Source organism: Ambystoma mexicanum, chromosome 8 (assembly GCF_040938575.1).
Source record: "Ambystoma mexicanum isolate Mex_15411 chromosome 8, UKY_AmexF1_1, whole genome shotgun sequence".
Lineage (NCBI taxonomy): Eukaryota > Metazoa > Chordata > Amphibia > Caudata > Ambystomatidae > Ambystoma > Ambystoma mexicanum.
In genome coordinates, this window is record NC_090929.1 from 919,140,937 (window position 1) to 919,717,652 (window position 576,716).

A 576,716-nucleotide genomic window follows, 5' to 3' on the forward strand; every position below is an offset into this window, starting at 1 on the left:
GTGAATCACCCAATACATGCAGATTGACAGATCCTTAGCTAGGCACCAGAGGCCACAGTGGAACATTTCAGTTTTCTGCATTCTTCTTAATTTTCACATATTTGTTTACCCTTGGAGCTACAATAGCAGGGTGTTCACATAGTGGAGACTCCCCAATCTGTCCTGGTGAATGGATAGCAAGTTTTTCAAGGCCAACCTTTAATGTTTTCTGTCATATTCAGGGTACGCTCTGTGGACTTAGACAAGAGTGAGGCAAAGGAAGGGTTTTTGCACAAGGCAATCTTGAAGTCGATAACGTCTGCAATCAGAAACCATTTTTAAGTCTTCGTGGCAGAGGAGCTATTGCCCAACATATAATGGCATAGATTATTCCACAAGTAGTACACAACTGCCAAGAAATTCCAGTATACAAATAAATATATTCTTTACTGTTTGAAATTGCAATGTTAAAGGAGAAAGTCAGATACGTAACTAAAACTACCCAACACACATATTTATCATCAAGTTGTTGTAACTGCCTTTGCTGGAACATTCATTCTTTTCACTCACATTTTGCATTCTGCGTTTTACCGTTGTTCAAGTTACAATACGCATTTGTTCCAACACTCAGACATATTTGCACACATTTAATTAAAAAAAGATACCACACAACTGCTTTTTTAGTACGTCAGACAGAAAAGAATAAAGGAAACAGAAACATCACATAAATGACATTAACATTGAATGAAGGCTGCTTAAGGAACAGCCAATAAAGAAAACATGCACAAACTCACACAAACTAAATGAAATGCGTATACCCCTCTCATGCCATTCTCAAACAAACATTCTCGCGCGATGATCACTCACCCAGATTCAAACAGTTTACGATGCAGTCTTGCATGTTCCGATCCTTTGAATAAGCCCCTTCAGATAGAACAAAGGTAGAGCCTCTTACAGTGAGGCTTTCTGAGTTAAAGATGCACTCCTTTAAATAAGTGAGAACCAAATGAGCAACTGGATGTTCATCAAAGTTATACCAAGGCAATTCACTATTCTTCTCATAATGTCCACCAGCAGCCCCTTCACTACCTATCACTGCAGTTATTGCTCACCACAACTCTTCAGAAAGCTTCTATCATTCCATTCAGATATGGGGCACACACTTCTGTAGAGCATTTACAGCAAATGCAGGCCTGAAGATGGGGACCATGCCATGCATACCTGACAGGAAAGGGTCAACACTGCAATGAATGATACCAGTGGTAGAAAGGTATAGGTGATAGGCTGACAAGAAGTGGGAGAACTTTGGAAGCAGGGGAGAGTTGGAGGGATTGAGGAAGATGAAAAGGGGGACTGAGGTGGAAGGTTTGAAGGAGGACAGACAAAAAAGTAGAACAATGAGTGAACAAGAGCAGGACAGAGATGAAGAAGAGATTAGATAAACAAAAGAGGGGATGGCTGAAAGGTTTAGAATTAATCTTAACCTCTGACATTCCTCTGGGCAACCCTGCAGGCCAGCATTCTTCACCTGCCAAGCCATTACAAACGGGGAACGACCATATGCTTGTGGTCTCATGCAGAAGGGTTGTGAATAAGCAGTTTGGGCTGGACTGCCCCCTTTGGGGTTGAACCAAGCCTGATTTCCATATGGTGTTTCCCCTTTTGTAATGGCTTGGCAGGCTTAAAACGTTGGTCTGGAGGTTTGCCCAGATTAATGCCAGAGGTTAACATTAATTCTAAACCTACCAGCCATCACCTCTTTGGTTTGCTGTATTCACCCTGAGTCGAACAGGCATGCCCGTACCTGTTGGGCCTAGAGAGCCAAGCTACTCCACACTGATGAGGCCTAATGAGGCGGAAACATGTTTGGATGTGCTTTTGGTCTCGTGCAGAAGGTATGTGAGCAAGCAGTTTGGGCTGCACTGAACCGTCTGCGGTGGGGCCAAGCCTGCTTGGCATATGGGTTTTCCCCTTTTGTAATGGCTTGGCAAGTGAAGAACGATGGTCTGTAGGGCTACCCAGAGCAATGCCAGAGGTTAAGATGAATTCTAAACCTTCCAATCAACATCTCTTTTGTTTTGCTGGAGAATTTAGAGGGACAGAAAAGAGGGAGAAGAAAGAACTGTGCAAGAAGGAAAGACTATGTGCTTTGCTAACTTGTACATAATTTGCAAATGTGCTTTCAACAAGATAAATGTGAAACATTAGTAGAGGGACATACATCTGGTATGTGCAAAATTACTCAGGATGCTGCCATGTTTTTTTGTGTTATAATGAGAAAACTCTTTTGTTTAATAAAAGAAGTACTGTGCAGGTGCACCTGCAAAGATAAAGCTGCTATCGCCCATGGTTGGCTTTGACTCAGTAAGGTGAGAGTTGGTATGCATGCCTCTGTGAGTGCAGTGTTTTCCACAGCGCCCTGCGCTGATCTCGGAAGTTGAAAGCAGGCCCTGCAGTCTCTAAGCACAGGTTGCAGACAATGCAAATGATGATGCAGGAGGAGAAGGTGTATATGCAGAATGTCAGTATCATACTCAGAAAGGCTTGCAGCACTATTGGGAATCTGCTCTATTTTGGCATTTCCAATCAGAAAACATCAAAACTGATATTTCGTTATAGGGGTATTTTGTGAGCTCCAGAGACACAGGACTACCTGGTGTTATTCATATATTGGGACCATAAGCGGCAAGCCAAAAACCAGACCTGGTGCGCACTATTGCACAATTTCTTCACCTTAGTTGTATTGAATTCGTGGTATTTTATTGGTAGTGTTTCATTGCTGGTAGAGGTGTAGAATAGACTTACCATGTCACCTGCAAGCTGCAATATGGGGAATCAGCTCCTTAATATTTGACCCAGTTCACAGTATTTAGAGTGCCTTACTTTTTACCTTCAGTGGTAATAGAAATACCTCCTTAGCTTTGTACTTGCTTTGTGATTCTTTTCAGATCACTTTATAAGCAATTAGGATTTAAGTGCAATAAAAAACGACATGTGCAATGCAATCAGTTTAAAATGACCTTCTCTGTAAATCAAGAATGAAATCACACATCTCAATCTATTGTTTCCCTTTGCAGTGATAACAGATTATATTCCTCATGCTAAAACATAACTACAAGGACATTCATAGTAATGCTTCCCCTGCGATAAAGAGTTTTATTTCCCACAATGAACTTCAATCACCCTTTTAGCAATAGTTGCCCTAAGCTCTGCTACGTTTGGCCTTGAAACTTAGCATTTGTCTTGGCAGCTCAAAGCCTTCAAGCAGTGAGTTATGTATGAGATCTGCTACTTGGGCGGTGAAGAAAACACATGAAAATAGCTATCTACATTTGTAATTGTAAAAAGTTACATACACCGCACATTTTCCCCTGCCTTTGCTGGAAGCTGAAAGTTTCACACAATGGATTTGTTTTCAGCACATTTCATGTCCATTAACTTGTCACGTCTTCACTGTGAAGAGAGCTGTAATTCTACCATTTGCTCTCTAAACAGCCTTTCAGCCTGCACCCACAATTTCATTAAGTGGTCCAAGTTTGTACCACAATATGCACCAATGATTTGCACCAATGAGCTATGGACTGAGCTGCCTTCATTTTTAGTAATGGATTAAACATTAGTTTTACAAAGGTAGCGGGCGCCCCTGCTTAGAGAGGCATCAGCTTCACCTCACTGATGATCCCCAACAAGGGTGAAACACGTGTATGGGGTTGCTGGTGGTACTCTCGTTCAGATTGGAATTGCCATTGTATTTCGGTGCTGGACTGCCCCTGGGCGGGACAAAGACTGATATGCAAATGGATATTTCCCATCTGTGAAAGGCACAGTGAGTAAAAGCAGTGGCTGCGAACTCTCAAGTGGTTAATAACCACTGAACAGGTTATCATGTCTGTTCTTGCGAGAGAGGGGCGCCCGCTACCTTTGTAAAACTATTTGTTAAGGAACCTGGGATTGGTAACCCTAGGTCTCCTGGGGGCAACCAGACGTGGTCTCCCTCTCACTGTGCTTAGAGAGGCATCAGCTTCTCCTCACTGATGATCCCCAACAAGGGTGAAACACGTGTATGGGGTTGCTGGTGGTACTCTCGTTCAGATTGGAATTGCCATTGTATTTCGGTGCTGGACTGCCCCTGGGCAGGACAAAGACTGATATGCAAATGGATATTTCCCATCTGTGAAAGGCACAGTGAGTAAAAGCAGTGGCTGCGAACTCTCAAGTGGTTAATAACCACTGAACAGGTTATCATGTCTGTTCTTGCGAGAGAGGGGCGCCCGCTACCTTTGTAAAACTATTTGTTAAGGAACCTGGGATTGGTAACCCTAGGTCTCCTGGGGGCAACCAGACGTGGTCTCCCTCTCACTGTGCTTAGAGAGGCATCAGCTTCACCTCACTGATGATCCCCAACAAGGGTGAAACACGTGTATGGGGTTGCTGGTGGTACTCTCGTTCAGATTGGAATTGCCATTGTATTTCGGTGCTGGACTGCCCCTGGGCAGGACAAAGACTGATATGCAAATGGATATTTCCCATCTGTGAAAGGCACAGTGAGTAAAAGCAGTGGCTGCGAACTCTCAAGTGGTTAATAACCACTGAACAGGTTATCATGTCTGTTCTTGCGAGAGAGGGGCGCCCGCTACCTTTGTAAAACTATTTGTTAAGAAACCTGGGATTGGTAACCCTAGGTCTCCTGGGGGCAATCAGACGTGGTCTCCCTCTCACTGTGCTTAGAGAGGCATCAGCTTCACCTCACTGATGATCCCCAACAAGGGTGAAACACGTGTATGGGGTTGCTGGTGGTACTCTCGTTCAGATTGGAATTGCCATTGTATTTCGGTGCTGGACTGCCCCTGGGCAGGACAAAGACTGATATGCAAATGGATATTTCCCATCTGTGAAAGGCACAGTGAGTAAAAGCAGTGGCTGCGAACTCTCAAGTGGTTAATAACCACTGAACAGGTTATCATGTCTGTTCTTGCGAGAGAGGGGCGCCCGCTACCTTTGTAAAACTATTTGTTAAGGAACCTGGGATTGGTAACCCTAGGTCTCCTGGGGGCAACCAGACGTGGTCTCCCTCTCACTGTGCTTAGAGAGGCATCAGCTTCACCTCACTGATGATCCCCAACAAGGGTGAAACACGTGTATGGGGTTGCTGGTGGTACTCTCGTTCAGATTGGAATTGCCATTGTATTTCGGTGCTGGACTGCCCCTGGGCAGGACAAAGACTGATATGCAAATGGATATTTCCCATCTGTGAAAGGCACAGTGAGTAAAAGCAGTGGCTGCGAACTCTCAAGTGGTTAATAACCACTGAACAGGTTATCATGTCTGTTTTTGCGAGAGAGGGGCGCCCGCTACCTTTGTAAAACTATTTGTTAAGGAACCTGGGATTGGTAACCCTAGGTCTCCTGGGGGCAACCAGACGTGGTCTCCCTCTCACTGTGCTTAGAGAGGCATCAGCTTCACCTCACTGATGATCCCCAACAAGGGTGAAACACGTGTATGGGGTTGCTGGTGGTACTCTTGTTCAGATTGGAATTGCCATTGTATTTCGGTGCTGGACTGCCCCTGGGCAGGACAAAGACTGATATGCAAATGGATATTTCCCATCTGTGAAAGGCACAGTGAGTAAAAGCAGTGGCTGCGAACTCTCAAGTGGTAATAACCACTGAACAGGTTATCATGTCTGTTCTTGCGAGAGAGGGGCGCCCGCTACCTTTGTAAAACTATTTGTTAAGGAACCTGGGATTGGTAACCCTAGGTCTCCTGGGGGCAACCAGACGTGGTCTCCCTCTCACTGTGCTTAGAGAGGCATCCGCTTCACCTCACTGATGATCCCCAACAAGGGTGAAACACGTGTATGGGGTTGCTGGTGGTACTCTCGTTCAGATTGGAATTGCCATTGTATTTCGGTGCTGGACTGCCCCTGGGCAGGACAAAGACTGATATTCAAATGGATATTTCCCATCTGTGAAAGGCACAGTGAGTAAAAGCAGTGGCTGCGAACTCTCAAGTGGTTAATAACCACTGAACAGGTTATCATGTCTGTTCTTGCGAGAGAGGGGCGCCTGCTACCTTTGTAAAACTATTTGTTAAGGAACCTGGGATTGGTAACCCTAGGTCTCCTGGGGGCAACCAGACGTGGTCTCCCTCTCACTGTGCTTAGAGAGGCATCAGCTTCACCTCACTGATGATCCCCAACAAGGGTGAAACACGTGTATGGGGTTGCTGGTGGTACTCTCGTTCAGATTGGAATTGCCATTGTATTTCGGTGCTGGACTGCCCCTGGGCAGGACAAAGACTGATATGCAAATGGATATTTCCCATCTGTGAAAGGCACAGTGAGTAAAAGCAGTGGCTGCGAACTCTCAAGTGGTTAATAACCACTGAACAGGTTATCATGTCTGTTCTTGCGAGAGAGGGGCGCCCGCTACCTTTGTAAAACTATTTGTTAAGGAACCTGGGATTGGTAACCCTAGGTCTCCTGGGGGCAACCAGACGTGGTCTCCCTCTCACTGTGCTTAGAGAGGCATCAGCTTCACCTCACTGATGATCCCCAACAAGGGTGAAACACGTGTATGGGGTTGCTGGTGGTACTCTCGTTCAGATTGGAATTGCCATTGTATTTCGGTGCTGGACTGCCCCTGGGCAGGACAAAGACTGATATGCAAATGGATATTTCTGTCAAGACCGGTAGGGGGGTCTGTACTTCCGCTCTCTATATGGTAGAGGGGAGGCACAGAGGACCCCAGCCAAGATTCTCTAATATGGTAACGATGGACGAGCAATCAAGGCCTAGCTTCTCAGGAGGTGATGCAGGCTGGTTCTTAAGTACAGTGTATCCCCAAGCCCCCACAAAGGAATGTCCACACACTGTATTACTGAAAACACAGTCTTTATATAATTAATATTCAAGGGTTATGTACACTTATCACAATAACGCACTTTGTGCTCAGGAAAATCAGCAATGGTAAATATCTACAATTCTAAAGTGGTACCACTAATATTAGACCTCATTAAAGTGCATTCACAATACTGTTAAAATGGCACACAGATCAATAAGAAGGAAACCAGCAATAGAGAGAGGAGAGATAACAGAGGGTTGAAACAATAGGCAGAATACTGGCCCCTACCACTGGACACAGTTCTGTGTGGAGATCCCCCCCCCCTGGGCAACCTGTAAAATAAAGAGATATAACACCAGCCCAGTCCATATATTGTTCAATAGTCTATTTCTCTCCTATAATGTTTTTACCCCCCCAATGTACCTGGTGGAGTCGAGTTCTTCGAAGAGGCGTCGACAGATCCTTCTTGAATGACCCCCTTTAAAGCAGGAGTCACGGATCGTCGAGAGGCGTCGAGAAGCGTCGAGGAACTCGGTGTTCGGTGTCGGGGAATCGACGGCCCTTCTTGAATGCCTTCCCTTTCAAGCGGGAGACACGGGGCGTCGAACGTCCGACAACAAACAAGGTAGAACGGCGTCGATGAGGCGGCAGGCTTCGATCCGAGCGGTGCTCGTCGGCGTCGAGACGTCGGCGTCCTGCGAGGAAGAGGCGTGCGGGGCACCTCGGCGACACTAGTTCTGGACCGCAAAGATTGTGGGTGACGGTGGCCCAGCAAGGGCGTCGAGTCGCTCGAGTCTTTGGGGTCGTGAGGTGGCGGGAAACCCACCGGCGGATTCTCCTCGGCGCGTTGGTCGTCCTCGACTTTCTCCGGCGGGACAAAGCGGCCGACGATGCGGACGAGGGAGTCCTTCAAGGCAAATGTTCTTAGGCAAGGAGCGGACGGCTCCGGTCGTCGGCGGCACGGCGTCAAGTGGTTCCCACGGCGGGGCAACACAACTTCGACGGGCCTCCAGCGGTTACACAGACCTGCGAACCCTGGTCGACGGCAATGGACTTCGACAGCGTCGATGTCCGGGTGCTTCACTTCGATCTCCTCGGCGGTCCCGTCTCGGGTCGGCAGCCTTTCGAGGGTCTGACTTCCAGGGCGCTTCGGCGAAGATTCAGCGGTGCTCGATGGTCCCTCGGAGCACGGGAAGAGGGCGCCTAGCCAGGTCCTCTCTCGGGTCAGTCCTCGACGATTTCGACAACCTTCAGTTCCGTCGAAGCAAATGCCACAGCAAGTCTTCTTCTTCCAGCTGGACGTCGAGGATCAGCAAATCCAGTTACTCTTGAGTGGAGACTCAGCTTCTGAATGCTTCTGAACAATTTCCAGTGGTGAGAGGTCCCCAGATATACTATTCTGTCTCTCATCCACACTGCTGGCACACACACAGCAGCCAATCACACAGAAGGGCATTCATGCAGTCAGTCAGCCAATCAGGCACACAGTGCATTCAGGCCACACTCCTCCCTTTCAGACACTCACAACAAGGAATGTGGATTGGGACAAGTACCCAGCCATTCAACACTACACACTGCATTTAGGCCAGTTTCGGGCAGGGCTGTCTCAGTCTTTGTCTCTCATGCCAGAAACCAGACAACCACAACAAGGAGTGTATATTGGTCACACACTCCATTCACCCAGGTCCCACCCACAGGAGGTACCCATAACATACAGTCACTGGGAAGGCTCCAGTCAGTCTAGCTGGGCCTTCACAACAACACCATATATGGAACTTCCACCCAACAGCCAGCCAGGGGGAAGGGACAGAGCCAGGGCTTCCCAGGACTTTGGGAAAAACAAGACAACAGGCAATAGAAAGCAAGAGGCCACAGGGGCCATCTTGTTTCTATCAGGAATCAACTGATCCCAATGGCAGGGCCTGGGTATCCCGAAATGGAGGACACCCAGAGCACCTGTCAAGTTTAGCATGGAGCTGCCACCAGCCCATACCCTGCTCTGTGGGCCACCCACAGGTGCCCAAAAACATACACTAGGGGCACAGGGTTGTACCCCTACCCATGGGTGCCATAAGGGTATCCCATGGGTCTGTTCACCAAACCAAAAGAGAGCTGCACTGCCAGGAGTCCCTCATGGACTCCTGGGCAGAAAACATGACAGAACACACGGTAAAAACAGAAAAAGGACAAGGATTCAGAGGCCCTGTCCCTCAGATGCATTTCCGGCATCACAATTTCCCATCTGTGAAAGGCACAGTGAGTAAAAGCAGTGGCTGCGAACTCTCAAGTGGTTAATAACCACTGAACAGGTTATCATGTCTGTTCTTGCGAGAGAGGGGCGCCCGCTACCTTTGTAAAACTATTTGTTAAGGAACCTGGGATTGGTAACCCTAGGTCTCCTGGGGGCAACCAGACGTGGTCTCCCTCTCACTGTGCTTAGAGAGGCATCAGCTTCACCTCACTGATGATCCCCAACAAGGGTGAAACACGTGTATGGGGTTGCTGGTGGTACTCTTGTTCAGATTGGAATTGCCATTGTATTTCGGTGCTGGACTGCCCCTGGGCAGGACAAAGACTGATATGCAAATGGATATTTCCCATCTGTGAAAGGCACAGTGAGTAAAAGCAGTGGCTGCGAACTCTCAAGTGGTTAATAACCACTGAACAGGTTATCATGTCTGTTCTTGCGAGAGAGGGGCGCCCGCTACCTTTGTAAAACTAATGGATTAAACATTAGTATGTTAGAGTATTATTGGTTAGAAATTGTTATTCTTACATTTCATTGCAACTCAGTCCATGCCATGGTATTGTGCACTGTGCTAAGGTATAGCAACTGTGCAAAGTTGAATCCAAACCCACCCTTTTGCATGTTTGATGTACATTCACAATACTGATTCACACTAGATTCACACCTCTTGCTGTGTGAGTTTGTGTTTTTGAAAACATTCTGCCCCAGCTGAAATTCAGAGCCTCATTTTTTTCCTACATAGTGCAAAAGATAAAATGCTTGTTAGTGTGGGCGGTATTTCAGGGTCAAGAATGGAGTTAACTAGTTCAACCTGTTAAGCATGGGTCTCTATAATGTTCATGTATGGCTTGGAATTTCGGCAGGAGCCAGGCTGATTCTGTGAGCCTGTCATTAGAGGGCAGAAGAGCAATACACGTCGTAGAAGTGTAAACATATCAGATGTATACTTGTGAGAAGAAACAGAACACGTTGCTTCCAAACCAGGCAAAGGGGAGAAAACTAAACAGCATTTTCTGCCTATACCCGCACAAATGTGGGGATGTGCGTGCGAATGGACAGGCAAGCCTTTCTAAAACATGTATTGCTATCAGCTAAAGTGCCTCGCAACGCACTGGAGGCTCATCTTGCCGCATGAGACAAAATGTAATATTTAATATTAAATATGATTTTAAAAAAACACTGAAGACCATCATGGGCCTGGAGAAGCAGCACTACCATTCTAGGAGGGAAATGCTATCCATCGCACGGGCCCAGTCTGCCTCTGCAAGATATGAAATGATGTGACATTTATAATGCGCCTATACACAAGTGCATGCATCTCTTGCTGCACCAATTCTGAAAAGATGCACTTGGAAAATATTTGAAACGAACGTTGCAGTAGCATGATGTCTTTTTGTTTCTGATAATGCACCTGACCTGGGCACCGCGCAGGTATTACGCTAAACGGCTCTTGGGAACAAGTTGTATTGCAAATACTTTTAGAGTCCACTAAAGGGTCACTGGTTCGTGGGAGAAATTGTAGCAGTTCACTGTTTGCCAACCCCCACCCTCACTGGCCGCACTTAGGAAAAAAACATCAGGTTGGATGAGTAGCTTCATTCGATACCATAGAAAGGGAGGCTGCTGTGCAGCTGGTTTCAACCCCCGCTTTGTATTTAGTACAAACACATATGTCAGGCACCAGGGCCTCTGTCTCCTGACCCATTAGGCCTGTGTATGTTTAACCCCTTAAGTGCCAAGGACGAGTATGCTCATCCTTTTTGCATAGACTTGCATAATAGCCTGGCACTTGCTGCTCACAGGGGAACAATAATTCATGCAGGCACGCTCTGATGCCTTCAGTGAAATAATAGGTTTTGCAGTCATATCATTTAAGATATTTACATTGGTTTATATTTTATCTGATTGCATTTTGTAGGAGCTGCAATGCACGCTTTGGTTTGGGTTTTATTAGTTCTCAGCTTTGTAAGGTCACCCATTCACTGTGCCCAACAACAGACACCCAAATGCTGATAGCTTTGCAGCATTGCATTAAACAGATAGAAATGTGTTTGCTCAAACATGAAACTAAAATATCCCCTGCAAGTCAGCACTCTGACCCCATGCAGACGGAAAGGGACGAAAGCAGGCATACAACAAATCACCACACTCTCAGATTTATGCACTGTTTTAAATGCTATAAACAGCCCTATTGATAAGCGGGTGTATAGGTCCCCTCTACTCCCTATAATTAGGCAAAAAATGAAAAATAAGGAGTAATTATACTCCCAACTAAATATAGGAAACAACACAAAGGAGGCTGTCCAACTAGTTTCAAAAACAAAGCTTCATGAATATTTGGACAAGCAGTTTGCAAAGAAACACAGGAAGAAACACTAATATAACTGTCTGATCAGATGCAGTAAAGACATATCTTTTAATGTGCATTAGTTGAAAATAAATATTTATTATGAAATCATTTGTTTTAGTTACAACATATTTTTACTTGCTTATGCAGTTCTCCCATTGGAAATGGTACTTACTTTTTCACACCCATGAAATCATTATACTCCCAACTTTAAAAAAAAAATGGGAGTACATTCCAATTTACTGGGTATAACCTCCAGGGAACTGAGGGATATACTAAAGCAACATTTCGACGGCCAGCACTGTATCCTTTGAAGCTCACAGAACACCCATGAAGGTGGAAACAGCTCACTGTGCCAGTCATTCAAAAGTGACCTTGGGCCTCATTATAAGTCTGGCGGCAGTCATGCCGTTAAAACCGGCAGGCTGCCGCTGAACTTGTGAAGTTTTCTGGCTCCTGGCTTCACAGAAACGCTGTGGGATTACGACCCGGGTGTTCCTGGAAGTCAGGCGCCGGAAAATCGTTAATCCCCATTCCCATTTGAGTCCCGTAGGACTCAATGGGAATGGTGATGACGGAAGCACCGGCACCGTTAACAGTGCCGATGCTTCCGTGAAAGAATGCGGTGGCTGCCGTTCCGCCCGCCCAGTCACACTGGGCAGACGGGACTGTAGCTGCCTGCAGACTCGGAGCGTAACGGTCTGGTAAGAACGATGCCGGTTAGCTTACCGGCACGGTTGTTACCGGACCTGCACATTCGTAATGAGGCCCCTTGGCAGTATCATTTTGCAGAAGACCACCATGAACTGTGCACTTCAGAGAACAGCAGCAATCAGGCTGTTATTCAGCAGCAGGTGGAATGCCCATGGCAGAGGTGCAGTGAGTCTCCATTACATTTCAGTACGCCTCACAAGAAATGTTTTGAAGACCACTTCAACGACAATATGATGAAGTAACTTTTTCAATAAGTACACACAAGCCAAGCATTTTCACAAAAACAAAACACCCCTATGTTCTTCAAAATTCCAGGTTCAGAATTAAAAGTCAGGTAAATCAGTGAAGACCTCCACTACGTACACCCACACTTAAAGGCACAATATCTTGTGGATCACTTGTCTCCATTGGAGCATTAGACATTCAGCATTACACATTCCATCTTTCATGCCACAAAACAATTTGAAGCCATATACGAGATGGACTGCACACATTTGGACTCTGTCAGGATAATTTTGCTGAGATCCTGACAAAGAGACCACTGAATGGGCCAATGCACTCCAGGGAGGCACTAGAAGAGGTAGAGGGATGGCATGAAGAGCTTAGCTGGAAGAAAGACTGAAATACGATTGTGTGGCTGTGAGGTATAAAAGCAACATTACAATCAAATGTGATCACTAGACTATAAGCAGCACTCCCCCGGGTCCTATCCATGCCATTAGTGAACACATTGGCCCACAAAAGTGGCATACACAATGAGTGATGGGTCTTGCAACTGTCATATCAGCACACAACCCATGGACAGGACCTGTACATGGGGCATTGTGATGCAATAGGCCAGCACTGAGTGGAGATGCAGATGCCAGCACTGTCAGTAGAAACTTTCATTTTCAAATTCAAATAGGGTATTCATAATGGGCCTATACACAATGTGTTTCGAGGCATAACAAGACGTGAGGGTGGGGGAACAGGGAGGAAAACAAAAAAACGGGTCATACTAGGCATTGTGACATTTGGATCGTGTAAGTGCATTGAAGGAGTGCAGGGCATAAATCATACCTTCACAATTTTCAAAAAAGTTGTAATCTTAAAGCGTGGAATTACTGTGCCTATTCATATTTGTGACATAAGTTAATGTTGCAGTTAGAAGAAATGCATTTTAGTGTATATTCAGCCCCCCAATGGAGCATGTCCTCTGCCCGATGGTGTATCTAGAGATTGAGTAAAGGATAGTCCTCACGGACCTTCGTGACACTGTAGAAAAAGGAGAAACAGAGTGGTCTGGTGTTTCCTTGGTCAACAGTTTGTTTGTAAAAGACACGCATGTCTCATCTTGCCTAATATTGTATCCAGACCTTAGAGCATCGGAACAGTCTCGCGTAAAATATGTGTCTATGCAAAAACATTCCCTTAAGGTAAGATGGTTATAGTTTCCCAGTAAATGAATGCATCCTCTTCATGCAGCCAATCCCTAGCCGCAATTCATAGTGTTGCCAATTTAAAGAGTCTACTGGTTCACCTTGCAGGTTGCACCATTATGTATACATTAAGTGAATCCAAGTGCGTGAATGTCAAAAACATTGAATGCTTACCCAAAAAATCAGCTTGTGTCAGGACGAAAAGTAACATCTACACGGGTTGCTGCCTACGTGGCAAATTTTGTTGGTTGCCATAGGGATCACACGAATGCGCGGATCCAAGTGGTTTCAAAAATCTCCATCTTGGTGTGGGAGAGACGCTGTCATTTGGCGGGGGAGTTGTCATGGTAACTGGAGTGTTCGGTATACATTTAAAGGCGGGTTATGGTGGGGCACCATCAACCCAATAACAGACTTTATTAGAGTGTATAAAAATATCCTGCCGTAATCACTAAGCTTCACTATCCTGTCTACTTGGATAGGATAGGATTCTATTGATCCTGAGGGGGTATGGAATGCTATGACCCTGAGTGCAACGTGAGGTTAATGCACCAGAATAATCCGTCTACTCAATCGGAAGCGTTATTAAGATCTATATTGAAAAGCCACCGTGGTGGTTATGATCCGCTAACCCGTTTTATAGGGAAGGATACATAATAGTTTGCCCGATGGGGTAAAAGTACTGCTACGACCATGAGTGCAGTACAAGGGTGAAAGCCCTGAGCCCCTCCTGTGCACCCTGGTAGTGTAGTGTTGTAGGATATTCACAGAGCTCATTTGTCCAATATGTTCCTGTATGTCAGTACCCATTTGGATAGTGATCCCTAGCTGTTACATGTTCTTAAGAAAATAGTTGTGTGTAATTGCGAAGAAGTTCGGGATGTTCAATATATGTAGTGGGATGAGCAAGGTTATACTCGTCATAAAGCAATGTAGCGCAGTGAATCTCCCAATCTCCCATGCAAGTAAATGTGTAATTTCAGTTATGTGGCATGTGGCCCTATTCCCTCTGCAAGTATAGTTACAGATATCCATAAAATGTAAATATCATTTTGTCTCGTGGGTAGTGTACCCACTCACAATCTATTCCTTATTTTTTGGAATTTCCGATCAAACAAAACACATTAGATCAAACTCACAGTTCATACCTTTGGGGCTTAATGAGTCCAATCTGTCTATCCAAGCTATCTCTTGTTGTAACAACTTTTGTTGTATGTTGTTGATTGGATAACATTAATGAACATATATGCCTGTTATACTTACTGGATGAACAGACAGACTGGGAACAATTATCTCAAATGCCCTGAAGATGATCTGCTTGTTCGAAACATGTTGGCTTTAGTTGTTTTACAATAATTTGAGTTTATTTGGACACCACTTTATTAGTTCAACCTAACAACACCAGATGTACAATGTCTAAAAATCATCCGTAGATATCCATCAAAGTATTACACCACACCAATGTGTACACCTGTTAGGTGATGGGCATTCACACTTTTGCAGAATGTGGATACTTGCTTTCTGTCATTTCTGAAAATAGTTGCTTTTTGTTAGAGAAACTGGTTGGTTTTTGTATTGATTTGTAATATATTTGTTGAAAAAGTTTACGGGACATCATCTTTTGCCCTGGCTCAATGGAATTAAATACATGTTTACATGTTCCTATGAACTTACTTTGAATGTTTGTATTGCATCATTTTTCTTTGCTTTTACATAAACTACCAAATCACCACTAGGTATCAGAAGCTTGAATTGCTTTCTTTTATACATTGTGTTAAAATGTTTAAATTGTCTAAATACAACCCTTAACAGGGCATAGCCCACATAGGAGTGCAAGAAGGTTTCCCAGTTGCCAACATCAGACCTAGGTTTTTTGACTCACAAGAGGGTGAGGGGAGTGAGCCAGTGGAGTTTGCCCAAAGCGTGGGAGGGAAAGAGGGAGAAGGGATCCCAATGAGAAGGTTCTCTGTCTTACTGGCATTGAGGCAGAGATTGTTAGCAGTACACCATGCCTGCATAGCAGACAGGAAGTCATGAATGAGAGAGGAAGAGGGGGAGGCAGAGGAGTGAGGCTTGGGTAAGAGCTGTGTGCCATCCGCCAAACAGTAGCATGTCCTTGCCCTTTTGCTCATGACCCACCCATGCTGGTGGTGAGGCTGTGTATATGCAAATGTGAAGCCCATGGACATAGTGATGAATGTCATACAAGGTACTGGAGTAGCATGTGGGTGCAACAATCAATCCCTACTGTAATGCCTTCCGGCATAGGTGTTCTTGTTTGTGATGCAGTCACTGTGTAAGAACATCATCCCACGATGATGGGTCATTGTTCATGACCGTGCATACTCAGACTGAGGACCAGCACCCCCTCAAATATTAATCACATGACACAAGGAGCAACAGAGCCATCATGACAAATCTGAGTGGGTGATGTAGCTGACATGTTTTAGCTCATCAAGCAGTTGACACATGTATGGGCAAGTGTGCATGTATCAAGTACACAGACAGGCCCTAGTCTGTGCGAGTGTACAGCACAATGATGCTAGTAACAAGCAATTTGCCTGTCATGTGTCAACTGACGGACACATACAGGTCTTCTATATCAGAAAGGTGCTTCTAATTTGAAGTTGATTCATACCTTTTAACAACTACCATGCACATACATGAAATGGTATGCAGACAAGCACTCTCATTGGCATTCATAAAGCCTGTAACATTTCACATGAGCCATCTAAGGACATGTCATTTTAAGACTGCAAGAATGGAAACCTCTCCATGACGGCGCACCATCAGCTATTCTACAACATATAGGGAATCGCCTAACCCCTTAGACCATACTAGTGTTATTGCACCAATATCATGCCTGCTATTTATTGCAGTGGTATTTGGGCACTGATGCACCATCACTCTGGCCAGCCCAGAGGATATGATGAACGATTGGTCTGATATGCATCATGACAAGGCATCCCATAGGAGCAGAAGACAATTTGAAAATGCAACTCAGCATGACATGATGTGATTGGTCAACATCTATTGCATGTACATGTTGAGCAGTGCAAAGTGGCACACCGCAAGAATGTAGCAGCAACAGTACATGTAGGTGTGTCATTTCATGTTCATGAAACAGAATAGTACCCTGTGTGTGATGTGTACTGTCACATGGACATGTGCCATACATGTCCACCACACAGGATGCTCCCAGAATGATGGCCATGTGACATGAGTCTTAAAGTTACCAAACATGCATTACCCAAGGATGTCAGACAACTGCAGCCGGATGAACCAATACACATTTATGTTGTGTCTTACATGTCTGGCAGAACATGTGATGCACAAGACATGCCACTCACCAGATGTGTCCTCATAGTCCTCCAGGACTCCCATGCCTTGCACCTGCTCAAGGGGTATGAATTGACTCATGGCCTCTTCATGCGGTGTCAGCTGCTCCTCCTCTAGTGGCCCTGCTCCTGTGGCTAGTGCAGAGGCCAGATTGACAATGAACTTGTGCTTGGTCCTATGTGTGAGATCATTCCACCGCTTCTGAATCTGTTCAGCAGTGCACGTCTCCACACCAACAGTGTTGATCAGGTATGCAACCTGCTGTCAACGTACCATCCATGAGGCGGGTGTATGGGTTTTCCCTGCATACTGGCAGATCTCACGATAGTAATTGGTGAGGTAGTCAATGAGGATCTGGAGCTCCTTGTCAGTGAAGCGCCTCTTCGTCTGTGGAACCGTCTCCTGTGCCGTGTATTGGGTTGAAGCATCTTTCAGCACTGCAGGGCATCCATTCTTGGCCCAAGGGGCTTTAGGTTTGTGGTGCCTCACCTGTCAATCTACGACCACCCATGTTTCAGATGTAAAGGATAAATGGAAGGCACACAAAGATATTTTTCTGTGCAAAATGAGGAAAGGAACAGTCAACATGATGTGCAGCATAGATATGTGGTCCAGCAAGATTCCAATGTACCCCAAAGTCAAGAAACCTGGTACGCAATATGCAGAGACACTCCTAAACTCAAAAATGTGTACTCAACAGTGGAAAGCTTCGGGAATGCAAAAACTGATGTGCACGATATGCAGAGACACCCCAAGTCTCCTCAATAAATGCATACACGACACACCATTGGCCTCATAGTAAAAAAATCCATGCCTGTATGCACAGAGGCAACCTCCCCCCCAAAGCAAATGCGGTACCTGAAGGAAACAGCTTGCGTAGCACCACAAAATACGAATAAGATACTCGTCTGGCTCATACATTCACGCACACAACCAGTGATGCATGTTGCGTGCCTTACATTACACCGTCATTGCCGAGAGCCGGGTGGGTTTGCTGCGTCTGAACATGTTTGCATTAACTTAAACGCTGAGGACCTTTACTCTGTTAATGGCTGCAGCAAACACAAGATGAACACCACAGTTCCTCCTGCCTGCAAAATGCTGTTCTTGCCTCGTACGGCCCTGCTTTGCCTCACTCACTCCTAATCTGCTGCTGCCTGGTCGAGTGTGAGTGCCTGCTTTTGTCCAGCACTGTCTTGGAGAGCCAGCTGTCCTACTTTTGACTGTACTCCTGTATTGGGCATGTGGCCACCCCTTCTGTACTTGGGACTTCCACCTGCCAACACCAAAACAGATCCACAGCACCTACCCAGGATCCATGAAAGCCATACCTGCCTCAGGGGTGCCATGTGTGCCCCATCTACATCCTCTGAGGAGTGCAGCACACCCACGTTGAGGCAAAGGGCTGCCAACTTCACCACCACCAAAGTTGGCATCCTGGTGGATCGGGTCCTGGGTGCCTAAGATGCCCGCTGCAAGCCAACAGCACAGCTAGGCAAAAACGCAAGATTGATAATCTGGGACAACATCACGACTGCCATCAATGCAGAGGGGGTGACAGACCACACAAAGACCATGGTCTGGAAGTGTTGGAATGACCTCAAGGCCTAAAGACATTGCAAGGAGGTGGCAGCCCTCACTAGGGAACACACCGTGGAGCCGTACCGTGCAGGCTGTGACCGATTCACCCAGGTAGAGCTACGGGTTCTTCAGAGGTTCTATCCAAACCGTTACTCCCAGACCTTGGCCTGGAGAAGTTGTCTTTAGGTAGATGGTGAGTAGCCATTTGGAGCTATGCTCTGCAGCGTATGTGTGGCGTTCATGTTTGCAGATGCCACATCCTGCTTGCAGGTTGTGGTTGGTGTGAGATTCCACATATGCCGAGCATGCCAATGCTGGGCATATGTGGCATCAGGCATTGTATACTGCCATTTGCATGGGTACTGGCACATACTGGCACATATTTCTGTATGTCATCAGGTGCTATTTACATGTTTAAATGTCCATGTGGAAAAGCCTATGCTGGACAAACCATGAGAGCTGCAAAAACAAGATGGACGGAGCACAAATCCATAACAACCAATGTTCACCAGTCGCAAGGCATTTTACCACTTATAAACACAAAGTTGCCCAGCTCAAATTTCAGATCCTGGAGGTTGTTAAATGTCCTCCCAGAGGGGGTGACTACCAATCCCTCGTTCTACAAAGAGAACTGTATTGGATCCACACACTGGACACTGTTCAACCTACAGGACTTAATGAAGAGTTTTCATTCAATTGTTATCTATGAAGTCACATTTCTCTGCCTTAATGTGTTTTGTCCTTGATTGCTTTGTGCTTTTGCTAAGTTGTGCCATTTTTGTGCTGCACAACTATGTATCTTTGAGTATAGTAGTTCATTCATTTGTTATCTATGAAGTCACATTGCTCTGTCTTAATGTGTTTTTTTCCTTGACTGCTATGTGCTTTTGTTAATTTGTACATTTTCGTGCTGCACAACTATGTATCTATGAGTGTAGTAGTTCATAACTTTTGAACTTTAGAGATATACTACCGATGTGTACATAAACAGGGTAATTCATAGAATTTCTCAGAAAAGTGTCGCAAGCGGCTGGCGCAGAGTGTCCGCGTGCGATTGTCTGCGCCAGGCACGTGCGCTAAAACCGATTTCCGCGCACAGCGTATTCATAGATTTTAGGCTCCCAAACCAGCCGTGGCGCAGAGTATCGCAGCGACCCTGCAGCAGCGCCAGTAACGCCCCCAAGAACGCCCTCGCGCAAGGAAAAGCCATCAAAATCGCTAAATCATCGCAAAGGGCTGCGCTAACCCTGGACCAGTCTACAGGGCTGCCAAACAAGGAACGCAAAGCGGGTAACGTGCATATCAGGGGTACGCGTGAAGTTATACACGCGATTAGCCAGGGTACGTGTATTACAGGGGTACGCGGGAAGTTCTACACGCGATTGGCCAGGGTACGTGTATTGCAGGGGTACGCGTGAAGTTTTACACGCGATTAGCCAGGGCACGTGTATCACAGGGGTACGCAGGAATTATCACACACGATTTGGCTGGGTACGTGTATTACAGGGGTACACGGGAAGTTCTACACGCGATTCGGCTGGGTACGTGTATTACAGGGGTGTGCGGGAATTCTCACATGCGATTTGGCCAGGTACGTGTATTACAGGGGTGCGCGGGAATTATCACACGCGATTTGGCTTGGTGCGTGTATTACAGGGGTGCGTGGGAAGTTCTACACGCGATTGGCCAGGGTACGTGTATTACAGGGGTACGTGGGAATTATCACACGCGATTTGGCTGGGTACGTGTATTACAGGGGTACACGGGAAGTTCTACACGCGATTCGGCTGGGTACGTGTATTACAGGGGTGCGCGGGAATTCTCACATGCGATTTGGCCAGGTACGTGTATTACAGGGGTGTGCGGGAATTATCACACGCAATTAGGCTGGGTGGGTCCTCACAGGTGTTCCCTGTACACCCTCCACGGCCCCTGCAGGCAGCCCACAAAACAGGGGACTACCCTGCACACCTGCTCATGTCCCCCTGCACCCCCACCCCCCAGCAGTGCAGGGGCAGCCTCCACCAGGCCCCCACTCATGTCCCCTATCACCCCCACCCCCCCGCCACCAGGGCCACCCTCCACCAGGCCCCCATCCATGTCTCCCACCACCCCCACCCCCCAGCAGTGCAGGGGCACCCTCCACCAGGCCCCCACCCATGTCTCCCACCACCCCCACCCCCCAGCAGTGCAGGGGCAGCCTCCACCAGGCCCCCACTCATGTCCCCTATCACCCCCACCCCCCCGCCACCAGGGGCACCCTCCACCAGGCCCCCATCCATGTCTCCCACCACCCCCACCCCCCAGCAGTGCAGGGGCACCCTCCACCAGGCCCCCACTCATGTCCCCTATCACCCCCACCCCCCAGCAGTGCAGGGGCACCCTCCACCAGGCCCCCACTCATGTCTCCCACCACCCCCACCCCCCAGCAGTGCAGGGGCAGCCTCCACCAGGCCCCCACTCATGTCCCCTATCACCCCCACCCCCCCGCCACCAGGGGCATCCTCCACCAGGCCCCCATCCATGTCTCCCACCACCCCCACCCCCCAGCAGTGCAGGGGCACCCTCCACCAGGCCCCCACCCATGTCCCCTATCACCTCCACCCCCCAGCAGTGCAGGGGCACCCTCCACCAGGCCCCCACTCATGTCCCCTATCACCCCCACCCCCCAGCCACCAGGGGCACCCTCCACCAGGTCCCCACTCATGTCTCCCACCACCCCCACCCCCCAGCATCCAGGGGCACCCTCCACCAGGCCCCCACCCATGTCTCCCACCACCCCACCCCCAGCCACCAGGGGCACCCTCCACCAGGCCCCCACTCATGTCTCCCACCACCCCCACCCCCCAGCAGTGCAGGGGCAGCCTCCACCAGGCCCCACTCATGTCCCCTATCACCCCCACCCCCCCCGCCACCAGGGGCACCCTTCACAAGGCCCCCATCCATGTCTCCCACCACCCCCACCCCCCAGCCACCAGGGGCAGCCTCCACCAGGCCGCCACCCATGTCTCCCACCACCCCCACCCCCCAGCCACCAGGGGCACCCTCCACCAGGCCCCCACTCATGTCCCCTATCACCCCCACCCCCCGCCACCAGGGGCACCCTCCACCAGGCCCCCACTCATGTCTCCCACCACCCCCACCCCCCAGCATCCAGGGGCACCCTCCACCAGGCCCCCACTCATGTCTCCCACCACCCCCACCCCCCAGCAGTGCAGGGGCACCCTCCACCAGGCCCCCACTCATGTCCCCTAACACCCCCACCCCCCAGCAGTGCAGGGGCAGCAGGCAGTCAGGCAGCAGCAGGTGGGAGCGTGCTCGGGGCTCTGGGGGGCAGTAGTTTGGCCTTCCGGGCAGGAGCGTGGTATTCCGTGTGCGTACGCGTGGCCAGCTTGGTACGGAGTGATTTGGCACGTGAAAATCCTGCACGTCAGCGTGAAAACTGAGGAAAGGCCCTCATCGCGTAAGCGCGTCTGTGACGTGATCCGCACGGGTGTTTCCCACACAGCACGTGATGACAGAGCACACGTGGAAAGACTGCACGTCAGAGTGTAATCGCGTGTGATTGGTGGAAATGGCCCTACACGCAGAAGTGACAAAGCGTGTGATTGGTGGAAATGGCCCTACACGCAGAAGTGACAAAGCGTGTGATTGGTGGAAATGGCCCTACACGCAGAAGTGACAAAGCGTGTAATTGGTGGAAATGGCCCTACACGCAGAAGTGACAAAGCATGTTATTGGTGGAAATGGCCCTAGCGCGTACACGCCGCGTAAGTGACGCTGGACGTGTGGGCCTGTATAAAAGGTACGTGTAGAACACGTTTTCCTTGTACGTGCTTTTCATGGAGAGCGAGTGGGTGAATTCTGTACTTCTTGTCGTTTCACACGCGATTTACTTCACGGCGTTTCAAGTTCGTATTCCCTGTTACCTCTGACAGCTTTTTCTCTTTTTTCGCTTTTACTGGTTTACCTGGGCCTGTTCCCTCAAACAGTGTTCCCTTCTACTGTTGTCCTGTCTCCTCAGACAGCGTACAAATCTTCTTTTGGCGGGCGTGTTGCCAACCAAACGTGCTCCTTTTACACGCTCGTTTACCAGGCAGACGGTGAGTCACGCACGTATCTAACATCTGTGCTTGCCCCGTGTGTAGCCTACCCCTTCAGAGGTCATTCTAGGCTGCGTGTGACACGCATACGTTCATTCTTGTGTTACTGGGTGCCACAGCGTAGTGCAGGTTTTTCTTTCTGCACACGTGGTCTAGGAGGGGTTGCGTGCACGTCATCTCCCTTTTTTGGGGCTCCTGTGAGTAGCGTGACCCGTCATCTTTCCCCAGGGGTTACAATCAGCCTTGCAAGAGCACTAGGGTACAATTACCATCTGGTACCCAACCCCTTTGACCCCCAATTGCCCAGGACAATAGTTTACAGCCACTCCCATACGCACATTTACATCAGTGCCATGGCTGGGAGGCGAGGATTCCGTAAGGGTGGCAAAGGTGGAAGAGCCACAAGTGGTGGCCGTGGTGGATCCGGTAGGGGACGTGGTCGTTACTTGCAGGGTGAGCCTGTCCCCCCATGTGTGGAGGACCAGTCAAGGGCACCCATAATCCCCCCCCCTCCCGTTGAGGCTGATGTGGCTGACACCATCCATGCTCAGCCCTTGTTGGACCAGCCCATTGTGGCACCAGATCTGGCTGACTCCATGGCTGACTTCCAGGTCAGCAGGCCTATGACACGTGCGCTGGTGCACGTTGATGTCACCATGACACGTGCATCTGGGCCAGCAAGGTCATCTGCTGCACCAAGGAGGCAGGGCGGAGAGGCTGCAGGGGCAGCTGCGGCTCCATCCACCCCAGCCCTCACACACCCAGCCAGGACAGTGTCGGTCCTAGTCCATGCTGCTGACATTCCCCCTGACACCATCACACTAGAGCCAATGCCTGCACCAACTCCCATGCTGAGTGTGCAATCCCACACTCCTGATACAGAGTCCACCAGGGCTCCTGCCCCTAGTGTCCAGAGCGGCGCAGGACACTCAGGATCACCACCACCTTCCAAGCGGAAGAGGAAGAGTGCTCGTCCGGCACAGGCTGATGCCCCAGACACGGCTACACAGTCCGGCCCGTCCAGGAAGCCCAGCTTCACGGATGACGAACTGAATGCACTTGTCGAGTATGTGTCCGGACATGACAACGAGATGGTCATTGTTGCAGGATCCAAGACCACACCTGCACAACGCCAGGCACACTGGCAGACCGTTGCGGACATCGTAAGTGCCCTTGGAATCGTGAGGCGCACAGCCAATGATTGCTATAAGCGCTGGAATGACCTAAAGCACAGGGCAAAGAGTAAGCTGGCCTCAAGTCATGCCGCAACTCTAGTGACTGGAGGTGGGTCTCCAGTAGTAGACATGGAACTCACTCCACATGAGTCAGTCGCTGGGACCTATGTCACGGAGGAACAGATCCAAGGCGTGGGAGATCTGGCTGATTACGAGGCATTGTCCGGTGAGTGCACATGCATGTGTGTGTCATCCATGTGCATGGTGTGTGTGTGAGGGCTTCTGTTTGTGTGCCAGGTGAGAGTGTGTGCGCCTGAGTCGTATGGGTCAGCCATGTGCTTCATGCAATACTTCCTGCGCAGCTGCATTTGGCCATAGCAGTATCCCTTCTGCCAACAGTAGACATCTAGCCCAACTGCACGCCAGTTGCCCTTGAAGTGTCACCTTGCCACAACATAGTTGCTTATTTTTCACTGTTCATTCAGTCAGATTGTTTGCATTCCCCCACTTTTACTAGGCATGTCGCTGTCCACTAGTCACATGTCTGACATGGCTATGGTAAAGTGGAGTGACTTTGTTACCTGGATATCATTTGTACACACATGTCCCTGTGCAATTGGACCATTTCAGACTGGCAGCTCCAGGTGAAAAATCTGACCTGTTAGAATTAGAAAAGCGATTACATGCGGAAACTGGACTGAATGAATAGGTGCTGCCCTCCTCTCCATCTTCACTCAATAGCAATGGTACATGCCATCTGTGTGATGGCATGTGTGTTTCACCTGACAATCACAGGCCAATGTGTGATGCCACTGCCAGGCAGCATACAGAAAATGTGTACATCTTCCATCTTGGTGTCATCAGTGTGTGCCATTTGCCTGCACTTCATACGCAGTGAGGGTGCATGCATGGGAGGGTTTTAGTCATGTGGGACATGTGTCAATCAAGTACTGGTTCTCTTGCTTCTCAGCCCTCATTGTGTGCCATGGTGCTAATGCCTGTTTCCATTTCTTTGTTTTCATGTCTTTGCAGGGGAAGACGCACCTGATACTGCTGGGGTTGTGGAGATGGTGCAGACCCAGGAGGGGTCCGAGGGCCGACCAACCACCAGTGAGGGACGTGGTGTGGTGGTGGGGGAGAACCCACAAGTGCTGCAGGTCGTGCTCTCAAGGGGTGTCTCTGGCTGCACCTCCCCCGAGCTGTACTCAGGTGTTGATTCGGATGAGACCTACGTGCCGTCACAGGTGAGTGTTCCAGGGAGGGATTCTGTTCTGTCTCACCCACCTGCACCAGGGTCAGAACCCTCCATGGGGATGTCAGTGTTGGCAGCTACGCCTTTGGTGGTTACGGATGCAGGGTCACACTCCGCGACATCTGATCCTGTTCCTGGGCCAGCAGATCAGAGGGGGAATGCAGTCCTGCAGCCTCAGGCAGTGCCGGCACAGCAAGGCGCAGTTCGCCTTGCCCCAGACAGGTGTGGTGCCCGCCGACGTGGTGGCCGTACGCCACCTGGCAATACCGCATGGGAGCAATCCATTTACGGTATGGCAACCCAACAGGCTGCATCATCCGAGATGATGGCTCAGGCCATGGATAGGGTGGCCACTTCCATTGCCCCCCCAGAAAGGCTGATGGAGCGACTAGAGCAGGCAACCGACTCCATCTGCCAGTCACACAGGGAGGACATGTTGGGGTCCAACAGGGACAGGCGGGCGGCACTGGCGACTCTGCAGGAGGCCATCTCCATTGAGTCCCAGGGCCACAGGGAAGCCCTGAGGCAGGAGCTCCTTCACCTCAGGACGACTCTTGTTGAGCTTGAGGCTTCAACACACCAAAGGACAGAACAGCAGCTGGAGCGTCTCACCCGTACGCTCTCAGCTGAGATGCAGGCAACGAGGGCGGAGGTCCGGGCATCCCGTGAGTTGTTGCATGGGGACCTCCGCACACTCATCCTCCAGAACCAGACCTACCACACCCGCATGCTTGCAGCCATGGAGGAGCAGACTAGGGCCTTGCGTGGGCTGCCTCCCATAGTGCAACCACCTCCGGATGCAGCTGCACAGGGTGATAATAGCGACAGCAGTGATACTCCCAAAACAGGGTAGCCGTGTGGGCCATGAGCCCATGGAGGTGTTTTATTTTCCCAGGATCCACGCAGGCGGGTTCTGGTGTGCATCCTGTCCTCGGACCTCCTGGGTGGCCTCCCCAACCCACCCGGGCCCATCAATGGCCATTTTTGATTGTTTCTTATTTTTATTTTTATTTATTTTATTCCCTATTTTTTTGGGACGATTTGTTGGCTTCCGTGGTTCCTGTGGGCATACGCTGCATTGTGGCTGGGCACATGCAGGCTTGTAATGTATTTGGTTCAGATGCTTGGGTTTGAGTCACACACACCCCTCCTGCTTCCCGTTTCCATGGGCTTGCAAAGGGTGTGCCCAAGTGACAGTGAATTACACAGTGACGTTGGACTCCCATGAGCTGTGTGGGCAGTCTGTAGTCAATACTGTGTATACATTCCTAGTGCATATTGCTGTTGTGTCGTACACTGCATGTTGCATTGATGTGTAACTCATCTTCTGTGTCTACCTCCCAATTTGCAGGTCCCTTCCTCATGTCTACACAAGGACCTCTAGTCTGGAGATGGGGTCCATGTTGGCAGCAGTGCACCTACAACTCAACATGGCGCCAACACTGCACAGTTGGTAGTGGTGGGAGTGCAGGCATTTCCAGGTGGTGAGACTACTAATATGTAACATTTGTGATGTCATGTTAATGGTAGTACGTGCTCAAGTATGTTGTTGGTCCGGCATTGCTGTGAGCATTTCAGGTGTTGCAGGTTTCTAATAGGGACACTGTACATAGTGACACTAGTGTCATGTTGTGGGGATTACTTTGTTTACCTGCAAATAGCATGACATGGCACGGTGTGTCGTGTGGCGGTGCTGGGGTTGGGTTGGCTGACATGGCACTGTCCTCTTGTTGCATTTTGCAAGTGGGTATTCATTTTAGCTGCTTGAATGTGTAACTTCACAAAACTGCATTGGTGGTGTCTGTGTGGGTAGGGATGCACACATTGTGACACTTCCAGGTGAACAATCTCAGGCTGATATGGTATTCACGGTTCATTCTCCAGACATTCAGGATCAGTGTCAGGTTGAGTCATCATTGATTGTCAGATGGAATGTGCCAGGGCAGTGTGCACTCCACAGGGGTGTGATTTCTATGTGAAGTAATTAGCCACTAGCTGTGTACGGGCTGCCTCCCCCCGTGCCCTTTCCCCTCCCATGCGCAGCGGCTGTGCATGTGGTTGGGGATGTGGGGCCACCACCATGTCCACGGCCAGGCCCCGGCGTGTTGCAACGTTGTGCAGGACACATGCTGCCACTATGATCCTGCACACTACTGGGGGAGCGTATAACAGCTGCCCGCCAGAACGGTCAAGGGAGCGAAAGCGTGACTTTAGCACTCCGAATGTGCGCTCCACTATGCCCCTGGTTGTAATGTGGGCTGTGTTATATCTTACCTGGGGTGGCGTGGTGGGGTTCCGAATTGGCGTCATCATGTGGGGGCTGAGAGGGTAGGCACTGTCCCCTGTGGAGGTGGTGATTGGTATCATTGGTGGGGTTGTGACCTTGCTCAGTATCCAACATGCATGCATGTGCAGTGGCATACATACTCACCAAGCAGCCATGTATCGCCATGCCGCCCAGCTTCTAGGTCCCGGCTTAGGGTGGACATTCGGTAAATGAAGCTGTCGTGGGTGGACACGGGATAGTTGGCATATACTGAGGTGATGATTCCCTTGGCATTACATGCTACCTGCACGTTGATGGAATGCCAGTGCTTGCGGTAACTATAGATGTGCTCAGATGCCCTGGGGGGACGTAGAGCCACATGGGTGCAGTCGATGGCACCTAGCACTTTGGGGAATCGTGCCACACCGTAAAAATCCAGGGCGGCAGCATGCCTTTCTGCAGGTGTTCTGGGCAGGTATATGTGCCTGCGGACTGATGGGCGTGCAGTGATGATGTTCAAGACCTGGTGTAGGCAGCGTGACTGGGTGGCCTGTGACACCCCACCCACTATGGCACTTGTCCGCTGAAATGATCCAGTGGCTAAGAAGTGCAGTACATTGAGGACCTTCTCCAGGGGGCTGAGTGCTTGGGAGCACAGGGTGGGTGATGTGAGGTCATCCTCCCACTCACTCACCAGGTCCAGTATTATGTGTGGTGGAAACCTGTACCTCCCATACACCTGGTCATCAGGCATCCCGAAAAGGCTGGTTCTGGGTGTGAATATTCTGGCCCTGACTATCCTCCTCCTCCTCCTTTGGTAGCCCACTGCCACTGCTGCTAGGAACGGTATGTTCATCCTGGCGTATGAGCTTGTTATTGTTAAAGTGCGCAAATTTATGCTTTGCGCGTGTTCTAGGCGAGCGTGTGACCCGCGCACCCCTGGAATCCAGTTCCCAGTCCAATAGCGTGTGGAAATTCCCACGCACCACGGGATACAGGTGCGCTGACGTACTTGCGTGTGTAAGTGCCCGCGCACCCATGAAATACACGTACATAGGCCAATCGCGTGTACGCGCACTTTTGTCCAATTACACGCGATGACACTCTGACGTGCAGTATTTCCACGTGTGCTCCGTCATCACGTGCTGAGTGGGGAACACCCGTGCGGGTCACGTCACAGACGCGCTTACACGCTGAGGGACTCTGGTCCAATAGAATCGCGTATGCGTGCTGACGCGCTTACGCGCTAAGGGCCTTTCCTCGGATTTCACGCTGACGTGCAGGATTTTCACGTGCCAAATCACTCCGTATCAAGCTGGCCACGCGAAAACACACGGAAGACCACGCTCCTGCCCAGAAGGCCGAGTTACTGCCCCCCAGTGCCCCGAGCAGCCTCCCACGTGCCATCTGCTGCTGCCTGCCTGCCTGCCTGCCTGCTGCCACCGTGCCCTGCCATTTGGTGCCTGCACATCAGCCATCTGCAGGGGTCCAGTTGCTGTGTCCACCCCTGCTGGAACTGAAGACTCCCGACTGGGATTACATCGCTCCACAGCCCAGCCCCAGGACCCAGTTGCCCACCCACACCTGCCTCTGGGGTTGCCATGTCGGGCACTTCCATATCTGGCACCAGTGGCAACGCCAGGCCAGAGGGGCAGAGGGGCACCAGCTTCACTGCCACCAAAGTTGGTGTCCTGGTGGAGCATGTCCTGGGGCAGTATGATGCCCTCTTTGGATCGTCCCGCGCCAGCAAGGAAGGACGGGAGAGGATCTGGGCCGACTGTGTGGTTGCCATCAACGCGGAGGGGGTGGCAACCCGCAACGTCCTGAAGATCAAGAAGCGCTGGGAGGACTTGAGGTCCAGGACCCTTGTGAAGGCCCGGCGCCTCGTGGAGGGGGGCCGGGGCCGCATGAGTTCCATCCAGATGAGGGTCCTGGAACGCGTACGCCCAGCGCTCCACGCCCAGATCCTTGAGAGGGAGGCCCGTCTGGAGTTGAGCGGTAAGTGTCCAAGCATTACTGTGTGAGACAGGGCATGTTGCGGTGTGCTGGTTCTATGATACTTGCCTGTATGTGTGCCATAGGCCATGTATGCATGTATGTGTGCAGGGACATCATGGTAATGCATGTGCGACCAGTGATGTGTGACCCACATGGTTGTTGCATGTGTTCAAATGCCGCATGGGGAGCCCTATGCAGATTTTGAACATGAGAGCATGCCAGTCTCTGTACCTGGACATGGGTGGGGGTGAGGGATGGGTGCTGATGCCAGGTACATATATGGTAGCCATGTCTGTGTGCCTGACCTGCGTGTCTGTGACTTGTGCATGCCATGGATGCATGACACATGTGTGTGACAATGCACAGATTCAGTGAAGCAGCCAAATTACCCTTGTATCTGCTGTGTTTGGGGCCAGAGGAATGTGACTGAGGTGAAGTGTGTGCATGTGATAGGCATGAGCCATGATGCATGTGAGTTACATATCATTGAATGTTTCAAGAGTCCATTGGACCTGCATGGAAATGTCCATGGCATGCACCATGCCTGTTACTGTGTGTGTTTTGCCTGGACTGACCCATGTGTTGTGGAGGGACATGATGGAAGTGTACTTTGACAGTGGTGCTCATCTGCTATTGCTTCCTGTCTAGGGGACCATTGTACAGTGCCCTGATGCTTGTGTTCTTTGTCTCCCTCTACGCAGCGGCTAGTGAAGAAGAGGGCGGAGACGGCGCTGTGGAGCAAGGCGGCGGGGATGCCCCCACGGCTGCAGCGGAAGGGGTGGGTGAGCCCCCACAGGGGCCTGCTACGGTGGGAGACGGTGAGGAGCCATCCAGGTTGGTGGTTTGCACAGAGGAGGAGGAGGCCGCCACTGGGGCACACATGGGGCCTGGTGGGGGCATCCCTGCTGGTGCAAGTGGTGCAGTCCAGGGCCAGGGGCAGGAGGCAGCACAGGTCACCGTGGAGGGGCCTGTGCATGTCGCTGTCCCTGACCCTGTGAGTGCACCACCATGCACCAGCAGGGATGCCCCGTCCCAGGCCCGTCCGCAGGTAGAGGGGATGTCCATGTCACCTGACTCCCCTCCACCTGCGGACGTGGGAACCCCTGGCCGTGTGGAGAAGGTCCTGATTGGGGTCGCGATGCGCACGGCTGTGATTCGTGATGCCGTGCGTGCTTCCCAGGAGGAGCACGCACGTCATCACGAAGTGCACTGTGCCGACGTGGCCCAATTGGGATCGGCCATGTTCGGGGGTTTCCTGCATGTGTTGGCCAATCTGGCGGCCCTCTCCTCCTCTGTGCAGGCTATACACCAGTCGTTCTCCTTGCCGTCTTCCGGCCCAGATGCCACCAGGGCCCCCTGTGGACCTGCCCCGACCAATGCAGCCAGCTCGGTGAGGATCCCATCCCTGCCACAGTTGGGAGTCGGAGGTCCAGCACGGGTGGACAACACAGCAACTGCACCCCAGCAGATGGAAGATGTGACAGCATCATCGGGCAGGGCACGTGCACGACGGCGTCGGTGGTTTCCATCAGCCTGGATGCCGTCGTGCTGGCAGAGGCAGTGGCGTCGGAGGCAGCAGCAGGCTCGACGTGGGAGGCATCATGGCTCGGGGCCATCAAGATCAGAGGGGCAGGCATCGGCCGGAGGGCAGGGCAACCCTGGGATGGTGGTGTCTTCCGTGTGGGAGCAGTTGGTCCAGCGGATAGGTGTGGAGCGGCAGCGGGCAGAAGAGGAGCGGCTCACCATGGTCAGGGCGGAGTTCTCCATGCGTCGGGCGTTGAGGCGGGCTGAGTGCCTCGAGGAAGCTCGCAGGGAGTTTGAGCTGGACATGGGGTTATCCCTGTGAGACCTCCGGGCCAGGACAGAGTCCCGCCTCCAGGACATCGACATGGAGTTCGATGATGCCCTGGCCAGCAACATCACCGAGTGAGCCGCAGGACTTGCCCGCTGCCTTTGTATATAGTTATTTAGTTAGTTAGTGTTAGGTTTCCTTTATTAATTTTTATTTTTTTGGACCGCTCGGACAATGGCCACTTTTTTGTATATATTATTTTCATTAGGTAGTAGTAGGTTTCATTTATGGTGTTGGGCTCATGGACCCTGGAATATTCGTGTATATAGTTTGCTTTTTGAAGAAACATTTTTTTTATTAATTATTGTGTTCACCATGAGGAAATGGTTTTTCATTATTTTCCTTCCACATGATATTGCTTTGGACAACATTTGTTTTTGGATTACTTTGTTTTTTTTATTTTTACATTTGTTCTCGGACATGGACCATTTATTTTGTTATCCCCATTGTTGTATGTGTGATTTGTTTACTTATTTTTCATCTTTAATACATGTTTTTTTAACTTTCACTTGTGGTATTTTCTCATTGGTTTCATACATGTCATGATATGGGTTTTGACATTCACTTGCACCCATTGTGTATGTGTGTGTGACGGACATGTGTTCATTTACAGACTTGCCATTGGGGTTGTATCATGTAATTGCATTCACTATGTGGGTGGATGCAATCCTTGCCTGGGTGTTTGTGCTGGGTATGCTGCCCATTACTGCCATGATTGAGTATCGTCAGGACCTGGGGGCAGGGGGACATGTGTGGGTGCCTGGTGGAGGCTGCCCCTGCACTGCTGGGGGGTGGGGGTGGTGGGAGACATGGGTGGGGGCCTGGTGGAGGATGCCCCTGCACTGCTGGTGGGTGGGGGTGGTGGGAGACATGGGTGGGGGCCTGGTGGAGGGTGCCCCTGGATGCTGGGGGGTGGGGGTGGTGGGAGACATGAGTGGGGGCCTGGTGGAGGGTGCCCCTGGTGGCGGGGGGTGATAGGGGACATGAGTGGGGGCCTGGTGGAGGCTGCCCCTGCACTGCTGGGGGGTGGGGGTGGTGGGAGACATGGGTGGGGGCCTGGTGGAGGATGCCCCTGCACTGCTGGGGATTGGGGGTGGTGGGAGACATGGGTGGGGGCCTGGTGGAGGGTGCCCCTGGATGCTGGGGGGTGGGGGTGGTGGAAGACATGAGTGGGGGCCTGGTGGAGGGTGCCCCTGGTGGCGGAGGGTGACAGGGGACATGAGTGGGGGCCTGGTGCAGGCTGCCCCTGCACTGCTGGGGGGTGGGGGTGGTGGGAGACATGGGTGGGGGCCTGGTGGAGGCTGCCCCTGGTGGCTGGGGGGTGGGGGTGGTGGGAGACATGGGTGGGGGCCTGGTGGAGGGTGCCCCTGGTGGCTGGGGGGTGGGGGTGGTGGGAGACATGGGTGGGGGCCTGGTGGAGGCTGCCCCTGGTGGCGGGGGGGTGGGGGTGATAGGGGACATAAGTGGGGGCCTGGTGGAGGCTGCCCCTGCACTGCTGGGGGGTGGGGGTGGTGGGAGACATGGGTGGGGGCCTGGTGGAGGGTGCCCATGGTGGCTGGGGGGTGGGGGTGGTGGGAGACATGGGTGGGGGCCTGGTGGAGGGTGCCCCTGGTGGCTGGGGGGTGGGGGTGGTGGGAGACATGGGTGGGGGCCTGGTGGAGGCTGCCCCTGCACTGCTGGGGGGTGGGGGTGCAGGGGGACATGAGCAGGTGTGCAGGGTAGTCCCCTGTTTTGTGGGCTGCCTGTAGGGGCTGTCGAGGGTGTTCAGGGAACACCTGTGAGGACCCACCCAGCCTAATCGCGTGTGGAACTTCCCGCGCACCCCTGAAATACACGCGCCCAGGCTATTCGCGTGTGGAACTTCCCGCGCACCCCTGAAATACACGCGCCCAGGCTATTCGCGTGTGGAACTTCCCGCGCACCCCTGAAATACACGCGCCCAGGCTATTCGCGTGTGGAACTTCCCGCGCACCCCTGAAATACACGAGCCCAGGCTATTCGCGTGTGGAACTTCCCGCGCACCCCTGAAATACAAGCGCCCAGGCTATTCGCGTGTGGAACTTCCCGCGCACCCCTGAAATACACGCGCCCAGGCTATTCGCGTGTGGAACTTCCCGCGCACCCCTGAAATACACGTAGCACGTTGGGAGACATGAGTGGGGGCCTGGTGGGGGCTGCCCCTGCACTGCTGGGGGGTGGGGGTGGTGGGAGACATGAGTGGGGGCCTGGTGGAGGGTGCCCCTGGATGGTGGGGGGTGGGGGTGGTGGGAGACATGAGTGGGGGCCTGGTGGAGGGTGCCCCTGGTGACTGGGGGGGGTGGGGGTGGTGGGAGACATGAGTGGGGGCCTGGTGGAGGGTGCCCCTGGTGGCGGGGGGGTGGGGGTGATAGGGGACATGAGTGGGTGCCTGGTGGAGGCTGCCCCTGCACTGCTGGGGGGTGGGGGTGGTGGGAGACATGGGTGGGGGCCTGGTGGAGGCTGCCCCTGGTGGCTGGGGGGTGGGGGTGGTGGGAGACATGGGTGGGGGCCTGGTGGAGGGTGCCCCTGGTGGCGGGGGGGTGGGGGTGATAGGGGACATGAGTGGGTGCCTGGTGGAGGCTGCCCCTGCACTGCTGGGGGGTGGGGGTTGTGGGAGACATGGGTGGGGGCCTGGTGGAGGCTGCCCCTGGTGGCGGGGGGGTGGGGGTGATAGGGGACATGAGTGGGGGCCTGGTGGAGGCTGCCCCTGCACTGCTGGGGGGTGGGGGTGGTGGGAGACATGGGTGGGGGCCTGGTGGAGGGTGCCCATGATGCCTGGTGGGTGGGGGTGGTGGGAGACATGGGTGGGGGCCTGGTGGAGGGTGCCCATGGTGGCTGGGGGGTGGGGGTGGTGGGAGACATGGGTGGGGGCCTGGTGGAGGGTGCCCCTGGTGGCTGGGGGGTGGGGGTGGTGGTAGACATGAGTGGGGGCCTGGTGGAGGCTGCCCCTGCACTGCTGGGGGGTGGGGGTGGTGGGAGACATGAGTGGGGGCCTGGTGGAGAGTGCCCCTGGATGCTGGGGGGTGGGGGTGGTGGGAGACATGAGTGGGGGCCTGGTGGAGGGTGCCCCTGCACTGCTGGGGGGTGGGGGTGGTGGGAGACATGGGTGGGGGCCTGGTGGAGGCTGCCCCTGCACTGCTGGGGGGTGGGGGTGCAGGGGGACATGAGCAGGTGTGCAGGGTAGTCCCCTGTTTTGTGGGCTGCCTGCAGGGGCCGTCGAGGGTGTTCAGGGAACACCTGTGAGGACCCACCCAGCCTAATCGCGTGTGGAACTTCCCGCGCACCCCTGAAATACACGCGCCCAGGCTATTCGCGTGTGGAACTTCCCGCGCACCCCTGAAATACACGCGCCCAGGCTATTCGCGTGTGGAACTTCCCGCGCACCCCTGAAATACACGTAGCACGCTGGGAGACATGAGTGGGGGCCTGGTGGAGGGTGCCCCTGGATGGTGGGGGGTGGGGGTGGTGGGAGACATGAGTGGGGGCCTGGTGGAGGGTGCCCCTGGTGACTGGGGGGATGGGGGTGGTGGGAGACATGAGTGGGGGCCTGGTGGAGGGTGCCCCTGGTGGCTGGGGGGGTGGGGGTGGTGGGAGACATGAGTGGGGGCCTGGTGGGGGCTGCCCCTGCACTGCTGGGGGGTGGGGGTGGTGGGAGACATGAGTGGGGGCCTGGTGGAGGGTGCCCCTGGATGGTGGGGGGTGGGGGTGGTGGGAGACATGGGTGGGGGCCTGGTGGAGGCTGCCCCTGCACTGCTGGGGGGTGGGGGTGATAGGGGACATGAGTGGGGGCCTGGTGGAGGCTGCCCCTGCACTGCTGGGGGGTGGGGGTGGTGGGAGACATGGATGGGGGCCTGGTGGAGGGTGCCCCTGGTGGCGGGGGGGTGGGGGTGATAGGGGACATGAGTGGGGGCCTGGTGGAGGCTGCCCCTGCACTGCTGGGGGGTGGGATGGTGGGAGACATGGGTGGGGGCCTGGTGGAGGGTGCCCCTGCACTGCTGGGGGGTGGGGGTGGTGGGAGACATGGATGGGGGCCTGGTGGAGGCTGCCCCTGGTGGCTGGGGGGTGGGGGTGGTGGGAGACATGGATGGGGGCCTTGTGAAGGGTGCCCCTGGTGGCAGGGGGATGGGGGTGATAGGGGACATGAGTGGGTGCCTGGTGGAGGCTGCCCCTGCACTGCTGGGGGGTGGGGGTGGTGGGAGACATGGGTGGGGGCCTGGTGGAGGGTGCCCCTGGATGCTGGGGGGTGGGGGTGGTGGGAGACATGAGTGGGGGCCTGGTGGAGGGTGCCCCTGGTGGCTGGGGGGTGGGGGTGGTGGGAGACATGGGTGGGAGCTTGGTGGAGGGTGCCCCTGGATGCTGGGGGGTGGGGGTGGTGGGAGACATGGGTGGCGGCCTGGTGGAGGGTGCCCCTGGTGGCTGGGGGGTGGGGGTGATAGGGGACATGAGTGGGGGCCTGGTGGAGGGTGCCCCTGCACTGCTGGGGGGTGGGGGTGATAGGGGACATGGGTGGGGGCCTGGTGGAGGGTGCCCCTGCACTGCTGGGGGGTGGGGGTGGTGGGAGACATGGGTGGGGGCCTGGTGGAGGATGCCCCTGCACTGCTGGGGGGTGGGGGTGGTGGGTGACATGGGTGGGGGCCTGCTGGCAGGTGCCCCACAGTGCTGGGGGGTGGGGGTGGTGGGAGACATGGGTGGGGGCCTGGTGGAGGGTGCCCCTGGTGGCTGGGGGGTGGGGGTGGTGGGAGACATGGGTGGGGGCCTGGTGGAGGCTGCCTCTGGTGGCTGGTGGGTGGGGGTGGTGGGAGACATGGGTGGGGGCCTGGTGGAGGATGCCCCTGCACTTCTGGGGGGTGGGGGTGGTGGGTGACATGAGCAGGTGTGCAGGGTAGTCCCCTGTGGTGTGTGCTGCCTGCAGGGGCCGTGGAGGGTGTACAGGTAATACCTGGGAGCACACAGCCAAATCGCGTGTGGAACTTCCCGCGCACCCCTGCAATCCACGTACCCTGCCTAATCGCGTGTGTAACTTCCCGCGCACCCCTGAAATCCACGTACCCGGCCAAATCGCGTGTGTAACTTCCCGCGCACCCCTGAAATCCACGTACCCGGCCAAATCGTGTGTGTAACTTCCCGCGCACCCCTGAAATCCACGTACCCTGACAAATCGCGTGTGGTACTTCCCGCGCACCCCTGAAATCCACGTACCCTGACTAATCGCGTGTGGAACTTCCCGCGCAACCCTGCAATCCACGTACCCTGCCTAATCGCGTGTGGAACTTCCCGCGCACCCCTGCAATCCACATACCCTGCCTAATCGCGTGTGGTACTTCCCGCGCACCCCTGAAATCCACGTACCCGGCCAAATCGCGTGTGGTACTTCCCGCGCACCCCTGAAATCCACGTACACGGCCAAATCGCGTGTGGAACTTCCCGCGCACCCCTGTAATCCACGTACCCTGACTAATCGCGTGTGGTACTTCCCGCGCACCCCTGAAATCCACGTACCCAGCCAAATCGCGTGTGGTACTTCCCGCGCACCCCTGAAATCCACGAACCCGGCCAAATCGCGTGTGGTACTTTCCGCGCACCCCTGAAATCCACGTACACGGCCAAATCGCGTGTGGAACTTCCCGCGCACCCCTGCAATCCACGTACCCTGCCTAATCGCGTGTGGTACTTCCCGTGCACCCCTGAAATCCACGTACCCGGCCAAATCGCGTGTGGTACTTCCCGCGCACCCCTGAAATCCACGTACACGGCCAAATCGCGTGTGGAACTTCCCGCGCACCCCTGTAATCCACGTACCCGGCCAATTCGCGTGTGAGACTTCCCGCGCACCCCGGTATACACGAACACGTTTTTTTTCTGTCAGCGCGTCTCTGTGTTTGTGGGTACCCCTTTGCACGTCATTTGTCCTGGAGGGCCACAGTATTGGGCATTCATCATGGCTGTATACAGGTGCTATTTGTTGGCGCACCTTTTGGCGCACATTTCTTCCAGGCGCAGAGACGCTACCGCCTGCTTTCTTGTGGCGGTCGTGTTTGTGCCTGTGCGCTGGTTTGAGCGTGCGCTTTTTTGCCCTATTCTATTCCATGAATACGTGTTGTAGGCGAGCGTGTGGGCGTTCCGCGCACTTGTACCCTGTGCTTCCCCCGTGATGCCCACATTTTGGCAAGTTGTTCCCCATTCCGAGTGGTACGCCCCGTGTTCCGCCTACTTTTGTTGCGTGCGCCGCGCTATGTGCGATTTTCGCTGTGGCCTGTGCGATTTTCGCTGTGACCTGGCGCACGCTGTTTGATGGCCTGTGCGCCAACGTGCGCCACACACTTTTTTATCGCACATCCGCTGGTTTTCTCGCGCACGGACTTCCATGAATCGGTGTGCGCTGCTTTTCGTGCGATTTTTGCACTTGCACTGCGATTTTCGCTATTCCACTGCGAATCGCACGTTTTTGCCCACTTGCGCCGCGCTAATTATTCCATGAATCGGCCTGTAAGATCTGTACTTCACATGTCATGTCTTTATTAATCTGCATTTTTGCAACATTTCTGTTTTATCCTTGATATAATTGCAGTCTGATCTGTTAGAATCTCCCTAAATAATGGATTGACCAATACATTGGCCCTCATTACGACCCTGGCGGAAAGTAACTGACCTGACCGCCATAGCGTGAATAGCGTTTCCGCCATTGCACGATGGAGGAAAGTGCGGCTAATTCCGACCCATCGGGCATGAGCATTACGCCATGGCGGAAGTGCAAAGTCCGCAATGGCGGAAATGTCCCCAAAACGCCCCTCACCGCCGTCGTACGGCGCCCTAGGTGCAATTCCGCCACCCATCATAGCGGTCACCGTAATGAGCGGTAATCGCAAAATACGGTGACCGTAAATATACGGAAACGAAAGTAAAAACATGGGGCCGGAACGGGAAACAGCACGCCGTACACCTATAAAATCAGAATCCCAACACAACCATTAAAAATCCGACCCTGAGACACATCCCAACCCGTTAGCCACCCTAGTTAAAACAATCGAAATGGGAAAAGTTGCCAAAAAAGCGTGCGACCGCAAGCGGCAGGTCCACTTCTCCCATGAGGAACTCACCGTGCTCACAGAGTCCCTCCAGGAGAATGCTGCCGTCGTCTTCTCGACGCAAATGACCAGGACGGCACTTGCGAACAAGAAGGCCATATGGGCCCTGGTGGCACAGCGGGTAAGTGCGGTGGGGACCGCACCCCGCAACCCACAGCAATGCAGAAAGCGATGGGACGACTTGCGTATACGCGTACGGAGCATACTATCAGCCAACCGTAACATTGCCACAGCTACCGGGGGAGGATCGGAATCACCCATCAAGTTGACCCCCTGGGAAGAAATCTGTGCCTCCACCATTGGAATGGAGAGTATAGAGGGAGTCGGAGGGATGGAGAAAGGAGTGCAGACATCCGAAGAATCAGGTAGGTGGGCCAAATAAAACAATGCTAAATCCACAATGTCCAATCATGTGAAGTACCATGTGTCCACATAGTGCAACAGAAACACATGTCCAGGAGAACGTCCACATACATTGGCCTGATAGCGCACTTTAAAACTCACATTAAATACATAAATAATTAAAAATCCTAAAAACACCCTCGACACGTGCAGCATGCACACCCTAACTGCAGGCTGCAAAACAACTGCATCCTCAATCCACACAAAAATGAAACCACCTCCAAGGCCCTGACCCAAATCACCCTCAGGTACCACCCCAATGCATGTGATACATTGCCATTCCAATTTCCACAGACCCATAAATAACGCTCGCCCTCCTTTACTCCACCACAGGGTCCGATTCAAACGACGAGCTCCAGGACACCCCTACCAGCACACCTGCAAAGAGGGCCAAGACCAACGGCCAAAGACCCTCCACCTCAGCTGCACGGATCAAGACACGGCAGCAGCACAAATCAAGTGGCAGCACACAGGAGGGGACTTCAACAGGCACCCCAGCAGCCAGCATGCCCACAACAGCAGCACCACAGGTCCCCCCAATGGATGCCACAGAAGGCACTGCTTCTGGTGGCAGCAGCACCATAGGTGACACTGCATTAATGGCAGCATGCTACGACACAGAAAACGGTGCTGTCGATGTAGGACCCATCCATGACCTGTCTCAATCCCCCTGTTTGTTTCATCCCGTACACCATGAGGATACCACGCAGGGGCACCCACAAGACGACGACTGGCCATCCCCCACAAGCCCTGTGGCAAGGCAACATGAGGTCATCAGCCCCTCTGTGACACCACCGCAAATGGCCATGGCCCAGCAGAGGCAACAGTCCCTCGACCAGGTGATCGTGCAACAGCAGCAACTGGCCACGCTCCTCAAGGAGCATGCTGATGAATGTGGGGGTTCTAAGGCAGTCATAGAAACATCTACTGAGACACTTAGGGCACAAATGGAGAGAAGTACAGAGACACTAAGGGTACAAATGGAGAGAAGCACCGCGAGCCTGAGGGTACAAATGGAGAGAAGCACCGAGAGCCTGAGGGGGGAACTGCATGCGACGTCCAAAGACGTATGTGGTGAACTTGCCGCTGTGCGCCGTGTGCTCACTGAGCTCTCACAAACCCTTAGGGACATGCATGGACGTGAGCAGGCAGAGACATCATCCGTTGCAAGTTCCGTCCAGGGCAGCCCCCAACGTAGATCTGGGAGGAACCTGCGCTCCACAGGCAGGGGTGCCCCTGATACCCGGAGAGGGGGCTTGCAATAGCGTCTGCCCACTGACAATGAGCATCTTTGGACACTGGTGTTCGGGGGGGAGGTAGGAGGGTGGAGGGGGGGTGTTGGGCTTTCTTGGGTGGCGGGTCGATGGGGTGTGTAATATAATTTCACATATGCTATAAACATTACATAATCACCCAATGAGATGTGTGGACATTGATCTTTGTGTACGAGGCCTTTATAGGCGTACATTCCACATTGTGCATGTTCCAGACACACACAGTGCCACAAGTCCCGTGCCCATGTATCAGCCACCAGGCGTGAGTGCTAGAAGCATGAATCTATGATATTCTGTCGAATTTCACGGGCCTCCTGTGCCTCGCGGACTCCTTGAGGTGCTGCCACATCCCCACCCTCATCATGACCATCTTCAGGTGCTTGCAGTTCTGCGTCAGGGGGCATGGGCACATTTCTACGTACGCACATGTTGTGTAGCATGACACATGCCATGACCATCTTTGCAACCTTCTCATGGCGGTACAGGAGTGCCCCGCCCGACCTGCTGAGGCAGCGGAAACGAGCCTTCAGTAGGCCGAATGCCTGTTCAATGACTACACGGGTACGTGAGTGGGCATGGTTGTAGTCCTCCTCATGCTGGTTCTGTGGGTTCCGGAGTGGTGTAAGGAGCCATCTCTTCAGTGGATACCCGGCATCACCTGTATGTGGACAATAAAGGATGTTTGTGGAATGACATTGCTACGTACGCATCCCCCCCCCCCTACCTGCCAGGTCATTGCCGCATCACATACCCCTCATTATCATGCATGAAATGAGACTCACCGAGTAGCCAGGATCTGTTCCCTGCGTGTCGCTCCATGTAGCGTGGTATTGTAGAGTTCCTCAAGACCATAGAATCATGGGTTGATCCAGGAAATCGGGCACAACAATGTGTAAAGATCCTGTTGGAGTCACACACCATCTGTACATTAAGAGAATGATATTGTTTCCGGTTGCGGTACTGGGCCTCCATGGCATGTGGGACAACCAATTCCACATGGGTGCAGTCGATGGCACCAATGCAACCCGGTATGCCGGCCAGTGCATGGAATCCAACTTTTGTGTTAGTAATGTCATGCTCCGAGCGTGGTACAGAGATGTAGTCGTCTGCATGCTTCAGGAGGGCATCGAGCACTTGCGATAGTGTCCCTGAGAACAGTGGCTGTGAAATGCCATGCAACTGTCCGACTGTGTGCTGGTAGGTGCCTGTGGCCAGGAAGTGGAGTACAGACACCACCTTCAGTAGGGGTGGGATGGCGGTTGGGCTATCTATCATGCTGACAAGGTCAGCGTGTGTCATGTTCACAATGGCGGTTATGGTGTCCCCGTCCAAACGGTAGAGGGTGTGGATCTGCTCAGCAGTGAGGTTGAACGGATGAGCTCGGAGGCGTGGGATTGCGGGCTGCCTGCGTGGTGGTAGTGGCTGTGCTGGTGGCCCTTGCTGGCCCTGCCTTGCCCTCCTCCTCCTCCTGCGTCTCCTCTGTGCTGCCGGTTGTTGTAGTAGTTGGTGTTCGTCTTCTTCTTGAAGTTGTAGTACTTGCAGTGCTATCAGGTCCCCCAGGGCCAACATCGCTAGTCCTGCCGGTAGCATTTTGGAGTGGGTGTGGTTGTGGGAGGGGGTTGGGTGTGCAATTTATGTGTTTTCAGGCTGTATAGCCTCCACCTGTGGTGATTCATTCCACCTGTGCCAGCTGCAATCCCCTTTGGGCGAGCACTGTACCGAGGTTCACCGACGGGCGGGGCGTCCCATTTGTGAGTGAAGCCAGTTGCCATTTTCACACACTGCCGCACTACATGGATGAATTTGTGATTTCAAGCGGTCACAGATGCCTTATCGACGTGATGTTGCAAATGAGGAATTCGAAGGACAGCGCTTTTGGTTTTCAGCTAGCGGCGAGGAGACGCCCACAGGTCTGACTGCAAATATAACGTTCTATTGTTTAATGTCCTTGGGACAGGGGCCATGGCGAGAATGCAATGATTGATATGAATAGTATGGGATGCGCAATAGCGTAGCGGACGATAAGGCAGGACGTTCCCAAATACATGTTACTTCACAACACTAGAATTCCGGGCTGGAGCACAGTGGATTTTGCAGACTGCATTACGCACAGACTCAATGGAAGTTTCAAATGTGATGTGAGTAAATAATCAGGCGTTTTCATACCGGGATGAGGGAATGATGTATGGATGCATGGACAGATGATTTAATTGAGAGTTTGCCATGTACATGGCTTTTCGGGATCTATCCCCTTCCCTTGCGCTATGTGATGCAGAGCTGCCATAGTGGGACCATCGTTTATCTGCCCTTGTTGAACCCTCCCTGTCTCGACGCGCCTTCAAACACTTGTGTCTATGCACGTTACGAATCCCATCTAATGGATTCTGTCTTAACAGACGCATGCACACAAACACTCGTTTGTAATAGCGTTTTCACCTCGATTTATATAGTTATGATTCGCAAGTGATTTTTGGGTGGAAATAATCCTTTTGAGTGGGCTAGCATGCATATGGCTGTGGATTTAGTGTGATCATTGAAGTGAGTAATACAAATGAAGTTCTGATGCCCATGCTATTCTTTTTCATTTCATTTGGGTGACAGGTATCTCCTCCCCTTTTGCCGCTGCCATCTGTATGCCACTCCTGCAGATGGCTTTTACTCCCGACACCTGCTGCTTCGAGTTAATCAGTGGAGCACCATTACGATCTTATGGGACGATCGCCAATGGGCCACATGCCCTTACGCAGTACTAGTGGCTAGGAGCTACATATCAGCCTTTCAGCTGGACTAGTGCCTACCTAATGGGACGGCCCTGCGGTTCTCGGCGCTTCCATGTTGCCTTTTTGAACGTGAATGTAGCCCCTGTGTACCATGAAGGAACAGGGCGTCACACAAGGAGAAGCTGGTCATTTATTGCGGATGCAGCCCACAGTAATGAAAAATATATTGGAGTTTATGACCTAATAGCTGTATGGGCTTGGTGAATTTGATGTGCATTAAAATTTGATTCTGATTTCAACCGTGTAGCGTTATTCTTTGCAAGTAATGTAGCATATTCCTATTTGTGGAGCGGTGTATTGTGAGGAGATCTGCATTGGGTTCCGGCTTCTGAGTATAGTTGCGTGGTACTGTACTGGCCGCGTTTGCCTACGAAGCCCAGTAAGGTCAGGGATGGGGCCTGCCATTATGACTGTTTTACTGATGTCATGCTCAGGGGCGGGGGATTAGCTTTTGTGTAACAGATGCCGGTCAGCCAGGTGGATTGGTGGAATGATGTGATTATCAGAAAATGGCTGGTCACAGGTGCCTGTGTTTGCGTGCGTTTCTTGGAGGGAGACTGAGGTCATGTCCATTGGAATAGCTTCTGTATTCGTGCCATCTGTGCCCTGCAGCTCCCATTGGCCCCTCTTGAGATGAGCCTGGCTGCTCAGTCACTCTGCCAACTTGTGTGGTACATGCTTATGCTGATGGTTGGTTTGTTTACTGGCAAGAGTACAGGGCTGGTGCAGTCTCCCTCAGGATACTGCTTTGAATGTTGCCTTACACTGGTGTCAAGCGATGGGGGCCTGTTGTTGTTTTGTCTCATGTTTCAGTTCATATTGCTGTACTTGAACCTTCACGTGCCTGTGCTGCATCAGTACGGCAATGGTGCCATGCCAAATATGGATGGCCACTCACAAGGCACTTGGAGCCCCTACATTCATTTGTTCGTTGGCATGCATGGGTGACTTGTGCATTTCACTGGTTGCATTGTGTAACTTCATTGCACCTACGAGGTGTTGTGCAATGTGGGCAGGGAGTGGTGTACAGGCACTCAGTAGGGCCATTTACGGTTGGTTCGCGATGCCGTAATTCTCACCATGGCGGAATGGTACTTTCCGCCATGCTTGATGGCGTTAAGTGAATGTCCGCTAGGGTCAGCATTCGCGTACCGTTGCGCCATGGTGGTAATTACGGTTTTGCATGGCGCGCGTGCGCGTACTTGGTGCAGTTTGCGTTGGCGTTCACTACGGTGTCGCTGATGGCATCGTACTTTACGGTGACGGGTCATAATCGCACCGAGCGGTATTCGATGGCGGTGTTGCATTTCCGCCATCGTTTTTCGATTTCCGCCAGGGTCGTAATGAGGGCCATTGTAATTTAACAAGATAATTGACGTTTTTCTGAATTCAATGAAATGATTGTTCCTTGTCATGTTGGGATGTAATAGACCTTGTTAGATACACATTTTTGATACTTCAATAGTTATTTATCTTTTCCATTTCTTACAGACTTTTCGTTTGTTTGATTACATATCAATCAATTTTTTCTTGAAGTGATTCTTCAAAATTCCACTTGTTCACCTCTTATACTAGTTGATCGGCGCCTTTGGTATGGCTATTTCAAGACTTTTTCGAACTAATAAATTAATTTCAATATTTGGGGCTAATACAATTTATTATTTTTACCCTTGTTTTTCATACTTCAGTTCATTGAAGTTGCATGGTTTCTTTACCGTGTTGTATGTGCATTTCTGATTACTCTGGTGCCTGAAACAGTGCACCGGCATCCATACTTACCTCTTAAAAGATGGCGGACCTTATTCCAACCCTCTTAGTGAGTCCTACCTTTATAGCTCTGACTATATATATCCATCTAAAATGGCATGCAGCGTTAGCGTGGTTACGGATGATAACGCCATTCCCCACGAGCTGGCATTTTTTGCAGCATTCAAGTAAGAGAGAAGGTACGTGCATAAGCTCTTCCGCACCCAGTGTAGGGATCTTCTTGAAATTACCATCTAACTTTACATCTTTTTCTTTGTCAGTATTCTCTTCAGCGCATTTACTGTACATTGTAATAATCACAGCGATTGCTACCGCGGATTGATTATCCGTCACTTAACCTGACACTACACGCTGCATGGGCTTTCATCAATTATCAACACGGGTATGATAATTCACATATATTTTTCTCTATTAGACTATAGAACCAATAGTTAATTATCTCATTTAATCAGCACCATGTTTATTTTCTCCTTAGCCCACGACAGGCAAGCTGGTTTTGTGCATGCACTACTATGTGGATTCTACCATTTTTAGTCCCAGTGAATCTATTAGCTATTCTACACATGATCTTACCCACATAATTTGTTGATCGGTGAGTTATCTCATGTTTGAGCTCTATCGGTGAACAGGACTTCGGTTTCTACCATATATCCCACTAGTGTACATCATCATACCCTATTGTTGTTTCACTTCTACTCCTTTTAGTGAACACCCCATCCTAGTCACACTTTGTACCTATAGGAATACATCCCGAAGAGGGTTGAATTATGAGTATACCGATTTTCTTACTTTATTCTCAGTAACCCGCTGCTACAGGGCAAATCCAGTGCTGAAACCATCATTTGAAACTGTAATCTTTTCGACTTCAGACCGTTTGTAACAAACCTTCAATTCAGATTACGGGTTTTTCTTGCCCAGCGCGTCATACTGTTCAACACTTCAGGTAACTTTTTCATTTCCTCATTTAAGTCCTCTATCCTGGGCAAACAATTTGAACACCATAACGCTCACTTATGTTACACACCGATTAGACTCTGTTCCCAATGGGGGTGTTACCTTATCTCACCCAAAAATGTCTTTGTTTCATTTCAGAATCCTGCTGTTACAGGGTAACCTTTTTGTTGGACTTGTACCTTGAATCTACCTTCTTTGTCTTCTATCCGGAAGGAGGAGACTACTTAAGGCTTTGTTAATATTGGAATACGGGCTTGTCGTCCAGTGTTTCAAATTGTTCAGCACGTCAACTGATACTAGGTAACCTTTGTTTCTATATTTAATCTCCCCATCATGTATAAAGAGTCGTACCATCACATTCTTTACATGGGAAACAAGTAATTTAATTCTATACATTTTCTCTCATGAGCATAGACCCAATCTAAAGTCTTGGTCAACAAAATGCCTGACAATGTCCTGCATCATTAACTTGACATTTATTTTTAACTGTCATGGCTATGAATAAATCAACAAACTCTATATTAGGTGACAATATTTGATATTGTTTAATAGTGGAGACACGTCTCCTATCTACCTACCTGAGTGTTTAGAAAATGCTATATGTAACTGTTGCAAATATTATATCAATATCTTTTCCGACTACTCACTAAATGGATGCAGTGTAGAGGACATTACGGAAGTAATGATGTTTCTGAATGATTTTTTATATTCAATGATGTGTACATATCAACTGATTTAGTACTTTTTGTTTATTTATTTTTCCAACTAGTCCGTATCAGGCTTGGAAGAAGAGGATATAGCTCCTTGAAACGTGTCGCCACAGAAAACGGACTACTTTGTTTTGTCTACTTTGTTTTGCATTCTTCTGTTTTTACACAATCTGCCAATATGTTTATATTGTAAAATACATTTAGAAAATTATATTTTTCCCAAAAAAAGCCTCTGAGTTATAGTATTACTCATTTGTATGGAACATGCAAAAACTGTGTTTTCAAATTGTTAAGTATTAGCTTTTGCTAACGTTTGGAAAGTGTGCAGCGGACAGAAAGATTTCCAGGTTGAATCCTCTCTTTCTTCTTGTCATATGTAGGGATCTTTTGCCAGGATCTTAGTTCCTCTCAAGCACCTAAAAATTAAATTTGAATCTCCAAATTGGTAAACGTACCCCTTTTATTTAGAGTTGAAATTTAAATAGGTGTGCACCTCTATCTCTATTGTTTACACATTTCAACAGTAACTTGTACTCAGACACTTGCTGTGTGAAATCATGGTACAACTGGTGGTACAGTGCAGATGCAGACATGCTATGTTGTGGGCATGTGAGTGATGTGCATGATGGCTAACTCCATGTGGGGCACACCTGAGAGTGCATCCATGCAGACACATCTGCTGAGTGTGACACATGTGCATGGATGTCTGTGTATGTCAAATTGATGCATTGACATCTCTGTGATAGGGATGTGATGTCTCTTCCCATTGTATTTGGAACACAAGTGTATGTGTAAACATGCAATATATGAATGCTGGGCCACATTACATGTGCAATGTGTTCCCTGATATGTGTTTGTGGTACATGTTGCTTGCAGGTCATGAAGTCACATGTGCCTGTTGGTGACTGTGTTTGTGTGGGCAGGTGCCCTGGTGCTGTTCCCATTCCCATGGCTGCATGCCATAATTGTTTTGATTGGTCATTCATATGGTTGTGTTGCAAGTTTTTGGTGACGTGTTGGTGGCCACTCAACTCTGTGTGTGACTGACATGTGCATGTGTCATAACTATGAGTCAGACTTCACACTACATGCATGCAGCAGTTGACATGCAGTTTGCATTGACACATACATGTGTGTGTGTGTGCATTGCGTGTTTGGCAGCTCCTGTATGAAACATGCTGCATGTTTGATAATGTTAATGGTGTGTATGACACTCATGCATTGATGTTGATTACTAATGTCAATTTCTTTGTACCATTTTCCACAGTCACTGCAGCTCATGAAGAGGGAGGAGGAATCACTGTGGAGCAGAAGAGCAGGGACCAAGGCACATACCTCATGCTGTGAAACCATATTTTATGGAGAAACCTGGTTTGTTATCATTAGAGAATCATTACCCATTGTTAGAGAATCATTACCCATTTAGGGATTAGTTATCTATCATTAATATTGATTAGTAGTGACATGAAATAGTGACATTAGACTATCCACATATATGTAGTCATTTGCATTTGCTATAGAATGAGGCCTATTATATTGAAGTGCCATGTAGAGACACATGTTATATTTGTAGAGACATGTAGACACATGTAGAGATATGTTGTTATGTATTATGTATGCATTGTAGAGAGACACGCATGAGTATGCATTGAGTTTGCATTATGTGTAGTGCTTGTCGTTGCGAGAGAGAGAGTAAGCACTAGAGAAAGCATGAGGCCTATGCCATTTTGAAGCCATTCCATTGAGACAGAAGAGAAGTGCCATGGGCTGCAAAAGATGTTATGAGTTACAGTGTACGAAGATGCGTAAACAGTTTCTTAGCAGACAGAGATAAGAGGTCGCCTTTGCCTTAGTAGACACCTGAGAAGGGTATGGTATTATCAGCCCTGGGCTGGTGTTCGCAGAATGAGATAGTGGGGGTCATGCAGGGAGTGCTTTGACTCACAGAGACATGCAGAAGAGAGGGATTTCAGTGGAGTGAATGGAGAAATATGGGGAGATGGTAGGATGGTGAACGCAGACAGAAGAAGGCCATGGTATAGATATGATGTAGAAATGTCACAATGACAGAACATGCAGTGATTGAGCAGAACATGCAGTGCATCACAGACTTTTAGGCACTGCTCAGATTTAGAAATGCTGACAGATAGACAGAGAGACATTTTAGCTTAGAGAGACATGTAACCGGGGATATGTATGTACGTCATTGAATAGTATAACCAGAGGTATGCTGCTCTCTGCTGGGCTGCTCTCTGAGATGTAGTAGGAGATGGAGTTCTAGATGGAGTTCGAGATGGACTCTGACTCTGCTCTCTGAGATGTAGATGTGGATGTGGATGTGGATGGAGTTGACTCTGAGTTCAAGGGGGTTTTGGCTGGAGCTGCTCTCTGAGAGAGGAAGCTTGGGGAAGCATTCTGATGAGAGCTGATGCAGATCGATCTGGCAGAGAGAGTCCAAGGAGAGGCCCTGACTGACTGGCTGGTTGCAGAGTTAGCTGGAGAGGAGAGACATGGCAAGAAGGGGAGTATTGAGCTGAATAAGACACATGCATGGGGAATGAGGACAGACACTCACACAGAGCTTTGGCTGACATGATAGCCACAGGTGAGACTACCCCATCTGAGGGAGAATTGGCTGGGGGAGCGCAAGGAACATCGGGCGGAGCTGCTGAGGGTACTTCACAGGATGTTGTTGTGGTGGGGGATCCTCAGTGGCTGTGGCCAAAGGTTTGAAAACGGATGGGCCATCCAGGCAGGAAGACTCTCTTTAGTCATCCATGGAGATGGAGGTGATGGTGGAGGAAGAGGCAGATGAAGGCTAGCACACAGAGTCTGGTGGGGGCATTCACGTGGGTGTTCAGGCTGCACCCCTGAGTCAGGCACAGAAGGATGTGCAATGCATTGTGGAGGGACCTGTCCAACCTCCTGTCCCTGCTCCATTTGCTGCAGCACTGACCATTGTTGTGGATGCCTCCACCAGGCCCGAACCCCGCAATGTGCCCAGGGAGATCACACCTGAGATGCTGCACACCCTGCTGGCAGGTATTACAATGTGGACAGCCATGATTCATGATGATGTGAGCGCTATTCATGCCAAGCTCTTACAGCATCACAAATCGATGTGCTTCGACCAGGGCCACCTCTTTGCCCCAGTTGTCCTCCAGGGGGCCATCCTTCCCAGTTCTCATCACAGATCCCTCGACTCCTATCGCACCCACACCACCCAGTCTGGTGGCAAGCATGGCCCTGCCTCTGGTAGAGACCCAGCAAGTACAGAAGGGGTGGTCACTGTGCCTGCCCAGGCTCCAACACAGTAACAGGCATCAGTGGGACAGCTGCCACCTCAGCACAGTGCTTGTACTTTACCCCCCAGTTTGCAACATCCAGACAGTGGGGGTACCTGTGCAGAGTGCTCTCAGCCAGGCAACAGCAGATTAGGAGTGCCCAGAGGCAATTCTTGCAGGGCCCATCAACATCTAGGAGGCAAGCAAAGCAGCACTTTTCAGTCACCTGGCAGGAGGAATGTAGGAGAACCAGACAGATGGTGTGCGCCCGATTGGACTTTAGAATGCAGCTGATGACGGAGAGGCAGCAGGGCCAGGATGGCATGGGTTTCTAGGGCCAGGGCAGAGGTTGTGGAGAGGAGGACACTGAGGCGGGTTGCCATCCTGGAAGAGGCTTGTAGGGAGATGGATGAGGTGGATAGGAGGATGTTGGAGAGCCTTCAAGCCATTCAGGAGAGGACGGTGGCCCGTCTCCATGTGGCGGATGATGAATTTGACTCTCCCCTACAAGTGGCGATGAGAGACTATTGATCCTGCTGCTTATGTATATAGTTGATTTTGTGGATTTTCTTTTTTGACTTTTGTTAATTTTTGCCCTTGGACATTTCCCCCTTCCACGTACCAGTTTTTAATAATGTAAATATTTAAACTATGACCACCCCTCAAGGACTCTAAGATCTGGCACAGCAGTAGTCACACAATACAACTCCAGCAGACTTGGCAGATCCTCTTTCTGCGTCCAAGCGCTGATCATCTGGAACTCCCTAACACTCCACATTCGCTATATTGACAATCACCTGACATTCTGGAACTCCCTACCCCTGCACATTCACAATATTGACAATAATCTGGCATTCAGAAAGGCCCTCAAAACCTGGCTTGTCCTTCCCTCCTCTTGAAACCCTCCACCACTCTACATTCTTGACTGACGCACAGAAACACTCACCCAAACACACCATCACTCCTATCCACCAATATCCCATAGATGCCGTCAGCATTTGCAGTGGCACACTGTGACACATTTTTCCTTCCCAAGCACAACACTCCCATTCGCCAATGGCCCACGGATGCCGCCAGCATTTGCAGTGGCACACCATGACAGATCTGCTCCTTACCCAAACACAACACCACACCTACCCACCAATAACCCATGGATGCCAGCAGCATTGGCAGAGGCACACCGGAACAACTATCGTCCTCCCCTCACACCACCCCTTCATCCCTTCAGGCGCCCACCCTCTGCTCAGACTTTTGTTCCAGGGAGACCACAAATAACAAGACCATCCAATCGCACTTGACCAATAAAAGAACACTGCAGTCGAACTCCAGACAAGCCTAAAGTATGTATACCTTACACCACATCTGTGGACACAGGCCACAGGCACGGCCACCCATCCATGCACCCTAGAATGCAGCTATGGCTATGCTATTCCCGTGTAGCAACACACATAGCCATCCACACTGAAACCCCTGACGTACCTCAACACCTCTGCCATCAATATACAGTGACAACCAACTGAATATAATTCGGTTTAGCTGGGTACACATTGAATCACCAACCAACAGCACCCTCCCACATGCTTGACCTATGGGCTGCTTACTGGAACCTAGCCAGCCCACCTAAGTCCTAACCTGGTAAAAATGCACACAAGAATCTTTAATTTAAACTCTTAGAACCTCCTACACATGGACTGCGGTCACTGAGTGCATTTCAACCAAAAAGCGCATTGAGGCCATAGAAATGGTGAGAGAGTGCTATATAAATTACCAAAACAATACAATACAATGCAAATACACATTCGAGTTTTTTGATCACACAGTTGTTAGTGTCACTTTGTGCATGTGCTGCATTTGGTTTACTTGGTTTGAGTATGCATTTGTTCTGTGACTGTCACATGGGTTGGGGGCCTCACTGTGGAAGTGTGAACTACACTCATCACTTGTGCAGTCATTATTGGGTAGGTGTTTCCTTCCAGTTGCATGAACATCCACCTATGCACACCAGGCTACCACCCAGTGGATGATCTCATGTCCTGCTGCATATCATCTTCACACATGAGTTTCTCAAGTCTGGCTTTGCACATCATCTATCTCCTGGGCTCAAGGACTCTCATACACACTTCACAGAACCTGAACACATGTCTGTTCAACTTATGTTAGTTGCAGGGCCTTTGACTGCTATGCTTTCCTACCTATGATTCATTGATTTGTGCATGCTACTATGAACACGCATTACCTGAGACTCTGTGCTTTCAGTGATGTCATGGACTTGTGTCCTCCTAGGTCATTCACCTGCAGCACTTTGAGACCATAGCAATGGCACATGGGCACAATGATACTTGACATTGCATTACATTGATTTACTATGTTGCATGTGCATGGTGTGTTCATGGTGTTGCTGGTGATAGATTCTGCTCTCCTGTTGCTGTGCAACTGGTTGTGATGTACCAGGGAGTCTTGTGATGAGCTACGGATATGAATTCTGCATCAGTTCCCCCAGTTGTTCAGTTGAGGGGTTGATATGTGGCTGGTATGCTTCATGTTGGTGGCAGGCCACTGGAGTTGAGGTAAGTTGTTTTTTCTACAAATGGCTGGTAATGGTGTTATATGGCAGGGCCAGGCTGGAATGATGTCCGAGTGAGGGGCTGGTGGGTGGTGTCAGTACCTCTGAGGGCTGCCTGGGGGTATTGGCAGAGGTTAGGGGGGGATGGTGTCTGGACTTGAGGGGGATCCTGGTTGTATTGGTGGAGGTTAGAGGGGCTGGTGGGTGTTGTCTGTGCTTAAGGAGGCTGCCTCGAGTAGTGTTGGAGGTGAGGGGGCTGGTGGGTGTTGTCAGGATCTGAGGGGCTGCCTCAGGGTATTTTTGGATATGAGCGGGCTGGTGGGTGGTGTCTGGACTTGTGGGGGCTGCCTGGAGTAGTGTCAGAGGTGAGGGGGGCTGGTGGGTGAAGACTGGGCTTGAGGGGGCTGCATGGGGGTATTGTTCGAGGTGAGGATGCTGGTGGTTGATGTCAGAACTTGAGGGGCTGCCTGGGTGTATAGGCGGAGGTGAGGAGGGCTGATGGTGGTGTCTGGACCTTCGGCGGCTTCCTGGGTGTATTGGAGGATCTGAGGGGGGCTTGTGGGTGGCGTCAGGACCTGAGGGGCTGGCCTGGGGTATTGGCAGAGGTGAAGGGGCTGGTAGGCGGTGTTACGACCTGAGGGGCTTTCTGGGGGTGGTGAGGGTGGCTGGTGGGTGGTGTCTGGGCTTGAGGGGGCTGCCTGGAGTAGTGTCAGAGGTGAGGGGGGCTGCTGGGTGGTTTCTGGACTTGAGGGGGCTGCCTGCGGGTATTGGCAGAGGAGAGGGGGCTTGTGATTGGTGTTAGGACCTGAGGGGCTGCCTGGGGGTGGTGTTAGGGTTGAGGGGGGTTGATAAGTGGTGTCAGGACCTGAGGGACTGCCTGGGGTTATTGGCAGAGGTGAGGGGTTGCTGGTGGGTGGTGTCTGTGCTGGAGGGGGGCTGGTGGATTGTGTCTAGTCTTGAGTGTGCTGCTTTTCAGTTGGGCTATATGGCAACAATTTGGGTGCGTTGGGACTAGGGTGGAGGGTACACAGGATTCCAGGGGTGCAGGGTTACTTACAGGGGTGCTCGTGCAGGATCCCAGATGTTCAGCTTTTAGTTAAGTGGGACCTCATGCAGATTGGCAGGGGTACAGCAGTTACATGCTTGGTGCTCGTTCAGGATTGCGGGGGTTAAGCCGCTAGTTGTGTGGGGCCTTGAGCAGATTGCCAGGGGTGCAGCCCCCAGTTATATGGGACAGCGCAGTTCGGCTGCGGTGCCGCCGTTACTGATGGGGGTGCTCACGCAGGATCGCAGGGGTTAAGTCTTGAGTTATGTGTGGCCTTGAGGAGTCTGGCAGGAGGGCAGCCGTCAGATAGGTGGGGCCTCATGCAGATTGGCAGGGTGCCGCCATTACTTATGGGGGTGCTTGCCAGGGATGTAATTTCACCAAATGCCAGGTGTTGGGGAAGTGACATCACATAAACCTTGATCTCTGATGTCAGCACATGAAGTGATTTCATTTGACCCCAGCCAAAGTGGCATCACGGGAAGCAATGGAACACAACATTTCACCCCATGACAAAACAGGAAGTTTCTGTATTTGTTTGTTTATTTATTTCTAATGCGCACCAGACCCATGGGTAACACGCCGCAGCAATAAGGTAATGCAAAGCTTACAAAGTTACACAATATACAGGTTACAGTTATACAAAAATATACAGGTTACAATAAAAGTATATGGAGCACTAAGTATCAGGTCAAAATGCACAGAATGATATCGGTAGTATGATATATTCAACTAGAGGTATGACGGTGGTGTAGACCAGAGGGTAGGAATGGCAAAAGAGATAAAGAGACTAGCGGTCCTTGGCGATAATGTGTTGGATGACGTTCCTTCTAAAATGAAGGTAAGGTTGGGCTACTCGCAGATTATATGGTAGTGAATTCCAAAGTTTAGCTGCCTTCACTGAAAAACTATTACCACCAATCGTAGTTAACTTACACCTAGGTATTACTAGATAATTTGCGTTACCAGCTCTGGTTGGCCTGATAGCCGTTCTTTTTAGTAGTTTATTCATAATGTAACTAAGGGCGGCGTTATTTAAAGCTTTGTAGGTCAGTGAGATCGTTTTTAGTTGTATGTTTGTTATCTGTGGAAAGCCATTTATATTGGCGTCTGAAGTCCGATATATGTGTTCTTTTGTTTATGCCAAGTGCTGCTCTCAAGGCATTATTTTGTAGTGTTTGTAATCTTTGGATGGTGGTTTTGCTAGAACCACTGTAGAGGGCATTGCAATAGTCAATTCTAGAGAGTATTAAGGCTCTAGCCAGAATTATACAACTGTCATTGGAGAGGAATGGCTTGCCAGCTCTTATCAGCTTACAGGTGTAGGCAGTGGTGGAGGCCAGGGATTTGATTTGTTTGTCAAATGTCAGAGTGGAGTCAAGGTAGAAGCCAAGAGTTTTCACTTCCTTAGAAACCTTGATAGTGTTTCCATCGATGTTGAATGAGAAGTATTCATGGCCTATTTTACTGATGTTTATCATATTAAGTGCCATCACATAGCATTGTTCCTAAGTACACTACGAAAAATTAATATGGTTACAATATCACTGTAATGTGATATACATTTCATACAAGAACGGATCACAATATGTTTTGTTATTATCAGTGTGAATAGGCCTATATTACCAAATTAGTGTGAATGCAACAGACATCAAAGGCCAAATGATAATGATGAGTTATTGTATAGCAGTTACGCTTAAGCGCTTTATGTAAAACAGATATACATTCAATAACACACAACCTAGGTTGGTACTCAATTATCAACCTCAGAAGGATGAAAAGCTGAGTTGGCTTTGTCAGGATGGAACCTGCTACCTGCAAATCACACACACATTGCAGCAGCGAGCACTCAACCCACTGAGCTATCTTACCAGCTATAGCTATTTTACCGGCTATAGTAAAATGAGCAATTACATGTCTGAATGTTCCCAAAGTCAGAAAGCAAATTACACTATAGTGGATACCATTAAACTGGTAACTGAGATTTAACAGCAGGCCAGTTAATCTGCAGGTCTGAAGCATAGTTGGCTACATGTCAAACCTGCAAGTATATACTTTTCAGCCTTCAGAGATTGGCAAAACATATACTATTGGGAGGGTTCATAGCTGTCACGATGCCTGCCCCCGGAAAGCCAGACCAGGCCCAGCAACCCCGGAAGCAGGCATCATGCCACTTGAAGCATGCCCAAAAACCCCAGTTAGGGGCTCTTTGGCTACAGTCCTGGCGCCTATGGCGCCAGGCTCATAAGAATAAAGTCAGTCCTGGTGCCATGGGCGCCAGGCTCATTACAGAAATCCTACCTGTTGCAGACCATGCTGCATACCTACCTGATGCAGACCATGCTGCACGAAGCCACAAGCCAAATGAGGCTTAAAGGGACTACTTTACCTCAGGGACTCCTTTCCTCTCGGGTGGGGCTGTGGAAGAATACTTACCTGGGACTTCTTCCAAGGCTATTTAAGCCACACCCGGACAGCCACACGTGCTTCGCGTTATTCTGCTTGCTGCAGCGTAACGCTCACCGTGTCTTCAGCAGCTCCAGTCTTCAGCCACGCCCGCTTCAGCCCTGGAACACCTGGAACAAGAAAAGGAGAAGGAGAAGAGGTCAGAACAAAACCCTTACCTGAATCCTTGATCCAGCACATCGTCGATCTGGAAGAGAGAAGCCTTCTCAGGTGCATTGCCACGCACCTCGCAGAGCCGCGTTGAACTCACCAACCGAGGCTGCATTCCTTTACTCCATCGCAAATCCAGCATCTCCAGGCCATTCTTCAACACCTGGGGGAGACAAGAACAGATAGGTGAGCAAGGGCAATACAAACCACCCCCAAAGACTTACCTGATTTACCATAGGGGGGTACTCACCTCATCTCGGGTCGGCGTAGTCAATTCTGCATCACTGCCGCACCCCGGCCCCTAAGGGGAAAAACAAGGACAATACAAATCACCCCCAAAGACTTACCTGATTACCACAGGGGGGTACTCACCTCATCTCGGGTCGGCGCAGTCAATACCGCATCACCGCCGCACCCCGGCCTCTAAGGGGAAAAAACAAGGCAATACAACCTAACCCCAAAGACTTACCTGATTTACCACAGGGGGGTACTCACCTCATTTCGGGTCGGCGCAGTCTGCATCATCGCTGTACCCCGGCCCCAAAGGGGAGAACCACAATAGACTTACCAGGATCTTACCAATTGCCACTTGGAACTCTTCTGGTGGTTTAAATCCGCAACCTGCAAGGAATCTGGCAGAGTGAAGATCAGACTTTTTAACTCTTACGAACAATTGGACTTAGAGTCAATACTGGAACTCACCAATTCCTCCACGCCAGTGAAGTAACTGGTCGTATACGCGCCCCTGCACTCGACGCAGGATGGAGAGCTCATCTTTCCAAATCTTCAGGTGAGATTAAGAGGGAACTTCAGGAGTGTTCAGTGGGCAGACAAGGGGAGTGGGAAGGCGCTCAGATTACGGGAGGTTAATTCCCTTTCTCCATTGCAGAAAGATATTCGTACGAGTCCAACAAACGAAGCTAAGTGGGTCTGTCCAGTCTGTCATCTCGGCTCTACGTGTTACTCTGGTGGAAGCAACAGCGGGCCAGTCCAGATCGACGCCCCCGTGGGAATCAGGTGAGCGTAACAATAACTGTCAGTTTAAAAATTTAGAGTAGTGCAGGGAAAGCAACACACTCACAAAGCATACCGTACTCTGGGCACTCGTTACCTGATAACTGCAAACAAACATCCTGAACAGCATGCCATGCAGACAGGAAAGATAGTCCCATTACAACTGTGAAGAATTCGACCATCCGCACAGCGGGTGTTCACTTGCCCGGTCTTTGATGATATTTTGTTAAGAAATGTAATGATGGGTGATCAACCTTGGAAAATGTGTGGGGCTTATCCGCACACATTTTCGTTTGCTCACTGCACGGCAAACACATAGACCAGTGTACTCTGGGGGGACAGAGCCTACAGGCGCAGTCCTCCCTGTCACATTTATTTGGAATGTGACAGCCAAGAGTAGATGAAAGCATCAAGAGGAGGAGGGCAACACATTCTTCCTGGCATGGCCAGCCTAATTAAATATCAAAGGCTCCATGGATCCACCCTGACTATTGTGAGTTTTGCTGGTGGCAGCGCATACTGATGAGAGTTAATTGAAGCAGGCCTGCGAGAGACCTGGTTGTATAACTGACAAAGGGGACAAGAAACCCAAAACCTTTTTGATATGCATCTGTGTCAACCTGAAGTCTGCTCCCACCCCTTAGTATGAAGGGCAGTGAATGACATGTCAGGGACAACTGTTTACAGTAGGCAACCCCTGTCGGGGGACCCCCGACAGGGGTTGCCTACTGTATGTGATTTGATGGAGACAGAAAGTCTATTCTCACTATAAATTCAAGGGAGAACTACGCTTTGACCAGAAGCCACCGAGAGCTCAATTATACTGTTAAGTATACTGTTCAAGGCCCTCACCATTACGCATAGATGCATATCTCAGTCTGCACCCTCCTACCTAACAGAACAAATTCAGCAAGCACAATCTCACAGACCTAAACGTGACCAATATTCACACCAACTTACAATACCTACCTATAATAGAGCCAAAGCGGCGGGGGACAGCTTTGAAGTGCTAGCACCAAAAGCCTGGAACTCACTACCACTCAAACTCAGAAAAGAAACCTCGCTTATCGCTTTCAGGAAAGCCCTGAAAACTAAGATAGTCAACTGAAACTGCTCCTCACTGCCATTCCCCTGTAACCATGGAACACAAATACTGTTTTTGTCGCACAACATCTGTATCACTCCATTGAGAGTTGTATTTATGTAACATGTACCTAAGTGAATACTCAGTAACAGTGCCACAATGCCCTAGGGCTGTTGTGTGCTTTATAAATGGAAACAAATAAATAAATAAATTAACCAGAAAGACCCTTTGATCCACAACGGACAGGAAGTTGCGTTGGACTTAGTAGTACATGTTTTCCCCCCTTTACCTTTACTGTTGCAGAGCTCTCTCGTTATGACTTCACGCATAACAGAAGACTGTTGGTGGGGACCCAGGATTGGTTCATTGAGGTAGACTTAGCCTGCACCATTCACTGGAGCCCATTTGGCTTTAAAACAGGGCTGAGCCCCTCTCTTAGCAGATCATCTGAATAATTTGTAAGGAGTAACAAGAACTCCTTTGAACCTTGCCTGAAGGTACAGAATGTCTTACAGCTTCCACTAGTGAAGGAAGGCCAGGATTTCCAAGAAGGAACAAGATCCCTCCCCTAAACTTCTCCCAGGGAGCAGAGCGAGATACTGAATCCTGGGAACCCTCTAGCAGCTACAGAACCGGTACCCATCCAGCACACAGCATGCCCAGCTATGCTCGGCAAGCAAGCTTCCTAGGTGGGAAGTGCCAGAGAGTCTCTGAACCAAAAGAAGGACAGCACTCTCCCCAGCTTTCGGCCGTTCGCCTTAAAGGATGACGTGAGTCCACTGAAGAAACTAGGAGGAGTGCAGCAACAAGCATCAACCAGGGTCCACATTTAAGGAAATGTTTTGAGGCAGTCGAGCCCCTCAAGCTGCAACCAACTGCACTCCTGACTGTTGTCACACTGCAGTAACCCATGCCATCTGAGATACCTCGACCAGTACTTCAGACACGCCAACCAGCACTGAGACAACGATTCCTGATGTGAGCCGCCATGTAGACCAGCCTGCAGCCATCCATCCAGCCTCACTTGCCGAACTGCCTGCCGCGTGATACCCGCAGCTGTCTCTCATCTTGAACTCTGTCACAGAAGCTGCATAGCACCCTGAAACCGATGTGATGCTGTTGAGCACCAAGAACTTCTACAAGCACAAGATACATTGTGTTTCTGTCCCCCTAGTCCTTCTCTGAAGGCCCCATTGAGATTTTTTGACCCATATCTCCCTTTGTGCTAAAACCAAGTATCCTTCAACAAATGAGATTAATTACTTAACCAACTACCCTTCTGTCAGTATCCAGAGTGCAGCCCCTTTCCGTCTTGAAACTCACTGTCCTACGCATCCCTTTACAAGGTGGGATGTATTTTGTAGTGTGCTAGAACTGTCTGTTGGGATAATAATAAAGTAAATATTTGTATACAACCTTGAGTGGACAGTCCCAGTTTTCATTGGGTAATAATAGTTTTTTTTGCTGTGTTTCAACTAAGCAACGATCGACGACCTTGCAGAGATAAGCCTGTCGTTCCATCCACGTTACCAAAATTGGACATGGAGGTTTATAATTTACTTGCGTTTCCAATCTGTCTGAATTCCTTCTGGTGTACTAGAGGTGTGGGGCTGATTGATGATTTAGAAACCGATATTCATCCCTTGACCAACGGTTCCCCAGAAGTTGATTCGACACCTTGGTGGCAAGCGTTTGGATTAGTGGGTGACATGCACCAGCTTAGTCAGCCAATGATAAAATTACGATTGCAGGCAACGTTTAGACACTGCTAGGTATTTGTAATAATCATGGATCTTGACATGGCTACTGTGAAAGGCATGACCAAGGATGTGCTGCGCGTCTTATGTCAAGAGAGGGGACTTTCCCAAAGCGCTAATGTTAATGAACCTGACCAGCCTCCAAGCTTGGGTTGAAGCGAGGGGGGTTGGAGAGAAGACCCCAGGGGACTGGCTAGTCCCTGTGTACCCAAACGGAAAAGACCTTCCGGAGTGGGAAGTGGAAGATGACGAGGAAGGTACATGAGCAGTGTTTCTCGCCAACCATCCCGGCGGAGGGCAAGCTTTTTAAGGTTTCTCAACACTATATACTGTCAATGTGGTCAGGGGCTAGTGCAGCATCCCGCAGGGACAGCATTAATTGTGGCACAATGAAATTGAGGGCCACTTTATGTGCTATGGTCAAACATTTCACACTTTACACATGCTTTTAGGCACAATGATTTTGTCAAATTACAGAGGACACAGAGATGGAATGTCTTGTGATGATCGTAACAGAGACAACAGCAGAAAAAAACATGCTATAACTGCAACTTGCAAAAAGCTAAATACTTAGCCCAAAATGGATGCTTATTCTACTCTAGATGCTTTTTGGAAGTGTTTGTCTGCATTGTGAATTTGTGATATTTAAGGACAGACTAAATCGGCGGCTCGACCGCTGAAGTGTGCCTGAAATAAACCTTTAATGAATCTAGCAATTATTGAATAGAATTCCAGAAGGACAAAATATTTGTTATTCCAATTCGTTCTTATTTAGTTTCACAGCTGAAAGTATTACATTTGTGGAACCCCCTGTTTTTTAAGAGGCCTAAACAACAAAGCCAGCCACCCAGAAACAAAGAGCCATATGGCCCTGGCCACAGCCCAGGAGCTTCAACTATAAAAAAATATATATATGTATATATATATATTTTAATTTCTTTTGTTAGGGGTTGCAAGGGAGACTTCAGGGGTGTGACCACTGGCTACCCCCAAATGGCATCCCTGGTGCTTGCGCAGGATCGCAGGGGTACAGCTCTTCGTTACATGGGGCCTTGCACAGTGTCACTGGAGTGCTGCATGTTGGGTCAGTGTTGGATGCAGAGGTTTGCGGATTGGTTGGAGTATGGCTATGTTTGCGGTTTGCGGGGGGGGGTGTTATGAGCATTCCTTGCACAGCGGGTCAGGTTGGAATGTGCATTTGAATTCATGAATACACAGAGCGTGAATTGTAAACTTTGCAAGAGTTGTTTTTGGCATACAAATTTGAGGGATCAATGCGCACTTTTAAATGAATCAGTGTCATGTCATCCACCTCTGGGTGGCGCCGGGATAGCTGTTCCCTGGTCATCCCTCCTGGCTGCTCTATACTGCCTGGCATTTTGCCCGGTCGACGTGGCTTGCCACACCAGGTCTTCAGGGAATTGGTGTACTGGGTAGGTGCGTGAATGCACAATCTCAGTGTCTCTCTGTTCTGCGCATGCGCAGAGTTTATGGCAACAAGCACTTGTGTTTCAAGACTCGTTTTCAAGCCAGAACTATTTCCTGCAACTGCAGACGCTGCCGGATGCGTCTCAAAATGGATTTCTTTGACTCGTGCTTCGCTCCCACTAATGCTCTGTCTGGTTAGTGTGTGTTGGGAAGGGTTCTCTCTGGTTGTTCTTGGATCTTGGGTTGGCCTTCTCCCCTTGGGTCCTTCCCTTGGCCTCCTGGGATTCCAACTTGTTTTCCTGGGTTCCCTTCCAGTCCTTCTCTGGTTCACCCCTTTCCCTTCCTGGTCTTCTCTTCTGTCGCCTCTGCCAGTGCATCAGCCAACATCTCTCTGGACCAGCTTTACCGGGACCCGTACTTGGACAGCCGGGGACCTCGACATCTACAGTGGCCTTCCCCATCAGTGCTTGCACTGTCCTGATGCCACATAAATTGGGGAAGTGCCGTACCATGGTGTTGGGAGCTGATCCAGCATCTGTCTGTTTATCAGGGGGGTGTTGGGTTGCTACCCCACGCTGCTCAGTCTTCGGCAGCTTGGAAATCCTGACAGCCTGGCTTCGAGATCAATGCCAACCATGAAGAAAACAGGTACGTCCCATCCACATGATGCCCCTTTTGACAGATTGAGATGCCATTCACCCAGTCAAGAAATGGAGGAATTGCAGGACCTACGTAGTGAAGTAAAGGCTATCCGCTTGGAACTGGCTACCATCATGCAGGTAAATTACAGTCGTCAATTGATGGTTCAGGGAGCCGGTACCACTTCCGTAGAAAATGCTATGGCACATACCACACCTCTGAAATTCAACGGGAATCCCATATGTCTATTGTAATTCTGCAACCACTGCAGGATTCATTTGTTGTTTCGCACCACTCATTTCATCCAGGATAAAGCGACGATTGGTTAGATTTTGGGGAACTTGACCACAAGTGCTTTGGCTTGGGCAGCCCCACTGGTGTCCTCAACTAATCCTATATTGGAGGACTTTCCCACTTTTGAAAACTCCTTTTTGGATATTTTCAAGTTTCCCAACTCGGCAGCCATAGCCCAGACCCAGCTACGGGCCCTTAAGCAGGGAAACAGCAACATAATTGCTTCTATAAGTCGTTTCCACCCACTGGCCATGGAACCCTTATGGCCTGAAGTCACCCAGAAGATCCTCTTCCAATGTCATTTGAGGGATGAATTTAAGGACGAGCTGTTGCACATCCCTGAACCAGACTCTCTTCAGGCCTTGCTGGATCAAGTGTCACACCACTGGTTTGCCGCTGATCTTTATGGAGGAGATGAAAGAGGATTCATTGTATTAGCCACGCTACCCCCAATACTGCGTCGAGAGGGCTGTTTGCCTTTCCAGTTTTTACTGGTTGTGCCTGTTGCTTCCTGTCTCCGGCCATCCCAGATCCTCAACGGGGATATCTGCAGGAGCATTCTATGGAGCAGTGCGTCACTACTCCTTCAATCACTGATGCTTCGTGAGTGTCGTTGATTCTTCTTTGCTATCAAGTGTTTTTCAAAATTCTCTGTCTAACCTCTTTCCATTCACCATTAGGTCTGCCCGTGCCATTATCCCTCTGGTCTCTCTCCCCGACACAGACCCTTCACACTCGTCTCTGCAATGAAACGGGTACGTTACATAAACAAACTTTTCCTCCGCCGGCTTCGATCCCTACATTTCCATGTATGTCTTGCCTCTGTTCTGCAGAGCGGAATACTTCCTCTGCAAACTCCAGCCTTCTACCTCCTTCTCCTTTGCTCCAACGCCATTGTCTGACACAGACGACTGTGTGCCCAGGTGCATAACTATCCAGTGGCACACCCGCTCTCCTGAAGCATTTTCTCCAGCACCTCTCATATATCTGCTCCTCCACAGCACAAGATTCATCCTCCCTAAACCTCTACAGGCAGCCAGCAGGAAAACTGTTGCAGACTCCAAGCCGGTACCATCTTTTCCTTGCATTAGTATTTAACATATTCAGACAATATACTTAACTTTTTTTTCTCTTCTCTTGACTGGTAGTGTTAGTACATGACTAGTGGGGCAGAGAGAGAAACAGTCCAGACTCAGCAACATGCCTGGACCAGAAGGAAAACTCTGCCACCAGGGTTTTATTCCCCACAGGGGTTCCCAGGGAATCCTGTTCTCCTGATTCCCGAACCAGGGGCAGGGGCATAGGGTTATCCAGGGGGACTTCTCCTTAGCTACATTGCTGCATCTGGAACAGCTCAGTGTTTGCTAATTCTTGCTAATGACTGATACTCATATATGTCCATAATGTCAAATCCTTCGGATTGATCACAGACTACAGGAACGATGAGGCGAGAGATGAAGAACGGGATGTCAACCATCCAGGCCTCTATTCAATCCTGCAACCCTTTCTGGACATTCAGATGTTAACCCTGAAACAATGCAACTAGGAGCCATCAGGGGGCCATTATCTGATGTGGAAAGAAGAAGGAGGCATATTCTTTGCCTATGTTTATACTGTGGTGTATCAGGACATTACATCGGAACATACCGAACTCTTCCCTCGCGAGTGGCGGAAAACTAGCAGGCCTGTCATTTGAGAGGAAAGCGACGGCAGGCCCAGTCTCTTCTTTAGTCCTTCTGAATTCACTTTTGCTACCCATGCAGTCCTTGCCTTTGTTGGTTCTTCAGGTACAAATAACATGTTTCTGGAAAGATGTTGGAAACCTTGACCTTGCTTGATTGTGGAGCTTCAGGGAAATATATTGTCGCTGGATTTTCAGAAAGAATGGACATTCCATTGATAGGCAAACAGTATACAGCTGTGGTTGAAGTCATTGATGGGACCCCGCTGTCTTCTGGTCCGGTAAGGGAACACACAGAAAGTCTGCAGTTCTCAGTTGATGAACACTGTAAGACTATCTCATTCAATGTCATAAAATCACCCACCTATCCTGTGGTTTTGGGTTTACCAGGGGTCACGTTTCATAACCTGCACATAAACTGGGAATCACAAATGCTGGTGTTTGCCTCTACACGCTGCAAGAATGCAGCACCTCAATGGTCTCTTTGAAGTCCCACATGTCAGTTTCCTTTGTAGATGGACATTTGGCATCCAGAGTCTATTCGGTACTGTCCAAGAGGAGTACTCAGCTTTTGCCCATGTATTCTCTGACCCCGTTGACATACCATTACCACCACACACGCCATTTGATTGCTCCAACAAGTTGTTACCAGAAGCTATCTTTCCTCATGGCAAGCTCTACTCTCTTACTTGGTCAGAAAAAGTCCTGCAAGCACACATAGAGGAATGTTTGAAGAAAAGATATATTGTACCCTCTAAATCTCCTGCTGATTTCCCCTTGTTTTTTGTTAGGAAGAAGGAAGGAACCCTACATCCCTGTATCGATTACCGGCAGTTGAATGAAATAACTCAGAAAGATTGTTACCCTTCGCACTTGATTGAGACATCATTGAGATGTTACACAAAGCCCAGATATTCTCCAAGCTTGACCTCAGAGGAGCCTACCATCTGGTATGAACTAAAAAAGGAGATGAATGGAAGACAGACTTTCAAACACCATCGGGACATTATGAATATCAAGTGATGCTGTTTGGCCTTTGAAACGCCCCAGCCATTTTCCAACGCTTCAAGGACTCAACACTTTCTGATCCCATTGGAATCTCAGTCTGGGTATATTTAGGCAACATCCGTGTGTTCTCTTTGTCTAAGGAAGACCTTGTCTTACATCGGACCGAGGTCTTACAGAGACTTGCGGACTACCACCTATTTGCTAAACGAGGAAAATGTCTATTTCATCAAGACGCTATGGAATTTTTGTGGTACATCGTCAGCAAGACAGGCATACAGATGGATCCAGTGAAGATGAAGGGGATACAAGAATTGAGACAGCTGCAGACCATAAAATCCCTCCAGCATTTCATTGGTTTCACCAACTTTTATCGTCGCTTTATTCCCCATTTATGTCAAATCACTGTGGTCCTGTCTCATCTCACCAGCAGCAAGACTCCTTTCCTTTGGGATATCAACACTAAGAACATGTTCCATCAGTTAAGAACAGCCTTCATGTCAGCACCAATTCATCAGCACCCGAATGAGGAGATGCCTACAATTTTGGTATTGGAGCCGTGCTGTTGCAATTCCATCCTGATACCGGGCTGGACCACCCCATTGCCTATTTGTCTCGCAAACTGTCCATAAGTGAATGAAACTACGCTGTCATTGAGAAGGAGCGGTTGGCCATAAAGGTGGCGCTCAAGGATTGGAGGCACCATCATTTGGGAGGCGAGATTCCCAGTAAAGATGTGTACGGATCATAAAAACGTTCAATACCGTAAATCCATTCAATGTCGAACTGCTCGACAGGCCAGCTGGGCCTTCTTCTTTTCTCATTATGACTTCAGCATTACTTACTTCTCATGCACACGCAATTTGAAAGCCAATGCCTTGTCCCGTTCCTTGAACCCTGATGATGTCCTGGAAGGAGCTAATGCTTCTATAATCTCTTCCAAACATGTCCTGTTGGCTACACAACTCATCTTGCGCACCTTTGTACTGGACTCTGCCGATTACCATGCTATATCAGAACTATTGCATACTCCTCGTGTCCAGTAATGTGAAGGATTATTGTTCTTCCAGGATAGGTTATACGTTACTTCCGCTTCCTTACGCAAAGCCGTTCTGCATGGACTCCAGGATTTGAATGTGGCTGATCATCGGGTGATAAAAGTCACCCTTGCGTTGGTTTCTCGTCAGTTTTTGTGGACTGACATTTCTACCAAAGTCAAGAAGTATGTTGTGTTGTGTCCCGTCTGTGCCCAAAATAAGACATTGAAAAGAAGACCCATAGGTTTATTACAACACATTGAAACACCTCCTTACCTATGGCTCACCATAGCCACTGATTTCATTATCAACTTACCGCCGTCCAAAGGAAACACCTGCATAATGGTTGTGATGGACTGCTTTTCTAAAATGGCACATTTCTTATTATTCCTTACAATACCTACCTCTCTGCTGATGGCACGCAGTTTCTTGCATGAGATCTATCGACTTCATGCACTACCGGTGAAGATATTGTCGGACCGTGGATCACAATTGACATCTGAACCCTGGAGTTAACTGTGCGATCATTTGGGGGTTCAACTTGCCTTGAGGTCTGCGTACCATCCCCAAACTAATGGACAGACAGAACGGACCAATCAGACTTTAGAGAAATACCTACCATGCTAAGCCAATGCCTCATAAAATAACTGGTCAGAACAACTGGATGCACCAAAGTGGCTTATAATAATGCCATCCATTCCTCCATCGGACTGAGCCCCTTCTACTGCTCTACAGGTCAGCATCCCAAGACACTGCCATTGCATCCTGTACCACCTAGTGCGGTTCCATCCGCTGACCATTTGGGTGCTGAAATCCAACAAAAAAACCACAAATGTTTTGCTGAAGCATTAGCAGAGGCACAAGTACAAATGAAGAACCAAGCAGACAAGAAATGCTCTCCCAAACCCTAGTTTCAAGTAAGTGATTTGTTTGGGTTATTCTCCAAGAACCTGCCAGTGCATAATTTGCCTACCAAGTTGGCACCTCAGTTCTTTCGGCCCTTCAAGCTCACCCGACAGGTTCCCCAGGTAACCTTCCACTTGCAGTTGCCCCGCACTTGGCGTATATACCCCATGTTTCACGCTTCACTTTTGAAGCATTTTGTCACCGATTCCTATGGCCGTTTGCATACCCGGCCCGCTCCCGTTCTGAGGCAGCGAGCTCCAGAGTTTGAGGTGCAGGAGATCTGTGATTTGTGGGTTCGACGTGGGGTGGGTCAATATCTTGTGGACTGGAAAGATTATCCAGCTTGTGATCACACTTGGGAGCCGCGTAGTTCCATGCACGCCCCTCATTTGATATGTGAGTTCCATTCACAGTTCCCTGGGAAACGGGTGCACCAGGCCTCCCTGGGAGGTGTCATGGTGTCATGCCACTTACCTGTGGGCAGCGCCGGGATTGCCGGTCTATTGTCATCCCCTCCTGGCAGCTCTATACTGCCTGGCATCTTTGCTGGTTGCAGCAGCTTGCCACACCTGGCCTTCGGGAAATTGGTGTACTGCGTAGGTCCGCGCATGCACAGTCTCTGTTTCACTCTGTTTTGCACATGCATGGACCCTACGGTAACAAGCACATGTGTTTCAAGTTTCATTTTCATGCCGGGACTATTCCCTGCAACTGCAGAGGCTGCAGTCGAGTCTCAATACAATTTTCTTAAAATCGGGCTTCACTCCCACTAATGCTCTGTCTGGTTAGAGTGTTTTGCTTTGTGCTCAGCCTTCCTTGTTCTTGCTCCCTGTCCCTTCCAGATTCTTATCCCTGCTGGTCTTGGGAAGGGTTCTATCTGGTTGTTCTTGAGTTGTTTTTCTCCCCCTGGGTCCTTCCCTTGGCCTCCTGGGTTTCCCACTTGTTTTCCTGGGTTCCCTTCCAGTCCTTCTCTGGTGAACCCCTTTCCCTTCCTGGTCTTCCCTGCTGTCGCCACTTTCAGTGCTTCAGCCAGCATCTCTCTAGACCAGCTTTATCGGGACCCGTACTTCCGGGGACATCAACATCTACAGTGGTCTTCCCCATCAGGGCTCGCACCGTCCTGACACCATTTACATTGGGAAAGAGACATTCCGTGGCATTAGGAGCTGATCCAGCACCTGTCTGATTATCAGGGGGGTGTTGGGTTGGTACCCTGCGTTGCTCAATCTTTTGCAGTTTGGAAATCCTGACAGCCTGGCTTCAAGATCAACGCCAACCGTGAAGAAAGCAGCTACATCCCATCCACATGACACCCTTCTTGACAATCAGGCACGTAGTCATTTGACATAATGCATGCTCCCATTTGTGTTCAAAAACATGGAAGCTGTAGTTTGAAGTGCACTCTTATGAACTAATGGGGAATAGTGGAACTCATGATCGGAAAATAGTGTGCATGTATGTGTGCATTGAGTAAATTAATGGCAAACAAGTTTGTGTAGAGCGAGACATGTGGTCTGATGACATGCACAGGAAATAAATGGATGTGCGAGTGCTTCCGGGCTCTCTGCCAAACGCAGAGCAGTGTAATAGAAACAAAAACATGGTGAGAGCATTGTATGGATCCTCCTCCAGCTCTCCCACCTCTCAGACTCAGGCATAAAATATGTATCTCTCAATTGGATTGCCTCCTATCTATTGAACTGCATTCACAGTATGGGGGCAGGAAGGGGAACGTTAGCAACGACACAGAATGCCGTTCCTTACTTCCAGGTTCAAACCTGTTTTTAAACAGCCCGGGAGACTTGGGGAGTGCATCTTAATTCTCTATTTTCCCTGCATGTAGTCTTTCTCCTGGCTCAATATTTTCTGTTCCTGCCTTGCAGAATTTTTTGGACTTGACCTTGGGGTTGTTCTGCTTCTGCTTTTTGCTTGCCCTTCTTGACCTAGGGAAGTTATCCTTCAACCTGTTCTCCTCCCCTACTGCCTTTTGGCAATTGTCCTTGCACCAGATTTTCTCTTCCCTTCCTGTTCTGGTGTCCTATTCCTGCCCTGTGTCCTGCTTCAGCCTTGGGTATTTCCTCGACACCAGCCTCCTATCTCCTGCCTCACACATTCTGCCTGTCTATTCTGCCTGCCAGCTCGACTTTTACCCTGTGTCCTGCTCATCCCTGCCTGCTTTGTCCGTCCTGGTCTGTGGCCTTTCTGTCGAGATTCTGTTGTATACTCTCCAAATAAGTCTTCCCTACAAGTGTTTGCACTGTGTTTGCAGCACGCAAATAAGGGGAAGCTCAATCTTTGTTTAAGTAGTCAGTTAGCATGTGCAGGTTCTCATCTCCTGGATTTGCTGGGAGGTAGCATGCCCAGGTTCTCATCTCCTGGATTCGTTGGGTTGGTTTCTAACTTCACACACCATCTAGAAATAAACATCTCCAGCGGGATAAAGTGTGACAGAGTCCAGAGAAGTTCGTAGTAGTTTACAAATAATCAGGGTGAGAGATCACATATAAAGTTCTTTGTTGCATTATTACACACTCATATAATGAATGACTGATAAATGAAACTGTTTGGGTTACCAGAATTTTTGTTCAACCCTTGCTCGTTTATTTTGCAAAACATGTTTGTAGATTTTTTACAAGACAAACCCAAAAACGTACAACTCTTTCACTTTGACAGTGTGGTAGTCCACTGTGTACCATCCTCTTCGATGCAGAGCTTTTAACTCAAAACAGTGCACATTTTCTATCATACATGATACAGTTTTTACAAACGAGTATATATGCTTTCCAGGGCATGATGCAAATCTGGAGTACCAAACAAAACGCAATATGACATACAAAACAAGACGTTGTGACAGGAAGGTCGACACTTTAATGTTTCGGACAAATATAGCTATTTCTTGAAGCTTTTAGTGAGAGTGGCCTTCTTCAGGACGTGGGAGAAGTGTTCTCAGAGTCTGTAGGGTATCTGTCAAGGAATAATGATAGTTGGAAGTTGGTGTTAGAACGATGTGTCATCTCGATATGGGACTATTCTATAATTTAAGATTCTTATTAGATGCTCAATTGAGCTAAAAACACCACAGTCCTAATATGGAACGCTGGTGTAGTGCTTACCGAAATAAACAAATGCTGCGGTAAGTATTCATAAACAGGTCCCTCTGTAATTGGTGGGGGCTGCTTGTTAAACAATGCTCCATGTCCACTACATGGCTGTTGAAGAATCCATTTACTCTCTATAGGGTCAAATAATAGACAGACAAAGGAGTGCCTCTGTCAGTATAGGCTTGTTGTCCAGCGACTCTTCTAATCATTATCAGGGAAGAATATCTCTTACCTCATGTGTGCGTTACTGAACACATCTATTTTGAGGTCCAGCTGGGAGTTCAAAACGTGTATTAGTAAGAGTCTTGAAGCGTGGATCTGCGGATAAACATATTGAAGACTAGCGTCATCCAAGGTTCTCTGTGCAAATCCTACCCATCACCCCAATTGTGACTAATACAAAATCGTGTTTGTGCAAGTTGCAGAAACGGTCCGTCTGTGGTTGGGTCATGCATGTGGTATGAGTTGCATGTGATATGGTCATGCATTACATAAAGGCAAAGGCATGTCTGGGTGTAAATATGTGAGTAATCCGGATCCGCGGATCCCGCAAGAGTGTCATGTTCGGGTGGTGGGGGCTCGTGACACAGCAGATTACTTAGTGCCGTGCAATCTAGTGTGATTAGAATCGGAACGCTGCAATGTGCAGCCCAAGTGATTGCCATATTGCTTACTTGTAAGGGAGTCAAGTCGGACCTGCGTGCCTGCCTCGTACGTGTGGATTCTTGCAGCAGTGCTGAGTATGTGTTGCCGGGGCGACGTTAGTAAAGGCGAAACTAACTGTTTGCCTAGTAGTCCCTCGCCTACTGGTGGTGTCCAATCCAGAGTGGACAAATGGACCAATGGGGAGAGGGGTGTGCGCGCCAAATAATGTTGTCATTAACTGTGATGAGCTACCAATACTTTTGGAATGTTTTGAGTGTAATATCCGGGGACCATGCATGGAGCCAAAGCTCAGTGTTTAAGTGGTAGTCGTCATGTAGAACTTGTGTTATATTACCCTGTGCCATCTACTGGCCTGCCATAGTGGCCTACCATCGTGGATGTGAGGCATCCTGGGACGTGTAGTTCTCATCCGCCAGAACCTATAAAAAGATTCTTAGATCAATAGTGTGTGCGGTCCCATTTAATGTTGTATCCCGCTTCTAATAGTCAGATTATGTTTGAATAAAAAAGAGATGAACAAATAGTCGCCTATGCAGTGTGTTTGTTATCTCACATGACTTGGAATTATACAGTACAAATATTGCATTTGGATAGAGACGCTCAGTTTTTATTTTTTTTCAGTTTCACATTTTTTTTATTAAATGCAGTCAACATGTAGGACAATCAAAATTCATTAATAATAAACAAAAGCAACTGTCCAGATTATACGTAAAGTATCCATAACAATGTTAAGAAAATGAACATGGCTTATATTTGTGCCAAACATGTATCAATGGATAAATCTAGTTAAACTTCCAAAACGTTTTTGAGGGCGCGGGTGACATAACACTAACAAATAGAACGTATAACTAACATGACAAACAGGACATAACGCGGACATAGGGTAAGGAGGGGAGGGGTAGAGGGATACATATTAAAAGAATCAATTTTACTCTTCATATGAAAATGTTGCCATTTCAACGTATGTTTGCAAAGTAAAGCTGTAGAAGAACTATACACATTTCCAACCTATGTATATTACAAATATTATTCCACCAACATTTATAATGAATGCAATGTAAATTTTTCCAATTGGTGGTTATGGTTTGGGGTGCTACCATGAAACATACGTCAAAGAGTAATTTAGTATGAACATTAGCAATTGCTGAATGTAAAAGGGAGCTTCCGAAAATAAGAATATCAGAGCAAAAACTGAAATCCTGAAGGGCTTAACATGTTTTACATTCTATAAATATGTGCTTAAAAGAGCCTGGGGCTTGTGAACAGCTCCAGCAGAGATCATTAGGTAGAAGGCTGCATTTGAAGAGGGATGTATGGGTAGCAAAGGCTTTATGGTGGAAGAAAAATAGGGTTTGGATTAGGCTGGCTGATGAAGTAATTTTCGAGATGCATGTCCAGTGTGGAGGCCAGTCATATTGAAGGTTTAGTAGTGAACAATCATCTTCCCAGTCGTTGTGTAGAACACTGGTTGCTGTGTTTGACATCAGGGATTTGTAGAAAAAGGAAGCAGTATTATTAGACTTCAGAATGTGAAATAGTCTTAGCGCATCTGGGTTGCTGGCGTTGTGGGAAAGTAGTTCGTAGTTTTCAAACATAGTATCAATAATGATTAGAAATTGTTTCATGGCAGAGGCAGGTGACTTGTATTTTGTAGCAAAATCTCTAAAAGCAAAGGGAGCATTTTGTGAGAAAAATTGGTTACAATATTTAATGTTTCTAGATAGCCATGACTTCCACAAAATTGATTTACCTTTTACCGTAATGAGGGGGTTATGCCAGATAAGAGGAGAGGTAAAAATAGACATTTTGGTCAGGGATGGAAACATATATAGTTTGTGATAAGAAGCAGATTGACGGATACAAGAACATTTTGCCAGTTTATTCTTATTCTGAGATAAATATCTGACAGGGGTATTGGGGAAGCCATAGCTCTCATGAGAAGTACCCAATTAGGTCAATATTCTGGTTCATCCTGAACAAACCACAACTGTACTTGTTTGATAACAAAGGCCATGTGATATTTTCTAAAGTCTGGAAAATTCACACCGCCCATAGAGGAAGTTTTTTTTTTAATTTGCTAAGTGAAATTCTACGCCCTCCCTTCCCCATATTAATTGAATTAAGCAGGAATCTAGAGATTTAAAAAAATAAAGGGGAAGTGGGATTGGTAACATATATAGAGGATACAGAATGACTGGGGAGATCATCATCTTAATGGATTCCAACTGGCCCCACCATGAGAGATATAGGGTGACCATGAAGTTACAAGTTCCCTGACTCTGGTGAGTATGATTGTGATGCTGGAAATGCATCGGAGGGACAGGGCCTCCGTATCCTTGTCCTTTACTGTTTTTTATTGTGTGTTCTGTCATGTTTTCCGCACAGGAGTTCATGTGGGACTCCTGGCGGTGCAGCTCTCGCTCATTTGGTTTTGTGAACAGACCCATGGGATACCCTTATGGCACCCATGGGTAGGGGTACAACCCTGTGCCCCTAGTGTATGTTTTTGGGCACCTGTGTGTGACCCATAGAGCAGGGTACGGGCTGGTGCCCTGAGCGTCCTCCATTTTGGGTTGCCCAGGCCCGGTCATTGGAATCGGTAGATTCCTGATGGAGACAAAATGGCCCCCATGGCCTCTTGCCTTCATCACCTGTTACCTTGATCTTCCCGAAGTCCCGGGAAGCCCTGCCTCTGTCCCTTCCCGCTGACTGGCTGTTGGGTCGAAGTTCCGTATATGCTAGTGTGGGGAAGTGCTGACCAGACTGGCTGGAGCCTTCTCAATGACCGTATGTTGTGGGTACGCCTATGGGTGGCACCTGGGTGAATGGAGTGTGTGACGAATATACATTCTATGTTGTGGCTGTCTAGTATCTGGTGGTTGACACAATGGTTGAGACAGCCCTGCCCGAAACTGGTATGAATGCAGCTTGGAGTGTTGAATGGCTCTGTACTTGTCCCAATACACATAACTTGTTGTGAGTGTCTGGAGAGAAGTGAATGGCCTAAATACCTCGTGTGCCTGATTGGCTGCCTGCCTGCATGAATGCCCGTAGTCATGATTGGATGCTTGAGTGTGACCCAGCGGAATGAATGGGAGATCAACAGCATATCCGGGGACCTCTCACTGCTAGGAATGGTGTTCAGAAGGTGAAGTCCACTACGATGAGTAACTGTAGTAACTGAAGCTTGATCCTGAAGCCCTGCTGGACGAGAAGAATTGCTGTTGCTCTCCTTCACAATCTGAAAGCTGCTCTGCTTCAAGAACTGACCCAGAGAGGAGCTGGTGAGGCGCCCTCTTCCCGAGCTATGAGGGACCATCGTGCACATCTGATCTTTGCCTAAGCTCCCTGGAAGACAGACCTTCAACAGGCTGCCGACCCGATACGGGGACTGCTGCGGAACTCCAAGGAGAAGCGCCCGGGCTGTTGTCCGCCACTGTCATGACTGCCTTCGCTGACTGGAGCCGCCGTGCTCCTGTTGCCTAAGAACTTCATTGATCCAAGGACGCTCTCGTCCGCATCGTCGCCGCAGTATCCTGCTGGAGAAGGCGTGACCGTTGACACGCAGAGGAGCATCCACCGGTGGGTTTCCCGCCACCCAAAGACCACAGAGACGCCAATGACTCGACGCCCTTGCTGGGCCACAGTTCTTCAACTCTTTGCAGTCAAGAACTATCGACACTGAGGTTCCCCGCATGCCTCTTCCTGGCAGGACTTTTACGCTTCCCCATCAACGAACACCGCTAGGAACGACGCGGCCACTTCAACGTTGTAGCTCGACCTGTTCTCCGTCGGACGTTCGAAGACCCGTGACTCCTGCCTGAAAGGTAGGACACTCAAGAAGGGTTGTCGATTTCCCCGACGAGGAACGCTACAACGCCAGGTACTTTGGGGTTGCAGAACTATTGGAAAGTCTAGTGTGAACAATATATGGACTGGGCTTGTATCTTTCTTCTACAGGTTGCCCATGTGGGGGGATCTCCACACAGAGCTGTGTTTAACGGTAGTTACCAGTATTCTGCCTATTGGTCAACCATCTTGCTTTCCTTCTTCTCTCTACCACTGGTTTCCTCTTTATTTTGATCTGTGTGTCGTTCTGACCGTATGCACTTGAATAAGATCTAATAACGTTAGTGGTAGCACTTTAGAATTGTGCATATTTACCATTGTTGATTTTTGGAGTACAAAGTGAGTTGTCGTGATCGTGTATATGACCTTGAATATTAATTATATAAAGACTGTGTTTTAACCGATACAGTGTGTGGACATTCCTTCGTTGGTGCTTGGGGACTACCAGCTTGCATCACCTCTCGAGAAGCTAGGCCTTGATTGCTCGTCCATTGCTACCGTAGTAGAGAATATTGGCAGGGGTCTCTGTGCCTCCCCTCTACCATATAGAGAGCGGAAGTGCCGACCCCCCCCCCCCTCCGGTCTTTACAATTATATCAATATTTTTCCTCTGCATATCACGAACAGAGCTGGAAATATTGATGGCAAGATATTTGATGCATTGAGGGCTCCATTTCATTCCTAAGGATAGCGTATGAAGAGGTGTGCAATGTATGTTAAGTGAAAGGAGCTCTGATTTATCAATATTAAGTTTATAACTAGAGGCTTTAGCAAAGTTGGAGATTACCTGTAAAAGATGTGGGTAGGTAATCTCTAACTTTGCTAAAGCCTCTAGTTATAAACTTAATATTGATAAATCAGAGCTCCTTTCCCTTAACATACATTGAACACCTCTTTTAAAGGAGAATCTGGGCACAATGAGGCAGAGAGTGTTGGAGGAGCTAGTGATTCTAGTATTTTTTTATTTTTTATTATATGATGATTTAGTTTATTTATAAACTTTTTCATCATTTTCTTTGTGATCTGTAAATGATAAGAGCTAATGATTTAGAATGAATCTCATGGTAATCTTTTCTTCAGTTCCAAAATGGTGCTTAGGAAAAGAGTGATTGTATAGGTGTATTTGATGTTCTGTCCGCTAAGTAGGGCGGCCCATCTTTCTTGAGTGTTCATTTGTTGTTCTGAGAGTTGGAAGAACGCTCCAATGTGTTTGCGTTGGGAAGAAAGTGCTTGGCATTCCATAACAAGATGGAATATGGTTTCTGGGATCGCTTGATCCTTGCAGAATCGACAGTAGTTGTTTGTGACGTTGATCTGTCTTGTTGTTGATAGGTATATGTTTGTAGGTAGAATGTTCAGACGCACTCTTAAGAATGTTGTTCTAATGCTCTGATCTGGGAAAATTTGAAGGTATTGTGGTAGTTCATGAATTTTTCCTGTTGTCTTTTGTGCATTGGAGATTCTGTATGTAGACGTTCTTCTTTTCAATAGTTTTTATCCAGTCGTTCTGCAGAACTAGTATTTGGTTTCATAGTGAGTTTATTAGTGAGTTAGGGGGGGGCAAGGTCGTTTAGGGCTTTGAAAGTGAGGCAGAGAGTTTTTAAGTCAATTTTTTGTTGAATGGAGAGCCATTTACAAGACATTCTGATGGGGAGATGTGCTCTCTACTAGGAATTTTTAGTGCTGCTCGCAGCGCGTTGTTTTGGAGAACCTGATGTTTATTGATTATACCTTGGTTGGCGCCTAGGTACAGGCTATTGCAATAGTCAAGCTTGGATTGTATGAGAGCCATAGCCAGAGTGAGGCAACTGTTAGTGGATAGAAATGGTCTGCAGGCTCTAATTAGTTTCCCAGTGTAGGCTCTTGTTGAGGCAGTCATGTTGACTTGTTTGGCAAGGTTAGTGTTTGCATCAAGGTAGAACCCTAGGGTTTTCACATGTTTGACGATGAGGATGGTGTTACCATCAATGATGGTGTTGGTGTAGTCAGGGCTGAGTTTCTGTATGTTGTTGGGTGATCCGACTAGGAGGACCTCTGTCTTCTCATCATTCAGGCAGAGGCCATGTGTGGCCATCCATGCCTGAATGATGGAGAAGATTTCGTTGACCCTGGTGACGTCAGCAGTGTAGTTGCCAGTGATGGTGAGGAGTATCTGGGTGTCATCTGTGTAGTTGGTGTAGGTGACACCCAGATGGTCCAGCCTGTCAAAGAGAGGTTTTGTAAAGATATTGTAGAGGGTCGGGGAGACACAGGATCCTTGTGGGACACCACAAGTGATGGGAATGGGGTCTGCTGCAGCCGCAGGTGAAAAGACCCTCATGGTTTGGTTGGCTAAGAAGGATTGTATCCATGTGACGGCTGAAGAGGAGAAGTGGGCAGCAGAAGAGAGGTGATTGCAGAGTATTTTGTGGTCGACTAGGTCGAAGGCTGCTGAGAGGTCTAGAATGAGCAGGATGGCCGCTTTACCTTTGTCTTTAATGTCATCGATCTGACTTTTGAGGTCAACAAGGGCAGTTTCTGTTCCACGTTGGGGTCGAAAGCCAGACTGACACAGCCCTAACAATTGATTGGACTCTAAGTAATACTGAATTTGCAAGTAGGCGACTCTATCAAGGATTTTTAGCAGGAAGGGGACCGTAGTCATAGGCGTGTAATTAGTTGGAATGGCTGGGTCTAAGGATTGTTTTTTTAGGAGAGGGAAAACCCAAGACTGTTTCAGATTGTTGGGTATAGAGTTAGTAGAGAAGGATAGGTTTATAAGTTTGGAGATGAAGGGGGATAGGTCCCTCGCTGCATCTTTGATGATCTGGGCAAGGCAGCTGTCCCCTTTGCAATTAGAATGTTTGAGGGAAGCTATAATTGTTTGGACTTCTGGTATAGTAACCTTTTTGAAAGTGAAACCTGAGGTGATATTGGTGGGGGTGGTTATGCTAGGGCTGGAGGAGTTACTATTGGAGAGTTGTAGTCGTTTGGCCTCAATTTTATTTTGTAGGCCGGTGATTTTGTTGGCGAGAGCATATTGGATGCTAGTGCAACAGGGTTTGTCTTTCACACAGGTTTCTGTAGGTGGGTTGGGGTTTTCTAGTTCCCTCAGAATGGTGAAGAGTTCTTTAGCACAGGAGGCTGCCTTGTCTATTCTCATGTTGTAAGCTTCCTTCTTGGTACGGATTATCTTTTTTTGTAGTGGGAGGATATGGTCATGAGATTGGTTTTATTTTCAGCCGATAGGGATGTTTTCCATATGGTTTCCATTTTAGCTTTCTCTTTCCTGAGAGTTTTGAGTTCAGGAGTGTACCAAGAATTCAGGTGCGCTCTAGGTTTGCCTTTACGTAGCTTTAGTGGGGCCACGGCATCAATGGTGTTGGCCATAGCGTCATTGTAGGTGCTGACTAGTAGGTTATGGTCAGCAGTTGCTGGAAGCGAATTTAGGATGGGGAGAACCAAAGGTGTGAGGGTGTCTGCCGTAATGTTGCACTTGTTTCTGGTAAGGCATGCTGGCGTGTGGGTGCACTGTTTGGGATTGGGATTATTAGTGCTGATATCAAATGGTATGAGGAGATGGTCTGTCCATACAAGAGGTTGGGGGGCTTTGCAGGTGATGTTGCAGTTGTGGACTATGACCCAGTCAATGGTTCTGCCTTTCTAGTGGGTGGTTAATGTGTTAACTTGAGTATAGTCATGCTCCGATAGGGCACTAGAGAGAGAAGAGGCAGGAGTATCATTGGGGTTGTTGTAACCTAATTGAAGTCTCCTAAAATGATGTTTTGTGAAAGAGGTTTGGAGTTTTCGGCTATTAGAGAGGTGATGTCTTCCTCGAAGGTGCCTGTGGGACCTGGGGCTCTATATATTAGGTGCAGGGTGATTGTGCTCTTAGGGGTAGTTTGTATTTTGATGGTAAGATGTTCGCATGATTCTAGTGGAAGGGAGGTGATAGATCTAATGTCGAGTGAGGATTTGAAGAGGAATGCAACACCTCCTCCTCGAGCATTGGGTCTATCCGCTCTAAGGATAGAGTAGTTGTTGGGAACAGCAAGGGTAAGGTAGGGACCTGCTGCTTCATTTAACCATGTTTCAGTAGTGGCAAGGAGGTCAAGGTCTGCTGAGAGGATAATATCAGCGATTTCAGAGAGATGGGCCACAAGGGGAAATGACATTGAGTAGGTCTCCTTTTAGAAATGTAGTGTTAGTGCTATTATTATTAATAGCCTTAGACAAGGGAATTACAGGCTTCTTTGTAGGTATGGTGATGCTGTGCAGTCTAGAGGCAAGTCTGTTATTGTGGGTGAAGAGATTGTGGGCCTGTGAGGGCCTGTGTTCTAGTGGTTTGGGCTGGTTGGTGTTGGAATCAGTGTAGTTTTTATCAAGGGTGCTGGGAATGTTGGGTAGGTTGTTAGCTGGAATGATAACTGAAGTGGCGCTGAGTTTTGTAGTGTAATGTCTGTGGACAGAATGGGGGAAAGGTGGTAAGGTAGGCAGGAAAGGTGTGGGACAGGGAATAGGGTGGTGTCTTGGGCAGCCGAGTTTGGCAAGTCCGTTGCTGAATTTTATGTAGCTATTTCCGCTGCATGGTGTGTTGTTGTTTAGGACACAAAAAGGGAACATGATGAAGATGAGCCAGGGAAGCATAATTGTGAATACAGGGTAGTCTGGGCTGTTGAGCTAAGGAAGATGACTTCTTTAGGGTGCTGTGGACTAGGTACTGGCAGGTTGGTATAGTGGGGCTCATAGGTTGAGTTTTAATATGGAGGTGCTTATATCAAACTCCTAATATATTATTGTTCTGTCTTATAGTTTCTAAGAAGGGTTCATGGGCTAGAATAAAGAGAATTGGGGAAAGAGGGCAGCCTTGACGTGTTCCTCTAAAAAGAGGGAAAAAAGCAGATAGTTGACCATTGACGAAAATTGCAGATTTGGGCATTGAGTAAAGTATGTTAATCAGGGATAAGAAAAAGGGGACCAAAACCATGCCATTTAAGAGTTCTAATTAAAGAATCCCACTCAACTCTATCAAAAGGCTTTTCGGCATCTAGGGCAACTGCAGGATGGGGATCTTTGGATTGGTGTATTAAGTCTATGATGTCTGGAAAGAGTCTAATGATGGAGGAGGAGAATCTACTATTGACATATCCAGCCTGATCCTGTTTAAGGAAATTGGGGAGAAAGGGGAGAAGTCTGTTGGCTAGGATTTTCACAGAAATCTTACAGTCAGTGTTAATCAGGGAAATTGGGCGATAACTTTGAGGAAGTTCAGGGCCTTTATTGGGCTTTGGAAATACAATAATCATAGCTTCAGGAAAAGATCCTTGTGCTTTCCCTTCTGATAAGAAGTGAGAATAAAGGTCACTAAGTTTGGGAACTAATAGCTTGGAAAAATGGGAGTAGAAATAAGTAGGAAAGCCATCAGGGCCGGGAGCTTTTCCTTTTTTAAGAAGTTTGATGGCTTGAAAAATCTCAGCAGGGGTAATTGGAGCATTAAGAGCTTCACGATCTATCGGGGGGCAAGAGTTCCGAGGTAGATTGTGCAGAAAATCCTCAATGGAGTGATTATTAGTAGGAGCTTCAGAAGTATATAACTTAGTGTAGAAATTTGAAAAGATTCAAAGAATATCTGTATCGGAATACTTTCTATTTCCTAGATGATCTTGTAGGGTTACAACTCTAGATTTTTCTTTTTTGAATTTGAGGTAGGAGGCTAAAGATTTGCCTGCCTTATTGGAAAGTTGATACATTTTTTATTGATATCTGAGCATATTTGCACAGGAGTACTGAGTTACAATTTTATTATATTGGAATCTTAACTTTAAAACTTCTTTCAGAATTGAGGGGGAGCCAGAACTGGCAAAACAAATCTCCAGAGGTTTCAGTTGCTTGAGAATAGATTCAGACTCCTGCTTAAGTTTTCTCTTTTTATTTGCAGCAAAATATATAATATGCCCTCTAAGAATGGCCTTATAGCAGTCCCAGTTGTTTGAAGTGGAAATGTCTTGGTTTGTATTCATGGCAAAGTAATTATTATGTCGCCGGGTGATAAAGGGTGCAAATAAGACATCGTTCAGCAGGCTAGTATTAAGTCGCCATCTATATGAGGGTTTAGGGTTACAAGGGGATTGTAATTGAATATGAACGGGAACATGATCAGATATCATAATATACTCTATTTGGGCTTTAAGGAGAAGGCTAGCCATGTAGTTGGGAATTAAAATGTAATTTAATCTTGAAAAGGATTTATGAGGTGCGGAATAAAATGTAAAATCAGAATCAGTGGGGTTTAGTAGACGCCATGTATTGCTAAGGCCTAGTTCTGATATAAAATCAATGAATTGTTTATGAGAAGTATTGTCAATGTAACAAACGGTAGACTTCCTATCTAGAAGGGGGTCTATGATTTGATCAGAGTCACCACAAACGATCAAATTATAGGGATTTATCTGGAGCATGTGATTTCTAAGGGACCTCCAAAAATTAGGATCAGGAGATGTTGGACCATAAATGTTGAGTACGGAATATTCTATAGAGTTGATGAGTAGTTTGAGCAGGACCCATCTTCCTTTATCATCAGATTCATGTGATAGTATGTTACAACCTTAGGCCTAGAAACCAAGAGCCTTTTGAGTGTGATAGTCCATCAGCTAATATCATCAACTTTTTTCCCATTGAAATGGCGCAATTGTGTAATAGAAGCCATGGCTGAAGCTGACATCACAAAAACCCTTTTGATTGAAAATCCAACACGTGCCAAGGTGAAATTGTACCAATGGGACTGGATAAAGAACAGAGCAAAATGTATGAATTATAAGGACTTTGATACCCTTAGATTTGGCTACAAAAGATTGCTTCAAATGTCAGACTACCTATTAAAATGTCCATCACCGACATAAGGAATACATACCTAAGTTTTAGATGAAATCTGTGGCCAACAAGGGACATTTTAGCCCGGCGAAAGATTATATCATCTGCTATGAACTTTTGTCGTCATTGTAATATTGAGACTGAAAAGGAGACACTACAACATGTTTTGGTGTCATGGCCAAAATTGAGTGCTCAACGAATGTGGTACTTTGAAAATCTGCTCTGCTTGTTCAATGAAGCTGGTGAAGATAAAATGTGGTATCTGTTCTTCTTGAGCAAGAGATTTGCAGTAATGAAAGCTATAGTGCAATTTTTATAAATAGTAATACCAGCTGAAATCATGTAATGTTAAATCTGTTATCTATTCTATCACTGATCTGTTAAATTTATAGTTCATGAGAAAATGGTGGCATGTAATCAGTATCATCCTAATTAGGTTTTCTTTTTCCTTTTCTTCTTAATAGAAATGTCTAATTGAATTTTAAAACTTTGTAATCTTTTTAACATTTTGTAATGTTTACTTTTTTCATTTTATTATATTTTAATTTGTGAAATAAAAATAATTTGTATTTGAAAAGTTGATTTTGTCAGCTAATCCAAATAAAAAAAGAATAAAAAATAAAAGTATGTTACATTTGAGAGATGTATTGATTAAAGTAATACACCATGTCTTTATCCATCTGCAGAACTGGAGAATAGCTAACCGACCCAATGCCATTTGAGTTTAGCTGCTTCCTCATTGGAAAGATGTGACTCTTGGATGCAGGCAATTGAAGGTTTCAATCTATTTAGATGTGATAGTATTTTTTGTCTTTTGATCGGATTATGTAATCCTATAATGTTCCAAGAAACTATATTTAGAGGCATGAGCGTGGAGTACTGTATATGTGAATCATTGGGTATGTATACAGAGATATTCTATAGAAATTGCAGCTATTATAATACCAATAAAATGAACAAGCATAGCAAATTGATAAGAAATACAACAATGTATCCAGCATAACAAATGATGACACAAAGGGAGAGAGACATGAGGAGAAGGGTACCAACGAAAGGTGCAGCATGGACCTTAGCAACAATGAGTTATAGTTAAAGGTTGAGTAAGAAAGGGCGGCAACAAAAAGGCAGCCACACCAGACCATGCTGCAAAAATAGAAAAAAAAGGTGTGGTGAGGGGGAGCTGAAAAAATAAAGAAAGGACTAGGCTTGTCCAAACCCCACTCCGGTGGAGAGAACAGAACAGTGGATTACAAAGTCATCATGTGATAGGAGGTAGTGTATCCATGTTGTTTCTTTTCTGATATTGCATATATCTACGTAGATCCGTTGAATTCTGAAAAGTTGAAGTTTTCCCATTTAGTGTAAGTTTAAGAGAGGCAGGGCGTATGATGCCATATCTAGCATTCAATTATCTTACAGCTGGTCTAAAGGAAAGGAGCTCCTTTCTTCTTGCAGCTGTTGCTTTGGCTACATCCTGTGTTATAAAGATTATTTTTCCTTCCCATGTTATGTTTTTGACTTGCTTAACTTTTTCCATAATAAGTGTTACATGAGTAAAATCAAGGAGAGCTAATATCATGATCCTGGGTGGGTTATTGGTGCTTTGTGCGGGTTTCAGAGGTCCAGTTCTGTGTGCTCTTTGAATATTTAGTTGCAATGAGGCTGAAAGGTTAAGGATTCTGGGCAGAAACACACAAAGGAAGGCATTGGGGTTGTCTTTTTCGATCCCTTCAGGAAGGCTGATAATGCAAAGATGATTTCTTCTGTTCCAATTTTCAAGATTTTCAGTCTACTGCTGTAGTGCTAATACTGTGGCCTCCAGTGTGCTAACTTTGTTAGAGATATCCACTGTGTCTCCTACCCGCCTCTCAACCTCATTCATTCCGGCCTCAAAGATAGATAACCTATTGTCCAGTTGCTGTAACTTAGTATTCGTATCTTCCAAAGGGCTTAAGAGCTCTAATTTCTAAAAATATAGTTTGCATAACCGGGTTGGTTAAGTTCTCTACTGGTGGAGGAGAATCACTCTTTTGCCTTTTAAGCGTAGTAGATTGTTGGGTTAACCCTTCTTTAGATTGAGCTTTCTTCACAGCCATGGTGTAGTATTATACAAATCTGCGATCTTTTTCTTCTCTTCACTTCTCTCTTTATTCTCTTATGTTTCTGTTGTTTTCAAATGTTAACCTTTTCTTCTTACTTCTCTGAACCTTCTATTTGCTTTACTTGCCCACTCCTTCCTGCTATGTGCCTTTCTCTTCTTTTCTATTTTCGTCTCTCTTCCTTTTCTTTTTACTTCCTCGTTTTCTCCTTTTCCTTTCTTTCTCTTCTTTCCTCTTTCTCTTCCCTTTTCTCTCTCCTTTCTTTCCTTTTTTCTTCGGCACATATTCTATTTTTCTATTTCCACTCTTTCGCTCCTTTTTCCCTTTCCTTTTTTTCCCCTTCTTCTCCTCTTCCTTCCCTCCCCCCAATCTTTTTCCTCTCACTTTATATTTACCACATACACCACCACACTGCCTCAGTAATGATGCATTTGAATAAAAATGTTTTAAAAAAACACACATGAAAAAAAAAGGCAATGTTATGTAGGCAGCGGTAGATGGGGCAGTCTAAAAAAATCTATTTCATTTTTGAAAGCGAGAGAGACTATTAAAAAGTGTCTTTTTGTTTTTCTTCCCCTCCTTTTAAATAGAGAAGTTCAGCAGGAAAAGGACAACAAGTGAACAAATACGAAGCAGAATCTATTATATTTTTTATCATTTTCTTTGTTCTTCCTATTTACCAGTATTGTGGAGAAAAGCCGTGCTCCCGTCATTTTCAGCGGACCGCGTCCGTGCCTGCAGCCGCGCAGCTGACTAGAAGCGCCGGCTGCACGACATATGGGATGACGCAGGTTGAGGGCCCCGCCTCCCGGAAGATATCTTCAAAATGGGACAGCTGCCGGAACGTTTCCAAGCTTCCTCAATCTTCGGGACCCGAAGGCGGAAAACAGAGGCCAGATAGGAGGTAACTGGACCATAAACAGGTGAGTAAATGAAAGTTTATATGTAATACGCGGTCCACTGGAGCGGAGCTCAAAGGCTAGGCTGCCATCCTTCTTGGCGCCAAGCCACGCCCCCCCCTGTATATGTGTGTCTACTTTTAGCATTCTTCATTCAATATTTGTAATTAAACGACAAACTGTTCTGTTTTTGATATTCTTTTCGTATTCTACATTTGTATTTACCTTAAAAAAAAGTTCAATTTTTCAATTTGAATGAATTCTTTTTTCAGAATCATATTTTTTTTTTTGTTGGCTGGATAGTAACACCAGTTACTCAAAATTCATTTAGAATGAGCATCTAATAGGAACCGTTACTGCATTTCTCTGAAACTCAATCTTGCCACGACACTGGGCGATCAAAGAGTAAGTTTGCTCTGAAGAATAAGCTGTCCCTGAGTGAATGAAATTGGCTTCATTATAAAACGTAAGAATATGTTTTATTGTTATTGAGCCTCTAGTGTGCCATGCGCTGTCCTAATTGTTTTGGCAATATCCTCGAATGCTGCTCCGTCAGGCATGCCAGACAGTGCATACATGACCAAAAGCATGATGGTAATAGCCCTAATAGCATATTCATGTGGATTTATTTTATTCTTTGGATCATGTAATGAACATGCATCTCTAAAAATATTAAGACTGCATAGCAGAAAAAGCACAAGATTCAGGAATAACTTAGTAACAACAAATAAGGACAATAAGGGCCTGGTCCATGACCTTTTTAGCATGGTGCAAAGTGTCTTTGCACTGCCAACAAACAACCTGATTCACACAGCGGTGTAAAGTGAATTTTTGCAGTGCAAAGTGACTCCATGTAGCAGGCCCTTAATGTGCAAACATATGCAGCTGCAAAAGTGCACCCATATATTTTTAAATATGTCTTTGCTCGTACATCTTCCCTTCAAATAGGAAACATTCATATAGCCCCTATTATACGATCCACTATCTACAGCCAACGGGTCAATCTCTTTAACATGTATGCAGAAAGTGCAATTGTGCGTCAGGGTTGAGGAACACCTTTGCCTGACTCGGCTTTGGTTAGCAGTGTAAACATCCCGAAGAAAGCCTGTGCTGGCAACGCAGCGCTGCACTCCCTGTCGGTGTCATGATCGCAGGCCACATACCAACACTTAGATGGCGGATCAGTCACCACGTGTACGACAAAGAAGCTGCACTGAATTTCAACTGCATCGCAGATAGAAAGTGTTCCCCAGAGTCCCAAAGAAAACCTGCCGATGGCAGTAGTGTTCATTTATCATCAGGCGTGGTTTCAGCACACAAAGCTAGTCAGGCAGGCATTGTTTCTACCGCGATGCCACTGGAACAATATATTTAGCTCTGGTAAGTGTATGCAGTCAGCGCGCTGCCTGTCAGGTGTTCGTTCTCTTTGTGTCCTGCAACCTGCAGGCTGTGAATGGAGTTCTGTTCTTTAAGTTCATTTGAACATCTGCCAAGGACTTGTTTTGTTATGCAACTCCATGTGAATTAAACGAAATGTAGATCTAGAGCAAAGCACAAGAGAGTTCTAAAAAGGTTCAGTGGGGCATATCACTCGCTTGATGCACATTTTGCCCGCACTGCGTTAAGTGGGTCTTTTTTCTATATGATGCATAAAACATGTGTTTTTCCTGTGTGGGATATAGCATAAAAGCAATACAAGTAGTCAGAGGACTGTCTTTTCCTATCCATGTTAATGCAGCAGCCGATGTTACAGAGTTGGGCAACATCAGCTCTATAGTTATGGTTAAGTTAAGCACAAAAGAGCAAGGGCCCTCTTATACCTTTTTCTGCATTGCAAAAAACTGCACAACACTTTCCAAATAAATACAGAAATTATCACTTCCCATGTAAACTCTCATATGGAATTTGAGCTCTAACCTTCATCAAAATATGCTGGATGGATGGTTGGCTTTACATCAGACCTGTATCAGCGACGTCATTTCACCAAAATGCCAGGGGTAGCAGAAGTGACATCACATGACCCTTGACTGCTGATGACATCACAGGAAGGGATGGCATTTGACACTACCCAAAAGTGATATCGCAGAAAACGTTGGAACACGACCTTTCACCCATTGACAAAACAAGAAGTGACATTACATAGCCTTGTTCCTAAGTACACTATGAAAAATATGGCTATGATATCACTATAATGGATACAAGAATGGATCACCATATGTATCATTAATATCAGTGTGTATTGATATTGCTATTTTATTTTTATCGCGCTCGTTCACAAGTGTTTCAGAGCGCAACAAGACAAGGGAGGGGAACAGGGGAGAACAAAACAACGATCTTACTAGGCCCAGTTACATTGAGAATGCGCAAGTGCATGGGAGAGGGGGAGGGGTAAAGTGCTTGGAAGGGGAGAAGTGGAAAGTGCGGAGCAAAGGAGAAACAGCTAAATAGTAATAAATAATAAAGGCGACAAACAGCGGTAGTGCAGCCACCAAGTGGCAAGTGCTGGGTTTAAGGCAGCAGCCAGGGTAGGTCTTGATAAGTTTAGGAAGAAAAAGGGGGGACTGTAAGGGTACAGATACAGACCCCAGTGCAAGGGGTGGCCCGGAGGCAGTGCAGGGCGGAGGCAGGGTGAGCAGATACCTGGGCGCGCAGGACAGAGGGTGGCCATGTGCACAGTGTCGAGAGAGAACAAATCAGCAGCGGAGAGGTGGAACGAAGGCAGAAGCAAAGAGATAGGTCTTGAGGTGCTTCCGGAACCGGAGATGGTTCTCCTCAAGTTTTAGGGGGCAGGGAGCTGTTACAGAGGGAGGCCCGAGCCAAAGACAGAGATCTCCCCCCAGCTTGTTTCTTTGAAAAACGACTGACCCTGAGGAAGTTAGAGAACGAGGGGCGAATAGCTCGAGAGGGGAGGTATTTGCGGAGGGATAGCTGAAAGTATTTTGGACCTAGGCCCCAGAAAGCCATGTGGACAATGCAGAGGGTTTTGAATTTAATCCTTGCGTCCACTGGGAGCCAATGGAGAGATTTCAGAGCTGGAGAGATACAATCCCAGGGCTTTAGGCCAGGGACAAGTCTTGCAGTCCTGTTCTGGATTAGTTGCAGAGGGCGGAGAGTAGAGGCAGGTAGATTTAGAAAGAGGCTGTTACAATAGTCCAACCTAGAGAGAACCATAACTCGGGTGACAGTGAGCTACCTCTGATGAGCTGCAGTAGGAAGTTTGACTTTTTAGAGACATCAAGATGTGGCGAATGTGGGCGGAGAAGGAAAGTTTGGAGGTTCTTAGACTCGCAGGAGGGGGTAGGAGAAGGGCCAAAGGAGGCCGGCCAGAGAGTGAGGGGAAAGGATGGTGAAGGTCTGCGGATGAGGATTTGCGTCTTGCTGGCATGCAAAGATCATTGGCGGCACACCAGTTTTGAATGGCAGTTAGGCAATCAGAGATGAGAGAGGGGGAGGAGGTGGCAGAGGGCAGCCTGAAAATGAGTTGAGTGTTATCAGCGTACTACTGGAAATTAGAGCAGAAAATGACAATGCAGTAGGCGAGAGTTGCCAGGTATTGGTTGAAAAGCCAGGGCGAGAGGTTAGACCCGTGGGGAACACCACAGGTAGAGAGGGAGATAGATGAAAGGGAGGACCCAAGTTGGACCTTGGAGGGTTGATCAGAGAGGAAAGAGGTCAGCCAGGCCAGAGCCTGATCAGTGATACCCAGGCTATCACAGAGACGGTTGAGCAGGATGGTATGGTTGACCATGTCGAAGGCAGAAGAGAGATCGAGTAGGATAGAACAGAGTGTATAGGCCCATATTACCAAATCACTGTGACTACAAGCAGACTTCGAAGGCCAAATTATAATGATGTGTTCCGAGTGCCCATAGGAATCCATTGCCCATAGATTCCTATGGGTAATCCTCATGACTCCCATCTGTCTATTCTTCATCCCAGTAGTTGAACTTCTAGAATGGAAGTAGGGATTGTGGGAGTTGTAGGTTTTCCTGGAGTTCATGGAAAAAACATCTCAGTTTTTGTCAGGATGAAGGGGGTAAACGTATTGTGATGGGTACATGGATTTTCTATTGGGATTTAATTTCCCTGGTTGTTTTCTCCTTTTTCTTACAGAAAGGTACTTAAGTATGATGGGACTCTGCTGACAATATCACATGACAACTGAGGGGATGTCGGGTTGGGGTGTATCAGAACAGAAGGAATACCTTGTCACGTCCGAAGGCATGTCCCCCATATTCCCTGAGGACCCCCTGCCCAGGTGATCCTCCCTCTCATCGTCCGGCCCTCCCTTGGCCACCTGAACAAAGGATCCCCGGGAATAGCCTGGAAGAAACACCTTAAGTTTCTCACACTAGGGAGAAATGTACAGCTTGTGGTGGCTGTACTTCCCAATCTACCCACCAAATTAGTTATAGGGAACACAGTGACCCAATGCAATCACTGGATTTCACAAGGATCAATAGGAACTTCTCTTAAACTAGACTTCCACGCCTAAAAGAACCAAAACATCCTGGGTATGAGTCAAAGACCCAATTGAAAGGCAAATCCATGTTCCTAGGGGAGGCTCTAGTCCACCAACAAAGTAGACCTTCTGTGTGAAGCCAGGGGTATAGGGGAATGGCATGTGAGAAACCTGTGGGCGTCCTCACATTTACTCCCCTAGGATCTTTGCTCAGGTGGCAGGGAAGGGCCATCACTTTTCGATCCCAACCACGTGGGCAGAAAAGTGAGGGAGGATCTCCTTAGTTGGGGTCATTGGAGATTAGAGAGGGGACACCAAAGGGTAAGACATGGTATCCACCATTCCTTATACCAACCTACCCTACTCTCCCTTAGCCTCCGTGGGCTAGTGGCAATCCTATCCTGTGTTACTTTCTTCTACAGGACACTGAGGTCAGTAAAAAGTCAACCAGAGATACCATCTACTTCTCTTACCAAACCCCATTCCTACAGGAGAGGATGCAAGAATGACCAGAGTCAAAAGAGACTTCATCTAATAAAGTTATTTCCCCTAAGATTATACCAAGAACTGGGATGAGGAAGAAGCCTGACTCCCACAGGAAACACCATTATAGTACTGTGATGAATAAGAGTGAGTCAGGAGGAATACAGACTTCCTATGTGAAACATCACTATGGTACTGGGATGAAGAATATGCAAACAGAGGCACATCAGCATACTCAATGGAGATGTCCCAATAACAAAGCCAGGCAAGGTGACACAATTGAAACTATGTATACCCACCTGCAACCCGTTATCCAGTGACAGGTGTATAAAAGGAGAGAGAAAGCAGCAACAGCAGCAGCCGTCTTGGGAGTGACAGAAGCAGACGTGGTCATGAAGCCAGAAGAGGATCTGAAAGGAGGTGAACTCTGAGGGGAGCAGCTGTGTGCAGTGCTGTATCCTGGAAATTGTGACTCCACAAATATCATTTATGGTATTAGATGTCCATGCAGTATGTTTTATGTGGGTCTCACCACTGGAAAGGCCCACTTGAGGTGGACAGAACACAAATCAAACATCCGTACTGGACAACTACATTAACCAGTAGCGCAACATGTACAGGTGTACATCATACAATAGCACAGATGAGATTTGTTATCTTAGAACAAGTGCAATGTCCAAGACGAGGTGGTGTCTTGAACACTTTGCTTCACCAAAAACACATTTACTGGATAGAGCGTTTGCAGGCCTTGAGCCCCAAAGGGATGAACATTGAATTTGATCTAATATGTTTTTTGTGAAAGATAACTGTCAATGTAAAATACTGCAGTATGTGCACTTGTTTATGTAAGCACTAGAATTGACATTATGAGATTGTCCATTACATGATTGTAAAGCAATGAACACATCATCAAAACATGAGGAATACCACATTCTTAACCGGGGTTGTCTCCTACACTTAGTCAAAATGTAGTGATGCCTTTCGCACTTTCGTACAAATGATTGAAATCGGGAATGGAATTGAGGTTGGGGTTTAATAGTGTACTATTGGAATTTTTTGTTGCAGTGTCAGGTGGTAATTCAAGATCTGCTGGATTCTTCCAAAAATTGCATTTTTTTCGTGAGGGTGGGACAGAATTAGGAGCTACGTGCATCAGAGTGGTATCAACACATTAAAAGGGTTTATCCCGTCAACATGGCGATCAAGTACAAGCATATTAAAAAATTGTAGACATGAGCTGTGTTCCCAGTAAGGCATAGAGATGGACAAGGGAGTCACATGTAACATTGCGTCTTTACTGTTCCAATATGGACACAGTTTAGATATTGAGCTTGGGGAATTCCATGTACATGATGTTGCAGGTTACACTCCTGTCACTTGATGGCTCCTATTTACTTTAAATGCCGGTACAGGACAGGAGGCTGTGTTTGCAGCCGTCTCCCTGTTCCTGTATCTGGCATTCGATTTACATCTTGAAGGTAAGGGATGATGTACTAGTTATGATGGAGGTTTCCCGATACAGATCTATGGTGGTTCAGTATGCACATATTTAAACATTGTAGACAGGAGCTGTGTTTGCAGTAAGATATAGAGATGGACAAGGGAGTCATACGGGACATTATGTCTTTATTGTTCCAATATGGCCACGGTCTGGATATTGAGTTTTGGGAATTCTATGTAGCTAAACGTGACATTCCATGTCACGCTCCTGTCACATGATGGGCACTATTTACTTTAATACCAGTAAAGAACGGGAGGCTGTGTTTGCAGTGGTCTCCCTTGTTCCTACATCAGGCACTGATATTGATATTGATATTTTATTTCTATCGCGCTCGTACACAAGTGTATAATTCTAATTGCATCTTGAAAGTAAGGAGTGATGTACTAGTTAAGATCTGTGTTTAATTAAAAGCCGTGAAATAGACCGTAGGCCTTCATTTGGAATAATGAAGGGTCCTTTGTGATTGTGTTTTGGTAGAGCAGATTGGAATGAGATGAACTGAATACATATGGCCAGTTTGGTTCAGAGAAAAGAAAGATTTTCAGCACGTAGGAGGCCGATTAGAAAGGAAACGGGTCAGTCTATGGATGGGTAATGTTAAGTCTTTGATTTACAAATTACATGTGCGATGAATGTTTATTTGATTGTGAGATACTGTATTTGTATCTCTTATAGTTTTCCAAATGTGTGCTTACCCTGTCAATCTAAGAACAGACACATCAGTATTTTAATCAATTTAGAAATATCTGATTAGAAGGAAGTATTTACATATAAACTGATTGGTACTTTTCTCTATATATTTTCTTTACTAGATTGTTGGAAAGGATAACAGTTACAGCGGATGAAGCGGATGAGTGTCCCTAAATGCTTAGTGTGGTGTCAAAAGGGGACTATTTAATTGGGAAAACCATTTTTTGCTGATGTGGTATTGCTCTCTAATTTGAGCACAAACTTGGTATCTGCATATATGTACAAAAGATATGGTGGGGTAAACTGGATTGGATGCGCTTAGGTTTGCAATTTATGTTGTGGTCTAAAATAGATATATATGCGCGAGACAGCTGCACACCTCTAAGAAAGCAGAGGTTTACCCCTAAATCTCTCTGAATTGAAACAGTGAACACTCTTTCTACTGTACGCGCTTATCTTTGAACAGATAAAACAACTAACAAATATTGCTTATTCAATAGTTATTTCAATTTTAATGATTATTTGACTGTTCTGACTCGCCAACACATGTTTCCACCCTAGGTCGTTTTCAAGGTGTCGCACAACTATATGTTTCTGATTAGTCTTTTCTTCATTTTGATTGAATGGCAGAGTTGTTCACATTAATCCCTATGTTTAAGCTTTGTCAATGTTTATGCAAATAGGTCCACTATTGTGTGTCATCCCACCTTTTGCTCTCCCTGCAGTTCCCAAGGATCCCCGGCCCAGGTGATCCTCCCTCGCTTGTCCGCCTCCCGTGTTGGGATCCAAGAGTGATGACCCTTCCCTGGCAACCCGGGCAGCAGATCCCTGGGTACTACTTGTGAGAATGCCCTCAGGTTTCTCACACTTGACATAAAGTATTTGCTTGACAGATATCAAAACTGCAGACTCACTTATTTGTTAAAATATTGCTTACAATAATTGCTTTGGGAAACGCAGACAAGGTTGGAGTTTAGATCTACAATATGAATTCATTCTCTCCCTACGAGGACATTTCTAAATTGCCTTCCGAATAGAACATTTACGTAAAATGACAATATATGCAGCATAATCAGTGCTTTAAACTGTACCAGACATCTAAGAAACAACATACATTGAAGTTGCTCCAATCAGATGTCTGCAGGAAATGTGACTAGGATAAAGGTTTATATATTTTAATAATGTTCTTCTGTAACAGAGCCACATACTTTCTTAATGAGGTTCTGTCAAAAAGTAAATTGGCCAAAGACAAGATGGCGACCAACAGGGAGTAGACACACTCACGGGAGCTCCGGATGTTCTCCTTCAAAACTGAAGATTGCCACCATCCCCAAAGATCATTGTGGGTCCCCGTCTATACTCCAGCTGCCCTAACAACCAGGGGCATTGATACTGAGCAGCAGAGGCCACAAGTTGTCGATATGGGGAGAAGCGGGATCAGAGTATGGTGGTTGCCCGGACTTGGTGGGACTGGCCCGGGAAGAAGCCTGGGCTGCGTGCGCCAGGGAGAAGACGCATGGCAACTGTTGGGATTGACACCCTATGGGAGGTCACTCAGTAAGGTACTGAGGACGGAATAAGGGGGCACAGCCCTCCAGATTGTTACAGGAACATGAGTGGAGAGCACAAACTGGAGAATTGGATGAAAGGCATCTCGCCAGTGCAGTGGTGGTGTGTGACCTGGGGACTCCTGAGCTCTGGGGGATGGCTCCAGAGACCCTTTGGGGGGAAGGCGGTGGTTGGTCAGCTGCTGTTTGGACCACCTGAGAGTAGGTTCTGGGAGAGGTCATCCAGCAGAGAAAATCGGATCCTAGCCTGTGGAGGGCCGAAGAGTGTGACAGTGCTGTGCAGAATGCCAAAGGCGGCACACAGGGATTACGGAACCTTGGAGTTCGTGAGGCCCTGGCATGGCTCAAGGATGAGTGGGTATCATCTAAGAAGGCAAGGAGTGGCCTCTAGCAGAGCTGAGCTGTACTAAAGGGACACAGAATAGGAAATTAAAAACTGGCCTTCAGGAACAGGAGGCCATGCACCATGCCAGCAGGTAGGAGCCCTGGAGGTGGCCCCTAAGTGGTGGAGGCTTCTGTGGGGGGTAAACATTGTCCCCAGATGGGAAATCTGGAGCACTGGAAGGCTGCATTAATGAAGAGACAGAGGCCAACATTATAAAGCAGAAAGGTGGCTTTGCCAACCAATCTGCTTAATATCAGCACAAAACAGCAAGGCCCGGACAGACTGGGTGGGTCAGAGCTTGGCCCTCGATGAAACAATGCACTGGCCAGAGCAGGAGCTACAAAGCATATCCAGTGTCAAGGTGCCTCACAAGACAGAGTCTCTAACACATCTGCTGAAGCAGCCCTTAGCCTGACAACCTGTAGGCCCACGTGGAGAAAACCAAAGGTTTGCTTGTCTCTCTAGCAGCAAGCATGTTACGCTCACCCGGGGTTGAGAAATGGATGCCAAAGGGATGTGCAAAATACACCAGGGGTATGCCCGGTGGTGGACAAGTTGTCTGGACCGGGATCTCTCTAAAACCTCTGGGGCCCAAAAGAGCCCACCCAAAGTGGGAAAGTTCTGAGGGATGGCAGAATCAAAGGGGCCAAGTGAGGCATTGCCAGCCATGGGTCTAACAAAGCAGGAACTCCAACAAAGCCTTAAATACTTCCAGTAGTCTATTATGAATTAATTTCAAGAAAAGATTCATTTGCTGAGGTCCGACTTAACCGCTGTGGTAACTGACCTGAAGAAGGTGGTCTGGCAGCTGGGAGAATGTACCAAATTGCTGGAGCAGGCCTTCAAAATTCAAGTGAAGAAATCAAAGAAAACAGTGAGATTCTGCAACACCTGAGCAGAATATCCCAGAAACTGAAGCTGCAAGCAGTGGACCTTGTAAATCACTCCAGGAGGTCCAACATTAGGATCAAGAATCGCCCTGGACAAATAGGGGATGGGGACACTGAAAGCTCAGGTACAGGTCCTGTTTGCAGATATCTTAACTAACACCCCGCAAGCGGACATCGGAATAGAAGGATGCACAGGATGAGCCAATTGGCAGTGGGGACGGGGCACCAAAAGATGATGTGCTGGTGGCGTTCTCCATTTACTTCCAGAAGGAAAAGATATTAGAAGCCCCAAGAGCGAAAACTGCTCACTTTAAGAGGCACACAAGTACAACTATATCAAAATCTGGCCTGGAGTATGCTGCTGAAGAGCAGGAAAATGGACCCAGTTTTGAAGAAATTGTGAAGAATGAACGTCTACTACCAGTGGCTTTCCCCTTTGATCTCCTGTTAAGTTGGGCAGGGACATAGCACAGGATGACATCAGTTCAAGAAGGTTGTGCCCTTCTGCATAAACAGGAAGAGAGCCAAAGGCAGCAGCCCCCTCGTAGACAAAATCAGAGGAGATGCAGGCCCTGTGAATGGGCCACGGTGGAGGGGCGAGGACAAAAAAGAGACCCCAAGCACGCCCTATGATAGAAAGGCTGATGACCACTGGAAAAGCCTGCAGCAGAAGGTCTAGCAATAGATGGTGTTGACAAGGGGTGTGTGGAATGGAGAGAAGGGCAGAGGATGCGGATGGTGGCAAAGGAGTGGGAAGTGTAAGGGAGGTACAACTGGAGGGAGTGAGCTTGCTCCATCTTGTGAAACCATGAGGGCAGGACTGCCCAAGGTAGGAGATGGCGGGGGGGCACAGGGATTTGATGGGTATGGGAGGGGGGTCTAGGTGCTGAGAAGGAAGTGCATGAGGGGAGGACTGGGGGGATGCTGATGGGGAGGAGCCAGGGAAGTCTGAGATGGCAGGGAACCACAGGAAACTGTACTAGTGATGGGCACATAGCAGCCCTAGAGATGGTCATGAAGTGGAAAGGGGTCACAGCAAGGAAAGTGGGGCTGAGTTCACATGACACTAAACATTCAAATGGCTGATGCAAAATGTTAGGGGGTTGAATTCTCCCCTCGAAAGCAAGAAACTTGAGATCATCATTAAGACACACAACCCTGATGCCATTGCCCTATAGGAAACACACGTGTTAAGACACAACCAAGGCAGTATAAGACTTGGGGGTTGATTCATGGAGCAAACGTGCGCCGAAAATCCCAGCGCAAGCAGGCGCAAGGTGGCGCAAGCGTGAGAAACCCAGCGCACGCGTGCGATTCAAGGAAGACGCTGCGCGTGTTTCCCGCTGTCCGTGCGCCAAATCCTGCCATGGCGCACGCGGGCACACACAGCGTGCGCTACGCACACAGCAAAAGCGCACATATCGCGGCGCACACAACCAAAGTGGGCGGCACAGTGGGCGTAACACGCGGAATGGGAAATAACGCGTGAAAAAGAAGGCGTAACTGGGGAAGTACTGCAGGGAACTACACGGAATGCCCACACGCACGCGAACAACCCGTATTCATGGATTCTAATACGGTAAACCCGCGCACGGCAAAAGACGTACACAGGCGTCAACTCGTCCGCCACACGAAGGCAGGCGGAAGCGTCCCCGCGCACAGTATAAAAGTGCACGCAAACAACAAACACGTATATACAGCTACGATGAATGCCCCATTTGTCGCAGCACTGATCGTGGGACACCGCAGGAGGAGGAGAATAGCCAGGGCACGCATTTTCGCACCACGGACAAGCCTTTTTGGGATGCCTGACGACCAGGTCTACGGCAGGTATAGGTTTCCACCCCATATCATCCTAGACCTGGTCAGGGAGTGGGAAGATGACCTTACATCCCCCACCCTTTGCTCCCAAGCATTGAGCCTCTTGGAGAAGGTGCTCAATGTCCTGCATTTCTTGGCCACTGGGTCATTTCAGCGGACTACTGCCATAGTGGGGGGGGTCTCACAGGCCACGCAGTCACGCTGCCTACACCAGGTACTGGCAATCATGACAGCGCGCCCCTCAGTCCGCAGGCACATATACATGCCCAGAACACCCGCAGAAAGGCAGGCCATTGTCCTGGATTTTTACAGGGTGGCACACTTCCCCAAAGTGCTCGGTGCCATAGATTGCACCCATGTGGCCCTACGTCCACCTCGGGCCACTGAGCACATCTACCAAAACCGCAAGCACTGGCAGTCCATCAATGTACAGGTGGTATGCGATGCAAAGGGAATCATCACCTCTGTCTATGCAAACTACCCTGGCTCTACCCATGACAGTTTCATATACAAAATGTCCGCCCTGAGCCGGGCCCTGGAAGCTGGGCAGCATGGCGACACCTGGCTCCTAGGTGAGTACAAATGCCCTTGCACATGCATGCATGTCACACACACACACACACAAATACACAAACCCCAATAATCACAACCATTTACACCTCCCCAGGGGACAGTGCCTACCCTCTGAGCAACCACATGATGACGCCAATCCGGAACCCCACCACACCACCCCAGGTAAGATACAACGCCGCCCATATTGCAACCAGGGCCACAGTGGAGCGCACATTCGGAGTGCTCAAGTCACATTTCCGCTCCCTTGACCGCTCTGGCGGGCAGCTACTCTATGCACCCCCAGTAGTGTGAAGGATCATTGTGGCAGCATGTGTCCTGCACAATGTTGCAACACGGCAGGGCATACCGGTGGACATGGTGGTGCCCCCACATCCCCAACCACAGGAACAGGCACTGCCCATGGGAGGGGACAGGGCACGTGGCGAGGAAGCCCGGACCCAGCTTGTGGCCACATTTTTCACCTAAACTCCCACCCCTGTGGAGTGCACACAGGCCTGGCACATACCAGGTGACAATCGATGATGACAAAGAGACAGTCAACTGTCACAACCCTACCACCCTGAGATAGTTGCCATGGAAGTGCCACATTGTCTGCATCCCTAGCTACTTAAACACAAGATATCCTATGTGACCAAAAGGCACACATATGACATATGACATGACATGATATGGCATTTGTAACGTGCCTATACACAAGTGTTTCAAGGTGCAACGAGGCAGGGAGGGGGGAACAAGGGAAGACAGACAACGATACTACTAGGCCAGGTGTCATTTAGATTGCGCAAGTGCAGGGGTAGGGGAAAGGGAGAGGAGGAGTGCAGTAAAGGGTAAGTAGAAGGGTGAGCAAATAAATAGGGCAGCTGGTGGCAACTGCAAAGGTAAGTGCAGACAAGTGCTGGGAAGGGGGGGCTGTAGGGATAGAGAGACAGTCCCGCAGTGCAGGGGTTGCCAGGGAGGCAGTGCAAGTGGAGAGTGGCTGGGCCAGGGACCGAGGTCAGTGAGAGTGGCCCAGTTGCAGATCCAGTGCAGTTCCAGTGAAGAATTTAGCAAGGGAGAGGGAGAGAGAAAGCAGAAGCAAAGAGGAAGGTCTTGAGGTGCTTCCGGAACCGGAGATGGCTCTCCTCAAGTTCCAGTGAGGCAGGAAGGTTGTTCCAGAGGGAGGTCCCTGCCGCGGAGAGAGATCTACCCCCAGCTAGTTGCTTTGAGAAGCGGATGACCCTGACATGCAAGGTGTGAATCACACACACCTGCAAAACAGGCCATGACCATCACTGTTATGTCACTCAAACCCTCCCAAACCACAACATGACATGGCAAGCAATAGCCATACACCAACACAGTGACAATAAGGTACACATTGCCATGTCAAAAATGTACAGTGGCATCAGACAATGATGCCTGACATGTAATCAGATGAAATGACTGACCAACAACCTCCCACCCAAAATAAGTCATTCCCAAATGCATTACAAAAGTTGTAGACGTAACATAACAATGAATGCCTGTCTACATGCACATTGTGCATTGCAAAATCAACACTGCAGCTTCTGTGTGCTGTGTCCAACTCCTGCAATACACTGCTCAGCGAACAGCACGGTGAACAGCTATTGTGTGTGATGCACACCCTGAGCATCACATCTAAGCGACACACCACATCAAAAAGCAAATTAGGCATGTACAGGATCCATAATTGGTCACAGAACATGTGCTGCAGGGACACAGTGGGCACCAGAAGGCAAACAGAGTGTACATGTGGATATCCAAGGGTGGTTGTACATGTAGTGCATCATAGTGCAAGTGTGTGGGTCAGTAAGGACATGCACTCAACATATGCATGTGCAATCAAGTGACCATCAGTGTCCTCTACACATTGCATGTGAACATTCACCATGTGTACACCCCAGCATGTCAAACCACAACTGTCCCCTCACACCTGAAAGGTAAACACAACACATGAACAGGCATTGATCAGCAGAACACAACATGTACATAGGATACCACAATTACAATGTCAGGGTTCCCATCACACTGCAGGGCAAGGCAACTATCAACAACAAAACACCCCCCCCCTCCCTCACAAATGACCATGACCTACTGAACAACTGCACCTGGGTCATGGAGCCTTCAACCCTCAATTTCACCTGGCCACAGGATCACCCTTCCCCTTCGTCACCATCTCCCACCTTGTGTGTAAAAAGGTGCCTGCACCCTCAGAGTCCACCCTCATTTGCAAAATCACAAAATCCAAGCCAGAAAAACGAACCAGAACACCCTCCAGTAGATGACTTGACGTAGCAGTACCTCACAAAGGCCAAGTACTACCACAATGGTGTAACAACCAAGGTAGCACAGTAAAACAATGTCACAACAGGATGTGAACCATGTGTGGAACATAACATAGAATGATGCACCATGAACGGATGTGTACTGTCACAGGTCCTGTGTACAGGCGCAGGAGTGGCACGAAACAACCACCCCCACCGTGGCCCGGGTGCCTGCAAGGTCAAACTCACACAGGCCTCTGAGACCCTGGTGGGGAAGGAGGGTCAGGGATATGCAGTCGGGACAGGTGTTGGCACACTGGATAACTGGAATGAGTGGCAGGAGAGGGGAGGAGGAATGACACATGAAAGTAGGGAATGCACGAAAATGTACTACCTGCATGAACACATACACAATCCGAACAAACGTGGACATCATTATCATGGCCTTCTGTAGTCCAGGCTTAGGAGTGGCACAAACCAACCACCCCCTCTAGGGTTTTGGCGCCTGCAAGTTTGGGGCTTACACAGGCATCCGCAACCCCAGCGGGGAAAGAGGGTTAGGGAACGTTGCTTGGATAGGTACGGGAAGCAGGAACACCGGGTAGAGGGTACAGGGTTTAAAATTGGATAAGACTCCGGGTAATTAGGGGAAAACAAACATACCAAATTGAATTCCACATTCATCCATGCATTAGTGCACCCCCCAGCAAGCCTATGCAGAGCAGTTTGAAAGAAAAACAAGACACTTATCTCTGGTTTTGAGTGCTGGCCTCCTGCCTGCGCACTCTCGGGTCCGGTTACAGGAGCACTGCAATGCTGCAAAGAGAGCCACAGTTAATAATCTGTCCTTGCCCATAACACAAAAACACACCACCAAATATGCCCCATAGCAACAAACTACTCTACAAACAGACAATCTGGTGTAGATGCTTCGTACCCATATGTAACATTACCCCTGTGATGGGTCATACACAGTCAATGCAGTAAGTCAGCCGCTGGTGGGCGCGTGGCAAATGGAACACCAATGTGTCACAATTCACACAACATGCAATGTTCCCTGGGTAAGCAGACAGACCCATATAGCAAGGCATGACTTCAGAACAAGTCGTGTTCCACCATGACCAAAACAAAGTAGGCAGTGCATGTTTCAAAATGTACATGGAAATGAAATGCACTGCACCCGAGTATGTCCCTTACTGTATGTCCCTGTGAGCTGCCCCTTTCCATGTCTCAGAAGGCTACATGGTTGATACAAGTGCTCAATGGACCTTGGTGTACCGGAGGGTATGTGCCACTGCCTCTGCAGGTGCCCCAGACAACCTTACAATCAACAGTCATCAGTCCACCAACACATCTGAGCTGTTTTGTGTGCTTGAACACCAATATTCGTCCAAGCTCACCCTCAGTGCTGTTACTAAGCCTGCATGTGCAACTCGCCTGGTGCAAGCTTTACTGTGTTGTGGCCCCCCTGTGCTGCTCACCTTGCCTGGAGTTCCTTGGAACACGTCAACAGTTCTAGGATGTAGGTCTGCAATCCCTGTGCCTCTGCTTGTGCACACATGTGCATGTGGGCACCAACAAACGTGTCCAGAATTCAGACGTCCAATGGGCCATGTCTGCTGGCAAAGGTGGTCTGGAGGCTCATCCCCCTGCAGAAAGGGCATGAAACACATGATTAATGCTTTAAAGTCATCTGTGTGTGTCTCTTCAGACATCTCATTACTGGACCATGTCAGAGACTTACATCAGAAATCACACCATCAGTCCGTCTTTCACATCCAAAGTGTGGAACACACTATCTACGGCATGAATTGCAACAAGCACGTGTACAGTAAAGAGAAGAAACATACTACACAATGCATAGCAATGAATGTACACATTAATCATGAAACACCCCATCTAGCAAAAGCTGAACAGTGGACAATAACACCACAATCATTCTCACTAGGGGTGTCAACACAAGTTACACAGCACCAGACATGCCACATATATGACAGTCCAAAGCCCTTGTGTAATAGGCTGTCACACCGAACCATCCTTGCGAGCCCATGGATAAGGGAGGCAGGAGTGGCATATGTGAGTCAAGGACCCCAAGCAGCAAACACATACACAAGACAAGCCTGAAGCGCCCAGCTGGAACAGACAGCGGATGCCTTCAAAAGCCACAAAGCACCGCACCGTCACATGAAAGCACAATAGACACGCAATTTTAAACTTTATTAACTAATTACTCTAACTATGAAAAACCTACATTACCTAATTAAACTAACTATCAAACAGAAACTTAACTAACTAAACTAAAAGAAAAATCAAAAATGGCCACATACGACCCGGGGGGGAGCGGAGGCACCCAGGAGGGGTGAGGTACAGGGTGCTGCTCAACACCCACATGCAATGATGCTGAGCCAAAAAAAAAACCTCCATGGGCTCAACGCCTGCACAGCCCGACCTATGTGGGAGATAGATGGTCGTCCGAGTCTGCCTCATCCTGGAAAGGAGGACGTGGCACTGTAGCCTGGCCACGCCTAGCCGCAGCTTGCCCCTCGTCAGCATCAAGTCTGCCGGACGGGTGAGCCTGGTTCTGTGTGGCGATGTGACGTAGGTCTCCATGCAAAACCTCACGTGATACACATGCTTCTTCTTGCAAGGTAGCACGTGTAACACGGAGTTCCTCCTGCAAGGCCTGGCTGGACAACTGCTGCACCTCCCGGCAAGCCTGTAGCTCAGCCGAGATGGTACGCTCAAGCTGTGCAAACCTCTCCTCTGCCCGCTGCCTCTGGGACATCATAAGGACACCCAGAGTGGATTTGATGGAAGCATACTCCTCCCTCAGGGCATCCATGTGCGCCTCTGCGTGAGCAGCAATTGCTTTACGCAGAGATGACATTTCAGCCTGGCGTGCCCTGTCTGAGGCCGCCATGCCCAGCCTGAGCGAGCGGGCCGTGGACCGTGCCGCCTGCTGCTGGAGAAGCACCTGCCTAGCAGGAGGGAGCACAGACCGGGCCACACGATCCATGCTCTCAGCGATGTTCTCCATTGCTGCCCCCTGCCGTTCTGAATTGGCAGTCATGTCTTGCTCCCAATCAGTATACTGCGGTTGCGCGCGGCGACCGCGTTGCTGGGCTTGACCCCTGCGAGACCCAAGGACCGGGTGTCCTCGCTGTGTTGGCACCGCCCGCGGCTGCACGACTACATGCCCCCGTCGACGTGATGTCCCAGGCACATCAGTGACTGGTGTGGAGGGTGATCCTGCGTCCCGATCCACCACGGGCGGAGGAACCAAGACTGTCTGATCCCTCAGTGCAGCTGTCGCAGACAGAGGAGTGTCCACATCAGAATCACTCACCCCTGACACATGGACTTGATGCTCATCTAACTCGACATGGACGTCAGAGTCGTCATCAAGGCTGGACTCATAGGCAGCCAGAGACAAGATGGACTGTAGCACTTGGGGGTTTTCGTGGCCTACCACCCCACGACCCCCACTTGTGCCGGGTTGATGTAATGGTAACAACCCTGTGTCTGGCATGACAACACCATCCTCCGGCTCCATTGCGTCATCATCTGAAAAATAGAGAGAAAAAAAGGTCACTACACATGTCAGAAGCACACAACATACACACACACCGACAACAAACACATCAGGCAGACATGTGACACACAACATATAACCTGGCATGCATTCTGGGTCAACTTTGAATTGCTTCTGTGATCAGACCTGTTCAAAGGTGGCAGTTTCCATGGAAGTGGGTCTATGCAGTGCAGAACATGTGTACGCCACTCACTACCTACATGTAGAAGGACTCCATGGTGTGTGTCAGGAAATGTGAAGGAATTGCAAGGTCAAATTCAGGCATCACGTGCATTGTGCATTCAATGTGTAGCATATCTAGAAGCCAAGCACCCTTTCACACAAGTACAAAAGCAGGGATGCCTAGCACAGTATCAAAAGGCTGACCATAGACCTGTGTATTGACAGGCAGTGTTGACTGGCATCAACAGCTTAATGTGATTCAAGTGACAACACTGCAAATGATGATGGGACAGTAAGCAGGACACATGATGAAAACTCTGGAGGCCGCCCACGTGTGAAGAAGACACTACAACAGTTGGACATAGTCATTGGCCATTAAACAGGCTGAGGCCTGTGAGCCACACAGATTGTCAGACCCTAAACATGTGTGCAACGCAGTACTGATCCACAGTTGACATGGGAAGGCTGATGAGATGCCATGCAATGTATGTCACCCAGGACTTGTATTACAGTGATCATCCAGTCAAGGACACATAGGGGCATGCGTGCAATGCACATGGAGCATGAATGGGCACTCATGTCCCTGTGGGACATCTGACCTATGCACAGTACAAGTGAGATACCCTGCTTCAAATACTAAGGCTGTACCACACGGCATATGTCTGTCAGATTGTACGCTGGAAGTTAGCATCTACACAGGACGCATGAACAGGAAAGTAGACATTGGCAAGATTGAAGAAGACCAGTGCAGAGGTGGAACTGGGGTGCAGAGTGGGGGAGGAGGGGCAAGGGAGCATGCCTACATGGAGTCCCCGCATGCAGGCAGAGGAGACATGCACGTCAGTCATGCAATGACATTGTGCCTGGGCTGAGAGGAAGGTCACCCCACGCCACATGCAGAAGGGCCAGTGAGCTGGATCATGGACCAGAGGGGCATACTTGTAACCAGCATGTCAGTAGGGTGCAATAGTGGTGATGCGGACAGTCCCCGTCTGCTCCACATGTCCACCATCCAGCAGAGCAGACATGCATCACGGAAGCATTGCATTACTTACACATCAGAACCATGTACACGTCACATGTAGTGGCAATCATGCACAACACATCCCACAAGTGAAACACACACGTCCTCAACAAACACGCATCAACACTCACTGGACTGGGCATCAAAGTCCAGCATCTCTCCCACTCCTTCGACCAATTCAGGTGGTATGAACTCCGCAACGAGTGCCTCATGCGGAGGGAGCTCTTCCTCCTTTGGTGCAGGTACACCGGCATTCACCAGAGTCAAGTTGTAATTAGAGGCACGCTTAGCCTTAGTGCTGCGTTTGATGTCATTCCAACGCTTTTTGCACTCTTGCGCCATGCGCACCTCATGGCCGAATGAACTGACATGTTCCGCAACAATGTTCCAGTGGGTGTCACGGTGGGCAGGCGTAGTCTGACTATTGGCACCCACTAGCATGTCACGGCTGTGGCCCCGCACGTAGTCCACGAGGAAGTCCAGTTCCTGCTTGCAGAAAGGCTTCTTTCTCGACGTGCAGGAGGTCGTGGCTGTGTGTGGGGTCCCAGCCTGTGCTGCAGGTGCAACCTTCCTCCTCTTGGACTGTGGCGCAGACCCTGGCTGGCTAATGCCACCCTGACCAGTATGGCCAGTGGGTTCGGTGGATTGAGCCAAGGGAGTGGCAGGTGGAGGGATGACCAAAGGCCTGACTTGTGTCAGTGGCATATGGGTGCCCTCTAATGGACCCTGTGCAGCAACATCTGCTGTGGCAGGGTCATTGACCGCAACGGTCCTGGTTGGCAGACTCACAACCGGGTTTTGTTGGGTGCATCTGCCCCTGCACTTGCCAACAGCCGGCTGTTCGGGGCAGCAGATGACATAACTGCCCCAGGGACACGTGTCTTGGTCTGAGCAGCCCTGCCTGCCCCTATGGTTTCCCTGCTGGCCTGTTGGAAATCTACCAAGGGCTCCTCAAGTGCCAACGCAGCCTGCGCTGGCAGACCCTGAGCCTGGGTGGCGGTGTCCACAGCTGCACCTGCAGCTACCACTACCCTTGGGCCCATGGCAGTCGATGGAACGGACTGCCAGGTCACACGGGCGCCAGTGCCAGATGCAGAAGCTGCATCCCACGGAACCACAGGGGGTGGTGGCATGACTGCACCAACACATGGCACAACATTGTGCTCAAGTGGCGCACCCCTGCCTCTTCCCCCTCTGTGGCCGCCCTGGACACCCTGGAGTCCCCCTACTCCCTGGTCACCACGGCCACGTCCCGACCACGCCCGCCACGAGGAGTACGCCCAGCTGAGGCGCCCCTCATCTTTGGTGTCCTCCCAACCATGGTACAGATGTAGTAGTGCCGGCACAGATGGAGTAGTGCCAATGAGAGGTGTACACCACAATTGACCTGGGCAATTGGGGTGAAGGGGGTGGGAAGCAAGATGTTAACAGCCCCCCTGCACCTGCAAGGCTGTATGTGACCCCGGTGATGTAGTGACGCATCACGCAACGCTCAGGCACCCCAAAACTTGCAGTAAAACCGTGCACGCAACCCTGCATCCTACGTGTGTGGAATCAACCTCCCGCAGTACGCGGTGGCACCCAGTAGCACGAATAACGCGTACGCGTGGGACACGCAGGCTACTATGACCTCGAAAATAGGTGCGATGCACAGGGGCACCCGCAGTGGGAAAAATAGCGTGTGCGACTCACCGTCTGACTAGCGCGATGCAGAAAAACACGCGTAGCCAATACCCCTTCCAAAAGAAGAGATAAGTCCTTGATAGCTGTGAAGTTGTGATGGCACGCGAAACAACAGGAAGCAGCAACACGCGTCGGTCTCCATGAAAGGCACGTACAGCGAACTGCTGCCCCCACTCACCTTTAACCCGTGCTGAGGGAAATGCCCGCGCGCGTCACGTCACTTACGCGCCTGGGCCCTTTCCTCGGATTACACGCATTCCCACGCGGACGTGCACGCACGCTGAAACGCCCATGCACGCCTGCGTGCGTCACGTCACAGAGGCGCTTGCGCTTGAAGGGCCTTCTGTCCAATGAAATCGCGTATGCGTGCAGACGCGCCTACGCGCTAAGGGCCTTTCCTCGAATTACACGCTGATGTGCAGAATTTTCACGTGCCAAATCACTCCGTATCAAGCTGGCCACGTGTAAGCACACAGAAGACCACACTCCTGCCCAAAAGGCCGAATTACTGCCCCCCAGGCCCCCGAGCAGCCTCCCACGAGCCATCTGCTGCTGCCTGCCTGCTGCCACCGTGCCCTGCCATTTGGTGCCTGCACATCAGCCATCTGCAGGGGTCCAGTTGCTGTGTCCACCCCTGCTGGAACAGAAGACTCCCGACTAGGATACCATCGCTACACAGCCCAGCCCCAGGACCCAGTTGCCCACCCACGCCTGCCTCGGGGGTCGCCCTGTCGGGGCAAACACCATCCGAGACCACTGGCGACCCCCAGCCAGAGGGGCAGAGGGCCACCAGCTTCAGTCAGAAGGAAGTTGGTGTCCTGGTGGAGCATGTCCTGGGGCATTATGATGCCCTCTTCGGATCATCACGCGCCGACAAGGATGGACGGGACAGGATCTGGACGGACATCGTGACTGCCATCAACGTGGAGGGGGTGGCAGTCCGACTATTACATCATGTCAAGAAGCGCTCGGAGGACTTCAGGTCCAGGACCCTCAACAAGGCCCGGCGCCTCTTGAAGGCAGCGGATGCTAAGGGGCGCCTGGGCCACTTGTCGGAAGATCAGATGAGGGTCCTGGAACGCATATGCCCAGCGCTCCACGTCCAGGTCCTTGAGAGGCAGACCTGTCTGGAGTCGAGCGGTAAGTGGCCAGGCATTGCTGTATGAGACATGGCATGTTGCAGTGTGCTGGTTGTCTGATACTTGCCTGTATGTGTGACATAGGCCATGTGTGTGCAGGGACATCATGTGAGACCAGTAATGTGTGAAGCACACGGTTAGTGTATGTGTTTAAATGCTACATGGGGAGCCCTATGCGGAATGGACACATGAGAGCATGCCAGTCTCTGTTCCTGGACATGGGTGGGGGTGAGGGATGGGTGATGATGCCATGTACATGTATGGTTTCCATGTCTGTGTGTCTGACCTGCGTGTCTGTGACTTGTGAATGCCATGGATGCATGACACATGTTTGTGTCAATGTTCAGATCCACTGATGTAGCCTAGCTATCCTTGCATCCACTGTGTCTGGGGTGTACGATTCCAGATGGATGAAAGTACGGTGAAGTGTGTGAATGTGATAGGCATGACCCATGATGCATGTGAGTTCAAAAACAACATTGTATGTTTCAAGAGTCCCTTGGACATGTTTGCTTATGTCCATAGCATGCGCCATGCCTGTAACTGCATGTGTTTTGCCTGCACTGACCCATGTGTTGTGGAGGGACATGATGGAAGTGATCTTTGACAGTGCCACTCATCTGCTATTGCTTCCTGTCTAGGGGACCATTGTACAGTACCCTGATGCTTGTGTTCTATGTCTCCCTCTACACAGCGCAAAGTGAAGAAGAGGGCGGAGACGGCGCTGTGGAGCAAATCGGCGGGGATGCCCCCACGGCTGCAGCGGAAGGGGTGGGTGAGCCCCCACAGGGGCTTGCAATGGCGGAAGACGGTGTGGAGCCATCCAGGTTGGTGGTTTCCACAGAGGAGGAGGAGGCCGCTACTGAGCCGCACATGGTTCCTGGTGGGGGCATCCCTGCTGGTGCAAGTGGTGCAGTCCAGGGGCAGGGGCAGGAGGCAGCACAGGTCGCCGTGGAGGTGCCTGTGCATGTCACTGTCCCTGACACTGTGACTGCACTACCATGCACCAGCAGGGATGCCCCATCCCAGGCCCGTCCGCAGGTAGGGGGGATGTCCATGTCATCTGACTCCCCTCCACCTGCGGACGAGGGGACCCCTGGCCGTATGGAGAAGGTCCTGATTGGTGTCGCGTTGCGCACGGGTGTCATTCGTGATGAGGTGCGTGCTTCCCGGGGGGAGCACGCACGTCATCACGAAGAGCACCGTGCCAACGTGGCCCAGTTGGGAGCGGTCATGGTCGGGGGTCTCGTACATGTGTCGGGCACTTTGGCGACCCTCTACTCCTCTGTGGAGGCTATGCGCCAGTCGTTCTCCATGCCGTCTTCCGGCCCAGATGCCACCAGGGCCCCCTGTGGACCTGCCCCGACCAATGCAGTCAACTAGGTGGGGATCGCATCCCTGCCATAGTCGGGAGTCGGAGGTCCAGCAGGGGTGGACACACCAGCAACTGGACCCCAGCAGATGGAGGATGTGACGGCATCATCGGGCAGGGCACGTGCACGACGGCGTCGGTGGATTCCATCAGCCTGGATGCCGTCGTGCTGGCACAGGCATTTGCGTCAGAGGCAGCGGCAGGCTCGACGTGGGAGGCATCATGGCTCGGGGCCGTCAACATCAGGGGTACAGGCATCGGCAGGAGGACAGGAGTTCCCTGAAATGGGAGTGGCTTCCGTGTGGGAGCGGTTGGGCCAGCATATAGGTGCGGAGCGGCAGCGGGCAGAGGAGGAACGGCTCACAATGGTCAGGGCGGAGAACTCCATGCGGAGGGCGCTGAGGCGGGCTGAGTGCCTCAAGGGCCTTCGCAGGGAGTTGGAGCTGGACACTACTTTATCCCTGCGAGACCTCGGGGCCAGGGAACATGCCCGCCTCCAAGCCATTGAACAGGAGTTCGATGATGCCCTGGGCCATGACAACATCCAGTGAGCCGTTGGACTAGCCCGCTGCCCTTGTATATAGTTATGTAGTTAGTGTTAGGTTTCCTTTGCTTTTTTCTTGATTTTGGACTTTTTGGACAATGGCCAACATTTTTGTATATAGTTTTATTATTACGTAGTATTTTTAGATAGGTTTCATTTCTTCAGTTGGATCATGGACCCTGGATTGTTTATCTGTATATAGTTGACTGTTGGATTATGTTTTTTTTTTTTTTTGATTTACCCATGGAGCAATGGTTTTTGTTTTTTTTTTTCCCTTGGATGTACTTTTTTGAACTGTGACTTTGGACACCTTTCCTTTGGATTATGATTTGTGGTTTTTCATTATTTTACTGGCATGCTGCTTTTTTGTTTTTAATTCCCATTGTCGTTTGTTTATTTTTAATCACATTTATGTTGCTTTTAATACATTTTTTTCATCAAACTTCAATGTGTAGTATCATATCATTGGTTTCATGCATGTCATGATATGGGTTTTGACATTCACTTACACCCATTGTGTGTATGTGAGGGACATGTGTTCATTTATATACTTTCCATTGGGGTTGTATCATGTAATTGGCAATTCTGAGTGGGTGGATGCAATACTTGGGTGGGTGTTTGGCATGTGGAGGCTGCCCATAAGGGCCAGGGATCTAGATTGTGATGACATGTTGGCTGGGGGACATGTGTCAGGGCCTACTGGCAGGTGCCCCACAATGCTGTGGGGTGGGGGTGCAGGGGGACATGAGTAGGGGCCTGCTGGCAGGTGCCTCGCAATGCTGGGGGGTGGGAGTGCAGGGGGACATGAGTGGGACATGAGTGGGGGCCTGCTGGCAGGTGCCTCGCAATGCTGGGGGGTGGGGGTGCAGGGGGACATGAGTGGGACATGAGTGGGGGCCTGCTGGCAGGTGCCTCGCAATGCTGGGGCGTTGGGGTGCAGGGGGACATGAGTGGGACATGAGTGGGGGCCTGCTGGCAGGTGCCTCGCAATGCTGGGGGGTGGGGGTGCAGGGGGACATGAGTGGGGGCCTGCTGGCAGGTGCCTCGCAATGCTGGGGGGTGGGGGTGCAGGGGGACATGAGTGGGGGCCTGCTGGCAGGTGCCTCGCAATGCTGGGGGGTGGGGGTGCAGGCGGACATGAGTGGGGGCCTGCTGGCAGGTGCCTCGCAATGCTGGGGGGTGGGGGTGCAGGGGGACATGAGTGGGACATGATTTGGGGCCTGCTGGCAGGTGCCTCGCAATGCTGGGGGGTGGGGGTGCAGGGGGACATGAGTGGGACATGAGTGGGGGCCTGCTGGCAGGTGCCTCGCAATGCTGGGGGGTGGGGGTACAGGGGGACATGAGTGGGACATGAGTGGGGGCCTGCTGGCAGGTGCCTCGCAATGCTGGGGGTGGGGGTGTAAGGGGACATGAGTTGGTGTTCAGTAGTGCAAGCAGACATGTGCCTTTGCTGGGGGGCATGGCCATGTTGGGTGGGCTGCCTGCGGGACATGACCAGGGATGCAGGGTAGTCCCCTGTGGTGTGGGATTCCTGCAGGGGGAGTGGAGGGTGTACATGGAACACCTTGGAGGACCCTCACTGCCAAATCGCGTGTGGGACTCACCGGCACCCCAGTAATACACGTACCCAGCTGAAATCGCGTGTGAAACTTCCCGCGCACCCCAGTAATACACGTACCCAGCTGAAATCGCGTGTGAAACTTCCCGCGCACCCCAGTAATACACGTACCCAGCTGAAATCGCATGTGAAACTTCCCGCGCACCCCAGTAATACACGTACCCAGCTGAAATTGCGTGTGAAACACCCCGCGCACCCCAGTAATACACGTACCCCGCTCGCACAGGGCCAATCACGTGTGAAACTTCCCGCGCACCCCAGTAATACACGTACCCCGCTCGCACAGGGCCAATCGTGTGTGGGACTCCCCGGCACCTCAGTAATACACGTATCCAGCTGAAATCGCGTGTGAAACTTCCCGCACACCCCAGTAATACACGTACCCAGCTGAAATCGCGTGTGAAACTTCCCACGCACCCCAGTAATACACGTGCCCAGCTGAAATCGCGTGTGAAACTTCCCGCGCACCCCAGTAATACACGTACCCCGCTCGCACAGGGCCAATCGCGTGTGAAACTTCCAGCGCACCCCAGTAATACACGTACCCCGCTCGCACAGGGCCAATCGCGTATGAAACTTCCCGCGCACCTCAGTAATACACGTACCCAGCTGAAATCACGTGAGAAACTTCCCGTGCACCCCAGTGATACACGTACCCCGCTTGCCGTGCTGGTACAGGGTTAGCGCAGCCCTTTGCGCTGGATTGGGGATTTTGATGGCTTTTCCCTGCGCAAGGGGCGTTCTTGGGGGCGTAACTGGCGCTGCTGCAGGGTCGCCACGACTGGTTTTGGTGGCTGGAATCCATGAATACGCTGTGCGCGGAAATGTATTTTAGCGCACGCGGCTGGTGCAGGGATTCGCACACGCACACTGTGCGCCAGCCGCGTGCGCCACTTGTGTGCTGAATTCTATGAATTACCCCCAAAGTCACTTCCCACAGATCTTTCACTCATCGGCAGCCACAAAGACGGGGGTCATGTTTTCCATTAGGGACGGAAATGATATCCAAATTGAAGACACAAGAGCCGACAAGGCAGAAAGACATGTCTTAGCATGAGGATATATTCGAGGACATAAGTGCACAGTAGCATCAGTCTATGCTCCTAAAATGGGGCAAGAGACCTTTATAAAAAGACTTCCTCTGGTTTTTAGAAGGCTTTGCAGAGGGGGAATAATAATCATGGGAGACTTTAACTTAACATGGTCCTGGGAGCTGGACAGGAGCGCAGGGATTTCACAGGGAGGGGGAGAGGGAAGAGGCGTCAAAAGCCTTGAAGGTAAATGTGAAGATATGGGCCTTAAAGATGTCTGGTGGGAACAGCGATTTACATTCTTCTCATGTGTCTGCCATTCACATTCTCTGTTAGAGAGAGTGGAGAGGGTTGAGGTTGGGCCTGGGACACTAGCCAACCATGAATCAGTGGCCATGGACCTTCGGGTTGTGAGATCACAACAACCGATGTAAAGATGGAGAGCCCGGTGGAACTATTCAGGGACTCCCTTCTCAGTGGAGATATCGAAGATAAGAAAACCATATTATTCACGGAGAACGATATTACATCCATGATGGAAGGGGTGAGGTGGGATGCATTTAAGGCATCAATAATTGGAGAACTGTTCTTGCTTAAGGCATCAAGAGGGAAGCAGTGGAGAGCCCTAGATGAGCAGTTGGAAAAGGAGGTGGATGAACAGAGAAAAAATGTGCTAGATGTCCTGACAAGAAAGGCTTTTAAGGCATATAGGGAAGATAAGGGCAGATGCATCTGCTCCATACAAAGCGAGCTGAGAAGGCATTTCTCCATGCGTAACAACGCTACTCTATGAGCACCAACAAATCAGATACACTGTTAGAAAGGATCCTGAGGGAGCAGGGGGGCACCAAACCAATCCGTGTCATAAACATTGCGCAGGGGGCAAGTTATGCAGATAGAGGACATAAGAGGGAGTTTGTACTATTTTACAGCTCCCTATGTGCATTACAAAATCCCCAGGAGACTTTGCAGGGGAAATATCCGGGCAAGATGTCCCTCACAAGGGTGGAAGCTGCTACCTCCAAGGATCTGGGTCAAAACATTACAGAGGAAGAAATAAGGAAGGTAATTAGGGTGTTCCCTGTCAATAAATCCTGGGTCTAGACAGATTTGCATCAGGCTTCTACAAAGCCTTTAGCAATGTGCTGACTCAATTTCTTAAGAGCCTATTCAATCATTTTTGCTCAACAAGGCAGATCTCGCAAACAATGGAAGAGGCTAAGGTGGTACTTCTCCCGAATCCCAACAAAGACCCGGCAAAGTACGGGTCCTATCGTCCTATAGCCTCCATAAACATAGATGCCAAGATTGACAAGAAAATATTAGCTAATATATTGAAGCTGTTGATACCTACCTTTAATCTTTCCCAACCAGTCAGGTTTCATCTCAGGCCGACACATTGCTGATAACATCAGAAGGGTCACCCATATCCTGGAGAAAGTTTAAAAAGGGGCTTTAACTGCCGTTCTCTGCTCACTTGACACAGAGAAGGCATTCGACCGGGTGGAATGGTACTTCCTCTTTAATAGTATGGAAAAGATGGGCCTGGGAGAACACTACAGAAACACATCTGCTAGTCTGCTGATCAACTGCATGGTCTTGGGCAAAATAGAGCTCCGCAGAGGGACGAAGCAGGAATGCACCCACTCACCACTGCTCTATGCCATTAACCTGGAACCCCTCTTGCAGGCTAGATAAGCATCAGGGAACATCCAGGGTGTGCTGTTTGGGGGTATGCAACACAAGGTGGCAGCATTTGCAGACACCATTCTGTTATTGACACAGCCAATGAGGTTGCTGTGAGGGATTCTTGAGGAACTGGAGGAGTTCGGGAGGGTTGCAGGGCTAAAAGCCAATGTAGGGAGATCAGAGATGTTAAACCTGTCTTTTTGAGGGTCCGATAAGGCTGAGCTCCAAGAAAAGCTGCCCTTCCTCTGGAACCCCAGTGGTATCGGATACCTGCAGGTGACAATCTCTCATACAATCAGAGGATTATATCAGGCAAACTTTGCTAACCACCTGACTTTTCTTAAAAAAAGACATCCAGATATGGAATATGTTAATAATCTATTGGATGGATCGTATCACAGCCCTTAAGTTGGTAAACCTTCCAATACTTTTGTACACATTCCAGGCACTACCAGTGAAGTTCCCAATGCTTTCTCCATAGAGTTTCAAATAGTGCCTGAAACGTTTGTGTGGAAGGGCAAAAAACCACAAATTTAATGAAAACTGCTACTTGAAACCAAGGGGAAAGAAGCTAATGGCTTCTCCGTCTTCCAGACAAATTATGAAGCTTCCCAGATCCGTAGCATTAGAGAGTGATTTAGCAAAGATAAATCAAAATTATTGATGGTATGGATAGAGTGGTGGTAAAACATTCTTTGTGAGAGGTGATATGGCTCCCGAGGGGGGACAGACCTACCCATATGTATTTTAGCAGAATAACAAAGTTTGAAGGGGACACATGGGACAAAATGACCAGAAAATATGGCATCACCTCTTTTCCTTCTCATTTTATGCTATTGTTCAACAACCCTCATTTCTGTCCAGGGATGGACCGGGAAGCATTTTACAGATGGCAGTCAGGTGGGTGTATTAAACTCAGAGATATGTTTGACAAAAACCGACATTAAATCCTTCATAGAGTACGAGGAAGGGTTCAACCTTTGTGAAGGAAAGACGATCCAGTACTTAAAGATAAGGCACTGGGTCTCTAATGTGGAGGTTGAAGTGGCATTAACCCAACCAATGACCCCATTTGAGAGGTACTTAAGCACGCACAATGGTGCAAAAGGCCTTATCTCAGGGATCTATGGGATCATGTAGGTCTGGGTCTCCAACCAGATTGGGCATAAGTGGGAAAAACTGTAGAGAGATATACCTATGTTAGCTAAATGTATCCAACTTCAGGAAATGTGGTATAAACTGATGTTTAGATGACACTACATGCCGGCTAGACTCAGGAACATTTTCCATAACAATACAGATGAATGTTGGAGAAGTGTGTGAAGGAGTAAGCACTTGGTCCCATATAAAACCTCCACAATTAAATATTGATCTTCCTAAAGGAGGATTACAGAGTTCAATTGTGCCCCCAAAGATTGGAACAATTGGGCATAGGCTAAGGACCTCTACAATGATGACTGTGGTGTTTGCAGGGCTGCTTACTTTATTTAGTTTGGTTCACATCAGACAGTGACACCATTGCCACCACCACTAAAAATCATGAAGAGTATATACATACATTAAAATTGGGATGATACAAGGTAACGTCTGAAAAGCAACAAAAACATTTCTCAATCTCTACATTCCCAACCTCTCACAGAATCGTATCCTAAACTGTATCAATTTCATAAATAACTTGACATGCCATACAGCTAAAGACTGCATATCTTCTACCTCCACTTCAATCTATCCCCACTGCATCACGCTCCATTGGTCGTCTATGTCTCAGGAAGTATTTGAACGGCTCCCATATGTCCATATATCCACAGGCTTATAACAATCTGGGGCGAGCCAACACAATTCACTTTCTACATCAGTACACCAGATCATATCTGAAAGGCACTTCTGTACCGCAGGTGGTTCACAACGTTTCAAGAACATTAGAATGCACCTTTTGACCAACATCAGGCTAATAGGTAGGAGCTTCCTAGCACTCTTACCCAATCACGCCAACCATCCAAACATACAGCACTCTATCTCCCTACGGATTTCCACTCGCAACATCTATCCTGTCATATTCAGATCTTGATTCCAAAACTCTACCCGTACAGGACACACCCAGGTCATGTGCAAAAAACCTGCCGCCAGTTACTTGTATCTTGGACATCTGCCATCCACCGACTCATCCTACCTTCTCTGGTGAGATGGAGTTAAATATACCTGATGCAACCCCTTATACTGGATACATTTAAAATGCGCATTCAAGGCAACTTTGCAAGTGTACCTGCACATATACGTCCACTTCTTATCATCTATCACCATACCTACTTCATCTGCCCATTTCTGTCTGCATGGAAGATCCTCCCTTGGTATGGATTCCTGCACCTTACGGTATAATCTGGAGGAAATGCCCCTCGCCCAAGCCAAGTTTACTATTTTATTCAGGAATGGATTAGCAACCGGTTCCAGTGGGAAATCAGGTGTCCTCCTCTGAAATGCACCCCAATACAAAAATACTGAAAAACGAGTCTAAAGCTATTGCCCATCTTATCCTGGGCCAGGTCCTAGGACACAATCGGAAACTCCAGGTAAAAATCATACATATAATTCACACCCTTCCCAGACCAGGAGGACTTAATAATCGTGAACCCTGGGGGCGTGTAAGATGAGGTAGCAATACTTAGAGATGAAAGGGGATGCAGAACTTACTCATAAATCAATAATCAGACCAACTCAGGAAGTTGGCAAAACACTGTACTGTTTTATTAACAATAATCTTAAACAGGGAGTTACAACGGACATCCATGAACATTTGCTCAATTTCTCTCAAAGCATTACATGAAAAAGCAGCATTCTTATACTAAAAATGTGTCACTACTGATGGCATCCTATGTGACAAACTAAGAAAACCTACTAGTGGATGTGACAGGCTTAAAGGGAAAATCTAAGTATATGTTTCATACTGACCAGAGTTTTGATAGGATCTCTAGGATCAGGTGGACGACTAAGCCACCAAGCCACCACTAAGCCCACCCCAAGTGCAAGTCATCCTCTGTGTCATACTAATACACAACATCCTATTGGCTTTATAAACTACAGGACTCCTTAATACGCGGCCCTCTATAATTGTTTGACACGCGTGTATCCTCCTGGAATATTCCACTTGCTAGCAGCATGCAAGCTGGTTACCCCAGGTGCTGGGAAGGGCGGCCTGGTCATGCCTCCCCACCCAATTAGCCCTTTAGTTTGTTGCTTTCTCATGTACATGCAGCTTCTTGACAGATAACCAGGCTCATGGTGGCCCTAAAACTTGATGCTGAGCCAGCCAGCCTTTCTTGAATTCTCCTTCGCCATCAACTGTTTTCAACTGCGCCGCACTTCAAGCCGTTTCCATTCACAGGGTTTAAGTTTGCTAAAGTGCATTGTGGAACATCCAGATTCTATACATTCCTATGAATATACATTGGTGCATCGCCTCAATCTATTTACTAGCTAGCCAGCCTCAGGGTTACTTTGTCTACTTGTGTTACAGCATCTGTACAATTATAAAATGACTATGCATTTTCTTCAGTGTTTCTTCGCACAAGCAATCTTCATTTCGATCCTGCAGTGTTGCTCTTCTTCGATACCTCATCCTCAGATCCTATAGAATGCCTATATTCCTTCTTCATTCGTGTCTTTTTTGGGTGTGTCAATTCTGCTTCATATAACGTCAGCAGTCTTTTTTCCCGTTCATTTTCACACTTCTTCTGGGACTTTTTCCAGAAGACCTTTATTTCTTCAAGAATGCATATAGGGTTTTCTCAATGGATATCTTGTCTCAAAGATTCATTGCGGTATAAGCATCCTCACTGGTTCTGTGCATGTCGCAATTTCTGGTTCCCAACATATAGGCAACATGGGGGTGGAGCTTCTGGTAGGGGTATTTGGCTCTTCCTCTACACTAGCATTGCAAGAAGGGTCTACATCTTGTCTATCCCAAACCAGCAACTCGGGCGTATATGGGAACTGAACCTGCAACTGTTTCATCAGCTGCCCCCAATTCCAGACTGTGCATGCCACCGGATACAATTGGCAACTCTCATCTACCATCATCCTCACCAACACTCCCTGCAAATAAAAGTGGTGGGCTTCTCGCTTTTCTACTCTTACACGAGGGTACAATGGAGCACCCAGCATCCAATACAACACAAAATATACCTGAGCCGACAAAAAATACATTTCAATAATATCAGGCATATTCAGGCACCGGTGCTCAAACTTCCTAATGATGGTTTTACACTTAATTCTGGGCTGTTTTGGGTGCCAGTTGATTTTTATCAGAAAGTCCAAGTATGCCATATGATTATTCTTCAGCAACGACAAATGGTGTCTAATAACCATCACCCCTAGATAGCTAACCGTTGATTGCTCCCACCCATATTCTGCTCGACCATGGGGCTGATAGGTATTCTCCATCGATGGGAATAATACAGATTTTATCCAATTTATTCTCAGCCCGGAACACCTTGCCAAAATGTTCAATCGCTTTCATAAGGGGAGGTTAATTAACTGACAGGTCCTTGATTTAAAGAATAATATCATCATCACACAATGAGAATAGCTCACACACCCCTATCAATGCAATACACCGCTGTTGATGCAATAACCTCAACCAAACCTAAAGTGATTCCATCGCAATCGCAAAAAGCAATTGCGACCAAGGGCAATCATGTCTCCTTCACCACCTTAGGTGAAACTCTGCTGATCGACGGCCTAACACTTTAAAAATACTGCAGTCCCATCCTTTCCAATACCACAAGCAAGTAGTCCCATGATACCAAATCAAGGGCCTTCTCCATATCCAGCATGGCCCCTACCGCCTTTGGATCTGTGCCAGGATAGCAAAGGCACATCAAAGGTTAGGTGCAGTAGACCTCCCCGGAATAAAGCCAGATTGATCCAGATAAACCAGTGATGACAGAAAGGGAAGAAGCCTATCCTCAAGAATTTTAGAAAAATTTTTGTTATCTACATGTATTAATGGATTTGGCCTATATGATCCACATTCTGAAGGGCTGGTATCTGCCTTTAAGATTACATGTATAATACTGAATCTCATGGTATTGGGGAGCCTACTCATCTGCATTGATTCCGAGCACATCATAGCAAATAGTTTGCCACATTTGGGACAAAATCCTTATTTCATTCGGCTGTAATCCCATCTGAACAAGGAGCTTTGGAAGAAGGCAAGTCCTTCACAGCAGCCATAATATACGAATTGTAATTGGTGCCTCAAGACTCGTACAAGCCTCCTCATCCAATACCCTTAATGGGGTCTTTCTAAAAATGGCACAATGCATCGCAAGATCCTTCTCGCCCCACTCACCACACAGAGATTCATAAAACTTGCAAAACACCCCCCAAAATTAACTCAGGGTCAGACACTGATCACCCTTTATCATCCCTAATAACCACAATGTCCATTGAGTTCTGTTCACCACTCAAAAGAGTCACTAAATGACAGCCAGGTCTTCCTACGTCACTATATCTTCTAGCTCTATGGGGAAATGCCAAGTACTGCACTTCTCTGTCTTCACTTTGAATTAATATAATGTGATTCTAATAGAGGCCCCAATCTCCTCCTGGTTTACCCCATTGATATTCATTTGTAAGTCTTAAACCTCCCATTCAAGTGCATCTAGCCCGCCCCTGATCGCCTTGAGCACCCCCATTTTGAGGGCCATACACCTACACCCGCAAATAGACTTTAAAAGTCTCCCAGACATACTTATGGATGAGACCGATCTCAAATTTGTCTCAATTCTTGAATCATTTCCAGGACTGTACCCTTAAACACAATGGCCCTCATTATAACACCGGTGCTAAAGCATGGCGCTTTTAGCATCATGGTTGGTGCCGGTGTTTTAACGGGTCCGCCATGGTTCAATGGGGAATTACCACCCCATTCCAAGGTTGGCGGGGCGGTAATTCCCCATTGAACCATGGCCCTTCCCCATTCCCATTTTCGCCCCATATGGCTCTATGGGAATGGGGAAGGCGCTAAGTACGGTAACCCAAATTGCGGTACCGCACTTAGCTCCAAGGTCCCTTTGCGGGTCCCTACTTTAACGGCTGGTGTAGACCAGCCGTTAAGGTCGGGTCCCGCAAAGGGACCTCGTAATCAGGCGCTAATGGGTTAACAGCGCGGCAGCCTTTTACGGCGCCGTTAACCCATCAGCGCCAGGGTCATAATGAGGCCCAATATCCTTCAAAGACCGTGCCTTAAAATGTCAGAATGACGACTGCAGAGTCCCACTCTGTAAAGACGATTGACACACCACCGGAGGGTGATCGACAGAATGCTCTGCAACAAGTGACTATCCACTGTTGCATGCACCAATGAGAAGCCGGCCAAAATATAGTCAATTCGCAATCAAACATCATGCAAAGAGGAAGAGAAAGTGTATCTTAGCGTGTCTGGATGAATTATGCAGCCCCAACTCAGACATACCAGCCAATATTTCACGTGCAGCGAGTGAGTGTGGTCTTACACTATTCCCAGTATTATCCAATACTGGGTGCAGGACCATATTCAGGTCTCCAGCCAGTATTAGATGAGTATGGGAGTACTGACGACATTTACCGATAATGACTCAGTAAAACTACAGATCGTCCACATTCAGACCATAAGCATTGACAAAGGTCAGAAGCTTGTGCCCCAACACCCCAGACACAATAACATAGTGCCCTTCCTGGTTACTGTCCTGCTTCAACACCTTGAATCCAAGGGACCAATGAACAAGAATGGACATCCCCCTAGAGAATCTGGAAGAGAATGTATAGTCTGCATATTCCCCCATGAAAATGTGCCCTTTGACACTCACAATATGCAACCACTCCCCGCACCTTTGCAGGGTTGTTCAACGCTGTGCATTCCAGCTAATTATTGTGCAAGTCGTCATCCCTCTCGCTTCCTTCTGGTACTCCACCATGTTGAAATCAAAAAGATTGTCAACCAAATGTGCCCCATTCTATTCGACAATCTCTTCATGTATCTCAACCAATGAAAACAGATTTTAACAATTAGACCACCATTTCCACACTCCCACACGCTCCATCCCACTCCGCCATGCCATCTCCAACTTTGCAGTGAAAATCCCAACCCAGAACTCAAACCAACAAAAGTGAGAAGCATCCCAGGGATGCCAGGAAGTATGCTCCATCCACCCAAACCGTGCAAGTGAGAAGGTTGGCCGGCCCACTTCTATTTAACTGAAACACAAGGATTTTACCAATTCATTACTTTCGTAGACTCTGCATAACCTCCTACCCACGTACGGTGCAGAATGAAAATAAGATTCCGAATACAAACCAATGCTCTGCAATGGGTTAACGGCAGCCTTTTACGGCGCCGTTAACCCATTAGTGCCAGGGTCGTAATGAGGCCCAATATCCTTCAAAGACCGTGCCTTAAAATGTCAGAATGACGACTGCAGAGTCCCACTCTGTAAAGACGATTGACACACCACCGGAGGGTGATCGACAGAATGCTCTGCAACAAGTGACTATCCACTGTTGCATGCACCAATGAGAAGCCGGCCAAAATATAGTCAATTTGCAATCAAACATCATGCACAGAGGAAGAGAAAGTGTATTTTAGCGTGTCTGGATGAATTATGCAGCCCCAACTCAGACATACCAGCCAATATTTCACGTGCAGTGAGTGAGTGTGGTCTTACACTATTCCTAGTATTATCCAATACTGGGTGCAGGACCATATTCATGTCTCCAGCCAGTATTAGATGAGTATGGGAGTACTGACGACATTTACCGATAATGACTCAGTAAAACTACAGATCATCCACATTCAGACCATAAGCATTGTCAAAGGTCAGAAGCTTGTGCCCCAACACCCCAGACACAATAACATAGTGCCCCTCCTGGTTACTGTCCTGCTTCAACACCTTGAATCCAAGGGACCAATGAACAAGAATGGACATCCCCCTAGAGAATCTGGAAGAGAATGTATAGTCTGCATATTCCCGCATGAAAATGTGCCCTTTGACACTCACAATATGCAACCACTCCCCGCACCTTTGCAGGGTTGTTCAACGCTGTGCATTCCAGCTAATTATTGTGCAAGTCGTCATCCCTCTCGCTTCCTTCTGGTACTCCACCATGTTGAAATCAAAAAGATTGTCAACCAAATGTGCCCCATTCTATTCGAAAATCTCTTCATGTATCTCAACCAATGCAAACAGATTTTAACAATTAGACCACCATCTCCACACTCCCACATGCTCCATCCCACTCTCCCATGCCATCTCCAACTTTGCAGTGAAAATCCCAACCCAGAACCCAAACCAACAAAAGTGAGAAGCATCCCAGGGATGCCAGGAAGTATGCTCCATCCACCCAAACCGTGCAAGTGAGAAGGTTGGCCGGCCCACTTCTATTTAACTGAAACACAAGGATTTTACCAATTCATTACTTTTGTACACTCTGCATAACCTCCTACCCACGTACGGTGCAGAATGAAAATAAGATTCCGAATACAAAGCAAAAGAACTGGATCAAACCCCACCAACCAGGATCCCACAAATCTCCTCCCTAAAGCCCAAAAATATTAAGCACTCTTCTGCAGCTGTTCTTTGTTTGATAAGAGCCTACAGGAAGGAACGCACCTTTGATGGATCCATAAAAATGAATCATTTTGTTGTCATTCACAACCCACAGCTTGGAGGGATACAACATGGCATGTTGCAGCCCTCTTCACGTAACTGGCTTTTTACTGCCACAAAATTAACACAGGCTCTCTGCACAGCTGTTGTAAAATCCAGGTGAATGGAAATTCTAGATGCCTGGTAGTGCAGGTCTCCAAACTCTCTTGCTTTTTATAAAATAATATCTCTATCCCTATAATTAAGGAGCCAGACAATCACAGGTCTGGGATTCTGACCCAGCTTCGGGACCTGTGAAGACACTCTATGCACACTTTCCACCAGAAATTGCTGAGAGGGGAGCAGAGGGGATCCACAAAACTCCTCGATATTTTGCAGCTTGATGGATTCCGGTATTGGCAATATTCACACATTGTCACGATGGGACCAGGCTTCTAAATCCTCATTCTTGGTCTTCACTCCAGCCACCTCTTGCTGCAATGTGTGAATGGCACAACTCTGAGCTTGTGTCCTCTAGTGCCGCAAGCCTATGTTCCGCCTCGAAGATCCTTCCACTCTCCTTCTTAGTCTTCTGCTGCATCCGATCCACCTTGAAAACGAGGTTGTCCAGCTTCCCAGTCACAAACTCGAACCCGACTTCATCTGTTCTAAGAGGACAGCCATGTCAACATGAGATTGTGGACCAACACTGTTTAAGGTTAACACCTCAATCCCACTCGCCACACCCCTATCATCATCCTGTGGAGGTGGTCGCTCGTTGGATCACAGGGTTTATTTTTGCTTGGTGCTTCCATATTTGTGAAGGAGAGTTTCACTTGTTTTTGTCCCCTTCACCATTGACGCTGCCAGACAATCCCACCAGCCAAGGTCTTGGGTTGATCACCTAATCCAGTCCACCAAAAAAACTATAAACTGCGCAGGGGAGAAGTGTGCATTCCTGGATAAAAAGCAAAGCAGAGAAGCTCAGTTGAAGGCAATGGGATGATTTTGTGCAGTCCCTGAAGATACAGCACAGTGAGTCTCAGGGGAATATCAAAGGTAGTAAAACTACCAGCTGTGGGACTTCAGTCAACTGCCTCTTAGTTTGCAAAGCTCTCCAGGCCTCCAAAATGGCCAGGTTGCCAATCACTTCCCCGGTGGTTCAACCGCCACCAAACTTCACACTGCAACACCGGACCACTCCAGTTAACAGCCAAATGTACAGTGTGCGTAAACTTCCTCCAGAGTCTCCTCAAAACACAGAGTTCATGATGGAACAGCCATCTTGATGAAGCGCCACCTAGTGTACTCGCTGGCCGGCTTACTTGTACATCTCACCAGAGAGGGTGGAGGGAGAATGGAGTGGGGGATGTAATTTTTTTGGTCTTGCGAATTATTTATTTTACTGCTCTATCAACAATTCAATAAAGAGAAATTAAAGAAAAACAGTAAATTGGTGATAATTATTTCTTCATACTTTACTCAACTCAAAAGGCCTACTAACTACTGCTTGAAATTGCAGTAGAAAAGGTTTCTCCCCATAATAGGAAGGTCATGCATTAGAAGTCAAAGTTAAACGGGTGTCTGGAACATTGGAAATTCAAGGTACCTGAGCTTACTACCCTTGAAAGGATGACTACAAAGTGAAGGAACAGAGACATATTAGATGACCACAGAGGGGAACAATGCTTGCACATCTTGTACTAGTCCCCAATCTAAGAGTTCACTTATGTTGAATAGGCAGCTTATGTATGAGTATAAAGAAGTGAGTTTACTTGTGAGACACAATTTGTATTTGTATTTGTTTATTTATAACGCGCAGACCATCAGGCACAGGGGCATCAGGGCGCAATTTGTACAGGGTTGCAAGAAAAGAACATACAGGCAGATAGATTACAATAAAAGTATACCAATACAACATAATAACCATCTTAATAATTACATATATTACACATGGTACAGTGTCCCTAGGCTCCGCAGAGGAAGTATCCCTGAGGTAGTTGGGAAGGTAGCAGACCAGTAATCATGCTGGGGAACAGGCGGGCTGAGTAAGTAGGACAGATGTCTAACACAACTATTGCTGGTCAAAGAGCCAAGATTTGGTTTTATTCTTGAAGGTGTTGAAGGAGTCTTCAGCTCTGATGGCAGCGGGGAGGGTGTTCCAAAGTTTCGAGGCTAGGACAGGGAAGCTAGTGCCTCCCGCTTTTTGGAGCTTAAACCTAGGGATAGTAAGGCAGTGAGTCTGAGCAGTTCTTAGTGGATGGGCAGTGGAGTGGTGCGAAAGCCGACTGCAGAGATAGATCGGAGCCTTGTTGGCTAGGCATTTGTGCGTGAGGGCAAGCATTTTTAGGGAAATTCTCTGCTTCACGGGTAACCACTTTAGGCTAGTTCTGGTTTCTGAGAAGTGGTGGTTACGAGGGATGTTCAGGGCCGCTCGAATTGCATTGTTCTGGGTGGTTTGGAGTTTGGACAGGTTTTCTTGGCGGGTGCCTAAGTATAGAGCACTGCAGTGATCTATTTTTGCCATGATAAGTGTTCTCGCTAGTGTGACGCTATTGTGGGTGGTGAGGAATGGTCTGCAGGCTGAAATGAGTTTGCACGTGTAGGCGGAGGTGGACCTGACTGCATTAGTTTGTCTTGACAAGGATAAGGTGGAATCCAGGTAAAAGCCTAGTGTTTTAGTGTCTTTCGAGACTTGTATGGAGTTGCCGTCTATGATGAATGACTGATAGGATGGCTCAAGTTTGCTCAGGCGTTGTGATGTACCCAGGATAAGTAGCTCCGTCTTATCGTCGTTCAGACATAGCTGGTGCTGGGCCATCCAGGCTTGGATGACCAAGTAGACGTCATTGAGGTCCTTGGTGTCCGCAAGATAATCACCAGAGATGGCAATGAGTATCTGGGTGTCGTCCGCATAGTTGGTGTAGGAGACACCCAGATAATCAAGCACATCAAAGAGTGGTTTCGTAAAGATATTGTAAAGAGTAGGTGACACGCAAGAACCCTGAGGAACACCGCAATGAATAGGGGAGGGATCTGCGGCAGCGGAAGGTGCAAAGACCCTCATAGATCTGTTGCTCAGGAAGGATTTGATCCAGGCCGCTGCGGAGGGAGAGAAGTTGGCAGCAGAGTGGAGGTGCCTGCAAAGGATCTGGTGGTTAACCAAATCAAATGCGGTGGAAAGGTCGAGGAGTAATAGCATTGCTAATTTGCCCTTGTCCTTCAGGACTTCGATCTGGGTTTTTAGGTCTAATAGAGCCGTTTCGGTCCCATGTCTGGGCCGAAATCCGGATTGTCATAGACCTAACAGATTGTTTGATTCAAGGTAGTTTTGGATCTGCAGGTAAGCTGCACGGTCCAGTATCTTCAGCAGAAATGGTACTGTAGTAATAGGTCGGAAGTTCGTGGGTATGCTAGGGTCAAGGGAAGGTTTTTTTAGTAGCGGGATCACCCAGGCGTCTTTAAGGTTGTCCGGGACAATACCTGTTTCAAAGGATGAGTTAATGAAGGCTGTAATGAATGGGGCTAAGTCATGGGCGAAGTCCTTAATGATGGGAGATGGGCACGGGTCACCTTGGCAGTTGGATGGTTTCATCCTGAGGATGATGTTTTCTACTTCGGTGACAGTGAGCGGTGCGAAGGTGAAAGGTTTGATGTTGCCAGAGTTGGAGAGGGTGGGCCTAGTAGGGGAGAGTGAGCGGTTGTCACGCCTCAGGCAGTCCTGCTTTTCTTTTATTTTAGATTGGAGCATAGAGATTTTGTTTAGGAGTGCTGCTTGAATGTTAGCACACCATTTGCTGTCTTTCGTGCAAGTGTCTGGCGGGGAGACTGGGGTTTCGAGCTCTTTTAGGACTCTAAAGAGTTCCTTGGAATTAGAGTCGGCTTGCATGATACGATTATTAAGCGATTCTTTTTTAGCAATGATGATGGCGTCTTTATAAGTGAGGGAGGAGAGGAGGAAGCCGTCTTTATGCTCATCAGATGGGTGGCTTTTCCAACGGTTTTCCGCGCAGCGTTTGGCTTTGCGGAGGATTCTTAGCTGTGGAGTGAACCATGAGTTGAGATGTGCTCGTGTTTTAGCCTTCCTAGGTTTGATTGGTGCTATAGTGTCAATAGCCGTGAGCATCGTTTGGTTGTAGATGTCTGCTAGGGAGGTGGGATCAGAGCAGGCGTTGGTCGCCGCATTAAGAGAGGGGAGTAACAGTGGGAGGAGTTGTTCTCTTGTTATATTTTTTTTATTGCGGGTGGGAAGGGCTGGGGCTATGGGTGTTAGGGCTCGCGGGGTAGCTTCAATGTTAAATGTTATGATGTGATGGTCAGACCATAAGCATGGGGAGTTATTGAGGACCTGGATGTTGCAATTAGAACCGGCTAACCAATCGATGGTCCTGCCTTTGATATGGGTCGGTTCTTGTATGTACAAGGTGAGGCCAAGGTCAGTAATAGCATACTCCAGATCAGTTGCTACAGGATCCTGAGGGTCGCCGCGACCTAGATTGAAATCACCTAAGATTATTGTTTGGGAGTTGTTTTTTGTTTTGTCAAGAAGAAAAGTGGAAATTTCACTGACAAAGGTGGGTGCCGGCCCTGGGGGCATGTAGATAAGGTGAAAGGTGGCCGTTTGGTTAGGTGTTAGTAGTAATTTGATTGTCAGCAGTCCAGCTGATTCAAGTTTGGAGTCGGATACCACTCTTAGGTCAAGGGAGTTTTTATGGATGAATGCCACAATATTTATTAATGCACTGCTTGAGTCAAATGTGTATGTATTACACCTATTCTGCAAAATCAAATTTAAAATCAAATGAATATATTTATTGAAAGAGATTGTGTGATCATTATTTGACCTAATTCATGCATTTGGAATGTTTAGGGACTTTGTCCTCTAGAAACTAGTTCACCATTCTATTTACATATTGTTTGTTTCAGCACCACCCTGTAGCCAAAATAATATGCAGGAGAGAAAAGAGGAGAAGGGGTGTTGACAAGCTAAATGCTTGCCTGTTATGGCAACTTGCAATACATGTGGCATGTATTGAGCACATATTCTTTTTTATGATTTCAACCCTATTGACTAATTAGTGTTTCTTATAAAATGTGTGACCATCAGTTCAAATGTAGGGAGCTTCTGTTGACCTGTATGATGAAGGTACTCTGCTCAGACTCCTATGAGGAGGCCCTAGAAGATCACATGCAACACACTGGTCGTACACTTTCCTCAGCTGCTTTTCCTTCACCCTGAATGCTCTGTGTCTGTGTGTCTGTCGTGGCCAGGTGGTCCTCTTCCATTCCCAGTTGCCCGCTCCTTTGCTGCCTACCCCCGTTGCTGCTCCATGATATTCAGGGGAGAGTGTGGGAGAGAGAGCAGAACAAGCTCATCCCTGCTTCACAGTGTCCACACTATATAGCTATGAGTCTCTTCCCAAAAATTACAAGTGTGGCGATTTGGAGGCATTTGCTGGATGCTGAGAGAAATGGTGAAGGCCAACATGTGTCCTTATAGTCGACGACTGGTGGCCTTATTGGATGGGGGCCTGGGCACAATGGCATTTCCTTGATGATGTACAATCTTCTTTTAAGATAATTTTGACAGGAGAAGTAGCCCAGCCAAAATAAGACCCATGATCACCTCCCATTAGGCAAAGGTGCCCAGGCAGACAGCCCACAGATTACACGCTTTCCTCTAACACAACACAAGCAAGCAGTTTTCGACAGACTTTCATCTCCTTCTGAGACCTATACATTTACTACCTTTAAAATGGATAATACTTGCAAATATTAAAGAACTAAGAGGCGGAACAGTCAGGCATGATGTACTATATAACAATCTGATATTATCATTATTATTGAGGCTGAAACAAACACATATCGAATGTCAGTGAAAATATCGACAACAATACCCACATGCTTAAAATAAAAGACAATACGGACAATGTCAACCACCAAAAGAGGTGATGGACGGTCATTCTTAAGACTCAAAATGTTAAAAGGCAGTCTAAACGAAATCACTGTATCTTTAGAGTAATTTAGTCAGAGGCATTACGTGATAAGCTGACTATAAGTCTTCCATCGATGTATAGCGTGATGCCTTCACAGTTCAATGGGAGTCCATACCATTATGCATCTGGGTGTGCCTGCATTCCTGATATAAGTGTTTCGAAGGGAGTCTGTGCAATTCCACATCTGGGTTGTCCTGCATTCCAGTTTTCAGTTGTATTGCTACGCTTTCTTGATCTTTGGTTACACAGGCCCCTATCATGCTGAAGGAATACAGTAATTCTGCTTCAAGGAACACCACACATAATGCTTTTGATATCTCTAAGGTGGTTAAAATAGTATCCTTACAATGCTGAAGTGTGCTCCAATGCACCAGGGACCCCTGGACCATTGGGAGGAGAAATGTATTTCACTATATCTCTCATATATAGTAGAGGAGAACTAAGGTAGACTGCTAAACAGTGCCAACAGGGAGTAAGCATCAGTCCCTCGTCTCACTGAACTACCCCAGAACTGTGGTCCAACAGCATCCCATCCCACTGATGCTAATATACCTTTCTACCCACATTCCTTTCTGACATCCCTCGCCCACCAAACAGCATACCGATTCTACCCCCTCTTTGCAAGATTGCCACTTTTCCTGTATTCCTTAGCCCTTGTTCCCCTCCACCTCTATCCTCCCTCCTCTGCTTGCTTTTCCTTGCACTCACTGTGCTCTCTCTCTTTGACTTCACTCATTAACCACCTTTGCCTTCTTTCTCTTCACACTCCTGGTTCACTACTCATCCTTTAACCCTCCTCACTTCTTCCATCCTGGCACAAACCTTATTACCTTTCCCATCTACCCCTATATTTGCTCCATACCTAAAGCATTTTGATCCATGCAACACCCCATATGACTTTTCCCTTGCCTCCAAACTCATCTTTCTCTTCCTTCTGCTGTCATTCCCTCTCAACACCCACAGTTCCAAGGACAAATAATTGCTTTGCTGGTGGATATTCAGGGTCAAGTGGTGTCTCTCAGTAATATCTATGCGCCATCTGTGGATGATGGGTCTTTCTTCAGAAAGGTGGTGCAGACGCTTCAAGATTTGGGATCTAGGGATATTATCTTAGGTAGTAATTTCAATATTCTGCTGGACATCAATATGGATAGGAGTAGGAAAACAACTAATAGACATATTGATAGACAATATCTGGCCTTGACTGATTTACTTTTTGAGCACAACCTAAAGGACTGTTGGTGGCCTGAGCATCCTTCCAATAGGGAATATAGTTTCTTTTCCGGAGCACATTCGGTTTACTCTAGACTAGACATGTTTTTAACGGCAGGTAAAATGAGGGAGTGCTATAAAATGAGTGAAATCGGTAATATACTTTTAACTGACCATGCACATATACTTATGCACTTGCGTTTGAGATATACAATGAACAAACAATATTTATGGAGGATGACTAACTCGATACTACAGAATGATGATGAAAAGGATGAGCTGGTAAAAGTAAAATAATTCTTTGTGGCAGAAAATCATCTTGGGGATTTGAGTCCTGGCATGGTTTGGGAAGCTTTTAAATGCACCATGCATGGTTATCTGATTGGTGTTTCTAGTGGGAAAAGAAAACAGAATTACATTAAAGAGGCAGAACTTGGCAAAAAGATAAGTGAATTATCACAAAGAATCATGGCCGACCCAACGAGTATGGGTGCAGTATCTGAGCTTAAAAGACTGAAGAGAGAATTGAAAATGCTGATAGATGAACATGCAGAACAGAAGACCTTCTATCTAAAATATGCATATTATGAGAAGGAGGAAAAGTGCGACAGATGGTTGGCTTATAGGTTACTGAATAGGGAGGCTGAGCGGTACATAACATCGATTTGAGATAAGAATGATAAAATCACCTACCACCCAGTTGAGATAAAGAACATTTTTTCGAGACTTCTATATGAATCTTAACAAAAATAAGTTAGATGTGACAGGTAAGGGGGATGACTTTCTGAAAAAGGTGAATCTTTCAACGATTACAGAATGTGATTCAAAATTGTTAGAAGAGAACATTACGGTTGATGAAATTAAAAGAGCAATTGGTAAACTGAACACAGGGAAGTCCCCCAGACTGACGGGTTTCGTGTATAATTTTATAAGTTATTACCGAATTCCGTCCTACACCTATTGAAGGATATGTACATGAAGTTGTTGGTGAGTGGTTTATTTACGGAGTCTACAAGACATGCGATGATCTCTTTCTTTCCAAAAAAGGGGAAAGATGATACCCTACTCACGAGCTATAGACCTATAAGTCTTATAAATACTGACAATAAAATCCTAGCTAAGATTTTGGCTTTACGAATGGAAAATGGACTTCTACCATTAATTCACAGGAACCAGTCGGGTTTTGTGAAGGGGAGGAAGACATCGAGCAACATCAGGAGACTATTACATACAATATCCAAGGCGAGAGATCAACAAGAAGAAAGTGCTATTCTGTCCCTCGATGCAGAGAAGGCTTCTGACAGAGTGAATTGGGATTTCCTCTTCTCTGTGCTGAACTGGATGGGTTTTAGAGAAAGAATGGTGTCATGGATTTGACTACTCTATAATGAAGCGACAGCTGAAGTTAACACTAATGGTATGAGATCCATGAAAGAATTTGTGTGATTTAATGGGAGTGGATGCACTTAAGGAAGCTGGTGCCTCGGTCTGGATGAATCCATCCATTAAAATAGAAGGCAATGTAGGTTTTTGGGCAGATTGGTTTCTGGGAGGAGTTCACTGGATAGCTGATCTGTTTCAAAATGGCATTTGGAGGACAGCGTGAGAATTGCAGCAGCGCTTTAATATTGAGATTTCAGACTACAGAAAGCTTAAAAATGTGATTGGAGACGTTGACTTTGAGAAGAAAATTAATTTTGACCTGTTTACAAGGAATGCAATAGGAGGAGAAGGGGGATTAGCCAGCCAGATTTACCATAGGATTGTGTCGGATTACAAAGGTAATGCCTCATTAAGAGAATAATGGAGTAGAAGAATTGATTCAGATATCTCAGAGGAATTGTGGCAACAAATGTGTATGAATGTTAAGTTGTGCTCTTTAGGACTTACGGAGAGATCAAGGCAGATTAAGATACTGTTGGAGATGTGTACATGAGTTGGGTACAATGGAACACATGCTGTGGGATTGCAGGTTGGTGAGAATATTTTGGGGTGAGATTGGTCGGGTGTGTGATATGATGATTGAGGGGTTGCCTGCTCTGGACTTCAAAACGATGATATTGGGGAGTGATGAATTATTGGACGATTTTACACAATGTCAGAAAAAGTGGTTGTTCAGAGGAGCTATGATTGGTAAGAAGATGATTTTGCGCAATTGTTAAACTGCTTTGACTTTGGATATTGAGACATGGACAGCTGAAATGCATGCATTAGCAGAAAAGGAGAAGGTGCTGTACAGGAGAGAGGGAAAGAAAGGTTTGTTTGGGAAAATCTGGGGAAAGTTTCTATTATTGTATTAAACTTGTGAATTTTGTGAATACGTCTGTACGGGTGGGTGGGAGATAGAGGTGATTAGGGGATGAGTAGATTTCCGTTGGGAGATTATGATTTATTATATCTCACAATGTATAAAGTTGTATTGTTAAAAAGCTTTGTATATTATAATCTTATCTGTTTCATAGGATAAAATGTATTCTTTTGTAACTTGTTAACTTGTAAATAAAAGTTTAAAAAAAAGAAAAAAAACACCCACAGTTCATGCCTGTTCTCATCTTGTGCATCCTCCTTCTAGTGTTACTTATCCCCTCTACCTGGCTAATGAATTCTCTTCTCCCAAATTACCCTGCAACGAGGATATAACCCTCTTCTCTCACTCAGGAAACCTTCATTATACTTGTTCTGCTTCTCAACTAACTCTCAGTCCAATGGCTGCGTCTTTGCCGTACTCAGATAAATGCTTGAACTTTGAAATTTCCTTGAAAGTCACTGGCATAGTATGGGTCAATCTGCCCTGGGGATGCCACTCTATGCCCTGAGGGCGTGGGTCCCCATCGACCATACAGCTTCAGAAATACATAATTTCTTTCTTATATCAGAGCATTCCTTTCTGAAGTCAGAGTGCAAGCACTCCGACCTTTGGAAGAAATGTTCTGGTTCTGTGGCATGGAGGCCCCCGGGTCCCTCTGCTCCACTGTTCAAGTCAGGAACTAGGAAGCTTTCCATGCTTTCTGGAATTTCTGTCTGGCGTGGCGCAGCGTGGTAGCCATAGCCATGGCGTCCCTCGGGGGAAGATGAATTCAGAATCAGGACAGCAGGTTAAAAAAAATGTGCGCCTGTCTGGGTGTTGGATGTTTATGATGTGTTTATATGTGTGTGTGTGTGTGTGTGTGTGTGTGTGTGTGTGTGTGTGTGTGTGTGTGTGTGTGTGTGTGTATGTATGCAAGGGTGTGTTATGTATCATTCAATGTGTGTGTGAATTGGTGAGTGTATGATGTATGGATGACTGGATGCATGTGTGAATGAGTGAGTGTATGGGTTTGTGTGTGAATTAAGGAGTATGTGAATGCTTTGTGAATGTGTGTGCATGTGTGTTTGCGCTGGGCTGTATGCCTAGAATCTGATTTTCCTGCATGGGGGTCAGGAGACGGTGGGAGGGGATTGAGAGGAGGGCACTACTGCACCATTTTACTTTCCATCCATAATAAACACTCATAGTAAGTGTTATTACAAGGCTTTACTGGCATTTTTTGGTAGCCAATCCAGCCATTTTTATTTTGTAGCATGACATTTTTTATTTGGCATTTGGAGTTAAGCAGCGAGATACATGGTATTATGTGGCTAGTCTGGCATCTTGGAGGAGCAAGTTTAGCCATATCTTACTGTGGCATGACATATGCTTATTACATGGGTAGAATGGCAGTTTGGTGGAGCCAGTTAAGCCATTCCTTACTGTGCCATGACCTATTTTACTGGGCATCTATGGTAAATTAATCATGATAAGTGTAATTACGTGGATAGGCTGGCGTTTTGGTGCAGCCAGTTTGGACTTGCTTTTATTGAGGCACAGCAGTTTTAATGACAAAGTAAATGGGAGTATATACTTTTGTGGGGATTCCGTAATATATTTTATTTTATTTTATTTTATTTTATTTTAGTATTTGTATAGCGCACTGCAACCCATGGGCATAGATGCGCTGAAAAGAATATGTATGCAGGCTTGCTTAAGGGTTACAAGATAGCGGCCCAGTACAATGAATAAAACAGTTACATCGATTACAGTAGGTTACAAGTTGGGTGCAGTAAGCAGAGACAATCATAAACTGAGGCGATCAGGGGAGGCAAGTCAGGCAAAAAGCTCAGTCTTCAAGGCTTTACAGAAGGTTGTATGTGATTCGATCACCCTGAGCTGGGCAGGGAGGGTGTTCCAGTGAGTTGCGTCCAAGGTAGGGAAACTAGAGCCACCGGCTCTAACCCTTTGTGTATGAGGAACAATGAGGCGATTGGCATACGCAGACCTGGACGGTCTGTAGGGTGTTTTTTTGGTGATCTTCTGAGCTAAGTAGGTAGGTGCCAATCCATAGATGCATTTGTGTGCAATGGCCAGTGTTTTGAAAAGGATCATTTCTTTGACAGGCAGCCAATGAACCTGCCTTCTCATCCCAGAGATGTGCTCCCTGCGATCTGTACCAGTTGCAGCCCTCAAGGCATTGTTCTGAGCAACTTGAAGTTTTGACAGGTTCTTTTGGGAGGTGCTGGCATAGAGTACATTACAGTAGTCTAGCCTAGATCCTATAATGGCCCTTGCAATGGTGATGCAGTTGTCTTGTGACACGAATGGCCTCACTGCATTGATTAGTTTGAAGTGGTAAGCAGCTGAGGAAGTGTTGGCATTAACCTGTGTGTCCATGGTCATGCTAGGTTCCAGGTATACGCCTAGAGTCTTGATGGCTTGGGACACGGTAATGGGGATGTTGTCTATTGTAAATGTGCTATACTGCACACCGAGTTTACTGAGTGTGGCTGTGGATCCAATTAGCAAGAGTTCTGTTTTCTCGCTATTTAGGCAAAGCCAGTTTTCAGCCATCCAGGACTGGATTGTGGAGTAGATGCCATTGAGAATATTTGTGTCTGTATGGTAGTCACCAGTCAGAGGGATGAGCACCTGTGTGTCATCAGCATAGTTGGTATATGCGATGCCCATGGAGTCAAGAAGTTGGAACAGTGGCCTAGTGAAGAGGTTGTAGAGAGTTGGTGATATGCAGGACCCTTGAGGGACACCGCATTTGATAGGGCTGGGGGCAACACTCGAGGAGTCAGAGAACACCTTCATCACTCTCTCTTTGAGGAAGGATGATATCCATTTGCAGGCTTTCGGGGAGAAGTTGGCAGTGGAGGACAGATGATGACATAGGGTCTTGTGATCTACCAAATCGAATGCGGCAGACAGGTCTAGCAGGAGAAGGAAAGCAGGCCTGCCGGTATCTCTTAGGTCATCGATTTGATTTTTGAGATCCAGTAGGGTGGTTTCTGTGCCATGCCGTGGCCTGAAGCCAGATTGGTGCAGCCCTAGGAGTTAGTTTTCTTCCAAGAATTTTTGAACTTGCAGGTAGGCTGCTTTGTCAAGAATCTTTAGCAGGAAGGGGACAGTAGTGATCGGTCTGTAGTTCCCTAGAACCATTGGATCAAGGGATGTTTTCTTTAGGAGTGGGCGGACCCAGGCCTCCTTCAGGGAGGTAGGTACCTGAGCTGAACGGAAGGATGAATTAATGAAGGCGGTAATGAAGGGAGCCAAGGAGTGGGCGCATTCTTTAATGATGTGTGCCGGGCAAGCATCCCCTTTGCAGTTGGAAGGCTTAATGGATTTGATAAGGTCTATAACCTCTGCTTCAGTCAGGTCAGAGAAGTCAAAAGTGGGTAGCTACTCGGCTGCGGCAGGTGGAGGGGAAGGGGGCTGTGTTTCTAAGATGGATAGTAAAGCTTTTTGGTGTGCTATAATTTTAGCGTGCAGCGTGTCAAGCTTGTCTAGCATGGCGGTTTGAATAGTGTTGCACCAAGACTCATCCTTGTTGATGGTTGATGGAGGGGTGGTAGGAGTCTCAAGTTCCCTGAAAATTGCAAAGATCTCTTTGGTCCCAGATTTGGCATTGTCGATCCTAGTGTTGAAGGATGCAGCTTTAGCCTGAGTGATGGCTGTTTTGTACTGTTTAGAACAGTTTTTGAAAGCTATTTTGGTTGTTTCATTAGGGTTTTTTCTCCACGTCGCAAGCAGGCGCCTTTTAGAGGACCGTAATTCTATAAATTCTTGAGTGAACCAGGCTTTGGAGTGCTTTGATTTCTTCGCTTTCTTAAGTGTGAGCGGTGCTATGGTGTCTACAGCGCAAGTGATGACTTGCTAAAAGGTGTTAGCGAGGAGGTTTGGATCATTCGGGAAGGGAGGCTGGAGGGCAGGAACTAGGAGGTGAGGAAGGAGGTTTTCAGTAGTGAGTTTGCGCGAGCAATTGGCAGAACCAGCCTAGACATGTTTTTGTAAAGTATCATTACTGGCATTATGTGCATATATTGATGCCGCCATCATGGACACACATTGGCACAGCAATCTTAAAATGTTTTTACTTTGGTAAGTATTGTGTTCAAAAGTGTCATGAAAATGCTTTGCGAAAATGGGCATGTGCACTGTTATTAGTATAAAGCAACAATTTAACACATTATTCAAAAGCCTTTCTTGGGGATAACCCCAAATCCATGTTGGCTGGCTTGGTCTCCCTGGCATATATGTGGGAGATGTTTACGCCCTCCAATTAAAATATTCACCAGCTGCAACTTGATGAGTTGCTGGTGGTTGAATAGGTATGATTGTGTGCGTGCAAGGCTGGGACCCAGGTAAGGGGCATTGGAGCATGAATGCTTTCTTACATGTTTTAGGTGTATTATTGGGCAAATCCATCATGATGAATGTTGTTACATGGAGGACAATTTGGGTTGGGGGTTTATAGCACAGTGGGACAGACAGACTATACATTTTCTGTCTGTAGCATGGAGTCTTTACTCACGTAAGGAGCAAGGCCAATATGATATGTGTTCTTACCTGGGGAGGGAGAGGTATTTGAGCAGTCAGCAAGTACATGTTTCCTTACTGTGGCATAGCATATTTTACTGGTGTTAAGAGTAAAGTCAACATGATAAGTATTCTTACATAGTTGGTTGTAGGTGGAGGCATTTGTGCAGCCAAACAAAGAAATGGTTCCTTACTGTAGCATTGCATGTTTTACACTCATTGAGGGCAAAGTCAACATGAAGAGTATACTTGAATGGTGGTGCAGGTGTTGGGAAAGCATTTGTGCAGCAGCAAAGACACACTTTCTTCCTGCGGTGGTAGATTTTTACTGCCATTAAGGGCAAATCCAATAAAAGAATGTTCATATATTGGGATACTAGTGTATACTGGCACTGCAAGCATGAACATGTTGTCTTGTGGTATCATTACTGTTCATAATATTATTGCCCACGCAGAGGGTTGGCTCCTACATGTGCTATGTTACCAAGTTCTGGGGAGGTCAGCATGACTGGAATGGGGGCCGCCACATTTTATGTTACACCATTGTGGATAGCTCATCGATTTTCTCTGTTACTTGTAGTCCACTCTTGTAGCACCTTCACTACTGTCAATGCCTTCTTTCAAAACAAGCCAAACCTTCATGATGTCAACCTAATTGTGTATGCTTACTGCACTATACAGCAAACATAGAACACTCACCTATTCATTTTGAAAGCAAACCTTCACTAAGTGCTTATGTAACCACCACATCTCCTGCACTTTGAATGTCCTTCTTTGACCACTTTCATTATATATTTTTGACTTTCAGAACCTACATCCCAGGTAAACTAAGATCTCTTACACAATATTTGAAATCAGTGTCATCACTTCTCATCCCTTGCTCACCATTTATTCTATGCAACAGACCATTCATCCTGGGAGAGGTCATAGCCTTAAAATAGGAAGCCTCTTTGTTTTCTGAAACATCGCAACAGTGTCTCAAAATATGCACCATTATCTTCTTCAATGTATCATGCATTGTATCCTTCTTTTCAATTTGTGATACATTGTACCTACCCCCTGATCTCAGTGATCCATGTCTTCATCAGGACTTGGTACATGTTCTCCTATGACAGCAAAAGTGCCTTAAACATCAGCTGTTTAACCCATTCCAATTCTGAAACTCTGAAAAAATCAACGTGTACGCATACATGACACTCAATATCATAACAATAATCCATGCCAAAATAGATTGACTGGTCTGCGTAATATGTTAATCCTACCCTGATATCTTTATTTGGCACCTTAGTATGCACCCTGCCCTGCAACGGAATGACATCTGGCTGACCTTCTTATTGCATTTCTAACTCTGAATTCCCTTAATGAGCTCATAAAATGTCAATCCATCAATCAATCAAAACTCTATATATTTCAGCCAAAGCCCATCAAATCACATGAACCTATGACACATACAAATCCATAAATCATACACTCACAGGGAGAAACAACAATACAATTCACCCGAGTGTTCACATTTTTTTTAGAAAAGGCAACTTTAGGATAGAAAAGAGTATTTCAGACAATCTAAAAACAATTCTCACTTTTATCTGAAAAACAGGCATGTCAGTTTTGATAAAAATTATTAACAATATCACATTTTTTGATGGCAGAGGCATTAGCAGGAAGAATGACTGTACAAAGGCACACATATGAGATAAAATATTGAACCGGTGTATTAGGGTGTGAAGAAAATGGGCCATAGACCAAGTAAAAAAACAAATAACAGTTATCTTACAAAGATAACCATACCTTTGGGGTGAAGTGGGGGTGAGTGCTGCCAGTTAAAGAACAGGGCTGTAAAAATAAACACAAATTACATTATTACGGCACACTGGAGTGAGTTGTGGGGTCTGGTAGGCAGGTGAGAGAGGAGGTAGTATTGCTGCCTCTTAGGCAAGTAAGTGAAATCCAATCTGATATTTCATGAAATTCATGGCTTTGATTGTAACTGGCAGTGAGTTCCATTGGAGTGGGATGAGTAGGAAGAAGGAGTGGACGTGAAAGTTGGCACAAGGAGTGTGGGGCAGTAAGACTGAGTGCATAAGAGGAACCGAGGGACTGAGATGGTTAGTAGACAATTATACAACTAGCTAGGTACTGAGGAGCAAGACCATTGACAGCATTGCAGACAAGGTGAGACTTGAAAAAGAAAGGATTGTGCATGGAAAGCCATCCAACATGGCGTCAGTAGGTAGACATGGGGAAGATATGAGGTTATAGAGAGTGTAGTTAGATAACATAATGACTATGTTTTGAGGGATAAAGCAGTAGAGGGGAAGGCTAATGAGTAAGCACAACAAACGTTAGTCAGATTTGCTGAGCAAAAGGGTGAAAATAGGAATTTTTGCATAACAGTGAGCAAGAAATGTATGCTTTTTTCCAAATGCTGAAAGGGTTAATATGAGCAGCAGAAGTGTTGATAGTGATTCTGTTTTGCTGTCACAGGTTGGTACCAAAGAGGATGCCAGGGTTGCAAGCCTTGGGCGAGTGAGCAAGATGGTTAGGTGGGAAGGAGATGGGAGGGTATAGATGGCGTTGGAGGCGGAGAGACACACCAATATGATTTTTGAAGAGTGCAACACGAGGCCTTTAAGAGCCATCCATTGACAAATTGCAGTGAGACAGCTGGTAATGGCTTTTGAGATAGATGAGGTGAAGGAGGGTAATGCAATGAATAGTTGAGTGCTATACGAAAGAAGTGGCAGTTAAAGAGGGGTGTTGTTAGAGGTTGGTAAATTCCGGAGATATTTGTTTTAGTAAGTAAAAGGTTTATTCAGAAACGTATTTCCATCAAACTTTACAATGAAATAACATAAACTGGAAAAGTTGATGAATACAAATCTCCCATAAAACATTATTGCACAGATAAAGTTTAAAACCTAACCAAGACAATACAAATATTAATAGATATAATTATTTGCCACCCCCCACTCGACAATCATTCCCTTACTCTCAATGCAGCTTTTGAAATACACAGTACACTCCAGACTAAGGTGCCTCAGCCCTCAATAGATAAAAGAAGGCTGGTTTCTATTACCTAACGTTCCACCTTTTTCGATATAAGGGTTAAGAAGTGCTCTTTTTTTAAAAAAAAACATCTCTAGGTCACTTCCACCACATGCAAAAGTTGTATCTAAAACATGGTCATTCATTTGCTATTGTGTCCTTTTATTTGGATCATCTTTCCTACAATGGCAGACTTAGTCCCATGCTGAACACACAAACCTTTTTTTATTGTGAAAGAATAACTCACACAATGACAGGCCACGCATGTTTCTTTACAATAGCACTCTTTGGCTTTTATCTGAACTTGTTCAAAAAAGGAAAGAGTCCAAATGCAGTTTTATCAAAATGCAGTTGGAAAGTCTTAGACCAGCATAAAACACTAATATACAAGAAAAATGGACATTAGTAAAGTGCAAACGTGGATTTCTCTTTTGTACAGAGGCGAAAATGGAGCATTTCACATTCACATTCTATACATTCCTAGACAGCTCAATAATGCGAAGACACACTGAAGCCCTTTTCCTTTTAACACCAAACCTCCCACAAGAAAAACTTGGCAGGCAATTTGGAGTTATCTGTGCTACTTTGAAATCTACTGGATATTTTCACAATCTTGCAAATGACTATCTGCACGCAGAAAACAAACCTATTTATTCTATTGCATGAAAGGACCATGATGTCTTTCTTTTTTTGTTCTTTTCTAATGCTGTATAAGGGTGTTCTGTCTGTATTGTTGACAGTGATACCCATTTCTAGAAGCACACAGGCTATCTGCCACCAACATTTACTGCAGTTCAGCAAAGGCCACCCGACACCATCCTTTTTCTCACTCTCTCTCGGCAGCCTGGCTAAGTCTCCCAGTAGCTCAGCTCAGCGCGCACACACAGCCTGTCACCAGTAATCCCCAAATTGCTCACACTGTTTCTTCTGCTTTTTCAAATCTGTTGTTTCTCCCTTTTTCTGTCAGCAGCCACCTGTTTTTCATCCTCTTCCTTTTAAAGCCAGTTTCCTACCATCCCATTTTGCTTATACCTTCACAAAGAAAGTGTATGATTTCACCACACCTTACCGTGAGGTCACCCATCAATCAAACACCTCCCCTGGTATGACCAGCTCCTCAGTACGTTTACAGGAGCCTTTTAGCTTCTTGACAATTACTGCTGTACAGCGTTGATTCTCCAGGCCTGGATGAACATGCAACATTCTCATCCTGTAGCTTCCTCTGCAGTTATTTCTACAAACAAAAGGCTGTTCTTGCCACCACATTTCTCTGCCTTCCTGCACTAAACCTCACATTCAGCATATAGAAAAAAAGCATGTATTTTGTGTTCATTTCCCTAGTCCAACAGATGGGTTATGATCTAGGCAAACCCATTCTAATTGCTAATACTCTCTAACATTTGTTGTGTTAAATGTAGTCAGGTAAGGATGTTAGGTAGGTTAGTAAAATGAATTGTTAGTCCCTGTACCACCCTGCACTGGCATGCTGTATTATGCTATGCTATGCTCACTCCTTTGTTTGGTATGTATGATTATCTTAAGTGTCTCACATCAGTGCTAAGCCACACACACCGTCTGCAACACCATCATAATTTGAACACGTCCATATGGTTTCTATCAGAGTCAGAGGTGCTGCTAAAATTCTTGCATGGTTGAAATTCACACTACTTAGTCCTACCGTGCTGACAGGTTTCTTATACATGGGGCAGACAAATAAAAAGAGGAGGACATCTTCTTCCAGGTAGGAGTCAATCCAGGCTAGTGCAGAATTGCTCAAAGAAAGTTCCTGGAGAGAGGAGAGTGGAGAAGTCAACAGTGGCCAAAGGAGCACAATAGTCCAAAATGATGACTAGAGCTGGGATTTTGAAGTGGCAAGCATTAGAGAGAATTTTGGAGACATGCATGTATGCAATTTCAGTGGACTGGCCTCTATGAAATCCAGATTGATGTATATCGCTGAGGCCATTATCCTCAACGATCTCAGTGATCTGATTGAAGACCCTATGCAGCTCACAGCACATGTTTGTTTTAATGGTTTAGATCTCAGTGGGGATCCCAGGCTGAGGATGGTGGTGGGAAAGTTAGAATGTGCATGCTAGATAGTTTTGTTCAAAGAAAATCATGAGTGTCTAAAGAAAGTCAAAAAGGCATGGGCAAAGGAAGAGGCATTCCTTTGGCCGAGGGATAGAAGAGGTAAGGTATAGCATTGTTCTGTCTGCATTTCCTCTTAGTCCTTGAAGAAGAGTGAGGAGGAGTAGATGGATGAGGGACAGACATGTTATACTGACCGATAGAGTAGTCAGAGGGAGAGGGGTCAGTGAGAGATGAGAGGAAGAGATCAAAGTGGAAAGAAAGACAAGGCCAAGAGAGCGCCCACCTGAGGGGGTATGCTGGTCAGGGAGGAATCTGAGGGAGTTGTCAGATAGGAAGGAGTTAAGTTCAAGACAGGTGGTTGTGGTGGACTTGTTAATGTTAATGCCCCTCCCCAACATGGCAATGGGGATGTTAGAAGGTTCAAGATAGGGGAGATGACGCTAGGACACTAAGGGATTGATAGAGAACCAGAATAGTGAGAGGAGTAGGATAAAGGACTTGAATAGTGGATTATCGAAAGAGGAGGAGGTGATGTCAGCAGGAAGCAGGGGCTGTGGTAAGGGCACACATAATACCAGCTACCCACTCAGTCCCCTCTCTAGATCACACCCTTTGCATTTTTCCATATTCATTGCTCCATTCATCTGTGATTTAGTCTGCACCTTTCATACTTTTGTCAGACACATTCTTTCATCCACATGTATTTTCTGTTTCTTAATTGTGTACAACCCTCTCCCTAGATGCCACCTATTTCATGTTTGTTTTATACACCTTATCACTCGTTCTGTTTACACCAAAATGGCCCCTTGCCACTGTATCAATTTGCACTGCTTACCCTTCTCTCCTCACAGCTTTATGTGACAATCCCAATTTTAACACACAGCCTAGCATTTTCTCTATCCCTTTGCAAAAGATGTGGATCAGACAGCATTTTTGTAAAAACATCCTTTCCTACTTCACTCTTACACACTCACCATATACCACCCCACACTCATAGCAGGAGACGTTTGCATCATTCCACATGCAGTTTAGATTAGTATAGAGTATGCTCTCTCATTTCACTGCAGCCCCACACTGAGGTAAAACAGTTTCTGCACACTATCATCCATAATCTCTATGTTTCTTTTTAATGTGTGCATGTAGTGTGCAAAAATATGCAAAATGCTGGACTGGGCCTCTACTTTGGCCTACAAAGAACCTCACCCATACCAATTCTGCTCTAGATGTATGTATGTCTCAATGAGCTTGACATTACACAAATGTTTTTATTCAGAAACAGTGTTAGAAAAGCATAACAGAACCAAGACATTCTTCTGCGGTAATAGGAAAGCATGGTACCAAATCAATGATTACAAGCATTCTCTGTAAATGCATGAGAGAATGCACATGTTTAGCATACATGTCCACCAGACAAGTAATAACGGTGTGAAAAGTAAAGGATATACTTGCATAGATAAAAGACTCATTCTGCTGCAAATAGTGTTGAGTATTGGAACGTGAGCAGTTACTTGCAGATACACCTCTGACTGATGCATTAGCGAGAAGGGTACATAACAGAAATAGAAAGATGATACCACAACCGTTAATAGATCAGTAACTTTGCTAAATACAATAGCCTTATTATTACTGAAGAATAATAATAACTAATCACGCAATGGCAAAGACAGTAGTTTGCGGTTTGCAATATTTTGTTGCTTTTTACACTTATAGGCATCAAAGCAGCTAATACTTTGTCCTTCACATGATTTCTTCTGTTCCCCAGATTGAACAAAAAGTATGTTTACTATGCCCATTACTGATCTCCCTTAAGCTCTAGCCTATGCCAAGTAATATAATGAAGGTCGGCAGCAGTACAAAGGCATTGACTGTGTCTGGCCATACTCAGCATTCTGTTAAATGGGCTAAACTCTTAGAACAGGAGGCAAAGCCTAGAGTTTATAGGGCGGTCCTGCGATATATTGAGAACATTTGTGATGTTGGGATTTCTGTCCTTGAAGTGATGCAGGAGTTTAGTAGCATGGTTAGTGGCATCTCCCTTGTGTTACTTGCACTAGGAGGGCTGCAAACAACCATGCGCTACTTAAGGTAAAGTGGTGCGATCAGGATTGTAGAACAGCTGAACAATCATTAGCAGCCAGCCTTTCCTCTGGCCCTCTGGTGGACAAAGCTCTTGTGCAAACCTATAGAGTCAATTATAAAATATATCCCAAGGAGAAAAAAGACGGTTTCATAAGGCCAGAATGCATTCACCTCTTGGAAGGTGTGGGATGTCTTACCCAACTTATGCTCTACCCTGCGGCATCACTGTGTCCTGGTGGTGCCAGAATCATCAAAATGGCAGCAAAACCCCTATGCACGCCAAAACCTATGGAATTGCGATCTACAAAGCACAAAAAGATGGCTGCCAAATCTACCATGCATGTTGTCAGGGGTGGAACGGGGACCTCACTTCTGAAACATGTCATTGGGCTGCCCAACCAGTAAAAATGTAGACTTCATGACAAGCAATGCTTGCTGAAAGAACTCCCAAATCTTGCATTTTAATCTTTTCTTGGTTGCTGAAAATACAGAATGCTGGTCTAAAACACCCACAAACATCCAATCCTCTTGTTGGGTGTCACATTTTACTGAATTCAAGAAATCATTGTGAAATTGCAATATCTGAATTTATCATCAAAACACCCACAGCACCAGAGTGCTTGTCTGTGGGATCTGTCGAAATGTGGGCGCAGTATCAGCGGCTGCCTGAATGACTGTTTCAAAAGCCTGCATTAAGACTGTAAACTTATACCATTACGATCTAATGTCTAAAATCTAAGTGACCTGTTATCAAGATTAACCTAGGTTGTAACTATTTAAACTTCATGGTTTAGGGCCTGGAATCAGTGTTCTAGATGTTTGTTTTAAAATTGCAATTTTATTTTAAACAAAGAAAAATGCAACGAAATGACATTTAAAGTAAGCCTGACTCACAAAACTACAAACAACTTCCCCCACAGGGCCAGCCACCTCCCTTCTGCTCTCTAGACCAGGAACTCACATTCATGTGTTGATTAGGAGGGGAGGACCACTAGAGGCTGCTCTGGGAAGGACACAATGGACTTCCTCTCAGGCAAGGAGATGCTAATCAGGATGGATTGTAAAGGGACTCTACAAGAAGGAAGGGGGCAGAGATTATTTTTGAGCTGCAAGCAGGAAAAGGTGGAAGGGACAGACAACTTTTGTTGATTCACAATGGACAGAAAGTATATTTCTAAAAAGACTGATAATGTACTGTGGACAATTGTAAAAAAAAAGTAAACCTCAGACTTCTGAATCTAAATTTTGGCTGCACATTATAAGAGAAGCCAGAACCGTGTGCTATATTCTGAGAAGCAACTGTAGAAATTGTGGTTTTATAGGAAATGTATTCATGACAAAAGTATTGTTGCTGTGCTGCATTGTTTTTTGTTCATTATTACACCTTGTGATTAAAGAGATTGCTTAGTGTGACATCACCCCATTGGTGATTATTGTATCCCCATTAAGAATAGTGTGATTATATTGTGAATATATAAATAAATATTTTAACTTTGCAAACCAGCCTGATTCCTGGTTCAGTGTGACGGGGGGTTCCAAGAGAGGGGCGTGATATAAGTGGTACATCGTTCAAAATAAAAGAACTTATAAACACACATAATTAAATAAGTATTCAGTTGTGCATTACACGCTAGGCATTGACTTGGATAGAAATCACTTACAGATTGGGGGCTCGTCCGGGATTTCTGAATTAGACATACCACTTGTGACAGTCTAATACAGCGTGCTAACTGAAGGGGTATATAAACTCTGTTGGGCTACCACACTGTGCTACACTGTGAAAATCACCCTTCAATAGGAACACTCTAAGGAATTTGGTCTGTTTCGCAAAAATAAAATAACTCCTGTAAGTCAGAAAGGAAATTAATATTCCCTGAATGGTGACCCCAGTAGAAATTAATATGGCAAAAGAACACCTACTGCACAAATTATTTGTCAGGGGTGAATGGACAGAGCAGGATCAGAATGTTTAGTTGCAGGAAATGAAAAAACAGGCCACTCCCACAGGATTAGACAAATGGCAGGACCAGGGTCCATTACACATGGCACTGGGTGAACTGTACATGGCCCCTAAGGTAAAAGAAGAGCAAAGTAAAATTGCAAAAATAGCGGCACATCTGTACCTCCATATTGGAGCAATAGAGGAGAAATATGCCGGAAACCTAGATCTGGCAAATAGGCGAGTACAATCACTAGAAAAAGCCCACACTGATCTGGACTCTGCAGATCAAAGTCTACAAAAGAGCCTAGAATCAGAAAATGAAACCAGACAGTACCTGGTAAAAGTAAAAAGAGATCTGGATAACAGTACCTGGTAAAAGTAAAAGGAGATCTGGATATCCTGCAGCAAGAGAAGGTAGAGCAGGATACCAAAGTACTGACGCTGCAAAAAGAGTGGCAAGAAAGTCTGGACTCCTTACTACGGAGCCAACAAAAGCTGGGGCAGCAATTGAACTGCAATAGAGTATGAGCAGAGGAGATAGTCACCCTGCAAACCCGCCTAAACCAAGTAAAAGAAGAAAATAATAATTTAATTCTCAAAGACCTTGACACCCAGTCAAAATTTGATGAAGAACGCCAGAAAGCTCTTGCAATTCAAAAACAAAGGGACAACCTGGCTTCACAGAGGGGTACTCTCATTCAGGAAAGGGACACCATAGGCCAGGAGGTCAGTTATTTAAAAGCCAAAATGGAAGAAAATCTCCTGGCCCTTCAGGGACTTGGTGAGCTCCAAAAAGACTACGAAAAGCTGTTAGAGCACGGCAGGAGGGTAGAAGATGCTCTAGCAAAGAAGGACCAGGCCAGTAAGGGCAGGATTCAGGGGGTAACCCTCCTGCAGCAAAAATTGTCTCAATATTCCAAAATTACCCAGGAAGCACAGGGAGACAATGAGGCTCTCTGTGAGAAAAATTACAGGCTCCACAGACAGGTAGGTATGTAGGAACAACTAATAGAGACTAGTAATGCCTTGATAGAAGAGCAAAAGGGCCAGATTCTTGCATGGCAACAGGAGCAGGGGCTGAGAGAGATGAGGTCCGCTGGGAGAGGGAAACACCTGAGCATAACCTCAGGAACCCTGGTACCAGAGACTTTCATCTCTTCAACTCCATGAACTCTGCCACCCCCACGTCCACTGGTGCACATGAGCCAAGGGCCACAGGGATGACAGACTTCAATCCAATGAGGAATATGGGGCTCATAGATCAGCACCTCCCAGGAATGGATAGGCGGGCATTTGTGTATGGGTTCCAAAGTGCTGGGTTCATCTTCTCTGGTCAGGGAAACTCCAATGAGAGGAGGGTCAGAGAAATAGATCCTCAAAAATATAATGTGCCCAGAGACCAGATGGTAAAAGTTGGTGGGGAACTCTATGAGAGTAGGCCCACTAAGGGCATCCTGAAAACCTCCTCCCAGCTGGACGGTCGGGGGTGTACTCAGCCAATCCTGGGAGCAAGGAAGAATCAGAAGACTCTTCTGACCACCACAGGACTCAAGAAACTAGGCCCCACATTCTGCCAGCCATGCCCAAGCTCGCAGAATCCGGGAGAGCCTAGAAGACCAGACATGCACCTCTGGTAGCAGTGCCTCTGAGTCAGAGGAGTAGTGGACCAGGGTGACCCAAACTAAGAAAGCCAACAAGGTCAGAAGAGCCGTGCTCTAGGATCCCCAAAACAAAAAAAAAGCCATTAGGAGCATCATCACACCATATCATAAGAATGCAAAATATTCGGTTTGGGAGTACCTTGAGCTATTTGAACAAATGATGGAAACTTTCCACTTGAAAGACAGCCAAAGCTGTATTCTATATGCAAAGTGGACCTTTGCTCCAGAGTACTCCGGCTTCTTTGCAGGGCTGGAGGATCAGAATCATTCTTGAAACATTTTTCTATTCACAGGAATCCTCAGGAGGCTCGCAAGGCAGCCTACAACTTGCAATGTGGGGAAGATCAGGCCCCACAAGAATTTGTTCAAGAGTTAAAACGTGCCTTTGCGCAGACCACTACAAGGGTGTGCACTGACAGCAAAAAGTTTGTAAATACTTTCTTCCATGCTCTTACTAGGTATATCTTGACCCAGCTAGTGAGGGACTTTCACGAGAAAAGACCACTGGATTGGGTCATTGAATAAGCCACGCTCATTTATGAGGTGCAAAAGCTAGTGGAAAATAAAAATAATCCCAAAAGCCCCAAAACAACCAACACCCCTGCTGCTGCTAAGGTGGCGGAGGAGAAGGTTGCCCCCATCTTAGATTTGGAGATGGGGGGCCTAAAGACCTGCCTGCACAGAATCAAAACAACCTCAAACCCAGAAGGCCCTCGGGCCAATCACAAACAGGGTATCAGGGAGGCAACCCTACAAATGGGACCCCTAACTCCCCTGACTACATCAGCCCGCACTACAAGGGCATTAGACTCATCCTGGGTTATGTATGGACTCCTCCAGCCCAAGGGGTGGGGGATCAAACCAGACAGCAGCTAACCTTGGGAACTTCCCTCCTCACTTTCCCCAGGAGGGCAGTAATCTCCCAAATACCAGACAGAATTTCTTCCCAAGGTACCTGCAAAGCTTTAACCCCCAAAACAATCCATCCTTCTTTTCCCACTTTCCTGAGCATAGACAGCCCAATCCAGGAGAGGGGAGGCCAAGGGTGGAGGGGTACCTGAACTTTCTAAACCCAGAGGCCCTCATTACGACCCTGGCGGAATTCGGAAAACGATGGCGGAAATGCAATACCGCCATCGAATAGCGCTCGGTGCGACTATGACCCGTCACCGCAAAGTACGATGCCATTAGCGACACCGTAGTGAACGCCAACGCTAACTGCACCAAGCACGCGCGCGCGCGCCATGCCAAACCGTAAACACCACCATGGCGCAACGGTACGCCAATTCCGACCCCAGCGGACATGTACCTAACGCCATCAAGCATGGCGGAATGCACCATTCCGCCATGGTGAGAAGTACGGCATCGCGAATCAACCGTAAACGGCCCCACTGACTGCCCGTACACCGCTCCCTGCCCACAAAGTACAACTCCCCGTAGGTGCAACGAAGCCACAGTGCAACCAGTGAAATGCACAAGTCACCCATGCATGCCAACGAACAAATGGACCTCAAGAGGGGCCAATGGGAGCTGCAGGGCACAGATGGCACGAATACAGAAGCCATCCCAATGGACATGACCACAGTCCCCCACCAAGAAACGCACGCAAACACAGGCACCTGTGACCAGCAATATTCAGAAAATCACAACATTCCACCAGTCCACCTGGCTGACCGGCATCTGTCACACAAAACCCAATCCCCCGCCCCTGAGCATGACAACATTCAAACTGTCATATTGGCAGCCCCCATCCCTGACCTCACGGGCTTCGTAGGCAAACGCGCCCAGTACAGGACCACGCAACAAAACTCCGAAGCTGGAACCCAATGCAGATCCCCTCACAATACATCGCTCCCCAAATAGGAATATGCCACATCACTTGCAAAGAAGAACGCTACACGGCCCATATCAGAATAGAATTTTAATGCACATCGATATCACCAAGCCCATACAGCCATCAGGCCATGAACTCCAAAACACATTTCACCATTGTGGGCTGCATCCGCAAGAAATGACCAGCCACTACTCGTGTGACGCCCTGTTCCCTCATGGTACACAGAGCCACATACACGTACGAAAAGGCAACATGGAAGCGCACAGAACCGCAGGGCCGTCCCAATGGGGAGGCACTAGTCCAGCTGAAAGGCCGAAATGTTGCTCCGAGCCACCAGTACTGCGTAAGGGCATGTGGCCCATTGGCGATCGTCCCATAAGATCGTAATGCTGCTCCACTGATTAACACGAAGCAGCAGGTGTCGGGAGTAAAATCCAGGGGAGGAGATACCTGTCAACCAAAAGAAAAGAAACAGAATAGAATGGCCATCAGAACTACATTCGAACAACTCACTTCAATGATCACACTAGATCCACAGCCATATGCATGCAAGCCCACTCCAAAGGATCATCACCACCCCAAAACCACTTGCAAATCATAACTACCTATATCGAGGTGAAAACACCATCACAAACGAGTGTACCTGTGCATGCGCCTGTGAAAACAGAATCCTTCAGATGGGATTGGTAACGTGCATGGACACAAGTGTCTGAAGGCGCGTCGAGACAGGGAGGGCTCAACAAGGCCAGATAGACGATGGTCCCACTATGGCAGCCCTGCATCACATAGCGCAGGGGGGGCGGACAGATCCCAAGAAGCCCTGTACATGGCAAACACTGCATCAAATCACCTGCCCATGCATCCATTCATCATTCCCTCATCCCGTAATGAAAACGCCTGAATATTTACTCACATAACATTAGAAATATCCATTGAGTCTGTGCGTTATGCAGCCTGCAAAATCCACAGTGCCCCAGCACGTAATTCCAGTCTAGTGAAGTAACATGTATTTGGGAACGTCCTGCCTTATCGTCCACTACGCAATTGCGCATCCCATACTATTCATATCAATCATAGCATTCTCGCCATGGCCCCTGTCCCAAGGACATTGAACAATAGAACGTTATATTTGCAGTCAGACCTGTGGGCATCTCCTCGCCGCTAGCTGAAAACCGAAAGCGCCGCCCTTCGAATTCCTCATTTGCAACATCACGTCGAAGAGGCATCTGTGGCCGTTTGAAAACACTAATTAATCCATCGAGTGCGGCTGTGTGTGAAAATGGCAACTGCCTTCACCCACGAATGGGACGCCCCGCCCGTCGTTGCAACTCGGTACAGTGATGAATGAGGGCCCACCGTTACTCGAGTACTACGTTCCACTGACCCTTCACAACTCTGTTCGCGACTGCACAGATGGTATGTGAAACAATGGGACCACAACAGAATGAACATATCAACCAATGTTACACGGCCATCGGGTACAAATACAAGATTGCAATAGCAAGATGCCATTCCACGAATTGCAGCGTTGTGCGCGGGACGTGCTCGGCCAAAGGGGAGAGCAGTTTGCACAGGTGGAATGAATCACCACAGGTGGAGGCCATTCAGCCTGGAAACACATAAATTTCACGCCCAGTCTCCTCCCACAACCACTCCGAAATGCTACCGGCAGGACTCGCGATGTTGGCCCTGGGGGACCTGATAGCACTGCAAGTACTCCAACTCCAAGAAGAAGACGAACACCAACTACAACCGGCCGCACGGAGGAGACGCAGGAGGAGGAGGAGGCCAAGGCAGGGCCAGCAAGGGCCGCCAGCACAGCCACTACCACCACGCAGGCAGCCCGCAATCCCACGCCTCCGAGCACATCCGTTCAACCTCACTGATGAGCAGATCCACACCCTCTACCGTTTGGACCGGGACACCATAACCGCCATTGTGGACATGACACAGGCTGACCTTGTCAGCATGATAGATAGCCCAACCGCCATCCCACCCCTACTGAAGGTGGTGTCTGTACTCCACTTCCTGGCCACAGGCACCTACCAGCACACAGTCGGACAGTTGCATGGCATATCACAGCCACTGTTCTCACGGACACTATTGCAAGTGCTCGATGCCCTCCTGAAGCACGCAGACGACTACATCTCTCTACCACGCTCGGAGCAGGAAATTACCAACACAAAAGTTGGATTCCATGCACTTGGCGGCATACCGGGTTGCATTGGTGCCATCGACTGCACCCATGTGGAATTGGTCGTCCCACATGCCATGGAGGCCCAGTACCGCAACCGAAAACAATTTCATTCCCTGAATGTACAAATGGTGTGTGACTCCAACAGGATCATTACACATTGTTGTGCCCGATTCCCTGGATCAACCCATGGTTCTATGGTCTTGAGGAACTCTACAATACCACGCTACATGGAGCGACACGCAGGGAACAGATCCTGGCTACTCGGTGAGTCTCATTACATGCATGATAATGTGGGGTATGTGATTCGGCAATGACCTGGCAGGAAGGTGGGGGGGTGTGCGTACGTAGCAATGGCATTCCACATCATACGTTTCTCGTCCACATACAGGTGATGCCGGGTATCCACTGAAGAGATGGCTCCTCACACCAGTCCGCAACCCACGGGACCAGCATGAGGAGGACTACAACCATGCCCACTCACGTACCCGTGTAGTCATTGAACAGGCATTCGGCCTACTGAAGACCCGTTTCCGGTGCCTCAGCAGGTCTGGCGGGGCACTCCTGTACCGCCATGAGAAGGTTGCAAAGATGGTGATGGCATGTGTCATGCTCCACAACATGTGCGTACGTAGAAATGTGCCCATGCCCCCTGACGCAGAACTGCAAGCACCTGATGATGGTCATGATGAGGGTGGGGATGTGGCAGCACCTCAAGGAGTCTGCGAGGCACCGGAGGGCCGTGACATTCGTCAGCATCTCATTGATGCATGCTTCTAGCACTCACGCCTGGTGGCTGATACATGGACACGGGATGCGTGGCACTGTGTGTGTCTGGTACATGCACAATATGGACTGTACGCCTATAATGGCCTAGTACACAAAGATCAATGTCCACACATCTCATTGGTTGATCGTGCACTTTTTATGGCATATGTGATATCATGTTGTACACCCTATCGACCCGCCACCCAAGTGAGCCCAACACACCCCCTCCACCCTCCCACCTCCCCCCCGAACACCAGTGTCCAAAGATGCTCATCGTCCGTGGGCAGTCGCTATTGCAAGCCCCCTCTGCGGGTATCAGGGGCACCCCTGCCTGTGGAGCGCAGGTTCCTCCCAGATCTACGTTGGGGGCTGCCCTGGACGGAACTTGCAACGGATGATGTCTCTGCCTGCTCACGTCCATGCATGTCCCTAAGGGTTTGCGAGAGCTCAGTGAGCACACGGCGCACTGCGGCAAGTTCGGCACATACGTCTTTGGACGTCGCATGCAGTTCCCCCCTCAGGCTCTCGGTGCTTCTCTCCATTTGGACTCTCAGGCTCTCGGTGCTACTCTCCATTTGGACTCTCAGGCACTCGGTGCTACTCTCCATTTGTGCCCTTAGTGTCTCTGTACTTCTCTCCATTTCTGCCCTAAGTGTCTCAGTTGATGTTTCTATGTCTGCCTTAGTGCCCCCACATTCATCGGCATGGTCCTTGAGGAGCGTGGCCAGTTGCTGCTGTTGCACGATTAACTGGTCGAGGGACTGTTGCCTCTGCTGGGCCATGGCCATTTGCGGTGGTGTCACAGAGGGGCTGTTCGCCTCATGTTGCCCTGCCACAGGGCTTGTGGGGGATGGCCAGTCGTCGTCTTGTGGGTGCCCCTGCGTGGTATCCTCATGGTGTACGGGATGGAACAGACAGGGGGATTGGGACAGGTCATGGATGGATCTGACTTCGGCATCCCCGTCTTCTGTGTCGGAGCATGCTGCCATTAATGGGGTGTCACCTATGGTGCTGCTGCCACCAGAGGCAGTACCTTCTGTGGCATCCATTGGGGGGACCTGTGGTGGTGCTGTTGTGGGCATGCTGGCTGCTGGGGTGCCTGTTGATGTTCCCTCCTGTGTGCTGCCACTTGATTTGTGCTGCTGCCGTGTCTTGATGCGTGCAGCTGAGGTGGAGGGTCTTTGGCCGTCGGTCTTGGCCCTCTTTGCAGGTGTGCTGGTAGGGGTGTCCTGGAGCTCGTCGTTTGGATCGGACCCTGTGGTGGAGTAAAGGAGGGCGAGGGTTATTGGTGGGTCTGTGGGAATTGGAATGGCAATGTATCACATGCATTGGGGTGGTACCTGAGGGTGATTTGGGTCGGGGCCTTGGAGGTGCTTCCATTTGTGTGTGGAGTGAGGGTGCAGTTGTTTGGCAGCCTGCAGTTAGGGTGTGCCTGCTGCACGTGTAGTGCGTGTTTTAGGGGTTTTTAATTATTTATGTATTTATTGTGGGTTTTAACGTGCGCTATCAGGCCAATGTGTGTGGACGTTCTCCTGGACATGTGTTTCTGTTGCACTATGGGGACACATGGTGCTTCGAATGGATGGACTTTGTGGATTTAGCATTGTTTCATTAGGCCCACCTACCTGAATCTTCGGATGTCTGCACTCCTTTCTCCATCCCTCCGACTCCCTCTATGCTCTCCATTCCGATGGTGGAGGCACAGATTTCTTCCCAGGGGGTCAGCTTGATTGGTGATTCCGACCCTCCCCCGATGGCTGTGGCAATGTTGCGGTTGGCAGAGAGTATGCTGCGGACGCGTATCCGCAGGTCGTCCCACCGCTTACTGCATTGCTGTGGGGTGCGGGGTGCGGTCCCCACCGCACTTACCCGCTGTGCCACCAGAGCCCATATGGCCTTCTTGTTTGCGAGTGCCGTCCTGGTCATTTGCGTGGAGAAGACGACGGCAGCATTCTCCTGGAGGGTCTCTGTTAGCACGGTGAGTTCCTCACGGGAGAAGTGGACCTGCCGCTTGCGGTCGCACGCTTTCTTCGCTACTTTTCCCATTTTTCTTGGTTTCGCTAGGGTGGATGACGGGTTGGGTTGTGTCTCAGGGTGGTGATTTTAGTGGTTGTGTGGTTTTAGTGGTTTTATAGGTGTACGGCGGGTTGTTTCCCGTTCCGGGCCCGTGTTTTAACTTCCGTTTCCGTATATTTCCGGTCACCGTACTTTCCGGTAGGCGCACACTGCGGTGTCCGCTGTGATGGGTGGCGGTATTGCACCTAGGGCGCCGTACGGCGGCGGTGTGGGCCGTTTTGGGGTCATTTCCGCCATCGCGGACTTTGCACTTCCGCCATGCCGTGGTGCTCGTGCCCGATGGGTCGGAATGGGCCGCACTTTGCTCCTTCTTGCAATGGCGGAAACGCTATTTACGCTGTGGCGGTCCGGTCAGTCACTTTCCGCCAGGGTCGTAATGAGGGCCAGAGTATTTTGGGAGAATGGATAGCTACTCTTCACGGGATCAACCCAGGGGAGACATGAGGACCCCGTACCAGCCAGGGCGGGTGTCCCAACTAGAGCGCCAGGTCCAGAACATGGCACAGGATCTGGGTCACATGCTGAGGGCTCAACAGAACCCTCAGATGAGCAGAGCGGTGCAGAATGCCTAAAATCCAGGACCTCGTGCTCCAGAGCAATGACGGGGGAACAACCCCGACAACCCACTGGTTCCCAGGGGGAAGGCACAAGGGGAAGGGGGTGTAAACCCTTGGAGGAAGCTTCCTTCACCACTTGTAAAAAGCCCCTGGAAACCCAGGAACCGGAACCAAAATCTCTTGCCCCCGAAAGTCTGCAACCCAAGGAGCAGAGAGGGGGTAGGAGAAATAAAGAGGCCAAAAAGACCCATTTTGTGGAGGAGGTACAAGTCTTCCAGTTTGAAGGAGAGGGATCCTCAGAGGATCCTGGGAAAAGGATCTTCTCCTTCAGAGATGGGGGAACTCCTCCCAAAGAAAAATGTGTCCCAAAGGATCCAAATCCAGATTGGGTAGATGTGGGGACAGAGTTAGCACTACCCATCATCCAACCCCAGAATCACCGGAATGAAAATCCTTTGGTTCAAACCCATCCTGGTGACTGCCTCCAAAAAGGCGGGGAGCCCAGAATCAGAACGAGGGGAACCCAAAACTTCTCCCATATCTAGCTGTCACCTTTTTCTTTCAGATTCCCAAGACTCCAAACACAATCCTGCCCAAATCACCTTCCTGTCAGTGCCCAAATCCAAGAAACTAACCCACCAGTTGTCCAAAAATGTACATTATCTTTGCCCCCTTGAGGTGAAGGAGGGAGGATTCTATGCCCCGTTCCAAATAAAGGGGCAATGTACAATTTTGGCACTGGTGGACATTGGATCCCAAGCTACCCTTCTGTCAAAAAAGGGCCTTTGATCAACTGAATTCGGGAAGGGGGAAAAATACCAAATTCCTCTCACCCCTCTTCCTGGACAACTTCAGAACTTCGACGGGAAGGAAATTCCCATCGAGGGGACTGCAGATTTAGATATTAAAATTGGGCGACACAAGGTGAAGCACCCGGTCATAGTTGTGACTCCAGAGGGCACACCTTGTTTACTAGGGAATGACATCCTGCGTAGGTTGTCTCCCCTCATAGATTGTGTAAACAAGGTCCTCTGGACCCAGACTAACCGACCAATAAAATTGAAACATAGTGTCAACCATGTTAGTTTAAATGGCACATGCCACATGGTTGAACAAAAACCTGACCAAATAGAATTTCACTTCCAGAATAATCAAATCCCAGATGTGACAGTAATTGCAGTACGACAACAAACTGGTGTTGGGGAGTCCTCTCTATTTATGAAAATCAACCTTCCTTCCAGTCTAAGGTGGCATTCCACACTGGAAGGAAACACTCTGAAATTCTTTACGAATTCACAATCAGAAAATCCCACTCCTGTAGTTCAGAAAGATAAAAAATCAGCTCAAAGCCTGGCTGATATTCAGAAAATTGGAGAGCAGTTGTTCGTCCCTATACAGTAAATGAGGGGAAGGATTCTGTTCTCGCCTGAGTGTGCGTGGACAACAGTAAGAGCTTGATCAGCGAAGCATTGTTCCGCAAATTCCCAAAGGATCCAGCCATTCCCACATTTTAACTAATAAGACAAGTGGGAAATGGATCTGGAAACACCCAATTCCAAACATCTCCTGCCTAGCAGGTGTATGTTCAAAATTTCCGTAGGCAACAAGAGCATAGTCCATAATTGTTGGGGCGTGCGAGGTGTGCCAGCTGCATTTTATTTAGGCAGTGCCATTTTCAACCGCTTTGCCATTAGTTTGGACCTAATAAACTTCAAAGCTTGGTCCCGATTAGCGGGTAATCCCATGGACTTTGATGACCCAGAGAAAGCATTTCGGTCAGCTCAATTGCTGCCTTATGCAGTCGAAATTCAGATTGGAGAGGAAGTCACCATCCCAAAACAGATCAGACAATTCTCACTGGAAGTGAAAGTTAAAAGAGGACAGAAACTGAAAAACCCTGATGCCTATGTCTATCTGAATGCTCATTTCCAACAGCAGGGGTCAGAGGTAAACCCAACACCACTAGTCAATATAGAACACAACACCATTCCAATAGAGGTGGATAACAGTGACTTAAAAAGTATCACTCTAGCCGCAGGCACCATTATTGTAATGGTGGTTGATGACCGACATTTTTCCATAGATTTAGGTAATGAACTGTTAGGACCAATCCCCAAGGACTGTTTTGACAGTGATAGTGATGATGACACAAAACCAGACATGAGCTTCACCCGGCATGGGGGAATTTCCTGGTGTACACTTCCTGCCCTTATGGCAAGGTAGATGTGCTCTGTGACTTCAGGAGGGATTAGGTGATCTTCCAAGTCCACGATGACTGCCTTCCCCACCTGAAGCCATCAGTCCAAATCAACACTTTGACCAGGGACTTCTCCACCCAGCTGGAGGAGGCCGCTGAGATAGCAAAACCGGAAGTCTTTCCAGGCTTCAGGCAGATGGTTGAAGAGAGAGTCAACCTAGCTAATGCCTGTGAGACTCTGGAGCAAAAGTGAAAATTGAAACAAGTTTTCTTAGATTTTCAAGATCTCTTTGCGGTGGACTCATATGACTGTGGTCGCACTGAAATCCACACAACAACAATTGCCACGGACCCTGGCATGACTCCAGTGTTTGTGAAGCAATATTGCTTTCCTCTCGCATCAATGGAGTCCCTTACTGAAATAGTTAAGAACCTTGAGTGCCGTGGGATAATTTGTCCAGTCCACAGCACCATCAATAATCCAGTGCTGGGGATTTTGAAACCAAACGGCCAGTGGAGACTCTGTGCTGACCTTAGCGAGCTCAACAAACGGGTCCATACTTCCCGATGGGCTCTTCCCTACATTGACCAAGGGCTGGCCCAGATCCAGGGGTCACAGGTATTCACTGCAATAGACCTGACCAATGGGTACTGGACTGTACCTCTCAGTAGGGAGGACCAATGCAAACGGGCCTTCACCTTCGTGGGGCAGCAGTACACATGGACCCAGACTCCCTTCGGATAAATCAACTCCGGAAATTAATTTAACATTTTTCTACACAAGGCCATGCCCGACCTGGGTGAAAGGGGTAACCTGGCCTATGTAGATGATGTTTTAGTGAAAAGCTCAACTACGGAGTAACACATAGCAGAGATCTGTTATGTTCTGACACAGTTGAGGGCTGCCGGAGCAAAACTCTCCTTTCAAAAGGCACCGTGGTGTAGAACCCATGGCAATTTCTTGGGGCATGAGTTTACTCCTCAGGGTATCTGTCCCCAGGAAAAGAAAGTGGAAGATATCCAGAAATTAAAAGACCCGACAACTCTGCGGGAACTAAGAAGCCTCCTTGGACTAACTAATTACAGCAGAAAGTTCATTGAGGACTACGCAGCAATCACAAGACCCCTGATCCACCTTTTGAAAGGGGGGTCAAGTGGGAGTGGGGTCCAGAACAAGCCGAGGCAGTAAGACAACTCAAAAGAAGTTCTCACAAGTGCCTTGCCTAGCTTACCCTGTCAGAAACAAGGAGTTTGTCTTGGAGACAGTGTTCTCACATACATGCTTGACTGCAGTATTATATCAAAAGCCTGACAGGGTCAATAAGGTAATCTCCTATGCAAGTAAGACTTTATCCTCTGTGGAGGAAAAATTCAATGACTGTGAGAAGGCACTTCTGGCAAGGGTGTGGGCATAGAAGAATTACCACCCGTTTATCCAGGGGGAACACATCATAGTGGAGAGTTCACACCAGCCTCTGCAATATTTCCAAAGTGACAGAATCTGTGCCAGAAATGTGAGTAATTCCCGAATTACTTCCTGGATTCTTTCAATGCAAGGCTTTCCTATGGAGGTCAGATATTGCCAAAACAAGAAGAGTCCCCTCGCGCAAGGTCTGGCTGACTTGCATGATTGTGCCAGAGAAAATTGTCTCGAGGACGAAAGTCTTAAAATCAAGGACAACATGGAGGCATACCTTAATTCCCCACAAAAAGTCTATGAAGAAGACCAGTGTGAGGGAATGCTCACTGTCTATGTGGATGGGTGCTCCTACCATGTTGACAACAACAGGGAAAAGAACTTGTGGCCGGCGTAGGGAATGCATGGGTGAATGTTGCCCCAGAACCTTCCGCTGGGTACAAAATCTGTCCCCGAAGTAGCCAAGTGGCAGAGTTGATGGCTGTGAATCAAGCCACCCTCACTGCTGTCCAATACCAACTCCACGAACTGGTCATAATCACTGATTCGGATTATGTACAGAACGGGTTTGTGGAGCACCTGGTTAATTGGAAAAAAATCAGAGGCATGCTGTTTGCTAATAACAAACCATTGAAACATGGAAAATGTATCCAAAATATTGATGATCTGGTCACCTCGAATGGGATGACCATCTACTGGAAAAAGATCGAGGATCATTCTAAAGTAGAGGGACCAGACAAAACTGGAAATTACCTAGCTGACCAGCTGGCCAAAACCGGAGCCATCCAAGGGGATATACTTGAGATCAAGTCCCTGTTGGGGGAAATCCAGGTCACTGCTATCACTAGGGCCCAGACAAATGCTCACAATGAGCTCTCAACTGCACAATGGAGAAAGGAGAACCCAGATGCTGATTTGATTACGGCTCAAAAAGGGGATCCAATAATTGGTAAGTTTTATCAGCACATTGAGGACCCTGAGAACTTTCCCCTGACGGATACCGATTACATTGGGAAAGAGGACCTCAGAGTGTTGATCAAATGTCCAAAGATGTTCTGAATCCAAGACGGTTTGTTGTTGAGGAGATCCATAGCTGGCCATGACCAGTGGGTGGTCCCCACCTCATTCCGAAGCCTGATGCTAAGTCACTCCCATGATGTGGCCACAGCCAGTCATTGGGGGGGTTTTATACGACACTAGAAATCTTGTGAGAGGTTGCATACTGGCCACACATGGAGCAGGACCTCGACCAGTACTTGAAGGGGTGTCTTGTGAGTGCACAATTTCAGCCAACATCACTCACACACCGTGCACCCCTCCAAAAGAGGGGATGCCACTGCCTTGGTCAGATTTACAAGTCGATTTTATCGGGCCCGTGATTCGCTGCTCTAGGGGGAACATGTACATGTTGACCGTAACATGCTTGTTCACTAAATGGGTGGAATGTCTGCCGGCCCCAAACTGCAAGGCAGAAACAGCAGCTGCCCTGATGATCAACCTCATCTTCTCACGTTTTTGACTACCCCAAAGGATTGAGTCAGACCGAGGTAGCCACTTCACTAGCAAAGTGATGACAAAGATGTGGGAGATACTTGGGGTCAAAAGGAAACTTTTGCCTACCGACCAGGCTCTAGTGGTGAAGTTGAGAGATACAGCAAGACAAAAAAAATACAGCAAGAAAAAAAAAATTTGTGGCAGATTCTGGGCCAAGTTGGGACATTCGATTACCTCTTGTCCTGATGGCCATCAGATCTACCACTTCTTCTGCAACAAAAACGTCACCATTTGAGCTGATGACTGGATGAATGATTGTGCTTCCCCAGCATCTGCTCTACAGAACCCAAGAGCAGGCATTGATAAATGCCTCCACAATTCATGAGTATGTTGAGAATTTGAGAAAACACCTTCAACTGCTTTTGCCTATGCTCAGCGGAATCTAGAAAGATCTGCAGACAGTATGAAGACCCACTACGACCTTAAGACAACTAGAAAAGAATACCAAGTAGGAGACCGGGTATAGCAGGCCAAACAGCGCAAATTTCTTCCTAGCTTGCGGGGTCCTTTTGAAATTGTAGACAGAATCTCACCAGTCGCCTACACAATCCATATCCCCAAAGGCAGTTTGGCAGAAGGGGAAGATAAGTGGGCCCACATCAACCAGCTGAAGTGTTGCAATCCTAGGCATACTCTGCAGCAACTAGAGGATTCATCTGGAAACCCAGAGGGGGACATTCCAGCTCCCTAGAAAATTCTGATTGTAAAAACCATTCCATCTGTTATAATCAGTAATAAGTATAAGCGGGAAATATTGTCATTGATATATCAAATGTATACGTCTGCCCCACTACATGAATAGAGCTGGGGAAATGTCCACAAATATGCTCTGTTTTGTCATCATTGGATTAAAACCATGGATCCTAAGCACCAAGGACGACCACTCGGGGACCAGGAAGAAAGACCCAAGGGGTGTGGGGTATCGCTCCACACTTCCATCTGGAACCGGAGAGGAGAACCTGTCGATCCAGTACTGATGGGAGAAGCAGACACATTTTTCCCACTTGGACCAAAAAGAAAAACTGAACATCCCAAATCTCCCGACTTTCCATTGACGAGCGGTCAAAAGTCAAGTCATGAGGTGGGGCTTTGTCGGATGACTTAACCCACTTATGCTCTACCCTGCGGCATCACTGTGTCCTGGTGGTTCCAGAATCATAAAAATGGCTGCGAAACCCCTATGCACGCCAAAACCTGTGGAACTGCGCTCTACAAAGCACAAAAGGATGGCTGCCAAATCTACCATGCATTTTGTCTGGGGTGGAACGGGGACCTCACTTCTGAAACAATTTATTGGGCTGCCAAACCAGTAAAAACGGAGACTGCATGACAAGCAGTGCTTGCTGAAAGAAATCCGGAATCTTGCATTTTAATCTTTTCTTGGTTGCTGAAAATACAGAATGCTGGTCTAAAACACCCACAAACATACAATCTTCTTGTTGGGTGTCACATTTTACTGAATTCAAGAAATCCTTGTGAAATTGCAATATCCTGGAAAGCTGAATTTATCATCAAAACACCCACAGCACCAGAGTGCTTGCCTGTGGGATCTGTCCAAATTTGGGCGCAGTACCATCGGTTGCCTGAATGACTGTTTCAAAAGCCTGCATTAAGACTGTAAACTTATACCATTAAGGTCTAATGTCTAAAATCTAAGTGACATGTTATCAAGAGTAACTTAGGTTGTAACTATTTAAACTTCATGGTTTAGATCCTGGAATCAGTGTTCTAGATGTTTGTTTTAAAATTGCAAGTTTATTTTAACCAAAGAAAAATGTAACAAAATGACATTTAAAGTAAGCCTGACTCACAAAACTACAAACAACTTCCCACACAGGGCCAGCCACCTCCCTTCTGCTCTCTATATCAGGAACTCACATTCATGTGTTGATTAAGAGGGGAGGAGCACTTGGGCTACTCTGGGAAGGACACAATGGACTTCCTCTCAGGCAAGGAGATGCTAATCAGGATGGATTGTAAAGGGCCTCTGCCAGAAGGAAGGGGGCAGAGATTATTTTTGAGCTGCAAGCAGGAAAAGGAGGCAGGGACAGACAACTTTTATTGATTCACAATGGACAGAAAGTATATTTCTAAAAAGACTGATCATTTTATGTGGACAATTGTAAAAAAATATGTAAACCCCAGACTTCTGAATCTAAATTTTGGCTGCACATTTTAGGGGAAGCCAGAACTCTGTGCTATGTTCTGAGAAGTAACTGTAGAAATTGTGGTTTTGTTGCAAATGTATTCATGACAAAAGTATTATTGCAGTGCTGGATTGTTTTTTGTTCACTATTACTCCTTGTGATTGAAGAGATTGCTTAGTGTGACATCACCGCATTGGTGATTATTGTATCCCCATTGAGAATAGTGTGATTATATTGTGAATATATAAATAAACATTTTAACTTTGGAAACCAGCCTGATTCCTGGTTCAGTGTGACCGGGGGGTGGGGTTCCCGGAGAGGGCCGTGATATAAGTGGTACATCGTTCAGAATAAAAGAACTTATAGACACAAATAATTAAATAAGGATTCAGCTGTGCATTACACGCTAGGCATTGACTTAGGTGAAGTGCCAGATTGAAATCACTTGCAAAGCCCATGGAAGCAATGATAGTGTGGCTTTCTGAAAATTGGTTAGCAGGGTCAAGGTTAAGGGGGTTGTTTCAATCCAGTGTAATATCTCATCTGATGCCCGGTGCTGCCGCTTTGCTAGATTGTATGTTGCAGGAATGGATGAATGCATTAGAGCAGCATCAGAGACTATGGAGGCTGGGATCCAGATAGGGGTGAAGGAGGTACACAAAGCCATTACATGACAAAACTGTGGAAAAGCCCCTGCTCCAGACAGGTTGCCCATTGACATCCTTAAGGACGAACCATTGATTTTGACTCTGGTCCACTGTAAACTCTTTAATGCATGCATTAGCACCAAAAGGAACCCGGTGTCATGGCGGTCAGCAGTGATCGTCCCTATATGCAAAAAGTGGGGGAGAGATCAGCTGGCATAAAATATCGTCCTATATCATTGTTGTATAGTTCGGGGAAAACCTTTGCAAAGTGATCCTAAGACATATCCAACAATGGGGTGATGACGATGGTATAATTTGAACCCTGCAGGCTGGGTTCCAGCTGGGCAAGAGCACATTTGATCAAAGCTCCTGTTTGCATTTACTTTTACAGAAATACACAGTCTTGTTCAAGTTTAGGCTTTATGATGTCTTTGTAGATCTCAGGACGGCTTTTGATGGTGTCCCCCGTGAGTTGCTTTGGCAAACTCTAATCAAAGGAAATATGCCCCATCATCTGATAACCGTAGTGCAATCTCTGCATTCTGAGAACCCAGCAGTTGCCCATTCTGGTTTCGCTGGTGAAGTAACAGATCAATTCCAATTTACCAAAGGGGTGAGGCAGGGTTGCGTACCCACCCCCTCTTGTTTTTCATATACATTGAGGAAGTTATTTCTGCATTGTTGACTGGTTGTTTGGATCCCCCAAAGATGGAGCAGGAAAGAAATCTGGCATTACTCTTTGCGGACGATGCTGTGCTTAGCCACAATGCTGCAGGGATTAAGAGTTACATTAGCATCTTTACTGAAGATATGTGGGGGCTTAAACCTGGTCTTGAGCATAAGGTTTCAAAACAAGGTCTGCAAAATGATCTAATTACATGGCCACGGTAGTGGCCATGTAGTTATGGTTAAGTTGCAGTTTCCATAGGAAGAGCACTTTTTGGGTGGCTTATAACTTCACTCTCCCTGGACGAATCCTCACCAAACTTTGCAGAAAAAGTATACGGCCCTCTCTGAATGTATTTGCAAAGTCTGGTGAGGCTTCGTCCATGGGGGGCAAAGTTATAAGGGGGGTCCCAAAACTTATTATTTCCCTTTACTCACGCCTACAGCCCAAACCGCTGGACGGATTTTTCACCAAATTTGGTCCAGGAGCAGCGGCTTGGTCCCGAAAGCGTGCGTTTGCAAATTTGGTGAAAATCCATCCAGTAGTTTTTTTTAAAATGACCAAAATGTAGGTCACAAACAATTAGTGATTTCCCCGTTTGTGGACAGAACGGGGATTGGGTGAGCGGCTTGCGTGATGACTGCGGACATCTGACGTGCCCTCCCATTGGCTGCAGTGAAGCGTGCAGTGCGTCTATTTTGAGAGACGCCCGCCATCTTTGTTTGTAGTATGAGGAGCGGGATCTGCAGCCTGCATAGTAAGCTCAGGCCCAGTGTCTTCCTCCCGTTCCCCCACCCCGCTCTTGCCTGTGTCTTCCTCTCATTCCCCCCACCCCCCGCTCATGCCCCGTGTCTCCCTCCTGTCCCCCCACACCTGCTCATGCCCCGTGTCTCTGTCCTGTCCCCCCCACCCCATATCATGCCCCGTGTCTCCCTCCTGTTCCTCCACCCCCGCCATTGCCACACAAGGGCCTGCGGAGGGCCGAGGAGCAGGATCTGCGGCCTGCACACTGTAAGCTCAGGCCCCGTATATTCCTCCAGTTCCCCCACCCCCGCTAATGCCCTGTGTCTCCCCTGTTCCCCCCACCCCCTGCTCATCCCCCACCCCACGCTCATGCCCCGTGTCTCCCCTGTTCCCCCCGCTCCCCGCTCATGTCCCGTGTCTCCCTCGTGTACCATCCATGGGGGGCAAAGTTATAAAGGGGGTCCCAAAACTTCTTTTTTTCCCATAGACTGAATGGGGAAAAAACTTTGCTCACTCCTACAGCCCAAACCACTGGACATATTTTTCACCAAATTTGGTCCAGGAGCAGCGGCTTGGTCCCGAAAGCGTGCTTTTGTAAATTTGGAAAAAATCTGTCCAGTAGTTTTTTTAAAAATGACCAAAATGTAGGTCACAAAAAATTAGTGATATCCCCGTTCGTGGACAGAACGGGGATTGGGTAAGCGGCTTGCATGATGTCCGCGGACATCTGACGTGCCCTCCCATTGGCTGCAGTGAAGCGTGCAGTGCGTCTATTTTGAGAGACGCCCGGCATCTTTGTTTGTCGTATTAGGAGCGGGATCTGCAGCCTGCATAGTAAGCTCAGGCCCAGTGTCTTCCTCCCGTTCTCCCACCCCGCTCATGCCTGTGTCTTCCTCTCATTCACCCCACCCCCCGCTCATGCCCCGTGTCTCCCTCCTGTCCCCCCCACACCCGCTCATGCCCCGTGTCTCCCTCCTGTCCCCCCCACCCCATATCATGACCCGTGTCTCCCTCCTGTTCCTCCACCACCGCCATTGCCACACAGGGGCCTGCGGAGGGCCGAGGAGCGGGATCTGTGGCCTGCACACTGTAAGCTCAGGCCCCGTATCTTCCTCCAGTTCCCCCACCCCTGCTAATGCCCCGTGTCTCCCCTGTTCCCCCCACCCCTGCTCATCCCCCACCCCACGCTCATGCCCCGTGTCTCCCCTGTTCCCCCCACTCCCCGCTCATGTCCCGTGTCTCCCTCATGTACCATCCATGGGGGGCAAAGTTATAACGGGGATCCCAAAACTTCTTTTTTTCCCAAAAACTGAATGGGGAAAAAACTTTGCTCATGCCTACAGCCCAAACCGCTGGATGGATTTTTCACCAAATTTGGTCCAGGAGCAGCGGCTTGGTCCCGAAAGCGTACTTTTGCAAATTTGGTGAAAATCCGTCCAGTAGTTTTTTTAAAATGACCAAAATGTAGGTCACAAAATATTAGTGATATCCCCGTTCGCGGACAGAACAGGGATTGGGTGAGCGGCTTGCGTGATGTCCGCGGACATCTGACGTGCCCTCCCATTGGCTGCGGTGAAGCGTGCAGTGCGTTTATTATGAGAGACGCCCGCCATCTTTGTTTGTCTTATGAGGAGCGGGATCTGCAGCATGCATAGTAAGCTCAGGCCCCGTGTCTTCCTCCTGTTCCCCCACCCTGCTCATGCCTGTGTCTTCCTCTCGTTCCCCCCACCCCCCGCTCATGCCTCGTGTCTCCCTCCTGTCCCCCCCACACCCGCTCATGCCCCGTGTCTCCCTCCTGTGCCCCCCACCCCATATCATGCCCTGTGTCTCCCTCCTGTTCCTCCACCCCCGCCATTGCCACACAGGGGCCTGCGGAGGGCCAAGGAGTGGGATCTGCGGCCTGCACACTGTAAGCTCAGGCCCCGTGTCTTCCTCCTGTTCCCCCATCCCTGCTAATGCCCCGTGTCTCCCCTGTTCCCCCCACCCCCTGCTCATGCCCCATGTCTCCCCTGTTCCCCCCACCCCCGCTCATGTCCTATGTCTCTCTTCTTTCCCCCCCACCCCCGCTCATGCCCCGTGTCTCCCCACCCCCTGCTCATGTCCCGTGTCTCCCTCCTGTCCCCCCACCCACCCTAATGTCCCGTGTCTCCCCTGTTCCCCCCACCCCCCGCTCATGCCCCATGTCTCCCCTGTTCCCCCACCCCCCGCTCATGCCCCATGTCACCCCTGTTCCCCTCACCCCCGCTCATGCCCCGTGTCTCTCTTCTTCCCCCCCACCCCCCGCTCATGCCCTGTGTCTCCCTACGGGCCCCCTACCCCCTGCTAATGCCCCCTGTCTCCCCTGTTCCCCCCACCCCGCGCTCATGCCCCGTGTCTTCCCTGTTCCCCCCACACCCCACTCATGCCTTGTGTCTCCCTCCCATTCCCCACACCCCTCACTCATGCCCCGTGTCTCTCTTCTTTCCCCCCACCCCCGCTCATGCCCCATGTCTCTCTTCTTCCCCCTACCCCCCGCTCATGCCCGTGTCTCTCTTCTTCCCACCCACCCCCCGCTCATGCCCCTTGTCTCTCTTCTTTCCCCCACCCCCCGCTCATGCCCCGTGTCTCCCCTGTTCCCCACCCACACTCATGCCCGTGTCTCCCCTGTTCCCCCACTCCCTGCTCATGCCCCATGTCTCCCCTGTTCCCCACCCCCCCGCGCATGCCCCGTGTCTCCCCTGTTCCCCCCACTCCCGCTCATGCCTTGTGTCTTCCTCCCATTCCCCGCACCCCCCGCTCATGCCACGTGTCTCTCTTCTTTACCCCCTGACCCCCTGCTCATGCCCTGTGTCTCTCTTCTTTCCCCCCACCCCCGCTCATGCCCCGTGCCTCCCTCTCATTCCCCCCACCCCCGCTAAATGCCCCGTGTCTCTCTTCTTCCCCCCACCCCGCTCATGCCCCATGTCTCTCTTCTTTCCCCCCACCCCCGCTCATGCCCCGTGCCTCCCTCTCATTCCCCCCACCCCCCGCTAAATGCCCCGTGTCTCTCTTCTTCCCCCCACCCCCGCTCATGCCCCGTGTCTCTCTTCTTCCCCCCACCCCCCGCTCATGCCCATTGTCTCTCTTCTTTCCCCCCACCCCCCGCTCATGCCCCATGTCTCCCCTCTTCCCCACACCCCCGCGCATGCCCTGGGTCTCCCCTGTTCCCCCCACTCCCGCTCATGCCTTGTGTCTTCCTCCCATTCCCCCATCCCCCGCTCATGCCACGTGTCTCTCTTCTTTCCCCCCTTCCCCCCCGCTCATGCCCCGTGTCTCTCTTCTTTCCCCCCACCCCCGCTCATGCCCCGTGTCTCCCTCTTATTACCCCCACCCCCCGCTCATGCCCCGTGTCTCCCTTGTTCCCCCACCCCCCGCTCATGCCCCGTGTCTCCCTCCTTTTCCCCCATCCCCCCATCCCCCGCTCATGCCCCGTGTCTCCCCTGTTCCCCCCACCCCCGCTCATGCCTCGTGTCTCCCCTGTTCCCCCACCACCTGCTCATGCCCTGTGTCTCCCTCGTGTTGCCCCCCACCCTGCTCATGCCCCGTGTCTCTCTCCTGTTGCCCCCCACCCCCGCACATGTCCCGTGTCTCCCTCATGTTCCCCACACCCCCTGCTCATGCCCGTGTCTTCCTCATGTTACCCCCCACTCCCCGCTCATGCCCTGTGTCTGCCCTGTTCCCCCACCCCCTGCTCATGGCTCATGTTTCCCTCCTGTACACCCCAGCCCCCGCTCATGCCCTTTGTCTGCCCTATTCCCCGACCCCCCACTCATGCCCCGTGTCTCCCCTGTTCTCCCCACCCCCCACTCATGCCTTGTGTCCCCCTCCCGTTCCCCCCACCCCCCGCTCATGCCCTGTGTCTCCCTCCTTTTCCCCCACCCCCTGCTCATGCCCCGTGTCTCCCCTGTTCCCCCCACCCCCGCTCATGCCTCGTGTCTCCCCTGTTGCCCCACCACCCACTCTGGCCCCGTGTCTCCCTCGTGTTACCCCCCACCCCCCGCTCATGCCCCGTGTCTGCCCTGTTCCCCCACCCCCCGCTCATGCCCCGTGTCTCCCCTGTTCCCCCCACCCCCCACTCATGCCTTGTGTCCCCCTCCCGTTCCCCCCACCCCCCGCTCATGCCCTGGGTCTCCCCTGTTCCCCCCACCCCTACTCATGCCCTGTGTCTCTCTCCTTTCCCCCACCCCCGCTCATGCCCCGTGCCTCCCTCCTGTCCCCCCAACCCCAGCTAATGCCCCGTGTCTCACCTATTCCACCCACCCCCCGCTCATGCCCTGTGTCTCCCCTGTTCCCCCCACCCCCGTTCATGCCTTGTGTCTCCCTCCTGTTCCCCCCCATCCCCCACTCATGCCCCGTGTCTCCCTCGTGTTCTCCCCATCCCCCGCTACTGCCCTGTGTCTCCCTTGTGTTCCCCCCACCCCCCGCTAATGCCCCCTGTCTCCCCTGTTCCCCCACCCCACGCTCATGCCCTGTGTCTTCCCTGTTCCCCCCACCCCCCGCTCATGCCTTGTGTCTCCCTCCCATTCCCCCCACCCCCGCTCATGCCCCGTTGTCTCTCTTCTTCCCCACACCCCCCGCTCATGCCCGTGTCTCTCTTCTTCCCACCCACCCCCCGCTCATGCCCCTTGTCTCTCTTCTTTCCCCCCACCCCCCGCTCATGCCCCGTGTCTCCCCTGTTCCCCACCCACACTCATGCCCGTGTCTCCCCTGTTCCCCCCACTCCCTGCTCATGCCCCATGTCTCCCCTGTTCCCCACCCCCCCGCGCATGCCCCGTGTCTCTGTCCTGTCCCCCCCACCCCATATCATGCCCCGTGTCTCCCTCCTGTTCCTCCACCCCCGCCATTGCCACACAAGGGCCTGCGGAGGGCCAAGGAGCGGGATCTGCGGCCTGCACACTGTAAGCTCAGGCCCCGTATATTCCTCCAGTTCCCCCACCCCCGCTATTGCCCTGTGTCTCCCCCGTTCCCCCCACCCCCTGCTCATCCCCCACCCCACGCTCATGCCCCGTGTCTCCCCTGTTCCCCCCGCTCCCCGCTCATGTCCCGTGTCTCCCTCGTGTACCATCCATGGGGGGCAAAGTTATAAAGGGGGTCCCAAAACTTCTTTTTTTCCCATAGACTGAATGGGGAAAAAACTTTGCTCACTCCTACAGCCCAAACCACTGGACATATTTTTCACCAAATTTGGTCCAGGAGCAGCGGCTTGGTCCCGAAAGCGTGCTTTTGTAAATTTGGAAAAAATCTGTCCAGTAGTTTTTTTAAAAATGACCAAAATGTAGGTCACAAAAAATTAGTGATATCCCCGTTCGTGGACAGAACGGGGATTGGGTAAGCGGCTTGCATGATGTCCGCGGACATCTGACGTGCCCTCCCATTGGCTGCAGTGAAGCGTGCAGTGCGTCTATTTTGAGAGACGCCCGGCATCTTTGTTTGTCGTATTAGGAGCGGGATCTGCAGCCTGCATAGTAAGCTCAGGCCCAGTGTCTTCCTCCCGTTCTCCCACCCCGCTCATGCCTGTGTCTTCCTCTCATTCACCCCACCCCCCGCTCATGCCCCGTGTCTCCCTCCTGTCCCCCCACACCCGCTCATGCCCCGTGTCTCCCTCCTGTCCCCCCCACCCCATATCATGACCCGTGTCTCCCTCCTGTTCCTCCAACACCGCCATTGCCACACAGGGGCCTGCGGAGGGCCGAGGAGCGGGATCTGTGGCCTGCACACTGTAAGCTCAGGCCCCGTATCTTCCTCCAGTTCCCCCACCCCCGCTAATGCCCCGTGTCTCCCCTGTTCCCCCCACCCCTGCTCATCCCCCACCCCACGCTCATGCCCCGTGTCTCCCCTGTTCCCCCCACTCCCCGCTCATGTCCCGTGTCTCCCTCGTGTACCATCCATGGGGGGCAAAGTTATAACGGGGATCCCAAAACTTCTTTTTTTCCCAAAGACTGAATGGGGAAAAAACTTTGCTCATGCCTACAGCCCAAACCGCTGGATGGATTTTTCACCAAATTTGGTCCAGGAGCAGCGGCTTGGTCCCGAAAGCGTGCTTTTGCAAATTTGGTGAAAATCCGTCCAGTAGTTTTTTTAAAATGACCAAAATGTAGGTCACAAAATATTAGTGATATCCCCGTTCGCGGACAGAACAGGGATTGGGTGAGCGGCTTGCGTGATGTCCGCGGACATCTGACGTGCCCTCCCATTGGCTGCGGTGAAGCGTGCAGTGCGTTTATTTTGAGAGACGCCCGCCATCTTTGTTTGTCTTATGAGGAGCGGGATCTGCAGCCTGCATAGTAAGCTCAGGCCCCGTGTCTTCCTCCTGTTCCCCCACCCTGCTCATGCCTGTGTCTTCTTCTCATTCCCCCCACCCCCCGCTCATGCCCCGTGTCTCCCTCCTGTCTCCCCCACACCCGCTCATGCCCCGTGTCTCCCTCCTGTGCCCCCACCCCATATCATGCCCTGTGTCTCCCTCCTGTTCCTCCACCCCCGCCATTGCCACACAGGGGCCTGCGGAGGGCCAAGGAGCGGGATCTGCGGCCTGCACACTGTAAGCTCAGGCCCCGTGTCTTCCTCCTGTTCCCCCATCCCTGCTAATGCCCCGTGTCTCCCCTGTTCCCCCCACCCCCTGCTCATGCCCCATGTCTCCCCTGTTCCCCCCACCCCCACTCATGTCCTATGTCTCTCTTCTTTCCCCCCCACCCCCGCTCATGCCCCGTGTCTCCCCACCCCCTGCTCATGTCCCGTTTCTCCCTCCTGTCCCCCACCCACCCTAATGTCCCATGTCTCCCCTGTTCCCCCCACCCCCGCTCATGCCCCATGTCTCCCCTGTTCCCCCACCCCCCGCTCATGCCCCATGTCACCCCTGTTCCCCTCACCCCCGCTCATGCCCCGTGTCTCTCTTCTTCCCCCCCACCCCCCGCTCATGCCCTGTGTCTCCCTACTGTCCCTCTACCCCCTGCTAATGCCCCCTGTCTCCCCTGTTCCCCCCACCCCGCGCTCATGCCCCGTGTCTTCCCTGTTCCCCCCACACCCCACTCATGCCTTGTGTCTCCCTCCCATTCCCCACACCCCTCACTCATGCCCCATGTCTCTCTTCTTCCCCCCACCCCCCGCTCATGCCCGTGTCTCTCTTCTTCCCACCCACCCCCCGCTCATGCCCCTTGTCTCTCTTCTTTCCCCCACCCCCCGCTCATGCCCCGTGTCTCCCCTGTTCCCCACCCACACTCATGCCCGTGTCTCCCCTGTTCCCCCCACTCCCTGCTCATGCCCCATGTCTCCCCTGTTCCCCACCCCCCCCGCGCATGCCCCGTGTCTCCCCTGTTCCCCCCACTCCCGCTCATGCCTTGTGTCTTCCTCCCATTCCCCGCACCCCCCGCTCATGCCACGTGTCTCTCTTCTTTCCCCCCTGACCCCCCGCTCATGCCCTGTGTCTCTCTTCTTTCCCCCCACCCCCGCTCATGCCCCGTGCCTCCCTCTCATTCCCCCCACCCCGCTAAATGCCCCGTGTCTCTCTTCTTCCCCCACCCCCGCTCATGCCCCGTGTCTCTCTTCTTCCCCCCACCCCCCGCTCATGCCCATTGTCTCTCTTCTTTCCCCCCACCCCCCGCTCATGCCCCGTGTCTCCCCCGTTCCCCACCCACGCTCATGCCCATGTCTCCCCTGTTCCCCCATTCCCCGTTCATGCCCCATGTCTCCCCTCTTCCCCACACCCCCGCGCATGCCCTGTGTCTCCCCTGTTCCCCCCACTCCCGCTCATGCCTTGTGTCTTCCTCCCATTCCCCCATCCCCCGCTCATGCCACGTGTCTCTCTTCTTTCCCCCCTTACCCCCCGCTCATGCCCCGTGTCTCTCTTCTTTCCCCCCACCCCCGCTCATGCCCCGTGTCTCCCTCTCATTACCCCCACCCCCCGCTCATGCCCCGTGTCTCCCTTGTTCCCCCACCCCCCACCCCCCGCTCATGCCCCGTGTCTCCCTCCTTTTCCCCCATCCCCCGCTCATGCCCCGTGTCTCCCCTGTTCCCCCCACCCCCGCTCATGCCTCATGTCTCCCCTGTTCCCCCACCACCTGCTCATGCCCTGTGTCTCCCTCGTGTTGCCCCCCACCCCGCTCATGCCCCGTGTCTCTCTCCTGTTGCCCCCCACCCCCGCACATGCCCCGTGTCTCCCTCATGTTCCCCACACCCCCTGCTCATGCCCGTGTCTTCCTCATGTTACCCCCCACTCCCCGCTCATGCCCTGTGTCTGCCCTGTTCCCCCACCCCCTGCTCATGCCCCATGTCTCCATCCTGTACACCGCAGCCCCCGCTCATGCCCTTTGTCTGCCCTATTCCCCCACCCCCCACTCATGCCCCGTGTCTCCCCTGTTCCCCCCACCCCCCACTCATGCCTTGTGTCCCCCTCCGGTTCCCCCCACCCCCTGCTCATGCCCTGTGTCTCCCTCCTTTTCCCCCACCCCCTGCTCATGCCCCGTGTCTCCCCTGTTCCCCCCACCCCCGCTCATGCCTCGTGTCTCCCCTGTTCCCCCACCACCCACTCTGGCCCTGTGTCTCCCTCGTGTTAACCCCCACCTCCCGCTCATGCCCCGTGTCTGCCCTGTTCCCCCACCCCCCGCTCATGCCCCGTGTCTCCCCTGTTCCCCCCACCCCCCACTCATGCCTTGTGTCCCCCTCCCGTTCCCCCCACCCCCCGCTCATGCCCTGTGTCTCCCCTGTTCCCCCCACCCCTACTCATGCCCTGTGTCTCTCTCCTTTCCCCCACCCCCCCGCTCATGCCCCGTGCCTCCCTCCTGTCCCCCCCAACCCCCGCTAATGCCCCGTGTCTCACCTATTCCACCCACCCCCCGCTCATGCCCTGTGTCTCCCCTGTTCCCCCCACCCCCCGTTCATGCCTTGTGTCTCCCTCCTGTTCCCCCCCACCCCCCACTCATGCCCCGTGTCTCCCTCGTGTTCTCCCCATCCCCCGCTACTGCCCTGTGTCTCCCTTGTGTTCCCCCCACCCCCCGCTAATGCCCCCTGTCTCCCCTGTTCCCCCACCCCACGCTCATGCCCTGTGTCTTCCCTGTTCCCCCCACCCCCCGCTCATGCCTTGTGTCTCCCTCCCATTCCCCACACTCCTCACTCATGCCCCGTGTCTCTCTTCTTTCCCCCACCCCCGCTCATGCCCCGTTGTCTCTCTTCTTCCCCACACCCCCCGCTCATGCCCGTGTCTCTCTTCTTCCCACCCACCCCCCGCTCATGCCCCTTGTCTCTCTTCTTTCCCCCCACCCCCCGCTCATGCCCCCTGTCCCCCCTGTTCCCCACCCACACTCATGCCCGTGTCTGCCCTGTTCCCCCCACTCCCTGCTCATGCCCCATGTCTCCCCTGTTCCCCACCCCCCCGCGCATGCCCCGTGTCTCCCCTGTTCCCCCCACTCCCGCTCATGCCTTGTGTCTTCCTCCCATTCCTCCCACCCCCCGCTCATGCCACGTGTCTCTCTTCTTTCCCTCCTGATCCCCCGCTCATGCCCCGTGTCTCTCTTCTTTCCCCCCACCCCCACTCATGCCCCGTGTCTCCCTCTCATTCCCCCCACCCCCCGCTAAATGCCCCGTGTCTCTCTTCTTCCCCACACCCCCGCGCATGCCCTTTGTCTCCCCTGTTCCCCCCACTCCCGCTCATGCCTTGTGTCTTCCTCCCATTCCCCCATCCTCCGCTCATGCCACATGTCTCTCTTCTTTCCCCCCTCACACCCCGCTCATGCCCCGTGTCTCTCTTCTTCCCCCCACCCCCGCTCATGCCCCGTGTCTCCCTCTCATTCCCCCCACCCCCTGCTCATGCCCCGTGTCTCCCTTGTTCCCCCACCCCCCGCTTATGCCCTGTGTCTCCCTCCTTTCCCCCCACCCCCGCTCATGCTCCGTGTCTCCCCTGTTCCCCACCCACGCTCATGGCCGTGTCTCCCCTGTTCCCCCCACTCCCTGCTCATGCGCCATGTCTCCCCTGTTCCCCACCCCCCCGCACATGCCCCGTGTCTCCCCTGTTCCCCCCACTCCCGCTCATGCCTTGTGTCTTCCTCCCATTCCCCCCACCCCCCGCTCATGCCACGTGTCTCTCTTCTTTCCCCACTGACCCCCCGCTCATGCCCCGTGTCTCTCTTCTTTCCCCCGCTCATGCCCCGTGTCTCCCTCTCATTCCCCCAACCCCCCGCTAAATGCCCCGTGTCTCTCTTCTTCCCCCCACCCCCGCTCATGCCCCGTGTCTCTCTCCTTCCGCCCACCCCCCGCTCATGCCCCTTGTCTCTCTTCTTTCCCCCCACCCCCCGCTCATGCCCTGTGTCTCCCCCGTTCCCCACCCACGCTCATGCCCGTGTCTCCCCTGTTCCCCCCATTCCCCGTTCATGCCCCATGTCACCCCTCTTCCCCACACCCCCGCGCATGCCCTGTGTCTCCCCTGTTCCCCCCACTCCCGCTCATGCCTTGTGTCTTCCTCCCATTCCCCCATCCCCCGCTCATGCCACGTGTCTCTCTTCTTTCCCCCCCACCCCCCGCTCATGCCCCGTGTCTCTCTTCTTCCCCCCACCCCCGCTCATGCCCTGTGTCTCCCTCTCATTCCCCCCATCCCCCGCTCATGCCCCGTGTCTCCCTTGTTCCCCCACCCCCCGCTCATGCCCCGTGTCTCCCTCCTTTTCCCCCACCCCCCGCTCATGCCCTGTGTCTCCCCTGTTCCCCCCACCCCCGCTCATGCCTCGTGTCTCCCCTGTTCACCCACCACCTGCTCATGCCCCGTGTCTCCCTCGTGTTGCCCCCCACCCCGCTCATGCCCCGTGTCTGCCCTGTTCCCCCATCCCCTGTTCATGTCCTGTGTCTCCCTCGTGTACCCCCACCCACGCTCATGCCCCGTGTCTCTCTCCTGTTGCCCCCCACCACCGCACATGCCCCATGTCTCCCTCATGTTCCCCACACCCCCTGCTCATGCCCGTGTCTTCCTCGTGTTACCCCCCACTCCCCGCTCATGCCCTGTGTCTGCCCTGTTCCCCCACCCCCTGCTCATGCCCCATGTCTCCCTCCTGTACCCCCAGCCCCCGCTCATGCCCTTTGTCTGCCCTATTCCCCCACCCTTCGCTCATGCCCCGTGTCTCCCTCGTGTTATACCCCACCCCCCGCTCATGCCCCATGTCTCCCTCGTGTTCTTCTCACACCCCCGCTAATGCCCAGTGTCTCCCTCGTGTTCCCCCCACCCCCTGCTCATGCCCCGTGTCTCCCTCTTGTTCCCCGCACCCCCCACTCTTGCCCCGTGTCTCCCTCGTTTTACCCCCCACCTCCCGCTCATGCCCCGTGTCTGCCCTGTTCCTCCACTCCCCGCTCATGCCCCGTGTCTCCCCTGTTCCCCCCACCCCCCACTCATGCCTTGTGTCCCCCTCCCGTTCCCCCCACCCCCCGCTCATGCCCTGTGTCTCCCCTGTTCCCCCCACCACCTGCTCATGCCCCGTGTCTCCCTCGTGTTGCCCCCCACCCCGCTCATGCCCCGTGTCTGCCCTGTTCCCCCCACCCCCCGCTCATGCCCCGTGTCTACCTCGTGTTCCCCCCACCCCCCACCCATGCCCCGTGTCTCCCTCCTGTACCCCCACCCCCGCACATGCCCTGTGTCTCCCTCATGTTCCCCACACCCCCTGCTCATGCCCGTGTCTTCCTCGTGTTACCCCCCACTCCCGGCTCATGCCCTGTGTCTGCCCAGTTCCCCCACACCCTGCTCATGCCCCATGTCTCCCTCCTGTACCCCCCAGCCCCCGCTCATGCCCTTTGTCTGCCCTATTCCCCCACTCTTCGCTCATGCCCCGTGTCTCCCTCGTGTTATCCCCCACCACCCGCTCATGCCCCATGTCTCCCTCGTGTTCTCCTCACACCCCCGCTAATGCCCAGTGTCTCCCTCGTGTTCCCCCCACCCCCTGCTCATGCCCCGTGTCTCCCTCTTGTTCCCCGCACCCCCCACTCTGGCCCCGTGTCTCCCTCGTGTTACCCCCCACCCCCCGCTCATGCCCCGTGTCTGCCCTGTACCCCCACCCCCCGCTCATGCCCCGTGTCTCCCCTGTTCCCCCCACCCCCCACTCATGCCTTGTCCCCCTCCCGTTCCCCCCACCCCCGCTCATGCCCTGTGTCTCCCCTGTTCCCCCCACCCCTACTCATGCCCTGTGTTTCTCTTCTTTCGCCCCACCCCTCGCTCATGCCCCGTGTCTCCCTCCTGTCCCCACAAACCCCCGCTAATGCCCCGTGTCTCACCTGTTCCACCCACCCCCGCTCATGCCCTGTGTCTCCCCTGTTTCCCCCATCCCCCGCTCATGCCTTGTGTCTCCCTCCTGTTCCCCCCACCCCCACTCATGCCCCGTGTCTCCCTCGTGTTCTCCCCATCCCCCGCTACTGCCCTGTGTCTCCCTCCCGTTCCCCCCACCCCCGCTCATGCCCTGTGTCTCCCCTGTTCCCCCCACCCCTACTCATGCCCTGTGTTTCTCTTCTTTCGCCCCACCCCTCGCTCATGCCCCGTGTCTCCCTCCTGTCCCCACAAACCCCCGCTAATGCCCCGTGTCTCACCTGTTCCACCCACCCCCGCTCATGCCCTGTGTCTCCCCCGTTTCCCCCATCCCCCGCTCATGCCTTGTGTCTCCCTCCTGTTCCCCCCACCCCCACTCATGCCCCGTGTCTCCCTCGTGTTCTCCCCATCCCCCGCTACTGCCCTGTGTCTCCCTCGTGTCCCCCCCACCCCCCACCCATGCCCCGTGTCTCCCTCCTGTACCCCCACCCCCGCACATGCCCCGTGTCTCCCTCATGTTCCCCACACCCCCTGCTCATGCCCGTGTCTTCCTCGTGTTACCCCCCACTCCCCGCTCATGCCCTGTGTCTGCCCTGTTCCCCCACCCCCTGCTCATGCCCCATGTCTCCCTCCTGTACCCCCCAGCCCCCGCTCATGCCCTTTGTCTGCCCTATTCCCCCACCCTTCGCTCATGCCCCGTGTCTCCCTCGTGTTATCCCCCACCCCCTGCTCATGCCCCATGTCTCCCTCGTGTTCTCCTCACACCCCCGCTAATGCCCAGTGTCTCCCTCGTGTTCCCCCACCCCCTGCTCATGCCCCGTGTCTCCCTCTTGTTCCCTGCACCCCCCACTCTGGCCCCGTGTCTCCCTCGTGTTACCCCCCACCCCCAGCTGATGCCCCGTGCCTGCCCTGTACCCAAACCCCCCACTCATGCCCCGTGTCTCCCCTGTTCCCCCCACCCCCCACTCATGCCTTGTCCCCCTCCCGTTCCCCCCACCCCCCGCTCATGCCCTGTGTCTCCCCTGTTCCCCCCACCCCTACTCATGCCCTGTGTCTCTCTTCTTTCCCCCCACCCCCCGCACATGCCCCGTGTCTCCCTCGTGTTCTCCCCATCCCCCGCTACTGCCCTGTGTCTCCCTTGTGTTCCCCCCACCCCCCGCTCATGCCCCGTGTCTCCCTCGTGTTCCCCCCACCCCCACCCATGCCCCGTGTCTCCCTCCTGTACCCCGACCCCCCACTCATGCCCCGTGCCTCCCTCCTGTTCCCCCACCCCCCGCTCATGCCCCGTGTCTCCCTCCTGTACTCCCCACCTCCCGCTCATGCCCCGTGTCTGTCCTGTTCCCCCTACCCCCCGCTAATGCCCTGTGTCTCCCTTGTGTTACCCCCTGCATCTCCCTTGCGCTTCCCCCCACCCCCTGCTTATGCCCTGTGTCTCCCTCCTGTTGCCCCACCCCCCGCTTATGCCTCGTGTCCCTCCCCCGTTCCCCCAGCTCATGCCCCGTGTCTTTCCCCTGTTCCCCCCGCTCATGCCCCGTGTCTCTCCCCTGTTCCCCCTGCTCATGCCCTGTGTCTCTCCCCTGTTCCCCCCACCCCCTGCTCATGCCCCGTGTCTCCCTCCTGTTCCCCCACCCCCCGCTCATGCCCTGTGTCTCCCCTGTTCCCCCCACCCCCTGCTCATGCCCCGTGTCTCTCCCCTGTTCACCCCACTCCCCGCTCATGGCCTGTGTCTCCTTCCTTTTCCCCCCCACCCCCGCTCATGCCCCGTTTCTCCCCTGTTCCCCCCACGCCCCGCTCATGCCCCGTGTCTCCCTCCTTTTGCCCCCCACACTCAGCTCATGCCCCGTGTCTCCCCTGTTCCCTCCCAGCCCCCGTGTCTCCCTCCTTTTCCCTCGCACCCCACACTCATGCCCCCTGTCTCCCCTGTTCCCCCCCACCCCCTGCTCATGCCCCCTATCTCCCTCCTTTTCCCCCATCCCCCGCTCATGCCCTGTGTCTCCCTCCCATTCACCCACACCTCCCGCTCATGCCCCGTGTCTCCCATGTTCCCCCCACCCCCCACTCATGCCCCGTGTCTCCCATGTTCCCCCCACCCCCTGCTCATGCCCCGTGTCTTCCATGTTCCCCCCACCCCCTGCTCATGCCCTGTGTCTCCCATGTTCCCCCCACCACCCACTCATGCCCCGTGTTTTTCCTGTTCCCCCCACCCCCCGCTCATGCCCCGTGTCTCCCATGTTCCCCCCACCCCCGCTCATGCCCCGTGTCTCCCTCCTGTTCCCCCACCTCCGCTCATGCCGCATGTCTCCCTCATGTCCCTTCCACCCCTGATCATGCCCCGTGTTCCCCCCACCCCCGCTCATGCCCCGTGTCTCCCTCCTGTTCCCCCACCCCCTGCTCATGCCCCGTGTTTCCCCTGTTACCCCCTCCATCCGCTCATGCCCTGTGTCTCCCTGTTCCCCCACCCCCGCTCATGCCCCGTGTCTCCCCGGTTGCACCCCACCCCTTGCTCATGCCCCGTGTCTCCCTCCCGTTCCCCCACCCCCGCTCATGCCCCGTGTGTCCCCTGTTCCCCCAACCCCCCGCTCATGCCCCGTGTCTACTTCCTTTTTCCCCCCACCCCCGCTAAATGCCCCGTGTCTCCCCTGTTCCCCCCACCCCCGCTCATGCCTCGTGTCTCCCCTGTTCCCCCACCACCTGCTCATGCCCTGTGTCTCCCTCGTGTTGCCCCCCACCCCGCTCCTGCCCCGTGTCTCTCTCCTGTTGCCCCCCACCCCCGCACATGCCCCCTTTCTCCCTCATGTTCCCCAAACCCCCTGCTCATGCCCGTGTCTTCCTCGTTTTACCCCCCACTCCCCGCTCATGCCCTGTGTCTGCCCTGTTCCCCCACCCCCTGCTCATGCCCCATGTCTCCCTCCTGTACCCCCCAGCCCCCGCTCATGCCCTTTGTCTGCCCTATTCCCCCACCCCCCGCTCATGCCCCGTGTCTCCCCTGTTCCCCCCACCCCCCACTCATGCCTTGTGTCCCCCTCCCGTTCCCCCCACCCCCCGCTCATGCCCTGTGTCTCCCTCCTTTTCCCTCACCCCCCGCTCATGCCCCGTGTCTCCCCTGTTCCCCCACCCCCGCTCATGCCTCGTGTCTCCCCTGTTCCCCCACCACCCACTCTGGCCCCGTGTCTCCCTCGTGTTACCCCCCACCCCCCGCTCATGCCCCGTGTCTCCCCTGTTCCCCCCACCCCCCACTCATGCCTTGTGTCCCCCTCCCGTTCCCCCCACCCCCCGCTCATGCCCTGTGTCTCCCCTGTTCCCCCCACACCTACTCATGCCCTGTGTCTCTCTTCTTTCCCCCACCCCCCGCTCATGCCCCGTGCCTCCCTCCTGTCCCCCCCAACCCCGCTAATGCCCCGTGTCCCACCTATTCCACCCACCCCCCGCTCATGCCCTGTGTCTCCCCTGTTCCCCCCACCCCCGCTCATGCCTTGTGTCTCCCTCCTGTTCCCCCCCGCCCCCCACTCATGCCCCGTGTCTCCCTCGTGTTCTCTCCATCCCCCGCTACTGCCCTGTGTCTCCCTTGTGTTCCCCCCACCCCCCGCTCATGCCCTGTGTCTTCCCTGTTCCCCCCACCCCCCGCTCATGCCTTGTGTCTCCCTCCCATTCCCCACACCCCTCACTCATGCCCCGTGTCGCTCTTCTTTCCCCCCACCCCCACTCATGCCCCGTGTCTCTCTTCTTCCCCCCACCCCCCGCTCATGCCCGTGTCTCTCTTCTTCCCACCCACCCCCCGCTCATGCCCCTTGTCTCTCTTCTTTCCCCCACCCCCCGCTCATGCCCCGTGTCTCCCCTGTTCCCCACCCACGCTCATGCCGTGTCTCCCCTGTTCCCCCATTCCCCGTTCATGCCCCATGCCTCCCCTCTTCCCCACACCCCCGCGCATGCCCTGTGTCTCCCCTGTTCCCCCCACTCCCGCTCATGCCTTGTGTCTTCCTCCCATTCCCCCATCCCCTGCTCATGCCACGTGTCTCTCTTCTTTCCCCCCTCACCCCCCGCTCATGCTCCGTGTCTCTCTTCTTCCCCCCACCCCCGCTCATGCCCCGTGAATCCCTCTCATTCCCCCCACCCCCTGCTCATGCCCCATGTCTCCCTTGTTCCCCCACCCCCCGCTCATGCCCCGTGTCTCCCTCCTTTCCCCCCCACTCCCTGCTCATGCCCCATGTCTCCCCTGTTCCCCACCCCCCCGCGCATGCCCCGTGTCTCCCCTGTTCCCCCCACTCCCGCTCATGCCTTGTGTCTTCCTCCCATTCCCCCCACCCCCCGCTCATGCCACGTGTCTCTCTTCTTTCCCCCCTGACCTCCCGCTCATGCCCCGTGTCTCTCTTCTTTCCCCCAACCCCCGCTCATGCCCCGTGTCTCCCTCTCATTCCCCCCACCCCCGCTAAATGCCCCGTGTCTCTCTTCTTCCCCCCACCCCCACTCATGCCCCGTGCCTCTCTCCTTCCCCCCACCCTCCGCTCATGCCCCTTGTCTCTCTTCTTTCCCCCCACCCCCGCTCATGCCCCGTGTCTCCCCCGTTCCCCACCCACGCTCATGCCGTGTCTCCCCTGTTCCCCCATTCCCCGTTCATGCCCCATGCCTCCCCTCTTCCCCACACCCCCGCGCATGCCCTGTGTCTCCCCTGTTCCCCCCACTCCCGCTCATGCCTTGTGTCTCCCTCCCATTCCCCACACCCCTCACTCATGCCCCGTGTCGCTCTTCTTTCCCCCCACCCCCACTCATGCCCCGTGTCTCTCTTCTTCCCCCCACCCCCCGCTCATGCCCGTGTCTCTCTTCTTCCCACCCACCCCCCGCTCATGCCCCTTGTCTCTCTTCTTTCCCCCACCCCCCGCTCATGCCCCGTGTCTCCCCTGTTCCCCACCCACGCTCATGCCGTGTCTCCCCTGTTCCCCCATTCCCCGTTCATGCCCCATGCCTCCCCTCTTCCCCACACCCCCGCGCATGCCCTGTGTCTCCCCTGTTCCCCCCACTCCCGCTCATGCCTTGTGTCTTCCTCCCATTCCCCCATCCCCTGCTCATGCCACGTGTCTCTCTTCTTTCCCCCCTCACCCCCCGCTCATGCTCCGTGTCTCTCTTCTTCCCCCCACCCCCGCTCATGCCCCGTGAATCCCTCTCATTCCCCCCACCCCCTGCTCATGCCCCATGTCTCCCTTGTTCCCCCACCCCCCGCTCATGCCCCGTGTCTCCCTCCTTTCCCCCCCACTCCCTGCTCATGCCCCATGTCTCCCCTGTTCCCCACCCCCCCGCGCATGCCCCGTGTCTCCCCTGTTCCCCCCACTCCCGCTCATGCCTTGTGTCTTCCTCCCATTCCCCCCACCCCCCGCTCATGCCACGTGTCTCTCTTCTTTCCCCCCTGACCTCCCGCTCATGCCCCGTGTCTCTCTTCTTTCCCCCAACCCCCGCTCATGCCCCGTGTCTCCCTCTCATTCCCCCCACCCCCGCTAAATGCCCCGTGTCTCTCTTCTTCCCCCCACCCCCACTCATGCCCCGTGCCTCTCTCCTTCCCCCCACCCTCCGCTCATGCCCCTTGTCTCTCTTCTTTCCCCCCACCCCCCGCTCATGCCCCGTGTCTCCCCCGTTCCCCACCCACGCTCATGCCCGTGTCTCCCCTGTTCCCCCCATTCCCTGTTCATGCCCCATGTCTCCCCTCTTCCCAACACCCCCGCGCATGCCCTGTGTCTCCCCTGTTCCCCCCACTCCTGCTCATGCCTTGTGTCTTCCTCCCATTCCCCCCATCCCCCGCTCATGCCCCGTGTCTCTCTTCTTCCCCCCACCCCCACCCCCACTCATGCCCCGTGTCTCCCTCTCATTCCCCCCACCCCCCGCTCATGCCCCGTGTCTCCCTTGTTCCCCCACCCCCCGCTCATGCCCCGTGTCTCCCTCCTTTTCCCCCACCCCCCGCTCATGCCCCATGTCTCCCCTGTTCCCCCCACCCCCGCTCATGCCTCGTGTCTCCCCTGTTCCCCCACCACCTGCTCATGCCCCGTGTCTCCCTCGTGTTGCCCCCCACCCCGCTCATGCCCCGTGTCTGCCCTGTTCCCCCATCCCCTGTTCATGTCCTGTGTCTCCCTCGTGTACCCTCACCCCCCGCTCATGCCCCGTGTCTCTCTCCTGTTGCCCCCCACCCCCGCACATGCCCCGTGTCTCCCTCATGTTCCCCACACCCCCTGCTCATGCCCGTGACTTCCTCGTGTTACCCCCCACTCCCCGCTCATGCCCTGTGTCTGCCCTGTTCCCCCACCCCCTGCTCATGCTCCATGTCTCCCTCCTGTACCCCCCAGCCCCCGCTCATGCCCTTTGTCTGCCCTATTCCCCCACCCTTCGCTCATGCCCCGTGTCTCCCTCGTGTTATACCCCACCCCCCGCTCATGCCCCATGTCTCCCTCGTGTTCTCCTCACACCCCTGCTAATGCCCAGTGTCTCCCTCGTGTTCCCCCCACCCCCTGCTCATGCCCCGTGTCTCCCTCTTGTTCCCCGCACCCCCCACTCTTGCCCCGTGTCTCCCTCGTGTTACCCCCCACCTACCGCTCATGCCCCGTGTCTGCCCTGTTCCCCCACTCCCCGCTCATGCCCCGTGTCTCCCCTGTTCCCCCCACCCCCCACTCATGCCTTGTGTCCCCCTCCCGTTCCCCCCACCCCCCGCTCATGCCCTGTGTCTCCCCTGTTCCCCCCACCCCTACTCATGCCCTGTGTCTCTCTTCTTTCCCCCCACCCCCCGCTCATGCCCCGTGTCTCCCTCCTGTCCCCCCAACCCCCGCTAATGCCCCGTGTCTCACCTGTTCCACCCACCCCCCGCTCATGCCCTGTGTCTCCCCTGTTCCCCCCACCCCCCGCTCATGCCTTGTGTCTCCCTCCTGTTCCCCCCCACCCACCACTCATGCCCCATGTATCCCTCGTGTTCTCCCCATTCCCCGCTACTGCCCTGTGTCTCCCTTGTGTTCCCCCCACCCCCCGCTCATGCCCCGTGTCTCCCTCGTGTTCCCCCCACCCCCCACCCATGCCCCGTGTCTCCCTCCTGTACCCCCACCCCCGCACATGCCCCGTGTCTCCCTCATGTTCCCCACACCCCCTGCTCATGCCTGTGTCTTCCTTGTGTTACCCCCCACTCCCCGCTCATGCCCTGTGTCTGCCCAGTTCCCCCACACCCTGCTCATGCCCCATGTCTCCCTCCTGTACCCCCCAGCCCCCGCTCATGCCCTTTGTCTGCCCTATTCCCCCACTCTTCGCTCATGCCCCGTGTCTCCCTCGTGTTATCCCCCACCCCCGCTCATGCCCCATGTCTCCCTCGTGTTCTCCTCACACCCCCGCTAATGCCCAGTGTCTCCCTCGTGTTCCCCCCACCCCCTGCTCATGCCCCGTGTCTCCCTCTTGTTCCCCGCACCCCCCACTCTGGCCCCGTGTCTCCCTCGTGTTACCCCCCACCCCCCGCTCATGCCCCGTGTCTACCCTGTACACCCACCCCCCGCTCATGCCCCGTGTCTCCCCTGTTCCCCCCACCCCCCACTCATGCCTTGTCCCCCTCCCGTTCCCCCCACCCCCCGCTCATTCCCTGTGTCTCCCCTGTTCCCCCCACCCCTACTCATGCCCTGTGTTTCTCTTCTTTCCCCCCACCCCTCGCTCATGCCCCGTGTCTCCCTCCTGTCCCCACCAACCCCCGCTAATGCCCCGTGTCTCACCTGTTCCACCCACCCCCGCTCATGCCCTGTGTCTCCCCTGTTCCCCCCATCCCCCGCTCATGCCTTGTGTCTCCCTCCTGTTCCCCCCCACCCCCCACTCATGCCCCTTGTCTCCCTCGTTTTCTCCCCATCCCCCGCTACTGCCCTGTGTCTCCCTCGTGTTCCCCCCACCCCCCACCCATGCCCCGTGTCACCCTCCTGTACCCCCATCCCCGCACATGCCCCGTGTCTCCCTCATGTTCCCCACACCCCCTGCTCATGCCCGTGTCTTCCTCGTGTTACCCCCCACTCCCCGCTCATGCCCTGTGTCTGCCCTGTTCCCCCACCCCCTGCTCATGCCCCATGTCTCCCTCCTGTACCCCCCAGCCCCCGCTCATGCCCTTTGTCTGCCCTATTCCCCCACCCTTCGCTCATGCCCAGTGTCTCCCTCGTGTTATCCCCCACACCCCGCTCATGCCCCATGTCTCCCTCGTGTTCTCCTCACACCCCCGCTAATGCCCAGTGTCTCCCTTGTGTTCCCCCCACCCCCTGCTCATGCCCCGTGTCTCCCTCTTGTTCCCTGCACCCCCCACTCTGGCCCCGTGTCTCCCTCGTGTTACCCCCCACCCCCAGCTGATGCCCCGTGTCTGCCCTGTACCCCCACCCCCCACTCATGCCCCGTGTCTCCCCTGTTCCCCCCAACCCCCACTCATGCCTTGTCCCCCTCCCGTTCCCCCCACCCCCCGCTCATGCCCTGTGTCTCCCCTGTTCCCCCCACCCCTACTCATGCTCTGTGTCTCTCTTCTTTCCCCCCACCCCCCGCTCATGCCCCGTGTCTCCCTCCTGTCCCCACCAACCCCCGCTAATGCCCCGTGTCTCACCTGTTCCACCCACCCCCGCTCATGCCCTGTTCCCCCCATCCCCTGCTCATGCCTTGTGTCTCCCTCCTGTTTCCCCCCACCCCCCACTCATGCCCCGTGTCTCCCTCGTGTTCTCCCCATCCCCCGCTACTGCCCTGTGTCTCCCTTGTGTTCCCCCCACCCCCCGCTCATGCCCCGTGTCTCCCTCGTGTTCCCCCCACCCCCACCCATGCCCCGTGTCTCCCTCCTGTACCCGACCCCCCTCTCATGCCCAGTGCCTCCCTCCTGTTCCCCCACCCCCCGCTCATGCCCCGTGTCTCCCTCCTGTACTCCCCACCTCCCGCTCATGCCCCGTGTCTGTCCTGTTCCCCCTACCCCCCGCTAATGCCCTGTGTCTCCCTTGTGTTACCCCCTGCATCTCCCTTGCGTTACCCCCCACCCCCTGCTTATGCCCTGTGTCTCCCTCCTGTTGCCCCACCCCCCGCTTATGCCTCGTGTCCCTCCCCCGTTCCCCCAGCTCATGCCCCGTGTCTTTCCCCTGTTCCCCCCGTTCATGCCCCGTGTCTCTCCCCTGTTCCCCCTGCTCATGCCCTGTGTCTCTCCCCTGTTCCCCCCACCCCCTGCTCATGCCCTGTGTCTCCCTCCTGTTCCCCCACCCCCCGCTCATGCCCTGTGTCTCCCCTGTTCCCCCCACCCCCTGCTCATGCCCCGTGTCTCTCCCCTGTTCACCCCACTCCCCGCTCATGGCCTGTGTCTCCTTCCTTTTCCCCCCCACCCCCGCTCATGCCCCGTTTCTCCCCTGTTCCCCCCACGCCCCGCTCATGCCCCGTGTCTCCCTCCTTTTGCCCCCCACACTCAGCTCATGCCCCGTGTCTCCCCTGTTCCCCCCCAGCCCCCGTGTCTCCCTCCTTTTCCCTCGCACCCCACACTCATGCCCCCTGTCTCCCCTGTTCCCCCCCACCCCCTGCTCATGCCCCCTATCTCCCTCCTTTTCCCCCATCCCCCGCTCATGCCCTGTGTCTCCCTCCCATTCACCCACACCTCCCGCTCATGCCCCGTGTCTCCCATGTTCCCCCCACCCCCCACTCATGCCCCGTGTCTCCCATGTTCCCCCCACCCCCCGCTCATGCCCCGTGTCTCCCATGTTCCCCCCACCCCCGCTCATGCCCCGTGTCTCCCTCCTGTTCCCCCACCTCCGCTCATGCCGCATGTCTCCCTCATGTCCCTTCCACCCCTGATCATGCCCCGTGTTCCCCCCACCCCCGCTCATGCCCCGTGTCTCCCTCCTGTTCCCCCACCCCCTGCTCATGCCCCGTGTTTCCCCTGTTACCCCCTCCATCCGCTCATGCCCCGTGTCTCCCTGTTCCCCCACCCCCGCTCATGCCCCGTGTTTCCCCGGTTGCACCCCACCCCTTGCTCATGCCCCGTGTCTCCCTCCCGTTCCCCCACCCCCGCTCATGCCCCGTGTGTCCCCTGTTCCCCCAACCCCCCGCTCATGGCCCGTGTCTACTTCCTTTTTCCCCCCACCCCCGCTAAATGCCCCGTGTCTCCCCTGTTCCCCCCACCCCCGCTCATGCCTCGTGTCTCCCCTGTTCCCCCACCACCTGCTCATGCCCCGTGTCTCCCTCGTGTTGCCCCCCACCCCGCTCATGCCCCGTGTCTCTCTCCTGTTGCCCCCCACCCCCGCACATGCCCCGTTTCTCCCTCATGTTCCCCAAACCCCCTGCTCATGCCCGTGTCTTCCTCGTTTTACCCCCCACTCCCCGCTCATGCCCTGTGTCTGCCCTGTTCCCCCACCCCCTGCTCATGCCCCATGTCTCCCTCCTGTACCCCCAGCCCCCGCTCATGCCCTTTGTCTGCCCTATTCCCCCACCCCCCGCTCATGCCCCGTGTCCCCCCTGTTCCCCCCAACCCCCACTCATGCCTTGTGTCCCCCTCCCGTTCCCCCCACCCCCCGCTCATGCCCTGTGTCTCCCTCCTTTTCCCTCACCCCCCGCTCATGCCCCGTGTCTCCCCTGTTCCCCCACCCCCGCTCATGCCTCGTGTCTCCCCTGTTCCCCCACCACCCACTCTGGCCCCGTGTCTCCCTCGTGTTACCCCCCACCCCCCGCTCATGCCCCGTGTCTGCCCTGTTCCCCCACCCCCCGCTCATGCCCCGTGTCTCCCCTGTTCCCCCCACCCCCCACTCATGCCTTGTGTCCCCCTCCCGTTCCCCCCACCCCCCGCTCATGCCCTGTGTCTCCCCTGTTCCCCCCACACCTACTCATGCCCTGTGTCTCTCTTCTTTCCCCCACCCCCCGCTCATGCCCCGTGCCTCCCTCCTGTCCCCCCCAACCCCGCTAATGCCCCGTGTCTCACCTATTCCACCCACCCCCCGCTCATGCCCTGTGTCTCCCCTGTTCCCCCCATCCCCGCTCATGCCTTGTGTCTCCCTCCTGTTCCCCCCCACCCCCCACTCATGCCCCATGTCTCCCTCGTGTTCTCTCCATCCCCCGCTACTGCCCTGTGTCTCCCTTGTGTTCCCCCCACCCCCCGCTAATGCCCCCTGTCTCCCCTGTTCCCCCACCCCACGCTCATGCCCTGTGTCTTCCCTGTTCCCCCCACCCCCCGCTCATGCCTTGTGTCTCCCTCCCATTCCCCACACCCCTCACTCATGCCCCGTGTCGCTCTTCTTTCCCCCCACCCCCGCTCATGCCCCGTGTCTCTCTTCTTCCCCCCACCCCCCGCTCATGCCCGTGTCTCTTCTTCCCACCCACCCCCCGCTCATGTCCCTTGTCTCTCTTCTTTCCCCCACCCCCCGCTCATGCCCCGTGTCTCCCCTGTTCCCCACCCACGCTCATGCCCCTGTGTCTCCCCTTTTCCCCCCATTCCCTGTTCATGCCCCATGTCTCCCCTCTTCCCCACACCCATGCGCATGCCCTGTGTCTCCCCTGTTCCCCCCACTCCCGCTCATGCCTTGTGTCTTCCTCCCATTCCCCCATCCCCTGCTCATGCCACGTGTCTCTCTTCTTTCCCCCCTCACCCCCCGCTCATGCCCCGTGTCTCTCTTCTTCCCCCCACCCCCGCTCATGCCCCGTGTCTCCCTCTCATTCCCCCCACCCCCTGCTCATGCCCCATGTCTCCCTTGTTCCCCCACCCCCCGCTCATGCCCCGTGTCTCCCTCCTTTCCCCCACCCCCCGCTCATGCCCCGTGTCTCCCCTGTTCCCCACCCACGCCGCTCATGCCCGTGTCTCCCCTGTTCCCCCCACTCCCTGCTCATGCCCCATGTCTCCCCTGTTCCCCACCCCCCCGCGCATGCCCCGTGTCTCTTCTGTTCCCCCCACTCCCGCTCATGCCTTGTGTCTTCCTCCCATTCCCCCCACCCCCCGCTCATGCCACGTGTCTCTCTTCTTTCCCCCCTGACCCCCCGCTCATGCCCCGTGTCTCTCTTCTTTCCCCCAACCCCCGCTCATGCCCCGTGTCTCCCTCTCATTCCCCCCACCCCCCGCTAAATGCCCCGTGTCTCTCTTCTTCCCCCCACCCCCACTCATGCCCCGTGCCTCTCTCCTTCCCCCCACCCTCCGCTCATGCCCCTTGTCTCTCTTCTTTCCCCCCACCCCCCGCTCATGCCCCGTGTCTCCCCCGTTCCCCACCCACGCTCATGCCCGTGTCTCCCCTGTTCCCCCATTCCCTGTTCATGCCCCATGTCTCCCCTCTTCCCAACACCCCCGCGCATGCCCTGTGTCTCCCCTATTCCCCCCACTCCCGCTCATGCCTTGTGTCTTCCTCCTATTCCCCCATCCCCCGCTCATGCCCCGTGTCTCTCTTCTTCCCCCCACCCCCGCTCATGCCCCGTGTCTCCCTCTCATTCCCCCCACCCCCCGCTCAGGCCCCGTGTCTCCCTTGTTCCCCCACCCCCCGCTCATGCCCCGTGTCTCCCTCCTTTTCCCCCACCCCCCGCTCATGCCCCATGTCTCCCCTGTTCCCCCCACCCCCGCTCATGCCTCGTGTCTCCCCTGTTCCCCCACCACCTGCTCATGCCCCGTGTCTCCCTCGTGTTGCCCCCCACCCCGCTCATGCCCCGTGTCTGCCCTGTTCCCCCATCCCCTGTTCATGTCCTGTGTCTCCCTCGTGTACCCCCACCCCCCGCTCATGCCCCGTGTCTCTCTCCTGTTGCCCCCCACCCCCGCACATGCCCCGTGTCTCCCTCATGTTCCCCACACCCCCTGCTCATGCCCGTGACTTCCTCGTGTTACCCCCCACTCCCCGCTCATGCCCTGTGTCTGCCCTGTTCCCCCACCCCCTGCTCATGCTCCATGTCTCCCTCCTGTACCCCCAGCCCCCGCTCATGCCCTTTGTCTGCCCTATTCCCCCACCCTTCGCTCATGCCCCGTGTCTCCCTCGTGTTATACCCCACCCCCCGCTCATGCCCCATGTCTCCCTCGTGTTCTCCTCACACCCCCGCTAATGCCCAGCGTCTCCCTCGTGTTCCCCCCACCCCCTGCTCATGCCCCGCGTCTCCCTCTTGTTCCCCGCACCCCCCACTCTGGCCCCGTGTCTCCCTCGTGTTACCCCCCACCCCCTGCTCATGCCCCGTGTCTGCCCTTTTCCCCCACCCCCCACTCATGCCCCGTGTCTCCCCTGTTCCCCCCACCCCCCACTCATGCCTTGTGTCCCCCTCCCGTTCCCCCCACCCCCCGCTCATGCCCTGTGTCTCCCCTGTTCCCCCCACCCCTACTCATGCCCTGTGTCTCTCTTCTTTCCCCCCACCCCCCGCTCATGCCCCGTGTCTCCCTCCTGTCCCCCCAACCCCCGCTAATGCCCCGTGTCTCACCTGTTCCACCCACCCCCCGCTCATGCCCTGTGTCTCCCCTGTTCCCCCCGCCCCCCGCTCATGCCTTGTGTCTCCCTCCTGTTCCCCCCCACCCCCCACTCATGCCCCATGTCTCCCTCGTGTTCTCCCCATCCCCCGCTACTGCCCTGTGTCTCCCTTGTGTTCCCCCCACCCCCGCTCATGCCCCGTGTCTCCCTCGTGTTCACCCCACCCATGCCCCGTGTCTCCCTCCTGTACCCCCACCCCCGCACATGCCCCGTGTCTCCCTCATGTTCCCCACACCCCCTGCTCATGCCCGTGTCTTCCTCGTGTTACCCCCCACTCCCCGCTCATGCCCTGTGTCTGCCCTGTTCCCCCACCCCCTGCTCATGCCCCATGTCTCCCTCCTGTACCCCCCAGCCCCCGCTCATGCCCTTTGTCTGCCCTATTCCCCCACCCTTCGCTCATGCCCCGTGTCTCCCTCGTGTTATCCCCCACCCCCTGCTCATGCCCCATTTCTCCCTCATGTTCTCCTCACACCCCCGCTAATGCCCAGTGTCTCCCTCGTGTTCCCCCCACCCCCTGCTCATGCCCCATGTCTCCTCTTGTTCCCCGCACCCCCCACTCTGGCCCCGTGTCTCCCTCGTGTTAACCCCCACCCCCCACTCATGCCCCGTGTCTGCCCTGTTCCCCCACCCCCTGCTCATGCCCCGTGTCTCCCCTGTTCCCCCCACCCCCCACTCATGCCTTGTGTCCCCCTCCCGTTCCCCCCACCCCCCGCTCATGCCCTGTGTCTCCCCTGTTCCCCCCACCCCTACTCATGCCCTGTGTCTCTCTTCTTTCCCCCCACCCCCCGCTCATGCCCTGTGTCTCCCTCCTGTCCCCACCAACCCCCGCTAATGCCCCGTGTCTCATCTGTTCCACCCACCCCCGCTCATGCCCTGTGTCTCCCCTGTTCCCCCATCCCCCGCTCATGCCTTGTGTCTCCCTCCTGTTCCCCCCCACCCCCCACTCATGCCCCGTGTCTCCCTCGTGTTCTCCCCATCCCCCGCTACTGCCCTGTGTCTCCCTTGTGTTCCCCCCACCCCCCGCTCATGCCCCGTGTCTCCCTCGTGTTCCCCCCACCCCCCACCCATGCCCCATGTCTCCCTCCTGTACCCCGACCCCCCACTCATGCCCCGTGCCTCCCTCCTGTTCCCCCACCCCCCCGCTCATGCGTCGTGTCTCCCTCCTGTACTCCCCACCTCCCGCTCATGCCCCGTGCCTGTCCTGTTCCCCCTACCCCCCGCTAATGCCCTGTGTCTCCCTTGTGTTACCCCCTGCATCTCCCTTGTGTTACCCCCCCACCCCCTGCTTATGCCCTGTGTCTCCCTCCTGTTGCCCCACCCCCCGCTTATGCCTCGTGTCCCTCCCCCGTTCCCCCAGCTCATGCCCCGTGTCTTTCCCCTGTTCCCCCCGCTCATGCCCCGTGTCTCTCCCCTGTTCCCCCTGCTCATGCCCCGTGTCTCTCCCCTGTACCCCCATCCCTTACTCATGCCCCGTGTCTCCCTCCTGTTCCCACACCCCCCGCTCATGCCCTGTGTCTCCCCTGTTCCCCCCACCCCCTGCTCATGCCCCGTGTCTCTCCCCTGTTCACCCCATTCCCCGCTCATGGCCTGTGTCTCCTTCCTTTTCCCCCCCACCCCCCGCTCATGCCCCGTTTCCCCCGCTGTTCCCCCCACGCCGCGCTCATGCCCCGTGTCTCCCTCCTTTTGCCCCCCACACTCAGCTCATGCCCCGTGTCTCCCCTGTTCCCCCCCAGCCCCCGTGTCTCCCTCCTTTTCCCTCGCACCCCACACTCATGCCCCTTGTCTCCCCTGTTCCCCCCACCCCCTGCTCATGCCCCCTACCTCCCTCCTTTTCCCCCATCCCCCGCTCATGCCCTGTGCCTCCCTCCCATTCACCCACACCTCCCGCTCATGCCCCGTGTCTCCCATGTTCCCCCCACCCCCCACTCATGCCCCGTGTCTCCCATGTTCCCCCCACCCCCCGCTCATGCCCCGTGTCTTCCATGTTCCCCCCACCCCCTGCTCATGCCCTGTGTCTCCCATGTTCCCCCCACCCCCCACTCATGCCCCGTGTTATTCCTGTTCCCCCCACCCCCTGCTCATGCCCTGTGTCTCCCATGTTCCCCCCACCCCCCACTCATGCCCCGTGTTTTTCCTGTTCCCCCCACCCCCCGCTCATGCCCCGTGTCTCCCTCCTGTTCCCCCACCTCCGCTCATGCCGCATGTCTCCCTCATGTCCCTTCCACCCCTGATCATGCCCCGTGTTCCCCCCACCCCCGCTCATGCCCCGTGTCTCCCTCCTGTTCCCCCACCCCCTGCTCATGCCCGTGTTTCCCCTGTTACCCCCTCCATCCGCTCATGCCCCGTGTCTCCCTGTTCCCCCACCCCCGCTCATGCCCCGTGTCTCCCCGGTTGCACCCCACCCCTTGCTCATGCCCCGTGTCTCCCTCCCGTTCCCCCACCCCCGCTCATGCCCCGTGTGTCCCCTGTTCCCCCCACACCCCCGCTCATGCCCGTGTCTACTTCCTTTTTTCCCCCACCCCCGCTAAATGCCCCGTGTCTCCCCTGTTCCCCCCGCTAATTCCCCATGTCTCACCTCACCTCCCGCTCATGCCCCGTGTCTCCCCTGTCCCCCCCACCCATGCCCCGTGTATACCTCCTATTCCACCCCCCCGCTCATGCCCCGTGTCTCCTCTGTTTCCCCCCACCCCCCGCTCATGCCACGTGTCTCCTCTGTTCCCCCCACCCCCTGCTCATGCCCTGTCTCGCTCCCGTTCACCCCACCCCCCGCTCATGCCCCGTGTCTCCCCTGTTCCCCCATCCCCCGCTCATGCCCCGTGTCTCCCCTGTTCACCCCAACCCCCACTCATGCCCCATATCTCCCCTGTTCCCCCACCCCCTGCTCATGCCCTGTGTCTCCCCTGTTCCCCCCACCCCCCGCTCATGCCCCGTGTCTTCCTCTTGTCCCCCCTCCTATAATGCCCCTTGTTGACCTCTTGTTCCCCACACCCCCCACTGATGCCCTGTTGTGTTCTTTTTATACACTCCAGCTTCCCTTTCCATGGTGGCCATCTCGGTAAAAGATTTTCCTTCCTACAACGGGATGTCGCAGGCGTCCCGGTTTGGATATAAAAATCTTTTTTTTACCGCCTGGGGTTCCCACTTTGAGGACCTAGGATGCTAGTGGTCTTCATCTATTGAAAAGGACGTTATGGTTAAGTTGCACTAATAAAAACCTATGAAATTCAATGAAAAAACTTTATTAAAGGGACGTTATGGTTAAGTTGTGCTTCTAAAAACCTATGAAATTCAGTGAAAAAACTTTGTTAAAGGGTCGTTATGGTTCCAAGTAAAACCGAAAAACCCTTGAAATTCGCCAGTTATGGTAAGCTAAGCAACCATAACTCGTGCCACCACCGTGCACTGCTAAGACTAACACCCAGGACATCAAAGATGACATCACAAATATCATTGATGACATCTCTGATGACATCACATGTTCATGTACTTTTCATACAAGGGGTTGGGAATGTAATGTTGGCAAAAAAGTATCAGGGATTATCGGAAGATGTGTAATAAATTACATACTTCATCACGCAATGTAGCGTTCTAAAGAACATTCCATTGCAGTGTACTTTCTAGTACAGTAACCTACTCATACAGAAATGTAGGTATTGGCTGCAGCATACACCACAGAGGTGCTATATTTGTAATTTTCCAAAGTTATATAATAAAACGGTGAATGCCTCTGTATCAGACTTTTCCGTATTGTGAAAAATGTACTAAGTAGCTAATAATGCATCACTTACTACATATTTCTACTAATACACACAAAACATAAATAGACTACAATGCATACAAATATGGGGCTTATATATGGAGAGTATAGTAAGGAAACAAGTGGCAGTACCATTAGCAAATGTGTATAATCTACATGATTGTATTCACGCACAAAAATGATTTCTGTGTTTCAGGCCAGTTTCTACCCCGATATATGTACATCATAATATGCGATTAAATTCTAAGTAGTGTAAGAACATGTGAGAATAGCAATATCTATAAATGTAATACCTTTAGAAATGTGAGTTTCTGACTGTCAGTAAATAAACCCACCTGGCCTAGGTATGGCAGTGAACAAAAAAGAAGGGGCTAGACATGTGATGTCGTCAGCGATATCATCAATGATATTTGTGATGTCATCTTTGATGTCCTGGGTGTTAGTCTTAGCAGTGCACGGTGGTGATGCGAGTTATGGTTGCTAGTTTACCATAACAGGCGAATTTCAAGGGTTTTTCGGTTTTACTTGGAACCATAACGTCCCTTTAACAACGTTTTTCACTGAATTTCATAGGTTTTTAGTAGCATAACTTAACCATTCACCGAAAATATATATATATATTTATATATATATCAGAGTAAAGCACCATATACTTGAAAAATGTGCTTTCTTTGACTCTCTAGGGGTAAGATTTCACAAGAATGGCGTTTGTTTCACCCAACTGTATACAATAGGATCTTCCTTAGAGAAATATAGTAAAGAAGTGAGTTTTTTTTATTTTTATTTTTTTAGTAAACATGGAAGACAAGCAGATTCATCTGCTCTAGAGATTTACTAAAGACAGGCTATTACAGCATCTTCATTTGGGGTGGAAATCCGAGGTTATGTTATTTTATGTCAAAATAAATTCTTTAAAAGTCTGTTAATGCTACTGCAATGACTAGATTGTATTGTATTTTCATTTATATAGTGCCACTGCCTCATTTGTAGGGCCTCATTGTGCTTTGTGGTTGAAACCGAAGTCTATTTATGTGATATTCTAAGAGTTATCTTTAATATGCGTGTGTGCATTCTGCCAGGTTAGGGCTTGGGAGGGCTGGCAAAGCTCCAGTAAGAAGCCAGAGTTCAGGCAAGTGGGCAGGTGCTGCTGGTGGTTTAGGATAGAGCACTAGTGCGGGAGTCTCGAAATGTGCCCAGCTAGACCAACCGTTTTTTTGTAGGATGTCGCTGGATACTAATGACAGAGGTGTTGACACACACTTGGTGTTTCAGTGTGGATGGCTATGAGGGCTGCTAGACCGGATTTGCATAGCCATACTGCATTCTATAGTGCATGGATGGTTGGCCGCACCTGTGCTATGTGTACACAGACGTGGTGCAGTTTATATATACATTAAATTCGGATGGAGTTCATTTTGACATCACTTTTCCTTGGTCCAATGCGATTGGCTGGTCTTGCCAGCTGGGGGCTCCTTAGATTAAGAGTCTGAGTATTAAGTGGGGACTCAGAGGGACATGGGACATGGGAGTGATTTACGATCGTTTAGGGGGGCTCAGTTTGTTACAGTGTGCCACTGTGAATGCTGCTGACATCCGCAGTGGATAGTGGGTGATATGTGTGTTTTTGGGTTTAGCCCCGTGTTTATGTGCATGGGTCAGTCGCATCAAAGAGTTTGAGAATATTTAGCAGGAGGAAGGTAACAGCCTGGTTTTGAGGGTCTTTCTGAATGCCAGGTGGTTGTCAGTGTTGTGAATGTGGAGGGGCAGAGAGTTCCAGATGGTTGTGCTGTGCCGGATCTGAGTGTCCTGGAGTGTTAGTAGCAAGTAAGTTTGTCTTGGAGGAATTCCTGGCCAATGTTTTGGATGGCACGGTGAGTGATGCACATGGATTTAAAGGTAGTTTATTTATCGGCCAATAGGGAGCCAATGTAGGACTCTTAGTGTAGGGCTAATATTCATTCTGGGGGAGGGCAATGAGCAGGCGTGCCACAACATTTTGGATTCTTTGTAGTTTCCTTAGTTGGAACACTAGCATGCCTAGACAAAGGCAATTTGCATAGTCTAAGTGGGAGAGGATGATGGAGATGATGGCAGAGAATCAGTGAGGATAGGAAGATACACCTGAGGATGCGTAGTTGGAAGAAGCAGGTTTTGGATATGGAATTGATGTGTTCAGAGAGCAATACATCCACGTCAGCATGCATCCAAGAGTTTTCACAGAGGTGGAGTTTGCCGGTGGGGGGCCTAGATAGTCAGGCCAGGGGATAAATTGGGGAAGGTGCAAGGTTTTCCCACAGACTAGGAATTCTGTTTTCCCAGGTTGGAGGATGAGGTGGTTGGACGTCATCCAGTGGTCAATGGTCAAGAGGCATTATGACAGATCCAGGTAGATGGAGCACAGTGTTTTTGTGATTTTAAGAATGATCTGTGTATCGTATGCGTAGTTGTAGCAGGTTAGATTGTGAGACCGGATGAGTGCGGGGAGATGGTTTAAATAGATATTGAAGAGGAGGGGAGAAAGGTACTGGGTGGGATGCAGTGGTGAAATGGTGGAGGAGCATGAATTGTGAGCAGTTAGAGATGAAGGAGGAGATCCAATTGAGGGCAGTGGGTCTCATTCAAAGTTTTCCAGTATCCTGTGGTAGAACCACCAGGAAACGTATAAATATAGATACTGGGCCTCATTACGAGTCCGGCAGTAACCACGGTGGTAAAACCGCCTGCTTACTGCTGGACTCATATTACCATTCCACCTCCGTGACTCCAGGAATTACCAGGGCATTACAGCCCTGGTGTCCCGGGAATTCCGGAGGCGGAATTCAGTAAATTCCCATTCTCACGAATCCTAGTATGCTTGCTTGGGGCAATACATGAACGCTCGAGGTGAAAGCAAATCACGGGCAGTGTGATCGCCAAAATATGATAGAGTGATCACACATAGACAGACAAATTTCGTATGTCCACAGAAATCAGCCCAGTGCTTTTGCTGCATATACTTACAATTGTTTTGGTATATTCCAGCAGAGTTAGAACTTTCAGGACACTCCAATCTGCATAAACTCGCCCTGAGAGACAGTGTGAAAAGAAACCTGCAGCTAAGTGCATTTACTTGTTTAAATTCTATGTGAGACACAAAATACTTTGTGAATCCAGTGCTTGTAGGCATGGTACTGTGTTGTGCAGATAGCCCATGCCAGTGGTGTTAACGCCGGGTGTACAGTGCTTGCATAGAAGCTGGGTGAGCCCCAGGCAAAAGCTCAGCACAGACAGAGCATTCAGAGGAAGTTGCCTCCTGTGTAAACTGGTTAGGAAGCGCCAGTCGCCAGTAAAAAGGCTTCCATACAGTTGTGGGCATATAGAGTGAATGTGGTGTGTATGAATAAAAGGGCGTAGTAAAAGCACAAGAAGCACAACTCATCAAACAGCAGCAGGAGCCGAGGAGCATGTTACCCTAAATTCCCCCTACCTATCCACTACAATTTCCTAACCCTCTTTCCGGTTATCCTGAAACCCTCTACCCATCCAACCAACATACCCTAACCTACTTTCCCCAGCGGGTTGCGGTGGCCTGTGGTTAGTACTTTTCCCAGGTGCCAAGACCCAACGGGGAGGTAAGTGTTCGTGCTGCCTCTGCGCCAGTCAAGATTGGGCTACAGACCTGACAGAAAGGTCCTCCTGGTGTGAGATCAAATTGAAAGAGGTGAAGGTTTGCATGAGAAGGAGGTTTGGAGGGAATGGGAGTTGGGTACGGAATTGATGGACCATTATTTCTATTTTAGAGATGATGGCAGAATGTCTGTCCATTGCGACGTGGGGAACATTTTCTGATAAGGCATCATGCAGGGGTTGGAGTTCGGTGGTGGGGGGGATTAAGCAGCCTGGGAATTTGAATTCAGAAATTATTCTATACAGTTCCTTGCTTGGGTTGGCAGGGTTCAAGATTCTGGTCGCATAGAATGCTTTTTTGGTTTTTATGATTTCCGATCTGTAGGCATTTATTAGTCTTGCTAGGGTGATTTCATTTTGAGCGGTAGGGTTGGTTCTCCAGGTCCGTTCCAGACGGTGTTTCAGGGCTTTTAGATATTTGAGGTTGGTAGTGCACCACCTGGGTTTGGGGCCTGATCTCTAGGAGGTCCGTTTTGTTGGGGTGAGGGGAGTTAGGGTGCTGGTGAGCCAGTGGTTGAAGGGTTTGATGGTGGGGGGTCTTCCTGGAGGGAGAGTTCTGGGAGTGGTTTGAGGAGTGAGTTTGCTAAATCACCTTGGGAGTGGGTCACTTTTGAAAGTGGCACAGAGAAAAAGATTGCTGAGCGGTCAGTCCTTGTTAGGGGGCATGGAGACATTTTAGATATGATGCTTGTGGCAACGAAGACCGCATCAAGTGTGTGGCCTGCAGTGTGGGTGTGTAGAGAAATGCGATGTGTCAGGTTCAAGGCTTCTAGGTTGTCTTTGAGAGAGTGGGTCATGGGTTTTGAAGGGGAGTGAAACAAGATGTTGAAGTCAAAGAAGATGGTGAGTGCAAGATTTAGGTTGATGTTTGTTGTCAGGGTATCACTGAGTGTGTTTGCAACATTTTTCTTTTAGCCATGGGGTCTGTAAATGAGTAGGAAGCTGTTTGAAGTGAAAGGTGAGAGTGGGAGTTGTACAAGCAGGGATGCATAAACTGTGGTGATGGCGTTGGGGTCCTTGTTAAGCAGAGGACATTGGTGTTTGTGTAGGATTGTTAGACCCTCCCCTTCTTAATCTTTTCCGAACAGTCAGGTTGTAGCCAGGGGGAGGTCTCATGTGCAATGTGGGCGTAGTCATCAGCAAACAAGGTTACTTTGATGAAGAGGATGTCTAGGTTTTCATGTGAGGTCAGGTCAAAGATGTCAAATTTGTTTTTAGAAACTTACATGGCATTGATGAGAATGCAAGATATTTGGTGGTGGATCCTGGATGGTATGTGCTTGCCCAGGTTGAGGTGGGGATTGTTGAAGGAAAGAGAATGGTGGGGTGGCGGAGGTGGTGGGTTGAGGGAAGGGGTGGCCAGTGGAGAGCATGGGCTGTGCAGTTGGACAGGGAGTTGGGGGAAGGTGAATAGTGCTAGGACTGCGTTGGGAGCTGGGGGGGTTGGGTGCTATAGCAATGGGGTAAATATTGGGATCTGGGGTGGAACGAGGGTGATGCTGTGTGTGGACCTTTTATTTTCTTTTGGGAAGCCCATGGGTTGTGGATGAGAGTGGGGGGTTGTTGAGGTCAGGGTTTTGGCCAGGGATGCCCATGCTGCACTTAGAGAAGAGAAGTGGGAGTTTAGGGCGTGGGGCCATTTTGTTCGGGAGAAGTGAGACATGTGGGCACAGGTGAGAGGGTAGTGATGGCATTGGAGTGGGGGGATTGGCTAGACTGGGTAGCAGGATGGTGCAGGATAATCAGGGGAACAAGGTTTGCAACTCTCGCTCCCCAACGTGCCACTCTGCTTGTGTAGAGCGAGATCTGCGTGGAGGTTGGAGCAAGGAAGAAAAGGGTGGGTTGGGCAATTGTGGAGATGGGGCATATACCTCAGAGTTTTGGAAGGTGAGGGAGGTGCTGTGTGGCAAGGGAAATGGTAGGATCATTGGGCTGTGTGTTAGGGAAGGTTTGGGTAGGGTGTGGTGGTATCGTCAGGCTTATTGGCACGCCAGCATGCAGTTCTGATTTGGTAAGTGCGGGGTATGGTGTATATCTTGTGGGTAGGACACACCATTTATTTAGAGAATACACATGTATGGATGCTGCAACTTGGGGAATGAGAGAACACTGGTTGTTCTGAGTCCAAGACGGGAACACAACAGCAAATAAAGCAACACCCAGGTTTTAGATACCTGGATGGAGGGCAAAAAGCCAAAAATAGGGACACAAAAGCGAATGCAGATACACCTAGAATCGAGACACCTGGATAGAGGGAGAAAACACCTAAAATGTGGAGAAAACAGCTAATGCAAACACACCTAGATTTGAGATAACTTAATAGAGGGTGAAACACCAAAAATGGGAACACAACAGACAATGCAGAAACACCTACATTGGAGATACTTGGATAGAGGAAGTAACACCTAATTTGAGACACCCGGATAGAGGGAGAAAACACCCAAAACATGGACACAACAGCAAATGCAGAAACACCTAGATTTGAGATACCTGTATAGATTGAGAAAAGCCTAAAATGGGGACACAACAGAAAATTCAGACAAATCTTAGATTTGAGTAACTGAATAGAGCGTGAAAAGCCCAAAATAGGAACACAGCAGTCAATGCTGAAACAGCTAAATTCAAGATGCCTGGATAGAGGGAGAAACGCCTGATTCGAGACACCTGGTTAGAGGGAGAATACACCCAAAATGTGGACACAACAGCAAATACAGACACACCTAGATTTGAGATACCTGGGTAGAGGGAGAAACACCTAAAATGGGGACACAACAGCAAATTAAGCAACATCCAGTTCTGAGATACCTAGATAGAAGGTGAAACGCCTAAAATGCTGACAAAACAGCAAAACTAGACACACATAGATTCGAGATATCTGGATAAATGGAGAAACACCTAAAATGGGGCCACAGCAGACAATGCAGAGAAACATAGATTTGAGATACCTGGATGGGGGAAAATGCCTAAAATGGGGCCACAACAGCAAACACAGAAACACCTAGATTCAAGAGAAATGCCTAGAATGGGGACACAACAGCACATGCAGATACACCTAGATTCGAGGTACATGGATAGGAGGGGGAGAAAGTGTCTAAAACGGGAACACAACAGCAAATAAAGAAGCACCTAGATTTGAAATAACTCGATAGAGGGAAAAATTCCTAAAATGGGGACACGAAAGCAAACATAGATACACCTAGTTTTGGAATACATGGATGGAGGGAGAAACGCCTAAAATAGGGACAAAATGAAATACCTCAATAGAGGGAAAAATTCCTAAAATGGGGACACGAAAGCAAACACAGATACACCTGGTTTTGAGATACATGGATGGAGGGAGAAACGCCTAAAATAGGGACAAAATAGCAATGAAGAAACACCTAGATTCGAGATACCTGGATAGAGGGAGAAATGCCTAAAATGGGGATAAAAAAGCAAATGAAGAAGCACCTAGATTCGAGATACCTGGATATAGGGAGAAAAGCCTAAAATGGGGATACAACAGCAATGAAGTAACACCTAGATTCATTATATCTGGATAGATGGATAAATGCCTAAAATGGGGATACAACAGCAAATTCAGATACACCTAGATTCAATATACCTGGATAGAGGGAGACACGCCTAAAATTGGGACACAGCAGCAAATGAAGATACACCTAGATTAGAGATACCTGGATAGAGGGAGAAACACATAAAATGCGGACACAACAGCAAATGAAGCAATACCCATTTCTGAGATACCTGGCTAGAAGGTGAAATGCCTACAATCTGGACACAAGAGCAAATGCAGACACACCTAGATTCGAGATACCTGGATAGAGGGAGAAACACCTAAAATGTGGACAAAACAGCAAATGAAGCAACACCCAGTTCTGAGATACCTGGATAGAAGGTGAAATGCCTAAAATCTGGACTCAAGAGCAAATGCAGACAAACCTAGATTCAAGCTAGCTTGATAGAGGGAGAAATAACTAAAATGGGGCTACAACAGCAAATGCAAACAAACCTAGATTCGAGGTACCGGGATAGGGTAAAACATTCCTAAAATTGGGACACAAGAGCAAATGCTGATACACCTAGATTTGAGATACCTCGATAGAGGGAGACATGCCTAAAATGGGGACACACAGCAAATGAAGAAACACCTAGATTGAGATAAATGGATAGAGGGAGAACCACCTAAAATGTGGACACAGCAGAAAATGCAGATGCACCTAGATTTGAGATACCTGGATAGAGGTAGAAATGCCTAAAATGCAGACACAACAGCAAATGAAGCAATCCCCAGTTCTGAGATACCTGGATAGAAAGTTGTTAGGGAGAATTCTTTGTTTAGGCTGAATTTTCTAACCTAGTGAGTCCCCCAGCAGCTTTGCTGGATTTCTGGAGTTTGTTTTTTTCCATCCTGCCAAGAGTGAGACTCTTTTTCTCCCACTCTTGGACATGAATGTGTGTAATTCCTTTGAATGTCAATGTGTTCTATGGGCTATTGGGTATTTTACTCCATAGGGTCTCATGTGTTTTCCTATGTGTGTTACACCGCACCCTACGTGCCGTAACACTGGGGCGTCCTAGCGGACCTCCGTCATAGACTCCATACCCGGGGACTGACTACCGTCTCCACGGGCATGTAAAGTCACCATTGGCTTTACTAGACCTAAATTTACTAACAGAACTAGTACAAACCATCTTATTTTGGACGTACTAGTAGGGGTAATTCGATTACCCCTGGATCTGTTATTCGAGGGGGCACTGTCCCGTCCCCCCTCGTCGAGTTTTGGCTGGTGGCAGTGGAAACTACTTGTTATGTTCGACCCCGGACATAACCCTATGGGATTCGTCCCATTGTTGGAGATTGATACTTTTTCTCGTTAATCTCTAACGTATCACCGATCCACTTATCTTAAATAAGTTTATTGGATGGTACTTTCTGCCAGAACTCGGTTTGTAAAATGGCGTCTGTGTTCGTCTCTGTGACTCCTAAACCAAAGGTCGAGCCCTTTGTTCCACTTTTGGCGGGCTCTGTACAGAGACCCTCCAAAGTGGTGCCATTCTGTCTGGGTTACCACAGGGGTGTGGGAGGGGGTTTAGGCACCCTGGACCGAGTTGCCTTGCCAACTCCGGTCGCACTCTGGAGTGATTGGCCCAAGTGGTGAGCCTCCCCGATCACCACTTAGCATGTGTTGATTGAAAGCTAGGCTGAATGAATGGGGGTTTTCTGCATAAAAGCAGGGCTTTTGGGACTGGATCTTCAGAAGTCGCCACAGGACCTAAGAATCCGACGAGGGTAACGTTGAGCCGACCTGCACGACGACACCTCCGGTGGAGCCCTGCGGAACCGCCTCACCACTTCCCGACGACAGAGGAGATCTCCCTGGCGGAGAGTCTCTTCCCCTGGCTGGTGGGAACAACCAGTCCCCTTTGCTTTTTATTCGCCTCAGGACGCAGTGGTCGAATTGCCCATGCAGAGCACCTCGGCAACCGGATAGCCACTACCCCTGTACCGCGACCAAAAGGTGGTGCCTTGTGACGGAGCACTCCGCGGCTGGTCTCTTCCCTGGTGGTGCACCGGACTTCACTTTTCTTCGACGATGAGATCATCTCTACTCTTGGCAAAGACCCGACGTGCATCCACCACCAGGAACAACTACCCCCGCCGGAGCTTCCCTCCACAACAAGGTACCGTGTCCGCCTGGCTTCCCTTTCGATCGGTTCGAGAGAGGTGTCTTAATCCTCCCCGTTCCGTTGGGTCGCCTCCAAGCTTTCTCACGTATTTTTCTGAACTAGTTCAATCTGCGGATAAACATTTGCTACAAAGACTCAAATGCATTTCCACTAAGAGACTTTTGGGACATCTCGCCTTGCCTCTCTCCGAGTGGGCCTGGCCTCTGAAATTTATGATCTATTGTGGTTCTTGTCTTCTTGCCTTGCATTTTCTCCGTACCGTATTGAACTGTGTTAACTTCGTAACCTGCCTATTTTTCTCTCCCGTCCTAAACTAATTTTAGAGTGCCATCTAGGTTGAGGCATACACCTCTGTCTGTAAATAAGTGGTGCCGGAATAACCTAGACTTGTCGACATATTGTTATGGGGATTGACCGTTTCTTCTTTGTAGAGTCATTGTGATTGATTTATTTGCTGTGATAGTGCCATAGTGTTTTTGATAGATGTTTCGTTATAAATAAATACCTTAATATCTTTACACTGAGTCTCGTTGCGTGTTTGCTTGTCTCACTGTGAAGAATTGCCCTATCTTGTATACTCCACATACTGCTTAACTCTTCTTGAGGGAAGTCTGACTGCTCAGCCACAGCTACCAACAGTGAATCTGTGTGGTACAGATTGCTACCAAGTGGGTTTACTGCCAAACACCTGTAGTCCTAAATCTTTTGCAGTGTTCCCAGAGGGAACTGCACAGGTTTCCGCCTAACAAAGATGAATTGCCTAAAATGTGGACACAACAGCAAATGCAGACACGCCTAGATTCGGTATAACTTGATAGATGGAAAAATGCCTAAAATGTGGACACACACAGCAAAAGCAGACACACCTAAATTTGAGATACGTGGATAGAAGGAGAAACACATAAAATGCTGACACAACAGCAAATGAAGCAACACCTATTTCAAAGAACCTGGATAAAGGTCAAATGCCTAAAATGTGGATACAACTGCAAATGCAGACACAAATAGATTTGAGATACCTTGATAGAGGGAGAGCACCTAAAAGAGGCCACAATAGCAAATGCAGATACACCTAGATTTGAGATGCCTAGATAGAGGGAAACACACCTAAAATGGGGACACAACAGCAAATGCAGATACACCTAGTTTTTAGATACCTGCATAAATGGAAACAAGCCTAAAATGGGGACACAACAGCAATGAAGAAACAAAGAGATGTGAGATACCTGGATAGAGGGAGAAACACCAACAATTTAGCCACAACAGCAAATGCAGACACACCTAGATTCGAGATACCTGGAAAGCGGGAAACATGCATAATATTGGGACACACGAGCAAATGTCGATACACCTGAATTCGAGATACCTGGATAGGGGGAGAAATGCCTAAAAGGGGGACAAAACAGCAAATGCAGATACACCTAGATTTGAGATACCTGGATAGAGGGAGAAATGTCTGAAATGGGGACAAAACAGCAAATGAAGAAACACCTAGATTCGGGATACCTGGATAGAGGGAAACACCTAAAATGGGGACACAACAACAATGAAGAAACAAAGAGATGTGAGATACCTGGATAGAGGGAGAAACACCTAAAATATGGACACAACAGCAAATGCAGACAAACCCAGATTCAAGATACCTGAAGAGAAGGAGAAACGCATAAAATGGGGAAACAACAGCAAATGAAAAAGCACCTCGATTTGAGATACCTGGATAGAGGGAAACACGCCTAAAATGGGGACACAACAGCAAATGCAGATACATCTAGTTTTTAGCTACCTGCAAAAATGGAAACAAGCCTAAAATGGGGACACAACAGCAATGAAGAAACAAAGAGATGTGAGATACACGGATAGAGGAGAAACGCCAACATTTTAGCCACAACAGCAAATGCAGACACACCTAGATTCGAGATACCTGGAAAGCGGGAAACTTGCATAATATTGGGAGACAAGAGCAAATGTCGATACACCTGAATTCGAGATACCTGGATAGGGGGAGAAATGCCTAAAATGGGGAAAAAACAGCAAATGAAGATAAACCTAGATTTGAGATACCTGGATAGAGGGAGAGATGTCTAAAATGGGGACAAAACTGCAAATGAAGAAACACCTAGATTCGAGATACCTGGATAGCGGGAAAACACCTAAAATTGGGACACAACAACAATGAAGAAACAAAGAGATGTGAGATACCTGGATAGAGGGAGAAACACCTAAAATATGAACACAACAGCAAATGCAGACACACCCAGATTGAAGATACCTGAAGAGAAGGAGAAACACATAAAATGGGGAAACAACAGCAAATGAAAAAGCACCTTGATTTGAGATACCTGGATAGACAGAGAAACCCCAAAATTGGGGACTCAACAGCATATGAAGCAACACCCAGTTCTGAGATATCTGGATAGAAGGTGAAACACCTACAATTTGGACACAACGTCAAATGTAGTCACACTTAGATTCGAGATACCTGGATAGAGGGAGAAACGCCCAAAATGGGGCCCCAACAGCAAATGCAGAGAAACCTAGATTTGAGATAACTGGATAGGGGGAAAAAACTCAAATGGGGACACAACACAAAATATAAATACACCTAGATTTGAGAGAAATGCCTAAAATGGTGACACAACAGCAAATGAAGAAGCACCTAGATTTGAGATACCTGGATAGAGGTAGAAATGCCTAAAATTAGGACACAACAGGAAATGTAGATACACCTAGTTTCTAGATACCTGGATAGAGGGAGAAAAACATTAAATGTGTACACAACAGCAAATGCATACATATATAGATTCGATATACCTGGATAGAGAGAGAAACACCTACGATGAGGACAAAAGAGCAAATGAAGAAATACCTGTATTCGAGATACCGTGATAGAGGTAGAAATGCCTAAAATGGGTGCAAAACAGCAAATGAAGAAGCACCTAGATTCACAACACCTGGATAGAGGGAGAAAGCCTAAAATGGGGCCACAACAGCAAATGCAGATACACCTAGATTCGAGAGAAATGCCTGAAATGGGCACACAACAGCAAATGCAGATACACCTAGATTCGAGATACCTGGATAGGGGGAGAAAGTGTCTCAAATGGGGACACAACAGCAAATGAAGAAGCACCTAGATTTGAGATACCTGGATAGAGTGAAAAATGCCTAAAAAGGGGACACAGCAGCAAACGCAGATACACCTAGATTCGAGATACCTGGATAGAGGGGGAAATGCCTAAAATGGGGACAAAACAGCAAATGAAGAAGCACCTAGATTTGAGATACCTGGATGGAGGGGGAAAAGCCTAAAATGGGGCCACAACAGCAAATGCAGATACACCTAGATTCGAGAGAAATGCCTGAAATGGGCACACAACAGCAAATGCAGATACACCTAGATTCGAGATACCTGGATAGGGGGAGAAAGTGTCTCAAATGGGGACACAACAGCAAATGAAGAAGCACCTAGATTTGAGATACCTGGATAGAGTGAAAAATGCCTAAAAAGGGGACACAGCAGCAAACGCAGATACACCTAGATTCGAGATACCTGGATAGAGGGGGAAATGCCTAAAATGGGGACAAAACAGCAAATGAAGAAGCACCTAGATTTGAGATACCTGGATGGAGGGGGAAAAGCCTAAAATGGGGCTACAACAGCAATGAAGAAACACCTACATTCGATACATCTGGACAGATGGAGAAATGCCTACAATGGGGATACAACAGCAAATGCAGATACACCTAGAATCAAGATACCTGTATAGAGGGAGACATGCCTAAAATGGGGACCCAACAGCAAATGAAGATGCACCTAAATTTGAGATACCTGGATAGAGGGAGAAACACCTAAAATGTGGACACAACATCAAATGAAGCAATACCCAGTTCTGAGATACCTGGATAGAAGGTGAAATGCCTACAATCTGGAAACAAGAGCAAATGCAGACACACCTAGATTCGATATACCTTGATAGAGGGAGACACGCCTAAAATGTGGACACAAAAGCAAATGCAGACAAACCTAGATTTGAGATACCTGGATAGAGGAAGAAACACCTAAAATGTGGACACAACAGCAAATAAAGCAACACCCAGTTCTGAGATACCTGGATAGAAGGTGAAATGCCTACAAACTGGACACAAGAGAAAATGCAGACAAACCTAGATTCAATTATACAATATATACAGTGACACAAACATCAATGAGTTCTCGAAAAACGTCATTCATAAAATATTGAAAGGCAGCAGGTGCGTTGCACAACCCGAAAGGCATTACCTGGTACTCAAAGAGTCCATATTTGGTGCGGAAGGCAGTTTTCCATTCGTCGCCTTCTCTGACGCGCACCAGGTGGTAAGCTCCCCTTAAATCTAACTTAGTATAAATACAAGCATCTTTTACATGGTCAAAGAGCTCAAGGATCAAGGGCAGAGGATAACGATTCTTGACCGTTACCTGATTTAAGGCGAGGTAGTCAATGCAAGTTCTAAGGTCGCCTTCTTTTTTCGGTACGAAGAATAGAGCTGAGGAAGCAGGTGACTTTGACGGGCGAATAAAACCATTGGCAAGGTACTGATCCAAATACTGTCGCAAATGAAGGTTCTCCGGTTCAGTAAGGGCATAGATTCTACTACAAGGCGGTTGAGCAGTGGTTACCAGGTCGATCTGACAATCATATGGCCGGTGAGGAGGTAAGGTGTTGGCCTGTTCCTTTTGGAAGACGTCTTGAAAGTCTTGATACTCAAAAGGTAATGGTACTGTTGTGGAGGTTACTGAGGCTAGACCCATCTGTGGATTTCCTGGATAACACTTTTGTGCACAATCAGGGAAGATTATGCTCTTTGCTCGCCAGTCAATTCGAGGATTATGTGTTTCTAACCAAGGGATCCCTAAGATTACCTGAAATTGTGGAGCCTTGATTACGTCAAACACTATGGTTTCCCGATGGCCATCTTGGCCAACCAGTGTCATTTCCGTGGTAGAGTGTGTTACCGGCCCGGAGGCAATTTCGGTTCCATCAACCGTGGTAATGACATCCTTGGTGGTTTTTGGACGGAGAGGGAGACCAATCCTGGAAGCCAATTCAAGGTCAACATATTTTCCAATAGCCCCACTGTCGAGGTAGGCTTTTATTCCATGCAACCGTTGAGGCTGTTTTGGATCTATGAGGACCATAGGCATGATGAAATGCGAGGTCAAAGAGTCTGTCTTCACGCTCGGCAAGCGGACCTCTACGCTTGTCGGGCTTGGTCGTTTCCCGAATCAGGTTCTGGAAGATTACTGTCTGTGGCTCAAACCACCTTCTTAGGTGGTTTTACCGGGCAATCCCGCAGGAAGTGTCCAGAAGCTCCACAGCAAAGACATAATTGTTTTTGTCTTCTTCTTTCTCGTTCTTTCTGAGTTAGTGGCCCTTTAACTCCCCCAATTTGCATTGGCTCTGAATCGTCGGTACCCTTGGGGCTTGTGTGGGTTTTGATCAGAACTCGGGTTTCAAATCTGGACCGATCCGCTTTTCTATTCTGGAGTCTATGATCAAGTTGGACCACTAAGTCAATGTATTCTGCGCAGAGTTGAGGCGGGTTCACTATTTGAGCAAGAACGTCTTTTAGTTCTCCACGCAGACCTCGGTGGAATAATGTAATTCTTTTATTCTCAGGCCACCCAGTCTCTACGACCAATCTGTTAAATGTAGCTATATAAGATAGGAGATCTTGGTTTCCTTGCCGCAAGGACAGAAGTTCGTTATCCAAGGCCTCACCCTGAGCGTGTCGAGCGAATAATCTTTCCATGCTTGCTTGGAAGCCATGAAAGTCCTGAAGGATTGGGTCGTCTTGATTTACCAACGGAATCGACCAATCGGCAGCACTGCCGCTGAGATAAGATAGCACAAAAGCCACCTTGGTTTGGTCATTAGGGAAGGCCCCAGGTCTGCATATGAAATGTAAACGACATTGATTCATGAAAACGGGGTATTTCTTGGGATCCCCAGTAAAACGCTCAGGGGGGGCCAGAGCCATATTTCCTGGCAGGTTAATTTGCACCGGGTTGGTTGAAACCATCAGAGTGGAATTCATCCCGGAGCCGGGTAAAGGCGTTTGTCCTGCCTGACTCTGCAAAAGCTGTTTAGCCAAATCATCAGTTCGTTCTTTGGATAAGATTAGTTCCCTTCTAAGGGCGCTAGTTTCCTGGCGTTCGGCATGCACTTCTGCCCGTAATTCCCCCAATAATTGGGCCAGTTGGTCTGTCTCGGAAGTCTCCATGGCGCCTGGGTGGGAAATTATGGGTAGGCTTCGCGTTCTGTAACGCTCACCTGGCTCCCACAGAGCGCGGGCGTGGCTGGGACTGCTGTGACCTCTTCTGCAGAGATGCGTAAGACCCGGAAGATGGACTGGACTGGATTCCCCAACCTGGCTTTTCTGGCTCGGAGGAATATCCCACTGTGTGTGAAAAGGAAGGGTTAATAGTCTGCGGGTGATGTTCCGACCTCCCACTTCCCTTCTCTCCCTCTGTGAAACCCTTTTGGGATTCCCGGCGAAGACTCACCTTAGGGACCAAAATGACAAGCTCTCCATCCTGCTTCTGATGCAGGGGCGCGTTGTGATTCCAGTTACTTCACTGGATTGATGAGTTTAAACTAGTTTGTCCATTCCCGTCGTACCGCAAATGTTTATGGCAAGTTTGGGTTTATATTCACTCATCTGTTCTTTTCTTTCGCAGGTGCTGGAGAAGATTCCGGGCTGCAGGCGATTTGGATGAAGCCAAATTCTGGTAAGAATTCCGATGAGAGATTCCTCTGCAGTTTTAAGTATCTCCTTTAATGTCCAATGTCTTTTTCCCCATAGGGGCCGGGGTACGGCAATGCCGGAGGTAAGGCGCCGACCCGAAAAGAGCTGCTGTGTCTCTCTTGCAAATGTGTAAGTCATGAGTGAGCGTATTGCTAATGTTCTCACATGCTCTCACTAATACAATGTATGTTTCTTTTCCCCTTAGGGGCCGAGGTGCTGAGATGCCGAAGGTATGGCACAAACCCGAAGGCAGAGAGGGAATTGAACCACAGGTAAGTTCTACTTAGATTCGTGTCTCCCTTCTCACCTCTCTTTCTCCTTCCTTCCAATAGGTGCTGGATGGCGGTGGAAGCTCCGGATGGACGTCGCAGAACTCGAAAACGCCACATGCAGGTGAGTGAAAAGCAGCGTGCTGCGCGCGGCGCGATGCGCGTTTAAAATGTTTGCCTTCTTTGCAGGATCGTCGGCGTGCAGAATCCGGAGTGCAGATGTATCAGGTAAGGTTCTTGTTTTCACCTGTTCTCTTCCCTTTTCTTCTTTAGGTGTTTCCAGGATGCTGGCAGGCGTGATGGAGGACCAAGGCGGGAGCAGGCACGGTGAGCGTGCAGCTGCTAAGTGCAGAACAACGCGAAGCGTGGTCTGCTGCTTGGGTGTGGCTTAAATACCCTTTCAAGTAGTTCCAGGTATGTATTCTTCCCCCAGAAATATGTATTCCTCCACCGGTCACACCCTAGAGATCAAGTAGTCCCTAGAAAAATAGTTCCTTCCAGTCTTGGAAGTTGCAGCATGGTCTGCACAGGTAAGTTTACACCAAGCACTACTCCCAACCTACTTCTGTATGAGCCTGGCGCCGATGGCACCAGGACTGATGTCCCCTATGAGCCTGACGCCAACGGCGCCAGGACTGAGTCCAAAGGGCCCCCATCTGGGGCTGCTGGGACTTCCCTTGAATGCATGGTGTCTGTCTCTGAGGGTGCCGGGCCTGGTTTGGCTCCTTGGAGGCAGGCATCATGACACAAATGCCTAAAACTGGGACACAAGAGCAAATTCTGATACACCTAGATTTCAAATAACTAGAAAGAGGGAGACATGCCTAAAATGAGGACACAACAGCAAATGAAGAAACACCTGGATTCGAGATACCTGGATAGAGGGAGAACCACCTAAAATGGGGACACAGCAGCAAATGCAGACACACCTAGATTAGAGATACCTGGATAGAGGTAGAAACGCCTAAAATGCAGACACAACAGCAAATGAAGCAACCCCCTAGTTCTGAGATACCTGGATAGAAGGTGAAATGCCTAAAATTTGGACACAACAGCAAATGCAGACACACCTAGATTCGAGATACGTGGATAGAAGGAGAAACACCTAAAATAACAGCACAACAGCAAATGAAACAACATCCAGTTCAGAGATACCACGATAGAAGGTCAAATGCCTAAAATGTGGTCACAACAGCAAATGCATACAAAACTAGATTCAAGTTACCTTGATAGAGGGAGAACGCCTAAAATGGGGCCACAATAGCAACTGCAGATACTCCTAGATTTGAGATACCTGGATAGAGGGAAAAACGCCTAAAATGGTGACACAACTGCAAATGCATATACACCTAGTTTTGAGATACCTGCATACATGGAATCATGCCTAAAATGGTGACACAACAGCAAATGCAGATACACCTAGTTTTGAGATACCTGCATGAATGGAAACATGCCTAAAATTGGGACACAACAGCAAATGTAGACATGCCTAGATTCAGTATACCTTGATAGACAGAAAAATGCCTAAAATGTGGACACACACAGCAAATGCAGACACACCTAGATTTGAGATACGTGGATAGAAGGAGAAACGCCTAACATGCCGACACAACAGAAAATGAAGCAACACCCATTTCCGAGATACCTGGATAGAAGGTCAAATGCCTAAAATGAGGATACAACAGCAAATGCAGACACAACTAGATGTGAGATACCTTGATAGAGGGAGAACATCTAAAATGGGGCCACAATTGCAAATGCAGATACACCTATATTTGAGATACCTGGATAGAGGGAAAAACGCCTAAAATGGGGACACACCAGCAAATGCAGATACACCTAGTTTTGAGATACCTGCATAAATGGAAACATGCCTAAAATGGGGACACAACAGCAATGAAGAAATGCAGAGATGTGAGATACCTGGATAGAGGTAGAAACACCTACAATTTAGCCACAACAGTAAATGCAGACACACCTATATTCGAGATACCTGGACAGGGGGAATCATGCATAAAATTGGGACAAAAGAGCAAATGCTGATACGCCTCAATTTGAGATACCTAGATAGCGGGAGAAATGCCTAAAAGGGGTACAAAACAGCAAATGCAGATACATCTAGATTCGAGATACCTGGATAGAGAGAAAACGCCTAAAATGGGGACAAAACAGCAATGAAGAAACAAAGAGATGTGAGATACCTGGATAGAGGGAGAAACACCTGAAATGTGGACACAACGGCAAATGCAGACACACCCAGATATAAGATACCTGAAGAGAAGGAGAAACACATAAAATTGAGACATTTGAGATACCTGGATAGAGAGAGAAAGGCCAAAATTGGGGACTCAACAGCAAATGAACCAACACCCAGTTCTGAGATACCTGGATAGAAGGTGAAACACCTAAAATTTGTACACCACAGCAAATGTAGTCACACTTAGATTCGAGATACCAGGATAGAGGGAGAAACGCCTAAAATGGGGCCCCAACAGCAAATGCAGACAGACCTAGATTTGAGATTACTTGAAAGGGGGAAAAACGCTAATGGGGACATAACACAAAATATAAATACACCTAGATTCAAGAGAAATGCCTAAAATGGGGACACAATAGCAAATGAAGAAGCACCCAGATTTGAGATACCTGGATAGAGTCAAAAATGCCTAAAATGAGGACACAACAGCAAATGCAGATACAGCTAGTTTCAAGATACCTGGATAGAGGGAGAAACACATTAAATATGTACACAACAGCAAATGCATACACACCTAGATTCGATATATCTGGATATTGAGAGAAACACCTATGATGGGGAAACACCTGTATTAGAGATACCTGGATAGAGGTAGAAATGCCTAAAATGGGTACAAAACAGCAAATGAAGAAGCACCTAGATTCACAACACCTGGATAGAGGGAGAAAGCCTAAAATGGGGACACAGCAACAAATTAAGCAACATCAATTTCTGAGATACCTAGATAGAAGGTGAAACACCTAAAATGTTGACACAACAGTAAAACTAGAAACACATAGATTTGATGTACCTGGATAGATGTAGAAACACCAACAATGGGGCCACCGCAGACAATGCAGAGAAACCTAGATTTGAGATACCTGGATAGGAGGAAAATGTCTAAAATGGGGCCACAACTGCAAATGCAGATACACCTAGATTCGAGAGAAATGCCTAAAATGGGGCCACAACAGCAAATGCAGATACACCTAGATTCGAGAGAAATGCCTAAAATGGGCACACAACAGCAAATGCAGATACACCTAGATTCGAGATACCTGGATAGGGGGAGAAAGTGTCTAAAATGGGGACACAACAGCAAATGAAGAAGCACCTAGATTTGAGATACCTGGATAGATGGAAAAATGCCTAAAAAGGGGACACAGCAGCAAACACAGATACATCTAGATTCGAGATACCTGGATAGAGGGGGAAATGCCTAACATGGGGACAAAACAGCAAATGAAGAAGCACCTAGATTTGAGACACCTGGATGGAGGGAGAAAAGCCTAAAATGGGGCTACAACAGCAATGAAGAAACACCTAGATTTGATACATCTGGATAGATGGAGAAATGCCTACAATGGGGATACAACAGCAAATGCAGATACACCTAGAATCAAGATACCTGTATAGAGGGAGACATGCCTAAAATGGGGACCCAACAGCAAATGAAGATGCACCTAAATTTGAGATACCTGGATAGAGGGAGAAACACCTAAAATGTGGACACAACATCAAATGAAGCAATACCCAGTTCTGAGATACCTGGATAGAAGGTGAAATGCCTACAATCTGGAAACAGGAGCAAATGCAGACACACCTAGACTCGATATACCTTGATAGAGGGAGAAACACCTAAAATGTGGACACAAATGCAAATGCAGACAAACCTAGATTTTAGTTATCTGGATAGAGGAAGAAACACCTAATATGTGGACACAACAGCAAATGAAGCAACACCCAGTTCTGAGATACCGGGATAGAAGGTGAAATGCCAAGAATCTGGACACAAGAGAAAATGCAGACAAACCTAGATTCAAGCTAGCTTCATAGAGGGAGAAACAGCTTAATTGGGGCCACAACAGCAAATGCAGACAAACCTAGATTTGAGATACCTGGATAGGGAAACAAATGCCTAAAATTGGGACACAAGAGCAAATTCTGATACACCTAGATTTCAAATAACTAGAAAGAGGGAGACATGCCTAAAATGGGGACACAACAGCAAATGAAGAAACACCTGGATTCGAGATACCTGGATAGAGGGAAAAACGCCTAAAATGGGGACACAACTGCAAATGCAGATACACCTAGTTTTGAGATACCTGCATACATGGAATCATGCCTAAAATGGTGACACAACAGCAAATGCAGATACACCTAGTTTTGAGATAGCTGCATACATGGAAACATGCATAAAATTGGGACAAAAGAGCAAATGCTGATACGCCTCAATTTGAGATACCTAGATAGGGGGAGAAATGCCTAAAAGGGGTACAAAACAGAAAATGCAGATACATCTAGATTTGAGATACCTGGATAGAGGGAGAAATGTCTAAAATGGGGACAAAACAGCAAATTGTTACACTTCAGACTTCCCCGTCGGCATCCTTGCAGAATACAACTTCTTTACAGGCTCCTCTATGGTCCAAGTACAAGCTACCATGGCGTTTGTACAAACGTCAACGCACTCCAGGTCACCTGACACGTCTTGTACGTGGAAGACGTACAGCAAGCCACGCCCCTCTTACGACTATAAAACCACTGTCTTCCAAAGAGCTCGTTGCTGCTAATTAGTGTTACCAGCTACACGCGGTTTCATCCGTTTCTTCTTCGTGTATCCCTACACGAATCCTTATCTGAACTCCTGGTTTTGACCTTTTGCCTGAAATTTGGATTGCTTCGTCTACTCCCTTGTTCTTGTCGTGATCGTCTGGTTGTTGGACTCGGAACGCTTCTGGATACGGCTCTCTTCTGTGTCTGCGGTTCTTCCCTGGTTGCCGCTCTGCACATCAATTTTGGCTGTTTTCATCCGGATCATCTCAACAACTACTCAACCATTATTGTGTATTCAGGTACATATCTATTGTCTTCCTTGGACATTTTCTGTTGGATTCTGGGACATTGAGTGACTTTCCTGTGAGATTACTCTTCAGTGCATATGAACGCTTTCCTGATCTGCACCAACCCGACCCTAGTGCGTCCCTCGTGCCGTCGTGGTTACTTACTTATACTAACTTTCCTGTTTGTTATTTTCTCCTGTCGTTGTCTTCAGAATTCTGAACTCCTTATCCTGGACTCCTCCTACTCCAATTATCTTTACTCAGGTCAGTTGTTATCAATTCTATAGTTAAAGTGGGAAACGATACTGATTTAGATTTATTCCACTCATTCGTGTTATTCTTTGTAGATTATCCCGGGGAAACGCAATTCCACTCCAATATCCATATAGGTAGTTGTCCAATCATTTACTGTTCTAATCACTTGTTTAACATCAACACTGTCTAATATCTTGGTATTCTTTTGCAGCATTGGTATTGGCGGTGTGTGTTCTCCCTGCTCTTTTATTCAATTGACATCTCTGTCTGTTCTACTGAAACAGCAGAGAGGTACATTGTGGAAAAGAGCCCCTCTTTGAGGAAGCCTGAGTCTTGTACTCAGGGGAGCTGAGATGGAAGGCTGAATCCGGAATTCTATGCTACCAACATCTCCAAGGTCGTGTTCTCCACATCTTTGACCTATTCAGAGTGGTGAGTAACAGAATTAGCAGCCTTAAAAATGTCCACAGAGGCCAGTGATGCTTTGAATCAAATCATGCAAATGGTCACGGATCTACGTACCGACTTGACCAATGCACAAGAAGCACTGCGCCAACGCATGGACGCCATTCAGTCTTTGGTTACCACACCAGCGTCACAGATGGCTGGTGCCGGAGCTACAGCATCCGGTTCAGGGTTTCCACCTCCACAGCAGGAATCAAATCCGATCATGCTTACAACCCAGTTCCCGCTAGCTCCTCCTGAACGCTTCCTAGGCGACCCTAAACAATACAGAACTTTCATCAATCAATGCAAATTACATTTTCTGTGTCGCCCCACCTCATTTCCCACATCTACAACCAAAGCAGCTTTTATTTTGTCTCATTTGGGAGGCACTGCAGCCGCATGGGCTAACCTGTTGTTGGAATCTAATAGTCATGTTCTGTACAATTGTGATGCCCTTCTTGCTATGATGAGTAAAGCATTTGACACACGTTATACCACTCAAGCTACTGATCTGGAACTCTTAAAACATAGACAAGGAAACAATTCTTTATTGGTTTATTTGGCTCGATTCAATCAGTTGGCAGCAGAGACCGACTGGCCTGAAGAAAAGAAGACAGTTGTCTTCTATCAAGGCCTCTCAGATGATCTGAAGGACATTCTTTCCACTGTTCCTGTAGTTCCCGCAGCATTCGGGGAACTACTAGATTTAGTCCTTCAGATTGATGCTCGTAAGTCTGAAAGACGCGGCGAAAAGAAAACAGCATTGTTCCGCTCGGTTGCAGCAGAGGCCTCATCTTCATCATCCCCTGCGCCTGAGCCTATGCAGATTGGGGTGATTAGGGGACCTCTTACCCCTGCTCAACGAGAATATCATCGATCACACAATCTCTGCATGTATTGTGGGGCCTCTGATCACTTGTTACCTGAGTGTACCAAAAAACCTAAAAGAAAGGCGGGAAACGCCAAATCCCGACAGTAGACAGAGTCCCTATGTCGGGAAACTCACCCTTGGACTCTACAGTACAGAATCCGAGTCATTTAGTTCGCCTACCTGTTACATTTTCTTTAGATCATGGTGTTTCATTCCAGACTACAGCTGTGATCGATTCAGGTGCAACAGGTAATTATGTTGATCAATGTTTTGCCACCATGTCAAAAATACCATTAGTTCACAAAACTATCCCTGAAACAGTTAACGCAGTGGATGGTTCACTTCTTGTCTCTGGAATGGTAACTCACCAAACAGTTCCACTCCATATGAGTACTGACGAAGGCCATACTGAAGACATATCATTTCATATCATTAAATCACCAGCTTACAAAGTCATTCTGGGCATTCCATGGTTAAAACTTCATAATCCTGCCATCGACTGGTCGACATCTCAGATTCAGTTCCCTTCCAATATGTGCAATACTCGATGTACTACATTACTCGGTATTACCCATGATAGTCCAGTCAGGGCGCTAGTTTCACCTACTATGCATATCGGAGCTGTCTCTAAAAACGTATCCTCTGTGATACCTTCGCAACATACAGATTATTCAGATGTTTTTGACAAAGGGATGGCGGAGACTCTACCTCCACATAGAGTTTATGATTGTCCAATAGACCTAATTCCCGGAGTAAAAATACCATCCGGCAGAGTGTACTCTCTCACTCTCAAAGAAGATGAAGTTCTTAAAGATTACATAGACAAGGCTTTGTCCATGGGATTTCTTCGTTCTTCCAAATCACCTATTTCATCACCACTTTTCTTTGTCCCTAAGAAGGAAGGGGATCTACGTCCTTGTATAGATTATCGTGCTTTGAATGCAGCAACCATTAAAAACCAGTATCCTCTTCCTCTGATTTCTGTCCTTCTTGACCAGTTGGGTTCTTCCAAAATATTCACTAAGCTCGATCTTAGAGGAGCTTACAATCTCGTCCGCATGAGAGAGGGGGACGAATGGAAGACCGCATTTAAAACACGTTATGGCCTATTTGAATATCTTGTCATGCCTTTTGGCTTATGTAATGCCCCGGCCACCTTTCAAGCTTTCATGAACGATCTGTTCTATGATATTCTTGATCAATTTGTTGTTGTCTACCTGGATGACATTTTGATTTATTCTCAAAACCAGGAAGACCACGAAAAACACGTCAAGATAGTACTCCAACGTCTGAAAGAACATAGATTGTTCGTTAAAGCCGAAAAGTGCATATTTCATGCCTCAGAGGTGGAATTTCTGGGATATGATCTTACTAACAATGGTGTGCGCATGAGTCAATCCAAAATTAGTGCGATCTTGGAATGGCCTGTGCCTAATTCAGTCAAATCATTACAATCATTCCTGGGATTTGCAAACTTCTATAGACGCTTCATCAATGGGTTTTCTGAAATATCTGCACCACTTACCTCTCTGACAAGTGTCAAAGTACCATTTGTATGGTCTTCAGAAGCTCAGGGAGCCTTTGATCAATTAAAATCAGCCTTCACTTCCGCTCCTGTCCTCAAACATCCTGATCCCGAGCTTCCTTTTTTTGTAGAAGCTGATGCTTCAGGTTATGCCATTGGGGCGGTATTGTCTCAAACCTGTCCGCATTCGGGAGTGATTCATCCTGTTGCCTATTTTTCTCGTAAATTGACCGCTTACGAAAAGAATTATTCCATCACAGAACGCAAACTTTTAGCCATCAGAGATTCATTCTTGGAATGGAGGCATCATCTTTTGGGGGCTAAACACCTTGTAACTGTATACTCTGATCATCGCAGTCTCTTAGCCTTCAAGTCTATGAAATGTCTTACAGCTAGACAGGCGCGGTGGCATTTATTCTTTTCACAATACCAATTTGTTATTACATACCGTCCTGCTAAAGCTCAAGTTCCGGCTGATACTCTCTCGCGTTTACATGCGGATGGCCAGTCTCAACAGATCGAAGCTCTTGCTCTTCTACCAAACAAGGTTGTTTGTGGTTGTTCGGTTCAGCCCTTTTTGCGTTCAATTATCCTTGATTGGGTTTCAAAACATCCAAAAGAGATCAGTGACCTCAATCTGGAAATCATTCAGGGTATGCCATTCAGTCAAGGGCGCATCTATATACCATCAGGTCAAGATATAAATTTAGCTCTTCAGTGGTCTCACGATTCCTTGATTGCTGCACATCCAGGAAGTCAGAAAACTCTTGAAGCCTTACGGCGTTGGGCCTGGTGGCCTTCTATGGTTCGTGATGTAAAGGATTACATTTTGACTTGTTCCATTTGCACTCAGTGTAAAACTCCCAGAGCCAAACCATTTGGATTGTTACAACCTCTTACTGTGCCGTACAAACCTTGGCAGATGCTGTCTATGGATTTCATTGTGGAACTTCCTGACGTTCAGGGCTATGACACTATTTGGGTAATCGTTGATTACTTCACTAAATACGCATTGTTCATACCTTGTTCTGGTTTACCTGCAGCTCCTGAATTGGCAAAACTGTTCTTGACGAATGTGTTTCGTTTCTTTGGGTTACCCTCGGTCATTGTTTCCGATCGTGGCACCCAATTTACGTCACGATTCTGGAAGGCTCTTACAACTTCTTTGGGTATTGAAGACAGGTATTCCTCAGCTTACCATCCTCAAACGGATGGGCAAACTGAGAGAACTAATGCTACCATCGAAAAGTATCTACGCTGTTTATGCCTTCAGTACCAACAGTCTTGGTTTACTTCTTTGCCTTATGCAGAATTTGCATATAACAACTCTATGCATACATCAACTGGAGTTTCTCCTTTTTTCGCTCTGTATGGTGGTCATCCTAGAGCACTTCCACTTGATCCGGTATTACCGGCCATTAATCCTGCAGCAAAGGATTGCATCAGAGATATCGATAAGATTCATCGGGATGTACGCTGTCATTTACTCCGAGCTCAAAATCGTGCCAAGAAGTATGCCGATGTGCATCGATCACCTGCTCCAGTCTATCGCAGTGGCATTAAAGTGTGGTTATCGTCCCGCAATTTGCGAATTGCAGGTAAACGCTCACTTCTGCCTAAATTTGTGGGACCCTATGTCATTACTGATGTCATCAATCCTGTGGCAGTTAAGCTTTCTTTGCCGCGATCATGGTGCATACACCCAGTCTTTCACGTCTCCTTGATCAAGCCTTTCATCCCTGGGACCCGTTTGCCTACTCGTCCTTCGCCGATCTTGGTGGATGGTGAGGAGGAATATGAGGTCTCGCGTATCCTGGACTGCAGGGTGTCTAGGGGTACGTTGTTCTACCTCGTCGATTGGAAGGGGTACGGGCCTGAGGACCGTACTTGGGAGCCACTCTCCAATTTGCATTGTCCGGTTCTTCTCAGGAGCTTCCATTCCGCCAGGGGGTTGCCGGTGTCTTTGGGGGAGGATGCTGTTACACTTCAGACTTCCCCGTCGGCATCCTTGCAGAATACAACTTCTTTACAGGCTCCTCTATGGTCCAGGTACAAGCTATCATGGCGTCTGTACAAACGTCGAAGCACTCCAGGTCACCTGACACGTCTTGTACGTGGAAGACGTAAAGCACTCCAGGTCACCTGACACGTCTTGTACGTGGAAGACGTACAGCAAGCCACGCCCCTCTTACGACTATAAAACCACCGTCTTCCAAGGGGCTTGTTGCTGCTAATTAGCGTTACCAGCTACACACGGTTTCATCCATTTCTTCTTCGTGTATCCCTACACGAATCCTTATCTGAACTCCTGGTTTTGACCTTTTGCCTGAAATTTGGATTGCTTCGTCTACTCCCTTGTTCTTGTCGTGATCGTCTGGTTGTTGGACTCGGAACGCTTCTGGATACGGCTCTCTTCTGTGTCTGCGGTTCTTCCCTGGTTGCCGCTCTGCACATCAATTTTGGCTGTTTTCATCCGGATCATCTCAACAACTACTCAACCATTATTGTGTATTCAGGTACATATCTATTGTCTTCCATGGACATTTTCTGTTGGATTCTGGGACATTGAGTGACTTTCCTGTGAGATTACTCTTCAGTGCATATGAACGCTTTCCTGATCTGCACCAACCCGACCCTAGTGCGTCCCTCGTGCCGTCGGGGTTACTTACCTATACTAACTTTCCTGTTTGTTATTTTCTCCTGTCGTTGTCTTCAGAATTCTGAACTCCTTATCCTGGACTCCTCCTACTCCAATTATCTTTACTCAGGTCAGTTGTTATCAATTCTATAGTTAAAGTGGGAAATGATACTGATTTAGATTTATTCGACTCATTCGTGTTATTCTTTGTAGATTATCCCGGGGAAATGCAATTCCACTCCAATATCCATATAGGTACTTGTCCAATCATTTACTGTTCTAATCACTTGTTTAACATCAACACATCAACACTGTCTAATATCTTTGTATTCTTTTGCAGCATTGGTATTGGCGGTGTGTGTTCTCCCCGCTCTTTTATTCAGTTGACATCTCTGTCTGTTCTACTGAAACAGCAGAGAGGTATATTGTGGAAAAGAGCCCCTCTTTGAGGAAGCCTGAGTCTTGTACTCAGGGGAGCTGGGATGGAAGGCTGAATCCGGAATTCTATGCTACCAACATCTCCAAGGTCGTGTTCTCCACATCTTTGACCTATTCGGAGTGGTGAGTAACACAAATGAAGAAACACCTAGATTCGAGATACCTGGATAGAGAGAAAACGCCTAAAATGGGGACAAAACAGCAATGAAGAAACAAAGAGATGTGATATACCTGGATAGAGGGAGAAACACCTAAAATGTGGACACAACGGCAAATGCAGACACACCCAGATTCAAGATACCTGAAGAGAAGGAGAAACACATAAAATTGAGACATTTGAGATACCTGGATAGAGAGAGAAAGGCCAAAATTGGGGACACAACAGCAAATGAACCAACACCCAGTTCTGAGATACCTGGATAGAAGGTGAAACACCTAAAATTTGTACACCACAGCAAATGTAGTCACACTTAGATTCGAGATACCAGGATAGAGGGAGAAACGCCTAAAATGGGGCCCCAACAGCAAATGCAGACAGACCTAGATTTGAGATTACTTGATAGGGGGAAAAACTCTAATGGGGACATAACACAAAATATAAATACACCTAGATTCAAGAGAAATGCCTAAAATGGGGACACAACAGCAAATGAAGAAGCACCCAGATTTGAGATACCTGGATAGAGTAAAAAATGCCTAAAATGAGGACACAACAGCAAATGCAGATACAGCTAGTTTCGAGATAACTGGATAGAGGGAGAACACATTAAATATGTACACAACAGCAAATGCATACACACCTAGATTCGATATATCTGGATATTGAGAGAAACACCTATGATGGGGAAACACCTGTATTCGAGATACCTGGATAGAGGTAGAAATGCCTAAAATGGGTACAAAACAGCAAATGAAGAAGCACCTAAATTCACAACACCTGGATAGAGGGAGAAAGCCTAAAATGGGGACACAGCAACACATTAAGCAACATCAATTTCTGAGATACCTAGATAGAAGGTGAAACACCTAAAATGTTGACACAACAGCAAAACTAGAAACACATAGATTTGATGCACCTGGATAGATGTAGAAACACCAACAATGGGGCCACCGCAGACAATGCAGAGAAACCTAGATTTGAGATACCTGGATAGGAGGAAAATGTCTAAAATGGGGCCACAACTGCAAATGCAGATATACCTAGATTCGAGAGAAATGCCTAAAATGGGGCCACAACAGCAAATGCAAATACACCTAGATTCGAGAGAAATGCCTAAAATGGGCACACAACAGCAAATGCAAATACACCTAGATTCGAGATACCTGGATAGGGGGAGAAAGTGTCTAAAATGGGGACACAACAGCAAATGAAGAAGCACCTAGATTTGAGATACCTGGATAGAGGGAAAAATGCCTAAAAAGGGGACACAGCAGCAAACGCAGATACACCTAGATTCGAGATACCTGGATAGAGGGGGAAATGCCTACAATGGAGACAAAACAGCAAATGAAGAAGCACCTAGATTTGAGATACCTGGATGGAGGGAGAACAGCCTAAAATGGGGCTACAACAGCAATGAAGAAACACCTAGATTTGATACATCTGGATAGATGGAGAAATGCCTACAATGGGGATACAACAGCAAATGCAGATACACCTAGAATAAAGATACCCGTATAGAGGGAGACATGCCTAAAATGTGGACACAACATCAAATGAAGCAATACCCAGTTCTGAGATACCTGGATAGAAGGTAAAATGCCTACAATCTGGAAACAAGAGCAAATGCAGACACACCTATATTCGATATACCTTGATAGAGGGAGAAACACCTAAAATGTGGACACAAAAGCAAATGCAGACAAACCTAGATTTGAGATACCTGGATAGAGGAAGAAACACCTAAAATGTGGACACAACAGCAAATGAAGCAACACCCAGTTCTGAGATACCTGGATAGAAGGTGAAATGCCTACAATCTGGACACAAGAGAAAATGCAGACAAACCTTGATTCAAGCTAGCTTGATAGAGGGAGAAACAGCTTAATTGGGGCCACAACAGCAAATGCAGACAAACCTAGATTTGAGATACCCGGATAGGGAAACAAATGCCTAAAATTGGGACACAAGAGCAAATTCTGATACACCTAGATTTCAAATAACTAGAAAGAGGGAGACATGCCTAAAATGGGGACACAACAGCAAATGAAGAAACACCTGGATTCGAGATACCTGGATAGAGGGAGAACCACCTAAAATGGGGACACAGCAGCAAGTGCAGACACACCTAGATTAGAGATACCTGGATAGAGGTAGAAACGCCTAAAATGCAGACACAACAGCAAATGAAGCAACCCCCAGTTCTGAGATACCTGGATAAAACGTGAAATGCCTAAAATTTGGACACAACAGCAAATGCAGACACACCTAGATTCGAGATACGTGGATAGAAGGAGAAACACCTAAAATAACAACACAACAGCAAATGAAGCAACATCCAGTTCAGAGATACCAGGATAGAAGGTCAAATGCCTAAAATGTGGTCACAACAGCAAATGCATACAAAACTAGATCCAAGATACCTTGATAGAGGGAGAACGCCTAAAATGGGGCCACAATAGCAAATGCAGATACTCCTAGATTTGAGATACCTGCATACATGGAATCATGCCTAAAATGGTGACACAACAGCAAATGCAGATACACCTAGTTTTGAGATACCTGCATAAATGGAAACATGCCTAAAATTGGGACACAACAGCAAATGTAGACATGCCTAGATTCAGTATGCCTTGATAGATGGAAAAATGCCTAAAATGTGGACACACACAGCAAATGCAGACACACCTAGATTTGAGATACGTGGATAGAAGGAGAAACGCCTAAAATGCTGACACAACAGAAAATGAAGCAACACCCATTTCCGAGATACCTGGATAGAAGGTCAAATGCCTAAAATGAGGATACAACAGCAAATGCAGACACAACTAGATGTGAGATACCTGGATAGAGGGAAAAACGCCTAAAATGGGGACACACCAGCAAATGCAGATACACCTAGTTTTGAGATACCTGCATAAATGGAAACATGCCTAAAATGGGGACACAACAGCAATGAAGAAACGCAGAGATGTGAGATACCTGGATAGAGGTAGAAACACCTACAATTTAGCCACAACAGCAAATGCAGACACACCTATATTTGAGATACCTGGACAGGGGGAAACATGCATAAAATTGGGACACAAGAGCAGATGCTGATACGCCTCAATTTGAGATACCTAGATAGCGGGAGAAATGCCTAAAAGGGGTACAAAACAGCAAATGCAGATACATCTAGATTTGAGATACCTGGATAGAGGGAGAAATGTCTAAAATGGGGACAAAACAGCGAATGAAGAAACACCTAGATTCGAGATACCTGGATAGAGAGAAAACGCCTAAAATGGGGACAAAACAGCAATGAAGAAACAAAGAGATGTGAGATACCTGGATAGAGGGAGAAACACCTAAAATGTGGACACAACGGCAAATGCAGACACACCCAGATTCAAGATACCTGAAGAGAAGGAGGAACACATAAAATTGAGACATTTGAGATACCTGGATAGAGAGAGAAAGGCCAAAATTTGGGACTCAACAGCAAATGCAGTTACTTCTAGATTTGAGATACCTGGATGGAGGGAGAAATGTCTAAAATGGGGACAAAACAGCGAATGAAGAAACACCTAGATTCGAGATACCTGGATAGACAGAAAACGCCTAAAATGGGGACAAAACAGCAATGAAGAAACAAAGAGATGTGAGATACCTGGATAGAGGGAGAAACACCTAAAATGTGGACACAACGGCAAATTCAGACACACCCAGATTCAAGATACCTGAAGAGAAGGAGAAACACATAAAATTGAGACATTTGAGATACCTGGATAGAGAGAGAAAGGCCAAAATTGGGGACTCAACAGCAAATGAACCAACACCCAGTTCTGAAATACCTGGATAGAAGGTGAAACACCTAAGATTTGTACACCACAGCAAATGTAGTCACACTTAGATTCGAGATACCAGGATAGAGGGAGAAACGCCTAAAATGGGGCCCCAACAGCAAATGCAGACAGACCTAGATTTGAGATTTCTTGATAGGGGGAAAAACTCTAATGGGGACATAACACAAAATATAAATACACCTAGATTCGAGAGAAATGCCTAAAATGGGGACACAACAGCAAATGAAGAAGCACCCAGATTTGAGATACCTGGATAGAGTCAAAAATGCCTAAAATGAGGACACCACAGCAAATGCAGATACAGCTAGTTTTGAGATACCTGGATAGAGGGAGAATCACATTAAATATGTACACAACAGCAAATGCATACACACCTAGATTCGATATATCTGGATATTGAGAGAAACACCTATGATGGGGAAACACCTGTATTAGAGATACCTGGATAGAGGTAGAAATGCCTAAAATGGGTACAAAACAGCAAATGAAGAAGCACCTAGATTCACAACACCTGGATAGAGGGAGAAAGCCTAATATGGGGACACAGCAACAAATTAAGCAACATCAATTTCTGAGATACATAGATAGAAGGTGAAACACCTAAAATGTTGACACAAGAGCAAAACTAGAAACACATAGATTTGATGTACCTGGATAGATGTAGAAACACCAACAATGGGGCCACCGCAGACAATGCAGAGAAACCTAGATTTGAGATACCTGGATAGGAGGAGAATGTCTAAAATGGGGCCACAACTGCAAATGCAGATACACCTAGATTCGAGAGAAATGCCTAAAATGGGGACACAGCAGCAAATGCAGATACGCCTAGATTCGAGATACCTGGATAGGAGGAGAAGTGTCTAAAATGGGGACACAACAGCAAATGAAGAAGCACCTAGATTTGAGTTACCTGGATAGAGGGAAAAATGCCTAAAATGGGGACACAGCTTCAAACGCATATACACCTAGATTCGAGATACCTGGATAGAGGGAGAAATGCCTAAAATGGGGACAAAACAGCAAATGAAGAAGCACCTATATTTGAGATTCCTGGATAGATGGAGAAAAGCCTAAAATGGGGATACAACCAACAGCAATGAAGAAACACCTAGATTCGATCCATCTGGATAGATGGAGAAATGCCTACAATGGGGACAAAACATCAATGAAGAAACACCTACATTCAAGATACCTGGATAGAGAGAGAAACACCTATAATGGGGATACAACAGCAAATGTAGATACACCTAGATTTGAAATACCTGGATAGAGGGAGATTTCCTAAAATGTGGACACAACAACAAATGCAGACACACCTAGATTTGAGATACCTGTATAGGGGGAGAAATGCCTAAAATGGAAACACATTAAATGCAGATACACCTATATTTGAGATACCTGGATGGAGGGAAACATGACTAAAATGGGACACAACAGCAAATGCAGATAGACCTAGTTTTGAGATACCTGGATAGAGAGAAAAATGGCTAAAATGAGGACACAACAGCATCAAAGAAACACCTAGATTCAATGTATCTGGATAGAGAGAGAGACATGATTAAAATGGGGACAAAACAACAAATGAAGAAACACCTATTATATTCAAGATACCTAGATAGAGGGAGAAACACCTAAAATGCAGACACAACAGCAAATGAAGCAACACACTGTTCTTAGATACCTGGATAGAAGGTGAAATGCCTAAAATTTGGACACATCAGCAAATGCAGACACACCTAGATTCGAGATACCTTGATAGAGGGAGAAATACCTAACATGGGGACAAAACAGCAAATGAAGAAGCACCTCGAATCAAGATAACTGGATAGAGGGAGAAAGTACCAAAACAGATGTTGTTGGTCGCCCCCACCCTCCCCCGGATCACCTATGACATTGTGTGTGTGCCCCCCCCCTGGTCGTCTATGATGTTGTGTATGCCCATAACTCCCCCACCCCCTGGTGGCCTATGATGTTTATGAACCCCACCCTCCCTCTTGTTGTCCCCCCTCCATCCCTTAATTTCTCCCCTTCCTCCCCTTCCTCTTTTCCCTCTCCTCCATGCCATGCCCGCCTATTTGACCTTTGCAAGTGTATGCTGCTGCATCCCTGCAACATAGGGTTAGGCAACATGTATGTTTTTATGTATGTATGTATCTATGTCTTTGTAACTGAGTAAGCCACCCTGCAACATGAGGTTAGACAACATGAATGTTTTTATGCTTTGTTTTTGCAAGTAACTAAGTAAGCTTAATGTAATAGCGCTGCAATGCCCAAGGGTTGTTGTGCGCTTTATAAATGCAAATAAAAATAAATAAATACATTTAAAAGAGCCTAAAATGGGGACACAGCAGCGAATGCAGATACACCGAGTTTCGAGATACCCAGATAGAGGGAAAAATGCATAAAATGGGGACACAATAGCAAAGAAGAAATACCTCAATTTGAGATATCTGGATAGAAGGAGAAACATCTCAAATGTGGATACAACAGCAAATGCAGAAACACCTAGATTCGATGTACCTGGATAGCGAGACAAATGCTTAAAATGGGGACACAACAGCAAATGTAGAAACACCTATAACATTCAAGTTACCAAGATAGCGGGAGAAACACCTAAAATGCCGACACAACTGCAAATGAAGCAACACAAAGTTCTGAGATATCTGGACAGAAGGTGAATGCTTAAAATTTGGACACAACAGCCAATGGAGACACACCTAGATTTGAGATACCTGGATAGAGGGAGAAAAACCTAAATGGGACCACAAAAGAAAATGCAGACAAACCCAGATTCGAGATACCTGGATCGGGGGAAACTCGCCTAAAATGGGCGCACAAAAGCAAATGCAGATACACCTAGATTTGAGGTACCTGGATAGAAGGTGAATGCTTAAAATTTGGACACAACAGCCAATGGAGACACACCTAGATTTGAGATACCTGGATAGAGGGAGAAAAACCTAAATGGGACCACAAAAGAAAATGCAGACAAACCCAGATTCGAGATACCTGGATCGGGGGAAACTCGCCTAAAATGGGCGCACAAAAGCAAATGCAGATACACCTAGATTTGAGGTACCTGGATAGAAGGAGACATTTCTAAAATGGGGACATAACAGCAAATGAAGAAGCACCTATATTCGAGATACCTGAATAGAGTGAAAAACACCTAAAATGGGGACACAACAGCAAATGCAGATACAACTAGATTCGAGATACCTGGATAGAGAGAGAAACGCCTACAATGGTGACAAAACAGCAAATGAAGAAACACCTGTATTCGACATACCTGGATAGAGGGAGACCAGCCTAAAATGGGACCACAGCAGAAAATGCAGACAAACCTAGCTTTGAGATACCTGGATAGGGAGAAACACACCTAAAATGGGGACACAAAACCAAATGCAGAAACACCCTGATTTGAGATACCTGGATAGAGGGAGACTTTTCTAAAAGGGAGACCCAACAGCAAATGAAGAAGCACCTATATTTGAGATACCTGAATAGAGGTAAAAACAACCAAATAAAATGTGGACACAACAGCAAATGCAGACACACCTTGATTTGATACACCTGGATAGAGAGAGAAACGCCTAAAATGGGGACAGAACAGCAAATGAAGAAACACCTACACTCGAGATACCTGGATAGAGGGAGAAATGCCTAACATGAGGACAAAACAGCAAATGAAGAAGCACTTTGATTCGAGATACCTGGATAGAGGGAGAACTTTCCAAAATAGATGTGTGTGTCACCCCCACACTCCCCCAGGTCCCCTATGATGTTGTGTATGCCCCCCCCAGTCGCCTATGATGTTGTGTATGCCCATCACTCCCCCCGGTCATCTATGATGTGTATGAACCCCACCCTCCCTCTCGTTGTCCCACTCCATCCCTGAATTCCTCCCCTTCCTCTTTTCCCTCTCTTCCAAGCCATGCCCGCCTATTTGTCCTTTGCAGGTGTATGCTGCTGCATCCCTGCAACATAGGGTTGGACAATATGTATGTTTTTATCTAGGTATGTATGTATGTCTTTGCAAGTACTTATGTAACTAAGTAAGCCACCCTGCAACATGGGGTTAGACAACATGTATGTTTTTTATGTATATGTTTTTTCAAGTAACTAAGTAAGCTTTCTGTAATAGTGATGAGATGCCTAAGGGCTGTTGTGCGCTTTATAAATGCAAATAAAAATAAATAAATACATTTTAAAAAGCCTAAAATGGGGACACAGTAGCGAATGCAGATAGACCGAGTGTTGAGATACCCAGAATGAGGGAAAAATGCATAAAATGGGGACACAACAGCAAAAAAGAAACACCTAGATTTGAGATGCCTGAATAGAAGGAGAAACATCTCAAATGTGGATACTCCTAGATTCGAGAAAGCTGCATAGAGGGAGAAACGCCTAAAATGGGGACACAACATCAAATGAAGAAACAACTCGATTCAAGATACCTTGATAGTGGGAGCAATGCCTAAAATGGGGACACAACAGCAAATGACGAAGCATCTAGATTCGAGATAACAGGATAGATGGAGACACGCCTTAAATTGGGACACAAGAGCAAATGAAGTAGCACCTAGATTCAAGATACCTGGATAGAGGGAGAAGCATCTAAAATGGGGACACACCAGCAAATGCAGATACACCTAGATTTGAAATACCTGGATAGAGGGAGAAATGCATAAACTGGGTATACAATAGGAAATGAAGAAACATCTAGATTCGAGATGCATGGATAGAGGGACAAATGCCTAAAATGGGAACACAACAGCAAATGAAGCAACACCTAGATTCGAGGTTCCAGGATAGATGGACAAATGCCTGAAATGGTGATACAACAGCAGATGAAACTGAAGTTAAAGGTTTGTGTGCAACACTGATATTTTTACTTCTTCTGAGCTGTTAAACCTTGGTGTGCTTTTTATATAGGTGAAAGGAGTGGCAGGGTTTTGGGAATACAATCATTTCTGTACTCCCCACTGTGAAGAACACATGATGGCAACAGTAAAGAAAGACACAAGTGATTACAGTTCAAGGGTGTTTATTGAACAATGAATGCAGGGTGGAAAACACCAAACCTAAATCTAAGATGGGAGCGAGCGTCGGCCATCAAATGAAAATAAGGCAGTCCTAGTGGTGTTGTGTAAAAATAAAAGGGCCTATACTAAGAAAAATCTATTGCCAATCCTTACACTAAATACAGTAGAAGTGTGAAATAGGGTTTCAATAAATATAGAAATGTTCTCAAATCATAAGTCGGTGTCATGATGCCTTCCCCCGGAGCACCAGGCCAGGCCCAGCACCCCCGGAAGCAGGCATCATGCCCTCGGGTAAAAGCCCAGCGGCCCCTTATAGGGGCTCTTTGGACTCAGTCCTGGCGCCTTTGGTGCCAGGCTCATGTTGGACATCAGTCCTGGCGCCATAGGCGCCAGGCTCATAAAGGGAGGTGTTTTGTGCACTTACCTGATGCAGACCATGCTGCACGCTTCAGGCCTCCCTGAGACCTGAAAGGGACTATTTTTTCATAGGGACTATTTTTTCACTCGGGCGTGGCCAGGGAAGGATACATACCTAGTTGGGGAAGGATACATACCTGGGACTTCTTTGGAGGCTATTTAAGCCACGCCCAGACAGCTGCTCATGTTTCGCGTTGTTCTGCTTCCTGCAGCTTAACGCTCACCGTGTCTGCTCCTGCTCCTGGACTCCAGCCACGCCCGCCTCAAACCTGAAAGACCTGCAAGGAAGGAAGAGAAGAGAAAGGTGAAAACCAAGGACTATTTCAAACTTCTTACCTGTATCCGGAATCTTCTCGCCAGCATCCCTGAAGAAAGACTTCCATTTAAAAGCATTGCGTTGCTCGCTGCAGCGCCACGCTTCACGCACCTGTCCTCGAGACATCTCCCGGCTCCATCGCGGCTGTCAGCATCAGACGCCATATCTCTGCACCTAGGGGAGAGAGGAAGAAACAAAAGGTGAGCAGAAGGAACACAGAAGGAAAGCCTGATTAACAGCCATAATACTTACCGGCTTTTCTTCCACATTTCGGGTCGGCGCCGCCCCGTTGGCAGGTACCGTACCCTGGCCCCTATGGGGAAAGGACAAGAGACATTTCTGGGGAATGATAAGGACATTTAGAGGGATCGCCCTCATCACTACTCACCTCGGCAGTTTAACCCCTCGACGCATCGCCTTCATTCTGCACCTGAAATAAAGGACAGATCACAGGTTAGAAAGACAACATAAAGGGGGCCTCACTTGAACTTTGAACTTTCATACTTACGGCGCATCGCTCAGGAAAGTCAAGTGGATTTTGCCAGCGCCATTCTGAAAACCAGTGAAGTAACTGGACGAACATGCCCCCCTGCACCAGAAGCAGGATGGAGAGTTCATCCTTCCAAACCATAAGAAGGATATTCCTACGGGCCAGGCAAGCACGATTTGGAGGTCCTGTCCAATCGGTGTTCCGGGTCCTGCGCATCACGCTAGAAGAGGCCACAGCAATCCAGACTAGACCAGTGCCCCCGTGGGAACCAGGTGAGCGTTACAGTCGGAATGTGATTGCCAGGGGTCTCCCTTCCTCACGTTTTCAGCATGGGATAAGGTGGGTCTCCTGAGCACAACACACACTCACACTTTCTCTACAATGAGTTGATTGTTCCGTTCCAGCTTTCAGTTTCTCTGATGGCTTAAAAGTGTCTTTCCAATAATAGGTCTCTTGCCCTCGAGGGCCTGATAGTTCCAACAAATAAACACACAGTTCTGTTTTACAAATTCTTTGGGTGACGTCTTCACCCTGGGCCCCCCTCTTCTGGGCACTGACACTTCAGAGACTACTTTGAGTGATGGCTTCTCCCCCTTGTCTCCCCCTCTTCTGGACACTGACCCCAAATGGCAATCAGGGTTCTCTCCCCTTGCTTTCTCACGATGCAGGATTCACTTCCCTTGCTTTCTCTCAGTGCAGGATTGAATCCCCTCTCTTTCTCTTGATGCAGGATTCACTTCCCTTACTTTCTCTACAGTTTTTAGTCAAAGGCTTTCGACAGTAAAGTGATTTTTCTTAACCTCCTGTATGACCACATTGACCTATCTGGGTGGCTCTCTGTTACGCTCACCTGGTATCCACTGGGATTCCACCCAGCCAGTTGGTCGCTGGTGCCCCTCTCAGTGATTCCCTGGTGTGGTTCTCGGTGGAAATTCCACCTGGAAATGAAGACTGTGTTAGAACTGGATGACCAAGGTAAGTTTCCCCCCACCAACCGGGAAATTTCAGCCCCTCCGGGTTCTCTTCTCAACATGTTGTCGAAGTTGGTGGGCTCTCCATCCTGCTTTCTGGGCAGGGGCGCAATGTCTTTCGTGGGCGTGTGCGGTCCTGTTACTTCACTAACAGCGGCCCAAGTAATGTCTTTCAGGTAGGTCTTATTGCGGTTTATGGTGTTGTCATTCTTGCATGCCTTTTCTCTGTTCGATAATGTTTCTTTTGATCTCCCTTAGGTGCGCGGAGCATCCGCTTGGCGGACTGGGTAAGCTGGATGGCGCACAATAAGCGCTATGATGCGGTAAGTAGGTGCTTTGCGCAGCGCTGCGATGTCTTGTCTTCGCTGACCTGTGTTTTCTCTTATTCGTAGGTCGCAGTGTGCTCCCAGCGCGGGTGGAGTTCTGGAGGTATGCCGGTAGAGAAGCAACCAGCCAGGTAAGTCTTTAAGCAATTTGTGGTTGCAATGTCTCTACTACCTCCTTTAATTATGTCTTTCTTCCTTTCTCAGGTCCTTCGATCCGGGCGGCGAAGCGTTCCAATGGAGTTGCCCAGGAGTTGCGAGTAGTGAAGGATGGAGAGTGCAGGTAGGATTCTGCTGCTAACGATGTTCTTTGCTCGTGAGAAAGCTGGACACGGTGAGCGTCACGTTGCTAGTAGCAAAGTAACGCAAAGCATGTTGTCTTGTTCGGGCGTGGTTTAAATAGCCTCTGCAAAGTGGTCCAGGTAAAGAAGTCCCTAGATCACCACACCCAAAACACTATACCGCATACCTTGGTTCTTAGGAATCAAGTTATGTGGATGCCTCCATGTTGGCTGAAAACCTAAATAAAGTCATTCCTTGAGCAGATGTTTTTCAGTGGGTATGAGCCTGGCACCAAAGGCACCAGGACTGGCCCCAATGGGCCTGCCAGTGGGGGTCAGGGCTGAGGGTTGTGACACTCTCCAATGGCCTTCTAGTATCTGTATGTTTTCCTCAACATGTGATTGACCAGAGTCTCTCGAGTTAGCACCCATTTGGTACCACTTCCCTCTGCAGCTGGTTTTCCCTTCTTCCAATTCATAGTTCTTTGAACTTTCTTTAAATAGACACTTTGCAATTTTCACTTAACACAGTTTGGTTCTTATCTGCTTTGCCTTTGACTCAGCTGTGGTGAATCGCTTGGCTTCTCTTGAATCCTGAGTTAAGGCCAGTACCATGGTAGCAGATGCTTCCATCTCTCCTGCTTATCAGCGTAGGCTTGCCCCGTATACCGTTGACATCTGCTGCAGGACACTTGTGCTATTATTTGGGTCTTATGCCCTCTTCTATAAAGGTTACTCAATCCTGGAATGAAAAGGGCAAGGTTGCTTCTCCCCTCACCACCCTCTTGATTCCCGACACCTTTCTTCTTCTCTTGAACTGCTGTGCTTGCTTAGCTGTCCCGTCGTGCTATCTGCTGTGCTCGCACTGTGCTCTCTTGCTCCACCTTTTCTCCCTGTGGAGAAGGGAAAGGGCCAACAGGTGTGTCTGATTCTGATCAATTGCCTGACTTTGCCTAACCCTTGTATTGGGACATGTCAGGTAAACGGCTCTGTTGTTAGTCCATTCTCTTGTGTGTTTTACCAAAGTGTTAGTGTGAGAATGGGGGGAGCAGTGTTTCGGAAAATATCCTACCGAGTAGGATGGGGAAGAGGTGTAAAAGGCAGGGGAATACTCCATGTCATCTATCAGTGTCCTACTCCCCAAGGACTCCCCATCCAGGTTATCCTCCCGCACTGGTCCGCCCTCAGGAACTGGATCCAAAAGCAATGGCCATGTCCTGGCTAGCTGGATGACAGTTCCCTGGGGAATAAACAGGCAGACACCTTCAGGTTTCTCACACCACCCAGGCCACACTTATCTCGTCAGTCGCTGCTGGTTGACAGCAGGATGGCTTCACTGGTGAACACGGGCAAACACGGAGTGGAAATGCCTCTTGCCGAGCTGCCATTTTCGTTGGGGCCCTTAGTTGAAGGCTCTGCCTGGGCAGGAGGCTGCCATTTGTGGATGTGCTTACATGGGTCTCCTTGACCAATCAGGGCAGGGGGGGTGCAAAGGAGGCGAATATATCAGCCAATTCAGGAAGTGTGGCACAAAATGGGCAAATCGAGCACCCAGAGTGCTAAAACGTTAATTTAAATGCAGTTTCTGCTAACTAAAGTGGTGCAGGGGTTGGGGCAGAAGATCAAATGTTCTTACGTTGTCCACTTGCAAGTTAAAAATGGAAAAGGCAGCAAGGACACGTGCCTACCCTCTCCCTGTAGTGTAAAGAAATTAGACCCCCAATCAGGCCAGGGGGTGCAGGGGAGGCAGATCTATGGGACAATTCAGGAAGCTAGGCACAATATGGGCAAACCAAGCACCTGAAGCGCTAAAGGTTAATTTAAATGCAGTTTCTGCTAATTAAAGGGGCACATGGGTGGGGCAGCAGATCAAAGGTCCTTACCTTGTCCACGTGCAAGTTTAAAATTGAAAAGTCAAGGATGCAGGCTTTCGCTCTTGCTGTAGCGAGGGGGAAAAAGACTGCTAGTCAGGGCAGGAGGTTGGAGCCAGTCTATGGGCCAATTCAGGAAGCAAGGCACAATATGAGCAAATTGAGCCTGCAAAGAACTAAAATTAATTTAAATGCAGTTTCTTCAAACTAAAGGGGCCCAGGGGTTGCAGCAGAAGATCAAAGATGCTTACCTTGTCCACGTGCAATTTCAAAATCACCAAACGTCCTTGCTTGTTTTGGAAACTGATGGCCCCCTTCCTATTGACAAGCAGGTGGCCTTTAACCAGTATTAAGCTAGTTAAGGCTCTGCCATAGTGAGGTTTTGGAAAAAATGTTGTGATGCATAGGCTCACATGCTGACCCTTGATGGAGCCATGCGCCTCCCTTGGGTCAAGCACGTAAGAGACTCCTTGAGTACTCTGGAGGAATATTCACTCTGGCAGAACCTTTCAAATGTTGGTAGGTTGTTGTTACAAAGGTCAAGAGAGCTATCCCTACCCTGTTAACGGCGAAAATGATGGAAGACAGCTGTAAGCTTAACCTAGGTGTCGGATGTTTATTAGTCAAATCCGAATTGGTTTCGAAAGGTTTCTTGGTACAGTTTACCCACCTTATGCATGTACATTATTTAGGAGCTTTAGGATGGGCACCCTTAGAGTTGCCATGTTTACCAAACTATGTGGTAACCCAGGCTTGGGCCTCTGCCCTCTGTGCGGATTAAGTGAAGAAACAGTGATTTGCTTTGTTTTTCTTTCCTCGGCTGAGCTTGCTGTGAAATTGTTAGCTAAAACCCATGCTGCGAGCTGCAGGCAGCCAAACTATTGATCATGCTGTAGCATTTTGTAAAATACATACTAGCAACATGGATTTTGTGCACACAACTGTGAAATATATTCATCAGGGCTGGCTGTTAAGATTGCTGAGTGCTGTATTTGAAAGAACATCTGAGTATGCATTTAATAGGATTGGCGAGTATGTTAAACAGAATGATTTAAAAGGTCCACACTGAGGTGTAGGACCAAATGACAAATATGCCCTATAGTGACTCCGAGTATCATCTTCCCTGGGTTGTCCTACATATTTTTTTATGAACTATGGTCTTATTCATGTTATTAAGCCTATTACATGAAATTCAATTTCACTGTTTTTATATTGGCCTCATAACAAGTTTGCAACTAGGACAGAAGCAAGCTGGATGCTCTTCTTCTAACCTAAGGTACTATTCTGACTAAGGTCTACTTACCTCTTTGTCTGTAGCTTGCTTTTCTCAGAGGAGACTTACAGTAGCTGCCTTTCTAGAGTTGATTCCAGCTCTAACATTTCACAAGGGTAACAGCTTGTGGCCCAACAGTGATTTGTTTCAACAAACTCTCTGTCTTTGTGCAAGACGTTTTGCTATCTAAGAAGGGCCTCAAATCCATAGACTTAGTTCAAAATTTACTTTGTCTGTCCTAGCTCACTGCAGACTCTTCTAACCCATTGACTTTGATTCTAACTGTCCTTCCTAGATGATGCATTGGTTTGTAACAAATATTGCTGCGAAAAGATTTGTCTAGACTTCATTGGGAGATTTAAAAGTGCTCACATGCTCTGAGCCTGTTAACCTTTTTCCTTCCCTTAACCTTTCCTTTTTACCAAGTGCAAAAGTGATATATAAATGCCATTACTGTCCTAGCAATTGAATCACCCCAGGGTGTAGAAAATGTGTATGAAACATCTCTCAAGAGTATCTACTTGTTTATCTTGCTTCTGGGAACGTGCTATGAAGTGTGTTTTTACTGTTGCACATTGCCCATTTTAAACAATGCTTATTTAAAACTGACCGTTGAATAAATAAATAATTATTTTACTAGAAAACCTTGAGTGTAAGTGTTATTTGGATACTTGTATGTGGGGATTTCGATTCTACAGCTCTACAGCTCACATTTACCCCTCTTGAGATAGGTCTGGGTGCTTAGTCACACTACCAACTTGTGTAGTATAGACCTATACCAAAAGGTGGGTTACCTAATACCAAGAGGGCAAGACTAGTTTAGCCTCCCACAGGGTTACTGCATACAATCTTGCCTAACAGCTATCGCCTACAATCCTTTATGGGAATAAAAATGCACAACTCTGGACCTAGATAGCTGAGCACTTCACTCTCATGGTTCTTACAGATGTAACACTTGAAAGTATCAACAGGATGGGGTCCTCAGTCTTAATCCATGTCCCAGGAATGATAGTCAGCGTTGAAGCAATACATTCATCACCACCCTTAAAACATGTTCTTTGTGGTGATGGTGTTTTGCATGTTGAAAGGATTTATGCAAAGGTACTGCCAATACAATGAATAATATTGAACACATTTTATTATTTTTTTATTTGCTTATTTCACGCCCCTAACCCGCTTGCATCTGGGTACACAAAAAAACACAATGAAACATACATATATAACGTGACAAGACCACAGAGGCCTTTGGGATTTCAAGGCCAGAGGGTATGGGAAAAAGAAAGGATCTTAGAGAGACTAGTCAAATTTATATGGCCAAGTGAACAGTCTAGTTTTTAAGGCTGTACGGAAACTCCTAGCATTTTGGTCCAGCCGTAGGGTACTTGTTAGTGCATTCCAGACCTGTGCTGCAGCGAAGAGCACGGTTGGGTTCATACAATGAGATACATGCTTTCAAGTATGCCGGTGCCTTGTCATACAGGCATTTGTGCAACAGGATGGCTATCTTGAATTTAATCCGGTTGGAGATGGGAAGCAAATGCAGTATTTGTCTGCTGAATGAAATGTGCTTGCGTCTAGGTATGTTTTTAATGACACGCGCTGCATCATTGTGAAGGATCTATAAATGATTCATGCATTTTGTACTGGCCCCCACCAGTAGGGCGTTACAGTAATCAAGTCATGAGAGGATGACGGCTCAAACAACAGAAGAACTGTTAGATTCAGAGATAAAAGGTCTAATGTTTCTCAGTCGTTTCAGATAATAAAGGCAGTCCTTTGAGGCATAGTTGGTCTGACTCGCGGCGCTGAGGGATGAGCCAAGGAAGCCCCCCAGGGTCTTAACTTTATCCACTACAGAAGTAGGGCAATCCTTGATCCTAAAGCAAGAGTACTCCTTCCCTAGTTTGAATCGTGCTGAGGGAATGCCGAAAGGAAGATTGTCTAACAGACAGGAAAGATTTTATCCAATTAGAGGATTGCGGGGTGTAGATCCCCAGATCAGTGAGGGTATATGTCAGGCGGTCATTCGTCCAGCAGATCAAAAGCTATGGATAGGTTGAGGAGGACCAGGAGACCTGTTTTGCCCTGGTCAACCATCTCAAGCATTTTGGTTTGTAAGTTGATCAGGGCTATTTCTGTACTATGATCAGTTCTAAAACCGGATTGTTTACAATGAAACAAAGAGGACAATTCCAGTTGGGCCTGTAGTTGGCTAGTGGCCACCTTCTCCAAGAATTTGAGCAAGAAATTCGAGTTAGTGATTGGCCTGAGTTTCTTTTATCTTTGGGATCCAGGCCAGCCTTCTTCAACAGATGGGGGGAAAGTGACTACTTTGATAGCTTTAGGAACTGAGCTATAATCAAAGGATTGGTACACAAATACTTTTTTATCCAGAATTCGTTTTTCTGGAATGTTGTTCTCTCGACAGGAGCTGGGGTGCATCATGGCAGACAAACATTTTCCTGTCTCAGTATTTGTAATGTGTTGAATAAGAATTTAGATTGTCCTTCTCTGTCTTCATCAAAAGGTAATAACCTGCATTGGGAGTCTGATCTAAGGCCTAGTTCATGTTCATTCTTATCATGGGAGTTCCTACGTTTATTAGCAAAAGCTTGCTGAACATCCGTGCAGTCCTGATCTGATGGGCAGATGGGCGGAGTTAGTGCCTTGGGGCTCTCGAGGGTTTCCAAAATTTAAAAAAGTTTTCTAGAACCGTTATTTGCCCCAGATATTTTTTCATCAAAGATTTTTTTCTTGCCCATGATAATTTTAGTTTTATAGTCTTGTTCGAGTATCTTTCATTTGGCCTTATTGGAAGCTGGGATAAGTTTTAACCAAGCGTATTCCATGCTCCTTTTTTTTTTTATTTATTACTGAGAACTCCGGAATATACCACTTTTTGTGATTGGGATTTTCCCTCACCAATTTCCTTTTGATGGGGGGCTGTTTTATCCCCAATTTTCTGGTCAGGGCGGTGTTAAACGTCTCAGTAAGGGATTTGGGAGGGTCCTTGTCCACTGTGGTAGACATCACGTTCTGTAGACAATTCTGCAAGTGCGAGGGTTTGATGTTTTTAAGGTTGCGATTGTACACCACCTTGATGGGGTTTGGCATTTTCGTTGGGATACCTTCAAGGGAGATGGTAAAATGTATAACACAGTGGTCGGACCAAATGCACAGTGAAGTGTCCTTCATTTTAACCTTCAGGTTTCTTGTAATTACCCAATCCAGGATGTTGCTGGATTTAGCTGTGGGTTCGTTATTTTCTACTTTAAAGTTAATGTCAAGTAGTGCCTCTTCAAGAATAGCTGCTTCTTTCTCCCTAGGTTCGTGAAGCCATCTATTGAAGTCTCCCGCCACAAGTGAAGCGCAATTAGGACCATCTGTGGTATTGAGCAGCTGGATCAGCTCCTCATTAAAGTTCGCCATTTCTCCTGGTGGGAGACTATAGTGAGATTGAAGCAGCTGCAGGCAGTTGGGTTAAGATGTAAGTGAAATACTTTGCTATTTTCACAAATGCTTGGTTTTTCAAAGAACTGATAGCGGTTCTTGATGATGGCCAACACTCCTCCCCCATGGCCCTGAGCTCGATTCCTGCTGATGATAAAGTATCCCTCTGGTATGGCCAGACTAATGATGGGGCCACTGGTTGCTGTGAGCCATGTCTCTGTGAGATGTTGAGCTTGTGGGTAGTCAAATAGTCGTTAATGCAAAGCGCATGTTTATTCAGTGACCTCATTTTGAGAAGTGCTATTTTTAAATCTATACCATCTGTCAAATAAATGAAGTGAGCTGCGGTCTGTGTGTCAGGGGGAAGTTGGGATGCATTATTATTGCTGGTTAGTTGGAGATGAGTCCGATTCACTAGCATCAGGGGTTTAGAAAATGCTTCCCTTTTTGTTAGCAAACCCGCATGGCATAATTAAATCATCCGTGACTGGCAGCCGAAGCATATCATGAGGAGAAGAGGTATTATGGATGACCATATTGGCACCCAGGATTGCAGAGATGAAAGGGGGTTCATCTGCTTTTAGTAATAGAAATGTGTTAAATAGAGACATCCGAGGCGCCTTTTATGCAGCCAGGAGGAGTTGTATTTTTGTCAGGTAACGCATGATTGTTCCGGGCGCCCACTACAGGAAACGCTGGAGGTAGTACAAACTCCAAGGGAGTCACTGGACCTTAATTCGATCACGATGACCTGGGAACACCTCGAGAGGAATTCGAAGCATGTTCTTAAACCCAGGAATCACGAAACATGCAGAGCTGTTTGATGGCATAACCATATTTTTGATGAAGGTCCTTCCTACAAACCTTTGCTATAATCTATTGACCATTGCACAAAAGTTCTTTCAGTTGTTGCTGATAAAAATGTGGAAGTTACCATAAATCTCATATTTCCCCTGATACACTCCCTCCCCTTACCAGCAATGCCTCACTTAGTTTGAAATTCTTCAATAGGGAGCCTGTGACCTTCCTTAATTATAGAAACTTAGAATAGGTAAGAGACATACAAGTAAGCAACAACCCTAATATCGACTTCATTAAATGTTTATTTAATCCTTAAATAGGAGCAACAACTAGTAAATGACAAAATAGAAACATATAAAGGGGCCGATTCTTGGAACAAAGGTGCGCCGAAAATCTTGAAGCAAGCCGGCGCAAGCGCAAAAAAGCAAGCGCACGATTCATGGAAGGGCCTGCGCGTGTTTACTGCGGGATGTGCGCCACACGTCACAGAAACATCCCGAACGGCGTGCGCGATGCGCACAGTGAAAGTGTGCAATGTCGGTGCACACACCAAAAAGGGGGCGGGACACAGGGCGTAACATGCGAAATGGGGAACAACGCGTGAAAAAGAAGGCGTAACTGGGGAAGTACTGCAGAGAAATACACGGAACGCCCACACGCACGCGAACAACACGTATTCATGGAATCGAATACGGGAAACCTGTGCACGCTAAAAGACGCGCACAGGCGTCAACACGTCCGCCACACGAAGGCAGGCGGAAGCGTCCCTGCGTGCAGTATAAAAGTGCGGGCAAACAACAAACACGTATATACAGCTGCGATGAATGCCCCATTTGTCGCAGCACTGATCGTGTGACACCGCAGGAGGAGGAGAATAGCCAGGCCCTGCATTTTTTTGCCCCGGACCAGCCTTTTTGGGATGCCTGACAACCAGGTCTATGGCAGGTATAGGTTTCCACCTCGTATCATCCTAGACCTGGTCAGAGAGTGGGAAGATGACCTTACATATCCCACCCTGTGCTCCCAAGCATTGAACCCCTTGGAGAAGGTGCTCAATGTCCTGCATTTTTTGGCCACTGGGTCATTTCAGCGGACAACTGCCATAGTGGGGGGGTCTCACAGGCCACGCAGTCACGCTGCCTACACAAGGTGTTGGCAATCATGACTGCACGCCCCTCAGTCCGCAGGCACATATACATGTCCAGAACACCCGCATAAAGGCAGGCCGTGGTCCAGGACTTTTACAGGGTGGCACACTTCCCCAAAGTGCTCGGTGCCATAGATTGCACCCATATGGCCCTGTGTCCACCTAGGGCCACTGAGCACATCTATCGAAACCGCAAGCACTGGCATTCCATCAATGTGCAGGTTGTATGTGATGGCAAGGGAATCATCACTTCTGTCTATGCAAACTACCCTGGCTCTACCCATGACAGTTTCATATACAGAAGGTCCGCCCTGAGCCGGGCCCTGGAAGCTGGGAAGCATGGCGACACATGGCTCCTAGGTGAGTACAAATGCCTGTGTACATGCATGCATGTCACACACAGACAAATACACAAACCCAACTAATCACAACCATTATCACCTCCTCAGGGGACAGTGCTACCCTCTGAGCAACCACATGATGATGCCAATCCGGGACCCCACCACACCACCCCAGGTAAGATACAACGCTGCCCATATTGCAACCAGGGGCATAGTGGAGCGCACATTCGGAGTGCTCAAGTCACGCTTCCGCTCTCTTGACCGCTCTGGCGGCCAGCTACTATATGCACCCCCAGTAGTGTGCAGGATCATTGTGGCAGCATGTGTCCTGCACAATGTTGCAACACGACAGGACGCACCGGTGGACATGGTGGTGCCCCCACATCCCCGAGCACATGCACAGGTGCTGCCCATGGGAGGGGAAAGGGCATGTGGCGAGGCAGCCTCGACCCAGCTTGTGGCCACATTTTTCACCTAAACTCCCACCCCTTTGGAGTGCACACAGGCCTGGCACATACCAGGTGACAATCGATGATGACAAAGAGACAGTCAACTGTCACAACCTCACCACCCTGAGAATGTTGCCACGGAAGTGCTACATTGTGTGCATCCCTAGCTACTTAAACATAACCAATGCTGCATGACCAAAAGGAACACATGCAAGGTGTGTATCACACCACCCCCTGCAAAACAGGCCATGACAATCACTGGTATGTCAAGCAAACCCTCCCAACCCACATCACCCTTGTCTGCCACACCATGACATGGCATGCAACAGCAAAAGCCCAACACATGACCAATAAGATACACAGTGACATGTGATAAATGGAAAGTGGCCCGAGACAATGACGCCTGACATGGAATCAGATGAAATGACTGACCAACAACCTCCCACACATACCAAGTCATACATAAATGCTTTCCACCAGTGGTAGCATGAACAAAAGACTGAATGCCTGTTCACATGCACATTGGGCAAGCCAAAATCGCTACTCCCTAACCCGTGTGCTGTGTGTGTCTCCTGCAACACACTGCTCAGCACACAGCACAGTGAGCAGCCATTGTGTTGGGGATACACCTTGAGCATCACATCAAAAGGACAAACAAAATAAACAACCTATTGACGCATGTGCATGATCCCCAAATGGCAATTGATCCTGTGCTGCAGGGAGACAGTGTGCCCGAGAAGGCAATCTGTGTGCACCTGTGGGCATGGAAGCGTGGTTATACGTGGTGGTGGAGCATTGTGTAACTGTGTGTGTGTCAGTAGGGACATGCACTCAATATATGCATGTGAAATCAAGTGACCCTCGGTGTCCTGTACACATCACATGCGAACAGTGCCGATGTGTACACCACAGCATGTCAAACCACAACAAATCCCTGACACCTGAAAAGTAAATTCAACACAGGAACAGCCAATGACCAGCAGAACACATCATGTACATAGTACTCCACAATGACAATGTCAGAGAGTGCCCAAACACTGTAGCCCAAGCTTACTGTCCAACAACAAAAGGCCCTCCCTCATTTACACATCACCATGACTTTCTGAACAACTGTGTCTGGGGTATGTAGCCTTCTTCCTTCAAGTCTACCTGGCCTTCATGTTCCACCATGCGTGTAAATAGGGTCCAGCCCCCTCAGAGGCCACCTTGACTGGTAAAAATACCAAATCGCAGAGAACTCCAAGGAACCAAACCCCCAAACCAGGGAAAAAGCCTCTATGCACAAAAAAACCCTGGAAGAGTCTCAAGTAGATGACTTGAAGTTGCAAAAAACGTCCAAGCCCATTTACAAGCAGAATGCTAGAACAACCAAGGTAGCACAGTTCAACAATGGTTCAACAGGATGGGTACCATTTTCAGGACACAATATACAATGAGGATGCAACAACTGATGGGTAGTGTCACAGGAGTGGCACGAACCAACCACCCCCTCCGTGGTCTGGGCACCTGCAAGGTAAAACGTACACAGGTCTCCGAGACCCCGGCGGAGAAAGAGGGTCAGGGATCCGTTGTTTGGACAGGCATTGGTATTTAGGATAACCGGAAAGAGGGGCAGGAGAGGGGAGTTGGATTGGCAAGGGAAAGTAGGCAAAATACAACTTTTGACAATAACACATACTCAATCAGAGAAACAATGTTTTTCATGCACATTGTACTAAATGAGTCAAATGCAAGCCAAAGAGAGACTTATGTCTGGGGTGAGTTCTGGCCTCCTGCCTGCGCACTCTCAGGTCTGGTAACAGGAGTCGTTCAATGCTGCAAAGAGAGCGTGAGTTACTAATCTGTGTGTTTACAACACACACACAACACCATTCATGCCCCAAACTAAGTGACTTCTCCACAAACAAACACTCTTGTCTGCTGCTTTGTACGTATACGTTAGCTTGCCCACGTGATGTTTCATACACTGTCAATGCAGTAAGGCAGGTGCACGTGGACGCGCGGTAAATGGAAGACCAATGTGTCAAGAATCACACATGATAGAATGGTTCCTGGGTGAGCTGCTAGACGTGTATAGCGAGGTGCGACTTCAGTACAAGTCGTGTTCTGGAAACCGCAGACTTCAAAAGGTAGTGCACGTGGCAATTTGCACATGCAAATGATATGCACTGCACTCAAGTCTGTGCCTCGCTGGGTGTCCCTGTGCGCTGCATTAGTTTCTGGCTAGGAACGCTACTGCGCTAATAACTCAGCTTCTATGGAGCAGGGGGGACTTGAGGATATGTGCGATGGCCCCTGCGTGTGCCACTGACAACTTGTAAAGCTACTTGGCATTTGTTCCTCAACACATCTTAGCTGTACTGTGCACTTCTACAACATTGCCTGGCCAAGCTCCCCAGCACTGGCGTTACTTAGCATGCATGTGCAACTGGCCTGGTGGAAGGTTGGCTGCTGTGTGGCCCCTTGTGCTGCTCACCTTGCTTGGAGCTCCTGGAAACACGTCTGCTTCTGTCAGACGTCTGCGCACAAGCCCTGTGCTTCTGCTTGCGCACACATTCAGGAGCTTGAAAGGAAGCTTGAAACTGTATGGCAACACTCTGAAAATAAACTTAAACTCAAACTGTGCCCTACGAATTATAAGAAAGCAATCATCCAAGCTAAAAAAGAAGTCTATAACGACTGAATTTCCAAAGCATGCTCCAATACAAAGGAACTATTCACAATCTTGCGAGAACTCGAATCCCCCATATCACCACCTGATAACGTACCCAAAGACAAGCAATGGTGTACCAATATCCAAAATGCCCTTGCAAATAAAGTAAAAAAACTACAATAAAAAATTGCTATGAAAAGAGCCTCGCTCCCGCTTAGTGAAATTCCCAGCATGCCCACGCCCACGCTCAAACCTAGCCTAAAACCCTTCAAATTCTCTAAAGTTTCCACTCATGAAACTGAAAAAATTATTGCCTCATTAAAACCATCCAATTGCAAAGGAGATTACTGCCCGGCCAGATAATCAAGCATGCCGCCAGAGACCTTGCCCCCTTCGTCACTAAACTCATCAATGCCTCCTTCTCATCTAGCACCGTCCCAAGTAACTTAAAAGAGTCCTGGGTTCTCCCCCTGCTTAAAAAACAAACCTTAGACGCCTCCATCCCCACCAACTATAGGCCCATCACTACTGTCCCTTTCCTCCTGAAGATAATTGACAGAGTGGCCTATCTCCAAATCCAAAAATACCTGGAGAACAACCAATACCTCGGCACTCGTCAATCGGGCTTCAGACCGCAACACAGCGCTGAGACCGCCCTTATAGATCTCAAAGCCCAAATTGACGAGCTCAACGATAAAGGTTGCTACCTTTATCGTTGAGCTATGCTACTCTTAGCTATGCTACTCTTCCTTGATCTGTCAGCGGCTTTTGACCAAGTGGACCATGCAGTACTCTGCAAACACCTAGCGTCAGCTGCCCACTACTCAAGTGAAGCCATAGCCTGGATCCAATCCTTTCTCGACAACAGAAGCATGCGAGTCTTCTCCACCTTAGACTATGCAGACCCTATCCAGACAACATGTGGAGTCCCACAGGGCTCTTGTGTCTCGCCAACGATGTATAATATCTTTACTAAACCTCTTTTAGACAAATTGAACAGACTGGGTGTCACCTACACAAATTATGCAGACGACACCCAGATCCTCATCCCCTTTCGGGCAATTTCACTACGGATACAGCTTTAGTAAACAAAATGTACACCCTCATTCAGGCATGGATGGCAACCCACGGCCTCTGCCTGAATGATGAAAAAACACAGATCCTCATTCTAGGCTCACCCAACAACCTAAAAAAACTTGATCCCAACTGCAGCTCCTTCAATATCGATGGCAATATAATCCCTGTCGCCAAAGAGGTGAAAACCGTTGGTTTCTATTTGCACTCCACTTTGTCCCTAAGGAAACAAGTGAACTCCACGGCCTCCTCCACAGCCTATACCGGTAAACTTATTAAAGCATGCAGACCCTTCCTCCCACCAGCTAGCTGCATTATCCTAGCCAATGCACTAATCCTCTCAAAACTGGATTACTGCAATACACTTCATGCAGGTACAAATACATACATCATGAATAAACTTCAAACCCTACAAAACAACACGCTCAGAACGGCCCTGAACCTCTCAGCTAGAGAGCGTATCTCGAATGTGCGGAGAAAATACAACTGGCTAAAAATTTGCGATAGGATCACCTTCAAAATTGTCACACTAATATTCAAATGTCTGAACAATGCACCCCCCCCCCATACCTTAGGGATAGAATAAGAAAAAACCCACTGCACGACCAACCAGAACAGCCAACTCTTTCTGCCTCCAAAACCCTAGATTCTGACTAAAAAAAACCAGAGGGTAATAGCTTCCCTGTGCAAGCAGCTCAGTACTGGAACGCCCTACCAGTTGAACTAAGAAGGGAACAGCCCTAAAACAGCTTCAGGCACCATACCCACACCTGGCTTCGATGCAACGACCTCTGAAACTGGTGACCCTGAGCATTGTGATCTGATGACACACGTACCCCTCCACTCTTACATGTAAAATGTACATAATGTATTTTTTTATATAATTTGTTAACGTTCCACCCTTACATGTATAGAATGTACATAATGTAATCACTGTATACAATTTATGTTACCAACAACCTGTAATATGCAACCTGTAACCAAGTTCTAAGCATTCTTGTTATTCTGTGCGCCCAGCTACCCAAGGGTTTTCTGGTGCCCTATAAATAAACAAACAAACAAACAAACAGACATGTGCACGTGTGCACCACCGAACGTGGCCAGGTTTCAGTATTACTTGGCCCCGTGTTTGCTGGGAAAGGTAGTCTGGAGGCTCATTTTCCTGCAGAAAGGGCATAAAAGATATTAATAAGGCTGGCAAGTTCCCTGTGTGTGTGTCTTCATGCTGGTTGTCACTGGGCCATGTTTGAGACCTACATCTGAACTCCTCCCACCATCAGTGTGACTTTGACAGCCAAACGGTGCAGGCTATTGTCTACAGCATGACGTGCATCAAGCACATATACAGGCAAGAAAATAACACACATCACAATCCACCTCAATTAATGGAGATATCAATTATGCACTCACCCAAATTGATTGCAGACATGCTGTGGAGAAAACCCACTTAATCCCCACTAGGGGTGTTAACACAAGTAGTACAGCAGCAGACAGGCAACAGATATGACAAAGGTCCAATGCCCTTGTGTAAATGGGTGTTACACCGAACCATCCTTGCGAGCCCATGGATAAGGGAAGCAGGAGTGGCCTATGTGAGTCAGGACCCCAAGCTGCAAACACATACAAGAGACAGGTCGAAGGGTCCAGCTGGAAAAGACAGTGGATGCTTTCCAAAGCCACAAAGCACCACACCGTCACATGAATGCACAATAGACAAGCAATTATAAACTATATTAACTAATTAAACTAACTATAAAAAAACATATTAACTAATTAAACTAACTATAAAACTCAAAAATGGCCACATATGACCCAGGGGGGGCACCCAGGAGGGGGGAGATACAGGGTGCACCTCAACACCCACATGCGATGATGTTGAGACAAAAAAAAAACCTCCATGGGCTCAACGCCTGCACAGCCCGACCTGTGTGGGAGAAAACTCATCGTGCTCATCACCCTCTGGCTGAAAAGGTTGACGTGGCACAGTACCCTGACCATGCCTATGCGCAGCTTGCCCCTCATTGGCAGCAAGTTTGTGGGACGGGTGAGCCTGGTTCTGCGCAGCGATGACACGTAGGTCAGCATGTAAAACCTCGCGTGATACGCATGCTTCCTCTTGCAAGTTAACACGTGTAATACAGAGTTCTTCCTGCATGGCCTGGCTGGACAACTGGTACACCTCCTGGAAAGCACGCAGCGCAGCCGAGATGGTATTCTCTAGCTGCTCCAACCTCTCCTCTGACCGCATCCTCTGGGACATCAAGAGCACACCCAAAGAAGATCTGAGGGATTCATAGTCAACCCTCATGGCGTCCATGTGTGCCTCCACATGAGCAGCAATTGCTTGACGCAAAGACACCATTTCAGCCCGGCTTGCCCTGTCTGAGGCCGCCATGCTCAGCCTGAGTGAGCAGGCCATGGACTGTGCCACCCCCTGCTGGAGTTCTACCTGCCTAGCAGGGGGGAGCACGGATTGGGCCACACGTTCCATACTCTCAGCGATGTTATCAATTGCTGCACCCCGGTGTTCTGAATTGGCAACCATGGTTTGCTCCCACTCAGTATACCCCAGTGGCACACGGCCACCGCCTTGCTGGGATTCACACCTGCGGGGCCCAAAGAGCCGACGTCCTTGTTGGGTTGGCACCGCCTGCGGCTGCAGGACTACATTCCTCCGTTGACGTGATTCCCCAGGCACATCAGCAACTGGTGTGGAGGGTGACTCTGCGTCCCAATCCACCACAGGCTGAGGTCCCACCACCATCTGGCCCCTCAATGCAGGTGTCACGGACAGAGAAGCATCCACATCAGAATCACTCACCCCTGACGAATGGACCTGATGCACATCCAACTCGACATTGTCGTCAGAGTGATCATCCGGGTGTTAGGAAAGATTTCGTATTGTAGGTAATTTTCCTTCCATGTTGCAACCCCCAAACTTTTTGCTGTTGTTCTACACCCTGATCTAGACTTTGCCAGAGAAGCGCAACCTTCCGCCGCACTCCTCTGGGCTTTTGCTCCATTCTTACGGGGAAACTGACATGCCCTTAAGACAAGTCAGTACTACTTTGGCGCAACATGGCACAAGAGTGCACCGTAACTTACATTACCGCGCTCTTGGTTCTCTAGTCATTCTACAGGCCCTAGTAACTCTCAATGGATTTAGAACGAACTGTGCAAGTATGTCACAGACGGGACTGGTGGCAGCGATCGTTTCTTTGTGTTTTGAACTCCCTTTTGCCCTGTTAACGGCGCTTCTCGCGTTTTGCCAAAATTGGTGGCCTGGCTTCCAAAATGGCCATACCACGAGGTTCTTTGTCCTGTCCATTGACCGTCTTGCCCCTTCACCTTCCCCAGGTCGAGCCGACCAGGGGCCATCCTTATTTGGGCATGTACTTTCCCGCGAAACACAGATGCTTTTGCGGGCTTCTACAGGCCTTGTGTGTGCCTCCAGGATGTGGGCTGGGATGTCTGGTCCCAATACACATCCTGGGTGCCAGAGAGTCTAGTGTGTCTTGAATGCCTGGGACCACCGTGGTCCGTGATAGGTCCATGTATGGTGTGAGTGTTTTGTGAGCAGATCTCTCATTCGGTCCTCTCCGTTTTGGCGCAAAGGGAACTCTGGATACGAGGGGCTCGAAACACCACTATCATGTCGATCTCCTGAGTTCTCACAAACGATGGATACAGGAGCCAAGTATCCTGCAACTAAGAGGCTGAACCGAGGAATCACTGATGACCCACTGAAGGACTGCTCCTCTGCACTGCTGTCGCCCTGTGAGATCATTCTGCCTCTGATTGAACGAGAATGCCTGTACTGGTACTTCGACACTTTGGAATAGTGGGAATAACTATTCACGGCATCTTCATCTCCTGCACGTAAGCCTTCGGAAGCGTCTCTGGGTCATCCAGTCGACTGACCAGCCTACCCAGGAGTCTTGCTCTGTCACCGCCATCAGGTTGCTGCTGTATTCCAAGTCCATGACACTCTCACACGATTCGTACACTTGGCATTCCCAGGTCTGAAGTGAGAAGTGTACATTGGGCTGAAATACACACAGACCCTTTGGTGCCCTGCTGTGGTAACAATCTGTGCGGGTTCACTGCGTTTGGGACATCCCCAACTCTAACTTCTGCTGCCGCGGAATCTACAGGACGCCAAGACGTTCCCTGCTCGTATCTGAACCTGTCAGCACTGAAACTGACGCGGAGAAGCCTGGGTCTGCCTGCATCGGGGACCGGTGAGTAGCAATGCTAGGAACCGGTCGCCCTCCTGCAGTAGCCTGTAGCTTTTCCTCGCTGTGTTAACCAGCACGCCTTTTTTGCACTCGCGGTCTGCTTCTGCCCGCAAGTGGAGGCCACGCTTGAGTAGCGGAGATCTGTTCGCCCTCCTTTGTTCACCGCTATGAACTGCCTGATTTCCTTGAAGAGTCTCCCCTTGGCCCGTTGGCACCAGCGTGTGCAGGTACTTCTGAGCACAAGGCTCCACTCTTCATAGGGCTCGGACTTCCTTCTAGTTAGGAGGCCTCTGAAGGCGAACTGGGCCTAACGATTCCTTGCACTGCCTGTTTTCCTCCCCATCTAGGTGGTCTGCATATTTCATGCTTCGAACTCTTTGGACCCTTCGGTAATTGTATATATATATTGTATTTGATTGTGATGTGTTGGTTTGCTTGAGTTTTACTGTGATTCTTTACTATGGTCAATGTTACAAAGGCCTTGTAATAAATGTGTCTATATTTTTAATATAACACCTGCTTTGGAGTAATTTGTAAGCATCCTTGCTTTGTGTGCTCATTGCGGGCTTTCAGTCACCCTCACCCCTCTTGAGACCTAGTCTTGACCGCTGCCATCGCTACCCTGATTGGTCTGGCTTGTCCAGAGGTTACCCTATTCCAAGAAACTAGGCTGGCTTTCTGAACCTCTGCCCCTCCAGGACAGAGTTCAGAAATCCATCTTAACACCGGGCTAGACTCATTGCCAGCCCTAGACACGATGGTCTGGAACATAAGTGGGTTCTCGTGGTCTAACACCCCACCAGCCCCACTTGTGCTGGGTTGCTGGTGTGATAGCAACCCTATGCCTGGCAGGACAACACCATCCTCTGGCTCCATTGCGTCATCATCTGAAAAGTGGAGAAAAATAAACACAAGTACACATGTCAGAAGCACATAACACACAAGCACATAGACATCACATTGACAGCCAACACATGAAGCAGACATGTCACACACAAATGAGAACCTGGCATGCATCCAGTGGCCTTGATATGCAAACACATCCCAAAAGCAGATATTGATGTTTCTAAATAGCAAAGCCTACACAATTACAAAATGTAGTATATGAACCCCATCAGACACCACCTCTGTCAGGCACATGTCACAGGCAGAAAAGACAGATGGCAACTAAGAGATGCAACACTCCATAAGCATTTCTGAACTGCAAATTGACCACTGCTGCAAGTGAATCCAAACACGCAATGACACAGGTAACATGCCTGTAGACATGCATCATAGCTCCATCCATCTGCAGCTCGGCCCGTACCTGGTGGCATGGGTCATGTTAATACAGTGAATGTCCCAAACAAAGCAAGGGCCTGCAACCAGGCATGAGGGACCATAACGCCCAGTACCGTCCGAGCTGCAGGACATGAGGCCTCCACAACACCCCTCAGGGCCTGATTGAGCACATTGGGCTATGAATGTGCCCTATTCCATCATTCCTTGTGTAAAATCTCCACGCCCAGGACCCACAATATTAGCTAAGTGGGACTGGGCATACACATACTGCACAGCAGTGAACCTTCAGGATCATGCCAGATCCACATAACGTGCGCAATGCAGAAATCTCACCAGCATAAATGTCAATCAACTACATATTAGTGACTCAACAAAAAAGCTGTGGAAGACACATGTGTAAATGAACACTTTCACAAACACATAAGTGAGTACTCCCAATGTTGCACTACACAATGTTGAAGCTGCTTGTATTGTACATGTGAAAACATTCAAAAACACCCATTTCCCCATACACCTGTATTGTGAACATGACCAGCATCCAATACACCAAAGCAAGCAGCTACAACACTGCTGCTTTGATGTATGTGGAAGTGCACACATACAAACGTGAAGGAAGCTCCACAGTCAATACAACCCGATTGGCAGGCTACATTCAATCAGCGCCCTATGCCAGTTGGTACAGACCACAGATTGACCAATCAACTCATCTAAACAACCACTAGGGAGTTCCAATACTGAGTACATGTGTCACAGGATGCACCTGTGCCCGTTGCATTCATGACAGAGAAGGGATGAAAAACTGACCATACATGCCAGGTCACTTTGACATTGCATCAGTGAGTAGGCATGTAGAACGGTGTAGCATGGCTCAGAAGTGTGTTTACGCAGTGCAGAACATGTGTACATTACCCACTATCTACATGAACAAGTGCATTATGATTTCTATCAATAAACGTGAAGGCAGTGCAAGGGCAAGTTCAGGCATCACGAGCAATGTGCATGCAATGGGTTGCATGGCTACAAGCAAACCCCCCACGTCCCCAAAGTGAAAATGCAGGGAGGCATTGCATGGCAGCGAAAGGGTGACCAGAGACCTGTGTATTGGCAGACAGTGCTGACTAGCGTCAATTGCATCATCTGAGTCAACTGACAACACAGCACATTATAATGGGACAGTGAGCAGGACACATGATGAACCCTCAGTAGTACACCCATGTGTGCAGAAGCCACTACACCAGTTGAACAGAGTCAGTGGGCCTGAAACAGGGGGGACCTGTGCCCCACATAGACTGGGACACCCTAAACATGTGTATGATGCAAGGCGGAGCCAGAGTGGGCATGGAATGGATGATCAAATGCCATGAAATGTAGGTCAACCTGGACACGTACTAAAATGATCATCCAGTCAAGGACACATAGGGGCATGAATGGGCACTCATGTCCCTGCGGAGCATCTGCCATCTGTACAGTCCAAGTGAGAGACCCTGCATGAAGGACAGTGGATCTACACCACTGTATGTGTCTGGCAGGTTGGCTGGTGGAAGTTTGCATGTACACAGGAGCTTTGAACAGGCCATTGCAGTAGGCCAACATGATGCACACCAGTGCCATGGTGAAATTGGGGTGCAGGGGGGGTGGAGGAGCAAGGGAGCATGCCTACGTGGAATACCCGCATGCAGGCAGAAGACACATGCACGTCAGTCATGCAATGACATAGTCCCAGTGCTGAGAGGAAAGACACCCCAGGCTACATGCAGAAGGGCTAGTGAGCTGGAACATGGACTGGAGGGGCAGCCGGGTGACTAGCATGTGACTAGGGTACAAGTGTGGTGATGAGGACAGTCCCCGTCTGCTCTACATGTCCAGCATCCTACACAGCAGGCACACATCAGTGAAGCATTGCATGACTTGCACATGAGAACCATGTACAAATGACATGTAGTGGCAGTCAAGTACAACACATCACACAAGCAAACCACACATGGCCTCGACAAACATGCGACAACACTCACTGGATGGGGCTTCAAAGTCCAACATCTCTCCCACTCCTTCGACCATTCCTGCTGGTATGAACCCTGCAACGACTGACTTGTGCGAAGTGAGGTCTTCCTCCTCAGGTGGCCCACTGCCAGTCACCAGAGTCATGTTGTAATTAGAGGCACGTTTCACCTTAGCACTGCGTCAGAGGTCATCCCAACGCTTTTTGCACTCTTGCGCACCTCATGGCCGAAAGCACTCACACAATCCACAACTTGTATCCAGTGGGACATATGATGGGCAGCCGTAGTGTGACAATTTGGCCCCACTAGAATACCACGGTTGTAGTCCCGCATGTAGGCCACAAAGAAGTCCAGTTCCTGAACACAGAAAGGCTTCTACCTTGACATGCCGGAGGCCGGAGCTGTATCTGGGGTCCCAGCCTCTACTGCAGGTGCAACTTTCCTCCTCTTGGACATTGGTCCGGACCCTGACTGGCAAATGCCGCCCTGATCAGTATGGGCAGTGGCGCTGGTGGATTGAACCAAGGGAGTGGCAGGTGGAACAAGGACGGAAGCCCTGACTTGCGCCAGTGGCTGCTGGGTGTCCTGGAATGAACCCTGCGCAGCAACATCCGCTGTGCCAGGGTCATTGACCGGGACTGTCCTGGATGGTAGACTCACAACCGGGCTGGTGTCAGCTGCATCTGCCCATACACTTACCAACACCCACTGCTCGGGGCAGAAGATGACAATACTGCCCCAGGGACATGTGCCTCGGTCAGGGCAGTCCTGCGTGCACTTACGGTGTGCTTCCTGACCTCCTGGAAATCTTCCTGGGACTCTTCAGGTGCCAACGCAGCCTGCGCAGGCAGACCCTGAGGCTGGGTGGTGGTGTCCACAGGTGCACCTGCAGCTACCACTACCCTTGGGCCTGCGGCAGTCGATGAAACGGACTGCCGGGTCACATGGGCGCCAGTGCCAGATGCAAGAACTGCATCTCCCGGTGCCGCAGGGGGTGGTGGCATGACTGCACCAACATGTGGCACAACATTGTGCCGAAAAGGCGCACCCCTGCCTCTTCCCCCTCTGCAGCCAACCTGGACACCCTGGAGTCCCCCTAATCCCTGGTCACCCCGACCACATCCCTGACCACGCCCGCCACATGGAGTACACCCAGCTGAGGCACCCCTCACCTTTCGTGGCCTCCCAGCCATGGCACAGATGTAGTAGTGCCGGCACAGATGGAGTAGTGCCAATGGGAGGTGTACACGACAATTGTCCTGGGCAATTGGGGTGAAGGGGGTGGGATACAAGATGTTAACAGCACCCCTGTGCACTTGCAAGGCTGTATATGACCCCGATGATAAAGTGATGGGTCACGCAACGCTCAGGCACCCCAAAACTGCAGTAAAAACATGCACACAACCCCCGGTAGCCCACGTGTGTGGAATTAACCTCCCGCAGTATGCGGTGGCACCCAGAGACATGATAAACAGATATGCATTGGACATGTTGGCTACTATGACCTCGAAACTCGAAACGGGTACGCGATACACATGGGGAACCCGCAGTGGGAAAAATAGCGTGTGCGACTCACCATCAGACTATCGTGATAATGAAAAATACGCGTAGCCAATACCCCCGCCAAAAGAAGAGATAAGTCCTTGATCCGCTGTGAAGTTGTGATGGTGCGCGAAACAACACAAAGTAGCAACACACACGTCGGTCTCCACGAAAGGCACGTACAATGAACTGCTGGCCCCGCTCACCTTTAACCCGTGCTGAGGGAAACGCCTGCACGCATCACTTCACTTAAGCGCTTAAGGCCTTTCCTCGAATTACACGCATTGACACGCGGACATGTTGTTTTTTCACGTGCTGATTCACTATGCACCTGTCACGAGGGAAACACCCGCGCACGTTACATCACAGATGCGCTTACGCGCTAAGGGCCTTCCTCGAATTACACGCTGATGTGCTATTTTTTCATGTGCCAATTCACTCCGTATCAAGCTGGCCACGCGACAACACATGGAAGACAACGCTCCTGCCCAGAAGGCCATTTACCATCTGCTGATGCCTGCCTGCCTGCTGGCCACGTGCCCTGCTATTTGGAGCCTGCACGTCAGCCATCTGCAGGGGTCCAGTTGCTGTGACCACCCCTGCTGGAACCTGTTGCCCACCCACACCTGCCTCGGGCGTTGCCATGTCCGACACAACACCATCTGGCACCAGTGGGAGACCCCCAGCAGAGAGGCAGAGGGCAGCCAGCTTCACTGCCAATTAAGTTAGCATTCTGGTGGAGCAAGTCCTGGGGCATTATGATGCCCTCTTTGGAGTTCACGTGCTGACAATGAAGGCTGGAAGAGGATCTGGACAGACATCATGGCTGCCATCAACGTTGAGGGGGTGGAAGCCCGCGACATGCAACACTTCCGGAAGCGCTGGGAGGACTTCAGGTCCAGAACCCTCAGCAAGGCCCGGCGCCTCTTGAAGGCAGAGCATACAGAGGGGTGCTGGGTCCGCCTTACCAACATCCAGATGAGGCTCCTGGAACGCATACACCCAGCGCTCCACCTCCAGGTCCTTCAGAGGCAGACCCGTCCGGAGTCGAGCGGTAAGTGTCCATGTGTACTGATTGGACGCAGTGCATGTTGAGGTGTGCCAGGAGTGTGCAGGTTGGACATATGTCTTGAAAGGCCCATGTATGGATGTGTATGTACAGCGACATGAGCCTGCCACATTTGAGTCCAGTCATGTGTCACGCACATCAATGGTGTATGTGTTCAAATGCATGATGGCCAAATGCATGTGTAGGTGCACACACGTATACATTTCTGTGTATGTACTGTGGCATGTTTGTGGTCTGACACATGGATGCTGGTTCCACCTTCATGTATGTGCACAATGTACATGTGCGTGTGTGTGTATTTGGCATGTGTGCCACTGTGAAACACCATGGATGCATCTGACACTGACATGTAGGAGGCTGATTGGCAGATGTGACATGGATGCCGATGATTTCACTGCGACAGGTGGTGGAGATGTACAGATGCATGTATGTCTGGTGGCATGTGTGCATGTGTTCAGCACTCCACGTGTTGCATGTGACGTCGGACTAAGCTTCAGATGCTCATGCCAGTGCCAGGGATTCACCTGATTAATGAATAAGGAAGATGTAAATGGCCATGATTAGTGGTCCCAATGTCCTCCAATTCTCGATGCTACGTACTTGCAAACCAATAGAAATAGGAAAGTTACACTAAACAGTGGTCAAGCCATAGTTTGATTAGAAGTGATCAGTATTGTAAATATAGATAACTGATGATGGGAAATGTCTGGTATTTATAATACAGATCACTTCTAATCAAACTATGGCTGATAACACTGGCCAGAATTATTAGGTCTCTTTCAGATGACTTATACCCACACATTTGTGTGAACATTGCCGGGTATTATTTAAATATAGTCCCATTCCCGATTTACACTTCGGCGGCATCCCCATGTACATGGAATTTGTCCTTTAATTTAACTTTAATGTGGCTCTTGAACTTTAACTCAGCCGCACACCCGTGCTTATAGAATAGGTCTTGGGCCCACACCCAACATGGCCGCCACAAGCTCACGTTGGGGCTCTAGTTGTTCACATGGCGCTGGCCGCATTGTAAATACAAGCTCAGACATCACGCGCGAGGGTCTATCACATCAGTCGGGTGGAAACACCGGTAAGTGCAGGTCTTTCGAGTCGACCCCTACGGACTATTCGCCCTGGGGCTATGCGCATGTGACCGTCTCGCCATCGCGAGTGTTAATCATTTGACTAATTAGATACTTCCTCTCCTGTCTCCCCCTGTCTCCCCCTCTACCCCATGCCGCGTGCCTGCTCCAATCTCACTCCATTACATCGTAATTGGTCTGCCTGCCAGCTACGTTTGAATACGCACATGTGTTTATATAGGTATGGTTTTACAATCTATATACTATCCTTTCTTATGTGCTATTTACTTTCTTCATATGCTAAGCGGCTAACTTAGTTTCCTCCCGCTTGCAGCGGAGCCGCAATTGAAAATGTATTGGATATCTATCTACCATATATAAAGGTAAGAATAGATGCAAGTTAATTTGGGTAAACTTGCTTTAGGCAAGCAATTTAATTTTGACAAATTTATGAAAGCCATCCAATTAGGGCTTTTTCGAACATGTAAATTGTCCATTGAAATACAAACACCTTGTGTTTCTTGTTTTTCCCCATGCAATAAAACTAATGCCAAGCCTCCTCAGGTAAAACTAATTTCCTATTAACTGTAAGCACTTAGACACAAGTGTGACGAGTTATGGATTTACGGGGCAGTTCCCATCACTCATGCACATGTATCCTTTTCTTTCCTTTTTTACACATGGCATTGATTCGACGGTTCGATTAACTCCAATGATCAATGGGCCATATATCGTTTCATGTTTAATTGTATTGTGCCATGTTATATTATTATACTCTGCAATGCTAATCAATTTGGCATATCTTGTTGGGAAATTTTGTGATGTTCATTTTATATGCCAATCTAATGCTTACTGTATGGTTTTTGGTTCTGTCTCATGTCCAATTGTTGCTCATCCTAATACTTTGTTTGTCACAAATGTACAAAATGTGTTCATAATTTTGCAGCCTTAGAAGAAGAGCTTTTGCTCGAAACACGTGTCGGCTGCTGTTTGAATTGCATTAAACTACGCCCAATTGAGCACCTTAATTTTTGGTTGTGTGCGCAATCCTTGGGAGAAAAACAACCCTCATCATATTCTATTTATGTGCACACTGTAGGCAAGGTGTTCACACACTGCTCCCAATTGCTGCCCATCAACCATTTTACTCTCTGTCAAGTGCGCCAAAACCTCAATTGTCCTTTTCTGCCACAATCTCTTCTTTAATTGCATGAAAAGTTTTCTTTCGATAACAAGGAGTGCGATCGGACGATAGTTTTACGGTTTAAGCTGATCACCCCCCTTGAAGAATGGTATAACTAAAGCATTCTTCCATGATGGTGGAAACAAACGGGTCTTTAATATTTCTCGAAATAGAAAATGTAAGATCTCTGTCCAAAGTTTTGGTTTATTTCTAAGAACCTGGTAGATTAATCCATTTGGTCCCGCCGCTTTAGAAGTAGAGGACTTAGATATCAGAAAATATCATCTTCCTCAAATGAAAGGGACCAAGGGGAGTCTATTATGGGAAAAAATTCAAGAGAGTCGCGAGATCTGAAGTTCTCTGAGAGATAGTCCACCCACTTTTTCTTTGGGACTAGGTTGCACAGGGAGCAATTGACACCTGATTCCAGTTTTCCCACCACCGGCCAGAAATTCCTAGAGTTATTTGAGCTTAAAAGATGCAACGTATGTTCTCCATCCTGTTGGATCTTTTGAAATCTCTGGTTCCTTGACCAGTTTCTGTATGTCTGCTTTACTTTTTTTACCTCCTGAAAAAGGGTAGAGTTGTCGCTAAACTCCTTTTTTAATTTACGCAAAATACTTCTATATTCCCTTTTTTTCTGAGTCTCTTCAATAAAGATGTGGATATGATCTTGTTTTGAGGTTGCACAAATTTTGCTTGGTGCAAGAATTGCCCATAAAAATTCCCCAAATTTCTCCTGGTGGAGTTGTTCTTTCCAATCTATTTTTGAGGTTGCCCCAAGTTTTTCATGAAAGGTTTTCCCTTCTTGTTTATGTTTTACAACTCTCAGCTTTCCCTTGCGGCCCTCTACTTCTTGCGCCAATCTCATTTCTTTAGGGTTTAGCAAATCCAGAAAGGAAAGATCCAATCTGGAGTGATCACTCCAACCTTCATGATTTATGATCAAGCTTGGTTGGAGGCAGGACAATTGGGAGGAGGCAAAGACAAAGTCCAAGGTAGATGCAAGGTTCCCCCTGCACCAGGTTGTTTCAGCCCTTCCACCCACACTAGGCTGCACCTGGATCTGCTCTAAGTTCCAAGATGCCAAAAAGTCTGACCACATTTTACCTCTTCTTGAGGTTTTACTCCCTTAGTACTCACCACAGCCTTTAGTGGAACAGTCAGAGTTGAGATCCCCGGCTAAAAGGATAGAAATACTTTCCTGTTCAGAGTCACCTTGGTTAATACCTCATCAAGATCCACTAGAAAATGTTGTAGTTTGGAGATAGCCGGATTCCAGTAGATATTGATAATCACCATTTCAAATAGGTTTTCAGTATTTTTCAACACAACTTTGCATGCTTGTATTCCCAAAGGGTTATTACACATTGGAGTGATCAGTTTGAAGGTGGAGTTTTTAAAGGCAAGTAGAAGACCCCCCGACGATCTGCCTTTGGCTTTTTGAGATGCATACAAATTTTGGGTTGTAAAGCCCTCAATCTCAAGCTGGTGTATGAGCCAGGTTTCCTGTAAAATTAAGATATCATTTTGCCCTCGTGTGTTCCAACAAACGAGCTTCAGATTGCTTTGCCTAAAGGCAGTTTTCCTCTGCTTCCAATCTTAGAATGATATGCGAGATAATCTCGGTGAGCTTTGCCAACAGTTCTCCATTTTGATTTGGACCGTGAGGATGATTTACATCTTTTTTTCTGTGAGGCCTCACCCAGGACCCCCATCTTCACTCCTGATTCCCCCCCCTGAGCTTTCTGTACTGGGTGGACTCTTGGTTCGCTTTCCTCAAACTTTTATGTGATCATCAGGCCCACCCGGCCCAAATCGGCCTTGTGATTTACAATAGCTTGTTTTGCACTTCTAGTTTTCAGGCCGATTTCAACAAAATGATGGTCATTTTTGAGTGGAAATGTAACATATTCAATGTCATCAATTGCGAGGAGGTACAGATTTGGAACCAGGTTCAAGTAAGAAAGAATAGCCGATCTACATATAGATTTGTTATTATTTTTGGGGTACTCTCCAATTATAAGACTGAGGAAAAGCAAATATGGCCACAGTGAAATTACCACGACCAAACAGTGAATTTTAAAATGTATGTAGCTGAAAACAAAGAAAATTGTTCCAAGCCGCAGCTCACTGGAACTTGCACCTATCTTCCAAGGGTGATCTCTTTTCACAAAGTACAATATTAATCTTGAATCATTCCATTGCTCTACCTTCTGTTTACCCTAAACATTCACCTGCATACACAGACAATTCTTGGATTGGGCCTTTCTAGACTGAGGATTGACTGCCTGCAATCAGCATTCTAGAAAGAGAACTGTGGCACAACAGATGGATATTCCTGCACAATTAACTAATCTACCATGAGGGCCCCCATGCACCCAACCCAACACAGTGTACTAACTGACAATTCATATATATCCGTCTTGGGGACACATTCCAGTGACTACAGCACTTCACGTCATACCCTCCTATTTCTCTTCGTATCTATGGTCCACCAATATCGCACCATCAAGCATACATGCTGTCACAGAACATGTGTACGCTGCTGCATCACCAGCCCCATCTATCATTTGTGTGGCATCTTTTTTTCCTGCTTTCCATCCCACATTTTCTGAGAATTGTTCTTTTCTTCCATCAGAATGGGGTTCTGGTTTTCCCTGGGTTTGCAGTATGCCACTGCTCCAATGGGTCTGGGTTCCCTAGTGCTGATTTGGCACAGTATAGAGGCATGATAACATAACATACAATAACATAGCACACCCATAGTTTTGCTGTATTCCCTGGCTGATTATGCATTAAAATTAGTTATTTCATTTACTGTAGCACAGTTCCATATTTGTAAGGTATATTATGATTCCAAGGTTAGGTTTTGTGAATCAGTACTCTGATAAACATATTTGCTGTGCCTAAACCGGTTAGCCTAACATTTAGGTCTATGAATATTAGTATAGTTATTGCACAGTTTATATTGATTTCATTCCACTGATGTGCTTTATTAATTGATCCGTTATTTAAGGTTTATGGGCCTTTGTGACAAATCTCCTAACTGAAGGCAGCCGTCTTCACAACCTTACTTCCCTTCTAAATTTACAAACGTGCAACTGCCCCTCTACTGAAAATGAACAGGGTTCAAATAACCTGCTCCATGGAATTTATTCCACTCAGGACGATTTACACTGTGTTTTAGCTCGGTGCACCTACCACAGAGGAGAATGAACTATTTGCACATCATTTTGGTCTCACCAACAAGGTCAATCCAGCTCTGAAATGCCAGGCAATTCTCCTCTGGACAAGAGTACCATCAGCAACCCCATCCCATCCCAACCTTTACAAAATGTACAAAAGTGTGGGAGCCCCTCTACTGGGAACGAACATCCTTCAAATAACCTGTTTTATGGAATGCATTCCACTTAGAAGTGTCTACAACACTGTTTTAGCTCACTGCACCCTTCACAGAGGAAAAATAAACATTTGCATAACAGTATGGCTCCACTGAGCACAAAAATGATAGGCACTCTCAATTGAACAAGAGTGCCATCAGCTACCACTGTTCCCAATGGCATAATACTGAAATTTCGCCCGTACATTTCGACCCTTTCAGTACCGCGCCTTTGCGCGGGTATAAAATGCTGCCCTCCACTACACCGACTAATGGGAGCAGGGGTGCAGAGGTCCCCCGCTCCCTTTTGTCAGTGTTGTGGGGGTCGGGGTTGTAGGGGTGTGCCCCGCTTCCATTATATGGGAGGGGAGAGGGGGACAATAAAGAAAAAGAAAAGAAAAGGACCCTGCGACGCCAGTTCATACCCAGTGTAGTGGGCGAGAACTGATGCCGAAGGTCTTCCGGTGTGCTGCCAAAATTGTAAGTGGGTAGGGGGGCGGTGGTTGCTGGGGATGCAGGGCACAGTGATCTATGAGCTCAATGCGCCGCGCCATAATGGGAGTCGGCAATTTAATTGTCGACTTTATGGGCGGTGTGGTGATCTAGAGTGTTCCCTACTAGCTTATGCTATGGTTGCAGTGTGATAATCGTCAGGGTAAGCAAGTAGGCACATTACACGAACTTTAGTTGTGCTAGATAAAACTATCTATTTCTGCCACTTTTTTCAACTGGGTATAGGGAATACATAACTTTACACTGGTTGTCAATTTTGGATCCTTGAGGGTTTACCACCAGCAGATGATTATCACTCTCGTCACCTCCAGGCTCAATGAGTATGGGCTATTATACAACACTACAAAGGCATTAGTGTTAGAATACATTATTTGTGACGTACAAAACCAAATATCATCTGAAACATGTATCACTCAGTCCCATCCTCTTGTATTGCAGATGCAGACATGATATTGTTTTCTCAACTCTCAGCCAGTGTCCAGCTGGTTTGATTAGTGGTTGGTGAGATTCTTCAGACCTGCTACTTTAAACCCAATTTGGTTGTTCCAATTGTCATTCCGCAAATATCTCTTGGCTCTAACATTTCTGACACGCAGGCAAAGCGGTATCAGATTACCTCTCAATTTCTATCATGAGAGAATTCATGACGGTCATCTGGTTTAACATTCTCCACCACTTATAGACACTCTTGAGCACACCTCAAGGCCTTCACGCATCTATTGCATGATGTAAACCAGTACCAGTACAGGACTGTACTGTTTGCTTGCCAGTAATGGGCATCCATCTTTCCTCACAAGGTAACATTTTCTTTGATCAAAACAACTTTAAAGGCAACCTGGTGATTGGTATCACACACCTCATCGTTTTCCTCAACCTCCGTCCTTCTGTTTGATCTCTTGTTTCAGCTCTTGCCTTTGCCTTCATATCCTTCACCTTCTTATTCTTCCCACTCTCGCGGGTGCCTCTTTTCTTTTTCACCCCACAGACCATGCCTGGAAGGAGTCACAACTCACCTCTCTGAGCTCGTAAAAGGTTCCGTGCTTTATGAACACTATGGACGTGATGGGTGCAGCATAGAATACTCTTAACAATAACATGCATTAACATAACGACAAAGTGAGCCATAGTCAATAATAATTCAAGAGTCTAAAATGTCAACTAACCCTTGTTTTGTCTGATTTTGATTCTCAAATGGAGTTTCTTTTCAACCCTGCAGCCGCCTCTTGTGGGGCAGAACATGCAAGTGATGGGAGCTTGACCTCCCGTCACCCCTAACGAGGCATAGCCTTCCTAGGCGCTCTTTAAATCCAGTCAAAGAACATATGCATGATGACAAAGAATAGGCAAAGAGACAGAGCTTCTGAAAAAATAAGATCTGCCGTTACAACCCATGATTAGTTCAGTACAAAACATGATGGGCAGCACAAGGCACTGGCAATATTATCACGATTCTGACTACACCCAGCAAATAAAACAAGGGGCCTCATTACGACCCAGGCGGTAAGTTACCGCCTGGGCCGTGACTTTACCACCATGGCGTAAACTACGTTTACGCCATGGTGGTTGGCGGACTTACCGCCCCATTCCGAGTTTGGCGGGGCGGTAAGTCCCCAATCCCCATTTACCCTTCCCCATTCCCATTTTTGCCCCATAGGGCATAATGGGAGTGGGGAAGGCGTTAATTACGCCACCGTAAATTACGGTGGCGTAATTAACTCCATGGTCCCTTAGCGCCATGGATTTTAACACCTGCTAAAAGCAGGTGTTAAATCCGCCATGGCGCTAAGGGACCTCGTACTCAGGCGGTAAGGGTCGGCGCTGTTTACGGCGCCGTAAACCCCTTACCGCCTGAGTTGTAATGAGGCCCAATGAAAGAAGACCTCTGACCTTTCCATGAGTGGAAACCAAATAAGTCTTCTTGGAAGGTTCGTAGAATTGAATGTCTGAAGAGCATAGATTATCAGTAGAAAAGTTAAACCTTACTTTAGAAATGAAAGATGATAACACAGAGACTGAGCTCTAGGATCCACATAGTGATATGCCTATCGATAGCCCAACTACAAGGTACTTTACCAGGTTGAGCTACCAGAATCTCTGCCTAGCTGTCTCATAGGGTCAGTGGATGTGCAAGGTGACAAGCTTAGTGCAGTAACTTTTACTCTGTCAGGTGTGCTGGAGCATGCCCAGCCACTTAGGTGTTCTTCGAACAAGGTTTGCACAAAGGAAGCTGAGCAGCACTATCTTTCCTATCATCCCTTGCGCCTTCCCACCTTGTGGGTGACTTCCACTGATAAGGGGGCGACTGCTACCAGGATCAAAGTTACTGGGCTAAAAGTATACGTTTGTACCTGAATTTCGTTGTATGAGAAGTTTAATAGGTTTATCATGTCTATACAGTTTGAAGGATAGAGGACGATTATTTTCTTTTTAAAATAATGATAATACCACCATACCCGGGGATTTGAAAAAATAAATCACAATATATCTTCCCCAAATTAGAAACATTCAAAATCAAAGATAACGACAAATGAAATACAAAACAAGGGAACATTCCAGTTGGTTATACCAAACCTGAATTCTTGTCATCATTAATCATTACTATTATTATTATTATTATTATTATTATTATTATTATTATTATTGGATGTCACAAAAGCATTTTACAGTGGCGAGATGCCATTGAAAAATGCCTTGTAAATGAGGCCCTGGGTTTGTTTAAAGGAGTGACTGCAGTGATCACAATGCTAAAGGAAAACACTGGCAGTGAAAGAGTACCCCTAACACTGAAGGTCTTCATAATCTGAGACAGGAATGAAGGAGGATTGGAATTGGAATGAATCTAGTAGATATTTCCATATGGACAGGATGGTGATGTCATGAAAAAACGTCCAGAATGGATGAAATGGATACAAAAGGGATTGATGCAGATACTGCGGAAGCCCATCCATGAGAAAGATGAGTCATAGTTGCAGTCCTTGTGGGTTATACAGTGGTGGCTGGGGATTGAAAGTGCAACCACAGGGTTGCCTCTTGGGAAATCTGTTGACTGTCCTTTAACTCTTGTGGCTATGATGTAAGCAGTCGGAGTACACAACTAACAAAACCATCATTGGATTATTTTGTTTTTTTAAGTGGCATCATTTAGTCATTGTAGTGTTTACAAAAGTACTCAGTCATGTTCTGAGGTGGGGAGGTCAAAGTGCATGTGATATTATTACCGTTATTCGTTTCCATGTGGGGAAACCATGTCAGTTGTGTCAACAATAAATATGATAGGATGGATGTGGTGGTCTTTAATTGCTTTCTGATACTCTTTGTTTTATATTTCTGTGTTGTATCACTAGATCAGAATCACTTTCATTACCATGGCTTTGCAATGGATTTCCTCTGTCAATGTATAGTTTGTCGGTATTAAAACATTGAGCCATCCATCCCTGCATACTTTATCCTAATGCAGAGGTTACCTCTTTATACACCATCAGGAAGAAACTAACAATAGACCGTATTTAGTTTCGTATTAATCTTCTTCCTGCCAAAAATAGGAAAGTGTGCAGTAATGCCACTGGAACACAGCTTCCATCTTTTGTCTGAAGATTCTGAAGTCTGAAGATTCTGTTAAACATTAACTAAACATTAACCAGATACATTCATCAATGCTCACAAAAATATAATTTGATTTCACAATTCCATTTAAAATGAATACTATGTGTTGTTATTATTTTTCGATGAAATTCGAAAATGTCATCGAACACTCTATGTGCTTGTTTTCCTTGATCCACTGCTGGCCTTCCCAGAATTCAACACTCTCGAAATGTATAAATAATTCAACAAAAAAATAATGACCTCGCCTTCCAGGTTCTAGTAATGGTGTAATCAATCCTGGCTTACAATACAATTACTCAAGGCTCCTTTCAGCAGGAGTGGTTAGTGAAAGGGCAGCGAGTGAGTTTGCTGGCCCTGCCGTTCTGTTCGAGTAATGTGTTGCTCCATTCATTGAACCCTTCCTTAAGCAGTTTCGCAGCTGACTGCAATACATTTGAGGATATTTTACATTGGTATTTTGTAGCTGTATAACACATACCTTAATTCACAAGGGCCACGCATATATGTCTAGTAACAGAGTGGTCGTGTGTTTCTTGTTCAAAGTCACTTGGTAGAAAACATGTTTAGAAGTAAAAAAGGACACTTTTTTCTCGCTTCCTTAACCTTTAAAGAATTAGCCAATTTTGAAAAACGTTACTTATAGTCCTGCCCATGTTGACCTGTTCATTCACATACAAATTAATCGTCTGATATTTATTATCGAATTTGATCCATACAAATCAAGTTGTTTCACACAAAAAATGTTTAGTTGCATCTAGCCAATAACAACGGGCCTCATTATGAGTCCGGCAGTAGCCGTGCCGGTAAAAACGGCACGGCTGCCGCCAGAGTCATTTTTTTTTTCTGGCGCCCGCCAATGGGGACTTACCGGGGCATTACAGCCCCAGAGGTCCTCTGGGGCTCATTGCCGGGTGCCAGCAAATATTACTACCCATTTCCATTCGAGTCCCATTGGACTCAATGGGAATGGGGAGTACGAATGCATCGGCACCATTCATGAACGGTGCCGGTGCATCCGTCAAGGTCTGTGAGCCGGTGCAGTTCCGCCCGCCATGTCAGACCTGGTAGGCTGAAAGGCACCCGTTCGCAGACCTCATAGTTTGATGGTCCGGTAACAACGTGCCAGTAGCTTTCCGGCACCGTTGTTACCGGACCAGCAAACGTATTACTCTAGCTCCATACATTCATCTCCATAAGTCACTAATATGTGACAACATTAAAAATGTTGCACAAACATATCACATTATGGGGAATTTGTAAAGCACTCTTCTGCCATTTATCAAACCTTGTAGTGCTGATCATGTGTAATCGTTGAATTTAAGAGCTGTAGTGGCAAGTCATGATGGATATCTAAATATGGATGCGGGGGCAGTTCTGCCAGGGGCTGGAAATGTGATGGCCCTCTGCATCACCATCCAGTCTGAGTTTTGAGAGGGAGTGGTCCCTGCTAGCAATGGTTAACCTAACAGCTCTTGCGATCGTCCTACAGGCTGAGGCTGGCTTTCTGAAGTGATGATTGTGTCTCTCAGTAATTAAAGTGTGTCGGTATTAGGCACGTGGCTATGATGCATGCAGGGTCCCTCACCTCCTTGTGACATTGTGATGGTGTGTGTCAGTGGGGTATGAGTTTACTCTTTGCTCAGTAATTGAGTAACCTGTGGCACGCACAGTCCCATTTGTGTCTGTATGTCACAGTGACTGTCTAGTGGTGGGGTTGACACGTTCTGGTGGAGTCCCCAATCCTGGTTTATATCTAAAGCTAGTAGAGAAGGCACTCCCAGCAGGGGTCAACAACCTAACACCCCTCTCCAGCATATTCCGTTCCCAGGTTAGGTAGAGTTAATCCTGAAAATGAGCAGGATGCCAATACATACTACATGTCTCCTGGCTGTATTCTTTTCTGCGGGATGTGTTTGCATCTGTAGTTCTACTGTCAGAAGAGGATCTAAGATGCCTGTAAGTAACCCAGAACTCCTCTTACTGTTCTGCTTGTGTGTGAGGAACTATAAGGAAGCGATAAAGGGAGACGTGAGAAAGGAGAAAAGAAAGAGGGATAAAGAGGAAAGGGAAGTGGGGAACGTGAAGGGAACAGTGAGAGATGATATACTGGGGTGACACGCCAGAGCTGGAAACTGAGAGACAGGAGAAGAGGATAGAGGAGAGGGGTTATTAACAGGGAGAGAGGGTACTTAGGCTACAATACGGGGTTGTGGAGAGTGAAAGAGAGAGAAAGGTGTTGAGGAGAAGAAGAGGGTGAGAGAGGATGGTAAGGGAGTGCAGAACTCTAGATTAAGGACTGATTGGTAATGCAATATTCCCCTCCATTCTTTTACATAATCCTGAAAGGTTTAAAACTTTTTTTTAAAGGAATTAGGTTGACAATAGTTATTTTTAAAAAGTCTAACAATGACTGGGGCAAAATGTATTTTTGCAGTGCAAAGTGTCTATGCAACAGTGCAAAGTCAGTGAAAATTCACGTTTCACTGGATAAATACACTTTTCATTGCTCTGTGAACCAGGGTGTTTGTTGGCAGTACAAAGTCACTTTGCACAGCTCTACAAATTCCATAAATCAGGCCCATTCTCTCATTCAGTTAGAAAGGTGTGTTCAGGACGTCTCTGAGGAGGGATTATTTTCCATCTTCGTAACACAAGTAATTACATTGCTTCATCGGTCCGCCTCATTAATAAAACATACAGCTCACTTCTAGATTCATCTTTAAATAGGCAACCTAAAACCAGACCACTTCTGGCACAATGTGGAACAGTAATCTGCCCAGTCGATACAGCCCTTTATTGAAATTTCACAGTTTGCAAAGGAAGGAGATGAAGCTATGCCACAAAAACCAAATGGGATCATTTTTATTTTATTGCATTTGTTACACGCCCAGACCCTTGGGTATCACGTCGAGGTTACAGACAGCTTAAGAGTTTCTTATACAGCGATACAGTCAAATGGTAAAACGTAACATTTCGCCTGACGGCTCAAATTACACCAAGATATAAAAGTTAACATACATGAAAGAAATGTAGGAGGACATTCACTTATTGTTACAGATATTCAGGTCTAAGCAATCCAATGACAGTGTTGGTTGGGACCTGGCAGGATGGCACAGCTTGTCAATATTGGTTAAACAACCAGGTTTTCATGGCTTTTTTGAACCCTGATATGGATTCCTCATTTATTATACTAAGTGGTAGTGAGTTCCAGAGAGTAGGGGCTCTGAAGCTCTGAAGCTACTTCCTCCTGTTCTAGTGCATTTATATTGCGGGATTTCCAGAAGTGCCTGATTGTTTGCTCCAAGGTTCCTACTCAGTGTTTTTTTCATAATAATGTTGTTGAGGTAGCTATGGGCTTTGTTTGTAAGACATTTGTATACAACACATAGGATTTTGAAAAAGATTCTAGCTTTGATAGGTAGCCAGTGGTTTCCTCGTCTAATGTTGGAGATGTGTTCTGATTTCTTTATTCCTAGTGCAGCTCTAAGGGCTTTATTCTGCAGTAGTTGTAATTTACTGATATTGGTTTTGGACGTTCCTAGCAGAAGGGCATTACAGCAGTCGAGCTTAGTTAGAATTAGGGCTCTGGACAGTGTGATACAGTTGGAAGGTGTGAGGAATTGGCGGCTTATGGCAATGAGGTTGGCCGTGTATGCTGTGGAGGATGAGAAGGCTGAGATGTGTTTGTTCATGGTGAGATTAGCATCTAGATATACCCCGAGAGTTTTGACTTGCTTGAGTAGTGGGATCAAAGTACCGTCAATATTGATTGATAACACAAACATGTCACAAACTGTAATCCACACAATGTTATATACTTGATCCCTTGTCCTTGCCAGCTTTATAAAATTGTGATGACACAGTGACCTATGTAAAACATACCTTTGAACACATGTCCTGTTTAAGGACCTGCTAATCTAATGTACCAATAGGGAACACTGCACACAAGAGGATTACATAACAGATGATAATCACTAGAAAATAATTGAACAATTAAAAACAGTGGCGAGAGGAGGTAACATGATCTGGGGCTGTTCATTTTAAAAGAACAACGCAGTATGTTCTGAAGGAACACTGGCATTGTGAAAGTGAATGAGTCCACTGCGTTCCTTTGTTCAGCAGTTTCCAAATACATGTGTTTACATGTTTATCCTCCAAGAAATGTGCACTCAACATTATTAACAACCACAGGAGCGCACAACATTTCACCACTATGAATGGACATAACATGCCCCATGAGCTTCAATGTATTTTATGTACACGAAAGAACAATGCTATTCATCACAACAGAATGTTCAATAGATAACAAGTAAGATTTGATGGGAAGGAGTGAGCTTCTTACAATGGGGTGAGTTTGAGTGACATCCTGACCAGGTGTTGGAGGGAAGTACATGGAACAGTCCCCAGGGAAAATACATGGGTGGACTTGCATAGATTAGGACAATCAACATTAGACATTTTTAAGTGCAGGTATGCGATATGGCTAGCTGCATTAGGGTTGTGACCACGATGGATGAAGTTTGAGGGTGGAGGCAGATAAAGTGAGGGACAGAGTCAGGTTAGAGGCAAGGAGACATTTTTAGCCACAAGGCAGAACAGATATATTTAAAGAGAGTAACTCAGAGGTGAGGAGGTAGGTCTTTAGTTTGGTTTTGAACAAATCGATATGGGCTGTTTCTCAGATGTCCTGGGGAAAATAATTCTATGCTAGTGGAGCAAGAAGAGAGAAAGAGCGAAAGCGAGAGGAAGCACAGGGAAGGTGAGGTGATACAAGGGTAGTTGAGTAGGCAGAGCAGAGATTACTAGAAGGCTTGTAGAGTTGGATAGAGGAGGATAGACATAGTGGTGTCTTACCGTGGATAGATTTGTGAACCAGGAGTAGAAATTTAATTTTAATCTGGGCCTGTTTTGCTTCATCGCCATCCAGCCTAGTGACCGTATGAGGGTGTAGATGTGAAGAAAGGGAGTTCAAAGAGGGTCCTTGTAGCAAAGTTAATGATCTTGTTAATAGGACAGAAATCATATTTGGGGAGACCAAAGAGGATGTTGGCACAATAGTCTAGTTTGGAGAAGACAAGAGTAGTTAAGAGGTGCTTTGCTGTGTTGAAAGGAAGGAGGTGACTGATTTTCATAATATTAAGGAGGTTGAGGCAAGCCACTGTTGCAGTGTTGAAGATGAAAGTAGAGAAGGTGTGAGGAAGGTCATAAATGATGCTGGGGTCCCTATCTGAAGAAGTGTAGGTGAGAGTGTCAGGTGGGACCCGGATAGGCAGGGGAAGAGATGATTGAGAGTATTTGAAAGGGAAGAAGAGCACCTCTGTTTTGGTACAGTTTGAAAAGCAAACGGGTAGATGACCCCCTAATGACTCATTACTACGGCTAATATCGCTAAGTACAAAAAAATGTGGCGGAATGACGATACAATTCCAATAGAAAAATGTAACTTATTTAGACATATTCCATATTTTAAAGCTGCCTTAGCTGGCTCATGATTTAATAGTAAAACACTGTGGACACAATCATACAAATAAAAACTATCAAAATATACATGCAAACAAGTCTCATAAAGTGTACTTTGAAAAAAGTGCCATGACTGTCAATATGCCAAACAATGGTCCTAAAAAAGAATGTGCAAGCAACGCATTTGCCATCAATTGGTGGCAGAAAACAATGTTCTACACACTAAATGGACAAACATATACATGATACGACAAAAAATGATAAAGCTACAGTCTATGGGGCAAGACAATTGTATACACAAGATCAAATTGTCTTCTAATATCTTATTGAGCTCTTCTGAAGGGTCTTTTACTTTCCACTTCTTCCTAGATTCAACATTTCGCCTGAATCAGGTAATGTTTTCATCAGGATAGGCTGCATATTCTGAAAAGTTCATAGAAAATGACACTGCTAAGTAACAATATCTCCTCTCAACCACAATGGGCCTCATTACGACCCTGGCGCTAAGTGAAAAACGATGGCGGTAAATGGTTACCGCCATCGTTTTCCGCCAGGTCCGATCATGACCCGTGACCGTTAACTACGATGCCATTAGCGGCATCGTAGTTAACGCTGCCGCTAACTGCGCCAAGGGTGCACGCACGCGACCGCCCACACCGTACTTAGCGCCATGGCGGAAAGGTACGCAAATGCGGACCCAAGCGGACATGCACCTAACGCCATCACCCAGCCCGTTAAGTACCTTACCGCCATGGTGCTAATAACGCCATCGCGAACCAACCGTAAAGGGCCATGTTAAGTGAATGCAGCTGCCACAGGTGCACAGAATCAGCACAGGTGGAGGCAATACAGACTCAGGAAGTACAAAAAGAGCACACCCCACCCCTTCCCACACCAGTCACACTCCACAATGATACCAATACGACTAGCAATGTTGGGGCTGGAGGACCTGATAGCAATGCATGTGCTACAACAGCAACAACAACAACAGGCAGCACAGAGGAGACGCAGGAGGAGAAGGAGGGCAAGGCAGGCCCAGCAAGCCCCACCAGCACAGCCAGTGCCACCACGCAGGCAGCCCCCAATCCCACGCATCAGAGCCAATCCATTCAACCTCACTGCTGAGCAGATCCACACCCTGTACCGTTTGGACCGGGACACCATCTCCGCCATCGTAGACATGACACACAACGACATCGTCAGCATGATAGAAACTCCAACCGCCATCCCCCCTACTGAAGGTAGTGTCTGTACTCCACTTCCTGGCCACAGGCACCTACCAGCACACAGTGGGGCACCTGCATGGCATTTCACAACCATTATTCTCACGAACACTCATCCAAGTGCTCGATGCCCTCCTCAAGCACACAGACGACCACATCTCATTACCACGGACTGGCCAGGAGATTGCAAACACCAAAGTGGGTTTCCATGCACTAGCCGGCATACCCGGTTGCATTGGTGCCATCGACTGCACCCATGTGGAATTGGTGGTTCCACGTGCCATGGAGGTACCGTACCGCAACCGGAAACAGTTCCACTCAATCAACGTGCAAATGGTCTGTGACTCCAACAAGATCATCACACATTGTTGTGCCCGATTCCCCGGATCAACCCATGATTCTATGGTCCTGAGGAACTCCACAATACCACGCTACATGGAGCGACATGCAGGGCCAAGATCCTGGCTACTCGGTGAGTCCAATGTCATGGAAGTGGGCAGGTGAATGACGTACCGATGCATACTCCACCTGGCTGAAAGGGGGGGGATGATGCATACTCCACCTGGCTGAAAGGGGGGGGGGATGATGCATACTCCACCTGGCTGAAAGGGGGGGGGGATGATGCATACTCCACCTGGCTGAAAGCGGGGGGGGGTGATGCATACTCCACCTGGCTGAAAGGGGGGGGGTGATGCATACTCCACCTGGCTGAAAGGGGGGGGTGATGCATACTCCACCTGGCTGAAAGGGGGGGGGTGATGCATACTCCACCTGGCTGAAAGGGGGGGGGATGATGCATACTCCACCTGGCTGAAAGGGGGGGGGATGATGCATACTCCACCTGGATGAAAGGGGGGGGGTGATGCATACTCCACCTGGCTGAAAGGGGGGGGGATGATGCATACTCCACCTGGCTGAAAGGGGGGGGGTGATGCATACTCCACCTGGCTGAAAGGGGGAGGGGATGCATACGCCACCTGGCTGTGAGTAACACAGAGAACGGAGACAGAGAATGGGCACGCACAATGCACACAACCCCTCTGCATACATTGGGTGATGGCATGCAAAACAGGCCATGGGAGCCATGAGCATATACTGGTTGCATTGTGTGAATCAATTAGTGCATGTAGAAGTGAGCCAAAGTAACAGTTGGATGCAAGCCATGGTGGAACATCATGTTCTTGATCAGACAACATGACTGACACATACATTCTCGCCTACATACAGGTGATGCAGGCTATCCCCTGAAGAGGTGGCTCCTTACACCAGTCCAGAACCCGCAGAACCAGCACGAGGAGGACTTCAACCGTGCACATACACATACTCGTGTGGTCACATTCGGCCTATTGAAGGCACGGTTCCGAAGCCTCAGCAGGTCTGGTGGGGCACTCCTGTATGGCCATGAGAAGGTGGCAAAGATCGTCATGGCATGTGTCATGCTACACAATATGTGCGTCAGACGGAATGTGCCCCTGCCCCCTGACGCAGAACTGCAACCACCTGACGATGAGGATGAGGAGGGTGCAGATGGGGCGGCACCCCATGGAGGAGGAGATGCACAGGAGGGGCGTGCAATGCGCCAAAGTATCATCGACCACTGCTTCTAGCACACACGGCTGGTGTGTATCACATGGTGACTGCACTTGGGGCACTGTGTGGCTCTGGGACATGCACACTGTGGACTGTACACCAATAAAGCACACATACGCAATGAAAATGTCCACACATTTCTTTTTCGGAAAGAAAAAAGTGTATTCAAACTATGAAACATCGTGACACACCCCCTCCCACCTCCCCCCTGCACACCCCAACACAACCCCCCCACATCCCCCCTGCACACCCCAACACACCCCCTCCCACCTCCCCCCTGCACACCTAAACACACCCCCCCCACCTCCCCCCTGCACACCCCAACACACCCCCCCACCTCCCCCCTGCACACCTCAACACACACCCCCCACCTCCCCCCTGCACACCCCAACACACCCCATGTAGGTGTCAACAGATGCCTGTGACAGTGGCCACAGGCTGTTACAAGCCCCCTCTCCCGGCCCCCGGGGCACCCCTGGCTGTGGAGCGCAGGTTACATCCGGAACGTCGCACGGGGCTGCTCTGTGCAGAACTGGCAGTGGAGGATGTCCCTGCCTGCCCCCGTGCATGCACGTCCTGTAGGGTGTGGGTGAGCTCAGTGAGCGCACGACGCAAGCCGGCAAGTTCAGCACAGATGTCCCTGGACATGGCCTGCATGGCATCCCTCAGGGTGGCAGTGCTCTGGGCTACTTCGGCCCTTAGGGTCTCCGTGGCCTGTTCAATGGTTGCCCTAGCCCCCACACATTCCGCGGCATGCTCAGTCAGCATCGTGGACAGTTGCTGCTGCCGTTCTGTGATGTCCTCGAGGGACTGCTGCCCCTGCTGGCCCATGGCCAGTGCTGGTGGTGTGATGGAGGGGCTGCTCCCCTCCTGTGGAGTGAGGACTGGGCATGGGGTGGAAGGCCACTCCTCTACCTCTGTGTGCCCCTGTGTGTGATCCTCATGGGGGCTGGCGTCTGAGAAACAGGGGGAATGTAGTAGGTCAGTGGGGCTTCTGACCTCGTGCTCCATGTCTGAGTCTGAACATGCAGCTATTGCAGCTGTCTCACCGATGTTGCTGCTGGCCGCTGACCCAGTGCTTTCTGTGGCAGGCAATGTCGGTAGAGGTGGAGCAGCTGCTGCTGGCCTGCTGCCTACAGGGGTGCTTGCCGGTGGGACGTCCGGTATGCTCGCAGTGGGTCCTGCTTGTTGTGGGGTCTGCCTCACTGCAGCTGAGGTTGAGGGTGCGGGGACGGTATTGATGCCTTCTTGGCTCTCTTCGTCGCAGTGGTGTCCTGGTCCTCGGGGTGTGAATCTGTGCCTGTGGTGGAGCAAAGGAGGGAGGGCGTTATTGATGGGTCTGCGGACTTTGGAATGACAATGATTGACATTATTCTGGTCAGTAGATGAGGCAGATTTCAGGCAGGGCCATGCAGGTTGTCTCCTTTTAGTGTGGAATGTGGATGCAGATATGCGGGTGCCAGCAGTGTATACAGGGTGGTGCTCGCATGTGGCTATGGGCAGTGTTGAAATGTGTTGCATTTACACTGTAGGGCAACCTTGTGCTACACATGAATGGACTGCAGTGACTATGGCATGTCTTGTTTGAGGCACCTACCTTCATCGCCTGATGTCGGAGCTCCCCTTTCCATCCCTCCGACGCCTTCAATGGATTGCATGCCAATCGTGGTTGCACAGATCTCCTCCCACGTTTGGAGTTTTAGTGGGGATTCCGACCCTCCACCGGTACCCAGGGCAAGGTTGCGGTTTGCAGAGATGACGGCTCTGACCCGTATGCGTAGGTCATCCCAGCGCTTCCTGCACTGCTGTGGGGTGCGGGGTACGGTCCCCACCGCGCTGACGGGCTCGGCCACCAGGGCCCAGATGGCCTTCTTCTTCGCTATCGCTGTCCTGGTCATTTCCGGGGAGAACACGACACCTGCGTTGTCTTGCAGGTTCTCCGCAAGCATGCAGAGTTCCTCCCTGCTGAATCTCTCCTGGCGCTGGCGGTCACATGCCTTCTTTACAACTTTAGGCATTTTCGGGTACTTGGATGGGTGGGTGATTGGTTGGGACAGGTGTCAAGGTTGGATCTGGTGTTGTTCGGTAGGATGGCAATGGATTATGTTTTTAAAGATGGCCGTTTCCCGTTCCGGCGCGATGACGCTATTTCCGGTCCTGCTTTTTACGGCCACCGCAAATTACGGTGGCCGCTAATTACGGTGGGCGCTAATTACGGTGGCCGCTACTTACGGTGGCGGAAGTGCACCTTGCTCGCTTTAGGATGCCGGTAGGGGCCTTTTCCACCATGGCGTTAATTGCATTACCGCCATGGCGTAATGCTCGTGCGCGATGGGTCGTAATGTGGCGCTCTTTACGCCATCGGCCCACGGCGTAAACGCTCATTACGCCATGGCGGTAATGACGGAAGATTACCGCCTGGGTCGTAATGAGGCCCAATGTGTGCTAACACAATGCATCAATTTAAAGTAAATATTCAAATACTCAAAAGAGCATGCAATGTGTTGGCTCTAACTAGTCAATCAACTGAACCTTAATCAACCAAAACATAAAAGGAAAGAACACATTACTTGTCTTTCTAACCGTAGTGTGTATACACCTGCCTACACATAAAGACAAAGGAGACACTTACAGCACCTCCGAACGGTCATGGATATGTGTTCCTTTCTTCCCCTGCTGCTCACACCATTCAAGTTGTGACATAACTAAACAAGAAACCAGAAACAAACCAGAAATGTATCACCATTGCACCCGAAAAGCCCTTTTGGATTACTATCAAGGCACAGGCATGGCAAAAATATATGAGAGAAGACCATAGGAGGTAAGTATCATGTACTGCATACTCCGAGCTTTTGAAGACCCAGAGCATACAAAGCCATCCAATATTAAATGCCAGAGAGACAGTTAGAAATTTTGATAGCAAGATCAGAGGAGAGTCCAGAAAAAAAGAAACATATTTGGGTGTCATCTGTGAATAGATGGTACAAGAACCCAAAGGAGGAGATTAGTGCCCCATGAGCAGTGGTGTAGAGTGTAAAATGCTGGGGATCCAAAACAGAGCCTTGTGGAACACTTAACAGGTAGTGAAGTGAATTGAGAGGTGTTGCTGTTCCTGGAAACAATTGTCAAGGTGTCAGGTAGGATGAAATCCAGCTAAGGGCTTGATCGCAAATCCCAAAAAAAGAGAGGGCATTAAGGAAAGCAGAGTGATAGTGTCAAAGGAAGCAGACAGGTCAAGGATAATTAGGATAGAGGATGGGTTGGAGTGAATAGCAAAGGTGATGTAGTTGGCGAGATTCATGCAGCACTTTACGTGGAGTGACAGGACCGGAAACCTGCTTGTAGGAGGTATTGAAGGTTATGGGAGTCTAAGAAATGTGCAAGACGGTTAAACACAACCCTTTCAAGTACTTTAGCATAGTGCGGAAGGAGAGACACAGAGCAAAGGTTATCAAGTAGGTTCGGGTCAGCCCCTTCTTTTTTTCGAAGTGGGATGACCATAGCCATTTTGAAAATAGAGGGAAAGCAAGCAGAGTCAAAGGACATGCTGCAGAGTTCAGCGAGGTGAGAGGTCACTAAAGGGGCACTAGCCGAGGAGAAGGAGAGTTTGATGGGGCAGGAGGGGGTTAGCCATGATCAGTAGAGATAGGACTTCTTCAGTATTAATGTGACTAAAGCCGGAGATAGCAGCAGAGGAGGATGGTAGAGTAGGCAGAGTGTAGAATGTAGGAGGGGGAAGTGTGAGGACAGTCAGCAGAGAGCGTCTTATTTTGGAAATGTATGTGGCAAAGTATTTATTTAGATCATTAGCTGTGAGATTGGAGTTGAAAATCATCGGTTTATAGGTCATAGATTTAGGAGGAGTGAGTTTAGGGTGCCCTGTAGCTGGTGAAGATGATTGGAGTGAGAGTTAATTAGGGTGAGGTAGAATTCCTGTTTTTGCTCCATCAAGAGATAAATTCAGGGCAGAGAGGTAGAGGCCCTCAGGAAGTAGCAGCGTATGAATGTGCTGACCTATGTCTGAGAATGCTGAGACTTAGGGAGGAAAGTTATCTTTCTGTGGGAGCAGATTGACTAGTATATTAGGGATTGGAAGCTGGAGAAGACAACGCTAGTAGAAGAGACATCATGTGTAAAGGAGCATTTTGATAACTGTAGGTCTGAGAGAAAGGGAGGAATGGCAGAAAGTTTACATTTCCTTTTAGTAATAGGTGGGGCAAGTGGTAAGGAGAAGGCAGAGAGTTGAAACAAGATGGTGGGGGAAGCAATGGAGTGATCAGATAAACATGATGTGACAGTAATGCTAGTGGCTTGATATGAACAAGCATGTCAAAGAGTTACCCCGGGAGTGGGTAGGTAGTTTATAGATGGAGTAGAAAGTGTGGTCACTAAGACTAAGGGCCTCATTACTATTAGCGCCATGGCTGCCTCCAAAATTGTGTCCGGTTCCGGGATCTGGGAATGAGGAATTACTGGGTCATTCCAACCTTGGAGGACCCGGTAATTCCTCATTCAAAAAACCATTCCCCATTCCCATTCGAGCCCCCATAGGGCTCAATGGGAACAGGGATGGAGCTAATAATGGGCCTGTTAACCTGTTAATCCCATATATATATATATATATATATATATATATATATATATATATATATATTCCTTTTCAGCTAATAGTGGGGCATTGAGTCAAACAACAGCTAGGTCCGCCCCATGTTGCTTTCACAAAAAGCATAATAGTTATGAATATGTAATTTATTACGCATATTCCACATTTTTCCCTTCACCCGTTCATCAACTCTCATATTTGGAACCTTTTCAGATCAGCCAGACACCCCTCTTAGTTGTCCATTACAGTCCCAGAGTCACAAGTGGATGAATGTTATATCTCTACAATCGCCCACAAATTACATATAAAATAGCACATACATGTAATCAGTATGACTTATGGTTGCTGAGAAAAATGCCTAATTGATAATAGTCCTTTCAAATTAATTGTGAATATTCATGTGGGACAAATGGCCGTTCTCCTGCTTTAAGGCCATATGGTCTCACTGGGTCAGCCTGTAACCAGAGTTTTTATTATTCTCTTTGTGTTCATAGCTTGCTCTTTGAAGTTGGTTGCCTCCATTTTCACACCATTTGGTCATGCTCCATCCAAGGGAATCTTGTCCTGCAGTCACTGAATTCAGAGCCAGCAAGTCTGGGGAACACTGAGCTTAACACACCTTTAGCAGGACACTTTATTGCCTTAATAATTAGCTGGGGTGTGTAAAATCCAGACCTGCAGTTGGGCACTTCCTTGTGAAGTGTCCACAGCAAGCACAAGGGTTTATCTCTAGCCTACAGAAGCTTTTCCGTGGAAAACAAAAGGTCTTTTCTTCTCAAATGTTAACAGGGGTACATTGTTCACATTTAAACTGCAAACACACATACAAAGCTGTTTTTGTTTAAAACTCCTGTTTTCCATGAGAATGGGACATTTGATTTTTCTTCTTGCTTTGTGAATTAAAATGCTGCTTTTCCATGGGTAGTGACAGGTAGGCCTTTTTCACATGGCTCTTCAGTTTTAATTTGCAATCACACATGAAAAAACATTTTTGGTGTTAGTGTTGAACAATCCTGATTTTCATGTGAAAGGAACCTTCAGTTTTACATTGCAGCCAAACATGCAAAGCCTTTGTTGGTGTTAGTGTTGAACAATCCTGCTTTTCATATGAAAGGTACTTTCAGTTTTCCCTTGCAGCCACACATGCAAAGCCGTTTTTTGGTGTTAGTGTTAAAAAATCCTGGGACCTTCAGTTTGGGGTCTTTGAATGCACCGCACATACCCCTCCCCCCATGTTCTTCCATTAATCTTTGTTGGGGAAGAGCAGGGAAGAGTGGGGTTTCATTAGGTGTAACTTCCTTCATTAAGGAGGGGGCACTCCAGTCTCCACTTCCATTTCTGGTTTAGGGGTATGACATTGCACCCCCTTTTGCCTGTCATTAGGGAGTGGGCACTCCAGCCTCCCCTTCATTCTTTGGGTCTAATGAAGGACAGAAAAATAGTTTCAGTACTTTTTACACACATATTTCTCAGGGAGATTTACATACAATTCTAAAATGACATTTTCACAAATTCACAAAACACATATTATTTATTTTGTATAATAACACCAAGTAAAATATTCCCTGCTACATATATATTCGTCTTAGTTTCCACCCGGTTTTCATCCTTGCTTTTATTCTTCAGATGGTTCCTCTGCTAGACTTTCATTTGGCACTTCAATTAGTCCTAAAGCATGTCTGGGATGACAGATTTTCAATTGATTGATGTGGACCCATTTTTCTTCTGTCTGTTCTCCTTTTAGGATGCAGATCTTATAAGCAGCAGGTGATATTTTATCTGCAATTTCAAAGGCACCCCACCAAGATGGCCTGATTCCTTCGAAAATTTTGCAGGTAACCTTGTCACCTACTTCATACTCTTTCTTGGTGGTCTGTAGATCATAATCGGTCTTCCTGTCTTCAGCTGACTTTTCTAAATTGATCTGATCATAAACAAAAACATGCTGGAGGTGTTTCCTTAAATGTTCAATGTACTCATGAGTAATGGACACATTTATCAGTGTCTTCTCTTGAGTTCTATAGAGCAGATGATGCTGTAACACCATTTTATGTCCGGTCGTGTGCTCAAATGGAGACATCTTTGTTGCAGAAGATTGTGTAAACCTAATAGCCATCAGGACAAGTGGCAATCAGATGTCCCAACTGGGTCCAGAATCTGCCACAAACTTCTTTAAGATACTGACAATTGTTTTGTTGTATCTCTCTACCCCACCCCGCCCACTTGAGGCCTGGCGGTAGGCAATGTGGAGTTTTGTTTTTACCCCTAGAATCTCCCACATCTTTGCCATCACGTCACTGGTAAAATAGCTTCCTTGCTCCAACTGAATCCATTGCGGGAGGCCAAAACAAGAGAATATGTGATTGATCCTTAGTGCAGCAGCTATCTCTGCCTTATAAATTACGACTGGAAGACATTCTACCCACTTTGTGAACAAGCATGTCACACTCAACACGTACTTGTTTCATCCAGAGGAGCAAATCACTGGCCCAAACTAATCGACATGCAAATCCGACCAAGGCAGTGTCATTCCCCTTTTTTTGTTGGGAGCTCAGTGTGTGAGTCAACTGGGTTGAAAATGAGCACACACAAGGCATCCCTTAAGGTGAATGTTGAGATCCTGGCCCATGTGTGGTAAGCAGGCAACCTCGCACAAAATGTCCATTATAGACATGAAACTACTATGACCAGCAGTGGCTCGTCATGGGAGTAGTTCAATATCAGGCTTCGGAATGTGGTAGGTACAACCCACTGGTCGCAGCCATATAGGGTTCTCCTTTCCAACAAACCGTTTTGGATCCAGAACATCTTGGAAAACTTCATCAACACCTGGAAAGCCTCTTTACCTGTATAATCTAACTCTGCTAAAGGAAAGCTCACAGGGTACAATTTTCCAATGATTGGGTCCTCTTTCTGTGCAGTGATCAAATCTGCATCTGGGGTATCTTTACTCTACTGGGCTGTCGAAAGTTTGCTGTTAGAATGAGTTTCTGACCTGGTGACAGCTGCAATTTGGATTTCATCCAGCAGGGATTAAGTTTATGTAAATCCCCCTGCAGAGCTATGGTTTTAGCGAGCTGGACAGCCAGGTCATTCCCAATCTTATCTGGCGCCTCTATTTTGGAATGACCTCTTATCTTCTTCCAATAGATGGTCCTCTCATTGGAGGTCACCAGATCATCAATTGACTGAATCAGATTGGCATTCTTTAGGGGTTTGTTGTTAGCACAAAGCATGCCTCTATTCTTCCATTTAATCAGGTGATCCACAAACCCATTCTTGACACAATCAGAGTCAGTAATTATGATCAGTTTATTGAGCTGTTGGTTCACTGCAGTGAGGATGGCTTGATGACTTCCATCAAATCTGAAACCTGACTACTTCAGGGCCATATTTTTTAACCAGCAGAGGCTTCCGGCGTATCATTAACCCAAGCATTCCCAATGCCAGCCACCAGTTTTTTTCCCCTATTGTTATCAACATGGTAGAAGCACCCATCCAAATAAACTGTGGGTAACCGCTGACACATGTCTTCTTAATAGAACTGGTGTGGGGAAGTTAAGTACTCCTCCATGTTGTTGTTGTTCATTAGACTTGTGTCCTCAAGACATTTTTCTTGAGCAGAATCATATAAGTCGGCCAACCCTTATGCTAGGGGACTCTTCTTGTTTTGGCCATAGCTGGCCTCCACAGGAAAGTCTTGCAGAGACAGAATCCAGGAAGTAATTCTGGAATAACAAACATTCCCCACCCTGATTCAGTCACTTTATATTTCAAAGGTTGATAAGGAGACTAAACAATGATTTGCTCCCTCTGGATGAATGGGCAGTAATTTTTCAATTTGCATACCGTTGCTAGGAGTGCCTTCTCGCAGTCATTGAATTTTTCCTCTACAAAAGACAAAGTCTTGCTCGTGTATGAGCGGACTTTGTTGACCTTGTTATTCTTTTAGTACAATACCGCTGTTAGGCAAGTATCTGAGAACCCTGTCTCCAAGAAGAACTCCTTGTTCTTTATACAGTAAGCCAAAAAAGGAGCCTGGGAAAGGCTTCTTTTCAGTTGTTTCACTTCTTCTGATTGTTCCGGACCCCAGTCCCAATTGACTCCTGCCTTTAATAAATCATCTACGGCTCGAGTGACCATGCCTATACTTCAATGAACTTCTGACTATAATTAGTGAGTTTAAGAAGGCTTCTTAATTCTCATGAAGTGCACATGATGAAAATTACATGGAAGGAGTGCAAATGTAACAGGTCACCTCCAAGTAATTAACAGGGACTGGAAAATGAACCCACTTTTGTTTTACAATTCCCAACAACATACTTCACAAAAAGTGAGTTAACAAATAGGAGATGCAGGCATAGACTATCAATATCATGTTTTCTTCTAATTTTTAAATTTGGATTCCACAGCTCATTTGTTATGTTATGTTACATACACTTCTAAAGCGCACGGCCACTCTAAGGTATCTTGGAGCTAGAGGGCTCGGCAGGCGGTCATAAGCCAAAACAAACACCCCTCCGCCTAAAACATAGCATAGCTGCTGCTAAGGAAAAGGCTCGTCCTCCAATCCGCACAGGCCAGCAGATGGGCACAACAAGCAGATCAGCAGATGTGGCGTGCAGCCACCGATTCGGAAGGAAGCAAATTAACTTGGCTTGGAGAAATTCTGCATCCTGAGCGTTCATCACCCGATGTACAATACAGAAAGCTTTGAACCTGATGCGCTGGGTCACCGGAAGCCAGTGAAGGGTCTGAAGCAACAGAGAGATATGGGTTCCAGAGGGCGTGCCTGTTGCAAGACAAGCTGCTAAGTTTTGTAAACGTTGCAGTCGCTGAATCAGGCCCTTTGGCTGAGCCAGCCATAGAGAATTACAATAATCCAGCTGGGAGAGTACCATCGCTGCCACCACAGGCGGATGGAGAGGGGCAGGGATCATGGGAAGCACTTTCCTTAATACTTTAAGCTGAAAGTAACCAGCTTGGCAGACGGCTGCTACTTCACTGTCCAAGGAAAGCGATGCGACAGGAGTACACCCAGATTTTTCACATTCTCCACCGGGACTGCAAGAGGACCATGAGAGGAAGACCAGAAAGCGGACACCCAGCGTGAGGGATCAGGAGGACAGCCCACCACCAGCAACTCAGTCTTGTCTCTGTTCAACTTAAGCCAGTTGTGGTTCATCCAATCCCCGACAGCCAACAGGCACCTCCTCAGGCACGACGACATCTCAGTCTGATCCAGATCTAAACAGATCAGGATCTGAGTGTCGTCGGCATAAGAGTAGCACCTGATGCCGAAAGAGCAGATGAGACACACAAGTGCCCAGATGTAAATATTAAATGGAACCGGTGACAAGGAGGAACCCTACGGCACTCTACACCCAAGATGAGAAGGGGCAGAAAGAAAAGGGGGCATAAAGAGAGTCTGAGTACGATCCGCCAGGAACGAAGTGAACCAGGCCCATACCTGCCTAGATATACCCATCTCGGCAAGACAGGATAGCAGAATGGGGTGGTTGACAGAGTCGAATGCCGCTAACAGGTCTAACAAAATCAGGGCACCCACCCCACCTGCGTCCACCTGCTTGGCGATATTGTCTTGGACAGAACAAGAACACTCTCTGTGCCCCTGCCAGGTCTGAAGCCAGACCGAGCTGGGTCCAACAGGTGAGAAGATTCAAGAAACATGGAGAGTAAAGGTGACACGAGAGACTCAAGAAGCTTCGAGAGGAAGGGGAGAAGGGAAATAGGGCAGAAATTGGACAACAAAGAGGGGTCAAGTGATGGCTTCTTCAAAAGAGGAATAACCCTGGCGGCTTTAAGCCCTTGCGGGACCATTCCTAACTGGCAGGAATTGTTGATGGCAGCTGTGATCTCCATTAGAATGTCCGGGGAGATCGTTTTTCATGACAGTCAATGGGACAATATCAGAGGGGGAGCACAACTTAATCTTTTGAATGGCAGCTAATACCATATCTTCAGAAAACCAGGAAAAGAAAGACCATCTCGTCAGACCACCAGGGTCCGCAATTTGAGGTGGATTGTTCTCACTATTAGTGGAAGTGGTCATCACAGTGGAATTATTAACACGAATGGTTGTGATCTTCATGATAAAAATTTTGAGAAAGGACATCACACAGTTCCTGGGTAGGTATAACATTAGGGGTCCGGTTAGCTGAAGACGAAAGGGATTTGACTGCTGAAAAAAGAGCCTTATGTTGGCAAAGTGAAGACTCAATTTTCATGGTGAGATACAGTGTTTAGCTGCTTTAATGGCTGCAGAGTAGGCAGCAGAGCAGGCCTTATATTGGACTTTAGATGTAGGATCGTAGGCCTTACGCCATTTGCTTTTTGCCTGTCTCAATTTTAAGCCGTGCAGCTTTCAAAAGATCTGAAAACCAAGGCTCGAATTTCAGTCTGAGAGGTTGAATGAGACGTAGTGAGGCCACCACATCTGCTGCCTCAAGCAGTGCTTGGGAGAGCAGAGAGAGGGAGGCAACCGGAGCCAGTTTAAACTTAGCAGTGACCGAAGAAGCCATTTAAAAACATTTCATTTCATGTTCTATTCAACTTCACAAAAACAACTGTCCTTCCTAAATGAATGGTGGGGTTGTGATGGGGGGATCAAGGACAATGACGGAGAGATGATGGGAAAGAGCAGATCGGCCACAGCAATGGGAAACTAGTGCATCAGTCCCAAGCAGGGTATTGTGTGGGGACAAGTTGGGCAACTCCCCATAAGCAAAGGATGATCCAGCATGATGAGACCGACTGCTATCGCACCCAGCCTTCCCACACATTAGGACTGCTAAAGATGATGTCGCCAAGGCCCAGATGCAGAGACGGGTAATGGAAGTACTATTAAAAGGAACATCTCTGTCAGGCCAGATTCAACAACCACCAATACAGATTGCTCCTATTGTACAACCAGTATATAAACGTATATAGTAGAGAGAGAGGGATAAGCAGTGAATTAACATAACTAACGTGTCAAACGGCAGAGGCGTACAGAGGGTTGGGCCTGAGCGGGCAATGCCCACCCACACTTTGGAAATGCCCACTCAGCAGTGCCAAGTGGACATTTACAGATGTTAATGTCACTGCAGTGGGCCCAACTAAATTAGCTTAAGGCCACACTAGTTAGACAGTCATGGCTTTGCCTCTGTCAAAAGGTCATGAAGTATGTGAACCGGTGCCCTGTGAAGCAGATGTGGTGGTCATAACCACCGATCAGCCACACAAACAGTCACATGCACTGAATTGCACAGGCCTGTGAACATGGGTCCATGTATGGGACAGTGTGATACTCCCGTGCCCAGAACTGCCAGTGAAGTCCTGCATGCACATACCGTGGAACTCAGTGTAAGTAGAAAATCATTGGCGGTCATTACAAGTATGGCGGTAGGGGCTTAACGGCACCGTTAAGGATGGCGGTGCCTTTAAGCCCCTACCGCCATATTCCGAGGTCCCTTAGCGGGTCCCAGCAGGAACGGCTGGTCTGACCACCTGTTCTTTGCGGGACCCGTTAAGGAACCTTGGAGCTAATAACGAGCCCGCAATTTGCGGGCCCGTTCTTAGTGCCTTCCCCATTCCCATTGAGCCCTATGGGGGCTCAATGGGAATGGGGAATGGTTTACTGAATGGGGACTTACCGGGTCCGCATAGGTCGGAATGTCCCGGTAAGTACCCATTCAGTGACACCGGACCTGGGTTTGGAGGCAGCCATGGCGCTAATAGCGCCATGGCTACCTCCACACTCGTAATGACCCCCATTGTATCAATCCACCCAAGGCGGTAGTGAGAGGGGTGCTCAGAAGACTATATCAAATTAATGTGGGCACAGTACTGTCTATGTATACATTATACTCCTGACCCCCTTTGATGCACCATGCCATGACACTGAGCGCTGCTTCCCAGGCAGACATCCGCCCTGATGATGTTTCTCCTATGGGCAAGTGTGTCAAAAAGTGTCAGTGGTGGGGATTATTCTCTACCCTTGGGTGTGGATATGGGGGTCTACAGATGCACACGTAATGTACTGTTAAGCCGTATATGTTGGAGATATATATTATGAAAAAGTATCATGTGTAGCGCTCAGCAACATTTGGAGGTCCTTTTGTGCCTGGCTAGCCGTGGCCAATTCTGGCCAAAAACCTAATCCCACGCTTTTTCCCTTTCGCAAGAAAGCCGTCACTCACCGATAGCTGTTGCAACCTTCTCATCACAAGCAAATAACAGCGAATAATTTAGTGGTTCTTCAAATGTACAATCCTCCTGCGACGAACAGACTACAACTTTTATCTGAACGGTGCTATATGCAATCCATTTCTAGCATGTCTATCTCGCACGTGCACACCACCATCCTTTGGCTGCATCTAATTGGACTCTTTTGAAGTGGCAAAAATAATATTTATTATTTTATGTGGCCTGCTCTATTCGTGCAGCATAAAGGATACCGGTGTGTGAATGTATTTCATCCCATGAGAGAAGCATTATGGGGAAGTGATAAAAGGTTGGTTTGATTGCAAAGGAGATGGCGTAAACTGGCCTCGGCTACACTGCGGAAATGCATGACATGCACAACGTGCTTCTGAGATAAGGATCAGGTGATCCTTAACGTTTAAATACATATATTTGGAGAGAGGGCCCCATTCAGGAAGGCAAAGTGTGAGGTTGCTTCTGCTACCAATACATTACTTTAGCATGCAGGTATCTTTCAGTACTGACTGGCATTTGACAGGAGTAACCAAGTAGTCAGGTGGGTGATTTCAAATAGTCAAGTTGTGCAATTGTGGAAGAACAAAGAATCAAACTCATAAATGTGGTATAGAAGGAACAGTGTAACCGTGGGGAACTCAGTGATGAAGGAATTATTCTTTCAAATGACAGCTGTTTGCTACATCTGGCTCTGCATATCACAGCATTTAGGCAAAATCATGATTGTGTCACTCACTGCATGATGATGGAACCACAAACATTATCTGTTGTTTGTATTTCCGCAATATTACCACCTTAATAAGGGAGGTGGTCCGACCCTGCCAAACTCTAGAGCAATTGAATTCAAACTGTGGCACAGGCTCTCCTGCCCTCCCCACCGTCCCCTAACCCCCACCCCCAGGGTCCTGGCCACATGCCCTGGTGGAGTGAGATACCACTCTGAATAAAGATCAAAGCAAGAACTACGTGCTTGTGATGGATGATAAGATAATGAGGCGTTTTTATGAAAGTGAAGTGGCCTGCATCATGCAATCCAATCAAAATGAGTAACATTAAAAATAATTACTAGCGGAATCCTTGTTTCTAAGAATGAGTACAAGCAGGTGACTTAATGACATATTGGGCCCGATTCATTTAATTATTTCCGTGGTAAATCAGGACGTTGTGCGCCAAACTGCGAGCGAAATCCCGTTTGTCGATTCATGGAAGTGACTGCGTGGCCCTTATGTGTACTATGTGGGGGGAGCTCAACCAGGCTCAGCACGTCTCTGTAAGCGGCTGAGTGCTTTGCGCAAGACACCATGCAGAGCATGGGCAAGGAAGGGGGAGGAACTTGTAAAATGATGAAGAACAAGGGAAAATGTGCCCATTAGGAGGGACGGTCCACGGGCAGTCCATTGCACGCCCACTATTGCGCATAACGATATGTATTCATGAATAAGACAGCGCAACCTCACACAAAGCCCTCATACTATCCACCACCGAAAGGCAGGCATACAGACTTGCGCATAGGATTCACTGTGCAGAGGTAAGATTGGGTCTCGGATTTAGGGATGTGTGTACACTGCCAGGGTTTTGATCTAACTTAGAGCTGAGCATACACAGTGTGGCAGGGTGCATGAATAGTTTACGGAGGTTCGCACGCAGATTTTCTGAGTTTTACCCGAGTTACGATAATTTGTAAGCATGTTGTTGCGGTGCCAGTAACAGTTATGGAGGACTGCACACAGGGTCCCCGAGATGCAGGCCTGCTTGTGGGAGACCCCACACACTGTTTTAAGGGTGGATGTATTCTCGCCAGGGAGCACACAAAGGTAGCTGTTCCTGGCTGTTTTTGTATTGCAAGAGGGCGTTGTCGGGGGCATTTCCGGCCACGACTTGCGTATACGGTTACTTTGCGCTAACAATTCCATGAAAATGCAGAACGTGCAGAAAAACTTCTGCACGCAGGCTCGCGCAGAGTCATTCTTTGCACGTAGGGTTTGTGGGATCTCTGCACACTTTTCCATGCATTGGGCCCATTATCTTTTTGACATATAATCTGAAACTATTGCATTGGAGTACAGCTAGGCGGGAGAAGCAATGTGAGGAGGGATAAACAGCATGTGTGCAGTGTTTGACTTTTAACCACCCATTTACGGCGCATGGTCATGCTAATCTGAATTCCCAAGATCAACATTGCCTGTCTATCCATGTCAAAGTCTGTAATGCAGTAACATCAATTGTGTTGTTAAATAGTGCTTGCCAGTGTTATTTCCAAGCAGTCTCATCAATTAATAGATTAATAGTAGCTGTCAGCAGCTCCTGGTGTAATAAAAACTTCTTAACCAAGTTTGCCTTCATCCACCTAATTTAGTATTACGTGTGTCCTTGCATCTGTTCCTTGCTCTGAAATCATGTTAAAACAGGTATTAGCATTCTCACAGTGCCTAGCATTTGAATAGTGCTATGTTGTTGCCATCATTAGAACTCAGGTCAGATTACCACTATTTATTGTGGCTTTAAACTGCTATGTTATACATTTGCACTGAGTGACTTTTATAAAAATGACTTTTCATTTATTTTAACTTTTAATATATGCTAGCTTTTATTTCCGCCCCCTCCTAGGTTGTAATCTGATTTGATTTACTCTTTCGGGGCTGAAAAGGCTTCTGTAAACTTTACCTCAAGACTGCGTTTGGCTGTCACGACTCGCGGGTCTGTTTCCTCACTTCCCTGTGCCGCAGGCATAAAGGACGTGTGTCAGCGCGGGCTGATCGACAATCTGCAAGGGCTTCTACACCACCGAATGTCACGCTTTGCTGGACTCTGAAGCGGTCTGCTCATTTATTATATTCACTTAACGTATTTTTTCGGAACTTCATTGCTATTGTATGATGTATGCTTCTCGCTGTCGTGCATTGCTACACACTACTCAGGAACTATGCTCTACTATACTAAAGATAATCAGCTGAATGTTAATAATAGCCAGGGCTCAATTAACCTGTGGAACCTCAATAAATGTAGACGTGAAGAGGTTTCATGTGCAGAAGTCAACACATACTGCAATGTATAACAATCCACATTTTGTTTAGGGGTTGCTTTGATCAATGCCAGATCACATGTAAAAAATGCATCTGCTGTCAAAGATCTTATCTTATCTTTACATCTAGATATGCGATTTTAACCAACACCTGGTTCACCACCAGTTCCACAGTTCATGTTCACTTAGTGGTCCCCTGTGACTTTCAAATTAAATGGTCTAATTGTGACCATCAGAAGGGCGGGGGGTTGCTGTCATTGCCAAGTCCAGAAGAGTCAAGTCCAGACCTACCAGAGCAGCTTGCACAAACTGCTTATCAGTTCCCCCTTTCAAAATGACGACAATCGGTGGGCATATCTTCCCTGTCAAAGCTGCCAACTGTGGAATTCCTTCCACCCACCTTAAGGACTGACCAATCCTACTTACACTTTAGATTAAATATCATTTACTGACTTAAAGAAAATGATCTGTAGTTCTAGCATAACCTTCTATTCCTTTTATCAGACCTCTGTAACCCAGACTGGATCCTTCCTTTGCACTTGTGGAACCATACTTGTAATTTAATATGTATCACACGCTGTATTGTTGTATTCCCCCTTTAACTATGTGACTATATAACAATGTAACTATCTAACTATGTAACATTGTAACTATGCAAGCTTAAAGTATACTTGTTCTCGTGCACTGTTACCTTCGGGTCTGGTGTGCACTATAAATAAATGAACAAATAAACAAGTCATCATTGGCTCTAATTTTCATTCCTTAAAATGGTAAATGACCTCCCAAATATTAAAATATTAAAAAAATGCAAACTGTAGCTACACACATAATTGGCTATCCTCTTTCACACCCCATCCAGCTTATTTTCCAGCGTATCTCTCTCCATCCATACACATGCAAATTAGACATGGGTGGTTAGCAGGGACTCAACCAAGCACTCATAACCTTTAATGGCTATTATACATTCCAGAACCTCCTAACTTTCCCTTTTCTTCGTACTTTGGCCCCTCCAAATGCTTCCAACTTAAAGCACATTGGGACCATACCCATGCGAAAGGTGCTTTGCAAATAATTAAATGAAATTTAATGAAATAAATACCTGTACCTGTTCCTTATCTTCCAATGATTCTCTCCAGTTAATTGTCTGTTATCATCTTTCTGTGCACCAAAGCAATTCACTTCCCTAATCTGCATATCAGCGGGGACTTTAATATCCGGTGTGATATTTCTGACAATCCAGATTGCATTAAACTGAACAAAATCCTTTATGCTCACAATGGGCCTCATTACGAGTTTGGAGGTAGTCATGCTGTTTTTAGCGGTATGGCTACCCCCAAACCAGGTACCGGGTCTGGGTTCCAGAAATAGGGAATTACCGGACCATGTCGACTTTGGCGGGCCCGGTAATTCCCATTCACAGGACCCAGTACATCCCCATTCCCATTTGAGTCCCCATAGGGCTCAATGGGAATGAGGAGAATGCTAACAAGGGGCCCGTTAATGACGGGCCCGTTGTTAGCATCCTGGTCTGCTAGGGGGTGCCGCTAAGGACATCTGGTCTGACCAGGCGTCCTTAGCGGCACCACGAGCAGACCTCGTAATGAGGCGATAGAGTGATAAAAGCGCTGGCAGCTCTACCAGCGCTGTTATCACTCTTCCGCACTCGTGGTAATGAGGCCCAATGTGTCACTACTCACAGTCTTGCCATCTTATAACTGTGGTCACTGCCTGGACCTAGTAATGTTTAGAGGCAATATTCTATCCCATCAGGAAATACGCCAGCAGTGTGGTCTGACCACTATTTGTAACATGTTTAATTCTGATAGCTCATGTAGGTCGTTCCAAAGTTGCTCAAGAGACAACATCGTCCTCATGTTGTAAAAACGATATTAGCACCATTATACATCCTCAATTAATCTCTGGACTGCCTCTTCTCTCCTATAATCATAATTGTGAAGATTATTATCAATCTAATATGTCAATTCTAAGGGAAAACTGTGATTTGATTGCACAGAGTCCAAATATAAAAATCAATACATGATATTCTGACTCATTAAGAAGTAAAATATTACTGGGCCTGCGCTAGCGGGCCAGTAGTTATGGGTAAGTTGCTCATCTCTTAGGAAGAGCACTTTTTGGGTGGCTTATAACTTTGCTCCCTCTGGACCAATCCTCACCAAACTTTGCAAAGAAAGTATATGGCCGGCTCTGGATTCATTTGCAAAGTTTGGTGAGGTTTGGTAAAGGGAGGGCAAAGTTATAGGGCGATCCCAAAATATCTTTTTTTTTGCCATAGACTGAATGGAGAAAAACTTTGCTCACACCTACAGCCTAAACCGCTGGACAGATTTTACCAAATTTGCGGCAGGAGCAGCGGCTTGGTCTCAAAAGCGTGCTTTTGTAAATTTGGTGGAAATCCATCCAGCTGTGTTTTTTAAACGACAAAAAAGTAGGTGCAAAGAATTGGTTATATCTAGGTACGCTCTGCGGACACACTTACCTGTTCACTCTGCAAACAGGCCACTGATTGGTCAATGGACGTGCATCATGTCCTGTCATCATGACAGTCAACGTGTTCGCTCATTGATTGGAGTGAAGCATGAGGAGCGGACAGCGCAATGTGGAACAGAGCTGGAATTCAATTTTGGGGAGTGTGTTGGTGTGGAAGAATGGCTGGAGAGTGTGGGGGAGTGAGAGATGGGTCAAATGATGTATTGGTTTAGGTGGGAAAAGGCTGCGATGTGATTGCGGTGTCTGCGGTCACCACGGCTGTTCGCGGACATCTAGGCCTTGTTCATGCACCCACTGGCTCTTTCTTTTGCTACCCTTTCATAGGCATTGTTTCTCTGGGCCGACATCACCCCTTCCCCTAGATTCTGTTTTGAATCTTTATTGTTCTGAGTACTCACTTATTGGCCAAACAGGGCAGTGCTGTACATCTAGTCAGTCTCTTTCTCAGTCTCTCGCATACACACATATACACACCCATACACACACACTGGGCCTCATTACACTGAAGGCGGTAGCCATGGTGCTATTAGCGCCATGGCTATCCCCTTACCGCCGTCGGAGGCCGGGTTCCCGGAATAGGGACTTACCGGCCTACTCTGACCTTTGCGGGACCGTCCCCATTCCGGGTGTGGAATCAGAAAAATACAATATTAAGGCTGGTACACCAAGCAAAGGAAAATACACCAACACGGGCTTGTAAAGATTCCTAGAATCTTTATTACAAAACTGAACAGTATTGAACAAAGTACACAAGTAGCTATTTGGTTGTCAATACATCACAGAGACCACTAGCAGGGTTCAATGTGAGCAGTGAGCAGAATTTGCTAGCTGGACATCAGCGTATTTATACAGTTTGTTATAATGATGTCCAGCCTCTTACAAGTTAATTATACACTGGGCTAGGGTTGTGCCAGGTTCGTTTCCTAATTTACATATCTCGTGCATGCGGTTTACTTTTAAATACATTTACTAACAGACATTATTATTCTCTAATTTAACGTTATACTCTTTACATATTGCTTTAATACAGATCAAACAAATGTTTCGCATGACGTATTTGGATAGCATTATTGTTCTTGTATACTTGTAGGTTAACATTGCTAATTCAAGTAATCCCCTGATCCCAAGGTCAACAAAGGACAAGGTCTACATGACCCTAACATGTAGCCTGAAGGCAGGTTGGACATTAACCCTCCTACAGAGGTTGAAGAGGTTAAGGCGAGAACAAGAGAACACAAGACGGCCATTTTAGACTACAGGGTGACTACATGGTGACTTTGTACAATAAACTAAAATGGCGGTTCTAACCTAAAAAGGAGGCACAATTCACTTGAGGTCACGACCTTGTAATACGGATTTCCTCGCAAAGCGACTGGGCATAGGCCAACATATACAATGAGGACGAAACAATATTATATCAGTTATAACAAACCCTCCTTTTGGCCTATGCCAAGCGCTAAACTACCTTCAATCACTTTGCGACTAACTCCACATTTCAACATCTATACATCCCGAATCATTGTCTGACATATCTATGTCCATTAGATCTGACACCAGAGTTTCTTTTAACACATACTCTTTGGAAACCTTCTCTGGGGTGTATATTTTATGCCCTAATACACTTGTTGCTTGCGCGCAACATCCCCCTAATACTGAGCATATACCAGGGAGACACTGTATACAACAGCAAAGAAACAGAAAACTTCCCAAGATAATCAGCAGGGCCGAAAACAACTTCCATCCCCATGACCGTATGAGGTCCCAAAACCATGCACTAAGTTCCCAGTTTCCCTCAGGAACATGTACTTCTGAACTAAGAACATGTAGATTTTGGATAGCCCTAAAGATCGTCGGAGAGGAGTCTGGTACGTAAACGCAGCAAGCGGACCCCACTAATTTACATACTCCTCCACGCTCGGCCAGAATGACATCTAATGCCATCCGGTTCTGAAGAGCCACTAATCTTATCGCTTTCTGTTCTAACGTCATATTATAGAGTATGTCAGTTGTCCGATTGATGGTTCTCTCCAATACTCTCGCTAGTCCCTTGATATCTTCTGAATTAGTAATTTGGCCAAAAAATGGCACAAAGGATTTCATGATATCTCCTAGAGTTTGCGCTGGAGTATCCCCTTTCACACCTCGTCGTGGACGAGTTTTCGAAACATCTGCAGTACTGGCAATAAATACCCCAGGTAGTAGAATCCCTAAATAGCAGGTTCCTTGCCAATCCCTGGGCAACCATGGAAATGCCACATTACCGCAAACAAAATAGACAGGTTCGCCTACGTACAGAGGTCTGTTCTCACTAGTCAAATTTGCAACTTTGGCGCACTTTCTAAAATTACCCATTGACCGTGTTCCATTCCTCAGTATGCAGAAGGATACTGAATCGGGGCTATGGTTAACAGAATAAGATGGAAGCGTGGCATCCTTATTGACTATAGGTGCCATTTTGAAAGAGATTAAAGACTGAAAAGGACGAGACAATCTATCAGAGGGCCTAACAGAAGCAACGTTTGGCTTACTTCTATTTGCAAAAAGCGAGCATCCCAGGGGCATCAAAACATGCTTTTCAAAGCTATTTAAATTTGTACCATCAAAGTTCCCTGAGATGCTGTCATTCCATCGGCCAAAAAATACTGCTCTAAGAGAAGCGTAACAGGCAGTTGTCAAAGGTAAAGGATGAATATACCAACCTAGCCCCTCATCCCCATGTTGCGGTAGATGTGAACAGATCCAACAATTGGTCTTATTTAAAATTGCATGAGTGGCATTCATAATTAACAAAAGGGTATTATTCTGATAGTTCCATCTATGCAAAGAATCTCTAGGCGATAAAGTATGCAATTGCACAGAAGTAGTGGGGATAACAGATAGATTTTCAATAGGTAAAAAGTCCTCTAGTGGATATGCTTCCTCCAGATACCATAACCCAAAACCAACAGTTACTAAAAATCCAGTAATTATCACAAAAAGGCAATAATACACTTTGGGGGTCCCCTTACATGCTTGATCATTGTCTCTGCTAGTCACATGTTTATCTAAAAGTTTGGTACGAGCGGTAGCGGGAGCAGGCATTGTAGTCTTCAACGGAAAAAATACCAATTGTTCGTTTGCTGGCGACTCCAGTCGCGCGTCTTCTTAATGTCTTTCCCACAACCCTTAGCCAACAGAATCTTCCCGTACAGTCGGGCCAAAAGACAAGCCCTCAAATGATTTTTTCCAATCACACAGTCAGACCATGCTGTACGTTTACTTCCTTGAACGCAAATTATATTTCACAGTTTCTGGTGAGGACAAAGTGTCGTCACTTTCTCCTGGAAGTGGCGAATGAACAGAAATGGGATCAGAAAATGATTGATCCGGAAGTTCCACTGTTGGGGAGTGCGGAGACAAGATGGCCATTTTATCTGGCCTTGCGGATTCCGGAGCGGTCTCCGATTCTCCCTTGTTGATTGTTGCTGTTTCAGGCACGCTAGTTACAGCAGTGGGAAGGGATTCTGTATCTTCTGTATCGTATGGCACGGGCTTTGGGATCCGTTTGGTGTGCATCGCATGGACCCAGTTCTTACGACCCGCTACCCGCATAGCAGTCTGAGTGACTAGCAGGACTTGTTAGGGACCCCTCCACCGAGGTGCAAGGCAAGATGACCTCTCAAAAACCTTCGTGAGGATCTAGTCCCCCGGTCATAGACTGTGACCGGGACCCTCGTAGCATACAGGTAATGCCTCTCGCACCTGGTGATAAATTGAAAACAGATTTTTAGTCAACTGGTTACAGTAATCTGAAAGAAGCACATTTTCTATCTCCCATAGTGGACTGCTTTTTGGCAAACCCCAAATATTAGCAGGTCTCTCCATTTCCACCTCAAAGGGAGAGAGCCCAGTCTTAGTTTGAGGGGTTGTTCTCATCGACAGTAACACGATCGGTAAGGCGTCCAGCCATTTTAACTTGGTGCCAGCACACGTCTTAGCGAGCTTGTTCTTTATAATGCCGTTATGCCTTTCCACTAATCCAGCACTTTGGGCATGTCTGGCCGAAAGGAACCGTTTGTCAATCTGTAATCCTTTGCAAATTTGTAGGATTACAGTAGCGATAAAGTGTGGCCCATTATCCGACCAGATGACTCTCGGCAGCCCGAACCTAGGAAAAAACTCTTTCAACAGAGTTTTTGCCGTGGTTATGGCAGTTGCATCTCTAACCGGGAAGGCCTCAACCCACTTACTAAAGGCACAAATGACAACCAACACATATTTAAGATTGTTACAACGTTCCATTTGAATAAAATCAAAGTGAATAACCTCAAACTGGACAGAAGGTGGAGCGAAACTTCCTCTAGGAGTCGAGCTACCTTTTCCTACATTGTTCTGCAAGCAGACCATGCAGCCTTGGACAAAACGCTCCACAGTTTTGAAAATCTTATCATTGGCCCATACACTGTGTAGCATTTTAGTCAATTTACGCGCACAAACATGTGTCGGACCATGAGCCATAATAACCATCATTGTAATGTAGGTGTCAGGGAGTAACCATTTTCCTTCAATATTGTCCACCCAACACCCATCATCATCCGGTCTCCCTGCACCGTCGATCCATCTCTTAGTTTCCTCTATGGTAGCATCTGCTTGAATGTCTTTTACAGCATCGATACTTTCACCCAAAGTGCAAATATTTACAGTTTCTCTTACAGCATATATTTCTGAACTGAAATCAGTGGCAGTTTGTTTAGCTATCTGATCGGCGAAAGCATTCCCTTTTCCTACATCATCTGTAACCTTTTGATGTGCTGAACATTTTATAATAGCTAACTGAACAGGGAGTGCGAGTGCTGAAAGTAATCGCACTATTAAAGTGCCATGCTGAATTTTCGTTCCGTGCGAGGTCAAGAAACCTCGTTCTTTCCAAAGTCTACCGAAATTGTGGACCACCCCAAAAGCATACTGACTATCGGTATATATATTTACTGTAAGCCCTTCAGAAAGTTCACAAGCTCGAGTTAACGCTATAATTTCTGCGACCTGCGCGGAATTATGCATAATTCTTTTGGTTTCCACACTCGTGTTTAAAGTAGTGACGGCATAAGCAGCCGTGGATGTACCGTCTGGAAGTTTAAAACAAGAGCCATCACAAAATAGCTCTCCTTGTGGGCCATACAAAGGCGTGTCTTTCAGATCGATTCTGCCTTTAGTCTCTTGTTCTGTCACATAAAGGCAATAGTGTGACGTTTCTTCACCATCATCAGTATCTTGCGAGACAGGTAAAAGTTCAGCCGGATTTAATACACAACACCTTTGAATTTAAATGTGGGGGGCAAACAAAATTAGTTCATATCTTGTCAATCGTACAGAAGTGAGGTGTTGCGTTTGAGTTCTATTCAATAAAATATCTACAGAGTGAGGTACCATTGGGGTTAACGCATGACCCAGGACCATTCCCTCACTCTGTTTTACAGACGCAGCAGCAGCAGCGACAGCGTGCAAACATCTTGGCAAAGCGCATGCTACAGGATCAAGGGCGGAGGAATAGTAACCGCACGGCCTATTCTTCCCTCCATGCTCCTGCGTTAATACAGCCAAAGCACATCCATCCCGTTCATGCACAAACAATACAAAGGCCTTGTCATAATTCAGAGTTCCTAAAACCGGCGCTGAACACAGCGCGGATTTGAGCAAATCAAATGCTGTCTGGTGTTCCAAAGTCCATGGCAATGGCAAAGAAATGCCCTTCTTTGTCAAAACCAGCATTGGTTTAATCGTTAACGAAAAGTTTGGGATCCACAATCTACAGTAAGAAGCCATACCTATCAGGGCTCTAACTTCCTTCTGCGTATTTGGGACAGACATGCCAGAAATAGTCTTTATTCGTTCAGGTGTCAACCGTCTTCCCTCCTTTGACAGGAGGTAGCCTAAATAGGCGACTTCCTGACAACAATATTGGAATTTTTTAAGTGAAGCTTTGTGGCCATGTTTCGCTAGATGACAAAGCAACAACACTGTGCCTTCTTTACAGGCGCTCTCAGAATCAGCAGCCAAGAGGAGGTCATCTACATACTGTAGTAATGTGCAAGTAGTAGGCAACTCGAGAGTATCAAGCTGCTCTTTCAATGCCCTACTATAAATACTTGGACTCTCAGTGTACCCTTGTGGTGCACGAGTGAATGTAAACGAGCATCCACCAAGGGTAAACGCGAACAAATACCTGCTATCCTTGTGTATGGGAATACTAAAAAACGCATTTTTAAGATCAACAACGCTAAAATGAGTGGCAGAAGACGGAATCATGGTTAGTATCGTTGTAACATCAGGTACAATAGGAAATTGAGGAGCCACAATTTTGTTAATAGTACGTAAATCAATTATAAAACGAAAGGGAATCGCATTATCACCTTTTTTGTATACTGGCAAAATGGGGCTGTTACATAGGCTACCCGTAATCTCCTCAATTACTCCACGATGTACAAAATCAGAAACTATACATTTCAAAGCCTGTTCACCTTCAACTGAGATCTTATATTGCGGGATGTGAGGCAATTTTACTCCATGCTTCAAAATAATTTTAACAGGTTCAATTTGAAGAATGCCCACATCATTATCATCAATTGCCCATAAGCATTCTGGAACATTACTGAATTCTGGCGGTAAAGGTTGAGTCAAAAACTGAGAGGCGAGTGATTGCTGAGGTGAAATTGTTAACCAAACTCCGTCCGGAGAACAATGTATTACTGCATGCAATGCCTTCAACAAATTTAGCCCCAGCAAGTTCTCCCCACAGTTTGTGGTAAGTAGAAATGGACACTGTTCCGTGAAGGGACCCAGTGTTATCGGTACCGGCAAAGAGACCGGACAAACTACAGGTGTGCCTGAAAACCCTACGGAAACGTTGGACTGCCCTGACAGGGGAATATTTGGAACCCGTGAATGATCAATGGAACATTCCTGTGCTCCCGTATCTACTAAAAATAGATGCTTCCTATTTACCACCGCCATCTCAACGTAGGGGCCGTTCTGATGAACGGGAATAGGCGTAGGTTCCAAATCCTGCTTCGGGCAATCCTAGCGAAACAGAATATTATCAAAAGGAAGCTCTTCAGAGAGGTACGTGGCATAAGGGTGATCAAAAATGTTTCTATTATCCACATTCGAAACTTGCTTATCTTGTGAAGGAGGTTTCTGTGATTGTGGTGCAAACTGACCTCTGCCAGGGCCCCCTGCACCTCAGCGACCTCTGGATCGTCTACCCATGTTCCCAAATGACCTTTGCTGCAATGTCGGACATTGTGCGCACCAGTGGCCTTCCTGCCGGCAATAGGCACACTGGTTAATGGTTACCGGAGCCAAGGGCGCACTTCCCTGTGGAATGTACTGACCTCTAAATTGATTACCCCCTCTAGGGCTTCTAACAATCTGTTGTAATAAAACTTTTGTTTTCAGGTCAACCTTTTTTTTCTCAAGTTTTTCCTTTTCTGTATTTACACGATTTTCATAGTACTGAGCCATATGCAGTACTTCTGATTGAGACTTCGCCTGCCAAGCGCTTTCAGAAGACATAATCTGTAACTGGATGTCAGGCAGCAATCCACGTACAAATTTGTCTGTCGACAAACAGCCTTTTCCCTGAATCTGTGCCTAAGTCTTGTCCACTGAAATCTGAAAATACCTGCTCGAACCGATTGAAGAAATCGGTAGCACCCTAAAACTTTCCTTGAACACAAGCCGTAAGCTTGTCCCAAATGATTATTTTTTCAGGAACTATAGTTTTCAATTTTACACTAATTCTATTAGGCAAGGTTAATATCACTTGAGGCGGTCGTTCGCCAGCTGGTCTTTCTCTATCTAGCCTAACCATGTTATCCCATGTATCTCCCAACCCAGGTATGTCATCTATAGTCCTAATCTGTTTCCACAAATCAACTGGCAGGAGTACGGGAAATAATAGGTCAATATCACTTAAGGTGAATAACGACGACTGTAAAACCGACTCTATTTCTTTATAGAACCCGGTCGGATTATTTCTTATATCGGGAATAGATTGCTTTATGGTGTTCACTTCCTGTTTTGAAAACGGGACGTGAACAAACTGTGATACGTAATGTGCAGGAATTTCTCCCGCAAGTATTCCTCGTCCAGCATCGGCCGCAATCTTAACTTTCGGGACAAATGTCGGAGGGACCTCTCCCATAGGCAACTGAGAAGTAGGCAGCTCCGAACGCCTACAAAGCAACAGAGCCAAATCAAGCGCTAGGGCAGTCGAAGAAGTATCAATCGAAAAAGCTCTCTTATAAACACTCAACAATTCTGCAGGTCAACAAATCTTTCTTTTTACATACTCATTCTGCAGGTACTCTACCATCACCTGTATCACTTTCTTTTGCATTTCTAACGTATACTGACTATATGTGTCATATACTTCATCTGGAGTTATCGACATATCCAAAATCCATCTTATCGCATCCTTTATACAAATTTGCGCTTCCTCACCTTTTAATTCACGGCGAGGAGAAAACCGTTTCTGTAAGTACATAATACCCAAACTACCACCATCTGCTTCCTCATTCTCTAACCCTTCCAACTCCTGCCTATACTCAAAAATCCTCTCAACATGCTCATATGCCTTCTCCGCAGTATCTCTGGACAACGCTAAGGCGTTCAATCCCGTAACCCCTGTGGGAAATCTTCATCGTTTAATCTATTCCACATTATACTCAAATGAGTCTCTAATCCTTCAATAAAAACATTTTTCTCAGGAATACCTTTTAAATTTTCCAGTGTGGAAAAAACATCAGCTTGTTCACCCTTCTCCATACAATGTTTAGCCCAAGCAATCAATTCACTCTTTTTGTCTGGGGACACAATATTACGAGTCACAACCCTTGGTCTCGCTCCCTGGTCTACTACAAGCGATGCAGAATCACTTGGAAGAAGAAGAGTAGGCACATTCTGAATATCAACAGGTGGAGGCAAGGGGGCAGGCAAAGGAGCAACGGCTGGAAGAACAACAGGAAGAACAGCAGGGAGGACCGGAGGAACTATAGGAGGGGGAACAACAACGGAGAGGGGCAAAGCGCCGGGAGGAGGGACATACGGAGGTGGCGCGGAGGCATCGGCCTTCGTTCATGCAAAAGTTTATTAATCAATTCATCTGACGTATGAAAATCTTTTAAAGGGTAGATTTTCTGAATGCCTAATTGAAACGCCCTGTCCGTGTTCATAACTGACTCCAATTGTTTATTTTGATCATATAACCGTGCCTTTTCGACACTTGTCATATGTCTACGCATATGTTTCTCTCTACTCATTTGTTGCAGCAAAGCTTCTGTTTTCCAACTGTGCAATGCGTCAAATGCTGCAGGTCTAGCCTATTTCTTTACTAATACAGACTCTAAATATTCTATACGAGGGATTTCAAAACTACCATTGGTTGGCCACCGAAGATTAGAATTATGTCTGGTCTGTCTGTGCCAAATGTCATTAAATGCTATACTACCAAAGCCTTTCTTACAGTTCATAGTACATGCCGGCGACCCCTCCTGTGGTGCAGGACGGCTATCTTCCAAAGATTGTCTGTCGCTGCAGAATGATGCCCTAAAGCAGGCAGACAATTTCCCAGGCATATCAAAGTTCTGGTGTTACCTGGTTAAATAATTGTGCTCGTGAGTACAATGCTCCAAATTCAAATTGTCAGGGTTAGATTAAGAATCGGGACACGATTCACCTGACCAAAGGACTGGGAGGCCCGATCGGGTTACTAAGGACAATGCTAAGGACCCATGTGTCTGGTGATTTTCGGCAAATTTACCCACCTCGATACATGGACCCTCGTCAAGACGCCGTCTTGGGCTACAGCTCACCGTTCAGGGATCGGATCATGCAGTTTCATCGAGGAATTCGCTTCTCGCCTAGAGTGGCCGTTTCTGTTGGCACCGTCCGATTCCCGGTCCGATAGCCGAGCCAACCTTCAACGAGACAAAGTCAATCTTGAGGGTCCCTATTCGGGCGCCATCTGTGGAATCAGAAAAATACAATATTAAGGCTGTTACACCAAGTAAAAGAAAATACACCGACACGGGCTTGTAAAGATTCCCAGAATCTTTATTACAAAACTGAACAGTATTGAACAAAGTACACAAATATCTATTTGGCTGTCAATACATCACAGAGACCACCAGCAGGGTTCAATGTGAGCAGTGAGCAGAATTTGCTAGCTGGACATCAGCGTATTTATACAGTTTGTTATAATGATGTCCAGCCTCTTACAAGTTAATTATACACTGGGCTAGGGTCGCGCCAAGTTCGTTTCCTAATTTACATATCTCGTGCATGCGGTATACTTTTAAATACATTTACTAACAGACATTATTATTCTCTAATTTAACGTTACACTCTTTACATATTGCTTTAATACAGATCAAACAAATGTTTCGCATGTCGTATTTGGATAGCATTATTGTTCTTGTATACTTGTAGGTTAACATTGCTAATTCAAGTAATCCCCTGATCCCGAGGTCAACAAAGGACAAGGTCTACATGACCCTAACATGTAGCTTGAAGGCAGGTTGGACATTAACCCTCCTACAGAGGTTGAAGAGGTTAAGGTGAGAACAAGAGCACACGAGACGGCCATTTTAGACTACAGGGTGACTTTGTACAATAAACTAAAATGGTGGTTCTAACCTAAAATGGAAGCTCGATTCACTTGAGGTCACGACCTTGTAATACGGATTTCCTCGCAAAGTGACTGGGCATAGGCCAACATATACAATGAGGACGAAACAATATTATATCAGTTCTAACACGGGAATCATTCCCCATTCCCATTTGAGCCCCCATAGGGCTCAATAGGAAATGGGAAGGTGAAGTCCCTCAGTGGGTCCTGTCCTTAACGTGTGGTCTGACCACACGTTAAGGACAAGACCCACTGAGGGACCTAGTATTAGGGCGAAGGGGATTACCGGCACCGGTGGCCTTACCGGTGCCGGTAATCCCCTACCGCCTTCCGTGTAATGAGGCCCACTCTCTCATTCTCTCCCACACAGACATTGGGCCACATTACGAGGCTTGCGCTCACGGAATGAAGGGGGCCAGTACGGGACCAGCCCCCTTCATACACACACACACACTTGTCACATCTCCTTTCTATTGTTATTTGTTTGTGTGTAGTAGCCGAGTCTCCTTTCTGTTGCTCGTGTTTCAGTGGGCTGCGACCTACATGTTAATAGTGGGCGGGGTTACCGCCCAACATATCAGTTCGAGTTGGAATGATTAAAGTGTTGGACGCACGTCACATAGACTCAGTGAATTATTTAAGGCCTTATTACATTGCGAGCTTTGATGAATGTATGCAGTGTAACCTTAACAACACTGTCTGTCTCTTTCTCTCTCACTTTCCAGCTTTTACTTCAATGAATTGGTGGGGGAGGTACATAGGCTCCAAACCTTGAGCTCTCAGTTCTGATAAGTTTAAAAAGTTTCATACTGCAAACCATTGACTGCACTAATGGGTATTTTATTATGTTCTGATTAATTGGTTTTGGGTAGTTAGTTGGGTATTGGGTGGAGAGGGCATGCATTGAAGAGTTTGTGCATTGGCTGCAAGTACTTTATTAGTATTTTAAGTGAAGTGGATAGGGTTTGAGGTGGTTGTGTTATGTTTTCGGGTTGTGGTCAGTTGGCAGGTGTTTGCTTGCATGGGTGTGTTATGCTGCGGTGGTTGTGGCCAGGGCCTAGAGTTGTGGGTGCATGGCCGAAGGCCATCTTTTGCCTGGGTTTTCGTTTGCCCTCGTCTGTTTGGCCGTCTCCTGAAAAAGGAAGAGCCGGGGGTATTGTTTTGTCAATAACCCTTGGTTGGTCACCTGGAGTGTGCACCGAGGTTGGAATTACTCCAATATTAGAAGAGCTGGTGCTGGGCTGTTCTTCTAGTTCACCACTGGTTATCTCGCTGCTGTCTGTGTTATTGTTTGATGTAGGTTTCTTTGGTGGTACAGCTGCACCTGATCTTGGTTTTTAGTTCCCATAATACTCTTGCCAAGAGTAGACTATTTCTCTAGCGTAGTCTAAGGTATCTCGTTGACATTTTTGGATCTTCCACTGCTCAATATCCCTTTTATAACTCTAAGTTTATTGTTAGTATCTTCCAGAATGTTTTTGTAGTTCTGTGACAGATTTGAGTTTTGCGAGCTGCGTAGAAACCTCCCCAATTTCTTGATTAATGGTATTAAGTGATTTAGCTAGTTCTTCTATAGTCAGAAGTGTTAGATCCAGGGAACATTTGTTTAGAATCTCCTCCCACCTTTTGACAAATTTTTAAATATCTTTGCAATGCGTTGGGTGAAGGCACTATTTGTGGTTTACACAAAACTAGATTGCCCCTGGGTTGCAAGGTGCAGTAAGTTCCTTATTTCCTTCTTTCATGACTAAACCAAACCTCGATTTTTTTTTTTTAAGAATAACACTTCTTAACTTGCCCACTTAGGTCTCATCTCTTGTATTGGTTGAGTAAGGGCAAACAGAGCTGACAACAACTCACTACCTGGCAGTTAATTGGCTGTTGAGTATTGGACCTCTCTACATGATACGCCTGTGACCTATCTACTATTCCTATTGTTAAATGACAAAACGGCATAAAGATTCCTTAACATAAAATATCACAAGGTTAGATATTTTGATATTTTTATAATTTACGTTCGTGAATGAAATGATGCAAACGACTTTTAGGCATAAACCAGTGAGTTACACTTATCATTATCATTATCTTTCTGTCCTTGACCTATTAAAACCATACTCACTTCCTGGGATTAATTGCTCTTTCATTACTGCTACTTATTGTGCAGAGATTGACTACAAAATGGAGATTTCTTTGATATATTAGATAAAAACGAAGATATTTAATGTGGACACTCTGATATAAGTTGAGTTCATAATAATATATATATGTTCTATACTATATTAATTCTAACTTTATGTTAAATGTACTGCCTCTATAGAATTGCACATGTCCCTGATGAAGACAGAGTGTCACTCGAAACACCATGGGCCCTCTTGGCATCATTACCATGAATTAAAAGAAGATTTTTGTGATAAACTACTGACTGAACTGTCATGTTGAACTTTGTTCTTTCCTAAAGACCACATATTACAGTGTGGGTGTTACACAATATTGAATTTTTACTACTTGAACTTTTAACTACAAAAAGATTATAAGTTACTGGTCTGGTCATGCAGACATAGGATAGTGTGCAGGGGACGTAAGTTCCCTATTTGGGAACTTTTTTCTTGGTTCTCTCATGTTGTACAACCTAGATGTCAGGGTTGTCTTTTTCTCCTCTGCACCTCAAACTCTATCTTAATACACCTCACTAGAAATACTAAGCCTTACCCAACTATCATCTAAACTGTCACAATATGGTGTGCTAAGAGTGTTTATCATTTGTTTGTTTGTATTAGAAGGTTGCCATCTGTAAAGTTGTTGCTACTCTGTTCTAAAATTATTGGATTTTGTAAGAGGCTTTCACTGCCAAAATATGGATGTGCTCTATTTCTTCAAGTAGTTCTATGGCTGTACCATGTAGAAGATTGTTATTTAAATTTTCCAGTGCTAAAGCAGGACTTTTGGCATAGTACAGTTTATGAACGAAATTTCTTACAGTTGAATGCTGTGTTGCTATCATTTTGATATGGTGGAAGGTGCTTTTGCAAATAGGTCCAGACATGCAAGATAATGAATGTCCTTGTAGTCCTGTGTATTTGCACACTGTACAGGAGTCTATAGTTTGATATAGTTTTATTTTCAATTCATCTTTGCCTTTCACATACTGACTGAGGAACTGGCGTTAAGACGTGAAAGATGTTTTGGCTATGTTATACATTGATGTACATGGCCATTTGTAGACTGGGCATATTGGTTCAGTGGAAAGGAGAGTTGATGCTAAGTTTGCTGGACATATTTGTGTGAGCAGCATTTCTTGTTCCATGATGGTGTTATTAATCTTTCCATACCCTTGTCCACTGCTATGTATGGCAATTGGGTTTGTTCGCTTTTGTTTGCATGCTTTTTCATTGACATATGGTTCTGTGCTGTTGGTGTGACTCCACCTACCTGCACAGATGTTTGTGAAGCTATCTTTATTGACATTCCATTTGAAGTCCTTGTTGTAGTTTAGTAGTTAGTTTTGTTAGTGGTTTCATTCTGTTTAAAATTGATATAAATCATTTCCTTTTGATAAGATTGCACTGTCTATAAGAGCTTCAAGGATTAGTTTTCTGCAGTAGGTTTTAAGGTTTGAGCATGATTTCTCTCGTGTTTTATAAGGTTCAGAAGGACTCTGCGGCAGAACATTTTTTGTAAAATAATTTTTTTGTTACGCTTACTTGTGGCTACATCAAGATTTGTAGGTGCATTGTTAGCACACGTGGTAGCTGCAGTCTTTTTAACAACTGTCTGTTTAGTTTTACATTTTGAAAGAGGAGTCAAAGATTCTTTACTGCAAGCTGCTTTAGTTTTGCTTAGTTACTGTATTAGCTATTTTGTTTGACTTTTTTTTAATACATTCTGTTAGAGGTGGATGCCTATTTTGTACACTTTTATTTTGATTTGCTTTTTGGTAGGCATTCTTTGGTGTCTGTTGGAGAAAAACAGAAAGTCTGGGTTGGGACGTTGTGCAATGTATGTATGCATTGTGCATGAGTGTCTGAGTATGATGGTAGGCATGTATGTAGAGGTGTGTGATTGTTGAAATTGCTGTTACTTCAGGTTGGGAAGGCTATTCTCGTAGTTGTGTGTTACTGTACTGGTGTTCAGATAACAATACAAAGTGTGCACCTGTTGAGGTGCAATAATTAATACTAAATTTAATGCTGTAGGGTTGATACAATTGTTTGTTCTACAATACTAGAGTTTTACAGTGTTTGAGTAACAGAACATTATGACAGCATTGTATGTACTTTGTTGGATGCAAAGAGAAGGTTTCTTCTGGGTTCTGTCTTGTACTTCAGACGCTGCTGGTTTTCAGGAGTGTGGTCTTCACTGCAATTGTGAAAGAAGGAAGTTAGTACATATGTGTGTTAATGTCACAGTCATTTCCCTTGAAGAATAGATTAGTTACATTTGCAAAAGGCATTCTTTCTAGTAAGAGGTACTCTATGTGTTAAATAGCATAGCTTTGTATATGAATGGGGATTTTGGAGCATCCTTCCTAAGGGGGTTAGATGGCGCCGCATGGAGTTAGTCCCGTAACTGTACAAACCCGGTTTGCCACGACTGAGCTCCATCTGGCACTCAGTGCAGTGCACCTTGTGTGCACAAACTTTGGGTACCCCTCCAACGGTGGTAAACAGCCTCCACACCCAAGATCCGCTGGGGCTGCTAGTAGTAGGGACTTCCACTACCTCAACCTCGTCATCTTCTTCATCACTCTCTGCATCTTCATGCCTGTTCCCCTCTACAGGCCCTGGGGGAGGTGGTGGTTGTGGAGGGGGTGGTGTTGGTGCTGAGGCAGAACTAGCCCCAGCAGCAGCAGCCATAGTTGCCATCTTCAATGGTGTCAGGAGGCACAGCAAACTCATCAATTTGCAGAATATCAAATACAGCAATGTGGAGCAGTGTCTGTCCTCGAACTCCAAAAACAGAATGAGAAGCAGCTCTGGGGTGTGGCCTTTTATAGGGGTGCTGGGGAGCGCTTCGTGGACAGTTGCACTGTCCGCAAACACTTCAAACACCAAAAAGGCCTAAAAAAAATCCACAAAATAACAAGATTGCTAGGGACATGGTTGGACATGGTGGGACATGTGCAAGGGTGAGGTTTCACAGTAAAATACCTTGGATTGCTCAGATAAGCACTATTCAGTGTCCGGGAGCCCAGACTGTGGCTGCAGACAAGGACCCGCATTTAGCGTGGGTGCAGTCACATGATGACATCATGGACACGTTCGCGAATGGTACGGCTGACGTAGGACACCAAATGCATGAGATTGGTTAGGTGCATGTCCAACGGTGTTCTACAGACAGTGTTTGGGTCCCCGAACTAATTAAAAGTGCGACACACCTGCAGCAGACAGTTACGGACAGGCGTGATGTCCATAGGACCCAAGGGTTAGAGGCGCATGCGCATAAGTGTCCACCAGACAGGGTTTGGGTCCCCAAACTAATTAACGGTGCGTCACAACTTTGCGGACATGCAGACAGGTTACGTGTTCTACAGACACTTCCACTTTGATTTCGGACAATACGAACAGGGGGGGTGTTCTTAGGACACCCCATTTTCATTCATTACAGACACGCAGACAGATTATGTGTTCTATGGACACCTCCATTTTGATTGCGGACAATACAACCAGGCATAGTGTCCTTAGTAAACCCCCATTTTGGTTAATTGCAGACATCCCGGACAGCCGCACCATCCACGGACACCCTAACAGCCTTTATTTAAAAAAAAAATACAGAGAAATATAGTAACAGTATATATAACATTTTATTATTGTACAAAAATATAGAAATTATGAAAGAGAAAGGGAAGCTGACATTGAGACAAATACAGGGGAATTAGGGTTTTCTACATGTTGGATGGTAGAGGAGGAAGGGATTGAAGTCTCATCATAACGTTTTTGGTGATGGGGATTTTTTGGGGATGGTTGACTGGGACATGAAGAAGGGGTACAGGTGCATGTGGGACAGTGATATTTCATTTTTTCCATGATTTGGTTTTCTACAAAGTTCTTCAAAATAATGAAATTGGTCATTCATTGATCGATTTTTTTGTTCTAAACACTGTAGATGATTTTCCACAGTATCTGTTTCAGTATTATTCTTATTTTCTGTATGTTCTGTTAAAAAAAGAAAATGTGTTAGGTACATATAAAATAATGTGTATTAATTGGCTTACTTTGAAAACTGCAGTGTCTACCATTTGTATCACTGTTTTCACTAATTTCATCTTGGGGAACATTTTCTTCAAGCCACTCCAGAGTGGTAGCCATTTTTGTGTAAAAAAAAATATATATATATTTTTGAGTGTATCCTACTATACAAAGTTTATAACTATAGGAATTATTAGGGTACTTACCAGTTTGTTTTTCAGTTTTTCTGTTAGTGATTTGTAGATGTGCTGTTGATATTTGTTGTGCAGTTTCTGTATAAAGTATCAGTGAGGTAATTCTGCTGGAAGCATATGTTATATATTTGTTTTTGTTGGTATGTTCCATTATGTTTCATATCCTATGTAATTGGACTGTAGGTATCTTACATATATAGTTTGTACTTCTTATTTATTTTTAAGGTAATTTATTTATATGCTGCTCTTCGAACATGTTCAGTGTGTTTGTTGTATGATACAACAATGTAAGATACCCCCTGAGCTTTTGGACATTGTTGATGTTGACCGAGCCTGTCCGCTGACATTTGCATGTTCCACTGACATTTCAGCCACTAGCATGGGGCAGGGGGTTTCAGTATAATGTATGGTATATTCATATAAAGTAAGGGTATTCTAGTAAACATCTATGAAATTCATGATATCTATATCTATATTCAGTGAAAACAAATAGTTTAAGGGATGTTATGGTTAAGTTGCGCTACTAAACACCTATGAATTTCAGTGAAAAAACATTGTTAAAGGGACGTTATGGTTAAGTTGCGCTACTAAAAACCTAAGAAATTCAGTGAAAAAAAGTTGTTGAAGGGACGTTATAGTTAAGTTGCTGTCACAATTATCACTACTTTTCTTGTTTAGGCTGTCTCGATGTATTGATGGGCTCACCTGTGAGTGCTTGGGTAGTTTCTTTTTCGTAAGCTCCTTCTGCCCGCGTTTCCTAGAAGTGTGGGAATCGTGAAGGTAAGGACGATCTTCTTCCGATGCCACTTGGCCGGTGTATTCTTTTGAGTTCACAGTGTCGACAGTCTTTTCCCAGGGAGGAGAGGAGAAGGGAGTAGTCAGCAAAGGAGCACGTAACAGTGAGCCCAGGTAGCAATGGAAGCGGTCCGGAGGAACCACAGAAGCAGAATACCCAGGAAGGAAAGGTGGTGCGACCCGCGAGGACCGCGAAGCCAAAAGTCCAGGAAAGAGGATCCGCTGTAGCACCCAGAGCGGTCGCGTAGGAAAAAAATCCAGGAAGGAACACAGAGGGAATCGCCAGACAGGGATTCCGGGAGAGCAAACGATAGGAACAGCTACTGGATGTTCAGAACTGAAAGCGTTGACACGCTCTGTACTGCAGGGGCGTGGAGCTTATCTAGCATTGTTGTGTTTCCAAGGAACGGATCCCTTTTCTGCCATATTTGGAGGTAGGAGAGGTTATCTTAGTTTGTTGTCGAACCGACCAGGATGTCCAGAGGGGGCAGTAGCATCGATTCATGACAGTATACCCCCTTCAAAACCTTGAACCACCTGGTTTGCCAGGATGTAACCAATGAAATTGCTGAAACAGTCTCGGAGCATTTAGATTAGAGACTGGTTCCCAGGTACGATCACTTGGTGGGTATCCTTTCCATTCCACCAAGTATTGCAAACATCCTCTTTTGTATCTGGAATCACAGATCCAGGAGACTTCATATTCAACTTGTCCTTGGATCAGCAGAGAAGGAGAGCGAGGTGCATCCTTGGTGGATGGGTGATAGGGTTTTAGCAATGAAGTATGGAAAACGGGGTGTATCCTTTTCCATGTTGTAGAAACCCATAGTTGGTAGGCCAGTGGGTTGATAATCTTGGATACCTGGACGGGTCCGTAATATCGGGGCGCCAATTTCTTAGGTTTTAAATGTCTTGGCAAGTAGCGGGAGGACAACTAGACTTTATCACCCACGATATAAGATGGGGCTGAATGTCTTTTGGCATCTGCATGCCTCTTCACGTTGTCCCTGGCCTTGAATAATTAGTTCTTTGTTTCCTGATGGATAGACACTAACTGTGCAGTCCAGGAATCAACAGAGGGACCGGACTAGGTGAAGGCAACACCGAAAGAAGCACTGAAGGGGGGAAACCTTGGTTACAGAAAAAAGGAGCTAGTCCCTATATCCCTAGTTCAGAATTGTGGTAGGCAAATTCAGCAACCAGAATCAAAATAGACCAGTCGTCCTGTACCTTGGTGGTGAAACACCGTAGATACTGTTCAAGGGTTTGATTGACTCTTTCAGTAATGCCATTGGTCTGAGGATAATATCCTGGTGACAAGGCATGTTGGATGCCTAGAGCCTTACAAAGATGTTTCCAAAATCTCGAGACGTATTGAGGTCCATAGTCAGAGATGATCTTGGACGGGAGTCCATGCAGACGAAAAAAGTGTTTCACAAAAACCCCTGCCATCTCAGGGGCGGAGGGTAACTTCTGTAACGGTGTGAAATGGGTCATGTGTGAGAACAGATCTATGGCTACCATTTTGACCGTGTGTCCCCTGGAGAGGGGTAAATCAACTATGAAATCCGTAGCTATGGCTTCCCAGGGTCAAGAAGGTGGATCTGGTTGGAGGAGTAGTCCTGCTGGTTTCCTGCTATCCAGCTTTTTCTGATTGCATATTGAATTATTCATTCTTTCAAGGTCTGGGTGGGAATCACTAGCTGGGAGCCTCAAAAAGGAAACCCATCTTTATAAATCAGGGCCCAGGAATTACGTTCCCGATAATCCGTCCACAGGTCTGAGTCTAACGTCTCTCATTTAATAGTCTCCAGGATGTCAGTGGTCTGTGCAATGAACACAGTGTTTGGGAACATCTTGGGCAGTTCATGAAATTATTGAGTTGAATAGTCAGGGCGTCTGGATAAGGCATCTGCTATAATGTTTGAATTCCCTGGGATGTGTAAGATACGAAATTGGTATTGGGCAAAAAAGAAGGCCCATCGTGCTTGTCGACTATTTCTGCATTCCATAGACTGGAGAACTTGGAGGTTTCTATGGTCTGTCCGCACTTGAACAGGGTGAGTGGAACCCAGGAGGAGATGATGCCATTCCTTGAAGGATTGACAAATTGCTAGTAGTTCTTTTTCCAGGACAAAATAGTGACTCTCACAAGGGAGCAGGGTTCGGGACAGATAAGCTATCGGATGTTCTTGTCCATCTTCAGCTTCTTGTTTTAAGACCACACCAATGACATATTCAGATGCGTCTGTTTCCACAAAGAAGGGCCTTGAAACATCAGGTTGGATCAAGATGGATCCTTGAGTGAACAATTCTTTCAGTAACTGAAAGGTGGCCTCTTGAGATAAAGTCCAAACAAATGGTCATCCTTTTTGAGCAATGACACAATCGGTCAAACTATTGCAGAGAAGGATGGAATAATTTTTTTCTGTAGAAGTTAGCGAGACCCAGGAAGGATTGTATTTGTTTACCAAAACCAGGAGTAGGCCAAGAGGTGATGGCTTCAACCTTGTTTTGATCCATAGACAATCCTTGAGGGCTTAAGACAAAGCCCAGGTAACTCATCGTAGAGACATGGAATATGCACTTTTCGGGTTTAGCTAGTAAGTGGTTTTCCCTTAGTCTTTGCACCACTGCAGAGATGTGTTCCTGGTGCAATTTCGGGTCGCTGGAATATATCAAGATGTCATCTAGATATACGATTACAAAGATGAACAGCATGTCTGAGAAATCCCGATCCATAAAACGTTGAAAAACAGCTGGGGCATTGGCTAGACCGAAGGGCATGACTAAATACTCGAAGTGCCCAAAGGGTGTTCGGAAGGCTGTCTTCCATTCGTCGCCTTCTTTATTCCGGACTAAATGGTATTCTCCTCTTAGATCCAATTTGGTGAATATAACAGCACCTCGAAGAGCTTCCAGGATGTCCGATATCAAAGGTAAAGGATATCTGTCTTTCTGGGTACATTGATTCAGGCCCCTATAATCCAAGCATGGTCGTAATTCCTTGGTGTCCTTCTTGGGCATGAAAAACAGGGAAGCCCCTGCAGGGGATTTGGATGGGCGGATAGTTCCATTAGCTACGTTGGTGTCCAAGTATTCTCAAAGGGCCCTTTTTTCAGGTTCAGATAGGATAAACATCCTACCAAAGGGTATTATAGCATTCTCCTCGGTGTCAATGGCGCAGTCTTCTGGTCTATGTGGAGGTAGAGACTGAACAATAGCTCATGAAAAGACATCCAATAACTGTTGATAGACGTCTGGCAGTTGATTGACATGGGATACAGTAAGGGAACGAGAACTTTCTTGGTTTTCCGAGGATATAGTGATTCTGGTTTCCTTTGTAAGGCAATGCTCTAAACAGAATTCTGAGCCCAGAAACAAGGAACGGAGGTCCAGTTAATGTATGGATTGTGTTTTTTTAACCACAGAATGCCCAGGACCAGTGGATAGTGAGCAGCCTTTATGATGTTGAATCGAATGGCTTCTTGATGGCTGTGAATGGAAAGCACAATGTCCAGGGTATGTTGTGTGATGGGTCCACAAGACAAGGGAGAACCATCTATCCCTTCAACTGTCTGAATAACCTTCTTGGATTCTCTGTGAATTTCATGTTTTGCTGCCCATTCATCATCCATGAACATGCCCATGGCTCCACAATTCACCAAGGCTAAAACTGAGTGTTTTGCTCCGATTGAAGGGGTCAGGGTTACTTGTAGGACTACCAAATTACGCCTTGATGTTGGATCAAAAATTTGAGGGGTGGAGCGGCCTTTGGTCTCCCGAAACTGGGCTCCATTCAGGTTCGGGAGCTGGCGTTTCCCGAATGTCTAGGAGGAGCTATGGGACAATTCCGGACTAAATGTTTGTCCGAGGCACAGTACATTCAAAGACCATTGGCAAATCTTTGGTTTCTCTCATGGGCGGGCAAGGGTCCTCTCATAGTTCCCAATTGCATTGGTTCTGGCTCAGCCGGTGGGTGGTTTTCCCTGGAAATAGGAGCAAAAGATGAAGTTTTAGGAGGAGAGCTTTGTGTTCTTTTCTTTTCAGCCTTTCTCTCCTGTATTCAGAAGTCGATTTGCAAGGATAGGTCCATGAGAGCCTGGAAGGATCTGGGACGTGCTATCTAGGCCAGCTCATCCTTTACTTCCTCATTCATATCACAACGGAACAAAGTAAAGCATGCTTCCGGTGTCCAATCTGCTTTCTTTGTGAGTTGTTTGAATCTGGTTACGTAAGACAACATATCCTGTGAACCTTTTTGGAAGTCTAGCAGTCTTTCTTGAGCAGTGTAAACCTGGTCTGGATGGTCAAACATTTCCTTAAATGCCTTAATGAACCCATCATAATTGTCCAGTAAGGTGTCCCCTGAGGAAACCAGTGATGTGGCCCAAGCAAAAGCATTGCCAGTAAGATGGGTTATAACAAATCCCACCATGGCTGTGGGGGTGGAAAAATAATAGTGTTTGAAGGTGAAATGAACCAAACATGAATCCAGAAAGGAACGTAGCAACTTAGGAGAGCCATCATATTTGTCCACTACACCACCAGTTCAGGCGCTGTCCTGATATGCAGAATCCCTGGATAAGACTAATTGTTTCAGGGCAGCATTTTCAGCCTTCAGGTTTTGTACCTCAGTAGAGAGTTCTTGGATTCCACGCAAAAGATCCTGCATGGTTGGATCCATCTCTGGCCTTGGCCCTTTATTAATTGGGTGGCCTGTCAAACCGTCACAATTATCACTACTTTTCTTGTTTAGGCTGTCTCGATCTATTGATGAGCTCACCTGTGAGTGCTTGGGTAGTTTCTTTTTCGTAAGCTCCTTCTGCCCGCATTTCCTGGAAGTGCGGGAATCGTGAAGGTAAGGACGATCTTCCGACGCCACTTCGCTGGTGCATTCTTTTGAGTTCACAGTGTCGACAGTCTTTTCCCAGGGAGGAGAGGAGAAGGTAGTAGTCAGCACAGGAACGCGTAACAGTGAGCCCAGGAAGGAATGGAAGCGGTCCGTAGGAACCGCAGAAGCAGAATACCCAGGAAGGAGATATGGTGCGATCTGCAAGGACCACAAAGCCAGAAGTCCAGGAAAGAGGATCCGCTGTAGCATGCAGAGCGGTCGATTAGGAAAACAATCCAGGAAGGAACACAGAGGGAATCACCAGACAGGGATTCCGGGGGAGCGAACGCTAGGAACATCTACCGGAATTTCAGAACTGAAAGCGTTGACACGCGCCGTACCGCAGGGGCGGGGCGCTTATCTAGCATTGTTGTGTTTCCCATGCACTAGACTGCGGATCCGCTTTCTGCCATATTTGGAGGTAGGAGAGGTTATCCTAGTTCGTTGTTGAACCGACCAAGACATCCAGCGGGGGCAGTAGCATTGATTCATGACAGTTGCGCTACTAAAAACCTACGAAATTCAGTGAAAAAAACTTTGTTAAAGGGGCGTTATGGTTAAGTTGCACTACTAAAAACCTATGAAATTCAGTGAAACATCTTTGTTAAAAAGTCGTTATGGTTACAAGTAAAACCGAAAAACTCCTGAAATTCACCAGTTATGGTAAGTTAAGCAACCATAACTCACCCACAACCGTACACTGCTAAGAATAGCACCCATGACATCAAAGATGACTTCACAAATATAATTGATGACATTACTGATGACATCACATGTCTAGCGCCTTCTTTTTTGTTCACTAACATATCTAGGCCAGGTGTGTTTATTCACTGAAAGTCAGAAACTTAAAATTCAAAAGATATTCATTTGTATAGGTTGCCATTCTCCCATATTCTTACACTACTTTCGTTAGAGTTCAATCGCATCTTATGATGCACATACATAGGGGAAGAAGCAGGCCTGAAACACAGCAATCATTTTTGTGCATGAAAATAATCATTTAACTTATACACAGTTGCTAATGATACTGCCTCTTGTTTGCATACTTTACTCTCCCTATATAAACTACATATTTGAATGCATTGTTGTCTCTTTATGTTTTGTATGTAGTAGTACAAGTATGTAGTAAATGATGCATTAGTAGCTACTTAGTGCACGTTTCACAGTACAGAAAAGTCTGATACAGAAGCATTCACCGTTTTACTATCTCACATTGGAAAATTACAACTATTGCACCTCTGTGGTGTATGCTTCAGCCAATACCTATGTTTCTGTAAGAGTAGGTTCCTGTACTGGAAAGAACACTGCAATGGAATGTTCTTTGGAGCAGTACATTGCGTAATGAAATATGTAGTTCACTATACATCTCCCGCTCATCCCTGACTTTTTTGCCAACATTACATTCACAACCCCTTGCAGGGACTTCCTATGAAAAGTAAATGCGCATGTGATGTCATCAGTGATGTCATCAATGATATTTGTGATGTCATATTTGATGTCATGGGTGTTATTCTTAGCAGTGCAAAGTGGTGGCGCGAATTATGGTTGCTTAGCTTACCATAACTGACGAATTTCAGGGGTTTTTCGGTTTTACTTGTAACCATGACGTCCATTTAACAAAGTTTTATCACTGAATATATATATATATATTCATTGAAAAAACATTAGTAAAGGGACGTTATGGTTAAGTTGCAATAAAAGAAAATTGAAATTCAATGAAAAAACTTTGTTAAAGGGACGTCATGGTTACAAGTAAAATCGAAAATACCCAGAAGTTTGCCAGTTATGGTAAGCTAAGCAACCATGGCTTATCGAGATCTGCTTTGATTTCACCATATCGAAGAAACCTTAATTGTTTGCTTGCTCGGCATCAGATTATTTTCTACATCCTCTGATCAACGTATATGTGTATTCATGGCATGGCTCCTAAATACCTTGCCTTCAAAATCTCTTTTCATCGCCCAACTTGCCTCCTTCAATCAGCAGAGCAAAACCTTCTTACCATTCCTTCTTCTCACTTGGTGTTACGAGGTGAAAGAAGTTTTTTCGTTGGCGGCCCCAAGCCTGGAACTTGCTGCCAGCTGAACTTCATAAAATTCATTCTCTGCTCTTATTCAGAAAGAAGCTGAAAGCATACATGTTTTCATAATAGTCCCCTTTTGAATAATTTGCATTCATTTTCTCCTTTTCAAGCCTTGCTAACACCTGCACCAAAACATGCGCCTATATGCTGTCTCTGCTTGGTTCCTTTTGGATATGAGCATTACAAATCAAAAAAACAAATCAACTCAAGGGCCTATTCTATGATTACAGTAAAACCACAACAATTAGCATGGTTAATGCTTGTTTTGCACGTCTTTAAATCTTGAAAGTGAAAGTAATAGTTTCCAATACGGATTTATATATTTGTCAGAGTGTTTATTATGCGTTTTGCACACTTTTCTGGTCCACTCACTGAAACAGAGTATTCTTAAAAGCCCAAAAGTGCATATTTAAATCCACTAGAGCCAAATAAATAAGTATTAGAGTACCTATATGGAAGATTGAACTAAAATCCCACTTTCATAGTTTACAAAACTGTGTGATCCTGGGCAAATCATTTTATGTCATGGTGGCGTATCAGCCAAAATCAGAAATCCTTAGGCACTATAAGCAAACGCATTAAAACAAAAACAAAAAAACTTCGCTCATGGTGTTTTTCCACATATGATTAATAATAATAATAATAATAATAATAATAATAATAATAATATAATAATTATAGTAATATTAATAATACAAATGATAATAATATGCATAATACTAATAATAACATATATATATATAGCATGTGAAGGTGGTCATTCCCCAACATACAACCCAAACTCTGAATAAAAGGACAGACGCCAGTAGGGAATGAGACCAGGAGAAAGGTTGCAAGGTAAGTAAAGGTTTATAAGGTAAAATGGTGCATGCAGAGTACTCTGCTGCTCTGAGAGTGTTCTGCCCAAGAATACCTGAACAGTCCAATATAAAGCCAAAATGCGCCATAAAATACAGTAAAACACAACATTGTTCATTGGTGGTTATCCATGGCCCACTATGTAGCAATATACAGCATCAGTCTCTGATTGGTTGTTGTGGCTGGGGTGGCCTGCAGGGACACGTGGGTCAGCTGGACTCATCTCCACGGGGTAAAGGTCAGGTTGGGTCCACAAGACACAATTGTTCTGTCTAAGTTAAACTACACAATAACCATTGACATGCAGTAGATTCATGTTGCACCTAAAACATATATCAGACTGAAGGGTCGCCTTTAAATTGTGGACAAGTATTTACACATTCCTGACCCAGGCCTTTGTGGATAAAAAAGGGTACAGTGATCCTACTCCCCAGGTGCTTTATCTAGGGGCTTAAACAAGAATGTATTCGTCCTCCTGCATCGTGGTTCAAACAAATGGATTGATAGGTGTTAGTTTAGAAAGAATATATGATCACACAGGATTAGATATATGGGGGCAATCTAGGGTGGTCAGTGGTGAATGGTCTTTACCACTGCTATATGAAAGGAGAGTAGGGGGGCAAAAGGTTGTGCAGGCAAGGAATCCTAAAGGTGAGGGCCAAGGAGCAAGATCAGGTTTGTGGAGATGAATGAATACACAAGTTAAGATCTGCCCAGTCACACACAGGGCAATTAGATCAGAGGAATAAAAAGAATACATTATCTTATTCGCAACATTTCGCTCCTGCGATTTCCGTGAGAATTGGACTGGCGAGGCAGAGGTGGTGGTGGCTGTTGGAGCTGGCAGTGCGTGGCGCTGGATGAGGGGAGAGGAGGCCTTTTAAAGATCATTGTGCAGCCTAATACAATATGGAGTCTTTGGTGGCACAAAATGGAGTCTAAGTGTATTGTCACATGGTTCTCTAAGGGGGATGTCTCCCCACGATGTGATGAGCAAATAGACTTATTTCATGCGGAGTGTATTGGGGGCATAAGGACTCTTCCTCCCTTACATTCCCCCCTTTTGTTACTCCTGAAGTAACAAATAACGTTGATTGTTAGTGTGCCTGCGTTCCTCTGCCTCCATTACTGCTTCATCCCAAGCAGGTGTTCCCTTTATTGGCATCCATGCCCTGGACACTGACCTCAGGCTTTCACCCTTCCTTGCATATTCATCAGGGGTGCAGGTCATGTAGATGCACCCTCCATCCCCAGAGAGATCCACCCACACCTCCTTATATCATTCTAATTCTCGGGGCTCTTTGATAGTAGTATGCCACAGATTATCCACCCTAACCTCAGTATTGTATACTGCTGCCATGCAGTATTTAGGCTCGTGGTTATCCCCTGTTTGCACTTGCATGTCTTTTACATCATGAGACACCTTTGTTGGGCTGCCCATTGTCACCATCATCATTGCACTACTAGGCATGGATTTTGCACAGCATCAAACCCCTACCTGGCACACACCAAAAAATCCATAGCAAAAATACTATGATGGGCACCAGTAACTTCAAAGCAGTGCCGAACCAGAATGGTACCCAATCAAAAATCGTGTCGAACCAATCACTTGACTGCACACCTCCTTCTTTCTTCATTTTTTCTCAGAGGTTGTGTACTGCAGTTATTACATGTGATAGTGTCCCATTGTCAGCATCTGCAGAAGGCGCAAATGTGCAACATGTTCTCCCAACTTTTCAGCAAACACTGCATTCCATTGGTGTAAGGTGGTCCAGCTCATATCTGTTATGCATGGTCATCAGCCGCAATGCTCTAAGTTCCACCTTGATGACATTGAACCATTCTTCAGTGTTGTTGACCAGCTGGGTCAGCTCCCACCTGACTATCTGCAACCACTTGGCTTTTGCTCATGCCTGGATGCTTGGTATGAGTGATGCAATAAAATGTTCTGCCGAACTAAAGAGTTTAAATTGATCGGGTATGTGTGCCAAAAGTTCAGACGAGTCTTTAGAGATATAGTTTGATGCTCTTCTTTCGTGTGACACTCATACATTGGGGGTTCTTCAGTTGTTGACTGGGGTGCTGGAAGTATTCTGGCAGGCAACCTCTCCCCTTGGACATGACTCTGCGAATCACCATCATGGCTGAATGCAGCAAGGCCAGGGCACAAGTACCTTGCCATGACAGTGAGAGGTGAAAGTACGCCTGTTTGCCGCATACCCAGTAATTGTCCATTATCGGAGCTGTTCCCTTCTTCATTTCGGGAGGATAAGTGTTTTATTGCAGTGTTTTGTCACCATGGGCACCTTCCCTTCTCTGTGGAAGCAAAGTTCATATTGTACTTCACGTTGGATCTTGATTGGTTTCTCTAGAACAGTTACCCATGTTAGATTGACAATGTGCTGAGACCAGTCCTGAGTGCATGTTTTCTTGACCCATTGGAACTTTTCTTCTGAACATCACAGTTTCTTCTTCCCATTTGTTTTCCGTGAACATTGTCCCTTTTATAACAAAAAACATCTCCTGAATGACAGGACTCCTTGAGGATTGCTGTGACTCGTCTTCTCAGCCGCTTCTCCAAGCAACGAGTTGGGGGGAGATCTCTCTCCGCAGGAGGGGCCTCCCTCTGGAACAGCCTTCCTGCCTCCCTGAAACTTGAGAAGAACCATGTCCGGTTCCGGAAGCACCTCAAAACCTTCCTCTTTGCTTCTGCTTTCTCCCCCCCTCTCCCCTGCTAAATCACTGAAACTGTACTGAATCAGCAACTGGGCCACTCACCAATCTCGGTCCTTGGCCCAGCCCCTCTCCCCTGCACTGCCTCCCTGGCATCCCCTGCACTGCGGGACTGTCTCTGTATCCCTACAGCCCCCCTTCCCAGCACTTGTCTGCACTTATACTGCACTTGCCACCAGCTGGCCCTTATTATTTATCTTGTATTTTACTAATCACTTTGTACTGCACTTTCCCCTCTCCCTTTCCCCCTTGCACTTTTCCCGTCCCCTCTACCCATGCACTTGCGCGATCTGAATGACACCTGGCCTAGTAGGATCGTTTATCTGTCTCCCCTTGTTCCCCCCTCCCTGCCTCCTCGCGCCTTGAAACACTTGTGTATAGGCGCGTTACAAATGCCATATCATATCATATCATATCATATTCTGGATCAGTTGCAGTGCTATGGTGTGTGCCTGGAAGGTACTCTAAACTCTACACAGTGCTAGATGAATGATACACTGGGCATCCGCTATAGGAGTTCACTGGGGGATCAGAACCTTAGATGCTCCTGATGCATGGAGTATCAAGGAACACACATAGCAACTCTCATAAGTTGCTCATGTATCCGTGGTGCTCATGTAAGAGTAGCACTTATTGGACTGGTCTGGGTGACGGGGGTCCTCCACTGCATCCAACCCCAGGCCATGGTATGCACTATAAAGTTTTTGTTCTGCCCTCCTCTTCCTTCTGTTTCTCCCCCTTAGACCTGTATACAACTTCAGTAGTGTCTGGCAACGGATAGGAAAGATCCCTAAACTAATTTTCACATTCTGACCATGATCATATAGCCCATACTCTGAGGTAGGAAGGGGGTTTGAGGTGGGTGCTTGAGAACTAAAGTGCATGTAATTGGTGCTTGAGGTAGGGTTAGAGGTCATCTGTGTGTGTGCATGTGGCAGCATTAGTACATCGGCAATTATATTCTCATCATTGTAATCGTTAAACACATGTGTATCAGTATCCATCATTGATAGTTCATTCAGTGGGGTTTTCATTGTCCTGTTTTTGTGCAGGGATGTGAGGTTTGAGGAGACATTGTTGTCCCAGATCAGTTTCAACCCATCCCACACTACGTGTGTTCCCTCTAGCACCAGTTTTGCCCCCTCCCCCCTTATTTAATCCCTTCTAAAATAAAAGAAATCAACCAATACAGTCCTAAAAACAACAATAAACAATAAAATTGTCGAGAACACTATGGCCACGAAATAAAGTCTGCAGTCATAAGAGTATGCTCTAGTAGCACTAACTTTTACCCTATTACTATCTACAGTTTTGGCGTTGTCATTGAGGGCCCTCCTCTCAGCCATGTTTGAACCTATGCAGTAAATACAGTGGGTTAAGTGGATTTGCAAACATTTAGAAAACATATACTTTGTGTTCATTTGAGAATGGAAAGAGGAGGAAGGACACTGAAAAAAGTCAGGGATAGAGTGAGAGAGAGAGAGAGAGAGAGAGAGAGAGAGAAAGAGAGAGAGAGAGAGAGAGAGAGAGAGAGAGGGAGCGAGAGAGAGGGAGTTGTTAAACATTACTCTATTTCATGTAGTTACTAATTACTTTGCTGTATCTATATATATACATATATTACACAGCCACGGTAGTGGCTCTGCAGTTATGGTTAAGTTGCTAATCCCAGGGGAAGAGCACTTTTTGGGTAGCTTGTAACTTCCCTATCCCTGGATGAATCCTCACTAAACTTTGGAAAAAAAGTATATGGCCCACTCTGAATTTTCTTGCAAAGTTTGGTGAGGTTTGGTCCAGGGGGGGAAATTATAGGGGGGGTCCCATAACGTCTTTTTTTCCCATAGACTGAATGGGGGAAAAACTTTGCGCACGCCTTCATCCCAAACCGCTGGACGGAGTTTCACCAAATGTGCAGCAGGAGCTTGGTTCCAAAACGGTGCTTTTGTAAATTTGGTTACAATCTGTCCAGTAGTTTTCTTTAAAACGACCAAAAAGTATGTCTTAAAAAATGTGTGACATCTATGTCCGATCCACGGTCACACTTCCCTGTTCGCTCCGCGGACAAGATAACAATTGGCTAATGGGATTGCGTCATGACCACGGACATGTGACGTGTCTGCCGTTTGGCTGGAGTGGGGCATGATGTGCGTCAGATTGTTCGCATGCGCCCGCAGGTGCGAACAGAGGTGAAATACAGTTTTGGGGAGTGTTTTGGTGCGTCAGAGTACTTGGGGAGATTTAGGGAGTAAGAGATGGGTGAAATACTGTATTTGTTTAGGCGGCAGGTGCTACTGATGTATTCGCCATGCCCGCGCTGTCCGGGATGTTTGCAATTACTGAAAATGAGGGGTGTCCTAAGGATAGTATTTCCATCCGTGCTGTGCGCAGGCAAGTTGAAACTGTTCTAAGGACACGCGTGGTGTCAGCGGACATTAAAATTGAGTATATACCGCAGTTAAAATTTTTGATTCTATTGGTGTGATACTGAGTTAGAAGACGTTGAATGGATCCTATTAAGATCTGACAACTGTCAGGGAGACCCTCTATTCATTCTAACACTTCTCAAACTGGTCCTAAATAACAATTTCTTCAAAGAGATTCTTCCTTCAAACTTCAGGCACTAGCATGGGGGCAGCTATGGCCCCAAGCTATGCCAACATATTTATGTACTATCTGGAGCATCCACATGTGTTATCCATACCGAGATGGCAACAACATTTATCCCTGTATGTGAGATGCATCAATGACATATTCGGGATATGGACGGGACCAGCGGAGGACCTTAATGCATTCTTCGAGATGATGAATCAAATGCATCCGAGGATTCGCTTTACAACTGAAACTAGTCAATCAATGATCAATTTTTTGGACATTGAGATCTACACCCTGTCACAGAGACTGGCAACGAGAGTTTTTACTACGGTCACACTTCCCTGTTCGCCCCGCGGACAAGATAACAATTGGCTAATGGGATTGCGTCATGACCGCAGACACGTGACGTGTCTGCCGTTTGGCTGGAGTGGGGCATGATGTGCGTCAGATTGTTCGCATGCGCCCGCCATCTTGGATCCGCCGACAGGGCGGGTGCGAACAGAGGCAAAATACAGTTTTGGGGAGTGTTTTGGTGCGTCAGAGTACTTGGGGAGGTTTAGGGAGTAAGAGATGGGTGAAATACTGTATTTGTTTAGGCGGCAGGTGCTACTGATGTATTCGCCATGCCCGCGCTGTCCGGGATGTTTGCAATTACTGAAAATGAGGGGTGTCCTAAGGATAGTATTTCAATCCGTGCTGTGCGCAGGCAAGTTGAAACTGTTCTAAGGACACACGTGGTGTCAGCGGACATTAAAATTGAGTATATACCGCAGTTAAAATTTTTGATTCTATTGGTGTGATACTGAGTTAGAAGACGTTGAATGGATCCTATTAAGATCTGACAACTGTCAGGGAGACCCTCTATTCATTCTAACACTTCTCAAACTGGTCCTAAATAACAATTTCTTCAAATTTGGTGAGAGATTCTTCCTTCAAACCTCAGGCACTAGCATGGGGGCAGCTATGGCCCCATGCTATGCCAACATATTTATGTACTATCTGGAGCATGCACATGTGTTATCCATACAGAGATGGCAACAACATTTATCCCTGTATGTGAGATGCATCAACGACATATTCGGGATATGGACGGGACCAGCGGAGGAACTTAATGCATTCTTCGAGATGATGAATCAAATGCATCCGAGGATTCGCTTTACAACTGAAACTAGTCAATCAATGATCCATTTTTTGGACATTGAGATCTACACCCTGTCACAGAGACTGGCAACGAGAGTTTTTACTAAGACAACAGACAGAAACAGTTTGTTGTTAGCTACCAGTTTCCACCCACAGAGAAGGATTGAGAGTGTCCCAATGAGCCAGTTGTTAAGATATAGGCGGAACATCTCGGAAACATCTGAATATCAGAGACAATCCACTACATTGGAACAGAAATTTATATCAAGGGGGTATGATGCGACATCTATCCAAGAGATTTCCGGAAGGACACTATCTATAGAAAGGTCAACCCTCCTAACTCCTAAACCTACACAAACAGATGACCACCTGGTGTATGTGACTACATACTCGATACAGAGCGCAAGAATCAGGAGGATAATCCAAAATCATTGGCAGATGCTACAAATGGACCCCCACTTACAACAACTATTTCCCCAACTACCCAGATTTGCCTACAGGAACAATAAAGCCCTAAGATCTAGCTTGAAAAAGGCTGAAATCCAGACAAAGATCAAGCACAAGGGTACGATTCTGTGCCAGAACTGTCCGCATTGTGCTAACATAATTAGTGGGAACAGCATTACACACCCACATTCTGGAAAACCAATTTGGTTGAAACATTTGTGTACCTGTGATGCTACAAACGTGGTGTATGGACTGAAATGCCCCTTTGGCCTGTACTATGTGGGGTTAACGCCTAGGAAGGTGAAAACAAGCTGGTCTGTGCATAAATCAAATATTAGTAATAATAACCAAAAATCTCCTGTTGGTAATCATTTCCACATAGCTAGACACTCTGTAGCTCAGCTTAAATGCGTAATCCTTGAGCAAGTCAAGACAAGCCCCAGGGGGGGGTGATCTTCACAGAAAGCTCGTTCAAAGGGAGATCACGTGGATTGATCTATTGGACTGCCTTAGCCCTAGAGGCATGAATGTTGAATTTGATTTGATGTGCTTTATTTGAAACGGTATTGTATATCTGTAAACATTTTGTATGTGGAGATGTAAAAGTTACAATGATGAGAAAATGTAGTAGTTTTAATATGTTAAAGTTCGATACATTTGTGTTATTCAATTGATGAGGTACATGGCTTTGTGAAAATGCAGTCACCTTTGAGATATTATTGTTAAATATGTTGTCCTTTTGAATGATGAGCACAGAGTAAACGCTTTGACATGCTGAACTTGGATGTATAAAGAAAACTGTTTGTACTTCAAATAGCATGCATTACATTTTGTAATTTACAATTGAAATTCAATGTTGTTTCTAAATTTCATGTATTACTTGATTGGTTACTTTCATATTCGGGGGAAAGCCTGTTGGAGTGCGGACATCTCTACCCATTGGGGCACAGTTAATTTCCGTTCTTGCTGATTTGCCCTATTTCCCCCTCTGCTCGGTCATTTTTTGAGTATATGCAGCATTGCGGGTTTGCTTAGTCGCTATGGACCTTTTGCCGGGTCTATTGGGGGGCGTGCTCCTGCGCTGCACCCTTGACAGATGTACACTTTCTCACCTATCCAAGATGGCGTACGACGTACGCGTATGTTTACTGGCCCGTCGGCCACGGCGGACTTCGTCAGCGAATGCCATTTACGCATGCGCACTCACATCAGGAACTCGATCCTGTCTGTCGGGCTGTTGAGTGCGGCTACCGGCTCGCAGGCATTTTGATCACGAACGAAGGGAGTTTAGTTGCTTTATCGGTAAGTGGACACGGTATCCGGTTGGGGCACATATTGAATTCATTTATATGGTTGGCTTACGGATAGGGTCTTAACCTTGTGAATAACTTGTGTCTTATTGATACAGGCGAGTGATGACCATGGTTGTGGTATGACTTGAAAGCAGAGGTCCGGTCTTTTCGGTACGTGGGGATTTTACATTTCCACCCTATTTGATTTTACTACCTTCTTTGGTGGTGTTTTTTTGTTTTTTGATTCTTTCTATGTGGTAATGAGAGCATGGGACTAGGGAGCACGGTGGTGTCTAATGGGCATTGTGGTCCTCTGTTGCTGGTGTAGTTATTTTTACTTTCAGGGGCTTTCGTATTATTATCTACACAGTGTGGTGATTTAATTTTGGGGTACAGTAATTAGCACTTGATGCTTTCTGTAAGTGATAACGTGGTTGGCACTACTTGAAATACATTGTTCATTATTGATTTTGTTTCACTAGGATTGTGTTGGAAGATGTTTTCTCACTGTGCCGTCGCTAAGTTTGGTATTGGGGGAAGTTTGGACAAGGTATTGTTTACGTTTATGTTCTGTTTTGGATCAGTGCCCTAATGGGGACATGTCTGTACTCTCACAGGTGTCTCTCCCCGAGTGGATTTGACTTGTGGAACATTTAGGCTTTCCATGCCCTGAAGATGGATTGTTTTCCAATCCGAAATGCGTTGGCCATATAAGAACATCTATTGAAGCCTATTTGGACGTATTTTTGCAAAGAAGTCATTTGAAGAAGTTATGTTGTGGCTTTAAAAATGATAATTGTCTCATTTGGAAACGGAGCAAGAAGCCATATCAATTATATGGACCTTTAAACTGTGAATCATTTAATGCACAGTATTGCTGGTAATCACTCTGTTGGGTATAAATACGAGCCCTATGAGTTAATAGGGGCACATTGCGAAGTGTGTTTTCTTTTTGGTGGAGAATGAACAGAAATTGTTTTTTGTGAATGAACAGAAATTTCTTTGAAAATATTATTATTTGAAGTCTACTTTTTAAAATTTGCTTTTCAATTAAAACCCCTGTTTGAACTACGTTCTCTGAATATTTGTGTATAGAGCTTGAAAATCTGTCTTATATAAATGTAAAGTGGGGGCTTTGACGTGGTGCGAAGTTCCAGAACAACATATTGTTAAAGTCATTGTGGGTTCGGAGGGACCCTTTTGGAGTGCATTCTGGGGGTTACCATACGGTGACGTATGGTCTTGTTTTGCTCTACTGAGTTATAAGCCACCATGGGTGTGATATGCTGCGGTGGTTGTGGCCAGGGCCTAGAGTCTTGGGTACGTGGCTGCAGGCCATAGGCTGTAGGCCACACAGCCAAGACTCTAGGCCCTGGCCACAACCACCGCAGCATATCACACCCATAGAATCGAATATGTATCAGGTGGTTGTGGGCAGGGCCTAGAGTGTTGGGTGGAAATTGAGTATATTGCGCAGTTAAAATGTGTGATTCTATGGGTGTGGTACTGAGTTATAAGCCGCCATGGGTGTGATATGCTGCGGTGGTTGTGGCCAGGGCCTAGAGTCTTGGGTGCATGGCCGCAGACCGTACGCCATAGGCCATACACCCAAGACTCTAGGCCCTGGCCACAACCACCGCAGCATATCACACCCATACATCACACTCATAGAATCGAATATCTATGACTGAAGTTATAAGCACTGAAGTTATAAGTCAGCATGGGTGTGATCTGGTGCGGTGGTTGTGTCCACGACCTAGAGCCTTGGGTGCATGTCCCAGTGGTTCTTCGCTTCCTGTTACAGAAGGTTGACTACTGCCGGAAGTGTCATTATCTAGTTGGGCCTGGAGTTCTTCTTCGTGTTGCTGTTCATTGTGCAACATTGTTTTGTACTGTGTAAAGTTCACATCGGTGATAGTGCTTTCATTTGCTTTGAAAGCATCTTCATAGCAGTCATAGTTATCTTGCATCTCTTCTTCTTTTCTCCATGGTTTAAACAGTTTTAGCATGGACATGTAATAAAGTTCTTTCTGTTGAGGAGTTTTTAATGACAATTTGACATGATTAATTAAGCTTCGTTTGGTAAGTTTCACTAAGCTGCCTTCACAATCTGTCACTCTATATCTACCATTGTTTTAATCGGGTTTTATATTATTGATGTATGCAAAGTTTTGGGCTATGTGGCATAGACACAAGGTTTCCAAAGTGGTACTCCTGTTCAGGTAGTATGTGTCTAGTAAATTGTTGTAAAAATGTCTTGGCTGTTGGGATCATTTTTGGCTATTGTTCCTATGTCCTCATATGATTAGAGAACTCTTTTTCTAGATTTAGCAGTACCAAGACTTAGTCATACTATATTTTCAGATTTTCCATACAAAGCAGTACCGGTTAAATGATCTGCTGCTTCATAGGCGCTACATTCTCTATGAGAGAGCATTTTTTATGCCTAGGCTGTACAATTTCTGAGATAGTGTTTTGTCTGATGATAGGTCATTCCAGAGGTCTTGAAGCTCTGTTTTTTCTGCCTTTGTTAAGTAGGCTGTAACATATCGTGCAACTGCAGTGGAATTGTCTGCAATGTACTGCACATCTATGTTTGCATTCCATAAGAGGGCAATGATTGCATTGTAATCATTGATATATTTTGATTCTTCTGTTCTTTTTATGTAATACGTGTTCTTAGGTGATTAACCGTTAACACTATGTCTAACTGAAGACATGAAGTTGTTCACTTCACCTGTTTCTGTAACTGGTCTAGGGAAACCAAAGCAGCATTTGGTGTAGAATTTCCCTTTGTTTTTGAATTTGCGATGACAATATTTGCCACATTTGTGTCTTTGAAATTGTCAATTTGTCCATGAAGGTCACTATGTCTCGTTTGTGAAGGGATTTCACAAGTGACATATTTGTGGATGAACTGCAAAACAGTGGCATCACTGTCCTGACCAAATTTAGGTACACCTTTAATCCATAAAAGCATGTGGATATGTGGTGCTCCTCTGGCTTGGTATTCTTTTCTCCAAAAGCAGTGTTGCACTTTTCCGAGGGGAGGAGCAGTTTTATTACAAATAAAGTGTAGCATAGCAATGAAACAATGGTGGAAATATCTTGAAACATTAATAGGATCTAGAGAGCAAAGTTCTCCAGGTGTTAGTATATCTACGTTGGTTTTGTTTTTGTTTGATATGCGTAGGAAATCATGTAAATCTTCCCATGCATATTCTGCACAACTTAATGTAACAAACCAAGTGGGTGGTCCAAGGTTTCTGATCATACAACGTACATCTCTGTGACGTCAGAACCAGTATTCTTTCGTACCACGCATGTTTGCAAACAGATTTGTTATGCTTGATTGTAAAACCTCATCTTTCTTCTTGCACTTTTTGTTTTAATTGCATAGCTGACATATTTTGAAAGTGGGTTCCCAATTTCAATATGTGTGCAACTCACATAGGGTTGCTAGTTCACTTTGAAAAAGTAGGTGGAATATGTATTCCACATTTTGTTGAAATCTGGGATCTTCAGAATACATTCGTAATGAGCGGTATTCTGATGCTGTTATCTGAGTGGGTCTATCATCGTATCTTCCTCCTTTGCCAGTAGGAAATAGTAGAGGAAAATCACGTTCTTCTATACTTTTTTCCCATATGCTCATTGGTGAACCATTGGTTTGTCGAATTTGGTAAGGTTCTAGTGCATCATCTATGCTGTCATTAGAGTGCAATGGATGAATTGTTTAATCCAAAAGATTGGATACTGCAGCAGGATCCAGAAGTTCAAATTGACCAGTTTCTGATGACTCTTGAATTATTTCAGTTGTTTCCCTTAAGCTTTCTTCAATATTTATGTCTTTGTAGTATTCATTATTGTCTTTCAGATAATGCAAGGCTTGTCTAACATTATGTAAGGCCACGAGTTGTTGCCACATTTTTTTGTCTTTTGTTGTTACACCATTTACTAAGACAATTAAAGATTGCTCTATTGGACTTTGCACTCCTAGAGTGTGCACATTTTCTGTTAGATCTAATGGTAAATAAACTACTTTGCCACAAATGCCTTTCACCTATTCAGAGGGAGGTAATTTTGCTGTTTTTGGTTGAAGGCGTATTATTGCTTGAAATGAGTGTACTGTTTGAATTATGATGCCCTCATACAACTTGAGTTGTTACAGGGGTTTTGGTAGTGGGAATTAATTCCAAGTTATCTGTGATAGCACGTGAAGGAGTTTGGTTGTTGTCAAGTTTTGTACTGCAGTAAATGCAAAATATTAATGGTTCACTTATTGTGTATGTTACGTCTATAGTTTTTGTGTTACTTTTGTAAAAAGTTCTGCGGCAACAGACACACACATGGTTTGGTACTTCAGTGGATGTACTTTTAAATTTTAGTATTTCTTTTTTGTACGTGTGTAATAGAAGGTTGCCATGTGCAGAATTGTTGCTAGTCTGTTCTAAAGCTATTGCATTTTGTAAGTGGCTTTCACTTCCAAAATATTTTCTCTGGATACGGTCGATTTCTTCTTGTACATATTTGGGTGTACCATGTAGAAGAGTGTTATTTAAATTGGCTAGTTCTAAAGCAGGACTTTTATCATAGTACAGTTTATACACTAGATTTCTTGCATTTGAATGATGTGTTGATATCATTTTGATTGCAAATAGGTCCTGAAATGCAGGCTAATGAATGTCCTTGTTGTCCTGTGTTTTTGCGCACTGGACAGGTATCCATATTTTGTAGCACTTTCATTTTGATTTTGTCTTTACCTTTCACATACTGATTGAGGAACTGGCGTAAAGATTTGAAAGATTTGTTGGGAATGTTACACATTGACGTGCACAGCCATTTGTATACTGGACGTTCTGGTTCATTCGAATGGAGACGTAATTCTGAGTTGTCTGGGGATATTTTTGTAAGCAGTGTTTCTTGTTCCATGATGGCATTATTAATTTTTTCATATCCTCGTCCACTGCTATGGATGGCAATTGTGTTTGCTTGGTTTTGTTTGTATGCTTCTTCATTAAAATATAGTTCTGTGGTCATGGTGTGACTCCATTCACCTCCACAGATATTGAAGAAGTTATTTTTGGTGACATTCCGTTTATTGAGAAGTTTTTTTTGTAGTTTAGTACTTACTTTTGTTAGTGGTTTCATCCTGTTTAAAACTAAAATAAATAACTTCCTTTTGAGAATGATTGCACTGTCTATGAGAGCTTCTAGGATTAATTTTCTACGGTAGGTTTTAAGGGTTGTGGATGATTTTGCTCCTGTTCTTATTAGATTCTGAAGGACTCTGTGACGTAACATTTCTGTTAAATACTTTTTTTTAGTATGGTTACTTGCTAGTACATGATGATTTATAGGAGCAGTGTTAGCAGTAGTGGTAGCCCAATTGTTGTTAAGCATTTTCTGTTTCGTTTCACATTTTGATAGAGGAGGCAAAGTTTCTGTAGTTGAAGCTTCTTTTGTTTCGCTAAATGACTGCATTAACTGTTTTGTTTGAACGTTTTGTACAAACTCTGGTAGAGATGGATGCTTATTTTGGACACCTTTATTTTCATTTACTCTATTTCTGCTTTGCTTTCTATGGACTTGCTTTTTAGTAGGCATTCTTTGTTGAAAAAAAATAAGGTATGGGTTGGTCTGTTTTACAATGTATGTGTGCTGTGTGCATGCGTGTATGAGTTTGATGGGGAAGATGTTTGTGGTGGTGTGTGAATGTGCATTGGGCAGTTACAATGAGTTGGGAAGGCTATTTTTCTGTTTGTATGTTACTACACTGTGGTTTAGACGAGAGTAGAAATTGAGCTAGTGGTGAGGAGAAGCATTAATAGTAAACATAATGGTATAAAATTAAAACAGTTATTTGTTTTGTAGTACTAACATTCTAAGTCTTGAGTATGTTATTTGTGTTCCAAAAAAACGGGGATTTGTGTGCCATTCTGCCTGTTAATCTCTGTTTAATAAATGGTGATTTGTGGGCAGAATGGTTCAGAAATCGATGTTTTCTTTGGTGCGCAAATTACATGAATGAACCACACAGTCTCTTTGTGGAATGAGCAGGTTTCTTCTGATATGTTGTTTGTAGTTTAGATGCTGTTTATTTTCAGGAGAGTTTTCTTCACTGTAATTGTAAAAGGAAGAAGTTAGTCATTTTGTGTGTTCATAGCACTGATGTTAATTTACACGTTGATTTCTGAACATAGTGTATGCATGCATTTCATTTGACTATGTGCAGCCTTTATATGTTATTTGCAGTATGATAGTTCAACCTGCTTCACAAATCAGTAGAATTTTAAGTTCATGAAATTCCCTTTTTTTTTTGTGCAGCTGTGTTGTAGATAGCAGAGAGGTTTGGAAGTGATAGTTCATTATAGTAGATGGGACAAATTTGAATAATTTCATGTTATAACTAGACATGCAAACCTTCGGGAGCACCTGAGAGGGAGATTTCACCACAGCAATCGGGAATATTTATTTTTCTCATACGATCGCATTGGGATTAGCATTCATTTCGGCATGAGAAAGTAAAAAATTGTGACATTTATTAATGAAAAATCGAGTTTTGCGCATAAATCGGGATCGTTGGCATGTATGTATAGGTTATGTGGGAGAGAGTAAAAAGTAGTGTGATTTTTCAATGAAAAATCGGGAGTCTCACGCTTAAAGCGGGAGCGTTGGCATGTATGTATTGGCTATGCAGATTTAGTGGCATTACTTTTTTATATGGAATCATAAGAGTTGTACATATACTCTGAATAAAATATGCACACATGTACTTTGTAATCATACATGTGGATATGCATGGAGCTGTAAGTAGAAATCTTCGAGACTTGCACAGTAGTTTTTGTAGTAGGTGATTTCCAATGATATGAGACTTGTATTCAGAGTGATCAACAGTACATTTGAAGTGTGGAACTCTGATGATGGAGTTAGATGTAGAGGTCTTGGATGTGATTGGTGGATGGCTGTGTGACTGCTTCGCTGTGTCCAATGAGGAAATGGATTTGCAAATGATGTGGAAAGGGTAGAAGGGTTGGCTAAGAGTTACATACCGCGCGGACACCGCGCTTGTCCGTGGGTAGGGTGTGCCACATACGGGGTTTTACCTCAAATCCAGCATGGAAAGGGGACTGTAGGGATCTGCCAATCAGACGTTGACGTTGTTGATTTGTGTAGAAAGAGAGTGTGTGTTGTGAAGATGGCAGAGGTGGAGACAGTCAGGGTGTTGGTGCTCGGAGTTATGTTTGTCCATGGTTTGCAGCACTATTCTCAATGCAGGCATGTGGCAAATAATTTCGATGTTAGAGGAGTGGAGGTGATGTGGAGCACTATGACTGACTGCAATGTAGAGGCAATTCTCCAAGTTTACAGAGATATGCATAGGATGAACAGTCCCCATGTGGTAGTTTTGCACTATGGTGCTCTCCATTTGGGCTACGTGAGTTCCCCTACTTTGTTGGGAGATTTGGAACAACTGGTTCAAGCAGTAATCAACATCCTTCCAAATGCGAAAGTAATTTTTTCTGGATTACTTCCTAGAGCAAAATGGGACAACAGTTCTGTTTTTTGTCCTGATCAAAGCATTGCTAGGTGTGCAATCAATCGAGGCATGTGTGTTTTCATGCTAAGAGCTGGTATGTTTTTCTGTAGCCACAGGAACATTGTTTTGAGTAATGCAGCTTATTCTGAAGCAGATGGTGTTTCTTTATCTTTTTTGGGAAATGCCATGTTCTTTTGGAATGTAAGGGTTGCTTTGGAACAGGTTATGTGAAGATTTTTTGGAGTAAACTAAGAAGAAAAAAAACCCCAAAAAATACAAAATAACAGGTGTCTGTCAGGCATCTACAAAAAAAAAACCAAAGAAAAAACGGCTCTTTTCAGAGCCCACCATAATGGGGTAATGGGGAACACTATTTAAATGTACATTTAGCACGCTCAGATCGTCTACATGTCCGTGGACATGGCGGTAGTCTGCGCACAGCGCGCATTACATATGGGGATTCTAGGGTGTAGAGGCATGCACATGAGAATGAGCAGAGGTAGTGATTGGTCAGTAAAGTTTAGTAGGTGTGTTGTGTACGGAGAGATTTAGTGAGGACTTCTTTTTCCTGAGAGGAGAACAGACAGCTATGTCTGTGTGTGCTCGAAAACTGATTATCTGGATTTTTGGAGACTCATGGATACATTTGTTGAAGGTGCATGCAGAACATTGTGGTATATCTGCAGATCTTGGATTTCCTCATGTGGAAGTGTACTGGCATGGAGTGTGTGGAATGAAGTGGCTGGACTTGGTACCTCTCTGTGCTACTTTACAGACAGAGCGTCATCCTGACATAATTATAATTCATTGTGGAGGGAACAGTTTAGGACATGTGCAATGAAGGAAGGACTTCAGAAGGTCATGGACATGTTTCCAAATTGCCAAGTAATTTTTTCTCGTATTGCGCAAAGACAAATGTGGCTGCGTTCTTCTTCATTTGGTCCACAAATGGAGAAAGCGAGGCACAATGTCAATAAGGCTGTTTGTGCCTTTCTAAGAGATGTCTTTCCACAATGAAAATTTTATGTTTTGTAGCACATTCATTTTTCGCAGAGATGGAGTCCATCTTACATATGCTGGCGATTTTTATTCGAAATGTACAAAATGCATTGCAACCTTTTTTGGAAGTATAGTCATCTATTTTGCATTACATGTTGACAAATCAAAGTTTTTCAAACACACAAAACACCACCAAAAGGCTCTTTTCAGAGCCACCACTTACTCCCAGAGAAAAGTGCATTTGTTTTGCTGGGGTTGCACCCCAAAATTTTATCTGTCCTAGGACTGTCCGCGGACTTTTAAAAAAATGCGCAGGGGCCTGCACCGGTAACTTGATAGTTCTATTTTTAAACTGAGAAAGTCGGTTCTGAAAAGAGCCTTTTTTTAACTTTTTGTTGTTTTATATATTTTTTTGGCTTTTTCTACACCTGACACACTAGGAGAGGAGGGGAAAGGAGGGTAAGGAAGGGACACCAACCACGGGGATAAGAAAGGCCACGTGGAGAGAGGAAGATGTCGGGTGGGCCTTATTTAGGGAGGTACCAGCTCTTTTGATGCTCCGTGACCATACTCTCAAAAGCACTTCGAAGACTCTCCCCCCTGCAGAGTACTGCATCGCAGTAGATACACAATATTGTGACCCTCGAAAGGTAAGGGTCAACAGCATCACGAATGGCCTGTGAAGCAGCTGGAGGAATGCGCTCTCCCACAGGAGTGTCTCTTGTGGTGAGAGTATCGGAAACAGAGGATGCTGCGGAGGAAGTCAACCTACTACGTTCTTGTCATGATTCCTGCCCCTCATGTCCCCAGCCATCCAAGATGTCAGGCTGGAGCCAGGCCACAATCACCTACATGGCCCTCAAGGGCCTCTCCATCCCTCCAAAGACCCACTTGGAGTCAGACTTGGCGCTTGTGGCACCAGACACACTCACTCCCATAGGATAACATTGGGGATTGGACTTGTAGTGCATTGATGGGGACAAGATGGATGCCCCCACATATTTTGGTTCCCAGAACTGCATGTGCAGTCTAGTCTTTTGGGTGTGGTTCAGCCCAGAGACACCTGGGATACCCAGAGACTATTTAAGCCACGCCCAGGCTGAGAAACATGCTTTGTGTTTTTTGCACCTGCAGCGTGACACTCACCGTGTTCGGATCGGTCTCCAGTAGGCCTGCACCTTTCTTCTGCGCTTAACTCCTGCAAGAACAAGAACACTGTTAGGAACAGCCTTACCTTGCGGCACTTCTGCCAATCATTCATCGCTCCTTCTGTTCTGCGGGCATCTTCGGCGGTGTCATTCCCATCCCGGCACGCCGCTTCCTAAGGAAAAGGGAAAAGAACAGAAAAAAGGCATTAGTAAGCATTCAGCAAATCTTCGCTTATTTTTAAAGACTGTACGAGCTTCAAACGCTTACCTGAATCCCAGCCGCTCTGGGGGAACTCTGTCTCCGCAACTTCTCCTCCATCTTCAAGAGGGAAAAGACACTCCAGGTTAGCGTGGAAACATCTAGAGGCGCCGCATACTGCGCTTACTCACCGCATTTCTTCTTCATAACCGGCATCCACGCTGAAAACGTCGCAGCACCGAAAAGACACAGAAAAAGAACTCAGTTCACCACAAATAGTATACTTACCTGTCGGACTCTTGCCAGTGAAGTAACTAGGCAGCAACGAGCCCACATCAATCAATCCTGACCAGTGCTTGTGGTCAGGACCTAGAGTCTTGGGTGTGTAGCCTACAGCCTACGGTCTTCACCCATGCACCCTGCCACATCCACCAAAACATATCACACCCATTATCAGGCTCGTGCGGAGGTAGCATGCACACCTACCTCCCCGTTGGGTCTTGGTGCCTGGCTTGGTAGGAAACACAGGCCACCGCGACCCGCCGGGGAAAGAGGGTTAGGGTCCACTGGATTGGATAGGTAAGGGGAATTAGGGTAACTGGGAAAAGGGTAAGGGAGTGGTTTTGGATAGGGTAGGGGGTTTGGGGAAAGGTCCACCTTAATGTCCCCTGCTGGGGCTCCTGAGTTCGAAGGTACACCGCCCTTGCACACCTTCTCACACTCGTGCACCCTATAACCTCAAAGCTTTGACACCGTATCAGGATGAACATATAACCATATGCTTGAGCGTTTCTATCACGCCCTAATTCTAAGCATTTCCTAGATTGGTATTTTCCCAAGCACAACCAAAACTTTTGTGGCCCCCCCACAGCACTTATTACTAGCCCAATAGGTAGAAATCGAGACAGCACTTAGCTCTGAGTGTTGATGCTGAGTTGCGTGCAAGGCGACTGCCAGTTCTTGCCGTAATGCCACAGCGCTGAGCGAGGGAAGTTTGTGCTGTCAGTACAGCGGTGCTCCGCTACAAGAGAACCAAAAACATATGTGAGACCAAGTCAAAGACCGTGTTGTTTCACACGGTTTACAAACATTGACATTCTACTCCTGAGTTCACAAGATGCCGAGTTACTGCACTCGGCGCTACGGGTGCCCGTAAAAGGTCTGCAACTAAGTCTTGCCACACAACGTGGCGTGCCAAAGCTTTCCCCAGCTGTTCGGCGCGTACATGCGCCTGATTGCCAAGGGAGTCTTCCCCACGAGGGCCTCTACACACACTGATGTCAGCCAACTGTTGACAAGCGATCCACATTGATCGCTTGTGCGAAATCATGCACAGAGAAGGAGAAGCACTTATCTGTCTGGGTGCGCGGGGCCTGCAGTTCTCGCAGGTGGGGGGTGGCCCCGCAAGTCGCTGCCTGCAGGAGCCCTCAGCCGAGACGTCTTCTCTGCTCCGTGTCCATTAGCGCAAGCATGGATCCTTGCGTGCACCGCGCGCTTGCGCAGAATGTCGGGCGTGGTCCTGCGAGTAGTTCTTTGGCTCGCGAACCCGCGAGCATGCTGGGCAATGGAGTCTTTCACCGGTCTGGATGCCGGATAGCGTTTTCTGCCGCCCCCGGCCCATTTCCTGCAATAAGGACACAACAGAGTCCTGAAGTATGATTGCCTGTGTCCCATTACCTTTGTCCCGACCCCAGGGGGCTCCCTCCTATGCATCAGATCCACCTTGGTTACAGTGGTGGCCCTGACACCCTTAGTAGCTCATAACTTCAGTACTTATAACTTCGGTCTTGGGAACACTTTGGCCACAACTCCGAAACATATCACACCCATAGATCACACCCATAGAATCAACATTTTTTAACTATGATCACACCCATAGAATCAAACATTTTTAACTAGGCCTCATGGCATTTTTTATGTCCGCGGACACCTTGGGTGTCCTTAGAACAGTTTTTACTTGCCTGCGAAGAATACAGACAGGTATAGTGTCCTCAGGACACCTCCATTTTCATTTATTTGCGGACATCCCGGACACCGCGTGTTTTCTTAGAACAGTTTCTACTTGACTACGAACAATACAGACAGGTATAGTGTCCTCAGGACGCCTCCATTTTCATTTATTTGCGGACATCCCGGACACCGCGTGTGTTCTTAGAACAGTTTCTACTTGCCTACGAACAATACAGACATGTATAGTGTCCTCAGGACACCTCCATTTTCATTTATTTGCGGACATCCCGGACACCACGTGTGTTCTTAGAACAGTTTCAACTTGCCTGAGAACAATACGGACAGGTATACTGTCCTTAGGACATCCCCATTTTCGTTTCATTGTGGACATCCCAGACACCGTGTGTATTCTTAGAACAGTTGAACTTGCCCACGAACAGTACGGACAGTTGTAGTGTCCTTAGGACATCCCCATGTGGGTCGATTGCGGACATCGAGGACAGCGCGGCTGTCCACGGTCACAACGAACACAACAGCGGTGCCTACCACCTAAATAGATACAATATATGAACCATCTCTTACCCCCCCACCATCCCCAGGCAGTCGTCCAGACCAACACACTTGCCAAAATTGTATTTCCCCACCATATGTCACTGCGCTGTCCGCGGACGTCTGCGAATACAATTTGGCAGGTGTTTCCGAAAATCTGACGCACGCCACGCTCTCCACCATCCAATCAACGAACACGCTGCATGTCCGCGGACATGATGCAAGTCGATTAGCCAATCAGGACACTGTCCGCGGAGCGAACAGGGAAGTGTGTCCGCGGACCGAACATAGATATCACTATTTTTTTTAACCTACTTTTTGGTTCTTTTTAAAAAAACTACTGGTCGGATTTTCACCAAATTTACAAAAGCACGCTTTTGGGACCATGCAGCTGCTCCTGCCACAAATTTGGTGAAAATCTGTCCAGTGGTTTGGGCTGTAAGCTTGAGCAAAGTTTTTTCACCTTTCAATCTATGGTAAAAAAGACATGTTGGGACCCCCCTTATAACTTTGCCCCCAAAGACCAAACCTCACCAAACTTAGCAACACAATTCAGAGTGGGTCATATACTTTTCTTGCAAAGTTTGTTGAGGATTCGTCCAGGGAGAGCAAAGTTATAAGCCGCCCAAAATGTGCTCTTCCTATGGAAACAGTAACTTAACCATTTGCTTTATTTTTTCCTGTTACGTTTGAAATATATCACTTTTCTTTATATTTCATTTAGTCAAGGTACAGCCGACTGTTGCTCATCTCGCTTTCCTTCGCTGGGCATTGTGCTGTCATGAGCTTTCCTGACATCAGAGAGGTGTATCCAATATTTCGGGCCCTTAACCTTCACTGCATAAGGGGTGCAGGAAATCACTTCATAAGGGCCATGAAATCTTGGAGAGTTCCATCTCTGCACAAAGCTGCACACATACACCCACTCCTGGGCATTAACTGTGTCACAGGACTGTCTGTTGCTGCAGTGGTTGTATCAGTTTCGTTTTCCCTGGTAAAGGGTGTGGCAATTTGTTTAGCTATACTCTGTACCGCCTGTGTAAACTGTGTTAGATATTCTTTGAATTCCTCACCCACAACTGTGGCCGTTCCTAGAGCATCTGATCCCTTTCTTATAGGTGAAAATGGTGTCTAAATGCACCTTCCTGTTACTATTTAGTCTGGTGAAAAGTGGTGGTCTTTGCTAGGTTGTGTTCACAATTGAAATAATGCTAGGGGCAAACAATACACCAATTATTTTTGAGTGTGTTGCACAATTTTGACAATCTGCTTTTAAGGGGGTCGTTGGTCTTCTCGAACAGTCCATTCGCCTGTGGGTGGTAAATGAAACATAATTTTTGTTTAATTCCTAACAAGGATGTTACTTCTTTAAAAAGTCATTGATGAAGTGAGTTACGTTGTCGGAGCATATGACATCACAAATGCCCCAATGTGCAAACACTTCTCTCACCAAGAATTTTGCCGCTCATTTTGCGTCTGGGTGGGTCCATGGTCCTGCTTCCACCGAATAGAAAAGGGGCAGACCACCACTATTTGATATCTTGCTCCATTTCACCTTTCTCCCATGTCCGCATAATCAATGTGCGGCTCACGGAAAGGTCCGACGGGGTGGGGCAGTGTTCCTTGCAATATCCTGAGAGTCATTCCAGAATTGTACGTTTGACATGTTACACACTCTATTGTTATTATTGCTAGATGCTTGTGTAATTTTGGATCAAACCAATCTTCCTGTATGTCTGCAGCTATGTGTTTTGCTGCGTGCGCTGGGAAATTCAATTGCTGAAATGCGAGTTGCAGTAATTCTAAAGGCATCACTACCTTCCCTCTACATTCTTGGCGCCAATGGAGATCAGTTGGTGACTGTTTGCAGCCTCTCTTTGACCACATTTCTTGCTCCTCAAGTGTGGCCCTTTTTTTCAGGTCGATTATTTGTGTTATGGGCATTGAGTTATATCCCTCTTCTTTTTCCTCTTTGGTGTTACCTTTTAGCACACATTCTGCGGCTTGGGGTTTTTGAAAATATGCTGCCTGTTTTGCAGCAGAATCCGCTGCCGTGTTCCCCAATGAGATGACGTCACTGTTGTTTGTATGAGCTTGGCATTTCACAAAAGCCACTACTGATGGCTCGGCTAGTGCTTTTATTAGCTCATTCAAATGTTCTGCATGCGGTACTGGGGACCTGTCTGCTCTTCTGAAGCCTCTCCTGCTCCATCTAGGCAGCCCGGCATGTACCATCGTGGTTACATATGCCAAGTCTGAATAAATTGTTACCACTCATCCTTTTGCCGCGTGCAATGCTTCAATGGGAGCTACAAGTTCTGCAGCTTGCGCTGGGTAGTGCATTGGTAATCTTTTTTGCACAATGATCTCATTCTCCCCTTCCTCTAATCTTACCACTGCTGCACCCACCTGCCTTTTCCCTGTTTCTGGGCAAATAGACGCTGACCCATCCACAAAGAACACTTCACCTTCCTCTAGGGTGTTTTCATTTGCTTTGGGAATGTCGTCATGCTCCCACTCGTATATGGCACAATCGTGGTTTTGGATGTCTTCTACCGTGCATTGCTCAGTGATGAACATGGCCAGATTTACAGTTTTGCAGTACACTATGTGGATGTCGGTACTCTACAGTATTATTTCATATGTTGTTGTCCTTTCGGTGGTAAGTGTGGATTTGGACCGTTCAAGAATTGCTAAAAGAGAGTGTTCAACAAACAGTGTTACTGAGCATCCCATCACTATGGTGGCGCTTTTTTCAATTGCAAAGGCAGCTGCTGCAAGTGCTTGTTTGCACGCAAAATGCCCCTGCATCACAGAATCTAAACTGCCACTGTAGCATGCTAATGGCTTGTGCCCTAACAATGTTTTCTGGGTCAGGACAGCCATTATGAGTGTTTAATTGCAGTGTGAAAATAAATAGAATTTTCGATCATAATCTGGGGTTGCTAAAACTGGTGCCGTGCAAATAAGTTCTTTCAGTGTGTTGGAGGCAGTGTTAATTTCTTGTGTCAATGTGATACCTGTGTTTTCTTTTTGTGCTTCTTTTAGTGCCTGTAATAGGGGCTTTGTGTATCCTGCATAATCGAGTATCCATGCTCCGTGATTGTTTTTGGATACTTGTTCAGGTAATATATTGAACAGGAATTGGAGTGCGTGCCTCACCCCTGCTTTTTTGAACAATTAACTTGTGGAGATCCGGACTCCAGAAGCTGCAGCACCAGGGTTATTTTGCCCTACACTGGAGAGCCATAATCATGGTTCCCCCCCCCCTGCTAAGGATATGATGTGTGTGCTGGAGGGGAGTCTTTCACTGGTCACCTGAATTGTTTAAATGGGTTCACTACATTGACCATAATTCCTAGAGACTGCAACTGCATTTATATTGGTTTCACCTGAATTGAATGGCAACTCAGCCTCCCTGATGAGTATTGCAGATACGAAAACGCTTGGAGGAGCACAACAGTGCAAGAAGGGAATTAACCCTGTGAACTTTATTGGGATTTAACCCTGTGAATATTTTGGACACGTTGGGATTTAACCCTGTGATTGTTTTTGGATAATTGTTCAGGTAATATATTGGCTAGGAATTGGAGTTCACGCCTCACCCCTGCTTTTTTCAAAAATTAACGTGTGAAGATCCAGACTCCAACTCCAGAGGTTGCAGCACCTGGGTTATTTTGCCCTACACTGGAGAGCCATAATCATGGTTTTCCCCCCTCCCCCTGCTAAGGATATGATGTGTGTGTTGGATGGGAGTCTTTCACTGGTCACCTGTCACCTGAATTGTTTAAATGGGTTCACTATATTGACCATAATTCCTAGAGACTGCAACTGCATTTATATTGGTTTCACCTGAATTGAATGGCAACTCAGCCTCCCTGATGAGTATTGCAGATACAAAAGCACTTGGAGGAGTACAACAGTGCAAGAAGGGAATTAACCTTGTGAACTTTATTGGGATTTAACCCTGTGAATATTTTGGACACTTTGGGATTAACCCCTGTGATTGTTTTTGGATACTTGTTCAGGTAATATTTTGACCAGGAATTGGAGTGCGCGCCTCGTCCCTGCTTTTTTGAACATGCTCGACAATAGTGCCAAGAAATGTCTGCATTTTTTTCACTGTGTGAGGCCTGATAGTCGCGCGCACAGCTGCTGCCCTATCTGGAAGTACGCACTTTCCATCTTTCGATATTGGTTGTCCCAGGTATAGTACTTCCAGTAGGCAGTACTGCAAAATTTTGCTTTTTTTATTGGATAAATCACATGGTGAATTTGATGGTAAAATGATACCTTGTTGGAGTAGTGCATGTTTTGTCTCTTTTATTTCTTCCTCTGCTTCCCTTGACAGGGGGTACTGTTTTACGTGGGGCAGCACTGCACCGGGCTTGAGTTTTATCTTAACTGGTGTCACTTCTTGTAAGAGCCCAACATCATGAGGGTTAGCGGTCCATAATTTCATGGTTACCTGTTGCATGTCTTCATTAAGGAACGATGAAGGTGTGCTGACAATAGCCATGAGGGGGTTTGCCACTCGTCTGTTTTGAATCATTATATCACAGGCCATGCATATTTCCATTATTATCTCCCTGTCATTGTCGTTGTCAGTAAACAGCTCCTCATCCGTCAGATTGTGCACCGCTGTGTTTGGGTCTATGCATAATACACTTCGCCACTCGCATCCTTGCGTGTCCAGACCCACCACCACAATACGTTTAGCTGACACTTGTACTCCGTGCAAGTCTAGGGAGAGGATGGTACCTGGTCATATTTCAGGGGCAGCAACGGGGTGGAAAACAAAGTCAGAGGGTATTCTCCTTTCTATTTATGTTATATCAGGCACCACTGTTGCCAAGACCTGTATTCCATATACAAACATGTCTGCATCATCTGGATGAGAGGCATCTGCATGTTTGATTTCCCTCTCCCCTTACCTACCTTTGTTCCCTTCCTCTTTACCAAGGCCATTCTTCCCATTCTGCTTCTCTATCTTCCCTGCCACCTTTTCTTCCTCATCTTCTTCTCTCAGTGACGTTCCCCATGGCAGTTGCACACCCCCCGCCCTTGCCCCTTCCTCATTCTCATCCAGGCCACTCCAACACTCCTCGTCCCTATCAGATGTCACACTACCGTGTCCTGTACACACCTGCTCCTCTTCCTGCTCTATCTATATTACCTTTATGGGTGCACTATTAATATGATATTTTATTTGTATCGTGCTTGTACACAGGCGTTTCAGAGCGCGACTAGGCAAGGGAGGGGAAACACGGGAGAACACAAAACAACAACGATCTTACTAGGCCCAGTGACATTGAGAATGCACAAGTGCATGGGACGGGGAAAAGGGAAAAAGTGCATGGAAGGGGGAGAGTGGAAAGTGCAGAGGAGAGGAGAGAAATAAATAATAAATACAAAAAATAGAAAGGAGGCAATAAACAGTGATAGTGCAGCCAGCATGTGGCAAGTGCTGTGTTTATGACGACAGACTGTGTAAGTCTCATAAGTGCAGAAAAGAAGAACATGGGGTGGGGGGCTGTATGGGTACAGATACAGTCCATCCAGTGCAAGGGTTGGCCGGGAGGCAGTGCAGGAGGGCGGCAGGGTGAGCAGGTACCTGGACTCAGAGGAAAGAGGATGGCCAGGTGCACAGTGCCAAGAGAGAGCGGGTCAGCAGGGGAGAGGGGGAGAGAAGGCAGAAATAAAAAGGAAGGTCTTTAGGTGCTTCCGGAACTGGAGATGGTTCTCCTCAAGTTTTAGAGCAGCAGGGAGGCTGTTCCAGAGGGAGGCACCAGCCGAAGATTGAGATCTACGCCCAGCTTGTTTCTTTGAAAAACGATTAACCCGGAGGGAGTTAGAGGTACAGGAGCGAAGAGCTCGAGAGGAGAGGTATTTGCGGAGAGATAGCTGAAGATATTTTGGACCCAGGCTCCAGAAAGCCTTGTGGACAATGCAGAGGGTTTTGAATTTAATCCTTGCATCCACTGGGAGCCAATGGAGAGATTGCAGAGCTGGAGAGATACGATCCCAGGGCTTGAGGCCAAGGACACGTTCTACAGTCCTGTTCTGGTTAAGTTGCATAGGGTGGAAAGTAGAGGCAGGTAGATTTAGAAAGAGGCTGTTACAATAGTCCAACCTAGAGAGAACCAGAGCTTGAGAGACAGTGAGCTTCTGAGGGAAGGGGAGGAAAGGCAAAGTACCTCTGAGGAGGTGCAGTAGGAAGTTTTGACTTTTTAGAGACCTCGGAGATATGGGCAGAGAAGGAAAGTGTGGAGTCAAAGATGACCCTGAGGTTCTTATCCTCGCAGGTAGGGGTAGGAGGCAGGCCAGGTAGGCAGGCCAGAGAGTGAGGGAAAAGGATGGAGATGGTGTGCCGATGAGGAGGATCTCCGTCTTGCTGGCATTCAGACAAAGATCATTGGCGGCACACCAATCTTTAATGATGGTTAGGCAGTCAGAGATGAGAGATGTGGAGGAGGTGGATGAGGGCAGCCGGAAAACTAGTTGAGTGTCGTCAGCGTAGCACTGGAAATTTGAGCAGAAAATGGCAATGCAGTGGGCCAGAGTTGCCAGGCATTGGTTGAATAGCCAGGTTGAGAGGTTAGAACCCTGGGGAACTCCGCAGGTAGAGAGGACGATAGATGATAGGAAGGACCCTAGTTGGACCTGGGAGGGTCGATCAGAGAGAACAGTGGTCAGCCAGGCCAGAGCCTGATCAGTGATACCCAGGTAATCACTAAGCCGGTTGAGCAGGATGGTGTGGTTGACCGTGTCAAAGGTAGAAGAGAGATCAAGAAGGATGAGGACAGAGGGAATGTTAGAGTCCAGGTTGGAGAGCAGATCTTCACGGATGTTCAGGAGAGCAGTTTCCGTGCTTCTGGCCACTGTGAAGCCAGACTGGTGGTCATGAAGGCAGCCAACAGAATCTGAATGAAGGTTAAATTGAGAGATGGCCAGCTTTTCCAGGAGTTTGCCCAGAAAGGGGGTAATGGAAATTGGGCGATAGTTAGCTGGACAGGAAGGATCAGCTGTGGGTTTCTTGAGAAGAGGATGCACAAGGGAGTGCTTCAGATTGGAGGGGAAGGATCCTGAGGCAAAGGAGTGGTTGCAAAAATTGGCAAGGGCCGGAACAAGGGTGTCAGTGTGGTCATTGATGGTTTTAGAGGAACAGGGATGAACCTGTTTTGACGAGGCTTTCATAGATCGAACTTGTCTAGCGACCTCGTCAGGGGAGAAAATCGGAAAGGAAGAGAATGACGGTAGGGGGTGGTTAAAGTGGGGTCTGCAAGCACCGACTGAGGTGGAATAGGAGGGGCAAGGGAGGAGAGGGTGGACAGGATGTCCTGGGTTTTTGAGATAAAGTGTGAGGCAAGAGCATTGCAGAGAGCCTGGGAGGCAAGAGGAGGGGTGGAGACTGCTGCAGGCTTGGCAAGCTCCTTGCAAATTTTAAAGAGTTCGGCTGAGTTGTTAGATGCCACAGAGACACAGGCTTGAATGTGGGCTCTCTTCTTAGTCCGGACAGAGAGTCGGTATTGCCTTTGGAGCAGGTGACAGGCCAGTTTGTCAGAGGATGAGCAAGAAGCCCTCCATTTCTCACAGCCGCCCTACACTTTAGTTTAAGTGTAGCTAGGTCAGAGTCATACCAGGAGTTGTACTTGGCTTTGGGCTTCAAACGGATCCTCATGACAGGGGCAAGAGCATCATGAGTGTCAGAGATAGAAGAGTAACAAGGGACAGGGTAGTGTCTGAGTGAGAGTCAGCCAGAGGAGGGGGAGTGGCAGGGGGAGAGAAGGTGGCTGCAAAAGCCTCAGCTGACACACGCTTCATGGGTCGGAAGTCCGCGAAAGTAGGCGGCAGTGTTGGGGTGCGATTGGCTCGGGGTGAAGAGAGTGAGAGATGGGAGGAGAGAAGGCAGTGGTCACTCCAGGAGAGAGGAGTGGTCTGAGGGATAGAGAGGGGGAGGCCAGAAAAGAACATGGCATCAAGTGTGTGTCCAGCAGAGTGCGTCGGGCAAGAGGGAAGGATAGAGAGGGACAGGGAGTTGCAGAGGTTTCGAAAGAGCAGAGATGAGGGACTGGGAGAATCGAAGTGAATGTTAAGGTCACCAGGGAGGAGGAGTTTAGTGGTAGAGGCCAGGAGGGAGGAGGAGAGGTCAGCCCATTCAGAGAGAAAAGAGGTGATTTTCCCGGGGGGGGGGGGGGGTAAAGAGTAGCAACACTAAGAGCGAATTTGGGAGAGAGTGAGAGCCTGCAGACAAGGCATTCAAAAGAGGAGTAAATCTGAGTGGAAATGATAGTGGCAGAAATCCACTAAGGAAAGATAAAGGCTACGCCCCCTCCAGGTTGAGTAGATCTGGGTGCAGAGAGGATCTTGTAGCCATCAGGGTGTAGAGTGTCAAAGCTTGTGACAGAGCTGGCCGTGAACCATGTCTTTGTGAGACCAAGTACATCTAGGTCCAGTTCTTCAAGGAGGTGGCAGATGTCAGAGGAGTGTTTGACAGCAGAGCGAGAGTTGAGAGTGGCTAGATGAAGAAGGTTGTCAGCCTTGAAGACCTTCCGGGGAGGGGTACAAATCAGAGGTACGCCCTGCAGAGTTGTGGAGGTAGCCTGAAGAGTGGAAGAGGAGGGGGAAAAAGTGGGCAAGGTAGCCAAGGAGTGAGAGGAGGGGACAGCTGGAGATGTGAGGAAGTTGATGAGGCTAGCTAAACGTCTATTAAAGAGGAGGAGATTGGACTGAGGACCTTGGACCATGACAGTGCCATTTAGGTAGACATTAAGGAAGGCTCTGGAGGAGTCAAAGGAAGCCATGAGGACATCCCAGCGAGTGCTGCCATTTATGGGAGAGGAGGAGACAGGACAGAGCACAGAGATCATACGGGGGGTCCATAGATCCGGCGAAGGAACAACAAAGAGGATGTTGGTGAGGGTCTGTCTGAAGGAAGCGCTGGTATAGGTATCAGCAATAGGGAGACCAGGATTGGAGGCCAAGATATCCTTTTGAATTTCTTTTTTCCAGACTTAATGAGAAGGGATGGATAGTTGATAGAGAAGCAGTTGGAGTAGATGGGAGAAACAGAAAAGGTCATGATTGGAAAAAGAGGAGGCAGAGGAAGGAGTATGCAAGCCAAGCAGTATTGAAACAGTCACTGGGCTAGCAGGTTACACTCAATGGCCAAAGTAAGATGCAGAATTACAAATGCAAAATTACACCCACGTTTGAATTTCAAATAAATGCAGAATTACACCCAAGTTTGACTTTCAAATAAATGCAAAATTACACATATGTTTGACTTTCAAATAAATGCAAAATTACACCCAAGTTTGACTTTCAAATAAATGCAAAATTACACCCAAGTTTGACTTTCAAAGAAATATTTAAAATTACACCCAAGTTTGACTTTCAAATAAATGCAAAAATAAATGGGAGACCAGCGGTTATGGAATTTATAATGGTAGTCAGATGGTAATGGAGAGTATAGATAAGGCTTCAAATCAGTACATAACAGGGAGAGTAGAGAGTACCATCCGAGGAGGATGTAGACGTAGACCAAGCGGGAGGGGAACTAACCCAAACAGAATATGGTAGGAGAGTCATGGCAGTCCAATAGTCCAGGGGTAGCAGCATCACCGAGGGTTTGTGCTGTTGCAGCCTGTGACAGCAGATAGGGAAGCTGACAGGGCCTTAGAGGTGGGCCTTAGACTGACTGGGCTGGCTATAAGCCTGCCGGTCCCTCATTGGTCCAGAAATGCTAACTCCCCACCAATCAGGGAGCAGGATGGCAGAAGGTGCCCAGATCAACAGAGCCTCCCTAGTAGAGAGGGCCCAGGTGGCCATGTTGAAAGCACTGCATGGGGCAGAGAAATGCAGGCAGGGACAGGAAGTGAGGCTTCAAAACAGGTGCAGGGCAGCAGGCTTCCAGAAAATAAAACTGACTGGAGCGTGTTTGTGCGGCGCTGTGATTAGGGCAGATGTAAAAATATTTATTTTCAAAATGCCGAAATTTTCGATTTTTGCTGAAAATTAGCCAATATTTTTTGGGATGCAGCTTTGGCAAATCTTTTAGTGGGTTCCCACACTCCATTCAATGTAGTTGAATGGAGTTAGTGCCCCTTGAGTCAGGGCATCAGCTTCTACTACTTCTGCATTTTGACAAATTGGTAACGGGTGTATCCTTGGGAAGACCCTCATCAACCAACAACCATATAGCCAAACAGTGGCAAATGCATCCCTGACTCATCCATAGAGCCAAAATGGAGGGGGGAAAGACCCTACGTAGACCACACCTCTACCCACCAATAGACCAAACCTGGAAGAGGAAATTTCTATTTGAAACAGGACCCTTTTAAGCCACCAGCACACTGTGAAAAGGAATTAGTGAGCCCCCAAAGCAGGACATTGCTCCAACTGACAAACCTAAAGTGAAACAAGGACACTCAATGTGCTGTACCTGTTCTGTGTGTAAGTTAAACTTCACTGCTCGTGCTGCCTGCAATGATCCAGTTCCGAATGCATCTGTGAAGCCTACACTTCTGCTGCCTATGCTGTCAATTTTCCTTGTGCCTTCAACCTAGGCATTATTTTTGGAACACATTAGTAGTAGTATCCCTTGCAAGGGAGGTAGGTGCTGTGCCCTAAACCTTTTTAATTGAAGGGTGCACCTGGCTCAAATGTTTAAAGACCACTCCTTTAGGGACATTTGAGGGTGTGGCAATCATTTCAAACCAGAAGATCATCTACAAATATCTTCAAATAGTCCATAAAAAAGCTGTCAAGGGCTACTAAAACATTGTTAGCTTCTTAGTTTATTATAGCATGACAAGAAGAATACTTACTTTTATGACTACTAGTGTTAGATCAAATACACATCAAAATAACCCCAGAGACAAATAAAATACAATGATGGAAGTTAAAAAGTCTACATGGTGAATGCATTGCAATAGCTTTCAATGAGCTAAAACAAACCATATAAGTTGAGCTTAACATGATTGACGAGAACAGGACTGAATGACAGAATCTTCTTACAGTAATATTGCATTGGCTGTCAGGTGGACTTCTCTTATTGATATTTTTCTTATAAACTTTCTGGTGCAAATGCCAATTTGTGCTCTTTTCTCTTCCTGCACCTATGAGTGCTGCATCTTTTCTTTTTGTAGGCTAACATTCAAGCAGTGACTGGGTGAGGCTATGAATACAATCTGACATGGTTGAACTTCCCAACAGATTCCTTCTGGAATGTTCACTAAAATGATGTATAAAAATATTTGTGTTGCCTGAAAAGGAGGCGCATAACACCTTCAAGAGTCTTAAAAAAGTATCTTAAGCTCATCTGGAAAACCATCAGGATTGAGAGAGACTTTCAGGACATTGTGAACTATTTGCATTCCCTATGTATGTCACCAGCACACATGGAGAGCTCCTTCCTAGGAAGTATTGTTAGGCACAGCCTGTATCTAACCTTTGTGATAACATGTTGTAGAGAAGCAGGCATGTAGGTCATTGATGGAACCCACCCCCTCACCTCCGACATATTGGATGAAGAACAAGAACACACTATGCATGACACCAAGTATCATTCCAATATCACAACGGGTGTACTAGAGTTGTTACGCACTCAGACAACCGTACCGAATGTACCCTCAAACTGAAATGCTAGCAGGGGATGTGCAGACACCACTGAATATTGAAGAGCTGTAAAGGAATTCTGACAGGTGAAAAGTGATACCAAAAGGAGAAAACATGCTGACGCACCAAACCAATTTGAGAATACTTAAATAATGAAGATATAACTGAAGAAACAAGAGTAACCTTATATACAAGTGAGAAGAAACCCTACATACACAAAGAAGATAAGTAACCAGAAGAGTAGTAAATGTACATACGCAGAAACGCAAGGAAGATGTGTTACATTGCTGCAGTAGATAATATAACACCAGTTAAGCGGCAATGTTGAAAAGATTAACATCGGCTCCGAATAATAGTAAGTGACAAGCTTGGAGGAGAAAGACAAGGGCTGCAGGGCATGGCAGATGTTGCAAGTAAATATGTGCATGAACAAAGAATAGCTGTTGGCCAGAGGTCAAGGATGCCACAGCAAGAGGTAATTGCAAGGTGCAAAGGGAGTCAATGAGGATAAGCAATATACGCAGGACATACTTCTCCCAGATTAAATAAATGAGCAAACATTTCTGAATGCCAAATATTGACACTTAAAGATGCAGAAAGCATATGCGACAGAGCAACCAAGTCTCAGGAGGCTGAAGAGGGTAATGACAGCTGACATAATTTAATCAAATAGCACTAAATTAAAGGCTAGATGGCCAAAATAATGGTCTCTTCACACGCGGTGCTAGACTAGAAAACAAGGCCTATTCATACGCTCTAGGCGAAGGTAATGATGTACCTTAACTCCCCTTAAAGTTACAGAAACGAGAACATCCAGCAAGGTCAAGTACAAAAGAAAAGCATTTGCTGAAGGCTTGGTTGATGAGAGATGGTAGACTAGCTAGGCAAGTGGGCAGTAGTCTGACATTGCTCTCTGCACCTGTGTTTCGTTTTGCTTACCTGCTGTTAATGAGCTGAGTGTCCAAGGTTGGGAGAGCATGCCAACCAATCATAAGGGCGTATGCAATGGTGAACATACATTGTTGCAGGGGCCAATCCATTGTCATGCTGCTACAATCTATATTATACGTAGTTAGGTGGAAGTTCAAGGTATGCCTACCAGATGAGTGGCAGCCATGGATGTTACTAACACTTATAGAGACTATAGGTAGATATGTTCCCCTAACCAATTCCTCCGTCAAATATGTTTTATTAATTGCCACGTAGGATGACGCACTAGCTTACGAATATTGAGGTATACAGACTTTCTGTACCTGTTTGTTTGTTTGTTTGTTTGTTTGTTTGTTTGTTTGTTTGTTTGTTTTAATATTTATAATGCGTACCAGACCCGAAGGTATCAGGGCGCAATTGGCATCAAGCAGGTTTTCAGCTTTGGTTACATTTGCTGTGTAGTCCAAAAAAATAGATGCAGAATATACAGGATATTTACAAGCAAGAGTCATATATAAAATACAGTGTGCTCATATACAAATGTACAGAATGTTGAGGTAGTATAGCAGAAGAGTAAGGTAGGGTAGAGGATGAGGGGAGCGGTGGTGTATGACTGTATGTAATGAGTGTGTGGGCTATGATTTGTTGTTTGCCAGGTTTCCCTACTTTATTGAATTGATAATAAGATAGTATGTTGCCACATTCTTTGAGTCTGTCCAGTTACTTGACCCTGAGATAATTTATTATGGTAATCCCATTCTGTGCATAAGAACGCTCAAAGGTGCTACTGCACAATCTTTTGTTTTGCATATGTAAAAGGGGAGAACTCTCACATGGGGCAACTCTCACATGGGACATTGATTTTGGCTACGTAAAAGGCTCACCATTTCAAAACACTACTGTATTTTTGAACATCTCGATATCGGGGTGTTCATGTGCATGCGTGAATATGCATGTTCTGCATGTGTGAATGAATGACACAGTTAACCATTATATCGTGGGTAGTGTACTTTGTATATCGTGGGTAGTGTACTTTGTGCACTTCGTGATACATGCAGCATCTAGAGACTTTAATCCCCAGAAGCTCCTCACCATTTTTGACAGGTTCCTAAAGGGACCAACCACTCTTTCACTCCACTTCACTTCTGGTGGACAGATAATACTGGGGATCAAACAACCCTACTGCCCCTATTCATAAGACTGAGTGATACAGTTTTCATATATGTCTGTCCACAGATACACAGGCAGACTCAGAAGATCTCGTGCCACACTTTACCTTACTGCTCGTTATGTTACTTCAAAGATCAGCGTGCAGCATCTTTACCAAAGCCACCATCTTACAAAATATAATATTACATCTAGATTACTGCCCCTGCTGCCTTGGTAAAGATATCACCAAGGCAATGCTCTCTACAGAAATCTTAGTCATCAGGTGCTCCTCACCCACTGGCTAGATGTTTGACGAGAGCCTGAATGGTCTCTCGCTCTCCTCCTGTTTTTCAAACGGCTGATAACCAATATCAGGGATCACATGACCTGCTTTCTTATAGTCACATGACCCAGTTCCACAACCAGCACACCACTCCCTCCACTGGCACAGAGGCAGAACAAGATGATCATGTGATGGATTTTACTATTAGTCATGTGTATTCACTGCATTTTTAAATTCACCTACAAGGTATCCTTTCCAAATGCAAATGCAAATGGTGGCTGAAGACAGGGCTGACTCCAGAACATAACCGTAGCATCATCTCAACCGCCCAGTGTAACATTCCCTCCTTCATCCAAGCAATGAACCATCTGTCAAACATATATCAGTCATACATGGCCAAGATGTACACAGTCTTCCCAGGCTCATATAAATTCTATTAATTATCACAAAACTACAACCCCCTGTAGTCAAGCTCTGGCGACCATACCACCTCACATTCCTTTGAATTAATCTACCTCACTGAAATCTTTTTTGCCCCATCCTCATCATTTATCTTCTATGTATTCAGGAATACAGCATCAGCCACACGGTTTAGACTAGCAGAGTGCTGGCCAATATACACAAATCTCGGTTGACCTGCATGTCAAAAGAATGGTCTCTTTTCCATTACATGAAACTCAACATCTTTGATTTAGCAGAGACCCTTTCTCAGATGACAATTTTCCATTTGATCTCCCATGTGCCCAACTCAACCAAGCTTTTTAGATTGATGAATTCTTAAACTTCATAAAGAGAGCTTGCAGTTAAACTCAAATAGCCCCTCCATAGGAGACTTCAAACATCATAGGAGACTTCAAACATCAAACAGCTACCTCTAAGACAAGACTAGTAACAAGAGCATCTCTCCAGTTGGCCCAGCAAAACCCCCCAGGAAAGCATACCACCACTTCCCATGAACAATCTAAACATTACTTAACCACCTAATCTGCCTAACTCAGAACCAGCAAACAACAAACACATATTTCTCCAAATTGCTGCTGTTTGTTCAGATCATACCAATGAACTTACAATCTCTTGTGTCACTATTTAAAAATGTGAGCCTTGAAAAAGTGTCAAGGGACAGGAAAAATGTGTCGACCCGGTAAATAATAAAAATATGCACACATTACAAACAATCTGATAAATTTTGATTGCTGTCACAGTACAGACAATGTTATGAACACACAGTCCTGAAATGAGCACAGATGTTCCATATATTTAGGAAAACACTTGCATGTACTTTCACCGGACTAATGGAGGACTTTCCTATCCTTAAGGGTCATACATGCACTTTCAAAATTGACAGTTTTGCCTATCTAAGAAATTGTGAGGATACGGACATGTCTTGTGTTTTCTCTACTCCCATTCCCTTTTAAAAATGTACATCAATGGGCCCAAACGACCTGGAAGAAAAATGTTATGTTATTTTAGGTGTGTAAGTGCATTGCAGAGAAGATGAAATGCAAGCTCTTGTTCTTATTAAGATGTGTGGCTTGTTAGGCAGTGATTCTTCACCACTTATGTTGGTTGGAAGCCAAAGAAACAGTAGCAAGTCTTTTGCATTGCATCTCCCCTTTTTTTGAATGCTCTTGCTGTTCCCCTGAGTGGCCTCCTCAGTATTAGCTTTGCGGCAGGAATCAAAAACGTGTTTTATTTCCAAAAACTGCAACCTACCTTCTTCACATCTTGTGTTTTAATTTCAGTTTTTCTAATATCTGTCACTGTTGTATTTTGTAGTCTTTAGTGAACTAGCAGAAGAAACCGTTCTGTGAACAGGTTAGGTAGACATAATAACACAGAACTTGTAGGTCACTGTTCTGATGCACTTATCGCTTAATGTGCTTTGCTTTGCACGCTGAAGTGAACTGCACTGAGAATGGGCCTGTGTGGCTGACTGACATACCCCGGAGCTGACGTTGAGGTGAGGTGAGAGTTGGTGTGCTGTTGCATACTGGGACCATCTGTGCTCTCTCCCCACCGGTCCCCTCACCCTGGTGTGGTTCAGTTCATTGCTGTGCATTGTGGTGCAAATATCTTAGAAACTGTGCATCCTAGGGCCTGGACCATGACTTTTGTTCCTCTTGTCGGGTCTGGTCTTTCCACGACCACATTGATGTTTCGCCAATTTCAGGCAATTGTCTCATGTGTGAAGGAGCTGAAATCTAGCAAAAGGGGTGGGGGTCAAAATATCATTTAGATAGTAATGTCCGGATAGTGCTACCAAAGAGTCCCTAAGCCACAAATCCACAAACAGATTTTGACTTGTGCTGAAATCAAGGGAACGTGTTGGGCTGTCAAAATGTCATGTAGCCAGTAATATCCGGAGGATGGTAACAGGTAACTAAAAATGTTGGGCATATTGGTGAGACAGTGTTTGCCACAAAACCATAAACCGACAAATGCCCCAAATTCCACCGCAAACAAATGTTGACGTTTATATGCATAGATTGTTTAGAACTGCATCTGCCTTTGGGCCCAAGTTTGCACTTACTTAGTACTAACATTCAATACAATACAATGCAATGCAATGTTCACCCAGTGCGGTCATCTTGGTGTATGCAATCAGCAACTATTGTAGACCAGACACAAATGTTTAAATATCATGGCTAAACAGGAATTGTTTACAATGCTTTCTGAAAGATTTATGAGAGGATGAGGTTTTATGTTCAGAGGGAATGGTATTCCCTGCTCTAGCACCTGAATATGAAAAAGAGTGACAGCCAAATCAGGAATGCCTGTACTTTGGTACCTTCAAAAGAGAGGCTTGAGAAGAATGTAGATGCAGATCGAGGATTCTTAAGCCAGGGTTTGGCCATGCTCCAATGCACCCCATGAAGTTTATCCAGAGCATAACTCGAAACGCCCAGGTAATTGTCCTTGTCACAGTTCAGCCAGGCAGAACATGAAGCAAAACTGGCAGCTAAATGATGTTCTCCAAAAATAAAATATGCCTAAGAATCCTAAGGAGATGGTAACAAGTTTGCACCAACCTGGTTATTTGGTGTATGAAGGACAATCTGCAACCGATGAAGATGTCAAGATTTCAGATTCAAGGTGTCATCCGGTCCTGAGCTATTGCCAACAGTCATCAGCAACAAGAAAACCATCCAACATAAAGAAAAGATCTGGTTGAGACAGAATCCACCTGAAGATCTCACTCCGCTAAATTATCTTAGCATGGTCAAAGGGGCCATATCATCATAGCTAAACTATCTTGCCGCACCGCTCCAAATCTGAAGCTGCAAGCAAAAGCAAAACCCTCTTCAAACATTCCAGCATTCTCTCACCTAAACCCACTACTGTACAGATAGCTTGCTTTGCCGTCAATTACTTCTTCATCAAAAGTACTGACAAGATCAATCATATGAAAAGTATCAGCAGCACCATTATCATAATTTGCCTCCTATATTTGCTAGAATTGTACTCAGAGGGACAATCTTCAGTTACATGGAAGGAATTGCACCCTTCCTCATTACTCTCTGAGCTACTTATTATATCAAACACATCCTAGCTAGAGCAATCTCAAGTGATGCCCTTTTCTATTTCTTTCACATTATTAGTACTTCCCGCGCTTAAGGCATATTTACGAGGCATGATAAATACATTTAATAAAGACATCCAAACAAGACCCAGACCACTTTGCAAAATTCTGAGCTATTGCCGATCTCCCCTTTATCAGTAAAATCACAAAAATAAAACCTTGCTAATCAGCCAGAAAGAAAAATTGCTGCTGAACAATAGTGCCATCATGACTACCAACAGATGTCTACTTCTGATTCAAAATAATAAACAGCAACCTTGCAGGTCATGGAAGATGAACTCTGGATTCTTGATAAACACAGTGAACCATAGAACACTTCTATGTATTAGTACCTTCACATGGTGTTTGTGAAAACAGCACTATAATGCTTCTCCTGATATTTGACCAACAGACAGAAGCCCGTTCAGGTGGGTACAAACCTACTGATATCCTGTTACCCACAGTATACCACTAGGATCCATAATCTCACCCATCATCTTCTGACTTTACATGGAACCCTTCTTGGAACTCCTCGTCAACCTCAACTTCATAATCCACAAATATGCAGACTGTACACAAGAATGCCAGAAGATACCCTCCATCCATGTCATCCATTACCTCAAACGCATCATTTGACTATTTCAAGCAAGGCCATCAAGCACCAACCCCAAACTATGTGCAATCAAAACTGAATTATTCGTGCGAACAAACTCAATGTGAAAAGCACAGGTGCAGAGATGGCTAGCAAACATGATGTTGAAAAGATGCTCTCCTGTCCACCTATCACAAACAACTCTCTGCATCAAGTTTGACAGCAACCTTTAAAAATCAATTCTCATGTCATGAAGAAAAGTCATGCCTTCTGACAAATTTCGAACTATCATCCAAACTTTAATTCTCCCACATAGACATTGGTGATCCCCTTTTGCCCTGGCCTACTACAGACCGCCCAAGGACTCTGAAAACCATCCATTATGCATCGCTGTAACAATGATGTTCAGCCACATCTCCAGCATGCGTCCTGGAATGGCTTAACTAACTCCATCTTCAAGAGCACATTACCTTCAACACAGACTACTGGGCCAAACTCATGATATCAGCGGTCCTGTGCACCACCATAAGCAAAGACAACCCAGGCTTCAAACCAAATAATGCATAATAACAATAAATAGCTAACAGGTCGTGTCATCCTATGCACTTCCCAAATCTGGAACAATCTTTCAGACTGCATCAGGAAAGATCCCTTAACACTACACTTCAAGAGAGAACTGAAGTCCCTCCTCATCAAACAACACTGTATCAACCAATGAATGCGCTGCCACTCACCACGGACATATGACACCTTGGCCCTTTCATACAAAGCAAAAGGTGTGCAGTTGCCCTAGTGGACACGTAGCAGAGGTGGGCAGATACAGAAATGTAAACAGGAAAGGGTTTACTGCTACCATGGGGTTGACAACCAAGGTGGCTAAATTGTTTGGAGCCTAATTAGTTCAACCAGTAATTAAAATTTGGCTATTGGTCAACTCATTCTTATTAAGTGCCCCCTGTAGGATATTTTGTGTAAATGTGGGGTTTGGCAGTATTTTTCTTACCGCCAAAATATGAGCGGTAGGTGGTGATAACTTATCCTTGCATTTAGATTGGGTTTGGCCTCATATTATTCTAGTGACCATACTTTGTTATATTATATTGGAGAACCTAGTAAAATGTATTACTTGCAGTATTTTGCAGTAGTATATGGTTTGCAATATTTAGTGGTGAGCATAGTTTCCTTCCCTACATTATAACCCCATCATAAACAAAACCTTACTTTCTAATAGAATACCTCCTAGTGATTTATAGAGGGCCTTGGACCTATACACGCAAGAAAGCCCAACACTTTTATATAAAGTGCCACCTACAGTCAGTGGCCGGTGTCACTGGCTTATCTACACCAGTGATCTATGCACCCGCAGGCATTACTGGCTCATAGACCTAAAGTAATCAATGTGTTATATTAGATTCCCTCCAAACAACATGCAAGGAGGACACACACACACACACACACACACACACACACACACACACACACACACACACACACACACACACACACACACACACACACACACACACACACACACACACACACACACACACACACACACACACACACACACACACACACACACACACACACACACACACACACACACACACACACACACACACACACACACACACACACACACACACACACACACACACACACACACACACACACACACACACACACACACACACACACACACACACACACACACACACACACACACACACACACACCCCGCCCCCCCTATTTTAGAACTGCTTATTCTGATTGTTATTCTATCTACATGGGCAAATTGACAAATGTATTACCAAAGAGACACAGTGACCTCACTTAAACTTTGTCTGCTTATTTGTATTTGTTTGAAGCTCCCCCACACGACCTTGCCTTGCTCGCCTCAGAAAAACAGGCCCAGCCAACAAACTGCTCCTTTAATCTTGGGTGCTTGGAATGCATGGCGAGAACGAGAGGTTATCCAGCCAGCGCTCAGTGACCAGGCACTTCTGTCCTCAGAGCTCAGTCATCCAAACTAACTTTCTTTTTCCTCCCTGTCATCAAGAGACTTTTTTTCCAGACCCTTTTTACATAGTTTCATCTGCCGACACTTTCCTCCAATCATATTAAAAAGGATTTTTTCAACAGCACTCTTTCCTTTTCTAACAAAGGAATCCTTGCTCCTCGAACAACTGTATCCATTCTTATTTCCTGCTATGCATACTTTCTGCTTTCTGCAAACTGAAAACATAAGAGAGAGAAAAAAATGCCAGTGCACTTTTAAAAACGAATTGTCTTTTCACCTCATTTTGTACATAGAACTGCATTATAGTGTTAAGGAAATTAGAGTTAGTGCTTTAGTAAATGATAATTAAGGTGAGTCAGTTATAGATAAATAATGTAGTCTTCTATGTATGAGGTATTCAAGAGAAGAAACAAATGGTGCACTTTACTCTCTGCAGTTTCACATTGAGCTTTTGCTGCATTATGAATCCCGTACCTTGCATGCCACCAGCCACATATTCACATGATATACTGGTTACATAAAAATGACTATATGTGTGTGCCACATTATTGCTAGCAACAAAAATCTTGCCATCACATTTAGTGAAGCGCTATATATTCTAAAGCGCTATAAATATTATAAAGCTCTATATATATTACTACATACCCCTCCTTTTCCGACAATTTGGCAGTACTCAAATGCACAATTGGAGGAAACCCAAGTTTTGCTCCTCTTTTTTTCCATCATAGCAACTCCATCAAATGACATTTACATTTTTCGTAATAAATCACTGCTCAGTCACCATAAAAGCAAAATTCATCTCAAGTGGGTCCATAGGTTCTTATAAAATATTGTAGACGTTTCTTTCCAACTGAAGTGTCTATATGTTCAATTGTCTTTGTTCAATAGTGAAATCAATATTTGAGGTCAATAATAAAATAATAAAATAAAACAAAGAAATAAAACAAAGAACTAACAAAATTAAATAAAACAATTAAATAAAATAACACATTTGTGGTATTGCATCGCCCATCCTTCCAGTCACATAGGGGATGATATTCTCCATTAAAAACACTGCAGAGTCAAGATGTCCTGATCATTGGTTTTTATCATCTAGTTCATTCGGTGCAATTCTTTCATTCTGTCACTCTAGGATGGTTTTCCAGCGAAGTCATCTCTTTTGGCGTCCCGGTTACTTTTGTCTTCACCTCCATATTTTGGTCTGGAGGCATTACTTGATCTTCATCCTGTGGACTCCAGGACTCCATCATCTCTCGTGTCCTCCAGTCCTACGACCTCCGACCTCAATATATAGTTAGTCGTTCTAATTAAACAGAAAAAAGACAGATTAAATACATAGCACAATTCCAGTTTCACCCATTTTACCAAAAATAAAATATATAGTCCAAAACATCTCATTGTTCTTCTTTTGGTTTCTGAAATTAAGCATATGTTAGAGAGAAAACAAACATACACACAACACATCATTATACATTAAATATATTTCAACATTGTATTAAAGTATTTTAATCTGTTTCAGTCCCCTTCTATTTTTTTGTATATATGTGGGGTACTATGAACACAGTCATCGTGTCTTCGCTTCCATGTTTCCAGGTTACTTAAACTGTTTCTACTTGATCAAGTCTCCTGACTTCATGTTTGGGATGACAGGGCTTAATTTGGTTAAGATGAACAAACTGCTCTATTACCGTTTCACCCTCTGCCTTCAATATTTTATACACCACTGGAAACACCTTATCTACAATTTGAAAAGACCCTTGCCAGGCCCCCCAAAATTTAGAATTGTTCTGTTTACCTTTTCCAAAATGAAATGTACATGCCTGATCCCCTACATTATACTCGTTCACAGACTCAAATATGACTTTGCACTGTCAGCAGCCCTTTCCAAATTCTGCTGCACAAAAGCAAATGCATGTTGTAAATGTTTCCTCAGTTCTTCCATATATTCATGAACTTTAGATGCACTTACAAGTGTCTGTTCATGTGTCCTGTTTAAGAAATGTTGTGGTAATACCATTTTCCTCCCTGTTAACACCTCATGAAGTCTGATACCTGTTGCTTTGGCAGGAGTTGATCTGATTGCAATCAAAACCAGAGGTAAACATAAATCCCAGCTGGAACCTGCCTCTGCTACAAACTTCTTTCATATGTCCACAACAGACCTGTTGCAACGTTCAATACCCCCAGAAGAGGCGGGTCTGTATGCAATGTCCAGTTTTCTTTTCACCCCCAGTATCTGCCACACCTCACTCATTAAAGCGCTTGTAAAATGACTTCCTCTATCTGATTCTATTCTTTGTGGTAACCCAAATCTTGAAAATATATGATTTACCAGTAATGTGGCTTCTGTTTGCACACTACAATCTGGTGCAGGAAAACACTCTATCCATTTTGACATTAAACAAACCACGCTCAAAATATAACGTTTCCCCCTGCTCGACCTTTTTACAGGCCTACATAGTCTATTTGCAAATCGGACCATGGAAGGGTTAATCCTCTTTTCATCAGTGGAGCTCTATGCATTGGTGAAGCGGGTTTAAATTGGGCACATACTAGACACCCACTAGTATATAATTCTACATCTTGGAACATATGTGGCCAGGAAGCATAATCTTTCAGTATCTCTAATGTTTTTTGTGAACCTCTGTGTCCTGCAGTTATTGCATCATGTGCATGGTGTAGCATTAGCCCTCTGAATGAAAGGGGTACCTCCCACTGTATTTGTCCTGTTATGGATTCTCTAATCTTGAGTCCATCTTGTAGTCTGATTCTTTTTTATTCTTTAATAGCACCCTCAACTCTTCTTTTCCCGCACAATAATTTTCAGTTAAAGGATTTTGTTCAGGGTCTATCAAATGATTATAATAGATTCCCAAAATTGGATCATCTTTTTTGTGCCTTGATCTGGTGTGTTATAACTCCATTTCACTACTGGTTGTCCTACCTCTTTTGGAGCCTTAGACCGTGTAACTGCATCAATCTGTGTATTTCACCAAGTAAGTATTCAATAGGTAGCAACTTCCCCATCACAGCCCCAATTTTGGCTAAGTGATCTGCTTTATCATTTCCCTCCTTATCTTCTCCTGGATTTTTTAAATGTCCACAAATCTTCCTCCAATATATTGTTAAATCATTCTCTGACACTAATTTGTCTATAGCCTGTATCATTTTTCCATGTCTGAGGTGCTTTTTATTGTATGTAATCATGCCTCTTTCTTTCCAGCCAGGCAAATATTCCACAAAGCTATTTTGTGCATAATCAGAATCAGTCACCAGGACAATTTCACTAAATTTATTATCAACTGCAGTAGTAATCGCTTTATAAATGGCTGCCAATTCCGCTACCTGACTACTCTTAGCCCCAATTCTCATCCCTATGCTGGGAATGTCTTCACATTTCAACCAGACATTTCCTATTGCTGATACCAATTGTTTATTACTGTCATTTTCAATGTGAAAGGCACAACCATCAACATATACAGTTGGCAAATCCTTGCATGTCTTTTCATCAAAAGCTTTGTGTGGTGATTTTTCAAACTCCTGCAAGCTAGATTCTACCACTACTTTGTTTGATACAGGTTCATCTGCACCGTCATGTAAAACTGCCAATCCTTGAGCAACTGGGCTCTTTTTTATCTTGGCCATATCTCACTTATACAGGAAAGCTTTGCAATGCCAGTGTCCATGAAGTAATTCTGGACTGTGCTAGGTTGCCTGACCGAATCATTTTACTCTCTAAAAATTGCAATGGCTGATGATTTGTTTCAATGATTACCTTTTCTCCCTTAATAATGGGGCAGAAATGCTGTAACACCCACACAGTGGTCAAAGGGGCCTTTTCACATTCACTGAATTTAATTTCAACTTGAGAAAATGCCTTACTTGCATAAGCAATGGTTTTGTGATTCAAATTATGTTTTTGAGATAACACTGCTGACATACAATGTTCAGAAAAAGCTATTTCTATAAAGAAATCCCTGTTCTTTATGGGGTATGCTAAACATGGTGCCTTTATAAAACATTCCTTTAATTTAGCCACTGCCTCAGATTGCTCTTTTTCCCATTTCCAGGGTGTATTCAGCTTCAGTAGTTTAATCAGTGGTCGAGTAATTTCAGCATAATTTTCAATACATTTCCTGTTATATCCTGTCATTCCTAATAAACTTTGTAAACCTTTCACATTTCTAGGGTCTTTTAATTTCTGTATGGCCTCTACCTTTTTCTTTTGTGGGTTTAGTCCATGTTCAGTCACTTCATGGCCTAGAAAATGCACCTTTTTATGTAAAGATACTTTGGCACCCACCTTTTACAATTGGCCAAGAACATGTCTAATTTCATTAAAATGGCTTTTTAAGCTTTAATTTTTTATCAGGACATCATCCACATAAACTATAGTTCCTCTTTCCGCTGCATCAGGCATAGCCTTTCTCAAAAATATGCGAAATTCACTCCCACTATTGACGTACCCGAATGGCGTTCTAACCCATGCGTATTGCGTCTTATCAAATGAAAATGAAAACAAATTCTGAATATCCTCTGCCAATGGCACACACCAATATCCAGATGTAAGATCTAATGTAGTAAACACCTTTGAGCCATGCACCTGAGCAAGGCATTGATCAATGAATGGCAGTGGCCATCTGGACACTGGCACTCTTTTATTTAATTCTCTCAAATCTGCACACAGACGCCATTGACCATGTGGCTTTAACACACTCAAAATAGGAGTGTTGGGTGTGCTATGAAAGGGCCTGATAATTCCCTGAGACTCAAAGTTTTAAATTATTTCTGCCAGTGACTCTAAACATGCCAGTGGTAATCTATATTGGTGCACAAACACTGGATTTCTACCACACCCTTCCGGTAATGTGGCAACATGTAAATTAGTTAGGCCACAATCATATACATCTTTAGCAAAAACATCTTTAAATTCCATAAATATTTTCCTCAATTCATTCTTATCCTCGTCGATATCACATGCATCTGCTATCAAAATCTGCTCTTCTACCATTTTTGAGAATTCTGGGATATCCTCCAGTGGAGGAATCTCTGTGCTTTCTTCCAACTGTGTGGCTGTGTCTCTCTGTAAAGCTGCTACTTTTAAATATTTGGGCATGCCAGCTACCATTTGAATGTGCTGATTTTCTATTCCATTTTCATTTAAGTCAAACAATATACAATTCTCTTGGTGACAGCACACTGTCTCATTTGAATCATAAGGGTACACAGATTGAATCTTAAAGATCCCTTTGGGCTGAGAATCCCTAAATTCTGGCAACACACCCTGTGCATCTACATATCTCTCAGGAATATTTCCAATTACCATGTTATTGAAATCTGCAGTATAATGGGATTTTTGTATGGCCATTCCTAATGATGAATTTTCCTCTAAATGAATATCCTGATGTCCTTTTTTATCCACCATAATTTTGACATATCCTTCTCCAACATCTGTCAATGGGGTATATTCATAATCTAGGCCTTGTTGCTTCATGGACTCATTTAAACACACAAATGCATCAGAATCTTTCATTTGCTGTCCATTCTTGCACTTTAGCGTTATTGCAACCTGCTTGGTGAATGCAGGAACAGTAGTATCCTTCCTCACCTGTAATTCAATTGCATATGGAACCAGTTGTGCGCAATGATAAACCTTTCTTTTATCTTCAAATTCAGGTGCAGGCCCACCTAGCCAGGACCATATTATTTGAATAAGGAAATCTAACACCATACTCACACATTCTGTGCATGATATCATTGCCCATGTAAAAATCATTTTGTGCTCCACTCACTATCCACACATTATGGTAGATGGTTTTCTGTTCAATGTTAATCTTCAGCATGCATCTCCCTGCAATTCGGTTTTCAAAGTCTGGATTGTCCAGACCAGAGACATATTGGTTTTTAATTCTAAATTTTAGGATCTCATCCATCTCCATTATTTTCTGCAGTAATTTCTCATTAATATAGCTCCTTTACTGTTCAAGCGCTAAAGTGGGTTTTATCACTTTAGAATGGTCATTTATACCAATGTGAACACATGGTTGCTCATCTTCCATGTGTATTTCAGCAAGAGTGGTAATGTGTTTTTTTCTGTGTCTGTTTCAGGAGTAGTATTCTGTTTGCATTTCTTCTGTTTTAAATAGAAGCGCAATGTTTGCTCATCTATTTCAGTTTGCCATTTTTTCCTAGGATCTAAAAAAATATGCACAGATTGTTTTTCTTTTTCACTTTGCATTTTATCTTGACACATCAAAATGACAGTAACGGTAGGTATCCAGCTATTCTGAAGATATACCTACACTGCATCATTCGTTTTGGCAACAGTGTGGCATTCATTTATACTGCTGTTTTGTGATTTTATTTTCTTAGGTCTCAATTGTTTTTTTGTTAAGGACCACAGTACTCCATTCACCCCATCTATGAGAGGAGACCATCTTTTCAAGCAATATGTCCCCATCAAAAATGGAATTTCATAAATAGATGTGATCAATACTTCCTGTTTCATTCTGTGTTTTCCTATCTTTATGTCAACTTCGGTAACACCTATCATAGGCACCTGCTCACTGTTAAAATTATGCACTGGACCTTCACTTTGCTTCACTGTGACCTGATTCTGTGGGAATCTCCCTTCATTGATACTTTTTACCTATTCTTTGGACATAATTGTGGCCTGTGCGCCAGTGTCAATCATTGCAAATGTATTGCATTTCTCTTCCACAGTGATGGGAGCATAGTACCTGCCTTCAACTTCCTCTAATACGCATAAAACGTGTGAATTCTTACTGATTTCAGGACTCACCTTTCACAGGCCTTTTTCACTTTTGGCTAAGCACATTGGTAAATGGAAAAGCATTTTTCCCTCCTTTCTGTCCATTTCTGTGTGAGAGACTTTATTAATTTCCCCATATTCAGAGGTCTTTCGGTGTCTGGCCACTGTTCGCCCATCCATCCGGGGATCATCAGAGGTCACACTACAATCCTCCAACTTAACATGTGTAAAAACATCACTTGGTAATTTGCCATGTTCTAATTCTATGCATTTGTGGTTATTTGGTATGGTACCAGTCTTTTTAACTTCTTCAAAAATCTGTGGCTCAAAGAACTCTTCAGGTAACTGATCTGTGCGCTCCTTTGGAGTATTTATTATTTCTGCCTGTGTTTGGTTAGTGTTTTGATTGCCCAGGGAAGGGGTTCTAGCATCCCCACTTACTCCCTGTTCACTTGTATTTCCCATGCATGAGTTGTCTTTCTTAAATATGTCCCTTTGTTCTTTTGGAATCTCATGTGTTCCTTTTTCATTTGTGCAAATCTCCAATGTTTGATTTAACTCTAGGTTACTTCTTTTTTAGATGTATTTGCAATTTCTGTCACATGTTCATTTGTCAGTATTTTCCTTTTTAAATCATTAAGCATCTCAGAATCATTATGCAAAACCAAATCAGGACAATCTGTTTTCTTAGCATTGCAGGTATAATTAACATTTAGTCACTTATTGTCGGAAACCACCCGGTCATTGCTATGGCCTTCTGCCCTTTCCTTTCATAACTGTTTTTGTGCTGTGCAGACCTTTCCTATTTGCTCAGCCAACATTTTCACTTGGGCCTCGAGACACTGGAATCTTCCCATCTCCCTAGAATCTTCTCTCTTTCGCCTGGGTCGATATTGGTTGTTTTCCCCCTGATTGAATCTATTCTGATATCTCTCAGGAGAATGATTCCTATTGGGGTTGTTTCTGAACTGTTGATTCATATGTGGAGGTGAGCGAGGTACACCCATCCTTTGGTTGTAGTCCCCTGGTGGTGGTGATTCATTGTATTGACGTGGGGCATAATTCATATTCTGCCTCATGTCCTGTCTCTCATTTTGTGAGTACTGTCCTCTATGCTGATTCCCATTTTCAGTAAATCGATCCACATATCAGGGTCTATCCTGATTACCATATATCATGGTGTTAGGGTCAAATCTGCTCTGTGTCCCCAATGTCTGGTAGGGACCATTATTTCTTTGATCCTGACTTTCTCTCTCATTATTGTTCATACCTGACATACCAGGCCAATATCCTGCCCGGGTCTGTCTCCTAAGTACCTAGGGCTAATGTAGCTCTCCCTATTACCAGAATCATGTGACTGAAACATCGGTGCAGGGGGCAACAATCTCTGTGGAGTACCCCTTTGTTCAGGTGTCAAATTATTTTTACCTGGACTTTGAGCAGACTCAAGGGACATTTTGGCTGACCTGATCTCCATCACTGTTGCTGAGGGTTCTTTAGATTTCGGTCTAGTGTCCTTCATTTTATCATTTTCTCTACCCGGACAATAGAGTACTTCATATAGTTTTGTACTCTGGTGTACAGTCCATTCAAGGGACTTGTCATGGTAGAATTCACAGACTAACTGTGATATGATGTCTTTCTGTAGCCCACAGAAGTATGCAGTTTCAAACTAATTGGAATTGGGGTCAAAAGATACATCAAAGCGAAACTTGAACTGACAACCTCGCTCACAACTCTCACAGCTCTCTTAGGAAACTACTCCATACTATCTCATTAAATCAAGTCTTGCCAGAGTCCATAGAAATGGGTAGGATTGCCCTAATCTTAAATAAAACCTAATGAGCTAAAGAGAGACTATAATCATAATCTTGATGTCTGGGACATCACCTTGCAGCACTTTTACCCTGGCCTCTGAGTTCCATTGGCCATGTGTATTTGAATTGCCACAAGGTTATGGTGATTCCCTACCTGAATAGAAGACTATATTGCCTCCGACAAAGTCATGTGAACTGGAGTGAAACTGCATTGCCTCATATCTAGGCTTTTCAGTTTTCAGTTGAATCAAATAAACCCTGGAAAAACACAGTTGGAAGAAAAAGTCTCTCCTCAGTTTAAACCGAAAATCACTGTTTTATTTTCTCTCCTGCCTTAGTGTGAGCCAAAAGGGTAGGACGTTTTTTGGGGGGTGAAGAGGTGTAAGTCCCACTCCCAGTATGGCTGTATGCTTCTTCTCCTGTCCCCGGTCCTTATTAAAAAAATGCTTTATATTCCATGGTACATCATTTTCTTTGTAAAAAACATAAACATATTTAGCAGTGGTTAGGGACTATTTTGAGTAATTGTAGACAAATATGAGCCATTTTTGTGGCTGCTGATTCACATCTCAAAATTGCCCAAAATACCTCATAGCCCTAGAGCACTGACAACTATTTGTATTTACAAGAAATGTTTTAACATGGATTTTTCAGTGTCTTTATTTGTGCCCTCAGATAATCTTTCTTTCTCCTCCATCACATGTAGGGTTTGAATAAGACATGCACATTCCCCAGAAATATGTGTTACATCATTTTGTAACATCAAGTATTTGTCTGTAGGTAGGTGCCTCTTTGAGAAATTGTAGCCAATTCTGAGCCTTTTTCTGTTACCCTGAATTTGTGAACCTGCAAAAATAAACATATTTCAAAATGTGCAACAATTCCTCAAAATAGCCCCCGTTCTGAGGCACCCAGTTGTGTCGTCCCTCAAAGCTCATGCGTCTCACCAAAGCTCTACAATATATTTTCAAAACCTCTTTTCGACCTCCTGGATGCACTTAGCATAACATACACTATGTGATGATACGCAAATACTACTACCCCTCTCTGGCAACTACGCAAATTATGCTAAGACCCAGAGCTCAGTATATGCAAGTGTCCAAGCTTCGATGGCAAATCATGGTCTTTGTCTCAATGACAAAAAGACTGAGCTCCTTCTTATCAGACAATCAACTGTACTAAAAAAACTCAACCCAAACTGGCTAGACTTTGACAAAGACTCGATGCTACCCTCTCCTTGATCCATCAAGTCAATGCTATCTCCTTGTCAGTGGATTATTACACTACTAAATTGATAAATGCCAACAGACACTTCTTCTCCGCAGACAGCTGGCTAACTATTGGGCGCGTAGTAGTCAGTGCCAAACTGGACTACTGCAATGTGTTCTTTGCTAGCACATCTGCACACAATATTCAAAAACTTCAGACCATCCAAAAGAACGCTTTGTGTTCAGCCTTACATATTCTGAAAATAGAACACATCTTAGAGGCATGAAAAGTGATGCATTGTCTCCATATTCGAGAGAGAATCACCTTTAAAACTCTTATGATCACACACAGATGCATCTGGAAGGTGGCCCCACCCTACCCGGTCAACATAATTGCCAAGACTCAATCATCCAGACACACCGGAACACCCTACACCCACAGAATAGCACAACTGAAGTTCAAATGAACTACAGCGGGAGGGGCTAGATTCCCAGTCATCACAGTAAAACAGTGGAACTCCCACCCACTTGCTCCCAGGGCAATCTTATTGGGCATTTCGAAGAGCCCTCAAAAACCTTGTTGTTTGCCTCAAACAGCCACACCAATCACCTTCAATGAGCATGGAACATGTTAACTATTGGGGGCCTGATGCTTGGCATACTCAGACTGTAACCCCCTTTATGCTATGTATATGCTGACTGTAAAAATCTATGTATGTGGTCTTATGGCCAACTTCTGCGATGTAACATGTAACTTGATGCAATTTGACTTGAGCAACAGTGCCTAGATGCCTGCTGGTTTGTGTCGCTTTACAAATGAAATAAAATACAAATACATAAATACATATTTGTATTTCATCTAAAGAAGAATATAACAGATTTTGCAGCATATGTACGTGGTCCCCCCTGCTGTCTTTGTGGCTATTCCAATATATGTAGCGTTTGAATAAGACATGCACAGGCACTGCAAAATCGTTTGCATTCTTTTTTTGGGAAAATAAAATGTTTGCCAGTGGATAGAGGCAGTTTTGAGAAAATGTAGCCAACTGTTAGCCATTTTTGTGACCACATATTCACCCAAAAATGAAAATGGCCCTGAAATTCCCAAACTTCCTCTAAATTACCCCCGACCACTGACAATTTGTTCTTCTTTTACAAATATTAACAATGTAACAACCCTCCCTAGTTAAACAAATACCAATGTAAAATGATACCTAACCCAGCCTACCTCACCAACATATTTCTTTGCACCTAAGGGCCTGATTCACAGAAACATTTTAAAATGGCGCAATCTGATAAGAAGATGTTCTGTGAATCAGGCCCTTTGACTTGAAAGTACATTTACAAAACTCAAAAGTCATTATTTGGTCTCACGCTGCTTTGCATTCTGATACATTCATGCTTCTGTTGAAGATGGGGAAAACACAGCTACAACTATCCTCATAAAGTATTTCTACAACGAATGTATATGTTTGTTTGGAGAGCCAAATAACATGTTCTCACTGTAGGCTCCTGCTTAGGAGGATAGGGGCAGCTAAAACCTAGTTTTAGCTCAGTGTACGTTTCACAGAGGAGAAAAAAAAACAAATTTGCATATCAGGCTGGTCCCACCAACAGGGGAAGTCCAGCACATAAAGGCTATTCAAACCTCTTTTGAACAAGAGTACCAACAGCAACCCGAGATACATGTTTCGCCCTTTTTGGCCATGTCAGTGAGGTGAAACTGTACATCTGGTAGCACACTGAGCAAGAGCTCCACAACTGGATTATACTGGGTAACAGGGTGACACCCCAAGTCTCTAAACATGTATACAACGGTCTGGAAACACCTCTACAGAGAATGAACATGGCCAAATATGTTTTACTATGAGTAGTTTCCCACTCAGGGGGTTGTACAACCAGATTTGATCTCACTTTACCTTTCACATAGGAGAAATATTAATTTGCATTTCAGTCTGGTCCCACCCTCAAGGTCAATCCAGCATCAAAGTGATAGGCAATTCTTCTCTGAAAAAGAGTAGCAACAGCAATCCCAGACGCAGGTTTCATCAACATTTCTGGTCCTTATTGCAGAAGTTAATATCATGGATTTAAGTGGGCTGGGGTTGGTTGGGAAGAGCGGCGGCTCCCTCTATTGCCCACGTATAAGCAGCCAGTATGTTGCTCCCTGTGTGCCCAAATCTGCAGATTTGCACTTCAGATAATTGAGATTTTCAGAGGAGCAATAAATGTGAAAACTGTGAAAGGAAAGCACCTAGGGGGATAACATGTCTCCCTATGCTTAAGCATACCAGATGAAGCAGCATCCCTGAAAACTGTTGCTGTCTCAATCAGTATAGGTGACTTGTCGTTTGCAGACATTTTACTCCCGGTGAGCGTATTGACAAACAAAATGGGCACAAAGCTGAGTTATATAACATGCTCAGAAGGTTTACATCTGAATCACCTTCAAAGATGTAGTCAAATATCATACACCTATTATTCTTATGTTTCCAGAATACACTTTGATTTTATGCAAAGTATCCAGGAATCCATGTTCATGTTAATCACCCGCTCAATCCTGTTTTCTCAAAGGTGATTAACTCAATTTAAAATGAGGGTGATATATTCTCTGATCAAATTGTTTATATTCTGATTAAGAACATGACTGTGATTTATTTACAAACTGAGACAGAGAGCTGTATTTGCAACATGCAGACTGAATGCAAACAAGACCAACTCAGACCCAAACAAGACCAACTCAGACCATGTGGAGAGACCCAAAATACATATTTTCAGTGCCTTATGGTTTATTGTTTTGGCCAGGATATGCCCTTCATAAGCAAAGCCCATAACTCTTTAGTCCACACCCCCTTGTTAAAGCTCCTCCTCAAGTGTGCCTCCCACTTAAAGCTCTGGTTATATTAATAGATAACAGCCCAAAATCTTTGCATCACTGCATGATATTATCTCTGCACATGAAACCACTATATAACTCTTAGATGAGGAAGGGAAATTGTTTAGCGCATGGTGTTCTGTATGTTTTTGCTAGTGTGATGAAATTACTACTACTTTGCAGGAGTACATGGATGAGTAGTGGGTTCTAAACTCCAACTTATCTCCACACTACTACCAAAGCACCAGTGATCCCAATCATGAAGGTGAAAAGGGCAGAACAAGAGTGATACACCTCCTTCACATCTTCAAAGGTAGAATGAGCCAGAGTCAGGTTTTCCTTTTCAAGAGGGGAGTGATACATCAAGAAAGCTTCTAACACAACAAGAATACTGTGGTACCAAATTAAAATCAATGTCCAATCGAGATTCTTTAAATAATAGGAGTTCTAACATTCCACACACGTAAAGGAATGCATAGTTTATGAAGACTTTGGAGAAAATGAGACACTCTATGTATGGAGAAAAGGTTCTGTAGAAAATTGCCTTTGCAGCAATATGAAATATGTAATAATATGCCTTTAAAACACATGGAGTGGGGTCTTGAAATGTCACTAGGGCTCTTTAAACCAGAACAGGGCAACAGAACTACTGTGGATTCTTCTTCTTAGCGTCTCAACAGCAATGGGCTGGGCTTCTTGCTGCATTCCAATGGATTGTGATTGTTGAGTCCAGTGTTTCAGTCTGTTTGACATGGTCCACCAGTGCAATCTGGTTCTAAAGTGGTAATCAGCTTGAATCAGATGGAGAACAGGCAAGCAATTTTCAAGTTAGTGCTCCAAGGTGGTTTAGTTAGTTTGATGCTGTCAAGAGATAGGATGCAGTTCTGCAGTGGTGAACTGCTTAAGACAGCTGGGGAACAGGAAGGCGGTTTTCAAGTCTGTCCCTCAAAATGTCTCAAAGTGGTTAGCAGTGTCAAAGGGAGCTCTGTGGTTCTTTCAGAAGCTTGCAAATGTCTCAAAAGTGGAAAAGACAGCTCAAACGTAGTTTATGGCAGGAGGCAGAGTCTGGTGATGTTCAATAGCCTCGAGGATGCTGGCTAGGGTCGACTAAGCAGCCCAAAGAGAAGCCAGGTACATGATGGGCGCTGTTATGGTTTGCGATAGATTGCTATTGTATAGAGAGTCGATGTGTCGCCAGCTATACCTATTTCCTTTCGGATGATAGTCACTGTATGCTAGTGGCAGAGGTGTTAAGGTAAGTTAGGTGTTTCAGTCTGGACGGCTATGTGCGTTGCTAGACCGGATGTGCTTAGCCATAGCAGTATTCTACAGTGCATGGTTGCATGGCCGTGCCTGTGGCCTGTGTCCACACTAGTGGTGTATATACGTACCGTAGGCTTGGAAGTTATTTGGCTGGAGGTTTCACGATATAATAGGCCGAGAATGAGACTGTACCTACATTTGGGATTCCTGTATAGTGGGAGAGAGGCCTACTTTTCACGCTACAGTAGGTTTCACAATATAATAGGCCGAGATTGGGGCTATACCTAGATTTGAGAATCCTGTATAGTGGAAGAGAGGCCTAAGTTTCACAATGCAATTTGAGTACAAGAGTACAGGAGACAACACACCTAGATTTGAGAATCATGTACGCTGGGAGAGAGGCCTACATTTCACAATGCAGGTTGAGTATATGAGTATAGTGGGAGAGAGGGCTAAGTTTCACAATGCAGTTTGAGTACAAGAGTACAAGAGACAACACACCTAGATTTGAGAATCCTGTAGAGTGTGTTATAAGCCTAAGTTTCACAGTGCAGTTTGAGTACAAGAGTATAGTGGGGGAGGACAAAGTTTCACAATGCAGTTAGTATAGTGGGAGGGGAGCCTACGTTTCACAATTCAATTTGAGTACAAGAGTACAAGAGACAACGCACCTAGATTTGAGAATCCTGTAAGTGTTTGACGATAGGCTGGACTTCCTCCTTGAAAAGATTTGTTTGCACCTCAGTGGTTCAGTGCTTTGTCAGACTGTACACCAATACAGTAGCAGGTGAATCCTTCTTCTTTTCGAGTCCAAAGTCGATTCAATTAAGGTGGTGTTTCACACTGTTATATACTCATTTTGCCACAGTGGATTGTTAATATGCAGCCTTCAGTAAGAAGCCAATCCTTAATCTTGAAGCACTGACTCCCACCTTCCCCCCTGTGGGTAGATCCGGTTCTCCTGGATTGGGGGATGATTTAAAGCCTCCCCAACAGAGAAGAAAGGAGCTTTCAAGGCTGGACACAACAGTGTGTTGCATGAAATTCAACCCTGATAGTGTCACACAAAAACTCAGACAGTTGTATGAGTCACTGGAAACCAGGTTGACAAAAACATGAAAACAAAGTTGTTTTGGCCAGCACAACTGTGTCTTACCATTGATCATCATATCAAAACAAGTGTGGCTTTATATTAATAGTATACCAATGAATCTGCCAACAGGCTTTCAAGATTTACAATTGTATATAGTTTGGAGTGCTGTGGCCATAGTTAAAAAACATCCCCTGGCTGTTGGAATTGTACAGATATGTACATGTTACTCTGTAACTACCATGATCCAAACTTCATGGCAGCTATTGGGAGTGTCAGTAGAAAAGTCCAGTTGAGAAACATGTTTGCACTATACTTTTGCAGCATGCAGCATTATGAATGTGAGGTCAGATTAGCAGGGCTCCCTTTGTGAGATCGAATTATCAGCATCATGCCTTATAAAAACATAAAAAGCTCAGTATTCGAACTCATGCAGATGCCATTATATCAGGGCTGGCGATAGAATGATATTGGTAAATAAAACTGGCCTTCGTGGTTTTTGTGTTTTTGTACTCTACTTAACCCTCCATCCCCAGAACACTCTCCTGCTTTTTACTTCTTCTGCAAGGGAATGGTGTTGTTGGTATTTCTACTAATTGCATTTTATTGCTGGCATTAATACCACGAACAAAAAGTGGATACATCACACCGTGGAGGAATGAGATACCATGAATAGCTCCATCTTTGTTAAGCAAGCTTTCAGGATTCCTTTCAGTTTCCCACCACCTGGTCAATGGGCTTCATTCTCAAAAGCAAATCCAGATGAAGATGCTGATTCCTGTGTGCAGATTAAGTTACCTGAATCTCGCTTTGGGATTCCCACTTTCAACATATTCCCTCGCTGAAAAGTTCACTCAATGCTCAGTACTCTGCAATAAAACAAAAAAAGGAACTTTTCTTACTTGTTACAGATTTTTATGAATGGAAATATAGTAACTTCTATGAGAAATCTGCAAACAACATTCTCTGAAGTTATTTTTCCCAAAGTTAATTGATGAAAACTGACTTTCACAAGGAGACCTTTAGAAAATTCCCTCTTCAATAATTCAATAATTCAATGTGACAGCATCCTATGGGCCCAGCACAAAGATTGTAAACATCTAACAGACTCGGTCCACATAACTCTTTAATGGCTACCTTAGGACATTGAGCAAGAAAGAAAAGGCACACAAATCAGATCTATACATTTAGAGTAAAAGCCATGAGAGCACACAGGTATGTTGAACATATTGAACATATTGGTGGCAAGTGGCGGTGGAGTGGTGAAAGTCTGTTCACCATTGCTGCAGTAGACAGGAGGAGCCTGTTGTCTGACTGCCATCACTCAAGCATATAACAACATATACTGCACGGAGCGCCCACAGTGTGTGGCGGTGTAGAGTGGTGGTGGAGTGGTGAACCGTGGTTGACCTGGGTTGGCTGTGGTGATTCACGCCTCACTTTTTTCACATGCAACAACTCGGTGAGTATAAACTCAGCCCTCAAGAGGGGTGATATCTCGTTGTTGTCATGAAAACCACACTGCACAGTGCGATAACACCTGTGGGAAAATGTGGCCGCAGTACCCCTGAGGCACAATTACCTTGCACATAACTCTAGATCCTGTAGAAACAATAGCAAATGAACCGTTCCACTCTGAAAACCCAGTGATCTCCTCTTAATTAAACACTGTACATTTACACAGCCCATTTTAACACCTGATGAGAAATCAATGATCACCCGATCAGTGAAGGAAGACCAGGCACTATCACCTAGCATGGACAACAACCATCCTTTACTGAACCTATGCATGGACTTTAGAAGGAACTCACTGGGACAAGGCAGGAAAATTGCTAACTCTTCAACGCTCCTAAATTACACTTTTGACTCTCAACTATCTAATACACTGGACCTACAACAAATACTGTCCTATTCAAGCTCAAATGGGTGAAGAGGCCAAAAAAGGCAGTGATAATGAAACCACTTAATCTGGTTTCTCTACGCCATGGAGCAATGTGAAGGAGGTAAATCCCCTTCCTAGACCCGAAATGAACACAGTACTCTCCTCATTAGAGGCGCTCTTTGTGCTGTGTACTACCATAGCAACTGAGAAGCTGGTGCTCCAGCACACCAGGAGAAAATTTGAGGAAACGGTCACATTTATATATGAGAGCCAGCAGAGCCCAATTATGTGACCTAAAACAGAGGCAACAACTAAGCTGCATAATGCTGAGACAAACCTGGCCTCACCCAATACGGCACCCATGATTGATCTGGTATTGCAGACTATCATCAATTTAGTAACACAGCTTATGCAATCAAACAAAGAAATTACTAACTTGTTGACCTCTGGTGAAATCAGCTCAACTGCCTCACAATATTTATTGTTCACCATTGCTAATGATATGGCCATTAAGATGACACATAATGACAACGTGAATTTACCACGTCAAATAATTAGAAGACAAAAGAACAGATTAAAACAGAGAATGCTTGCCAAGAAGAATCTGCGCTTCAACAAAAATAAATTACCCCATCATCATCCAACGTTAAGTTGTCTATAAATAAGCCAACTGAAGCTGCTCCTACCTTTCAACCTGAAGCTGTACACATTGGTAACACCACACCATCAAGTGACTTAACCTACAATGCCCAGAGTAAAGTTAAAACTCACATTGGTATCTCTCCTGTTCACGAAGCAGATTTACAGAGAGTAGACCAATCACGTGGTCCCCTTGGCAGATGGCTGCAAGCACATGCCCCAGGAAAAAAAAAGAAAAACCTCTCCACACTACTAACTAAAGCACTGAGTGCAAAAACATGCTTTACCAGGATCAGTTCCACACAAGAAGATGGCTCTCTATGAGGAGTTAACCTTCGTGGCCCAATTGACATATGGCTGGAAATGAATGGCCCTACAAAAACAATTACATTGGAAAAACATTCGCCCAGCTCCAACGGGTCTGCAAAATATGTCACACTTCCTCATGGCCCACTTTCAAATAGAGGTGCAACCCCAATACCTTTGAAAGTAAATGTCCTAGTGGCTGAAGAGGGTCTGAATATTATAAAACAATCACAAAAGGGAAAAGCCCTTATCCCTTTGGCTGATACAACCAATTGCCCACCCAGGAATGGCATCCCTAACATGCACTGGCATATTCCTCTCCAACCTACAGCAACTTGCAAGGAAGGTACCATATATCATAGGACCCAAAGGCATGCTACTCAAAGAAACTCAATATCCGATTGGGATATCAATACACAGACGGGAGCTCAGGAGGACAGATCTAAATTGAAGTGTGCTGCCTATGCAACTCTCCCACTAAGGAAATAGATAAAAATAGAAGAACTTAATTCTAGTGCACAGGGCCCTTTCATGAACCACAGGTTTGTCATGAATTTACTTCATACCATCCCAGAACTTAGAAAGAACCAAAGAGAAGACATTGTGCCCCTAGAACTTCCCAAAATTGAGAGCCCAATGAATTGGGTCGTAATTGAATTTGTTTTGTCAGCGGTGACAGCCCTACTGAGCACTCACCATTCAGCGCTTCCAAGAATGGGTTTCCAGCTTACTGTATGCAGGAAACAGACTACGTACATAGGCAATGAGGGGCAAAGATTGAACGCTCATGTTGATAATCGACTAAACAAACTTAAAATGAATACATCAAATAAAAGGTCCAGTGTACTGGCTAGAATGGCGATGGCAAGGCCCAAGATGACTACTTGTAGAGCCATAGACAAATGGATTCCTGAAACATTGATGTGACCCGCCACTAAGGGTAATTTTCAAAGTACCAAATGGGTGTCATGGAACACCCATGGCTTTAACTCTTTTTTATCTATTCCGGCTGGTCTCTCATTGTTATTGTCAAGCGATGTTTTCTTGTTACAAGAGACTTGGTAACTTGATGGTTTTGTCATTGTCGGTTATAATGTTCTGTGTATGCCTGCTACAAGTGGACTGAGGGGCGACCAAGGGGAGATTTAGTAATTGGTGCAAGATCAGCGCTTGTGTTTACTCCTTTCCTTGCAGGCACAGCTTCTAGTTATAAACAGTCAATCAGTATATACACTCCTGAATGTGAGAGCATAAGAATACTCATCATAAACATATATGATCCCCCTGGGAACAGGATCACACATATGCTGAGGAGGCTAATATTGTACAACGTCCTTTCATTGCCTACCTTTTCATCCCCAGGCTTCAAAGTGCACATTCCATCGAATGTTCTCATCGAATTATTTAGGGGGGTTGGGAAAGGGAAGGTAAGACTTTGGGCGGGTGGGAAATGGCAAGAAATAAGTGTGGGAGGGGTTTTGGGGATCCCCCCCAAAAAAGAAAAAACGATGAGCACATTCGAAGAAATGTGCACGTTCAAAAGCCTGGGGATGAAAAGACAGGCGATGAAATGACATGGAACCGGATAATAGACTCCATCCTGCATCACTGGGCTGAACTCCACCCCGATGGTCACATAATTGTCACTGGGGACCTTAACAAATGTATTGATTTCAACTTACACCATGAGGAGCAGATTACTCATGAGATATATACAACTAGGCAAAACAAAGTTAAAAACCATAAAACAGCGGGCTGGGGTAGCTGCTTAGATGCACATGATCTAACTTGTTTAAACACCAAATGAAGAGGTGGCGCACCCCGATTTGCTACCTGGTCAAACGGGAAAACATCATCTTGCTTGGATTATGTGTATGTGAGATATGACATCTGGCACCCACGCAGTGCCCTCTCTCATGTTTTTAATATACATAGCGACCATAGTTTACTGAGCTGGTCTTTCAACCTGGCAACTGAGAACCCTTGGAAAAGTCCTGTATGCCGGGAAATTTTTGTTAACCGCCAAGGTAACAGACTCTTATGGTCCAATGCAAACATGGACAAATTACATTTGCATCTGCTATTGGGCCATGAATAGATGGTAAAAGTACTGGTATACTATGATTGGGACATGAACAGAGTCATGTCATTTTTGTTGACTACAGAGAAATCAAGGTGTAGGACGATGCTTAGGAATCGCCCCACAAGAGATCCTTGTGACGTGGCCATTTATGATATGAAAAAACAATTACATTTAGATTGGGCCACTCTAAAAAGAAATGTAAATGTGTTGAATAGTGAATAAAGAGTTGCCTTGACTCGGCTCACAACCAATTATAAAAACTGGATCCACCAGCATAAGACTAGTATGCATAGTGCAAATTGGAAAAACATGTTTCAATTATTATATACTAATGATAGAGGTACATTTTGGGAGCACTACCATAGAGGTATGGCCGATCGGGGGATGGAAGAATTAAATCTCATTTCTGAAATGACATGGCTAACATATATTAAATCTCTCTTCTATGATGATAATTTGCAGGTAGAGCCATTGATCAAACCAGCGGAGGGTTCACTGAAATTGACATTTGACACCCTGGACATAAAGTTGGTCATTAAGCGTATGCAATCGTGCAGAAACTCGGGTCCCGACGACGTCCCCAATACGGTATACACAACAAACCCAGATTACTGGCTCAGGTCTTAAATGCAGTTTCAGAGAATTTATATGTACACGCACCCTACCTAAAAGCTAGACAAAGTTTGTATTGATACCTATCCACAACAAAGGTGATTTTCTAGAACCCTTTCATTTTAGGTTGCTAGCGATACTAGATTTCTGTTCAAAGATATTTGCCTCCCTATTATTGACAAGACTACAGTCTCTGGCAGATACAAATCACCAAATAAATATCAGACAGTATTCAGGAAATCTCATAGCACAGTACAAAGCACATGCGTTCTGCAATACTTCGCTTCTGAAATGGCCTAAACAAAGAGGAATTGGTATCTGTGCTATGTGGATTTCTCTAGAGCCTTTGACACAATTTCCCGGCCCTTGCTCTGGGAAAAACATAGAAAATGGGGCCTTGATCCATCTCGGTTATGGTTTATTATGGCTCTATACATGACACTACTGTGTCTTTTCGGTTACACCAAGAGGGGGTACACCTTAGCTGAACTATAAGTAAATATTGGTCTTAAACATGGCTGTGGACTTGCACCATTACTATATAATCTCTACGTCTCTGATTTAGATGAAGCCCTGAGAACGATTTGTAATTTCCCACCCAGAATCGGAACCATGCCCGCTCTGTGGCTGATGTATGCGGCGGACACCGTCCTCATGGATAAAATGCAAATTGGGCTTCAACGACTCATCAATACCCTTCAGAGCTATGGTACTGTCAACCATTGTGTCATTAATGCTGGAAAGACCGAAGTAATGGTACTGGGAAGGAGAGTTAGGAGTTAAATACCTTTCGTATGGCAACTGGGTGATACTCGATTTGAGGTAGTGAAGAAATACATATATTTGGGCTTTCCGATATACATGGCTCCTACCCAAATGGCTTACAAGGAACATGTTAGCGGGAAAGTCTTCAAGAAATGGGGGACCATCAAAAGATTTCTAGCCATACATGGAGGGAGCAACATGGAAGGGCTTATTACCGTTTACACCACCAATATTATACTGGGCCTACTATATGGGCTGGAACTCCTTGCTGAACACCAAATAGGATAGCTGGAAAGATTGGAAGGTAAAATGCTCAGAACAATACTGGGAGTACCCAGGTTGGTTCCAGTGGAGGCTGTTTGCCTAGAACTGGGAATACAGTCACTAAGAGCAAATTGGTGTGTACAATGTTGTAAATTATATATAACCCTGATCCCCACACCAGATACAGGCCTGACCCTCCTAGCTGGCCTTTTTGCTGGAAGCTTTTAATCTCTCAATCCAAACCTTTTCCTAGGTGCCTTAATGAAAACGGTATATGATCATTTCAATAACATCAATTTAGGGATTGCGGCCAGCCCAGACTCACCTTCAAGTATAACTGGCCCGGGAGTACATATCAATTTTAAACCAAAACGCAAGTTTGGGACAGAGCCAACTTGATTGCCCAGCTCAGCAGTCAAAAAAGATATTCAGAGTATAGTAGGCATGGTTTTCTATCTAACAAACCCTGTACGTATGTTGTTAAGTTTTGCAACAAAGAACTTCCTAGATTTGTGAGCTACCTTCATTTCAACATACTACCTACAAATGAATAAACAACATACTACCTACACATGAATACACAGTGGCTTGGTGCAGAATCCCTAGAGACAGGAGTATATGTAGACCGTGTACAATAAAGATATAATCTGCTCGACACATTCTAACGCAGTTTACTCAGCTCTCTGAGCAATATTACAAATAAGCACCCGGCGCGCAGATGCCAAGGGATACACTGAACGTGGATTGGCTGAATTCCGAGCCATACCACTGTGTAATCCCGTGTACGCCGAGTCTAAAAGCTTTTTCACTTACCTAATTTCTGTCAATAACATCTCCAGTTGCCGGGGAATCAGGTAAGCCTTCTCACACACAAGCTGTTACGCCTCGGCAGGCCCAGAGGAGGGTTATTGCCCTCCGTAAGGGTATGCGTCATATTGCAAACCCATTCTACGCCCACTGGCAACTGCCCTGGAAAATAGTGGCTTCGGCTCACTCCACAGCACTCTGCCGCAAGTTGGACTACGACTCCCAGCCTTCCGCCTCCCGCTGTCAGCTGAGAGGCGATGATGCGTGAACCTCGGTTTCGTCCAGTTCCGCCTTCTCCTTCCCGATTTAAACCTCGGAACCGGGCGAAACGCTGCTTCTGATTAAAGTTGCATCCCGGTATTTAGAAGTTCCGTCTTCAATCATTCATTACTTACCTGTGTACCAGACCTGTTTCCTCCTTCACGGACTGCTCTTGCCTGCCGCCTTTTGGAAAAAACTACGTACCAGACCTGTTTCCTCCTTCACGGACTGCTTTTGCCTGCCGCCTTGTGGATAACTACTTACCCGTGTACCAGACCTGTTTCCTCCTTCACGGACTGCTTTTGCCTGCCGCTTTTTGGAACCTTGTGATCACGGCATCGGTAAGACTCTTCTTTTCACCACTTGCTAACAAGCATATCTCCTGTACTCATTGTATCTTGCCGCTGAACTATATCATCTGCAATACTCCAACCCAATTGTGTCCCTTATTGTTGCTGTTACCATCCTCTCCGCAATCAGACTTCCATTGGACATTCTTCAGTAGTGCACAGGGACGCTTTGCGGATAGTGCACCTACCCGACTCTAGTGCGGCCCTCGTTCCGCCTGGGTTCAGTTCCCTAACTAACCTACCCATTTGTTATTTTGCACTTCCGTTTTATGAACTCTTTGGGACAACACAGACTCAACAGCACATCAGTGGTAAGGGTTTTCTGTTGTATGATTATCCATATTCCTTAGCTAATCGACCTCTATAGTCAGTATAGGTTACATTCTCCTCTCTTACTTGTAGGTGGTTCCGGTTGCCTTGAAACAAGGGGAGGGCATAGCTCAGGTACTACTAAAAAGAAGTATCGAAGGAAAGGGATCTTTCTTAAATTTCCAATTGCTCACCTCTTGTTTTTCCTTTACAGCTGGGTTCTTGGCGGCGTGTCCTCCCCGCCCTTTTGAGCGATCAGTCCCTCTGCCTGGTCCTACCCAGCAGAGGGTCATATCGTTAAAAAGGTCTTGTGCCCTCACAGAGAGGAGGCTAGGTTGGAGGCCCCGACCTAGCTCTTCAATCAATAGTTCAGTCCTGTGTCTTCCGGCCACCGATTTGGTATACTTCCCGTCCGGTGAGTAACAAAATCAGAAGCCATGGAAGAAGCGGATCCGTTGGCCACTGTAGTTCATTTGGTATCCGAACTACGGGCAGACATGACTGCCGCACATGATGCCTTACACCAGCGGATCGACAACATGAGGCCCTTTCCTGTACCCCATACTCTGGGGACTGATCCGTTCGGTGCTACTGCCTCAGGTTCTAGAGCCCATTCAGCCTCCGCCTCTGGGTTCACCTCTGGCCCTGTTCTGATGGCCACCCAATTCCTTTTGGCCCCCCCGGAACGTTTTTCTGGTGACCCAAAGCAGTACCGGACATTTATCAACCAATGCAAATTGCATTTTCTTTGTCGCCCTTCTGCCTTTCCCAATCCCACCACGAAGGCGGCCTTTGTCCTTTCACACCTTGGAGGGACGGCGGCAGCCTGGGCTAATCCCTTGCTTGAATCCAATAGCTATGTTTTGTATGACTGTGACGCTCTTATCACAGCCATGAATAGGGTGTTTGATACCCGGTACAAGTCACAGGCCACAGACCTAGAATTCTTAAATTTACGTCAGGGTACGTCTTCCTTGTTTACATACCTCACTAGGTTCAATCAGTTGGCAGCCGAGACGGATTGGCCAGAAGAGAAGAAATCTGCGGTATTCTACAAAGGATTGTCGGAGAAGTTAAAAGACATCCTTGCTACTGTGCCAGTAATTCCTACCACATTCGGGGAGCTGCTTGATTTGGTGTTACAAATAGACGCTAGACGATCTGAAAGGAAAGGAGAACGGAAAAATGTGACTCCAGTACCCCTTTCCCTTGATTCCGTTAATCCTCCTTCCTCTGCTTCTTCTGAACCTATGCAGATAGGGGCAGTGCGTGGTCCATTGTCTCCTGCACAACGTGAACACTGACGATCCAACAATTTATGTATGTACTGTGGTTCGTCTGAACACCAACTCAAGGATTGTCCAAAAAGACCCGTTAAGAAGGCGGGAAACGCCAGAACCCGGCGATAGCAGGAGTCCCTACACCGGGGGTATTATCTTTGGACTCGAATGTGGCAATTACCATACCTGTTAGTCTGCCAGTGGTATTTACCACTACAACTGACTGTTCTTTCTCTTCTCAGGCTATAATTGATTCCGGTGCTACTGGGAATTATATGGATTATGACTATGCCATGAGCAATAACGTTCCTGTGGTTTCTAAACCACAACCTGAAGCCGTACATGCGGTAGACGGCTCTTCTCTGGTCTCGGGTCTGGTTACTCAAAGTACGTCTCTCGTCCGTATGCAGACGGACGATGGACATACTGAAACACTCGCATTTGACCTAATTAAGGCCCCCCAGCTTCGTGTAATTTTGGGCATTCCGTGGTTACAACACCACAATCCTGACATCGACTGGCCCAGGAAGGTGGTACAATTTCCTTCCTCTGTCTGTAACGAAAGGTGTTTTCAGACTAGTAGCATTTCCGGTACTTCCTGTCAAGCCCTGGTGGCCTCAATGGCCTTGATAGGTGCCATTACCAATGCCATCGAACCTTGCATCCCTGTGGAATACGCTTCTTTTCGGGACGTCTTCGATAAAGGTGGAGCAGATCAGTTGCCCCCACACAGGCCATATGATTGTCCTATCGACCTGGTACCGGGGGCTAAAATACCTGCTGGCAGGGTTTATTCGCTCACGCTGCCAGAAGACAAAGTGCTAAAAGAGCACATTGATAAGGTATTGGCTACAGGGTTCATCAGACCATCGAGATCACCGGCAGCGTCTCCTCTGTTTTTTGTTCCTAAAAAAAGAAGGCGGCCTTCGCCCTTGCATTGACTACAGGGCATTAAACGCAATCACAGTTAAGAACCAGTACCCTCTTCCCTTGATCTCTGTACTCTTGGATCAGCTAGGTTCTTCTATAATCTTTACCAAACTTGACCTGCGGGGTGCTTACAACCTAGTTCGCATAAGAGAGGGGGGCGAGTGGAAAACCGCCTTCAAGACCCGGTACGGGTTATTTGAATACCTGGTGATGCCCCTCGGGTTGTGTAACGCCCCAGCCACCTTTCAGGCCTTCATGAACGATGTCTTTCACGATTGTCTGGACCGGTTTGTTGTGGTCTACCTAGACAATATACTGATTTACTCCTCATCCAAGAGTGAACACACCGAACATGTGAGATTCGTCTTACAAAGGCTGAGAGAGAACCGTCTCTTTGTCAAAGCCGAGAAGTGTATCTTCAATTCATCGGAGGTTGAGTTTCTAGGTTATGACCTTACCAATCGGGGCATCCGAATGAGCAAATCCAAGGTTAAGGCCGTTTTGGAATGGCCTGTTCCTACTACAACCAAAGCCCTACAGTCATTCCTGGGGTTCTCAAACTTTTACAGGCGCTTTATCTTTTCATTTTCTACCATCTCGGCTCCTTTGACGGCTTTAACTAGCTCAAAACAGCCATACCGATGGACACCAGAAGCGCAATCCGCCTTCGAGGCCTTAAAAGCGGCTTTTTCTTCGGCTCCAGTGCTGCAACATCCCGATCCGCTCCTACCCTTTTTTGTGGAAGCTGATGCTTCTGGGACGGCCATCGGGGCTATACTGTCGCAACCCTGTCAGGACTCGGGTGAGATTCATCCGGTTGCGTTCTTTTCGAGGAAACTGACACCATACGAACGCAACTATCCTATCACGGAAAGAGAATTGCTGGCAGTCAAGGACGCTTTCTCTGAATGGCGTCATCACCTGTTGGGGGCCCGTCATCCGGTTACTGTCTTCTCTGACCATCTGAGTCTATTGGCATTCAAATCAATGAAGTGTCTCACTGCCCAGCAGGCCCGCTGGCACCTTTCCTTTTCTCAGTTCAATTTCACCATCACGTATAGGCCAGCCCGTCTCAACGTTTGTGCAGACGCCTTGTCTCGCCTGCCCTCTCACTCGGAGCAAAGCAAACCCGATTGCCCTCTTCTGCTGCCTTCTAGGGTAGTATGTGCATGTACTCCACGCCCTTTACTGCGTTCTTTAATCTCGGAATGGGTGAATACACATAAAGAGGAATGTGTAGCCCTAAATCTTGACGTGGTACAAGGACTTCCCTATATTCAGGGACGCCTGTTTGTGTCCCCGGGGAAAGCTCGTCTCCAGGCCCTTGCTTTCTCCCATGACTCCTTGATAGAGGCTCATCCAGGCCAAAAGAAGACTCTGGACTTGCTCCGTCGTTGGGCCTGGTGGCCGTCTATGTCTCAAGACGTGGTTAACTATTTGGCCTCCTGTTCTGTGTGCGCTCAATGTAAGGTCTCCCGGTCTAAACCTGTGGGTTTGTTACAGTCACTCCCGGTTCCTCACAAGCCATGGTACATGGTCTCTATGGATTTCATTGTGGACCTGCCACCGGTGGACGGTTTTGATACCATATGGGTGGTAATTGATTATTTCACAAAGATGGCGCTCTTCATTCCTTGTGTGGGTTTGCCCTCTGCTCCGACATTGGCCTCATTGTTCCTTAAGAACGTATTTCGTTTCTTTGGTCTGCCTTCTATTGTGGTTTCGGATCGCGGACCGCAGTTTACGTCACGTTTCTGGAGGGCTCTGACGGCATCTTTTGGCATTGATGACAGGTTCAGCTCTGCCTTCCATCCACAAACAGATAGGCAAACTGAACGGCTCAACGCTACTCTCGAGCAATACCTACGCTGCCTCACACTTCGTTTCCAGTCCTCTTGGTTGGCGTTGCTACCACCTGCTGAATTTGCTTATAATAATTATCTGCATACCGCTTCTGGTGTATCTCCCTTTTTTGCACTTTACGGACACCATCCGCGGTCCTTGCCCCTGGATCCTGACCTTCCCATTGACAATCCAGCGGCTCATGCGTGTGTTCGGGACCTCAAGTCCATTCATGGGGTCGTTCGTCAACACCTGCTGCATGCTCAGGCAAAGGCTAAGAAATTTGCTGACATGCATCGGACACCTGCACCCAACTACCGTGTGGGTATGAAGGTTTGGCTGTCATCACGCAACCTGAGAATGCCTGGTTAACGTATGCTCTTACCCAAGTTTGTGGGTCCCTTTCCTGTCACTAAGGTCTTAAATCCAGTTGCTGTGCGTCTTTCGTTGCCCTCGTCCTGGAAACAGCACCCAGTGTTTCATGTCAGCTTGCTGAAGCCTTGTCCGGCCAACATGCGGTTGCCGGTCCACCCACCCCCGGTGTGGGTGGATGGCAATGATGAGTTCGAAGTTGCTGATATCCTGGATTTTCGACTTCGGAGGGGTCGTCCTTTTTACCTGGTTGAATGGAAGGGTTTTGGCCCTGAGGATAGGTCTTGGGAGCCTTTATCTAATATTCATGCCCCGGCCCTGCTTCGCCGCCTTCATGCCCGTAAAGGTATGCGTCATATTGCAAACCCATTCTGCGCCCACTTTCAACTGTCCTGGAAAATAGTGGCTTCGGCTCACTCCGCAGCACTCTGCGGCAAGTTGGACTATGACTCCCAGCCTTCCGCCTCTCGCTGTCAGCTGAGAGGCGATGATGCGTGAACCTCGGTTTCGTCCAGTTCCGCCTTCTCCTTCCCGATTTAAACCTCGGAACCGGGCGAAACGCTGCTTCTGATTAAAGTTGCATCCCGGTATTTAGAAGTTCCGTCTTCAATCCTTCATTACTTACCTGTGTACCAGACCTGTTTCCTCCTTCATGGACTACTCTTGCCTTCCGCCTTTTGGAAAAAAACTACTTACCCATGTACCAGACCTGTTTCCTCCTTCACGGACTGCTTTTGCCTGCCGCTTTGTGGATAACTACTTACCCGTGTACCAGACCTGTTTCCTCCTTCACGGACTGCTTTTGCCTGCCGCTTTTTGGAACCTTGTGATCACGGCATCGGTAAGACTCTTCTTTTCACCACTTGCTAACAAGAATATCCTGTACTCATTGTATCTTGCCGCTGAACTATATCATCTGCAATATTCCAACCCAATTGTGTCCCTAATTGTTGCTGTTACCATCCTCTCCGCAATCAGACTTCCATTGGACATTCTTCAGTAGTGCACAGGGACGCTTTGCGGATAGTGCACCTACCCGACTCTAGTGCGGCCCTCGTTCCGCCCGGGTTCAGTTCCCTAACTAACCTACCCATTTGTTATTTTGCACTTCCGTTTTATGAACTCTTTGGGACAACACAGACTCAACAGCACATCAGTGGTAAGGGTTTTCTGTTGTATGATTATCCATATTCCTTAGCTAATCGACCTCTATAGTCAGGATAGGTTACATTCTCCTCTCTTACTTGTAGGTGGTTCCGGTTGCCTTGAAACAAGGGGAGGGCATAGCTCAGGTACTACTAGAAAGAAATATCGAAGGAAAGGGATCTTTCTTAAATTTCCAATTGCTCACCTCTTGTTTTTCCTTTACAGCTGGGTTCTTGGCGGCGTGTCCTCCCTGCCCTTTTGAGCGATCAGTCCCTCTGCCTGGTCCTACCCAGCAGAGGGTCATATCGTTAAAAAGGTCTTGTGCCCTCACAGAGAGGAGGCTAGGTTGGAGGCCCCGACCTAGCTCTTCAATCAATTGTTCAGTCCTGTGTCTTCCGGCCACCGATTTGGTATACTTCCCGTCCGGTGAGTAACACAAACACACCCCTAAATTCTCTTCCCGCCCTTCTACCCCCATTTACCTTTTTGTTTTTTCTATTTTGAGAGTGGCCACTCTAGGAACACTTCCGTCCCCATCGCGTCCGCTACCCGATCTGTGACAGGCCGTCATGGAAAAGATGAAGGACTGCGGTCATTTTATTTGTTTATTTTTTTTCCTATCTTTTTAATGGCTGCCATGGAAAGGGAGAAGGGACTCTCCCTTCCCATGGTGGCCATTTTATTTTACTGTTTTTGCCCTATCTTTTTAATGGCTGCCATGGCAAGGGAAAACGGGCGCCTTTTTCCCTTCCTTGGCGGCCATTTTTTAATTTTGTTCCGAAACGCCAGAGTAATGGGCCGGGGTACGAATGGCGATAAGCCCCTTGACTGCGGGCCATCACCGCCTATGGTAATGCCCCCGTGGCCTTCGTTAAGGTCCTGTAACTATGGGTGCCCGGGGCATCACGTTAGGTGGTAATGGCCTGCAGTCTCAGAGCTTTTTGCCACAGGATAACATTTATTTGTACAAGATATGCAGAATATCCAAGGAGACCAATTCTGGAGCCTACCTATGGGAGCTAGTTCTTTGGTAATGTTCAATGCAGGCTTCTGTGTGCGGAAAAAAGGCACAAAATAGGATAATGTTTTTTAAATGTTTGAATTATGTATCACCGAAACGATTATTTGTATGATGAATTACTATGGAAAGCTTGTATTAATTGGACACGTTTATAATTAGAGATCATCGTGCTGCTATAGTTCTCAATTTTAATGATTTTTTCCTTTTTTAAAGTAGAAATGGTGATTTTATCAAGGATAAAGCGATTATTTATTGTAATGAATCATTCCTTTTTTTAAGTTTGTTTGTGGACAGTGCTTAAGGTTGTAACTGTTTAACCAAATGCACAATAAAAATAAAATAAAAACATAAAAAATGATTGTGGTTTTGTCGTCGAGACTTTTCCTTCACCTTGTCCATATTCTTAGCTATTGCAAAATGACTGATTGTGCTATGTGTCTCTTCATGCATCCTCCTTATAATCACACATTGGCCAATTTATGCGAACATCCACTGCTGACAAACTAGAAAGGTTAGTAAGCAGTTGTTAATGCTGGTGGCCTTGATCTCAGGAGGATTATCATTCAAGCATGGCCAACAGAATGATGCCTGGCTGTACTGAAAAGCAACTTTGCTGTTGTCACAGTAACGCCGTCGAAAAAATGATATTCCTCTGCCGATTGGTGCTCCTCCTGTCAGTGCTTTTGTGCTGAGGATCAAGGGACTAGCTCTACGAAGAAATGTCCTTTATGTATGTTGCCGCAAAATATCTGCAAGGGTTCACTCGAACACGGAATTGTACTTACTGAAAGAAAATGGCTATTATGGAGCAGACCCTTTGTTATTAGAACGACCACATCATCTACGGCAGAATATCTGACCCGCCACGCAGCAAGGTGAGCATTTGAAGAGCAAGTGTTTGCAGTTATACATACTGTACATGTTGCTATGGCCAGAGAACTCATAAAGAGAATAATGAAAGATGAAGATAAGCGGAGCATCTTACAATGAAGTTGCTCTTCCATTTAAACTTAACAAGACAGTATTTTAACATGGAACAACGCGTTGCAAATTGAAGCAAAATGGAAAACCTTGTTGTTCGTCTTTACCAACATGTGAACCCAATGTTAATTTGGACGTAAAGAAAAAAAAAACAGCAATCAAATTGGGTTTAAAGAAGCGTTTATCAGCTTCAAATGCTACATTTTTCAATGGTTTTTGATTCATGTACACTTCCCTTTCAGAGATTAACCCCTCAGCTATGGGAGTGGGCGTAGTCTACAATGTTTCCTTATAGAAATTCAGGACGAGCATACACGCCCTTAGTTTTTCCAGGAAAGGTCAAAAATAACTGTCTCAATGAAAGTGAAACCACAAAGGATTTTATAGAATGATGTGGTTCTTTCAATTTCTGCTACACTATTGTCATTAAAAGCCTTTTAGAAATATAGATTTATTTATTTATTGGACATTGGTATTGTGCCTATACATAAGTGTTTCTAGGTGCCACAAGACATGAAAAACAGCAAACAAGAACAAAGGATGGTTATATTGGCCTAGTGACAATCCTTCTGTGCAAGTGCTAAGGAGATAAGTACAAGGGGTTGGGGGTAGAGGGAGAAGTGCATTAGTGGGGGACCCCACAGGGTTGGGAGAGGGCAAGTGCTGTACAGGCCAAAACCGGCAAGTGCCAGGGGAAAGAGGGTGGGGGGGGCAAAAGTGCAGTGGGCAGGCGAACTGGGTAGGGATAGTCAAGGAAAGGGAGCCCAAGGCAAGTGCTGGCAAAGGATGCTGGGAAGGACTGGTAGGGATGTGGTCTGGTCCCTGAATGACTCAGAAGGGACCAGCCCCAGTCGCAGCTGCAGGTGGGGGAGATGGAAAGGTCAAGGGGAAAAGGAAGGTTGAGGAGAAGTTTATGCAACTTAAGATCTGGCTCAAGTCTAATAGGGAGAGGGAGGCTGTTCCAGAGGGAGGTGTCAGCCAAGGAGATTGATCTACCACCAACTCTCTGCTTGGAGAAACGTTTGATCTGCATAGAGTTGGAGCCAGAGGACCGAAGGATTCTGGCTGGGTGGTATTTAGGGATGGAAAGCTGGATGTAGAGAGGTCCCAGGCCACAGACACCTTGCATTTGCTACGTTGGTTTTATATTCCAGTTTGCAAATTAATAATTAATTAATATCATTCTTCGGCACAAGCTTACACAAGCAGTAAAATCACTGGACATTGGGGTGATGCAGAAGAGAAAATGCTACTGTAAATCGAGTAAAGCAATGAAGAACACAGCTTAAAAAAATGCTAAAAATGGCAATGAAATAGATACAGAACTAGTAGATATAAAGGCAAACACTTAAAATATTCTAATTAGAATTGAAATAGAACATTTCTAGAATTGACTTGAACATGACAAAATAGAAAGCCTATTGAAACTGCAATTAATTTTTTACTAGTTTTCTTTTCTTGGTTAGTTACTACCGGTCACGGAAAAGCTTGCCATGGTATTACCATTAGCCACACCCAGGCCCCAATACTGGAGCAAACAGGATGGATTATACGTGGTGCGAGAGTCAGAGATTTTGCAGCCAGCAAATGAAAAGCAGCAGAATCACCACAAAACTATGTATGTATGTATGTATGTATGTATGTATGTATGTATTTATTTATGTATTTATCTTACTATGTTTTCTTTATTTATTTATGTTCAAAACCACACTCCATGCAGCAAGAGACTTGTCAGAGCGTCAACAAGAGTGGGGTGTGTGTATACTAGAGGTAATGATGTGAGCAGTGAGAGCAGGGACACTGCTCTATTCTCTGAATATCATGTGTCAGATTTCTACTGTGTGTGAAGGTGGCCTGTGTGTGTTGTGTAAAGGTGGTAAGAATCAGCAAGACTTCAATAGTTGGACATTAATGATAAATAGAGCAATTCGAGTTCCAGTGTGATCTGGGCCTGGTGTGTCTTTTCATGATTATTACTCTTCCAGGTTTTGTTTTATGAAAAGAGCAAGAGAGACTGAACAGCCTGAGGCAATCTCACAGGTTTTGCATAACTCGTTGTGTGTGGGTATGGCACGTTGTTGAGTGTAACTCAAAGGGTCCCATCTCTGTTATGGCCTGGTTTATGGTGTTGGTATTTCAGATATGTGTTACTCTATTAGTTCTTTTTGGTCTCTGTACATGGTGTTTGTTTATGGCCATTTGTCGGAGAGTTCCCAGTGGGCCTTTGAGTTCAAATCTGGGAAGGGAGCTGGTTGAGAATCACGTAAGGGGCTTTAAAACGTCCCGGACCTTAAAGTTGATGTGGATTACCACCCTTTGTGAGTTTGTGGATATATATGTTTCGAGGGATTTTCTGAATGTTGAGTGGTCTTCTTTGATGTGCAGACATCATCAGATTGAGCTCCAATGCTTGGTTCAAAGAAATGCAAAAGAAGAGTATCCATGATATATTTCTGGTTGGAATCTGAAACCACTTCTCAGGCCACGTTATTGAATTGACGCTGTCCTGCTCACTTGTGTTGAATGGATTTATCCTTGCTGAATTCTATTGAAGAGTGGTCTTAATCTTTCATTTTAAACTGGTTTTCTTTGTTTACTTTAACCATTTAAGTACAAACAAATGTGTGATGGCCCCTTCAACTCAGAGTTCAGTCTGTGTAATGCATCAAACCTATGTTCATTAGGTTCTTTAGAATTTCTTTAATATATAATCTATTACTGATGGGGTTTCTCCTGTTTTTTAGGATTAGCATTTACCATAACCTGCTCTTCCACCTAAGACCTGCTTTGTATACTGTTTCATTTCTGACATTAGATTCAGACTGCACTTTCTTTCCTTTCCTTTGGTCGCTTCTCACCTCCATTACCCATGGATGTCTAATCCAATATTCTAATTACTGTGCTTTCTGCCAAACGTCAGGGCAACATCGTGATGGCATTGCGCTCTGCACACTTTGCTCTCACTGCACTCAGCACTGCTACAGCGCTGCTTTAGCATCAGAGCGTTCTTCTTGTAACAGTGAAGTGGGCTTATCCTCCAACAGGACCGACTCATACCCCACAGTCACCGGCCTCTGTATACTGCAGTCACCAAGTAATCAGGCAATCAGGAGACGCAATGATAACCGTTGCTTCAGCTTCAAAGCTTAGTTTGTGTACCAGTGTACAATATCAGGCACCTTGCTGATTCCCAGAAATAAGGAGAGGGAGCTCAATGGCCCAATGGGGAAACATGAGTTTCTTCCTCAGGTATCTAAAAATACCCTCACTATTCGTTTTGATGACATTGTAATCTATCCTCTCCTTTTAAATGTAGGCCGACAGCATAACGCAAGCATGCAAATGTATGCCACTTGAGCATATATTACTTTTGAATTAAGTTATTTTTAGAACAGTTAACACAGTAAAGAGAATTGTATAAACAGAGTATTGTGATATCTTTAAAACAAGTAAAAAGGTCTACAGGCCGATTCATGGAATTCCTCACAAAAGTGTCGCACGCGGCTGGCGCACAGCGTGCCCGTGCAAATGTCTGCGCCAGCCGCGTGCGATAAAATCAATTTCCGCGCACAGCGTATTCATGGATTCTCGCCTCCAAAAGCAGACGTGGCGCAGAGTGGCGCAGCGACCCTGCAGCAGCGCCAGTTACGCCCCCAAGAACGCCCTCGAGCAAGGAAAAGCCATCAAGATCGCAAAACCATCGCAAAGGGCTGCGCCAATCCTGTACCAGTTTACCGGACTGGCAAACAGCAAACGCAAAGCGGGGAACGTGTATTACGGGTTTCGGGAACACGCGTGCACGAGAAGTCTCACACGCGATCTGCCCTTGGGGAGCGTGTGCGTGTATTTCAGAGGTGCGCGAGAAGTTCCACACGCGATTGGCCTGGGCGCGTGTATTCCAGAGGTGCGCGAGAAGTTCCACACGCGATCGGGCCTGGGGGAGCGTGTGCGTGTATTTCAGGGGTGCGCAAGAAGTTCCACACGCGATTGGCCTGGGCGCGTGTATTCCAGAGGTGCGCGAGAAGTTCCACATGCGACCGGGCCTGGGGGAGCGTGTGCGTGTATTTCAGGGGTGCGCGAGAAGTTCCACACGTGATTGGCCTGGGCGCGTGTATTTCAGAGGTGCACGAGAAGTACCACACGCGATCGGGCCTGGGGGAGCGTGTGCGTGTATTTCAGGGGTGCGCGAGAAGTTCCACACGCGATTGGCCTGGGCGCGTGTATTCCAGAGGTGCGCGAGAAGTTCCACACGCGATCGGGCCTGGGGGAGCGTGTGCGTGTATTTCAGGGGTGCGCGAGAAGTTCCAAACGCGATTGGCCTGGGCGCGTGTATTTCAGAGGTGCGCGAGAAGATCCACACGCGATCGGGCCTGGGGGAGCGTGTGTGTGTATTTCAGGGGTGCGCAAGAAGTTCCACACGCGATTGGGGCTGGGGGAGCATGTGCGTGTATTTCAGGGGTGCGTGAGAAGTTCCACACGCGATTGGCCTGGGCGCGTGTATTTCAGATGTGCGCGAGAAGTTCCACACGCGATCGGGGCTGGGGGAGCATGTGCGTGTATTTCAGGGGTGCGTGAGAAGTTTCACACGCGATTGGCCTGGGCACGTTTATTTCAGAGGTGCGTGAGAAGTTCCACACGCGATTGGCCTGGGCGCGTGTATTTCAGAGGTGCGCGAGAAGTTCCACACGCGATCGGCCTGGGCGTGTGTATTCCAGAGGTGCGCGAGAAGTTCCACACGCGATTGGCCTGTGCGCATGTATTTCAGGAGTGCGTGAGAAGTTCCACACGCGATCGGGCCTGGGGGAGCATGTGCGTGTATTTCAGAGGTGCGCGAAAAGTTCCACACGCGATTGGCCTGGGCGCGTGTATTCCAGAGGTGCGCGAGAAGTTCCACACGCGATTGGCCTGTGCGCGTGTATTTCAGGGGTGTGCAAGAAGTTCCACACGCGATCGGCCTGGAGGAGCGTGTGCGTGTATTTCAGAGGTGTGCAAGAAGTTCTACATGCGATCGGGCCTGGGGGAGCGTGTGCGTGTATTTCAGGGGTGCGCGAGAAGTTCCACACGCGATTTCAGCAGGGTACGTGTATTTCAGGGGTGCGCGAGAATTTTCACACGCAATTTCAGCAGGGTACGTGTATTTCAGGGGTGCCGGGGAGTCCTACATGTGATTTAACAGTGTGGGTCCTCCCAGGTATCCCCTGTACACCCTCCACGGCCCCTGCAGGCAGCCCACACCACAGGGGACTACCCTGCATCCCTGGTCATGTCCCGCAGGCAGCCCACCCAACATGGGCATGCCCCCCAGCAAAGGCACATGTTTCCTTGCACTACTGATCACTAACTCATGTCCCCTTGCACCCCCACCCCCAGCATTGCGGGGCACCTGCCATCAGGCCCCCACTCATGTCCCACTCATGTCCCCCTGCACCCCCACCCCCCAGCATTGCGGGGCACCTGCCAGCAGGCCCCCACTCATGTCCCACTCATGTCCCCCTGCACCCCCACCCCCCAGCATTGCGGGGCACCTGTCAGCAGGCCCCCACTCATGTCCCACTCATGTCCCTCTGCACCCCCACCCCCCAGCATTGCGGGGCACCTGCCAGCAGGCCCCCACTCATGTCCCCCTGCACCCCCACCCCCCATCATTGCGGGGCACCTGCCAGCAGGCCCCCACTCATGTCCCACTCATGTCCCCCTGCACCCCCACCCCCCAGCATTGCGGGGCACCTGCCAGCAGGCCCCCACTCATGTCCCCCTGCAACCCCACCCCCCAGCATTGCGGGGCACCTGCCAGCAGGCCCCCACTCATGTCCCACTCATGTCCCCCTGCACCCCCACCCCCCAGCATTGCGGGGCACCTGCCAGCAGGCCCCCACTAATGTCCCACTCATGTTCCCCTGCACCCCCACCCCCCAGCATTGCAGGGCACCTGCCAGCAGGCCCCCACTCATGTCCTACTAATGTCCCCCTGAACCCCCACCCCCCAGCATTGCGGGGCACCTGCCAGCCGGCCCCCACTCATGTCCCACTCATGTCCCCCTGCACCCCCACCCCCCAGCATTGCGGGGCACCTGCCAGCAGGCCCCCACACATGTCCCCCAGCCAACATTTCATCACAATCTAGATCCCTGGCCCTTATGGTCAGCCTCCAAATGCAAAACACCCACTCGAGTATTGCATCCACCCACTTAGAAATGGCAATGACATGATAGAACCCTGTTTGGAAGTTTGGAAATGAACACATGGCCCTCACAAACACCCAATGGGTGTCAGTGAATCTCAAAACCCATATCATGATATGCATGATACCAATGAGATGATACTACACATTGAAGTTTGATGAAGAAAATGTATTAAAAACAGCATAAATGGAATTAAAAATAAACAAATGACAATGGGAATCAAAAACCAAAAGCAGCATGTCCTTAAAATAATGAAAAACGACAAATCATAATCCAAAGGAAAGGTGTCCAAAGTCACAGTTCAAGAAAGTAAATCCAAGGTAAAAACAAAACCGAAAAACCATTGCTCCATGGGTAAATCAAAAAAAAAAAAAAATCCAACAGTCAACTATATACAGATAAACAAACCAGGGTCCATGATCCCAACTGAAGAAATGAAACCTACATAAAAATACTACCTAATAAAATAAAACTATATACAAAAATGTGGCCCATTGTCCAAAAGGTCCAAAATAAATAAAAAAGCAAAGGAAACCTAACACTAACTACATAACTATTTACAAGGGCAGCGGGCTAGTCCGACGGCTCACTGGTTGTTGTCATGGGCCAGGGCATCATCAAACTCCTGTTCAATGGCTTGGAGGCGGGCATGTTCCCTGGCCCCGAGGTCCCGCAGGGATAATGCAGTGTCCAGCTCCAACTCCCTGCGAAGACCCTCGAGGCACTCAGCCCGCCTCAGCGCCCTCCGCATTGAGTTCTCCGCCCTGACCATTGTGAGCCGTTCCTCCTCTGCCCGCTGCCGCTCCGCACCTATCTGCTGCCCCAACGGCTCCCACACGGAAGCCACTCCCATTCCAGGGTTCTCCTGCCCTCCGGCCGATGCCTGCACCCCTGATGTTGATGGCCCCGAGCCATAGTGCCTCCCACTTTGAGCCTGCCGCTGCCTCCGACGCAACTGCCTGTGCCAGCACGACGGCATCCAGGCTGATGGAAACCACCAACGCCGTCGTGCACGTGCCCTGCCCGATGATGCCGTCACATCCTCCATCTGCTGGGGTCCAGTTGCTGGTGTGTCCACCCCTGCTGGACCTCCGACTCCTGACTGTGGCAGGGATGGGATCCCCACCGAGGTGGCTGCATTGGTCAGGGCAGGTCCACAGGGGGCCCTGGTGGCATCTGGGCCGGAAGACGGCATGGAGTACGACTGGCGCATAGCCTCCACAGAGGAGGAGAGGGTCGCCAGAGTGCCCGACACATGTACGAGACCCCCGACCATGACCGCTCCCAACTGGGCCACGTTGGCACAGTGCTCTTCGTGATGACGTGCGTGCTCCCCCAGGGAAGCACGCACCTCATCACGAATGACAGCCGTGCGCAACGCGACACCAATCGGGACCTTCTCCATACGGCCAGAGGTCCCCTCGTCCGCAGGTGGAGGGGAGTCAGATGACATGGACATCCCCCCTACCTGCGGACGGGCCTGGGATGGGGCATCCCTGCTGGTGCATGGTGGTGCAGTCACAGTGTCAGGGACAGTGACATGCACAGGCACCTCCATGGCGACCTGTGCTGCCTCCTGCCCCTGCCCCTGGACTGCACCACTTGCATCAGCAGGGATGCCCCCACCAGGCCCCATGTGCGGCTCAGTAGGGGCCTCCTCCTCCTCTGTGGAAACCACCAACCTGGATGGCTCCTCACCGTCTTCCGCTGTTGCAAGCCCCTCTGGTGGCTCACCCACCCCTTCCGCTGCAGCCGTGGGGGCATCCCCGCCGCTTAGCTCCACAGCGCCGTCTCACTTTGCGCTGTGTAGAGGGAGACATAGAACACAAGCATCAGGGTACTGTACAATGGTCCCCTAGAGAGGAAGCAATAGCAGATGAATGGCACTGTCAAAGATCACTTCCATCATGTCCCTCCACAACACATGGGTCAGTGCAGGCAAAACACATGCAGTAACAGGCATGGTGCATGCTATGGACATAAGCAAACATGTCCAAGGGACTCTTGAAGCATACAATGTTGTTTTTGGACTCACATGCATCATGGGTCATGCCTATCACATGCACACACTTCAACGTACTTTCATCCATCTGGACTCGTACATCCCAGACCCAGTGGATGCAAGGATAACTAGGCTGCATCAGTGAATCTGAACATTGTCACAGACATGTGTCATGCATCCATGGCATCCACAAGTCACAGACACGCAGGTCAGAAACACAGACATGGACACCATACATGTACATGGCATCAGCACCCATCCCTCACCCACACCCATGTCCAGGAACAGAGACTGGCATGCTCTCATGTGTCCATTCCGCATAGGGCTCCCCATGTTACATTTAAACACATACACCAACCGTGTGCTTCACACATTACTGGTCTCACATGCATGACCATGATGTCCCTGCACACACACGTGTACATGGCCTATGTCACACATACAGGAAAGTATCAGACAACCAGCATGCTGCAACATGCCCTGTCTCACACAGCAATGCTTGGCCACTTACCGCTCGACTCCAGACGGGTCTGCCTCTCAAGTATCTGGGCATGGAGCGCTGGTCGTACGCGTTCCAGGACCCTCAGCTGGATGGTACTCATGCTGCCCCGGCCCCCCTCCACGAGGCGCCGGGCCTTTATGAGGGTCCTGGACCTGAAGTCCTCCCAGCGATTCTTGACTTGCTTGATGTTGCGGGTTGCCACCCCCTCCGCGTTGATGGCAACCACAAAGTCGTCCCAGATCCTGTCCCGTCCTTCCTTGTTGGCGCGTGGTGATCCGAAGAGGGCATCATAATGTCCCAGGACAAGCTCCACCAGGACACCAACTTCCTTCTGACTGAAGCTGGTGGCCCTCTGCCCCTCTGGCTGGGGGTCGCCAGTGGTCTCGGATGGTGTTTGCCCCGACATGGCGACCCCTGAGGCAGGCGTGGGTGGGCAACTGGGTCCTGGGGCTGGGCTGTGGAGCGATGGTATCCCAGTCAGGAGTCTTCTGTTCCAGCAGGGGTGGACACAGCAACTGGACCCCTGCAGATGGCTGATGTGCAGGCACCAAATGGCAGGGCACGGTGGCAGCAGGCAGGCAGGCAGCAGCAGATGGCTCGTGGGAGGCTGCTCGGGGCTCTGGGGGGCAGTAATTCGGCCTTTTGGGCAGGAGCGTGGTCTTCCGTGTGCTTACGCGTGGCCAGCTTGATACGGAGTGATTTGGCACGTGAAAATTCTGCACGTCAGCGTGTGAATCGAGGAAAGGCCCTTAGCACGTAAGCATGTCAGCATGCATACGCAATTCCATTGGACCAAAGGCCCTTAGCGCATATGTGTGTCTGTGACGTATCGTGCACGGGCGTTGCTTTTCGTGGGGTGCGGTGCGTGTGTTTTGCAGGCGTTGGGGTTCACACACTATTACTTCACAGCGGGTGGGTGTTGGCTACGCGTTCTTCTACACGCAAGGCAGACGGTGAGTGGTACCCTGCTCCCCCAAGCCCGATCGCATGTAAAACCACCCGCGAGCCCCTGAAATACACGTACCCCGCTCCCCCAGGCCCAATCGCGTGTAAAAACACCCGCGAGCCCCTGAAATACACGTACCCCGCTCCCCCAGGCCCGATCGCGTGTGAAACTTCTCGCGCACCCCTGAAATACACGCGCCCAGGACAATCGCGTGTGGAACTTCTCGTGCACCCCTGATATACACGCCCAGGCCAATCGCGTGTGAAACTTCTCGCGCACCTCTGAAATACACGCGCCCAGGCCAATCGTGTGTGAAACTTCTCGCGCACCTCTGAAATAGACGCGCCCAGGACAATCGCGTGTGGAACTTCTCGTGCACCCCTGAAATACACGCGCCTAGGCCAATCGCGTGTGGAACTTCTCGCGCACCCCTGAAATACACGCACACGCTCCCCCAGGCCCGATCGCGTGTGAAACTTCTTGCGCACCTCTGAAATACACGCACAGGCTCACAGGCTCCCCCAGGCCCGATCGCGTGTGAAACTTCTTGCGCACCTCTGAAATACACGCACAGGCTCCCCCAGGCCCGATCGCGTGTGAAACTTCTCGCGCACCTCTGGAATACACGCACACGCTCCCCCAGGCCCGATCGCGTGTGAAACTTCTTGCGCACCCCTGAAATACACGTGCCCAGGCCAATCGCGTGTGGAACTTTGCGCGCACCTCTGAAATACACGCACCCAGGCCAATCGCGTGTGGAACTTCTCGCGCATCTCTGAAATACACACGCCCAGGACAATCGCGTGTGGAACTTCTCGCGCACCCCTGAAATACACGCGCCCAGGCCAATCGCGTGTGAAAATTCTCGCGCACCTCTGAAATACACGCGCCCAGGCCAATCGCGTGTGGAACTTCTAGCGCACCTCTTAAATACACGCGCCCAGGCCAATCGCGTGTGGAACTTCTCGCACACCCCTGAAATACACGCGCCCAGGTGAATCGCGTGTGAGAAACTTCTCACGCACCTCTGGAATACACGCACACGCTCCCCCAGGCCCGATCACGTGTGAAACTTCTCGTGCACCTCTGAAATACACGCACACGCTCCCCCACGCCCGATCGCGTGTGAAACTTCTCGCGCACCTCTGAGATACATGCACACGCTCCCCCAGGCCCGATCGCGTGTGGGCCTTCTCTGGCGCACATTTTTTTCCTGCGCAGGGACGCTACCGCCTGCTTTCGTGTGGCGGACATGTATGGGCCTGTGCGCGTCTTTGGGCATGCGCTGTTTTTCCCTATTCGATTCCATGAATACGTGTTGCAGGCGAGCGTGTGGGCGTTCTGCGCACTTACCTCCTGTACTTCCCCCATGACGCCCACATTTTCACGAGTTGTTCCCCATTCTGCGTGTGACGCCCCGTGTTACACCTACTTTTGTTATGTGCGCCGCACTATGTGCGAATTCGCTGTGTCCCTATCGCACGCCGTTCGATGACCTGTGTGCCAGCGTGCGCCAGCGTGCGCCGCGCACTTTTTCAGCGCACATCCTACATTTTGCGCATGCACGGACTTCCATGAATTGATGTGCGATGTTTTCTGTGCGATAATCGCACTTGCACTGCGATTTTCGCTATTTCACTGCGAATCGCACGTTTTCGCACGCGTGTGCTGTTTTTTCGGCGCACATTGATTCCATGAATCAGCCTGTTAGTTTTTAAAGGGAAGACCCTCAATCATTTCTATAAAAGAATGTCTATTTATTTAATATGAATTGTAAATACTGTCAATTTGAAATAAAGTGTACTGACATAAAGGTTTGTTAGCAGAATTTACATTGTCAGTATGTCCTTCCTTTGCATTTCTGACTCACATCATGCAATACACCTTTATTGCAAATTAACTTTATGAAATCTGTTGCCCAAATGTTCATTCAAATATGTTATTTAAAGAGAAATGCTGTTTGTACTTTGGGCTCTGTTGCATGTTTATAAAAAAGTGCTTTATATTTTAAAAATAAATGTCCATTCGTGTGGCAGCTAACTCCAAGGTCCTGCACTATCTATTTTCAAGACCCCTAGAATAATCTATCCAAGCACCCTTTTTTTCAGGGTGTGACAGAATGCCTTCTGGCACGGGTTTGGAAGCCGGTTCCACGTATTTATAACAACAATATAAATAACGAAAACTTTTTCAGTGAAATAAAAATAATGAGAACAATGACGAATTTTGTTCTCTTTTTTAATTTGGTGGGTCTCCCCCCTATACACCTGTTTCTACAGCTGTTTTTCCCTCACCAAGCTCCCCCACTCTTTTTAATCCCTTACCCCAGCCCCCTTATATACTTTTACTAAATAATTCGACATTTGTTTTGTTATTTAGGTTTCACTGAAACAGCTTGTTGTTATTTGTATTTCATTATAAACACTGTATGCCGTAAAAGCCCTGGTTTGTATCATTTTTATTTTTTTCAAACAATGTCGATAATATTGTTTGTGAAAGGGAAGTCTGCTAAAATGATCACCTTTCAAAAAGGTCCATTCCAAAACAATGATGAAACTGTGTGCCTTTGTTGCATCAAAGGGCCTTTGAAGTGCAGGCTTGGGAAGGCGGCATAGCTATGGTAACCATAGAGAATGAAATGGACCTGAGAAGGAATTGTAAATAGCGTGGCAGGTGATTTTACATTGTTGTAAAATCTGGTGTATCAGTGTTGATTGGCACATGAGGTGTAGTACGGAACGGAGCAGAGGTAGTCCCTTCTAGTGTTGATGAGCATATTGGGTGGGGTGACGAGTGCCCACGTGTTGAGTGGAGTGCCACGCTGATATGTCTAGATGGCAAACACATGTATGGGGGTGTGGTATTCCTATGAGTCGGGGTTGTAGTTCGATGAGATGAGGATTCCTATTAATTGAGTGTTTTAGCTCGGTGAATAGATGACAGATTCCCACAGGAGGTAGGTAGAGTCTCTCTCAGATTGTGGAAGATAGGCTGGTTAAGTTCCCTAGTGAGGGAGTGTATCACACGCGAGGTGACTCAGCGGATGCAGACTAACTATATTGAGACAGGTTATTAACGGAAACTCCACTCCAGGCGTAGTAGGAAGACTGCTGTGGCGATTGTGGCGTTTTCTTATGTGAAAAGTGGTGTGCATTATGTGTCAACTGTGTGTACGCAGCAAGTTGTGGTAGCTGGTGATGTGACCCGTACAGTATTGCATAGGGCATTGCATTTTTTTATGAAGATTGGAGCCGTGGCCAGCGGCTAGGGCGGGGTACAGGTAAGCAGGCCGCCATGCACGGAGAATTCTGGCACGCCCTCAAGGGGGGTGTGCTGAGGTAGCAGTACCACCCATGTGGGCGGGAAGGTACAAGCATATGCAGCGCAGGCTGTGAGGCAATAGAGGAGGGGAGGAGCTCAAACGGTAACACAGGCATGCTGAACAGTGGCTACCACGAGAGGGCGGGGCGGCCCAAGAGCACACCGCGCTGATTGCGGGGTCGCAGGGGACCTTGCATGCCACGTGTCGAAGGGGGCCCTAGAAACGCAGAGGGGCATGTCGGAAGATGGCAGCCCAGTGCAAGATAACAGAGAAATAGGTGTTAAAGGAATTTATAGAGTTTTAACGCACATTTTCTCCTTCCCACTGACAGTGGAGAGTCAGAAGTCCCCAACTAGGGGCCAGGTAATGGTGGTAAATATTTAAAAATGTAATTGTACTATGGGATAGGAACCCACCATGGGTACCACATGTTAACAACACCACTCCAATACATCTGTACAACACTGCCGCCATGCAGAGACAAGCTAGTAAAGTACAGTATAGAATGGACTAAAGGAACAGATGAAAGAATAAGGATAGCTTGGCCGCCTAATGATAACTTCTGCAAAGAAACTCAACATTCACTGCTAGCGTACTTGCACAACACATACAAGGGGAAGAAGTTGGCAAACCATTTAGAAATGTTCCAGCTTTGGAGGATGTTTCAAGGGTACGGCCCAGGGATGATGAGCATGCAAGAAGTAAAAGAAGAAGAGGAGAGTGAGGGAGAGGAGTGTGCTCTGCCTCAGGCACTTCCCAGAGCTGTCACAGACAGTGCTGAGGGGAGTGAGGAACAGACTGAAGAGTTATACCCAATCAGAGAATTGAAAGAAGCAGCCATGCCCAAGAGTTGACAGCAGCAGAAGGATATTCAAAACCCACATACAACCCACCATCGTATGCTCCGGAAGAGCACTACCAAAAAATGTCACTCAACGAGGGCACGGTAGGTATGGAAGGGACACAGGTGAATGATGATGGCATAAAGAAAGCACAGCTTGAATTAGCAGGAATAGGGCCAGACAAATGGATAGCAGCACATGTGCTCTTAAAGCTACAGGGGACAACCATGGGGAAGGAAGAGTTGGCGATAAAGGCAATAGATAGCGTGGAAGCAGGACGAACGCAGAAGGAGGGAGAGGTAAGTAACAAGGAATAAGGGAACTCCACAAAGGAGGAAGAAGCAAGACTGGAAGAAAAGATAGCCAAATTAAAGAGAACACAAAGCATACTCACTAAGCAGCTAGAGCTAAAGGAAATGGAGAGACAGGTACAGCTGGGGAGAGAAAGAGGAGTGAGGATGGAACTTGAGCAGCAAGGGGAAGAAGAAAGGGAGTGGGAGGAGGTATCACAGAAAGGGCAGCACATATGGAACAGCGGGAGAATAGGAGAAGGGAAGAAGAAAGGGAAGAGATTGACAGGGAAATGACACTCTGGAAGAAAAAGATCCTATCAGAAAGCAAACTTAAGTATGAAGAGGGCAGGATACTAGACAGCATACAAGCGAGGGGAAGTGGAGAAGTGAGTACAAAGGATAGGGATATGAAGTCCCTGTGCCAGGTGAGTGATGTCATAATGAAGGAACTACGCAGGGTCAGGGCGGACACGGAAAGAAAGGATGAACGGCCAGGTGAATGAGCACAAGGGGAAAATGACAGGGCTATGAGGCGTAAATTGAGTTCACTCGGTAGCAAAATGGTGACAGCAACCCAGGTAAAGGTGGATACAGTGGATGCAGACGAATGAGTGGACATAGATTTGGAAACAGTAACAGTACGATACCCCTGCCCACGCACAAAGCTCACATTCTCAGGGGGGTTCTGAAGTGACAAGGATGGGGAGGAATCATGCGGAGGACAGAGCGATTAAAACGGAGAGGGCCTTAGCAAGGTCTACATCACATGTACAGGCCCAGGGTCATCATGGAAATGCAGAACATGGGAAGAAAAAACAGCCAGAGTGGGGATGCACTACAGAGAGTGTATGTACAAAAAGGAGAAAAGTTAAACAGCCTTTAGTCCATATAGTTATTCATCTGTCTGAATGAAGATGATTAATAATGACCCCTACCTATTAGTCCTAAAATAATGGACTTGGTGTGTCACATAAATTGATACATTAAATCATTTTAATTTGTATATTCAACATTGATAAAAAATAGTTAAGACAGCTTGTTTAAAACACACTGTGTGACCCAAGTTTATGACCCACATGGTGGGTATAACACCAATCTCATGGAATGAAATATATCACAACAGTTATAACATAAATACATTTTTTGGAGACACAAGACAATTAACATCCACTATACATTAAACAAAGTGCCATAAAACAACATATCCTGACATGTTTCAGTTCTTCAGGCTTCCAAATGCTAGAACTTTCTTCAGGGGAGAGAACCTTTTAGTATAAGTTTTCACCACCATGTGATCCTGAGTCACGGGTTAAGGTAATCCAACAAGGGAGTCACCTATAAAGGATAATAACCAACATCAACAAATCAGACAGTAAACCATAAGATTATCATAATCAACACCAAACCTTTTGGACACTACAAATGCTGTCCAAAAAAAGCTCTGAGGAAGGTCTAAAATTAGACCCTCCCCTCAAACTACCAAATACTATACCTCTGTAAATGAAAATATGTAGCGCTAAGGACACTGTCACATCAAATAGCATGAAACATCTTGAGTCAAGTTTCTTTCGCTAAATGGGTACTCCAAGTCACCCTCCTGGTTCCATAACCTGCACAACAAATTAAACGCAAACATAAAATCTAATGATTACCACAGCACGCACCTTCACGTACAAGAATTGCCATCACCACGTGCTTACACTATAGCGCCTTATATTTATATAAGTATGGGCACATACTACTCCCAACTACCACCACAAAATGATATCACCCAAAAAGTGTGCCATCACCTTCTAAAATATTACCTATAGTCTTCACAATAGAGTAAATCTCAAAACTTCAAAATTTCACCATCAACACTTTTTAAAATGCGAAGAGAGCTCACGGCGTTTAGCTCGATGCTAAAGGAAAGATAGAAATAGAAAAGAAATGTATAATAAAAAATCCAACTCACTATCAAAGAAGGTGGAACAAATATTATCAACATATTGCTTAAACCAAAAGCAAGCTTCTTACCTTTGTGTACACTTAAACGCCTTACTCGAAGACAAAGTGGCTAACTACAGAGAACACCATTAACTCGTGTCTCGATCTAATCGACACCGCTGTAGACCGCGGATCTCACTCCAAGCAGCGCCGCCTTTCCATGCACGCTTTTAACACGGCAACAACACTAAAAAGAGACTAATGAAACACAGGACCACACATCCTGCAGGCTCTTTGACGCGTGTCAAACGCATGTGTGCGCGGCTTGCACCAGAAATGAAAAACGGACTGCCGCTGAGGACTAATCCACCCGGTTTAATTTACAAAAGCACCCACACTCCATATCAGTAAAGCTACATCATTCCAAACACGGATCCCAATCATAAGTAGCCCGGAACAGAAATAAATAACCAAAAAATACAAAAATGCCAGCAAATGAAATTGACACCAAAAAATGGTCATAATCACATGGTGGTAAAAAGTAACAAACATATGTATATAAGAATAATTTAAACACCCAATATTCCTCCCTGCATCAATGCAGCATATTTATGTTACAAACGATGACTAATTAAGAAAAGCAATTTGGACAAAATACACATGTCATGAAAGCATGATTGATTCAGATAATGAAACCATAACTAAATGCCTATTTCTAAGGACCAAAGCATTTTAAAATTCAAACGAAACACATGTGGTTGCATTAAAACCAACCATATTAATAAGCTTACAAGGACACATTAACGCATGCACGCAACCTCATAGACCTTTTTGGCAATTTGTCCGACATGGAGGATGACGCACAGGACATACAAACAACACAGTATAAGCCACACCAGAGGAAATGGCAGAATACACGCAGATGCCATTATTGGAAAGGGGTGGGACAAGGTCACAATATGTACCATGGAAACATGCAGACAAGGAGAACATTAAGTGCAGGCTACCCTCCTTAAGCGGAGGGGAGGGAAAAATGAATATACGAAATGGAAAAATTGACAGCAGGGCACAGGCTAGCGGTTGGTGACGTCAAAGGGCTTTTGATCTCCATTTTGGGTGATGCTGCAGATGACATTTAGAAGAAGGTGGGGTTTCCTCGGGTGACAATCACCGACTCATCACACGACGGATCGCCATTTGCAAATTGTAGACACGTGGTATGTCAGGCTTTGAGGATACAGTACCACGACACATCAGCCATAGGGGCGATTAAGTCACACAAAATGTGTGAGGAAAAGGATCCTGTTAATTACATCCAAGAGATTCAGGAGAAGTGGGGCTTGGAAACGCGGGAGCCGTTGGACTAAACACTAGCTATATTTTATCACATACTGATAGAGGGGCTCCCAGGACCTGTGCAGATGAAACTGAAAAAGTTGGTGGGGATGGAAGCAAAGGCATGGCCAGAGATACAATTAACTATAGTACACCATTATAGACTACGGTAAGAAAAGATGAAACCGAAAGAGGAAGACAGGAAAGCAGATGAGGCGAAATTGGTTCAGAAAATACTGTCAAAATATGCCCTAGAGGGAGCCCTCATAACAAGCCCCTCCCCACCGGTGCAACCACTCGCACAGCAAAAACCAACCATACAACAAAAACAATTGCCTCTCATGCCCCAACAATTAACACCCCCGCTCCCATACACAGCACAACAACAATACGCGCAACCCATGGGGGGAGGATACACGACAATGGGCAATGGCTACCTCGAACAACTATAGAGGAAAATGGGGTTTTAACAAGGGGAGAGGCTTGGGACCTTCAGCACACCAACCGGGGGGCGGGTTTCAGGGATATTCCCAATATGGGCAGTAAGGATATTTGTATAGCATAGGGGGATTCCCATGGCAAGCACCAGAGCCGCCCACATGTTGGACATGCGGGTTGATAGGACATGTAGCACGCACATGCAGGGCAAAGCTGGCACAACCAGGATGGGGTGAACAGGGACAACAATGCTACCAAGGGGGACCAAACAATTACTACCAACAAGAAGCACAGCAGACGTGTCAGGTGCAGATAGCACAGCAATGTAACATTCCACAACTACAGCAACAACAGCAACCACATGTGATGCCCAACACACAAAAGACATCACACCAACCTGCTCAACAACAGGCACAACAGCAAATGATAACAGCACAACAACAACACGCCCACAAAGTACAGCAATGAGCACAATTGCAAGACGATCCTCAAAAACTCATGGACACCATGGTACCGATGACATGAATGGGGGGAGTAATGATCACGGGACATAACCCCTACACAAGGAGCGGACAATCATTGTACCCCCAATAGGACAGCCCACAGACTTCCTTGTTGTGTCCCATCCTGTCAGTAACACCTAACCCTGTGGAGGAACCACGCATAAATGTGGCAATAGGTGACCAGTCATTCTCCTTCCTAGTTGACACAGGGGCCACTAGATCCTGCATCAGGGAGGGGAAGTTCAAATTGTCAGGCCATGCCATGCACACTCAAGGATTTTCTGGGGCTTGAGGGGTGGTTCCATTTACTGATAACATCTCCTTATCTGTCGGAGATCACAACCTATCTCTGCCCTTGTTATATTCAAAACAAGCACCAGTGAATATAATTGGGTGTGACATCATGAATAGATTGAACAAGACCATCTCCTTCACTGACAAAGGCATAACATGCTCCACACCAAGCATACACATGCTCATGGCGAGACACATACTTCAGGCGTATTGTGGAAAGACAGTTTCAAGGGCAGAACCAGTGGACGCCAACATCTTCCAATACGGAATGGAATGGCAATAGCTTGGCTACCAGCCATTGAGGGTAAAGTGTAGAGGAGACTAGCCGCCTACATGTTTAGGCCAGAGACACCCACGCATGAGGGAGAAGGGGCAATAATATCAGTGGACATCAAATGAATAGTAGCTAGGCAGTACTGGATCACAGTTCATACTGTGGACGAGGAGGGTAAGGCATAAAAAACAGTAATAGCACTGGCGGAGGGGTGTAGATTAATGCAGGTATCAGATGAGTAACTGTTCTCAGATGAAGAAGGAGATGGTGAGATGGTGTTCCAGATGAGTGTTAACGTCTGGTTAAAAGTGACATACAAGGAGGTAGCACAGAAAATGTCAATGGCACTAGAAACACCCCTCCCAGTACCACCTGATTTTTGCGAGGAAGACTTGGCTACTGTACCTGCCTCACTATGGACGACTAGTCCCTATGAGGTAGGTTGTATAAAGAGCATTGGTGGGGTGACGATAAAACTGAAAAAGGGAGCAATACTGCCCAGAGTCAGACAATACCCACTGTCAAAAGAAGCTGATTAAGGAATTTATGAAACAATAAGCACCCTAATAGCGAGGGGTATATTGGTACCATCAGAATCACCATGCAACACTGCGGTGTACCCTGTGCGCAAGGCCAAGGGAGAGTCGTGGTGTTTCATGCAAGATTTGAGAGCTCTTAACCACATTGTAGAGGCAGAATACCCAATGGCAGCTAACCCTGCCACAATATTGTGTGGGATACCAGCAGAGGCATCACGATTAACAGTAATCAACCTTAAGAATGCCTTCTTTTCAATACCACTACATCCAGAATCACAGGACCTGACAAGTTTCACATGTCGCAATACAAAATGGAAATACATGAGGCTACCCCAGGGATACTGTCCATTTTTAACAGAGTTATATAGATGGACCTGGGGAATATTGACCTTGAGAGCACGGTGTTGCAATATGTAAATGACATTTTCATCTGCAGCACCACCGAAGAGGAGTGCAGGAGGGACTCAGTGAAGATGCTTACAGTGTTGGCCGAGAAAGGTTACAAGGTTGATAAAGCAAAACTGCAATATTGTCAAGAACAGGTCCTATACATAGGGTAGATCATATCACAAAAGGGGCGGAACATTGCACCACAAAGAGCTCAGACAATAATGAATACATCTCAGCCACTAACGGTGAGAGAGTCACAGCAATTTCTAGGCCTGTGCAATTATTGCAGAGCATGGGTATTTGACTACAGCACATACACAGAACCCCTACTGGCAGCCCTCAGGGAAGCACAAAGAGGGGGTAGAAAGTTGGGGTGGACGAGAGGGATGAGTGAAGCATTCAATGAATTAAGAGAGGGCATATCAACAGCACCAGTATTGGGTACTCCAAATTACAAATGAGAATTCTACATCTTTTCGCATTGTGGTGGTTCAGTACTGAAAGCAGTACTCACCCAAAAAAAAACAAGCATGGGACACAAACCTCTTCCATTATACAGCTACCATCTAGGCCCAGTAATGATGGGTCACTTCCTGTGCGAACAGCACCTGGTTGCTGTGGCGTTCACTGTGGAAAGGTCATCATTAATAACAATGGGATGCTCTACAACATTGTATGTAGAACAGGCCCTCTTTGCAATAATGCAAAAACTAAAAAGCACACTCACTACCCAGAGGGCAAAGTGATATGAGATAATACTATCAAGAAGCCCAGAACTGAAAATAGTGAGATGCAACAATGTTAACCCAGCACAGTTCATATCAGAACAGGTAACTGATGGTGAGCATGCTCATGATTGCACATATGCTACGGAATACTACTCATCCACTCATAAGGTAGAGGAAGACGCTCTAGATGGAGGTGATATCTTGTACATTGATGGTTCCTCAACCATTGATCAGAGTGATGGCATAAGAAGAACAGGTGCAGCCGTAGTGCGATTAAGGGAGGATTTAACAAGTGAGCCAGTGAAATGTCTCAAATTGCCACCACAATATTCAGCACAACCAGCATATTAGCCCTAGAAGAAAGTAACGGCAAATGAATAACAATATATTATGACAGTGCCTATGCCACGTCTACAGTACACTCAGGATTAATAAGGTGGCTCCAAAGGGGATTTAGAAGAGCAGATGGTACCCCGGTGCAACATGCTCTCTTCCTGGGTGAACTAATAGAAGTGATAACATACCCGCATGAACTAGCACTGGTAAAATGTCAGGCACACACAAATGTTGATGATCCAATATCTAGAGGTAATGAAGCCGCAGACTCCCATGCAAAGCATGCTGCATATTTTGGCGAGATATGGGACTTCCAAGAAAAACAAAAAGAGAGAGGGAGGGCAAGACAGATGATAATGAAAGAGGGCTACACACACCTCCCAGAAACACAGATCTTGGAACTGCAGGCAGAAGCCCCAATGGTAGAAAAAGAATTGTGGATACAAATAGATGCACAATGTCCACAACAGATGCACTATGGTGACAAAATAACACAGGAAAAGTAATTATGCCCCTGGCCCTATTAAAAACAGCCCTGGCCCAACTGCACCACCCCACCCATACAGGAAAGGAGTTCATTGCAGCACAAATTAAAGAGTCTTGGTTCTGTCCTGAATTAAATGCACACGTTGCAAACTTCATCAGCAATTGCCTTACCTGCCAACAATTTACAGCCAGTCACACGTTACAAGTGATCAAAGGCACAATACCACGGCCTTCAGGACCCTTCCTACACCTGCACATCGACTACCTCAACATGATCAATTTATTCCAAGGCTACCATTGCATGATTGTGGTAGCATGCATCTTCTCAAGGTGGATTGAGGCTGGCCCGTGCACCTATTCTGACGCACTTCGGGCAGCAACATTTCTGGTGAGGGAGGTGTTCCCGAGGTTGGGGGTTTGCAAAGTATTGAGGTCAGACAACAGTCCCCATTTTAGGGATGAACTATTCCAGCACAGCACCGCATTACTTGGGATCAAATATATCTTTGACTGTGCATATCACCCACAAGCCATTGTCGTCTGTGAATGCCTCAACGGCCTTTTAAAAGAATCCATCGCAAAAACACAGCAGGCTACCAAGAAGAGTTTGCTCTACTGCCTTCCTCTGGCCTTGTTCGAGCTGCAAAACAAGCTTGGATCAGATCACCACCTCACACCCCACAAGGTGGGGACTAGGCGCCAAATGCACCTCCCATTAATGCCACCCACAAGAGCCATGTATGACTGTGAAGGAACCAATGATGTATTTGGACAAAAAATGTATGACTATGTTACTTCTCTGGTTACTAGTGCCTCCTTTATCTCTCAACAGATTTGACAGACACAGGGCAGGTCAGAGAACGATCAACAGAAAACAAGTAACAACGAGGACCAAACAGGACAGTGTGCAGTGAAAGAAGGGGACACTGTGCTCCTCAGGAGCTTTAATCAAAAGTGGAACACTCCTAGATTCACAGGGCCACATGTCATAGAAAAGGTGGCACCCAGGGCAGTAAAGTTACTAAATAAAGACGTTTGGACACATATCCATGACATCAAGCCCTACAAAGCACCAACCTCGCCCCATCACAGCAGTGACAGGGCCAACGCATCAGCAACTGCAATGGCAGACAACGAAAAAGACACATCACAAGCATCAGATACCCCTAAGGACACAAATGAGTCACAGCCTGTAGCCCAACCTATGCTCAGGAGATCGCAGACACAAAATGTCCTCACTGAACAATTAATAGAGTTCTGATGTGAAGATGATATTGGAATAATGCAGAATGCAATAAAATAAGTTATTGGCAGAAGTCAGTAAACAGCAGATATTGATAGGGGTATCGCCAATACGCACCACAATATGTAACACGTGCATGTTCTCTCCTCTTTTTGTCTCGCACATGTAAGTCTTGCGCATTGTAATGTTATATGCAAATATTTCATAAAAACACATTGATCATTGCCCAGGCTTATATGTTGCCTCCCATTGACCATCCAGAAGCACTGTCACACTAGTTCATACACAGGCTTAGAAGGCCAACTCATTCAAGACCCATATGCCCACGCGTTTATTATAACTCTTTTATTTAATTCATTGTACGGTCATATACACACTTCCATGTAGCCCTACCCGCCCTGAGAGAGAGGGCGGTTAGGAGAATGTGGGAGGAGCTTTTTGCATGGGCATTGAATGATTACTTGATCCGTGGGGCTTAAAGGTAACAAATACTAACAATAATAATGCTACTTTTAGAGAATTTCAGGCGGGCACCTATATATCTTGATACAGTAGATGCAGGACAGCAGCATAGGTAAGACAACATGCCAGTGGTCGCGATGTGTGGGATTAAAATGTTATTGGTATTTTTGACCACTGGACTGATAACTGCCGCTGTCTGGCAGGCATACTGTGCTTTGCATGTATCCGAAACATCCAACACTAATATTTCCCCTACTACAGCTGCAAGGTGCACCGTGTCAGGTGGTACAGTTAGCACGGGACAAAAGGTAGAGAAGAGGTAAATGTAGTGTTTCCATTGATGTAAATGGGGTTGACGCATATCTCACAGAATATGCACACATCTCTAATAACATGTGGTATAAACACATGTTTAAAATCAGTAAAGATACAACAAAAGACAGCTTTTACATTTGTTCATTGATTCCGTATGCCATGAGCGCCTCCCGAACATTTGTTGCCAGAGAAGTATCAGCGCCTACAGCAAAGCGCCTCCTGTATTTAGCACTGTTCCAGACACTAGGATGGTTCCAAGGTAAAATGGCAACACTTAGATGAAATCAAGGTCAAAATACCTGTATGAAGACAACTTCATCCAAACACTACCTGTGTTTGAAAACTATTGGCAGCTCACAGAAGGACTGCAGTACATAACAGACGGGCCAGACAAAGGGGAAACAAAAGAAGCAATCCTAGACTACTTGCCATGTAAATGGAGCGCAAGAGAGATAGGAGGAGAACCTGGATGCTGTGAGAGACCGCTGATAATGATCTTTGGCAAGGTGTATACGAAGAGCAGATGGGTGGATGGAGTAGTGGTAAGCAGGTTACTGACATTGGCGAAAGCTCTAGTAGTGATGGTACAAGAAGAAAATGACAAGTGCCACAAGGAGTGGGCAAAGATTGCAAGGCTGCTCACATGGTTGGATAAGGAGGAGGAGCAACTAACAATAATTCCTGTGGCAATCCCCATGCTATGTTACCAGCATGATGGAGAGGTTGCTGTAGGAGTGAACACAGGATGCAAAAGAATAGAAAAGCTTCCTGATGGGGCGCTGGAACAGCAGTGCCAATGGATCACTATTAGGCCTGCAGAGCAAAAGCATATCACAGCCTACCACAATCATGGAGTGGAGTATGTACCTTGGTACACGTCAATGTACCCTCCCTGGTGGTGCCACAGAAACACATACAAATTGAAGACTTCCCCAAAATGTACAAAGGAAACAGGAGAAGGAGAAGGTCCCTGGGACAAATTGGCCACATATCCCAGGGTGTCACCCCCACTGACAAGAAAAAAAGACAAGGAGAACCTCTCACAGGAAATTATCTCTGGGGCAAATCAGAAACAGCCTTCAGCGACATACCAGCACCTCACAGACTGTTTAGTAGAGCAGCCATGTTCTTTTCGTCAATATTACATCCGGGGGTACAAGCATATGTGACTGCGAAATGGCTGCAGATAACCAGGTGGGAGCTGATGATGACAATAAACTCCACAGTGAACGGATTCAACACCATTAAAGAAGAATTAAGAGCAATACAAATGGTGGCCCTGCAAAACAGATACGTGCTGGGCCTACTCACCACAATGGAAGGAGGAGTTTGCCCAAAAATTGGGAGTTCCTGTTGTACATTCATCCCGAAAATGACAAAGATAATGGCACACTATCAAAAGCGGTATCACAATTGGCAAAGATGCACACGAAGATGGACGACGAAGCAAAGGGAACAAAAAAGGATGGAATCTGGTTTTCGTACATCTGGTCGTGGATGCCATCATGGCTAGCGGATGGTCTCAAGGTGTTAGCAGGATGTATAATACTGCGACTGGCATCACTGATGGGAATAAAGTTATGAATGGCGAGATCACAATGGACAACAGAAGAAATTAAAGGTATGCACATCCTCATGCCTGCAGATGACGAACTACACACAGACATCATCCTCAAGGATCGTGAACGGCTACGCCAGCAGATAGTGGAAGCAGACTTGTACCCACCATCAATAAAGGTTGAAAATCCACAAAATCCAAAGTCATATGTTGGAAAATGGGTTTATTGCTAGCCCGGTGGTGGATGTGTATACATGTATTGGTCATTTGAAGATCATGGCAACAGCTATGGACACCTGGTGGGGATAACGAAGGTGTGGCACTTACGAGATGATAAAAGAGTGGACAACTTTGTGGTCGACCAGAGGGGGGACTGAAGAGGAAAAATGGGACGGTCCCTTCCCCCAACCCAGGTGCAAACTGTGGAAAATGACATCACGACCAAAGAACCTCTGACCACACAAATTCACACCTCTGCCCACTGCCCCGGACGTCAATGCACATCATAACCATGCTCCACCTGCAAAACCAGGCCGCATCCCGACCCAAGGCACATGGTGGGAACCAAGACGGAACTGGAGCAATCGCATGGACCAGCTCGACTAAACCCTTCACAACCTAAGCTGCCATCGTTAGAGATGACATGACGACATAGCCATGATAGATAGAAACACATGCGCTGCCGCGCACCTTGATCAGACACCCCCAAATCCACACAAAGAACATGCTTAGTGCTATCACTTAGGGGACCGCGTAGACTCACAGACGTGCATTTTTATTTTTCACATAGGCCAGCAACCGCATAGCAGAAACGCAAGATGCCGGAAGAGCTCATGTATATGCTTGCAGAGGCTTCATGCTACTAACCCTGGAGATAAGACCCCATAGATGGACCAATGTACAAGGAACCACACTGCACCTCATGCCCCCTTGCCCTATGGACCTTACACCACAACATACAACTAAGCCGAAGTAGGCCTCAGACCAGAGCCGACAGGCCAGAAACCGCTCATACAGAGCTACAAGATGCTGAGCATGCAGGACAACCCCTAGCTGGAGCCACCGCAGCCAAGGCAACGATGTTGCAATCCACATTCCGCGCTCGCCAAGCCAAGGTGACGCCTGCCACTGCTGCGACTACCCAAAGCAAAATACAAATCAAATCCCTGTAATTCTGCCACAGCCACAGTCTCTCAACACGTGACACGGCCGACCTGATACAATGCCAATTCCTGAAGACTGAAGAAGCACTGGGGTCCCACGTCTGGGATCCCTCTTGCAACAAAGTCATAAAAACTCAGACAGAGACGTCAATGGAAAAGGAGCACTCTAATGGCAGTAGCAGGACCTGTCCATTGTCTTTCACTGACACATAGTCATACATTGTTGCCAGCACCAGGTAAATCGCGGGCTGGGAACGACGATGATCCCAGGCTTGGGGGCTCACTGATGGACCAATCAGGACACAGGAGGCTAACCACTGACGACAATACCTCACAACCAATCACTAACTCTCTCCATGTAACATTTCCAAAGTAACAATTTTTAGGGATGAACCAAGTGTACCACATGACCTCTGCTCCACCAATAACCCTTTTCACGATATGGTCCTATACTGAACTTACCACTAAGGGAGCCAACCCGGAGTGGCGATAGGTTCAGGGGGGAGCTTTCGCTGGTGACGGAAATTGTTACGTCACTCAGGTACAAAACGAGCCTGTGAGCCCGACTATGATGAAAAGTTGCCTGGAACCTACACTCCATGTATTTGTCCCTGCCTGTTTTCATATATAAAAAACAGCAGTAACTAATTGCTCATGTGTGGCCCCTCTACTTCTTTGGGACGTGGAAGGAGTTAGGGCCTTCCGAGAGCTGGAGGTCCGCGGACCCCAGGTACGGCTCTGCCGACCACCAGAAATTACCCTAACACAAGGTTCTGTGGCCGCTGAACCTTTCCACCATTGATGGTAAAATATTCAGTCCATGGCCTACGGCTATGGCCCCTATATCAGTTAGCAGCAATTTCCCATGGCTCCTACCCCCAGCTGGACATGGCCTTCCGTCATGGTCTCTTGCGACTGTCCACTTACTGGAGTAAAACACTGTGCCCTACTTGCCAGTGTCTCCCCCATGTTTTGTTTACCCTCTTTCATTCCTGTGAGATTTTCCACAAACGTTACCTGCAGGAACAAAAACACAACAAACATTGTGTGGACTTCTATTTCTGCAAAAATCGCACCTGAAAAAATGCAACATCTTTTGATTTCCATGGTAAGTGAAAATGACTTAAATTATAATGTCTTCCCAAAACTCCCATTCAACTCTACATATGCATTCCTCCTATATTTTGTTCTACCCGCCTCCTCCCTACAGTGCAATTGCCCTCTGACCCTCTCCTAATATTTCCCCCATTTCTTCCTGCAATGTGTGTCAATTCCTACTTGCATCTTGTGATGTACGGTGTCCGCTCATTTGGTCGAAAAAAAAAAGATCGAATGACCATTTGGTCGAAACCAAATGGTCGAAAAAAAAATTGTCGAAATTATTTTTTTTTATATTTTTGTTTTGTTTTGTTTGGTTAAAAATTAATATATAAAAAAAACCTAAAAAAAAATAAAAAAAAATTCGACCATTTGGTTGTCGACCAAATGACTGTTAGCCGTGATGTACTCGCACTAATGCAGGAAGATTCTCAAACTAAGACAAAAACAAGACATTCCCATAGTCTAACTCAATATTCAGTCCTCTTTCACATTGCCGATACTTCTTGACATTACATCTGCCCTTACCCTCCTCGAAATACCTTTGTCAGTGCTTTTCTTCTGTCTGTTCCTATAAGATTCTCATAGGAAGGGCTTACAATAAGCAACAAAAAAAATATATGCTTTTCATTATAAAAGCCACAGATATAGAAAAAAAAATGTGGATGTATACTGACATTTATCAATCAAATTGTAAGAATATCTTGACATATATAAACCAAACCATCAAAAGTACTGCTTTGTGCCCAACTTATTTCTTATTTGGTTCATTCCATCCGGCCGTTTTAGCTTTGCGATCATCTTAAAGGTGCACATTTTCTCCTATGAGAAAATGAATTGGCTCCATCTAAACCAGTTTTTACCCAAGCTATACGACTTTTGAAACTTTGGATGAATCTGCCCAAAACTGTCATTATTTGCAGTCAATTCCAGGCAATGATTAAGAACATTTACAGCCATGTGCTTTCATGCCCTCTAGTAAGATCTGGGATAGCTGGCAGCGCCATTAGATGTTCCATCACGTTTTTACTGTTCCGTTAGTAACGGTCTAGTTTTCGTTCTATGATGGTAGCCGCCAGGTTTATACAGACACAACATCGTCTCCTCAGTGCTTTGCACCTTGGATTATTTCTGTGCTTCACGTTCACTCCCTATCACTTGTGATAGAGTTACTTTCTGTCCTTCTTGCTTGCTCCCCTTTCTGGATTTCTGCCCTTCGTTTCCTCTGGTATTCCTCATTCTTACTTTCTCGCTCCCTTCCGCCCTCTCCATGCTGGTCTCTCTCTCTCTCTCTCTTCACGCGGCTCATACGCGTTTACTTTCCTTTCACCTTTCCATATTTCTCTTCTCTGCATCCTCCAACATTTCTGTCTCCTGTTCCGCGGGATTCTTTTCCTTACCTTTCCTCCTTGGCTCTGTCCTTTCCTTGGTTTCTCTGTTACCTTGTTTTCCAGGATCACCACTGCTACCAAAGCTCTCCTGTCAGGCTAGATGGACTACTCCGGTTCTGGCTAGTTTCCTTGCCTTCTGTGGCTGCGGTTATCACTCTGGTTTCAGAATGTTTAGTGAAGCCTCTATATTGCTTCATCTTCGATTTCACCTCCAGGTATATACCATCTAAGTTGGACATACAGGGTTTTTCAGCCTGGAGGCTTTTCCTTGTTAATTTTGGGCTTACTCCAGGGGAGAGCACTCTGTTGAGGATCTCCCGACCGGCATCCCGAGGAGAGAGAACCTATTTACTCCAGAAGAATGAAAGAAAGGGAAGTATTCAACAGAGGACTGCTAGCAGAAAGAAGAGGAATCCAGAAGAAAACAGGTGAGGCGGAATGGAGAGAGACATCAACAGATCTTGACAGCGTGCACCACCAAAGAGACACTATGGCCTCATTGGAACAATACCATGAACTAGTTACAGCCATACAAGGCTTGACTGCAGAGATGCAGACCGTCTGCTCGGAGAACGCAGCCTTAAGACAACAGGTTGCTACCTGGGATGAAGGAACCCGTGGTGACTTACCTTCCTACCCGTTACCCTTTGGGAAATACGACGGCAACCCAAAGTCTTTAAAATTATTCTTGGATGCCTACCTTATGTACTTTACCTTCCCACCTCAAGCTTTTGAGTCGGACAAAGCCCGAGTTGGATTTTTGGTATCAAATTTGGTAGGCAATGCCCTAGCCTGGGCGACCCCTTTGATAACCCAGTCAGATCCGGTCATGAATGCCTCTGCCTTGTTCACCCAACGATTTAAGACCCGTTTTGAGAGGCCTGAAGTCCAATACTCCACTTATGAAGCCTTGATAGACCTTTGACAGGGCTCACAAAACGTACAGATCTACTTCTCAGCTTTTCAGTGTCTGACAGCTAGCGCAGGATGGCCGATTCAGCACAACAAATCCTGTTCCACCGCGGGCTCCACGAAGACATCAAGAATGAGTTGGCTAGGATGGCTCGACCTCAGACCTTCCAGGAGTTAGTAACCATAGCTGTAAGGATGGAGTTCCGCTTAAGGAAACGAATACTTAAAAGAAAGCAAAACCGTGCCAACCAATCACCTCTAGTTAACCCTCCTCCGATGGGTGAGAGGCCCGTCGCCCCTTCAGGAGCAGAGCCGATTCAAATCGGTGCAGCAAGGGGTCCCTTGACCGCTGAAGAACGGAAAAGAAGAAAATCACTTGGCTTATGCATGTACTGCGGCTCTCAGTAGCATCTCTTAAGGAACTGTCCAGAGGTCCCTCCACGACGGTGGTGGTTGCCATCAGTCCCGGTAGTCTTTCCAAAGCACCTAGATACCATGGAGACAGTCGTCTCATGGTTATAAAGGTGAAACTATCTTCTGACATCAAAGAATGGGAAGCACTAGCTATCCTGGATTGTGGTGCAGCCGGCAACTTCCTCGACATTGGCTGGGATGAAGAAAACCTACTTCCAATCCGCCGAAAGACCCAACCGATTCCGGTGGAAAGTGTTGATGGTTCTCCCTTACCCTCTGGACCCTTAGAGAGAGAAACACACCTGATACGAGCAACCATCTTCCAACATCAGGAAAAAGTAGTATTTGATCTCATTAAGATGGCCCACTTCCCCATCATATTGGGTATGCCTTGGGCACACTTTGGTATACTTCCCCAAAGTGCTTGGTGCCATAGATTGCCCCCATGTGGCCCTACATTCACCTAGGGCCACTGAAAACATCTACCGCTACCGCAAGCACTGTCATTCCATCACCATGCAGGTTGTATGCGATGCCAAGGGAATCATCACCTCTGCCAATGCAAACTATCCAGGGTCCACCCATGACAGTTTTATATACAGAATGTACGCCCTTAGCAGGGCCCTGGAAGCTAGGAAGCATGGTGACACATGGCTCATAGGTGAGTACAAATGCCTGTGCATATGCATGCATGTCACACACAGACAAATACACAAGCCCAATTAATGACAACCATTATCACCTTACCAGGGGACAGTGCCTACCCTTTGAGCACCTACATGATGATGCCAATCCGGAACCCCACCACACCACCCCAGGTAAGATACAACGCAGCCCATATTGCAACCAGGGCCATAGTGGAGCGCACATTCGTAGTGCTCAAGTCATGCTTCCACTCCCTTGACCGCTCTGGCGGACAGCTACTATATGCACCCTTCGTAGTATGCAGGATCGTTGTGGCAGCATGTGTCCTGCACAACATTGCAACATGGCAGGGCATACCGGTGGACATCCACACGCACAGCCACTGCGCATGTAAGGGGAAAGGGCATGTGGCGAGGCAGCCCGTACACAGCTTGTGGCCATATTTTTCACCTAAACTCCAAGCCCTGCAGAGTGCACACAGGCCTGGCACATACCAGGTGACAATCGATGATGCGAAAGGGACAGTTAACTGTCACAACCTTACCACCCTGAGACTGTGTCCACGGAAGTGCCACATTGTGTGCATCCCCATCTTAAACACAACCAATACCATGTGACCAAAAGGAACACATTCAAGGAGCATATCCCACCCACCCCCCTGCAAAACAGGGCATGAAAGTACTGGTATGCCACCCAAATCCTCCCAACCCCCATGACTGCCATCTGCCACACCATACCATGGTACGCAATGGCAAAACATCAAACCATATGCACAACACATGACACAATAGTCATGAAGTGCCACATGAAAAATGTAAATAGGCACCAGACAATTACACCTGACATGGAATCTGAAGAAATGACTGACTAAAACCTCATACCCTGAAAACTGTGACACAAATGCATGCCAAAAGTGGTGCAAGCAACAAAAGTCAGAATACCTGTTGCCATGCACATTGGACAATAGCAAATTGGCATTATATTTAGTATGGACTTTATAAACTTAGTAGTCCCACACACACCTTCCTAATACCTTCCTAATACTCTCACACCAACTCTGTGTTTTTATTTATTTGTAAAGCACTTTTACATATAAGACGTTACAATAAGGAAATAGCAGTCAATTACCCACTATTCGGACTATAATGGGCCAAGAGAATGAGTAGTGTTCTTTGAAGATATGTTTTCAGTTTTTTTTATTAAAGGAGGCCTGTTTGTTTTATTAAAACAGGCAAAATTGGAGTCTGAGCACAAGCACTGAGGCTGAGGTTTGGAGGGGTCTGCCACCAGCACGGCTATGCTTATAGAGTTGTTGTTAGGAGCTGTTGAGTGCTTCAACAAAATGGTTTGTAAGATTGTAAACAAGTTTTATGGTATGAGGGAGCATCCCCATACACAAATTTATTTTGTTTTTAATTGTACTCTTTGGACAGCTTGTAACCAGTGCAGGCTTTGAAGTGATATGAGATCTTCCAGGCATTTTTAGCTACAATCATAGTGGCCACTTTCTGTATCAATTGAAGCCATGCAACCTCGTATGACGGATCACATGTAAGTAATCCGTTGTTAGTCAAGTTTGTGCCTGAGGATAGCCCTGGCTATAGTAGCAGTGCTGGGGCCAGAAATAAATGGTTGGATCTGACGTATCTGGTGAGGATGGTAGTGACTGGAGCAAACAGTGGCTGATCCCTGAGCATACATATTCATCTCAGTGTAACGTAGAGGCCCAGGGGTTTGGCTTTCCTCCACATCCTGAGCACGCTGAGTGTTTGGCTCTAGCTTGTGAGCCCATTTAGTGATTTTGTGTGGGCCCCGAGGCCCAGAACAGCCCCTCTGCAGCCCAATTCCATCCCTGCACCCTCTTCCTGTTTCCCCGTCCCTCCTGACCCACCCACCTGTTCCCATTGGTCTGTAGACTTTTGTGCCTCGAGTCTACCGACTCGTGCACCTCCACCGGCTCCTTTTCCATCCTGAGCACGGTGAGTGTTTGGCTCTAGCTTGTGAGCCCATTTAGTGATTTTGTGCTGGCCCCGGGGCCCAGAACAGCTCCTCTGCAGCCTGATTCCCTGCCCAAACCTGCTTCCTGTTTCCCCGTCCCTCTCGCCTCCAGACCCGCCCACCGTGCTCGGATTGGTCCTGTGACCGTCTACCTAGCCCATCACTGACCGCCCCCCCCCCAGGGCATCCATCTGCCCGGCAGCCCACTGGCTATGGACCCCAAGGCAAAGGACGGCTCCTACGGAGATGGCTCCAGAACGTACCTGCAGGTATCAGCAGGAGACGCAAGAAGCCAACAATAAGTAAGTGTGGCAAGGGCAGAGACAGAAGCAACTACTTCACGACATACTACCCTACCACTCCACCCCTAGAAACTGCATTGTCCATCTGTGGTGTAGCCTACTCTTAGAACGTGTCCCTAATAGCATTCTGTGGTATAATTGCATTCAGAAAATCTATCTAATGCATACCTGTGGCATAACTCCATCTAGAAAGTCCACCTTATTGCATATCCATGGTGTTGTCTACATTTAGAAAGTCTGCCCAATAGCATATCTGTGGTGTAGTCTACATTTAAGAACGTCCACCCAATAGCATATCTGTGGTGTAGCCTACACTTAGAAAGTGTCCCCATTAGCATTCTGTGATATAATTGCATTTAGAAAGTCTGCCTAATAGCATACCTGTGGCATAACTCCATCTGGAAAGTCCACCTTATTGCTTATCTGTGGTGTTGTCTACATTTAGAAAGTCTGCCTAATAGCACATCTGTGGTGTGGTTGCATTTAGAAAGTCCACCTAGTAGCATATCTGTGGTATAATTGCATGTAGAAAGTCCACCTAATAGCATATCCGTGGTGTTGTCCACATTTAGAAAGTCCGCCCAACAGCATATCTGTGGTGTAGTCTACATTTAAGAAAGTCCACCTAATAGTACATCTGTGGTGTGGTTGCATTTAGAAAGTCCACCTAGTAGCATATCTGTGGTATAATTGCATTCAGAAAATCTATCTAATAGCATATCTGTGGTATAATTGCATTTAGAAAGTCTGTATAATAGCATATCTGTGGTATAATTGCATTTAGAAAATCTATCTAATGCATACCTGTGGCATAACTCCATCTAGAAAGTCCACCTTATTGCATATCCATGGTGTTGTCTACATTTAGAAAGTCTGCCCAATAGCATATCTGTGGTGTAGTCTACATTTAAGAACGTCCACCCAATAGCATATCTGTGGTGTAGCCTACACTTAGAAAGTGTCCCCATTAGCATTCTGTGATATAATTGCATTTAGAAAGTCTGCCTAATAGCATACCTGTGGCATAACTCCATCTGGAAAGTCCACCTTATTGCTTATCTGTGGTGTTGTCTACATTTAGAAAGTCTGCCTAATAGCACATCTGTGGTGTGGTTGCATTTAGAAAGTCCACCTAGTAGCATATCTGTGGTATAATTGCATGTAGAAAGTCCACCTAATAGCATATCCGTGGTGTTGTCCACATTTAGAAAGTCCGCCCAACAGCATATCTGTGGTGTAGTCTACATTTAAGAAAGTCCACCTAATAGTACATCTGTGGTGTGGTTGCATTTAGAAAGTCCACCTAGTAGCATATCTGTGGTATAATTGCATTCAGAAAATCTATCTAATAGCATATCTGTGGTATAATTGCATTTAGAAAGTCTGTATAATAGCATATCTGTGGTATAATTGCATTTAGAAAGTCCGCCTAATAGCACATCTGTGGTGTGGCTGCATTTAGAAAATCCACCTAGTAGCATATCTGTGGTATGATTGCATTTAGAAAGTCTGTCCAACAGCATATCTGTGGTATAATTGCATTTAGAAAGTCTGCCCAACAGCATATCTATGGTGTAATCTACATTTAAGAAAGTCCGTCTAATAGCACATCTGTGGTGTAGTTGCATTTAGAAAGTCCACCTAGTAGCATATCTGTGGTGTGGTTGCATTTAGAAAGTCCACCTAGTAGCATATCTGTGGTATAATTGCATTCAGAAAATCTGTCTATTAGCATATCTGTGGTATAATTGCATTTAGAAAGTCTGTCTAATCGCATATCTGTGGTATAATTGCATTTGGAAAGTCCACCTGATAGCACATCTGTGGTGTGGTTGCATTTAGAAAGTCCACCTACTAGCATATCTGTGGTATAATTGCATGTCGAAAGTCCACCTAATAGCATATCCGTGGCGTAGTCTACATTTAGAAAGTCTGCCTAATAGCACATCTGTGGTGTGGTTGTATTTAGAAAATCCACCTAGTAGCATATCGGTGGAATAATTGCATCCAGAAAATCTATCTAATCTGTGGTATAATTACATTTAGAAAGTCTGGCTAATAGCATATCTGTGGTATAATTGCATTTAGAAAGTCCGCCCAACAGCATATCTATGGTTTAGTCTACATTTAAGAAAGTCCACCCAATAGCATATCTGTGGTGTAGTCTACTTTTAGAAAGTCGTCCTAATAGCATATCTGTGGTGTAGCCTACACTTAGAAAGTGTCCCTATGAGCATTCTGTGGTATAATTGCATTTAGAAAGTTTGTTTGTTTGTTTGTTTGTTTGTTTATTTACATGGCGCTCCATACCCAGGGGCAGCAGGGCGCAGGCAGAAAGAATATGCGAGGCTTACAATGTTACAGAAATATACAGTTGAGATAAAATTATAGACATATGCAGTTTAGGATTACAGGAATAGGAGATATACAAAGTCTTCACACATAAAAATATCAATATCTATACAAAGGAGTGAGATATACAGATATGTACAGGGGCTGTTTGTGGAGAGAGCAGGTCTCAACCAGAAAGTATCAAAATCTATACATAGGTGTAAAATGTACAATTATATACGGGGGTTGTTGGAGTTCAAATGACTGATGAGATTTCTTCTAAAGTGCAAATAGGGTTGATTGGCTCTAAGGTTGTGTGGCCTGCCTAATAGCCTAATAGCATACCTGTGGCATAACTGCATCTAGAAAGTCCACCTATTTGCATATCTGTGGTGTTTTCTACATTTAGAAAGTCTGCCTAATAGGACATCTGTGGTGTGGTTGCATTTAGAAAGACCACCTAGTAGCATATCTGTGGTATAATTGCATGTAGAACGTATGCCTAATAGCATACCTGTGGTGTAGTCTACTTTTAGAAAGTCAGCGTAATAACATATCTGTGGTGTGATTGCATTTAAAAAACTGTCCCTAATAGCATATCTGTGGTGCAATTGCAGTTAGAATGTGTGCCTAATAGCAAATCTGTGGTATAATTGCATTTAGAAAGTCCCCCTAATAACTTATCTGTGGTGTAGTATACATTTAGAAAGTGTCCCTACTAGCATATCCATGGTATAAGTACATTTAGAAGTCTGCCTAATAGCATATCTGTGGTGTAGTCTATATTTAGAAAGTGTCCCTAATAGCATATCTATGGTATAAGTACATTTAGAAGTCTGCCTAATAGCATACCTGTGGTATAACTGCATTTAGAAAGTGCCCCTGATAGCATATCTGTGGTATAACTGTATTTAGAAAGTTTGTCTAATAGCATATATGTGGTGCAATTGCATTTAGAAAGTCCCAATAGCATTTCTGTGGTGTAGTCTACATTTAGATAGTGTCCCTTATAGCATATCTATGGTCTAGTCGCTTTTAGAAAATCTAACTAAAAGGTGTAGTCTACATTTAGAAAGTGTCCATAATAGCATATCTATGGTCTAGTCGCTTTTAGAAAATCTACCTAAAAGCACATCAAAGGTTTAGTTGCATGCAGTAAGTCTGCCCAATAGCATATCTGTGGTCTAGTTACATTCAGAAAGTCTACTAATAGAATAGCAGTGGTCTAGTTACTCTCAGAAAATCTGTTTAATAGCATATCCATGGATTAGTTCCACATAGAAAGTCTGCCTAATAGGATATCCACGGTGTAATTGCATTTAGTAAATCGGCCTATTAGCATATCTGTGGTCAGGTTGCATTCGGAAAATCTAAATAGAAACTGTGATATAGTTGTATGCAGAAGAAGTGAATAATCCGATCCTGTGGTATAGTTGTACCTAGAAACTGAGAATAATATAACCCTGTGTTATAGCTGAACTTAGAAACTGTGAATAATCTCACCCTGTGGCATAGTTGAAGTGACCCTGTGATATAGTTGAAGTTAGAAACTGTGAATAGTCTCACCCTATAGTATAGGTGAATTGAGAAACTGTGAACAATCTGACCCTGTGGTATAGTCGAATTTATAAACTGTGAATAATATAACCCTGTGATACAGTTAAATTTAGAAACTGTGAATAATCTCACCCAATAGTATAGCTGAATCTAAAACTGTGACTTATCTCACCCTATGGTATAGCTAAATTTAGAAAGGTGAATAATATCACCCTATGGCATAGTTGAGGTTAGAATATGTGAATAATATCACCCTGTGGTTTAGTCAAACTTAAAAACTGTGAATAATCTCACTCAGTGGTATAGTTGAATTTAGAAAGTACAAATTATCGCTGCGGAACAGCGGTAGTACAACTAATCACTGAGAGTGTGTACAACTAACATCCAGTGGTATAGTTGTAATGGGAAGGTGTGAACGAAACCAACCAATGGCAACTATAACACAGCTCAAACTAACCAAAAGCATGAGTCCTCCCAACCCACCAAAGTCTGCTGAAAATGTCCCCCTTGCACCCGCCTCCCTTCCCACCCGTCCTACCTCCCATTCCCCCCTTCACCAACCCATCCTGCTCTCCACCACATCCCCTACCCATCCCTTATCCAAACACCAAGCCAGAGGAGCATGATGGCGAGCAAAGCATCCTAAGACCACTCCTCCTCCCATCCCGCCTCCCACCCGCCTACTATCAGCATACCCGCTCCCCCCACGCCCCTGACCAATGGCCAGCCTAACCTCCCAAGCACTCCCATCCACCTCCTCTCATCAACCCCCACCATCATCCCCCGGAGCCCACTCCTTCCCATCCCTAAAAATTGCACGCCTCACCCTGGCAAGAACAGTAGCAACTTCCCTTTCCCCCTCATACCCCCGTACCCTCTCTCACACTCCAACCACAACAAAAACACTGAAGAGAAAACGTATTTGGTCTCCCTCAATCTCTCAGTACTCATTACCGCTCCTGTCTAGACCCACCTCCTCATCTTTCCAATCTCAATCATCACCACCCTCCCGGGGCCTCACACTACCTGAAACCCCTCTCCCTCGAATTCTCTCTGACCACAACCGAAACTCCTAACCCCTCACACCCCACCCTCAAATCCTCCGACCCAAATCCAGTCAACCGGACACACCGTTCCAACCGCTCCCCCCCAATCCCACCAACTCAACCGCCTGCCTACTCTTCCCATTGACCACCAATCACCCCCTCTAGCTCCCGTTTTTCCAACCTCTCCCTCCCACCCCCTCCTCTGCAACTCCCTCATCACCCTCCTATACCGAAGTAAATTGCATCCTTTTAATGCCCAATCTGTAGCAATAAACAGACACAGCATCTTTGACCGCCTCTCCTCTGACAAACCGGACCTGGTCTTTGTCACGGAAACCTGGTTCTCTTACGACTCTTCCCCGATCGCCAACCAAGCCTTCCCCCAGACTTCTCCCTCATCCCACTGAACCGTCCCTCCAGAGGAGGAGGAATAACAATCGCCTTCAAGTCTCACTTCTACGCCTCTATCATCGACAACCAGCCATCCATTCCTTCCTGCGAATCACTCCTCGTAAAACTCTCCCTCCCCCCTTCGTTCTCCCACAGCTTCCTAATAATCTACAGACACCCTGGCTACGATAGACAATTCTCAAACAACCTCTGCGACTCTATTGCCACCCTCCAACTAAACCATCCCAACCTCACCCTTCTAGGAGATTCCAACATATGGCTTGACATTCCCACCAACCCCATGACACACTCTCTGGTTGACAGCCTAGACGCGATTAACCTCCAACCCCACATAAACAGCCCGACTCACTATAAAGGACACACACTTGATGCCATCTTCAGCTCCCACAACCTGATACATCTAAACCATCCCACCCCTATCATCTGGTCTGATCACTTCATTGTTTCTTTCACCATTCGCTCACCCAACCCGCTCCCCTTACCTGAACCTGAACCTCTGAATCTACGCAAATGCTGGAAGAAACTAATAATCCTTCCTGACTGAGCCGACACACTCCTTCAGTCTCCTGCCCCTACCAGCTTACTCAATGAATAACTAACCTCCAAGGTATTTGACGTATGGCTCAACACCTCACTAATGTGGCTCACACCCTCTTGCAAACCATCAGCCCGCCATGGCCTATTCCCTAGATGGTACACACCTGAACTGAAGACCACTAAACAACTATATAAATCCCTAGAACACAAATGGCAGAAAGACAAAACCCCCCTGAGTAGATCGACTTTGGCCCGGCACCTTCATCAGTACAAGGCTGAAATCCGGAAAGCAAAAGAAAAACCCATTATAACTCCCGAATCCTAAACTGTAAAATTCCCAGCAAAGAACTTCATAAAATCATCACCGAATTCACCAAACCATCATGCATCACCACCCTCCCGACCCCCTCACAATCGCTGTGCGACTCACTCTCTCTCCACTTTTACGCAACAGCCCTCGAAAGAACAAATGATCTAACCAACAAACTTGCTCTCTTACACCCACCAGGCAACCCACCCTCCATAACAGCCAACCCACCACCTGCGACCACTACCCAACCAACATTCGACTCATTCAGTCCAATATCACCCGACCAATTCCTCAAACTTCTCTCTGCCCGCAAACCATCCGGCTCTCCGCTGGACCCTTGCCCAGCCACAACCCTCAAAGAAATTTTCGCATCTACCTGCGCAGGAGAACATGCAAGAACCATCATAAATGACTCCATTTCATCGGGAATTTTTCCCGACACATTCAAAACGGTTCATGTCAAACCACTTATAAAAAAAAGCTTCCCTCAACCCTCTCAAGCTCAAAAACTACTGCCCCATCTCAAACACCAGATTACTTGCCAAACTCATTGACCAAACCGCCTACTCCCAACTAAATACCTTTTTTCGAAGCCAACAATCTCCTAGACCCGGCTCAATCAGGTTTCAGAGCCCGACACAGAACCGAAACCACCGTAACCGCAATCTGGGATGACCTTAAAAACACGGCAGATTCTGCAGGATGTGCTGCTTTAATCCTTCTTGACCTATCCGCCGCCTTCGACACACTAAACCACTCAATCCTCCTTGACCGCCTCCACTCCCTGGGAATTTGTGGAACCGCTCTCAAATGGATAGCATCCTTCCTCAATAATAGGAACCAAATAACCCTACTCTCCACCTATTTCTCCCAAGCCCGACCAGTCGACACTGGAGTTCCACAAGGAGCATGCCTATCAGCCCGCCTGTTTAAACTCTACATGGCCACCCTCCCACGAATAATTAGTTAGCACAACATCCTGTGCTACCAACTTCGCCGATGACATAACTAATTCTAAAACTCCTGAACTCAAAATCCAACTGCCATCCTGACCTTGCTTACTGCCTCCTCGACATAGATCTCTGGATGACCACACACCACCTCTTGCTAAACCCCTCCAAAACCGAAATCATGATATGTGGCAACACCAAACTTCTTCCACACCCACTACCCTGGCCATCTACCCTGGGCAACTCACCGACACACTCTAATTCAGTAAAAAACCTTGAATGCACCCTAGACTCAGACCTAACCCTCTCGCGCTAAGTCAACAACGTCTCAAAGTCGTGCTACTAAAACCTTAAAACTCTTAGGCACATTTTTCCATAACTCTGCTTTCCCAACAGACTCTCCACGGTCCAATCAATTGTTATATAAAGACTGGACTATGCTAACCCCCTCTACCTCGGAGTGCACGCATACCAACTAACTAAACTACAAAGAGCACAAACTGCCGCTGCCAAACTGCTACAAGCGCTTGGCCCAAGAGACCACATCTCCCCAGCCCTCAAAACTCTTCACTGGCTTCTGGTTGCCCGAAGTGTGACCTTCAAAACCTTATGCATTTCTCACCGAGCACTGCATAAAACTGGACCTCAATATCTTCAAGACAAACTAAAACCCTATCACCCTGCACTTAATCTAAGATCAAGCTCAGCTGGCCTCCTAGTCATAACAAAAAAAACCTCAATCAGGTTAGGTGGATCATCATTCTCAGCCTTGGCCCCAACTCTGTGGAACGCACTCCCACCCCACATCGGACTCACTGAGGACCTCTTGTCTTTCCGCAAATTACTGAAAACATGGCTCTTCCCCTAAAACAGACCCCTAACTCAAACTAGACAACAGCAACTCAATGACATTAGCCCAAAATCCAAGATCATAAATAACAATCCAGCATCATGATCAGAGCAAGAAATCGAAAACTAATAATCTCTACGGTAAACAAAAATGGACAAACAAAATAGAATGCGTAAAAAGGATCAAAGCAGTGAAGTGGATAAAATGAATAAGTTATATGAGAGCAGTAAAGTGGTTGAAATTAATGAAATTGATTAAATAAATGTAATGGACACGAGGATCAAAGTGGACGAGAGGAATAAAGTGGATAACTGCAATTCAACTAGCCCAAACTACCATATCATAAATAACAATAACATAAATAACAATCCAACATCAAGATCCGAGCGAGAAATCGAAACTAATAACCACTAATGTAAACTAAAAAGGACAAACAGAATAGAATGAGTAAAGTGGACCAAAGCAGTGAAGTGGATAAAAAGAATACATTGTATGAATGCAGTAAAGTGGATGAAATTAATGTAATGGATGAAATAGATGTAATGGACGAGAAGAACAAAATAGAGGAAAGGAATAAAGTGGAGAGGATAGAAAGATGAATACAAGATACGGACGAGTGCACAGAGTACACGGAACTGGTAGAGTGTATGAAACAGATAGATAGCATGGAATGTAAGGGTGCATGACATAAATGGAACTAATAGAATAGACGATTCAAGTGCATGAGATGGGCGTAGTGCATAGGACAGATGGAGAACATGGGACGGATCGAGTGCATGCGACAAGTGACATGAGTTGAACCGATAATGCATGATGAATGGATGAAGTGAGTGGAGCAAATGATGTCGGTAGAGCGGACGAGAGGGTAGAGTGGGCAGAAGAGTAGAGCGGGCGAGAGGGTGTAGCGGGCGAGAGGGTGGAGCGGACGAGAGCGTGGAGCAGATGAGGGCGTAGAGCGGATGTGGGAGTAGAGCGGATGTGTGCGTTGAGCGGGTGTAGTGTGTGTAGCGCGTCTAGAGTGTGTAGTGGGTGTAGAGTGTTTAGCGGGTGTAGACTGTGTAGCGGGTGGATGATGTATGTGACAGAACGGGTGATGTAGGTGGAAGGAACAAGTGATGTAGGTGGAAGGAACGGGTGATGTAGGTGGAAGGAACGGGTGTAGTTTGTTGGATGGAACAGGTGAAGTATGTTAATAATAATAATTAATAATAATTAATTGGATGGAACGGGTGAATTATGTTGGATGGAACGTGTGAAGTATGGGGTTCGAACGGTGAAGTGGATGAAACGGGTGAAGTTGATATAACGGTCGGAATGCATGGAACGGTCAGAGTACATTGAACGGTTGGAATGCATGGAACTATTGGAGTGTGCTCTATCTCAAGCACCTAAGGTAAACCACCATATCTCATCTCCGCTTACTCTCTTCCTTACACCACCACTCAACTAGGACACAATGGTACTATGACACCATTCGGTATGGTTGTTCTCATACCATCACTTGCCTCATACTCCCCATCATCCTAACTAAACACAGCTGGTTACACACCCCCCAGCCTAGGCGTTCTCCTCAGGCCTAACGCAGCCAGAATTGGTCTGGATAACAAACTGCCAGACAAACACATACTCCTGATCTCCAAACCACCACACCTACTGCTAAGAAGCAGCTATCACACGAATGCCACACCTGCTGCCCACATATCTGGTGCTCACACGCACATTATGACTCACTCTCTCTGAACTTCGGTTCCCAAGGGCGTTCAACCTACCAGCGCCTTGAGATCATACCAGTGGTACATAAGGGGCTATATAAATGCAAAATAACATAACATAACATTACATTACAAACACTGTGTGCTCTGTGTGTGTCCCCTGCAACACACCACTCACCGGACAGCACAGTGAATTTGCATTGATTGGGGAAACCCCTTGAGCATCATGAAAAATAAGTACAACCAACAAAATAGTAGCCTGTGATGCATGTGCACAATCAATGAATTGGAAGTGATCATGGATTGTAGGGACACAGCATGCCTGAGAAGGCAATCTGGGTGCACGTGTGCGCATGGTGTCACTGTAGTTGGTGTGGGGGGCGTTGCCTAAGTGTTTGTGTCAGTAGGGGATATGCATCAAATACATGCATGTGAAATTAAGTGAGCCTCAGTGTTCTGCATACAGAACATTTGAACATTGCACTCAAGGACCCCCCTGTGTGTTAAACCACAACAATCCCCTGACACCTCAAAATTAAGCCCAACATAGGATCAGCCATTGACCAGCAGAACATATCATGTACAGAGTACCCCATATTGATAATGGCAGAAAGTGAGCAAACACTGATTCATAGAAAATCCTCATAGGGCCTGCAAACAAAGTGCATCAAAGTGCCTCAAGATGGGAGGGAACAAGGGAAAATAACAGAACCTTCCTACAAGTCATTCAAACAGTCCAGAATGTGAAAAAGAACAATCAAATCAAAGTAGATAGTACAAGTGCTTGTAACAATAAGGGAGAGTCTAGGCAGGGAATGTGGGAAAACAAAACTAGCATCAACATTGCTATACCTGACGGTAATAGTTGTAGTGCAGGAGTCACATAAGGAGGAGGGGGGGTGAGGGAAGAGGAGGGAAGAGGTGAGGAGAGTAACAAAACAAGTGACAAACAATGGAAGGTCGATGAATAATCAAGATAGTGCTGGAGAGGGGGCGAAGAAACACAGAAGGTAAAGGGGGAACAGACGACCTGTAATCAGTGGTGGAAGGACTGATGATAAAAGTAAGTGCAAAAATAAAACTCAAAATGGTGAAAGTGGGGGGTGGATGACGGAGGCGGGGGGAAGTGTCTGCAAAGAACAAGTGGCTACATATCACCATACCTGACGGCAATTGGGATAGTGCTGGAAAAAGACAGACAGAGGACATGGAGGAGGGAAAAGGGTGGTGGAGAGGGAGAGGAAGGAGAGAAGGGAGGAGTAAAGGCACGAAGGAGGAGAAGGGGAAAGAAAAAACACACAGGGGGCAGAGGGAAAGAAGAGGGTGCAGAAGGGGAGGGGGTGTGACGGTGAAGGGGGGAGACAGAGGAAGACTGGTGGGGGCAGGTGGAGACTGGCAGGGGGCAAGGGAGACAGAGGGAGACTGGCAGGGGGCAAGTGGAGAAAGGCATGGGGCCGGGGAGACAGGGGTGGTGGACAGGGATGGACAGGGGTAGACAGGGCCTCCATTGTGGGCCTTTGGGTGGTGGCAGGCTCCAGCCTTCTGGTGGGCGGGATTGTCACAAGGGCCAAGTGCAACCAATGGGAGAGGCGAGCAGGTCCAGGCCACAAACAGGACAGTCAAGTCTAAAGCAATGCAGCCATATTTTAAATGGCACAACAAAACACCAGGCAGGGCTGCAAGATGGCCAAAGCAGGGGAAGCAAGGAATTGGGGGTCATTGAAACGCATGGTGACAAGGATAACTCAGCGTGAAGCGTTCATGTGGCATATCAAAATCACTTTAGGCCAAGTGTCCCAATGCAACATTGTCAGCACACGGACCCCTCCCACCATCAGTGTGTGTTACATAGTCAAAGGCTGCATGGTACCACCTACAGCAGGAAGTGCATGAACATAGATGGTCAAGTCATAAAAAAATCATAAGCAAAATGATGAAATGCACAGTCAACAGAATACTCACCAAAATGAAGTGCAGACATGCCCTGAAGAAGCCATCCGAATACCCACTATGGTTGTACACACAAGTAGGACTGCAGGCTGGCCACAGATATGATGGAAGCCCAATGCCCCTGTGTGAGATGCTGTCATACCGAGCCATCCTTGTGAGCCCATGGAAAGGGGAAGCAAGAGTAGCATATGTGTCAGGACCCCAAGTAAACAACATACACAAGACAAGCCTGAATGGGCCCTGCTGGGACACACAGTAGATGCCTTTCAAATGCCACAAAGCACCACAATGTTACAGAAATGCACAATAGACACAAAAAAAAGAAAATAGAAAATCATTATTTGCAGGAAATAAAAAAAAAGAAAATTAAAATATGGCCACATATGACCGGTGGGATTGTGGGGGCACCAAGGAGGGGAAGGTACAGGGTGCACCTCAACCCCCACATGTGTAGCTGTTGAGATAAAAAAATCTCACTGGGCTCAGCGCCTCTTCGTCACGCTCTGGATGAAAATCAGAAGTTGCACGCCCCACAGTTGCCTCTCCACGCCTATCCACACCTTGCCCCTCAGCGGCAGCAAGCATGCGGGTCTGGTAAGCCAGGTCCTGCATGGCAATGACACTTAGGTCTGCATGCATTGCCTCACGTGTCACACATGCTTCCTCCTGCAAGGATGTAGCATGGATACCGTGAAGCACCCACCCTCTGGGCAATAGCAGGGAGGCACTGCGTGGCAATGAAAGGTTCACAGCAGAACTTTGCATTGGCAGACAGTGTTGGCATGCGTCTATTGCATGTCGTCAGTCAAATGTCACTACAGCCGATGAGAAGTGGACATGATGCAGGACAGATGAGGAACCATCAGTAATACACCCATGCATGCAGAAGACACAACACCAGTTGAAAAGAGGCAGAGGGCCTGTAACAGGGGGAGCCATGTGCACGACACAGATGTGGACACCCTAAAGGCATGTGTGATGACATACAGATCCACTGTGAGCATGAAATGGCTGTACAAATAACATTACATTTGGATCATCCTGGAGACATACTACAATGAGCAGGCAGTCAAGAACACCTAGGGGCATACATGGAATGCACATGGAGCATGCATGTGCACACATAGAGACACACTGCACCAAGGACAAAGGATGTATATGACATGATATGACATCTCATCAAGATTGCCCTCGTACACAAGTGGCTCAGAGCGCAACCAAGCAAAGGGAGGGGAACAAGGGAGAAAAGGAAATGAAAACAACTATCATACTGGGCACAGTGACATAGAGAACATGCAAGTGCATGGATAAGGGATAAAGGGGTGAAGTCCCTGGAAGGGGGAGAAGTGGAACATGCCAGACAGAGGAGAAAAAAGAATGAAAATGAAGTCCAATGATAGAATTGGCAATCAAAAGGTGGTAGTGCAGCCAGCAAGTGGCGAGTGCAAGATCATTTGGATAGGGAAAATCTGATGAGTGCAGAAGAAAAGTGGGGGACTGTATGGGTACACGTACAGGACCCATTGCAATGGGAGGCCTGGAGGCAGTGCAGCAGGGAGGCAGGGTGAGCAGGTACCTAGGCCCGAAGGACAGAGGGTGTCCAGGTGCACAGTGCCAAGAGAGGAAACAGTTCAGCTAGGTAGAAGAGGGGCTAATGCAGGAGTCAAATAGGAAGGTCTTGAGGTGCTTCCGGAAGCAGAGATGTTTCTCCTCAAGTTTCAACGTGGCAGGTAGGCTGTTCTAAAGGGAGGTCCCAGCCGTAGACACAGATCTGCCCCCAGCTTGTGTCTTAAATAAACAACTGACCCGGAGGGAGTGTGAGGTAGAGGAGCAAAGGACTTGAGAGGGGAGGTTTTGGCAGAAGGATAGTTGAAGGTATTTTGGACCCAGGCCCCAGAAATCCTTGTTCACAATGCAGAGGGTCTAAAATGTTATCCTGCATCCACTGGTAGCCAATGAATGGATTTCAGAGCTGGAGATATAGGATCCCAGGGCTTGAGACCAAGGACAAGTCTCGCAGTCCTGTACTGGATTAGTGGTAGAGGGCAGAGTGTGGAGGCAGGTAGAATTTTGAAAGAGCCTGTCACAGTAGTCCAACCTTGAGACAACCAGAGCTTGAGAGACAGTAAGCTTGTAGGTGAATGAGAGGAAAGGCACAGTAACCCTGAGGAGGTTAAGCAAGAACGTAATATATCTCAAGAGACATCAGAAATGTGTGTGGAGAAGGAATGTGTGGATTCAAAGGTGAGCCCGAGGTTGTTGGTCTTGCAGGTGGAGGTAGAAGGAGGTCCAAGGGAGGCCGGCCAGAAAGTGAGGGGAAAGGATGGTGAGGGTGTACCGATAAGGTGGATGTCAGTCTTGCTGACATTTAGACAGAGATTGTTGGCAGAACACCAATTTCAAATGGCAATGAGGCTATCAGAAATGAGGGAGGGAGAAGAGGTGGCCGAGGGCAGCCTTAAAATGAGTTGAGTGTCATCAGCATAGCACAGGAAGTTGTAGCAGAAAATGAAAATGCAGTAGGCGAGAGCTGCCATGTGCTGTTTGGAAAGCCAGGCCGAGAGGTCATACCCCTGGTGAACATCACAGGTAGAGAGGGACATTCATGAAAGGAAGGACCCAAGTTGTAGCTGAGAGGGTCACACACACCAAAGACACAAGTCATTGAGTAACATGCATCTATGTTCACCAGACGAAGCATCATAATCCATCCTCTCTCCCACTCCATGGATTTGTTCTGCCGGGATGAACTCTTCAGCGATCTCCTCGTGCTGAGTGAGTTAATCCTTCTATCGTGCTGGCCCACCACCAGTCATCTGAGACATGGCATAATTGGAGGCACACTTTTGTTTAGCACAGTGTCGGAGTTCATTCCAACGCTTGTAGCAGTCTTGAGCCATGCGCACCTGGAATCTCATGGATGTCACACCATCCGCAACATGCTGCCAGTGGACCCAAAGCTGGGCAGGCGTTGTATGGCACTGTGGGCCGACAAGCATATTGCGTTGGTGTGCCGACACATAATCCACAAGGAAGTCCAGTTCCTTTTTGCCAAAAGGCTTCTTCCTCAACATGCCGGAGGTCGGAGCTGTGTCTGGGGTCTCAACCTCATGCGCAGGAACGTGCTTCCTCCTTTTGGACGGTGGTACTGACCCTGACTGGCCAATGTGGCCCTGATCATTGGGGGCAGTGTCGCTGGTGGACCGGACAATGGGAGTGGGTGTTTGAATGAGAACGGAAGGTCTGGCTTGGGTCTAACTCTCTCCTGGGGTGGTGTTGGCTGCATCTGCCCAAGCAGTTACCACCACCCGGCTGCTTGGGGCAGTAGATGTCATAACTGCCCCAGATACGTGTGCCCCAGTCACAGCTACATTGGACACACATGACACGCACCTCCTGAAAAGTTGGAAATCGTCCTGGGAGTCCTCATCACACAATGCAACATGCGCTGCCCGACACCGAGCCCGGGTGGTGGTCCCCACAGCTGCACCTTCAGCTACCACCACTGGTGGACCCATGACAGCAGATGAAAGTTGCTGTTGGGTCATATGGGTGCCAGGTTGTGATGCAACAGCTGCATCTCCAGGAGCCACAGGGGGTAGTGGCATGTCTGCACCAGCACGTGGCTGGGAATCATGTCCCAGGGTGGCACCCCTGCCTCTTCCCCTTCTGTAGCCACCCTGGCCACCCTGAACTCCCTTTCCCCCTTGATCTCTGCACCCACGTGCCTGACCATGCCCAGCCCTGGAAGGGTGACCAGCTTTGCAGCCCTTAGCCTTTGGTGGCCTCCCAACCATGGCACACATGGTAATTAGCCGATGGGAGGTGCACTCAACAATTGTCCTGGGTAATTGGGTTGAAGGGGGCAGGGTACTGGATGGAATAGGTACCCCTGTGCTCCTGCAAGGCTGTCTGTGACCCCTGGGGAAAAATGACAGGTCACACATTGCTCAGGCCCCCCCAAAAAATAGAAAAAAGTAGAAAAACATAAAAATAAACAAAAGTGACAAAAAAAGGAAAAAAATAGTAAAATTTCACAAGAAAAAAGTGCATGCGACCCCGGTAGCCCATGTGCATGGATTTAACCTCCAGCAGTACGGTGTGGCACCCAGGGACACAAAAAACACGTACGCGTTGAACTCGTGGGCTACTATGACCTCGAAAATGGTACGCGATGCACAGGGGGATCCACAGTGGGAAAAATAGCGTGTGCGACTCACCGCCTGCCTTGCATGGAAGAGAAAAAGAAAAACACACGCGCTTGTGCGCGTGGTCAACACCCCACTTCAAACGCTGTGAAGTGATAGTGTGTGAATCCAGAAGAGTAAACAGATGCATCGGTCTCCATGAAAGCCAAGTACAGTGGGCTGCTTCTCCGCTGGACCTTTAACCCGTGCTGAAGGCAACGCCTGCGCACATAACATCACAGGCGCGCATACGCGCTACGGCCCTTTCCTCGAATTACACGCGTTCACACGCGGACGTGCTTTTTTTGCACGTGCAGATTCACTGTGCACCCGTACTGAGGGAAATGCCTGCACGCATCACATCACTTACGCACTTATGCGCTAAGGCCCTTTCCTCGAATGACATGCTTATGTGCTGTTTTTTCACGTGCCAATTCACTCTGCATCAAGCTGGCCACGCAACAACACATGGAAGACCATGCTCCTGCCCAGAACGCCATTTTCCTGCACCCCAGAGCCAAAAGCTGCCTCTCACGAGCCATCTGCTGCTGCCTGGCTGCCTGCTGGCCACGTGCCCTGCAATCTGGTGCCTGCACATCAGCCATCGGCAGGGGTCCAGTTGGTGCGACCACCCTTGCTGGAACAGAACACTCCCGACTGCAGTTCCATCTGCTCCACAGCCCAGCACCAGGACCCAGTTGCCCATCCACACCTGCCTCAGGGGTTGCCATATCGGGCCAAAATCCATCTGGGACTAGTGGTGACTAGTGGCGACACTCCAGTAGAGAGGCAGAGGGCTGCCAGCTCCACTGCATCCTGGTGGAGCAAGTCCTGGTGCATTATGATGCCCTCTTTGGATGACAATGCGCCAACAAGGATGGACGGAAGGGGATCTGGATGGACATTGTGGTTGCCATCAACGCAGAGGGGTGGCAACCCGCGACATGCAACACGTCCATAAGCGCTGGGAGGATTTCAGGTCCAGGACCCTCAGGAAGGCCCGGCGCTTCTTGGAAGCAGCGGATGCTGTGCGGTGCCGAGTCTGCCTTACCACTGACCAGATGAGTGTCCTGGAATGCATTCGCCAAGCGCTTCACCTCCAGGTCCTCGTGAGGCAGGCACGTCTGGAGTCGAGCGGTAAGTGTCCATGCGTACTAATGTGACAAAGTGCATGTTGAGGTGTGCCAGGAGTGTGCAGCTTGGACATATGTCTGAAATGGCCCATGTATGGATGTGCAAGGACATGAACGTGCTGCATGTCAGTCCAGTCATGTGTGATGCACATCAATGGTGTATGTGTTCCAAAGTATGATGCACAACTGCATGTGGAGAGGCACACATGTTAGCATTTCTGTGTATGTACTATGCCATGGTTGGGGTGTGACACATGGATGTTGGTTCCACCTTCATGTACATGCACAGCGTACATGTGCGTGTGTGTATTTGACATGTGTGCGACTGTACAACTGTGATACGCCATGGATGCATGTGACACAGACATGTAGGAACCTTATTGGCAGATGTGACATAGTTGCAGATGATTGCACTGTGACAGGTGGTGGAGATGTACAGATGCATGTCTGTCTGGTGGCGTGTGTGCATGTGTCCGGCACTCCCCTTTTTGCTTATGACGTCATGCCAACCTTCAGTTGTTCATGCTGTTGTGTGTGTATGGATGCTGCTGCCTGCTGCACGATTTATGTGAATATGTGCACGTATGTGGGTTCAAATGATATGAGTGTTGGGGTGTGTGATGCCATCTGTGAAGTTTGACACTGCCGCTCATGTGCAATTTGCATGTGTGTATCAGATCATTGTACAGTGCCCTGATGCCTGTGTTCTCTCTCTCCCTGTCTGCAGCGTCGACTGATGAAGAGGTCAGAGACGCTGCTGTGGAGCACAGGGGCAGGGATCCCACCACTAGCCGGAGACGCAAGGCCCAGCTCCCCTTCTACCTACTGATATCTTCCGGGAGTGAGGACTCTGGTGCCATGTCCATGGCCGCAGCTGCCGAGGGAAGGTCCAAGAGGCAGAGGTTGGAGTTGGACTCCTCGGCAGCGGTATAGGCAGCTGAGCCCACACAGGGGCCTACGGAGGAAGATGGCACAGAGTCATCCAGGTTGGTGGGGGGTTTGGTTGAGGAGGAGGGCATGGAAGCCCCACGCATGGGGCCTGGAAGGGGGGATTCCACATGTGCTATTGGTGCAGTCCAGGGGCAGGGACAGGAGGCAGCACAGGCTGCTGCGGAGGTGCCTGTGTGTAATCCTGTCCCCGATCCCGTGACTGCATCATCTGGCACCAGCAGAGATGCCTCCGTCCAGACCCATTTTCAGGGAGGGGATACACATACAACAACTGGCCTTCCTCTCCCTGTGGACGTGACAATCTGTGACTGGATTGAGCCTGTCCTAGCTGGTGTGGCATTGCGCCAGCGTGGTATTCGGGGTGCCATGCAGGGTTCTCGTGAGGACAATGCACGTCATTTCAAATGCCTGTTTGGCTGCGTCGCACTACTAGGACAGGTCGTCGGCACTGGGTTCCTCCGTGTGCTGGATCATCTTGCGCCTCCTCCTCAACTGAAGCCCCTATGCACCAGTCATCGACCGTGCCATCTTCCTGCCCAATTATCACCTGGGCCCCCTGTGGAGCTGCCACTGAGCCAGCGTCCAGGCTGGTAGAGGACACACCCCTGCCACAGTCAGGAGTCGGAGGTCCAGCAGGGGTGGCCACCCCACCAACTGGACCCCAGCAAATGGAGGACGTGCAGCCATCAACAAGCAGGGCACGTGCATGGAAGCAGCAGGCTCAGGGTGGGAGCGATCATGGCTCGAGGCCATCAACATCACAGGGGCAGGCATCGACCGGCAGGCAGGAGGACCCAGGATTTGGAGTGTCTTCCGTGTGGCAGCGGTTGGGCCAGCTAACAGATGTGGAGCGGCGGCGGGCGGACAGGCCACGGCTCACAACGGTCAGGGCGGAGAACTCCATGCACCAGGTGTTTAGGGGGGCGGAGTGCTCGAGGCAACTCGCAGGGAGTTGGAGGAGGCCATGACTGCATCCCTGTGACACCTCGAGTCCAGGGAACAGGCCCACCTCCCGAACATCGACATGGAGTTTGATTATGCCCTGTCCAGAGACATCAATGAGTGAGCCGTCGGACTAGTTTGCCGCCTTTGTATATAGTTATTTAGGTTTAGTTTTCATTTGGTTTTTACTATGATTTGGAGTCCACAGACTTTGGTCCACTTTTTGTATATAGTTGTATTTTAGATAGGGTTTTTGGTAGGTTTCATTTTGTTTTGGGATAATGGACCCTTCAGACTTTCGTTATCAATATTCCAAACATGTACATACTTTATTTTTTTGATATTCACATGGAATAATGTTTTTTTATGCTTTTCATTTTAGGATTTATTTATATGGGCTTTGGGGGTGGACGACTTTTATTTTTTCATGTTTTGGATTTTTATTTTTCCTTGGATTTCACTTTCTTTTTCATACTGCAATCATTATTTCTTCATTTGCATGTTGTCACGCTCACCTGACTCCCACAGAGGCGCTGGCCTGGTTCGCGCTGCTGTGACCTCTTCTAAGGTGATGCGCAGGGTTCGGAAGACGGACTGGACCGGGCCCCCAAATCTGGCTTGTCTGGCTCGCAGAAGTATCCTTCTGTAGGCGAAAATAGGGGATTAACTGTCTGCGGGGTAATGCAATCAGCCTCCCACTTTCCCCTCTCACCCTCCTCGAAACCCTTCTGTGATTCCTTGTAGCGTCTCACCTTAGGGTCTGGAAGGACGAGCTCTCCATCCTGCTTCGAATGCAGGGGCACGTTGGTATCCAGTTACTTCACTGGATTTTCGGATTGGTGAGAACCAAACTTGCTTGGCTTCCAGGTACGTTTTTTGATAAGAGGTTCCCCTTGTGTCCATGCATTAATGTAATAATGCTAGTGTCTTTTTCCCCATAGGAGCCGGGGTACGGAATGCCAGGGAACAGGCAACGACCCGAGATGAGAGGTGAAATCCTTGTAGAAATCAGGTAAGTCTTTAATGAGCGTTTTTTGGTAATGTCTTTTCATTCGCTCATTAACGCTGATGTCTCTTTTTCCCCTTAGGGGCCGGGGTCCGGAAATGCCAGGATGCGGCGCGGACCCGAAATGAAGAGGGAATGAATCAACAGATAAGTCTTAACATGGAGATTTAGCTTTCCTTATTCCCTTCTCTCTCTCACCTTTTGTTCTGGTCTTTTCCTCCCTAGGCGCTGGGGCGTGACTGCGAATCCGGATGATCGCTGCTGAACATGGAGGCGCCCTGTAAAGGTGAGTGGAATGCGGCGCTGCAGCGATCGACGTGATGAGCTTTTAAATAAAAGTCTTCCTTTTCAGGATTGTCGGCGAGATGTCTCCGGGATGAGGATTTTGCAGGTAAGGACTTTTCCTTCTTCTGTTCTCTTCTTCTCTTCCATTGCAGGAGATCCAGGATGCTGGCAGGCATGGCAGAAGTCAGGATGCAGGAGCAGACACGGTGAGCGTCCAGCTGCTAGATGCAGAACAACGCGAAGCACGTGTGGCTGTTCGGGTGGGGTTTAAATAGCCTTGGAAGAAGTTCCAGGTATGTATCCTTCCTCCAATCAGGTATGTATCCTTCCCCGACCACGCCTGGATGGTAAATTAGTCCCACAGGTAAAGTAGTTCCTTTCAGGCCTCAAGGAGGCCGGGATCCTGCAGCATGGTCTGCATCAGGTAAGTGCACCCAAGCACTTCCATAATGAGCCTGGCGCCTATGGCGCCAGGACTGATGTCTTTTATGAGCCTGGCGCCATAGGCGCCAGGACACTGTCCAAAGGGCCCCTATATGGGGTTGCTGGGTCCTTCCTTGGGGACTGGATGTCCGCTTTGGGGGACGCAGGGCTTGAACCGGCTCCCCGGGAGCGGGCATCATGACAGCACTCCCCCCCAGGGCCCCTCCCAAGGTTGTTCCCTCCGGGGGTTTTGGTTTGTCTGGGAAGAGTCGGTGGAATTTCCTGACTAATCGAGGTGCATGCACATGGTCGCTGGGTTCCCACGACCTCTCCTGAGGTCCGTACCCCTTCCAATCAATTAGGTAGAACAGTTTTGACCTAACCATTTTTGAGTCTAAAATGTTCTTCACTTCGAATTCGGGCTCCCCATCTATCAGAATAGGTTCTGGAGGTTTGAGTAGTCGGGTTCCGGGTACCACTGGTTTCAGAAGTGACACATGAAAAACAGGGTGAATTCGCATACTAGCTGGTAAATCAAGTTTAACAGCCACTGGGTTAATTATTGCCGTAATAGAATAAGGTCCAAGATATTTTGGGTTAAAAGTTCGAGGCCCTTTGAGTAGTAAATGTCTGGTAGCTAACCACACTTGATCCCCAATCTGATACGGAGGTGCTTCGCTCCGATGTAGATCAGCATTCTCCTTGTATTTTCTCCTAGCTTGTTGTAAATGCGTAGTTGCCTCTTTGAAGGGTTGGGTAATTGTAGAATGCAGATGTTCTACTGCAGGCATTCCGAGGTTCTGAGGTGAGTCAATGTTTGAAGTTCGAGGGTGATGCCCAAACAAAGTATAAAAAGGACTGTGGCCAGTTCCAGAGTGTACCAAATTATTATATGCGTATTCGGCTATCCAAAGAATGTCTTTCTAGTTGCTTTCAGATTGCTGTAACATACACCGTAAGTATTGCTGAAGGGTCTGATTTGTCCTATCGGTCTGACCATCGGTCTGAGGGTGGTGACTGGTCGATAATCTTACGTCGATCTGCGCCATTTGACAACATTTGCGCCAGAAGTGGGAAATGAATTGGCTTCCCCGGTCAGAGATTAGTATAGATGGGAATCCATGTAGCCGAACAATATTTTCGAGGAATTCTTTGGTTAGGACAGAAGCTGAAGGTAAACCTTACAAAGGAATAAAGTGGGCCATTTTGGAAAACAAATCCACAATTACCAGAATAGTATTGTACCCCGAACAAGGAGGCAGGTCCGTAATAAAATCCATTGATAGGGTGTGCCAGGGTGCTGGCGGTATGTCTAGAGGTTGAAGGAGACCGGCTGGTATTTTCTTTTGACTTTTATTTTGAGCGCAAACACCACAGGACATCACAAAAGATTTAACATCTTTTCGCCAAGAGGGCCACCAAAATTGTGGTTTCACCTTTTCCTCTGTCTTGGCAATACCGGGGTGTCCCTCTATTAATGCATCATGATAACCGGAAATAACTAGTTCGTGTAATTCCTTATGTGGCAGGAATAAGCGTCCTTGGAAATAAGGTAAACCATTATCTATGGTAAAGTCTGATCCCTTTTGTATCCAATCCTGTAAGGTTGTAGGGTCCATGAGTTGTTTCACTCTGGCTTGAATGTCTTCAAGCGTCTGTAACAAAGTCATGCCTAGAATCCTCTGTTCGGGATATATTGGTACTGGTTCTGAGTTTGTATCAGATTCTCCCATTCCAATTCGGGATAAGGCGTCTGATTTGCCATTCTTGCAGCCAGGTCGATAGGTAATCACAAAATCAAATTCAGTGAAAAACAAAGCCCATCGGAGCTGCCGTGATGACTGAGCCTTGGCGGTTTTCAAATACTGTAAATTCCGGTGATCAGTGATCACTGTGATGGTATGTCGAGCGCCAAGCAGATAATGCCACCAGGCTTTAAAAGCGGACTTAATGGCTAACAGTTCTTTGTCCGTGATTGCATAATTAACCTCGGGTGCCGAGAATTTTCTGGACCAAAATGCTACGGGATGCAGTTGGTTGGTTTCGGGATCTCTTTGGGACAGGACAGCTCCCATGGCTAGGCTGGATGCGTCAGTCTCGACGACATAAGGGAGATCTGGACGCGGGTGTTTCAATATAGGTGCGGAGGTAAACTTAGCTTTTAAATCCTGAAAGGCCTGCTCGTCTTCTTCAGACCATTCAAAACATTTATTTTTCCTCAAGAGTGCAGTAATGGGTTGTACCACGCGTGAAAATTCCGGGATAAACCTGCGATAGAAATTGGCAAAGCCGAGCATGCTTTGAACCCCTTTTACAGAGCTAGGTGATGGCCATTTGAGGATGGCATCCACTTTTCTTGAGTCCATTCGGACTCCTTTGGGTGTCAGGATGAAACCTAGAAACTCGACTTCTGTGGTATGGAAAACACATTTCTCCAATTTAGCAAATAGTTTGTGTTGGCGCAGTTTTTCAAGTACTGCCCTGACGTGTTTTCTGTGATCAGATTCCGAAGAGGAGTACACCAGAATGTCATCGATATATACGACAACACAAACATCAATGAGTTCCCGAAGGACATCATTCATGAAGTATTGGAAGGCAGCCGGCGCATTACACAATCCGAAAGGCATCACCTGGTACTCAAATAATCTGTATTTAGTATGGAAGGCAGTTTTCCATTCGTCGCCTTCTTTAACTCGTACCAGATGATAAGCCCCCCGGAGATCTAACTTGGTGTATATGCAAGCGTCCTTCACCTGGTCAAGGAGTTCAGGGATCAGAGGCAGAGGATAACGGTTTTTAACCGTTATCTGGTTCAATGCGTGGTAATCGATACAAGTTCTAAGGTCGCCTTCTTTTTTGGGCACGAAGAACAAAGCGGAGGATGCCGGGGACTTTGACGGGCGAATAAAACTATTAGCTAGGTATTGATCCAAATATTGTCTCAAATGCAGATTCTCAGGATCGGTAAGGGCATAAATCCTGCTGCAAGGGGGTTGTGCACCGGGCACATGATCGATTTGGCAATCGTACGATCTGTGAGGAGGTAACGTGTTGGCCTGTTCCTTTTGGAAGACGTCCTGAAAGACTTGGTATTCTGGAGGTAGTTGCATGGAGGCAGAGGTTACAGATGCTAGATTAATCTTCAGGTTTTCTGGGTAGCAGGTTTGTGAACAATCCGGGAAGGTTATTCTCTTAGCTCGCCAATCAATCCGAGGATTATGTGTCTCTAACCAAGGGATTCCAAGAATAACCTGAAACTGTGGAGCCTTGATTACCTCAAACACAACACCCTCCCGATGGCCGTCGGGACCAATAAGAGTCACCTCAGTAGTGGAATGCGTTACCGGTCCAGAGGCAATTTCAGTTCCATCGACTGTGGTGATGACATCTTTGCTGGTTTTAGGACGGAGAGGGAGGTTAATCCTAGAGACCAATTCACGATCCACATAGTTTCCAATAGCCCCACTATCGATGTATGCCTTTATTGCATGCAACCGCTTAGGCTGTTCTGGATCTACGAGAACCATTGGCACAATGAAATGCGAGGTCTGAGAGTTAGTTTTCAAGCTCGGCAAGCTGACCCCTACACTTGTCGGGTGGAGTTGTTTCCCGAAACAGAGTCTTCATGGTTTTTATCAGCGGCTCCTACTGCCTTTCGGGGCGGTTTTGCCGGGCAATCTCGTAGAAAGTGTCCAGAATTCCCACAATAAAGACATCATTTTAACTGCCGCCTCCTTTCACGTTCCTTTTGAGTTAAGGGTCCTTTAACCCCTCCAATTTGCATAGGCTCAGAGACATCAACTCCCTTGGGATTAGCATGGGTCTTGACCAACACCCGGGTCTCAAACCTGGACTGATCTGCTTTTCTGTTTTGAAGTCTGTGATCCAATTGGACCACTAAGTCTATATACTCTGTGCATTCTTGGGGCGGATTTACAACTTGGGCCAAGACATCTTTAAGTTCTCCGCGTAGGCCTCGATAAAACAAAGTGACTCTTTTATCCTCTGGCCATCCCGTTTCCACAATTAGTCTATTAAAGGTTGCAATATAGGATAGGAGGTCCTGATTGCCCTGTCGCAGGGATAGAAGTTCGTCATCCAGAGCCTGCCCCTGAGAGTGTCGAGCAAATAACCTTTCCATGCTTGCTTGAAACCTTTGAAAATCACAGAGAATCGGGTCATCTTGAGTAGCCAGTGGAACTGACCAATCAGCAGCGCAGCCGCTGAGATATGATAATACAAAGGCTACCTTGGTCTGATCATTAGGGAAGGCCCCAGGTCTGCATAGGAAGTGCAAACGACACTGATTCATGAATACGGCGAATCGTTTGGGGTCCCCAGCAAAGCGTTCGGGTGGGGCCAGCGGCATGTTTCCAGGTAGATTAATCTGCACAGGGTTACTGGAAACCACAGGAGCGGGGTTCCCTCCGGAACTGGGTAGAGGAGTTTGCCCAGCTTGACCTTGCAAAAGCTGCCTGGCCAGGTCATCAGTTCTTTCCTTTGATATTATTAATTCTCTCAGAACTTTCCATAGCGCCTGGGTGGGAATTTGTAGGAAGGCTTCGCGTTCTGTCACGCTCACCTGACTCTCACGGAGGCGCTGGCCTGGTTCGCGCTGCTGTGACCTCTTCTAAGGTGATGCGCAGGGTTCGGAATACGGACTGGACCGGGCCCCCAAATCTGGCTTGTCTGGCTCGCAGAAGTATCCTTCTGTAGGTGAAAATAGGGGATTAACTGTCTGCGGGGTAATGCAATCAGCCTCCCACTTTCCCCTCTCACCCTCCTCGAAACAATTCTGTGATTCCTCGTAGCGTCTCACCTTAGGGTCTGGAAGGACGAGCTCTCCATCCTGCTTCTGATGCAAGGGCGCGTTGGTATCCAGTTACTTCACTGGATTTTCGGATTGGTGAGAACCAAACTTGCTTGGCTTCCAGGTAAGTTTTTTGATAAGAGGTTCCCCTTGTGTCCATGCATTAATGTATTAATGCTAGTGTCTTTTTCCCCATAGGGGCCGGGGTACGGAATGCCGGGGAACAGGCACCGACCCGAGATGAGAGGTGAAATCCTTGTAGAAATCAGGTAAGTCTTTAATGAACGTTTTTTGGTAATGTCTTTTCATTCGCTCATTAACGCTGATGTCTCATTTTCCCCTTAGGGGCCGGGGTCCGGAAATGCCAGGATGCGGCGCGGACCCGAAATGAAGAGGGAATGAATCAACAGATAAGTCTTAACATGGAGATTTAGCTTTCCTTATTCCCTTCTCTCTCTCACCTTTTGTTCTGGTCTTTTTCTCCCTAGGCGCTGGGGCGTGACTGCGAATCTGGATGATCGCTGCTGAACATGGAGGCGCCCTGTAAAGGTGAGTGGAATGCGGCGCTGCAGCGATCAACGCAATGAGCTTTTAAATAAAAGTCTTCCTTTTCAGGATTGTCGGCGAGATGTCTCCAGGATGCGGATTTAGCAGGTAAGGACTTTTCCTTCTTCTGTTCTCTTCTTCTCTTCCTTTGCAGGAGATCCAGGATGCTGGCAGGCGTGGCAGAAGTCAGGATGCAGGAGCAGACACGGTGAGCATCCAGCTGCTAGATGCAGAACAACGCAAAGCACGTGTGGCTGTTCGGGTGGGGTTTAAATAGCCTTGGAAGAAGTTCCAGGTATGTATCCTTCCTCCAATCAGGTATGTGTCCTTACCCGACCACGCCCGGATGGTAAATTAGTCCCACAGGTAAAGTAGTTCCTTTCAGGCCTCAAGGAGGCCGGGATCCTGCTGCATGGTCTGCATCAAGTAAGTGCACCCAAGCACTTCCATAATGAGCCTGGCGCCTATGGCGCCAGGACTGATGTCTTTTATGAGCCTGGCGCCATAGGCGCCAGGACACTGTCCAAAGGGCCCCTATATGGGGTTGCTGGGTCCTTCCTTGGGGACTGGATGTCCGCTTTCGGGGGCGCAGGGCTTGAACCTGCTCCCCGGGAGCGGGCATCATGACACATGTGTGATTTTTTATTTTGTCTTTTGTTTTAATTTTTAATACATTTCATTATTCTTCATTCTTGGTGTGGTCTACTATGATTTCTTTTGTGCATGTCTCCATGAGCATTGGCTCAGTCATGTGTTGCCACTGTGTGGCTCTGTAGGACATTTGTAGATGGGCATGCTGGTTATTTTCAGACTCTCATGGCATGGGTAATTTACTATGGAGTGGGTGCAGTGGATTGTTGGGTGTTTGCACTGGGGGTAGGGAGGTGGGATTTGGGTTGGCATTAGAGCCATGAGTCTGTATAGTTATGACGTGGTGTTTGGGGGGACATGAGTCCGGGCCTGCTGGCAGGTTGCCGTCCATGGGGGTGGGGGTGACATGAGTCGGGGCCTGCTGGCAGGCTGCCATCAATTGGGGTGGGGTGTGGGGGACATGAGTCGGGGCCTGCCAGCAAGTTGTCATCAATGGGGGTAGGGTGGGGGGATATGAGTTGGGGCCTGCTGGCAGGTTGTCGTCAATGGGGGTGGGGTGAAGGGACATGAGTCGGGGCTTGCTGGCAGGTTGACGTCAGTGGGGGTGGAGTCGGGAGACATGAGTTGGGGCCTGCTGGCAGGTGCCTGTCACTGGTGGGGGGGACTTGTGGTGGGGCTCACAAGTGCATGGTGCCATGTGGGCTGCCTGCGGGGCATGTGCAGGGGTGATGGGCTGCCTGCGGGACATGGGGAGGGGTGATGGGCTGGCTGCAGGGCATGGTCAGGGGTGCGGGGGGGTGGCCTGTGGTGTGGGCTGCTGTGAGCCATGGGGAGGGGGTAGGGCAAACCTGGGAAGGCACACACTGTCAAATTGCATGTAATTCTCACTTGGTACACCATAATACACATACCCCGCTCGCACCAGTGACATTGCATGTAATTCTCACTCCCGTACCCCCAGATTCGTGCAGCAGTGTGGTGAGGAGCCACTTGCACCCGCCGCAGCCAGACCACACCACAGGGGTCCACCTTATGCCCCTGCACATGCCCCACAGGCAGCCCATCACCCCTGCACATGCCCCACAGGCAGCCCATCACTCATGCACATGTCCTGCAGGCAGCCCATCACCCCTGTACATGCCCCGCAGGCAGCCCATCACCCCTGCACATGCCACACAGGCAGCCCATCACCCCTGCACAGGCCCCACAGGCAGCACATCACCCCTCCCCATCGCCCACAGGCAGCCCACACCACAGGCCCCCCATCCCTCACCATGCCCTGCAGCCAGCCCATCAACCCTGCACATGCTCTGCAGCCAGCACACACCGCAGGGGGGACTTTTTCCACACTATTTGCCTGGTGAGAGCAGGGCATGCGGATTCCGAGGGGTGCGCGGGTAGTTTTACATGCGCTAGGCCGGGCGTGAACAGGCTACGCGTATTCCGAGGGGTGCACTGGGAGCTTTACATGTGATAGGCAGGGCGCGAGAGGGGTACGTGTATTCCGAGGGGTGCGCAGGAAGTTTTACATGCAATAGGTCGGGCGCGGGCAGGTTATGCGTATTCCGAGGGGTGCGTGTGGAGTTTTACATGCGATAGGCCGGGCGAGGGCGGCGTACGCGTATTCCGTGGGGTGCACAGGGAGTTTTACATGCGATTGGGTTCTCGTGTGAGAGCTGAGTGGCGTTTTTAGCACTTTTTCATTGTTGGGGTGCTGTATGCTGGTCCACTGGCCTTTGCGCCATGTAGGGGATTTGTGCGGATGTTTTGGTGCATGGGGCGGGGTTCGGGGTGTAACTTGCACTGCTGCAGGGTCGCTGCTCCATGCTGTGCCACGGCTGGTTATGGATGTAAGTATCCATGAACACACTGTGCGTCAAAATGGGCTTTGGCACACACAGCTGGCACAAGCCGGCGCACACTCCCTCTCTGCACCGCCCAGGTGCGCTACTTCTGCGCTGAATTCTATGAATTACCCCCATTGTGTCTATTAGTTTAAACTTAACTGTTTGTAAAATGTTTAAAGTTGTATTGTATGATGTACATTATTAGATTATGATGTATTTAATTAAAATATGTGAATATTTGTAATTATTTTGTTTTTGTATGTAGTTGTGTAATTGGTGTAAAGGTAAATTTACATTTTGTGATGGCCTCCAAATCACTCCGTAAAACTGTCCCTTACCTCCAATGTTATTAATACTCTTTGAAAAAGAGTAACATTAAAAATACCAAGTTTCAAATTTGAAACATTCCAATTACATTTTGTTTATGTAAAATAAAGTTTTGAAAATACCAATGTAAAGTTCTCCTAGATATAATATGAATACTTTTATATAATTGTGCAATTTGTTCTGTGTATCATAGCGGGAATTGTCCGAAATTGATTGAGTATGTAAAGTAGACATACATAATTTATATTAAAATTATATATATTTTGAACTTTTATTTTATGTTATTGATTTTATTAGCTTTACATTGTGTTATTAGTAAAACATGTCCAGTGTTTGTATGTGTTGTACAACTTAAAGCACAATTAAAAAAAATACCATCTGTTCTTTTCATTTGCAATATTCATAGATTTGTTTTTAAAATTGGTATGAAGTGTATTTGTGTTTGTTGTATTTTTTCATTAATGTTTAAGCCTATAAATACTTTACAAATTACTTTTTTTAATTTTCTAAATGAAAATGATGTTACTAATGTATTATAAGTATTTGTATTAAAGAGAAACATATGTTGGAATTACATTTATATTAATATGTACATCATTTTGTTTATAGCAAATTATTTGTTTACTATAGTGATATATTTTATTTGTAGTAAATGTGAGCATTTACAAAATATACTTCAATGTATTTTAAAGTTATATATTATTGATAGATTAAATATACATTAATATATGTAAGTTATTATTTTATAAATATGTATTAATGTAAATTATTATGTAAAACACATACATACATTTTTAAAAGTATGGAAAAATACGATTTTTTGTGGCCAGATGTACAATTATTTATAAACTATAATGGTATTGTACTTTGAAAATATACAAATAATGTATTGTATTACATGTATTATTATTAAAAGGAAACACACTCATTTATGACTATGCAACAAAATACACATTTAAAATTGAAAATAATTATTTGTATATGTATCCCATATTGTAAAAATGCCTGTTTTTCATAAATATGTCCTTTTTAAGAGTATGGGCCTCATTACACGGAAGGAGGTAAGCCATGGCGTTATTAGCGCCATGGCTGCCGCCGGTCCCTTACCGGGTCCGCCTTGGTGGATGGCGGAATTAGCGCCATATTCCAAGGTGGGTGATGGCGCTAATTCCGCCATCCTCCATTACCCCCACATCATAGCCAGTCAGCCCCATAGGGCTCAATGGGAATGATGTAGGTGCTAATTACGGTACCGCTAATTGTGGTACCGTAATTAGCTCTGAGGTCCCTTTGCGGGTCCCGTCCTTAACGCCTGGAAAAACCAGGCGTTAAGGGAGGACCCGCAAAGGGACCTCGTAGTAAGGCGGTAAGGTTTTACTGCTACCGGTACCCTTACCTGTACCGGTAAAACCTTACCGCCTTCCGTGTAATGAGGCCCTATGTCTTAATTGATGATACTTTAATTTTTGCAGACACATAGCAGCATTTGTTTCTCGTTCTGCAATTATTGTTCCACATCATAAGCAGCCCAAAAAAGAATAAGCATTCTCTAGATAAATAGTTTGTAAATTTGGAAGTGGCCCAGAATCATCAACTTGCTATGTTTTTGGAAGTTGAGATGGTACTGGTGCATGCACTTTTTCTACAGTTCAAGTTTCTGTATGTTTTAGGTGAACTAACTACAGTGGAAATTGTTTTTTGTTGCATTTTCTTCGGTTGTTTCATTTTTATAATGTTATTTTAAATATATATGTTTATGTTTATTTTGAATATGTGCCAACATTGCTGAATTTCATTAATCAAAATTTTGAGGGTTACCACTATTTAATTTTTCTTTGCAGATGGTGCAAATTATTTAAGTAACATTTTGCACACCATCTGGTTTAGGAGTTTGAAATTAGTCCCTAATTCAAGCTCTGAATTTGCCAAATGCAGTTGTTCCAGACGTAGTTATATTTTATTGATTTTGTTTTTTATTTTTGCTAGTAACAGCGCTTGAACTGCTTTTACTACTGTCACTAATAGGGACATTTTGTTATGATATTTCTTCAGTTGATGAAAACTCTGATTGATGTGTATGTTAAAGAAGTACCAATAATAGGTAAATGGGCTCTTTTTGTTTTGTGAACCATGCTAATTTTACTTGTTAAAATATTACTACTTTAAATTGATGGTGTTTTAAGTTGTTTTTAGTTTGGGCTAATCAATGTCACTTGAAACACCTATAAGCCTAAACTATTGTAATAGAGTACAGGTAGTGAGGAATGGCATATGCACAGAGACACAAAGATATGGAATATGAGGAGAGACACACAGTTTATAGGTGTTGTTTGGTTATGAGCCCACCCATTGACTATCCATGGCGATGGTAATCCCTAAGGCCAGTCCCTCCCATTCCTTCCTCTCCCCCCTCAGGGATAATTAGTGCACAAATGTCAATTGTGTACTCATTTTAGCAGTGCCACTGACTTCATTTGTGATGAGGTGTACTATGCAGAAATGGAGCTAGCGATCATTCCCTAGTAAAACTTTATTTGAAACTAAATAAAACTAGAAGTCCAGCTGTCAATGAAGAACAGACGCTTGAAGTGGGCCCTGGTCGTAATAGACTAACATTAAATGAGAACAATGTCATCTCTCTGCGGAAATCACTGGAAAAAAAACAGAAAAGGATCAAATTGAGTATACCACTTTACTAGAGAAATACCAGGAGAAAAAAGGTGTCAATAAGAAACCAGACTTTTCACAGCTCCACGTACGGGATGACGAGGTTAATAAAAAGAAAAAAACCTGAAAAAAGAATTGAGAATGCTTAAAAAGAAAATGAATACGAACAATCAAAGAAAGATAAGTCATCTGAAACAATCCTATAAGAACTGGCTAATTAGCATAAACACATCATGTTACAAAGAGATGCTGAAAACATGATGAAAGTACTCGCCAAGAGAAATACCAGGGATTTTTGGACCTTACTGAATAACACCTTAACGCCCCAAGGAGCTGTGATAAAATCTATGATTCCGGAAGATCAGAGGGCAAGGCATTACGCGGGGTCCTTCAGCAATAATCTAACTAAGATAAGAACATTACCAACCACAGAGCATGAGTGGTCAATCGAAATAAAGAAAGAAGACATTTATAGAAACATTCTGAAATTAAGTACATCTAGAGCGCCGGGACCAGATGGTCTAACAAATCAACAGCTAAAACAACATCCAGAATTATGGGCAGAATTTTGCTACTCACTATTTCGGACCATTCTTCAGATGAAAAAGATACCCACAACCTGGCAGAGCGCCATTGTAGTACCAATTTTTAAAAAGGGTGATCGTGCAGAACCCAGGAACTACCGGCCGATCGCCCTGCTTGATGTGGTTGGAAAAGTTTTTGCCACCCAGCTTCAAAGCCAACTATTACAATGGATCCAGGACGCTAAAAGTTACGATCCTCGACAAACAGGATTTGTGAAAGGAGTGGGATGTGGGCTGAATTTGACAATCTTGAATTTCCTGAAGATGGAAGCTATCCGCCCAAATAGATAGATCTATGTAGCGTTTGTAGACCTGTCTAGCGCTTTCGATACCATAGATCGAGAAATGCTCTGGGAAAAGTTGAAGAAATGGAATTGCCCGGAAAATCTACTTCAACCGATAAAAGAACTCCACATGGACACAGTCATTAAAATCAGACTAGATTCTGGCGGAATTTTGTGCAAGTCAATTGAAACAAATCAAGGTGTGAAACAAGGATGCCCACTTGCAGCTACGTTGTTTGGCCTATTTATGTCCAACATTGGCGATAGTCTTGAAGATGTAAACTCTTTTCCACCAAAAATAAATGGGCAGCCAATAAGTTGGATGTTATATGCAGATGATATTGCACTATTGGATTTAACACCAATTGGATTAACACGAAAGCTAGCTGCCCTGGAGAGCTACGTAGATAAAAACAAACTAAAAATCAATCCTGCAAAGTCTGAAATAATAGTCCTGCAAGACTTAACACGAAACAACAAACAGAATACAAAACGCGACCCGAAGTGGAGATTGGGAAATGACAATTTGAGATGTGTGAAAAAGACAAAGTATCTAGGTGTCTGGATCAATAGTAACATAAATGATGCACCCTGGATAGAGAATGCTAAACAAAAAGGCAGACAACTTGCATGTCAAGGAGTAATAATAAATAAAAAGTTTGGGAAATTTTCATTGCAAACAGTAATAGCCCATTACAATCAAAAAGTTATTCCGACACTGCTCTATGGTGCAGAAAGCGCTTTAGGAGTGCCTGCCACCTTATGGCCTGAACTAGAAAACCTATATTGGAGGCGAGTTCTGCACCTACAGAAAGGAATTTCGAGTGCATGTGTGAGATACAAGCTCAATCTGAAATCTGTGTTATGGAACACACTATCCATATATCGGAAAATCATCATAGTTGGGTGCGCTCCTCAGTTTAAGATCTTACAAGATGCTCTGAAGGGTAGTCCAGAAACCCTACTATGCAAGTGGGTAGATGGTTGCAGAAATCAGTTAGAGTTATTGGGAACTGATCAAGATACTCTGAGAAATAACCTGAACTATGTGAAGAAAAAGCTATGGGTTCAGGATTGGTGCTCGACAGTCGACGATCAAAATCGTCACAAGCTTATGGAAGATGCAGTAACTGAGGTAAAAGATCGAAAGAATATGTTACAATATCTGATGAAAACTGCAAACGCAAGACATCAAGCAATCTACATGAAATGTCGGCTGAACTTAATAAACACCAGAGTAAGCCTAGCCATAAGAACGCAGAAAACGACAGCGCTATTCAGGTGTCGTCTTTGTAAGAAACAACAAGAGACCCTCAAACATCTCACACTGTATTGCGAAGCCTTAAAAGACCAGAGATATGTGCATCTAGGACAATTAGTTCGGAAATACTCCACTTTAAGCGGAGAGGATGTATGGCAAAAATTTCATAACCCTTGTGAAAGAGATATTTTTGGGTTAACACATTTTTTGCAAATGCTCGAAAGCTTGCTAAAAGACAGCTAAATGGGAGGGAGTTTTTCTGAACTAAGCTATGGGTGCTTCAAGAAAGTTGAGATGTAGTTATGATGTGAAGTAATGTCGGACAAAAATGGTATAAGAACAATGAATCGCTTAAAGTTAATAGAACCAATGAAAGATGGTATTAACCAGAGGTGGGTGGAAGAAGTAAGGCACGGAATGTAATATTTTGGTATATAACAGTATACTGATGCAACCTAATTTTTGAAGCACCCGTTAGACAAGGGAGGAATTGTTTAACTTTTTTCCTTTTTTTTTTTCTTTTTCAAAAAGTTTGTATAAACTAAATGAAATAAATAAAAAAAAAAAAGAAATGGAGCTAATGTCGTGCTAGGTCTGTGACATAGTGCTGATCTGAGGGAGGATTTGGGAGTTAGATTAGCGCAGTGTAGTGTAGGCTACTAACAATTAACATTACTAAGTGCTAATCCAATAATATTTAACCTTAACAAAAAATAGTAATTAGTAATTAGACTGGGGTTTAGACCATAGCACAGCAGCAGGCTGCGGGGCTGCATGAATTAGCAAAGCAATGTTGGCTTAGAAAATAAATGTACAAATTGAAGATTGACCTCAATGTGCTTGGGTCAGTGGAAAAAAACAGCAGAATGTGCACTAGAACACAATGACAACTATTTTGTTTGTACAGGATGGCAGGATATGAAATGTTGCACATTCACCTGGGCTGGAGAAAGACTGCTGTATAAAGGTTATTGTTCGGAAGCAGAAAGGGTTTTGTAAAATTACTGGGGTGTTGGCTAAATGGGGAGGTGTTTGATTGATTGATGATCTCATGGCAGGAGGCATGAAAGTTGGTGGTGAAACCATATGCTTTCTTAATGAACATATATGCAGGGGGAGAGAAGAAAAGAGAGCTTCAAAGCTGAGGGAGGAGAGAAGAAAGAGGTTGGTGAGAAAAAGATTGAATGGAAATAAAAGCAGAAAAGGAGAAGAGTTTCAGCTCTGAGGACTCCTCCTCATCGGAAAGTGAGAGCAGTTGCACTGAAATTGAATTGTGATCCGTATGTGTTAGGAATTGCATCTGGCAAGGGTGTGGAAGCCCTGGCTTTTTTGTTGTTTTATTAACTAATACAATTGTTCAGGTGATTCAATTTCTGAAAGGGCAATCTGCTGATCAGATTCCCCTTTCATAAGATCCATGCTAATAGCATACAGTGGCACAGAGCAGACTCAGGTCACTGGTGCCTTCTTGACAGCTGAACTGACAACCAAAGTCACTTCAGCATGGGGGTAGCATTCAAGATATGCATGCCTGTTCCAAAATACTATGATTATAAGCAGCCCATGCTGGCAGCAGCACACATTCTAAAAAATAAGCTATGCCTTAGTTGGCATGGTGCATGGCATTGCTCATGATCACTACAGCCACATCCGATTTAGTATCATACATGTTTTATCTCCTGTGAGCCAGCTCTGCTGCGGAAGGTGAGGTGTATTCTGGCCAGTCAGGCTGGTCCTGACACGTGAAAGGACAGGAACCTGAAAGGCTATGCCCCTTCTTTGATCCCTTTGTGAGGGTAGATAACAAATCTAAGGAGTGCACCATCAATCAAAGGGGGAAGACTCACACCATGGTGCTGAATACAAACGGACCTTTGATCCTAATGAGAAGGGATGGGGTGATGTTTCTATAGACATAGAGATCTCTGTGCTGTTGGGGAAGGATTTCACCACATTGTTTCTCTTTGCTTCTCTCTCTCCTTCCTGTCCCCTCTCTTCCTCTACCACAATGCACCTTGGGTGTGAGGTCAGAAGGGCAAAGTCCATGGGCCTCATTACGACCCAGGCGTTGGACCATGGTGCTAATAGCACCATGGTCCATGCCGGTAACTTAACGACTCCGCCATGGCAGAATGGGGAATTACCACCCCATTCCGAGGTTGGCGGGGCGGTAATTCCCCATGCCGCCATGGCCCTTCCCCATTCCCATTTTTGGCCCATAGGGCTCAATGGGAATGGGGAAGGCACTAATTACGGCACCGTAAATTACGGTGCTGTAATTAGCTCCTAGGTCCCTTTGTGGGTTGGTTTTTTAACGCCTGCTAAAAGCAGGCGTTAAAGTGCAACCCGCAAAGGGACCTCGTAATCAGGCGTTAAGGGTTTAACGGCGCTGACACCTTTTACGGCGCCGTTAACCCCTTGACGCCTGGGTTGTAATGAGGCCCCATATCTTGCTAGAACAGAGATTGACACTTAAAGTAGGCTAGCTTTAGTCCAACCACCGGCTGAGTTTTACCATGACAAGAATTGCTTTCCCACCACTTCAGGGAATCATCTTTGAATCATATTCTGGACATCAATGCTTGAAGAAGATTTAGTTTGGCCCCTGCTGTAAGAGCAGTCAATTTCGGAGTCCACCAGTTGTGAGGTGAATGCAGGTGTTCATGGCAGAGTTTATCTCTGTACCCTAACCAACCCCATGTGACCATTGGTGGTGACCTGCTGCTGGAATAAGACCTGCCTTTTTGCCAGCCACAGCAGTTTCCAAGACCTCACCATGTTGGAGGACCCATGAAGTTGTGTGCCAGCCTAACCTGGTTTGGGAGCCTGAAACAAGGGCCAATCTTGTTCCTGAGTCCCTGAATTGGACCTTAATTCACCTGGACGCCAGAACAGCAAATATCCCTGTGTTTTTGCCATCAAACCACTTTGAACTGTGCTTTGAGCATGCTTGACACTGTTTGAGACAACAGGGTCCACCAGAGCTGCTTTGACAATCATTGTGCTTTGAACTGCAATTCACCCATTTTGAAACAGTTTGCTGCACCAGCTGAAGCACATCTTGCCTCAGCATGAACCAAGAAGTACCACTGACTTTGCATTGCTCTAACTACTTTCGCACTACCGCCTGCTTCTTCATCATCACCACCACTGTCAGTCAATCCAAGCGAGTGACACTCAAACTGCAACCTTCAAGTTTCAGCAAACATTCCTGCGTGTCATGGTGCCAGCGCCGCTGTCAAACAGTGACCATCACATCAAGCCTTGTGACTGCCTGATCCCTACCACTGGAGTAATGTTTCAAACTGCAACTCTTTCTGTTCGGCCCCAGCCAGACACCTGCTCTCTGCTGGATCACTGTGCCTGCTGCATCTTCAAACCATATCAAACCATAGAACTGCACCAAGAAGCACAGCTCCAAGTCGTCGAACTGCCAAGTCACCTGAAAAGGTATAATTGACTCATATCTCCCCCCCCCCGGTCCTACTTTGGGACCTAGTTACTTAATAGGTGATTTCTGAGACCCTTTTGCAACCTCAAAAACTATTCTTTATAAACATTGTGGTCTTTTAATTGCATTTTCACCCCTGTCTCATTATCCAGAGTCCTGGGTCTGATATCCTTTGCATATTCTGTGCTATTTCTGTAGGGGTGGGTTTTGGTAGTGTTTTCTAGTTAGTTAATATTGTGCATGGTGTGCTTGATTCATGTATATATCCTTTAATAGAAGATTCCTTTATTTTGGACTGTTATACTTCACTGTGTGAGTTGCTACTGGACTACATTCACACTTCCTTAAGAGTTAAGATTTCACTTGTTCCACGTTACCACAACATAAAGGAGGTGTAACTCTTCAGTGCCTGTTTTACATTCATGATTGTGATGACTCTTGCTTTGTAGGTGTGTGGGGGCTGAGCAGGTGCTTTAGTCTCTGCTCACCCATGTACTGTTGCAGGGCAGAAGTCAACACATCAAAATATGTATCCACAAAGTAAGATCATGTTGACCCAACAACACTAGTGATGAGATTACCTTCAACATATCAGGTCTACTGTTTTTCATCTGTTACAATTTTCCTTCTGAACAAGAATATAAAGCATTCTGTCCCCTTTAACAGTTGCTAGCACCATCAGTCCTGCTTGCTGACGTGAAATTTCTCAAGACTACTACATCTCACTATAGTCATTTTATTATTATTAAGGTCATTCTCAGCAAAAGCTTAGCATTCAGCATTTCTGGCAATAGCATAAACATTTAAAGAGCAGACCAACATATGTTTCTGGTATCTTTTTCTCACTTTGCAACAACATAATTTCAATTTCTAGCCCCAGCTATGCGTGTATAATATTTGTGTTCTTTTAACATGATTGCATAGATCTGAATTCATTAAGTGTTTATACTTAAGCTCTGCCATAGTTCACCAAAACAAAAAATAAAGATTAGAAACAATGACAACATCATGAAGTAACCTTCTTAAACTTTGAAAGAGTGGAGAAGAACATTTTTAAGAGAGGAGTGAAAAGAAACAGAGCTTGGGGAATAACAGAGAGGAACTAGAAGAGTATTTTGAAGTGTATAATCAAGATTTCAAAAGGAGGTGCATGAGGACTGAGCACATGTTGGGTCAGGGACAACTAGTAGAAATAAAAAATAAGACTGTACACAGTGAGGGGAAGCTTAGGTTGAAGAAAGGAAAAGAGATTGGTGAACCAGACCATGAAGACATTTGAAAGCAATGTAAAGAAAACTAAACTGGAGATGAGCAGAGAAGAGCCTGCTGGCCGTGACTAAAGAAGGCGGGATATAAGAACGGGACAGAAGCTGAAGCAGAAGACAAGTAGTGGAATTGACAATCGAATATGGCGTGAAAGAGTATATGCCAGAAGGCAAAGAAAGAGCAAAGAGAAATAATTAAGTTGACAGAACATTAGAGCGAGAATGTTAAATGAGTACATATATTGCAGATATAAAACAAAGCTTTATTCAGATAAAATGCCATACATGAAATCAAAGCAAAACAACACCATGAAATACATCATTATTGTTCAATTCAGCTATTTATTATTATTATTTTTTTTTTAATGCAGGTCCGTTTCATTTGCCGATCATGTTTAGACCAAGCAGCAGTAAGATAGTTTGGAAAGGCCAATGTCATAACAGGATATGGCAAAGTTTTTTTTTTTAAAAAACAATTGCTTCCTTTACATTACTATTACTGTTATAGGCAATGTACAGAATAAGGAATTACTTGAACAATGGGCAATACAACAGGTAATGAGTCAACCATTCTACAACTGATGTACAGTAGCAGCACAGAAATGATGCTCCCTTGCATAGAGATGCCATGACAAATAATACAGACAGGGTCAAGAGCAGACCGAGACAGAAAATGTGATAGTGCCCATACCTCGAATAACTCCTTAACTTTTGTTTAATACCTGAGGGTAGGGATGTTGTCAACATTCCACAGGCTAAATAAATCATTATCCATTGATATTTGTTTCACAGACATAATCCATTTCCACGCTCACCCTTCTACCAGGTTACAAAGTTCCCATAGTTTGGGTTTTTGGACACTCAACTCGGCTATCATATTTATATGAAGCCACAACTGCAACATTCTGAACTGAATTTGAAACTGAATAGGCACCACCCACATTTCTAAATAGATTGTGATTGTCGGGACACTCTTGGGGAGGAATAAAAGGTTTTTCAAAAAGGTATTTTGACCCGAATCAATAGCATTTGAAGTTGAACAATCCCATAGTTCTGTCCCATACAGGGCAGGCGATCATGCTTGCATTTTTTTAGTCAAGGCATTCTTCTGTAGCTCTTCCTCCGAGCTTGTCAGAGAAGCTTAGGGTTGCTCCAGTTCTTTGTCTCAGCACATACATGTTAATGTTGACTTGATTGCCCCAGACACCTTAGCAGATAATCAGACCCCCAAATAATAAACATGTTACACCTGACCAATTTTAGTTCCCTTCAATTCTAGTCAAACCGTTTGTTTCCTTCTACTTTGGCAGACCATCACTTTGGTATTTACAGATTTGCCTGCATAGTTTGGTCCTCACAGGAGGCTTCTAAACACAATAATTGTCTAGCTGAACTGGAAGGTATCTGGGAGATCAGCACATTATCATCAGCCTACAATAGTATAAAAATGTGCTTACCTCCATGTCTAGGGGCATCACAGTCTAAACTTGAGAATCAACTCATCAAGAGAGTTAATATACAATGAGAACAACTAGGGTAACAAGACACAACCATGTCTCGAAACAGAAATTACATCAAAGTTATCTGCGTATAGGCCCCCTTGCCCTCATCTCACCCTCACTTTCTTCCCACAGTACATAGAAAGGGGAGGAGAAAGACATATTCTTGAGCATCAACCATAGCTTATCTCTGTCCAGCTTGTCAAAGCAGTTTTAAAATCAATACAAACAAGATATAAAACATATTCTTCTGTACACATTTTTTTTTTAAATAAGGGATGGACAAACAAGGAAACTGTGTTCAGTAGTGCCTCTTTCAGCTAAGTAATTTGAGCGCACCAGGAGTCACACCTGCAACCCCTGAAGTCACCCTTGCTACCCCTCTGTTCTCCCCTGCTACCCCTAAAAAAAAAAGATTGTCTTTTTTTATTGAAGCTCCTGGGCTGTGGCCAGCACCATATGGCTCTTTGTTTCTGTGGTTGCTTGTCTTCTTGTTCGGGCCTCTTAACAAACAAAAAACAGGGGGTTCCACAAGTGTAACACTTCGCGGAGTGACCCTAAATAAGAAAGAATAGGAATAACAAATAATGTGTCTTTCTGGAATTCTATACACTAATTGCTAGACTCAATGCAGACAAAAACTTCCAAAAAGCATTCAGAGTAGAACAGGCATCCATTTCGGACTATGTATTTTGCTTTTCACAAGTTGCAGTTCTAGCAAGTTTTTTTCTGCTGTCGTCTCTGTTATGGTCATCACAAGACATTCCATCTCGGTGTCCTCGGTCAATTGACAACTTTCTTATGCCTAAAAGTTGGTGCACAGTGTAGACATGTTTGACCATAGCATATGAAGTGGCCTTTGATTTCATTGTGCAAAATTAATGCTTTGTTGTAATGTGTCTATTTTTCCAATCTCCATGGCATGCTGTTCAGTATGTTTGTTTGCATGAATGGGGTAACTTGTGCCAAGAGTATGGGATTCCGTCTGAGTGCGTTGCTTTCCCTGTGCTACTCTAAATTATTTAATACACAATTATGAACCCTCCTAATGGTATGCATTTTGCCAACCTCTGAAGCCCGAAAAGTAGATCCACATAGGTTTGACATGTGGCCAACTTTGCTCCAGACCTGCAGATGAACTGGCCTGCTGTTAAATCTCAGTTACCAGTTTAATGGTTTCACTACAGAGTCTAATTTGCTTTCTGACTTTGAAAACATATAGACATGTAATTGCTCATTTTACTATAGCTGGTAAGATTGCTATAGCCTGTAAGATAGTGGGTTGAGCGCTCTTGGTTGTGATGTGTGTGTGATCTGCAGGTTGTAGTTTTTAATCCTGGCAAGGCCAACTCAGCCTTTCATCCTTCTGAGGTTGATAAATGAGTACCAACACTTGGTGGGTTAGATTGTATGTATATTTGTTCTATATAAATTGCTTAAGCGTAAGTGCTATATAATAACACATCATTTTAATTTGGCCTTGGACGTCTGCTTGAATTCACAGTAATTTGGTAATATGGGCCTATACACACTGATATTAATGATACATACAGAGATCCATTCTTCTATGAAATGTATATCACATTACAGTAATATTGTAAACATATTTGTTTTAGTGTACTTAGGAACAATGCTACTTGATGCCACTTCCTGTTTTGTCAGGGGGTGAAAGGACATGTTCCATCGCTTCCTGTGATGTCACTTCAGGGTTTGGTCAAATGACACCTCTTCCTGTGATGTCATCATAGTTCAAGGGTCATGTGATGTAACTTCTGCTACCCTTGGCATTTTGATGAAATGACATCCCCAGCCTCTTATTCCTTTAAAATATCCGTGCAAGATATTTAAAGATATTTAAAAGATCATATTCCAGAACCCATTTTTCTAGCCGAGTGGGCACAATTTTACTGTAGATTTTGACCATACTGTCAATAAAGGAAATGGATCGATTATTCTTGGGAAGCTTCCTGTCAGTCTTTTTTAAAAATAGGTACGATTTTGGCAAAAGGACATCTATTATGCACCTGTGCGTTCTCAGTGTGCCTGGGCCTAGTAAGATCGTTGTTTTGTTCTACCCTGTTCCCCTCCCTTGCCTTGGTGTGCTCTGAAACACTTGTGTATGAGCGTGATAGAAATAAAATATCAATATCAATATTAAGAGCAATACTTCTTTCATTTATTTTGTTAAAAAAGACAGATAAAAAGGAAATTGCTGGTTCATATTGAGACAGATCAACAGGAATGTTATCAATAGATGTGCATGCTTTTTGCAAAAACGATGCAATAGTACCTTCAGATTCAGAAAAAAAGCTTAAGTGTACAGGGCATTCAAAACAGTATCGTATTCCTCAAAAAGGGCTTCTCCATCAGATGTTGACAAATTATATAAAGTTTTAAAGTGTTCAGGCCAAACCTTGGGTGATATATTGTTTGAGATAGAATTTGTATCAATACATGAAAGGCCACAATTGACCACCTTCCAGAAGCAACACTGGTCATTACAAGCTGTTGCTTCCTTAAGGGTCTGCCAAATATCATTATTAGCTGAAATATTTTTTTCCAGCTAAGAACACATTATAATCCTTTCTTAAACTGGAGACCTTGCTAATGGTATTTGTAGTTTTAACTTGTCAGGCGTTTTTAAGAGGGATTACTTGAATAATTGTGAGTTAAACTAGGCATAATTGCTGTTAGTAGATTTTCATAGGCTGAATTAATATTAAAAACATCTTCTTACAACTGAGAACTTATAACTTCAAAAACTGGTACCAGATGACTAGTATTTTCTTATTTAAATCTAGATCAGACCACTTAACTCTACATCTGGTGCGAGATATTCTGCCACTATTGTTAGGAACTTTGTTTATACTATAGTATAATTTGGGGTTAAAGTTTAGAGTCAGGGTAATGGTCACTTTAAGGCCTGAAAGTAAAGGCCAACATGACAACATGCCATGCCCACCAAAATATAACCGATATGTGAGCGGGTTTCACCTCTATGAAAAGTATCCATTGCGGGGATATCCCCTTTGAGATGCCCATTACACACTCTCAGGTCCAACTCATATAACCTAGAATTCAGCCTTATGGCATCTGGGTGGAGTCATTTAGGATTAGGAGCTACTAAATCTGGAATATTTCACATTGCATCTTCATCACTGGCAATATCATCTGTCAACAGCCTAGGTTCATATTGAAAATAGAAATCACCCACCATAATCAAACTTGAAACTGGGGTTACTATTCACCAGTGTTTGAGATCTATAAATAAACTCTCACAAATCTTCAAGTAGCATGAGACCAATACATTCCCTAGAAGGTCAAAGATAAATATTGCACAAGATGTATTGTACCAATCCATTTTATCAGAATTTCAAACAGAATGCATCATAGCTATTAACAATAACAATAATATCTCAAATGGTATATTGACCTTGACTCACATGGTTAATACCTCATATGGTTAACACTCCACTGGGATGGTTCAAACAGGCCTTAGCTGCTTATATTGAGTGTTATGGACCCCGAGCACCAGAATTCCCAGTGTACTGGGTCAAAGAAGATGGCTGTAAAGGTACAAGCGTGCAAAGTGCAGACAATTAAGGTTAATGGCCCACACCTTAGGATGGTTGAGAGGCATACAAGGCCCCCTCAAGTGCCGGTCATTAAACCAAGTTAGGATAAGGTGAAACAGCTGAAGCAGCAGCAGCAAGAGAGCAGTAGTACTAGTGTGTGGAGGTGTTCTGAACTCTTCTTGAAGTAGCAGAGAAGGAAATAGCAGAAGAGCTAGGATGCCGGGAGCAGAGTGGTAAGAGAAATTGATGCCTGACCTGAGAGGGTTGATGCCTGACCTGAGAGGTCATATCGGCTTGAGATTTCAGCTGCAGATGCCGGCCAGCTAAAAGTGCACCTTTGTGTAACTTTCACCATTGTAAAGAGTTCAGCTGTGGCAGGTGAGCACCAGATGGTAGGGGGAGCTGCAAGGGCTCTGAAAGTAGCCAATGTGGGCCACGCGAAGCCATGCTGGAGAGGTTGCCGGACCGCACATGAGAAATGAAGCAAATGAGCTGGAGGCAGTGAGGCAAATGGATGTGCACACCAGACCTGGTGAGTTGTGATCCCAAAGTGATCCGTGGCTGCCCGCTGACTGAATCCAGACCCGCTTTTAAATACTGAACTGATGTTAAACAAGTTAATGATTGTGACACATTCCCAGCTGATTTAAACCAAAGCAGTTGGCAAATGGGAACTTAAAGATCCAAACTGAATGCTGTCACTGTTATATATTGGGTTACAATAAAAGCCAACCACATGAAGGGGCAATACCTTGAGAAGGGAACACAAACAACTATTGCCAAAGCCAAAAGGCACACATACTAAAGTAATGGATAAACAACCAGTGTTGCCTAAGCCAAAAAAAGATAACTGATCATAACAGTGTGTGTGAAGAATATTGTGCATGTGTAGAGCATGTCTTAAACCCACACTTCCAAAGCAAAAGAAGTGTGAAGAAGAAAAAGAGTTATTATGAGAAAATGGTTAATAATACTGAGGCAGAACTAGATTGACAGGAGGACTGCTCTTCTGATGAAAGAGGATCAGGAGGAAGGTAGCATTGCCTGTCTTGTGTGTGGCAATCATTCAAGTGTAGTACATAGCATCAGTGTGATTCTTGTTCCCCTTGAAGAAATTCTTAAACCTAATTGTATGAAGCAGAAAACATTGTTAAAACCTTTTGAAGTTGACCCCTACCACAGAAGTACTTGGAGTTAGTACTTTGACATGGCAAGGAAGTATACAGTTCATAAGAGTTTTGTACCAATTGGTTCTATGCGGGCAGGAAAGTACACTTGAACAGAGAACTGCAGTAGTTTGTCTTGGCTGGCAGGAGAGTATACCAGGCCAAGAACTTTTGTGACAATTTCTTCTGTCCTGGCAAGGGTACACTAGAGCATAGTGATGTAGTAGTAGTAGTAAACCTGTCATGAGGGTAAACCAGCGGGAAGTTCTTGAATTACTTTGGTGGGGCAACCCTTATGAAGAAGCAGTTGAAGAATCACAAAAGTGTTTTAGTGAAGTTGTATTGAAATTAAAAGTGGTGCCAACATATCCTGACAAAGACATTTTATTTTTAACTAAGGAAGCTCTGAAATATTCTTTGTTGATGAAAAGAAACAGTTTCAAGATATTTGCTGAAATATTCTTTATTGATTACTAGAAACTGTTTCAAGATCTTTATTGAAAAATACATTGTTGATGACAAGAAGCTTTCTCAAGACCTTGGCTACAAGTAGAAAGAGGAAAGCTTTGTTAAACAATTGTGAATCACCCTTGGAATCCAAGTTCGAACTTTGTATTGTCAAGTTGGATAACAAAGAGAACTGAACTGAAACTTTTTGTTATGACATTGGATGTCCTTATCATTTTTGAACAGATAAACGAAAGCCTGATTGAATCTGCGGAAACTATTTCGCCCATGTTATCAGAAGAAACAGCTTTTGTGGTGTAAATTATACTGATATATTTGTTATTGTTTAACTGCCATATATTTCCTTATTGATTTGGTGTGCATACAAGTGTGATGGACAGAGACCTTTTGTTAGTGTGTTTTACTTTAGTTTAGCTTAGGCAGGGAAATCCTCATCAGGGTGGGGATAGTGAGACGTTTATGCCACATTTTGAGTTAATAAAATGGCATTGTTTGAAAAAACTTCACAAAGTTGTCTGCCTCACATTTATGACCCCGCAGAGTTCAACAAACTCTGCATCTTTATCACAGTTTGATTTGGGGGACATTAGGTCAGAGGGGATGGACCCTTTTCAGCATGCACATCGGAAGGCAAAGCATAGATGCTGCCACCTTCTTGAGAAGGCGAATGGTTAATTTCAAAAGGTTTCAAATAGTGCAGCCTTCCTCTTTTCTTAATGGCCACTGGGAGGCTGCTGATGGATGCTAAATGGCCATTAGCTGATAGGAAGGGTTTTTTGACCATAGGGATTGTAGAAACATGTCTGTGCTTTGTAGATACTGTAGAGATCATCATAATTGAAGCAGTGCAATATTTGTCCCTTTCATTAATATCCACCAACAATGACTCAATTTCAAGAATTAAATGATGACTTAAGAAATGGTAGTTTCTCGTGATGATGGTTTTTTAAGGGACGGAGTGAAAATTGATTAACATGAGATTTCCTTTACCCCATCTTCAGGTACTATGTGGAAGCTAGCAGCTGCGCCAAAAGCACACAAGGATTACTAAACCGATATATAGACCCAGGACTTGGTTAACTGGATAGCACCGGACCAGTCAGCACCCCTCTTGCAGGCTTAGCTCTGAACGTGGTATACCACTTGATGCTCAAAAAGACTCCACCTCTCCCAGGTGAACTCAACCAATGGGCTCCAATCAGGTGGCCGGGATGACCAAGAACGGATGGTAGCAACACTAACAGCAACAGCCTTTGGGTAGCCAATTTCTACGAGTCAAGACTTGGGCAGAGATACTGGTAGGAGTGTGAGTGCGTAATTAACTTAGTCTTAAATTTGGCTGTCAGTCGGCTGATAGGTTCTTAGCTTAACTATTTTGGTGATGTCTCCCCACCCCAAATTGAAATTAGAAACCAAAGAACAATCTATCTTGCAATCTTCCAAACAGATCCAGACTAACGTAGAGGAAAAATGAGACTTGCAGAAAGGGAAAAGTATATTTGGAATGTACATCAGTGAGAAACTGAGAGAACATTGAGAGGGCACATTTGCTCATTAAGGCAAATGTTATTTTTTTTGCAATATGTGCATGTGACCTGCATGCTTCAGGGATGAATCCCAGGCTGAAGGGCAGACTTTGAATTTGTTTTCAATGTCTTTTTTTCATATCTGACCTTCATAAGTTGCAGTATCATTGTGTAATGGCAACATTTGTGTAGCAAATGGTATGACACATTAAAAAGTAGAAAATGCAATGCTTTACATGTGGTTTACAAAACATGAATGTGACACTGTTTTATTTCTGTTTACTAAAACTCCTCCTAGAACTGGATGAAGAGGAGGACGCAAACAATGTTGAAAGCAATACAACACTGTATATGACCACAAGATCAAAAGGCAGAGGTGAACAAACCAAGCCACCCAGTATCAAGACATTCTGGTGCATTCTCATCAACCGGAATACTGACAAAGGATAAAATGCCCCTTCACAACAAAGTTTTTAAATGTCATTGAACACAGAGTGCACGTTCACTGAATTAGAATTTTACCATAACCGATTTTCAAAAGTCTTAAGCCTGAAAAAAGTATTCCAGGATGACAGATATTTCAATATCGGAAAACTCACAGGTGTCTATGATCATTATTTAATAAGGACCTTAGATAATTAACATGAAGTCACAAATGAAATCATTAATTCTGAATTTGAAGTAGAAATGTGGGCCAACAAAGAAACAGGGCTCACACCATTCTCTAGCATTATGCTACCACTACCATCACCTAATGGCATACATGCTTTCCATCAAGAAGAGATAAAAGAGCTCCATAACCACCCAGATCGAATTATTAAACCAGCAAAAACAAAGCCCCAATGCAACAATTCAGGAAAGGCAAGCTTGGATGACCTTACACAATGATTCAAATTTGGCAATTATGGAATCAGATAAAGGAAGATATATAGTGCTTATGTATAGGCAGGTTTTATTGGTGAGTTTTTGTGAGAACTTAAGAATTCACCCCTCATTATGAAACACAACTGTTAGAATCTACAATTGTGCTCTTACAAATGGTATTATCAAGGGCGGACAACTTGGAAATGTATGTTCTTTTGACCTCTGATAAAATTAAATATCTATTCAGTTAAAGAGGACTTCACAACTTTGATCAGAAACATTAAAGTGGGAAAGGATTTCCAAGCTTGCAGGTTTATGCAATTTATTTTTGTTTTGTAGGAGGTTTGTTTCATAACTGTTACACTGCTTCTTTCACATGCAGAACAAACAGTGATTGTAAAAGTAGTTCTGTTCCTTTGCCCTTACTGAGGAAGAGTTTGAGAGTGTGTGTGTGTGTGTGTGTGTATCACTTAGAACATATGCACATTCTGATACAAACAGCCCTTTAGGTGAGGAGATATCGAGCATTTCAAACGTTGTTACTTTGCTGTGCCTCCAGATTCTTTCCTGAGTGTCTTCTGCTACAACATCTACATAAACTCCACTCTGGACGTGGAGAGTGGTGCAGTGTTTGCAGAGTGTTCGCAGGAGGGTCAGCGACACCCAGACACTCTGCTAAAGGCTGTACCTACTGATCTCCCCTCATGGAAGCCAAGCAGGACTCTAAAGATCTGCAGAGCACCAGGAGACAGGTAAGCCTTCATTCTAAAATATCAGTTTTGGATGCCGGTTGCAGCACAATATGTAATCCTATGGCGCAACCTAAAGACAGATTCTCACTTAATCTTGGAAATGGTCCTGCTAAAGAAAGCAATGAAGGCTTGGAGCTAATGGAGAGTGAGCATTTTAATCCCTCCCAAGGCTACCCTTCTAGGGAATTGACAATGGAACCAGTAATGGGGAAGCCCCCTTCCATGAAAATAGAGGAGGGAAGCATCTCGGCCGCCAATGTCATCGAGCCTGATGCTGATGCCCCTATTTTGAACTGCAGAGCACCTTGTGCAAAGGATGTGACTGTGAATGACCAGAGCACAAGCTGAAAAAAAGACAGTGGCAAAAATAAGATTCTCGAACTCTGATGTTGGAACGCTTAGGCAACACTTTAAAGTTAAGTGTCTTTCCGGTGTAATGCCTCAGCACGCAGAGGTGAATCCGGAAGACGTGTCAACAAGGCTCAGGTTTAAAAATCCTATATCTATTTCCATGAAGTAACGGACGGGGAACCCTGAAAAGTTAACCAGCGGTGAGTGCTTAGAATCTTTAGCGGGCCTTAAGTCAGAACCTAACGCACTAACATGCGCACCTACTGTGGCCCCATTGAAGAATGAGACGTCTATTGCAGTGAGAGAGGAAATATTCCCTACTCCGGGCTGCTGGGGTGGGTGCATGGAGGGGACTGTTCCAGAATTGGGCTCCATCTAGGGGGGTAACATGGAGGGGATCCCTTAATGAAAATCCCTCCCTGGAATAGAGGTATTAGTTCAGTCTGGTAGTCCCACAGTTTGCGAAGCAAGACACCCTGAAAAGAACCAGAGCAAAGAACCGGTTACAGAAGAATCGGCCCCAACTCACATATGTGGGCTGTCTCCTTGGTGGGCAGGAGAGTCCCACCTTTGAAAAGAACTAGGCACCAGGGCCATAGTCCAAATCTATTTCAAGGATCCCGGAGTACTGAAGATTTGTCCGCTCTGGATCAAAGAGAGGCCTGTGGTGCAGTAAAATAACCAGGATTCAGGTCAAAACCTCTGTTTCAATCAGGGGCACCCTGGGAATGACTCTGGTGCAGATTTTTGGGAGGACTCAAATATCATCCCGGCTAAAAAACTGGATGCATTGCAAGGACGTGTATGATATGCAGCTTCGACATTTGGTGATCCCGGAAGGAGCTAACAGATTTGAAGCATCAGGATCAGTAAAACATTTGGAAGGGTACTCTGCCAAGAGCATGTGGGCTTCTACAAATATCCAGGTTGCCTCTGATTCGCAGGACAGTGCAAAATGTGAAAGGGAACAAAAGAATATTCGAAACACCAGGAGGATGCGTGCCCATAGTCCCCACAACAAATTCTCCAACTCTGTAGAAACTACAAGTAAACCAGCCTGGGCAGTGGAGATGCAGGAGTCAATTACATCGTCATTGTCAATAACCTTGGCCCCCTACCTTAAATTGTTCACAGATCAGTCGTCCTTGATAACCCTAATGAACTCCAAATTAATATATGTAGAATCTGTCATGGAAGCTCTGCAAGAGAAGAAAGGGAGAGAAAAGGAAATGGAAGGTGTCATCCTTAAATTTGTGAGAGACCTTTTACAAGACACTAAATAAAAAAAACATATTTTTTGGAGGGGGTCTGTGAAATTGCATCATGGTCAAATATCTCACATCGGAAAACTAAGGTCTCTATCGAGGCAACAAAGTTGAGGAATAGTGAGTATGGGAATGCTACCCCCTGTGTCTCGAATGTCTTCCCCACCCACAAGAACTTTCGTGACAATATTATGCAAACGGAAAATAACCAGGAAAACCACCAGTCAACCAGCAATCCAAGTACATCATCAATTCAACAGAAGGAACCTAAAAGTAGCTCCTCAACTGATGAAGAGTCAGTTCCCTTAGCTCCCTCAATTGTCTGCAAATCAGTCTAATAGAAACAGGCAAATGATAAGGAAAGGGGAAAGAACAATCCCTTCTCCATCTTTGAACAAGGGAACAGAGAGGAGCAAAGTACAAAAGCTAGTGGAGGCGGCAAAGAAGTCTCTAAATCAAAAAAACATCACAAAATCGACTCAAAAGAAGAACTGTGGCTCCCAAAGCTTCTTAAGAAAATTGTCGGCACCCCTAGCTACTAAATCAATATGCAAAGATAAATTGAGCGATAAGGGTGTGGGAAAGACCCAATTCATGGATCTCTATGGAGGGTGCCTGCTTTTTGACGGTGCATTATTGGGTGAATACTGGGAAAATCCTGTGGGCATGCATAGTTCAATGCCGCTGTATGTGTAGTTAATTGTCATTATCGGGGGAATCCTGTGGCAATGGGGAGATTTAAAAAAAAGTAATTTTACACCTGCAGTGATCACAGCTCCTAGGCATGGGGTAATGGATCTCTGTGCCCAAGGACATGGCTTTTGGGTCACAAAGAATGTTGGTGCAACATGAACAGTTACATAGCCAAAGGATGTGGGCACTGGCCATGGCCATGGCTAGTGGGGCACAACAAAACCTATTGGTGCAACATCTGCAGTGGCAATGCCAGAGGACCCTGGCTAGTGGGCTACAAGGAAACCTATTTTTGCAACATGTACAATGGCCATGGCCCATGGTATGCAGTGATGTTATTGAAAACAAAGAATGCATTTTTAAATGAACCCAAAGCATCTAAAAAAAAAATAATAATTTTAGAAAACTATATATATGTGGTTGGGAATGGGAATAGTAGTTATAGGGCTGGGGGAAAAGTATTACAAAAAAACAGGGGTTTCATGTGGGGAACCCCCCAAAAACATTGAAAGAAAATGTGTTCTTTTTTTAAAGATGTTTTTTCTTCATTCAAAATGCAATCTTTGTTTTGTCATTTGATAAAATCACATGTAACCACGGCTGGTAGCCATGGCAAGCGGGCCCGAAAGGGTATGGTTAGTGGGCCCCAAAGAAACCTATTAGTGCAATATGTACAGTGTCCATAACCAATCGCATTTCTAATGGGGTAACGGTCAAGGAAGAAGAAGGTGAAGGTAAGGTAATGGATGACTAATGGGGCCCCCGGGATGAGGAAGAGGGAGGTCGGTGTAATCTAATGGATTACTAACAGGGTGCTGGTGTGAAGAAGAGGGAGGCAGGGTAATGCCATGGATTAATTATGGTGTACTCTGACAAGGAAGGTGGAGGTGAGGCAATGGAGTATTAGGACAATGAAGATTGAGGTGGGAAATGGGGTACTAGGGCGAGGAAGAGTGCAGCAATGGTAATGGGCACTAAGACAAGTAAGATGGTTTTTGGGCTAATGAAATGTATTACTAATGGGAAATTGGGATCAAGAGGAAGCCAGGGGTAAAGGCACAGACTATTAATGGGATACTGGAGCTAGGAAATGAATGGCAGGGATAATGCAATGGACTACTATTGGGGTACCAGGACAAGGAAGAGGGATGCAGTGGTAATGTAACATGTAATTAATGCAAATCGTGACAAGGAAGAGGAAGGTGGGGTAGTGCAAACGATTACTAATAGAGCATTGCATAGGGAAGATTGAAGTGGGGGTAATTGTGTACTTGGACAAGAAAAGGAAGAAGGGGTAATGCAATGGAATAGTGATGGGTAATGGGATGAGGAACAGTGAGGAGCTGTTAATGGAGTACAGGGACAAGGAGGTATGAAGCACCATGTACTGAAACAGATTAGTAGTAGGCTATTGGGACAAGGAAGGGTCAGGCAGACTAATGCTAGAAATTACCAATGGGATACAGAGACGAGGCAAAGTAAGGCAAGATAATGGGGGCCTGGGAGGAGGAAGAGTGAGGCCGGGTAGAGGGGTACTAGGATGAAGAAGAGTGAGGAAGGGATGATGGGGGTTGCCCATAGTGCAGTTGAAACATAAGAAGCATTGATATTTGTGAATATTCTATTGCCAGTAACTTTTGACACGTGCAGTATAAGTGGATGAATTTTCCAAAGAGAATTCCTGGTCATGCTGCCTCCCTCCCCCAAACAATTTAATGAGTGGGTAAATACATACAATGTTTCAAAAGTTATTAAGCGGGGGGAAACGCTGTTTTTGAAAAGAGTACATTTGTTTTCCTATAGGCGTGAAACGCGGGAAGGATTGGCGCCAAGTAAGGTTCAAGATGCATACAAAGATGGAAATCGGTGCAGTCATTTTTCTGAAATTTTACAGAAAATGAGGTGCACCGGGTTAAAGAAAAACACGTGTACATATGATCCATCGTGCACTGCAGCACTGATGCTTTTCATAAATGAATACCTGCCTTGTTTACCCTTGATGTGAGCTGTCCCCGCGTTAATCCTTCTAGAATGGAAACGAAATTTGGAAGAGGACAAGGAGTAGTTTGACATCAGTGAGGATATAGGGACGGTGAAGGGAACCAAATGATGAATATGACACTTTGAACAGGACTCAAGAAGACTTTTTGAGTCATTTTGTTTTCATCTTTCCATTGGAATCGTGCAGGATTACTACCAGCAAATAGCATGGTCACTGCAGGAATTGTAGTGTGTCACAAGGAAAACATGATATTACAAGTGCTGAGAGTACTTTGAAAATAGAGTTAGGTGGGGAGGCCAAAACCGAGGGAGGGTGCACAGGCAGAGTTACAGGGTGGGCTTGGAAAGTGAAAGTAATCTTAACTTGTAGCCCCAAACTGATCAGCCCATGATTACATACCTGAAAATACAGATAGCCTCAACAATGAAAACACAAATGGTGTACATGTGTTTGTGCCAGTGTATTTCTGCCTACTAAGGCAGAATGCATTCTGTCTGATTGCCTGTACTGAATAAGTAGGATGCCTCCTGGAAATGTAGTTTTCTGGTGCCTGACTATTTTGCAACGTAATGACCATTGTGGAATGTATTTTGAGTACCAAGGCAAATGATGGAAAATGTGGCATGTTATGGGCCTATCCATACAAGGTTGCTTTTGGCATTGTCATGAACACTGAGGGCTTGCATCTTGAGACAATAGAGTTTGTAGTATGCACTATTTTATGCAAGTCCTGTTGATAAACCACATCTATCTGTGCTGGTTGACATTTCAGCCTCTGACACTCTCTATGGCAGTGCTCATCTTCCTTAATATCTCTAATGCTTTTATACTAAAAAACCATACATAAAAAATAAAAACATTGACCTTAGCCATATAAGTCAATCGTGTGAGATCATGTGAGTCATAGTCCAAAACATCAGGAGATACAGAGGTTGCAAACAGCTGCTTTGGGGAAAGGTAACATTGTTCAGCAGTATTGACAATTATGTGTGAGACAACTTCCATCACATATATGGTCCCCAAAATCTTCCCCTGCCCCTCATCCTCGAACACTGAACTGCCACTCTTCCAACTACACAGGGCGATCTAATCATCTATACTTAATCAAATGGTACACCACCTAGTTAGACATCCCTGACATACGGCGCCAATGAAAGCCTGCCACTAAAAGCTTGGGTGCCATTATTAAATTGATAGGAAAATGGTGATTGAAATTATCATCTAATTTATTGTTTGCCAAATGGTCAGTCAGCCTCTCCCTGCATGTCCCATCTTCTTCACTCCTCAACTACCCCAACCACTTTCACCAGCACCCCTAAAAAACGTCACTCTTCCACGACAGTTTCCCTCACATAACCATTTGCTAAGACCACAACTACAATAACGTCCTGTATGTGTCCTGCGGACTGCTAGTTTTACCACCTTCAAAAAGTTCAAAATGTCACTGCAGGACTAGGGGTAGGTCATAGCTCTCAACTCACACGCTTCTGGCGGGTGTCACCCGCCTTTTAAAGGGCTGACTCACCCGCCAAGCCTCCTGGATGCCCATTCATTCCAATGGGTGTCTCACCCGCCAAAAACAAAATCGGGTGATTTCACCCGCCTTTGCGACACAAATGGTTGAGAGCTATGGGTAGGTTTAGAAAAGAGAGAAACCCTTTCTCCAATCTGAAAAAAGAAAACCGTCACTTGCTATTAAAGAAAGACAGCTTTTACCTCCAAATTCCTTGCCTGGAATATACGGGCCTTCACAGCCAGCTCTTTAGGACCCCTCAAATCTCTTACTCATGATTGCTTGGTTACTGCTGTCAAAATATGTTGAGGGCAAAAACCTGATTCTGGGCAAAAGTCCCAAGCTTGAACGGAAATCCCTCAGATTTGTGCCAGCAGGATCCCAATCCCAGTTGCTTACACTTCACTGGGACTCTGATGTATGCAATGCCAAGTGATCTCACCGGAAGTGAAGATATCCTAAAGTGAAATATGCACATTTCATTCAATTTGCCTTTCTTAACTAAAGAAAGTGCACAGGTCAAATGAACAAAAACATGCATTTGTCCAAGAGAACAGATTTTCGAATAACATTGCTGGGTAAGTATAAAAGGCGTGCACCTTTCATATATGGGAATCTGTAATTAAACATGTCTGTATAGAAAAATAAAACTAGTCCTCCCTCTGAAAATAGTAGGTGGTTGTTCACCCCTGTGTACCCTCAAACCCTGCACTCACTCTATCCTATCTAGAAATGCTGCCATGGGATTGAGTCTTGAGCAAACAAGAGAGTTGCAGTTGATGCAATAGAAGCAACACATAAACAATCTTCTTTCACAACATCAAAAGTAAGTCCACGCCACAGCCTAATGGCGTATGCCCTCTCTCTCTCTCTTGCCCTTTGGGTACGGGTCAAATGAAGGGTTTGGCATAAATACAGTAGGCAATACCGCCAAACTCTTTTACAGTCAAGTCATGTGCTAAATACTGGGTACTAAGAAAGTTTACATGATTCCGAGTCATGTAGGCGTTTCTGTTATACCCCATTTTGAATTCCTAAAGGACTCCATGGAGTCCAATGTTTACTAACGGTGGTAATTACTGCATATGGTCCTCATGACATGTAGTATTCCTCTTGCATGGAGGTTTTTACCTTCACACAAAAGCACACAGAAAAAGAGTTTTGGTAACAAAACTAGACATTTTCCTGAGTGTTAAAACATCTGCTATTCGCAAGTATCAGATGTTTCAACACAAACTCCAAGCTCTTACCCCGACGCCTGTCATCCTTCCGAAGCCATAACGCCGAATAGCATAGAATAGTGTAATAACACTGTTATCACAAAACTTAGAAGTGGAAGTTGTTCCGGCATGAAGCGCTATAAGAAGACAAGTTGTTACTATTACCACAACTGCTCCACCAAGACAAAAGCAGACATAACAATGCACATAAAAGCACCAGTTGCACGCCAATGCTGATATAGTAAATTAAACATAAGAGAGCGTAATATATGAGATGAAAAGGAAATATTATGGGCATAACTTTGTCCTAATGAAGGTCTTTTTATATTTTGTTTGGTTTTAGATATACATGTGTGCAGAATTTTGCAAACTAAGAATTTGATTCCAGTACTAAGTGATCCCTGGTAGGGGGCATCCGTCCTGAAGAAAGGCTTGCTCTGTTGTCCATATCATGAACTATAAAATAGGCTGAAAGTATAAACATCAGCAAGGCTGGAAACATACTTATGCTGTCGACGTCTTGATGAGAGGATTTTTCTGATGTCTAATTAATTTTGAAAACAGTCACTCCTCCTTTGGTTACTGACATCACTGGGTTTCTATATACTATTGATGAAAATAGAACAGAAACATAAAAGGAAAAGACTGTTGTAACATCACTAGGATGTTTCTTGTTTAAATATCTGACACATTTTTTATGTTTTAGTATAAGGTTTTTGTGACTATTAGTCTGTTTTTAAGGATTTTGTGTATGCAATAAATTCAGTACTCACTTTGTTATACCCGCTGAGACCATCTTCTGTTATTTGTTTAGGAAGATGTGTAAATACGCTCTCTAGTTTATACGTTTGTCCCCTTCAAACTGTGCAACATAAAATATTATTAAATACTAAAATGAAAATGCGTTTTGGATTGGCTGCAACACACTTTAATTGAAACCCCAACTACCTATAGAAAAAAAAAACTGTCACCATAGTGAAAGTAATCCACCTTTCAAGCTTGAATACCACATTATCAATTACGACATACTCGTTAAGAACGGGATAAGCCCAGGTGTGCCCCCCATTACCACTTGTACAAATTATCTTACTGGGTAGTTTATGCATGTTCCACCTAGCATGCTCCTACATCTTCTTGTAGGGTACTGTCATTCCAGGGGGTGCTGTTGTGTAAAACAGTTCTAAATAATCCTTTCTGTTTCATTGTCTGTGCAGTAAGACAGCAACTTCCCACAACCTAGCCGATATGTGGTACAGTACTAGTCATTTGTGCAAAAAAAATTATAATTTGACTGCAATTGTAAATGTGATGTAATGTACAGTTCAAGATATCATTTTAGAAACATTAACATGCCGTGTATTCAATTTTAATAAGTCATGATTTCCAAATCTGCATGAAATGTAACGTATTGACCAGAATGCAATTGTGAAGCCCTCAACTGCGACCAGTTGCTCTTGGGATACATATTTGCTTCTCCACATGCTGATCTTTGAATCACATAGTCCACATCAGGAGTTGGGCGGTATCCCGACTGGGATACCACCCAACTTTATTTGTGTTAACGCCCACCCATCTGGCGGTATTACTGCTAGATCACGGTTTGGGCGCTAACCGTTACTCCCCATTCCTCAATGGGGAATTTTTGGCGCAATTACTGCATTGTAATACCGCCAACAGTAATTGCACCAAAAATTGCCATTTTTCCGACGTGAAACATGCTGGACTCGAAATTGGGTATAGCGCTAAATGTGGAGGTAACACCATTACCAACATATTTAAGGACTACCACCCAGCTCGTGATGAGGGCCAAACGCAGTAATTATGCCATCAATCACGTATACACTAACATAGGAATCAAACAACACTCACCACCCAATAACATACAAGTGTGAACTATAACATTCTGGTACTAGTTAACTCTGGCAAAACTGATATTTGTCTGCAATTGTTAATGTATACTATCATGTAGTGCCCTTCTCTTTCATATGAAAAATACTGTTTTTTTCATATATTTTCAGACCTCTGTTTCTAAAACTCCTAGGGTCTCATTATAAGGCTGGCACTCCCGTAATGAAGGGGGCCGGTACGGGACCGGCCCCCTTCATTCCGGGAGCGCCGATTATGAGCTTCCCATCGCGGGACCTGGATCACATGCCTGGTAAAACCAGGCGTGCTTTCCGGGTCCCGCGAGGGGAAGAGGGAGGCAATAACGGGCCAGATGTAATCTGCCCATTATTACCTCCCTCCCCATTGCCATTGAGCCCTATAGGGGCTCAAATGGGAATGGGGATGGGTTCCTGCAAGGAGGAATTTCCGGGTCCTCCTATGTCGGAGTAACCCGGTAAGTCCCCATTGCAGGAACCCGGTAATGGAGCCCGGAACGGAGGCAGCCATGGAGCTAATAGCTCCATGGCTACCTCCATTCTCGTAATGAGGCCCCTAGACAGCCTAAAGTGCTTCGAGAACATGACAATTTAGTTAAGTGCTATACAATTATTACATAGCATAACATACAATTATATCTGGTGATGAGGCGAGGTTGTAGGGCAGAGTATACGTAGCACATGCCTCTTGCATATTCCCATCAACTCCTTATTCCCCATGACCCCTAGGCGTAGTCTTGCATTTTAACGTCATTTCCCCTTTTTCCCTGATTTCATGAGTGTTGACTTTAGACCATGTGCACTGATCGATACATGACTGATCCTGCTGCTTTTCTTGATTACTGATAACACAACGATGGATGCGTATAAGAAATGAGAGGGTGTGCACACCAGGGTATTATACACAGGCAGCAGTAATATGGCAACCCCCAATTGACTCCAATGGGATTAAAACAGGGGGTGACACTGAGTGGTCTGCGTTACTCTAAATCATGCCGACACCTCTCGTTACTGCCTGCTCACAACATGCAGAAACATTATCTGAATGTGATGGTAATGTGGTCAGGTGCACGGGAAATGACATTCATTCAAATAACACAGTGTCATGCAAAGCTGAGCATGAAAAGGAGAGGAATGTTAAAGAGCAAAACTAACACGTCTCATCCATTCCTACAGGTAGAAGACATTAGCAAAAAAAGCACTCCTAACCATTAACAGCTGAGACATTGGGAATTCCGGCTGCTGAAAATCCATTCCTCCCACGGTGCAAAGAAATGTTCAGATCCGTTGCGCTAATGGAAAACACTTTAACCAACCAGAAGTGGGATCTGTCATTATTAATTCACAATAAATACAAGTCTGTTAACATTTGAAATCGCTTTCGCTACATACCATCCCCAGGGTAAAGCCAGTACTCCTAACACTTATTTCTGAATTCAGAGGCAAGACAGTGGTTTTGTATCATGTACGTGAAAGGCACTTCCACTGTGTTTCGGGACACAATAAAGACGAGCTCTGTACATGCATAATTCAGCACACACATTCTTTTCACATTATCAGCATGAAAGAAATCAGACTGTCTATTGGCCCTCGTTCTGAAATTAATAACATCAGAAATACTGCCCACGCCATGCAGTTTATCTGACAGCAGCAAGCACAGAAAGGCCGTTGTCATATCTGATCCCCCTCACTAGCTTCCCTCTAATTGAATTCATAGAACTTGCAAGAGGAAGCCAAAACTAAGATCCAGGCATCCAGCCGTCCGCAAATAAATGACATCTCATCTTCCAAGGTATTACGAGTCAATCAGACTAGAGATCTATGGAGCACAGCCGGGTGCTGTGAATTTACAAGGAATGAACGTGACATAATACCTGCTGGTGACGATATCTAAAATCGATCTACTTTGCTGGGGTCACATCTGGTTTTAGTATAATATGTGGTGCAAATGTATGATGCTTTGGATATTGATAGTTTGACAATGGTTTACATTTCAGACCCAAAACTCAGCCATTGCAATGCATCAATAGTGCGAATTGGGGAATCAGAAATATCAAGTAGAGGGTGCTGTAAAGGGGGTCCCATTTGTGACTCACTCGTCATGTGAATGAATTCTGACGGCACTGCTTACATGTGACGTGTCTTGTTCACTCACTTCAAGAGATCTCTTGAGGGCAATTGAATGTTTGATTCATTACGAGAGTGTGGAAGCTCCACTAGGAAGAACCAACATGGTTCACATAACCTGTTCAATGGAATTTCATCCAGTCAGGAGGGTCCACAAACGCACTTTAGCTCACTGACACTTCACAGAAGAAATGTGCATACCAGTCTGGTCCCATCCACGTGGGCAGTCAAGGACTGAAATGCCAGGCGATTCTCCACTAAACAAGAATGCCATCAGCAACCCCAGACACATGCTCTGGCCATGCTGGGCTTCTCCTGTGAGGTGAAGCTGAGACTCACTAAGGCACAGTGAGCAAGGGCTCTACATTTGGATGAACCCCCGTGACTCAGGGTGAGACCCCAAGTTCTACAAAAAATTAATAAGAGTGGTGGAGGCCCACTAAGAAGGAACGTTGTTTAAATAGCCTATTCTAAGGAAGTCCTTCCACTCAGGAGGAGCCTCGGTCACATTTCTGCCCATTGACCCTTCACAGAGCAGAAATATCCATTTGCATGTTATTCTGGTCCCACCCACAAGGGCAGCACATCACTGAAACGCGAGGCAATTCTCCTCTGAACAAGGGTACCATCAGCAACCCTAAAAACGTGATTCAGCCTTGTTGGGCTTCCACAGTGAGGTGAAGCTCAGCTTCTCCAAAGCACATTGAGCAAGGGCTCCATGTCTGGATTACCCCCGTTGACTTAGGGTGAGACACACGTTTTACAAAATTAACAAGCGTGTGGGAGAAATTGGTTCATGGCAGTCAAAGTAGAGCAAATGGTTAGAGCAAATACTAAGATACATATCTCTAAACTAACCAGTGTATGCAAAAAATAAAATAAATGTTTAGACAGTGTTTCAGGAAATGGAAGCTATTATTGTTGGACGAACATGGTTGCAAACTGACACCTCAATTTTATTAGGGTGGAACTGCTACATGTTTTAACTTTTTGCCTCAAACAACTGTTTTGTGGCATTGATCAATTGTTTTCTACCGTAGAACTTGCGTTACAGTAGTCTTAAAGTGCACAATGCAAAATAATGTGCTGTGCTTTAAATCATGTTTTACAGTAGACTCAAACCACATCTCCCTTGACGAATGTGGGAGTGTGTGTTGGCTGCACTTTTCCACACAGCTGAAATGTTTTTCAGCCACTACAAAGCAAAAACTCTGCAGGAACAGCGCTGTTGCAGGCACTTCTACAGATACCAAACTCACACCCCTATTGGGCTACAAAGTGCTGGGATTGCTGATTATCTTGTTATGTGTGACTCAGATGGATGAGAGTTGAGTTCTCCAGAGTCATCATCTTTGACCTGGTAGGGTGCGGGGTGAGGCTTCATGCTGCTTGGGTGCCATGGGAGGAGTTGTGAGTTGCAGCTGCGGGAGGATTGTGCTGCTATAGGGTGCTTTAGCTTATTGCGGCACCCTTGCTGGAGGTTATTGTGCTCATGTGGGTTGGATTGTGCACCACTGGTGGCTTTCTAGAAATGCTCGGCCACAGACCTAGTGTGATTGTCCGCAGGGCGGAGAGATCATATCAGCATGTTCCACTGTCATGCATTCTGAAGAAATGATAGGTCCCTTGACTAAGAAAGTCTGCAATACACCGTGAGTCTTAATTGCCACCTCTGCTCGCAGATAGACAAGGTGGCACCATAAAATCTCCTTTTTCCAATCTGGCATGCTACAGACGCGGGCAGCATCTGTCCTGCATCCCCCTGTACAGCCCCATCACAAACTGAATCTTAAAAGGAAGGTATGATTTAAATAGTGCCTGGCAAAACAGTAAATCTCTTTTTGTTGTGGCATACATTCTTTGCAGCAAGTAACAGGTTGGTGCTACAGAACACAAAAGTCAACAGAAAAGGGAACACTGGTGGCTTTGAAAGTGCTTGTTTAAGGGTATTCCCAATGCAAATGCAGAACTCACAGATTGTTCGTTATCATGTTTCATTACGAAATGTAGCACAGAGTATGGACAAGAAACTCCTTTTTTCAAAATGTGTACCCGCTCCCAAGAGACCATGAACAGAGGAACAGGACAACCACCTTCATCTTTTGTCCAGCTGTTAGGGAGGATGCAGGAAGAATGCAGCTCTCCACATTGAGTTAGGGAGGCTCACATCCACACAGTAGGATTGTGGATGTGTTGGCTCAGTGTGTAGCAGCACTCTTCAGCTGCAGATATTGCTCTTTGTTGTTGGAGGACTGATTTCTAGTGAACTAGATGGGTAATCAGTCCAAGGTACAAATGCAGATCCAAATGTAAGTGGTGTGTCTCAGAGATCCCAATCACTTAATTAAAGAGAATACGATCCAGGCCAATTTGACTAGACTAGGGTATTGTGCAAAATGCTAGAAGCTACAGCACGTATGAAACCCCCCATTGTCTTGAGGTGTTTCCAGCCTCTTTCATTTACTTTGCATTACTTCTTCTCCAATACCTTCCTTGTACTCCCCATTGCATCCTTCAAGCTTACCAGCTGAACTAGCTCCTAGGAGGCTAGTTAAGGCCCTCATGAGAAATCTTGTGATTTGTAAATTTGACCAAAGATATCCAAATATAATGGCCCTCATTACGGGTCCGGCGGTAACCCTGCCGGTCCTACCCGTGTGTTGCTGCCAGACCCATAAAACATTACCAGTGCCCGACTTCCCGGTGCCACCGGGCTATTCCAAGTCCAGTGGCCGGGAAGTCAGGCACCGGTAATTTCGTTAGTCGCCATTCCCATAGAGTCCAATAGGACTTTATGGGAATGGGGACACGGGAGCACCGGCACTGTTGTTAATGGTGCCGGTGCTCCCATGAAAACTCTGTAGGTGGATGCAGTACAGCCTGGCAGGTCTGCCATCCCGGATGGGAGGACACTCACCTGTCAGAGTTGTAGTGTGCCGGTCCGTAAACAACGTTGCCGGTAAGCTTACCAACATCATTGTTTCTATACCGGCACACTTAGAATGAGGTCCAATGACTAATTTTCAGCATCTGACAATTAGCTACATTCAGCACTAAATCATTTGATACCTGTACTATGAATGGCATTCAGAAAGACCAAGATACCAAATATATGTTTAAAAAAGGAATTCAATTAATTGAAATTCAGGAAGATAATTGAGTGCCAATGACACACCCACTAAAACTTTCAGGATAAAACCATACACATTAGATTCACTGGAGCTTACAAAGACTCCCTGACCAAGACAGAAACATCACTACCAAGAAGGATTAGAACACTCAACCTCAAGTCAAAAGGATCTCTGTAAACCTGTTGAGGAAATCAGGAGCACAATGGAATTGAAATTATTTTCCTATCAGGTATTCTGTGACATCCTCGTTGATTACTTTTACTTTTAAGTGACATGCACATAGAAAATAATTGCATTGAACATTCCTATTATGCATGCCACATCTGGGATATCCTTGAAGGGCCACACCCATGAATGTATTTCTTTGCTTTCTATACTTACCATTTTGTTTGTATTTGTATGTCTATTTATTGAACATTTGATAGGCTCTTCTACAACAGAATAGTGTTTCGAAATGCCACAAGGCAAAATGGGGAGGGAACAAGGGGAGGTGGGGGGGTAAATAGCATTGTCAAGAACAGTAAACATTTGATTGTTATTCTAGTAAGCCTTGGGACATTTGGACGTACACATGCAGTGAAACAAAGTGCAGGAGATAGGGATGGGTGGGGGGAAGTGGGCAAGGAGCAGACAAGTGCTGGTGGGACCGGAGGAGGGAAGTGCCAAGGGGAACCAGGGAGGACAGTTCAGGCTAAGTGCTAGGGCAGTTGATCCCCATGGAGGGATGCACAACCGCCAGAGATGGAGTCACAGGCGGCAGTGCTGTGGGGGTGAAGGGTGCTGGTGTCGATTGAGTAGAGGATCTGGAATCCTGGGCTATACTTGAGGACCAGGACACCAGTATCAGTGGCAGTGGGGTGATTAGCAAGGAAGGGAAGTAGGGAAAGAGGTAGTGAAAAGCAGCATTTTGAGAAGTTTCTAGAATTGAAGGAGGTCCAGCTGAGGTTTGAGAGGGGCAGGAAGGCTGTTCCAAAGGGAGGCATGAGAAGTAAAGAGAGACCTGCCCCCCACTCTCTTCCTGAAGAAGCGTTTGACCAGCAGAGAGTTGGAATTAGAGGAACAGAGGGCTCTAGCAGGGGAGCATTTATGGAGGGAGAGTTGGAGATAGCGTGGATGAGGCAGAGGTACTTGAATGCAAGGGGGAGATTGAGAAAGAGGCAGGTACAGTAGTCCAGCCTGGAGAGGAGCAGAGCTCTGGAGACTTTAAGCTTCTGGAGTAAGGTGAGGAAAGAGAGAATACCTCAAAAGAGGTGAAGCTGGAAGTGGGTCTTCTTTGCAAGGTCCAAAATGTGAAGGGGGAAGGAGAGAGCAGAGTAAAATGTGACCCCAAGATTTTTGGTCTCACAGGATGGATAAGGTAGAGGGACCAGGCAGGGCGGCAAGAGGGTAGGAGGAAAACAGGGTGCAGGTGTCCCAGTGAGAAGGATCTCTGTCTTGCTGGCAAAAAGACAGAGGTTGCTAGCCAAACACCATGCCTAGATGTACATCAAACAATCAGGGATGAGAGAGGAGGAAGAGGAGGCAGTAGAAGTTTGAAGGAAAGTTTTGTAATCAGCATAACACTGGAAAATAGGAGGGAAGGAGGAGATCAGGTGAGCAAGAGGGGTGAGATAGATATTGAAGAGCTATGGCAATAGGATAGAGCCCTGGGGGACGCTGCAAGTAGATAGTGTGGTGTTGGAGGAGAAAGAGCCCAATTGCAGCTGGGAAAGGCGGTTAGTGAGGAAGGAAGTCCGCCAATCCAATGCCTGGTCTATGATGCTGAGGGTAGCATGGAGTTGTTTTATGAGGATAGAATGTTTGACCATGGCAAAGGCAGAGGAGAGATTGCAGAAGATGAAAACAGCAGGAGAGTTAGAGTCAAGATTTGCAAGCATGTCTTCACAGGTTTTCAGGAGAGCAGTTTCCATGCCTCTGGATGCCCAGAATCCGGATTATGGTCATAGAGGCAACCAACTGGCTCAGTGTGGATGGTCAGTTGGGGAAGGACCACATTCTCCAGGATTTTACCCAGGAAGGGGGTAGTGGATATAAGGACATAGTTAGCCCAGCAGGAGGGGTTAGCAGACTGCAAGAGGCAGCACAAGGGAGTGCATGAGGCATGGAGGGAAAGAGCCAGTGTCAAAGGAGTGGTTACAGAAATTGGCTAGAACTGGGGAGAAAAAGGAGATGTTGTCCTTAATGGTTCTGGACGAGCCGGGGAGCACCTGTTTGAAAGAGACCTTCACAGAGTAGACACGTTTAGAGACCTCATCCGGTGTTATCGGCAGGAGGGAGGAGAGTCTGGCGGTGACAGGAGGGCAGCCAAGGAAGGCAGGGGAGCAGGAGCAAGAGTGGAGATGGGGGTGAGTGAGGACAGAATGCCCTGCATTTTAAATGTAAAATGGGAGTCCAAAGCGTTGCAGCAAGCCTGAGAAGAAATGAGAGAGATAGAGATTGCTTTTGGATTGGCGAGATCCTTGCAGATTCTGAAGAGTTCTGCCAGGTTGTAAGGCTCATCAGAGATGCAGGCTTGGATGTGGGACCGCTTCTTGGAGTGGATAGAGGAACAATATTGTCTTTGAAGCAGGTGGCAGGCCAGTTTGTCATAGGATGAACCCGGGGTCTGCTACTTCCTTTCAGCTACTTTGCACTTATGTTTCAGAGATCAATGTATGAAGAGCGATATATGACATTGTTGAAGAATATGGAATGTGCATGCTCACCATAAGGCATTTGTAGCCTAGGAACCTATAAAAATGTGGTAGGTATGTATATATACCCTTACATCTTAGAGCTAAAGTTAAGATCTTGCTAAAAGCAGAAATATTCCAGAATTTCTCCCGATTGCAGAAAAGAAAACATAAATAGACCTGTTAAACAGCATTTACACACTTTTGGGGATACTAACTTCATTCTGGATGAGGTTCAACCCATTCCTCACCTATTGTATAGCATGGAGTCTATGAGAATATACCATATGAGGTGAGAAGTGGGTGATGGTAAGGCTGGAGTGTTGGATTTAGAACTATCAGCAGCCTGCAACACCATCAGCCACAACATTCTATACCCCATATGGTCATGACTGGTATTGGGGATCAGGCACTAGAAAGGATGAAATAATTTCTGACTGATCTTCAATGCAAAATATTCTTGGTGCATTTTGAATTTAAGTTTGGTGATACAGGTTGTGAAGTTCCTCAAGTATCTTCTTTTTCACTGCTACCTTTTAGCATTTGTTGGATTAGGTATGCCAGAGGTCTGGGGGTTACTACGAGCGTACCCATTCAGCTTCCAGGGCCCAATAACCCTCCCCAGTAACAAACTAAGGACTCACCCAAGGGCAAGTTAGAACTGTTGTTTATTACACAAACTGACAGGGATTGTATGGGACATTCGTAAATTCCCAGAATCAACGCTCCCAAACCCATGTCAGGCCATGTTGTTGCCCCCTTGCATCACAACATGGGCCCTTCCCCGAAAAACCTATCAGTCCTGCTGGTTGGGTGATTAGAGTGGTATCCATTATAGATGTCGTGTTAAAGGGACTTACATGTCAGGTGGCTGTCCTGCCCCTTCCCCAAGAAACTATCTGTTACATTGTAGCATTTCTGCTCCCTGATTGGCTGGTACTGGTCTCCAAAGGCCTGGGACCAGCTCTGTACTCAGTGCTCTGCGCACCTCTTCAAGATGATGAGAATTACTATTTCTGCTCGTGGCTAATTTGAAAAATAATAAAAGCTTTTGACAGTATGCATATCTATCTGTCTTATATCTACAGAACTGTGTAAGCATGTACTTCCGTGTAAGCAAGTGTACATTTGTGGAACTCAGCTCATGGCTGCATGTGTACTTTGTGAGTAATGTGGCTATGTCGTTGGGTCACTAATGACATCCGCACAATTGTTTCCTCTGCATTAGTCAACATCATCCATCAAGGCATATGGGTCCATAACCAATGTTGAATCACCTGTATCCATAAAGACATTTACTGGATAAGGTTTGAATGGCTGTCAATGAGAATGTCTTTCGGCATGTGTAGTTGGTACTGGCCCACCCCGGGCCTTGCTGTCTGAATAACGAGTGGCTTTTGTGCATTTTTCACTCTTCTGGCCGTCATGTTCATGGAGGTGAGGAGGGGCATTCCAGGAACCCTCTCTTGAGTCCTCCCTCTGGCCTACCTGTCGATCAAACCGCCATACTTCGTCACTCATGCTTTTGGTAGCAATATCTTCATTACTCCTCCAAGATGTCCATAGTAATTTGCATGGTCATCGAAACTCCAAATCATATAACTGCAGTCCCCTTCCAGGTTGCACCATACCCATTTCACCCAATATCTGTTGTTGTCAAAGGGATTATTGAATGTTATCATCTCAGTCAGGAACAGTGGGCACTCCTTTATCTTTGCTCTCAGGTTATTTCTTTCTACTACTATCTTGTCCTTTTCTTCTTCCACATGTACTTGCACTAACACATTCATCCCTCTTGTCTTCTCAGTAGTTTTTTGCGACATTGTGTAATGCAGACCTTAATCACACAAAGTCCTACTAGTACTAATATTAGTGTCCCTAGTAATACTTTCTTTCCGTCTGCTAACCATGTTGGCATCCATGACCATATGGATAACAACCAGCTCTGGTCTTTTCTTGTTCCTTTGGCTTCCTCCTCCATTTTGACATGTATTTTTGATAATCTTGTCACTGCTTCTGTCAGTGTGCTATTCTCTCTGTCATCTGAAGGCAAGAATGTGGAACAGGATTTCCCGATCTTGCCACAAACTCCTCCTTCCCTTGCTGTGAGAAGGTCCGGAACATATCTGTTCAGGAGTGCCATCAACCTTACTTCACAGCGCTCATTTTATTGTCATGTTGAAACAATTTACTGTAGAGTTTTTTGTCTGCATCAGCTCCCATCTTGCTATCTGCAACCATTTCACGTTTGTATATATCTGTGCAGCTTGAACTATTGATGCAAAAAACATATCTGTCCTGCTGAACAACCTGTGCTCAGGTGGTATATCATCTAGTGATGCTTCTGACTCTGATGAGAAATAGTTGTCTCTTTTCATTCTACTCACTTCTACTGACTGTTTCTTTCTTCCCTTTTCTTCCATTTCTACTGATCTCTTCTTTCACTTGTTAGTATCCATCTTGCGGAAAGTCATCTAGCTTGACGTCTTTCTGTGGTACCACCGATGCTGGCATATTGACGTGAACCAACAAGCAAACTCCTCCCCAGTTGGGTGGCAGCTTGTTGTATGCCTTGGATCCACACACCCAATAGTGATCCATTAATACTGGTGTGCCAACCTTCGTTGCTGGAGGCTTTTCTGTGCACCTACACTCTAGGTTTTCTGCAACCTTTACTGCATGCACCGTCATTCTAGTCACATAATGCTGGTTTCATCAGTGGTATTATGGGCATTGGTCCAGCTTCATTGTCCACCCAGGTGAGTAACTTGGTGCTCGCATTGCATTCTTTCAAGCACTTGTCATTTTCTCCTTGTACTGTGTTTACCAATGCTTGTACTAAGGTGTGTGCCTTGCTATCTACTACTCCCTCCTTCCATCCTTCCATATACCTGTGTATACCTGGCCATACACAAGCATTTGTGGTCTTTCCTAACATCCTGATTGTCCTCCTTTTTCCTTGACCCTCCTCTTCTGGCAGGGCAATTCCTTCAGTGTAATTGTTTTTGTCTCTCCTTTCTGCAGGCCGTCAGTTTTGTATTGTATGGTCTGATCTAATTGCCAGTAATAGTTAATCACTTCAAGAGTCTTCATATAACTGTCTTCATAGGGAAATGTTGCCTTGGACATCCATCTCAATGTTGCTGTTTTCCCTTAGAATCTTCCTCGGGTCATAACCATGGATAGGTACATAAGGCATTGTGCACTTGCTGCTGGTATTTCAGTTGCTATACATGTTCTGGAGGCACTCATGGAACAGGGGATTAATGAGCAGACACAGCAGCTATCCCTCGTGGTTTCTTTGCCTACTTTAGTCATGTGCTTGTACCACATGTTCATCAGACACTCGATCAGTGTCAGTGAGATATAGGTCCACCCCTCCCATGTCTGTATTAACACTGCACTTTCCTCTCCTTACTGTGCTTACAGTGCTTCCCTGTCCACCTGACATGGTTGTTCCATCTGTTGGAGTTGGCGAAATGTTAGTAGAGGATACAGCGGTAACACTAGCAACAAGGGATATTCACCAAAAAATGAAAGCAAAACCACCTCTTGGAAATAAGACACACGACAAAATTAACATTTTTTATTAATAACCATATCCATTACCTGTGCTGCTTGGATCCTGGTGCAGCTTGAAGATATCAGTTACCCGCCTGAAATGCGCAAAAATTAGTATGGCATTAGTTCAAGCCCTGCGGACAATGTAGTCAGCCATGGCAAAAATGAATAGTTGTTCCCACACCTCTTGAATTCTAGGGTTGCAAGGACAGAGGGGTTTCCTCTTTCTAATTGTGGGTAAACTTGGGCTAGATAAGCTATGAAGACATGGAAATACATAGTTGTGTGACGTTTCCATGTTCGGTTGGATCTCCTAACAAATTGGACCAAATGACCTTGGAAAATTTCAGAATGGAGATCAGTGGGAAGCATGAATGAAATGCAATAAAACAGTCGCACTTTCACAATGAATGTGTGCCGAAAAGAAAATAACAAACAGACAGTGTGCCCTCACTCAGGATGTGTAGGAAATCCTTGCCATAACTCTGCAGCCTATGAGTGAGTAACAATTGGGTGTCTTCTGCTGGTCTGTGCTGATTCCAGATTATTGTTTTTCTCTTCTTGTTGAGGATTGTTGGCTCTGTCGATGTCAGTGATAGGAGAGACCACTGTTTTGTAGGGCTTGATGTGGCCTAGGTTATTCCAATCAGTCTTCCCAGCTAATTCCACTGCTCTCTCAGTCACAAATTCGACCACATGCGGGCATGTAAACCATGTGGCATCCCACTTGCGGGAACATTTTTTAAGAGAACTGTATCACCTGTATACAAGGGTGGCTGCTTAAGTAAGTCCTCGTTGGTGTCGGTGCTGTCATTCTCTTGTCCTGCTTCAGGCCTCTACTGTTGTCTTTGAGGCTGGCGAGAAATAAATGCGGCACTAGCAATCAAGGAAGTTGTATACTCTTACATTTCCTGACCCAAACATCAGATACACTTTCACCTTCTCTTATTGCCCTAGTGGGAGGAGCTAGGGGAAATTGCATACAACGTCCTGCCACCACCTCATGTGGATTAAATGGTGGTTGGACCTGGGCTTATTGGGCAGTGCGAACAAGGCTAAGGGAAGGCAATGCAGCCAGGTTTTATTCAGGGTCTTCTTAATTTTGGCAATAACCTCCTTGAACAAGCCCTTGAGGCGCTCACACATTCCGTTTGATTGTGGGCGATAGGCAATTTGTGTTGGATTCCTAGCAGAGTTGTGATGTGCCAGAACATCTCATTGGGCAATTCAGGGCAGCTGTCAGACCACAGGACCTCACAAACACCCCACCATGGCAATTTCTCCTGGACCAAGAATTTTGCTGCTCTAAGGGCGTCAAGATAGGAACAAGGACTGGCCTCGAACCAACGGGAAAATGGGCACAAAACCACTATCATGTAGCTGTACCCTTGACAAACTTGGATCATGTCGACATAGTTGACGTGCAGATGTTGGAATGGACCCACAGGGCAAGGTATGGCTCCTCTCACTACCCTCAATGTATGACCTGCAGTATATTGTTTACACACTAGACAATTAGTCATGAATTCAGCCATGTGTTCTGCAAAGTTAGGACAGAACCATGTTTCTCTAATATGAGCAGCAAGCATCTCCTTCCATGTATGGGTTGGATAGTGTAATTGTGTCAGTGTGAAGGGCATTACCCCCTGCCCCGTATTGTTTTGCCACCATAGAGCATCTGATTTAGACACTGTACATCCCCTCCTTAGCCACAGCTCTTTTTATTCCCTGGGTACATCTCCCGACAGCTCCATAATTTGACTTACTGTTAATGTGTTAAACCCCTCTTTTAGTATCATAGTTCTTGCATAATCTTGCACATGGGATGAAGCCACCATTTCTAAAATGTTTTTAAAGTAGGCAGGTGGTTTGCTTTCGCCTCTGCAGCTTAATTACCCCTGGAGATGGGATCCTCCCCTTTTGTGTGTGCTTGGAACTACACTATTGCTATTCGCTCTGGGAGATATATGACCTCTATCAGACTGCCCAATAGGAATGCATGCTGTACCGGTGAGCCATCAGCATGGCTGAAGCCCCTCTTCATCCAACGTGACAGCCCAGAATGCACTGTGGATGTCAAGTAGGCTGAATCCAAATAAATTGTAATTTCCTTCCCACTGCTGTGCTCCAATGCCAATATGAAGGCAACTAATTCTGCCGTTTGTGCTGAGTAGTGTGACCGCAACTATGCACTCTTCACTTCCGTGCTTGTCTCGTCCTCTCTCAGTCTCATGACTGCTGTCCCAGTATGCCTTTCCCCAGTCATTTTGGCAATTGTTGAAGACTTGTCAATGTAAAGTATGTCTCCCCCCTCTAATGCGTCATCCTTACCTTGTGAGTGTTGCTGAATCCTTCTATATTTGCTGCTGCAGTCGTGTGGATAGTCGCCCTTTTGTAAGACATCAGCAAAAAGGTTGCATCTAACTATCCTGAGAGCTGGGTTAGATAGTAACACCTTGTACCCTGAAGTTCTTTGTGTTGTCTTTGTGCTCTTTGGTCTTTCCAGTATTACAAAGAGAGCATGCTCCACATAAAGAGTGGTGCTGCATCCCATGGTAATACTTTCTGACTTGTCCACTGCAAATGAGGCTGCAGCCAATGCCTCTTTGCATGGATATTGTCCTCTCATGACTGGGTCTAAATTTCCCACTGTAATAGGCTAGAGGCGTGTGCCCCATGCTTGTCTTCTGTGTCAGGACTTGTGGTCATAAAAACTCCATCGGAGTGTGAAAATAGAAAATAATCCTTTTGATAATCGGGGTTCCCTAACTCTGGAGCTGTTAAAATTGCTTCCATCAGCTCATTAAATGCCTCAGTAATTTCTGTTGTCCATTGTTCTGTCTTCTCGCCCGTTGTGCTTCTTTCAGTTTACTCAATAGGGGTCTAATGTAAGTGCTGTAATTGAAAACCCATGCCCTGCAGTAATGACATAGTCCTAAAAACTGCTAGATCTCTCTGACCGTTGGGGGCTTTGCTGTTCTGCGTATTGCTTCTGCGCTTTCTGGTGTCACTCTCCTGCCATTTTGGGATATCATCTGTCCAATATATAGCACTTCTGTCTGGCAAAATGCACTTCTGTCTGGCTCTGTCTACTTTGTCCCCCTTTTCTGCGAGTACTGTCAACATGTATGCTACGTCATTTCTACACTGTTCTTCTGTCTTGCTGCAAATGAATATGTCATCTACGTACTGTATGGCTGTGCTCTCCATCTACACGTTACTTAAGTCCATCTGGATGACCCTATTGAATATATAAGGCTACTCACAGTATCCTTTACGGAGTCTTGTATGTTTCCACTTCTTAGTTCTATATAGAAATGAAGTTAAGTCCTGTGAGTCTGGGTGTAATGGAATAGAGAAGAATGCATTCTTCAAATCTATGAACGTGAAGTAGGCAGCTTCCGTGGGGATGCTGCACAAAATGTTCACTGGATTTGGAAGTAAAGGATATTTTGCTTCTACAATATGGTTAAGAGGGTGCATGCCCTTTATAAAATGCCAAGACCCCACTGTTGCCTTTTTTACAGGGTACACAGCTGTGTTGCATGGTGATTCTGATGGCACTAGGATGCCCTGCTCCACTAGTGCTACATTGGCCTCATAGATACCTTGTCTGCCTCTCTTGAAAGGGGGTGTTTCTTAACTGTCATGGTCATGAAGTCAGGGGCACAGGCATGCAGGGGTCGCATGCACAGGATGCCTGGGTGGACACTGTCCAAAGCACCTTTGGCGCCAGGCTCATAAACAAAACTAAACAAGAACATCCATTTAACACCAACTCATTGCCTGATCTGTTGTCTTTGAATAGTTCTTTGTCTGTGACTGTAGTAACCTGTATCTTTCTGTGACAGCAATCACTGCTCGCCATGGTCACCCTGTGTCATCTGTCCCATACACTGCTATCCAGTCATCCTCCATTATTACTGCCTCTAATTCTAGTGGCACTATCATTCCTTAATTCTCATCTAATGGTATTTCTGGTCTGAATAAGTACTCGTTTGGAAGGTGCCACATTTTCCACTGAATCTCTGGAAGCCATGCTATCATTATTTCAGTCCCAGACTGGAACAGCTCCTAGTCTACTGGCACCCCCTCTAAACCCTTTGTCCACAATAGGCTTGAATGATTTCTCTCAAGTTTAGAAAGGGTATCCCTGGTGTAGAACACATTATCCCCTGGTCAGTGAATGAAATGGTCATGTTAAGTCTGCTCATGATGTCTCTCCCCACTATGTTTACAGGTGTCTGTCAGGAATAACGTAGGGGCAGAGCTAAGTCAAGCTCCCCTATAGAAAGTGCAATATCTTTTGTAAAAGGAACCACTTCTGTCATACCATATAACCCTTTAGCATTCAAGGCATTGCCTGACATACTGTATTTCGTTTCCTGAATGCAGGATGTTGTTGCCCCTGTGTCTACAAGAAAGGAAAACTTTTTGTCACCTATCGTCACCCCTATATATGTTTCCTCTGCAGGGTCGGGTGTAATCGATAGGATGGAACACCTCAAGTCTGTCTGTGGGCTGTCTTATTGAGATTATAATGACATTCTGTTTCCTAAAAATGGGTTGTCCCCCACTGCAGTGATGCCCCCAGTTTCCTAATTGGAGTGGTTGTCATGGAGCCAGTGTTTTCCACTGTCCCATTGATTGGTTGGGTGCTGTTTTGATCTGTGGTATTTGCTGTGCCGTGTATGCATGTTGTGTGTTACCTTGCATCTGTGGCGCCTGCGAATATGGCTGCATAGGTGCTTGCATTTGTTGTGCCTGTGTCATGGGCTGGTGTGTCTGTGGGTATCCGTTTGGGGTCTGTCCTTGGTGTTGTGTTTGGTCCTGGTCATAGAATTTGTTCTGTTCCCCTTAAAATGCTGACTGGTATTTAATTCCTCCATTTTGTTGCGTCCCTCCCCTGCTTTTGTATACCCTCGAGATATGCTCTATCTGTCCTCACACCCAACACTGGGGTGGTTCTCTCACTTGCCTCTGTAACTCCCAGAAACACCTTCGGGGCCCTGCTGAATTTGTTGCCCATATCCTCGAAACCGCCTGGAAATCCCCCATGTTTCTGCTGCATCTGATGCCTGTACCCATGTCCCCTTGGTGGACCCCGTCATCCTCAGATCCCATGCTGAACATCCCCCACCCCATGAACCCACCTCCCATGGGCTGTGTTGCATACTTCATCTGTGGTGCCCCTTGTCCCCCGTGTGCTTGTTAATAGTGCCTGTTTGCATGGTGTACTTAGATAGCTTCTTCTGTGCTAACTTTACCTCCTCCTGCTTCCTTTCCTCGTGTTTTTTCTTCACGTTCTTTTCATTAACCTACAGTAATGCACCATCGTGAGCTGTATTTCTAACCAAGACTTTGCTTCTATCCCTTCCAACTTCTTTAGTTGCCTTTGCACCTGCTCTGGAAACCTGTGGCATAGTATATGAGAGAATAATGCAACTGTTTTGTCCCATGTTTCTCGCGTATCAAGGCGCCAAAGCTCTTAAATCGTCTGAATTTAGTGTAAGGGGTCTTCGTCTTCCGCCATTTTGAGTGCCATAATCGCACTAATTTCTGACATGTCTGATAACTGTGTCTGTAAAACTGCCATACGGCTGCTTGGCAGTTATCAAATTTTGCAATATTGTGTGCTGTGTCCTGGGTGGTTACTCCTGTGTACCCTGCCCTTTTCCATACATCATCAGCGGCTTCCCAGAGGATCACCAATAATAACCTCTTTATGTCTCCCACTGCTAATTTCTATCCCACGTAATCCTTTCCATTTCATATATCCATTTCCCTGCATCCGTGGTTAACAAGGGTAGCCTGCATCTCAAGCTTTCCTTATCTATATGATTGCATGGTATGTATTGGGGTCACTCCCCTCCCTTTTCTAGTAGTGGCAACTGTGTAAACCCGATCTCCCCATTTACCACTCGTGTCAGTCTGATTTGCCTATCCGGTCTCTCAGCATCTTTAATGTCACTACATGCCTTTACCGGCTCTCCCTTCCTTTGTCCGGGAAGGTCCCTAAGCCTATGCACGTATGAGACTAGGTCGTCCATACTGCAGGTTGCGTTCCTAGACTGTCGTGATCTATCGTCCTTGTCACTGCTAGATCCTCCTGTGTCTTTTCCTGCTTCCCATGTCATGCTTCTATATGTGCTTCACCCAGTCGATCCATGCCTGGGTCGCCCCCTTCCCTCATCCTCAGTTCCTTCTGTGTTCTCATCTGATTCGGTGTCCTCCATGCTACTGTCAATATCATCTGCAAAGCTGAGCTTCTTTGAGGTTGTGTCTTTGCTTATCTTCCCCTCAAAGTCAATCAAGTTCCCGCTATCCATTCTTCCAGAGGTCCCCATGTTTGTCCTGTCTGACGGTGTAGCAGTCCTGTCCTGTGTGGTGCCACTATCCTGCCCCGTTCGCCTACCTGCTCCCACTTTGTCATCTATCATACCCATTTCCCACTTTGTCCTTATGTCTCTAACTGTGCACTCCTCCTCCTTGTGTGTGCGCTCTCTTATGAGTCGCTCTATTTCCCACTTTCTCTGTTTCCTACTTACTAGAACTTGCCTTTCCTTCTCGTCTTCCTCCCTTCGCCTCTCTAACTCTTTGAGACCCCTCCATCTCCTCATCGCTCGCTGCTCCTGCTCTTTCTATTCATCCCTTTGCTTGTCTCTGAGCACTCTCTCGCATCCCTCCCCTTTTTCCTTCTCCTTTCTTTCTACTTCTTCCATTATCTCCTCCAAATCTCGATATTCGCTGCTACCCTTGTTCCCCACTACTTCCTTATTCGCCCCTGTTGTGTCTCCTGTTGCCTTCCCATCCAGTTTCAGGAGTATCTGCCCTCCTACACACTCGTTCCATGCTATCCCCTCTAGCCCCTAATTGGTGCTTGTATGTGTCTCACTGTGTGCTCATCTCCCACCATCTGCCTGTCTGACCCATTTCTGCCCATCCTCCTTAGTGTATGGTGGAGGTTGAAATTGAGAATTTGTGTACCCCTCCGCTGCCTTTAGCTCCCGTATATAGGGTATAGCCCCTGTGCTTCTGCTGCAGCCTTTTCGTTTTCGTGCTCAGGAGGTGTGAAAGCAAAAAGAGAATATCCAAGCTGAGTACCCCAAAAGGAAATACACCAAACGCGGGTTCAAAAGATACACAGATCTTTATTCTACAACTGAACAGTTTTCAAAGAACAAAGCAACAGATAGCTATCAGGCCCTTAGTACAACACAGCGAATACCAGCCCTGTTTGGTGTGTGCAGTGAGAGGGGCTGTACATGAGAATATTCGCTCTTTTTATACAGTTTTGTAACATGATGTTCAGCCCCTCTGTATGTTAATAATTCCCAATCTAGGGTTCGTGCCGAGTTCACCTCTGACTCGCCCAGCTATATGCATATGGATCACCTTCAGTTTACATGTTCAACAAGTCACAATAGCAACAGTATATTCTTGGATCTAACATAAGCCTTAGTACATATTTTAATACAATGCAGTCCAACAAGTGTTCAAGTTTAGTATTTACACAACATTGTGTTTAATATATGTTCACAGATTAGTATCGTTGGTACAGGTAATCCTCTATCCACAGGTCAACGAAGGAAAAGGTCTCATTACATGACCCTAACATTTGGCCTGCGGGCAGTTTAAGCATTAACTCATATGTGAAGGTCAAGACAACCCAGCTACAAGCAGAACAACACTGTCCACCATCATAGAACACAGGGTGACTTTGGAGTGAGAATCAAAATGGCGGATGAACCTAAAATGCCGGCTAAAACTGATCTAAGGTCAGGACCTTGCAACGCAGATTTCCTCGCAGAGCGACTGGGCTTAGGCCAATATATACAATCAAGAGGGTATAATATGATTTCCGGTTCGACAAACCCTCCTTTTGGCCTAAGCCAAGCGCTAAACTTCTTCTAGTCACTTTACGAACAACTCCACGTCTCAACGTCCATACACCCTGAATCACTATCAGAGATATCAATTGCCATTCGGTCGGTTACTAGGATTTCTTTCAGCACATATTCATTGGAGCTTTTGTCTGGGGCGTATACCTTGCATCCTAATGTACCCATCGCCTGTGCGCAACATCCTCCTAACATCGAACATATACCAGGAAGACATTGGGCCTCATTACGAGTCCGGCGGTAACCGTGGCGGTAAAACCGCCTGGTTACTGCCGGACTCGTATTACCATTCCGCCTCCGTGATTCCCGGAATTACCGGGGCATTACAACCCCGGTTTTCCGGGAATCACTGAGGCGGAATGGTGTTAATCCTCATTCCCATCAAGTCTTATGGGACTCGATGGGAATGGGGATGATGGAAACACCGGCAGCATCTCGTAATGCTGCCGGTGTTTCCTCGTCCGCCTGCAGGCGGGCGGTGTTAAACCCGCCAGGTCAGACCTGGCGGGAACATCACCTCCTGCCTGCAGGGGTCGGACTCAGGCTGTCCAGAAACAACGGTGGCGGCGGGTTTACCGCCAGCGTTATTTCCGGACCGCCTGGGTCGTAATGAGGCCCATTGTATACAACAGCAAAGAAACAGCAGAATTCCTAAGATGATCAGCAAGACCGAAAGTAGCTTCTAAACCCAAGATCGCAAGAAGTACAGAACCAGGCGCTAAGATCCCAGTTTCCCTCGGGAATATGCACTTCTGAACTTAAGACATGCAGATTCTGTATTGCCCTGAATATAGTTGGGGAGGAATCTGGCTCAAAAACACAGCAAGCGGACCCCACTAATTTACATACCCGTCCACATTCAGCCAGGATGACATCCAATGCCATCCAGTTCTGAAGTGCTACTAACCGTATTGCTTTCTGTTCTAAAGTCATATTAAAGAGTATGTCAGTGGTCCGGTTGATAGTTCTCTACAGTACTCTTGCTAGTCTCCTGATATCCTTAGAGTTCATTATTTGTCCCCAAAATGGCACAAAGGATTTCGCTACATCTCCCAGTACTTGTGCTGAAGTGTCACCATCCTCGTCCCGCCGTGGACGAGCCTTTGAAACTTCTATGGTACTGGCTATGAATAGCCCTGATAACAGGAACCCTAAATAACAGGTTTCCTGACAATCCCTGGGTAACCATGGAAATGCTACATTACCACAAACAAAGTAGACAGGTTCGCCTATATACAAAGGTCTGTCCTCCCCAGTCAGATTCGCAACGTTAGTGCCACCTTTAAAATAACCCATTGACTGAGTACCATTCCTCTGTATGCAGAAAGAAACTGAATCGGGGCTATGGTTAACAGTGTAACAAGGAGGCGTGGCATCCTTATTGCCTATAGGAGCCATTTTGCAGGAGATCAAAGATTGAAAAGGACGGGACAGTTTATCTGAAGGCCTAATAGAAGCAACATTAGGCTTACTCCTATTTGCAAAGAGCGAGCATCCCAAGGGAGTCAGAACACGTTTTTCAAACTGATTCAAATTAGTCCCCTCAAAGTACTCTGAGATGCTATCATTCCAGCGACCAAAGAATAGTGCTCTAAGAGAAGCATAGCATGCAGTTGTCAAAGGTAGAGGATGAATATACCAACCTAGCCCCTTATCCATGTGTTGCGGTAAATGCGAGCAGACCCAACAACTAGATTTGTTGAAGATGGCATGTGTACCATTCATGAGTAAGAGTGTATTATTATGATATCTCTGTCTGTGCTGAGAGTCTCTAGGAGATAAAGTGTGTAGATGCACGAAGGGAGTAGAAACAGTAGGTACATTTTCATTCGGCAACAAATTCTCAAGCGGATTCACTTCTTCTAGATACCAGAAGCCTAAAACAATGACTATTACAAACCCAATTAACATTATCACAAAACAGCAGTATGTTTTGGGACCCTCGTAACAGTTTGTCCATTTTCACAGCTGGTCACATGTTCACTTATCAGTCCTGTATGAGCGGTAGCAGTTGCAGGCATTGTAATCTTCAAACAAAAACACCAGTGTTCTTAGCTGGCGACCTCCAGGCCAAGCGTCTTCTTAGTCCTTCCACAAACCCTAGCCAACTGAATCCCCTTTTCGAACAATTAATCGGGCCAAAAAGGTAAGCCCTTGACGACATTCTTCTCTGAGCGCACAGCCGAACCATGCCGTAAGTCTATTTCCTTGGACGCAGATCGTACCTTGTGATCCCTGGTACTGATTGATCCGTGAACAACGTGTCGTCACTTCCCACTGGAAGCGGCGAATGAGCAGAAGCATGGTCAGAGGCACAACTGGGCATCGCCTCCGGAAACAAAATGGTTGGAGAGTGTGGGGATGTAATGGCTGTTTCCCCAGACCTCACAGGATCAGGGAGAATCCCCGACACACTCTCGGTGCTATTTACTGCTTCGGGATTGTTGGTTACCGTACTGATGAGGGGTTCTGCTTCTTCTGTATCATTTGACACTGGGTGTGGAATCTTCTTGGTATGTGTCGCATGGATCCAATTTTTCCGGCCTGCCGCCCGCACTGCAGTCTGTGTGACCAGCAGGACTTGGAAGGGGCCCCGCCAACGAGGTTGCTCAAAGGATTTTACGAGGACCTAATCCCCAGGCCGTATGCTGTGACCGGGGCCCTCATATCGTACATGTAAAGCCTCTAACACCTGGTGATAAATAAAATACAAGTTTTTAGTCAACTGGCTACAGTAATCTGAAAGAAGTACATTTTCAACATTTCACAAAGAATGACATTTCGGAACATTCCAGATATTAGCAGGCCTCCCTATAACCACCTCAAAGGGAGAGAGCCCAGTCTTAGTTTGAGGGGTTGTCCGCATTGATAATAACATGATCGGTAAGGCATCCGGCCATTTTAGTTTGGTGCCGGCACACGTCTTAGCGAGCTTGTTTTTGATGATGCCGTTGTGTCTTTTCACTAATCAGGCACTCTGAGCGTGTGTGGCCGAATGGAACCGTTTATCGATCTGCAATCCCGCACATCTCTGAAGAATTACAGCAGCGATAAAATGTGGACCATTGTCCGACCAGATGACTCTTGGCACCCCAAATCTCGGGAAGTACTCTTTTAACATAGTCTAGTCTTTGCAGTAGTCATGGCTGCAGCGTCTTTAACAGGAAAAGCCTCAACCCATTTGCTAAAAGCACAGATGACGACTAACACGTACTTTAGATTATTACACTGTTCCATCTCAATAAAATCAAAGTGGATAACCTCAAAGGGGACAGAAGGTAGACCAAAACTACCCCTAGGAGTTGATGTGCCCTTTCCCACATTATGCTGCAAACAGATCAAACATTTCTGAACAAAGTGTTCAGCTACTTTAGAGATTTTATCATTTACCCATACTTTTTCCAACATTATTGTGATTTTACGAGCACATATGTGTGTGGGACCATGAGCCATAACAACCATCTTCATAATATACGCGTCGGGAAGTAGCCACTTCCCTTCAACTCTGTCCACCCAACACCCATCGTCATCAAGTTTCCCCAAGCACTCAGCCCATTTCTTAGACTGTTTTAATGTGGCATCAGCTTGGATATCCCTTATGGAATCAATACCCTCATCCATAGTACAGGCATTTGTAGCTTCCCTTGACCGTGCTCAATGTAGTGATTGCATAAGCAGCTGTGGATGTACCATCCGGAAGTTTGAAACAGGAGCCATCGCAAAACAGCTCCCCTTGTGGATTGTTCAAAGGAGTATCTTTCAGATCAATTCCACCCTTTGGCCCTCATTACAACTCAGGCGGTAAGGGGTTTACGGCGCCGTAAACAGCGCCGACCCTTACCGCCTGAGTACGACGTCCCTTAGCGCCATGACGGACTTAACACCTGCTTTTAGCAGGTGTTAAAATCCATGGCGCTAAGGGACCATGGAGTTAATTACGCCACCGTAATTTACGGTGGCGTAATTAACGCCTTCCCCACTCCCATTATGCCCTATGGGGCAAAAATGGGAATGGGGAAGGGTAAATGGGGATTGGGGACTTACCGCCCCGCCAAGGTCGGAATGGGGCGGTAAGTCCGCCAACCACCATGGCGTAAACGTAGTTTACGCCATGGTGGTAAAGTCACGGCCCAGGCGGTAACTTACCGCCTGGGTCGTAATGAGGGCCTTTGTCTCTTGTTTAGTAGTGTAAAGACAATCATGTGACTCTTCATCACTGCAAGCAGTACCTTGTGGGAAAAGTAAGAGTTCAGCCGGATCAAGAACACAACACCTCTTAATTTGTATGTGTGGTACAAACAAGATCAATTAATATCTCGTCAACCGTGCGGAAGTGAGGTGTTGCATTTGAGTTCTGTTCACTAGAACATCCAGAGAGTGAGGTACCATCAGGGTTAAAGCATGGCCTAGGACCATTCCCTCACTCTGTTTTACAGACGCAGCAGCAGCAGCGACAGCTCGCAAACATCTTGGCAAAGTGCATGCTACAGGATCAATGGTGGAAGAAAAGTAACTGCACTGCCTATTCTTCCCTCCATGTTCCTGTGTTAATACAGCCAAAGCACATCCATCACATTCATGCACAAACAACACAAGGGCCTTTTCATAATTTGGTGTGCCCAAAACCGGTGCCGAGCACAATGTAGTCTTGAGCAAATCAAATGCACGCTGGTGCTCCATGTTCCATGGCAATGGCGAAAACATGCCCTTCTTCGTCAGAGCCAACATCGGCTTAATCACTAGTGAAAAGTTGGGGATCCACTGCCTACAGTAAGAAGCCATTCCTATCAGGGCTCAAACTTCTTTCTGTGTATTTGGGACAGACATGCTAGAAATGAGTTTTATCTGTTCAGGCGTCAACCTTCTTCCCTCCTTTGACAGGAGATAGCGTAAATAGGCGACCTCCTGACAACAATATTGAAATTTTTAAAGCAATGCTTTATGTCCATGTTTAGCCAGGTGAATAAGCAACAACACAGTGTCCTCCTTACAAGCGCTCTCTGACCAGCAGCTAAAAGCAAGTCATCAACATATTTAAGCAGTGTACAAGTAGAGGGCAACTCAAGGGTGTCAAGCTGCTCTTTCAAAGCCCTATTATAGATGCTAGGACTTTCTGTGTACCCTTGCGGTGCACGGGTGAAGGTAAATGAATGTCCCCATAAGGTGAATGCGAACAGGTATCTACTGTCTTTGTGTATAGGAATACTAAAGAAAGCATTCTTTAGATCCACAACACTAAAGTAAGTAGCTGAAGCCGGGATCATGGTTAATATCATCGTCACATCAGGCACAATTGGAAATTGTGGGGCGACAATCTTATTGATGGCATGCAGATCAATTATGAAACGAAAAGGAATTGCATTATCGCCTTTTTCGTACACGGGCAAAATCGGACTATTGCACAAACTACCTGCAATTTACTCAATCACCCCTCGATGCACATAAATCGGAGACGATGCATTTCAAAGCTTGCTCACCATCGACTGAAATCTTATACTGTGGAATACGTGGCAGCTTTACTCCATGTTTCAAGACAATTTTAACAGGCTCAATTTGCAAAACGCCGACATCATTGTCGTCAATTGCCCACAAACACTCTGGAACATCACTAAATTCCGGAGGCAAAGGTCTGGTCAAGAATTGAGAGACAGAAAGTTGCTGTGGTGAAATCGTCAAACGCACTCCATTTGAATAACAATGAATTACCGCATTTAATTCATTCAACAGATTCAACCCCAACAAATTCTCTCCACAATTTGAAGTCCAAAGGAATGGACAATGGTCTGTAAAGGGACCCAAAGAAATAGGTACCGGCGAAGAAACCGGACAAACAACTGGTGTGCCAGAAAACCCTACAGAAACATTGGTTTGCCCTGACAGTGGAATGTTTGGAACGCGAGAATGATCAATGGAATTCTTCTGTGCCCCTGTATCTATCAAGAATAGATGTTTCCTATTTCCCACTATCATTTCAACGTAGGGGCCTTTCTGATTAACAGGAATAGGCGTTGGTTCCAAACACTGCTTCGGGCAATCCTAGTGAAATAGAATGTCGTCAAAAGGAAGTTCTTCAGAGAGGTAAGCGGCAGAAGGATGGTCAAAAATGTTTCTAGTATCCACACTTGATGTCTGATTATCCTGCGAAAAAGGTTGCTGTGAATCCTATGAGAACTGACCTCTACCAGGGCCCCTTACACCCGGGTGACCTCTGGATTGTCTAGCCATATTCTCAAACGTGTTATTTGACCTCAGTCGGAGGATCAGGCATTGTGCATGCCAATGAACCTCTTGCCTAAAATAGGCACACTGGTTCATGTTTACCGGACCCAACGGTGCATTACCTTGTGGAACATACTGACCTCTAAATTGTGAATTACCCCCTCTAGGGCCTCTAACAATTTGCTGTAATAATACTTTTGTCTTCAAATCACCTTTCCTTTTTCCGACTCTTTCTTTTTCATGATTGACACGATTTTCGTAGTACTGAGCCATATGCAGTACTTCTGATTGAGACTTCGCTTGCCAAGCTCTCTCCGAAGACATAATTTGCGACTGGATGTCAGGCAGCAATCCACGCACAAATTTGTCTACAAATAATCTTTTCCCAGACTCTGTGCCTAAATCTTGTCCGCTGAAATCTGAAAATACATGTTCGAACCAATTAAATAACTCGGTAGCACCCTCAAACTTCCCTTGAACACAGGCAGTAAGCTTGTCCCAAATAATTCTCTTTTCAGGAATTATAGTTTGCAATTTCGCAACTATTCTGTCAGGCAAAGTTAGTATCACCTTAGGCAGTGTTTCGCCAGCTAGCCTTTCTCCATCGACTCTAATTATGTTACTTCATGTGTCTCCTAGCACTGCTACATTGTCTATAGTTCTAACATGTTTCCACAAGTCAACAGGCAGAAGCACAGGAAATAACAGATCAATATCACTTAGTGTGAATACTGAGGATTGCAAAACAGACTCTATTTCTTTGTGGAACCCTGTCGGGTTCTTCCTAATGTCGGGGATAGATTGTCTAATGGTGTTCACTTCCTGTCTCGTGAACGGGACATGAACAAACTGTGACACATAGTGTGTAGGAATTTCATAGGCCTGTGCACCCGTTCCGACATCCGCTGGAACCTCGACTTTTGGGACAAGTGTCGGAGGAACCTCTCTCATAGGCAACTGAGAAGTAGGCAACTCTGAACGCTTACAAAGCAACAGAGCCAAATCGAGTGCTAAAGCAGCCGAAGAAGTGTCAAACGAAAAATCTCTCTTGTAAATACTCAATAACTCTGCGGGACAACAAATCTTTCTTTTTTACACACTCATTGTGTAGGTATTCTACCATTACCTGTATCACTTTCCTCTGCATTTCTGGCGTATACTGACTACACGTGTCATATACTTCAACGGGAGTTACCGATGTGTCTGAAATCCATCTAATCGCATCTTTTGTGCAAATTCGCATTTCCTCAGATATTGATTTACGACAAGGAAGGAACCGTTTCTGCACATACATAATGTCCAAACTATCTCCATATTTGTCTTCATTCTGTAATCTTTCCAACTCCTTTCTATACTCAAGTACCCTCTCAACATGCTCTTGCACTTTCTCCGCAGTATCTCTAGAGAACGCTTAAGTGTTCAGAGTCCTCAACCCTTGTGGGAGATCTGTATTGTTTTACACACAAATGAATTCCTAATCCCTCAATAAAAACATTTTTCTCAGGAAAATTGTCCATATTAGAAAGTGTGGCAAAAACATTAGCTTGATCACCCTTCTCCATGCAATGCCTAGCCCATGCAGTCAACTCACATTTCTACTCTGGAGGTACAGTATTGCGAGTGACAACCATCGATCCCGCTCCCCGATCTACTACAAGTGGGGTGGAACCACTCGGAAGAGGGAGAGTAGGCATATTTTGAACGTCAGGTACAGCAGGCAAAAGTGGAGGAGCAGGTAGAAGGCAGTGACAAAAGGAGGACCAACAACTGGAGGAAGAGGAGCAGCTAGAGGAACGATAGGAGGATCAATAGGAGCAGGAGGAGCAGGAGGAGGCAAAGCAGCAGGAAGAGGAACATAAGGAGGTGGCGCAGTGGCACCAGGCCTTCGTTCATTCAACAATTTATCAATAAGTTCGTCAGAAACATGAAAGTCTTTAGAAGGATAGATTTTCTGGATACCAAGTGAGAAAGCCCTATCCATATTCCTAGCTGACTCATACTGTTAATTTTGGTCATATAACAGCGCTTTTTCGGCATTCGTCTTATGACGGCGCGCATGCTTTTCTCTACTCTTAAGCTGCTGTAAAGCTTCTTTCTTCCAATTCTGTAATACATCAAATGCTGCCGGTCTAGCCTTTTTCTTTAATAATATAGATTCTAAATATTCAATACGAGGGATTTCAAATCTACCATTGATTGGCCACTGAAGTTCGGAAGCATGTCTAGTTTGTCTGTGCCAAATATCATTAAATACGATACTACCAATGCCGTGCTTACAGTACATAGTACACGCAGGCCACCCTCCATTGGCGCCGGTCGGCCAAATTCCAAAGATTGTCTGTCACTGCGGAATAACGCCCTGAAGCAGGCAAACAATTTCCCAGGCATATCAGAATACTGGTGTTACCTGGTCAGTAATTGAACTTGCGAGTGCAATGCACCAAAACAAATTATCAGGATACTTAAGAATTGGGTCACGACTCACCTGATCAAAGTTTTCTAACAAAGTTTACCTTGTTTTTGGTGATTTTGGCAAATCTGCCCGCCTCGATATGTGGACCCTCGTCAAGATGCCGACTTGGACCGCATGCTCACCATCCAGGGATCGGGCCGTGCAGCGCTGCTGAGTTGTCGCTTCTCATTCAGGAAAGGGGCCCATTTACACTGTCCGATCCCGGCCCGAAAGCCGCGTCAACCTTCAACGAGCTGGCATCAATCTTGGGGGTCCCTATTCGGGCGCCATCTGTGAAAGCAAAAAGAGAATATCGAGGCTGAGTAGCCAAAATGGGAATACACCAAACGCGGGTTCAAAAGATACACAGATCTTTATTCTACAACTGAACAGTTTTCAAAGAACAAAGCAACAGATAGCTATCAGGCCTTCAGTAAAACACGAGAAATACCAGCCCTGTTCGGTGTCTGCAGTGAGTGGGGCTGTACATCAGAATATTTGCTCTTTTTGTACAGTTTTGTAACATGATGTTCAGCCCCTCTGTACATTAATAATTCCCGATCTAGGGTTTGTTCCGAGTTCACCTCTGACTCTCGCAGCTATATACATATGGATCACCTTCAGTTTACATGTTCAACAAGTCACAGTAGCAACAGTATATTCTTGGATCTAACATACGCCTTAGTACATATTTTAATACAATGCAGTCCAACAAGTGTTCACGTTTAGTATTTACACAACATTGTGTTTAATATATGTTCACAGATTAGTATCGTTGGTACAGGTAATCCTCTATCCACAGGTCAACGAAGGACAAGGTCTCATTACATGACACTAACATTTGGCCTGCGGGCAGTTTAAGCATTAACTCGTATGTGGAGGTCAAGACCACCATGCTACAAGCAGAACAACACTGTCCACCATCTTAGAACACAGGGTGACTTTGGAGTGAGAACCAAAATGGCGGATGAACCTAAAATGGCGGTGTGATGCTGGAAATGCATCGGAGGGACAGGGCCTCCGTATCCTTGTCCTTTACTGCTTTTTATTGTGTGTTCTCTCGTGTTTTCCGCGCAGGAGTTCATGTGGGACTCCTGGCGGTGCAGCTCTCTCTCCTTTTGGTTTGGTGAAAGGACCTGTGGGATACCCTTATGGCACCCATGGGTAGGGGTACAACCCTGTGCCCCTAGTGTAGGTTTTTGGGCACCAGTGTGTGACCCACAGAGCAGGGTACGGTTTGATGGCAGCTCCGTGCTGAAATGACTGGTGCCCTGAGCATCCTCCATTTGGGGATGCCCAGGCCCTGTCATTGAAATCGGTAGATTCTTGATGGAGACAAAATGGCCCCCATGGCCTCTTGCCTTCCATCCCCTGTTACCCTGATCTTCCCAAAGTCCCGGGAAGCCCTGTCTCTGTCCCTTCCCCCTGACTGGCTGTTGGGTGGAAGTTCCGTATATGGTAGTGTGGGGAAGTGCCGAGCAGACTGGCAGGAGCCTTCTCAACGACTGTACGTTGTGGGTACGACTGTGGGTGGAACCTGGGTGAATGGAGTGTGCGACGAATATACATTCTATGTTGTGACTGTCTACTATCTGGTGTTTGACACAATGGTTGAGACAGCCCTGCCCGAAACCGGTACGAATGCAGCTTGGAGTGTTGAATGGCTCGGTACTTGTCCCAATACACATAACTTGTTGGGAGTGTCCGGAGAGAAGTGAATGGCCTGAATACCTGGTGTGCCTGACTGGCTTCCTGCCTGAATGCCCGTAGTCATGATTGGATGCTTGAGTGCGACCCAGCGGAATGAATGGGAGATAAACAATATATCTTGGGAACCTCTCACTGCTAGGAATCGTGTTCAGATGCTGAAGTCCACTACAACGAGTAACTGGAGTGAAGCTTAACCTTGAGCCCTGCTGGATGAGAAGAATTTCTTTTGCACTCCTTCGCAATCTGAAAGCTGCTGTGCTTCAAGAACTGACCCAGAGAGGACCTGGTAAGGTGCCCCCTTCTCGAGCTACAAGGGACCATCGTGCACAGCTGATCTTTGCCTAAGCTTCCTGGTAGACATACCTTCAACAGGCTGCCGACCCGATACGGAGACTGCTGCGGAACTCCAAGGAGAAGCGCCGGACTGTTGTCCGCCACTGTCGCCGACTGCCATCACCGACCGAAGCCGCCATGCTCCCGTTGCCTAAGAACTTTATTGATCCAAGGTCGCTCTCGTCCGCATCATCGCCGCTGTATCCTGCTGGAGACGGCCTGACCGTCGACACGCTGAGGAGCATCCACCGGTGGGTTTCTGTGCCACCCAAAGACCACAGAGACGCAGATGACTCGATGCCCTTGATGGGCCACAGTTCTTCAACTCTTTGCGGTCCAGAACTATCGACACTGAGCTGCCCCGCACGCCTCTTACTGGCAAGACGTTTACGCTTCCCCGTCAACAAGCACAGCTAGGAACGACGCGGCCACTTCACCGTCGTAGCTCGACCTGTTCTCCGTCGGACGTTCGATGACCCGTGACTCCTGCCTGAAAGGGTGGACACTCAAGAAGGGTTGTCGATTTCCCCGACGCGGAACGCTACAACACTAAGGTACTTTGGGGTTGCAGAAATATTGGGAAGTCTAAGGGTGAACAATATATGGACTGGGCTTGTATCTTTTTTCTACAGGTTGCCCGGGTGGGGGGATCTCCACTCAGAGCTGTGTTTAATGGTAGTTAACAGTACTCTGCCCTGCCTACAGGGAGAAGTGCCTAGGGCATTTCAGATTTATTGGGAGGGTGAGCTCCCTGTTAGTGAGCCCACTAAGCCTGAACCTGTTGCCCTCAAGAGGTTGGTGGTACCCCTGGTTTACTGGCCCTTCCTGCTGCAGTTGGCGCATGAGGTGCCCTTGGCTGGTCATCTTGGTACCAAGAAGACTAAGCAGAGGCTCTCTGCCCATTTCTACTGGCCACGGATGGGAGTAGAAGTGGAGTCCCACTGCAGGACCTGCCCAACTTGTCAGTTGTCTGGCAAGACTGGAGGCAGAGTCATCGCCCCACTGCAACTGTTTCCAGTGGTGGGCACACGGTTTGACAGGGTTGGCATTGACATCGTCGGTCTCCTTGACCCTCCCACATCAGGTGGACATCGGTTCATCCTACTTTTGGTAGATCATGCCACCAGGTACCCTGAGGCTATACCCCTTTGGACGGTTATGGCCAAGGTGGTTGCCAGGGCTCTCCTGGGCATTTTCACCTGGGTTGGATTCCCTAAGGAGGTTGCCTCTGATAGAGGATCCAACTTCATGCCGAGTTACATGAAAACCATGTGGAAAGAATGCAGGGTATCTTATAAATTCTCCACCTCTTACCACCCAGACCAACGGTTTGGTTAAGAGATTTAACAAAACTCTCAAAGGCATGTTAGGCACTTTGGAAGAGCCCCTCAGGAAGCAGTGGGATCTTCTACTGCCATGCCTGCTGTTTGCTTACAGAGAGGTACCTCAAGAGGGTGTTGGTTTCAGACCCTTTGAGTTACTATTTGGACATCCCGTGAGGGGACCCATCGCCTTGATCCGAGAAGGTTGGGAGGCCACCCCTCCAGGTCCCGCCAAGCAAGTGGGAGACTATGTGTTAGGCCTCAGACGGAGGATGACACAGATGATGGGTCAGCCAACAGCAAATCTTAAGGCCAGCCAGGAATTGAATAAGTACTGGCATGACCTTAATGCATCGCAAGTGGATTGGACTCCGGAACAGGAGGTCCTCGTGATGGAGCCTACCAAGCTTCGGTCTTTAGCAGATAAATGGACTGGACCCTTCAGGATAATCTCCAAGATGGGCGAGGTCAATTATCTGGTTGACATGGGAGCCGCTGGGGTAGCCCCTCAGATATTCCATGTTAACAGGCTGAAGCCTTTCCACAGGCGGGCTGAAGTCTCATGTCTCATCCTAGCTTCTGGGCAAGAAGAGGATGAGAGTGAGCCCCTTCCTGATTTGCTGCATAGCAACCCTCAGGATGGCTCAGTGGCGGGAGTGCATCTCTCTCCCGGTCTGACGACAGAGCAACAGAATGCTTGCCGGGCTCTGCTCCGGCAGTACGCCTCTCTGTTCTCACTGACACCAGGCCTTACACCGTGGTGTAGGCACAAGATTGACACTGGTGACAGTGTGCCTGTGAAAAGCAGGTGCTACCGTATGTCAGATACCATCAAGAACCACATCCAGGCTGAGGTCACCAAGATGTTGGATCTGGGTGTTATTGAACCCTCAACCAGTCCCTGATCCAGTCCGTGGTCCTTGTCCCCAAGGCAAGTTCCCAGGCAGGTACCAAGGATTGGAGGTTCTGTGTGGACTACCGAGGAGTCAATGCCGTCACCAAAACTGACTTGCACCCTTTGCCCCGGGCAGATGAGCTCGTGGTCACCATAGGTGCTGCCAAATTTGTGAGCACCTTCGACCTTACCTCAGGATATTGGCAAATAGCTCTGACGGACCATGCCAAGGAAAAGACGGCATTTTCAACACCAGAGCGACTCTACCAGTTTAGAGTCATGCCTTTTGGGCTGAAGAACGCCCCTGCCACTTTCCAGAGATTAGTCAACCATGCACTCAGTGGGCTGGAAGCCTTTTGCATGGCATACGTAGATGACATTGCCGTCTATAGTTCCACCTGGGAAGAGCATTTGACTCATCTGGATAAAGTGTTGCAGGCGTTAAAAAGGGCTAACCTCACTATCAAGCCACCAAGTGCCAGATAGCTCAGGGGAAAGTCACCCATCTTGGTCATGAGGTACTTTGGTGCTTTGGGGTTGCAGACATATTGGGAAGTCTAAGGGTGAACAATATATGGACTGGGCTTGTATCTTTTTTCTACAGGTTGCCCAGGTGGGGGGGATCTCCACTCAGAGCTGTGTTTAACGGTAGTTACCAGTACTCTGCCTATTGCTCAACCATCCTGCTCTCCTTCTTCTCTCTACTGCTGGTTTCCTCTTTATTTTGATCTGTGTGTCCTTCTGACCGTAAGCACTTTAATAAGATCTAATAACGTTAGTGGTACCACTTTAGAATTGTACATATTTACCATTGCTGATTTTCGGAGCACAATGTGAGTTATCGTGATCGTGTATATGACTTTGAATATTAATTATATAAAGACTGTGTTTTAACCAATACAGCATGTGGACATTCCTTCGTGGGTGCTTGGGGACTACACTGTACTTAAGAACCAGCCCGCATCACCTCCCGAGAAGCTAGGCCTTGATTGCTCGACTACGTTACCATAATAGAGAATCTTGGCAGGGGTCTCTGTGCCTCCCCTCTACCATACAGAGAGTGGAAGTACAGACCCCCTCTGGTCTTTACAGGCAGCTAAAACTGATCTAAGGTCAGGACCTTGCAATGCGGATTTCCTCACAGAGCGACTGGGCTTAGGCCAATAAATACGATCAAGAGGGTATAATATGATTTCCCATTCGACAGAGGAGGTGGGGGAGCTGCAGGCGAGGGCGCTGTGCCCCATGTCTCCTACTGGCTCAGCATCCATTGACGCCATGCTATTTCCCCCTCATCCTCCTGGTACATTTTCCACAGTTCAAATATCACCATGCCACTGGCCAAATTCTTTCCCTTATAAGTGTATTGTATGTGTGTCTGTAATGGTTGTTGCACATTTTTGGAGAAACTTCTGAATTGTGGCCATGGCTTAGTCAATTTACCCTCTGTGATTTTCGTCCATTGTGTGCTATATTTACAAATCTTGTCCTTATATCATGGAAAGGCATTACATAGGTGCTGTAGGGTCGTATACCCCACACTTTCACTGAAACATTGCCTTATACTAACTAGACCTCAAGTCAAGGCTTTTGATACTTCCATTATTTTACAAGCACACCAAATACTTTCAACTCAGATTTATTAATTTCACAAATACCAGTTCTTAACAATTCTTCCTGAGCCTCTCTGGCTCCACAAAAACCTGTCAGATGTGCTCCCCACAATACCCTTCAACAACTCTCTGCCTCCTCAGGCAAACCTACCAATCTCATGCATGCACCTTCCGCGCACCACCACTGAACAGCCAATTCCGTACATTGTAAACTCTCAGCACCAACTTCTGTTCCTCGTTGTGCTCTCCTTGTCCTATGCACAGACCTGATGGGTGACGTAACCCTGTCACTAAACAAAGAAGTGTTATAGATCACTAACAAAAACGAAATCAGTAGCCTAGTTTATTGACCACCAGAACCCGGGAGGATAGCTTAATGGCAACGTGCGCGCCTTGGAAGCAAGACGACATGAAGCAACACAGGTTCGATCCCTGGGTCCGCACTTAGAAACCCCTGGGTGTTTAAGCGCGTTATAAATACGCAACTAAGATTAACAAAAACAATTATGCAACTAAAAAAACAAACAATCCTGTAACAGCGCCTCGATGCCCTCGGGCTGTGGGAGCGCTTTAAAAATGCAAAATAAATTAAAAAATAAATAAATAAATAAATACATAAACCCTAGACCTCAAGTCTGAATGTTCTCTAACACAGAAATTACATCTACCTGTCCCTACTATGCTTCACAATACTGGACACTACTAAACAACACTCAACAATACTCCAAAGATACCCAACAATACTCGTTACCACTCCACACCCACTTTTACTTTACCACCCCCTTGACTTGCTGTTTCGCTGAGTCAATACTTACGCTCTGATGCTGTTCGACTACCGGCTTCCACAAAGCGCCCTTCTGGTCTCCTGGACTCCTCACGGACCGTGGGCAAGATTTTTTCCAAGCTGGCACCTAACAACCTTTGCACGGAAGTGCACTTCCCCGTTGTGCTTGTTTTCCACGAGGTGCCCCGCAGACCTCCAGGTGCTGCAGCAGAAGAGGTGGCTTATGCCGAACGATGTAGTTAACCATACCTCTGCTACCAAATTGTTGGCTTAGGTATGCAGAATTCTGGGAGTTACTAGGAGCATACCCATTCAGCTCTCAGGGCCCACTAACCCAGCCCGAGTAACAAACAGGGGACTGAGCCAAGGGAAAGTTAGAACTGTGTTTATTACACAAACCGACAGGGATCATACAGGACATTCAAAGAATTCTCAGAATCACTGCAGGTCACTTTGTTGCCCTCTTTCGTTACAAGTAGGTGCTTCTTCCTTCTGGTTGGGCGATCAGAGTGGTATCCCTTATAGATTGCCCCTATAGATGTCATGTTATTGGCCCTTTCATGTCAGGTGGCTGGCCTGCCCCTTCCCCAAGAAACTATCTATCAAGATTGGCCCTTGCCCTTTGCCATCCACCCCTGCATTTCTGCTCCCTGATTGGCTGGAACTCGTCTCCACAGGCCTGGGACTCAGCTCTGTTCTCAGTGCTCTGTGTAACTCTTCAGAATGACTAAGGCCTCATTACGAGGTTGGCGGTACCCATGGAGCTATTAGCTCCATGGCTGCCTCCAAAACCCTTCCGACTCCGCCCTGGTGAATGGAGCAATTACCGGTCCATTCCGAGGTCAGAGGGACCGGTAATTGCCCATTCACCAGGGCCATTCCCTATTCCCATTTGAGCCCCCATAGGGCTCAATGGGAATGAGGAAGGCGCTAATAACGGTAAAGCAAATTACGGTAGCGTTATTAGCTCTAGAGTCCCTTTGCGGGTCCCATCCTTAATGCCTGCAAAAACCAGGCATTAAGGAAGGACCCGCAAAGGGAACTCGTAGTAGGGAAGTAAGGGATTACCGGCACCAGAGCCGGTAATCCCATACCTCCCACATGGTAATGAGGCCCTATGTGTTCCTAATGTATCTGGTAGCAGTACCACATTTGCCTGTGAGAGTGCCCTTAACGTTGCAACGTTGCTAACAATTCCATGTGTCACTTCATGTTTGTCTTGCTGAAAACCATTTGTCTTCTCACCGTGGGTGTATAACCATTGTCTAGCTCGGCTGCATCAAAAGGTAGTGGACTACAAAATCAATATTTTCTGGTCTGTAATTTATGAGGATTTATTCTGTTTTTCTGCACATGGTCCTTTTTTTGTTTTTAGTTGGAATGTTGCTTGTTTCTGACCGTGGCTGCGAGCCCTGGCCTGCTGTTGTGTGCAGCTTGGTTCTGCTTTCCCTCATCTCTCATTCTCTGGCTTCATGTAATCCCCATCATACTTTTACCATGATTTCTACATCTCTATACCACGCTATATTTCCCATAGGTTAGTCGTATTTGGTCCTTCCAGGCTCCTTGCATGATCCTGTAGTTCCATAGGGTTAGTTGCAATAAGCATCTGTAAGCTGGCTCTGCATCTCTTTGTTGACGTGCGTTCAGCATTTCTGCTCTTGGCTAATGAAAAAAAATAATACAATATTTTGGCAGTATGTATATGTATCTGTCCTCTATCTACAGAACTGTGTAAGCATGTTCTTCGTGTATGTGGGTGTGTGTTTGTGTAACTATGTGAATGGCTGCAAGTGTGCTTCGTGACTAACATGGCTACGTCGTGGTGTCACTAATGACATCAGCACAATGGTTTCCTCCACATTAGTCAACGTCATCCATCGAGGCAGTTGGGTCCATACCCAATGTTTAAGCACCTGTATCCATAAAGACAATCACTGGAAAAGGTTTGAATGGCTGTCTAAGAGAATATCTTTCCGCACATGTAGATGATCTCTGGCCCCCCTGGGGGATGGAAGAATAGTGAGTGGCTTTGTGCATTTTTGACTCTTAAGGCCATCATGTTTATGGGACTGAGGAGGGGCATTCCAGGGACTCTCTCTTCATATTCATTGTATTCCTTAGCTTTCCCTTAATAATGATAACATGTTACACTTCTACAAGTATGCCATTGACATGAAATTGATGTTAAGAAAGAAAAAATCGTCTCTCCCATTTGGAGGTAAGAGATGACTCACATTACAAAAAAAATATTTTTAGGTGTACACACTATCGGCCTCATTCAGAGTTTGGACGCAGCCATGGTGCTGTTAGCACCATGGCTGCCTCCAAACTCAGGTCCGGGTTCCCTGAATGGGGACTTATCGGGTCATTCCAACCTTGGAGGACCTGGTGTTTCCCCATTCAGGGAAGCCATCCCCATTCCCATTCGAGCCCCCATAAGGCTCAATGGGAATGGGGAGGCAGCTAATAATGGGCCCGTTATTAGCTCCCTGGTCCCCTAGTGGGACCCGCAAAGGACGTCTGGTCTGACCAGATGTTCTGAGCGGGTCCCGCATAATAAGGCGGTAAGGGGTTGTCGGCACCGGCATCTTTACCGGCGCTGTTAGCCCCTTACCGCTGACCTCGTAATGAGTCTCTATATCTTTTTTACCCTTTGCTGTTTTTCTCTTTTCTTACACTTCAAAGCGCCACCAACCATTACAAGGCACTGAACCAATGCTCTAGTATACAGGGAGAGTAACCCAATACCTCAGGTATGTTTTTTTGTCACCATTATCCAAAGTCACTTCTATCCAAAGTCACTTCACTGAACTCTATCAGAACAGGACTGCGAGACTTGTCATTGGCCTCAAGCCCAGAGATCGTACTATCCAGGACTGAAATTCTGCACTGGCACCCAGTAGCTGTGAGGATTAAGTTCAAAACACTCTGCATTGTCCACAAGGCCTTCTGAGGCCAGGGGCCTCAATACCTTCAACTCTCTCTTCCAAAATATCTTTCTTCTCTAGCTCTTTGCTCATCCACCTCCAAGTCCCTCAGGCTCAGTCGCTTCTCCAAGCAACGAGTTGCTGGTAGATCTCTCTCTCTTCGTCTGGGGCCTCCCTCTGGAACAGCCTCCCTGAAACTTGAGGAGAACCATCTCCGGTTCCCGAAGCACCTCAAAACCTTCCTCTTTGCTTCTGCTTTCTCTCCTCATCTTCCCTGCTGAACTCCTGGCTGAAACTAAATCTGCACCGGCCACCTGCCTACCCTCTGATATCGGGCCCAGGTCCCCCATCCCGCCAGTAGCACACCTGCACTGCCTCCCTGGCATCCCCAGTACTTGGGGCTGTTTTCTGTCTCCCTACAGCCCCCCTGCCAGCACTTGACACATGATGTCTGCACTTACTGACAACAGCTTTTACTTATTTCTTTTGTTTATTCTTTTTATTTTACTGTTTATCCCATGTACTGCACTGCCCCCTCCCCCTTCCCCCACACTTTGCCCCTTCCCCCTTCCCCTGCACTTGCGCGATCTCAATATCACCTGGCCTAGTAAGATCGCTGTCTCTGTCTTCCTTCTGTTCCACCTCCCTTTGCCTCGTTGCGTCTTCAAATACTTGTGCATAGGCATGTTATAAATGCCATATCATATGATATCATATCATATTATCAATTTGGTATTGGTTTTCACTATGGAATTTATATTTTTGTACAACAATGAGCATACATTGCTAAACATGTACATGCAGGCATGTTGGACCTCGTATTGATGTTTTTCTTGTTGGTTCATTTTTGGAAACACAACCATGTTGGTTCTATATTGATTTTATTTCTTCTTTTTGAGTATTCTTTATTTAGTATGAGGCCCCCGAGGATGGACTCAAAGTCCAAAATGCATTGGATCCAATTAGGTATTTACTGACTGTGATATGAAAATAAAACCTCTAACATCAAGACTTGCTGTTTATACTCCTTCTGAATGACAGAGACATTTTTGAAATTTTCCATAACTTTTGGAAATACATTACAACTAGATTATATTAAGCATCACATGTATTTACATGATGGGTCCTTTCATGCTCTTGAGCACACTGCTCTTTAGCACATTGTCAGGACATAGTTCTTGACTCAGCTCCCAGTGCAAGGGGGTCATATTGTTTGCTACAGGACCACAACAATTGTTTACTTGATTTAGATATTTAGACTAAACCTGTGTGGTGCCCACTCACACTCACCTATAAAACTATGGAAATTCCCAGTTTTAGAACGTGGAAAGTGGGAGGTCACTCTTTTGAGATCCTGGCTAACTGATTATGGAATAATATTCTGTTAAAACTGATAAATACTGAAGACTACCTTCACTTCATGAAAACGCTAAAAAAACGTTTCCATTAAACTACTCATGGTTAAACATTGTATTTCGATGTACCTGTTCTTTAGCGCCAAGAGGCCACCTTGAGTGGTGAAAGATGTGCTATCAAATATAAGGTAGCTTACTGAAAACCACATTCTCTCAGTTATTAAACTGGTAACTGTGTTGATACCTAACAGCCCACTCCCATCGCTCCCAACTTCAAAGCAGCAGATCTTACTGACAGCTCAAAGACTTTATTAAACCCAGCTATTATAAACAGCTATTATCTACCTCATCTCTAAAATCAATAAGGGGCTAGTATTTCTCTGACTCACAATCTTACTCTAAATGCACAATCTTTATAACTTGTTTCTGTCTGACTTATCCTCAGAGACAGATCCCCACAAATCTTAACATTCCTTTATGTGACCCTGTATCATTAATATATCTTCCACTGTTTGTCCTAATAGATATCTTTATAGTATTTAACATAACCCAGCAACATCGGGGAGTAAGACATTGGCCTCCTTGTGCAGCACTCAGGGAGGCCAATGCAGAAATACTGTGTCAACTGGTTTCAACCTCAGAATACTTGCTCTTTTCAAGATGACTGCCTGTGTGGATCTGGATCATCGAGTCGCCCGGGCTGCTGCCCGTGACACACTCCCCTCTGCAAAACACCATCTATTGCTGCCTATTCTGCCCTGATTGGAGACTACAGGAATCCCCTCCTCCTGTGACTGCAGCCGGAAGACTTCGTCGGCGGCCCCCTCAAGGCCCCCTTAATGCCAGCGTCTGTCTGGGTCTGTCCAAGGCTTTCCGGCGGCACAGCGCATCCCTATTCTCCTCACTTCCCTTATATGCTGGCGAGAGGGTCCCTGGAATTCTTCTCTTGACCCCCATAAGCAGAACAGCCCGAAGAGTCAGAGATGCAAGATGCCAGTCCCTGTTGGGACAGCCCCCAGGAGGGCCAGTGACAAATACACATCCGAGCAGAAATTTTCTTGGACAGCCATTCAAACCTTATCCTCTTAACGTCATCACGGAAAACGGTGCACCAACCCTGATCATGGATCCAACTGTCTCGATGGACATGATTGACTAAAGACAAATATCCTGCGGTGCTGACACCATTGGAGAAACCACAACATAGCAATGTTAGCCATGAAGCAAACTTGAATCCATGCACAAAGTTACATGGACACACACGTGCACACACAAAGAATATGCTTACACATACTTGTGTAGAGAACAGATACATATACATACTGTCAAAACTTCTATTGTTTGTTCTCATTAGCCAACGGCAGAAATGCAGAACACAAGGTAAAGAAGAGATGCAGAGCAAGCTTGCAGCTGCTTTTTGCAACTAACCATATTGAACTACAGGATGGTATAAGGGACCTGGAAGTGCCAAGTTACTACTAACCTATACGAAGAATAGCACAGTATACACATATAGAAAACATAGCACAACTATAGTAAAGTAACCTGAAGCCACAGGCCTCAGAGTGAAAGGCGAAGCAAAGCAGAATTAGGCTGCACAAAGCACCAGACATTCAACTGCTTTTTTGCCGATTAAGAGAGGCGGGCCTGGAACAATGTTACCCTGCGATATTTGTTGTGGGCAGATTCTACAAAGGTTGACTGGTCCCTAGTATCCTTTTAAAGATGGCACTGTACAAAAGGAAACAGTTGGTGAATCTAATGAGGGTGGCCATTGTTCCTTTAAAAAATATTATAAGATGAGTTTTTAATGATTTTCTATTTATGCTGCCAATATGTCTATATCATACATTAAACTTTGTGAATCTGCTTATGGAATCTAATACATATGATAGATTGTTTTTATGCTAGTGTCTGTATTGTGAATCATTGCATTGTATATGTTGTTGTTTTGATGAAAATATGCATTTTTCTGAAATAAACACATATAAATGGAATGTCCAAACTAATGTGTCAGGAACCTTTTCATTAAATAAACACATCCATCTGGTTTAACCCAAGATTAAGGTCCAAAAGATAATGCTGTTTAACCTGCCTGGTATTCATGAGGGTAAAATGGATGGGATAGTTGGTAGAGAGTGAGTCCTGGATCCTGTTTGGGAATCTTAAAATAGACAAAAAATGCAAGGCTGGTATACATTGTAAATGTCATGACTTAAAACCTGCTATTAGCACCACAAGACCAATTGTGTAAAATGTAATGAAAACACTATATTACAGCTAGGACAACAAGGTCATGACACATAATCTCTTGCTGAGGGCTAGAAACAGGAATTCTACATTGTTGTATTATTGCTCAAAATCTTGGAACAGATATGACTGAAAGGGAGATGGGAGATAATATGCAGGAACATACATCAGATGTCTTTGAGTTCGGGTGAGAAGGCCAGACAAATTAAATTGTTAAACAGAATTTATTGGAGTCCAGAGAGAATGTATAGGAGGGGCATGAGTGATTCCGGAGCATGTTGGAGATGCAGACACTGGAAAGACACCTTGGAACATAAGATATGGGAATGTAGTCAGGTATCTACCTTCTGGAGCGTGGAGGTGGATATATTAAATGAAGTGCTAATGCTTGATATAGGGTACGCACTTGAAGCATTGAATATGAGAGAGCAAGTTCTGTTGGAAGATCTGACACATCCACAGAAGAACTGTCTATTTAGGGCAGTCTTAAATGCTTAAAAGTTGATTATAAGGGCTGGAAGTTCAACAAACATCCATCTAGTGCAGTCTGAGTTTAGGGGTTATATAAGGTCTTTCCCGATTGAAAGAGTAGAATTGAGACAGAAAAGATAATATAAACTGTGAGAGGACATTTGAAGGAGGTTATTGTAATTCCTTTTGATGCGAAATGTGAAGTTGTATAAGACTTTTCTGTGGTGACACAGGCCTTGGACTTTTTGTCTAGCTACATGGGGCCTGGGGAGGGGCATACTGTCACAACAGTGCAACTGGTGCACCAATTGGCACCCAGTGTGGAGTATTTGGGACTCATTCATCTCCATATCCTATCTGGACAACACCTATTCATATTTTCGTCTTTACTTTCCGTTTGCAAGACTTTGAAACTTCCATATTTAATTTCACAAACTACATGTCCCATAATGCATCTTGTGGACATTCCCATTCCCTGGCTGAACTTGACCCTTGCAGACACGGGAAGCCAGTGAGAGATTTCAGAGCTGGAGAGATACAATCCTTGGGCTTGGGCTCCCCACTTGCTGACCGCACACAGCGAGCCCAGCACATCCCTCACCCTCCTTCCCTTGGCAGCTCCGCCGAAGGTCCGTTTTCACGGGAGTCTAGGCGCGAAGAAGCCACATCACAAACATTGTATCTTCCACCTTCCGCAGTGCATCATTGACCTGCCAAGGAAAACTCTTGCAGTCCTGTTCTGGATGAGTTGTAAAGGTCGAAGAGTAGAGGCAGGAAGATTTAGAAAGAGTCTATTGCAGCCTAGAGTGGACCAGAGCTTTGAAGTCAGTGAGCTTCTGGGGAAATTGAGAAAAGGAAGAATACCTCTGATGAGGTGCAGCTCATAGTTTGACATCTTAGAGATGTCAGAGATGCGAGGAGAGAAGGAGAGGGTGGAGTTGAAGATGATACCAAGGTTCTTAACCTCATAGGCAGGAGCAGGAAGAGGGCCCAGAGTGGGCGGCCAGAGAGAGAGAGAGGAAAGGAGGGAGCGGGTGTCCCAACAAGGAGGATCTCAGTCTTACTGGCATTAAGGCAGAGATCATTGCGGCACACCATTCCTGAATTGCGTGGTTCCACCTTTCAGTACTGTACCATTGCCAGACCTAAGGAAAACCTCTTCTTTCAGAAAAGAAGAAACCATGGAATATACAGCAGAGCTTCACAGTTCCTCAGTCCAAGAACACAATGCAGTTTTTTGTGCCTTTGAAACCTGGTATTTCCTGGATTCAAACACCAAGGTTCTAAAAGATGTCAAAGTTTCGACCTTTGAAGACTCTCTTAATCTTCTTTTTGGGCTATCCCACTTCACAGCTACCGTTTCTTGTTATCTGTCTTCAGTTCTGCACTTGTTATCCCACTTCAGAGCTACAGTTTCCTTGTTATCAGTCTTCAGTCCTGCCCTTGTTATCCCACTTCGGAGCTACAGTTTCCTTGTTATCTGTCTTCACTCATTCCAATGTCTTCACTCCTGTCCTTGCTGTTATCCCACTTCAGAGCTACAGTTTCCTTGTTATCTGTCTTCAGTCCGGCCCTTGTTATCCCACTCCAGAGTTACTGTCCCTTGCTATCAGTCTACAGTTTCCATTCTCCTTACCCCCTGTACTCAGATTCTAGTGTCCTTGTCTTTCTTCTTTCTCCCAATTCACTGTCCTGAACCTTGCTCACTTTGACTTCCTTTTTCCCCCTGGATATTTCAGTTACAGTTCTTGTCTTCTCTTGTGCCTTGTGTATTTCCTTCGTTCAGTGTTTGGCTTCTGGGTTTCCAGCAGGCAATCTCTGCCCCCTTTCCTTTGTCGTATTTCAGTATTGTACCTTGTGCCGGTGTAAACGGTGTACTGGTTCCTGTTTCAGGAGGCAGTCATTGTTCAGTTCATGCTGGATCTGTACAGGCTTCCGTCTTGTGAGTACTGTTTCCTTGTTCAGGCTTTAGGGTCCAGACACAGACACTCACTGCTGTTGCTCCTATCCATGAGCATTCACAGTGGGGCCCTATAACAGTAACCAGTTTAGAAGGCTGGAGTTTCCCTGGTTCTGTGAGAAACTCTTCCCCCATTCTGCGTACACCCGAAAGGCAACCTAACGTGTTGGTTTTACTAGTACTCCCTGACCCTTTCTGTTCACTGCCTCTACTGCCTATCCTTTCTTGTCTGCAGGACTCCTTGTACTCCTGCTTCTTGTGTACCTTTCTCCCTTTGGCTTTGTGGGCACATCTCTACCCGCAAGTCCATTTGACAGACGTTTCCTTTGTATTGCAATTAACTTAGATGGTTTTTGATGGGAGGGTGTGGGAGGAGAATGAGGAAGGGATTTGGGCTCACTCTGAAATATCTGTTTTGAATTCATGTTTGATTGGGTTGTATACTGTGTAAACCTATACAAATATTAATATAAAATAAAACAGTTTAAAATGGTTTCATTATGTATCTTTTATCATGTAATGGTGAAGTGGTTGAGACAACTTACTTGTCTCTGGCACCATGTTCACAATAACAGAGCAAAGATTAAGCTGGCAATAAAAAACATTGGGATAGCTTACCATCTGACATGAAGAAGAAATCAAGCATGCAAGAGTTGGTCAAAAATTGTACAGCACCAAATTGGAACGCACATTTTTTAAACAATGCCCTTGTCAATTAAGGCTCCTGTTACAATTTAGATGCAATCAATTGAACACACTTGTGGTATATGTTTATGTAAGCAATTTTGATTGGTTTCTGGAAAATACCATAGCATTACCATTGCTTTTACATATGTATGGGAGGAAAGGTCTGTAGGCCGCCCCTCCCCTTCATTTCCCTCCCAATGTGCGATCTATGACTTGCCCGGCAGCCACCTATGCACCTGGGCCTGGGATGCGGGGTGGCTGCGGCCCGACACATGGGACTGCACAGCTCACCCTGTAGTCAGCTCCTAACTCCATTTTGTGTCACTCAGAGACTCCATTTTGGAAAAAACAATTTAGGCCTCAGTGGGACGTGCAGCCTGCAGGGCTGCAGCTCTCCCCACTTGCTGACCGCACACAGCGAGCCCAGCACATCCCTCACCCTCCTCCCCTTGGCAGCTCCGCCGAAGGTCCGTTTTCACGGGAGTCTAGGCGCGAAGAAGCCACATCACAAACATTGTATCTTCCACCTTCCGCAGTGCATCATTGACCTGCCCATGACCAGAGAAAAGGCTGGGGTCTGAGAAAAACAACTCCGTCTTCATGAAGTATGTCCTGTCCCCTCGCCGAGCCCTGCATCTATAATATATGTTGTGCAGAACCCCTAACCCTGTAACCCACTTTAAAGTGTCAGATAAGAATGCCAAGCCTGTGTGTTACCCCGATTCACCCCTGTAGTTCAGTCTGGTGGTGCGAGTACGTGGATGTACGCATTCGAGAAGCAAACTGCGGGAGTGACTTTGGTGGTGGGAGATGTTAAAAGTTTGCTGGTATCTGCAGTGGGTGACCAGGCTGACCGGGTGTGGGCAAAGGCGAGCTTCCCAGGAATAACATAACATTGTGACTGGCCTGATGGGGCTTCTTTCAACACAGTAAGGGCACAGATTTGGGACGCGTTAAGAGATACCTTTCCAGACATCCCAGACTTACAGTCAGTAATGCAATGTACCATGAATAATGAGGAAGATGCGATGACTTTCATTTTACGGGTGCAGGAGATGAGGACAGCAGAAACGGGTACGGCCTGGGACCAATCAACATCTTTGCTTTATTTTACAATAAAAAGAGGGCTCCCGAAAGATGTTCAGAAAGCGCTCGACAAAATAGCTGGGATTGAAGCCAAAGGGTGGCCTGAGATACAAAGTATTATAGTATACCACTGTAAAAGGATCAAAGAGACAGAGAGGGAGATAGCACAGAGAAGGCTGGCAGACGAGGCAAAATTAATACAGACAAAATTGGTGAAGGCCACAGCTGCTGTAACCACACTCCCCACAGACGGAGACAGGGAGGAGGAAGAAGGGCCAGCGGCATTACAAGCTAGAATGGCAGCTAATTGGGCAGGAAACGGACAAGAGCAATGGAATGGTGAAGAGCAGAATGGAGGGCCAGAGTGGCAAGTGCGGAGCGCCCGAGGAGAAGGAGGTGGGTACAGGGGGCATAGAGGGGGTGGCCCAAGGAACAGAGGGTATGGTGGATATGGAGAACCGGGTCCACGAGTGGGACAAGGGTTTTGTTGGAATTGTGGGAGGTGGGGACATTTCTCAAGGGAATGCAGAAGTAGACCTATGAATACATATCAAAATTAGCAGTATTATGGCCACCCACACCCAGGAAGCAAATATGGGCTGCCCATGGCCAAGAGAGGAGGAGGAGGACAACAAGAGCAGACATACACAGACCAGCGTAGAGCACCGCCCCGTCACGTACAACAGCACCCACAAATCATTGAGCTCATGGGCCCCGTACAGGGCAACAATCCTTTCGTCACGACAGCAAATGGTGCGCCTGCACCCTATGGTGGAGTGGCTGTGGTATTAGGAAATGTCTTTGACAATGGGGGATCACAGAGACACGCAGCATAGGACAGCCCAAAAGGAGCACTTGCGTGTCCAGTACTATCAACGACCCTCGATATAGCAGAGGAACCATTAGTGGATGGTAGATTCAGGAGCTGAAAAATCATGCCTACAGGAGGGCAGGTTTCCGCTATCCAATCGTAAATTGGAGATGCAGGAGTTCTCTGGGGCAGTGGTTGAAGTTCCTTACACAGAAGATTTGGATGCAACAGTATAACAGTAGGGGGGAAACAGTACGAGCACCCTTATTGTATTATGAAGAATCACCAATCAACTTGCTGGGGAGGGACCTCCTCAGCAAGCTCAACATGACAATCATTACACGGATGGCGGTAAGGGTTAACGGTCACCGTTAATGGTACCGGTGACCGTTAACCCTTACCGCCTTACTACGAGATCCCTTTGCGGGTTGGAGACTTTAACACCTGCTTTTTGCAGGCATTAAAAACCAACCCGCAAAGGGACCAGGGTGCTAATTACGGTACCACAATTTGCGGCACCGTAATTAGTGCCTTCCCCGTTCCCATAGAGCCCTATGGGGCAAAAATGGGAATGGGGAAGGACAATGGAGGAAGGTGGAATTACCGCCTTCCCAACCTTGGAATAGGGTGGTAATTCCCCTTTCCGCCAAGGCGGTACCAGTAAATCACCGGCATGAACCATGGTGCTAATAGCACCATGGTTTACCGCACTACGTGTAATGAGACCCAATATCTTTTACAGAGAGGAATAGTTTGCTCAACCCCGAGGATCTGCCCGTTGTGGGTGATGTTGCTGGTACACACACAAGCGACAGCACCAGAAGTACGTGGTATACTGTAGACCCAGACATGTTCATCCAGGGGATGAAAACACTAGCACGAGTGGTTCCAGAACTAAAACGCCAGGAGTGGAGAGTACCCGCAGATTTTTTTTTCCGCCCTGTAGCACGCCCAGAGATAGTGCCAGGAACAGTGATGTCCCTGGATTTGCACGCAGTACAGGTGTCACAACAAATAATAGCAGTTATTGCAATGGACATACATGGGTGCCAATGGCGGACAGTGTTATGCATTAACGCCAACATCGCATTGCGAAATTTTTCAGACGAGGACCTTTTCACAGATTCAGACAGTGACGTGGAAATAATAATGGAGATAGCAATCCCCTGTGATATCATGATACAAACAAGAAAAGTGCCAGTAGAGCTAATGGCGGTAGTGGGGGCAACACCTTACTTTTTCAAAGACGACATGCAGCTGGTGCCGCATGAATTGTGGACCACCGGCCCACAAGATGTAGGGCTATTGCATGAAGTGACACCTGTAAAAATAAAACTCAATCCTGGAGCATTATTGCCCAGAGTGAAACAGTACCCCCTGTCATGGGAAGCAGAAGAAGGGATAAAAGAGACTATTCACACACTGTTAAAACAAGGAATAATAGTGCCATCAAATTCACCATGTAATACTTGCATTTACCCGATCAAAAAAGCAAAGATAGTGGCTTGGAGGATGATCCAGGACCTACGCGCCTCAGTGTCGTAATACAGAAGAGTTCCCACTAGTTCCAAATCCTGCATCAATCTTGTGCAGCTTCCCCAAAGATGAATCGCACTTCACTGTGGTGGACCTGAAGAATGCCTTTTTCTCAGTGCCTCTAGACCCAGAATCCCAATACTTGACAACGTTCACTTTGGGAGGGAAATGGTACGAACACCATAGGTTGCCCCAAGGATATTGTGAGAGCCCAAGCATTTTCAACAGAATCCTGCATGAAGATCTAGGAAATATTGTCACTGAGAGCACAATAATTCAGTACATGGATGACCTTCTCATATGTGGGAAAAATGAAGACGAGTGTAGGAAAGATTCTACTACACTTTTGACATTACTAGCCCACAAAGGTTACAAGGTGGACAAGGAAAATTACAATACTGTCAGGAAGAGGTGTTGTACCTGGGGCAATTGATTTAAAAAAATGGTAAGAGGATCATACCAGACAGGGCAGCTGCAATACGTGCAGTAAATCAACCAAAAACAGTGAAGGAAATGCAAAAATGTCTTGGCATGTGTAACTATTGTCGAGCATGGATTTCAGAATATACAGGATATACAAAACCACTATTACAGGCACTGAAAGACACAGAGAGAGAGAGCACAGAAATACAATGGAATGCAGAGATGTGTGAGGCCTTTAAGACATTAAAAGAACTGATCTCCACAGTTCCAGTACTCGCAAACCCAGATTATGAGCGCAAGTTCTATTTATTCTCACATTGTGACGGGACACTCATGTCAGCAGTGTTAACCAAAAAATCCTCCATGGACACAAGCCACTCGCACACTACAGCGGCACCCTAGATGCAGTGATGCAAGGACACTTTGTGTGCAAACAATCACTCGCAGCAGCAGCGTTCGCCATAGAGAAAAGTGCAACAATTGTGATGGGGGTTTCAGTGACATTGTTCGTGGAACATTCACTATTTGCAATACTGGAAAGATCCAAAAGTACACTGACCACACAAAGAGCCACAGCATATGAGATTGTTCTGTCAAGCACAAACATACACTTAATAAGGTGTAAAATTGCTAACCGTGCTACATTCATTACAGAAGCATGCACAGTGGAAGACATGACAACACATGATTGTGCTACGTACAATGGCGAAGAGGGAGACACACCCACAGTGAGTGAGAATGCTTTGTCTGAAGGAGAAATATATTTTATAGATGGGTCAGCAGCAATAAATTCAGAAACTGGAGAAAAACCTGTGGGGATAGAAGTTGTGAGAATGGAGGAAGATGAATATGAGGTACTTGTCCAACAGAGACTGCCAGCACACTACTCAGCACAAGCCGCAGAGCTAGTAGCACTCATTGAAGCACTACATGCAGCTAAGGGATGTGCAGTAACAATTTATACAGATTCAGCATACATGACCACAACAGTTCATGGGGGATTGGCCAGGTGGGGGAGAAGAGGGTTCCACCGAGCAGATGGCTCACCAGTACAACATGCTGAACTACTAAAGGAACTGATAGAAGCATTAAAAGAGCATACAGTTGTAGCTATAGTGAAATGCCAGGCCCATACCAACAACAATGATGTCATCTTTTTAGGGAACGCGGCAGCGGACGCTAGCGCAAAAGAAGCGTCATATTTTTCTAAAGGGACAACAGGTGAGTATCTAGTGCAGAAACATGTAGAAGAAGGGCGCCCAGATGGGTATAATTCTGTGCCTATCTCGCAGATACTATAGTTACAAGGAGAAGCATCAGGTGAGGAAAAATAATTGTGGGAAAAATGAGGGTGCAGCTAGTCGTCAGCTGATCTTCTTTGACGCCAAAACAACACATGCAAGGTGGTAATGCCCCGCAAACTGCTAGATATAGCATTCCAACAGCTTCACTTCCCAGTCCACAATACAAAACAACACATTGCAGCATAAATACAAGCAAATTGGTTCACCCCAGGGTTGCAGGAACAGATTTCGAAATTGGCCATGGAATGTACGTGTCAAATATGTAATCCAGAAATGACATTAAGAACGCAGCAAGGAACATTCCCAAAACCAACAGACCCTTTCAGAGAATTGCATATTGATTATGCAGACATGGGAGAGAGGTGCAACTGGTCCCGTTACATGATAGTAGTTGTGTGCCCTTTTTCAAGATGGGGCCAGGCGGGACCGTGCGCCCACCCAAATGCGAAGTGCGCTGCAAAGTTCTTAGTGTGGGAGGTGTTTCCACGCTGGGAAATTTGTGATGTTATTCACTCTGACAATGGCACACATTTCGTCAACGATTTGTTCAAGGAGGTCACAGCGTTGCTAGGAATAACACATAAATTATGCACTATTTATCAGCCGCAATCTAACGGCCTGGTTGAGAAGATCAACGGCCTCCTAAAAGGAAGGCTATCAAAGTTGTGCTTCACACTCATGAAGAATTGGGTGTACTGTTTACCATTGTCCTTGTTTGAACTGAGAAATCAACCCAGCAAGGACCACCACCTGTCCCCCCATGAATTTGTGACAGGAAGACGCATGCACACTGCAAATTCCCCACTCCGCAGGCATTCCGAAGCCCACAGAAGAGCTACAATGCTAGGGGAAGATTGCAATGAATACCTAACAAAGCTCAAAAAAGCAGCTCGCATGATAGCAAGGCAGCTAGAACCGCCATTTACACGCAAAGAATCTAGTGAGACAATAACACCTGCTTTGGACAGTCCAACAGGTCAATTAATGCCAGGGGAGATGCTGTGTGTGAGGAGTTTCGTACGTCGTTGGAACTCTCCAACATTTCATGGCCCTTATGAAGTAGTGTACTGTACACCCACAGCTGTTAAAGTGAAGTGCCTGAGATATTGGATACATTTAAAAGACATACGAAAAGCATTCAACAGTGTAATACAGGACACAGAAGAAGGGGCAGACAATGAGGAAACACAAACTGGTTGAAAGAAAACAGTGAATTGCATGAAGTACATGAGATACTGAAAAAGGGAGTAAAATTACTTCAAATATTCTGTTGTATATAAAAGTGATAATGGTATGAAGATATGAAATTGTTCTTTCCCTTTCTCTCTTCCCTATTGTTTCTCTCTATCTCTTTTTCTTTCTTTCTTCTTAAGTTTTAGGTAATTTTCTTGAATTAAAAATGCACATGTCCATATAAAATATAAGTAAAGAATAAGAAAAAGAAGAAAAGGAAATGGCAAAATTGTATTTCTGTGTCGCTTAACAAACTTTATGTCTCATTACGTAGGTGAAATTATGTGCCGGAGGGGGCCCCCACTGCAAACAACGTTAGAATAGACAGGAATGGAAATAGCAATTTTAATTTACAGAGATATTTGTATGAGTGTGGTCTGGTTGTATGTGCCATAATCTTTGCTGCAATGATGTTTTGTCTTGTAATATTTTGGATGGTTACATTTATATCTATCGATATAAATGAGGGGGGAGGGAATGGAACGATTATGATAAAACAAGGGACCCACCTTATATGGGATGGTGCCCGGCTCATATGGAAGCAAGGTACCCATCATGATGGCACAAGGCAACCAAATGGCACGAGTAATAAAGAGGCCACCCCGTCCAACTATACTGAGTACAATGTTTACAAATTAAATGACCCAAACCCGTCTGCATTTTTGTGGCTTTATGACGACACCACCCCCGCAGTAACACCAACATTTGGCGCACCCATAGATTATGAAACACCCACAAGCGTAAAAGAAGAACACGCAGAAACAGCTAGGAGATTCATGGCCTTGTATAATGAATGGGAAAATGGGGGATAGAGGGAGACGCCACGAATATTACAGAGTGAACACAAGCAGAAAGAGAGTATCGGAAGAAACAGGAGGAAATGGGAGGATGAGAGGAGGAAATACGATGAATATTCTGGGTTAGGATTAGACACAATAGACGATCCAAGGCACCCCCACCAGTCCAACAAATGGTGTGCCGACATAAGCTCCACTGCCAAACACACTACAAACTAGAGCTGCTACGTGTGCTCTCTAATACCACATGCCTAAGGCACCCACAAGGTGCACTTACCACAAGAATTACCTCTTGCAGATGCCCAGTGTCTCCTTCATCTCACCTTATGTAGTATAAAGAACACCTTCCAGTCACACTTTTGAAATCCTGGAAAACAAAAAAAACATGCTACTCGAGAACCCAAGGAGTGGTGTGCTTGAAGGAACCATTTTTAGTAATTAAAGGGACATTGTATTCGGACAACAAATGGAAAAAAGAGCAAGTTTTATGCAAAGCAGAAGTGTTATGAGGGTTGGCTGCAGAAAAATTGCAATGGGTTCAGAAAACGTGCGCTCCAGTATGGGCCGAACACATCACAAAGCTCACGTGGGTCACAGCACTGGAGAAGCCCATCAAACTACAAAAAGAAATAACTTATGAACTATGCTTCCTTGGCGAAGGGAAAATGCAAATGGGCACGAATAAGAACTGCAATAAAACGCTCATTATCCCGGACATAAAGAAAGGGACAGCGGCCCTCATGGGCACTTACTGGGTTTGCGGTAAACAGGCATACTTGCAGCTCCCACAGTCTTGGAGGGGACATGTTCTCTGGCAACGCTGCACTCAGCTCTGATGGTGGTTCCGGAGAGTCATATCGAAGGATGAAGGGGGCTGCAAGCTGTCCAAGATCCTTGGGACGAACAACCAACAGGCGAGACTCCGTTGTTTGCCTTGTCTGCAGAAGACATGCAAAGCTCACTGTCCAGAACAAGGAGATCATCAAATTTCATATCAAAAGCATCCACTGAACTTTCGGCGCAGATCCCAGACAGGTTCTGGCTGTTTAATTCTGCTGAAACATTCTTCGCCTCCCTTGTTCCCAGCATCCAAGCACGGGCCAATGCAAAATGGCCACAGATTACCCGCTGGGAGCTGATCTAACGGGCCAACGACACAGAAGAGGGATTCAACATAATCAAGGTGGAGCTAAGGGCCCTGCGGTTAATGACAATGCAGAACAGGTATGTCCTAGACCTGTTGACGGCTATAGATGGAAGTGTTTGCCAAAAAATTAGGAGCACATGTTACACTTTTGTACCTTCTGCAGACGCAGACAATGGGACACTGTCTCATGTTATCAGAGCCGTACACAACCTGGGCGAGCGGGTGAAGAAAGAAGGAGGAGTGGAGCCCAGCTCATGGTTCAACAACATTTTTTCTTGGGTACCTTCCTGGCTAGGAATCACTGTCAAATTACTGATACCCATCATCGTCTTTTTACTTTTGATTTTTTGTGTGTGCAAGTTGGGTCTTCGGAGCTGCGCTAATGCAGTCCCTAATGGTGCAATGATGATGGCGACAATGGGCAACGCTAGATGAGCGGCACAACATGACACAAGAGGCACAAGTGCAAACAGGTGAGGACCCTGGCCCTAAATACAGAATGGTAGCATTATACTACGATGGGGACATAGTGGATAGATTATACCACACCACAATTTAGGAGCCCCACACACTGGAATGGTATAAGGAAGTATGGGTGGGCTTGGAAGGAGATGGAGGATGTATATACATGACCTGTACCCCTGATGAGAATGCTAGAGCAGGACAGGGCCTCTGGGGAGTATATAGGGCCTGGATGCCAATTAAACGGACACCCGCCTTGGACGAAGCAGTAGCTGATGAAAAGGAACAATGTAGGTTGGATGAGTTACAATATTCATTACTTAAGTAACGAAAGGGGGGAATGTATGGGAGCAAAGGCAATAGCCCCCCTTCCCATTCATTTCCCTCTCAATGTGCGACCTATGACTCGCCCGGCAGCCACCTATGCACCTGGGCCCGGGATGTAGGGTGGCTGCAGACCGACACATGGGGCTGCACGGTTCACCCTCTAGTCAGCCCCTGACTCCATTTTGTGTCACTCAGAGACTCCATTTTGGAAAAACCAATTTAGGCCTCACTGGGATGTGCAGCCCGCAGGGCTGCAGCTCTCCCCACTTGCTGACCACGCACAGCGAGCCCAGCGCACCCCTCAACCTCCTCCCCTTGGCAGCTCCACTGAGGTCCATTCTCACCGGAGACTAGGCGCGAAGAAGCCACATTACAAGCATTGTATCTTCCACCTTCCACAATGCATCATTGACCTGCCCATGACCATAGCAAAGGCTGGGGTCTGTGAAAACAACTCTGTCTTCACAAAGTATGTCTTGTCCCCTCTCTGACCCCTGCATCTATAATATATGTTGTGCAGAACCCCTAACCCTGTAACCCACTTTAAAGTGTCAGATAAGAATGCCAAGCCTGTGTGCCACCACGATTCACCCCTGTAGTTCAGCCATTTGAAAGAACAATACATTTGTCCTCTGGCTGTGAGATTAATTGTACACATTCAAACAAGATGACATACACCCACCCAGAGTGTACATAGACCTATACGATGTATGCTTGAATCTTTTCTCTGTAGGTCAATGGTTACTGTTATTGTGCAACACTCGAAACGATGTATAAAGTCAATGTGTATATAATGAAGCTCTTAATGTATCATTCAAAATGCATGCACCCTGAATATAATAGATGCCCACTGTTTAATAGAATATCCTTCTACACAGCCACTTGATCCCTGAGCATTGTATCACGTACTGTGCAGTGTAAGCAAGGCACTGTCAATTACCTGTACATACGCATTAACCAGTTCCTACCTCATTTATGTAGTACATGTCTTATTAATTGTGTCCCGTGCTCCAATGTAAAGCCATAGTTATGTGATGTTAAACAAGACCTTTTGTCCATACATGTATACTGAAAGCATTGCACCTATGACATATAAGTGTTAATAAGTCTACATAATGTCGGATGTATGTGTACCTATGCTGGCTCGTTCCTACCCCTCGTTCATATGATTTGCATGTAACCACATAATGCAGATGAAGCAACGGCACCTGGGCTCTCTCTCTCCCTTCCCTGCTGGAGTGCATGATCAGCTCCCACCCTCTCCCCTCACAGGCTGGGCTGACAACTGAAGCCCTCTGCCTACACTGAAGTGCTTACCTTTCCCCTCCCCACCCTCTGTTATATGATGCCCCCTTAAATCTGCTCTGGATAGAGAATTGCGGGTAATGAGCCCCTCACATCCCTCCTCCTTTTTGATGTACCAGTTATGTGCCCCGATGACCTAGTCCACCCCAGCCCCGACTGACCATGCTGGTCATATATTTACTCTTGTATTAACAAGCTATAAATATGCCCCTCTTAGATCTAACAGAGCTGATCGTTGGAGGTATCCCAGGCATGTGCCCCCTGACCCTGAACTCCTAAGCAGCCTCCTTTTTATGTAGTGTTTTTATAATGATGTATTGCAAGTATTTAGAGTTATATGCTATTCTTTGTGCGATGTTAGATTAATGACTTTTTATCCTCTAGTAGGTGACATAACTTAAAATGATTAGTGAATGAGTATGAATGGCCACAAAGGCAAAAGTGCAGAAGTTAGCATAGTTCACAGTGTATCAACCTGGACGGCTCATGACCGGACTCTCCACCACAGTGAGCCCAGCTGACCTACACGCCTCATCTTGAAGCCAAGTGACGTCTCACCAGTCAGAGAGCATCGACATTATAGTTTCTATAATGTACTATCATTGCTGCCTAATCCTCTTTATTTATGAAATCCTTAGCTCCCACGTCATAGGTGACGTGGTTTTGTAATATAATGTGAATGTGTTCTAATTGCGGTCAGAGCGCTCTCTGAGCTATGCAGAGTTCTTTGCTTGCCCTGTATTGGTTTAGATAAAAGACTTTTAATTTCATCCGCACTTGGTCTTAGTCTCATTCCCTCCAGGGGTGTGTCCATTATTGACTCTCATTGGGGAGTGTTAAATGCCTTTTTGGGGGATGCACGCTTTCACCTATCAGGCACCTCTGATCTCCAACCCCCTATTGCACAATTCCACTCCAAAATTCTGCAGCAAGAAACAGGCTATATTAGAGGTTACTATTTCATATTAATCCAAAACCGAAAGTGGTCCCTGACTTTATGCTGGGAAATTTATGAAAATGTTATACAATCACAGGCAACTTATCTACTGGTGTAAAGATGTCCCTACGTAATATGACACATTTTTTTTATTAAACATGAATTTATTTAATTCCATGTAAAGATGCATGCAGCAAACAGACAAAAGTGAGCTCTTTGATCACAAAGGAGTGCCCGGAAAGTAGAGTATCAGATAAATGGGAAGTAGAGAATCTCTTACAAGGGGGAGAGTTGAAGTGGAATGATGATTGTGTTTGAGAAGGGGTAGATGGAACAGATACCGGGGACAATACAGTTGACAAATTTAGAACAAGTGGCTTAATTTGTGTGCAAGTAGGAAGTCTGGTTGTCAAGAAAGGGCCAAGATCGCAAACTCTTACTTTAAGTGTTAGAGTGTTGGGAATGGAAGGCAAAATGTATAGAAGGTGGAGAAGAGCATACAGTTGTAGCTATAGTGAAATTCCAGGCCCATACCAACAACAATGATGTCATCTTTTTAGGGAACGCGGCAGCGGACGCTATCGCAAAAGAAGCGTCATATTTTTCTAAAGGGACAACAGGTGAGTATCTAGTGCAGAAACATGTGGAAGAAGGGCGCCCAGATGGGTATAATTCTGTGCCTATCTCGCAGATACTATAGTTACAATGAGAAGCATCAGGTGAGGAAAAATAATTGTGGGAAAAATGAGGGTGCAGCTAGTCGTCAGCTGACCTCCTTTGACGCCAAAACAACACAGGCAAGGTGGTAATGCCCCGCAAACTGCTAGATATAGCATTCCAACAGCTTCACTTCCCAGTCCACAATACAAAACAACACATTGCAGCATAAATACAAGCAAATTGGTTCACCCCAGGGTTGCAGGAACAGATTTCGAAATTGGCCATGGAATGTACGTGTCAAATATGTAATTCAGAAATGACATTAAGAACGCTGCAAGGAACATTCCCAAAACCAACAGACCCTTTCAGAGAATTGCATATTGATTATGCAGACATGGGAGAGAGGTGCAACTGGTCCCGTTACATGATAGTAGTTGTGTGCCCTTTTTCAAGATGGGGCCAGGCGGGACCGTGCGCCCACCCAAATGCGAAGTGCGCTGCAAAGTTCTTAGTGTGGGAGGTGTTTCCACGCTGGGAAATTTGTGATGTTATTCGCTCTGACAATGGCACACATTTCGTCAACGATTTATTCAAGGAGGTCACAGCATTGCTAGGAATAACACATAAATTATGCACTATTTATCACCTGCAATCTGACGGCGTGGTTGAGAAGATCAACGGCCTCCTAAAAGGAAGGCTATCAAAGTTGTGCTTCACACTCAAGAAGAATTGGGTGTACTGTTTACCATTGTCCTTGTTTGAACTGAGAAATCAACCCAGCAAGGACCACCACCTGTCCCCCCATGAATTTGTGACAGGAAGACGCATGCACACTGCAAATTCCCCACTCTGCAGGCATTCCGAAGCCCACAGAAGTGCTACAATGCTAGGGGAAGATTGCAATGAATACCTAACAAAGCTCAAAAAAGCAGCTCGCATGATAGCAAGGCAGCTAGAACCGCCATTTACATGCGAAGAATCTAGTGAGACAATAACACCTGCAGTAGACAGTCCAACAGGTCAATTAATGCCAGGGGAGATGCTGTGTGTGAGGAGTTTCGTACATCGTTGGAACTCTCCAACATTTCATGGCCCTTATGAAGTAGTGTACTGTACACCCACAGCTGTTAAAGTGAAGTGCCTGAGATATTGGATACATTTAAAAGACATACGAAAAGCATTCAACAGTGTAATACAGGACACAGAAGAAGGGGCAGACAATGAGGAAACACAAACTGGTTGAAAGAAAACAGTGATTTGCATGATGCACATGAGATACTGAAAAAGGGAGTAAAATTACTTCAAATATTCTGTTGTATATAAAAGTGATAATTATATGAAGAAATGAAATTGTTCTTTCCCTTTCTCTCTTCCCTATTGTTTCTCTCTATCTCTTTTTCTTTCTTTCTTCTCAAGTTTTAGGTAATTTTCTTGAATTAAAAATGCGCATGTCCATATATAATATAAGTAAAGAATAAGAAAAAGAAGAAAAGGAAATGGCAAAATTGTATTTCTGTGTCGCTTAACAAACTTTATGTCTCATTACGTAGGTGAAATTATGTGCCGGGGGGGGCCCCCACGGCAAACAACGTTAGAATAGACAGGAATGGAAATAGCAATTTTAATTTACAGAGATATTTGTATGAGTGTGGTCTGGTTGTATGTGCCATAATCTTTGCTGCAATGATGTTTTGTCTTGTAATATTTTGGATGGTTACATTTATATCTATCGATATAAATGAGGGGGGAGGGAATGGAACGATTATGATAAAACAAGGGACCCACCTTATATGGGATGGTGCCCGGCTCATATGGAAGCGAGGTACCCATCATGATGGCACAAGGCAACCAAATGGCATGAGTAATAAAGAGGCCACCCCGTCCAACTATACTGAGTACAATGTTTACAAATTAAATGACCCAAACCCGTCTGCATTTTTGTGGCTTTATGACGACACCACCCCCGCAGTAACACCAACATTTGAGACACCCTGATGAAGAAACCTGAATAGGACCAAGCATTGATGAACGAGAGACCTGCGCTCTTAATTTCAACAGAGACCCTCCTTTGTTCTACAACTGTATCCAATAAGTTTTATCCTGAGAAAGAATGTATCTTGCAAGGCCAGGTGACGGTGCTAGGCGCCTCGCTGAACATGTTATCACAACCAGGCCAGAGCAATCCTCCAACCCCCACCCAGCCAACTACAAGTTATGGCCCCTAAAACTGTCAGAGTCCCAAGACCCCTGAATTCCAAGATACCAGCTGACCCCAGGCCCACTGATCATAAACCAGACAACCATAAACGATCTAAAAGAATGGTCATCCTATTTGTACTTTACAATGGCATGATTTGTAATGCAAGGTGCAGGGAGGGATACATTATAGTTAAAAAGTGAGGGTGGAAAACTGGGACGCCGGACGACGCAACTGGGATGAGTGAAATGTGTGTGGGTCACAGTGACCTTGAGCCTCCCCCTGTACCAGTCCATGAGCATGACATGCGCCCTGTTTAGCAAAGAGTAGCACTGTTCCAATAACACATTTAATTGTACCTTGGACCCATGGAGACTATGAGCTCAGACTACCGCACGTGATATACGATGGATGGACGGGGCTGGGGCCAATGGTGGGTTTGGGCGTACAACAAATGTAATAAATAAATAAATGGTCTGGCATCTCCTATGTAGTAGGCTGACCATGCATAGGGTCACACCGACCAGCTGTGTTGCTTTTTACTGTATAATGATGATGCTGTGCCCCTTTGTAAACTCTTGCTTGCACCTTTTTTGCTCTGAACGTTCCTGATCAGCAGAGTTCTTTGCGGGCACACCTTTTTTTTTGTATAATTAAAACTTGTTATCCTTGCAAGAATCTCTTGGCCTTTTTTCCCTAGTGGGTTGTATTTTTTCTGGTGTTAGCGTTTAGGAGCGTGCCTTCAATTGGTGACCCCTACATGATCCCAGCATCCCTGGTACCTGCGGAGGTGCCCATGGCAGCTTCTACGAAGGGGCAGCGCCCACCTACATCAACCAATCCCAAAGACATGTATTCCACAGTGCTATGAAGGAGCCATCTGTGCAGAATTCCTGCCTGCTCTTTGGAGCGGAGCATGGCTCAGAGGAGAGTGCAGGCCAATATTGTTGGAACCTCATGATGGATGAGTTTGGGTGAACACACAAACTCAGCATAGCCTTGCAAGTGATAACAAGTAGGGGTAGATGTATTGGAGAGTGTGAAGAGCGCAAGTCCGTGGAGAGTGAAATTGTGTTATGGGTGTAGTTTGTCTTATTTTTTGGTATGACTTTTTTTTAAGGAGAATATTAAGGAAAGGGAAATGGAATGGTATGGAGTATCCTCGAGAGAGGGGAAAATGTAGTATCACAAGCATTGTATAATGGAGGAAAAAAGGAATTGAATAGGAGCCCCATATCATTAGAGAGGCCAGGAATAGTAGTTGCTCTTATCTTAGCTTGTTATTTTAGTTTGTTTTATTTGTGTTTTTATTGTGTAGCGTGAAGGCCCAAGGAGGGGCACTGTGGAATTAGTTGTATGGTTTGAGTGTGTGTAGTGTGTGAGCAGGAGTGTGGGAAGAAAAATGGGGGGGATAGAGGAACATTGTCTTTTTAATGGTAGGGATAGGATGAAAAGTTTACTTTTTTAACATACAGTAACAGTGTGCGCAGCACGTTTGCACAGGCGTAAGGACAGCAAGAATGCAACCACCACTACCATGGGAGGAGAACCCCTCTAGAGTATATGTGTAAGGCCCTATCGCTGTGTCGCGACAGATTTGAGAAATATCATAAGCAGTGGTGATGGAAACAAGAGGAGGGGTGATGCCCCGCTCATGGCAAGAGCAGGGCTCCCATAAAAAGGCATACTAGAGCATATATCCATATTCCTAGCAGCTAAATATAGGGGTAAACAATTATAAAAAAGGAAGGAAATACTAGATCTTTGAAAAATGTTTGAAGACACAGAAGAGTGTAAGGGAGAGGACAGACAAAACGGTAGCGAGGGCGATTGCCCAGGAAGAGAGGCCAGGGCAGCGATAGAGCGCAGAGAGGTATACCCACTGACAGCCTGCCCTGCAGTGGACTAAACTAACCCAACATATGTATCCACAGCAGTGACAGCCCCACCACCCCCGTATGTGTCCACTCCGAATTCCCCAGCACATGCTGTTGTCAATTAGAGGAATTTAGAGGTGATATTAGCAACATCAGAATTGAATGGACTGCGTAGAGTGCAAAATGAAGTGAAAACTGGTAGAGCAGGCACCAGATGGATGGAAAGCAGGAGATTTCCTATTCAGGATAGATAATGCACCCATAAAAACATACATGTAGAAAAAGAGGGGGAAGGAAGTGAGCAGCGGCCAGCCTAGGATATGACATTGCTGACGTGTGGAGTACATTCGATGAATCTGAGGGTGATGAAGATGAGAAGGCAGAACAAGCGACTGAACAGACTCCAGGGTTAGAAAGCTTATGGGATTGGAGGTTAAGGAGCAGGTTTGGCCAGATTGCAGTAGCAAGGAAAAAATGAAGTGGGAAAAAGGATGAGGGGATCAAGGTATGAATGTAAATGTCTCTTATATATAAAGGGTCTGGCAGGCTTCATTATGTGCCATGGGTACAGAGGACAAAAACAACCTAATAAAAGTGTTCCTGGCCCTCACGGAGGGATAAGTGGATCTATGCATTTGAGAAAAAGACAGCAGGAGTGCCCCTAGCAGTTGGGGACATCAAAAGCCTATTGGTAGCTAGTTTCGGAGATCAGGCTGCCAACGTGTAGATAAAAGCAGGATATCTGGGAATTTACTCTGGTAAACGATGCACATGATGGAGCATCCTTTAATAAGATTCGAGTGAACATATGGGATGTGTTACAGCGAGCATTTCCTGACACACCCGACTTACAGTCTATCATGCAATGTATTATGGGCTATGATGAAGACCCTGCTCAAATCATTGTTAAAGTCCAGGAGATGTGGAGAGCGGAGACGGGTAATCCATTGCATCAATCAATACTCTTCTTCTACTCCATTGTTAAAAGGGGCCTACCCAAGGAGGTGCAAAAGGCACTAGACAACATGTTGGGTGTTGAAGCAAAGCGGTGGCCTGAAATACAGAGCATAATAGTACACCATTGCAGAAGAATAAAGGAGCGTGACAGGGAAACAACTCAGAGGTGGCAGGCAGAGGAAGAAAAATTAGCACAAAACAAATTAGCTAAAGTTGCTATGAAGGCATCAGTGTCGACGCCAGCACAGATGGAAGTGGCAGGATATACCCCGAATTTTGCCAATGCTAGAATAGCTGGGTGTGGTCAGAAGGAAGGCAAGGACAGTGGGGCGGGAATGCACAGTACCTCAGCTCACAGTAGCAAGGAGGACATCAGCGAGTAAGTGGTGGGCTACGAGGGTTGAGGGCAGGGGGATTTGGAGGAATGGGATACAGAGGGATAGGAATGGGGCCTTCACAATGTTGGAACTGTGGAAAATGTGGGAATTTTTCAAGGGAGTGTAGGAGCAGACAAGGGATGGGGTACAGCTAGTGTCAACAAAGTTATGGTCCACCACCTCAGGGGGGCCCTCAAGGGCCAACACCCAGAATGACCTTCATACCCTATGAAATTCACCAGGCATACACACAGTTGCCTCCACAGATCCCAGGCCCATGCGAGCAGGCAGCAGCAAAAGTAAATGATACAACAATATGCACTCCAGAATACTTCCCAACAGGCAGGTGGCAAAAACCCATTTAATGGAATGCTGAATGGTATAGTCACCCCGTTTCAAGGTTCAGCCATGGTGCTGGAAAACCCCTTCTGATTTCCCGGGACAAATACATACCCTGACTAGGACAGCCCAGAGAGAACTCTTACATGTCCGGTCCTGTCAATAAATAAACAAATTAATAAATTTGGGACTCCAGCCAATGGCAACCCACTGTGTTCAGGGAGGCCCTAACTTCTGAAACAACCAAGTCCTCATCTCAGGTTCTGGTTCTAGGCCAATAGGCAACACGAGATCACTGAATCATATTCCACCACATTTGGTACCACTTGGCCCTCTCTGGCATGGACTGGTGGCTCTATGGACTCAGGGTATGGACTTGGCACTATCAGAGACTCTGGGTCTTTGCTCTCTAAATCAGGTAGAACATCAGTGCCCATGGGCACAAGGGCTGCTTCAGGGGAAACTTATTTGGCCCTAGAACTAGTCACTGCAGTGATTATCTCTGGATCGGGAAGGTCATTTCCTAAAAGGCAGTCAACTGGAATTTTGTTTTTCTCAGCAACATAGTGTTGGGAGGAATCTGACCTCCAGCTAAACTCCACCATTGCCAGCGGGCAGCTGCTGTGGATGTCAAACCCCCTAACTAACTTGTCTGGTCCTGGAATTAGCTGTCCTTCTTGCACCCACTGTCCTCCGACAGCAGTGATAATAGCAGTTGTGGAATGCAGTGTGGGAGCTTTGTTTCCATTAATGAAGATATGCAGCAAAAAGATCTGAGCATTTACGGGAAAAGGTACCTCCTCGTGGAACCCAGGGCCTATCCCATACAGAGTCACTGTGGAACATTTACCAACTTCCGGGCCTAGTGGGAATTCATCTGTCAAGATGACCCCACTGACTACGGCCTTCCCCATGAGCCAGCACTGACTGTGATCTAATTGGGTCTAGCCGTACAAGCTGGATCTCTATTTTTATATGTCCCTCTATCCCACTGGTAAAGGGATATTACCCTTATATTTTGTGCGAACTGATATGCAATGTTGCTGATATTTCTCATCATACTTTGGGGGACCATTCTTGGCAGAAGGGTGAAAACCTTTGTCTTTACTCTTCTTTAGTATACTTTTTTTCTTTACCTCCGGTTTGGATGTGTTCATCCCTGCCTTCTTCTGGACTCCAGCACTCATATACCTGACCACAGCTTTCCCAAGCTTCCTAGGTTTACCTCACAAAATGCTTTAGGACATGCTCACATACAATCAAATGTTACATTCCTTCAAATGTGTCGACTTTGTTACTTGTGACAAAGCTACGCCGAGAGTTCAAGGATTTGTAAATGTCTCAAATGTTTGATTTCCCCTTTTGGTGAGCTCTCTAAAGTGTCTAAGATACTCGTGTGGGATGTACCTTCCTGAGGATGGCAGCCTTCATTTTGGCATAAATGAACCTTTCCTCAGGAATCAACTGAGCAATGGCACCAGTCCATATGCTCCCAATAATTCATTTTCCTCCTCCTGGAGCTGACAGGCTAATTCCAGTTCTTCATCCAGTCAAAGATATAATTCGCCACATCATACATTCGGATTAAGTACATTGGGTTATGGCACGTAGCCTTTCCTTGAGTGCCACCAATAAAAATACTTCCCTCCCACTCAGATGATTGTCTGCTGGCATCCTATTTATCCTGGGCTCTGGAATGTACCGCTCCAGCATCACTTTACCTTTTCGTTTGTGCTCTGTTCGAGCTGCAGAATCATTCTGTTCTTCTCTGCCAGCACAGCTAAATCTCTCCCCTTCTGTTCTGCCAGGGCCATCTTCCTTTCCACTAGAAGGAGCTTTCAAGCTGTCAGTTACTTACTCATTTATGGCCAGTTTGGGTCTAAATGAAACATGGAAGCTAACTGAAACCCAGGCTTTCTGAGAAACCACACAACCTGTCCACTGGGATGAATGGTGGGATTTGTTGATATTACTGTTCCTTTCCATTACTATGCCCACCACTGGAATCGATACCTTGGTTGGGAGTCACAGATAACGACTGGCTCCCTGGATCCCCTTTGCCATCCTAGCGTCTTCTAAAGCTCTTTAGCAATTCAGGTGTATTGACCTACATTAACATCTAAAAATTCATACACCGAATTTACAGTAACTATTTTACCTCAATGGCTTGTTTGAAATTCATAAAGAAAATCACACCGAAATAAAGTGACGTGAGGTTTGAACTTCAAAAGTGGTGGAAAAGGCAATGTGTGCCCAATAACCATGTGTACTATCTGACATTGTTACTCTAATTTCTCTCTCAGACTTTTTTCGGTGAGACACGTATGATTCTTTTATCACATTCAGTGAAAACATTAACACACAATTATTTCATTTAATAGTTAATTGTCCACAGTTTGTTGAGGTTTTCTGTGATGCCGTTATGTCAAAATGCACATTTTGAGTTTTCAGTGTAACACAATTGCGAATATATGGTAGGCATTCACTGATTTGCAGGCCACTTAACATTTGAACCCCTGGTACTAGACTAACATTTTTCAAGCATTCGATAATATAAAGCGTTCCTGTAGTTGTTCTAAGAAATTACACCTAAGAGTTGGGACATACTAAGTATGCTTACATATAACAACAGATTTGCATAACCTGGCACCACTACGTTCTGGGCATTATGGCTTTCAAAATCATCCCCTTGGGGATATGGAAACCAACAGAAAGCGTCTAGTCAAAATTCACATGAAAAATACATGGGGTAACTTTTACATGTTATGCAACAACATTTTAAAAAAAGTGGAGACAGGCTGTTCTGCTCACTCAACACCAACTATTTCATATTTGATTTCTTTGTTTCAGTACAGCCTCCTATGACTAAAGTACACCAAACAACGAACTGTGGTCCAATTGAAACAATACACATTATTCTTTACATAGCCAATTAATGTGGGTGACCAAATAATGGTAGTCATTAGAGAATTATTTGAATGTAAAACATATACAATTAATAAACGGATCTAAAAATAATGTTTTCAACAAACTGTTAGAGGATATTATTACAATAGTGTCTCTCGACCCTAAGGAGGGCTTGGAATCAAAGTTTGAATTCCCATGAGCCACAACTTGAGTTTCTCTTGCTAAACCAGCACTGCACACTTTCTGTAACCAAAAATATATCTGGCAAAACAAATATATGCCAGGATACACATAGTAATGAAGCTCATGTTGTACACTGTATCTCGTTGTACTATATTTCTATAGTAGATGTTTCGTGTGTTTCCAAATAGGTATCATTTCAATGTTCTATAAAATACATTTTGATTCTGTTGTGGAGACATCCCAGGTGTATAATACATTTCAGTCCTGTCATAGCTGGAGCCCTGCTCAAAAAAGCTGATGCTAGTATAATATCATATTCCTGTGACTGTATAATTGTGTGACCCTACCAGCCACCATGTTACAACCATGCATGACTTACTTGTGAAGATTAACATGCTACCGGGCTGTGTAAAATACACAATGGTTATGTTTTGTATCAGAGGTGCAGACAATTGAGATGTCGCCTCTGCCCGCTGTCACTTTGTGTTCTGGGAACTGTCAGGAATGTACAGGTGATTTTGACCCTTGCCTGTGCCATTGCAGAGCTGGTGCCTATGGTATCAGTACACTATCTTAGTAAAGGCAAATGTTTGCACTACGAATTTGGCATGGAACATTTGTAAAAGGGTGCCTGATAAGCAGTCCTCCCTTCCAGAAACAGAATACCAGCACCGTTTTATTTACTAAAACTCCAATATGCTCAGTCTAATCCAGCCTCACCAGATGGCATCCTGTCACACTCGGGTGTGAGTGAAATTCATGCCCAGTTTATGTAAAGGGTCTTCTTCGATGCAGCAGACATTCTCTGGTATTGAGGATATGCCAGGAGTTGAATGGAAGGTCCACAATGTTGGCATTCAGCTTGGTTGACGATCAACACTCGGTCTGGCGGATGTCTCTGGTGGGAAGCAGAGGGTGTCAGCGTAACAGGAAGATTTGTGGAGTTCCTGTGGTGTGGGACTGAACTACTTCATAGTTTAATTTGTTTTTGGGTATTTTGTGTTTCATTTCATCTGCACCTTGAGCATTTGGAACAATGTACGGTTTAGTTGTTCTCTTTCTGAGGGATTTGGGTTAGCACTTCGGACAAAAGTGATGGATCTAGACTGGCTGGTTAGAATTGACCACAGCTATGTCTGGACTGACTGGAATGCTACATCCAGATTCACATGGTTGACGAGGAATACCAGAAAGTTTAGAGGTCTAGGTTTGTGGGTCCCAATGGTTTTTGTATTGAGAGTGCAACTTAGAATTTGAGACTGCAACAATTCCCAGATTTTCCAAGAGAAAAGTTTAATTTCTATTTAGGGATTTTCTTAAATGTTTTCATTGTTTGGTCTTTTCTTTTACTATTTTACCTCTAATTAATATCTTTGCTTGTGCATCGTTAGTGTTCTCTGTTGTTCTTTTGTGCAACTATTAGCCTTTGATGATCTTCTGCTGATTGTTCTACCAGTGTCATGATATTACCTCATGTTGGAGGGCAGGCCATGAGCTGTCCTTATTTTCTTTTCTAGTTTGCTACTCTGAAGTCTGAGAATCCACCCTGTTTAACCTTTCATCCTCACACCACCTGACCTTTCTTAGATTACATTTAATTCCATTTGGTGTAGAAGCAGCCTGCCCTAACTCACTTAGATAAAATAATGAATGGTCTGCCTCAGCGCTCTCACATCTTTATTTACCCTAACATTTTGGGGTTCACTTTCTCCCTTAACACTCTCCACGTTTTTTAATTCATGTGAGAAAGCCTTAGCACCTCAATTATTTAGAGGGTACATGTGTGTACACACACACACACAAAGCATACCTGCATGCACACAAACATGCAAACACACACATACACATAAACACACACACACACTGGGAAAGAACATTCCTGTATTTATCACTAGTATGCTATTATATTCCTATCTTGCTTTGACACACTTTTTTGTTGTAAATCTAAAGACTACCTCATTCTCCCATCTCAGAATAACTTTGACATCTTTTGCTAATCGTATCTTCTCCTTGAAGAGCTTCTTCCTTCCTCTACACCAAGATCACACCTTGCATATATACCTTTTTAAGCTACCTCAAAGTTTGTTTCACTATACATTCTGCCCTACCACTGCTAACCCCTTTACACTTGGATTAAGCATGCTGTTCTCTAGTCACATGGACTGGAATTGAGTAATCATCACTTCACCAACTCCTGAGTCCTAAGTCATGACTATCATAAATTGCTTTTAAGCACATGCTTATTCTAGTGGCCCTTCTCCTGAGAGAACTACAGCATGACTGTTGGTCTGGGTAGCCATTCTGGGCTGGCCTTAAAGAAGCAGCTGTATCCCCTGCCCAAAGGTCAATGCTGTATTAAGAGTCCTGGGGCCCCATTACGACCCTGGCGCTGACGGAATGAAGGGGGCCGGTACGGGACCGGCCCCCTTCATTCCGTCAGGGCCGATTATGAGGTTCCCTTTGGGGGACCCGGATCAGATGTCTGGTAAAACCAGACGTCTTTTCCGGGTCCCGCGAGGGGAAGAGGGAGGTTACAATGGGACACTTGTAATGTGCCCGTTGTTACCTCCATCCCCATTCCCATTAAGCCCTATGGGGGCTCAAATGGGAATGGTTCCTGGAAGGAGGAATTACCGGGTCTTCCTATGTCGGAATGACCCGGTTATTCCTCATTGCAGGAACCCTTTAATGATGCCCGGTTTGGAGGCAGCGATGGCGCTCATAGCTCCATGGCTGCCTCCAAACTCGTAATGAGCCCCCTGGTTTCAGTTGTGTTCACAATGGTCTAATGAGTCTGGAGTGTAAATTTGTGCTGTATCATACTCATCGAACTAAACCTTTTGGTTTAAGGGCCTGCTTTTCATTTCACTCGTGGAGTTCAAACGTGACAGTTGAAGTTGGTTGTTTAAATTAATTCAGGGCTGTGATTGGAATATTGTCCCAGCTAGTTTCACTTTCTTGACCTCTCGAAGAAAGCTACACAAGGACATCCTAAAGCACATTTTCTTCTTCTGAGTTCCGTGACACCCCATGCAAGGAGCCCATCTGGATTCCTGATCTTTGCCCTGTTTGACCACTAAGAGGGAATACTTCACTTCCAGAAAGCACAATCACGATTCAGGTCCATCATCTTCTTACTTGGGGTAGTTTAGTTTCAGGTAGTTATAACAGAGGGTGAACAGAGCGGTGTTCCTTTGAGAAGTTAAGTTTAATTAATGATAGTTGTTATCACATCCAAGCAATTGGAGCTTGGGCGCATGCCTAATACCACAAAACCTTGAAGTTTCAGAATAATTTCTCCTGCTTCTGACATCACAGAATCATTCTCATACCCACTATCGGTCATTCATCTGAAGGCGTTGTGTATGGTATTGGGTGAGTGAGATTCTATTTGAACTCTCCTAGTGTGTCCCCCAGAATTCATTTTGAGCACAGTGGACACTTATCCCTGAGATTACTGTTAGTGCGCTGCACATTTCCTGATCACCCTCTTTCTATCAAGAGGAGGGAATCAAATCTGAATTTCTGGTTTGGATTCTTGAACGTCGCACAGGAACCTTTGCACAGACCTCAAGGCCATCATGCATTCCTAACTTCTTGTAATTTAATTCCTTTAACACATAATTTACAACCTCCACAATTAGGGCATGCCTTCTCTTTACCACATTTTCTTGTGGTCATAACACAAAAACTATACATACATTCAAACAATCATTAACCCTCACCCTTATATTATGTTGAATGCAAGGGTAATCAACATAATGGGCCATTAATAAGCACGTTTGCCCATGGTCCTTTCGCAAATGCACTCAAACCCATCACTACAAGCCAGCATTAGATGTCAGGGAGAGAGGCCGGCCTTGGACATATCAGTGAGGTAAGCATGTACGTCGTGCCCTCCGACTTTTCCTCCTTCTCTCCTGCCCCTCACCCTAGTCCCTTTTTCTTTTCACCCCACAGACAACGTCTAATTGCTGCCAGAGGCAGGAGGGGGTCAACATTTGACAAATACAGTTATGATGTGCTCAGTATTAAAGACTAATAACATAACATGTTGAAGCACAAGGGAAACAGGTGGGCATGTAGCAATACTCACCCAAAGAACATGCCCTGAACAATACTCCCATTAAAACCTACTTTGAAAGCAAAACATTGCTAAAATAATTATACACAATAAGACGCAGGGACCGGGAGCACACTTCATAGCATTAAGGCGTAGCATTCATAAAGTAGCAATCATAGGGAAGGGGCAATACGATATGATATAATATGGTATGGCATTTGTAACGTGCCTATACACAAGTGTTTCGAGGCACGACGAGGCAAGAGAGGGTAAACAGGGGGAAGACAGACAATGCTCTTACTAGGCCAGGTGTCATTCAGATCGCACAAGTGCATGGGAAGGGGGAAAGGGAAAAGTGCGAGGGGGAAAGGAGGGGGGAAGTGCAGAACATGGGATAGTAAAATAATAAGATAATAAAACGGCCAGATGGTGGCAAGTGCCAGGTAAGAGCAGACATAAGTGCTGGTAGGGGGACTGTAGGGATACAGAATAACAGTCCCCAGGTGCGAGGGTTGCCAGGGAGGCAGTGCAGGTGTGCAATTGGCGGGGCCTGGGCCCAAGATCAGAAAGGGAGGCCAGGTAACCAGTGCAGTTTCAGCCAGGAATTCAACAGGGGAGAGGGGAGAGAAGGCAGAAGCAAAGAGGAAGGTTTTGAGGTGCTTCCAGAACCGGAGATGGTTCTCCTCAAGTGCAATTGGCGGGGCCAATGGTACATGAACCATTGCTATCACAGAGTAGTGGCAATATCCAAAAGGGCCTGGAACAGAATATTAAAATCTGAATTGTCATTCCGTTTATCCTGCAGTTACTAATATTCCAACACTTCTGTGCAATGTGATCATTCTAGATTACAGTCCCACTGACTGACTGGCTCATTCCTTAGCCAAACACACATTTTCTAAATTCTTTAAAATAAAGCTACACCATTAACTTATACGCTGTCCAAAAGGCCCACAATGGAGTAGAGGCCAGGTTCTTCACAATATCTGTATTTCCATGTGAGGGTTGAGTGGTAAACTGCATGCATGTACCATTTACCTCCTCTAACATATAGCAGGAACCTAGTGTTCATGAGCTGGACCATGTCACAAACCATCAATGTGCGTATGACTTGGGATAATGTCCTACACATCCACACAATGGGACAACCAATTCACATGTTCCATATACGATGCCATGATCAGTAAGAACAGTGTTTGCCCAAACATCATGAATTGACAAGCACCCTGCATATAATGTTATTATTTGCAGGTGCTGATCTTATGCACCAAGTTTAATTGGGACACATTTTATGCAAGAGGTTTAATTAGGACTTTGTACAGGTTTGTGCAATTAAAATAGTAAACGTTAATCTCTCACGTTCATGGTTTCTCGGCAAGGTGACATGACTCACAATCTTTGGATGTTGTGTATTTCTTGGTTACTTGATTTCTTGGAAGTGTCTGTAGCTGACCTGTGTGTTACTGTAAGATGCCCTCCCATTCCCTTTACCTCTTCTGGATCTCCCTTAATGGTTGAATATCAACACAGTGGGGTATGAGCAGGTTCCTCATAACTGCCCACAGGTTTTGTCAGTCAAGATGTCACCTCAGAGCTTCCAGTAACGTTATCCTGGGGTTCTTACCACCTCTCCTTTCCAGTATCATGATTCTACCTCCCATCTTTTCAGTCTATGTCTACTACTTGATTCCTTGCCATGTTCTCGTACCTATGGTGCCTCTTTCTATTCCATTCCCATACTTCTCTCTCACAACTGACTTATCTGCACCACTTCCATGCTCCACAATGTGCTCATTTGTTGTCCACCCATCCCAGGCTCACCCCCCTCTAACTCCATTACCCCTTTATTATCCTGTGGGTTGGATGTCCACTTCTCCTCTTCTCTGTTCTCAGTCAACACCTTTGCTCACACCTTCCTAGCTCCTCTTGTACTTTCCTATCCACTATTCCTCTCCATTCCTTCAACACCCTCCCTCTTCTCTCTACTCCTTTACTTCTTCCTCACCTCTCTTCTCATCTATCTCTTCCTTTCTCTGCCTAATGCTTTTGTAAGTGGTCCCCTGTTTCTCTCCACTCCACTTCTGTACCTCCTCCTCTCCACTCTTCTTGCAGTTCATCTTGTCCTCTGGATACTGGTCTTACTTCTAGCCTCTAACCTCTCTCTCTCTCTCTCTCTCTCTCTCTCTATCTCTCTGTCTCTCTGTCTCTGTCTCTCTCTCTCTCTCTCTCTCTCTCTCTCTCTCTCTCTCACACACACTAACACACACACACAAACATACACTAACACACATACACTGACACACTTGGAAGCATTATGATCTTGCTTATCTAATATCTCATCACTGGGACCGAGTGATATTTTTGTAGAAGTATGATAATCATATGATTCCAACACCCCCACCACCCGCCACCAAATCGGGCTGGCTCATGTAGCACACTTCCCCAAAAAAATCCACTTCCATTTCTGCAGTAGTAGTGTAGGGAGCTAAAATGGGCCATGATTTCTTGGAATGGCAACATTCCAGCCAATCAGATTGGTTGAAGGATTTTGGCCACCAGATTGGATGGCAGGCTGGATATCCTAGCTTATCAGTGTGCAAAAAATTTTCTGACACGTCAAAATTGCCAATATTGTGCTGAAATCTGAGTTGTCGATGGAGGCCACAGCTCTAATTCAGCACTGTGAGAGAGCAGGCACAGGGGGTGGATTTTGCAGCCAGCCTATTACTCCGACCTACGTTACCAGAAATAGGAATGTTATGAAGCTGAATTCCTCACAAAGAAATGACTGAAAGATTTCCCATGAGACAGAGTGATTGCCATCCTGAAAGCTTTCCATTGGGCCCAACCTAATTTTTTGATTAATTATTCTTGTAGTCTTTGAACATCCACTGGTTCTAATGAGTTTTCGCAGACCAGGCTAAATATTCATTACAATGTCAGTACCTACTACTTGAGAGGCAATCCTATGATAATCACATGGTCACAATGTAATTTAAACAGACTATCTGGTTCATTGATGGGTTCATTGATCAATACGCTGTCCTCTCTATGCCCCTCGCAATGGCCAGAAAATGTGATTCCCCCTAACCACATCCTGGAACATAAAGCAATCTTCGCCCCCTTTCCGTGTCAGATTTGAACATTCCTCATTTGCCAGCAGCCAGGTTCCTGTGTCCATAAAAAAGTTCAATGTCACACCGTTGGTCAAGAAACCGGTCCTCGACCCTAAACAACCAAGCAACTTACGTCCCATTACAAATTGCACTGTTTTGCTAAAGATACTGGACAAAACCATTACTACACAACTCCAGTCCTTTGCTGAAGCAAGCAACTTCCTTCACATAGACAATCTGGCTTTTGTCCACACTACAACACAGAGGCTGCCCTCCTGGCCCTTCAATATCATATTCAGGGCATCTCAGATAAAAGCAATGTTAGTCTGCTCAAACTATTGGATTTGTCAGCAGCATTTGACCTTTTGGATCACGATCACCTGCTCCATAGGCTTGGAGAAATAGGGCTATGTATCGGAAACACCATCAAATAGGTGCAATAATTTCTCTCGCAGCGCACATCCCGAGTCTGCTGGGGGGATGCCACTTCACCATCGGCACCTATAGTCTGTGGTGCCCCCCCTTACTTTTTAACATATACATCAGGCCATTGTGTGACCTCTTGCATGATCTTAATGTCTTTTTTATGAATTACGCCAATGACACCCAGTTAGTGCTAGAGCTCTCTGGAGATTATGATCTTGACCCGTCCAGCCTGCAAACTTCATATGTCCACATTGAGGCGCTTGGATGAACGTAAATTGGATGTGCCTCAATGTCAATAAAATTGAGTTGTTGACATTCAGCACAGCATGTGCAAGTTCTAAACTTGATCCTAGATACCTGTCTTTTTCCATACACAACTGTTTCATTCAAACGCTAGGCTTCCATCTAGGTTTCCTACTTAACTCTGATGCACATGTGAACCAGACTCTGAGAAATTGCTCCTATTACCTCTGAATACTGAAAAACCTATGACCCTTCCTCTGAGTCCAACTGTGCATATGTTGCTCGTGCAACCATTCTATCCAGGCTGGACTATTGGAATTCCCTCCTAATCAGCACCAAAAAAATAAAAATATAGGCAATGCAAGTAATACAAAATAATGCAGTTCGCACTATCAAGGGAAAATACAGAAAAGACCATGGGCCTCATTAGGACCCTGGCGGAGAGGGTTTTACGCCAGCGTAGTGCATGGCGTACCTCTCCGCCATACTACGAGTTCCCGTAGCGCCATGGCGGCCTTTTCCGCCTGGTTTTACCAGGCGGAGAAAACCATGGCGCTACGGGACCTCGTTGTTAATTACGCCACCGTATTTTACGGTGGCGTAATTAACTCCTTCCCCACTCCCATTATACCCTATGGGGCAAAAATGGGAATGGGGAAGGGCAGAATGGGGATTGGGGATTTACCGCCCCGCCAAGGTCGGAATGGGGCGGTAAATCCGCCAACCCCCATGGCGCTATCGGCGGCTTTCCGCCATGCTTCGCGGTGCATTTAGCACCGCGAAATCCGCCTGGGTCGTAATGAGGCCCCATATCTCGAATTGTCGACGGGACCTTCATTGGCTCCCGTCAATTGCCTGACTACAATACAAGACAGCAACACTTGTCCATAAATCTTTATATGGTAACCTTCCGCCCTACATTAAAAATCTTCTGTCTGCCAACAAGCCCCCAAGGAGTTTATGTTCATCTATACTAGCCTGGGTCCGAAACCCCAATTTCAAGCGTGCAGATATCTTGGGAAGATCATTCCTTGTTCAGGCTGCCAAAATATGGAACTCTCTTCCACTAGATCTAAGGCTACTAAAAGAAGTTCAAAGATTTTGTCAAAAACTGAATACCTTACTATTCCAGTGAGACCCTTCAATTCTCCTCTACTAGGCCCTAGCCTGTGCCCTTTTCTTTGTACCGTTCATTACTGTTGTACCTTGTGTTTTATTTTTATTGCACCAATGCCTGTGGGCTTTCGGCACCCTATAAATAAATAAATAAATAAATACATAAATAAATAAATAATACATTAGTAGATGAGCAGATAATTTGACTTTCTACAGTAAATGAACTTCATGTGGATGAAAATAATAAGCACATGAGCACATTAGGTCACAACAAGACCAACCTACAGATTTCAGTACCACATGCACACAATAACAAACAAATAAGTCCAAGTAATGATTGCATGACACTATATGAACAAAAAATAGTTGAAAATGAGAACACATGTAGACAACTGTAAATGGTGATATGTCACCCCCAGCGATACAGTAGAGACATACCTTCACAGTGAGTGAGGGCCTTCACACCTGCAACAGAAGATATGCATACAAAATAAGGGTGTGCTCTCATTCCTTCTATACAGAAGAGATGTAAACATTGATCTTGTATCCTCACCCTTGTGAGGAAGGAGAGACTGGAAAATGAAGTGTCTACCATTACCCCTGCAAAACAGGAAAGAAGTAAAATTTGAGTTTGTACCCTCACCCCAGCGATACAGGAGAGCCATAAAATTGAGTTAGGGATTTCACACCTGAAACAGAAGGTATACATACAAAATAAGTCTATGCTCTCATACCTACCATACATAAAATATGCAAACATTGATTGTGAGACCTCACTGATGTGGGACAGGTGAGACATACAACTCTAGTTTTCACCATCTTCTCTGTGATACAGCAGATATGTAATTGTAAATGGGTTCCCTCACCCATGCATGAAAGGAGAATTGTACACAGAAAATGTATGCCATTACTCGTTTGAGACACAAGCAATGTGAAAAATCAGTTTGTGCCCTCTGCCCTGTGGACTGGAGAGATGTAAAAATGGATTGTGTGAACTCACTTCTGTGAGAAAGGAGAGGCAGGTGAGATGGGAAAAGTCTGTTTGTGTCCTCACCACTACGAGACAGGAGAAATGTAAAAATGGAAAATGTGCCCAGATCCCTGCAAGAAAGGAGAATTGGAAAAATGTAATGTTTGCCCTTACTCATGCGAGAAACAACAGATGAGAAAATTCAGTTTGTGTGCTCCTACCTGTGAGAAAGAAAGAAAAGATGTACAAATTGATTGTGTGAACTCACCCCTGGGAAACATGAGAGAAAGGAGATATGTTAAAATTCAGTTTGGGTCCACACTACTGTGAAACTGGAGATGAATACAAAATGATTGTGTGCCCTCACCCCTGCGAGGAGAGACATAACATTTAGCGTGTGCCCTTAATGACGTGAGACAAGAAACATGTAAACATTGATTGCGTGCTCTCACTTCTGTGAGACCGGAGAGACATAATAATTAATTGTCTAGCCTGTACCCTGTGAGACAGGAGAGATGTAAAATGTGTATGTCTGCCCTCACCCGTGCGAGACAGGAGGGTTGTGCAAATTGACTGTGTGCTCTCACCACGGTGAGACAGAAGAAACAAACACATTCAGCCTGTACCCCACTCTTATGAGAGAGAAGAGACCTTAATATTCAAAGTGTTAATGCTTCAGTTGGCCCTTTTCATCAGCTAATGTGAATTGATCATGTGCACCTGTGTTTTGCTCTGATAGCAGGCATACAAAATGCAGCAAACCTGATACTTTACACTCTGGGTGGGGTGATAATCAAAATGGTTGTTCAATAAAGATCATTATCATATTTTCTTTATCCCCACCATCTATCACCTCATCAATACAATGTAATCTCCATAGCCTGAACTAGTAGTATCAATAGAAACCACAGTAGCCACAATTCCCACCTTCACTGTCCATGCTTCCCTCTTTACTGGGACACGGGTCATCCTATTACTCAACACTGTTACTGACTTTGAGGATCCTGTTGTTGTGTTTGCAAAAGCAGCAGTATCTTGCCATAGTCGATTGGCATATGGTGCTCATTCATTTGACTGAACATCAGCTGTTGTAACTGAGTTACCGTAGAGGCTTCTCCTGTGATCAGACACAACAGCACTAGCAGTGCTAAATATTTTCTCTCGTTGTAAAATATTTTCTCTCACTGTACACTAGCTCTGGGGCAGCTTAAGATGTCAATGGCTACATGTGCAGCTGGCCTCACGGACTGCTCTGAGAACCAAAACTGCAGTGGGTCATTGTCCTTGCCAGGTTGGCAGGTTTCACTCCAATACGCATCCACAGTACCATTTCCTGTTGTTCACCCAGGCCAATGCGAATTTAAGAATGCAGTGCCTTTAAGCAAGTTCCACAGGGCAGTGAGTGTAACACTTGTACATTCTAAAATATGTGAACTGTGCACCTCGCACAGTTGCCGTAGACGTAGACAGGATGCTACACATTGACGGCGTAGCTGTTGGAAAGCTCTGTGTTGTTGTTTCCTGTCCTTCAAGCCTCTGCTCCACAAGCAAGTGATATTGCAAATGTATCCCAATTGCAGTCTTGCACGATCCCACTATGTCTTAGTTTCTTTTATGGAATTCTACATTCCACATAAAGATTTCACCGGCCACTATGTTTTCTTTATGTGTCATGCCACTCCCCACAATTTGGAATGTAGCCAGTTTAACCTCAAAATGTGGGTAAACTGTTGATGCCAGCAGATTCTCAATGTTTTCTTTCATGCATTTTACATCTTGGTCATTTTAAAACATTGACAGAAGTTATCTCATCAGCTGTGCAATGTCTGACTCACTTGTGTTATCATGTTCTGTTGTTAATTTCATGAAAGTAGATCAATGGAAGTGCCTCACACAGGGACCCAGAGCTTTTTTTGTCCTATGCATTGTGGCTGCATCAAAGGGCTGCAGTAAACAGCATACAGTGTTTATAAGCTGCCACTGACAGATCATTATTCTCAGCGGAAGCATATCAGCGACAGGAGAGCAATCCCGGACATAATGTGTGACCACAGGGTGCTAATCATGTGTAAAACATAGCATAGGCATTATGCCCCCATCCCTAGTTCAGCAATGGCATTGGAGCCATTTTCTGTGGCCACAAACTCTCTGGGAGTTATCCACTATGCCACCTCCTTCTCCACGTTATCCCAGATGTCTGCTCCTTTTTATCTCCTACCATCAAAGCCTTGCAAACTCAAAATGGCTTGTTTGTGGACAACATGCAGCTCCTCTGATGACTTCCCTTGCTCACCAATAGAAGGCATGGTAACCCAATGTGCTGTTACACTTAGTGCTTTGCCGGCTTATCCACATATACACAGTAAAAGTGGACTTACCCACCCTCTAACTTGTCCAATGCTTTTCTCACAGGCACAGCCTTGCATGTAAAATAGGTTTTTACATCAAGGACACTTGTATACGAGTAACAGAGCAGGTTAAAACCCTTGGAATGATCATGGAGGCATCTCTAACAACAGAGGCACCGGTTCATTACCTACACAAAAACAATTCTTATTATTTCTGTTTATTAAGGTTCATCCGCCCTTTCCTGAGAGAGAAGACCACTGCCACAATCGCTATGGCAACCATTCTGTCCCGACTGGATTACGGAAACTCTCTTATGCTTGGGGCCTCAAAAACTGCATAGAGAGATGACATATCATGGAAAAAAATGCTGTACTTGTTATCAAAGGTTTGAAGAAATGAGACCACACTTCCATGGAAAGGAAAGTATTGCACTGGCCTAAACTTGAAGAAAGGATCCATTTTAAAGCCCTGGAATTAGTGCATAGTTGTTTATATGGTACCACTCGGGCATATCTCAAGAAAAGGATCTCACGCTACATCCCAAACCGTTCCCTGAGATCAGAGGCTCAAGGCAAGATTATAGTGCCCTCTGATAGCTGAGCCACCGGCTCGGGTAGAGCTTTTCCAGTGCATGTAGCAAAGCATTGGAAGAATCTACCCTTAACCATCCGTCTTGAACCAGGTTACCAGGCCTTTAAAAAGAATCTCAAAACAGACACATTCAAATAGGAAACTCGGATCCCGGCTCGTCAGATTAAGCAAAAGTATTTTTTCCCTGTCGTGTTTCATTACTTAGATGTTTTATGTTATGCGCCCCGATGACTGCGGGTTTTCTGCGCTTTATAAGCATGTAAATAGAAAAATAAATAGAAATAGGTTTGGGTGTGAATTTGCCAGCAGGTATCAGCACTTGATCAGCTGTTTGAAACAGTTAATTGCAGGTTCCAGGCTGCTATAATTTCAATCTTACCATTGAAAAACTGCTTCCTTCCATCTCCAGAATTCACCTATCATATCATTCAGAATGCATAGCAGAAGACCACTTAATGCTGTTCATTCTTTTTTCAGTACAGTTGAATAATTACTATTGATCATTTCAGCTTCCCAAGCTGTCTCAAAGTGTGACCTGAGCAAGTTATGGCCAATTTTAACTCAGGAAATATTGAACCAATTGAATTTCTCTATAGAGACTAAAATCTATTCAACTATACTGCAAAATCTACTAATATGAAAAGTATGTTTGGCAGGGATATCACTATTTATACTATTTTCTTCTCTATAGACAAATTCTAACAGTAATGACCAGGGCAGCATCCCTCCCTTCCAGGTACTTTCTATGGAAATTGGTAGAGATCAGTTATAATCAGCTGCATTGGTTCCTTGCACTGGGTTCTTCCCCTATGATTGCAAAATGATATCTGGCTTCCCAAAGCCAGGACTGTGCTCAATAAATACCATAATTATAATAATTTCGTAATACTCCATATCTGTCTCATTGCCTAATTTTACTTTGTGGTCAACCACAATGAATGTATTACATTATGTTCCATTGTTATAATTGTTAGCCAACATTGTGAACAGCTTTCACGGGCCAGTGAAATCATCATATAATTTCCCCACTAACTCGCAATTATAAAAGTAAGTCAATACAAGTTTAGTATTAACTCCATCAGTCAGTAAAATTACCGTAATAGTCTCAAAAATGGAATAATATTTGGCTATTTTGAGATCCATAACCATAACCAGGCTGCCTACAGAATAGCCACTTGTTATCTTTACTGCTGGTTCCCAATAAATTGTATATTCCTGTAGATCTATTTGAGAGAGTGTCCATGTTTCTAGGAAGATCAGTATGCCATATAAGTTAGAGAAACATACAATCTTTCTTCCCCTCTATAGTAATCAGACCAGAAATGTTCCACGATAATATCTGGCAGGCAGCAGGCTGTCCAGTTAGGTTCCCTTAGGCTTGAACATTGTTACATGACCAGTGGAGTGCCCCAGGTTATCATTCCTTCCCTTATCAAACATAACCTCTATATTGAACTGATGGGCTCACTCCAAGATGACTGCCACACTGAATACACCAGTACGCAGATAATATCTAGTTGTACCTAAAGGCCAAGTGCCCACAAGAGACTACTCCCCTTGTGCATACTTTGCAAACATTCGAAAGTGGATGAAATGAGCCTAATTAAAGCTTAACCACAAAAAGGAAAAATCCGAACTCCTGGGAACTCTGCCAAGCAAGAACCCACTTAAAAGTGGCTAGACAAAAAAACATTGAATTGGTTCAACTCTCACCTTAGTCAGGCCACACAATTCTGAGGCTGCATTGTGAATAACATGTTTCCTTCTAACAACATATTGCAATAAAGGCTCAACTAGCATGGTATTTTATCTCTGTGCTCTGTCCAATCAAACGCTACCACCCACCTAATGACTTCTGAATAGTGGAGAAGACACTTGTGGTCGGTCATTTTGAAAGGGGTAACAATCTCTTCGCTGGGTTCCCTACTGCTCAACAGGTCTCCTTAAAGTGACCCGTCACGCTGTGGCTCGCCTCATTGCTGACTCTAAGAAATGTGGCCACATCACCTCACCCATGCACAAATTATACTGTCCTCCATACCGTCTGGAATCATGTTCAAAACAACTGCATGCTTCATCTATAAGACAATCACCATCGGTACGGTGGACTACCTGACAATCAAACAAGAGAAATTGGGCGGTACAGGTAGATCTCACAGCAAGGCCAAAGTAAACTGGCTCACAAAGAGAAAACTAGGAAACAGTCCTTCTCATGCTGTGCTCCTGTCCTCTAGAGTGATTCCCATACCCAGGGCAATGCAGATTGTTCCAACACCCTTTAGGAAAGAAACAACAGCCTTAATCTTGCAACAACACCTTGTACCAAGTGTGACAGACAACATAGGAGACTGAATGCACTGAACAAAAGTAAACATCCTGTATTCAGTAGTACAGCTTCCTAAATGATACTTCAACTTTTTAACATAAAAGTCCTTAAAAGTCAAGCTTTGCTCTTGGGCGTAGATAGGGATATACTCTCCTGTAGCTGTAGGGTCCCTGTGGTTCAATATGCCCAATGGAAAGCCTTCTCCTCGTCTGGTACAGTCAGAGACAGATCTCCCTTAGCCACAGTGTTGCAGGTTTTTATTGGGAAGGCTGGTTTCAGTGGCCAATCAGGAGCCTAGTTATAAGGCAGTTAAAATACGGTGGCCCCACCCACTCCCCGAACTAGGGATTCCCATGGCCGCCATATTCCTGTGCTGCCGCCGTGCTGTTTGGGACCCAATCTGCCTCTCCCTCTCATGCTTCTCTTTTTTCCGGCATCCCTGCCATGCTGCATTCTTCCCTGCAAGCGGCCAGTTCCCGCGTCGAAGGAGCCATCTCCCCATGCCAGTGAGTGTGTCCGTGAACCATGTTGTCTTCAGAGGGAGAGGACTGCTGCCCCTGTGTGTCGTTCGATGAACACAGCCACATGCACCCCTGGGCTGCATTGCGAGGCTGTGCCTGTAGGTGCTCGAGGTTGGGTAATGCCGACATCATGCTCCGCAGCCAGACACTTTTACCGAGGCTGCCCTTAGTTTGCCGCAACCTGTTTGCCTGGCTGTTTTGCTCCACTTGCTGTTCCTTTTCTCCAAGGGGTTCCCTCTCACACCATGATTCTGGTCATCTTGTGCACACCCCCATCCAATATTAAGTACTCCCCGCGTTGGTCGTGAGTGAAAACATCACATCTTTCTTACTGTTTTTTTACCACATATTTTACTCTGAACAAGTAGAAGGGGGCTTTTAGGTATGTGGAAAGGAGGGTGGGAGGTGGGTAAGGACATCTACCCATGCATTTATGATTTAAAAAACAGTAAAAACCGACACACCAAAAAATGCATTGACCCAGCATATATTTCCCTACATCTGAATATTAGTACAATGCAAATGATGTGTTTTCCATTAGCAACTCATTCACAATAATTTGCCATCAATAAGTCACTGGATAGCAATTACTTGAACAATACTGACCAATCCCATGCAAAGCCCTGCAAACGTAGTTCTCATTCTCTTCCTGACATTCTCTAAGATCTGAAGATAATAGGTGTTCATTTTACCTTTTTCCTGACTTGTTCCCAGCTCATTGTTATATTGCACCCTTTCTTTTCCTAATGTCATTTCTATGACTGCAGTCTGTGAATGAATTGTATTATCTGATAATAGTACATGTTTCGCCGCCTTGAATTTCTGTCTAGTTTGTGAATCATTAACGGGGTAATTCATAGATTTCAGCGCAGAGGCACCGCACGCATTCTGGCGCACCGCGTATTCATGGAATTGGCAAACCATTTTGAGCGCTGACGCAGAGAACATCCCGCATCGCCAGTTACGCCCCCAAGAACGCCCCTTGCGCAAGGAAAATGCAGCGCAAAGGGCCGCGCTAACCCTGGACCAGATAACAGGGCTGCTACACTACAATCATGGGAGTGGGGAATGAGTATTCCTGGGGTGCGTGGGTACTTTCACACGCGATTTCGCTTGCAGAGTGGGGTACGTGTATTCTGAGGGACGCGTGGGTACTTTCACATGTGATTTCGCTTGCAGAGCGGGGTACGTGTATCCAGTGGGGTGCGCAGGGAGTCTCACACGCGATTGGCCTTGGGCGAGCGGGGTACGTGTATTTCTGGGTTTCATGGGGAGTTTCACACGCGATTCCGCTTGCAAAGCGGGGTACGTGTATTCTGAGGGGTGCATGGGTACTTTCACACGCGATTTTGCTTGCAGAGCGGTGTACGTGAATTCAGTGGGGTCCGTGGGGTGTTTCACATGTGAATTGGTAGTGTGGGTCCTCCCAGGTGTGCCCTCTACCCCCTCCACAGCCCCTGCAGGCAGCCCACATCAAAGGGAACTACCCTGCACCCCTCGTCTTGTCCCGCAGGCAGCTCATTTACCATGGGCATGCCCCCAGCAAGGCCACATGTCACCTTGCTCTAGTGATCACCAACTCATGTCCCTCTGCACCCCCAACCCCCCAGCATTGACGGGTACCTGCCAGCAGGCCCCGACTCATGTCCCCCTGCACCCCCACCCCCCCAGGCATTGACTGGCACCTGCCAGCAGGCCCTGACTCATGTCCCCCTGGACCCCCCACCCCCCAGCATTGAAGGGCACCTGCCAGCAGGCCCCGACTCATGTCCCCCTGCACCCCCACCCCCCCAGCATTGACGGGCACCTGCCAGCAGGCCCCGACTCATGTCCCCCTGCACACCCCACCCCCCAGCATTGACGGGCACCTGCCAGCAGGCCCCGATTCATGTCCCCTGCACCCCCTCCAGCATTGACGGGCACCTGCCGGCAGGCCCCGACTCATGTCCCCCCCAACACGTCATAAAGATGCCCAATCATGGTCCTCATGTCCACCAAAATCCCACAGCACACCACCCCAGTCTTGAGATGCAATTAATTTCCCAATTCACCCCACACTGACAAGCCTATCTCATGACACAAACCAAAAGTCAACGATGTACTTCAACACATGTCTGTCACACACACACACTGGGTGCCATTGGTTGGGTAAACCCACATTTTGACATGCATGAACCCAATGAGCGAATCCCACACATGGAAGTAAAATATTTAAATGTATTATGAACAAAATGAATGTAATGAAATGAAAGCATAAAAAAATGTCAAACATTAAATGAAATGCATGTCCAAAACATAATAAAATTAAATGTAGAACCAATCCAAAGAAATCCAAAAGAAAAAATCGTCCAAACTCTCCGTCCACCAAAGCAAATCCAAAGGAAACGCAAAATGTAAAATCCATTGATCCAGGGTGATTTCCCCCAAAAAGGTTGTCAAAAATCCAATGTTCAACTATGTACAACAAATTTTCAAAGGGTCCATGAGCCCAACAAAAGAAATGAAACCTATCAAAGAAACTACCTAACAAATAACTATATAGAACACAGGCATCAGGGCACTGTACAATGGACTGATACACACATGACAGTTGTACATGAGTGGCAGTGTCAAACTTCAGACATGGCATCACACTCCCCAACACACATGTCATTTCAACTCACATACATAATCAAATCAACAGAAATATTGCACCAGGCAGAACCATCCATACACAAACAACAGCAAGAGCAGCCGAAGGTGAGCCTGACGTCACATGCAACACGGGGAGTGCAGAACACATGCACACACGCCACCAGACTTACATGCATCTGTACATCTCCACCACCTGTCGCAGTGATGACATCGCCATCCATGTCACATGTGGCATTCAGCCTTCTACATCTCAGTGTCACATGCATCCATGTTGCATCACAGTTGCACACTTGTCAAATACACACAAATGCACATGTACATAGTGCAAATACATGCAGCAGTAACCAGCATCCATGTGTGACACCACAAGCATGCCACAGTACATACATATAACTTTTACATGTGTGCACCCACACATGCATTTGCCCATCATGCTTGCCAACACATACACCAGCAACGTGTCTCACACATGAGAGGAATCACATGTGGCACGTAAACGTCCTTGTACATATGCATCCATACATGGCCCTACAAAGACATATGTGCAACCTGCACACTCCTGGCACACCACAACACGCACAGCGTCAAATTAGTACCCATGTACACTTACCGCTCGACTCCAGATGGGTCTGCCTCTCAAGGACCTGGACGTGGAGCGCTGTGCGTATACGTTCCAGGACCCTCATTTGGTTGTCGGTTAGGTGGACCCGGCACCCCTCAGAATCCACTGCCTGCAAGAGGCGCCGGGCCTTGTTGAGGGTCCTCGACCTGAAGTCCTCCCAGCGCTTCCAGACGTGTAGAATGTCGCGGACTGCCACCCGCTCCTCGTTGATGGCAGTCACGATGTCCATCCAGATCCTCTTCTGTCCTTCATTGTCGGCGCGCGAACTTCCAAAGAGGGCATCATACTGCCCCAGGACTTGCTCCACCAGCATACCAACTTCACTGGCACTGAAGTTGGTAGCCCTCTGCCTCTCTGGCTGAGGGTTGCCAGTGGTTCCAGATGGTGTTGTGTCCGACATGGCAACCCCAGAGGCAGTTGTATGTGGGCAACTGGGTCCTGGGGCTGGGCTGTGGAGCGATGGTATCCCAGACGGGAGTCTTCTGTTCGAGCAGGGGTGGTCACAGCAACTGCACCCCTGCAGATGGCTGATGTGAAGGCAGCAAATTGCAGGGTACATGGGCAGCAGGCAGGCAGGCAGCAGCAGATGGCAGGTGGGAGTGTGCTCGGGGCTCTAGGGGGCAAGAAAATGGCCTTTTGGGCAGGAGCGTGGTCTTCCGTGTGTTGTCACGTAGCCAGCTTGGATTTGGCATGTGAAAAAAGTGCATGTCAGCGTGTAAATCGAGGAAAGGACCTAAGCGCGTAAGCGCGTCTGTGACGTTCCGCGTGCGGGCATTTCCCACAACACGGGTGCATGTTTATTGTACATGTGAAAAAAGTCCACGTCCGGGTGTCACTCCTTGTAATTGGAGGAAAGGCCCTTAGCGCGTAGGCACCTAAGTTACCTCGCACATGTGGGCTGGCTTAAAAGGTACGTGTAGGACGGCATTTTCTTGTACGTGCTTTTTGAGGAGAGCGAGCGGGTGATACTTGTACTTCTTGTCAGTTCACACGCGATTACTTCACAACGGTTCCAGTTCGTACTCCCTGTTTCCTCAGATTGTGTTCATTTCTTCTTTTGGTGGGGGTGTTGCCAACGCGCACATGTGCGTCTTTTTCACGTTCTTATTCCAGGCAGACGGTGAGTCGCGCATGTATTTACCAACTGTGGTTGCCCCGAGTGTCATGTACCCCTTCAGAGGTCATTGTAGGCTGCGTCTAACACACATACTCTTATTTTTGTGTTTCTGGGTGCCACAGCATAGTGTGGGTTCATTTTTCCATGCACGTGGTCAAAGAAACTACCTAACAAATAACTATATACAAAATAGTGGGGCATAGTCCAATCACCCCAAAATAAAGCAAAACGAAAATGAAACCTAACACTAAAAACTATATACAATGGCGGCGGGCTAGTCCGACGACTCACTTTCTGATTTCCCGGGCCAGGGCATCATCGAACTCCTGCTCTATGTCCTGGAGGCAGTCCTCTTCCATGGCCCTGAGGATTCGCAGGGACAATGCCATGTTCAAATCCAACTCCCTGCAAATTGCCTCGAGGCACTCGGCCTGCCTCAGCGCCCTCCGCATGGAGTTCTCCGCCCTGACCATTGTGAGCTGTGCCTCATCCGCCCACCGCCGCTCTGCACCTATGGCCTGGCCAACTGCTGCCACACGGAAGACACTCCCAATCCTGGGTCCTCCTGCCCTCTGGCCGATGCCTGCCCCTCGGATGTTGATGGCCCGAGCCATCATCGCTCCCACCTTGTTGCCGCTGCTGCTGTGCCTGTGCCCTGGCTCTTGCTGCCTGCACGTCCTCCTCCGGCTGGGGTGAAGTTGTTGTGGTGGCCACCCCTGCTGGACGTCTGACTCCAGACTGTGGCAGGGATGTGTCCTCCACCAGCCTGGTCGCTGGGTCAGAGGCAGCTCCACAGGGTACCCAGGTGATACATGGGAGGGAAGATGGCATGGAGGACGACTGGCGCATAGGGGGTTCAGGTGAGGAGGGGGTTGGAAGAAGGTCCAGCACACGGAGGAATCCAGCACTGGTGACCCGTCCCAGTAGGTCAACGTGGTCAAAGAGGCATCCGAGATGACGTGCAGTGCCTTCACAAAAACACTGCAGGTCACCTCTCATGCCCCATTGAAGCAACGCTATCCCAGCCAGAACAGGCTGAACCCGGTCCCGGATTACCATGTCCGCAGGGAGAGGAAGGCCAGTTGTTGTGCGCTCATCCCCTACCTGAAAACGGTTCTGGACGTAGGCATCCCTACTGGTGCGGTATGATGCAGTCACAGAATTGGGGACAGGATTACACACAGGAACATCTGCAGGGGCCTATGCTGCCTCCTGTCCCTGCCCCTACACTGCACCACTAGCACCAGTGGAATCCCCACCTCCAGACCACGTGAGTGACCCTTCCACGGTCTCCTCCTCCACCAAACACCCAACCAACCTGGATGACTCTGTGTCATCTTCCTACGTCGGACTCTTTGGAGTCTCAGCTGCCCCTCTGCTGCCGAGGAGTCCACCTCTGACCTCTGCCTTTTGGACCTACTCTCAGCAGCTGCGGTCTGGGACACGGCACCAGATTCCTCTCTCCCCGACGAGATGACAACCTGGGAGGGGAGCCAGGCCTTGCGTCTTCGGCTGGCGGTGCGATCCCTGCCGCTTTGCTCCACAGCACCCCCTCCGCCCTCTTCATCAGTTGATGCTGCAGACAGGGAGAGATAGAACACAGGCATCAGGGCATTGTACAATGGACTGATACACACATGACAGTTGTACATGAGTGGCAGTGTCAAACTTCAGAAATGGCATCACACTCCCCAACACACATGTAATTTCAACTCACACACATAAGCAAATCAACAGGAATATTGCACCAGGCAGCACCATCCATACACAAACAACATCATGAGCAGCCGAAGGTGAGCCTGACGTCACATGCAACACGGGGAGTGCAGAACACATGCACACACGCCACCAGAGTTACATGCATCTGTACATCTCCACCACCTGTCGCAGTGATGACATCGCCATCCATGTCACATGCGGCATTCAACCTTCTACATGTTAGTGTCACATGCATCCATGTTGCATCACAGTTGCACACTTGTCAAATACACACAAATGCACATGTACATAGTGCAGATACATGCAGCAGTAACCAGCATCCATGTGTGACACTACAAGCATGCCACAGTACATACATATAACTTTTACATGTGTGCACCCACACATGCATTTGCCCATCATGCTTGCCAACACATACACCATCAACGTGTCTCACACATGAGAGGAATCACATGTGGCAGGTAAACGTCCCTGTACATACGCATGCATACATGGCCCTACAAAGACATATGTGCAACCTGCACACTCCTGGCACACCACAACACGCACAGCGTCAAATCAGTACCCATGTACACTTACCGCTCGACTCCAGACGGGTCTGCCTCTCAAGGACCTGGACGTGGACCGTTGGGCGTATACGTTCCAGGACCCTCATTTGGTTGTCGGTTAGGTGGACCCGGCAACCCTCAGCATCCGCTGCCTTCAAGAGGCGCCGGGCCTTGTTGAGGGTCCTCGACCTGAAGTCCTCCCAACGCTTCCGGACGTGTAGAATGTCGCGGACTGCCACCCCCTCCTCGTTGATGGCAGTCACGATGTCCATCCAGATCCTCTTCAGTCCTTCATTGTCGGCGCGCAAACTTCCAAAGAGGGCATCACTGGCACTGAAGCTGGTAGCCCTCTGCCTCTCTGTCTGAGGGTTGCCAGTGGTTCCAGATGGTGTTGTGTCCGACATGGCAACCCCAGAGGCAGGTGTAGGTGGGCAACTGGGTCCTGGGGCTGGGCTGTGGAGCGATAGTATCCCAGTCGGGAGTCTTCTGTTCCAGCAGGGGTGGTCACAGCAACTGCACCCCTGCAGATGGCTGATGTGAAGGCACCAAATAGCAGGGCACATGGGCAGCAGGCAGGCAGGCAGCAGCAGATGGCAGGTGGGAGCGTGATCGGGGGTTTGGGGGGCAAGAAAATGGCCTTTTGGGCAGGAGCATGGTTTCCCTGTGTTGTCGCGTGGCCAGCTTGATACGGAGTGATTTGGCACGTGAAAAAGTGCACGGCAGCATGTAAATCGAGGAAAGGAACTAAGCGCGTAAGCGCGTCTGTGACGTTCTGTGCGCGGGCGTTTCCCACAACACGGGTGCATGTTTATTGTACACGTGAAAAAAGTGCACTTCTGGGTGTCACTGCGTGTGATTGAAGGAAAGGCCATAAGCGCGTAGGCACCTAAGTGACCTCGGACGTGTGGGCTGGCTTAAAAGGTACGTATAGGACGCCATTTTCTTGTACGTGCTTTTTGTGGCGAGCGAGCGGGTGATACTTGTACTTCTTGTCGGTTCACACATGATTACTTCACAACGGTTCCAGTTCGTACTCCCTGTTTCCTCAGACTGTGTTAATTTCTTCTTTTGGCGGGGGTGTTGCCAACCCACACACGCGCGTCTTTTTCACGTTCTTATTCCAGGCAGACGGTGAGTCGCGCACGTATTTACCAACTGTGGTTGCCCCTGTATGTCACGTACCCCTTCAGAGGTCATTGTAGGCTGCGTCTAACACACTTACTCTTATTTTTGTGTTTCTGGGAGCCACAGCGTAGTGCAGGTTCATTTTTCCATGCACGTGGTCTACCATGGGTTGCGTGCACATTTACTTTTGTTTTTGGGGTGCCTGTGCATTGCGTGACCCGTCATCTTCCCGCAGGGGTCACAGACAGCCTTGCTAGAGCACTAGGGTACAAATTCCATCGAGTTCCCATACCCTTTCACCCCAATTGCCCAGGACAATTGTTTACTGCATCTTCCATACGCACATCAACATCAGTGCCATGGTTGGGAGGTGACCAAGCAGTAAGGGAGTCAAAGGTGGCCGACCTCCAAAAGGTGGCCATGGTAGGGGATGTGGCCAGGATGTGCAGGGTGCCCCAAGAGGCCAGTGTGTGGAGGACCAATCGGGGCCACCTATGCCCCCCCCCAATGGTTGTGGGAAATGTTGCTGACACCATCCAAGGTCATCCCTTGTTAAACCGGCCCATTTTGTCAACTGAACCGCCACAGGATGACTCCCAGGCTAACTTCCAGGTCACCAACTCTAAGCCACATGTAGCAGTGAAAGTTACTGTCACCAGGCCATGTGGATCTGGGGCAGCAATGTCATCTGCTGCCCCAAGTAGCCAGTGTGAGGAGGCTGCAGGGGCAGCTGCAGCTCAATCCACCCCAGCTCTGAGTCTCCCAGTCGGGACAGTGTCAGTCCAAGTCCATCACACCAACATTGGTCAGGCCAACATCACCCTGCAGCCAATGCCTGCACCGAGACCTTTGGTCATTGTGCCTTTGCAAACTTCAAGTACCCAGTCCACCTGCGCTTCTGCCCTTACCAACCAAGAGGCGTAAGACAATCAGGATCCACACCACCTTCCAAGAAGAAAAAGGGTGCTCTTGCACAACAAGCTGGGACCCCAGACACGACTACGCACTCCGGCATGTCAAGGAAGCCTAGCTTCAATGACGCCGAACTAGATGCACTTGTGGCCTATGTGTTGGCACATAGCCGTGAAATGGTGGTGACTGCAGGGTGCAAGACTACGCCTGCTCAACATAGGGCCCACTGGCAGACCATCGCAGACCACATTAGTGGCCTTGGATTTTTGAGGCACGCAGCTGATGATTGCTACAAGCGGTGGAATGATCGGAAACGCAGAGGAAAGAACAAGCTGGCTTCCAATCATGCCTCTACTCTGGTGACTGGCGGTGGGTCTTCACCAGAGGACAACCAACTCACTGAATATGAGTCTGTCGCTGGAACCTTCGTCACAGAAGAACAGATCTGAGGCATGGGAAACCTACCAGATCTTGAAGCATTGTCCAGTGAGTGCCCATGCATGTATGTGTAATACATGTGTATTTTGCTCGGGTGATGTGTTCTGATTGAGTGCCAGGTGAGGGTGTGTAGTCATGACTGGTATGGGTCACCCATGTCCTTCCTCCAAACCATTACCCAGACTTGGGTTTGGGTATGACAGTATCCCTTCTGACCACAGTAGCCAATTTGCACCAGATTACTGCAGTTGCCCTTCAACTGTCATCTTTTAACAACATTGTTCATAATGTTTTCCTGGTCATTCAGCCTGATGGTTTCAATCCTTGCCATTTTTACGATGCATTTTTCTGCCCTACTGCCACATATGTGTCATGCTTCTCTCATAGATTACACCCCACAATGGCCCACATTTATTACCTTGTTATGGGAATGATTTAACCATTCAGGCTGATTGAGTAATGGCCTACTCACATTCAATTTTGGGCCCTGTTTGAATGTAGAACTACTCTTGTCTTCTGTCATGTTGCAGTGACCAACCATTGATGTATCCATCTGCCTGCCATCACTGTATAATTGAACACTGGATGTGTTGCAGTGTGTGGCACATGCGTATTTTGTCACACTATTTTGCATGTTTCATCTCATCATGTCCATCTCACATGGATGGATGACAGTACTCATTCACTAACATATGGCTGTAGTTGTCAAATGTACCATGGCTATGCTACATGACATCTGTGTGATGGCATGTGTCATGTGTGTATTGGACATGCCACTCACAAGCTAATGTGTGCTGCCAGTGCAATCCAGCATGCTGCACATGTGTTGATTTTCCATCTTGGAGTCCTCAGTGTGTGCTTTTTGCCTCCCCTTCCAACTCATTGACAGTGCATGCATGCCAGAGTTATATTCATGTGGGACATGTGCGATTTATGTACTGGATCTCTGTCTCGTAAGGCCTATGTGTGTGCTATGGTGCTCATGCCTGTTTCCATTTGTTGTCTGTCATGTTTTTGCAGGTGATGAGGCACTTGATGCTGTTGAGGAGGGGGGGATGGTGCAGACCCAGGAGGGATCTCAGCCACAACCGGGCACCAGTGGAGGACGTGGGGTGGTGGTGGGTGAAAACCCATTCCTCCTGCAGACCATACTGTCCACGGGTGTCTCTGGGTACACCTCCGCAGACCTCTATGATTCAGGTACTGAATGGGACAGTGAGACATATATGCCATCGCAGGTGAGTGTTTCTGGCAGGAATGCTGTTCTGTCCAACCCACCTCTACCAGGGGTAGACCCCTCTATGGGGATGTCAGTGTTGGAAAGTCCGCCTGTGGTGGTTACGGATGCAGGGTCACACTCCACAATGTTTGCTCCTATTGCTGGGCCACCAGATCAAAGGAGGAATGCAGTCCTGCAGCCTCAGGCAGTGCCATCACACAAGGTGCAGATCGCCTTGCCCCAAACAGGTGTGGTGCCCGTCAATGCAGTGGCCGTACGCCACCAGGCAACACAGTGTGGGAGAAGTCCATGTACAGTATTGCAGCACAACAGGGAGCATCATGTGAAATGATGGCTCAGGCAATGGATAGGGTGGCCACTTCCATTCTCCCCCCTGAAAGGCAGATGGAGCTCCAGAAGCAGGCAACAGACTCCATTTGCCACTCACACAGGGAGGACATGTTGGTGTCCAACAGGGACTGATGGGCTGGACTGGAGGCTCTGCGCGAAGCCATAACTGTAGAGTCACAGGCCCACAGGGAAGCTCTGAGGTTAGAACACAGGTTCCTCAGAGATATTCTAAGTGAACTTGAGGCTTCCCGGAATTTTAGGTCAGAACAGCAGCTGGAGCAGCTCACACATTCACTCTCAGATGAGCTCCAGGAAACCTGTGCGGAGATCCGGGCATCATGCAAGGCCATGCATGCACAAATGCTGGCAACCCATGAAGTGCTTTATGGGGATCTTCGTACCATTATCCTGCAGAACCAAACCTTCCACACCTGCCTGCTTGCTGCCATTGAGGACCATACCAGGGCTTTGCGTGGGCTGCCTCCCATATCACGGCCACCTCCTGATGTAGCAGCAGAGGGTGAAGACAGCGACGGCAGTTCTCCCACTGTAGCGTAGCCGTGCAGGCCATGAGCCCATGGAGGTATTTTTTTCCAACATCCATGCATGTGGGTGTTGGGATGCACCCTGTACCTCATGCCTCCTGTGTGCCCCCCCCCCCGTGGTCCAAACATGGCCATTTTTTTTTTTCACATATCTTTTTTTACAGTGTGCTGCTTTGTGTGGCTCCCATGGGCATCCACTGTGTATTCCAGCTGGGGGGCACATGCAGGCTTGTCCTTTCTTTGGGTTAGATGCTTGGTTTCCTGACACACACACCCCTCCTGCTTCCCCTTTCCATGGGCTTGCAAAGGGTGTGACCAAGTGACAGTAACTTACACAGTGACATTGGGCTCCCATGAGTTGCGTGGGCAGTCTGTAGTCAAAACTGTGTGTACATCCCTAGTGGGGATTGTTGTTGGATTCTACAATGCATGGTGTATTGATATGTGCTTGTGCTTCCATGTCTTTCTCCTTATTTACATACATGTAGGTTCTTCATGTCTTCACAAGGCCGTCTCCTTTGCAGTTGCAGTTCATGTTGTATGCAGTACACTGACACATTTGCCTGACAGCAACACTGTGCAGTTGGAAGGGGTAAATGTGCTGCCTTGGTCAGGTTGTGATACTTGCACTACTTTGATTTTTTTCTGTCTTATATTGCCAGGTTTTCTTCCTGTACTGATGTATTGTGTTGCTGCTAAGTATTTGTTCATGTGTGGTGTTTCTTATTGATTACTGAGAGCATATTGTCTGTGGACTGTTTACATTTGGAACATTGCACTTTGTTACACTTGTGTCATGTGTTGTGCATTCATTTAGTTGCTTTCACATTGTATGCCATGCCATGGTGTGTTGGGTAGCTGAGATGGGGAGGGGTTGGGTGACATGGCAGTATTTTGATGTGGTATTTTGCAAGGGGGTAATCTTTGCTGCTGCATGAATGTGTGTCTTTTTGTGACACAGCATTGGGCGTCTTTGAGTAGGTAGGGATGCACACAATGTAACACTTCCAGGTGAACAATCTCAAGCTGGTATGGTTGTGACAGTTGACTGTCCCTTTTGCCATCATCCTTGATTGTCAGCTGTTATGTGCCAGGGCTGTGTGCACTCCGCAGGGGTGTGATTTTAGGTGAAGTAATTTGCCACAAGCTGGGTACGGGCTGCCTCACCACGTGCCCTTTCACCTCCCATGCGCAGCAGCCGTGCATGTGGTTGGGATGTCGGGGCACCTCCATGTCCACCGGCATGCCCCGGCATGTTGCAACGTTGTGCAGGACACATGCTGCCACTATGATCCTGCACACTACTGGGGGCGCGTATAGCCGCTGCCCACCAGAGTGGTCAAGGGAGCGAAAGCATGACTTGATCACTCCGAATGTGCGCTCCACTATGCCCCGGGTTGCAATATGGGCGTGTTGTATCTTACCTGGGGTGGTGTGGTGGGGTCCGAATTATTGTCATCATGCAGGTGCTCACAAGGTAGGCACTCTCCCCGGGGAGGTGATAATGGTTCTCATTAGTGGGGTTTTCCCTTTTCTCAGTTTCTGATATGCATGCATGTGCAGCGGCATTTATACTCATCAATTAGCCATGTGTCACCATGCCGGCCAGCTTCCAGGTCCCGGTTTAGGGGTGACATTCTGAAAATGAAACTATCATGGCTTGACCCTGGATAGTTGGCATATACTGAAGTGATTATTCCCTTGGCATCACATACAACCTGCACGTTGATTGAATGCCAGTGTTTGCGGTTTCGATATATGTGCTCAGTGGCCCTGGGAGGACGTAGAGCCACATGGGTGCAATCAATGGCACCCAGCACTTTGGGGAAGTGTGCCACCCCGTAAAAGTCCTGGACCACGGCCTGCATTTCTGCAGGTGTCCTGGGCATGTATATGTGCCTGCGGACTGAGGGGCTTGTAGTCATGATGGCCAACACCTGGTGTAGGCAGCGTGACTGTTGTCTGTGACACATCCCCCACTGTGGCACTTTTCCGCTGAAATGACCCAGTAGCCAAGAAGTGCAGTACATTGAGCACCTTTTCCAAGGGGCTCAGTGCTTGGGAGCACAGGGTGGGTGATGTGAGGTCATCCTCTCACTCCCTGACCAGTTCTAGGATTATGTGTGGTGGAAACCTGTACCTCCCATACACCTGGTCATCAGGCATCCCAAAAAGGCTGGTCCTGGGTAAAAAAATGGGGGGCCTGGCTATCCTCCTCCTCCTGAGGTGTCTCACAACCACTGCTGCGAGGAACGGTATATTCATCGTAGTGTCTGAGCTTGTTTGTTGTTTGTGCGCACTTTTATGCTGCGCGGGCCCGCTTACGCCTGCTTCCTGCTGGCGTACGTGTTTCCGGATTAGCGCTTCTTTTTTGGTGCACGCCTTTCCTGTGTTCGATTCCATGAATACGTGTTGTTGGCGCGTGTGTGGGCATTGCAGGCATTTACCTCCTGTATTTCCCCCATAACGCCCACATTTTCGCATGTTGTTCCCCATTATGCGTGTTCTGCCCCGTGTTCCACCCACTTTTGTTGTGTGCGCTGCGCTATGTTCGCTTTCCCTGTGCGCGTAGCGCACGCCGTTTAATGACGTGTGTGCCCGCGTGCGCCAAACCACGATTTTAGCGCACATCCCAGGATTTACACGCGCACTTCATTCCATGGATCGATGTGCGCGGCTTTAGCACGCGTGCGCTGCAATTTTCCGGCTTGCGCTCCCCTTTTCGGCGCACATTTATTCCATGAATCACCCCGTACATGTCTTAGAGTCATTAATCTCTTTTGCTGTAAATGGACAGCTCCATACTTCCATTGGTGTATTAATTTGACCCCTCACTTGAAACTCCTCTGCACGGACCTTTCTCACTTCCATTGCTATATTATCTACCGTACTATTAGTCCTTTTCACGTGTTCTTTCATATTAAAAACAATATTTTCTATAAATGCCTAATCTTTTACCTCAATGGTTTGCTGGGTAATGTACTTTCAATCGACACAAAATTCAGAACTGAGGCAGGAGAGATGTATTTCAGTGCATTCATATTAACTTGGGCAAGTTGCATATCCAGAGTTCCTGTGCTGCATCCAAGGAGAGGAGTTAAAGCAATAGTAGCACAAGAAATTGAATGTTTATTGCAGAATAACCCTGTGATCTTAGACACCTACGGCCTGATTCATGAAAGTGCTTTATAATGGCGCAATCCCATAGAAAACGTTCCATGAATCAGGCCCCTAGTATATTTTGAGACCTAACGCTCTGTTTTGAAATATGACACACAACACGGTGGATGTGCAACTTCGATTTTTTGGGGATTCTTCTTCAATGGCCCAACCATTTCTCAAACAAAATGCTGTCATTTAATGTACACCAGCTATCACCACTGTCTGTAACTTAAAATAAGCCACAATGCCCCCTTAGAATTTCCTGCAACCTTTCAGATTTCTGTGAAATGGGAAATCAAATGTTTTACTTTCAGACTGCTGCTTGCTAGTTGTAAATTCTATGCATCTGGTCAAGTTAATAGAATTTGGTTTCAGTTGCCTATAGACCTCGGGTACTCTTCTGTAACCTATATTAGGTAACATTTTCATTACAGTTCATTATGTGTCCGTGAAAGATTGCAATTCTTTTTCAGAAAATGAAATTGTTTAAATAATGTCTAATTGCAATGTACAGACTGGCTCAATTAAGTTAATACCGGTGGACAAGCCCATGCACACAGGCTAATGTGCATAAAGGAAGACATTTTCAGAGTCTAAATATATTAATTGTTGTATTTTAACATAACTTGTGGTAATAGAAAAAAATGTGGAAAGGATCTTGCTCCTTTTACGTGGAGGAGTAGTAACTGCAAACAAAATCTCAAAGAATCCGTTGAAAGTTGAACACAGTATATCTTCTCCTCATTGCCACCTCTCTACCAGCACATGCTATGGAAATTCATGACCTGATCACTAACCTGGAATTGGATGATGTGGCCATTACAGAAACCTGGCTTCATGAAGCCTTGGGACCATCCATCTCTCTAGCCCTCCCACCAGGCTACACCATATTCAAACAAGACAGACTAGCTGCCAAAGGTGGAGGAGTCGCCCTCATTGTCAAAGATACACTTGCAGTTAGACAAGATACCTCTTTTCTCAGAGATAATGTGGACTCCCTCGCAGTCAAGATCACTATCTCAACCAATAGCACATCACTACCCACATAGGATACCACCCACCAGGCTCGCTATCTGACTTTTAGGACAATTTGATCCACCTCCTAGGTGAAAATCTGAAAAACACCACCAAATCCATTCTCATGGGGGACTTCAATCTATGCTTCAATGATCAGAAAGATAAACAAGCCAAGGCCTTAACTAAAACCTTCCAAGACCTCGGCTTCCAACAAAAAGTAGTCAACCCCACCCACTGCAAAGGTTGCACCGTAGAGTGGGTGGTAGACCACAACTGCAACATGGACATTAGCTCTAACACACCATCCCCATGGACCGACCACCACCTTATCCACTTTGCCATCCCCACCAGCAGTTTCAATCCTACCTCTTTGACGCCTGTCCCACCTGCTCCTGCTAGAAGCTCTCAAAGCTAACCAAAGGCAGCATAAGACTTTACCTACAAATTCCAGGTCTCAATCCACCATTCACCTCTGACCCCTCTGTTCTAGCGGAGCTTCATAACACCACACTCAAAAAGGCAGAAGATGCCATTGCCCCGCTAGAGAACAAGAAAGCCAAAAGAAAGAAACATGCTAACTCCTGGTTCTCCACTGAACTCTGCAAGCTACGTGCCCTGAAGCCTATAGCACTTAAAAAATGGCCAAGTACCCCAAATGGCTCCACGCTAAACGCCTATAAAACTTTGGCAGCACAATACAAAAATGCCATTGTCATAGCTAAATCTGCAGCTTTTAACGATAAGATGAACCAAGCTACCTTAGAATCAAAGGAGCTGTTTGCCATATATAAAGAACTGGCTATGCTGGTCATGAACAGACAGGAGGTCGGAAAAGACAAATCCTGGTGCACCGGTGTCCAAACAGCCTTGATTAACAAAATTGACCTCCTACAGAAGAATATAAAAGACCACCACATAGCCCTGTCCAACGACCATGTGCTCACGGCCGTTACGACCAGAACAGATACTAAAGATAAACCCATCTTGTCATTCAGGGTAGTAACTGAGACAGAGGTACTGGTCATCATTCGCAAAATCAAACCCTCCAATTGGAAAGGCGATGCTTGCCCACCCAATCTTGTCAAAGAATGCGCGGACACCCTAGCCCCAATCTTGACAACCTTCATTAATGCCTCCTTCAAAACTAACACCATGCCGGCATGCCTTAAGGAGGCGTGGGTTCGCCCTCTGCTAAAAAAAACCTCCATAGATCCAGAGTTTACCAACAACTACAGACCTATCACCACGGTCCCATTTCTCCTGAAAATTCTGGACAAAGTTGCCTATACGCAAATCTAGCATTTTTAGGAAGAAAATAGCATATAAGAGGAAAAGGCAATCAGGCTTCCGTCCAGGCCACGGGAAAGAGTCTGCCCTTCTTGATCTCAAGATTCAATTCAGTGACATAATGGACAAAGGCAAGCCAGCACTTCTCCTCCTACTAGATTTGATAGCTGCATTGGACTTCATTGAACATGACATGCTATGTAAACAACTCAAAAATACTGCCCATTTCTTTCCTGAAGCCGCATCTTGGATCTCCTCCTTCCTTAAATGTAGACTCTCAGATCAGGCATGTGCAGAACCCACCACTATACACTGTGGTGTTCCGCAAGGATCCTGTACTGCACTGACTCCATACAATATATTTACCTACCTCTCTTCAATGACTTAGATAATCACGGCATAGCGTACACCAACTATGCCGATGACACTCAAGTCTTACTCCCTCTCACAGGATCTTATGAACTTGACACAGCGGCTCTAACCAACATATACACAGTCATACAAACATGGATGGCAGCAAATATCTCAACAGAGAAAAAATGGAGATACTCTTGGTAGGCACCAATGAAACGCTCAACAAACTTGACCATCAATACAGGACGTTCAACATTGAAAATATACCTATCACTGTGTCTTCAGCAGTCAAAACACTGGGGGCCTTAATTGACTCCTCCT

General features: G+C 46.8%; 1 long non-coding RNA gene across 2 annotated transcripts; it reads left to right on the forward strand.

Annotated features, from left to right (window-relative positions):
- The first annotated feature begins 83,814 nt into the window (after positions 1-83,814).
- Positions 83,815-468,064, forward strand: LOC138473694 (uncharacterized). 2 transcript variants are annotated; one of them, XR_011268858.1, is made up of 3 exons: positions 83,815-83,944; positions 279,254-279,344; positions 467,319-468,064. It is a non-coding gene; the product is annotated as an uncharacterized lncRNA (long non-coding RNA). The 2 variants fall into 2 exon arrangements; XR_011268857.1 differs by lacking the exon at positions 467,319-468,064 and adding an exon at positions 288,337-289,488.
- Positions 468,065-576,716: the final 108,652 nt, after the last annotated feature.